This window comes from Fringilla coelebs (genome assembly GCF_963513975.1).
Source record: "Fringilla coelebs genome assembly, chromosome: Z".
Lineage (NCBI taxonomy): Eukaryota > Metazoa > Chordata > Aves > Passeriformes > Fringillidae > Fringilla > Fringilla coelebs.
The window spans coordinates 45,347,303-45,924,018 of NC_140031.1; the positions used below are offsets into that span (position 1 = coordinate 45,347,303).

A 576,716-nucleotide genomic window follows, 5' to 3' on the forward strand; every position below is an offset into this window, starting at 1 on the left:
TATAAATACTGAAATAAAAAGCATCTGTATTTTTCTGAATCTGAGAGAGGATCCGGTGGAGGACTATGAGGATGATGAGGGAACCGAAATACCTGTTTCATGCAGATAGAGCTGGGACTGTTTAGCCTGAAGAAGAGACATCTGAGAGGGGATGTTAGCAATGCATACAAATATCTTAAGGGCATGTGACAAGAAGATACAGCCAGACTCTTTTCAATGATGTCCAGTGGCAGGACACCAATGGGCACAAACTCAAAAGTTCTGTCTGAATAAGGCAAAAAGTATCTTCACTTTGACAGTGATCAACCATTGGAGCAGGCTGCTCAGAGACACTGTGGAGTCTGCTCTGAAGATAATCAAAGCCCATCTGGACTAGACCCTATGCAACATGCTCAGGGTGAGCCTGCTTGAGCAGAGGGTTTTGAAATAGATGATCTCAAGAAGTCCTTTCCAACCTCAGCTATTCTGTGGCTCTGTGATTACAAGTACATTTAATGCCATAATGTCTAGGGGCTCTCTCAGAGCTACTCCTGCTTTCCCAAAGGATGTAGGAACAGCCAAAACTGTTTGATCCATCTGCATGCAGCAGTAATTTTGTGACCACTATTCTCTAAGGCAGACCTCAAAGTAAAGTATGAATTTTTGACCAGGACATTCAGTTGAGTCTCAGGACTTTCCAGGAACCACTCTCAAAGACCTCTGATAAGACTTAGAGCTAAATGTACTTCTCAGTGATGTAGTAGATTTAACAACAGGACAACAAAAACATTCTTCCTGGATCCAGTACTAAAAGAAAGATTGAGAAGAAGACCTAATAACAGGTATTCACCATGTCAATATTTAGTGAATTTTTATCTATTTTATTTGGAAAGTGTTTTGCTTTTGAAATGGCTTTTTCTTTTACCTAAGATTTCTAGATTGGCTTTTTTGCTAAAAATGCAAAAGCTGAAATGCATATTTTATTTCAATACAACAGATGGTTTTTCATCAAGAAGACTTTCTTACAGTAGAAAAGAGGATTTTCTTGCTAAGCAAATACATTTTAAAAACCTAAGTTCATTTTCCCACTTAAAGCAAAATGCATACTGCTAAGCTATTATCTGTGAGACAACATATTTTCCAAAATAGGTACATCTAAATAAGAAAGGTCTTTGGGCTCTGCTTTGAAAGCTATTACATGGCAAGTTGCATGACTTTTATATCTCTTTGGATATAAAATATTGGTGTTTTAAATAAATGGGCAGTCTTCTCTATTTCCTAAAGCCCTCTTGGGATATTTTGTCCAGAGAATCATTTCCCAGAGGCTTTTTCATGTCTGGAAAGAGGGTTATTCACAGAGTATTATTTATGATTTGTCTTCAAGGTATATTCTATTTTTTAGGTGCTGTTTTCTGTGGAAAAAGATATAGTTCAAGACAGATTCTTTCACATTTCAAAACCATCTAAATTTCTCATTGCTACATGACAAGTAAGTCCATCTAATGTCAGAGAGTCATGCAAGTATTCGTAAGAGTAATTTATAAGTATGTCTGAGACTTATGTCTCATGTAAATATTTGAAAATATTCAGCAATGATCTTATTGTCAGCAAACCCTGGCTACTGGTTACTTTGGCACTACACACAATACTTTTGCACAATTTTCCATTAAAACCAGGAAATACTTAATGTCAGGCACTTGCCTGCTCTAGCTGGACTGCAAAATGAGATCTGACATGACTTCAGCAAGTAAATGGAAAGTTTTTGACCATGTTTTGCAACCACCTCAGGATTTATCTTCACCTTCTACTGGGTGATTTATCAGAGTGAATCAGTAGATACACTCCTAAAAGCCAAGATTTCATCACTTATTAATTTTATCACATATTCCACTTCATGTCCAAAGCCCTGAATCTCTCCTTTTATTACTTCAAAGAAAAATCAACTCATTCAGAAGAAAATTGGTTACTTTCTTCATCTTAAATTCCCAATCCACATCATCAGGAGCTTCCCACTTTTTTCTGAAATTGCCTTCTGGATCTTTTTTCCTCAAGGACATTTAACTAAAGGATATGTAGCCAATGAGTTGTTTCAGAATTTGAAGAATAGCAGTAGTCTACAAAAGGAAAACTACATTGCAGCAATTGGGAAGAGATAGAAGAAAATGGAGACACTGGGGAGAATCAGCTGTGATTCTTAATTTCTTGCAGATGTACAGATCACTCATGCCATTCTGCTCTGAAGAGTAAAAAAGCACTTAGTGAAGTGTGTGTTACAGGCCAGACTGTTCAATGTAATTCCCACTGTGAAAGGAAAGAGAAATTTTCCCACCATTTCAACATATCTGGTTTTATTTCACTGAAACACAATTGGGTATAAGACACCCATCCAAATGACTTGCATGAGTCGGCAGCAGTCTAATCACTGTCTTATTTGAGTTGATAGGTTATGGGGAAAAACAGTTTAATCAACTCAAATCCTTTTCCAGCTCAGGAGCTGTATTTCCATTAGTGTAAAAATTGGAGATATTTGTGTTGTGTAACAACTGTGCATAAGGCAGTCAAGCTGCATGTACATCTGACTCAGTGCCTTCTATAGTGTAAGGTTCTGTATCAACAATTAAAAAAAAAAAAGCCCAAAAACTTTCTTTGTAACAGTAAGATGAAAGATCTTTTCAATTTTGTGTTTTTCAAAATTCAACGTGGAGTGATTTCTCTTCAGTTTTATTTACTAAAAGGTTCCTCAAGCTCATTATTTTATGTTTGGTTCCTATAATTTTGTTCTTGATGAATAAGCACGGATTTCAGGAGCAAATGATCCTAGATGATGAATTTAAGAGAAGTTCTTTATATACTGTTGTTCGCCAGCCTAATATTCCAAATATAAATAGAGGTAGAAATCAGCCAAAAGTGATACTACTTTCTTGCAATCTTGATTCATGTCTTTATGAGCCCCTTTTGCCTCTGAATATGGGAAGAGAAAATAAGGATAAAAGGATTATTGAAACTGGAGGTTAAAAGGTATTTCAGACTGTAGTGCTTTAACGCCTTTTCCAAATTGAAATGTTCCCTGCTGTATCAGTTGAGTTCAGTTTCATTCGTGACTATTGTGAGTCTTGTCCAAATATGTAGATAAATTTTTGCTTTTTTTGTGTTATGTTTGCAATCTGATTTTCCCTGTGAAGAGTACATGGGTACATTTTTAAGTACCCCAGTAAGAATGGTGAAATCAGCTTGCTAAGGTAAATGTTGCAATCTGATTTCCCCTGTGAAGAGCACATGGGTACATTTTTAAGTACCCCAGTAAGAATGGTGAAATCAGCTTGCTAAGGTAAAATTGATATTTAGGAGGAAAGACTTTCGCACAAGGACTGACAAAACAATGCAACAAATTAAGCAATTATTATGAGAAGTCATGAGAATTATTTTGTCAATTGTCAGCAAAAAATCATGTATTTTCATGTTAACTTGGAAATAGCAGTTCCCATTAAGAGATCCCAGCAGCTGAAATCCTGCTATTCACAAGTAAATAACAAGAAAAAAAACCCTTACAAAACAATATCGCTTTGTGTTATCTAAAAAACCCTATATGCATGAGCTTTTCTCTTGAATATCACCACTTTGTTTCACACTGATGTATTTAATGGCCTCATTTGTGTATTAGTTCACATTTTCATTATATTTTGTAATTTAGCATTCTCCATGATTGTGTCTCATTGAACAGATGCACTACAATTTCTCTGCAGCAAATTCTATGATCCTTAATTAGATGTCAATATGTTTCTTGTAATGCTATTGTGAATTGAACACATTTTTAGTTACATGGACATTAATTAAAGTCATATGCTGAATTGTTACATCTTTTCAAGCCAGTTGGAGAAAATATTTCTGGTTTACTTGAGCGCTGTTAAACATTCAATTTTATTCCTTCATTAGTTACTGTACTGAAGATTCTACCCCATCCTACCTCAAATGACGCAGTATCAATGTGCATAAAAAGATGCCCTGCCCTGCATGCACAGATGCTAAACAATGCCTTCAGTCATGTTCCCTTAAATGGAAGATGACAGCTTCTCTCTTTAGGAGATGAGATTTGTATTTATTAAACATGACAGAGGGAAGGCAAGACCTAGAATGTACCTTCATCTCAGGAGTCACTGCTTATACAGAGGGCATATTGGAAAATAAATGTGACTTTAAATCAAGGAAGTACCAGGTCTGTAGTCCCAAACTAAGTGCTACAAGAAAATTTTAGAAACTTCACTTCTGTTGACAGATAGGAGGAACAGAGAGAACAAGAGTAGTACCAAGAGCTTGCATAATCATTGACATGATTTATATACAAAATGATGTAATTTTTTTTCACTGTAGCGGAATCAGTTTTGATGGGCAGAAGCTAAGGATTTTTTTAAAAAATCCATAGCAGTAAGTTTTCAAGGAGATTTCAAGCAGGTCTCAACAGAATGAATGGCATAAGGCTGGCATAAGATGTGTGAAATAACTGTAAACAGCTAGTGGGATGTGAGCTAGTGAGGAAAAGAGCAAAGAACAGCTTAAAATATTAAGGCAAACCAGTGAAAACCAATATTCTTCCCTATTATTGTAGGTGGCATGTCCTTCCAAAAACACCCTTTTGGTTAGTATAACATTTATTTCTGCTTCCTACTCAGTGAGAGCAAGTTCTGCCTCTACTTTGTAGTTGCCAAAGTTTCCAAGACAGAAATTATGAGATTCAAAAGGAAAGCTGGGATTCATACTCTCTTTTGGTGGAGGATCACTCCATGGAAAATATTGCTGCAGATTGCAAAGGGGCAGAGACAGGTAGAATAGGTATGCAACAAAAAAAAACCCAAACAAAACAAACAACAATTATGCAGCAAAAACCAAACCGAACCAAACAAAAACCAACAACAAGAAGAAGAAACAAATCCCAAAACCCCACAAACAAACAAACAAAAAACCCTCAACCCAAAAGCTAAGAAACAACCAAAAAACCCATCAAAACAATGAAAGGAAAGAACTCCATAGATCCATTATTTAAACCCCCCATGTAAAGAAAAACAAGGCTGAACTATTCAATGTGACGGCTCTCCACTTCTTTTTATTCCCCTGCTGTGACAACCCCTTTTTGCCCAGTTCATCTCCAAAGAGATTACTTTGTTTGGTGTAAGGTTGCTACAGGAAGAATCAAGGACCTAGAGGAGAGATAAATTCTGCTTTTCCATATGATTGTATTATGCGTACTGCAGTAGTTAAGAAACTTTCAACAGAGAGGCCAAGATCTGATTAGGAAAGTATGGTTGAACATAAAGAGTGAAAAAGAGATTAATCCAAGCCTCCAAACAAGCCCACCAAGCCCACAGGTGTTTTACTGCTGTGGGAAGTTGCTGCTAACTTGAGTACAAAACCATTACTTTTGCAGCTTTTTGCTTACTGCCCTCCTTTTCCCCTCTCCCTATGCAGCTCTGTAAGGAAGATTATAACTAGATATTGTGTTCTTTCAGCATTTTCCAGATTAAAATTTGAATTTTTATGAGATGGGTATTTGCAAAATATATTCAGATGGAGAAATGGAAAAATTTTTCTTCACCCCATTTCATTGTTATTTTAGTGAAAATTTTTAGCTTTCAGAAAATACAGGGAGACTTTTATGAAAACAAAAAAAAAAAATTATAGATGACAGTCTTTTTCCAAGTTTCAGCTTTTAAAACTTAGAGAGACTGCAATTTCTCCTCCTGACTTAGCTCTATTTTCAGTGAGAGCACATGCAGTTCTAATGAATGCCATTAGGTCCATGACAAATTTTCTGTGTATCAAACCAGATTATGATAAAACACAGACTTCACAAAATTAAAAATAGAGTACTGAGTTCTTAGGAGATTGAAAGGCAAACATTCTGAACTATGAATAAGTAATTTTTTTAAAACCTGTAAGAAATCTTAAATTTAGAGAGGAGCTCAATTTGCATGCAAGATTTACTGCAAATTTTGAACACAAATGTCATCAAAATGTTCACAGAATTAGGTTACACAAAAGACAAATTCTGACTGAAGACTATTATTTGCAAGTATCACATAGACAGATAGCTGAAGCAGTTACGAGTTTAAAGTCTGTGGATCAAGGCTTGGATTCTCTGAACATATCAAAAAGTCTCATAGCAGCTCCCAAGGTTCTGCTGATTAACCCAGTAGGATATTAATTAAGGAAACATCTGCCATCCATACTCAGCCTTCTCTTTCACCAATTAGGAGAGATCTGGGTAATTCAGACTTCTGAAGCACTTTTTTTTTTTCCCCCTTCTTTTTCCACTGAGAATTAAGTCTGTACAGCACTGACTGAAATAAGCCAGTTTACAACTAAAACATACTGCAATACCTACTGGAAGTAGGAGAACTGAAGGAAAAAGGAGATTATCATTTAAAAAAATAGTTCAAGCTACCTGACCCAGTTTTCTGTAGCTGCTGGATTCTCAAGCTGACATCTTCCTGTTCCTGTACTGGAAGAACAAGCAGTTAGCTAGTCCCTTCCCAGAGAAAAAGCTCTGAAGCAAGGTAAACAACCAAACAATTCAGAGGAGTTCCAAAAAAAAAAAAAAAAAAAAAGACTAGTTAAGGAGAAGAGGTTTAATATTCTTTGAAGCTGAATATAAAGAGGTCAGATTTAGAAATATGTGAGTCACTGTTCTTGTAGTGTACTTGCCTTCCCATAATCTTGTGGTGCTATAAAACATTGAAGGTGACATTTGTTTGACTACAATCAAAGGTACAGTGATGTGTCTCTAACACCTACTTTGCAGTGGTTTATACATTTCAATTAAATATACACCAGAGCTCAGCAGATTAACAGCAGATTTTTTTTTTCTGCTTGACAGAGGGTAGCCTTACCAGTTTCACTCCCTTTCATCTTGACTTCTCTAACCAAAGCCCGACAAACACTGAACTTGCAGAGACCTGTCACTCTCCCAAAGCTACCATATAATCCTCCTTGCAGTCCATTTAGCTCCCCCTTCTTTACCCTCCTGCAGTCCCCAGCATGTGCTCCCCACACTGTCCTGTTGTCTCTCCTTGGACTCTACTGAGATGACAAAACCTCCAACTGACCAGTGGCAGACACTTTCCTTATGCTTTCATACTCACTCTCTGTGAGAACATGGGGCTGGAAAATAACCATTTAATTTTCAGTTTTCAAAATTAACCTTAAAAATTCTCCTCTGCCATGGTAGTTGAAAAAAATTGTCCATGGTTAAGCAGCTGGTGTGCCAAGACCACTGCATACTGTGCCAGTCAATTTCCTCTTATTTTTAACGCTCCCCTTGCAAGACCAGCCATCTGTTTCTTGTTTTATCCCTTGATTGCAATCTTTTGGGGATGGGTTTATTTCTGTACATTTAGCACCAGCCAGACTGGGGTCAATGAACCCCGGCAGCCCCATTCAGTAGTTTATAAATACATCATCTAGCCCTTCCTACTGTAGTGCTGGGGATTGGGTATATTTTCCTTTGTCACTGCAATGGGAAGCAATCCAGCAATTTCCCCTCAGTTCATTTTTATTAATTTTTTAATTAGAGTCCAATAAATGCAGAAGAAATAATAAGAATTTTAAAAATTGTTCAAGTATTAGAGACCATGAAGTAGTAACATTTAAGAATGTAAATGATTGTTGAATACCAAATAACTTCAGTGAACCTTTCTCCCCCACAGAAGAACACTGAATATTAAAACAATCTATGGCACATCAGGCTTGTTTCTCAATTCTTTATTACTGCTGAGAGAGATTACATCTTGATCTGTGATTATCTTTATAACAAAAGAAGTGAAAGTAGAGAAGAATTGGAATAAAATGATAAAAACAGGGAGCTTTAAAAGACATCTAAATGGTTTCATTTCAGTGGTTGCAGTAAGACTTGCTTTGGATCAGTGGAAGATCTACAAACTAGAATTACAGAACTCATGTAGATTGTGCCCATTACAAAACTCATGTAGATTGTGCCCTCTGGGTGGTGCCATCCAATTCATTGCTAAATTGCAGGATGCATCAAACAGATGCCAAGCCTTTCCAAACTAGCTGTCATAGCTGCCACCAAAGAGATGACTCTTTTTTCCCTGCTTGTTTCACAGAGCTTTGTTCTTCTACTTTGCAAAGTATGGGCATAGCATGTGGCAGATCATTTTGTGAGTAGGCATTCTTATTACAACAGAAAAAAGTGAGACAGGGGATTTCACATGTTCTTTTTGCCTTAGAAAGCTTTAATGCAGTTTTCCATTTGAGCTCTTTAACTATCCAGAAACAGGTAAGTCTATGGTGAAGGTGTACTATCTGCTTCTCCTGAAAATTTTTCATTCCTTTAGGCAATACTGAGTAGCTTTTGCCATAAACTCTTCTCAATTTTGGAGTAGAATTATGTGTGTTGTGCACCAGCTCATATACTTTCCTGCCATTTGTTCATAGCCCAGTGTGTTTTCACAGATACAAAGTGTTGGAATACTTACTTTATAAAGGCTAGAGGGAATCAAACATGTTGGTGAGTATTTCTCAGAACAGAAAATCTTGCTTATTCCCAGACATGCCAAGAAGATGAAATTTCTTATGAAATTTCTTTTCTGAAAATGCAGGCTGGAATGGATTTGAGTTTCAGAAGTTACATGCTGAAGAGATGGATTTAATAATCAGAATTTTGCCCTGAGGTGAAGAATGGTGATTAATCACCTAATCACATAATTTTCAGTATCTACTTATGCATACAATGCTCTCCAATTTCTAAAATGGTCCTGTAGGAAAAATGGCAGTGTGGTACAGCTGTTACAGAGGAAAAAAAAAAAAAGATGTTGAAGTTAAAGCAAACAAAAAAAAAAAAAAAAAGAGAGAGAGAGAGAAAGAAGTCCAAGTTAGTACAAAAGAGAGAAGAGAAATGGAAAAAAAAGACAAACAGCAGTTAGCCTGTCCTTTTATCTTGCTGTCATTCTTGATTCATGAAATCCAAGAGAAAAACAGTACTTAAATTTAAAAATCTGTCCCTTAGATGTTTGCTGGGATTTCAGGTCACACTACAAAAGCTACCTTATTTTAAGAATTTTCAGAGGATTATTTCTCTTGTATTGCTGGGATCTCTCGGCTATGTGTTTTGAATCTGATGTTCATGAAAAGGAGAGGCTAATAAAATTATTCAGACCCATGCATGTGCAAAATTGTGCAATCTGTCACACATCCAAACACACCCTCAAAGCAAAGGTGCACAGTTCTGCAGGGTTTTCTTCAATTAAATCTTATTTCCCTAAAGACAACTCTAGAATACAGTTCATATTATTACACAAAAACAGTATGTACAATCCTTCCCATCTGGAGTACTCTGGAGCAGAAACTTGAAAGTGCAAAGTTATGCAGTGCTTGCTGTAGTAACAAATGTCTGCTAGGGATTTATAGGGGGGAATTTAGCTTTGGCAAGACTGATAAAAATGTATTAATGTACTAATACTTCTCCACCTCAAATATTCATCTTTCTGTGGGTAAATAGGGACCAACAAACATGACCAACAAACTTGTCCATTGCTAATCTAGACCAAAGAATGAGCCCAGAGGTGAACCCCACTGTACCAATAAATAATTTTTTCCTATATAGATTCACAATAGGTTGCACAATAAAGGAATTAAGACTACCATTCATTTTGGCTTGTTCCTAGCATTCTGTATGAAAGCAGTGGCTGATGAGCAGCTGCATCATCCTAGTTCAAACACAAAGAATTTTACCCAAAATAAATACAGATCACTTCAGCCATGAAGAGAAAATATGAACAGTCACTAGAAGAGGGGATGATTATTCTACCATATTTTACTATCCTCTAAAATGTCTTGATTTTGTTTGATTTTTCCCCAGGAAGTGCCAGAAAGCTGCCTGTCAACTTTAAGGTTTCTTTTACAAAGCTAAAGATTTTCTAAGACTGTGCATCCAACCAGAATTTGTGATGATTTACACCCACTCATGCTGTATGTGCAGATGGAAATCTAAACAATGAAATAAGGCCCTTACATATCCTCGCTTTTCTGACCTGCACTGCAGTGCTTTATGCAGAGCACCCAACAGTATGACTTGTTGTGTATTTAGTATTCTCTACAGATTCTTGTAATCTAGAGATTACCAAAATATTACACCTCACCTCAAAACAAACAAACAAAACCCACCAAAACAAACAAATAAAAACCCCAAAAACAAACAAGCAAAAAAACCGAGTTCGTGGCAGCAATAGGCCCAAGCATGTTTCTATCCTTTTTCTGAAGACCAAGATGTTTTCCCATGTTCTTCACTGAACTGAGAGATTTGTGTGAGGCTTGGGCAATGGAGAAACCCCATTTCCTTTTTGCCCAGATTCCAGAACAATATAGCCCTTTTTACCTACCGTCCACAGTGATGCAAAAAAGCAAAGAAGCAAGTCTACCTCTGTGTACATGCACCAGATTTGATCACCAGGAGAGGGGAAAAGCAGAGCTGAAAGTTTCCCTTCAGAAATCTCTTGGCCCTGGTTTTCATCAATTATCAGTCTATTGATACTCAAAAGGACCCAAGTTGTTAGGCTTTTCCTTCATGTGATGAACAAATGATGCTAAAGAAGTTAGACTGTTAGTTCACATAGGTAAGCCACCAAGTCTAGCCATAAATCGAAGTAGATGAGAGCTTCTTAGACAGCTAAATGGAGTAATAATAATTCAGCATACAACTAGCATAAAAGACTCAAACTTGCCTCAGAACTTACAGGGGGTATTTCTGGATTTCTTGGAAAGAAAGAAGAATTTCTTGTGTTTTCTATATTTCATCCTACAGGGGTTTTTTACTACTCCATCACCAGTATTTGGCAATATCACCATATTCCATTCAGAATGGCACTTTAAACCATCTAATTTTAGGTAACACTTTTTTTAGGTCTAACACAGCAATCAGAAGGATATATATCATATATACACCTTCTCATATGTCAAACACAAGACTTAGAACTCATCTCTCTCTGTTTGAGTTTTTTGGTGAACATTAATTGGCAATATTTTATATTACTAAGAAATAGTAAAACAAAAAATCTGGTTAATTATTTGAATTCCTGTCAATGATTTGATTAATGCTAAGTTGTTCTCTGTTTTGGGAATGAAGAGAAGGTTAAAATCTGAATGCAATATCATAGTGTAATCTTATATTACCAGAATTATTGAGATCAGTTGAGTATATTCTATTAAAAACTACTATTACAACTAAAGTGAGCCAATCTTGTAATTCTGACCAAAAGTAATGTGCAGCTAGGTGTGATTTGGGTTGTAAAGAACCCACTTTCATACTTGTGGCATTCAACAAAAAAGGTTAAAATTCTTATATTCCCTTCTATCTTCAAACAATATAAACTTTTAAATTGCAAATTCAGCAAGCCATTGTCATTAAGGCACGCATGATTATAACCTATTCTTGCCTCTAGTGCACTGCATGATGCACACCCAGCATATACACTCAGTATAAGGTTTGCCTGTTAGCAGAGACTGTAGCCAGCTGCTTACCATCCGTTTCAGACTGTTACAGGATTGATGGATCTTGAGGCCAGCACTGCCTACACTGAAAATCACAACATAAAATTAAGCTAGAAAAAGACCAGATCCTGAGAATCTCCATATTCATTTTTCGACTTTTGACCATTATTGTATCAGATAGGCTATAATTTGATGCTCTTTACCTGCCCCTGGTCAAGAGTGAAAACTTTAATGTTCAAAGAGACCGTGGCTGAGTACTCACTGTTTCCCTATCTTAAATGTATTTCATGCTTCTGTAAGCTGGTTGGGTCAGAAAAAAAAAGAAGTGTTAAATCTGCAGAGTTCATCCTAACCTTGAACTGTTAGGATGCGCACCAACCTGTTTCACATGACCAAAGAGTCACTTTCTTGGAAAGTTATCATTATGTGATGGTCTAACTATATAGCCCATACAGAAGTAAAGTCACTCAGATCTTTCTGGGTAAAATTCCTCCCTGTCCTTTCCCTTGCTTTCATTTGTACTTCCAAACACCCACTCAATACTGGAGAATTTTGTCCATCTGAGGAATGGTGCCAGGGAGATTCAGTCTCTGAAGCTACACTGCAAGAGACACCACAAACCCACTGCATCTCCTGTGCTGGAGAGGGGTGAGAAGCTCAGACAAAACACCTTCCATTTCAAAGAACAGACTGCTATTCACTTTTCTCATCATTATTATTTTTGCAGCTCTGCTCAGTCAATCATAATGCTCTAAAACAGCGTAAAGAGATTTTAAGCCATGTTATTGCTTTTGTGTACGTTCATGTACTTTTGACTATGAATGTTTCCTTTAACAGCCATGTTTGTGTTGGATTTTTTCCCATAGCTAGTTCTTTGTGGACTGCTGCTAATCACATAAGTAACAGTATTCTGAACTAAAATAAATTTATTCGGTTTGAAAAACTATTATGCTTCCCTCCCTTGTCCCTGTGTCTGTTACCACAAGTAATTTTCACAGACTGGTTTTATGAGGGTTTGTTTGGTAATGGTTGGGGTTGGCTGATTTTTTTTTCATCTAAACACATCCTTCCAAAGCTGTCATTATGAAACAGAATGGTGTGTCCACCATGTTTTCATTATTTGCTGACATTATTTACTTCCATTGAAAAGAACTTACTGGACCAGAAATTAGTATAAAAACGTGTATAGCAGTAATACACACAGAATGCAACAGGTAGTGCCTCATAATTCCTGGACATGAACGAAGTTTGTCTATTTTGTGAATTTAGGCCTTAAGGACCTCATTTTACCAAAAACTCAATAGTACTCTGATTTATAAACAATGGATTCCTTAAAAGTTTCAATACTTCCACACATTTCACCTTGCCCAAACCAAGCTAGTCTTGCTTCCATAGTCTTGCTTCTTGTTAAAGGTCTTTATTGCAAACTGTAAACTTAAATACATGGTGGAGAAGCAATGCAGAGGTCCCACCGCACCCAACCACATGTAAGTTGCAGGGACAACTTTTAAGTTTCACATTTGGAGAGATTTTTGTATATAATAGTGGATGAGAAGGTAAAGGCAGTAACTTAATTTCCTTTCACAAGAACCCTGTTTAATAAAGTCAAATTTTCCAGTAGTCATTAGACATATAGAAGATGCAACCCGTTATTAGCTGTATTGAAATATACAGAAGAATTATCTCCCACACCCCTCTGCTACTCTTAAAAAAGGAGATGGGAACTAGCAGACATTAGCAGACAGTAAACAGACATCAACTGTCTGCTCTAAAACAGGGTAGCAAGACAGGGTTATTGATCAGAGGAACATCAGGGCAGTTAATGGAGAAATTTTTTTGCTATCTTTATCCTTCCTTACTTTACAGTGTTGAGCATGAGCAATATGGGGCTAAAATCTACAAGATGAAAGCAGCAAGGTCCACTTCATAAGGATTTTCATGGAACATTTTCATTCAGTCACAAATCTATGCTTTGTGAAACTCCCAGTAGATGTCCAGAAGGTTCATTTGAAAAAAAAAAAAAAGGAAAAATATAAAAATATTTGCCTCATTTTGTTTTTTATTCAGCATGATGTAGAGACATTATTGATCAAATTAATCTTCTTTGGTAGATATGTTAGGTTTCAGTAGAGGATTCCTGTAAATTGAAAATTGGTGATAGCTCTAATTTGAAAACATTTAATAAAATACACATTGCACAATGTGAAAAGCAACTGCACTGGAGGAAAGGCAGGAGAGGGCAACATGTTTGCCACCACAGGAATACAATGAATGAATTAAACACTGGTCTTTTGTGAGGCTGCTCATCATTTCCTCAGGCTTACAATATGAAAAGTTTCATTTAATTCAACAAAAATAGTGAGGAGAACCAGAGAAGGTAGCATATATCTTGTATAGGAGCTCTTGCACATCCTAAACTACCCACTCTCACAAAACTCCCTCTTTTAAGGATATGACTTCCAGTACAAACTGGAAGCAAAGTAGCACACAAGTAAGTGCAGTGGTATGAAAGCATATTTTCTTCTAGGAAGGACCTGTTTCACCGCAATTTATGGTTTCCAGTAGAGTCATACTCAACAGTAATAGTACTACTACAATTTCTGATTACATTAAAGAATAGTGTTATATTTGAGGAGATGGTTTCCCACAAGCCCTTGTCAGAGAGCTTCCTTTCATTAGACGTCATCTTTCTGAAAAGGACTGATTTCTTTCACCTAGCACCTTTACAGAGTGAAGTCCTATTAGTTACATTTAGCTCCTAGGACTCTAAATTTCTATAAAGAAACAAACTTGACTGATTTGCTCTTCTTGTGCTCTACCATCAAACGTCACCAAGTTTTTGCAAACAGCAATAACACTCCGCACTTCGAACCAGAAAGCTCAAATCTAATGTTTTTCCTTTAAAAACACAGCTTGAAAACCACATCTGTAGATTATCTTTTATCCACCAAAAAGCCATACATCATTGAAAATTCTGTCCATTCCCAGTCTTTAAAATTACTTCAAGCATCAGTAGCAGAGGTATTATCCCATGTACTGTGCCAAATGGAAGCGACTCTATTCCACCCACCTCTGTTCTTTCTTTAGTTTAATTGAATGGTTTAATTGAATGGTTTTCATTTCCTGCACTAAAATGGTGTGCAACATTCCAGCTCAGACTTATCCACCTTCTTTCAATCATCAGTGTGTTTCTGTGGAAATCTAAACCGTTCCACTATGTGTATAAAATAATTTGTGATCTCAGGTGCTATAAGACACTGCTAAAAAGCATTCTTTAGACTCGGTTTATTAGAGTGGGCAGGATCACTGTCTGGGCTTTATGGCTTGGTAATGCTCCCAGTGACTCCGGCAAAGGAGTGTACTCAAGAGTTAAAAAGAAACCTTCAGCCTTTCATTTATTTGACATCCAAATGAATCAAACAGACACGGAAGATAGCGATAAAGTTTGTGCAGAAAAGTGAGAGAGCCAGAATTACTCTTGCCAACCTTTGCCTACCAAACATATTAGGAAGTTATTTTACATCTAATATTAGAGAGCAGAATTGGACCTCTAGCTACAGTCTCCAGAAAGTCACTCAGCAGGAGTGAATGTGGCTCCACATGAGATGACACAAGAACACATATGTTGTGCCAGGCTATCACTAAGCTTCAGATGGGTTATCAGAGATGATGCCGGAGGACAGATGCTGCCGAGAGCAATGAGTTTTGCCTGTAGAAGGAGGCAAGTTGCTCTAATCAAGCATACCCTACAATACTACCACGATTTTTAAAAGGTCCTTTCAGTGATTCAAGGGACTTAGAGATGATGGGCTGGGGGCAGAGATAATAGCTTATTAACTATTTCTCTCCAGTGTATACCAAAAAATAGTTTCTAATTGAAAATTATCCCAACTACCGAGAAAATTATCTGAAAATAGCTCCTACTTCTTTTACTAGCTTCCCCCACCCCTCCATATCTTCAAATTTCTTGGCTTTAAGACTTCCCACACTCCTCTCTCTGCTTCCCCCTCTCCCACCTCTCACCTCCTCCCTCTCCAATCTGTCTTCCCCGCCTCCCTTGGCAGGCTCTTTAGCTTTAATTCAATAGTTAAAAGGCTGAATCAAAACTTGTATAACGGGCTTGAGCCAACTTTTATTCCATGTCAGAAAAGGAGAAGAGGCTAAGAACAGCCCAGATTTGATTTTGCATGGGAATGAGCGCAGTGACCTACCAATATTTCCACCTTTACATGGATATATTATTTGCCAGGCGTTAAATGTTATCTGCATAATCAAGAGCAGCAGTAGGGGAATCTCAGTGACAGGTATGATGCACCACAGGGCTACAGGGCTGTTCCTTAGGCACTTCTCATCTGAGACAATTCATTAATACTGTCATCTGAAACTTAAAACCTAGAAGCTGCTTTAGCTTAGTGGAAGGCAAATTTCAGGGAGAAAGAAAAGCAGAACAAGGTAAGAAAATTAGACAGATAGAAGAATGAAAAAGTGGAGAAAGAATGCCCAGTTTTATTCTTTGTACCCAAAGCAGCTCAATTTCAATTTAAATAAGTGTAGAATATGCAGATAGGCACGATGAGAAGTCTGCCATGCAGGGGAGAACAGAAAATGCCTTGATTAGCCTGATAAAAATGATGATGCGTGCTAAGACTGCTGAACCTAGTTGTAAAGAATGAGCAGAAGTCAGGGAGAAAATCCACCAGTGCTAGTAGACAGTATTAACAAAAACCAAGTATAAACATGTAGTTGGACAGCTTCAACACCCTGAATAATTCATATTATTCTGAGACCAGTAATAGAGTCTCTATAACCTGCTAACCCCAATGCAGCTGGCTTGTCGTAGGAGGATCACACACTGATATTGATCAGGACTCAAGAAATTGGGCATAATGAGGTTCAGGTATCAAATAATGCAAACAAGAACCAGCAGGTGATGAGAAAGCAATGTCTGAAACGGCTAGAAATTTATTAGATACCACTGTGGTTGATTTTATTTTTGCCCTTGTTATAAAACAATATGAATATGAGGAAGTTCTTTATTCTGCTAATGGCTATGCACTGTAACAGATTATCCAGAAAGATTGTGGGGTCTCCCTCACTGAAGATATTTAAGAACCGTCTGGACACAATTCAGTGCCATGTCCTCTCTGATTACTCTTCTTGAGGACAGGAAGGTTGCATCGTTTGGTTAACTTTAGTCTTTTCCACCTGGGCCATTCTGTGATTCTGTGATCTAGTAGATCTAGAAGATCTAGTAGAAAAAAGGAGAAATAAGTTTTACTTACTTGGGAGAATTGCATTGGTTTTAGCTTAAAAATTTTAAAAAGGAAAGAAATCATGCTTCTTTATACAGCTTATAAAAGGAACAAAACCACTACACCACTATGCCATGCCATTGAGAGAAGAATCAGCCAGTTTTTTGTCACATGTCAGCATCGCACCATTTGAGTTTCATGTAATATTAAAAAAAAATAAAGTTATATATTATATGTGCTGGAGACCAGATACTTGTTCTCATCAAACTATTTCCTTTAAGGTAAATGGTAAAAGGAGTACAGACTATATGAATTTATTCTGGCTGTTCTTGGTTTTGTTGGGTTTTTTCCCCAGCAATTTAAGGGTTTAAAAATAAATCGGCCATACTGCGTTGCTTGAGAAAAAAACCTTAGAACTCAGATAAAACTTCTAAAGAGAAATTTTAAATTTTTTTTAATTAATCCTAGGATTTTAAAATCTGCAAAGCATGTGAGGGGTGCACACATATCTTCACATGCTCTGAAGCTGGACACTTATACAAGGGCTAAATTTTAGCTGTAAGTGAGACTTACAAGGACCTTCCATCCTCTGGGAAATGGGACACACACCACAGCAGCAGTGCCACACATCTCTCAGATCCTCACCACACACAGCCATGTGTGTTTTGCATACAAAATATTTGAATTACACATACTTTAAAAATCAGATTAAGGTTTTTACCAAGTTGTAATCAGTGTCACAATTATTGCATATTTAGACTTTTTGTTTGGATTTTTCTACCAATTTATCCTTGCTGTGTGTAGTGACAATATACGTAACAAACCTATTATTTCTTTGTGATAAGAAAAAGTAAAATAACTACAGCAGTCAGAAAATACTTACCTTAGTTCTCATCACCCAAAAAACAGTACTATTTTTTTTTTTTTTTTGAGACTGGTATTTAGGAGCATTTTCCCTGATTTCTTCTTAAAACATAGGAAAATACTGAAAGTTTTCTGTCAATTTTTAATTACTTATTGGCAATTTAATTAAAAAAAAAGAAAAATAAACTAAGGAAAGCAAAGACTGTGACTACATCCTGTTATTACAAAGGGGTTTTCTTATTGCAAAGAAAAAGGCAAAAGTTGCATTCATTTCATCTCGTTCTCCCATGTTTTCATTTCTCCTTGTACATACACATCCACCCTACACACAGTGCGTGCATATGGGACATTGGAATTATTATTAGCTCAGTGTGGAAGCTTTGATGTGTGATACTTTGCAGAGCTGCCAGGAGAATGACAGTCTACTTACCGCAATGCAAAGACTATTCTTCATCTATTCAGCTCACTTCCAATAGTCTTTTATCAGTGTCACAAAGAAGATTGTGTCTTCCAAAAGAAGGACTTGCACCCCTCAGGGTTAGTTCTTTCTCCCAGAGGATTGAATTTCAGAATTTTAGGATTTTTATCATATGAAAATAAGGGTTAAATGCAATAAAATGAAGTGAAAATAAATAGCCCAAAATATAAAAAGTAGATAAACTATAATTCATGTTTCTAGTACATTGTTTCCAGTGGTGAGAACTTGGTTTTTGTAGTATGGGGATTTATTTGTAGCAGTGAAGTTGGGACTTCCTCTTTGAACATATAAATAATATTGCACTATGAATTCAAGTGTACAGATTTCAGCAGTTAAACATAAACTGCTTTCTCCTGGAAAATTCATTGCAATGTACTCTTCTATGAGATTCAAAACTTTAAATGGTGCTACATATGGACACCAGAAGACCATGAGAAATACCTCAGAAGCTAACTCATCTCTTACTACCTGTGTCTCCATTCTGGTACCAGCACCCACAGCAAGCATAATTTTCCTTTGAGTGGGTTTGTGGATCCAAGGAGAGAAAGTGCCACAAAATTTGCCAAACATATTCTTGCTGAGGTTACAGGATCACAATGCTGGGTGCTATAGAAAAAAAAGGCATCTGGAAGATTTGCAGAGAGACTAAAGAGGATGGATAACTTCCTATAGTAATACAGCAATACAGTGTAGAGACAAGAACAAAGCAAAGGTCCTCAATCCTAGTCTAGAAGTTCCCTCCTCCCCACTCCATTTCCCACCATGGTATTAACTGCACTTCTAAGGACTAATTTTTAAGGCTGTAATACCTGTAAGTGGGAACATTTTGTGTGGAGGAGTGCTGCTAAAAGGCTATTTAAAAGAACAAAAATACCATATGCTTCCTGGATTAATTTTGAAGCCTCATTAAGGTCAACATAAAAGACTCAAATACACTATTGACTTGGTGTGTACTTTCATTTGATCAGAGAGGGGTGGTATTTTTGTAAACAAAGTTGCTAATTTAACCCAGTCCTGAATAAACTTGTGTGTAAATATTCTAAGATGCAATGTTGCTGTACCTTGGGAGAAGAAATGCCAAATAGATGCTAAGTTTACTAATCCTAAATATCGATGGCACTTCATTTTGAATACCACAGACAACAAAGAAAATTTATATTATCTAGCGACTCCAAAGCTGTTTCCTACCAAACTAGCAGCCAGTTCTACAAACTTGTAATCCAAAACTGACACAGAGGCTGTGTCAGAAAGGGTGTGTAATGTTGTTCTTGTTAACAGAATATTTTGTTTTAAATAAGGTTAACACCTTCAAATACTGTCATGTTATTCTTACTACTAAGAATAAATAAAATACTTGAGAAGCAAAGTCTGAGAATCTACCCTGAAATATTCCAGTGATACCAAATTTAGTTCCAATATCCATGAATATTAGAAAAAAACCGAATCAACTACACCCATATAAAGACTAAATGCATGATTCTACCCAAGTATTGGTTCTGTAAATAAAATAGTATTGATGTTAGTGAACACATAGTAGATTTTTTCAGACTGAAAAATATTTGCTTTCAAATTGCCAGCCGAAGTCCTATGATTCCGTTCTGAAAGCTCTGACATTTATTTTAGTGTTGACAAAGCTTTTTTTTTTAATTTCAGTTATCAATAAATGGAAAAAAAGGTAAGAAAAATCATTATTTCTAATCTGACAGAATTAACTATTTTGCATAACCTTACCTTGAAACTAATATATTCATTATTTGAAGAACAACCTCTGCAGAAATTTCATGTAATTCTACAGTTCTCAAAATCTTATTTGATGCACAGAGAGAAGTAAGGAGGGGCACATTTGATCAAACCAAAAGTATTTGTTCCTCTTTAAATCCATTGACTGAAAACTTGTATTCATAATTTGATTTTTAATAGCAACTGAATCCAACCCATCTTAATTTAAAATAATCTTTAAAATGTACATTTTCAAGGTAACAATTACAATACAAAAGGGCAAAGGCTGGTAGGGTATATAAATAAATTTGATATTAGGGGAAAAAGCAGACGGACAAAATAGTAAATACAGCTGTTCAGCTTTTCCAACTTGCAAGTTTATGCCTCTACTTACAATTTCTTGAACATATTTCCTTTAAAAAAAAAATCTATACAAATCCAGTTTTCAGTCCTAAAACAGACCTTACTTTCAGTCTAAAGAATGCTGAGTGACAAAAATCTTTTTCTTAAAAAAAACAAATCAATAACAAATGTGAAACTTTCCAAAGGGATATCTTGGTTTCTTACATTGTTTATAAGACTTCCCTCTTTACTTCTAAATTTTTCTGTATTTTTTCCCTATGTAATTACTTCAACTCATCTTAATTTAGGATATGTCCATTTTCTACCAGAATTTGTACCAACATGTCAAAGCTATGCTGCTTTAGTCATGGAATAATAATTATTCCCTGCAATACGTTTAGGTGAAAATCATTGTGTAAGTGAATTTCACTTAAATTCAAAAAGATCTGAATGTTGACAGGCCCTCAGGAAAATAATTCAGCAGACCTACCCCATTGACTATGTGCTCTAATATATTACATCCTTTTAAAATCTCCTAAGATGCAATTCAGAGTGTATTAGGATATTTTCTTTGAAGGAATTCTCAACCACTAGAAAAAATATATCTACTTTCATAAGGCTGAGTTTAAAACATCTAAATATAGCAATGTGAAGTCAGCTGCTTAGTTTGCTGTTAAGAATGTAGTAGCAGTAGGAGTTGTGGCAGGTCAATCGTTCTATGACAGCAAAAGCCCAATTCTCCCTTATCACACCTGGCACTTGTGTAAAACTTCCCACTGAAAGGCCTTTGATGAAAGATCCTACCTGGAAAGGCCACGATATCTTTTCTAAGATTTCTCTTTTCTTCTATCCCAGTCCTAATAAACGGTTAAAATTTTTGCAGTTTAAATGCTTACTTTTTTATCTGCTCCTTGGGCACAGGGAAACTTTGTTAACCTTCTCACTGTAAAACTGGTGAATTATTAAACCCTTTGCTGTGGTAATATCATTCAAAGTTCCATAAGCCCAAACCACTCAGTCCTTCCTAGCAGATCATATTTTCTGGATCTCCAATCACTGTCATATAGCCATACTAATAGCCACAAATCCAGACTTTCATGGAGAAAGGGACAAATAATTGGACTTTTCTTCAACTACACTGTCATCAGACATAATAGAATGTTTTCTTCCTCTCTTATAGACAAGTTTTGCTTCAGTAGAGATTTGAATTTTTTTGTCCTTTTTTCTTTCTTTTTTTCTGTAACACAATAATGCAGGCAACTCATTCCAGCTGCAAAGGACTGCACAGCCCTGTATCATCCAGACAGAAGGCATGTACAGATATTTAGCCTCACCCAAATATAGGTGTTTATACTTGTACTTGTGGCATTGCATTAACAGTAGTGTTGGCATCATCACAAATTTGCCAAGACTTTTTTTGTTTCTGAATTCCAGCCTGCAGGACTTCAACCTCCCATGTTATGCATAAAGTTAAAAAGACCACAATGCATGGTAATCCAGGATTTCAGGGTTTCCGTCAATGACAGATCAAAAGTGATCCTTACAGAAACTTATTTTGACAGAAATAATTTGAAACAGCTTTGAGTGTCATTTTGCAAATAGTTTTTTGCTTTTTGTCCTATGCTTTAATTTAGATAGATTGTAAGGGACTGTCAAAAACCTTACTATGTTAATGATGTACATCTATGACAATTACCTTGACTATAAGTGCCATTTCTCTCACCAAATAATTGGCTACCTTATTATGGAACAGGAAATCAGAGAGAAAAATACCTGATTCCAAATTATTTGGTAAATTAGCAATCTGAAATTACTTTTTTTTTTCTTATAAAACTGAAGAGAAACAAATTTTAAGAAAAAAAAATTGCTACCAGCAGCATGTGCACTCTCTTTGTACCAAGTAATACTGTATTCTCTGCAATTTTGAGGAACCAGAAAAGTGCTGATGACATCCCCACAAGAAGGGGAATGCAAAAGAAACACTCAAAATGTACATAAAAATGTACAGAACAGATTTAAAAAGAACATGAAGGTTACTAATTGAGCATGTTCCAACAAATGTAGGACAAGCTCATGGTAATGGGAGGATGACGGGAGGGAAAAGAGAGCAAACAATTTGAAGGCCATACATCAAAGAAAAGCAGAACACACTACCACAGCATGAACAGGCAATGCCTCACAGGAATTATTTTTTTTCTATATGTACCTAAAACAATGAATAAATACATGGAGAATAGAACAATAATCACTTCAATGCTAAAAACAAAAATCAAAAAGAGCAAAAGCACAACATAACTTGTAACAGTGTGATAAGCTGATCTATCAGTACAGTAGTAAAAGAAAAATAAATTCATATGCAAAAATTTGCTAAAAGTGGAAACAAAAAAAATATTTAAAACACAATTAACACACATTTGGGTATTGCTTTCATATTTCTTTTTTGATGAAAAGTAAGTGAACATGAGGCAAGGACTAATTACCTGTTCTTTTTAGGCAAATCCTACAGCCATTATCAGGCCTTGTTGAATTTAATCTTGATCAGCCTCTAAAAGAGGGGATGACAATATTGTGTTTCCCATCCACATACCTGCCCAGCAGCACAGGAAGTCAGGGGGCACACTTAGCCATTATGTACATACAGATTCTCCTATAGTAGCAGATTTGGGGGCTGCTCAGGGGGCTCTCTGAATAAAAAAGCACGCACAGTCTTGACTACATTTTGGCTGCAACAGAAGAGCTTCATCAGTGAACAGTAGGAGACCCATCAACTTATTTTCCAAGAACTCACAGTTTTCCCCTTCCATCCTCTGCTCGATGTAAACCATGTTACTTTAATGCCAGTGTGGAATCTTCATACTGTTTTGGACATTGACCCGTAATTTTTGCAAGAAAGTCTTTGCAATTCTCTGGAGCTATATAAATAATTTACAGCAATTAACTGCTGCTTCACCTGTGCAGAAAGCAAAGACAGTGATCTGTCAGCAGATGTAGAAAATTACTGAAGGCACTACTTTATTCAAGCTCTCCAAAAGGATGTTTCTGTATCCTTTTCTGTTGTGTTGTTTTGTTTTGTTTTTCAAAGTATGTATATTGAATGGTCCTTTCTGCAGAAAAAAATTTCATTAGTTTTCAGAGATTTTCAGAGGTACAAGCAGCAGCTGGGGTGCCAATATCAATATGCTGAGGTTCATAATTCCTGCTTTTAACAATCAGCATAGTTCAGAGTTTGGAATGATTCTTTTACTTGATGATCTCAGAGGTCTTTTCCAACCTAGATCGTTCTGTGATTCTGTGATTATTCTTTTACTTATGAGTGCCAACTCTAAAGACACCACAGCATCTAACTTTTATTCGCACAACCCCATTCCAGACATGAGCATTTATTAAAGAAGTGACCGAGTGCAGCCTCTTGACAGCAAGAATTTTTCTTCTATGTTTGCATAGTCTAATGCAAGGTGATGTTATCTACAATTTTCTCTTGCCACAACATATTGCAAGTCATACTTGGTTAGAACGACAGCTGAGTTGTAGTTAGGAAAAACAGTCCAACACACTGTGCTGAAAGAATAAACGAGCATCTAGAGGTGGTCAAAATTCTAATTTCCAGCTGCTTTTGCCTTTCTTTTCAGGTCCTGACCAGACAGATCTTGTGAGCACAGGTATGGCTGGCATGTCTATCAGGGCAACTGACGCTTGAGATTGAAGAATTCCAAGTTTTCTTAGGACCCAAAAAATGTGTATTCTCACCGCAAATACAACAAAAGAAAAATATGAGACTTTCCTGAACTATTTCCTCTGTGTTAATTTTGAGAAATGCTTGCAGTCTTCCAGTACTAAAGACTAACAAAAGATAGATACAAAGTTATTTTAATTACTAGGAATGGAGAAAAAAACCCTTTGATATCTTTGAGGGTTGGGTGGTGCTTTTTCTTTTTTTTTCTTAAGCAAAATTTCTGCGTTGGTGTAAGGCAGATTTTCCAGGCTTCAACAAGCCAGATGGCCATCCAAAATTGTGATATGAAATTTTTATAGGAAGCTAAGAGCTGAACCCATCTATGGGAGAGATTTTTCAGAGATTCCAAACTTTTAAAAATAAATATTACAGCAAGATCTTATGTATCTACATTTGAACTGCAATGAGTCAATAAATAACCACAGTGATAATTACCTAAATTCTATATTTAGAAGGAACAGAACACATGCAATAAACAATAGCACATTGTGATATTAATGAAGCACTTGCTTCCTCTAAATGTAGAAATTCAGCAATTATCACCAGAATTGGCATGTATAAAGGTGCTGGTGACAATTTTAAAAAGGCATATTGCTTATATGATAGACCAGAATGCATGCTTTGGACCCAGTGCATTCTGTTACGAAGGATTCAGTGACACAGTCCCACACTGAGCCAAGCTTATGCTCAGCACCGCATTGGCTCTGGTGGAGAGGAAGAGGTGATTGCAAGCCTTCCTTCTGCTTGCCCCAACTATGAGTTGGCCAGAGGCCAACTCAGCCATCAGCACAAACTAGATCTGCTAAAAAGATGTTCTACTTTACACCAGCAGGTTTGGACCCCTGAGGAGTACACCACTCAGGCATCAGAGCATGTATTGAACTACAAACCTTTCCCATCAAGCCTCTGTCAGACTCCTTCCCTGCTAAAAGGTGTCTCCGTGATGCTCTCAGGCATTTCCCACACACAATTTAAACCCTGTCAGAAAAGCTGGCAGGGCTGGGCACACCAAGCTGAAATGGCTCTCAGGCACAGGACTTGACCCCTTGAGCTTTAGGGTCACTCTTAGTAATTCTCCTTTGCAGACCAAGATTTGGCCTGAAGACCTGCTGTCAAAGAAATACTTCCAGGCAGCTTGCTTTTTCAGACCTGCATCACTGGCCTCATGTGCACACAGAGGAGAGATGCTTTGATGCCTGCACGTTCCACTGTGCCTCTCCAGCCTGCCTTTTTGTTCTTAACTCTATCCATCTTTTTTCCCTAGGTGAAAAATATCCTGCTTACATTTTTCCTTAGAATTTTTCATACCATGTGGTTTCCTACAACCCTATTATATTTCCCTCAAAGAAAGAAAATAAACTTCACATATCATAGGAAAGTGGTCATTTACCACCTGGCTAACTGCAGGGTTTGAATTTTGGTTTTCCACCCTATTACATACCAAGAAAAGTCAGCCACAAAGCAGAGATCTCCATCAATGGATGAAGTCTTCTCTAATTCTCTGAGCAGTGAAGGCTTCATACTCATACTTCTCCTTCACATTATACTTGCTGTGCAGAAAGCATTGCTGAACTGCTAGAAACAATTTCTTTACTGTGTACTACCTGGCCAAGGACTCTGCAGCACAGCCTGCAGTGATCAGAAGGGTCTCCTTGTATTTGGGAACTTAGTATAGGTTATAAAAGAAAATTAATTACTGAAAGGGAAGGGTAGCCATTTTCCAAAATACAGAATTCTGTTGTTTCGCTCATTCACCAGCATTCTGAATGTGTATATTCTGCAATAGAGTTGTAAGTGGTTACTGTGACTCTGCTCCTCCCAGTGCATCCTGAAAGATGAACTTCTGGACACCACACATCCTCTGCACTCACACAGATGTGTGAAATGACTGCATACAATCCTGATGGAGGGCATTAGAAGTCAGTCATGCTCCTTCAAACTCCCACCTCTGCCTCAGGAAGTATTGCCAGAAGTTGACTCCTATTGCTTCAGGAACATATTTGCAGGCAGATGCTCCCAGTCTCAGGGAGATGACAACCATCACACATTGCCAGGATGGGAAGACAATTGCAATATTTTGGAGCATTATGTCACTGAACATACACAAGATCATATGGAGAAGATAACATGCAAGGAAGAATTCATATACCAGCCATGTTAAAAAAGGAGATGAATAAAAGGACTGCAGCTCATGCTTTCCTTTTCTAAGAGGTGATGCTTCCAGAGGACACAGGGTGCAAAAAGCTCTCCATAGGAATCAACAGAGTCATGGTTTAACCCCAGACAGTACCCAAGTCCCACACAGCTGCTCATTCACTGTTTCACCTGCAGGATCAGGGATAAAAATGGGAAGGGTAAAAGCCAGAAAACTCCTGTGTTGCGATGAAGACTGTTCAACAGGGAAAGCAAAACCCATGCGTACAAACAAATTAAAACCAGGAATTAAATCACTGGTTCCCAGAAGAAGGAAGGTGTTCCGCCATCTCCAGGAGAGCAGGGCCCCATTGCATGTAATAGTTGCTTGGGAAGAAAAGCATCATCACTCCAAATGTCCCCCACAAGCTTTCTTCCTTACCTCACTTTGTATATTGAGATGATGTTACGTGGTTTGGAATATCCCTTTGGTCAGCTGGAGTCACCTGTCCCTGACATGTCTGATCTCAGCCTCCCAGGCACTTCCAACCTCACCAGCATGGCAAGTATATGAGAAGCAGAAAAGGCCTTGGTTCTGTGAAAGCCCTGCTCAGCAACAAAAAAAAAACATCTCTATATTATCAACCCTGTGTTCAACACAAATCCAAAACACAGACACTGTGAAGAAAATTAACCCTACATGAGCTGAAACCATTAAAAGAGACAGCCTAAGCAGATTTTTAAGAGAAGCAATTGCATTATTTTCTACAGAATCTTGCAGAGATGATAGCATGCATGATTACATTCACATCACTGAGACTCTAAATATACTGATCTAAATGTCTGTCAACATAAACTGCTTACAACTGACCCCACAGAATTAGAACTCAGAAGCTTGCAAGGTCAGTAAGCTGATTCAGTCAGCAGTTGTGCTGACTCTTACATCTCTACTACCACCATAGAATGTCCTCCTTGACAAAGGGCCAAAGACACGATAATGAAAAAAATTGCCACAAGAATCATAGAATAATTAAGATTGGAAAAGAGTTCTAAAATCATCAAGTCCAACCTTTGACTAAATACTACCATGCCCACTGAACTATACCATAAAGTACCACATCTATTCAACAGGGATGGTAACTCTATCCCTGGGGACCCTGTTGCAATGCTGACCACCCTTTCAGTGAAGAAATTTTTCCCAATATCCAACATCAGCCTCTCCCAGTGCAACTTGTCCTGTCAGTAGTCATATAGGAAAAAATACTGAACCCCATCTTGCTACAACCTCCTTTAAGGTAGTTGTAGAGGGCAATAAGGTCTCCTCTGAGCCTTCTTTTCTCCAAGCTAAAAAACCTGCCTGCAAGGACAGGAGAGACAATACATCTCAGCCACCTAACCACTGGATGTCTTTCTGACTTGGAAAAAGTAGTTGAAGTTCCCACTAAGCTGGGAGCTCTTATCACAGCAACCAGAAGGGGACTGCTTGTCTCACTCTCTCTCCATCTGTTTTGAAATAAAACCTGAATTCTTTCTTTCTTCCTATCAGTAAAGTGAACTCTTGAAAGTCATGTACCCTGTGGCACTTTGGTCAAATAACCTAATAAACACGGGAATTAGTGTGTTTGAGAAAACACGCAGGGGAAGCCCTGTGCCTGCCTGTGCTGGGCTGTAATGACAAAATACCTGCCGCAGGGGCATGTATCCCAATTATGAGCACTGGGATAAATTAAATATGCATAGGCACTGCTAAGCAAGTGTGCAATCTAACTGCTCCACTCTGCTCTTCTCAAGATGCTCTTTGATCACACAAGCTCTTGTGTTTTCTACTTAGCAGTGGAAAGCACTGCACAACGACTCTCTACAAAAACATGTAATTATAAATGAGCACACCAACTGGTTCTCAACACAGAACAGAACAATTGGGTGGTGAAATGCACTGGGAAATTCCCCATTCTGCACCTTTTGTTCCAAGGCTGCTAATGTATTTTCCATGAGAATTTCTTCTGCAATGGAAAAAACATTTTAGGCAAACAACTTATTTACTATTAGAATAGAAGGCAGAAAGGGAAGTATAACAGAGTTTTAAACAGAGACATTCTGTGAGAAAAATATTTTAAAATGCAGAAATATGTTTCAGCAGTAGCCATATTTGATAAAAACTGACCCTTGAAGGCCTCACAGTCAAAATCTTCTGAATGGCATTCAGATTAGCTGAACCACAGTCTGCAGCACTGTTATGTGCATACAAAGTTGTAGAATCAGGTCTCTATTACTGAATATGGGACTAAGCTACCTTAAGGATTTTTTTCACAATCAAATACACTCTCCCTATGAAGATGGAGCCATATACCTAGATGGTGCCAAAATCAAAATTGACACCACACCTCCTAACACACTAGTCTACGTGTAGTGTGCAATCTGCAATGAGTTTATTGATGTTGCTCCTCTGAGGTCATCTATCTGATGGACACAAAGATGAAGTACCTACCTCTGGAGCAAAGTCCTGAAGCAGCCCTCCAAGAATTTTCTAACTGTTGCTCATCATCCTACCTATGAAAATTAAGCAGAGGATGCAAGGAGAAAAAAATAGGAGAGTTGGTGAAATAAAAGGAGTAATTATGCAGCTGAAATGAAGTAGAAGAGGAGGGATTGAAATGGAGACAAACACACACATCAAAGAATTGCTCAGAACTAATTCTGGAGATAAAATACTGCCATTCCATGTGTTTTTCAAAACAGCCCTCTTGTAACCAATAACTCATATTTGTCTCTTAATCCTCTCAGCATGCCTAAGCAGCATTGCAGTCTATTGACTGAATTGCTGCAAAACTGACCATAATTCCAATGTCAACATCCTGCTACCTACAGTAGCCATAACCTCTGTAAAATAAAGTTCACACACATAATAACAGGCACAGAAGAATTACATTTTAAATAACAACAGCTCTGTAAACATTCTATATGTTTACACATAATTTTTAAACATATCTTTTCTGCAAGAAGTGCCTAACTGAGGGTTACAAAACATCATTTAGCCTTTTCTCAGTATTTGTGATCTAGTTTTTTCCTCTGGCTATTTTCCTAAGGCACAATCTGCTTTTAGGCTGTGCAAACAACAACAGTTTTTGGCTTTTTATTCAGGGAAAGCAAGGCTTCTAATGGCTGGAAAGGCACCTGAAGGCATCATTGGGCCCATCTCTTCTACAGTGGCATAGTGGTTTTGCTACAGGGACAGACAAATGAAATAATTGCATTAGTAAACACAGTTCTATGCAATGCTCATTCTGAACATATGACTTAGGAGTGAAAAGGAGTGTACACTGCCCATAATTGATATTCTTGTGCTCACTCTGCTATACCCCAACCACATATCCTTCTACAGCAATTTTGTGTCTTGTTTACCATGCAGATTCAGCAAACATATACATAGCTGAATTCTTGTGCAAAACTTGATTTTTGGTCACCAAATACAGTTTGAATGAAAATTTTCCAAAATATCAATTGGTTTTTGATTTTCCAAGAGCAGTTTCCAAGAGCAGAAAGAAAAAAAAAAAAAAAACAAACCCCAAAGCCTTACTTCTTTGGAATGTCACAAATATTATGTTTTCCTCCAAATTTGGACATAAGAGCTCATAGCATCAGTTTGCATGGAAAAGGCTACCTGTATCTTTGGCACAGCTACAGCCTTGGAAAATCTCTTCATCTTTCCAGCTGCAGGTTAGGCAGATAGATTTTAAGGGTGAAAGGATAAGAGAGATGCAATTAAGGAGTCACTAGCTAATATCTTAAATTGCTGTCTTGCAGGGTGATAACCTGCCAAGGACTGGAGAAGATAGTTACTTGCTATTTCCTAAGATCACACAGCATTTAAAATCAGCATTTAAAATTTTGATTAAATAATGTAGCAAACGCTGAAAGCAGCTCTTTTCTGCTGTGTTGCCATGTTCATGGTCACACAGCCATGGATAGCACATGGAGGTCCAATCAGGATCTTGCTTTCTTGATAGTAGCAAGACACAGATTTTACCCAAAGAGTCAAGATTAGTTGAAGATTAAAGTTAATCAGAGTTTTTTCCCCATCAAAGAGTTAATCAGAGTTTTCCCCTAGTTTATCCATAGCAAAACCCCCAGCTTTTCATTCGGATTATATTTCTTATGTAGAGTATTGTGCCTTTTTTTTTTTTTTTTTGGGGGGGGGGGGTAGGGGATGGGGGGAAGAGGAGTACAGAGAAAAACCACAAACAGTAATTCCACATGTTCCATGAAATTCAGGTTTGTTATACCATCTTCCAAGCAGCAGAACTCAGTCCGTTCTGAAAAGGAAGGATCTTCTCAGACCCTCTCTGCTTTGCCCCATTATCACTGCCCTGCCTCTCTTTTTTCTGACCTGAGCCTTTATCTGAGCAAATTCAGTTCACAAAAGTTGCAGAAGTTATCAATCTGCATTTCTTCAGCAGGTCCCTGGGTTGAGATTACTCTGAGCAGGGTGGTAGCACAAAGCTGCAGAATAGGGCACTTGGGGAATTCATTCAACAGCAATACTCAAGCTGAGCACCATCTCTTATTGTTTCATGGTCATCCATCCCCCAAAAAAGACGTTTGAGGTTTTGGGGGTTTTCTGTCAGAAATATTTGCACAGGGGGACAATATCATTTAAGAGGACTTGCCCACAAAAGGACTACACTGACAGCTTTGCAAAAAGGGAGGGAAGTGAACCTATCTAAGCCACCAGCACCTTGGCTGACTTCTGAAGCCCCAGGAGTTCACTGACTGTCAGGCTCACTGTGCTGGGTAAGATCAGGGAGCATATATATCCCAGGTCCTCACCACATAACCAGTGTTAGGCTGTCACTCAATACAATGCAGACAACACCTTGGGTCAGAAAACAAAATCCTCTTCATCTGCTAAGAGACTCAGATGTCAGGCTAAGGAAGTGCCTGGTAAACTGAGATAATGGAAGAGGAAGTCTGACTTTTCTTACAGCTTCCTTGCAATCATTTGCAGGATTGTCCATTGCCCTTCATTCAGCAAGGACTAAATTACTTTATACCGTAATTTGACAAATCTCTTGTTGTTACATGTATACCTTAAAGCAGCAAGCAAAGAAAACAAACCCAGAAGTTAGAAAGGGGACAGGGAGAGATCCTTGGAAATAATATGATTATTTTTCTCCTATCTAAGTAGGGTTATAGCTGCAACAGAGATTAAAAACAGCAAAAGGCTTAGCAGTATTTATCACATGTTGGATGTGGCTAGGTTTCATTCAGGAAAAGTGCAACAACTTCGGGTTACAAAGCGCAGAAACAGGTTTGCACAAAATTAAAATTATATTCTGTAAGAATGATAAAGGAGTTAAAGGGAGAAAAACCTAAACTTTCCAGCTGAACTTGAACCTTAAATTAGTATTTAAAATATATTTAAAAGAAAAATTAATTCTTGAAAATCTGTAGAATTTTGAAACAGGTGTTTTAGTGGAGAATCAAACACCCAAGAATTGTAGCCATCACTGTACTAAAAGGGAATATCAAGAGAGCCATTCCTTTGGAGAAGAGTATGCTTCTCATGCATGGGGAAAACAGCATGCAATGGCATGCTGATGTTTTTAGCATCCACTCGAAGACATGACATGTAGTCATCCACAGGTTTTTCTTCAAAGAGAAGGATAACACATAAAAAAATAGAAAAGGACAGGAAAAATTATTCCATTGGGATAGGTTTTTTTCAGAACTGGAAGGATGACCTTGCCTGAAAGAAACCAGGAGCAACCTAAAGCATCCTTCCATCTCAGTCCCTGTCTTTTTTATTTTTCATGTTTCTTCTTACCTGTTGATTTGAATTTCTCACCTTTTTCTTTCTTCTGTAATTTGTTTGCTAGCTTATTCTGTTAGATGCCTAACAACTCGTGTGCTGATATTATGGCATTTTTTGAATACCCAGTCTCTTTTCTGATGCACAGAGGTTTTGCATTTGTTTGATGTGTTGGTACGTGGACTGTTTGTCTCGAAACAAAACACAAATGTTTAATAAATAATACAGTTCAAAATAATTTAGCACAGAAAATGGTTTGTAAATAAATTTTAGTAATATTAGTTTAGGTAGAAACAAACATTTGAGGGTGGATTTTTTCATTCTGTAATGCCAGTTTTGTAATTGCAGACAGGTTTTGCCATTGACGTCCTTCTCCCTTCTGCTGTTAGAACACAAAAGAAATTTTCTAATTTTCTTAAACCTGGTGATTTAGGCAAAGATAGTAAAGATTCCCCTAGCCTGGCAGGGATTAAAGCACCACACCCTTTTCTTTGCAATCCCTTAAAAAATGCTTGTATGTACCACTAGCAAGCTAGGACATATCTGGTTTGTTCTGAACTATTCCCTGAAGCAGTAACCCTGGTTTCTCGACACTTAAAGCTACTTCTGCCTGCAAGTCTCTTAGTTCAACAAACTTTGAGGATCCCCATCCAAGCTCTGCTCACTCAGGACGAAGTGAATGTCCAGGCCTAACTTTCTCGAATCAGCTGGAGGTGTTCTAAACTGTTAAACTGGAATTAGCACAAATGGTGGTCATCAATAGACTGAGAATGAAACAAAGAAACAAAAAAACCCACAAAAACTCAACCAGTGCAAAATTAGAGCATTTTATTGTATGAACCCAGCCTTATATAGGGGGTTTTAAATGTCCCGATCTAAAACACTTATTGGTCTGCTCTTAGCACTGCCCAGCTCCTGGACCAGTGAGATGTCTGCAGTTTAGGGTGGAATGTAATTGGGTGAAGTCCCTGTCTGTATTCAAATACATCCCATCATCACTCAGACAGGGACTAGTTTATGGAACTGAGCTGGGTTTCTTATTTATAGCCAAATTAATTGCCCAGTACAAGCTAGCCTATACTGTCATATGCAGTATAGGCTTCATTAAAATAAGGAAGCCTTCATTAAAATAAGGCAGCTACACCAGCAGTTACACTGTCTCTTCTCTGCTTTTGAGTCAGCTCTTTTGTTGAAGGCCTTGTTCTAGTCTTATTCAGGAAAGTCAGGAAGTTACATGTAGAATGAGAAGTGATTGTAATGCCCAGAAACCCAGGTGCTGTTTACTTTCAAAGAGACTCAAATGTACCATGCCTGGACTACTTTTGAAAGTGAAAGGAGGTCATTCAGATTCTGACTCTCAGATGTATTTTATAAAATATACATGTTTAAATAACTTGGCTGTCAGTGCCTCTGAGCCTACATTACATTGCTAATGTAATTTAGCTCACGATGCTAAAACTGCTATAGGATTACTGGGAAAATCACATGTGGGGCCGAAATCCTAACCTTCTCCCATGATTTGCCTCAGTTTTTTGCAAGGAAGCATGCATTATTCTGAACATGGTTTCTATATTTTTGTTGAACAAAGGTGAAAAACCTTTCCACATTAAGAGGAAAAAAATTAAACAAAAAAACCTGACACACTTGAATTGCAGATATAGTGAGACCAAAATATCTTTCTGGTGGTAGTGATTACTGGCTTTGTCCTTCATGCAGTTCTTCTCTCCTCTTTTGTCTCTTTCTCCTTTTATTATAACATGGTAATAATAGCAGTCCATCACCTGTACTGACAAGACTGCGATGATTTGCTTTCCTTCCCCTAGGAGGCTGATTTCCCATGGGCTGTCCTTCTGCTGGGGTGACAGCAGATATGAAGCACCCAAAGGCTTTATCCCTCTGCCCCAGTTAGACCCATGTAGCTCCCTAGGACAGCATAATTAACTCTGTCGCATTAAAGCATTGTGGCAGCCCATCAACCCTGGTACTTGAGAGATCTGTCCTAGTTACTCGCAGCACTCACATTCTCTTTTGAGACACAACTACAGTAAAGTCTGGAAATAATATCATTGAAATCAATGACTACTGAAGACTGAACTGTGTATTTTAAATTTAAACTCAAAATGACAATGATACTTAAAGATAGAAGCTGCAACATTCCAGTGAGATGATGTTTGTCTCCAAGCTTCTGTCTGTAATATCATCCAGCACGTAATGGTCATTTGACCAAAAAACTCTGACTTATCTTAATATGTAATATAAAATACTAAAAGCCTGACTGTGCTGCAACATTTTCCAACTAGCAGGCAATGTTATACAAAACACAATTGTGCTAAACTGATTTTAAGATGAAACTTAATTTTAACAATTAACTTTTAAAAATTTTGCTATTTCTAAAGGACACAGACCAAAACTAAAAACTTAGAAATGCATTTGGTTTTGAATATGAAATGTAACCTGTTTAACAATAGGCAATCTTTCATTTTTAGGATTCAAGTTCTGCACATATTGCAGTGTCACCTCCCAGCATTCCCCACTGTGAACCTCAAGTTCATGGGAATGACCAATACTAATGATCCCTGAACTGTTTCCCACAGCCAAATGACAGCTGTGATTCTTTAGCCTCAGCTCTCTTCTTTAGAGCTGATTCAGTGATAAATTTATGGCACTTCTCTGACGCGTCCCATGCTGGTTTGGACATTTATCACCCAACCTTACCATCAGAAGATGCATTTTCTTCATAACTCATAGTCTAGTGCCTACTTCACAAGACCGTGGGTAGTAGGAAAATGCAGGTTTGTGTATATGCTAGGAGATGACCAAGGCATTTATCTTATTGCCATCTTTCTCCAGTGGAGGTGGAATAATGGTGGAACTCCATGCAAAACATGGAGGAGCTCTGTCTGAAACAATGGGTTCAAAGGAGCTTTGGGCATTTCTAGACCTGGATACTCTGCTAAATCTATTTCAGGTTTGAGACTTCTATACTGCCCACCTTAGAACTCATAAGAAATATCTATATCAAAAAGTATCTGTTGGCATAGAACCAGTAAAGTGCTGTAAAAGTGAAACTAATTATTCAGGTGTCATTACCCAAATCTATGGCAGTTAATCAACACACCTCCAAGTAAATCCATGGCAGATTTAACATTTCCTTTTATTTTCATTATCACTCCATTATAACGCAAATAACACTAAGAACTTGGTCTTTCCATGTTTAAAAATTCTCCTTAAAGCCAGGATACATTTCTGAGTTTACTGCTTAATCTCTTATAGCTCATGTGAAAAAAAAAATATCTCCACCAGATAAGCAATAATCCCTCCAGCAAGAAGAGTTCAACGCTTAACAAGTGAAATGGAGCTCCCCTGTTTAGCCATAGCTGAAAGTAAAATCAGTGTGAAATTCTGACCAGAAAGGGACTATACAAAACCCTATTGTTGTTCTGACTGTGGCTTGTTCTTGCAAAATAGGGTGATGCTTGGCCTCTGCAGGTTTTTTACTTAGGTTAAGAGAAAGGCACTAATAGGAGAAATGAATTCCAGATTCAGATGTGGATTTCAAACCCCTTCTTTTCCCTCCCCAGTCTCAGCTTTTCAAGCAGTATTTTATTTTTAAATGAGGGCAAAACCCAGTGTCTTTAACTTCATAACTTTTTGCTCAGAAACTCTAGCAGTGTGTGATAGTCTGGTTAAGAGCTGTTTATCCTGCAGCCATGCCAGCAAAGCAGTGCACCCTTGATCTTTCCATATGAGCTGTTACACAGAGAGCAGGTTTCACAGCAGGTTCCATGGCACAAAAGACATCACGATGCAGAAATAATGCTCCAAACAGCCAGACACATTCTCACTTCTACAAATGTCTGAGCAAACATCCGCATCTGGTATTCTAATTTTTTTGGTTTTGTTGTTTCAAAGAATTATGACTATTAGCTCCTGTACTGTGCCATTTAGAAGTAATTTCAGTGACTCAAACAAAGAGTTTTTGCTTTGGATCTGGCTGGAATTTTGTCACTGTATCAGGAGCACATCTTCAGCATGTTCTGTGCAGAATAGATTTGAAATACAAGGGCTATTTTTTCATCACAATAGAAACCGCTAAGGATAAGCTATTCAAAGATGGCTATCAGAAAACCAGCATGTTTTTCATAGTTCTGCGTAGCTGCATATTCAGATACCATTTTAGTTTATACCAAGAAAAACATTTTTTGTCCATTTTGAAATATCGCTGAAGTTCTCATTCAAAGTGTTGCTATTCCATCTGGGTAGTAAAAATGAGACAAGTAAATCCTGAGCAAACAAATCAGACTTTTGCACCTCACTCTGTAAAGACAAATATTAAAATTGCAAACAGTAGATAAATAGAAACATTCTAAAATGCAAATTAATTGTTACCAGCAATGTAAGGCCAAGACAGTAAAGCGATCTCATTAAGAAGCTTTATGGAGGCCATAGATTTAATTATCAGGGGCAGTTGTACAACTCGTTCTGACCTTCTAGCAGCATTTTTGGTTTGCACAGATGGGCCATAGTGCTGTCTCTTTCCTTCATCTATATTTTCTGTTCCCCAGAACAGGCAAATTACTAAAATTTGTAAGTATTCTGCTCAGCAAAGCTCTCACCCTTTCTTGTCAGTCTTGAATACAGCAAGCTTTCTGCTGGCAGTAGAGGTGGAGACAATTTTCAAGTCTGTGAAAATCTTGTAAGTTTCATTCCTTAATAATTATTATTCTGCAGTTGGCAAAGATTAAATGCAGCCTGTTCTCCCTGCTCATTTTCTGCTAGCAGCAGTTAGTGTCCTACATATTTAAACCATTTCTCATGAACATAGAGGGTGGAGGACAAAGATAAAGCTTAAACAGTTGGCATAATAAATAAGGAGTTTCAACCGTTTCACAAAGAATATATAACTCCTTTCACTCACCATGAAATAATGAAGTTTGGGTGCTGGTAATGGATATATACCATACTTGGGCAAAGAAGGGCAAGGAGTTGTCTGTCTTCACTGGACTTGTTTACCTGAGAGGAAAAATGAAACTCCACAGAACACACACACACAAAACAAAACAAATAAACAAACAACCCCAAACCAACCAACCAACCAACCAACCAACCAACCAAAAGAACCTCCAAAAACACACAAACTGAAAAAACAAACAACATCAAACACTAAAAACAACCCAACTACAGAGTATTGCAAATTCCACAAAATAAGGCCCTGAAAATTTCTTCTGTATAATTGTTCTTCACAAAAATAAATTCACCCTGCTTGCTGGAAGAATGTCATCTGTGCTTCCAGGCAGGAGTCCCTGCTCTTATCACTCTGGTTATTCCTTTGTGTAATCAATCCTGTATTTCTGTTCTCTCACCAAGTAAATGCATTAAAAATATGTGCTGGCATTCAATCCTTGTAAAATTTGCCTTGAAAATTTTGGGCGTATCAGCACTGTCAGAAAACATTTTCCACTCTACACCTCTGTCAAAAAAAAAAAAAAAAAAGAGAAAATATCCTAAGTGTTGTGTCATCTTCAGAACTTTATTCTTGGAGGAAAAATCTCGTATCACCAACACATATGTGAAGACTGAAAACTTCTACATAAAGTTCCTTATTGGTCATAAAGAACAAAAACAGTAGAAAGCACAACTTTCCTCTGCAACACTGTGTAAGTGGATAAATGCACTTTACTAACTAATATCTGACTTGACCATTTCTGATGTATTAAAAAAAATCCTGAGTGCCTGTAATTGTACTGCCGTATAATGAATATATAGGATTCCTATATCCTAACTGAGAAATCTCAGTTTTATATTTTTTATGTTAAGAAGACCTGTCCTACATTTGCCATAACACCTTCCTTCATCTTTTCTGATCCATTTCTCAGCAAAGGTTAAAATAAAAACTTTCTGCCTGGGCTCATGGCTTATGACCCACAGGGAGTCAGGGTGTCACTTAAGGCAATAGCTTTCCCACAGAACCCAGTTTTGAACAATAGACTTGCTTTTAAAGAACTTAACTTTTAAAAGCACTTTGCTTGACATTGATATATCCTTGTACTTAAACTACCCTGAAAATATTTGTGTATTTCCCAGCACTGATGTTTAACTTCTCTTTGAGACGTCCTAACTGCATTTTACTTTTCCTGATGCTGGGTGCCAGCCCTATATTGCCTAAGCTTCACACAGTGTGGTTGCATTCACTGTTTTAATCTTAAATTACATACATTTTTTTGTCACTCCATGTGTTTCTAATTGGTTTCCCAAGCACCCGCAGTAATACAGCTGCTCTATTTGGCAGCTGTAAGTGCCCACAAACTCCTTTGTCTTCTTCTTTGATGCTATTCTAGGTGTTGTCTTTTGGCACTAAAGTGAAAACAGTTATAATCAGATGTACAGTATAAAAAAGCTCCAAAACATCTGCATATAAGCTATCTTCATATAAGAAATTACAAGCAAAATAACCAAATCCAGAGAATAAATTTCCAAGACATGATTGATGGTGGAGAAGACAAAGGCAAAGGCAGGACTGACCACAGCACCCTTGTCTGAAAGCTCATCACACCTGCATCCAGGGCTGCCTGGCTTGGCTTAGGAGGTTGAGCTCCGTTCCTAAACAATTCTGTGTATTTCCTGACTGGATATTGGCCCACTGGAGCTTGCTGCTTTATGGTGGAAAATGTAAATATTCTAAAGGACTCAGGTTCTTGCATAAACAGCCAAAGAGTACCCTTTTAAAGCACTATCTTTTATGAATAGCAAGGGGATGAGCACAGCGAGGTACTTCTCAAACTGCCTGCAAATGAGGACCAGTGAAATGCAGTGGGGGGACCAATAAGGGAAAGGGCTGGGTTATTTTTACTGCACATGCAGAGAAAATAGGTCTTCACTTTGGTGTCTCTGATCCCACCTTGGGAAGGCGTGAAACTGAAAAGCACAGTGCTCATTTTATCTCTCACAAGAATGAAGAGTGCAGCCAAACACAATACTGCCTGAACCTCTGGTTTGAGGAGGTCTGGGTTTTTTAAAACCAGTCCCCAAACACCTGAGTATCCTGAGTGCAGAAGTCCTCAGTTCATAGGTGCACTGGGCTGTGAGCACCAGTCTAGATCCAAGCTGGAAATCAAACTGCACCTAACAGGGCAGTTAAACAGCGCTGCTCCTGTGTCTCTATCACCACAGTCTTGATTTACTGGGCTAAATAATCTAGTAGGTCTATAATATGAGTTTCTGGTAGAAAGTGAATTATTATTTGGATGTAGGAAGGAACAGAAAAAAAAGTAATGAGTGAGTCTCAATCTCATGCTTAGTTTTTATAGAAGATCCTGCTAAACAGGTTAAAAACAGTTATGAAGGACAGAGAAATATTTGCTTAATAAGACAAGGGTGCACAATCCACACATGCAATCCTTGTGATATTTTTACAGAGTTGAGCTTACCCCTATGAGGGTAGGAAAGAACTTCTACAAAATATGCCATAGCAATATAAGTTTTCTATTTGACAATTAAGAGAAGAAGAGTTAGTGTAGGGTATGCAGAATTCATGATGAATCACATGTAGTCATACAGACTTCATTTTAGTGTTTTAATTATACACATTGCTAACTGATGAACAGCAACATAGAATTTTCTGGTAATAAATATGATATCTATTACAATTGATAACATCAGTTCAATAATTACTGAGCCATTATTGTCAGGCATTAGGAAAAAAGAAGAGGTGGAAGGATATCCTAGTTATTAAAGTTTAGTATCAGCACTGAAGAAATAAGTGTGAGGGGTATTTACCTACAGGCACAATACTTAGCACAAGTCCAAAAGGTGACAAAAGGTGCATATGGATCCCATTAGGAGGCAAGGGAGAGTGGAACAATAGCTTAACACCTGGAGAACCAGAGTGAGGGCTGGGAGATTTGTGTTTGGTTCTCACATCTATCACTTTCCCCACAGCTTTCCTGTGTGGTTTAAGTAAAGTTGTTTCTTCTTCTTATGCCTCCCTATCTGAAATAACAATAACATAATATGCAATACACCCCTCACCCAGACTACTGCTGCAATTAGCTCCTCTTACAGAATTGTCTTCCAATATTATGGAGAAGTACCAAATATGCTACCATAATATGAATAATTGCTAATGTGATTGTTCTTTTAAGTCATGGGGGGGCAGGGGGGTGGTGGTGGGGGACCGAGGTGGGGAGGAATTCAGGAAGCAAATCCTTCCTATGTAGGCACTTAGAATTTGACTTTGAGACCTTGAGAGAAAAGGAGGCAAACTTCAGGTCAAGAATAATTTCTAAACCAGTGTTCTAAAAATACCATTTTACATTCAGACTTTCCAAGGAAAGTTTCCTTTTTCTTTCTCCCAAATATGGTAAGAAGGAAGGCAATATCGTCCCTGACGGAGCTGACAACAGAGAGTGATGGATGAGAGTCTAGTTGCAAATTCAGCCAAATCCTTCGGTTTTGTTCACAAAGAAATGCTACTTTCTCAACTACAGAAAATTAAAAATTTGCAAGAGGTGAGAACACCTGCAGATGCCAGGGGTCTTATATTACAGCAACTTGTTTTCCTTTTACAGGAACAGCAGCTTGAAATCAAGCATAGATGTTTATTTCTCCAGTAACATATCCAAAGTTACTTATACTATCATAAATACATACACATGAAATAGGCTTCTGCTATAATTGCCTTTGAGCGTGTTCATAATTACCTCTACCAGGATTACTGATCAGGAGCCTCACCTGAGAGAACAGCTGGAAATGGCTTCTTGTGCAACTTTCGAAGGAAGAATATCTACTTTACCTCCTCTTTGTGAGAGACCAATAATGCACAGAGCACCTGACTCCTATATCCCAAAAAAATATCTTTTAGAAATTCATGTTGCATGGATGATAGATTCCTTTTTTATCAAGTAAAGCACTAGGACGCTAAATGTATGGAACAACTCAAGTTAGGCATTTTGTGTATTATAGCAGCAACAAAAAATACATGCTCTGACACTTTAGCGCACAAAATAATACTAAGAAAGGGATGAAGAGGAAAATAAAGAAGCCTCTCCCTTTAACCTACATGTTTACATAATTTTTTGAAATCTACATAGAAGACAGGGAAACAAAGGCTGTGAAGATGCAAGAGAAAGCATTTAGGCAGAAAAACCAGATAAGTATCAACAGAAGATTTGAGCAAACTCTACCTGATGTGGTAGACCATTGTGCTCAGCCTAGTCCTGTCATGGATGTCCAGTGGTAAAGCTGTTCTCCAGTTTAACCCACGTTTGATTGTTACTAGAAATTACTCCAGTTGTTCCAACTGAATGTCCTTGTTTTTCTTTTTCCCTCTGGAAAATGCTGACTTGTAAAAATGTAGATGATCCATGGGAAGAGATGATTTTAATGAAGTTCTTGCTGGAGCCAAGAAAATTGGACCTCAGCCATTTTTGAAAACCTTACTTAGGAAGATTTCTAATATCATCCCATGTGACTTTCTGCCTGCTCACCTGAATGCACTGCTAAAGAAACCAAGTTCTCTCAAGTTCTAGGCTGTGGACTAGCCAGACCTGGAAACACAGATACTCAAGATGTCACCTCAGGAGTTTGCCAAGGCTTGGAAAAGTTCAGGTAGAAATATTTTGAAATTATTGACAAAAAGTAGAATTTTTATTTTTGTTAAGCAGAACTGTGGACATATTTAGGAAGACATTTTGAAAGTTTCTTTTTCACTTGAAATTTTTACTCTCATTTTTCCACTGAGTGCCTGATATATATTTCTTTGGCTTGTAGTTACCATTGCAAAGCCATTTCAATTCATCTAAAAAAATTGCACCAGCCCTGGTGATGGCTCTGTGAAAGAACTGACCTGTAGAGATGCCTTTGTCGTTTGCTGGCTGTGAAAAGACCTGCATGGCTAACTGAAACTAGACTCATAGAGAAATTCAAGACAGGTACAGTTCAGAAAGATAAGTCCTATTCATGAACATTAAAGTCCTCTGAATTTAGAACAGATTAAGCATGCAACCTACTCTAACTAGAAGACATAATCTATTACTTATTTCCATTCAGTTGCCTAGTTTGATTCTTTGTATTCAGAATATTACAAAGGAGAATTGGTAAACATGAGAGTTTGTGTCCTGAATTTAGATTTTTTTCCTAGTGTCTGAAGTTATTACTCCATTTTCTTGGCTTTTTAGTATACCAAAATGGCAGCTATTTTCAAGTTTATCTAGGTATGGTTGCCACCTTTATCAAATATCTATTTAGCACCACTTGCTACCTTCCACTTGTGTTCATTGTCTCACCTTTGTCCTGAAGCTTTTATGACTTTCCCCTCCTATTCCTACTGTAGCAGGTTACTCTGCAGTTTTCCGTTTTCCTTTTTCTATCGTGAATAAGAGATGTAACTTTCCAGTTTTGGCTATTGCAAAAACATCTTTGAGGCAGCAGCTGCTCATTTTGGTGCTGGAAAGTGGCTGTCAGGGGTTTAAAATTCTTCAATGTTTTCACATGCCGTTTCTATGACATTCATTGTACACAACCTCTAAAGTACCCATGTGGTTTCTCTCCCCTCTTCCAAATGATATGTCGTGTGCTGTAATCTACTGGAGGAAAAATACCCTGGAATTCTGTTTTCATTTGGCACTTCTTTTACAAGGAATATTCATAACAAGAAAATTTGTTTCCAGACTTGGAAGGTCTGAAGGCCTTTAGATGTCTGAAAGGATTGCATACTCAAACCTTTTTTATTTTAGATGATTCATGCTCCACTGGACAGGAAAAGGTCTCCTTAGCTGTTCTTTGAAATGTGAAACAAGATTTTGCTCTTACAACAAAAAATACTGCATTAATCAGTTTACAAAGGTGTAAAGCATTTGTCAGAACACAATGCCAGCAAGACAATTTTGTTTAACAACAATCTTAACAGCAAGTGTCCCTGGGAGGGAAATAAGTAATAAAACAAAAACAGGGATGAAACTTTGAGAAACCGCCTCTTTCCTATACATCTACAATGCAATGAGACCTCACACAAAGCACTGGGGAAAACTAGCTTCTCTTTCTGTGATCCTGAAATCAGTATTTATGCCACAAAAGTAGACACATTCCTTAACATGAGAAATGAAGGGCACGAGAACCAAGCCTTCACATAAATATGCCCACCTCTAACCTGGTCGTCCCCAAATTCAACAGTTTTATTGGCAATCACAATGAAATTAAAACTAAATCAGTTTTGGAAATCATGTTCTCAGAGTACAAAATTTGCACACAAATATGCATTTTAAATCTAGCAGAATCAAACCAATCCAATTTTAATGCCTTGGTATGGAATTAATCTTGTGCTTTTGCACATAGAGGAGTATTTCCATAATCCAAAGCATGAGGAAAGCTGAGAACATCCAATTTTCCCTCACCAGCTACTACATGGATGAGAGAAAATTTATTGAATAAAAGCTGCTCTTTTTTCTGACTAATTTGCCTTGCTTCTGTCCTCAGATCATCACTGACCCCATTACATTATCACAATCAGGCTGCACACCAAAATGAACTGATTCAAACACAACCCTCAGCAGAACTGGAACAGCCCCTTAGTTTATTTTTTACTTTCATGTGTGTGAGATGGGGAGAGAGAGCAAGAAAGGGCTATTGAACTTTAAACTTTGCAATAAGCTGTATTGTGGGAAAGTGCCATTTTTAGGTTTACATGAAGGACCTACCTCTGAGAATGTCCTTTTAGCCTGTGAAAAAAGCTAGAATCATCCCAGGAAGTCTCCAAAACATTGCAGCCCTGAGAGAATTTGTATAAAAATAAACACTGGATTATTTCAGTACTACTCCCTTGAGACAATGAGACCAAATTACTCAGAGCTACTATCATAATCTTGACAGAGAAAGGGAAATTAGCAACTGATGCCAGGGCTTTTTTTTTGTTTTGTTTGGTTTGGGTTTTTTTTCCTGTCTTCTTAGTGTAAATTGGAAGAGGCAGCAAAAGCAGGTTAAGCTTATGATTTGAAATAGACTCCAAGCTGAGACCAGGCCCTGGAGGACAGCAAACCAAGCAAGAAGGAGCACTTTTAAAAGCTGTAAACTGCAATTCACAAAAATACGAGAGCTTGAACAGTATCTCCTGACAGACATAATCCAAAAGCAGAAAAATTCTGATCTCTAGAGTTCAGGGGATTTTTTTTTTAATGCTTTTTGCCAAGCATTTTTGTCACGTGAAATTAGACATTGGAGACACAAGGAGTGATACAGGGTCCCATACCACTGTAAAAGGTCCTTCTTAGCCTGGTCAGAAAAATCCTTAATTTCATGGAAAAGTTATTATGCTGTGTTTTCACTGGAAGGGCTTAGAATCCCACATTGTATAAAAACTCACCCTTTATTCAGCATTGGTCCTGGTAAATGATGGTAAGAAAACCCATGAGATGTTGTGATTTCAGTTATCTCTTGGTGATCTCTAAAAATCAAGAGAAAGATGTGTAAAGCATGGAGCAGGAAGTCTGAAGCAGGATGATCTGAAGCCATGATTCTAAAAATTTATGTATAAGACAGGAATTAGAATGAAGGCATCTTCTCCACAGTTATGAACTGTTCCACATTACTGATCAAAGTTGAGCAATTCTTTCATGGAAAATGTGTATCAAAACCCTTCTGAGAAGGCTTGTATTGACTCAGAGGAGAGAACAAGCTGGCATTGTCCCCAGTTCAGAGCAATGCTCCAAAGTAGAAACCTCATTAATGGTCTGACATTTGAGATATGAACTTCAGATTTCCTGATGCTCCCTTGCATGGCATCAGGAAGATCAGGAAGAGAATATAATGCAACAGGAAAAAAAGGACAAACAAAGAGGGAGAAGGTGTTATGTCTGCAGTCTTGGCTGACTCTGGATTCAACAGTCAAAAAGAGTTTCTACAATCTGAGCTGGAAAGCCAGGATTTTTATCTGGACATGTAACAAACTCATACTTCCCTGGCATGGAACACAGATGGGATCCCTCAGCACACATTGAAAAAGCACTGCAGAAGTAGACACTGCTGCAACCCTTTGGCAAAACTCCTTCCAGGCAACCCAAGTGTGAAAGTAAACAGATTTTGATCCTTTTGCTATCATACTGGCCAACAAAAGAAGATGAAGGCAAGAATCTCCAGTATTAACTAACAGAAAGCAAAGAAATTGCTTCACAACACGGAGAAAATCAACACTTTCAGAAGAAGAAGGAAAAAAATATATGTTTTTAGCTTCACTGACCAATCAAGTTAATAAAATCCTTCAAAAATCACCATACTACTCTCTACGGTGAAAATTCAATATCTAATGGCATTAACAATATCATTAATAACAAATGTCTGTTTAATTACTCTTGCTGAGATTTAAAAGGCCATTATTCTTGTAACACAAGAAATTTATTAGCTGAAAAGTCTTTTAAATGCCAAATGAACCACCCTTAAAGGCACAGAGTTTATTATTTGAAGGTACCTCTGACATCCAGGCACTTGTGTTGCTTGAAGGAGTACTAACCAGCTGGGCTGAAGTTCATGCTGTGACATTGAGTAAATGCTGTTATATTTGAGAAGATCAGATGAAGCTACAGGACATTTGATAACAGTGACTTTCATTAGAACTCTTTAAAATGTACAAGGACAGAATAGGGTGCTCAGAAGTAACTAAATCACTTATGACCCTTCATCTAAGTGAAAAAAAAAAGAAGAAGTCTTCTGAGAGATGGATATATCCCCCAGCAAATTTTGGAAATACTGCCCCATAAACATCAACTTTTTCTTGCCATGTGCTGAAAGGGACTTGCACCAACACTATAAACCCTAATGCTGCGGATTATGCAACGTGCTCCTGTAACCAGATCCTCAGGATGATAAACAGACCTGTTTACCTTGTTATTCAAGAGAGGAAAATGTAGCTAATGCCACAGTGCCTGGATCTATGTATCAGTCTGCCTGATATCAATTTTTACTCGTAATGTTAAAACTGAATGTGGTTGTGAACTGTGACAAACAATCCCATTCTTCTCCAGCTGCAGAAGTAATTACATCCTTCTAAAGCCTTAAACTCTGTACTTCGGGAGTCCAGGGCAAGCAGAAGATCTGATCTGTGGCAGAAGGAAAGGTAAATGCATTTCCCTCTAAGCTCTATGGATGGTGCTGGAAGGTTATAGAGAGAAATTATTGCAGTTCACAGCAATAGCAAAGAGGGATGTATTTAGGAGGGTAATTCACTCTGAGATCAAGAGTAGCCCTCAGTTCATCTGTCCCCCAACTGGCTCACGTACACATCATGCATGCTCTGAAATAACAGGAACAAGGAGGCAGACATACCAGAACAGCAGTAAGAAGTGTAGCTGTCAGAAAAGATACTCAAGTGATCTATATCTCAAAAACAATGCTAAAAAAGGCTCCCTGCTCAGCCTGTTTCACTAACCAGAGGATTAAATCTGGTTAGATATCTTTTAAAACAATTCAATTAACTCTCCATTGAAATACATTTTTAAGGCTGGGTTGAGGAATGTTAGAAAATATAAAGCAACATTATACTGTCTAGTTTGCTAAATGCTATATTTGTCTTTGAAGCAAGGGCAGTCAGCGCCTTACCCTCTTTCCCTCATTTCCCTAGAAAATACCAACAATCATAAATGCAATTGTCATTGATGTGATGGTGACAGGAAACCATGAAGGGTTCTCCACTACTTGATGCCATACCAGGACGACAAATTGAGAATGAGTATCATATTATTAAAGCAAGAGATGTATGCCAGAACTTAAGAATAATTCAGAGGCACTAGACCTACTTCTTAGGCATATTTACTCTGTTTCTGACAGAGACATTTACTCATACCAATACCCCCATTTCATGTCTATTTGGAGGTGAATCCATTTTTCCCATCATGCTGCCTAGGGACTTCTACTACAGTGGGATGTAGATAGTTCCCTGTAAAAAAACAACTTGTAATGATAACACATAATTGATTAGCAGTTACAGCTCAGGGATACACCTCCCATGTGACACACTGGATGCTTTTACATAGTGAAAGCAGACTGAGTTGATGTTATGAGAAAGTAGATGTCAGGGACCCTAAGCAGTAAATTTGAAAACCACTAAGTTTGGCTCCTAAATAGAAATCTATCTGCCTCACCCTACTTACAGATGTTCAAAAGCCTTGTTTTGTCGCCACTCTCCAGCAAGATATAAAAGCACCTCCTTCAAGCCGGGCACCAATAAATGAGTACCTGCCACAAAGTCACAAACACATTCTAAAAGAGCTTTTTATAAGAACTTCTGTTTATAAGAACTTCTTGCATTTCTAGATCATGCAAGAAGGTGCACTAATTCAGTGTCAAAAGCAGTAGTATTGTGGGTCTGTAATTCTGTTAATACAAATAACGGTATGTACTTGTATTAGAAAATATTTTTTTCATATTTAATTTTGCAGTCAAGCAACTGGTTTGCTCTGTTTAGCTTTGCATATGGATAGCAGATGGATTAAAACAACAACCGTAAGTTTGGTAAGAAAGGAGTTGTGGGTTCAAGAAAGAAGGGGTTGTATGCAAACAGAAGGCATAAACTATTTTCTTTCTTCCTTAGTTTTCAATGCTTTACTCCACTTCATAAGCTTTTAATAGTCAGCTTTGAAATGCCATATTCATTGTTATACCTTGTTTATCTGATAAATTTTACTTTAGAAGCAAGAATTAGACTTCCCAAAGAGCAGTGTAGCAAACAAAATCACTACAGATTAACTGTAGTGATTAACTGCTTTCTGAAATAGGTAAGGAATTCACAATAAGCCTTGACGTGTCTATCACTGACCAGAGTTGTCAGGAATGCTGTTGTATTTCTTCACAAGTGAATGAGTAGGTTGTCTAGCCTTCCAGTTTAATTATTAGAGCTTAAACCTGACTATGATAGGTAGACATAAAATCTAACCACATTCTTATTTACATCATCAGTCAACTAACAGTCTGACATATATGCAAACATAATATACAAGAGATAATGATAGAAAAGAAAAAGAATTCTATGTGTATATGATTGTCACATTCTTTTCCTTAAGAGCAGTATGATTACCATACACATCCAGCTATCATACACTCTAGGTTAAATTAAGCCATAGTACAAACACAATCAGTTTAAATTGTATCACCCAGGGGTCACTTTGGCCCATCACATGCCAATCCCTGAAAATCAATACTTTTCTTTTTAAAGGTAAACAGTCTTTTATAAAATTAGTTTTAGAAAAATGGGGTTTGTTTGTTTTTTCAAGAAAGTCACATATTTGTAGCATTCCTGGACTACTTATGCCACTAAAAGTTACATCTGTTTTTCTCCACTGGTGCTGTCCAAGCAAGTTTAAAGGTAAAGCTAATCCAGAGCAAGCCAAAGATCTGACTAAATTCTATAAGCTAAGAAACAGCCAAGCCACAGAAAATATTTAGGCATGAGGTGCCAGCCCGGCACAGCAATCCCCAGGAATGCTCTGCAATTGCTCTACAACCTATAGCTGGATCCTGGCTGCAGCCCCCATGGCTGAAGCATGGCTTTCTTCCCGTTCCTGTCCAGGATAGCCGTCGCTGGATTTGGGTGTCTCCCCTTTTCCCCTTCACCTCACAGAGGCTGTTTATCACCACCCAGCAGATTTAGGCAGGAGCATGGACAAACTTCCTGATGTTTGAGGATCTGCAAACAGTCGCTCTTCCTCCTTTGCAAAAATAACTCAGGTCCACAAGTGTTTCTCCTTGCAAAGTTAAACACCTGACCAGGCAGCATGATTTTGTCTGCTTATTTGTTTGTTATTAAGTGAAAGAGTGAGATGTGTATTTCCACATTGTAAAAGCTGGGTTAGCAGAAGGGAGTTATCTGGATATGAAGAGTCTAACCATAACTCTGACTCATTTCTTTACTATATTTTTTGTCTGTCTTTGCCCTTTGTGATTTCACTGTCTACAGGATAACTCAAATTCTAAAAGTGAATCTGAGCTTGCTAAGCAAAAATGTGTCCCCAAAAGAGTTTTGCAGCTGATTTCATGAGCAGAAAGAAAGTATAGATATGTAACCCTTACAAAAAGACTTTATAATTATAACTATATATATAAATCTATCTTAATAAACCCTCTGTGTTTTTTGCAGAGAGGGGACATGGAAACCATCAGTGTTATAGCTGCAGAGCAGCAGTCCCAGGAAAATATTATTTTACCCCATGATAAGAATCCCTGGGCAACTGAACATTCACCATGAAAAATGGTCATGTAACTGAAAGAAAGATTCTTACTTCTGTCTCTCCTTTCTACTGCTGTAGCATTTGAACATATATTCAATTCAAAAATTCTATCAATTCTATCAATTCAAAAAGCAGATCACATGCTGGAAAAGTTGAGAAAAACAATGAAAACTTTTACCAGGAAAAAGGACACACTGAAGTAGCAGGAAGAATCAATTTATTGAATAATTGCGCTTATGGTTCCCAGTTTCAGCCACCCACTCAAGTTACTTGTATATGTGTATGTCTACAGATGTGAGTATGTCTCTAGGCATATGCAGAAATTATGTGTTGTATTCTGCTTTCCCCATGGAAGATTTTAACATCCTACCAAGATGCCCTTTTGGCATTCCATTTTCATTTTTTTCTATAAAACCTTCCCCACTCTCCTGAAAACATAGTTTGCCTGTCTTTCCAGAGCTGTTACAAAGCTGAAAGGCTCATAATATTAGCTGAGACAGCCAGACAGGGTCATGACCCCTGGTGCTCTCACTCATGGAAACACCATGTGCTGCTCAAGATCTTTCCTGTCCTTCCTGTGTGTCTGCTCTCATGTCACTCTTGGGTAGGCTATTCCCATCCTCTTCCCTTTTCTTTCCCAGTGATTCATCAGCTGTTTCTGTTTCCTCTGTCACTGTTGCCCAAAAGAAAAAAATAGCACTTCTTACTGCAGCAGGATTATTCAGATGGGTTCTGCTGGGACATGCACCACACCTCTCTGCTCTGCAAGACAGCTGAAAGTAAAAGTGGGGAAGACTTAACCCTTCTGGAAATTTTATGTCTTGGAGAGAAGCACCTCTGAGAAAATTTCCCTAAAGTGACCACATACTTGATGTGTCCTTAAGTTTAGTGAGGCTGTTCCCGTTTCCTGAGTATATATGCCTCCCCTTCAGGAACCGTTTCTCTTCTCTTCACCTTCTTCTCTTCACCTTCCCCAAATGTATTAGCAGGACTCTTGCGCCATAGCCCGCTTCCAAAAATGAACTGTCAGAAAGTAGAATTATTTGTATTAACTCTTCAGCAGATTTTCTGCCTGACATTTTCTACCCTGTCCAAAAGGAAGATTACAGGGCTAGAACTGATAATATGTTTTTACTTTTTTTTTTTTTTTTTTTAATTTTTATAATGAATTGCCAATCAGGATTACAGAAAAAAATAACAATTGCAAAATCCTACCACTCACATATATCTTTTATCACATTTTCACTGACTTACTCACCTGGAACATACTGAGTTTTACCTTGTACTAGTAGCCTTCTTGGTCGTTATCAATTTCATTCAATTTACAATGGAAAATTATGTTATTTGATTCTTGTTTGTAATTTAAGCAAATTGAAAACTAGTTATTCTTAAGGAGGAACATTTTTCATTTGAGAAAGGAAGAACCAATGGATTTTGCCTTAAAATGTCAGATCCTTGCTTTTTTTAAGACAGATGTGTCCTATTAACTAGGAAGACAACAATAGCAAATCTGAAGGTCAGGCAGTCTAAACATATTTTTCCATGCTATTTGGGGAAATACCTGATGAAATAGAGATGAAGGAAACCAGTTCAAATTTTAGGTGCATTTTAAAAATGTGTCCCTTTTAACATATAAGTTTTTTCCATGTTCCAAATAGCTAGCTTACATTTTAATCTTCTTTAAACTAGTTGTTCTAACCCTTTTTAAAGATTAGTTAAAATAGTATCAATAGTTTCAAGTTTAGCCTAAATTTATATGAAACAACTTCTGTGCCCAGTACATTCCAGGCTGGTGGTTTGTTGTTTTGGATTTTTTTTTAATTAACAAAGTTGCAGCAGCCATTTTTGACTGCTGAAGAAGTCTCTGCCACACTGAGTTCATTTGTGTCATTCAAATCTTTGCTTTTTAAATATCCTCTTATAAATTTATTATGGCAATGCATTCATATCTTTAATCTTAATCTGAAACTTCAATAACAAGCAGGAGATTGAATAAATGAATAGAAAGGAATCCAGATAAAAATTAATACTGTTCGGTCATTGACCACCTAAACTATTAGGGATACTGATAGGATAGTATTTTAACTTTGTCCTCTTTGCTTTCTCCACCTCACTTCACTCTTCCATCTTCAGCTTGTTACCAAACCTTCTGATTAAGCACAGGAACATAATACCATACACAACATGCCCTGGACATCTCTAAAAAGCTGGAGAAGCAGTGACACCAGCTAAGAAGCACTGTCCCTCAACCCAGAAGAAAGGATCTTTTCTTTCATTAATTAATTACCAAGTGGTCCTCACAGAAAAACATTCTTATTGTCTAAATAATTTTGAAAAACAGTGTCTTTTAACCCTGGCTCTCCACCTGTCCACGATTTAGTTATATTATGTGACCAACTGCTTTTTCATGCTCATGCAAAATCTGTTTGCAGACCTCTCCACCAAGCCTCCCTAAAACAACCAGTTCAGAAGTACTTTCACCCCGTAGATAAGAATCTGAATTTTGTTGGAATTTTTTAACTTGTAGGTATGACTGTTTTCTCTTTCCCTCAGTTAAGGGAGAAGAAAACAAGTCTTTTTTCAGATTTCTTATTTATTGAGTATCCAGGTAACAAACTGCTTAAAATCAAGCAAACAAAACTTGATAATTGGCCCCCATCCTCAACTGAGCTGCAGAAGGATGTAACCATAGCAACATGTAATTTAAAGAAGACCATTTCATGTACTTTTCAGAATTTAAGTTTGTCAAAGTCTATCTATCCCTAAATAGAATTATCACTCTAGAAGCAGTTTGGTCTTCATTTTAAATGATGGTTAAATTTGGGGGCAGAAATAGTCTTGACAACATGTTCTGGGTGGAGGGAAGTATTGAAGGTGATATGGATGTACACACAAAAAGTAAAACAAAACAAAAAAACCCCCAAAGTTCCTCTCCAACAAGGAACGAACCAGAACAGACACTGCAAAGCAAAAGATGGTAATTAAGGAAGAATTAACCCCAGCAGGTTGTCAAAAGGTTACCTGCAAGTGAGTCCTCGTAAGCCTGGAACAGCCCTAAGGTCCAGCGTTACTTTCCTTGCTGAAGGTAATTCTTATTGTAAATTTATGCATTTATATCAATAAAGAAATACATCTCTGGAAAGAAATTTAAGGCAAGAGACCACAAAACAACAGACCCATTGTAGTAGTTTCACTCTGGCCAAACACCAGGCACCCATGAAAGCCGTTCACTCACCCTTTCTTGCTCTCATCTGGGCAGAGGAAAGGGGAAAAAGTTAATGAAGGGTTCATGAGTTGAAGTGACAACTGGGAGAAAACACTCTAAGGGGGTAAAAAAGGTTCAAATGTAACAGTATAAAGTAAATTTATTGTTAACAATCAGAGGAGGATAATGAAAAGCAAAACAAGCCTTTAAAACTTTTTCCCCTAGCCCCTCCCTTCTTCCCACCAATAGCACAGGTGGACACAGCATGGGGGTTTTGGTCAGTTCGTCACTTGAGATCTTCTGTTTGCTCAGGGAGAGGAGTCCTCCTCTGCTATGCTGTGGGGTCCTTCCTGTAGAAGAGAGTTCCACATGAACTTCTCCAGCATGGCTCTAATTTCATGAGCAGCAGTCCTGCCAAAACTGATACAATGTGAGTCTTTGCCGTGGGCAAACTGTCTTCCCAAAACTGCTGCTTTGTGGGTCACTCATCCACGGCTTGCATTCCTCTAAAGATAGGCTGCTTTATTTTGGAAGCAAGGGCCCTCTCTCTGTCTATCCCTAGAAGCAGAGGCTCTCTCTCTATTTGGTTTTCCCACTAGATTACAGCTTTCTACAGCATCCACCCATTCCGGCATGAGCACTTTTCACACGGGCTGCAAGTGGATCTCTGCATCCCCCGTGTACTTCATGGGCTGCAGAGGGACAGCTGCTCCACCATCATCTTCACCACAGCTTGCAGAAGAGTCTTGGCTCCACCCCTTGGAACACTTCTTCCCCCTCCTTCTCCACTGACCTTGGTGCCACTATGTTGTTCTCCCTAATGTCCTTACTTCCTTCTCTTCTCATATTAGAAGAAAAACTGCTGCATGTAGGTACCATTGCCAACAAGTTCTATCAATTCAAATATTCTTGCAGGATCCTGCAGCACCAAGAAATTGATCTCATCTAGGATCTGTGTTGGTGAATCAATTGCCATGTTTCCACTGCCAGCCAGGCGGCCCCAAGGCCACTGCAAGGTCAGTGGTGGCTGCTGCGGCACTGGCGCTATTTAATGCCTCTCTTCAAGCTGGGTGCTGGGAAGGGGAAGCTGCTGCCACCCCTGCCCTTCTGCCCATGGCACAGCTGGATAGGTGTGGCCAGGCAGGCAAGGCTTGCTGCAGGCTGTGCCGAGATGGCAGTGGCCACAGTGGTGCACCACGGGCTGTGCTGGGATGGCCTTGGCCATGGCACCTCTCCACCCATGGAAAAAAATGTGCCTGCACTGTGTTGATTTTTTTCTTAAATATGTCATCACATTACCAACCTCTCTAACTGGGCCAGCAGCATGTCCATCTTCAGAGCCATCAGAGATTGGCACTGTTGGAGTTGTAGGAAGCTTCTAGCAGCTTCTCACAGAAGCTACTTCTGTGGCCCTCCACCACTACCAAAAAAACCAGGTGGTGCCAAATCAACACAGCTACATTGGTAACATGGTAACTTCCTTTTTTATTTTGGGGACTCAGGATCTAATGAAACTTAGTCAATTTAATACTTTTTCCCATTACATAATGTTTTCTTAGGTTTTTTTAATCTGCGCAATCCAGCCATCCTTATATACTTACAGCTAATACCTCTGTGACATTACTGTGTTCATATAACCCTGCATATAATTTTGCTTCCTCCTAGCATTTCACTAATTAAATTTTTATTTTGTAATGTAATTAAGAGTTGGTCTTGAAATCCATTCTGTTAATGTTGGTTTTTTGTTTTCATTTTGAAGGAGAAACTACAAACATAACAGATTTTAGCTCTCTTTGCATAAGGCAAGTTGCATTGTTTAACCAGAGCCTGATTAATCAAATAAACTGACATGAGAATAAGTAGTTGCTCTGAAGAGCATAGGTAATGCACAAGACAATGCTCAGAAATTTCTTGACATGGAAATCTAAGGGAGGAATATGTATTCAGATTTTGAAAGAATTAGATTTGAATCAGAATAAAAATAGTCTGAGTCAGAATGAAATATATTCCTGAATTCTCATATTCTCTTAGCCCCTGCACCTCATGAACAGGGGAACATTAATAGAGGCAGCTTTATTATTGACTAGAGTATGTGTCATGGAAAACTACAGTCCAGAGTGTACAAAGCCATAAAACTTAATGTACACAGAAACACTTTCTTCTCACTGTGCAGTAGTCAGAGCTAGTGCTTTTCACTCATAGTATGCACTATGCTTCCCCTAGTTAGAACAGTCCGTGCAATGTCTCCTTTTCTTTATATTTTTTCTTTCTCTTCTTTTTTGCAACATATACTGTAGGTGTCCTGCACATCTTTCTTTAAAACGGCAGTTTAAAAACAAAAAGAAATTAATGGAAGGACAATTACAATATTTAAAGGTGACCTACAGTCAAATCTGAGTTTTACATAGCTAAGATCAGATTTTAGGCCTGCAGGAATAGGTATGCTTGTTATCAGTTCTCTAACTTCAAGGGGAAACCAAAAATAGACCATCCAGTTAGATTATAATTACTGTGCTCCTACCAATCTTACTGCCCTCACTATTACTGCTACTGCTACTAAGTTTTTTTCAAAGACTAAGTAGGATTTTATTAATCAGCAAATAAATATTTCTTGCTATTTAATTTTATCCTCAGAGAATTTTGCATCTTGCACACTTTGATAGAAATGTAAGCTCATTAACAGAATATTTTTTAACTAGACCATTATGACTTAATTTTGAATCAAAGCTCATTAAAACAATTATAATCAAATGTTTCATTTTCTTTTTCCCTTGTGAGGAACAGCTGAAAAGGTTATGTTTGTTTTTCTTTATCTGAATCTCTAGGGCTATATAAACAGACTATATGGACCTGGTTTGGCTTTTTTTTTTTTTTTCCATTTAAGGGTTTGCTCAGCAGAGTATGCATGGATGCTGCTACTGGGATCCAAGAAGAGTTGTAGCATGAGTTGCCACCCAAGCCACACTCAAATCAGAGATAGTTTTCAGCTTTGTGCCCAACTATGCTGCTTCACTACCAAAGGTCCATTCAAAGGTCCACTACCAAAGGGGCCATCTCTTGATGCTTCATCATTTGAAAATGAGCACATCTGGGATGGGTTTGCTTTTCCTTGCCTTGCAGGAACCTACACACTGTGAGCAGGAGGAAAGGGTAAGATGGAACTGGTGAGAAGAACTGCCCCAGTCCTATCTTAGATTAAGTGGTTGATCATTCAAGACAGGAACGACCAATTAAGAGAAAATGTATGCTTAAAACCCAGTAAATCAATGTACAATAAATTCAGAAGTAATACACCTTCCTCTAACAAAGCATTACCTTCATATGGGAGATGGTAATTTTTTTTTTCTTTTGAAATAGCTAACCAATATACATCATCTGCAAACTAGAAGATCAGCACTTAGCTATAGTCCAGAACCACTTCACATTAAACATTGAAATTTTTTTCAGTAATGACTAAAACCAGAAAATTGAAGAGGGGATACTACTTAAAGCTCCAAGTTTATTCAGATTTCCCTGTTTCTGTTGAAAAGAACAATTCTTGCTATTCTAATATCTTATAATTTCTGTACCAGCTCAGTGTAACTATAGTTTCCATGCAACAAAAAAAAGGTAATACGAGGCAGGTAATGTGCAAAGCTCTAAAACGACAAGAAATAAGTAATACAGATATAAAAGGATTTTTTTTTAAGAAAAAGCCAACTCTAATGTACAGATTTTTACTGCTACTTGACCTAGAATTCTAAGTCTAATTTTATATATGGCCATATCTTAAAGTAAATAATACTTGAGCACTTTCTAGAAACAAACTTCTTTATAAAAAGATGTATTTCTGGCAACCATATTATCCAGTGGTTAGGGTGATCTCTTGGACTTACATCTTAAAGCCAGCAGTTTCTGAAGTGAAAGGAAAGAGACTGTTACCCATCTCTTCTACCTCAGCACAAGACTAAGAGGCAACAATCTCAAGGTTTTTTCAACACCATGAAGGCCTGAGTTGTTCAGCCTGCTCTCCCAGACCTAATCGTCCTTTTCTTTTTTCCAATTTATGGATCATTTCCTAGGTTGTGAGGTTTTTCATGACACTCAGCAATAAATACGAATGACTTTCACAAAATCTTCTGGATTAGTATTTTAGACAATTATTTAATTCAAGTATAGATATGCATATCCACGATTCCCTGTTTTAACTTAACTTTTAAATGCTGTCTAACAACATTGCTAGCTCAAGCAGGAAGATCACTGTCATTTTTATTTTTTCCTTATGTCTTTTTCTTCTTTTTCTTAATTATTTTTTCTTTTTTTCTGTCCATTCTTTTTTTTTCTTTTTTTCTCATTCCTCCTTTCTCATCCAGGCTCTAAAAAGATCAAAAAATTTCCAAACCACAGATAAAGAATTGATTTGCACATGAATGTGCAAGGAAATCTCCTTGCACAGTAATGGACATGGGAGCTCTGCTCTTTCTGGAGTGCAACAGACCTGTCTGTTTTTCTATGGAGAGATTTTCCATTGATGAGAGGTGTGAGCCAGGTGGGCAAGCAATGGTATTTTAAAGGATGGCACATAAGAATAAGATAATGTGTCATGTCTAAGAGTCCAGCTAATTCTTTAAAATAAACCAGAATAATAGTAAAATTAATAGAGTGGATTGTTGTAGTTATTGTTCATTTCTAAGGCTGCTTCTAAATGCCGACCTCTAAACCAATGGACATTAGATTTATTTCAGTTTTATATCAGTTTAACTTTCAGGGTAGAGCTGTCAACTGTGTCATCAATCATCCCTAGTCAGTTGTCAGGGGTGAGGTACAGAAGAATGGGAGGGCAAAGTACAGAAAGAAGCAAAGCCAGAAATATCTTGCAGTTTCCAGATTTTACTTTGGCCCTTCCTAATTAAATAGATTTTTATCCCAAGAGACAAGATATGGACATTGCATTGTGTCATAGATTATGTGAGGTTTTTTTAACTCTGTTATTCAGGAAGGCCAAGCATGACCCTTGTGTCAAATCTGTTCTGCACCTGGGGTATTTTGCAGTAGTCCAAAGAAGAACTGCTTCTCTCAGGACAGTACTACTTTGTCCATACTCTGCCAGCTCCCAGTCCATGTCTGTAGTCCTTGCACCCAACTCACCAGCGGCCAAGTATATTCAATACCCTCTTGCCTACATAAAGATGATATTTTCCCCATCACAGTGATGTTTTCCAGGAGGATCCAATTTTTCTTTGAGCAAGAGTATTTATTTTAAAATTGTTGTTGTTGTGGTTGGTTTTGTTGTTGTCGTTGTTAACTACTTGTTTTAAGTACAGCAGCAGACTAAAACCAGTGACCTACTCATGAATGCTGAGATCATTTAAATGCAGGCAGTATGGCCAAACCCAGGCATTCCAAAGTCATGAATCAGGCCTCATAAATCATGAGATAGCCTCAAAATATTTATTTAAAAAAACAAAAATTGGGTGCTGGTTGCTCTCCACCATCTTCTGGCTTTGTCATCGTTTAAGGTACACATTAGGTCACATTTTCAAATTCTGTTCTAACATGAGTAGTGAGTACTTTTTTTTTTTAAGGAAAACTGATGTTAAAATACTAAATGATGTGCAGAACTTTAGTGCAGAACATCAAATATGACCTCTCTTATGATAATATCTCAAGAGCTAGAAACAGAAGAATAGTGTATATACATTGCAATAGCCTTTCCAATCATTTTTATAAGACAAACATTTTATGTCCTAGCTGTGCTTTAATTAAAACCAGCTACTTTCTTTTGTTTGTAATAGCTGAAACAATTCAGCACTTAAAAAGAAAGGAAAAAAATAGAAGAAGCTATCTGGATGGGTTTCTAATAGTGGGTGTAAATCCAGTCATAATCAAGATTTATTTGTACATATAATTTCAGTGGGAAAATACAGCCTCCAAAATGTGCATTCAGTTAAGTACCATAGAAAACCTTTCTAATATTTCTGTTAGACCTGTCTATGTACTTTGTAAGTCAAACATAACAATATCATAATAAAAATAATTTCTATTTATAATGAAAAGCTGAGTCCAGTGTCAATCACTGGGGGTCTGTATTTCTGTTGGTACTTGTAAATGCCTAAAGGCAAAAGCAACTTTATTATTACAGATTAAATCACAGTAAAATATTAATTTATGAACCCTCTTTGGACTTCAAAAGTTGGGCAGCATTTTTTGCCTCTTAACTGAATTCCTGAATAATGCATTAGAAGACCAAAATTTCAGAGGAATTTGTTTGAGATTTCTTCTTTTGCTTCACTGCAGTTCTCAATGAGCAATGCATCATCCAAACACATTATAGAAATTAGAGTCTGCATTCCATTATGCATTCAGACATTTATAGCAGAATGATAAACCTGTCTGTACCTCAGGGAGTTGGCATTATAAATCAAGGCTTCCTTTAAAAAGATTATATTCTTATTTGAAATTATTTGGATTCTGAATCCTCTTTCTATATCACGTTATAGTATATATCAGAAAAAGAAAGGAGAATGGAATTAAAGCGGAGGAAAAGTGAGGTTTTATTAGAGGCAAAGTGTGTTACTACTTTATTTTGATTTTCTGAAAGGAAACTGAGATTCTGAAGGTTTAAGGTTGAATGCTTTGCTATTATGGAACTTATAAAAAAAAGAAAAACAAAAAACCAAACAAACAAAAAAATCAAACCAAAACAAACAACCAAAACAAAGCAAAAAAACCACAATACCCTCTCATCTCTTAATCTATTTTTGAAACTCATCTGCTTCTTCAGTACCAGAAAACCTCTGAAGTCTTTCATGGATTTATCATCACTGAATTCCTCTGAGGGAGGAAAATGCTGTTATCACTATTTTAGATATCAGATGTTAAAGCACAGCCCTTCAGGTCTTGCAGGTGAGCTCTGACACAGCCAGGGATTGATCCAGTGTCTCCCAGCCCAAAGGTCACACAGAAGATGGAGAAATTAGAAATGCAGTCACAGAATCACAGAATCTTCTGAGTTGGAAGGAATCCACAAAGATCATTGAGTTCCACTCTGAATGGTCCACAGGAAAGCATCCCTTTTCATCAAGCAGGACACTGTGGGTCAGGACACACTCTCATTAGCTATAGGAAGGGATTTAGATGGGACATTTTGTGGTGTGAATGTCCTCAAGGCACAACAGCACAGTGCTCTAAGTGCCATGTCATCTGTCCCACAGGTAAGATGCTTCTATTGAGCTCAGAATTTCACTGCCTTAGTAAATGCAGTGAGAAATCGGTCTGCTAATGTGTGAGGAGCAGAAATTGGAGTTGGACATTCACCTATGATCATCCCCATGTCTTCTTCCACCACACATCAAATATATGCCTCTCAAGATTCAATGGGATCTTTCTGAGATGTCTGTATTGCAAATTATGATCAATATAACAATGATGGTTACACAAAACCAGGTGAATAGATGTACAACCAGGTCTTACTTTTCTTGAAAAAGAAAGGCTTTTCTCTGTGATGTCAAGCGAGCATAACATCCTCTAAAAAATTTGGTATACCTTAAATTAAGAAACCAGTATACATGGTGGGGCTCATTAGAATGAGATTTTGAATAAGAAATATTAAAATTAAAAGAAATTAGGGAATATAAAAAATTGGATGGAGAATGTGAAATCATCTATGGTTTTCTGCTTATGTGTTGTAGTACTTGACTTATGTCATTTATGTCTGTAAATTCAATAACTGACTGTTCCTCAGCAGACACTCCTTTCTCGTGACAATCTGCCACAAAATACTTTGTTAATTGTACCCTCAGTATATTCAATAGCTGGAAGGGAACTTCAGGATGCAGATGAATCAAAGTACTAAATTTAGAGGCCAGTGAATCTCAAAAGTCACCTCCCATAGATGTTAACACTGTGAACTGCAATTTTTTTTTAATTTTATTATTTAAAATTCTGCAACAAAATTTCAGACCTCAAAAAAAAAACCCACAAGCTAAACTGATGAAATCTTGTTCTTGTAGGTGAAATCACTTAGACCAGTAAATGGCCTGAGATCCTATTAATACTGTAGAGTTAGGTGTTTGTGTTCTTTAAGTTATAACACAAGTGATACCCACAGTGATTTCAGTATCTATATGTTATCTTCTTTAAAGCCACAATGACTTATCATCTATGTATTAACTGTATTTTATTAACTGAATGAAACAGAGTTCTCTAGGGCTGAAATGCCTCCTGAGAGCTACAGTTTACATCCACCTTGAAGTAATTGAAAGGCTTTATGGTTCTGCAAACCACCAAAGGACACCACTATACGTGGTCATATAACACTGGAGCCTCACCTGAAAAAAATAAATTTTTTCACATGTGTGTAAATAAAACAATCCTTCCTATTTTTTTTCTTTTTTTCCGAAGAAATAAAGTATTTTTCCATATTTTTGCTCAATTAAAAGATTTCACATCTCTGTTTTTCTATCTGGAATCAAAGGTTTCATGCGCCACCCTTAATCTTCTTAAAACCTGAAACACTTTTTTATTGAATGACACATTGATATTCCATGTTAAGTGTAAGCTATTTTCCTCTCTACCATTAAAAACCTACTCAAAACCAGAGTCAGATAAGTTAATTTGAGCAAGAAAATTTATCCTACATTGTTCACTTAATCTGGTATTTAGAATCAGGAAGCTATGGAAATAAAATCTGCAAGAGGAATCCAATTTGACAATCAGTAGTCATTACTCTTTCCTAGTTTGTTGCAATTAGAGATGTAGCACAATGTCCATAAGGACTCAGGAACATTTAGAGTATTGATTCCCTTCTGTGCTTGTTTCTTATTTTATTTTTACACTGTGAAATACTCCCGAGAGATATGCACAAACTCTGAGGTGGCCAGACAGAGATGCTGTACCAGCACTACAGAACAAAATAATTCAGTGTATGTATCTTAAAACCATAACCATTAATCTTTTGATGCAGTGCATCTCTGAGTGTAGACTTATGAAGCCTATAATAAAACACAGATGTGCAACAACGATTGGAGTCAAGTCCTGTCTTTTCTCAGCCATTTGAGTTACAACAGCAGAGTAAGAGCATGGGAATGAGCACAGGGAAAAGTCTAAGGATGCAAATGATCAAATCTAAGACATTTGTTCTCTAAGACATTAAATCCCTTTAAGGGCTAATTTTTAGTTTTGCAGGTTGACTACAAAACCACCTATTCTACAGTGATGCTCTACTTTAGTTTATTGACATTTTCCACTGTCAAACTGTCAGTTTACTCTTAAAAATCTTCAAAAATTGAATCATCTGAATGAAACTCTTCTAAACCTTATGTTGGAATTTGGGAATATTTCAGAATATTTCAGAAGGTTTCATTAGCCATATCTGAGATTGGGCTAATGAAAAAAATGGCTTTTAAAAAAATTTTCTAACAAAGAAGTCACCACAGCATTTTCTCTGAACAGTTTGAATTTGTCAGCTCCTAGGGAATGTAATTGAAATTTGACAAAGGTTGGCATTCGAATCACATGTATGACTTTGACATTTCTGGGAAATTGTACCCAAATTTATATAAAATCACAAGCCTATTTTACAGCTCAAGGGACCAGAAAGGAAACATAAAGAAATTCTGTGAAAGCTCTTTGTACTGCTACATAAAACCAAAGGCACTAAAACAACAGGAAACAGCATATCTGCCTGAGCATCTTTTTTTAATATGTGTTTATGTGGGATTATTAGTTACAGCTTTTTATACCTCTTTTTCATGGAGCGGTGATGAGATCCACACAAGAAAATGTTAAGAAATAAATTACAGTGGTTTTAGAACAAAGTTTTAAACAAAGCAAAGGCTGACAAATGGAGGAAAGAAAACAAAATATCAGAAAACTCATAATCAGCAATGATTCCAGTCACTAAATGAGATAGTCATCTTTGAAAAAACTAGGATGTGAGCATAAAATTTTAAAGTAAATAATAAAGCTTGGGCATTTTTTATGTTATTTTCTCATCTTCAAGTGCCTAACTTTGTGATCTTATTAATGTAATCTTGGTGACAATTGTATTTACTCATAGTGAGAGATGATAAGAAAAGCTGGATTTCTGGGAAAATTTTATCAGACAAGGTTCAGACAGCCATACCTACAATCTGTTCCTCTCGTGCTCCTCAACAGGATATGCTAAGATAAGTGCATGTGTGCGCATATTTGTGTGTATGCATATCTCATAGATAGGTAATACAAGAAAGACGTGGTTCATGTGTGAGAGAAAAATTCCATTGAACTATAACAGTCCCAGATGTTTGGTTTTTTCAGTACAGTGTATATGCAGAGAGTAGCTTCCCCTTAAATAGCTTGCAAACTTCCTAGACTGTTCACTGTACTCATCAATCCAGAGTCACCAGAAAACAGCCAAAGCAATAATATATATGTATATATATAAAACCAGCCTTGGATGTTTGTATATTTTTAGCAAACATAGTTATTTTGTACCCAACTGTGCCCCTATGCTATTTTTCATATTGGTTTTGTTCCTTAAAGATCAAAAAAGCACAGGAATAAACTCTATATTGCAAAGAAAGGAAATGAGGAAGGAGAGCTTTGATAGTTTAAAAACCTCTCTGGCACCTCTCCAAAACACAAAATACAATTGTAGAGATATTCTTGAATATTACATTATGTACCTTGTGCAGGACCAGAATATCTGCACTGTTTGGCTTATGTTACTCGAACTTCCAAATAGTGAAATTCTCTTAGTATTGGCTTCCACAGCCTCATTATCTTTTGTACCAGCCTCAAAGAAGCAATTTAACTTTCAATATGGCTACTGTAATAATTTAATTTAAAAGGCCTTTTGTATCCTGTCTGAATGTGAATATGTTTTTCTTCTAGTCTCCTTTCCTTGACAATAATTAAAACTGTGTCACAGACTGTTGAGAACCTTTTCTCAATGAGAGAATATTACTGATTTCCCCATTTATTCTGTGGGATCTTAAAGCACAGGAAAGTATCTCATACAGGAGAAAAAAATATATATAGCTGGAAAGTGATTGAGAGGTGTAAAGTTAATATCAGTGAGAACTTTTCATTTGAGCACAAATGGCAAGAGTGAGAAAGTTGCTCTATGTGCCCAAAACTCGGGAGACCTGTCGAGGGTGTTGTGTTCATGGTAGGGTGAAGTTATATGGGTTCAAGAGTTCAATAGGGATCAACTCAAACACAATAGACTGCAGAATAGCTGGTTGTTGGACAAAAGCATGCCAGGGAAAGATGTAAGAAAGTTATGCATGGGAAGAGGTCACCTTTACATAGCAACCCACAAAGATAAACTCAGATTTATGAGCAAGGAATTTCCATAGTGTTTGCTTCTACTGCATGCCGAGAAGGTTTTTAGACTAAGAAATAACTTCTTTCTTAATTCATGTAGAGGTTTTTGTCGGTTGAGTTGGGTTGGGTTTCCTTGTAGTGGAAACTACATCTAAAGTCTTGAAATCTTACCATGTGAACCAAAATCCCCAACATTATTATATTTGAGTTCTGAAATCTCATAAGAGATGTATAGCTTAAATCTGTAACGCTCAAATCCAGTCTCTTGTATTCTCCAAGTCTTATCATTTATGCAGATAGAACCAGCCAAAGTGAATCCTTATGCAGCAAAAATGCAATTACTTTTCTGTGTGCTGCACCTGAAGAAAAGCTTCTTGATATGGGCAGGAAAAGTACTTTTACTTCCTATTCAACTTCATTAGGCTGTAAATAAAGCATATGGGCATGTGCTAGTGTGCTTCTGCAGAAAATATAAATGCTGTGCATATTCTATTGCATATGTAGATCTAGATTTTTTACTAAATGAAGTGTCAGAAGAAATGTGTGGGTTAAAGGCTCCTGTTGACAGCAGAAGGATCTGAAGGCACTCACATGCAAAGGTAAGGTCAGGACCACAGTCACATCATAGGAGAAGTTCTGACACCGAAAATGGATTTATTTATGTTCACAGAAACACTGAGCAAAATATCAAAGTGCAATGCAATCACAAAGGGAGGGAGATGTATAAAATAGGCTGTGGAGTGAGCACTAGGGAAGAAAGATGCAAAGTGACGTGCTAGAAAAGCAAACATCTGGCATACGTGGAACAAAAAGTTGTCTGGATAAAGTGGAAAAATAGTGACTCAAACACTGGAGGATCAAAAGGCATTTGAAATTTGAATGAGAGTACAGTAGCTGAAATACTAAAAAGGAAATACTAAAGGAAATTTTAAAGATACATTCCATGTGGGTCAAAATAAGCACCAATAGAGCAGAGTTTTCTGGTGCTTAATTTATCTACATAGGGAAGAAAAACAAATGGAAATTTTGTTGAGATCACTCTGTTTCTAGACACTTCCATATAAAATACAGAGTCAGAGGGAGTTTTATTTCTTTAGGTATCCATCACCTTCCAAAACAGATATTGAACTAGAGAAAGGAAGGAAAAACAAAAACAAAAAAAAGACAACAAACTGATATTCAAATTCCTGTAATAGGAATTGTCTGACTTGAAATGTGGAAAATCTGGAAAACCAGAGAATGGTTTTTGTAGGTATGTAAGCCATAAAGAATGATGGATAGGTATGTGTGTATATTAATAGACATTTATAATATTTAATAATATTAATTAATTATTAATATAATTTATATGTATATTAATATACAATTATATTAATAGACATGCATAAATTTACAGTGACAGCAGAGGAGAATTTTAAATTTAAACAAAAAAAGTAAAAATACAGGGCTTTTCTGAAATACCAATGCTAGTAGTGCAGTCTTTTATCTCCTGTAGATGATTCCTGTGTAGGATAGCTCTGAAGTACTCATTATTGCTGTGAGAATTCATGCACAAATTAATCTTTTTTCATTTCTTTTTCCTAAATCTCCTCTCGAAGGAATCAGTGCTCACATTCAAAAACAAATCATCTGCAGCAAAACTGCTGCTCTCAGGGTCTACCTGAGAAAGCTGCCCTTCTCCTTGGACCAAGAAATTCCAGAGCTACAGCTACAGGACCTGCAACCCACCCTGCAGGGCTGGTCCAACCATATATTATGACCTGCCTTGAAGGTGAGGTAAGGGAAGTTCTTTTTAAAAGACCCCTTGGGGTAGATTAGGGTGAGATGACACTGAATGACCAGTGTTTACATGTACATATATGTAAGGTTTATTTTAGAACAATTTGTTTGTGATGGAAAGCAGATATGTAACCATTCTGGTTATTTTTATTGTCTATAGTAATATAACAGTATAAAAGTATGAAAATTAAAAGACTATATTAGGAAAAGAAAGAAAAAGAAAGAAAGAATATGAGAGGAGTAGATAGAAGAAAGGAAATATATCACCACCTGTGGATTCAGTGACAAGACTTATTTGTTGCAATTTCAGTGTCCATTTGTAGAGGTAATGGCCACAGTCTTTATCTGTCAAGAGCTGAAAAAAGCCCATGAAACACAAAGATGAATTGGCTAATGTACATTTAGGTTTAGGTGAAATGTACCTCCCCTGGGTGGGAGGAAGGAGTATTACACTGTCTATTTCAGCGCTGTGTTTCTGTTGTAACACTTGTGCAGTCCTATGGTGGCAGACATCAGGAGGAAAGTCTGGGGGGCACTTTGGGGGTATTTGATGATTTATGAGCCTTGCCAAGAGATGACAGCTGCCTCTGTCATCACCGTAGTTGAGCCAGTTATGCCCCATCATAAGGGATGAATTAACCTCCAGCCTTCTTGTGAATGTGACCTTCTCTAGGGCTGGAGGGTGAGGGGGAGAGTTTTACAACTGAGGGAGTTGTGTAAGGGAGGACATTGGCACGATAAAAATCACTGCCCCACCTCAGCAGGGCCTGCTTCTTATCAGTCTCCTCCTTTATCTGGTTCAAAATCCAGAGCCTCCCGTGCTCACCCTCTCTGTCTTACACAGATCAAAGCTTCCACCACCACGTACAAAAACCTCTCCTCTTCCATTTCTGTTTGGGGGGTGCAGACCTCGCCCCAGAAAAGCACATTCTGCCTTCTCAAATGGCCAACTCTTTGAGTCATTACCAACTAACTTGACAGTCTCTCACCCCACCCCAAAAAACATGAAGCATTAAATCAGCTAGCAAGCCATACTTATGGTTTTAAGAATAAGCAGATGGAAAGTCGAGAGTTTGGAAAGAAGGTTTCACCTTTGCTCATAGCCCTTCACCTGCCTCATTCCTCCATTTCCCATTTGCTCCCACTCTCCAGCCCCTGAATCCCACCTCTGCTCTAAAGAAAAAGAAATTGAGAGAAAAAGCACTGGAATGCCAAAAGTGAAAAAAAAAAAAGACTTATGCTAAAAGGAATCATTCTTCTTCTCAATGAGACATTTGTTTTCACAAGAAAATTCCTTCTCAGCTAAAAACGCAAAATCGTGGCCTTCTTTTCAAATAGATTCTATTTTCAGACAAAGCTTGAAAATAGAAGAACATTTTCTACAAACATTTCAATAGAGAAAATGGCCTTCTGAGCCACTGTCAGTTTCAGTGGGTTTATCTCCTAATTCCTTTTTGGGCAACACTCTCCTTGACCTTACTGATGAGTAAAGTCTCAAGATTTGGCATGAAAAGTTTCATTATGGCTCTGGTTCAAGGCACATACATAGGTTGTATTATAAATTAGCACACAAAAGCACTCCTTAATCCCCAATATCAACATTTATTGGCTGAAAAATATAATCTGTTTTAATATAATGTCACATACTGAAGTAAAGAAATACCCTTTTTCTTTCTGTCAATTAAAATAATCACCTGATGTGAATAGTAACCTTTTAGGTAATTCTTAATCTCAATGCTCAAAGCCAAATATATTTGTTTGCCTATAATAAAAAATATCCACAACTACTAGGTACAACATGCATAAAATGTTAAGAACCATTATTACATCCAGAAAGTTTCCATTAACACAACCCTTACCATATATTTGTTTTAGAGTTCCCTATGTAAGGATCATTTGTAAGGATCAATTGGTCGATTAAGACTTTTATCCCTTTGTCTTTTATTCTCTAATATGTATTTCACTTAATGCATCTCATGTTCCAAAGATGTCTTACAATAAAAATCTTAAGAGTTTCAGACATTTTAGCAGGCAATGACTTATTCATGTATGTATGTATATTAACAACTAAGGATAATAATACTAACCTAATCAAGCCCCAGTTTGTGGTTAAATAATCATCACTTTTGCTTCAGCAAGATCCTGTCTTTTATATTTTTTAACATGGATAAATACATACATAAAATAAAGCATACTAAATGGCAGAAAAGATTTTCTTTGGTTATATTTTCTCCTTGTTTCCCTAAGTGAATTTTCAAAAAAAGGAAACTCCATTCATAGCCTACCTGGACTTGAGAATAAAGAAGCATGCATGCTATTATTGTCTCAAGTCTGTTTTCCCTGAACAGCACTTTGTTCCAGATGTTAGATGGAATCATGGGTTTTAAGAAGTGGCTGATGACTGTGAACTTGTTTCAGAAGGAGAAAAGAAAAATCCCTGAAATCTACTTTGACTGGGAAAATTTTAGGTAGCATCCTACTTCCGTAGCAGAAAGGACTTGAACTGAAACATCACAAGAATATTGAAATTTCCCTTCCTCAGGGATGAGGCCCACTTGGACATTTTCAAATCCCTGCTGGTTCGCTCGCTGGTGGAGGGAGGTTTCCCACTGACCACTGCTGGGCCCACTGCTGAGTACTGAACAAAGGGAAGCAGGAGAATCTGCAACATGAGTAATGCTCTTACTTGTGAGTGAAAAATAATCTGCAAAATAGCTGAGTTGGACGGTATCATAGACAACTTGCGAGTTTGCCTGGCAGCTGAGTTGTATCATGGAGATGGTTTTTCAGGGTGCTAAACCTAATTAGTATATTTTACCTGGAAGATCAAAGGAGGATCAATGCCCTACTTCAAAAGTCTTTCAGGGAATTTTCAGTTTACTCACACACTTGCATCACTGTGCTGCTTTCTCAACATGATGGAAAACCCCTTCAGTCACCAGATTCAGAGTTTACAATAGCCTTCAAAGCCTTTAGCAGATCAGATCTGAAGACAGGTTTATAGGAAAACACCTCAAAAATAAAAAATTTTCCTACAGAAGGAAGTGCTGCATTCCACACATTAAAAAAAAAAAAAGCAATTTACTTCTTCTTTGCAATGATTAGAGGACAGAACACGGAGAGGAGAGATATTCTCAAAGGAAAGCATTATTTCATCATATAGATAATCACCTTTGTTTAATGCAATTTAGAAATTCCTGATATTGGACAGATAAATTAGGAAGATAAATTGCTGGTGACAGAGACAGGATCAGAGAGATTCTAAGGACTGCAGAATGTATATTTTACCTCCACAAACACATATTTTAATGTGTTTTATTTCTGTACAAAATTAGGCAAGGTTACCTTTGCCTAGAAGAGATAATTATCTTTTATAGAAGAGTGCATAAATTCTGAGGGAAATGCAATATCTTTTGACATAGCTTTAGACCACCCACACAGCAAGCTAGGGGAATCAATAATCTTAAGCCAAAATATGTTTAAATCACTAAAAAAAGCTTTTGCCCTTCTCCATGTCTTGTTTTGTCTAATAAAAAACCTGAGCTGGTTGTGAACAATTTAGAATTTTTGAGCCCATTCTTCTGGGCTATAAGAAGCTGGATATGATATAGTAATCATTTTTCCAAATATAAAACTAATTCTCAGTAAAAATATACAGTTCAGTATATTCTGAAAACTGGCCTCCAATTTAGAAGGCAAAAATTGCCGTCTATTTTTAGGGCTGTATAACTTTTACTACCTGATATCAAGTAAAAATCCACTTTGATGTAAAGGATTAATGAAAGAAAAGGATGCAAGTGTTTAATGCTTCTTATTAGAAACTGTCTTTTTTCTTTACCAAAAATTGAGAATTACTGTGCACCTTATCCTCATCATACTTACCACAGATTTTAGAGATTACTGCTGCAAGAAAAATCTCACAGCAGTGCACAGGATGTAAGTTATGGTTAAGAGGTTAAAAGGGCATGTTCTGTGTAAGGTAACTACCATCCACCCCCATTCATGTGCCCAAGAAAGGCATATAGAAACTTGGGAGTTGAATTCAAGGCCAGTTTCTCTCAGATAAGAATGTGTCTCGACCAAAACCCCTGATGGCACCGGGAAGAGTTTACCCTGAATTCAAATGAGACTTTGATTGTTTTCCTAGACAGTAAGGAGACAGCATTAACAAACTTTTTTTTTGTGAATAATACAATCATAAAGTATGGAAAAATCCTCTAGGATTCTCAAGTCCAACCATTAACCCAACACTGCCAGGTTCACCAGTTAATCATGTCCCTAAGCACTAGGTCTACACATTTTTTGACCACCTTCATTAATGAGGCAACTCTACCCGAGGTAGCCTGTTCCAGTGCTTGACCACCCTTTCAATGAAGAAATTTTCTTAATAATCTGAAGATGGTTCATGCTGATTCTTGGAGCTACCCTATGTCAGACCAGAACTGGATTTTGTGGGCCCCTTCAAACTCAGGATATTTTCTGATTCTATGGCTTTTTCAAAAATGGGCACAAAATCTGGTTGACAAATATTTGCGCTTATCCAAAAAGCTCAGAATATAACCTCCTCTAGTTAGAGTCAGAATCAGATGTAATATGTTTATCTGTTGGAAGTTCCAATTGCTTCAACCGAAACCACCAGGGAAAAAGCAGTCAACAACTTCATGCATATCCAGATTGCAAACCCTGCAGTTTTATTTCTCTACATTCATTGTTTCATCCTTATTCCTCTTCAGGGCAGGAAGCTCCTAGGGTTAAGGAAAGCAGTGATCTCCTTCCTTGACCCTGCTTTCTCCTCTTGTAAGCAGTAACAGTAACAAAAATATTTCCGAGGTAAAGTTCCAATCCTGTATCAAAAGTTATTCTGGAAAATGTTTCTGCTTGCCCAACCTGTGACTTTGCTTGAGGTAAAAGAGAGTCCTGTGCTCTCTGCACTTTCTCCAGTAACAGTGCTTTGATTCAGTGAGCGACCAGCTTGAGTTGAAAACAGTGATTAAGCTTGGCTTAAGTTGTGAGAATCATATAAAAATTCTTTAAATTCAGTCCAAACAGTAGAATAAAAACATACCTTTTCCTTTAATAAAAAAATTATAAGCTTTTTAAATAGAACTTAAAACAAGTGGTCTGAATTAAATTTTAGTTGTGAGCTCAGGTACTGCTGTTTTTCCTTGTAAATCCTGGGAGCTGCAAGCTATTTGGCTAAAAAAACAGTGAAAACTTGAATAAACCAGATTCTCTAACTCATATTTTTGCACAAGAAAAAAAAATAGTTGTGTGAAGTCAGGTAAAACATTGAAACCCGGTAAAACGCAGTAGCAAAGAGAGGTATGGGGAGAAACAGTTCTTTATATTTCTCTTCAAGTTATTTAGCACAAATGAGAGCACACTCATATATAAGGTAAAGAAATTGCATGCTAAAGCACAATGTTCATATGAGATATATTTAATTCATTTTCCCATGACTCTTGTAGTGATGAAAGCGAAAGCATCAGGACACATCCCAAACACTATCAGCATTGTGCAGAAGTGGGGTATCTAAAGCTAATCTGGGTTCAAACACTTGGTCACGTGCTGGGATTTCCTTGTCTCTTCCTCAGCTGCACAGAAGAAAGCCCAGGCTACCTTTCCCCAGGTACCCATGACTGAAATGAAAGGAAATTGCTTCATTTGTTTTATTATTTATATAAATAAATACAATGTGCCTTACACCTGAAGCCTGGATTCATGGTATTCACAGCAATTTTGCCAAGTTGCAAGAAACCAACATTTTGATAGAAGAGTTGCTTTCTAGCATTTTTTCAATTACATTGACATTGTTCTGGCTCTAACAGTAGGTGTTGAAACTCTTTCCATTCACCAAGAAAACCTATCTCATCTTAGTTCACTTCTGTGAGCTAAAGACGTCTTATTGCTGTTGAGACACATATTTTCTGCAGAGACGCACACAAATCTGCATAACTTTACAGTTTTAGATCTGGAGAACTCAGCATTTCACTGGGGCTACTCGTGTGTATGCGATAATAAGTTCAAATGCTTTGCTCTCTGAGGCTCCTAGGTTTACTCTTCTTTTTAGGTATACACATGTATTCTTCCTCTGCAGAGTAAGGTTATACCACTGCTAAGGCTGTTATGTTACATGTAAAACACTGGCAGCAGAAAGACATAAAAAAGCCTGTTTTCTGTAAATTGCATTAATTGTGTAGCTGCAGGGGAGCTTAAAGGGATGGCGGGCTTTGAAGGCATGTGCTGCCTTGTCGGTGCATGCCCATGCCTCTGGCATGGGGATGCATCATATGAAGAAACCAAATGAGGATCTCCTTCTCATAAAAATGTGTTCATGCACAGTTGGCCATGCATGGAATCACAGAATCACAAACTCATAGAGTGGTTGGGTTGGAAGGGACCTTAAAGACCATCTAGTTGCAATACTCCTGCAGTGGGCAAGGGACTCCAGCATAAATATTGGCCCCAACAGCAGTACAGTAAAGTGTTGACATTTATGCCACAGACATGGGCATGTTTGCTGGGACTATCAGGAGAAAAATCTTCCTCTGCTTCAATTTGCACTTTTGGTTACCAAAATATATCACTATGTGCCCATAAATCTGCATCAAAAGGAATGCATGAGAGACTAAAAGCTACTTTGAAGTCTGATCAAGTCTCAGGAAAAGGGTCTCTTTAAGTTCAAGCTACAAGAAATTTTGCTCATAAGAACTTTGCTAAAACAGAGAAATCTTAATTCTCTCTCATCCAAAATAATGAATTTGCCTGTGAAGTAATATCTAATGGCACAGCTTCTGGTGTTTAAATCATCCCACCTCATTTCAGAATTTAAGGGTCTGCATCCCGAAGGAAAGAAGTCCCTGGGTACCAGCAATTGACCTACACAACCACAGCTCCTCAAAATTTAACAATGACAAATTTGTGTTGTTTCAATCAAACATCCATTCTTCTTTCCCCGCTCCAAGACATAAGAACCTGGAAACTGTCATAAATACATATCACCATTTCCCAAATTTTACCTGCTGCTTTTAAAAAAAGAGCATTTTGTTTGTGCATGTTCTCATGAGTTCACAGTGATTTAAAACATTTCACCAGTATATTGCAGTTTTTACCTATCATTTTACATTTTGAAGTGGGACAGTGCAGTGCTGGAAATAATGAGGGTTTAAGGCAGAGATCTGTTTAAAAAAGATTTGAATATGGTAAAATCAATCTAAAATCTATACTAGGCAGGGAAGTGGCAGGGGATAACATGAGTAAAGGGAATAAAAAAGCTCTGAAGAGCCCATACCAGTTGCTAATACTTAATCTCTTTAAATAATGAATTAGCTGCTCATATCTAGTCGCTGCAAAGAGAAAGCACTTTCTTTGTGAAGTGAAGGAAAGCTTGAATAGCCATGAATTATTCAGTATAAAGTGTGCCAGTTAAAATGCCTTGATATTGGAAGTCAAGTGTAAGATTATCTTTTGTCTGTCAGAAAGCATCTCTCCCATGTTACTGAGACTTGAGGGGGGGTGGAAAAAAGGGCCAACCAGGGCACAGACATGTCAAGAAAAATAAGGGAGGCATTGTAGTAACATGCAGAAGCATTTCCACTTCTGTATGAGCTCCAATCCTATGCAGGAAATCTTCTGCTAGAGTTTTTTTCTGCTTACTGTTTCTCTTCTCCTTTACCTTCATTACTGCTCCATTGTCTGTGACTATGAGAAGCACTCATAATGCAGCAACAATACTCCAAGGCTCCTTCCAGCAGAGACAGTATCAGTTATTGATCTGTCAGCCTTTGCTGACATGGAGAAATATATTTCTGTACTCAAGTTTCTAACCTTTTTATTGTATCACAATGCTTAGTTCAGAAGAATACAGGAAAGCCTTGCACAGAAAATTACTGCTTCTCAGGAAATTTTAGGTCATCTAGCCTTGAGGTATGACATGGGATTTCCAAAATGTCAGGTGCGCTATATTTTGAAGTAGAGGGAGAAGCAGGGGGGAAAGAGACATGATGTTTCATTTTAAAACTGTCCGCATTGTTGATGGTACCGCCACGTATGTCAAATACTCCTTTTATTTTTTTCTACCTGTGTTTTTAATAGGTTACACGTATTTTTCTTTTTTCTTTTTCTTTTTCTTTTTCTTTTTCTTTTTCTTTTTCTTTTTCTTTTTCTTTTTCTTTTTCTTTTTCTTTTTCTTTTTCTTTTTCTTTTTCTTTTTCTTTTTCTTTTTCTTTTTCTTTTTTTCTTTTTCTTTTCTTTTTCTTTTCCTTTTTCTTTTTCTTTTCCTTTTTCTTTTCCTTTTTTTTCTTTTTCTCTCCTCTGTAGTTTTAGTTTTCTGTGATTCAGTTCAAAATTATTGCGATTGAGTTCAAAGTATCACAACATTCTCAAGCTGCAGAGAAAAACAGGTTGGTGTTTTGGAACCAATTTTTTTTCAGTCCCACTTTCCCATTTTTCCCCCTCAAATTCCTGCAGTAATCTCCACCTCACCAATGCCTTCATCGTGTCTTTTTATTTCATGGGTATGTGATTTGTATTTGGTGGCTTTTCAGATTCAGCAGTACAACATTGGCAGCTAACCCACAGATGTAGCATCCAAAAGTCAGTAAATTTGACAATCTTTATGGGCTATGTACAGCTTACCATTTAAAATAACCAATTTAAGCATCTTACTCTTCCCTTCATTGATTACACTGGCAGGGAGGAGCTAGCAGCTCTGACCAGAGGTTAGTCTGTGTGTATCATCAGGATTCTGAACTGGGATGCTACCCTATGACACTAACACTGAGCCTCTGTAAGCCATGTGAGTACAGTCCAGTGTAAGACTGAACAATAAGCAAGATTACTTAATCACTTCTAGAATATTTTAACTACCATAATTCTCTGCGATCCACTTTATACTGATTTTGGCAAGAATTTATGCACGCCTGACACTTCTGGGAATTACAGCCTTGGACTTTGAGATGAAACTAGAGAACACAAGGAGTATCTTTTTTCTCTGGATCACTGATAGTGCTCTGTGGAGTCCTCTGTGAAGGACCATACTGAGTCTGAGACTGAGAATTATCACTTTCCTACCTATTAACTGATAAAAGGGAAAAAAAGCTGTAACAACACTGAAAAGTAAGGCCAGCTGTAAAAAATCTCATTAAAGAATTATACTTCGAGTTAACTTACTTAAAGATAAAAGAGATTGAAGAGTTACTGCATACTTTTTGGAAACACCTACAAACTCTTCCTTATCTGTATTAAGGTAAAACTGGTAGTGCTATTGATCAGTCCATGTTTGGATAAATTTCCCACGACATAAAAGTAACTTACCTTTTTGTCTAAACAGAACAATCCATCTGAGATCTGTTATGTTTATTTTCATGTTTCTGTTGAATCTCAAAGAACCAGAGATTTTCTAGCCAGACCAAGCCCAGGACAGAGAAAAAATTCATTGTTGTCTGTTTCACCTGTGCTGACTATGGATTAAGAAAGAAGCTGCAATTTTAAGTATTTATTATTTCTCTTTTCTCAGACACCTTTCTGCATGTTGGGTGATACTCAATTTTACTTTTAACAGATACTAACCAAATATGCAGTGGCAGATCAGCTCTCTTTTCTTCAGCCTCAAATGTGATCTGATTCAGAATAAAATCTGAATTACATCACAGAATAAAAAGAAGAGAAAGAAATCAATTGGGGTTTAGAACTTTCCCTCTGGACAAAGACAGCTGTGTGATTTTATGGTTAGAAGGAAAGTATTTTGAGTTAGAATTTTCTCGTAATGCAGCACTGATATAAAATTAATAAAAAGAATCTAGTATTAGGAAGATGAATCAGAATTGAGAAAAAAATCACTAATTTAGTAGGGTTTGTTTGTTTTGAAAGGAGATGATCGTATGATGTCTTTTAAGATATGTCTTGCAATGTCCTCATTCAACAGATTAAGAATATACAACATGTTGCATGACAAAAAAATGCAGTCTTTAGAGTCATATAAGATTGATGTTTAGTAACAAATGAAAACCATTTGCTACTCTCCCCAGAGAAATTTTGGAATGAAAGATTAATTATCCGTATTATTGTGGAAGCTTGATCCAGAAAAACTCTCTTTTGTTCCAGAAATTAATTTAAATGTATTGAAATGATTTCTCAGAATTTATATGGCGCCTTTCCTCATTAAAATCTGTGGATATACATTTGACATTAAAAGAGCACAGATTTTAGCAAGGAAAGTTAGAGGCTTGTTGCCTTTTAAACATCACAGACCATATTATGATCTCCGTTGCATGAAACTAATTCTTGAAATGAATATAAGTCCCACATATATGCTGTTTTCATAATCAGAACCAATTATTCTTCTGCTTGCACAATTCAGTCAGGGTAAAGGAGAAGACTTAGGAAACTGAACATCACAAGGCAGTACCGTTCTTTAGTTCTCAGAATGTGCAACACACTAAATCTGATTGTTCTCACTTGTGGCTTTAACAGAATTTTATTAGATCTTCCATATTTTTACAGTGAGAAGATCTCCCATACTTTTGCAGTGAGAACAACCTCCATGTTCTGCAACTCTGTATAATTCACCACTATTTGAGTTTTTTTGAACTATTCACATTTTTCATGCATCTTGCTGAGTAACAGATTTTCCTTAACTAGCTGAAGTGAATGTGCCTTTGTGACTTTAAAGCTACCAAAGTAGAGAATAGACCCATAACCAGTTTATTCCACTACAATGATGTCTGGGACTTGAGTATGGTTTGTTTTGGGGTGGGGCACATCTGAAATTTTACCCCAGAGTGCCTCCAGCCTGCGTTATGTGTCTTGCTTCTAAGAGGCTTGTGGTCTATTTGAACTATGTGGCTTCTTGTTTAGGTTTTGAGGTTATTATGCGTGGGGTTTTGTGTGTTTTTTACAAACTAACAGCAGCTCCTAACTATTTACACACTATGCAATATGTATGTCAGACTGACCTTGTTCTTTAAGAAGTATTCCAGATGTCCCATGCTCAAAAATACCCACACTAATTCTACAATCACCACTATTAGAGTTTATGTTGTAATCAGGTGTCACAATGTCTTTTTAAATTTTTGTATTGTTTTGGAATGAGGTCTAGAAGAGAGAGAAAAAAGCACTTTAACTGGGCCACTAGCATATTTGTAGAAAACATTCAGGAAAAAACCTCAAACAATTTTTAAAGTACTAGAGCCCTTTGACATCTTTGACCTCTGTAGTACCTACAAAAAAAGCCAGATATAAATTTAAGATGCCGTATGGACACTTCAGAATCCTATTTCACAGTGGATATTTGAAACAAATTTTTTTTCTAGGCGGGGCCAAAGGTTAGATTCTTATTTTTTCCTTGATACTTTTTCTTGGCTGCCAAAACTTAAATAATTGCACATCCACATATTGGCAGTCAGGATTTGTTAAGGTCCGTGTATTAGCCAGACTTTTCCTTTGTAGTGTCATCTGAATAACTGACCAATCTCTATTGACTCCTGAGATGTAAATTCACATTTAGAATGAATCTTTTGACAAAAAACTTTATTCTGGGAGTTTGAATCCACAAACAGATTTAATGGGAAAATATGTAATTACGTTGGAGGAATACATTACAGGACAAAAGTGTTCTGTTGCCCTCTTTGAAAACAGCACTTTTTAACTGGATTTTCATAATACCTTCTGGACTGAAAAATCTCAAAAATTAGATGATAGGTTTGAGTACATCTTGTGCTGGCATGGAAACACAATATCTGTTGTTTAAGAAAAGGTTCCACTGATCATTTAAAATGAATGCCTGTCACAGCTAAAAGGGTGTTAGCCTTACTTGTTAGCTTTAATCTGCAGTCCATACGCAAATAAAAAGAACTTATCTGTAAATCCTATTCACTTGTAGTAAAATTCCAGCCTTGCTAACATGGAAGATATTAATGCTGCTTTTTCTATGTCTATAAATGTAAAATGCCCCAGTATAAATCTAGTATGCTGTAAGTATAACAGGTTGAATTTCTTACCCCATTCAACAACAGTAGTGATATACGAAAAAAAAAAAAAAACAGATGGAAAAATGACCTGCACTGAGAAAATTATCCTTCAGATTCAGACATAGCAGAAAAACATTGCACAAAAAGTATTGACTCTTTTCTTTCAGTGGAGCTTTATTCATCATTTTGAGGGGAACACATTATGAAATTATTAACATAGCTGAAAACTATTGTTCTTTCTACCTTCCTTATTTCCCTTCTTTCTTTCCTTTCTTTCTTCCTTTCTTTCTTGTCTTTCTTCCCACCCCCCCCCACCTTTCTCTCCCTCTCTCTTTCTTCTCTTTCAGTCTTTAAAAAAGCAACCTATTAAACCAGTATATCAAGGAGGAGACAATAAACAGGCTCATTCCAAATAGTAAATAATTATTTTGTCCAACCAGCTGCTGGCAGGTATAAAATCTGAGACAGCTGGTTAGCCAGCCCCTTAGGCCTAACTGCTCTAAAAATCACTTCTTTTCCTTTCCTCTCTTTTTTTTTCTTTTTTTTTTTTTTTTTTCTTTTCACAGCACATATCCAGATACAGAATCTCTGAGCTAATTATCAGGGCTGGGATTCTCAACTTAATCATCACTACCAATTCCCTGGAGAACAGTGGCATCTAAGAGCTAACCCCTGCCATGCTGAATCACAGTCACACAGATGAAGAACCAAAGCCCACTGAGATTTTCAAAGGAGGAGTCCTGTACACAAATTTAATATAATTCTGTACTTTACAATTGAAGTGTAAACGAGTAGCTGATAAAATGCTATTTAAAGATAAAGCATTAATGTTATAGATTATTAGTTTAACAAGGCATCAGGGAAGAGAGAGTCCATCTGCCTGCATTGTCTAAAAGCAGTTCTACAGTGCACTATCTGTAAGAATTAACTCATTCTATGTTCATCATTAATGGAAAAAAGGTGGAAAGAGACACAATCTACTAATTTGCTGTAACTTTGCGCCAAGTATTAAATTAAGAGAAGAGAAAGGTAGACTGCAGAATCATTTCTCTCCATCATCCTCATTAAATTTCATTTCAGCAGGGAATTGTGTCACTGGTGCTTTAGTTATCTGCTGTGAATTCAACCCAATATTCAGCTTGAGTACTCTTTCTATGTAACTGCCTGTATTTGTAGGTACACAGGATGACATGCAGTTACATGATGCCAGTAAGTGCCAGGCTTAATTGTTTCGTAATCATTCCATGAAATCATTTATTTTGCGTGAATAAACACAGATGCTTGTAGTCTCTGCTGGTGTAAATCGTAATCATTCCACTGATACCAGTGGAGGTGTGCTAATTTACACCAGATGGAGATTTGGTCCGATTATTTAAGGACCTGAGGTATTTGGCAAAGGCTCAACAGGCACGACTGAATTGTGAAGTTTCCTCTGAGGGCATTTCAGCAGTAAATTACATTTTATACAGAAATTTCAGCTATCTGGATGTAAAATCTTCCTGGAATAACTGCAGCAAATTAGTTGGTCTGCCAGATGAATGATGTTTGCTACAGCACTTGCAGATGTTCAGTCCTGTGTTAGATTCCTTTGATGCAAATGCCTGTAACAAAGATACATTTATCACACTTACAGCTGTCTAAACTTTAAATAACATTGCTCAGATGCAAAAAACTTTCAGAATTTCAAACTATGCTGTTATATGTTATTAAGGTTTGGGTATCACTAGCAACATTGGCAGCTTACAAGATGATAGTTCATAGTGAACTGTTCGTAGTGAACTGTTTGCTGTGTTATTTAAGGCTACAGTTTCAGGAGTTTTTAAAATATGTCAGAATTTATGGTTAAGTTTTTTAAGCATAAATGTCTTTTTAGCATGCATCATAGAACAGAGATTAAGAAAATGTCCTAAATGAACAGGCAAAGTTAAAATCAATCATTTAAGAAACTTAGCCTAGATATTTTTGCTCCATTTTACAGTAGATACAATTTAATAGCCTTGGAGCACCTTGCATATTGCTTGATTCATAACTTTAGCAGTACAGTACAGTACAGTACAGTAAGATGGAAGATGCTCTTTTTCACAAAACTGTAGTGGAAGGTATGAACCTCATGCCAAAAAACCATAGTGCAATTCAATGAGATTTCAGTGTCAGTGGAGAAGTCATATGTACATTGGCACAATTTTATACATCTATACAGAGGAACATAAAATAGATTAAACTTGAATGATTAAAGAACATGAAAGAGAAAAAGAAGCTCAATACTTCCACAAACACCTTTATTCTCATTTTCTTTCATTTTCTCTGCCTAAAAGTAAAGCAATGTTTTATCATTTGTTTTATTTTGGAAAACCCTCCAGAATGTGGTCAATCTCCCTAAGTATCATAATAACTGCAAGAGATTCTGCTCTATAACCTCAAAAAGAGCTGTTTCTCTGAACATTATTAAGACATAGTTGTTGAGTCACAAACCCATCCTCACCTGTTGCTAGAGGAAATTCTATAACCAGGTGAGTATGGCAGCAGTCAGATTAAACTATAGGAATATTTGATTAGATTTTTAACTTCTTCCAAAAGGAAAAAACCAGTTTTGTTCCATTATTTCAGTAATCAGTGCAGTGTGATATGATGGTCAGAAGGACCAGCCTGTATAGATTATGCATTTTTTTCTGGTCTGTTTCTAGCTCTCTTTAGCCCCATGGCTCCATAATATAAGTAGAGACGTATTTTATTTAGGTTCATTCCACCTGCTGGAGAAGGATCTGATCCCTACTTGTGTTTTCCTGAAAAGCAATAGAGGAGATATTATTTCAGGAGGTGTTATTTTCATCCCCTTTTCCTTCCTGAGCACATACAAACAGTTTAGACTTTCTAAATTGCTTCTAAATTATCCTTAGATGGGGAAGAAGCTGACTTGGCAAGTTTTACTGTTGCATGAATTATAGCAGATGGGCAACCAGCAACCACCTTTAAAGAACCATCTCCTGTTGATTATTCTGGTCAAACCAGAGAAACTTGTAATGGGAGACAACTTCTTTAACCATATACACCATATTTTAAAATGTTTATATGTATTTATATTAATTCATAGATCTCAGGAGGTTCTGAAGAGCTCTTTGTCAAATGTTTCTGAAATTCTGCCAGTGAAGTCATTCTTATCTTGAGTGATTAAATATCTTTACAAAAAATCCAGTCCCTCATCTCCACCAGTGGAAAGTGCCAAAGGTGAATGCTTTATCTGTTTGGATCCTCATCCTGTTGTCCCTGTTCACAAACCTGCATTATGGATGTTTCATGGTGATCTTGGTGATGTTACTTGCACAATTGCATACATATGTATTACAGTGCATGGACTGTCATTGCCCCCATTATTTTATGCAAATTAAATTCCAAGGTTGGTGATGAAAAGGTCTCCTCAAGGGATCAGCATGAGCTTGGAAGCAGGCTTATCCATTTAAAAATATCTTCCAGATATTTTACGATTTTAAGATTAAACATTTTCATGGAATTTTTAACCAAAATAAGATGAACACTCAGAATTTGACATCAGATATTCATGTGATGAAGACTGAACCTCTCCATTGTGAATTCACATATCTTTTATCTGTTTCTAAAAACCAACTACAGTTTTTAGTAGCCTTCTGCTTGAGGAACAAACTGTTTCATTCTGAATAGAACCACTGGTAGCTCCAATGGCCAAATTCCACAGATGGGCAAGGACTAATATGGAACTGGAGAAGAGTCTGGAGCACAGGTACTACAAGGAGCTGCTGAAGAAGTTGGGGGTGTTCAGCCTGGAGAAAAAGAAGTTCACAGGAAACCTTCTCACTCTTTACAACTACCTAAAAAGAGGCTCTAGCCAGGTGGGAGTCGATCTCTGCTCCCAGTTTGCAAGTGATAGAACAAAGAGAAACAATCTCAAGTTGAGCCAGGGGAGGTTTAGTTTGGATATTAGGAAAAATTTCCTCACCAAAAGTCCTGGCATGGGCTGCTCAGGGCAATGGTGGAGGCACCATCCCCAGAAAGTCTTCAAAACTATGTTTAGGTGTAGGGCTTAAGGACATGATCCAGTGGTGGGCTTGAAAGTGCTGGGTTAATGTTTGGACTTAATGGTGTTAGAGGTCTTTTCCAATCTAAATTATTCTATGATTCTGTGACTTTGCTAAGGAGTGTTTCACAAACAGTTTTGTGGGTGCAAATCCATGGCTAACTCCTCATTACAAGCAGCTCTGACCTGCTTGTAAAGCCATTTAAACTCAGTCTGAAAAGGAGCGCCTAGCTCTGATCTCTTGTCCTGCTTCCTGCTGAATTTTCTTTAAGCAAGCTGGTGATGACTGTCACATACAGTGTGTAACAAGGGCAAGGCAACATGTTTGAGATCACTTTGAGCTTTGGCACAGAGCTGGGTGTCAGGCCAAGCTCTCCTCTGATGTGTCTCCAAACAGCAGCCAAGTGTACCAGAGGGTTTAGCTGGGACAGGAGAGCAGATTCAGGACAGAGTAGAAGTAGACATGTGCTGGAGGGCCTTGAACTGTGGAAAAGTGAGAAACATTGAGAGCAAGGATTAGAAAATTTATTATGGGACCCTGTGGGCAGATAAAGGGTCTGTGAGGCCTCATGGAACTTCAGCTGGTTTAGAGAATCTCTTAAACATCTGCATATCCACCTAAAACATGCTTCTGCTAATATCACCATCCCCATTTTTTCTTCCCTTGTCTAGCTACAAAATGTTATTCTTGTAGACATAATTATGTAATTGTTATTTTAGTCCTCCTAAAGCCTTTTGCTGCTCATTTAGCAAGTTGCCAGTGAGGCTAATGACATCATGAAAATTGCTCTGAAAGGAGTCGCCTGTACATTGTGATGTATCATAGCTATATGTGAACGCAAAGATGCTACACACAAAATGCAAATGAGCAGGGAATGAGATTCAGTTGTTCAGCAGAGGTTCAGATCTTTATGGAGAAGCCTCTGTACCTACCAAGCAAAAAAACAGGCTTATGTTTCAACTCTCCAGCTGCTGCTGAGTAGGGACTTCAACCTGTCATGGAGCACTAATTGAACAGGATGCTGCTGGAAGGAAATTTGTGTCAGTCCCAGTCCCCCAGTGAAAAGCCATAAAGCAGATTCATGGAGGAGCAACAAGCAATGAACTGCTTGGGTAAAAAGTGTGCCTCAAATGCAAAAAAAAAAAAAGTCAGGAGGGTGAGCAGCAACAGGAGAGCTCTCCAGTGGCTGAGGAAAGTAAAAGATGGTTAAAATGCCCCAAAGATTAAAGTGGCCTCTGCAAGGGAAGTGTCAGAAAGGCTCTGAAGGGAATAAACAGTTGTCATGGGAGACAGTAACTCATTATAACAAAACTTTACTTCACTTTACATCTTTAATGCAAACCAGCACCCCCACCATCATTTCCCTGGCTTAAGCACCTCAAGACAGTCAGAAAATTAATAGGAAAATTACAGAAGATGGACGGGGAGCAGGCACTGCATCCCTGTCCCATCTACCTCTACAGCAAGCAGGAGTGCAGAAAGGACAGGAACACAGGCACTTCAGGCAACAATTTTGGAAGGATTTCTGTGCACCTAAAGTACCTTTATGTTTTGTGGTATTTTAAGTTATTGTCATTATCTAGTTTCTTCCAAACTAGAACCAGCGCTTGAAGCACTGAGGTCTCCCCGATAGCTGGCATGACACACCTGAAAGGACTTTGAGTTCCAAAGACTTTTTGATTAGCCTAGAAAATCTCACATATATAGCTGATAATCACAGCTGTTCTGAAACGACAGCAGTAATTTGAAGAAGTAAATCAAGGGAACCTGCAATCTTTAATCAGCTTGCTCTAAAAACGTCATTCCACAAACAAAGACTGAAAAACTTTTTCATAGTGCTCATGTCCATTTCTCTATCTGGTCATATAGGACAGTCAGTTTCATTCTGACCTGCAATGCAGGAGCCACAAGAGTACATAGAAATTTTGAGGCAAGTGCATTTCAACAACATCTCAGAAGTTGCTGTGGACAGCTTAGATATGAGTTTTCTGCTTCAGGACTGAAAAGACTTTGATCACCTTCCCAATTTTCTGCAACTATTAATATTTGCATTTCATATTTTTTGAATAGATTATAAATTAGCTCCTAGGTCACCAGCACCTAGGACTGGCATCAAGAAGCCTGTCTAGATCAATGTTACAAAAAAATGTTTTCTTGCCATTTATTTGGTGAAACAAATTGCATGTGGTCAGATGAGTTGTTCAGATACATAAAATTTACAAGCTGAGAATTTTTAGCATTAGCCCCAAATCTCTCTTTATTTGCAGAAAAGATGATACTCTTGTGAATTTTTTCTCAGTATTATGATGCCTACTGAGAGAGTCTGATGTTCCTTAAACAGACCAACAGTGTAATTCAGACAGTTTATTAATACTAACCATTCCTACATTAACAAATCTTCTCTTAGAGAGATAATAGGAATCTGAAAATCACTTTCACTAAGGAAAGAGATTTTGTATTTTTCATATCGTTTTTGTTCCTTAAAACTTCAAAGAGTTCCAAAATCAGGTAGGTTCCTGATATCATCTTTATTGCAGAGATTTTAGGGAGAAGCCCAAGGAAATAATTTCTGTTTCAGTAATGTGGAAAAGTTCTTTGCTCTGAATCCCATTTTTTTTAGGGATAGCCCTGTTAACAACCCTATCTACATCTTACAGAAGAAGAAAATTACCACAAGCCTAGTTGAAAGGGGATGGATACAAAGGAAAACTTGAAGGGGAAATATGGAAACCTATTTTTCAAAGCTGTTGCATTTTCTGAGCTAGCATCTATTTGAATATGACTGTTGTGAAGAATACACTGATATGATTTAAAACTAAAAGACCAGCAAAATAATAGCGGTTTTCATTATTTCTCCTTTGGGAATTTCTGGCTTCGTTAGTAGATTCTGGCTTCATTGTTAGCAGACAAATGTTGAATAATAAACAAGGCATTTCTTCCTAAATTAAATGAAGGTTTTGAATTATGCAGCTATAATGCTCACTCCTCTGCTAAGAACAAAGGGTTAAATATCATCTCTCTGTGAGGGAAGAGGGCTTGAATTTCAGAAGGCAAGGTCTTACAGCAGATCCTGACTCAGATGTGTTTTTATTGATTCAGCCATATCATTCACTTGGAGAGCTTTACATCATGGCCTTGGCAGACTCCTAGGCTTTCCCAGTGCAAGTTGCTGTTCTTCCTTTAGCTTACCAAAAATAGCCATGCATAGATTTAGTGTACTTGGCTTGCTGGCGTTTACAGGCATGAAGGTGTCATCAGAATGGCTCTGGGGAGTCAGAGACTGTTACAGTTGGAGACAAATAGGGAAAATACAGAATTTCTTTGCAGGCAGAGACATCCACTCCGGAGTCTGGTACTTTGCAGACTCTAAGCATCCAACCAATTGCACTGGCCCCATCATCCACATGTGTGCTCTCAGCTCAGACCCAGCCTTTCTGGATGATTGTGGTTATTTCTAAGTGGCTAATTGTTCCCCTTCATATAACTCTTGTGGTACACTCATCATCAGAGCAGACTTTCTTCAGAGTGAGGAGCAAAATTCTGGCTTTAAAATGTTGAGCAAAAAAATCCCTCATTTGCTACATGAAGGGATGAGCCTCACAACAACATCTCCATATAAATCTGCTGATCTTTTTTCAGGCCCTTTTCCTACAGCCAGGAGGACAGAACCTCAGCTGCTGTCACAGCTGTCACACATTATAGCTCCTGGGCAAATGGAGATTCCTTTTGCTTCTTGTACTGTGATATGAAGTGACTGACACACCCCAGTGCAGAGGATTCTTGGTATGCAGCATGGAAATTTTTGAAAGGAGACCAGCAAGACACCTAAACCACGACAATCTTAATGCTCAGCTGCCAATGCAGGCATCCCTGTCATGCTTCTCATCTGGGGGGCACAGAAAACACCAGCATTAGCATCTTGGCCACCACAGGGCTTCCTAAAGCAGTGTATCTAAAAGACAGTATTCCTGCCAGCATCCAGGCTTGCAAGGTAGTCTGCAATTTTAGAAGAAACATACAGCTGTTCCTTGACTGTAGAAGGCAGTTGGCAATAGTGATGAGCTCTCAACAAGGTTTTCCTAAGACAGTTTACCTAAAACAAACCACAGCACAAGTTACAGCAAGTGATTAGCAGATATTTTTGCTTGAGCTCGCTACCAGCTAGCTTTGTTAACTTCCTAACACAACTTCATGCTCTGCCTCCAAGCTCAGGGTGGGTGCAGCAATCATCTCCAATAAAAAGAAAGGACCTAACAATCTGATAGCTTTTAGACCATTTTTTATTCGGGAAAATTATCTGAATATCATCTCAAGGTTCAGAAGACTGGTAAATGGAATTACTACAAAATGTCACAAGAGGTCATAGCTCTCTTTGCTGTGCTTCTTGTGTCATTGGTCATAACAACCCAACCTCTATGGCAAAAATCTGGAGAGGAAGACCAAACCACCATGGCCAAATGGTGTGTCAGTATAGTGTACCTGCTTTTCATCCTTCTCCCCCCATCAGGAAAGAACAGTGACAAGCATTAGCCTAAAACTTAGCTTGAATCTCAGCTGGAGCATGAGTCCTGCTGTGATGGCAGTAGGGAGAGTGTCTTGGTCAGAGTTCACCTGAGGAATGCAAAGATGTTGAGCAGATTTTTCCCTGGGAAATGGTTTACTTTTGGTTATAGGAAAGGAAGTTGAGTGTGTTGTATAGCACGGAAGCTGAGTGCCCCATTTACTGACTGGAGTTTTCTTGAAATTTTGTTATCTAGAAACAATCATGTTCACATAATTTCATCCCAGGTTATTTCCCTTTTTGTTTTTTTTTTTTTTCTTAATTTACAGAAGACCTCACAGATGGTGTGAGGAGGTTTATACTGTACATTAGCCAGTATATACTGTACATTCTTCACAGCAAGGGTGACTAGACATTGGAATGGAATGGACTACTCAGGGAGGCAGTGAAATCTCTATTGATGGAAGTGTTTAAGAAAAGATGGGCATGGCACTTATGGCTATGGTCTGTTTGACACTGTGTTGATTGGTCATAGGTTGGACTTGATCACAGAGTTCTTTTCCAACCTAATTTATTCCGTGATTCACTTTCCAAGTGGAACAAAACACAGATATCCTCCTGTAATACCATTTATCTCTATGCCCCTCCTGCTGCACACTCTTCTTCTAACAGCACAGTCTCTTAATTCATTATCTAATACCTTTCTTTGCTATTTTCCTTTCTTTTTACACATGTTGCTCATGACACCTGCAAAGGAGAGGAGATCTGTGAAACCTGGCAAAAAGTAGTTTATTTTTCTTAATTCAATGCACAGGATGGAAGGCTCTGTGTGTGCATTTGTGTGTACCTAGACACATGCACACATGTATCCATGTGTGCATATTTTGTTTTTAGAATATTTTTTTAAATGTACCCCTAAATGCTGACAATGCAAAACCAACAACCCCATACAACTTTGGCAAGTTATAAAGTGTGGGCACCCAGAACCAGCCTTACTTACCAAAAATAATTGCCTGGGTCTGAAGCAAGTATTTTCTCATCAGTATGCAGCACAAGGGTATAGGGCAAGGAAAATGGGGAGTATGAGGACATAAAACAAACAGTAAAATGGAAAAATGTCATCTGTGCTCTGGCCTTCCCTTCTGCTTCCCACCACCCATTCCAAACAATGCAGTTGGGATATGTGACCGGCTATGCACAGAGCAGGGGTAGCACGCATGCAGCTGAGCACATCTGGTTAGCAGTTGCCTGGTTTTGTGCTGTGAGCCAGCCAACAACATCCACATTTCTAAGCCAGCCCTCTGCCATTGTTACAGAGTGGTTTATGACTTCACTATTCCTTTGTAATAGGTTCATTCCTCTTTCCAACAGTACTGTTGTCACTCTTTCATCTTTGCCTCCCTGCAGCCTTCATCCCTACGAGCATACATAGAGTCAGACTCAGGGTGATTGAGAGGGAATGGTTTGCATAGGAGAATTTGATACAAGTACCTTGTCTGAAATGTTACACACCTTCCCCTCTTAACGTTGTTTCTGACAAAGCAAACCATATTTATTTAGGTGTGCAACAGTGATTTGCAGTCCTGGGTTTGGCATCAAAGGGGAAAACTGTGACTTCAGTACTTCCATGTACAAAACCAAATGGATGTTGATGCTATTTTTTTGCTGAAGACATGGTTATACAGGGAAGTGCTGAAAAGTAGATTAACTCACTTTGTTAGATTAGCCTTCCTCAGCCAAGAGCAGCCCATCTGTCCTTTCCCTCTTCTCTATCATCCATGCCATAAAGAAAGTGGCTAGGGACAGTGTCCTGACCAATGTTTAGTTATTTAATAGGCATGGTGGTAAGGAAAAAATCATCCCACAGTCATCACCTGTAGCTGCTCTCAATTTAATTATCTCTACTTTCCAATCCTGCTAAGAAACTGAGGCTTCAATGTGGCTGGAAGTCACTGGCTATAGCACAAGGAAGCTCAGATAAAGAGAAGAAAACAGCCAAATGGGCAGACAGGTAAGTTGGTCCATACAGAGGACAGAAAAAAAGATTGGAGAAGAAACTTTTTCTGGGCTCTGGGGGTTACACTAGACAAAGAACAGGGACACAGCCATGGAAATACAGCTGTGCACATGGAAGATGTGATAGACTGGCAAAGTCAAATTGCTTCAAAAGCAAAATTAATCCTGATTACTTGATGCAAGACATCACTCAAACCAATCAAATTGTTATTTTGGGAAATCATAAATTTGTATCCAGAGTCAGTTTGTCACTCATTAAAAACCCATAAGAATGATTAGAAAATTAACTTCATAAGTAAATCTTAACTTCTTTTTCATTTAATAGCTTAAAATATAAGATGATCTCATCTGGCTCTTACATGACCTCTGACCACATCACAGGCAATTAATTTTATTCTCATCCTTACTGATGATCTTTACATTGATCTCAGTCTAATTATTTCTGGTGTAAACATAGCTGAAGTCTCCCTGCCACCATCTTTATCTGGATAAGGAGTATTATATATACCCCAATATGGAACCTCTATATCTCACTCTTAGCTTGCTTCCTGGGTCTATTGTTACATAGACCACTTTCATCAGGCTTTTACCTTACTTGAAAAGTTGATCATGCTGGAAAATGCCCTGCTGGAGGGACTTCAGAAGTCAGTTAGGTGGATTTTCTTTGTCTACTGCATATCTGTACACTCAGCCTGGGAATCTAATTTTAAGGTGTTACCAGAAAAGACAGCATTATTAAGCTATGCAGAAGTGGACCCAGTCACTACCAAAATATCACTTAAAATATTTTTTGAATGGGGTTCTTAGGTGCATATAATTTCTTTTGACTACACAAGGACATATTTTCCCCACAAGCATATGCCTTTTTTTCTGAGTGAAATATTCCTCTCTTAGAATGAGTAAAGTTGGAATGGGTCTTTACATGGAAGAAATATAGATTATCCTGTATCTTTAAAAGGTAAATTATATTGTAGAAAAAAAAATTCTTCAGAAAACAAATTTTAAAAAATATTTTAATAGCCAAACCAAAAATTTTTAAAGGAAAACAATTTCTAAGGGAAGTTACTGTAATATGAATATAGCAGTGAATTCACTTTACCTTTAAATTTTACTTTTCCTTACTTGAAGACACAGGCATTTGAAAAGCGGTTGAAATCTGTACTTCTTAAGCCTTCTTTTCAATAGAATAAGTACAAGAAACCGACGGGATTCAAGTGTACAACAGGTTAAGAGCAGTTTTATTTAATTCATTGTCCTGCTTTGCTGAAAGGGAATGATGATCTCACCTCTGGTGCAAAAAGAGACCTTTTTGATTTGCTTTCAGCTTGCCCAAGCTTCACAGTGCAATTCTCTACTTCTTTCTCTGCATATCTAGGAAAATAATAATAAATACCACTGTGACACATTTTCAGAAAGTGACAACATGGTTTAGAAGCTGTCAGTACCTAATGAAGCATTTCAGCTCTATCTTATAAGCTGTGATTATCATGATCATTTTTAGTGATATATATATGGATTTGACATCTTCAGCCTTTTAGCCTTTTAAATAATCTGGTCAGCAAAATTGCTAGTATGTAGGTCAATTTAACCATTTCTTTCCAGATATTCTAGTGCTTTTTTAATCTTATGGTTTCTCTTATGACATGTGCTGCTGCTTTCCTGTGGGAAACAGAGCAGTGAAGACTTGGAAGATATTCAGCAAACCTTGTTACAAACTCAGGAATATCTTATTACTTACTATATTTCGTCATGGCAATGCATCATATAAGTAACACTGACAGAAAGGCTTTGACCCAAGAAGTATTGCTTATACTGCTTTCAGGTTATAAAAATATTTGTTTAATTGTAACTCACATACATCTTGAGACGACAGAAGTGATAACAAGCTGCTGCTGCTGAGCTGTTGTGGGGAGGGAGAATGGTGCAGGAGCACACACATCTGGCTTGGGCATGAAGGTACAAGCCACTACAAACCTAGATGATTACAGAGTAACTTGGGTTGGAAAGGAACACAGGCTCAAAGCTGGTCAGGTTATACAGGCACCAAGGGTGTACTCTTATACTTGCAGGGTGATGGCTTGCTCTTATTTTGCTTGGTAGACACACTATTTGGGTCTGAATGGGACCTTATGTGAGTAACCACAACACTGAGTGAAATGTTTGAATGTGTGATTCCCCTTAAGCATACAGGTGGCCTTGGTGAATTTCAGTTGCCTCCAAAACATCCTCCATTTGTACAGAGGTTTGTACTGAACTGATTGCACATGACAGCAGTCTGACACACAGCACAGGTGAACCACATCAGCAGTGTGATAATTTGCTCATAACAGAAGTCTCCAAAACACTAATTGATCCCCACCCCTTGATCACCAACAAAATATTTTTGTTAATCTCAAAGATGAACAAGCAAATGATGTGTGATTTATCTAAAGATATTGTTTTACTTAGTAAAATGGAACTAATTGCTTGAGGCTGGAGATCTGTAATGAGGCTTACTTTTGAAGCAATTTTAAAAAGTGTTTTTCAGACCAAGAATTTTTTTGTGTGTGTTTGTGATACAATTGGTTGGATTTCAGCTTGTTCTGCCATTCTGCTGTATTAAGTACAGCCTTTTCAGGAAAATAAGGGTCTGTCTATTCTTTTCCATTTTGAAATCAAAGTGTTTGCCCAAACAGCCAAGCACAAGATGTTTCACAGCTCTGAACCTGAATGCAGCAGGGTAAGGGCTGTAAATGATGACCACAAGGTAAGTACCACAGCATCTGCACATCCATGCTAGATGTTCATGCCATGCATGAAAAATCTTCCTAGACCCACACAGTGCTGATGGTAAATCTTGCACCAGGAGACATCAAATTCAAGTGAAAGTTAATGATTCCCACTTACTTGTGTCTGTGCCTCTGTGTGTGTGTTCAGAGAGATACTCAAGCACATAAAAAAATAAATGCCCGCTCCATTTTAGCACCAATTTTTAGGTAACTCAGTTTTCTACAAATGCTGGTTTGTGCTTCATTCTGTAATCCACCTACAGATAGCCAACAAGTAAAGAATCCTGGAAAACTGTCATAGCAACATTTCAGATTGCTGTTGGGAAGCCTGTGCAATATTGGTACCTTGTTTCAAAACTGACATCCAGAAAATCAAGTTTAACATCCAGGACCTGTTCAGTGCTTTTCTGAATCGGGGCCATTCACTATAACTGTCAGTTGCCCGTGCTTTTGCTGCATGGCCTATTTTTAACCCATGAAATGCATTCTCATAAAAATTGATAAAATTGCATTTTCATTATTAATTGCCTCATGAACCTTCCTAAAATAATATACACTCTCACCCTTTCACATGAAATTATATTATTTCCATTAAGCAGTGCTAACAGATAAAAGCTCTTTCCCCTTTCCTGTCTTTGTAAACAGATTTTTCCTGTAAGAAATCATAACATGAAATTAATTCTTGAAATAATGAGTAAAATCCTTTGTCAGATTTCAAGGATCTTGTTTTCATTTTCCAGTTATTGTACAAATGAAATAATCATGAATGCCCAGTGAATCACTACACTAAGTCAGAAGGACTTTTAAATGATAAACAGTTCATTGCATCACTAAATTTATGACTACCTACCAGGGTTTACGTAGAGAAGCACAATAGATCAGCTGCTCATTAAGGACTAAACACTTAGCTGAAGCAGATACAGTGAAAACATTCCCTTTTAGACAAGCTAGTGGCCCAGTTCCAAAGGTCTGTTGTCCAAAGCATCAACACCTTTTATCTTCAAGTGAAACCAATTGATGAAATCACAAGTACAGCTCTAGTGCAAAGAGGTTGCAGTATGTTGCTTAAGGTATTCATTGTACATATTGTCCACTTCAACAAAATCTTGAAAATATCCTTTTCCCTCTTTTTTATATCCCAAAACTGCTGTGACTCTATTGGAGCCCCAGACAGTGGGAAACCCTCCCTTACAGAGTAGCCAGCACAGCTTGCACAGGGATACCCTTGTGCCTGAAGCAGAAGGTTGTGGCCATAGCTCTGTTCCTCCAGACAGGCTCTCATGCATTCTCCAAGCAGAGCATTCATCTTCTCCCACTGCTGTTTGCACCCAGAAATGCCTGCCTGGAGTTTCACATCCATTCAGGATCAGCTCTCAGGACCTTGCATTCTGTCCTTGCCACATATTGCCCATAACCACACAGCTGCTTGATCTCTCTGTGCTGTTAGACATAAAAAGACCAAAGCACACAGAAGCTAAGAACTGTTATTGTATTTTTTTTATGGTTCTGCAAGAAGTTGCTCTATACTTGTGCCTATTATCAGGACTAAGTGTAAGAACTGCTATGCAGTTCTTAGAGCAATTATAATCTCTCTCTGCTTTTCTATGGAAGATTTTCTATAATCAAAGCAGAGAAATATTTTTGGTGGTTTTTTTTAAACATCTTTCTTACAGTATCAACTCCAGTCATAGAGTCATGTCTTCAGTCACTTTCCAACTTGCATTTGTAAGGAAGGCAAAGAACCACTCACTGTTTGCTCATGGTCTTTTTTACACAATGTTCAGCCTGAGAGAGCACAAATATTCATGGAGGGTCTTTGGACAAATTGAAGGGAAGCTGGCTGAAAAGGACACAAACACTAGAAAACTCATGTAGGTTTTTTCATCCCATAAATCCAGCTGCTCTCAATTTAAAATTAGTCATGTGTCCTTCTATGCTGCTGGACTCTTGCAGACAGCAACCGTACGCGGCATGTGTACCATTTCTCTTTTTTTGACCTCTTTTTCTCTCTCACATAAGCCAAAACACAGACAGACAGAAACACACACACGGGCACACATGCACACAGAGTAACAGCTTGTCAACAGCTTTAGTAAAGTTACATACAAATGATAATTAGAAACATGTGACCCTAGAAAAGCAGCAGAGAAAGTAAAAGGTCATCTTTTTTCTAAATGACCTAATTAGAAAAGCCTGGAGTGTTGGCTACAATATATTGGTTTTACACAGCTTTTTAACATAGACTTCCTGTTTTAAAACAATGCAATTTATTGGTCATAAAGGAAAAGAAAAGGGAAACGAAAACCCCTGGCATTCAATACTGGTAAAATTAGGTCCCACAACACCAGCCTCAAGAAATCACCAGCCTTTGAGATCTATCAACAGAGCACTGTATATTCGTCATCCTATAATGACCATCAAGAAGCCAGCATCAGGACAGCTGCCAACTCATGACAGGGCCAGAAGAGACACTCCAGCCTCTCTCTCTCTCTCTGGAGAGAGACACTCTTCACATGGAGGAGGCAGGCACAGGTGGCTCCACAACCCTTGCCTGTATCATCCAGCTGGAGTACTCTCACCTTGGCTGAGCCAAAGGCAATCTGCAGAGGAGGGGGAGGAACAATGGAATATGCTGGAAATGAGCTGGAGGCGTTAAGAAATGCAGAAAATATGGGAAAAGGAAGGTAGGGGTCTTTGTGCAAGAAAAGGAATGGATGAGTACTTCTTGCCCAGGGTCATCTCAAAAAGAAGACCATGCGCTACGCCCAAGGGTTTTCCCCAGCTCATATTCACCTACTTAATTCTTACTCCACACTCTTGTTTAATAATTTTCTTTGTTCTGATGAACATGCATACCATTTATCCCTGCAAAACTATTAATCCTAGCTTATTCAGTGTTTAGAGAAGCTATATTTAGTTTCAAATAAATCAAACTTCTCAGGCTTGTCAGTTTTAAACAGTTTAATTATGGCAGCTATTCCCACGCTGTAGGGCTTGTCCCCACCACAGTGGGAGTGTAGGGGGGGCTGCAAAACCAGCTCAGGACAGCAGTGAGGGGAGGACATGAGCTGGCTCCAAATATGGAAGTAGGATAACCAACATATCGTGGGTTTGGACTGTGCTAATTAAAGTGAGGGGCAGAGTTCATGAGGGAAGAAAGAGCTAGAGAAAAAATCTTGGGAAGCGCTGAGCTAAGACCATACTCAGTGTTATTAAAGGCACTCTAAGCAGGTTTCTGTGTCTTTAGCTGTAGAGAAGCCCAAGCTTTCATATGGAAGAGAGGTTTAAAGCTGTACAGCCATTGTAAAGGTGGGAGGGATGTAAAATTTGAGTTTCTACATCCCTGGGGGCTTAGAATTTCTCTGCTCATAATGGTTTCATTGGGAATCAATGGCGTTGCCCATTTCTCAGGCAGTCTCTGTGTCCCATAGGACTGAGCTGGATGAAGCAGCATGGAAAAATAATATATGCTGTGTATATAATGAGCTGCTTAACCATTTTTTCCAAGAATCCAAAAGCATGTGATCTTCATTGAAAACTGCAGATGCCAAGTTTAGAGCTTTACATTTAAACTCTGTTTGAAAGTCTGTAATAGAAAAAAAAGAAAAAGAAAAAAGAAAAAAAAGAAAGGAAGAAAGACGCATTTATTTGGCAAGAAGGCATAATATTTCCTTCATTTCATTGTTCTGAAATGAGTGTGTGGATTTTATTCAGCAGTTTATTTGTGCTGGTTTGAGAAGAATAAACATCAGATTTTTACTGTTAAAGGTAATTTTATTCTGAAAGCCACTGAAAATAGAGGTTGAAAAAGAGTAGAATCTAACAATAGTAGCAGAGTGATATTGTGTTTTAATACTGGTTTCCTCGTGGTAATACTTCTAGTGATACTGGGTATCTCACCCATAGTTAGACAAGGACATTCAGATATACTTGACACTTCCAACAAACATCTCATAATTAAACAGAGAAGCACTGGAAATATACCATATCATTTGTAATACAAGTAATGTGAACACTTAAGGTTAGAGAATGACAATTAGCATTTTCCCTGTATCACACTGAAAATGTAGAAATTATCCTCAAGAGTCCTTTTTTTTCTTTTCTCTCCATATATGCAAGAAGTCCCAAGACCTACTGAGGCAGAATCAGGCCCCTGTAAAATATTCACACCCTCATGGGGCTGTATGTTGATCTAGGGAAAATCAGGTCAGTAAGATGTTACTTGGTTTCAAAGACTGAAAGGTACTAATTTTATATGCCAGTTAATCCATCAGATCACAAGGAGACTGAGGAAATGCTTTTATCTTTAAAATGACAGGCATTAATAATGTTACTAGAATTTCCCTTATATATAACTTTAATTCTTTCAGGACTTTTAAATGTCTGTACAATGGGTAAGCTTCTGAAATATGAAAGGCAATGTCCCTTTCAGAGTTACTGCCATTGCCAGCATGGGTGTGGGAAGATGAAATATGTTCTCAGGAAAAAGAAAATGTTGGACAATAGAAAGGAGAGGTACATTATATAGGCACTGTAAAGTGAAAGACCAGCTGTGGAGTGGGGTTGCAGCCACCTTTCCCAGCCACAGGTATGAAAAACATGAGTTTTAAAACAACCATTGCTATTGACCTTGCAAACTCTCTGGGAAATTTGCAGGATGAAGTCCAGAGCAAGCAGTCTGGAAAGCCTAAGCCACAACTCCAAGTATGATCATGAAAAGAAATGTCTGACCTGTCTACTCAGAGCATCATAGCCTCTGCATCACAGCCTTTCCTCACCCTTCCTCAGACATTCTGGAAACCAATGGCTGCTTAAAAAAAAAAATAGATGAATAAAGGACTCTATTGGGATCGCAGGTCATGTTTTCATAATCTCAGGTTAATGGGATGCCAATCTCCCCTCTGCCCCAGGACAAGAAAAATGTCAGAAAAGAGCCATTTCTTTTTATGTACAGGCTATTAAAGGAAGTTCTGCATTCTGTACTTCTGATATACATTTGCTTGGACCACAACAGCTCATGACAAGAACGTGATAAGCACAATCTGCATTTGTGCTTACTCAAGCTTCTAACAATTCCCTAACAGGGTGCCAACATTCATGTCAGCTGGATGAAGCTGGAGGAAGCATGCCACAATCTGAAACAAAATTAATCATTCCCTGAAGCACTCTAAGAACATTTTTCTCCTAATGTACCTGAGAATTAGTAGGAAAAGATGTACCTCATGGGCAGAACATAATGTAGCAATGGGTTACTTGGACATCCTCGCGGGTAATGCTTACTGCCCATGTCCTGAACATTTAGCAGCCGTCATTACTCTTCTGCTCTTTTCTTCCCAGGCTAATGGAGTTCCTGGGAGCAGTTCAGTAATGGAGCTCCACAGGAAGTTAGTGTCCCTGCTTTTTTGTCTTTTAGTGTCCCCTGCTCTTTTGTCTCACCTTACTTAATCATCTCTTTACTATAAGACCTATGTTAGCTATCTCATATAGGAGCTGAATCTCTGCCAAACTATGGCAGAGCTCAGAGGGTGGGGAAGAGAGATCACAGAGACAGCAACCCATGCAACTTCTTGTTTTTGCAGTGTGAATAAGTCACTACCACCCCACACCTGCTTCTCTTTAAAAATCAATGAGAAAAAATATCCCAGTAAAATGATACAGGTGAACAACCAGATCTCTGTACTGAAGTTCATGTAATCTGAACTTCTGCTTTTTATGATACTTTTCATTAGCATCACGTTAGTACAGCACACAGAGATTTTTACAACAGCAACAGTGATTCATTGCCTTTGTTAAAGGTAATTTGAAAGTGTGCATAGTAAAGACCTGTAGAAAATCTACAGGATATTCCATTTGTTTTTTATGATTCAAGCTCACTGTAGCCTGTACAGTCACAGTTTTCCACTTCTGCTGGAAATATTACAAGCTTTTTTTTTTTTAATTAACTATGATGTGCAGGTATGGAAACTGAAGATTACCCATTCTTATTTTCAGTCACCTACTTTGTTTCCCTTTCACACATATGCTTCATTGATCTGAATTCTACATTAATTTTCATCAGAAAACAGATTAAGTTGATCACAGAAAGTTGCTCAATCCAAAGTGGAAAGATTTTTGCTTTTTTTGGCAATGGAATACAGTTTTAACACTGGGCTTTCAGAGTCCATATTTCATAAGCTAACTGGCTGATTTGAGTGAGCCAATACAAGCAGACAGGCAATAGAATATGCACAAACAGTTCTGTAAAATGAAATTATTGTAATATCAGCTGGCTTATTACATCAGTATCATATTTACAAAGTTTCTTTCTTCACAGACTCCTATGTACAAAATAATTCCTTACATTTATCTTGGTCTAAAGCTGTGGAATTTTTCAGTTTTCTTCTCAGCAAACACCAAACCAGAGCACTTACAGTGTGTTTCTATTTCATTACTATCTGATCATTAATATGACCTGAAGGGTTTGCAGGATATGCACAAGGCACTAACTTATTTTTCCTGACCTTTAAGAACCCCAAAACAGTAGTTCTGCACCAACCTGAAATACTGAGTGCCAGCCTCAGTAAGGTATATCCCAGGTCCAGGTTGGACTCGCAAGTATCCCGCTTGTGCCTGGCAAAGAAGGAAACACTGCAAAGGTTATCTGTGCCTCCAAGGCAACACCAGACCCAGGAACTTGCTTTCTGAAGCTGTTGCCTGGGGACTGCTTAACATGTATATTGTGACTACAGGAGTGAAGTTCAGAAGTGTGGCATGCAAGAAATCGAGCTCTCACCAGGGGCTGGTAGGAGAGTGATTCAGAAGAAAATCTTCCTTTTAAATTTTTTTCTTTACATGACCAATTCAAATAGCTAAATTCCTCAACTGCTGGGAAGTCAAACCCTTGTTTGAGGCAGTTCCTGGACTGTACAAAAACTGTATGTTTTTTCTTTACATAACCAATTCAAATAGCTATATTTCTCAACTGCTGGGAAGTCAAACACTTGTTTGAGGCAACAAACACTTGTTTGACAGTACAAAAACTGTCACCAAGAAGATGCAGGAGACTGGGACGAAACTGGGGGGATCCTGTTAATACACCCACAGGGAAATAAACTGGGAAGCTGCTCCAGAGCTCAGTAAGTGTAGCAGAGTAAGCTGCTTGCAAATTTACATCAGCTCTTGTCCCACGAACATATCCAGCTATGATAGAATGTGTTTAGAGCCTACATTTTGGAGGGCTGTTCCAGGTCTCTCAACTTTCCATGGAGAAGTGAAGAAAAATGCTGGATTCTGTACATGCAGATAGCAACACATGTGAAACACAATTTTATGGATGCTGGACAGCCATCAGGAAATGGTGCTTTCACTTATTACCAAAGGTTATAGTCCAGCAACAATAAAATACCCCACCAAAACTGATCTCTGAAGCTACTCCAGTATGTTGTTCCTCAGCTTGAAATAGCTGTGCACAAAAATGTAGACTGTGGCACCAGGAGAGCAGGAGGCCCTTGACTTTGGGTTTTTAGACTCTTAGAAAGACAATAAGTAATTTTTGTAAGCTTTGTATGGGGCAGGCAGCACTGCCTTGCACAGGAAAGATCAGCAGGACAGTGTTGAGACTTCTGAAACTCATAATAATTACTGAAACAAGATCTCCCTGTTGTTTTAGCTTCAGATTAAGACTAAGAGGTAGATGTTGTCTTCCTTATTATCTTATGGTTGTCCTGATATCTGGCCTAGGGAAGACATGGGAAAACTAAAGGCAAAATCTTTGTGCCATGTAGCTGGTATAGCTGGTGAGTCATATTTTCTGGGAGTATTTTCTGGTGCCACTGCCATGCTGGTCAGAGGCTGGAATTGCAGAGACCAGCAACTACCCTCAATCATTGGAGTTCATGACAGCAATACTTGCACCTGAGATGGGAAGGAGGTCCTGTTCCACAGTAGCACAGGTACACCTCTTTTTTATTTAATAAGTGATCCAGAAAATATGTCCTATCACAGGAATATGGGGTTGGCCAACTCACCAAAGGCTTGCAGTAGCCCACTGGGTGCTGGCACAATCTCCACAGAAGGGACTGCTTGGAGATCAGCAGCTCCATACAAATAGTCGGAAATTACCTTGTTGAGCACATTGCTCTCATTTTGGACACATGGAACTGAAATGACCTGCAGAAGTGCTGTTGCATCTGTCACCCCTCCCAGCACTGGCCTTATGGCTTGCTGCTTAGGGTAGGGGAACAACTGGAGTTCTCAAAACATCAAGCATCTGCCAGCCTAACTACTTTTATAACCGCAGACCAAAGGTAGGATTTTGCAATAACATCTCCTTTTTAATTTCAACCCTGAAATTTTTTCTGAGGAATTATTTGGTAATGTTTCAGGCCAGCCTGTGGCCTTTCCTGAGAAACAGACTTGAGAAAAGGTATACAGGTGCTGAACAAGAATCTCAAATTAAAAAAAAAAAATCTTCAAAGTTATTTCCTTAGTGTAATTGAACCAAACAGCATTTTGCTGAGACAAATGACAGCTTGACTGGAACAAGCCAATGAAACACACATGCACAAGTTACAGCTTGTTAGTATTGAGAATCATGTCTTTCTGAATGACAGGTAAAAAACCTCTTTTGCAACATTGTATGGCTCAGAAAGAAGCATTTTCTTCTTTTGGCAAGAATTTAGGTCTATTGTTGAATCAAAAATCACAGAATAGTTTGGGTTGGACGGGAGATTAATCGTTTCATTTCTAACTTCCCTGCCATGGGCAAGAACATCTTCCGCTACACCAGGTTGCTCAGAGCACCATCCAACTTGGCCTTGAACACTTCCAAGGATGAGACATCCACAATTTATCTGGGCTACCTCTGCCAGTGCCTCATCACACTCTCAGTAATGAATTTGTCCCTAATAGCTGACACAAACCTATCCTTTTTTAGCTTGAAGCCATTTCCCTTGTCTTATCACTCTTGTCAAAATTTCCTCTCCAGCTGTTTTGTAGCCCCTGTAGGCACTTGAAGGTATTCCAACATCTTTCAGGAGCCTTCTCCTCCTCACAGGAGAGGTGCTCTAATAATGTTTCATGCTAGGGAATTACAAGATCATCATCATAATTTATTAGAGGCAGTAACAAATTCCTAATTATCATTAATACATTTCTGAAAAAAACCCCTTCCTTTCCACTAAGTCTGGTTTTTATTTTTCCTCTGAGGCGGAACTTAATATTTACATGTAGATCAAACAACTCTTAATTTGATTTCTTGTTTGTTGTTTTGGTTTTGGGCTTTTTTCAGATGGACTGGTAACTCATCATTTTATGGCATTTTTACAGCATTTGCTGTACTTTTAAAATCTTCACTGGTCCTTTTAATCACTTGGAAGATTTTTTTTTTTTAGATTTATTTTAAAGCTAAATAAAATTTTGCTCCAAATCAAACATTTATAGATTAAGATTCATATGCAAAATCTCTTGTATCTGCATCTAGAATTCTCTGCTTGGGATGAGTTGCACAGGATGGTTTGACTTTTGTGTTTTTCAACATTTTCAAAACTAATTTTCAAAACTAATTACCTAGCCAGTCATGAATACAATTATTCAGTTTCCAAAAGTAATTGCATATTTCAATATGAAGTCTCAGGGGTCACTTCTGTTTTGTTTAATATGACAAGGCAAAATCCAATTGATTTCCATAGCAAGAGCAAACTAAGAGCATGTGCCCATTCAACTCTCATAACTGGATAAATCTTAATTTTTAAAAGTAAGGCTTCATTCATCTAAGCTCACTTTACTGGCATGCTTCCAAATTGCAGATATCCAGTGCCCCTCTTGAGTTTTATAAAACTACACCATCATCTCAAACATCTTTACCACTTCTTGTGAAACATGTATGCTAGTGTCCTGTTGTGCTAGACACAGGATGTGCAGACATCAGTCATGACAAAAAGAAAAAAATTAAATATACATAAATTTTTATTATTCATGGTTGCTTTTTCTCCAGATTTGCCCCATCTTATTTACGACTAAATTTAAGTCTCCATGTTCTCCATGAGCATACCTCAAATTATTACACCAGCCAATTTAAGCATACAACCTTATCTGAAATATATCCTGGATCAGCTTAAGATATCCTAGGTCAGTATAAGATACTTGGGATAAAAAATCAAGAGATTAAGGCTTATCTATTATTTTCTTTGAAAAGAGAAACATAATGAACTTGAAAAAAGCTCATCTAAGTTGAAGTCTTGACTTTGCAAAAATTTCTTTGTGTTCTGCTGGGAATTAATTTCATTTCTCTCTAACTCTGCTTCCTATCATTGAAGAGTTTTTCTATCTTTTTTTCTCTCCCATCTATTTCAATCCTTAACACTTCCTTGGCCTCCTGCCGTTTCTAATGATCTTAATATTTCCAGATGCCACTGTAATACAAGTAATAACTACAGATTTCATACAATTTCTGCTGTGGCAGCATGAGATGGACTAAGTCTGATGGGTTTATACCAAGGTCACATGGGGCTTTTGTGTAATGAGGTGCTTTGGGAGAAAAAATATAAAAGAAATTGTACTGCTTTATGAACATTTGTCATCAGCCAAAGCCTATAAACTCTGAATACCTTAGCTTCCCTGTCTATAAAGGAAAAAAAAAAAAAGAAGAAAGAAAAAAAAAGAAAAAGCCTGTATATTCTAGAAAGACTATCAGTATATCCTCTTTTTTTTCATGAGGCTCTCTGCTAATGGGTGTGAGCTCCAAATAAAAAACCCCAAACATCAAGGACAGAGCAAAATTTTTCCCATCTCGTGAATTTCAGACTTCAGTTGTAAGAATATAGTCCTTCCCCCTCTGATCCTTAAATCTGGACCCAGCTGCAGTAAGGCTTCTCAAAGCTCTTTGATGACTGTAAAACTCAGAAAAATTTGAATTACAAAGTAAGGAAATATTTTCAGGATATCAGGAAGCACTAAAGGAAAAAAAACATGGGAGGCAGATTCCCACTAATATATGTGATTTCATAAAGAGGCTTTCTTTTCAAATTTTCCTCCAAAGTGTTAGTCCGTATAATGAATTGGTCTAACAGTTATGTTATAAATGCAAAAACTACTGTAAAATAAAAATGTGATAAAAATGATGGGTTGACAATCTACATGGAAAAATAGTGACAAGACAAAATAACAGTGATTTGATCTTTCATGTGAATATTCAGTTTGGTCTGTGATAAGAAATAACATTAATGATGAGATGCTCTAGCTATCAAAAAATCCTGGGAAAGAAACTTAATGTAAAGGAAAATATTATTCAGATTCCAATGCTTGTAATCAGTACATTATTAACAACTTTGATAAAATTGGACAATTAATACGTAAAAGTGTCATAAAAGCATGTACACAACATGAGCTGTTGCTTAATAATAGAGAACCTGGTTTAGTCTAAAACTTTCATAAACAATATCTTTTTACATTGTCCTTTACATTCAGAAAATTATCCCATTTTTCAAGAGCTCTTTTCTTAGGGTGTTAATAACAGAGTAGAGAATTTTTGAAAAGGCTTTTCAGAGATAATCTTCTCAATTTTTAAGAAGTGACTGCACATCTTATTTGATAGCAGCAATTTCGTTTTTAACTGTAGGAAAGTTGCCCTTGACTATATGGAGGTATATTAAGGATGTAAATATTACATAGGCACATATCTACAAGGGAGTCTGTGGTGCAGGTTTTTCAGCAGGTTTCTGTTGTTATGCACATTGATATTGAACTGGCAGCTCAGACACTGTCAGACATCTTTGGAAATGTACTAAGTGTACAGGTGATGCATTTTGAAGCAAGGCTGGTGCAGACAGCCTTTAAGATCCAGAAGCACTATTTCAAGTCATGTCCTGGACTCACTCTGATGACAGTCCTCACGTCTTATCACTCCAGCTGCAGAGTTAGGGGTCCATTAGGCTAGAAAGCCAAAAGCACTCAGCTGTGAGCTTTTATATGCCTTCTGTTTTATGCACCTAATGTAAGGAGATTTCAGAAACTGTCCTAGGGCACTTGCCTCAGGTGAGACTGTTTCCATTAGGTAGTGGTGAACATGTTCTTACATGATAAAAGAGGGCTATTTACAACACAAGAACCCGTGGTGGGAAAATCTATTCCAGAATAGGTGTGTGCAAGACAGGATGTTTTCCTCCCTGCAGAAGTATCTTGGTTTGCTTTTATAGAAAAATCACAGTGTGCATAGGGGCTTACCCAAAAACTAGGGTGCAAAGCAAAATCACACCTTTCACTTCTTTCACAGGACTGACCCCAACAAAAAATATTGAATGTTTTTTTTGCCATGACCTGGTATGCCGATGGAGTATATAGAATTTACTACAAAAGAGTATGGATAGTTCTAGTGACATCTGATCCATAGAGTCACCTGAAATGTCTCAGGTTGGATTGCAATGAGATCTGATATTAGCCAGCTACTGAGAAAGATATCTTCTGTCTAGGAAATCCCCCCAGAAATGCAGTCAGCAAGAACTAAATGGTCAGTGAGAAAAAGCCAGCAAAGAAGTGACATCCTTCTGTTCCTAGAGGGGGGTTTGATTCTCTCCAACTTGTTTTTCCTGTTGAACTGAGACCCAGCTAATAAAGTTCTCTATAATGTATTCAGATTCCTGTGGTAACAGTGGATGCTTCTTTTTTTTTCTGCATGACATTTTTTCAAAGTCAGTTTTATATGTATGATTCCTGCTTGCCAAATATCTGCCCCATTTGAAATCTATATCTAGCCTGAAACATTTTGTTTTGTCCTTTGGTTGACCGTCTGCGCCAGTGAAAGGCATCCTTGTGAAGAAGTGCCCCCTTGTTCCTGTGGTTACCAATACTGTTCCACAGTTTCCAAGGGTGATGCTATTATATTGCTCCAGACACTCTGTGCACCCTGTTGAGTAATTTATTGGCCAAGATCCTAACAGTGGAAAGGCCTGTCTAGAATCCTGCTGAATTTTAAAAGGTAGGAATATTGCACTTCATAACAAGCAGCCATTAATGATAACCAGCAATATAATTCTTATGGAATTTTGCCTTGCATATGCATGAAATTCCCAAGCATAATAAAAAGCAAATGAAATAAGTTAACCTCTTGTGTGCTGTGCTTCCTGGTACATAATTACAGTGTAGTGGAAAGAGCATGACCCTGTAGCTGTCCAAAATTATAATTAGCATTCCCCATACTGCAGGCTATTGTCTGGAGGACAGTTTTGTCTCTCCTCTATTCTGACTTGTGCAAAATTATACCCTTAAATGTGAGTTCATGACCCTTTCTCCAAGCCAGCCTTTTGTTTTCAGTGTAGCCCCAAAATCAATGGGCTGGCAGGATGTGCAGCATACACCCACAGGGTCAGTTTGATACTCATTCACTAGATACATACAGTGCATTGTAAGGATCTATATGAGATAACAATCATTTTCCACTTTTCAAATGTAGCCACATGAGATTAGGGCATTCGGCAGAAAAACACTGCCAACTCTTTATGTCATCCTATTAATGGTGAGTAGCAGAGTCTGTACATTTTTCTTGGATTACAGAGCAAAAACCAGCTCAAAAATCTTCCTGTTTCTCTTCTCATGTATAAATGAAGCTGTGCATTGTACCTCATTAAAGCAAACGGAGGCACCTCATTAACACTCACCAAGAAGTAGTTTTCATGTCAGAATTGTAAGTCTGTATAATTCTGACATGAAAAGTTTTACCAAAGGAAAGCTCATTTTAATTAAGGTGATACTGACAGGTTTTAGCAAAAGATTAACAATCAGATGTTCAGAATTTTCCCTAGATTCAGACTTTTCTGATGGAAAAACAGGATCCTTACTACAATCTGGTTTTTTAGTTGAAAATTTCTGGCATTGTTAATTAAAGGATTTGACTTTCCAAAATTGTTTTTACTTTTATCTTTCTTCTCATGGACTGCAGGAGTAAAAATGTAACTGTGGGCAAGTTTCCCTAATTTTAATTCCAAAATGAGAAGTCCTACTTTCAAAAGTGAAGTTCATGTAAAGCCCCAAATGAGCTCAAGCAAAGAAAATAATTTAGAAAAAAAACTCAGACAGATGCACTGTTTATAAAGCAGTTTTCTCATGGGACCCTGACTGGTGTACTGGTGATCAACACTGTTACAAATTAGATTTTTTTTCAAAGAATCAAATAGGGAAAAAAAATGTAAGCCTCCTGTTGTTGAAAAATCTTTCATTAGATTTCTATGTTAACAAAAGGTAATATTTTCTTATCATTTTATTTTTTCCTGTGATGGTGGTGTAAGAAAAAATTTTAAAAATAGGTCTCTTTTACTCCATTTATTTTCAGATTCCCAAATAAGTAGGATTACCATAGTCCAGACCTCTAAAACAGCCCTCCAAATCTGAGACACAACTGCTGCTGCCTGATCTAAGACATCACTTTTACGTGTGTTTCTGTACAATTTTATATTACTTTTTTTTTTTCTGCCCAGAATAGAAAAAAAACCCCTGTCCTCATCCAGTGTGAGTGTGGTGAATATCCATCCATTCAATTTGTCTTGAATGAACTTTTTGTCCTTAGAAGGCCAAAAAGCAGGCAGTACTGAAAACTGAAGCCTACCATCAATTGTATCAGAGAATTACTGGCAATTAACAGAATCACAGAAGGATGATTGTCTTGGAAGGGACCTCAGAACTCACGTAATTCCAACCCTGCTGCCATGGGCAGGAACACTTCCCACTAGGACAGGTTGTTCAGAGCCTCATGCAACGAGGGCTCGAACACAGGGATGGGGCAGTCACAGCTTCTCCAGGCAATTGCCTCACCAAACTCAGTGAAGAATTTCTGCCTAATAATCTCCTTTCTGTTTGAATGCACTCTCGTCTTATCACTCCATGACCTTCTCAAAAGACCCTCTTCCCTCTTCCAGTCCCTTTTTTTAAAATGGAACTGGAAGCTCTAAGGTCTCCCCAGAGCTTTGCCTTCTCCAGGCTGAACTAGCCTAACTCTCATTGCAAAGGTGCTCCAGCCTTCTGAGCATCTTCAGGGCCTCCTCTGGACACCCTCCAGCAGATGCACCTTTAGGTTCCTTAGGCTATGCATACTGCCATGAACACAATCTTGCTCCAAGGGGTGCTGAGATGGTGATCATCATGTTATGTTAGTCAGAGGTGCCAAACCCAGGTAATGATTCTTTGCAACAGGGATACAGCTAAAACAGCCCCACTTTTACTTGTGATATCCAAGTGGATAGAGGCAGTGTGTTAAAGATAAAAAGACAGGGTCTGATCACTGACACTCTTCCCTTATGTGGCTCTTTTTCACTCATTTCCTGTCTTACTAATAGCCAGAGCTGAGTGAAAATTTTGTGCTAAATAATTAATACAAAAAAAATTTAGCCTCTTTTTCTAATTTGCAAGCAAATAATGATTTTTTGAGCAAATTTTTATTCAAATTTATAAAATGCATGCTGCACAGTTGTTTGGTTACTTCACAGCTGAACACAAATAACTCCACAGGCATATCAGATGATTAAGTTCTGAAAGTTCACATATACTGTTTAATTGTACCTAATTAACTAGGAGTTTTAGTCTTATTTTCTGTGTGAAGGTTAAGGAACAAGCTGTACAACTATCAGCTATTTTCCTTCTCTGTTTTTGAAACTGGTGCATTACTAATTTATCTAACTCCATGAGGTACAATGAATTTATTTTTCCTAGTTTGTGTTACAGCTTTTCCTCTGAAAAGTGAACCATGCAACAAATTGTAAAATTTTGTTATTGAAATAAGTAATTTATTTTTAGTCTTACAAATCTATATCTTTATTTCTGTTTTCATAAAACATGACTCGCATGCACTGACCCACAGACCTTATTGCTGGGATTACAGTAGAACTTTTACTATAAATTTATGTTTTAAAATTACCTGCTCAGCTAATTGAAAAAATGTTTTTCAATATATTGACCTCCATAATAATACTTCAGTTTCCGCTTTATTTGGAATCCAAGATTTCTTGAATGCTTTCCTTATCTTCTATCATTTGTACTTTTACATAGTTAGATCCATATGTTAATGACATGGAAGTCATTATTGTGAAGTTTTCATAATTTTTATTAAATACATAAACACCCCTAGTTCATGAGAATTTTTAACTATTGTATAAAGGGGTTTTTAAGTCATATAGCTAACCCTTCCCAGATTTGCTCTTTTACACAGAGAAAAGAACAGATATTAAGTTTGTTTCCATTATTCAGTGCCAACTGAAACAACAAAAATATTGACCTGGTATTTCACATCTGAAGCACTCCCAGCATTCCCAGTCCTGTGCAGAAGTTAAATCTCTCTGCTTTTCCACTGTGCAATGCAGAGAATGTGGTGGGAACAGAATAGCAAGGCAACTCAGCTGGAAAATATCTCAGATAGATGAAATATTTGTTGAGCAGTTTTCTCATGTGAATATGCCTCTAGTTGGTATTTGCCAGTCACTAGTCCATGGCATTTGTTTTATCTTCTGTCTCAAGGATTTATTCTCAAGGAAAAACTGCTGTGTAAGGCATCATAACTGTGGAGACAACAAAGCAATGTTAGTTTTAAAAAGAGCTCTATCTTTCATAGGTCTAACAGACAAAGAGTAAAGTTTTAATATTCTCAAGGGTCCCTTCTTCAGATAAGAATTTTATAAGAAAGGAACATTAAGGCAGGTTCCCTTTCTTCTTCTCTGTTAGACTCGTATTCATTATTGCCAACAAGACATAATTTTGTATTTTTTTAAGATGCTTACATCAGATATGATATTGTTGAATTTAAAATGAATGGCAACAACTATATTATTAAAAAACACATTTTCCCCAGATATGCTGATGTCTCAATAGAATCTTTGTGCAGAAAAGGAAATAAGGCACATAAGTATTTATCAGCTTTGCAGCTTACAAAACCAATGTCCTGAATGAAGACAGCAACATATCCACTGGGTGTTATCTGATCAAAAACATTCCACATGTATAAATCAAAGCTAGGAGGAAAAAGAGACATATAAAGATGAGATAGATGAGAAAGCAGCCATATTAGGAAGGCTTCTCCTATTTAAACAGTCAGGCTTTAAAAAAAGACAAAATGAGAACTAAGTGAATACCCCCTTCAAGGTTCATAAACTCACAAACACAACCCTGAATCAGATAAAGATACATAATGACTCTGTTTTCCAGCATGATTTGGACACTTACCTCTATGTAGAGTATATTTGAAGGTGTGTGTGGACAAAAAAGAGAGCTAAGCCTAAAAAGGCATGCAGACAGCCATTTAATTCAATTAATATAACAATAATTAATACTCAATTAATATTACAATATTTATGTTGCAAAATTAAATAATATTAACATTATGAAGAGAAAGCGTGCTATACACTAATGCATAATACTTGTGCCATCCTAATTTACTGCTGACCTACACTGAGTAAAAAACAGCATCTGTGTGTTACCTCCTGGATGTGGCAGTAACACAGAGGATGTCTCTCACATGCTGACAAAATTCCCATGGAAAGGTTGCTCAGTTAATGGCACTTTCCTCTCCAAGATGACCATTCTGGAGAGTCTTTCAGTTCTTATATATAAGCTATTTCTGCCCCTGACCATAAAGGGTCAATAAATAGCTCTATCACTACTGAAACTAAAGTGGCTGTCTCATTTATGAGCACCCTTGGGCTTACTTTCATGCCTAAGGTGTCAATTCTTCATGAAAATTTTCCTGAGGGGGCAGACACAAGTAGCATCACTCTCCCATCTATATTCTTGGGTTTCTGGAGGATATCAGATTATACCATCATCACGCTCCTTGCAACATATTTAGATGGCTTGCTAACGCTTTCCACAAAATATGCATATATTTTATGGGCTTTTTTTTTAGATATTAATTTCTTGAGCTTTAAATTTCACAGTTATATATCCAACAATTTCCTTGGGAATAATTTACAAAAAAAAATCCGATTAATTTTGTAATAAAACACAATTACTCTTACCACATTACTTTTTTTAATTCAGTGCACTTAAAAAAAAAAACCTATTATGTAAAATACAAAACAGCATTAGTGGTGGAAACACTAAGACAGTTTTAACGTTTGGCTTGCCACAATGATTTTTCAGGAGCTGTTTCTAAGTTTAAAAAAAAAATAAATCCATTGTCGCATGGTCTGGCTAAATGGTGACGGGGGGGGGCAACAGTCCCCCTTCTCCAGGATTCCGCAGAATCCCAGCTACCAATGGAGGCACAGTGTGGAACAAAAAAGAGCAGCAGCAGCAGGGGCCTGGGGTGGCACTGGGTTACTTTATTTGATGTTAAACTCCCTGAGTCTTGGGGTCCCAGGCAATGAGCTGGGGGCAAACAACAGTTTATAAAGGGGGGCAGGTCTCAAGGGAGGATACAATGTGGAACACAAGGGCAAGGAATACAAAGGAGGAAAACTGCTTGGGACAGGAGGGGTTAACAACTGGATGTGGGAGGAAGGGGTTGGAAACTTGGCAGAAAAGTAGCTAAGTAGCAAAGAGATAAACCAACACCTGGCTCAACTGGATAACAAAGACAGGTCTGTGTCCCTCTAAAACAGGGGGAGAAAAAACCCCAAAAGGACAAATCAAACAATGTCCTGCAAAATAAAAATACGCTGCAACAATCCATTGCTGGAAAGAAGAAGAGGGAAAACCAATACTTGTGAGAGTGGATATCAGTCCTTAGTAATTCTTATATAATTCAAATCTTTCATTTGTACAATATCATTTTCCTATATGCTTTAAAAGAATGATAATTAGTAATCTCTTTATGTGCTTAGAAGAGCAGAAATGTCATTGGTACAACTAAATTAAATACACTGGGAAGAACAATATGCTTGGATTGGCCACAATACTGAATGCATCCATGGTCTTAAATGCAATAGGAATTACCAACTTCCTTGGAAAAGCATGAATCATAGAACCATAGGATCGTTCAGGTTGGAAAAGGCCTTTAAGATCTTCAAGTCCAACCCTTAATACAGCACTGCAAAGACTATTAACCAAGGTTCCCGAGTGCCACAATTATACATCTTTTAAATCCTTCCAGGGGTGATATCTCCACAACTTCCCTGGGCATCCTGAGAGAGTTGTTTTGACAGAAGTCAGTGAGTTGGACGAGCTTCAACGGGCCACTTGCTCCTTACCAAAAGCTCAAAGTGATCTCAAACATGTTGCCTTGCCCTTGTTACACACTGTATGTGACAGTCATCACCAGCTTGCTTAAAGAAAATTCAGCGGGAAGCAGGACAAGAGATCAGAGCTAGGCGCTCCTTTTCAGACTGAGTTTAAATGGCTTTACAAGCAGGTCAGAGCTGCTTGTAATGAGGAGTTAGCCATGGATTTGCACCCACAAAACTGTTTGTGAAACACTCCTTAGCAAAGTCACAGAATCCTAGAATAATTTAGATTGGAAAAGACCTCTAACACCATTAAGTCCAAACATTAACCCAGCACTTTCAAGCCCACCACTGGATCATGTCCTTAAGCCCTACACCTAAACATAGTTTTGAAGACTTTCTGGGGATGGTGCCTCCACCATTGCCCTGAGCAGCCCATGCCAGGACTTGCCCACTGTTTTGGTTAGGAAATTTTTCCTAATATTCAAACTAAACCTCCCCTGGCTCAGCTTGAGATTGTTTCCTCCTGATGTTTCACTTGTCATTTGGGAGCAGAGACAACCCCACCTGGCTAGAGCCTCTTTTCAGGTAGTTGTAGAGAATGAGAAGGTTTCTCCACAGCTTCTTTTCTCCCATGCTGAACACGTGCAGCTCCCTCAGCTGTTACTTACCAGGCTTACTCTCCAGACCCTTGCCCAGCTCTGTTGCCCTTCTCTGGACATGCTCAAGCATGTCAATGTCTTTATTGTCATGAGGGGCCCAACACTGAAACCAGAATTCCTGCTGATGGCCTCACCGTCTTGCACTGAAAACTGCAGAGAATGGGCATTTTGAATGCATGCTGTGCCAGCCAAGGTGTGTCCAAAAATCTCTCAATTTGTAGCTGCCTCTTGGCGGTGTAAAAACCATTTGGAAGCACAATAACTTGTGTTTTAAGTTGGTATCTATTGGATGATAAGAAATATCAAAAGCAGTCTCATGCAGAGTGGAATATTGTAGATGCCTCCAGGGACACCACTAGCATAGGAGCTGGACATTGAAGGTGACATGCAAGTCCATGAGTTTGCCTTCATTTTGCATCTACCTGTGTAAACAGGCACTCAAGGATGACAACATACTCAACCAAATCACAATTTGGTGTGTACACAGGTGTCTCCTAAGTATTAACTTAATGATATGCCGCTTCTAGCTCCCTATTTTCAAGACATCTAATTCAGGAGTGAGAAGATAAGTGTGGAATTACTCTGAAATTTTCTCTGTATGACAGGGATGACACAGACAATCTCTAATTCTTACTTATCTTCAGTGATTTGGGGTCTTTTTAAGAAAAGAACTTAAGAGTTTACACATCTCAGAACATATTTGCATGTCACAGATAGTTGGCAGTGTAAGTGCAGTTTGTTATATTTATTAGATAAGATTAAATTTATTTTATTAGTATAGTATACTTACAGCACATCAGACCAGTTATTATATTTTTCTTCTGATGAAATACAAGGAAGGGAAAGGCATTACAAGAGGGAAAAACAGAGCAAAATTAAACAGTTGTTATAGGGGTCAACATTCAGTCTGTGACATGGTAAGGGAAGAAGGCACCAGTTCTGGACTTTTATACTTCACTAATTACTCTGCTTTGCCTTAAACCCATGAAACTTCAAGTCACCAACCAGTGATCCTTTTACCCTAGAGCCCCAAGGGCCTAGGGGCTACTATTTTTTCCAAAGTTAAACTCACTAAGACTCTTCCTTATTGTGCTTCCATCTGAAACTAAGGGAGAGTTTTTTTTTTCTGATTAATACTTAAAAGACTGTGTTTTCTAAATTTAACTCTTACTTGCCTTTGTTTTCTAATACAATATAAAAGATGGGTACTTTGACACTCAAAAACAATCTATATAGGACTACTTCATCTGAAGATACAATCAGGCTAATGACCCCTGAGCTTCTGCAATGTAAGACCTAGTTTTCAACTGTTTATGACCCTGCCAAGTACATTTGGATTCATCTTTTTTCTATGAAGTGTGTTCTATTTTATTTTCCTTGCCAAGGATATGAGATGAGTTGTCTGTTTGCATCTGGAAATCTTAATCAGTCCAGTCACCTTTCATAAAAGAACAAAGAAAGCTGTTTCAACAAAGGAGAAATTTGAAGGAAGTATTATAACTGGTATCCCTTGGCTCACAGAAGCAGCTATTACCTCCTCCTGCAGGTCCTCCCACAGCTGTAACCCCTGCCAACTCTTTTTAACTTGGCTTGTAGTCAGTGCTATAATACTCAATTGTTTTGAATCAGTGTTGATGACTGAGATAAGGCAAACAACATGAAATGCTGGATATTAAAGATAGAAATTCTTTTGGTATGTACTTGCCAAATATGTATGTACTTGCTGATACACCTGTTTTATGTTCAGAGTGGGAAGACAGTCAAAAAGGAAGTGGCTAGCTTTGAAAGAGAAGCTCTACTTTCAATTTCTGAAAATAGCCCAGATACAGAACTGGGTAATAAGAATATATTACTGAGTAAATGTGTGTTTGAAATGCATTTGGGCATTTTTCCTCTGTCATACACAAACAGTATATGCAATATTTTCAGAGAATAAATTCATTTCATGAGCCTGGAGTGCTTCTTATCTACATCTACCATTGGAAGATCGAAGATACTGCTTGGTGACAGTTGGAAAAGGTTTGCCAAAAAGCCTGTGGTGAAATCCATTGCATGAATTGCCCTTTTCCCCCTGATTTTCAGTGTACTTCTCACATAGATATAATGGACAAGACTCAAGACGCTATTGTACACAAGCTAACATTCTCTGGCATACAGATTTTCTAGGCAACATATTAATTTTCTCAGTACTTGACAGGAGCACTGGCAGAAACTGCACTGCAAGTGGGGAAATTATAACAGGTCAGAAACTTGTAGGTGCGTTGGACAGTAGAAGAAACATTGGTCACTGGTAAAAGAAACCTCCATTAGAACATGAAAGACTGCAGTATCCTAGGATGTTAGAGATGAGGAAAAAAGCATTCAGCGGGTGACATATCTGCTCTTCTTTGCTGGCCAAATCCAGTTAGATGGTACACAGAAGTGTCTTATAATGAAGTGAACAAAGATTTTCCACACCTACTAGGGTGGTAACCCTGGATCTATGAAAAAATAAAAAGAATCTCTTAGAAACCACAGAACACTTGTTAGTACTTTAAAATATTGTACAAGCCAGGAGAAAAGGGTTTTATGTTGGCTAGTTGAAAGAGAAAATAGAACTTACTAAGAAGTACGGTATGATGACATTTTTTTTCCTTTTTTATTTTTCCTTCTTTTTTTACCTTTTTTTTTTTTTTCAGTTTTACCATGAGTCACTCTGAGCAAAGCAGAATCTTCGCAACCTGTGATTCTGGTGCTAGGGGTAAAAAAGAGCATGAAATCTGTGGAACTCATACTAGAAAAGGACTCTTGATTCATTCCCACACACATATATCTATACACTAGTAAATCATAGAATCACAGCATTTATCTGTAGGTAAATACAGAGGTATAAGGCAAATGTGGTGATTCCTCTGCCTCACAAAGCAAAAAGAGTTATAAAGACCCTGGTGGGCAGACTACCTGGTAATAAGGTGTCAAGCCCGCTAATCAAACAAGCTCCCGAACCTCTACACAGCACATGGGAACCATGTTAGGGAGGGATTGAGAAGGAGAAATGACAAATCCCCAGAGACAGCACTTGAACCACTGGAACTGGTTGATCAAGCCTACCATTCACACAGTAATGTCAGCACCGAGGGACCAGAAGAAGGAAAGCGATGCTGGTGGTACTGCTGCACTTCCACTGCAACTATTGAGCTTTGCTGAGAAGTGGGTCCAGAGAAGATTAACACACCAGAATTTTGAGTCTCTTGTAAAACCTCCTCTGAGTTAAAATCCTACACAATTTGATATGATAATAAACATTAATTACACTTATGGAATTTTGAAAGTAAGAATCTGCTTTCAAAAACACAAGTAGCATCTGGACATGCTGTATGTGTAAAATTAAATACAAAGCTTTGAAAAAAAATTTCTATTTAGAACAGAGATATGTCTACAGTTTGGGGCACTGGGTTTTTTTGGAGTCCATCTAGACAGCAGACTTTGCCATCTGAGGATTCCTCTAGTGTTCAGGACTAGAGGCAAAAATTGGTATTGTTTGCTTTGTTGATTCAGATATTCCCTATTCCCGGGCTGTGTTCTTATTTCCAAAAGGTAGAGAAATACACTGTAATACTGGGAATGTTAGAAAACATTCATCACCATGCCTGTGGGATGTATCTGGCAGTCTGTAGAGAAGGTACCATATACACTACCACTTTCAATTGCCAACTCCCAACAACTACTAAAAGGAAAGAATTTACACTTCCGAAGATCTTCTGTGTGCTTGACCCAGCTCTCAGACTGTTCTTCAGTGGAGGGTGTTTTGCTAAAAACTGCTAGAGATGAAGAGTGCAAGGATGAAATTCTCCCACCTGCATCATCTTACAGACCACATTCCTCATTCCTGATGCTGAGTGGTATCCCCAGCTTGGCCTTGAACTCTATGCTGTGTCATGCTAGCAAGACAGCAGGTATTCCTGGAATGAAGAGAAAAAAACTGGAAACAACTCTTACCTTCTGTAATGAGGTTTGAATGTGCAAACGTGCACAAGAAACAATAAAATTAATAGGTGAGGTTTTTAAATTATATTTGAATTCTTGAAATCTGGGATACTTTCAAGACTCTGTATCACTGCTAAGGTGTGACATCAAATGCAAGCTGGGTATTTGGGGATGGTAACAATCAGCAGTCACTATCTCATTTTGGAACCATAAGGAAATCTCACAGAGTGACAGACTGATGATCCCTCTAGATCATCCCCTAGATATCAACACGGCAAGATACCCCCACTATCTAAGAATCCAACTCCAAATTCCTCAGATGTCCAATGACACTGAGTATATGGGGTCTGGAATGCTCAGATTTTGATTCAAAATCTCCTTTTCCCTGTAGATTTCTAATTTTAACATGTGAATTTCATCTGCATTACTACCTCGGTCCCTTGCACATGTTTCTTTAAGATAGTCATCTGAAAAAGAAAAAGTTTTTTTAAATAGAAATCTGAAACATTAGAAAGATGTTCATAGGACTGATTATTGTAGCTAAAATAGAACAAAAGTAAAATCAAATATTCTCTCACTTAATAAGCACACTGATAGAAAATAACTTGCAAAGGTTTTTAACATAAAAGACTACAAAAGCCTAAAAAACTTGTAGTCAATTTTGAGAAACAGTCTCCTCTGAGCCTTGAGTGACTTCTCTGAGCCTTGTGAGACTACTGAGCACTGTATATTTTGCCAACAGACATGACTAACATTGCATATTACCAGGATTAGCTGCCTTTCTTTATAAGGACATTATAGCCCACGTGGATCATGCCAGCTTCTTCCTCTGCCATGTCTTGATTTGCCAGCAGGCTGAATTATTCACTGTCTACAATCCGAGTTTGTATAAGTACTTTCAAAGAAATAAAAAAAGGGGATCTAGTGAGACTTGTGCAGGGAGAATGAGGGACAATACTTAGTCTATGAGACATGCTGGGAGGCACGTGCAGATTCTTGGGCTTGTTGTGGTAAACAAACCATGCTATTTAGCAGCAGCATAATCTTTAATAAAGATGATAGCTATTTAATAGCTACACTGAGTACAATGAAAAAAAAGGTGGAATGGAAAAATCTGCAAGATCAATCCTCTCTGTATCTGTGAGTGGTAGTTAGCATCAAGGTATTATTCCAGAAAACCCCCTCAACACTGTTTGTTATTTCAACTAGGAAGATTTATTTTACAATTATGCTTCATTGATGGAGGGTCAGAGGAGAAAGCACGAGAGATGAGAAGCAAGCATATGTGACAATCTCCAGGAAACTATTTACATGAGCAAAGCAAAATGTTTCCAAATCTAAGAGCTGTGCGAGCTTCACAAACATGTTTGTAAGCATTGTTGTTCTGAAAGCTGGGCTGCCTCAAACAGACAGGTACCCATCAAACCGGAATAGGGGCTTCTGTGCTGGTAAAAGTCAGAATTGGGGCAGGTGGGGACACTGGTGGAGGAGAGAACAGAGGATACTGTACTATCTTTCAGGTCGTGGTCACATCCTGTTGCAAATTTGGGTCAATCTCCATGCAGGGAGGCATTAAGAGCTGTGAAATGCACTGGTCTTAAACAGTTCATGACAGTGGTGCATGTAACTTTCTCCAACCCTGACATACTCTGGAAGAGTCTGTGATACCATGGTCACTTTTCCTGAGCAGGAGTTTTGTTCAAAAGGATTGAAAATTTTAAATTAAAAAAACGGCTTTCGAGCAGTCTAAGCTCATAAGTTATTATAGCGTAAAAGGGCAGTAAGAGTAGGTGTTCACCTGTCAGTCTGCTCTATCAAAGACAAGAGCCTATTTCTGCTCTTCCATGCAATGACTTAAAAAAATTACATGAAAAAAAAAAAAGACACCAACAAAAAACACAACATCTTTGCTACAGAGACATTTTTAACAAGTATTCCAGAAAGAGCACCAGCTATCAAAAAGGCTGCCAGGACCAGAAGGAGCCATCAATCGAACAAGTTTACATTTCAAAGTTTTTTGAGAACAGTGAAAATGTCTTTACCCTTCATGATGGGAAAACTACAGTGCTATGGGAAAGTAGCTATTTGCTGCTTCTTACTGAAATGCATTTATCTGAAGCAAGCCTTTAACCCTAGGAATGGTGCTAGAGTGCTAGACACACACACACACACACACACACACACACACACACACACACACACATACACATACACATACACACATATATATGTTAAGTAGCATTCCTGAGAGTTCTGCTCAGAGCTGCTTTGAGACTGTGGAGTCAGTCTGCTCTCTTTTCCCTTTGCATATGCCATTGTTCAGCTCCAGGGCTCCTCTGAGATAATAGAGATGAACTGGTTAAATTTTTAAACACTTTCCTGACAGTGTTTATGAGTCAGCAGAATGCATCTGTCTAATTTTGACATTTGTCAGCTAATTCAGTCAAATTCCCTCATGTGACACAGCTTCATTCCCACTAAAAGAGCCTGCTGCAAACAAAAGGCCATACTATATTGTATGGCATCTCTGCTCCCAGATGTTTTAAAATTAAACTGCTAAGCCTCCCTGTCCCTATGAAACCTGGAAGAGGATTAAAAAAAAAGTGGAGTGATTCTTAACAAGCTGTACTTTCTGTATCTGTGCTACTTATTTCTTTGTGCTTGATTTTTTCTGAGTCATTTGAAAATGATTAGGCAGCTCAAATAATTGTTTCCTGGGTATATTAGCAGCACTATAATTGTCATGTTTAAAGCTAAAGTTGGTGAAGACTGCAGTCTACCCTGGAATATTCAAACTTCCTATACACAACAGCTCACCCATAAATGTTTTGAAACTTTTATTGCCAGTTTCCCTCGTAGTTTGTTTCTTTGTTTCTTTGTTTCTTTGTCAGGACCCCAGATGGACTCAGTCTGATCCTGTTCTTCATTATACAATGGCACTGCCGGAACTCTGGGTGGAAAGGTTGTTGTCTTGCCTTTGGCCAGCATTTTGCTGTCACTCCCATATGATGGCTATTGAATACTCTCTTCTGGGTGGGAAGGGTGTATGATAGGCCTTTACTCCTCTCTATGTGCAAAAAAGAACACATACCATCTACAATGATATATAATTTGTATGAGCCTCAGACTGACTTATTGGAATAAATTACACTTGTCGTAATTCATTGGCAGGGGTGGGGGGGAACAGTTACCCATTACCATGCCAGCTCTTTGTAAATACCATTGGTCCTCAATGAACTCCTTTTGACCCACTGGTGTGAGGTTGCTGGTGTGTGATGTACATAATTCTCTCAACACTGGTCCATTACTTCTGCACAGGTCAAGCCTGCAGTGTAAACTCAAAGAGAATTAGCAGCCCTATCAGTAACCAGCTGCAGAACTGCAGTCCAAACGATAGATCATAAAAATCCAAGGAAAGTTGAATAAAACGTGAAGGAATATGCATGTATATTCCATAGTTTGAGCAGCTGCTGCGGACTATCAACATCATCAGGAGATTTCAGTGCATTAGCATAAAATCAAATGACAAATGTACGGTGCTATTCAGAGACTCATTAATTTGCAATGGGTGCAGTGCTCATGACATATTAGTGAAAAATTCAAATGTCTTTGTAGCATTGTGAGTTTAGTTGCAGGACCTAAGCTGCTAAAATGAAAACATGTGCAATTTTTTAGCAGTTTATTGAATTATGAAGTGTGATTACTGTATATGTGCATCTTTTTAAGCAGATGAAGTCCAGTGTGCTCCAGCACCAAATTGCATGGTTTGTGTTGAAATCTCCCTGTCAGACAAATTCTGAGCTGGAGCTGAAATACCATCTAGGTACTGGCTGCTGCAGCATGCAGGCTGATATCTCCCCCTTCTGGGTGAATGGCATTGCCACAAAGAAAAAAGAAAATTTGGTTCTTTCAGGTCTTTGTTATTCCCCTGTCTTGTCTGCCACATTAGCCATTGGGGGTGTTTTACGATGTTTAGAAGAGCCATGACAGCAGAAATAAAATAATGCTATATAATTATGTGTGAGCATGATGGCTTCCTCTGTCATTCCTGATACAAAACCATAGCCTTTACATGTAGAATAACTTAGACATGTAGTATATGAAAAATCTTAGTTGGGAATAACACATCTTAAGCTATGTTTTTGTTTTCTGAAAAAATGGAGAATGAAAATGTTTACATTTGTATATGGGGAACAACCCGTCCATAGCACTCTTTCATAACATTGAGATCAAGCTTGCAATTACGGCATCTGACAACTGAAATGCATCCCAGCGGTGTTTATCCCCAGTGCCTTGACTCTGCTGTGGGTGTGCATCTCTGACACACTGCTATAGCTCTCCAACATCTGTGAACTCTATTGCATATTTTTGCTTCCTCTTGGAAGTTCACAGTGCTCATTTGGACCTCTACTGTATCTTTTTCTGTCCCTGAGTTGACGTGCTTTCTGTCCACCTGGCTGTCACATCTAGTGCGGGTTTCTTTTACCAGAAAAAAAATATCTTTTAAGGTAATTGCTAGTACTTTTTCTGAGGAACAAAGGCCCTAGTTTTGAAGTGCAGGAGCCACAATACCTAACTGGTAAAAAAATAGCTGTATTTTCAAAAATGCTAGGCTTTAGCAGCCCAACCTCTGAAAAATTTTGAAGCAATCTGAGTTTTTGAGACAGGAAATTTAGCTGCTAGTTGCATGTCCAACCTCATCAGATGCTCTTGAACATTTGAATGTCTCTGTAAAATGAAATAATATTTTATATATATACATCAGTCATTAGGTAGCACAATATTAAGAGCCTTAATAAGGTTTGCAACACCTCCCAGCATATTTTACATCTCCAAATAAAAGGAAAGCCATTTGTCAGTCTTACTTCTCGTCTGTGCCATGCCACCTCCCATGTAAGCTATGGTATGTCAAAAAAAACAAGCCCAAAAGAAAAAAAGCAACAGAAAATAAGAGAATATCACATATCCTCACATATCCAATCTTCCCGTGAGGAGGATCACATTCCTCTGAATTCCCAGCTTCTTGGTGTTTTGATAATCACGATATTTGCCAGGTGACCTAAGCTGCCAGTGAACTACAAAAGCATGTGAAAAGTGCTTTGCCCTATCCACATAAGGAGGAAAAGAATCAGCACATCCCCAAATTAAGACTACAAATCACTATTAACTGGCTTACAGCTATGGTTTCCAAATCTCACAAAAGGATTAGGATGCTTGTCTGACCTCAGCTTCCACCCTCTCCAAAGGCTTTCCAGGTAGATATTCATGGTGAGATCATAAAAACTGCATGAGCTTCCCAACAGCCAGTGGAACTTCATACCCTAACATCTTCATTAACCTTGCCCAAACCTGACCTGAAGACCCACATGATTCGGATCTGAGCTATTGGAAGCACAAGAAATGATTCTGAGAATGAAAGGGCAGAGAAAATGGCATGGTGTGAGGCCAGCAAAGGATGTGTCCTGGTGTGGAGACGTCAGGATCCATTTGGAGCCATAGGTTTCAGCCATGGGAAATGCTGAAAATCTGAAGCAACACCCATGACTGGACCTACAGTTATTTTAGACACAGAAGGGCAAACATTTAGCCACAGAGCCTGCCCTGGGCGATTGATAAGAGGAAAGGGACAAGAACAAGGAGACCCATGTCTTCATGGCCCCTTAGGGTTGGAAGAGCACAGTAGCCACCCCCAACTTTCCCCTTTGCAACTGAAATTCCTATTTTAAACAAGTGAGCAGAGCCTTAACACATGCCTACAAATATACCCACGTACAGAGTCACTGTCTTAAACATAGCTGATGGGATGGCTAAAGGTCTCTATCCAGCAGAGAAATACTTCAATGGCCCTCAGATCATTTCTTTCCCTTCCCTCTGCCCAGAATAAGACCAGAGCCAAATGTGTGCTGCCATGGATGATTGCCTTATCTGATTGTTGGTGCCAGCAGGACCCTAAAGTTTAAATGACAGGTATGGGATCAGAGGAGCCTGGAAATTAATTCTACACCCTTCTCGTCCCACTACCCACAACATAAGTGCTGAGGATTGAGTCCATTAGATAAATGCCACCATGAATTCTGTGGAGAGATGAAATTTTATTTTGTGAGTAACTCTAAAAAGCCCAGTTAAAGGAAACAGGGCACAGATGGTATTTCTTATGTGAAATATCTTTCTTTCATTAGTAGGCAGCACTGGACCATAGGCCTTGGTTTGAAATATAGCACCTACTCTCTGAAACCAATTGCACAGGTTTCCAAGTGCACTTGATATAGGCATGAATAGAGAAAGCATTTTGTATCTAATCAAGAGCACAGTCAAAAAAAAGCTTCACTGCAAGAAACTGATTTCCATACTGCAAAAGGGTTTGCTTTTCTTCCAGAAAAGCCCCAATCTCTTTTCCACTTTGGGTTTTTGTGGTTCTCTTATATCATTCCACTCAAGAGGCAGGCTGCTCTGGACTCTGCATTTCCAGGAGTGACACTGATTTCAGGAACATATTCCAAAACCAGGTACCTCACAGATGATCAGATGACGGCCTGGGTAGAAACAGGACTCCAACAGGGAAGTCCAGTCTTAAAATCTTGCAAAATTATTATTAACTGCACAAAAATCCTAGCTGAGGGAGTTGGATAAGACTAATGGAAATTTAGATTATGTCTGCATGCTGGCAGAATCAATGAACTCCCTCCTCAAAAAAATCTGATAATTGGAAAAAACTCAGGTCTGAGTTTTCAAACCAGTGAAAATCCAGTCAGTCTGTCAGCTTCAAAAGTAAAACTTGGTCCAAAGTCGTTAGGAAAAGGAAGGTGATAATATTCTTAAGCTTATGACACTCTTTGTGTTAACATCTTTTTTTTTTTTTTTTGCACAGAACATGTTTGTACTTCAATTGACAAAGTATTTACAATGAGAAGATATATATTCACCCTTAAGCCAATTAATTCTGGGTTACAAAGCTTGTTTCAGAACAGGCATGAATAATTCAGTGTTAGGTTGTTTAAGTGTGTTTTGTAAAATAGAGCTGCAGCTTTTGTTTTTCTTGAAAGCTTCTGAGAAAAAAAAAAAGTTATTTTTGATTTTTTTTCTTTATATTTTCAACCCTGGGGAGATCAGTGGCCTTTTCATGTTCCACATTGACCTGCATCTCTTGTTTTTTTTCTACTAAGTTGAAGAAAATACAATTTAGAGTGGAAGCATTAAGGAGTAAGGAGTATGCCCCAAACCAACATTTCTCTTTATAAAAAAGTACAAAATACATCTTAATTGTTACCCCAATAGTATTTCTTGCAAGATATACTTATTGCTTTCCCTAGAGTAATAAGTCTTGAGCAAGCTCTTTGTTGCTGTAGTGTATGGCAGTGTAAATCAGATTTCTTTTCTCATTAGTCTTCTGTATTTCTCCTCATTTGTGCAGCCGCATGAGAACTTCTGAGTGAAAAGTCCAGATCTTGTGGATGTTAGGATTGCTGGCTTAAGGAGGGTACTAGGACAGCGTGGGAAGGAGATAAATTGAAAGTCACCCAGTGAGAAACAGAGAAGAAGGCATTTTTACTGTACTATGTTTATAACTTTTACTTTCTCAGATACTAAAAATCCACTGTTTTGCCTACGTGTCTGTAAGACATTATAGTTTGCCAGGCATGTCATGCGCAGTTATTAATGTAATAGCCTCCCCAAGCAAATGTGTGCTGAAACTCAGGTTTAGAGTTGCCTGTAAATCCCAGCAAAATGGAAGATTTAATAAAAGTTCTGTAAATAACAGAACCTCAATAGAGAATTTGCAGCCTGCCTCTTTTTCTTTTTTTACTGCTTTTATTCCTGTATGACATTATTTTATAGTCTAAAGGTGCATTAAAGGCTTGTAATTGAAGAGTGAGCTATCATAAAAAGGAGAATGTATCTGTGTGTCTGAGTGTCCTGAGCCCACTTGTCAAGTCTGGAAAGCTGATGTACATAGCACCCAAGGAATTACAGCAGGAGCAGTTCAAAGTATTCTGGGGTACATGTTTTAGGGGATAAATAACCTTTACAGGACTATCTCCTTTTTTCTTTCTTTTCCCCCCAGGGAATGGTGTTAGTTTTTGTTGACAGACCAGGGGTGGCTGTGAAATGGTTATGTGCCCATGGCACTCCAGATACCCCATTAGCCCTTTGGAGGTCACAGATCATCTGCATCTATCATCAGTCACATGCCACCAGTTTCAACAGATATACTTTCTTTCTCACACTTTGAGAATTACTTTTAATTTTAGAATAAGACCAAGCTTTAATGACTACAAAATACATTTAGAAAACTTAATTTGCAGCTGACACATTTTCCAAAAAGGAATAAATACACTATTTATTATGTATGTCTAAAAACATTGAACAGGGCTTCTGTAAAAGCTGTTTTATTTTTTGACAGTTTGTTTTCATCTGTCTTACAGTAGCCCTCTCATCATGGTTTTGATAACTATACCATTGCCTTTGTTTTCATTATGCCTTCTCATTATATTAGTTATTTTCTGTTATTCTTCACCTGGGTTTTTTGCTGTTAAGAAGCTCCTCTGTGATTTGCAGTGTGACAGCATTGTCAGAAAATTGCATATTTGGTCTTTTATTGTCTTGTTTAAAAAATATGAACTCCTAGACAATTTGTAATACTGTAATTTCCAGCCTGTAAGACTTACACAGTGCAAGAAGTCATGCGAGAAAGAAAGCTATATTTGCAATACTTCTGATAATAAACCTGGTACAGAACTCACATTAGAGTCAACTTAAACATGACAGTACTTAATAACTGAACCACAAAACACAATCAGTCAGGAATGATGAAATTTTTTTGATATTTAACCATTTCATAGTCCTTCTGCTACCAGCTGAAATATTGGAAATAGTGGTGGAAATAGTGTAATTTCTTGCTGATTTTGAGCAAAAAAAATTTTCATAAAGGTACATATCAGGAAGGAAAAGTAGTTCTACTTTAATCCAATTAATCATGTTTATTGGGTTTTAGTTAATAAATAATATAAATCTGTCAGTGGAAGATGCCAAGAGCAACTAGACTACCATCTCTTCAGGCTTGGTCTAGGTATTGCTTTTGTAAAGACACAAAGGCATGAGCCCACAAGAGGTAAGTTAGAGAGATAGTTTGGGTTTGAACTGTAAACACATCAGCTGTTTCACAGATGCTTTCCATACTCATGGACTGACATTCCTCATTCCTGCAGTTGCAGAGAGTCTTAATGCTTTCACTGAGGGATTAATCATCAGAAATCATGTTTTCTTTTCGACCTGAGGAAACAGATTCAGACTGGCGTCACCAGAATAATGGTGGTAAAGATCCCAGTAGATGTTTTTTTCAGAAAAGTGCCCAGTCTTTCTGGTCAAAGAGATTATGTACTTTCTTCCATGAGATAAGGATCATGAATGCTCATCCTGAGTGTAGGATAGTTAATTCAAATAGTCTGGGGCCCCTTAGCAGGGGCTGCAGGGCCTCTGCATGGTAGCCAGGTAATCCGGATGGAGATGTCCAGAAAATGTTGATTGAGCTCAAAATTTGAGAATTTCTTCTATTTCCACACTGGAATGTGTGAGCACCTTGTCCTTAGAGAGAAGAAGTGGACAATTTTACCTTCAATCCCAGATGAAAGATACAACTAAATTAGATCTAAATAAGTGAAATCAGAAAGGGCAACTTTTAGTTTTTAAATGGAACTAGTGTCATGGACAATTTTTATCTGCCTTCCCTTCCCATTCTTTTGGTTTGTCATCCTTAAGCCCGCACAAAGACTGTAAAACCGTATTTCATGCTCTGACACCAGCTATGAGACAGTATTTGATAAACAAATGAAGAAGGTGATGAAGATAAAGGTTATACAAAGTTTATCTTTTAACTTCTTAAGGAGGAAATGCATAAAACTGCCAGATTTTTTCAAAAAAATCTCTACTCAGTAGTTCACAAAAGCCTAGTTAAGTCATGACCTAGTTAGGTCATCTTAAATTGCACAGCGACTGCCTATTAGTCTCTATTTTCTTTTCTTTTTTAAATTTCAATCATTTAAACTGAGATGCTTTGCTTCATAGAGAGGAACAGACAGCAGAGAGATACAAAGCTTCCTGTGTCTCTGTTATATAGTGGAGTACATAAATGTTTGGAGCTGCAAAATTGTGTAAAGGGACCTGATTATACAAATACATTAAACACCTCTTAAAATCTTCTGAAATTATAGTAGCCACACAATTAAAGGAAAAAAGGATCATCTGGTTTGAATGCCCATGGTCTATTCTATTTGCAGAAAAGCATGTTTCTCAAAAAGAAAGAATGGGAAAAGATCGTTATATAAGCTAAATCCAGGTAACAACACTGGACTTTCAGTTGTCTTATGAGATAAAACACAGGGACATTTAACATTTGTCCTCTAACCTTACCCCAGCTTTCACACAGTTGTCTGTTTCCTATGAGGCAGACATATCTAAGCTGTCAATTAACAGATAATGTAAGTTTACTTAGATGTCATGTAATGCCACTATCCATGTGTAAATACATCAAATGTCCTAGTTTGCTCTAAAGGCTATGGCACACAAAAATCTTCTCCCATGGGAAGCCTAGGCTTGACAAATGCCTGAGGATTAGACATAGTCAGCCAACTCTTTGTGATGCAAAATGGCAATCTTTGGCTTTTTCAAGTAGTACTACATTTTTATTTTCTCCAAATAAAGAACCAAATTTGCAAACAGTTTAGGTTGTATAAATTTGTTATTGAATAAAGAAGTCTTGCTAAATCCCAGAAACTGAAGAAATGCCATAGCTGAAACACTCATTTAAAAATGTTAATAAATTCAAGAATGTCTAAAAGCAAATGGTTTCTTTCAATATTTTTCATACTTTATACCACCTCTTTGTAGCACTAGGTAATTGATAGCTTAGACTGTCCTCTCCAAAGTCTTCCTGACTATACGCTAAAAGCACCAAACACAGGTTGATATTCCATTGTAATAGGTGAGAACTGTATGTTATTTAACACAGAGTAAGGCATCCTTAAATTAAAATTTTATATTTTAAATAGGGCCAAAAAATCCATTAAAATGCTTATGTTTCCTAAAACCCAACATCTAAAACATATGGAAAAAATTGCCTCTAGGTACTGAAAGTTGTTGTCTTTATCACACTGTGTATCTAAATTCCCAAGGATGATTTAATGAGGTTTGCACATTAAAAATCTTGTTTGTTGTCACAATAGAGGAAATCATAAGAAATATTAATGTCCTCTGTGTGATGCCCTGGAATTCAAATGTCTTTGAATGTCTTCATTCCAGGAGCACTTTGCTATGCAGGCCTGTACTTGCAAAGATTTTCTCAGTGTAAATTTATTAGTCATGGCTGATGATGTTGGTGTGCTATGATATAATGGATTCCATGTCAGAAACACATGAGGCTACCCAAAGTTATGATATTCAGTCCTGACATATTTTTCCATTGCAGTAGTGATATCTGCCACAAAGCAATCTGCTCAGACTGTGCTTTAGAGAGTTTACCTCAAAGGTGAAGGGACACAGTCCTGGTTGAATGTGCACCTCTTTCTTGAGGGGGAGAACTTGAACCAGGGAGGCAATACAAAAGACTCTCAAATGGCTGTTTAACTTTACACCTTATTCAAGAAATGCATGGGTGCTATGTCCTTCATCTGCTCCTGCAGACCCAAACAACAGGTCAAGAGGAATCACCCTGCCATCATAAATTCAGTCCACATTTCATTCATGGAAAAGAAAAACTTAACTTTCCCAAGGATTTCATGCATCAGTACAATAAGAATGCAAGAGAGAGAATAAATACAGCTTTGATAAAAGAGAAAATGCCAGAAATATAGACTTGAACTCAATAAATGGGCAAAATGAAATGTTAAAGATTTCAAGCTAAATAGTATTGGGAAATGAAATATCAAAAAACCATCTTAAAAATTAAAGGTATGTTTTCAACAAATGTGGGAAATGCAAGAAAAGAGAGGTCCCAAGGCCTCAAACTTTCAAGCTCAGAGATAAAGATGGGTACAGTGTTTGACCTAAGACCTTGGAGAAAGCTTGAAAGTTTAGAATAGAATAGTGAAACAGAAATTGAATAAAAATAAAGATCTGTAGTTTAAGGAGAAATATGTTCTAAGCAAGTAAAAATATGCCTCATGTAAGCAAACAAATATGTTAAGCAAGATAGTAAAAAACAATTAAAATCTAACAATAGAACTAGTTATAGAATTGATAAAAAATGAAGATACAGCAAGAAGTTCTCATAGAGTTACATAATTGGATAAAAAGAGAGGCATTGCAGCAAAATAATGTAAAATGTAGCAATTAGCAATTGGTTTATGAAGATGCTAGTGAGCTTTGTGGAAGTAGCTGATTGGATAAGAAATTTACAAGAGATATTGTAACTAAAGTTATAATGGCTTCTGATGTGATAACTTTGGATGTAACAACCTTACAGTCTTGCCCTTCCATGAGACTGATTTTGCAATAAACCATCTTTTACCCACCTCATCAGTCAACCCCATCTTTCTGTATCCAAAACAAACAACAAATATAGTTATTCAGATAATACATGAAAATAAGGTGCACTCTGCCATCTGCTATAATTACTAAAACTCATTCATTATTTCTTGTTTAGAAATATGCCATGAGTTCCACTCAGGCACTTTCCCATTTTCCTTCATATCCTACAAACATAGTAAGAGACAGTACCTGTCATGACAAGCCTCAAATGCACAAGGTAAATGATAGGAGAAAACACGTAAAAGAATCACAGAGAGGGACAAATTATTAAGTTTTTTAAATAGCTGAACTGATTTTGAATTCTTTCACATTTATTAACATTACCCTTAGTGACTGGCACAGGGACAAATGGGAAGCCTGCTGTAGATAGGTATTTAGCAAATATGTTCTAAGCCATCATCCAGAGCCTTCAACAAAGACCAAGCACCATGAAGCATCTTGGCCATGGGACAGGGCTTTAGCATTACTGCCATGTCCTTGAGATCTTTTCTTTATTCCATATCCGACAGGTTTCTTTAAACAAAGAAGACAAAAAAAAAAAAAAAAAAAAAAAAAGCATACTTGCCCTCAGAGTGATGAGATGGACAAACACCTGCTTTCCCATATATTTTGTTATTTCACACTACAAAAAATCCTTAAAATAATGGTTGCTGTTTCCAGGATCTCCATTAAAGTAGATATAACATTATGTTCCTACAATTAAAAATGTTTTACAGAATGCAATGAAAATGAGATATAAACCCATGATTTTGCACATTCAATTACTTTTAGCTGGTAAATGTTAATTATAAATATATTTTTTAAATGTAAAAACATTGAAGATTATTGATAACAGGCAACAAGATGCTTTGTGGGTAGAAATGGGGAGAATTAGGATTTTTTGGTTGTCTTGTTTTCTGACCACCAGTGCAGAAATATCTGAAAGACTAAAAGCAGAAACTATTTTGTTTGCAAAAATATCAAACCTTGTGGCTTTTCTACCTGACAAAACCCATACAATATGAAAAGCACTGGATCATCTGCCTTTTTTTACTTGGGACAAGAAAGGGAAAAGAAAAAGAGGATCAGGAACAACTTGTGCATCTATCCTCGTCCTTCAGTGCAAGTGAAGTGAACGTACTCTGGAGAGTATGGTTGTCCAAGAAGGAGAGAAAAATTACAGGAGAAACAGAGGATGTGAAGTCAGGAAACTGGTAGCCCAGTGGAAGATCAGAGTGGGGACAAAAAGGGAAGAAGATGGGACACTGGCATGACTAATATGCAATGTGGCATCACACATTACAGATGTGCAGAAGGAGGTGGATTTGGTCTCTGGTCTCTGTTTCAGGGACCAACAGAGCCAGAGGCCATCATTCCAGAACTCTACTAACATGGTAAATCATGAATAATCCCGATTTAAATTTATTCTGCTGTGGCCACAGAATTGATGGATTGGTTACAGATGGTCCTCTGATTTGAATTAAATCAAATACAAGTACACTGCTTCCAGAGTCAGCATAGTGACAAAGACAGTTCTGGGCACCACCCAATTTCATGCACCCTGAGCCAGCCATGAAAACTGTCTTAGGCAGCCTGACTGCCCTGAAAAAGATGACTGCCCTGCTTTGGGAAACTCTTCAAATCCCTGTATTTCTATTAATCACCTTTACCAGCCTTGAAGAAGGGGTCAGTGGCAAGAATCCAGATAAACCAGCCTGGCACACAAGAGCATGACTGGAGTGGGGTGGGTGTGAGGAAGTAAAGAGCTCTAGAGCAGCCAAAGCTCAGGATCCCCATTTCTAACCACAGAAATGGGATGGGATGTTTTTGGTACCTATCTCAGCAGCAAGATGCTTGACAAACCCCATCTTGAAAACCAATTTAAGGAATGTGAGCGCTTTTAGCTTAAAGACAAAAATCATAATTTTGATGATACATCAAGCAGTGAAGAATATCTGACGTCCATTCATTTCTTCAAAAATGCTCCCTAGCAGGTAATAAGTACTGTTCCCTTCTTGTTCCTAACACAGGTGAAAGCAAATTTTGCTCATGATTCATTAGATGATTTTTCACCAGAGCTTTCCATATCACTGAAATATGCTCTCTTCTCCTGGACATCTTTAACCTCTCCTCCAGAGAGGTTAAAGGGAATGGAGGCAGTCCCACCCTTGTAAAGCCATATCATTAACTCCATTACAAAAAGTGTATTCTTTTTTTATTTTCCATTTCCAATTCTCAAAATATTCCACAGTGTGTTTTTAAACATTCATTCAGTTCATATACAACTGAGTTTCATAACAGTTTTACAGATTATAGAGTCCATTCTTCCTCAACATAATGCCACAGTACCTGTAAGCTTTTTTTCCTCTACTGGTACTTCAAACCCTTGGAAAAGGATGCGATGCATTCGATTTTTGTTTGGGTTTTTTTTGTTGTTGTTGTTTTGTTTTTGTTTTTGTTTTGTTGTTGTTGTTTGTTTTAATTTGGGGTTTTGGAGTTTGTTGTTATTGTTGTTTTGGTTTGGTTTGGTTTGGTTTTGGTTTTTAACATGTGAAGTAGGTCTTTTGGCATTTCCCACATAAAGTAAGCTTTAAATTTTTTTGAAATTTATTTCATATCTATCATATCCACACAATCAGAGCTCTTAATTGTGCACTTAGTCTGATAAGTTCTTTTTTCTTTTTCTGTCTATTTGTTTCACTTATTCTCCTTTTTTTCTCACCGTGTTTTGTTCTAAATAGGAGATAGTCATGGCATCCCTAAAAATGGTAAATTGGCTCTACAACATCAGACTATGGACAAATCTCTTTGTGTTTCTGCCTTCTCTTTGTCTTATTGATGTTGATCTGTGTCATGGGCAATTTTAATTTTCATGTAGTAGGTTCTCAGGTGATGGCTTTCCTGTTAGTAGCTGCTGTCTTCTATAAAGAAAAGTCCTTACCAAATGAAGTACTTCCAAACAAAGTCATGTTAGAACAATGCAAGCCGTTTTATTGCATGCCTTTTTGGTGGCAACCATAGATAAAAGCCCTTACTGTTTTCTTTTTATTTTCTCAATATATCCAGATGGTTTTAGCGCTGGAACTGTTTTTTTTTTTTTCCATCTTTCACTCAGGGAAGAAGCAACCTTGCCTTTTTCCATTGTTTTTTCTCCCTTTTTGTTTCCAAAGCCACAAAAGTAGAGCTCCCTGGCATGCATGCAGTACCATGATAAGCAACATGTGACACACAGTCAGCTCATTTACACTAGATTTTTGCAGAGGAAAGTGCCTCTCATCCTATAATTTCCAGACCAGGAACCAAGAAGATTTCAACAGGTGGTGCAATATTTGGTCCAGATCTGAAAAGAGCCTGCCTGAGCTGGGCTTAACTGAGATACGTTGAATAATGAGGACAAAGGTGCAAGTATTGCACCATTAAATACACCAAGGAAGACAAGGGCCAGTACTCTCAATATTGGGCCTGCTGGAGAAAGGGAAATGCTTGTTCACTTTGTTGCTAAATTTAACTCCCTGGCATAAGATATGAGAGCCACAAGAGCTGTGCAGAACACAATGACACCAGCAGAGCAGCAGATGCTGCAGAGGGTCTCTGCTAGCCATGGGCAGACTGGAGCAGATGTGTTGGCTGGGAAATCTGCTCCAAGATGCATCTGAGCTCCAGTGCCCAGCTGTGGAGTGTACTGTGCACTGAGAGGTCTGACCCTGTGGCACCACAAGCTGGGGAAGCACAGCTGGGCATGGGCACAGCACCACTGCTGCCACCTTACCTGACGTCACACTTGGAACCCTGGAATTTACATGGAAGATGTCCTAGCAGTGGACATCTTGAGGCAGAACCATGTCATCCAGCTGCTTACCACACTGAGGAGCTCCTCACCCTGAGGTCTCTGTTGATGCTGCCCCTACTCAGAAACCCAAACTTCAGAAAGAATTTGAATTTTAGATTTATGTGCTGGCAAATAAATCTCTCTAGTATTACAGGTATACTGTTTAAGTTCAGCTCTGATCCTTATCTCTTAATGACCAAAAATAATAACCAAGGCAGAAGCATGCTTCTTTCTCAACATTTCAATACATTTAAGGTTGTAATAGTATTTTAATTCAGCATAGCTAATGTGTCACATGGAATAGATGGAAAAATTGTGCCATATGTAGCCCCAAGAAAACACTGACAAGACAGCTGTACCCATTCTGTCTCAACATGAGATATTGTCACGTTCCAACTAAGTCTCTTATGACAGTGATTATATCTAGCATCCTGATAAGTGAATATTTGTGGAACTAACTCTCACATAGATCTTCGTGATAATAAATGGTATTTTTCTTTTTCAGCATTGTTGCGCACTTGCAATTTATCTGTGATATATTTAACTAGAGATCAATGAATCCAACCATGACACTAAACAGCTAAAAAAAACCATCATACTAAGTGCATGAAAAAATCTCTTGTTATCTCCTGCTTCCTCCAAGTCACAAATTTGCCTTTATGTTAAAGCTTTTGTGTTCAGAAATGCTTCTTCTGAAGATGAATTTTAAAGCCTACCAATGTCTATATGTTTCCACCAACACCTGCACTATGATGTTGATGGAAATGTATACCAAAAGTACACAAGAGAAAGAAAGAGGACAACTCCTCAGTTTGAGTGGTAAACATAGAAGGAGGACTAAACACTGGATCATCTCCTAAATGCTGAATTTTCATTTAAGGTCACCATTCAATTTTCACCTTTTTAAGTTTCCACCAAAAGAAAATATGTTGATCAAGTCATCCAGAAAAGTACAGGTCCTCTAAGTTCCCAAATTCCTATATTTATTTTCATTTTCTCCTTAAATACTTGTTCTTAACGTGGAGTGAACCTGGGAGCATTGATAAAGACACTTTTCCTATAGCTAACTAATAAGTTCACATTCTCTCACCCCTCTAGCTACTCATTTAAGTCCTAAAAGACATGAAGGTAGAAAGAAGAGGAAAGTGTGGTCCAAATTTCTCTGCTCTTGGCCTCATAGCAAGGCCCAGATTTCTGCTGTAAAGGAGAACAGCTGATGCCACACACAGAAATAATGCCAGATTAGCTGAGAGTTCAGAAGAAGTAATAGTAGGTTTTCCAAGAAAGCAAACTCAAACTTACCAAGCTAGTTTGAAGAAAAGTGTCCCTATTACTGTTGTCTGTATGATATTCTACTACAGGTAGATTACTGGAAAACTCCAAGCATAAACAACAAATTCTATTTCAAAATGTCCTGTGGTAAAGGCCAGGTTTGTAGGAGAGGTGAATATAGAACAATAAAGTGGTTTGGTTTGGAAATTAACCTGAAAGATGATGTAATTCCAATCCTACTTCCATGGACAGGGACATCTTCTACTTCATCGGGTTGCTCAAAGCCCCATCCAGACTGACCCTGAACACTTCTAGGTATGGGGCAACAACAGTTTCTCTGGACAATCTGTGCCATTGTCTCACCACCTGAACAAGAATTGTTCTCCTGTAGCCCCTTTAGCCACTCTAAAGTCTCCCCAGAGAGCTTCGTCCTCTCTGCAAACTGTCAATTAGTCTGTGCTAATGCTCTCTTTCCAGCAGCCTCATATCCTCTGCTTAAATCCTGCCAGGCTCCGCACTCTTCTTTTTCTTCACTCTGGAGCTTCCTCAAAGAGTGTGAAGACAAAATATGAAAAACTAAATTATTCAAGAAGTAGGATTTAAGCATTTAAATGCAAATTTTACTCTCTGAGGTCAGATCAACTGTCCTGCTGGACTGGCACAGACTTGAGAAAATGTTTTTGCCTAATCCTGGGCTTTATGCACCCTTTACTCAGTGCCCTACACTCCTTGATTGCATGAGCGACTTTTAGGCAAGTTCATGTGATGCTTGTGTGTATTTCTGCCATGTCTTCTGCACAGCACTAGCTGAATCTGTGTGGCAAGCGGGTAACAGTAAGTAAGAATCTACAGTAAATGCTCTGCATTTTTATTCCCTTGCTACTGATCCTTTAGCCTAGATTGACTTCTAGGCCACTGGAAAACAAAATATGTATTAATACTTCTCTCTGCTAAAATAGAAGGAAATGTGTCTCACAGTTCATGTGCTGTCAGTTTTATTTGGAAATAAGTAATTTGAATTTATTACAATTAAATAAAAATAATTATTTTTTAATAATAGCAAAGCCTTTGGCTGCTGTTTGTAATGATCTGCACAGATTATGGAAGACTTCACTCAATTACATACTTTTCATTGAAGAGTGGCCCTGTACAGAAGCCAGTGAGAAATGTTATGCGTATGCATTATGCATTCATTATACTAATCAGAGAAATATAGCCTTGTGATATGCAAGCAGAGGACATCATTGGCTTTTTTACGTAGGAGGACAAGGAGAAGACCAGACAGCTTCCTGTGATTTGTATGTGACTTCTATAGTATGATCTTATTATGGTGTCTGAGTCCTAATAGATTTAAATATATTCTCACAAAACGTTTCTCAGATTAGTTTTGGCCTCGGGATTTATAGACGTCAATCCCCAGTTCCTAGCTGTATAGAGGTCCCTGTAAGTTCAGCCTAGAACACACAACTGTGCTGGGATTGCTCAGCAGCCGCACAAGAATCTGGAAAAGTTTAACCAAGCTGTGCTTAGAGAGCAGACCTTTTGAGGGCATTCCGTATTCTTGTCTGCTGAAATAACCAATGGAAAAACGATGAGTCTGAGAATACTACATCTGTCCGGTCCTATTATCAAGAATTCTTGTTTCTTATGTGAATTTCCGCGGACACCTGTTGGTATCTCTGCATGATTCTCGTCCAAGAAGCATACTAATTTGGAAGCTGCCAATGTGCACTGTACTCCTGGTGGGAGGAAATCTGGGTCGCTGGGAAATCGACTGAGAACTTTGCTGAAGGTATCTGCTTGACGTTCTCCGATGACTGTCCTGTCAGTTCTTGTGCCATCGCCATCACTTCCGTTGTGGGGCGCTGGCGATTTGGATGCATGCTCTTTTTTTCATTTCCTGGATACGGTAACAGAATTCCTTGCACGTCTGTCTGGGAACTCTCTTGCAGAGTGTCCTATTCTTCCACATCGTGCGCAAAGTGGCTTTTGCGGTTGTGGTGTTGGTGTTTGCACTTGTGTGTTTGCCTGTGGACAATTCTTCTTGATGTGTCCAGGTGCCCCGCACTTGTAGCATTGTCCCCCAATGGATGATTCTTCTTCTGGACAGCTGCCAGAACTTTGTCTATCATTTTGTTCTGTTGTTGAAGCATTTTCTCCAGCACCTTTTCTTCTGATCGTTTTCCCAATTGTTCTTTCATCTGCTGTTCCCATTCTCCTCTCAGTTCGTCCCTCACGATCGACGCGACATGCTGAGGTGTTCCCACCCTGCTGCATGCCTCCACCATCTCTGCCAAGGATGGACGACCTGGCATTGCGGTGATGACCCGTTGCCAATCCGGGTTGGCATTGTTGAAGGCTAAGCTTTCCATGAGAGGTTGTTTTGCCTTCTCATTCGTCACCTGTCGATGCACAGCTTGTGACAGTCGATCTATGAATGATGAATATGGTTCTGTGGGACCTTGTCTGATGCCTGAGAATGGAATATCTGGAACTCCTGCCAGAGCAATCTGCAAGATTGCCCTTCGTGTTGCTTCTTTGATGTCGTTCAACACTCGTCTTGGGAGTTGCGCTGCTTGCTCTGCTGGATTGTCATCTGGAGGATCACCTGCCAACTGTGCTACAGTGAGGTTCGCATTTGGTCCACCTTGATAGCTGTTCCTCCACTCCGCAAGATATCTTCGCCATCTTCTTTCCCAGATAAGATTCTGTGTGTCTGTGAGGATCATTGACACAAGGCTTCGAATGTCAAATGTGTGAGGTCGTACATGTTGAATGTCCCCCTCAGAAGTTGCTTGAAGTATTGTGAATTCAATCCATTGCTTTGGATGGCTTTTGCTAAATCTTTGATCACATCGTGACCCATCCTTTCCCACCTTGGATTTTGGCTCTGTGCATCATACGTCACTGGCATCGTCAGATCTCCTGCTCCTTGGAATAAATCTTTTTCACCAAGGGCTCTCTCGGTAGCTCTGGACATCAGGAGCGATGTGCTGAGTTCCCACAAGAGACGTGCTTTTTTTGGAACTGGGCAAGGCACCCTTGAAAAGGAAAACCCTAGTAGCAGCTCTGGTCCATGCACCGTGGTGAGAGCACTGGGCATGGAAGGAAGATGTCACGCTGACAGATGATCTCCGGGTGGTGCCACGTGTGACAGGGGAACACAAGAAGTTTCAACTGTGTTTCCTGGGGAAGCCCATGGTACAAGAGGGACTCCTTTCTCCTTGATGAACTGAGAATTGATTATCTAAAGGGTGGTGATGGACTGAGAGTTGATGATCTGAGGGGTGGATATATTGGAAATTTGGTTGGGGAGAGGAGGAATGTGACATGTAAGGTTTTCATCCTGACTTCTGTGTGTTTCTCTTTATATATAGTTGTAGGTTAATAAAGTTTTTTTCCTTTTTATTCCTAAGCTGGAGCCTGCTTTGCTCTATTTCTGATCACATCTCACAGCAGACACCAGGGAGACAGTATTTGCATGGGGGCACTGGCATGCACCAGAGTCAAACCTTGACAGTGAATCACCATGGCCTCTTGGTGAAAATCACACAAAAAGGTGGTGGGCAAAGAAGACCTCCTCCCTGGGAAGCTTACTGGCCTTCATATTTATTTAAAAGGGGAAAAACATCACGTTGGTTACTTTTTTCAGACTGGTTGCAAAATTAAATAATTGTAATAAACTCAAAATTATGTTTATTTTTCTATCTTTGAGAAAAAAAAACCATGGCTGATTTACCACCATATAAGAACCCATATTCTGTTGGGTCCATAGCTTGGCTTCTGTTGCCTGTCAGGTACCCAAATTTAATACTGAATGCCACTGAATGGAACAGGACTGAGCCTGCAGGAGAGACTATTGTGGAAAACAGCTCCTGGATATTTTGTAGGGCTTGTTATGATATAAGAGAGGCCTCTGCCTGCATTGAGTTGCAAACAAGATCATGTACTGAAGCCAATAATTGGGATTTTTTTATCCCTATGCCTGTGAGGTAGAAACACAGAAAGAAATGAGAAAAGTAGGGGCACAGAAGGAGAGTGAGAGACAGAGTGATTAGGTAGAAAGATATCAGAACTCGTGGATTCCTCCAGCACCTCACTGGTCCTTCTTCACTCTCCTAAATCTTTGGTGGTGGGGGTCCTGGTGTTGTTTTCCTAAGGAACCACTTTTATACAGCTAAGTCCCAGGTACCAATGGGATGATAAAGCGATTCCCACAGCTTGGGCTGGCATCTGTGTAACCAGTTGCTTCCTTTCTCACAGTTTGCTGCCATGGGAATTTTTGTCCTGATAGATCTTATTTTAAGTCCACAGTCTGTACAGCAAAATTTTGACCAGTGTGCTAAGTCCAAATCTTCACCTTTGTTAGACCTGGAATCCATGCCTTCCTGTTTTGTTATCTGTGCCTGTCTCAAGTTCCTGTTGTGGCTTATCCTATGCGAACTTTAACAGTGTTTTGAGAGATACAGCTGCATTCTCTGTCCTCACACAGCTCACACAGCACATACTCCTCACAGAGCTCACCATGCTTCCCATGCTGGTAGCTCTGTCAAGGCTGGTATAATTTGGGAAAAGCTTTTCAATTCTCAGTTTACCAAGCTATTCTTTGTGAATAGGGAGAATGTTTACTTTTTTTTTAATGCTTCCAGTATAAAGCTATAGCTACCCTTATGCAACCAATGTACCCAGTCATCAATAAAACAGAAGGAAACTTGGCAATTCCCTCCTCTCAACCCACTCACTGCAAGGACATTTAGGAAAACATCAACATCTGGGTTTAATACCTCAGTTACTCATATTAAGAAACATATATTAATTCTGCTTTGGTTCTTTTTTTTTTTTAATCAAAATGAATTGTAGAACTTCATATTACCAAAACATTTCACCTTTTTCTATAAGGAACAAAAAAGTAAAAAAAAAACAGAACAGGGTCCTTCTCCTACCTCCTTTTTTGGAAGCAGAAACAGAGCTAGCCAAGGAAACTGGAACATGTCTGAAAGATATTTTAGGGCTAGAGGAACAGTCAGCTAATAATGCAACTGGCATTGACATAGCCACTGATAAAGCAATAATTTACAGAAAAATCACAGGTTGTGTAATCCTCCAAAAATTTTCTTTGAAAGGAAAGCAAAGGAAGTTCAGCGAAAGCTTCCACTCTTTTCAAGGGTGGATGGCTCAGGGCAGGATTCAAACAATTTTTTCTACAAGTTTTTCTGTTTGCTCTTTTTTTTTTTTTTTTTTTTTTGTGGTGGTGTTTACTCATTATATAATTTTATAATGATGTAACTTACATCTCTGTAAATCATATTCCATATGTCAGAATCAATGCTCCTAAAATATTCTCAAAAGGTACTAAATATATATCATACATTCCTTGCTAACTCTATGTTATAAAATAATTGATACACAGCCCACAAAGCATCTAAAAATACTCACTCAGCTTAAAAGATACCTGCAATTTCTTCTGCTGTGCATAGCTGCAGACCACAGAAACCAATCTGAAAATCCAGTTATGGCAATATTCAGGAAGTTGTGGAGAGAGAAAACAACATTTCACAACCTGAGTATTTGCTTTATTTTACACCAAATGTTCAATGTTCACTCAGCTCAGCAACAGAATAAATTTCCAGTACATTGTTTCTTAATGAAAAATATTTTTCCATAGTTCTTGCCACTATTGGACTTTTTATAGTTAATATTGTATAAATCTAAATAAAATAGGAGATACAAGTATTTATAAATTGCTGTTGTATATGATAGTTTATTTCAAGCTATTTACAATCATTCCAGGAATATTAATAATATTTCTAAAATGAACAGAAATCTATAATTTCTTTTCTGCATAATCACATGGTTGGTTTTGTTTTTTTTTTCTTTCCTTCCATATAGTAGTAAGAATTGGTGGTATATCCTTGATAACCCACAAATATCAATGAGGAGGACCACAAAAATGAGTTCCGGAAGGCTTAAACCATATCAAGATTAATTCTTTTCAGCAGTGGACTCTTTCTGTTATCTCAGATTTATTACTGCTGTAGAGACTTTCAGCCAAAAAAAAGAGCAGAAAAAACTAGATGAGAAGCAACTAAATTTATTCTAGATGCTCACTTACATTTTCAGATGTAGGACAGGGACAAGGGGAACATTTCAGAGGTTCATAGGTAACAGGACCCCATGGAGGTAAGGTGAGGAACATGATAGCAGCATACAGAACCCAAAAACCATCCACTCAAAAACCCATCACATGGCTGTTGGTCAGCTGTAGAAAAGGGTGACACTCCTGAGGTCGAGAGCTGAGGGCTAAGCCTGGAAATCTGGGAAGGGAAGAAGGACAACCACACACCACACTGAGCAGATTCATTCACAGAGAGCAGGTGGAAGGAACAATTTCAGGAATGACCTGGATCTTCAACATGATCAGATGCAAAAATGACTAGATAGAAAATTCAGTGCTTTGGGAAACATTTATCATATGTGTAGATAAATGTAAATCATTACAGTGCCTCTGGGGACACCAATACAGCAAGGAATTTTGGTAGAGAAATTGGCACTTCCCTACTGATCATGTCTTCATCTTATGTGTTTACTCCCAAAGTGGCATTTGCTCCCCATTACCTGCAGAACACTCAAAGTCCAGCTTTGAAGCCAATGGCACACTGCCTGTGACAGAAGCAGCCTGCCCTGTGGATAAAAATCACAAGCCCTCTGACATCTGCAGTGCTGGCCTTTGAGAGAACTTTACCAAACCACACATGTGGACAGCTACAGCCACCACACAATATAACCTGTGTTAAACCCTCCCAAACCACCACTGATATGAGTAGGCTTATGACTGCATGGACAAGTCTTTGATCCCTGGGAAAAAAACCCCAAAAATCTATTTGCAACTTGGGGAGGGAGGAACAAAAAAAGAAAAAAAACTCTAGAAAAGTACTTTTATCTTCCAGTGATAGCTTTCTTAACCCTGTGAACAGATTGCTGAGATTAACTGCTCTCTTCTTAGAGAACAGTCTCACAAAGCCATCTTTCATTGTAAGAAATTACTCACTTTGGGGGTTGTGTCCAAGAACGATACCCACATGAACAGACAGGAAGTTGACAGTGTAATTTAGGAGACCAGCTGTTTGCAGCGTGCTGTCATTAACTAGCTCTTGAAGGTGACCAAGGAATCTAAAATAATGTGGAGAAATACTTTGTGTTTAACATTTTGGTCTTTTTTTTTTTTTTTTGCTTGAAAAGTGTTTTTTAAAAAATCCAGGATCTTTCAAAAAGTAGAGCTGCTGTGTAATGGAGAGTGAAAACTATAAATTAACAGGAAAGGGAAAACCCCCCTCCCCAACTTCAAGTAAATGGAGAGACTCCTGTGTTTTAAGACCTGAGTAAATATTTAAGGTTGCATTGAACAGAACCACAAGAAACATCTCAGGACAAGCTGTTGTAAATGGACAGGCCTGAGTATTTCTCCAGAGAGGCTTTGATATATATTATTTTGAGAAAACTACTTTGCGAGCCCATTTCATGTGATGATGTGGATTTTGTTTAGAAGACCAGGGATAATAGAATACTGCTAAATAACCCCACTTGGAACATGAGTGCCAAACCTAGAGAGGGGAACTTTCATCTGGAGTTACTGGATGCAGTGACCATGGAAGAGTAATGAATGAGCAAAGAAAAGCAAGGGAGGGGAATAAGCAAACCCAATAGAACTTCTCATCACAAGATCTTTTATCTTTTTTTTTCTTTCCTGTGGAAGACCCCTAAACAGTTAAGAGCTAAAGAAAACCGGGTTTTCCCATGCATTTCTGATGCACGGAGCTCCCTTCCAACTGGAAGCATGAAACAGCACTATGTCCCATCCTTTCTTATTCCTGTTTTGTGGTCACATGACTTCTCGGTTGGCTTAACTGACTGCTAACTTATATCCTGACCTGGTTCCAGGTGAGCAGATAAGGGGAGGGCTTTAAGAAGCAATTACTGCAGCATCTGGTTGAAATATCTGTAGGTCTTTCGTCTCTGCACGCAGCTTTCAATTTTTTTTTTTTTTTTTTTTTTGAGAAGCATCCAGAACAGTATATCTGAACAGTTTGGAATAAACAATATTCCTGTAGCATCTGTTAGAGTCCAGTGCAACTCTTTGATGTGTCCTTCAGTATAAATATAACCTTGGCATCATCACTGCTGTCTCAGAGGTAAATGTTATCAGGAACAGTCAGAGAATCATAGAACCATAGAAAGATTTGTGTTGGAAGAGACCTTAAAGATCTAATTTCAAACCCCCTTCCACAGGCAGGCAGAAGATTGGTGGAGCTAAATGTATCCCTAACAATGTGGCAGTCAAACCTGTGAAATCTCAGTGGAAACCATCAAAGGCAAAGGAACTATATGAACAACCAACAGTTGAAAACTGTGAATTTCTCAAATTCTCCATTGAGAATTTCTCAAATTCTCCCCTTCCCGAAATTTCTAAAATTTCCATTTTGATATTAGCTGCTTTTGAGCTTAAGCTTCCAAAGAATTTGTTTACACCCCTGAACTGAGATATTTTAATTTTAAAAAAAAATTGTCAAATTTATTCAGTCTAGCAATTTCAAAACTTTCTGTCAAAAATATTATCTAATTAAAGGGAAACTGAAAAGCAGCTATTGACAGAAAATGGTTTTGCTGTAAAAGCACAGATTTAGACACTTTCTAAACTTGTCTTAAGGAAAAAAAATCAATGACTTCTGTTCAGAACCACAGCAAGTGCAAAACTGCAAATCTTACACTGCCAAACAGCTTCCCACTGATTATAGTTTAGAATATTTAGCTTCTGCAGCTCCTTCTCTCATTACAACACTTTTAACTTGTCCTTCCAGCATTTAACTCTTTATCCCTCTTTGTAACATTGCACATCAGTGTCCATCTTTATCTTCAGCATGTTTCCTATTGGCCTCCTCTCTTTCTTCCTGATTTGACCCAGATTATCAGATCCAAATTTGGATTGTCACAGGCAGGTTTAAATGGATTTTTAAAATTGATATGAATATATAGATATACACAAATACATGTGCATATATAACCATGAGTATATATAACCAACAAAAAAGATATACAAACATGTGTACATATACATGTAAAAAATATATATGCATATGTAACAATTGACTATATATATAATGTAATATATACACATGCATCCTGTTCAGAAGGTGTCATGAATGATACATAGGCAACTGAAAGCTCCAAGATAAGGACATATATTGATTGACATGTATCAGACAACATAAGTGGCCTTGGAATACTACATATAATAAAATTAAAATAGAAGCTGGTGGCATGACCCAAAGACTGGAGAAAGACCAGATAAACTTTTTCCACGGTACTTCAGAGAATCACAGTCCTTTCCTGAGTTGGAAAGGACCCACAAGGCCATCATCAAGTCCAGCTCCTGAGCCTGCACAGCACCATCCCAAGAGTCACACTCTGTGCCTGAGAGCATTGTCCAAACACTTCTTGAACCACGTCAGGCTTGATGCTGTGAGCACTTCCCTGGGGAGCCTGTTCCAGTGCCCTCTGGGTGAAGAACCTTTTTCTAATATCCATCCTGAACCTCCTATGAACGACTTCATACCATATACTCAAGTCCTGTCACGGGGCACCACAGAGACCAGTACCTGCTCCTCCTTGTTCTCTCATGAGGAAGTTGTACACTGCACTTGCTCCAAGCAAGCCATGACACAATAAAATTAGGGGGTTTGTTATTGGATAATATGTCAAGAAGTCCTGTTTTAATAACTACTTGATAACCTACTTACACCATTTGGGTGAATGGTAGTGACCACTGGGTAAATTAAAGAAACTGAAATATTCATTCTAGGGATCTTTTCCCTGCAAAAAAAGGACAAGAGAAGACTAAACGAAGTGCAAGAAGTGACACATCTACTAAAGGAGGCATTCAAACAACATGTGTCGAGAGAAAAAAGCCAAAAAAGTTTAAATAAAGGTTGCAATATCTGTGCTGACACACAGGTTATCCCTAAAAAAAATGAAAATAAAATTTATGAGGGCAGCAAGAGATAAGAAAATGATCTGAGACTTATTGTTAGAAAATCAGCCCAGATTTTTAAACTTAATTCTGTATGTTCTGATTCATGTCAATTAAAATGTTATATGCTCTATATGCATAAAAATATTAACTTTTACTTTCTACAGCAGTAGTATGTCACTCTATTAATCCACAGTAGACATTTCAGTTATATCGCAGCTGTGATGCATGTGGCACAATGCACTATAATCTGCTTTTCTATATGCTCTTCAGTGGCACTACACAGTGGGAAAAACACAGTCACTTTGCTGTAGTTTCACATGTTGATTCAGTGATAAAGTACTTCACAGATTAGGTTAGCCTGCAGGACTTAAAGTTCAGGGTTTATTGTAATGTAAATCACAAAGCTATTTTATCTTGACAGATATTACATACATTTTAATATTTCTCACTGAATCTAGAGATGTGTTTGCTTTTTCTCTGCAACTGCTGTGTAAAATTGGACTTCAGCCCAGAAAAGAAAAAGGGATGGCAGACTGTTTTGTTTTCCAGCAACAACTTAATTTCTGTTCAAAACAAAAAAACAACCTACACAAAAAAAAAAAAAAATAACAAACCAAAAAACAAACCAAACCAAAATGGAAAAAAAAACCCCAAAATCATCCCCAAACCTCTTCTATTAATACAAGAAAATCTTTCAGGATGGAAAATCAGTTTGTGTAGATGTTCAGCAGGAGATTCTTGGGAGTTATACTTGAGCTATCTGAAATGATCTCATCACACAATGCTGAAGTAACATCCTGTCATGTCTACCACAAGACATGAAAAAAAAAAAAAAAACCAACAACCTGACATTTATAGTCTAACTAAGACTGCAATGGCAGTGAGCCAGTGCTCTAATATCTGCTCCACTCATAGGTGAGCTGCTTTGGGTTATGCAGTGCCAGGACTGCACAGCACTCTCCCCCTCACAAGGGCTGAATCAGCTCTTTTGTACCATGTTTACGGACAATAAAATTTCTGTGTACTTGTGCACTTGTGTGTTACAGCCATGGCCTTAACAAATACAGTAACTTGCACTCATCTTCAGAGTGGCATCCAGGAGTCGCATATGGGCTCTCTGACTTGTGAAGGCACTTGTCAGCAAAGACTTCAGGGTTGCCTTAGGTATTCCTCCTGTTTACCCAGGCCTCCTTGCTCCCAGTAATGGGACTGTGATGGTACAAATCCATCTAAAAAGCATCTTGCAGGATGAGCCGAGCTGGTGGCACAGGAAGGCTGATGGAAAAGGATTTGCTACTGGTGAACGACTCCTTTAACAGAGCCCAGCCTTAGGTTAGCAACAAGAAAAGTACTTCCTTCATTTGAAAGCCTTGCTGTTTTCCCAGTCTTTCTTTCAATGTTTAGTCATTTGGGGAGCAACCAGGCATTTCCATGAACTCCCTTTTGTGTGGAAAACAGAAGGGAGGAAGACAAAAAAATACATTATAGGGTGGAGAAGCTTGGAGACAAGGCAGCAGCATTTTTATAGTCCTTACCACCACAACCCTGGACTGATGTGGTAACTTGGTAAGATGTTGAATTATGCAACCATTCCCACAGATCTACTATTGCATTCATTTTGGGCCCTTGAATTAGCTAGACTTGCTGACCTCAGACTAAGCTTTTAGATAGGATAAACAAGTTGCTGTGCCAGTATACATATCAAGTCTGGAATTTAAAAAGTCATTGAGACAATAAACATGATGCTAAGTTTACAGATTCACTTTTTCAAGCAAAATCACACTTCAGTCTATATTAAGAAAGCTCTCTTTTCAGTCAAAAATGTGGAGCTGTATATAAACATACAGTTGCACAACTGCTGTGCCTATTTTGTATTTAGATTAAATGGCAAGTTAGTAGATCCTGGTAGATTTTCTGGATTCCTTTCACTGAATTCCCACCATTCATATTTGTTTGTCTTTTCTAGGTTAGGATTTTTAAAATGCAAATATAGCAAAATATGCAAATCTATCATGCACTCCTAGATCAAGCTCTGAGGAAGGATGCCAGTTATAATTCAAAAAGTTTGCTTCTAATGAGCAGGAAAAACAGGTGTTCAGGAGAGAAAAAAGGCAGTTTCACATAATTCTACAGTTTATTAAACTTTGCAGTTATTTCAAACTGCAGTTAACATAGCAATTTAAAACAGGGATACTGGAGTCATATTACTATGTGTCTCAGAACATAAAACAAGCATAGGAATCTGTCATACACCCGGAACATTTTACAAAAAAAATAGTAAGAATTAGTAGTAATTATATTCTTGTTTGTATTAGTTGTTTTGGGGTATTTTAACTGTATAGTCTGGCCTTAGTAAACACTGCTGTTGACCTTGCTAGTTTGGATTTAGGGTGTAGTGCTTATTTACACAGAGATTTTGTAAGCTATGCAAACAAACAAATAACAAAATTAATCTTTCACATGAGTTTGAGACCACTTTTTTGGCACCAACTGACTTTTAGACAAAGAGAACGCATTTTAATAAATTTCAGAACACACAAATTTCTTTCAGTCACTCCTTAGTTTATTAATTTTAGTATAATTACCCTTCCATGTAAATACTTCTTTCCAAAACTAAAGAGAAAAACAGACTCAGAAACAGCCACCAGATTCTTGGCATCTATAGAATACATAGTTTACAGGCTCCAATCAAATTAGATTAGCAGCACATTTAGGTTATTTTGATTTTTCAATCTGCTAAAGAAAAGAAAAAGTAATCTTTTGATGATGTCAAGTGAATGAAGTCTGATATAAATACTTACTTACTGTACATTTTTAGGTGCTCATTGAGCAATCAGAAAAAACAAGTAGTTAAATGCTACGAGCCTGTACTAAATTACAAGGTCATAACTATTATTATCAGTGGGGCATTATAGGTCATTTATTTTATCTCTTATTGATCACAGATCTTCACAGCAGCTTAAAGACGGTAATTTCCCAATAGATTACATATATTGTCCTTTATTTTTTTCAAGAACAAAATTGGAATGAACACATTTCTTTGCATTGAAGCTTGAGTTCTAACACAGACCAGCCTGATGCACTCAGTACAGGACCATGAACTCACTGTCAGATGTCTGCAGAAGGTTCCCATGGAAGACCCCTAAAACTATTATACCCTGTCCAGTACTCAGTTGCACTGTAACAGGAGACGCAACAGCTCCACTGCCTTCCATGAACCTTAAGAAAAAGCAAGGGAACAGGTACCAGTTTAATACAGCTGAGCCTTTAATTAGCACAATGCAAAGTTTCAAAAGACAAATACCTTGTAGTTGCAAAGACTATAATTTCAGATGTCAACATACCTTGTGTCTCTGATGCCCCTGTAACAAAAAAAAAAAAAAAAAAAAAAAGAAACAAATGCTACCCTAACAAAAAATCAAAAAATGTAGAGGAGGTGTAAGTTTTCACCTTATGTGACTTAACCCACCACGGAAAGTTAGGTGAGCATTGAGATACCACACTTTACAATGGCAGCAAGGAGAAGACAACGTCCCTTCTGCTGGTGTATGCAGCAGAGTCCACAGCACATGGGACAAAACCTCCCCCACTGTGTTCCAGCCTATCACTGCCTCTCCAGCTGCTCCAGTGCAGCTCCCAAGGGCAGGTCTCTGGACAGATAAAGCACATGAAGACTAGAGAACTTATACACATTTAATTTCCACTCCATTTGCAAAATATTAGCCATTCTTCATGATTCTGACATGTATCATGTTTCATCTCACCAAAGTAGAGGGAAATGCCTGGGAAATGCCTGCCTTGCACTCTGTATTTGGAATTATTAGGTGTGTTGGATTCACAAAGACTAGCACAGAAAGGCCAACATCAGGCTCAGCTCTGTAGGACACATTAATAGGAGAGAAGTGGGTGCATATTTATCCTTCAACTTTATCACAGCCACACAAAATTTTCTGCAGTTTGTTTTTATCCTCTTTTTAACCTCTCATGAATAATAAACACATAGTAAAAAAAACTACCTGGAAGTCTGCCACAGGTAGTAAGTATATCAGGATTCCAACACAGGATCAGTGCAATAATGGCAAAATCAACTTCATGATTTAGGAAGTGAAAGTCACTTCCAAGGGATGCATAGGTACTTATTTTCCAATGGTAGCAGAGGAATTTGAAAGTCCTTTGGAATTTGAAAAAATGAAGTTCAAGGGCCAAGACAGTGACTGAGATGGCCATCTCCTGTTTTTCACTATGGAAATCAAGCTGCAGATCCATAACTTACTCAAATGTAACCTGAATATTTCATCTCAATTCTCTGCACAATGTGTCAAAAAGGGCCATTGAACTGAACCAAACAGGCCCTTTGCTGGAAATTTTTTAAATGGTTACACAGCACAGTGGTTTATCAGTCTTTGGTGTAAGAGAAGAAAATATAACTCCAGTAACTACCAATTCAAAAATACATTTTCAATTATTTGAGCACATTTAAATACAAATCCCTTGTTAAAAAAAAAAAAGAAATGTTACTTCATCACATTCCCATCACAACTGGGAAAGAATTTAAAATCATAAATATGTGAAATAGTGAGGATAAATAAAGCTTTGCATCCTTTCTGAGAAAAAGAAGAGTTACTGATAGTATTAGAAACAGTATTAAAATAACTTCACTCTAGGCATACAGGAATAACTTACATTGCTTTTTACTTCACATCTAAGAAACACGCTGCTTTAACTTTTTAGAATTTGGGTGACAAACTGATCTTGACAAAAGGCAACAGAACAAAGAAAAGAAAATGTCCCTTCTCTTCTGCCTCCCATGCAGACAGGGGCATAGGAGGAGGAGAACAGGTGTAACACCACCAGGTGGGGTGACTGCTGATCAAGAAATGCTGCCATGTAGAAATTTCCAGACCATTTTAATGCTGGTTTTTAGAAACCTGCTCCTCACTAATCTACCTAAGCAAGGTAAGGGCTGTGATGGTATTAGTGAAAAGAGAGGGGAGGATCAGAGACAATCCAGGCTGTGAGGTCCTTGCAGGAGCTAAAAGGGCTGCTGAGGAGTAGCATGGCACGGGGGACAAATCATGAGTTAAGGGACAGGGGCAGCCACAGATCCTCTTCACTGGACCACCTCAGAGCCAGGCGACTGGAAGGAGAGTGCGATGGGCAGCACAATCGGATCAAAGCCGAGCCTAGTACAGGGGAAATGCACACAAGAGAAGACAGAGCAAGGAGCCTTTTTAAGAGCAGGGCACCAAGTTGCAAAGCCCAGAGTAAAGCAGGGTGACGGCCTGAGGCAAGAAAAAATTAAGAATGTACTATCTGGCTGTCAGAACAAAAAAAAGACACATTTTTCCCTCCATTCAGATATAAAATCAAATAAAATTACCAGTGTATCTTTGAATAAGTACATATTTTCTCAGTAAATTCTGCACACCACAAGCAACCAAATATTTGTTTTCTGTCTATTTTTATATAGCTGCAAAGTGACACAACACAGAAACACAAGCCGGCAATACACGCAAAATTGTTCTTATCTGTGCTGCACAGAAGATGCCTCTTAGTTGGCAAATTTCGGGTAAATGGATAGAAAAGGCCCACAGATTTTTTATGGTGTGCGTGCACACCAAGAGAAAAGATTCAGGTATGAAAATTTCACGTGATAGTTGATCATGCTGGTTTTACTTAAAACTTCAGAAACCCCTTTTAGTCGTAACAATGGGTCCCCCTAGTGGGTAAAACCATAGTTGATGAATTTTGTCCTTCATTTCTCTGAACACAGCTAAGTATCACATTTGATTACCAAGTGGAAGTTGCTGCTTTTAGGAAAGTGAACATTCAAAGACATGGTTAACTTTTGTGCAATTTTTTAAAAACATAATGCATAGCCAGAATGATATATATTCTTACTGAACTGTCTCATTAAGCAATCAAGTGACATCTTGAACATCTATGTTTTAAAACAACAGTAATATAAATAAATCTTTCTGTGAAGATTGTCCTGGGGAGGGCATAAACAATTTGTCAAACAAAAAAACTGTGTGAGAAAGAAAAATGAAACCTGCTAACACTTTTCCAAGTCAAGAAATTCAGTGTTTTACAGAGAAATTAATTAGAATGCTGTTAGCACTGCAACTGCTTCCATAAATGTGGCAGCCATTATAAACTAGCATAATTAATTAACTCACACAGCTCCAGACATCAGCACTTTATTAACTGAAGAGGTCTTCATTAAGACAGTGGGATTATGGTTTGCTCTTTTAGGAGTACTGGGGAAGTAGCTAACTTCCAATGTGGGCTGAATAACTGAATTGCTGCCTTTTTAAATGTCTTTTTAAGGGTGGCCCAGTATGATCTACATTTAACTAGCATTTTTAACTGATGTCATTAAATTGGGTAGTTTGGATGTGATTTTTTTTTAATTTACATATATAGCTATCAAAAATACCATACCGACATTTTACTACTTTCCTTTTCAGGTACAGCACACTACTCTTGTTTTAACCTCTATGCTTAGCTCTGCTTTTCACTAACCAGAAGAGCACAAATTGGCTGGGCTTTGGACTTTTTTAACCCCATCATAACTGGGTTAAAATAGATCTTTTTATTTTAAGAGTTTTCATAACTCCTTTTTCAATGGCAACTGTTCCTCAACACATTTCTTTCTTTCCCTATGTTTTCACTTACAGTTGGGACAGTCACTGTGCTGCAATGTCTCTGAGTCCAGCAGAGGAATGGGAAGAGAGCCTGCCAACACCTGGGAAAGAAGAAGAGGCTACAGAACTTCATGTGAATTGCTGCAAGCTTTTGCTAACACAAATTGTTGAAATCCTTTCTAAGCCAATAAAGTAGGCTTTAAATCAGTCAAACTTCAAGGTCACTTAAGAAAAAGACCCAAAACCATAACAAAAAGCCCCCCAAATCCGAACAAAGAAACCCCAAACCAAACAACAAAATTAAAAAAAAAAATTCAAAAGCTTAAAAAAACCAAACAAAATAAGACCTCTCAGAAGTTCATTTCATTAAACTACAATTAAAATAAAGCATTCATAATTATAGTTTGCAATTTAAAAAATTTTCCAGTTGTTATAGATTCGGCCGAATTTTTAAAATTATCTTATTTAGAAAAGCAGCTCCTTCCTGCTAAACCCATTCTTTATACCTTTAAGAGGAATATATTAAAGGAATTATTCCTTTAAATTTATTTCTCCTTTGAAATTCATTTAAGTACTCTTTTATAAGTGGTTTTTAAAACAGTAAAGGCTAAAAGGTGGAAAATACAACCTCCACCACTAATACACTCATATGTCATTTCAAAAAGACCTACATATGGAAATTTCCTACTTATGTATTCTGAGAGCTATCACTTCTCACTGCTGGTAATTGCCAATGTGTTCCGTTTGCTTAGCAACAGTTTTGCAGTACCATTTGTGCAATCACAAAAGTAAGACATTTGCACATTCTCTAGAAGTATATGATGCTTCTGCAGATTTTGTGCTAATATGTGTAACATCTTAATAAGAGCGTCTGAATAGATGGGTCCAGATATTTCCCTTGCTGTACCTTAGGGAAGCACCAAAAACACTGTCCCACTTTTTCCCCTCTGCAGAATCGTTTTTCTTTCTTTACTTAAAAATAGGAACATTCTAAGCATCCCTACAGACTAACATCTGTGGTACCTACAGAATGTTTTCCTAGCGTAAGTTGGTATCTTCTGTAACTTATTAATTGAAAGGTCGAAGAAAACGCAGCTCTTCCTTAAATCAGGTTCCTCGTGCATTAAGGCAAGTTGCAGTCACAACCATTTACTGCTTAATAGTAGGACCCAGTCCAACCAAAACAAATAAAGGGTTGCTTAAATAAGTGTGCCTTGGTTTATGATCCCATCCCACTTAGGGAGTTTTTGATCTGTTTTGTGCCCAGGGGCGGCTGCTGTGCCCACCCCAGCACCTCCCGCGCCGTTTATCCTGCTATTTGTGTAGGGCTTTTTGTTTGGTTGGTTTTTTGGTTTGTTTTAGTTTGGATTTTGTTTTGTTTTTTTCTTTGGCGCTGTGACCGAGCTTGCCGGCTTGGCTTCTTTCGCCGCTCTGCTGTGGGATTCCCCGAGGCAGTGCGCGCCCCCCGGCTCCTCCACGTTTCCCGCTGGGGGCTTCCCGCCCCGCAGGGCCCGGACCCAGGCTGCAGCCAGCGGCAGACAGAAAAGCCGGGAAGCCTCGCTGCTGCGCTCGGCAGCCGGGCCGCTGCTTCTCCTCGCCCCGCCCTGCCTCTGCCGGGAGTTGTGCTACAGCCCTTCACCGCCTTGCGCCGGCCGGCTTGCAGCTGCGGAGTTTCTACTGCCGCTTGCCTGCTACATCCGGGTGAGGCCGTCCTGCCGCTCCAACTTGCTTCTCCTGAAATTCCTGCTACAGGTCCTTCTGCTATCCACAGGGGCACCACGATCAGCTGCCCCTTGGGGTTCGTAAAGGAAGCTCCTTCTCCATCCCTTCAGCCAGCTGTCAGCCATTACCATGTGAGAGAGACATTGAAACTCACGCTACAGCGCCACCTGCAGCCGCGGGGGAATCACCGCACCCGCCCGGCCTAACTGGGGAGCCACCAGCGCCCCTGACGGCTGGGACCGGAATTGCACCAAAGGGGAAATGGCCGGACAGCCGAGAGGCGGCTGTTGGGTCTCTGGGAGGTAAGGTTCCGCAATTTCAATATCTAGCATTTATTCAATTTTTTTTTCCTTTGTTCGTTAGGGCCTTCCGGGCACCCTTTTTTTTTTTTTTTGTTAATAAACAGGTTTTTTTTTTTCACTTTAATCTCCTGGTATCCAGTTTTCTCACTGGCAGAAGAGTTATTGAAGCCCTTTCTCTTTAGAGGAAATGGTAATTCCAGGGTGTTTTCTCCTGAAATTTGTCTCAACAGAGCAGTGCATCCATCAGATAGGAGCCACAAAAAACCTCCAACTGTGTAAGGGGTTATGAGCAACTACAAGCAATCTGTGGGGCACATGGATTTGGTCCAATTATCCTCTGTTCTTGTATAATTTGTGATAAAAACTTCTGCTAACAAAGTTTACTTTGTAATATCCCAGAACTGCACATAGGCTGCAAAACTTTCTTAAGCTAGGGATTTAACAATTGAAGGATTTCTCCATGTCCATGCTCTGCTTCATGGCTTAACCACCACACAATCTCCAACAATGCCAGTCACGGTATCTTCCTGAGCTGCAGCCACAGTGCAGGAAGAGCAGCTGTATCTCTGTGAACCAGAGACACCAAAGACAAAGCGATCAACATGGACCCTGATGCCCTCCCCTTTGGGCTGCCATTCCTCCCATGCAGGCCTGTGGCTTAGCTTTAGAGCTCAGGGCCAGCTGTGTCCCTTCCCAGTGGCTCTGTGCTCATCCCTCCTGTCATAATCTGCCTCTTTGGCCTCTGCTCTGTTGCCAGACAAGTTGTCAGTTTCCCTTTTCCTCTTCGCCAAGTTCTAACAGCACAGTTAAGCACAGCTCTGTTGTCCATGGTAAAGTCAAGATGTTTCTCAATTCAAGCAGAGCCTTCACATGATGCAGCACACGTAACCTTAACATTGTCTGACTGTTGATGACTTAACTGCCATGGAAACTTCTGCATGAATAAATACAAACCAAATATGATTGATGTCACAAACCTACTACATAAAAGACAACTCTAAAATAGGTCAGTAGAGTAGTATTTGGTGTACACTGGTATTTTTATTAATTTGAAAGTTCTCAATTTCCTCAAAGTTACATGCAATTAATTAGGGATTAATTAATGGGATTATCGATCTCTGGCACAGTTACAAACAATTGTTACTGTAAGCTCTTTAAAAGAGCTTCCAGTGATTTCAGTGCAATGGATTACAATATCTCCTAAGCTGCCATTTTTAACTTCCACCAGACATCACTGTCCTCCATAGCAGAGGTGACAGAGGAACATCCGTTCCTGGTATTCCAAGCCAGATCTTGTTCATTTAACACTAACCCACTTTTGCAAATCTAGAAATAAGAGACACATTCAACAGCACACCTATTACATATGTAGTGATGACTGCTGAACCTTGACAGTATTCTACAACAGAGATGATAAAATGTGCCACCAAATCACCCGCTTCCTCTATGATACCAGGCAAAGTACAAAGAGAAAAAAATGGGAATCTGTATCCTATGATACACCAAGAGAACTACAAAAAAAGTACCAGGATAGATGTGAACCCCACAAAGCAGAGAGAATTAAATGTAGCATCAATGCTGGGGCCAAGCTGACAGTTGCAAATTTAGAGATTATATCTTACCATGCTCTGGTCTCTGATCGGACATAATTATTGTCAGGTTGGCGAATACCAAGGAAAGCCAACAGGAATTGCAACAACCCCAGTACACAAAACTGTGAGATCAACAGTCAGCAGCACAGAACAACCACTGTTTTGAAATGCAAAAATCTCCAGAACAATGAAATGAGGAAAAAAAAGTAAAACCAAACATTGAAACATTAGTACCACTACAACTGAGAAAATAGCATCACGATTCTGATTGTTTCTTTTCTCTTCTTCTGTGACACTCCCATACTCTGAGCTACTTACAAGACCTCTCTCCAGGTCACTGGCCTCTGTTTATGGAGCCTTATACTACTGTTACCTGGCCCCTAACAAATGCTGCCATGTCTGCAAGAACAAAGTAAGGCTTACCAAGTATATTGAAAAAGATAGAAATAAGGCCTCAATTCAGAAGACACAAAGTACATCTTACTGGAAGAGTTACACATAGTAAGTGGTCACCTATCAAAAAGTAAGTACCAGCCATCTACAGAGATGGTACCATCCCACTAAAGACCACTGCAGCATGTTAGAACACTTAGCACATTTAAAGGTAGGGTTTTTGAGGTAAAAGTTTTTTGAAGACTATGAACAGACCTTTCCAGTTCTTTATCATTTTGATTGTCTGCAGAAACTAAAAGTGTCCCTGAAATAGTTTACAAAAATAAATTAAAAGTCAGAAGCTACTGAACTGGACAATTCTCATACTCATCCTAGAAAATTCTTGTTAGGAGCCATCCATAGGCTCAGTCCCAAACACTGCATCTTTTCCCCTAAACATTCACCTCCCAAACAAATCTTCTAAGATTGCAAAATACAGGTGAGGAGTTGTGGGGATTTGTTGCAGGTTTTTTAATGGATTTTTGAAATATGTTTTATATTTCACGTGGGGTGTTTTTGCCATTAGATTCTAAAGCATACTACTTGGCTTCAAGGAAGTTTGCCACTGCCATTGTCTCCACAACTATCAGAACTGTGGATACTGGAGAGAGAACTGCTGGCTGACATCTGAGTGATTTAAGCATGTTTTGAAATCGTGCATAGTTGTGTGTCACTTGTTATCATACACGTGTAACAGAGTTAATAAAAGGCATCTTTGAAGATGCATATGTTTGCCCATTTAATGTTGCAGTTCATCTAGAAGAACAGAAATAAAAGCTTATAAATGAAAAAAAGAAAAAAATGATTCATTGTCCCTCCTAGTTCAGCTCAGACTGAACTACAATAATAACACTTTCAAGTAGTAGTAAAGAATGTTTTATTAAAATGGAAGTTTTTCAAACCTTACGTATCAAAACTAAGGCCACAACTAATGCTAACACAAAGTCAAGAACCTCAAAAGGTTCTCGTATGATACAATTTAGAAATCTGAGACAAGGCTATTTTACAAAGTTACTCAAACATTCTGAAATGCAGCATTACTTATTTGTACTAAAATATTACATCAATTATCCTAGTGATAATATTTAATGATACCAAGCACTGAATTATCAGTGCATAGAGCCCGTTTTTATTTTGGTCCTGTGACAACTACCTTTCTGCAAAACTCCAGCTACCAAAATAAATGAAAGTACAAAACATTGTAATGGAAGCTGCCAACTCCTCCCTTTTGTGGATTGTTAATTTCTTTTCTTCTAATGTTAAATATCTCCAGTCATAATAGCAATAAATTCTTCTTGATTGACTGTAAAAAAAAAAAAAAGAAAAGAAAAAAAAAAAAGAAAATCATTAGACAAACAGCAAACAGCAATAAACCTTAAGAAAAAATAATGCATATCTGTACTTTACTTAAAGGCTTCTCTGTTACTATTTGTTGCATCTGATCCATTACTATAAGTGTTTAAAATTTTCTTCTAGAACAAGGATTTTGCACAGGTTTTTTCATGTAACATGAAGTCAGAATGCAAGCTTTATTATGTGGGATACTAAACCCAGAATCTAGCTCACTTATAATCACTTATATTATTTCTAATTATAAAAGTAAAAAATACTCTAAAAGTGAAATATGATAGAAAAAAATCCCCAAGATTTTTCTGGCTATGCAAAATAGTATTATTTTAAAGGTCTATAAAAATGTTAAGAATGGTATCTAAATTTTATTAAGTAAATACTTCTCTAGCAACAATACCTTAGTTATGACTGAATTCAGATTCATTCTTAAAATCATAATTCAAAACATTTACATCCAATTTACCATCATAGATCAAACAACTCTATTCCTGTCTACCCATTCTATAACACTTGACAAATACAAAACAAATTTTAAGATTTTTTAGCAATTATTGCATAAATTAGCTAGTTTTAAAATGGACATTTGATGAGCCTTTCCCCATTTGAACTTTCTTCATTCTTCATTTATAATTTTACACAAATGCACTTGAAGAAGTCATAATAATACAGTAATTACTGTTCACTAATTATTTTGCTGCAGTTATACCTGAGGTGCTGACCTTACTCATACTTTAAAACACAGCCCCTGTAAAAGAGTGAACCAGTTAACATGTTCACTCTGCAACTAATTACTGCACCGGGGAATGATTAGAGTAAGATGGTGGTATGGAAAAGACAAGACACATGCAAAGCCCTGACAATTACCTATCCCAGCCAACATGCCCAGGCTATTCCTAAACAAAGCACTGCAAAGAAGGAACTACATTCACAGCTAGAAGAATATTAAAGAAATTCAACTATGTTAAAGAATAAAAAAAAAAAAAATCAAAAAACCTAAATATGTCCTACTGTATGTAAAAAAATAGGAAGCAGGTATATTTAGTCTAGCTTAAGGCCCTATGCTCTGAAATATCAGTCCATCACATAGCTACATCTAGTTCTAGACACAAAAATACTGTCACTGTATTACTTTAAAAGCACTTCCACAGCTTTATCACAGTAACAACATAGTAATAACACAAATTCAAACATAATTTCAAAAATATACTCTGGCTTACAACATCCTTGAAAATCATGCTGCAAAGTGGAAATACAACACTATAATGACAAACAAATTTTGGAATGTTCAAAGAAACTTCAAGAAGCGTAGTTACAATTCCCAGTAACCAAAGTAATCCCAGTTAGTCCCCTTCAGATACAGGATCTGTTCACAAGTTAAGCATCATGAAAGCAGAAGCACTGTTTTTCATGGTATCAGATTTCCCTCAACTCCATGAATAAGTAATCCTAAAAGACCAAACTAGAATCACAGCTAAAAGAAAAGACAACATTGACTTAGAATCTTGAGTGTTAAAGGTGTGTATTTTTTCAGTGATGGGTTTGGGTACTTGTCTTACTGTTGTGCCAAAAATCCGAGACACAAGACTGAATAGTGTTTCCTACAGTTGCATCCACACAAGATGACCAAAATTGCATGAACTGACACCATGGAGTTTTTCAAGTCAGTTGTGCTCAAAACCAGAAGTAATTATTAAACACAGGAATACCAAAGTAAGATTACTTACGTATTTAAGGGAGACAAAAATATATCAAATATACTTTCTTTTGCAGAAATCTGTGTAGTACTGTACCAGTAAAGCTCAGTGGTTTTGCTGGGAACATAAGGGTTCATGTAACCTGAGTACCATACAAGATACCTTATTTCACTGTGAGCAAAATAATCTCTCAAATATAATACAGGGTTTAAAACAAAAGTGGTATTATTCCTGTATTTGATATATCAATAAAAAATGCTAACAATTAACAGTTTGAAATTTTTTTTGGAGAGCAGGAAAAGGAGAATTAGATGACAGCAAGATTTTGCCACATTTGCCAGGTGTTTAAAGACAAACGAAATAGTGATTCACAGAATAATTAACTTTCTCAGAATGAATCTTGAAAATTAGGAACAGCCTCAGTTTTCGCTACAGAACAAAATCACTCAGAACTTTAAGGATTAACAGCACGATACACAAACATTATGCTGTCACTCTTCCACATTCAATCTTCTGCTTGCTCTAACAAAGACAATGAATGGATGATTGAATAAGAGGAAACTGAGCCACTTAAGTCATAGCTGATCAACTTGATTTAAAAAAATCAAGTCAATTTGCACTGACACAAAATAATGACTCAATAACCCTCCTGAAAGGAACTAATGCTATATGTTCCATATGTAGTACCCAAGTAACAATGTGACAAAAGAACACAATTTATCCACAATTCTGACATCTCATTTGGCAGCTCCAGGAGATCAATGCATGACAAAACATAATTGCACAATGAATTCTAATTTCACTCACCTCTACAGCTATGATTCCAAAAATAACACCTATATTGAATAGCATAGAAGACTATCTGTCAAAAGGCTGACAACACAATTTTTTCCACCAGTACGTGTGTGTTTTGAGCCCAAAATATGCTCAAAAGCATAAATATCATTGTCACAGGAAAAACTGATGACCTGATAGTGAAATCTAAGATACGAGTCAACACCCTGTAAGAACGGTGCTTGATGGACTGATGAATTCTTTATGTGCAAGGTCTTAAGTGAGTGATCCTCAAAATTCAGGTACTAAGGTTTCTAATGAAAAAATAAGTTTTTTTTGAAGATAATGAAAAACTCTAAGTTTCAGTGTTGACAATGATTTAACAAGAGCAGTATCAAACTTGATTTGCTAATTCATTCTTTATCTACCTAGTAAGTCCCTTCTGCAGCCTACTCTGTATGGACCATGTCAGTTGCAGAGACATTTTTCACACTATGCTTTTCAGCACTCCAAGGCTCAGAAGTATGTTAAGGAGCCATGCAAGCTGATCCTACACAGACTCAGGCTACTTCCAACATGATTTATTAGCTTAATGCTCCATATCCAATGCTAAAATCATAACAATGACATACTGCCACTTAAAATATAATGATTAAGTGACCAAAAACTTTTGCTCAGCACTTCACTGCTTTTACTGATTAATAAGGAAATAAAAAATGTAATGTAGGTACACAGAATCTCTCTTACTTCTACCTTCAACTACACTTTTATCCATCTTTTAATAGACAGTGGCTGACTAAGAGTTGGTGGTGAATCAATTAGATTCTTAAACTCCAGGATTAGTAGCTGTCAAAAGCAATTGTCTGCGTTATTTATAAGCTAAATTATGTTAAAGATGAAAGTAATCTAGAAGGAAATGAAAGAGGACATCTTCATAACAAAATAACACCTAAGAAGGGAACAAAATTAAGAACCAAATGATATGGTGTTATATTTGCCACATACTTTCTCCATCTCCATCCTTATCAAATTCTTCAATCATAGCCCGCAGTTCTTCATCAGACATATTTTCACCCAATTCTCTAGCAACCCGGCGCAGGTTTCTCAGACTTATTTTACCAGAGTCATCATCATCAAACAATTTGAATGCCTTGAGTATTTCTTCTTGAGGGTCTCTGTCCAGTATCCAATCTGTCACTGCAAAAAGGATACTTAAGTTAGACTAAAAAATTCAAAAAGGTAAACTCAGAATGACCTTTGCAAACTAGGACAATATAAAGAACACATGTCTGATTTCACCTGTTCTTACATTTCTATAGAATTCAATGTGCATACTTTTCTGGCTTTGTCTGACCTCTCTCACCTCTGTTTTCCCACGGAGTTGCTCTTTGGGATGTACCTGCTGCAGTAGAAAGCTGCACGGCAGTTCAGACTTTCCACACATTTTCCAATAGGAACTTAAAGTATACACAAGATGATTCTCTTTCAAAATTCAAAATTTTCAGAAAAAATACCATCAGCTCTTTTAGATGAAGGTGTGATTTTTTTTTAGTTTACATGGTTTCATCAGGATAGAATTTTGAGCTGGGAAACAGTAAGTGAAGAAAAACATCGACATGGAGCCTCTCTTTTAAAAATAAAACCACACTAACACAAAAAACGCCCATAACCAACCAACTGATCACATCCCAGCCCCCCAGACCTGAAAACAAAAAAAGACTAAGCACAGGGGTTATGAAAAGGATGCTGCTCTCAGTTACAAGATGTTTATTTTGAAAGGATTCTTCAACCTTTATTATTCTTTTCAAGATAACCATTTATCAGTTTCTGCAACAGAAAATACAACTTGCCTCATGAAATATTTCTCTAGTAATTGCTTCAGATCAACCGGCAATAATGTATCTCCATATCTTTGGACCTGCCAGTCTTGTGTTGCAGGGTTAGTCTTGTATTATCAAGCCATTAAAATCACATCAACACTGTTTGCACAGAAAGAACCACTTACCATCTGCTACTAACTGCAGATGGAATGTCTGCTCTGGCTTAGCTAACTCAAAAGAATTTTTCATGCTCATACAAGCCAACTACAGCAATCAAGTTTATATATCTGCAGATTTACCCTAAATTTAAATATTTTCTTTTAAAACAACAGTGCTGCATGACAGTATTACAGAATTTGAAACATGCTACCTTTTGTGGCAAAAAGACAATTGATAAATAATAAAATGTTTCTAAAGACAAAACTATAGAAGACAAAATATAATTGCAGCTTTATGTATTTCAGTTGAACATTAAATTAAGAGAAACTGATGGCTCAAGAATTGCTTACCTATATTCAGCACCTCTTCACAGTTAATGTCTCAATAACCTATTTTATCTAACTCCCCAGTCTTTCTGTTAGAAGTGATATCATATTTAATTCTGTGTCAAGGTCATATGGCAACACAGCAGTGTGCTACTTCAACTCAAGTTTTCCAACAGGTTCAGTCCCCTTCTAAGTATATACTGTGCTTTCTACAAGAATTTCTTGGCTTCTTGCAGCACTTAATGACTGTCAATATTGACAGCCAGAACAGAACAAGAAAACAATGAACATGACTGGGCATCAGGAATTTAAAAAGTAATTACATGATAATTATAGTATATTCATTTTATATAACATTACATAATGTAATATATAATTTTAAGACTAGTATTACTATCAAATCAGTACAGTCATTTTCTTCCCAATACTTCCACACAGACTTAATAATCAGAAAAGAACCAAAAATAATGTTCTCTAACTTGGAATATAACTATAAAAATATTACCTGTCATTAACAAGACATTTCATCCAGTACTAATCTGTAAAACAATTAAATGTTGTCACTTTTCAATCACTAATTCTTTTGATACATTAAGATGACTGCTATTTGTAGCCAAGAGAAAGTACTGGGGGTTTGGGTATTTTGTTTCATAAAATCTACAGAAATAAAATACCTTGAAGAAATGGACTATCATGAGAATAATGAACTATAATGGACATAATAAGCTAGAAATATAAACCCACACAGATTGCTTTTTGGTAAACATAAATTGTGTGCAAAAGCATAAATTATGTGTAACAAAAATCCCCTAAAATCTTCAAAGAAATATCAAGTCTTAAAATTCTGCAGATCACTACAAATTCAAAGTACATAAAATTTCACAATACAAAAATTTCAGATGAAAGACACAACTAGTGCTTAGTGCTACTGGCTCTATCAACAGTTGAAAATTTTGTAGTACAATATTTAAAATCTACTTCAATTTCTCTAATCTTTTTTATATAGGAAGTCTGTAGTCTGCTTGTCTGAGTATGCACGCCTTCCCATGAAATTCAGCGCCAAATACCTTTTCCACAGCAGGAAGAAGAATCTCACAGAGATTCATGAACAAGACAAGAACATCTACAGTTTAAACTTGCATTTATTCCTCTGTGTAAGCTTGAAAGAGATTGATACCATACTTCCTCTTATACTGTAGCTATCATTCATCTCTATATAACAAATTAAGAATTCAGAAAACAAATATTGATTTTTCCTTTACTATTGATCTATATTAAGAAAAATATTACATGAAATCGCCCACTTCTATTTCTTAAATAACTGAAGAAGGCCACAAAGTGCAGCTTTGAAATTGTACTCACTATTATAGGCTAAATATCTCTAGAGGGAGAAACACATTCAAACACATACCAACTTCATTAAAATCTTCAAAAGTGATCTTGCCTGTTGATTCTCGATCATAATCTTTAAGTATTTTCAGGACATCGGCTTTTTTCACATCAAAACCCAAGGCTCTCATTGCCACCTTTTGGAATAAAATGGAAGTGCGATCATAAGATAAGGATCAAAATGAAGATTTAACAGATTTTCCTTTTAATTTCAGTAATTACCTTCTTGCCAAGAGAGAAAGAGCATATCAATGGTTTAGTAACAATAATAAATAAATAAATAAATAAAAGGAAGAGAGCTTGGGATATTAAAACCATTTAGAACTACTATTAGGAAATGGAACATGCAGTTACAGTCCGGAAAAAAAAAAACCTATGCATTTTCAGGGATTTTACAGACTGGACCAAATGCATCTCAGGACAAGTAAATTTATTCCTCATTTCCAAAACCATTTCAAAATCTTATCTTCTTAAGACAAAACCAAAAATCATTCTGCAAATTGTATGGAAGTATATGTTCATGGATTTACAAGTCCTACAAGACTTTTAACTGCTTTTCTAGTCAGCCACAGAAGCCAACCTACATTTTACTTTTCCATTAGTGCAGAATTCCACATTTAGTTTCCCATTTCACCATAGAAGGCAATTGCTCAGCACACAGCACCCTGACTTCCTCCAAACTGATGAATAGAGGCTAACCATACATGGAAAACCACTGAAGCAATTATTCAAAAATTGATGCTATATGCTGATTTGTAGAGAAGGAGACAAGTAGTTTTTTTCTTTATGTGTTTCTGCTCTTTCACAGTACAAGCTTCAGAGTGACAATATTTGATTAGAAAGCTAAGAGCTTTTCAAGTAATCATGACAGCTGGGAATTCAAAGCATACTATAACCAGAAAAAGCATAACCGTAACCAAGAGAGTGTCCAGCAGAACCCTAGTCACAGTGACTTCCACCAAAGATAAAATAAGTGAACTCTGAAATAAAAAGAAGGGAATTTCTTTACCTAACACACTCCTGTAGCAGCAAATTAAGTAAAAATAAGACTTTTTTCCTTCTTCAAATTACTTGGTAGATCCACACTATAGAGCCAATACACTGAAGTAGGCATTCTTTAAAAAAAAAAACAACTCACTCTATATGTGACTGAAGCACTGGCCTCTCCAAAGCTACTTTTTTTTTCTTGACATCGTAATTAGAATAAAAATGCATAAAAGACTTAAGGAGAGTTTAGTGAACCCCATTCACTACTCTGTAGACTTTCTGTGGGAGGCCTTACCTAGAAAGTCATCCTAAATGCCATCTGCTAATAGCTGTCATTAGGAGCCTTTCTTTGGGAAGGGCAATTACTGAGCCTCCCTCAAAAAGCACACCTTATTCCTACAAATCATATGCTTTCTTTTGAAAAATACAGGTAAGCTTGCAGTCAACAGTTTTACAAATTTGATTTACATCTTTTACTTACACATCTGAAACCAACACCAAACTTTAAGTTATACAGTATCTTTAAAACTAATCAAACAGTTTTTCAAGAGTTTTTCCCTCTGTCCAAGCTTATCCTTGGACAATTTTTCCATCCATCCAACCTTATCCCAGGTGTGTAATTACACCAGGTTATTTAGAATGCTGTAGCAATTCTGTTACGCATGAAGTATATAAAGTGGAAAGAAAAGCTTATTCTTACACCAACAGAATATTTCCCACTTTTTCTTTCTTTCTTTCCTTCATTCCTTTCACCCAGCAACACACCTTGAAGGAAGTTTTTAAAGACACAGTCAGCATCTTAAGAATTCACTATGGAACAGATATATTATCTGCTATAAAATTGCTTAAATGAAAGGAAACTTCTACCTTTAATTCGTGATAATTTATTGCTCTATCCTTGTCTGTATCAAACAATTCAAAGGCATCTTTAATTTCTTGCTTCTGTTCCTCAGTCAGTTCTCTTCTTTTCTTCTTTTTAGTTTTGTCTACTGAGAGCTCATTCCTATATAAAGAAAAGGAAAGGTAGTGTAACAGATTTCTACTGGGAAGATGTCACTGATAACCTTTTCCACAATAAGAAGCTCACCATAATTTTAGGAATCACTACCTTACCTAGTCAATATTTTCCCAGCTTCTACTCCCAGTTTAAAATAACATTAGAAATAGACAATTACCTTGTGAAATCTGAGTGACACCTTCAGTCTCCCACCCAAAATAAAATCAGCACAGGTATTTTTGTTAGAAAGCAGCAATAACAACAACAACCAAAAAAAAAAAAAGGGTAGAAAAATTAAAAGTTAAAAAGGCTTCTTGAGGTTACAAACTAGATTAGCAGTTGAAATTATACAACTCATGAAAACATTTAGTTTCTACACTGTAGCTTAAAAAAATAAAATAAATCTGGGGACTGACAGGCCATTGGAAGCCAAACTAGGCCAAACAGTCTGGCTACTAAAGCTAGCATTAGGTGCTACAAATCAGCTTTGTTGCCTGCAACAGTTCTTAGATAAATAGTATGTGCAGGATTTTTTTTTTATCCTTTAGATCCCACACATACACACTGTTTTGAAGATCTTTTGGTCTGTTGTGGTATATACAAAAGAGCCAAGCCCTCCAAATCAGCAAATCTTGCTCAAAGACAGCCCCCTTTTCTTTGGCTAGGAATAAGCTTCTATTTTCAGAGGAGCATAGTAAAAGGACAAGAGACATTTAAGGAAAAAAACTGCAGCTAGATCTAAGGGAAAGCATTTTCCCAGCACATGTGGTGACATGCTAGAACAGTTCCACTGGGAGGGACACTCCATCCTCAGAAATTTTATGAACCTGACTATAAAAGGTGCTTAGCATCCTGAGCCAGCTTTATGTAGAAGTTGCTGTGATCAGGAAGCTGAACTAGATGACTTCCATTAAGTTCTTCCTAACCTAAATTACTGTAGAGTTTATGCTATACTCTCAGGAATAGGCTTTTTATTCTCATTTGTCCTTTTGCACCGGAGGTAGAATGAGTGCTGTATCACCTCGTGTAGAATACATAAAGATTACCAATCAGAAAACAGCAAGATTAGCTTTCTAAATTCCCTCTAATAAGCTACTTTATGCCCTTCTTTGTGGACAATTTGCTAATTTTAATCAAATCCTAAGCTTAAACATTTATCTAGAGGTAGCTTTCAAGAACCACTGAAGCAAAAATCCCAGATACAGACAAGAAAAGTGCAAGCTGCAGAAGCTGAGCCTGCTTCAAACAACAATATCCTCAAAGAGTAAGATGTCCTTAAAAGACAAATTGAGACAGTATGATTTCATACAGGCTTTGGATTACTACAGCTCTTGGAAGGACTAAAATAACTCTGACCTGGCTATGCGATTAGGACTGGGAGAGCAGTTCAGATCTAGGGAGCCCAGATTTTGTGAGCTACAATGAAGAAATCCATTTATAAATCTGAAAGCAGATTAACACCAAACTCTTCTGAAAGAGCAATCTGGGTACTTAACTGTACATTTAGTGCTTAGCATAAAATAATTTATCAAAAGAAAAAGAAGCACTCAAATACAAGCAGTTCAGAGCCACTTCTGCAAGTACTCTAACCATACTAAGCATGAAGTTCTTAGACTTGAAAATTATGGATAACAGTTGCCATGTAAGCGTATTAATTACACTTGAAGACATAATTTACCAGGTACTGGGATGAATAAACCAGGCTCCTTTATGCAATAGCCACTAAATCAGAATTTATAAACAAAACAAAGCCGAGCAGTTTAACTTTATGCCTATTCACAGGCCTTTTGAAAGCACATCACACAACCCAGAAGCGAACCTCCCAAGGCAAGACGCGCCAGACCCTACCCTCTTCCGGCAGAGACGGGCCTGATCCGCCCCCGGCCGCGCCAAAGGGATCTGATGTGACCGGCTGGAGGCCGGGGATGACCCAGGCCCCGCCACGGCCTGACGCGCCCCACATTCCGCCAACATCTCCAGAACGGGGACGACGCGGCCTGAGGGACCCCCACTCGCACTCCCGAGCGGGGGAAGCAGGAAAGCGCCGTGCTCGTACCGACCTGAGGGCCAGGCTCATCGTGCCGCTGCCGTGCAGCCGGGACCGGCTAACGCACCCCTTCCCCTCCGCACGGCCCGTCCGCGTCCGAGCCCTGGCGACACCGCGCTCCTGCCCTTGACGACGCCGCTCAAGCCACGCCCCCACCGATTACCTATGTCTGATTGGCCTGGGGTGGATAAACTCCCGCCTGCGAGCCCTAGAAGCTCTGCTATTGGCTGAGATTCTGCCACTCAGGCTGGAAGGGGCGGTCCTTGCTCTGAGCTGGCGATGGCTCCCGGCTGAGCCGTTTCTGCTGCGAAACGAGGAACACGAGAAAGTTTTCCTAAGGAAGGGTGTTTCTTGATGCTGATCTTGATTTTTCAAGCCTAATCAGCAAGAAAGGAGATTTAATCCTTGAAACACACGGACGCTACAAAGCAAGCTTAAAGTGATGTCCAGGGGTTAGAAAGAAAAATCTTTTGTTGGAATTTCCTTGTTAAGGTCTAGGGCACGACATGTTTCAGTGATGTCATACAAACAATTCAGAATTTCTTGGCCACAAGGACATTTCGCAGAACCCCCAACACACGGAAGAAATTATTAAAGGCAGCTCAGCAACTGTGCTGAATCAGCTCCAGTTACAGCAGACCACTTACCAAGCTGCCCGCTGACTGGGCATGTGGACCAATCAGCATGAGAAGTAAGAGAATAATTAACAACAGAAAATAGAATAATAATTAATAAGAGAACTATGTAACCTGAAGCCAATGAACATTAATGCATTCCTGTTCTTGTACTGTGTGCTGTTCTTGCTGACATATTTACCAGACCTCGTGGCCTGGCCATGGAGTGGAGTCATTACCTTGCCATTGTCTGCAGTCACTGGTCTGCTGACAGATCAATTTACTCTGCAGGGATGTCACAGTCCCTGCTTGTGCTGTGACTGCGCTTCGCTTCCAAGTTGTCCTCTCTCATGGTGCACCCATGCCCTGGCTGCTCTGTGTCAAGCAGAGTGAAATACCTGATACTGATAGTCTGTGCTTCTGGGAACTGGAGATCCACATTCAAGTCCCTACTTCTAAATTTATAAGCTAAAAATAGTTGCTCCAGAAACCAAAGTTCCACTCTTTGTACATTGATTTAAGTTAGCAGCAATGCTCATACTGCATGTGAAATGGAGATGCAAAGAATTCCAAAGAAAAAAGACAGGCTCAAATAATAGTATCTAAAAATATGGTGGCAGAAGCAGTGACTTATAAATCCTTGTATTTTTGAAGTTGGCTAAACCGACCTCTTATGAATAGAGTTAAGTTAGAATAGCACTAGCCTGTTCCTCACACATACATATTGTCAGCTTTATAAGGAAAATAATTAATAATTAATTAAGAAATAATTAATAATTAATAATGAAATATATTTAAAGATTATTACTGGCTTTTACTTAATTTTTCAAATTCATCTCTTGCTTTTTAAAAGTAATTTGTAGGGCTGTCTGCCAGGTCTGTCTTCCCTTTGAGTGAAAATATAATCTTCTGTAGTCCTACTTTTATTAGTATTTGAAACTATCCTACCACTCTGTTGTCCTAAACTGAATTTGAGTGTGCAGAAGACTGTAAAACTCATCCCAGCTGCTCAAAATCAGATCTCATATCAGAACTGTAATTAAATTAATCCTGAATTTTTTTAAGAAGTTGGGCAAGCTTTCATGCAGGTCAAGAGAGTTCTGTTCATGTCACTCTTAGAACAAATCATATGTAAATATTAAAGACATACCAAGTATCATTGCCAGTTCGATGATTGTGAATGCACTTTGTGCATCTGGGTCAAACTGCTGAGAAATACCTGGAACAATTGCAGAAGTGTTGCCTAAGTTTTTGAGCCTTTTTCCATGTCAGGTCCTTTTGGGGTTTTTTTGGTTTGGTTTGGTTTTTTTTTCTGGGTGTTTTTTTTTTTGTTTGTTTTGTTTTTGGTTTTTTGTATGGGTTTGTTTTTTTTTGTTGTTGTTGTTGTTGTTGTTTGTTTGGGTTTTTAAAAATTTTTATTGTTTGTTTTTCCAATTTTAATTTCTGTTGAATGCCTCATTGCCTCCCCAGGACTCTGTTGGGGCATGTGTGGGAATATACAATTAGCTCTAAAATCGGTTTTTAACCAATAATTTTTAAATGATTGTGAGATTAGCCTGTCCAATAAAATCTGAGTCGTTAGGAGTAACCATGCTGAAGATGGGGTTGGGTAGCACAGTAAAAGCAAGGAGCAGGCTTATAACGCCGCTAGTTTCTATTTTGATATTCGATTCTGTTATTTTCCGTGGTAAATGCAGCCCCCGCTCGATTTGTGGCCACCCGGTGGCGTCGGTCCCCCCATCGCGGCGCCGGCGCGGTCAGCGGGCGGGACAGCGAGGGGACATTCTAACCCTACGGACGCTGCACGGGAAGGGGCATCCCGCCCCTACGGACCCTGCACGTCCAGTGACGGCCTTTGGGATAGGATCCCACTGCGCCAAGCAACGCGCGGCTATGTTATCTAGCAAAGTGACTTCGCAGCATTCCAGGGTGCCTGGACTGCTGATGCACCTCGGAACGGCTTTCTGACTGTCCCGAAAACCCGGTGCAATACAGCTAGCAGCTCTCTCGTGTAATAGTTAACATCAAATAAATTTAAAATAGAACATAATGAATGGTTTTTTTCATTGCTTCTCGATCATTTCTATACTTCCTAATTCAGTTTTAAAGGACTTCAAGTGGAGTAGTAGTATTTTGGGTAATACATGGTTGAATTTCTAGACCCAAGAGGTACTGCTTACTGATTTAAGTTACATGTGTATTAATTACAAATAGGAACTTGGACATGTGTTGGTTGAATGCTGAGACCTAAATTTTTAACATTAAATATTAATAATTCCTCCTTTTCCTCTACCGTTATCTCCCTACGTTCTCCGTAACAGAGCTGCATTATTTTGTTTTTCTTTGGCTACAGATGTCTGCTCTTGCAAGGCAAAGTGCTTGTACAATGTGTAAACATTTTAAATGCAGTTTCTTTCTCCGAAGCATAAATAATTCTGCTAGCAACTTGTAAATATACTCCATCTAGAATGAAAAGTACTTCTGTTGAGAAATACCTAGAAATTATTACTTTACTGCATAGGATTATAATATTTTATTATGATAATACACAAAAAAAAATTATGTGCAAACTGTTGTTTAACATTGTAACAGCCTTTACAGATTACAGAACAAAACTTCCCATCTGAATTCTATATCAATTCCCCAGTCTACTGAAAACTGCATTAACATATATTTAAATGTTACAAAGAAATCAACACAGTTCTAAATGGTCACATGACACAGAATTTAAATTTACAATGCATTTTTAAAATATTTAATCCAAGTAGTGTTAAAGGACCACTGTCAAACTCTTATGATTAACATTTGGTAAGTCTTAACAAAAATAATCAGAAACAGTTCTTTAAACTTTAAGATCATTTAAATGTTGTTTATCTAGTAGTGAATTTCTTGTAATACAAAAAAATAATTTCATGACCCTCAAAAAACTACTTTCATTTGTATTATAACAGCAGTTTACAAACAAACTCCACTTTGGGTTGTGTGCATGTAAAGTTCATTTCTGAGCATAGGAAATTATCCCATAGATTTTGGTAAAGTAAAAAAGTCTAAGTTTTGGTCACATACTCAGTGGACTTAAGCATAACTTAATAGGGCATTTTGACAGTGATCTGGCCATTTTGACAGTGATCTGGCGATTTAAGGATCTTAGCTGATACAGACTTAAACACAAATTATGGAGGATAGAGGTTATTCTTTCCTTTTGAACTAACGCTGCCTCTGAGTCTTCTCATAAAAGCTCAGGATTTACATACAGTAAAATCTGGCTACAGATACTCTAATAATGGATCAAATAAACAAACTGATAGAAGTATAACACAGAATGCCAATTCAAAGTGATCTTAGTCTTCTAGTGAACATCTGCAAAACTTTAGCAACTTGTCATCCATATCGTTACGCTTTGGATTTCTTGGTGACTGCTTTAACGCACAGGGTTACCCAGGACTCCTAAAGTCTTCACAAAAACATTATTTAAAAAGAATGATTATTACTGGTGTTACATCACTGTCGACTAATTTGCAGGAATTCAAATACTGTCAGGTAACCTGTGACACCATGGCATACTCCAGATAACCGGTGTAAGCTTTAGAGATATATATACCTTCAGCCTGCTTCCCAGGCTGTTTTTGTATTTCTTCCTCTGCCAACTGAGGCAAAGATAAACACATCTTGGTTTTACGACATAAGTCCACCCACTGAACGCTCCTCACGTCATACACTGATGTACATGGATTTCTCAGAAAAAAAGAGACTGTCAACTGACTGATAACAGGCCTTTCAAGTGCTGCATCTTAGCACATGGCCTGCCCCTTCAATTTTGCTTCAGCTTGGAGATAGGCACTTCTAAGAAGAACTAGGCAACAACCAATCAGTACAAATCCTGGTAAAAAATATATTCACAGTCAAGGCAGAGTGCAGTCATCTATGAAAAGGAAAAAACTTTACTTAAGATACTCGCTTTTATAATTTTTAGACAGAGTTGCTTTTTAAATTTTGTAATAGGTTGGTCTTTTTTCCACAAGAATTTGCAACTATTTAGAAGGCCATCGACTTCCCCTCCCTCATGCCTGAGAGCACAAACCTCTGGCTCCCTTACTATTGGCTGTGATGGGGCAAAACCTTCTGCATGAAGTGAAAGCCAAACAAGAAAAGTTAAACTGCACTAAAATTTGAGAGAAACATGTGCAGTCCTTTTAGGAACATATATATATCTATGTACAAAAATAAATTCTGACAGTGTCCATTTAAAAAAGTTAAATATATGCAAACTGTTAGAATAATTACACAAACAAACCATTTTAGCAGCTTTTAAATATCAAACATTCAAATTTCATAAGCAACTTACAATGCAATATTTTTCTCAATATTTTTCTCACCATATTTTTGGAACAAACTCAATGCAACACACTTTACATTTCAGAACAACCATGTACAGCACATACTTCAGATGCCAACAGTAAACAATTTGAGTTACATTCACTTTGTGATAAAAAGTGTACGGGGTGCTTAATGCAGCACCTTCACTACCGCAAGGTCATGTTAAAGCATCAATCCCTCCCCTAACACAGATGATTAACAACCAAGTTACAACACCACCACATAAAAATACCCTTTAACATAAACAAATGCTTTAAGCTTGTCACAGTTCCCTTCTCTCAGCTTTCCAGAACAACAAACTCTTCAAATATTTTTATAAGCTAATCAGAAAAAAATGAACACATCCAGCAAAATCTCAGTTGACTTTGTACAGGGTAATGTAACTCATTAATTCACTAGTTCACAAACTGTCTAATTCCTAACTCACAAGCAAAACAGCTCCCTAGACAATGATCAGTGAGAGTGCTCCTGCTTGCTCTCTCTCACCAGGTGCAGTGGTTCCTTGCACCACACCAGGAAACATGAAAGCCTCAACAGTCTGTCTGCACCAAAAGCTTCAGTGATAAACTGCTGTATCTGTGACTTCCAGCTTGAAAGTTTGGTCTATAGAATTTCCATGTGTTTGTGTATTCTAAATAAAATGCCAGACAAGTACAAAGCTTCAAGTGGTGAGAGGTGCAGCAGATACCATGCCCACAAGTGGCAATGGCTGCAGAATTATCACTTTCTGCTCACTGAGTCCTGCATAGGTGTTGCTCCTGCTCTGACCTAATGGCACTGCTCCTAGCACACACTAGGTCATAGCAAGAGCTCTGTTAGGTCAAAACCTGAGCAGGAGGTGATGAATAATTACAAGTCTTAGTACTGTATCAACAAGATTACAGGCATGAATGTAAACCTCTCATTTTAGTATATATCCATCTGCCAGAGTTGTAACAAAAATAAAACAATATATTTCAATTTAAATAAATAAAGAAAAAAAAAATATTTATTTTAATAAAACAATATATTACAAAACATGTAAAAACATGCTCTGAAAAAGTAGAAAGAAAAACTATAGCTTTGGCTAAAGGTACTAGTTTACAGAGATTTTATAAAAATATGAATAAAGTAGGAAAAACCAGGGAGAATTTTTAAAGCTCATCTGTATCAATTGGCCATCTTTTTGCTAACACATAGCTGCTTCTGCTTGTTATTGATGCTTTCACAACTCATTTGTTTTTACAGCATGTGACAGATCACACAAAATTGACTGTCACTGAGAAGTGATTCTTGAATTAGCAACACGAAGTGCTATGCTTGCAATGGATCTCATAGCACAGGTAGAAATCTTGTGGCAAATTCCAGCTTGGGAAATGTAGTTGGAAGCTAATTGATACAGCCTTTCTGCTCCAAATATGTTAAAGTGCCCAGGTAGTACCTTCTCCACAAGACCTCTGTCTACTAACTCCATAAGGCGGTGGCAACTTGCAATGTAGTCATTGATTCTGCTGTAGGGAAGCCAATCGATCATAGATCCATCATACACCACATCTCCGCTGAACAAAATCTTCCGGTCCTTGTCATGTAAGCAAATACTGCCTCGGGAATGACCTGGCATGTGCAAGACAGTGAGCTGTCGATCTCCGAGGTTGATCACATCCCCTGCAAACAGATTTGTTACAGGAAATTGTACGCATTTGCCATGTTTCTTAAATGACATAAAGAGAACTACCTACTTGCATATGCAGAGTTTGTACATACTACCTATCACAACGGGAGTGGGGCATTTATTTTCTTCGTGATTGCCAAAGAGGTGTCTGAAATGTAAGCTTAGCAGAAAGGTATTTTCCAACGATACTAACAGTTAACCCAGGCTTAGGATTGTATTAATGAAATATATTCACATTCTAATAAATTGCACAATTTGAAAAGTAATGCAGTGCAGAAATTCTGATGCTACTCTGGCAGCCAGTGTACTTGCTCTTCTACAAAAGTATTTTTTTAAATAATCCTCCCTACATTTTGAGGAAGAAAACCATCTTAAACTTCTATTGATTTACTATAGTTAAATGTCACTATAATTATTTAACTATTACTATAGTTAAATGTCATCCAGTCTTCACTGAAGCCTTCATTAAGTTCAGTTCTGCTTTTCCAGCACCTATGTGGGACGGCCTAATAAAGCCAAGAAAGAGTAAGCACCGTGCCTTAGGTGTCACCTGTCTGACACCCGCCCTTCAACGTCTACTGAACAGTATTGTACAGTTTAGGTGTTTTGTTACCAAAAAACCTAGTCACTGTCTTCCATTAGAGACTAAATTATGGTTTTAATCTGCAACAAGCCACTTCTGTAAATGCTACATCAATAACAAGTGATTTTTTATATTTTACGTAAGTCAGATAAAATTCAGTAAATGTATTTATGTAAAATTCATGTAAATTCTGTAAAATAAAAACTGTATCTCAGTAGATATTTCTGGAATTGTTCTGTTATCTGCACTTTCCATGTTCTGACAGCTTATTAACAATAAAGATCACCAGATGCCAGAACATGACCTGCTGACATACCGTTTGAAGCCTAAGGATAAACCTGGGATACTCAATTCGTCACCTAAAACATTGCTGAGTGATTCTCATTCTAGATGGAAAAAACCCGAGCCACCGAAACTTTTAGAACTGGTAGAAACGGTTTAACCCAGTACGAGTCTTTTTGGTCCCATGCGGACTGCGGGTGGCTTTTAGGTCCACAGGAGTGACAAAATTAATCGATTTAATTATTTTATACGAGGAGCTGGGTAAACCAAGAGGCGCTCAGCGGCAAAGAAACTACTCCGCAATACCCAGAGCACAGTGCCCCAGCACCCCTCGGCGCGGCGAAGCCTCCCCCTTACCCTCGCGCAGGAGGCGACTGGGCCGGACGGGCGGGACGCGGAAGTCCCGAGCGCTCCAGCCAGGCCACGGCGGTAGCGCCACCTCCCGGTCCGACAGCCACGTCACGGCCTCGTAATTGTCGCCTTGGAGCAGCGCCGCCGCCTCGGCCTTGTGCACCGCCACCTCCTCGAAGTGCTGCAGCCCGCCCGAGTGGTCGAAGTGGACGTGGGTAGCCACGGCCAGCAGAGGCCGCGGCCCGGCGCCCTCGGCCGGCGTCAGCAGCCCGGCGTCACGCAGGTAGTCGGGCAGGCTGCGCAGCCCCAGCCCCGCGTCAATCACCACATCTCGCTGCGAGCCCCGCACCAGCCAGATGTTGGCCCGGTTGCCCGACTCGTAGAAGCGTTCCTGGATCCAAAAGATACCGCCGCCCAGGGGCTTGTGCGAGAACCACTCCAGCGCCGACATGGCCCGGCCGGCGCTGTGGCGCTGTGGGCCCGCGAACTGCCTCCCCGCACACCCCCGGCGGCGGCACGGGCGGGGCGGGGCGGGCGCGGGCCCGGCCCACTGCGGCAGCCGCAGGCGGAGCGTGACGGGGCCGGGTGACGAGTGGGGACGTCCGGCGAAGTTGTGGGGCGTCGTCCGTGGTGGAGGGGTGCGTGCTTGAACCCTCTTCCCCGCTGAGCCCCGCCGGCGGAGGGAGTACTAAAGGCGAAGCGCCGTGGCCGTGCGGGGAGAGGCGGGACCCTTTAGGGGTGACGGGCCGTCAGCAAGGGGCGGGGAGCGGGAAAGGAGCGGAGAGGAGCTGAGAGGGGTATTCTCACACGGCAGAGGTTAGTGACCCTCAAGGACAAATATCTTGTCCCTCTTACCTTCACGGGCGTTAGTTTAAAAAGAGACCCACGAAACCTCAGTATTTCAAGTTCAGTACTTTTTTCTGTATCTGTTCTTCTCTTTAACTGATTGCACCTGCCTCTCAAAATCAAAGACCACAACCACCAGAACAGGATCAGGAGTCTCACGTGAGGAAAGTGTAGGATACCTAGAGCTCGTCCGAGCGTTCAGTCTGCTTAGGTCTACCGCCCGGCAGCTGTCGGGAATCTAGATTCCACGGGCCTTTCCCTCCTGAAACATGAGGTGCCTTCCCCTGAGTAACTGCCCGAGAAACTGCATGCATAGTTTTGGAGGAATTTGAAAAGCCTTAATCAGAAAATCTTCTCTTTGATAAATTACACATAAACTACCCATAAACAAGAAAATACACCCCGGTGATCCTTTAGACATCCCCCAAGGCAAACAGGACACTAGTTGTGGTAACTCTGTCATAGTTCGTGGCTTAGTTGTCCAACTCTTCAGGATTTTTCCATGTGTCACTGTCATTTTGTGCTGTCAGTAAACATAGACTTTCTGAGGTTTTGAAAAAATCGTAAGTTTGGGTAAAAATGTGAAGTTGAAATGCTGCTAGTTTTAAAGCTTATTACTTCTCATCAGACTAATGCCATTTTAAGTGAATTTATTAAGAATTAATCTTAAAGCAGCTTTTAAAAAACAGACCTTCATATTCACTACATTTAATGCCTTTCCTTGTTAGCTCATCATCTCCTTTAACTTTTATTTTGTTGTGTTGTTCTGCTGTTTGCTTATTTTTGTTTTTTCTTCTTGATAATTGATCATCTTTGGGGCTTTACTCTTATCTTCTCCATTTTGCAAGGCTCACATCTTGCTTTTCATCCTATTTTCAGAGGACCTTCCACTTCCCTTCCCTGAACTTCCCTTCCACTGAACTTCCCTTCAACTTCACTGAACTTCCTTTCCCTTGTTTTTTTTTTTTTGTTGTTTTTGTTTTTTTGTTTTTTTTTTTTTAATATTTATTTAGGTCTCTCTGCTGATTTTTAGACAGTATTCTGCACTGCAGAGTGGCATGGAAATATAGAATATGATTTTGCTTTATCCACATAGAGCTTATTTCTGTTGAAAGTAACAAGTAGGAAAAAAGCTGGCATCAACATGCTTTTTTCTGGCATTAATAAAAAGGCCTTTCCTTCTGTCTGGGGGAAACCAGGTGCACTTGTACAGGTACAGCAGTAAGTCTGGAGCAACCTGGTTGTACCAAGCAGGTTGTTCCAGACCTAGAACACAGGGGACCTTGCAGTTAACAGTGAAGAGCTCATGGGATTTCTGGGCTCAGAACTTGCACCAATCTGAGTGGTCTGTGGGAGTGAGCAGTATCACAGTGCTTCAGCTTCTCTTGGGTCCCATTTATTGACTTCTTCCCCCTATTCTCAGAGTTTGATTTACTTATCAATGCATGAAAATGGCTTGCTATTTAGAAATTATCTCTGGTTTTAAAATGACTGTAATCTTTGTTAGACACTAACTTTCTTGGTAATATGTACATCAAATTGAAACATGTAAGGAAAATATATCTTTAAAAATCTATAATATTATCAGTACATTCAAATGGCTGGGTCAGGTAGAGGAAGAGGACATGCTTCATTTGCCTTCAATGTGGAGGCTATTGGCTTAGGTAAAGGTGCAGCTCTACCTGATGTCATCTGTAGGCCTCCACCACCATTTCCAGTAAGTACAGGCAGTACCTTGGAGCACAGTCTGTGTTTATGTAAACTGTGTTCACACTCATGTTTAGAGAACATATATGAACATGTCTAAGAACTTTGGATTTTATGATAATGTAAGTCACCATTTTTCTTAAATCATCATCAAAGGGGCCTTCCTGCCCCTTTGATAAATGTTGTATCACATATTTAACTGGGTTGCTTGTTTTATATATATTAGAGTTAATTTATGCTGTATATATGTGTGTATATTAAATATGGTAAAATCGAACTCATGTCTTTGACCACCCTGGCTGGGAGCAGAGTCTTATTTCTATTCAGTTAGTTCCTGGAAAACGTTAAGATAATATCAAGTCCATTAGCTTAAGAATGAAGCCTTCCTGGGCCATGAGTGTCGACTTCCCAGGAATGTTTGAGCCTTTCATGAGGACCTGCACCTGGAGCAGATTGCATCTACCATCTCAAGTACTGGCACCACTCCATTACATGTGAGAGAAGGATTTTCAGACAGCCATCCGGACACTTGGACTGGCTTTGTATCTATATGGTCCCAGTTCTACATGTGAAGGGACACAAAAGGACATTCTGTCATTTCTGCTTCAGGCAGAATAAATGAGATATAAGCTGGCTGCAAGAAGCAGTGGAGTGAACCACTGGGGAGATGCTGACACACTGTCAGTTGGATCCAGGCTCACCCAGCGCCAAATTCCGGAATTGATGCTGTCTTGGCTGTGGTGGTTTTTTCAAAATTATATTTTGTTATTGATCTAATAAATCTTTGTTATTTTTTTTTTTATAATTTGGCTGCAGATTTGATAATATATAACACTTGCAAGGAGTGCATTGAAGTCCTCATCATGATTTGTTTTTCTGGACATTACAAGAATAGAAACAATGGATACTTGAATTTGTCTGAAATGAGTTTACATTAATCTTTGAAGCTATAAATAGATTTGCTGATTTTAGAAAATGACTATTTATGCAAATGTGAAAGATTGTGTATGATTGTCCTGTACTGCAGAAGCCAGCATTTGAAAATAACTGAAAGATATTTTGTGTAATTAAGGAAGTGTAATTGAGACTTGGCATTTAGGATGTATTTGAAAATCAAAGGGGAATAAAGACCATTTTCTGACTGTGTTTTGATGTGCAGGGAAGCTTTTGACTTACTGAACTATATATTATTCATCCTCTTAATCCAGCAGTACAATTAAGAGGTGTGATTTCATATTTCTAAGTCATCTGTAACTGTTTTTTATGTCAATGTTGTAGTCTGCTTGGTAGCACAGTTCTGTGCCATCTGAATTCTGTATACGCTGCATCTTTTGAGCTACAGTCAGCCTCACAGAATTACTAGCCCAAATATATTTAACATATACCATGGAGAAGGTAAAAAAGCTTTCTTCCTTATCTGAACAAAATTTCAGAATCAAGTTAAACTTCTCAGGGCAAATCTGGTGCCATTCAGTAAAATCAAGAGTTAACCTAGAAGTAGAATCAATAAAAAATTCAAGTGTTGATTTAATGACTGGACAATGACCAAAAGTATGTTATAACTCTGACTGACTTACAGTGAATATTTGAAGCAGTGAATTATTGCTGTTGCATATTTCTATTAGACACTTTCTGAGTTCACACAAAGTTTCTGTAAATAGCAATTGGAAAGTCAGTTAAGGAGCTTCAGCAACATTAACTGATTTAAGGTGTTGGCCAACTAGCAAATACAGATGGAAGCAGTAAGCTTCTTTCATGGTCCAGATCTGGGATTTGTGATATATCATTTCATGCTTTGCAACCTACCACTCAGTTATTAATTTAGCACCATTTATTACATGAGAGAAACAATATCCATTCTGTAATTCTGTCTGTAGTACTCTGGATATTTTTAAAACTGTTTTTGCATATTTATCTTTCTCGCTTTCAAGATTCAAGTTAAAAAAACCAAATCCCCCCAAAAAACCCCACAAAAAACCTCCCTCAAACCCAAAAAATCCAACCCTTAACAATTCATTTAAATTCAGAAACTGAATTGTGTGAGGGCCTGGTTTTAGACAACACAACCTGTTTACATGATAATAGTCATGGGAAGAGTGTCCATGTTATTCAGACAGCATACTTAATGTAGCTGTAACACTATCATAGAAGTGGTTAAGAAGAACACTAAAGAACACTACTCTGACTGAAGAGAGAAGGAGTGGTTTCTGAGGAAGTTTGGTTAGTGAGAATAACTGCTTCTGGCAATTAAGAGTTTGGGATTACTATGAATGACTGTGTAATACTTTTAATAATTTTTTTCCTTGATTTTGTCGTACATTTTTGCTATGATAAAGTGAAGTTATAAAATATATAAATTTAGGTGTAAACATAGTTACTATGCATATCAAAATGCAGTGAAGTGTACTTAAGAAGTAGTATAGTGCATAGTTGCACTCTTTTTTTAAATGTTTCTTGTAGCTTTTAATAATGTATCTGTATATTTGGTGGATATCAGGACCTTGTAAATAATAAATATCATTTGTACAGAGTATGGACAATAAACCAGTGCCTCTGAAAATAAGAGAAGATGAAGATTACATTTTGGCCTTAAAACAAGATCTTAGAGAAACTACGAAAAAATGCCATACTTCTTGACAGTAGAAGATGAACATCAAAGGTTTGTTTGTGTCCGTATTATTTTTATTTATATGTTTACTTATAATTCTATGAAGGCCGAGGTAGTGAAAAATGCATTGGGGATGAGTTTCATTCTTAAAATGAGGAAGTAAAATGGCACCTTAAGCTAATAGGGAATTTTTCTGCTTCTACACATATTGAAATGCAGTAACTCGAAAGCAACTGCTGTGTGGAAAAGAGAGGTATCAAACATCTATTCCATTTGGTATACAGTAATAAACATTAGACCATTTACATTCAGCCTTTTCAATTATATGCTAGTCAGTACAAGCCAGTTTGGTATTTCTATATGTTACAATACCCTAAACTTTTTCATTAGAACAAAGAACTATGTAGTAAATACTAGTGTTGAATTCAGCTTTCATTGAAACTGTGTAAAGACACTAAAAATAATCAATGTTATATTTACTAGATGGAAATTGGTTGTGAGTGGCAAGAATCAGTCAATGTATTTTTTTACTGATGGCATCAGCAATTATTTCCTCACTAAAGAGCCTTGATCTGAAATCAAAACTACTTGTTTCTTTTCCTCTCTTTGCTGATAGTTTCCTACATCTATGAATGCCCCTTGAGACACTGTTATTTTAATTGTAGACTTTTTCATGCACAATTTTGAGAAGGTTTTCTGTTTGCCTTCATAATAACTAAGCTTAAGATTTAGCTTCATTTATGATGTCTTCTATTTGCTTGGTGAGTATGCACCTGAAGGATGCCATACAGAGAGACCTTGACAGACTGGAGAAGTGGTTGCATGAGAATTTCATGTGCTTTAATAGAGTGCAAAGTGCTGCACCTGGGTTGGGCCATTCCCAGCACATTGAGGGAGGGATTGTTCCCCTCTTCACTGCTTTGGTGGTTGCCCACCTGCTTCTGCCTCCAGCTCTGGGGTCCCAGCACAGGAAGGACATGGACCTGTTGGAACAAGTCCAGAAGAGGCCACTCAGTTGATCAGAGGGAGGAGAATTTTTCCTATGAGGAGAGGCTGAGAGAATCGGGATTATTCCGCTTGGAAAAGAGAAGGCTTCAGGCTGACCTAATTGCAGCCTTTCTGTATCTGAAGAGAATTTCCAGAAAAGATGGGACAAGAGCAGATAGTGACAGGACAAGGGGGAATGGGTTCAAATTGAAAGAGAGTAGATTTAGATTAGACATTAGGAAGAAATTCATTACTCTGGGGGTGTTGAGGCATTGACATAGATTGCTGAGGGAAGTTGTGGATGCCCCATTTCTGGAGGTGTTCAGTGGGGCTGGATGGGGCTTTGAGTAGCGTGATCTAGTGGGAGGTGTCCCTGCCCATGGAAGTGGGGTTAGAGCAAGATGATGTTTAAGGTCCCTTCCAACTCAAACTCTTCTGTGATTCTGTGAGTCTGTGATCATGTGCTAGAAGTCTTTGACGCTAAAGGTCAAAGGCTATCTTTGTTACTATTTTTTGTAAAATATCTGCAAATACTATCCCTACTTGGGTTTACAGTGCAATCAGACTCAGTAATTTTGCACTAAGTGGATTTTTCATGTGGTAATTTGGCAAGAAAAAATGTGACTGATTTAAAAATACTAAAGTTTTGGTATTGCTTTTGGCATTAGAGATTGTATGTAAAAGGTTATTCTGTATAAATGGATGTACTTGCACTGTATGACTACTGTATCATTTACAATGAATTCCTCAATTTAGTTCTTGTGCCTAGAAGGAGGTTAAATGGATTAAAGTGTTTAGCTGCTATTTTGTATAGGATGCAAAGCTTTTCCATTGCAGAAGTACTGGAAGTCTTGGAAGCTGATGATCAGACACAACTTTTTGAGACTTGGCAGTACTGGGTACTATTAATGATTAATGCAGTGATGTTAAATGTTGCTCACTGGTTTTGTAATAAAGGCTTGATTGTGAAACTATTGAAGAGGGTTAGTGTTATATTTGATGTTTCAATTTAGTCTCTGAATAAATCTGCATTTAAGAATTCCATGCTTTTCAAGGATAAAAGAATAAATTATAGTATTTTTGGAGTATTGTGTGTTTTTTGTTTGGTTTTTTACTGTTTGACAACAAGAAACTGTTCAACATGGGGTTAGAAAAATACGCTGTATGTTTAGTTACAGGTAAATATCAAGGACAGTGTCTGGATTGCCTTGACTGTGAACTGAATAACACCTTATAGCAATTGAGAGATAGTCAGGAGTATACCAGGACAATGCAAAGGAGCAGGAAACGTGGACACCAGGAAATAGCTGAGCTTATCAAAGGCTAATTTTCTATGAACCTGTGAAGTGTTCTGATCTTTTAAGTATTTAATTCACTGTTTTTCAAACAATTAAAAAGGTAAGAAATTATTACCAAGTCATATATTCATTCCAATTCTGTATTTTGAGAGTTATTGTACTTAGCATGATTTCAGGTCAAGGTGAATATTGTTTTGTCAAAAAAAAAAAAAAAAAGGAAATTATCTGCTTTTATTTATTTACTGTGTTGTAACAACTGATTGGCAGCACAAATGTAAACTTTAGCTCTCACTCTTGCTGTCCTTTTTGTTTACTCACTTCATAAGAGTTTTGAACCAGGAGCAAACATTGATGTTACTAAAAATAACCCAACCTTATCTCTGTTGTGGGAAGCTATGTTTTATAATATTAGCCTTCCCCAACCATATTTTATAGTTCACTACTGCAAACTTAATTACATAAAAAGTAAGTTGAAGAGCCTGTGGGCCACTGGAATGGCTGAACTTTGTCTCCTTGGGATAGTAGCCAGTTGTCATTATGTGGGTAAAATGGCAATCCTGACTCCTGTTCCTCAATTTAAATTACAGCTAGAATTCCCTAAAACTGTTGCACTAAAACATTTTGGCATGCATGTAAATAGGATCGAGCACCCTTCCTTTCCCTGGTGGCAGGGGAATGATTGCTGCTGTAAATCATCATTTTTCTGTATTAAAGCTGTTTACAGATTGGAGAAGATTCCCAAGAGAGATGAAACCAAAGGCGGCAAACAAAAACGGTATGTTATGTATTTTAAGGCACAAATATTTCATAGTAGTTCGGAGACAGAAGCTGTAACGAAGATAGAGGAAAAAATGCTAGAAATGTTAATGAGTCTAAATCGTTGAAGATTTGGCAGTTTTTTTTCCTAAATATTTTATTAGTCTGCCTTTTGTGATTTTTGCTTTGCTTCTGTAGGATGTTTTAACTTACTGGAACAGACTTACCTTCCTTTTTTCTGCCTTTTGTGTTGATGCGCCATATTAAAATTTAGAAAAAATCAAAAAGTCTTTTTTGTTTTGAAAACTTGCACTCATCCTTCTATTCAATAGCAACTGGCTGTTCAGGTTTCCTTTATATTTTAGTTTCTCAATTATCTTGTTAATAATTTGGTTGATTTTTGAATTTTTTAAGTCTTTTATATGTAATTTAATGTAGGTTATTTTCTATTTTCCCTGATTTTACTTTATTTTCAGCTTTTGTCTGCAGAATCATGAATCAGATCCTTGAAAAGCAGTTGGAACTGGTAGATGTAGTTCTTAGAAAACAGATTCTTATTAGACAGATTCTTATTAGACAGCATCATTTGTTTTTCAGTGTTTTCTAGTATGCGTGACTTATTTTAAGTTCTCTGTAGAAATTTGTGGCCTCCTGTGAGAAGAAACACTTGGCCTTCTGTGTTTAGCTGTCTGTTTATATATAATTGTTTGCTTTCTTTCAAGTCTTTCATGTGTCATTTTTCAGTTCACAGATAAAACAGAAAAGGAATGGGAATGTGGGTAGTCACAGTGACTGGCTTAGCTGTAATCTTTGTTCCTTTTTAGAGCATCATTGAGAAGGATGGTACAGAAGGTAGACGGTAAGATTCAACTGAAAATGAAATATTTATTTGCAAAATTTCCAAAGGTGGGACCAGAATATAGCTGTGTTTTATTCCAAAAGAAGAAACCATAGGCATAAACCTATGCACAATAGTTTTTGCCCTGAGATCATAAAAAGAAAATGACTGTTCACTGGGGGAAGTTTTCTTTCTTTAGTTCCAATTTCTCTACTGGCACTTAAAAAGTACATTCCTTTACATGTTATAATGGCAAAGATCAGCTGACCGTCAGAATTTGATTGGATTAAGAACCTGGTTCCCCTCAAAGCAAAAAAAATGTGGGGCTAGGGTTTTTTTGTGAACTCCTGATGATACATTTAGGTTTTTTTGTTTTGTTTTGTGGGTTTTTTTTTGTTTTGGTTTTGGTTTTTGTTCTTTTTAGTTTTGTTTTGGGGTTTTTTTGGGTTTTTTTGTTGGTTTGTTTTGGTTTTTGTTTCTGTTTTTTGTTTTTATTTTTGTTGTTTTGGTTTTTTTTGTGGAATCCTTATGATAGAGTTATATATGAGTCAGGAAGTTCGTACATAGTTGTTCATTGACCCATTAGAGCTCCTGGTACTTGTCTTTGTTGACACATAGTTTAGGTGACACTTTAACCATGGTGGAACAAAGGTTAACAAATCAACAGAATTTGTACGGAAATTCAAACCAGGTTCCTACCATTGTCCCTTTTTAGCTTGCAGGGGTGGTTTTGGGATCAATACAGTTCCATGCACAGAGGCAGCTTTACTTTTACATGTCTCCCCTCCCTTTTTCTGGTTTCCCTGGATATTTTAACTGAAGACCTCACCACCTGCTGTGTCTGTGACAAAACTTAGTGTAGAATTCAACATCTCTCCCACACTGACCCTGGGCTGTTAAATGCAAAATCCTAGATACCAGCAGTGCCTGCTGAAAAGAAAAAATACATAAATAAGATAAATAAAAATGTCAGCTGGGTTCAGTTGACATTGTAGGCCAGCCATATGCATAGGTATATAGCACTCAAATGTATGCATTTTAGCCCAAGTACTGGAAGACCAGGTATTTGGAAATAAGGTTAGACTGGATTCCATTACATCTCTGAAGTATATAACGTGGGGAGCTATTTTGCTTGAAGTTCTAACAATGGGTCAGTGCCTCTAATTTTATAAGGGTCAAAGATGCCCAGCTTTTAGAGACAAATCCCACGTCTGTTTGTTCTATATGCATTGTCTGTAAAAGCCTGCAGGAGGTTGTGCAGGGATGACAATTCTGAATTGCACTTTCTGCTTGTTTTTGTAAAAAGCCTGCTTCATTCTGGATGTGTTTGCTTTGATGTTGTTCCTGTTTTTGAAGACAGCTTGACTCCCCTGAACTCTGTGCAGTGCTTTAGTCATATAATCCTTTCCTAGGCAAAACGCTGGAATAAACTCAATGTTATTTACGACAAATGCTTTTGATAAAATATAGGTATTTTCTCAGAAGTTCCCAGTGTTCTCTGTCCTTGAGTATTTGGGGAACTTTGGTTTAGGGTGCTGCCATTCAAGTTACTCTTACATGGGTATATAGTTAGCTATTTTTGATCTTTGCTCCACCATACAGTTAATCAGGGAGTAACTTGATAAAAGATTATATTCATGAATCAGGGCACTGTGCAGAAATACACAACATAGATTCATTAGATGAGGAGAGCCAACTGTAGTTCAAAAGCCACGTAGCTATAGTAATCATGCCTTCTGTTAGAGCTAATGAACTCTGCCTTTTTTTTACATCTACTTGTCTGAAGCATCCACCATTAATGTTTTGTATAAATCAGTAAAAATTATTTTTTATCTTTTCAAGATGATTAAACATAACAAGTGAGGTTCTGTACTATTTTTTTAGCATTTTTAAAATATATTGGTGACTAGGATTTTGTGACACTAAATGTTACATTTTAGCCCAGCCTTTGGTCAACTACTTGTTCAAAATGAATTTCAGACTGGCCTAGGCATCTCTTACATAAATCAGACATTTGCATCTCTGTGAATGATGTAGCTCAAAGTCTCAGGTAATTTTAATACAGACAGTATGGGATTTCTGTGATATACTCAGGATGCATTTACTCTTAAGAACAAGTAAAACAACAGAATTTGTCTTTTTCACATTAAGAAAAATAACAGTGATGTATTTTTATTTCACCAGGTGCAAAAAGAAAAAAGGCAAAAAACTCTAAACCTAAAAGTAATCTGGATGTCATTAAAAAAACTGAAGTAAGATGTGCATACTGTTTCTAAATTTTACAATACAAATTGAAGGAAAATGAAACCTAATATGTTTATTAGTACAAATGGAATAACAAACACATATTTTTCTGGTCTTGTCTCGCTACTCTGATAGACAACTGCTCTGCAGCATGGTGGCACAAGGCTTAGGGTAAGGATAGAGTCTGGTCGTGGAGAAAAACCTTTCTTTGATTTTCTTTGTTCCTGAACACAAAAACCAATGGCTCTTCACTGGGTACCAACACAGCCTAATGTGAACAGTAGAGCTACTATTGGAGCTTATAGGAGGAGGAACTGGTGCCAGTGTTTTTAAATCTGTTGCTATTTCACCAATCTGCTGATGTTGGAACTTAAACAATTTACTAAGTTGAGAAGGAAGAAACATACAGAAACTAAGGACAGGACCTCTGTTTTGTTGGCAGTTACCATGTGTCGGTGGGAACCTTTAAGGTGAAACAGCTTTGTATTTTTTCGCCAGGTGATCCACCAGTTGTTTAAAGCAGTTTTATTATTACACACAGTGTGTGGTTTTGCTTTATCAAGTATGACATGGTCTTCTGTCAATTGTTCTAACAGTGGATGATAAAGCAAAATCGTTATCTAAATTTATTACACAGGACATGGTTTCTTATGCTGATGCTTGACCAAGTAAATCCTTATTAAGTTCTTGTGCTTCACATTATATTCTTTTAAATATTGACACACAACATTAGCACAGCACTGTTACGCTGTCTTGCTGTTAACTGCATATTAACTCTTTAGTAGTATGGAGGATATGCTGATGCTGTAACATGGGATTACCTTGATAAGAGATTGCCTTGTGGCAGGCACTAGAAAAGGATGAGGAAAAAGAAAAATCTGAAGATGAGAAAGACAAAAGACAAAGAAGGTGAAGATGATGAAGAAGCAGAAGAACCAGAGGAATATGATGAAGAAGAGCATGAAGAGGTACAATGTTAGTTTTCCTATTAATACAGAGTCAGATCCCAGTCATTCATAGTGTGTTGGCTGGCAAAGAAATGTCCCTAGCTTCCAATAAGGCAGAGTTGTTTTGGGAGAAATTATTACATTCATTGTCTTTGTTGCACTACATTGTATTATAAGTTGAAGTGACTGTTGTAGAATTACTACTCACAAAGAGCTCTTATAAAAAGATCTCGTACAGAAGAATTGTTAACACAATCAATACGATTACTCCTTTTTATCACAAAAACAGTGATGGCTGTTGTTTCATATATATTGGGACTTCATTACAGTATTTTCCTTTGTCTTTCCCAATAATCTATTACTGTTTTAAAGTGTGGGTGCTCAAATGCAGTTTAAATCATGTTTCTTCCATAAATTGTCTTCTCTACACATATAGTGATTTTTTTTTCCCATTGGTTTAGGAAACTGACTACGTTTCTTCCTATTTTGAAGATGGAGATGCCTTTGGTGTTGTCAAGTGATGACAATATGGTTGAAGCAACGTAGTGGCTGTTTTGAAGTGTTAAACTGCTTAAGCCTTTCACGACATGAAGCAGAATTCTGGAGATAGGCTGAGTGTAATGCTTTAGCTCTGTTGGTTTTAAGCAGACTCTCCAGAAACACACTGTACTATTTGTAAAAGAGGCTAGGGAATCCTTTGTTTTGTTCTTTTGCTAAGTGCTTTGCAGACATGCCTTTTTAAGGTCCTCTGGAATGCCTACAAATAGAGTAAGCTTTATACCATTGTATTTCCTCTGCACAGAAAAAAAATGTATGCATTTTACTTGAAATTGTGTCTAAGCATTTGCACTAGTCAATTCTATGCCTCAACAGTAAAATGTTGAAACAAATAATGAAATTCTTGATGACCACTGTAAAAAAAGACACATAGCCTTTATGGACATAAGCTGATTGTGGGTAGCTGAGTCCTTTGAAGAACTTTATGTAACTTCTGAGTTCAGGTAACTGAAAATAACTGAAAACTATGCATTTCAATATAAACTGACTTGGAAGGACCAATGCATGTTGTCTTAATTAGAAAAATAAACAGAATGCCAAGAAAAAGCCAAAGCTGAATGTTTGGAAACATCATTTTTATTTGAGAACCAACAGCTGTAGTGTTGAAAACTTATTACTGAGATAGATGCTTGAAGATGCCGTGACAGCACATTCTCTGTAACTTACTGTCTTTTGACAGTAAAAAATATTATTTTTTATTGTTACTACATTACTGTTGATCAGGGGTTTTGTGCTTTTTATGTTGCTTGGTTTTGAAGTGTTGTTTTCTTTTAAAAAAGTGTTTCATCTTACTGATGACTGGGAAAGAATTCTGTGTTACTCTGTGAACTTCTGATACACAAAACAGAAGAGAAGATGTCAATGAGGCAAGTGTGCTGAAAATTAAATTTGCTTGCCATGACTATAACTGCTTCTGCTAGCTTTCTCCCCATGCAAGGTGAATGGTGAGACACCTTACCCCTGCAGAAGAAATGCAAATAGATGGAACCATAAAATTAGAGCTAGAAAAGAGTTACTGCATCAGTAACTTGTTGAGAAGTTGTGGCTTGCCTGAACAAGTACAGTTTCTTATTCTGTAGCAGACAGTAATTCTTGAGGATCAATTACTTTCTCCATTCATCATTCTTCTAAGGGGCAACTGCCTTCCTACTGCACTGTTGAGAAATACTACTCTGGTAAAAATCAGGTCTTTTTGAGTCCTTTAAGAAGTAAACTGTATTCACCTCTATCCTCCAGAGGGAATTGCAAAGTCTTAGGCTGGACCCTCCAGGATTAGTTTAGATACGGTAAATAAGGCCATTGATTAGGAACAAGTTCTGCAAGGACACAGATCAGTGCCAAGGCACTTCTGAAAAGCAGTTAGATTGTGCTCTTCCAGAGGTGTAATACTCGTATCTGTTTAGAAGCTGATTTTCTGATTGCTTAGAATTTATTGCAAGAACATAATGCCAATAAAACTTAGGACTGTTCTTTAGTTTTCAGCAAACTTCAAATTTGGACATGCATATATTCAAACCCTAATTTATAGCACAGAAGAATACTGCTTTCAGTGTCATCTCACCGTCTAAGAACTTCATTGATCCCTCCCTTAGTTGTTCATACCTATTTCTAAGAACTAAAATGTTCTCCAAAATTTGTGCAGAAACGTTCAAAGTTTACAAGGCATTAATAGAATAAACCATAAAGGCTGCAGTTATGGTATGCTAGATATAAATGCTGCCAACAAAGTACGTGCTGGCTAAGGATTTTTATAGTAGATCATACATAAAAATTGGCCTAAACAAATACAAGTAGCAGCCTACAGTAATAAAACATGCAAAGTACATAGAATTAAAAATATATTAGATGCACCATTTTCACTGCAGTCTAAAATAAAATCTTTATTTTACATATATTACTTATATTTTTCTAAAAGCAGAGAAACAGAAGTATTTAAAATAAGACTTGCATCCTCACTCAGAAGTATTTCACAAAATTGTATTTTCAGCCCTTATACAAGTTACAAAGACTATTTGTGAGAACTTATTCTGAAGTATATCAGACAGAAAACATTTAGATTTTATATGATCCAGCAGTGCAATATGCACTTAAGTTTAAAAGGGAACGTGTTGCAATTATTCCAAAAGGTGATTTACAACTCAATTATTCCACGTTTTCAGGGTTTTGGCTCTTTTTTGTTTGCTTTTGGGGTTTGTTTATTTGTCTTTGGTTTTGTTTGTCTAAAAAGTCAGTATCTAGAAGACTACTTTCACAGATTTTATCTTGAATCAGATTTAACTTCCTCACAGAGCAGTTATCCTGTTTATTCCAGTCTGTGATTATGAATTACTGGCTGTGTTATACTTTGGAAAGAAGTTGTAAAGATCCCCACATTCTGCAGCAAGGCAAGCCATCTGATGGTTGTAGATTACCAGGATCAGGAGTCCTACAGTCTTGAAAAGAGTTGTACTGTATCTAAAAATGTACTGTATGAAATATGCTACATAATACATATGTAAAAACATGCCAGGCTCTTGGTTAGACTAGAATATGGCCCCATAAAATAGCTATTACTTTGTTTTTCTGAAGACTGCTTGTTCTGAGGTAAATGAAGGCACATCTCCCTTAACTAAGTGCCAGTAAGCCACAGGTCTTTGACATTGTAAAAGCCCAAAGTCTGGGACGCACTAGAGGACTCTTCAGCTGTACCACCACAGACCTCTGTATCCATACATCAACAGGTCAGAGATCTTCCTGACCTAGTCACAGTTAACTTCATTTCTGTATACCAAGAGCAACTGAGTAGCCATCAGTCCAGGTATGTGCTATATATTAGGCTTATGTTGCATCATCACAATAGCTAATTTAATGTTCTTTGATGAATGCGTAAGAAATGGAAGGATCAAATATTAGAACTGGCAAGTTTCAGCAACAGGATGGGAGAAGCAGCAAAACAATAAAATTATGCAGCAAAAAAAAATATGCATTATATACCAAGTTTCATCCTATATAGAAAACATTTCTTTTTATGTCCCAAAGCTTTCTTGTCTGAGTCACCCTTTAAAATTTTAACCATGAGAGCTGTATTGCTTTAGCCACCACTAATTATTTTGTGAAGCATTTTTGCATATAGCATTAGAACTGCTGCCTCAGTGTTTATGTTTGTCTTACTAGCATCTTCTCTTAAAGAAATGAATTGCTATTTGAAAAGATCTTTGAAAACAAGCGTTATGCAAACCATCAAGTTCATGCTGTTTGTAATCCCTTTTCTAGTGTGAAGACTATGAGTAGGCTCATTATCTCCACAGATGCTCATTTAATCAAAAGGTTCAACAGTCACAGATAGTTCAGGTACCTAACTTTACACCATTTTCCTTCAAGCTTTGGCCTGCCTCAATTTCAATATAATACAAGTTAGGCAATTCTTGTTCATACATTTGGCATGCCAGTGAAGAAGACTGGCAGCCCACTTCTTGGGGAAGCAGGTGCTCCGAGAATAAATGGGGCCTAAGTCTTCACTCTCAGAATCTCACAAAGGATTTTGGAATACCTCAATAGTTAAAACACATTCACTTTATGTTTTTGTACTGTATATACTTAGTCAAGACACTCATTGAAAAGGTTACAATAGTAGTTTAAAGGACGCTGACCGTTTTTCCACTTCTCTCTTTTTAAGTCCTAATCAAGTTTGTTATCTTGGGTTTTGGTAATAAATACTATTTTGAACAGGGCAATGGAATTCTTGCTCCACAAGGCAAATATAACCAAAATAATTATAGGCACCATCTCAGTTTTTATTTAAAGTATTTTGAGTACACAAGTACCTCCATTCTATATGAAGAGTCCAGAGGTGTGTGGGGGGGGTATTTATGTTTTTTATGGGTTTTTTTGTTTGTTTTTTATCTTGAAGCATTTTTAGATGGGGAAGAGGAAAAAACCAAGGTTGAGCATGAAACTCCAAGAGAAACATTTAAGAGGGGACTGGTCAATAAGACACTAATATGTAAAGTAGAAGTCTGTAGATGCAAGTTGTCTATTCTGCTCAAATTTGCTAGTAGGCATTAAATATCATTTGAGGTCTTCTAGAACATTTCAGGAAAAAGTTGAGAGCTTGAGGTTCACGGTGACAAGACCACTATTAGCATGCTGGGTACCCACATAACTGCTATCTGAAGAATCAGTTGGTCCTGAACTGAGATTAACTAAAAGGGGAAAAAGATAAATCTATTAGCAGAAAATAAGGACTACTGGAGCAGTTACAGCAAGGTGCCAAGATTCTGCACTTCTTTCATTCCACACACAGGTGACCAGATGAGAATGCAGTCCAGTCAGTTTTCAGCAGGATACCAAGGAAGAATGTAAAGTTGCAAGAGGACTCCTAAGTGGACTGTGTTGAGGCACAGAATCACAGAGAAAAGAAATTACCCTTAGTGCCTATACTGAAAAGTACTAAAGAATGGGTTGACCATAGGCACAAGATTTCAAGATTCCAGTATAAGTGTCTGCTACTGCCTCTGTAAAAAAGATCTTCATACTGGCTATTAATTATGGAATGACTGAGTTTTAAAATAAATCTTATTCTATAAGAAAAGATTAAAAAGATTAAATTATGAGAACACCACTTTAACTTAGAACTGTAAACCTGATATTAAAATGTCAAGTGTACTATGAATTCTGTAAATCCTTTCAGATGTTTAAAAGTTAGCTATCCCCATAGGCCCACTTCTGGGCTGTAAAACACACAGACTCCTTGTGTGTTAGTTTGAACTATATTTTTTCACCTCATTAATTAAGAAACACACCTATCAAAACAGAAAAAAGTGCAAAGCTTCAGAGATGACGTCATCCCTTAATATACACCCCAATTTTGCAAATTGCCAGTCTCAGGCAGATTCAGAGATTATGTGATCCCCAGAAATATCCTTGTAGTGGAACACTGCCCATAAAGGCAAGTCACACATCGTACACTTCTCTGCGTTCCAAGTGCATTTTGCATTCTGTGGATCCCCCTTTACCTAAGGTTTTGTTACATATCTACAAATAACAGTTGTCTAGGGTCTTCCACTATTAATGCTGAAGGTCTCCTTGATTATCAACTTTCATAATACTTGTTGGATTTATTCCATTTTCTGTTTCTTTCTGATGTGATACTGCTGTGACAAACAAATGGGAAGATTCCATTGGAAAATGGTGACTGACATCTGCTTTCACTAGAACTTCATAATACAGGAGATAAAAAACTGGAGTTACTATGCCAATAATCAACATAATCACTACTGCTGTCCACCATCCTATACCCCAGTCTGCTCCATAGTAAGGATCCTTGCATTTTTTAGTTTTACCATCAGTTTCAAAACAGATCTGTTGGGCTGCTAAAGCAGAAACAACTTCATTCAGATTCTCTCTCTTTGTATCATTACATTTAACTATTTCTTCTATATCTCGATCGACTTCTTTTAAGAAGTTGCCAGCAGTCTCATTAGCAGATAATTTATCACAAAGAGATGTTTCCTGTACTTCTGGGGAACACAGAGCCGGCCGAAGAGCTGATCTTCCTTTCGGAGATATATGGGTTTCAGTCAATACACTGAACTTTTTCACTGGAATTCTGATAGATCTCAGGGCAAAAAAATCTTGATCGTTGATAAGATTGTTAACTCTCTTGATATCTGCAACCTAAAAATGAAAACAACAGCTAAAACATCGTATTCCATTGAACCAAAACTCTCTTAATAGTACTACTACCTTTAAGAAATACAAGTCTTTTGTAAGGAAACAAAGACAAGGCCTTTGTTTTCGCCCTACCCAAGTCAGCTCTCCTTTTCCATATTCTTGTTCAAAATATCATTTTGCTCAGATTAAGTTCAGATTTGAAGCTGAAGTCTACAGAAAGGCCTTTGGTTTTTATCACCATTAATTTTTTTTTTTTTTTAATTGATACCCATTCATACAGTATGAAGTCAGAAGAGGTCAAAGACCAAATCTGAACAACTTTACAGCAAGAAGGAAATTAATTATGATGCAAAACCCCTCAGATAACTTCAGATAACACTGAAAGTCATTTCATATAGATACATATGTATAAACTTATATGTATGTTCAGCTATCAGTTGGCAACTATCTCTGTAAAATTAATGAGAATTCACCTGACTTTAAGTTTTCAAATTATGTAAATTACTGTTAATTTCTAATTCAGTGAAAAACTTCTGAGTTAGGAGTTATTATAAAGTATGAGTTTGCAATTCATCTAGCCACAAGCGTGTTTTTTCCCTGATTCTGGGGACTAAGGCAGAAAACAAGTGTAACTTTTAAACTACTGTCATCTACCTTACCCAAGTCAGCTATCTCCTCTTCCTATTCTTGTTCAAAATTAATCTCATTTTGCCTGCAGTAAATTCAGATTTTAAGTCTAATGTGGAATATTCTGCAGGGATTTAAGTGCACTGGGATTATTACTGGCTTCACTCTCAGATGGTAACTCCCTCACTGTAGAAGGCACAGTCACAAACTTCTCCATAATGAAGTACTTCCAAATCAGTGCTTTTCTGCAACACCTGCAAAGCACACAGGAATTATGCTCATTTGAAGATGCACTGTATCCAAGTTCACACAAACCTTTTTAATGTGAGGAAGTCCTTCAGTTACTATAGCAGTGTATTTGTTAAGTGTATGATGCTACATAAATTGGGTAAGAATAAAAGACAAATGCAGCAATTTATGATTTCACCACAATGCAACTTATACTTTCTGCCTCAAGTGCCGGGATCACTCTTCCACATTCTCTTGAATTTTCAAGAAAGAGCACAATTTAGTTATCCTTCCTTTCTTAGTGAGGCCTGACCTGATAAAGCTGCTCAAAATACCCAGTTGCAGAAGGTTCTGAAGCCAAGGTTAATGAGGCTAAGGTCTATCACGATTAGGAAATAGTTATATCAAGACTTTAATACCTCAAGTCACAACAGGAGGCCCACAATTCTGTTTCTGCCTGAAGAATTAGATGACAGCATATTCTGTATATACAGATTTTCAACTTGACCTCATGGCACCTGTGCACTTAGCAGTCAGTCCCATCAACACACACAGCTAATTTCTTGTTAAAACTGGTAATATCAACCAAGACCAATGCAATTGCCTCAATAGTACTGACAGCCGAAATTACTGGGTAGGCAGGACATTTACCAGACTAATGTAAGAACTGAGCTAGAAGTAGTGAGCACAAGGAAGGGTGCACAGGGGTGGAAAATTCCCAAAAGTACAGCATGCTCATGCTTAAAATATTAGGGCAATTTAGCAGAATTCAAAAGAAAAACATGGGGGAATTTTTTTCTCTACTTCATGGAATTAGGGCTCCACACAAACCCTAAAGATAGTTAGTTCATCAACAACCTTGCCACCCAGCCCAACAGCGAGGATGGCACTAGATGTGCCGACCTGTGACTGCAGAACAGCTTTGAATGCAACATGTACTCTAAGAGTGCCACAATCAAAACTATGCACTTGTTTCTCACACTTATGTTTTAAGGGGAAAAGCCCACGGAACCGGAACCCTGCGCTGTAACACGAACACTCTTGACGTAATTTTCCACTTCTGAGGCACACGGCGTTTGCTACGCGCTGCCTCCGCGGGCAGCCGGCCCGGGACCGGCCTCGCGGGGCCCGCGCCGCCCGGGCACTTACGGAGCAGCAGAACTGCAGCGCGATCGCGTTCAGCGTGTCCCCTTCCCGGATGTCCTTCGTCAGCAGGACTATGTCATCCAGTCTGTCCCTCGACGCGCTCCGCCGGACCTTCTCTCTGCCCCGCGGCCGCAGTTCCGACAGCTCACCCTCCTCCTCGGGCCCCTCGCTCTCCGCGCTCACGAAGGGGTATAAGTGACCGCCGGCGAGCGGCTGCGCCACGGCGGAGGGCTGTGGGCCGCTGCCGGCGCCTCTGCCGGCCATGCTCTGCGGGTGGCCCTGTGGAACGGACCGCAGGCGTGGCGCCCTCCGCGGGGAGCCCCACGCCGGCCCCTCCTCCTCGCCCCCGCCCAGCTCCCTCCAGGCTCAGCAGCCGCCGGCCACGCCGCCGTGGGGAGGTGAGAGTCGAGTCGTGCCGTGCCCAGCCCAACCGGCCTGCTCCGCCCCAGACCGCGGCTTTACTTGCCCCCACTCCACATGGGACCCACCGCGATGGCGGCCGCGCTGCCACGTCCGCAGCGCGGCCACGCCCAGGCGCCGGTCGCACGCAGCCCCGGGGGCGGGGGTGGCGGGAGGCGGCCCCGGGGCTTGGCCGTGCCGAGCCCGCGGGGCCGGCCCGGCGCGGGAGTGCGTTCTGGCACCGCCTGGCGCTGGCGCTGTCTCGCCCTGCTCTGCCAGTGCCCCGAACTGCTCCGCTCCGCACCGCCCGCGCCGCTCCGCCGCGGCCCAGAGAGCGCTGTGCCTAAGCCGCTCGGCGTTGGAGGCCGAAGCGCGGGGCCGGCGCTGCCGGGCAAGGAAGCGCTTCACCCTCGTCTTCACCTGGAGCCCGCCGCGTGCTTTTGCTGATCCACTTTTTGGAGAAACGCAGTCTGCTCAGATGTACGAAGTTGCCATTGAAGGGGTTCTTCTGAGACCGTTTTGCCCTGGCGTTCGCACTTCCCTTCCACGTTCTGTATCTCTTAGTCCCGCCTGGCTCTTACAGCCTTGCTGCACCCTCAGAAGCTGCCAGCCAGTTTCTTTATATCCGTTCACACCTGTACTCTCAGCATTAGTACTGCGGAGGTACAGAAATCTAGCCCTCCCTGATAGATCTTTCTCACGAGAGAGGTACCACAAATTAAGCCTTGTCGATATTTCAACTTTCCTTTCCTAGCAGAATAATTTTTGCTCTAAAGGTCTGTCAGCAGCTTTTGGGGTACTGAGGCAATAGGTGGGTGTCCTAGTCTAACTAATGGATTTAACTTAGTATGTCTTTGCTGACGCAGCCTTAGCAGGAAGTTTTGGGTTACAGCAGGACCGAGAACAGTATTTAAAAAACTGATGGCTCTAAGGGTAAATATGTTGTAAAAAAACTGTTGCAGACGAATGAGTTTGCAGGTCTGGTTCTTGAAAATAGATTAAATTTGATCTTAAGGTAATTTTAAATTAGGGTTTGGGGGTTTATTTTGTTTCGTTTTTGAGCCTTTCTAAATAACCAAAGTGGTTAGAAACATTTGTGATATTAAAAAAGACAGGATTTTTTTAATGTCTTTTGAAAACCGGATGACTTGAGTCTGAAGACATAAAAATAAGAGCTTACAATTGTGTAGCTCTATGAAGTGTCACATTTACACCTTTACACATTTACACATTTACACAGAAGCTTATTTGCCACATTTCCAGATACTGTAAAACAAGCTGTGAAGGTACATTGTGTTTGTGTATGTCAGCCCATTTTTTGTGTATATGTATTACACACATACATATATTTATCTGTATCTTCCTTAAAATAGTATTCTGTGGTGTATAAGGGATGGATCAGTTAAATTAAAGGTATTGCTAAGACTGTCTAGCTACTGTCTAGCAAAATAGCATTAACAAGAGCAGTACATTTCTCTCAAGATCATAGAGGTTTGCCTGAAAGAGTAGAAATATTCTCAGGTACAGAAGTCAGCACAAAATAACAAGCTGGCCATTTTATACAGGTCTGATCACTGCTGTTTGTGAAGAAGCATGGAATAATACTAGCATTTGAATGTGATGTTGTTCCTGCATGAAGTTGGGCCTGCTTCATTGAAGCTAATTTTCTGGCTTTCTTATTCTGCACTTGTGAAAAGATCCCAGTGGATACCTAGTGTAGTTAGAATTTCCTAATACCAAAGTTTCTTATGAGTCCAGACACTTTCTAAACCATTTAGTAGCCTAGTTAATAGTATTTTCTTGACGCTTGGGCCCACATAACATTTTCCTTGCTGAGTGTTTCAGATGTAATTAACTGTGAACAGTGTGGTTTCTCCTAGACAGGCTCAATTTCTTCTTTCATAGCATCTTACCAATCAAAGCCTGCTCAGAAATAAGCTTTCTATTTTTATCATGGATCAGAAGCACAGCTTGTGCTGATTATCACAGCTGCACTGAAGGCCTAGATAGAAGCCACTATCCAAAAAAGCTTGGATTGTCAGATTACATGACAAATGTGTGAACATATTTGTAGGAGTCCCAGAATGATTTTATGTCCTTTTGGGGATGCTAAATGCAGGTAGAATGAGCCTTCCACCACTGTGTTTCTGGAAAGAGCAATGTTGAAGATGACCAAATTGAATTAATTTCCCAAAAACCCAAAGTTTTCTTATGGGATCTTAGTGATTTAGGATTTTATCCATTAAGAAGTACTGTAACTAGCAAGGAATATTTGCTAGTTACAGTACTTCTGATTTAGGATTCTTATGGGATCTTAGTGATTTAGGATTTTATCCATTAAGAAGTACTGTAACTAGCAAGGAATATTTGCAGCAGCAAGCAGTTCTGTTTTGTTTTCTAAAGGAAGCTTTCAGTAATAGAAGTGTAGTAACTGCAGTTATCTGTAGCTGGGAAACTGATGACTCAGACCCTATTCATGCTTCTGAAAGTCTGTTTTATGAAACTCATCAGAGCTGTGGGTGGATCTGTAGAGGAGTTTGAAGTCAGACTTTGTATATAAGGATGCCTGCAGCGGCGTCTGATGATTGACCCATCACACGCCACTAATGGAATATCCTTTTTTAATTTTTTTTTTTAATCTTTGGGAGGTGAGGCTACAGCAAAGATCAGGAGCAGGGAATTTCACCATTTCTTTTATCTACAGAGATATACCACCAGGTCAAAAAAGAACTGCTGAAGCAGCACTCTGCCTTAGAACAGGAAAGAAAGTATTGGAGTTTGCTTTGACCCTTCTACCCCTGTGTGTAACCATTTGTAACTGGTGACATTTTCCCATCAATAACAAAAGGGTATATTCCAAACTTGATGAACAAGACTGGAGCTGCATAGCTCCCATGAATGCTAATAAGAATACAGCCTTTCTCTATTCCCATGTAAGTTACTTTGCATATCCTAATAGTGCATTCTCAATGAGCAACAGGGTCAGTGTTAATCACACCATGGCATTCCAACAGCATCTGCATGGATCTGTACCACATTCCTCTTGGTCATGTTATTTCTTGTGTGGCCTGATCAGAGCTGGGAAGCTAAGTATATACATAGAAATATAAGGAAGATGTTAAGAAAGTTTTAGAAAGAAGTTGTAAGGAAGATGTGGAGGGGCTGATATAACTTGTTAGTCATTTTTTATTAAAATCCGAAATGTATTCTTTCCATCTGAAAGCTATCCCATGTCATGTGCCACCACTGTTTTTGTGAGTCCTTCTATGATTTCGTACAACTAGTCTGGATTTACATTTCAATAACTAGTGTCAAAGTGTCTAAATGTATGTTTTAATTCCTTGAATGACATGATAAATTTTTACTCATTAAGAGATTCACACAGAAATACATAAACAGCCTTTGTCTGTCTCTGCTTCCCTGCTAGGTTATTGGGAATGGTAGTACAATTGTAAGAAATGGTAATGTCAAAGTAGCTCTGCAGCTCCAGTAAGCACCAAAGGAAGTTATTAAGACATGATTGTAAGATGCATTAAGAGAAGTTTCTTAAGATCTTTCTAAAAGTATGCAAGAAGCAAATAATGCTAAATCTACAGACCCTGCATAGTCTGTTCTCCGATAGAAATATTTGCATTTATACATTTAGCTATAATCATAGACTCTTCATATCAGGAAGTCCAGCCTTTGATCCTCAAAACTATCATAAATCCTTTTTATTTAGCAAGGGTCCAACAACAAAAATTGGTTCAATATGACCACAGAATTTAATTGTTTAATTTATTATTGTTATGTTTACATGACATTAAATGAAAAAATATAATTGGATTGAGACTGTGTTTTCTCTGTGTAATATTGTACATATTTGCTGTTCCCCTTTGGTAACTTGACAGGAATCAGTAACTTTTTAAATTAACTGTATTAATTTAATGTGTATCCATAATAGAAATATGCTGTGTGCCTTTCACAATGCAGCCAGTAGGGTGCATTGGTTATTTGATCATTTATTTTCAAAAACTGTAAATAACTGTATATTTGCTTCTGATTTACTGCTTAAGTACCCTGTGAAGAAGAAAATCTATCAGGAAGCCAATTCAGTTATGGTAAAATTTGTGGAAAAATGCAGTATAGTTTCTTGAAAATGTCTTTTGGATTAGTCACAGGATTTGGATTTTGTTATTAGATTTGGAATTCATATATGTTGATGAATAACTGTTTTGTAATGTAATAGATGAAATTATTTTTGAAGTGGAGTTGGTTTTTGTGTTTTTTTGGTTGTTTGGGGTTTTTCCTTGGGGTTTTTAGTTGGTTGGTTTTTGGCTTTTATTTGTTTGCTTTAAAGATTATCACAGATTCTTTCCAATTTTTACTGGATGACTGTAATAAATCCAGTCAACAGCTATTTCTATTTCATATGTCTTTCCTGGATAAAGTAAGGAAACCTTTCAGTATTTATCTTCTTTTTCTTCTGAGGGAATATTTGTGCTGTCTTCAAGTCTTTATCACATTTGATTTTAATTAATTAAGCATTCAGAGTTTGTTGACTTCTGTTTTCTGCTTTCTCTAGGTCTCAGTTTTGGGGAATTAGATTAATTTAGATCCTCTGTGGGCTTCAGCATTGTTTTTAAAGTGCAGATAACAGTATTTATGCCATTTCAAATATCCACCCCTTTAGTGCCATGTACAAAAGTAATTCCACCACTTCAACTACTTGTCACAAATCTGCTCTTGATGTACCTGAAGATGACACATGCTTTTTTCTCTCCCAGTCACAAAATCGCATTGGACATTTATGGTGACCTGTTTCTCTGCTTGAGTTTCTTCAGATGAAAATGATTCAGAAGACCTTTATTTTAGCTTTGAAGGTATTCAGCAGTGTTTTAATGGAACCAGTTTATCCGGTGAGCTGTATTACTGTAATACTCTCATTCCCATTCACTAATATTGATAACACAAACATTCAGTTGTGAGTTTTGTATTTACAGGGAGAGAGTGTGGAGATCTGTTTCTACTCCTCGTTGAAATACATAATACAAATAGTTTTGTGTCTTCATAATGAAATTTTGTGACTGTGACAAAAGATACTTGGGTCTCCACATCTTCCCCTGTTGCAGTTGTTTTTGGTGGCCAGTGTGATTTGTACTGAGAGCCATATCAGGTGAAATTACAGGAGAAGCGAGAGAGCTCTGATGGTTGCAATTGGCTTTGGTACATGTCGGCATACAAAAGGGTATAAAATGCTACTGGTCCTGGGCTGCTGGGGCAAACCTGAGGCTGCAGGCAGCTTATGTGGAGATCCCCCATTGGCAGGGATGCCTGCAGGGTACATCCAGCCTGAAGGAAGGGAGTACTTCTGTGTGGATGAGTAAAAGCAGTAAGATCCGGTCACATATGGAGATAAAATGCTAAAGTAGTTCCATAGGTGCTTTGTTGCTTTGTAACTGTGCATTCTCTAAGGCCAAAATCTGTAAACCTGTATGTTTCTGAGCTTGCTGATATTATAACCCTTTAAACCTACTTACGTTATATTCCATATTGACAAAAGTTATGTCTTAATTGGTACAGACTTTCCTCACTTACAAGTTTCTGCACTGGGTGTATTCTGTATTGGTGCATTGTTACCTGCAGCTGCAGCTGAGAAAGCTTTCTCTGGCAAACTGTCCTTTGATGTCATTCCACTGGGAGGTGGGAAAGTGCCCTCATACTGGTGTCGGTACCCCTGCAATCCTGTCAGCTCTGCAGCTGCCTCTTCCATGCCTCTTCTGTTCTTAGCATGTGAGCAGAGGCCTATAGGCAAGGAAGAGAATTCTCTGAAATATCATAGCATTACTTTCATCCTTTGTTTTAAGCTGCTTCTGTCCAGAAGAATGGTATATGCTGAGCAGCTTTTTATCAAAGGGAGAGGGAATAGTAGAAGGAAGTGGGAGCAGGACCAGGGAGGCTATCTCATGGAAAGGGTCTGATTCAGAGTCATAAAAATTTTCAGTATAGAAACAGGTGTAACAGCAGAAACAGCAGCCTGCTGAACTGCTGAATTAAACAAAATGAGCCTTCCATTTTCACGTATGAGTCTAAATGAAACTGTTGGATTAATACTCTCTGCTCCTGATATTAGTAATAAGTAATAATATTGTAGTTGTAAATATCTTACTATGCTGCCTTTCAAATTTTCCATTAAAAATTGATTACAACAAAAAATATATATAACTATTTGTAATATCAAATACTTAACCTGTATACAGCTTAAGAAATGGTTGTTTTTCATACAAAACATGTTTGTTTCAATTTTGCATCTGTCATTTCTGGATAAATATGGCATATTTTAAAAAATATGAAAATACTTGTAAAATAAATAATCTCATTCAATTTTTTGAAGCACTCAACATATGATTACAAGTATTCAGTTTATGACATAAATACGAGAATGTTCTACTAGAAACAGACTCTTTGAAGGGAGCATGTTCATTAATTTTAAAATAGATTCCTCCCATTCTTATTTTCTTACAACTTTTGTCTTTCTATTTGATTTAGCTTCTATACGGGACAGCAGAACATGTCAGAAACCTTTAAGTTCCTTTATAGAGTATCAGCAATGTGAATGCAAATGTGTTACTAGTAATCTTCATCAGGAGAGACAGTAACATAGCCCACATGGCATCAGTAAAGTGTTTACAAGGTATTAATATGCTTACTGTGACAAGTTATATTTAATGGGAAGAAACGAGTTTATTAGTTTTCCTCCTCCCTCAAGTAATAAATCCTAAAAGCTTCAATATTGATTCAATGAAATGAATGGCTGAATCATTCTGGGGAGACTCTGGCAAATGGACAAATGCTTCCATGGTTACATTGAGCTATGCAGTATGGTTACTGAGCTTTGCTGGTTTCCTCCCTCTGCCATTGAAGTAGAATAACAAGCCACAGGGAAGCACCACACATGAGCGTAAACTGGAAACCACTTTAAAAGATCAAGTTAGCTGATTTTATACAGATTTTAAACAATATAGGGTTTATTATTTTATACTCTGTGCCCTAAACATGCATTTCAGTAATTTCTTCCTTGTATATCACTTTCCCATGGAATGTTTTTATTTCCCCTGAAATAAACTGAACAACCTGAACAGCCTCTCTTTTGATTTGGAATGCCACAAATTAAAAGACCATGTGAAGGTGTGTTTCATAGTGCTGTTACGTGAGTTATATTTTTGTAGGAATGTTTTTGGTGTGCCTGCATCAATGTGGGCCTCTGCAACACCTAGATAGCAAATAACAGATCACGTGTATAATTTTTATTTGATGTTGCTTTAGGATCCTTTGCAGCATAAACATAATTAAGTGGTTTTATTTTCAACCTGCTTGCATTTGAGGTACTCAGATTTCAGGTGTCACGGGGAATCAATTATTATAAATGCATTACATTTCAGAAAAACAATACAAAACAATGACGTACAATTATTTCATTAGAAATAGCATTTTAAAATGTTGCAGATCAAGTATTATATTAATAGAAGGAAATCCTGAATGTCTTCAAAGCACAAATGAAACTGTATGTATTAAAAGCAGATTTATTTACAATAGTTATATTTTTTCCCTTGTAGACCAACTCCAAAATAAGCATGTTATCCACTGTATTAGCACTGTTTTATTGTTTTCTCCTCTGTGTGCTTGACAGTCCTCAGAAGCATGATCTCAGCATTGGAATGCTAAATTGTTTCAGTGCCTCTTTGTAGAGGCAAGGATGAATGTCAGGATTCCATACAGCCAGGAAAATTAATTCATAAACATGGAAGATAATTACTTCTGAGACAAAAATTCTGGCCTTAAAGCTTCCCATTGAAAGTTTGTATTTGTTGTAGGTACTTAATTTCACAGTTTCTCAAGTAATTTGTCTTCTATCCTGAGGGGGGGGAAGGTAATCAATTAATGAGAAAACATTTCAATCTTTCACTTAAAAAGAGAAGAGTCAATTCTTAGGTTGAAAAATACAGGGGATTTTGTGTTTCCAAGTAGTTATTTTCCTGATTTGAAAGGAAGCAAACAAAATGCTTAGTTGTGAGATGGGAAAGCAAGTTAAGTTGTATGCAGCATTTGGAATCCTCTTGCTTTTATTTTTTAATAGTTTTTGAGGACTTTGAAATGAAGACCAAATTAGATGCAGGAGATATGGAGTAGTTTTAATTTTTTTTGTATGTCTTACCTTCAGAAAAATGTGCTTTTGGTACCCATTCTATTTGAATTTACAGTCTAGTGCTTGACATTCTCAGAAGTTGTGTATTTTGATGGATATTTTGTGAGAAAACTACTTATTTGCTGGATAGAATGTATATTGTCAGTGACATGCTGCAAATGAAAAGGTGAACACACTTGGAGAAGCAAGACTGCGATTTCATTTAACAGCAGTAACTGCATAAGAGGAGCAGGAAGGAAGGTCTTGGCAAGTTCTCATCTTGCTGTTTCTCCTTGTGACCCACAAGCCAGTAAGCACGCACTTTGGTTTGAAATGAGCTATGTAATACCAAACCTACCCTTCACAGATGACATTCTTCTTGCGTCATTAGAGTGACACAAAATGACCTAAATTGTCTCAAAATGGCATGTTAGAACTTGATCATCCAAATCTAAGATGCACTAAGTCGAAACAAGGTAGTTATTTTCTCATTAAGTGTTCATTTTTAGAACAGTTTAATATTTAAATTGACATTTTTAAAAAGTGATGTCACTTTTTGTGGAAGTCTTGTCAAATGAGAATTCATAAATCAAAAAGTTATGATTATATGAATAGTGTTTCTTTTGTAAAATGAGTTAAAATATAGCAGCCTTTAATGAGCAGATGCTAGGAACCATTTACTTTTTCCTAATACTAGGAATAATTCAAGTTTTTATGTTAAAAGCTCTTTTAAAATGTTAACATCAGTATGCTTTATTAGCATACAAGTAACTGTACCATAAAATGGTTAACCTTTATGAAATTGATCATAGGAAGCATAAACAAATTAATGTTTGTCTACTAAAAAAGTGCACAATGTGCTTGGAAGTACTAATTTTCAGTTTCTTGAATCCTGGACATTTCTAAAAAATAGGAGATCAAAATCTGATTTTACCTATATATGTCTGCACATCAGCTAGTCTGTCATAAACCAATCAGTCAGAAGTGTAATACTCAAGTTTTGTCATACAGTCTTCACAGTTTGTTAGCATTGTTTGCATTTGTCTTTTTTTTTTTTTTCTATTTCCTGCAGGTGTTTGTTTATTTATCAGAAACCTATGCAGTAAAATCGAGATTATGACATTAAAGCACTCCCAGCCCATCAAAAGGATGTGGTAAAGTTCAGGAAAAAGAGCAGTGCAAGTGTCTGGCATCAGGTGTCACTTGGCAGTGGTTGTGCATTTCTCTGGTATTGGGTGGCTGGATAGAGGTCTCCAGAGAGTGCAGGTAGAACAACCAAAAAATGATCGGAAACCTCATTTCACATTTTGAAGAAGAGACAACCCAACTGTAATCCTAAGCTGGTATGGGATAGCAGGTCAGAAGCCTGCTAGTACAGACTATTCAGGCTGTGAGATGAGCACACCTCTTTGGTATAAGTCTTGGTTGGTTCTGCCCTCTTTTGAAGCCTGACTTAGCATGGTTCCCTGAAGACTATGCTACTAAAGCCATGTTCTATAGTTCTGCCTGCTGTTTCTTTCAATACTGCCAGTTGGATGTGGTCCCCAGTGTGAATCACTAATAAAGAAGAAAGGAGAATGCAACCTAAATGTCACCAAAACAAACAAATCAGAATCAAAAGTCGAGCTATGGCTGTACATGCTGCCCATACACAGGGAAGGATATTAGTGCTTGTGGCCATCTCTAACATGGTCTGTCTTGCAAAAACACTCAGCACCATGGACCACCATTCAAAGAAAATCCACTTTAAAAACCCCAAAAAATCAACTGACAGCTGACTACCAAGAGCAAGTGAATTTCTTGGAGGAAAATTATATCTTGTGATCACTCTGTGAAGAAGCAAGATCAGCTTCAGTATCTGCCTATGTCTGGTGGATATTATGTATTTTTGAAGTGCATCATATTGGAGGGCTTGATCTATAAATAAGAGGTAAAAATAACTTGTTTGTTATATCTTAATGAAGCATTGATTCTATGAAAGAGCTATGCATATGCTTCTTGTTCCGTGTTCTGCATAGTTGAACCTGTGCAGGACCAAAATTTCAAAATTTTTTGAATCTCTTTGTTTGGTACTTGCATCCAAATAGGTGCTTAGCCCATAATTCTGAAGCTTGGATGTTGCACGTGAAAACACAGGTGAATTTTAGTGGTGTTTATGAATAAAAAAATTATTATAGCATTTATTTTTGGTTTCTGATATTTGTAGATTAAGATTTCAGTACCTCTTACTAAAAACCAAATGGCACTGATATAACACAAAAATCTTACTTAATAGAAACAAAAATGTAAAGAAGAGAAAATACACATGCCTGAAAAGCCTTTGTTAGGTGTTTTTTTCTTCTTGCTCCTTTAAGTCATGTATTCTTTCTTAGGGATTTGTTTCTAACTCCCTCTTCTGTGGTCTTTTCTTTCAGATGATGCCAATGAAGGGGAAAGGCAAGGTTTCAAAACAAACAAACAAACTGGAGTCTATTGTTCCTGGCACTTTCAGTATTGGTTTACTTGCAGCAGAGCCATTTTTTGCTTGCAGAGTTTTAATGATTTCAGAACAAAGGGTATCCAAACAAACAGAGAAGTGAGGTGTGGACTTAATACACCTTGTTTACTGCTTTTATTGAAAAGAGAAGCTAAGGTTGACCCATAGGCATAATTCTGTGTAATGACAGATCTATTGTAGGTCCAATACCAGTCCTGATTGTTTGTCTCTGACATTTGTAAGGGTTGGGAGTGCAGCGTGGGCTGCATGCTGAGTTTTTAAAAGTGTGTGCGGAGTGTCTGATGTCAATCACCATCATCCTTCCAGCTGCTTGAGGACTATCACTGACAAAATCCTATGGTAGCTCTCTCTCATCTTCATGTGTAACAAAAGGAAGCACAGATCCCTGGAAAAAAGTAATTAGGAAATCCTCAGGGTTTGAGAGAAAACATGGAGTGTACCATGTGTTGAATCAGAGGGCACAGCAAAAGGTACAGTCATTTTGGGTCTGAATGCAGTTTTGTGGAAAGAGTCCATGAGAATAACCATGTGAATTACTGAGCCCAAATCTGAGTTCTCATTCATCCTTAGTTTTCTAGCTCAGTAATTAACAATGTGCTCAGGCGTTCTGTGATTGAGAACTAATGACTGCTAAGGCAGCCCCTCTGATAGCTGGTGGGACGTGAGCTTTGTACAGAAACTGGATGAAAAGAGGAAAACATAAGGTAAATTATATAAGCTGAAACCACATTGTAGAATAAAAGATAAAATAGTCTTATACCTCTAGTAACTTTTTGGCCAATTGATCCACAGAGGAAAAAATGTATGGTATCTAGATTTAAAGCTGAAATATAATAACAGTATGATATTGAAAAACATGCTACTTATCTCTCATGTTCATACATTAAGTTCTGCCTGGTGGAAAATTCTACACTGTTATATTGCTTTAGAAGGAATGCTTCTTGCTTATTTATTTATTTATTTATTTATTTATCTTTTTTTTTCTTTTTGCAAGATGAACATGCATAATAAAGTATTGGTCAAAAAATATGGTCAGATATAAACCAAGGTGAACTAGTGCAAGAAGTGATTAAACATCTAAAACATTATCAAAAAGAACAACCTGAATTCCTTTTACATGAACAGCATAGTTCAGAAGAAAAAAATACACTTGAGGTTTTTTCTAAAAGACAATTTTTGTAATGTTTGGTGAATCATATCAATATCTCCTCAGCTCTTAAGAACTGGAGTTTGTTCTGATTATTAATGTCTACTTTTCCATATGCATATTAGATTGTCCATGCCTTTATCAGTTAACTGCAAATTTTTATTTGTCAACATTGATTTTCTCTTTAGCTGTATACAGAGTCAATAGAGAGATTCTTCTTACCTAACAAAGGTAGGTAGTAGGCCGAGATAACTATTTGGACTCCCTATTTTTTCAGAGGAGGGAAATAACCACCTCTTAGAGGCAGTTCATCCTATTCTGCTATGAGTCTACTGGATGGCTTGTTAGGTGGAATGCTTCTACTTTAAAACTTAAAAATTATCATAACTCAGTACAGATTGATGTAGTGACTGGTATAATATCATCAGGAGGCATAGAGTGTACTAGTTTCTGTCTTGGTTTTGCCCGAATACTTCTGTGCTCTATTTATTCCTTCTCTCCTTTACTGGATAAGAAGAAATTTTGATACTTATATGCTATTAAGTGGGAGAATTTGTGTGTTTGGAGACCAACACTGACAAGATCTGAGTGTTGCCTTTGTTTCTGTCTTGTGACTCAGGATTTTCTTGGGATGGTGGTGACTGTTAAATATGAATTTGATATTAGCTAGAGTGAGTCTGGAATGCTTCACCTAGGATTGGAAATTGTTTCTCTAACACAGAATTGTTTCTCCACCATGAGTGCTGAATACCTGTGAATTAAGATGAGCTGCGTGTTCGGGTGCCACTGAGAACTTGAATCCAAAATCTGTCATAATCCAATAATAAAACCTGTCAGTTTGACTGTGCAGAGTAATGCAACAGTGCAGCCTAAGCTGAGTGGAAGACCTGCCAAGGCGCTGGCGGGAGGGGCTGGCTCTATCTCAATTACGGCAGTGCAGTGGCAGTTGCTGGGCTTTGAAAAAATTTCGTCCTCTTCCATCCCACCCCCTTTTATCTCCACAGCAGTGGGAAGGCAGCAGCAGTCAGGAGAGGGAGGAGAGTGCTGGGCGCTGCTCAGAACAGAGGGAGGAGTAGGAGACGAGAATGCATAATGCGTGAGTGACAGGGGGTGTGCAGGCGGCTGGCGGAGTCCAGAAGGCGCGGATGTTCCTGTCCCAGGGTCCAGGTACGTTTATTGTCCCTCTCTCTGAGGCAGTAGTTGCTTTGGAAGCATCCTGTATCAGCTGCAGAGGTGTTCCCTGTCCAGCCCGATGCTCTGCAGGCAGCACCTGTTGCGGCAGGGACGGGGTTTAGCAGCGGCAGACACTGAGCCTGTCGCTCATCCATCCATGAGGGGCTGCTGGAGGGTGACAGTCTGCTAAGGTTTCTGTTGTTCCAGCAGCTTCTCTTTCTGCTCTGCAAAGCCGGGCAGGGTGGAGACAATAGCCTTTCCAATGGAAAATTCTGTTCTCAGGGAACGCTATCAGGATGCAGCTCAGTCTGAAGCCAACAATTTTTTACTCTCAAAAAAGAATAAAACATTGGCAGTTTGAATTAGGTGAAAATAGAAGGGGAGGAGCTGCCTATGCACTGTGTATATTAAAGGAGAATGGGTTGGAAGTTAGAATGAATTTTTCAAATAATTGTCTAATAAGGAATGAATTTTAAACATTAATAACTACAATATGACATGTAAGTGATTACAGTTAGAAATACTGCTTTCACTTCTTGCTTTTGATATGTTGATTCTATGTAAGACATTGCATAATTCACTCTTGCTAACCCAGATAAAGTTAAGATCAAATGTATACGGAACTGCTTGCCAAAAATCAGTAATTGTTTTTTAATGAGTCTGTAATTGCTTTATAGTGCAGATAGAAAATAACATGTGATTTTTTAAAGTCCTATTCATTATATAGAAGCCAAAAATGTTTTCAGTTTTTTTCTTGATAGTACTTAATGCATGTTTTCTAGAATAGATCTTTCAGTTGAGTATTAAGTATTTTGGGACTTAGCCACAAGGACAGTTTAAGTACTGAAGGTAGAGTGATATATTTAGTTTATCTGTCCCTTAAGCCTAGAACAAGCTTCTCCTACTAAACAGGGTTTAGTGTTGAAAGACTGAAAAGAACTAGATTCCTGAGGAAATAAAATAATTTGTGGCATAACAGGCTTAAAATTGAAACTGGCAAATGTTTGATAATATAACAGCTACCACATTTCAAGCGTTTACAACTTCTAATTTGTGGTTGTTAGTGGTATTTATGTTTTTATAGATTTCCAAAGCACAGTTTTGTGCTTTAGCAGTTTTCTAATACACTTTTGTGTTTTAATAGCTTTAGATGAAGAAATCAATGATTTTTACTAAATTTACCTCTGAGAAAATTAATTAACACTGATAATGGGAGCATGTGTTTATTAGATTGTTAGTGTGGTCTCTGTCCTGGACACATGAAAGTTGATGGGAAAATGTTATCTGGTTTTGTGAAGACTACTTCTGGGCAGTTTATTTGTGCTATCAGTGTTTTTAAGGTTGAAAAACAATGCTGGATTAGTTTCAAATTATTGGTGCTAGTGAATGAGATTGATCCTCATGCATTTAGATGTACTGTACAATGCTTCCCTGAGAAATTGTTGTAAGCTTTATTTAAAAGAAATTTTCAGAATTGGGTCTAAATCATAGCCTGTATTAAAATCTCTGCTACCCATGGATTTTTATTTAAGCTTGTTCTCTTCACTATGTTTTTATTTGCTTTGAAATTCCATTAAAAAATAGAGTGCTTAAACCTACAAACACTTACACGAATATTTTAATTAGAATGTAAATATGATGACTGAAATTAAAGTATTGGAAAAGCTATGATAGCATATTCCTCTAGGTGTGTAACACTAAAGAAGAGTACCACTACAGAGGTCTGTGAGGATCTCATTCATTGGGCAGCGATGATTTATAGCAATTTGTGAGAAAAATATTGATGATCTATAAATCACCTTTCAATTGTTACACAGCTACCATTGGTGTTTAGAATTGAGACATGGTAACAATATGGGGATATTTAATAAGCAAGGTTTAAAAGTGGTCTATAAGCTTAACAGAACTTTAATTTTAGAATGTTTCATTGAAAAATTGGGAAAATATGTTCTTGCATCATACTTTGAAGAAAGGAAAATTTAAAATTTGTCTCAGCTGGGTGTTTTAGTCGTATGTGTTTTGGAAAGCATTGGAACAGTAAAATTTATGTATGACTCTTGCTATTATTTGAGATAAGTTATCTGATGTAATTTAGCTGAATTTTATTTCTGAATAATACCAACCTCTTCCAGGTATGTTCCAGGGTGCTCCTGGTATCAGGTCAATTTAGTTGTTCACTAAAAAACAAAAACCTAGGTAGGCAATATTAAATTAAAAATATATGCTGAAATTATTTGCTCATGGACTATTAGGCCTCGACCTTCAAAAAATATGATCGCATGTATAATTATTTTTACATGTGTATTCCTCTTGATCACCTGTACTCATTTGTAGAAATTGTCCTTGCATTACAATTCTACAAGACTGGCCAATTATAGTATAGCCAATATACATATATAACTGTATGTAAATATATATATATCTGTTATATACACATGAATATAACGGTTCTTTTCCTCTCTAGAAATAAATATTTATAGTGTCTAAATTCTTGCCTCAATATATATTGAGTCAGGTGCTGTATAGTATCTCCATCATAAAACTGAATTTTGCAAAGACACTGCTGTCAGTTGTAGGCATTGTCATAGTTCCAAAAATTCAAGAATTACGTCTGTCTAATAGGAGCTACATTACTATTTCTTAAGGAAAAGAAAAAAAAAAGATTGACAGAGGAAAACAATATTACTTGCCATTTGTCTTACTCCAGGTGGACCCACTGTAAGATATTTTATTTGGGGAAAAAAAACTACATCACAAATGTTTTTGTAAATTTCTGCAAACTCTCACTTGCTTAAGTCACTTTCTCAGGGGATAATATCACTGGAAATCTTTTGTGTAAATAAAGACTTCCAAGATTTAGCTTACTTTATGTATGAGAACTTGAGGCAGTTTTCAGATAGAATTTTCAAACTATAAGCTCTGAAATATGAAAAAAACAAAAAATATGAAAAAAATGCTTAATAGATTGGCTTATGAGTATTTCCTATAAAACTAAAGTTCTTGTAGTTACTTTTACTGAAATAATTTGAAAATCCACACTGAGGTTATAGTTAAGTATGCTGGTACTTACTGAAATAGACATATTTGACAGACTAAATTTATCTGGTGAAATTAAACAACAGAGAAGATGCTTTGCATGTTTATCAGAGCTTTCGTGTTTGTGGATTCTTTTAATTAGGACAGAATTTTCTCAAGAATGTAACAGCAATATATTTTTGTCCTATACCATGATATTTTTGTTTATCTAATCTTGTATGAACTCATTATTTAGAAAACTGTTACGACTCTCATTTTCTGATGGCAAAAGAAACTTCTCAGTCACTTATCCTGGTCTGGTCCAATATGCTACTGCTCTGAATTGTTCAAGCTTTACTTGATTAGGGATTTAACATGGCCTTAATTCAGCCATCTGTTACGGGTTTGGCAGGCCAACAGATCTGAGATATTGGTAAGAGCTTTAGAAGTTTCCCACATTTTTAACGATTAGGAAGAGAGCTACCTTTATGAATAGATTTTGAAGAATTCTCAGCAAGACAATGGTGCAGAAGTGGGGTAAAAAATGCTTGTCATTCTCCGAAGCTCAGGGTCCCCTGTCTGCCTTTAGCTTTGCTGAAAGGCAATTAGCATTTCAACCAGCCAATTTGGTTACATGCAATGAAGTATGTGGGTTTGTAATTTGCTGCTTTTGGCTTGGTGCTGTTGAGAACGAGCTTTGTGTAATCCTCTCAAAGCACCTTTCTTTCCAGCATAGTTATTGTTGCTGGTCTTAAATAACTAATCAACAAAGAGGTTTCCTTGTCTTGGACTGCAGGGTGCCTTAGAAGAATGAAAAGAAATACCCAGTTAATAAGGAAATTATTCTAATTATCAAATAGTGATTAATAAATTGTGACATGGATTAAAAGGATTAGAAAGCCAGGCAAAGCAGGATACATGATGAAAGTAGTGTAAGAAGGCTTTGGATCTAAACAAATTTTAGTTAAGGAGTTCTCTTCTGTGAGAAATAAACACTTTATTATGTGTTTTATCTAAAAACAGATTGCTCAGATTTAAGAGATAACATAGTATAGATTAGAATGAGGGCCCCACACTAACCATCTTTACAAATTACACAAATGTGTTTTTACTTCTACAGAAAGAAGTCTTTGGAGGACTTTGTAACAAACAGATTGTTTAATTAAGTCAACATAATTTGTTGCAATCTAATAAACAAAAGTATATTTTACTGTAGAAAAGAAGCTTGTTTTATATATGCCTTAAATTCTTGTATCAAATAATATGCTCTTTTGAACTCAAGAAAATCTCGCTGATTCAATTATTGTAATTATTAGGGAACACATGTATGTTTGGCTCATATATGTGTATTAAATTGTGAGAACCCATTGTGGATAGCAGCAATTCTGTCAGTGTACCTGAAGCAATGCCATCTAATCCTCATCATGAGGTTTAATTTTGCTATTCTTTACCCTAAAGTCTTGGTGTTTTTCTTGCAATAAAACTATGTTTAAAGCACTGCTTCTATTTTTAGTTTTAAGTATGAAAAAAATAACCACTGTATTGCAGAAACCCCGGATTTCTTTTTCTGATATATGCTATTCATTCAGGCCATGGAACTTCATTCACAGCAGATACTAGGTATTTCAAACTGTGATAGTTTTGTCCTCAGCTGCCAACATATGTTCTTGACATTTGTTATGTCAGAGCATGGAGGATATCCAAGAAACATCCAAAGCTGAGATACAAATGGAAATTATTGTGAAGGTTAAGGTCTCTACTGAAGTATAATAAATGGCTGATTTGCTGTGAAGCCAGGAGACCTTCATCATCTGGATTTCTGGTTCCATATGTGTTAAGAGTCTGATCCTGTGGCATGCTCAAACATGCAGTTACTTCTACAAGTATGAGCTAGGAGTGCTAGGCATCTTAGTGCAGACCTTACTTGGTTTTGATTTAGTTTGGTTGTTGGTTTTTCGTTTGTTGGGTTTTTTAAATCCCCTTGCTTTTTGGTACAAAAACCAGTTTGTGAGAGGGTATAAGTACTTACAGTGTCTGAAGTTAAAATTACTTGGTGTAAGAGTCACTAGGTGCAAAATTCCGAGGTAAAAAGCTAGCCCTAGTTCTGGAATACCTGGTAAATTAATTTCTGTCTGTGAAAGGTGCCTACTGTGTTCATTAGAACTGTATGGGTGGAAGATGTTTTCCAGTGTGGAGCTGAAAACTATATATTTACTATTTACTTATACTGTACATAGGAATGTTCAAAAACAATGTCTTGCTTTTCATAGTATGTAGTTAGACTTATTTATCAATAGATTACTATGAATTGTGTGAGATAAATTGAAAGTTATGCAGATGAAGTCAGTGTGCTTCAACATTAAGCAAATTCAGATCTCTACTGGTGTATTTTTAACATTGTAAATCAGCAGATTTCAGCCAAAGTTTATTTACAATACAGAGATAAGACTCTGATCTCTTCTCCATTTAAAGTCACCTTATTAGCTCCAAGTTGTTGCACTGGAGGTAGTGTGGTTAAAAATAATCTAGATTTTACAGCTAGTCAAAATTATTTCCTGGTTCTCTGTTTCACATGAAAATTATAAGGTAGCTGCAGATTTTTGGAGAAGATTTTTGTTTCCTCTGCTTGCTGCTAGAAGTACTGCATTCTACACTTTTTAACTCTGAGCCACCTCTAATAACAGGGTGAGATTGTTTGGATTTCTCCTTATGCTTCTGTCTTGGCCTCACTTTTAATGCTCTATGTATTGGCTGTGAGGATAAGTGTACCTTCCTGACTAGTAAATATAAATATAGTGGCAGTCAAGTTAAGCATACTTTCTTCCTTAGGATACGATGTCTGTTTTCCTTTGAAGGGTGCATGCCTTTTCTAAGAAAGGGTGATTGAATGAGCAAGAATTATCATATGAAGATGTTCAGGTCACATTAAATTTGCCATTCCCTGTAATACCTATGGTAATATGGTAATATATATATGATAATATATATATGGTAATATATAACAAGATTTAAAAAAAAATGCTGCAACTGTTAGAAAGAAAGTGGTCAGGGGAATAATTGACTGATGTCAGTGTCCTTAATTTTAAATGCAGATAAATCTTTTGAGCACCTGATGTGCTGTGATACTGTTCTGTCAAGGCAGCAATAGTGATTAGGGAAGTAGGCAACTGAGACGAAAAACTTCAGAGTAATGAAGAAGAGATTTCAGTACCTAGTAGTCTGCGTTTGTGCATTGGTTAGCACTTTCCTGTGTTAGTAATAAGAAGGGGAATGTCAGGTATCTGACATGCCTTTGTAGTAACGAGAAAGACAGGTAAACATGTAGAAGAATAGAGCACTGAAGAATGTTCATGGAAACTGGTGAGACAGACTCTGCAACTATTAGCACGGTCCAGGGATGCACACAAAGTCAGTATAATTCTAATTTCTTATTCACCTTGAAGCAGGTTGACGGCAAAAATGGGATATAGGTGGATAAAGGTGGATATTGTTTTGAAATAGCACCTTTTGAAAACTCTCTTTTCCAATATGTATGAGAATGAGAGACTTATTTATTCCACATCTAAACAAAAAGCTCAAACCAAAGAAGGAAGAACAACCCGCAGAGCAGGCTTGGGTAATGTCTGCTGACCATATGCTGGTTTTTGTTGTGTCCTGTTTTTCTCATGTGTGTGAATTGTGGGAACTTTGAGGCAAGGAAAAAACATAAATAAAATATTTCTCCTTTAATTTTGAGCCTTGACAACATAAAAAGGAGAAGATTAGTAAATCAAAGTTTTTATAATCCCAGTTGCTTTCCCAGATTGTTCTCCAATACTGTTGCATATGTCAAGAGGTACTGAAAATGCCTAAAATAAAAAAATGCTGTAAATATGGAGGGTTTCAATATGTTTTTACAGGTGCAGCACTGGCAATGACCTTGTGAAACTTCTTGCTCTATGCTGTTCCTGTGTACTACAGAGAATTGCCACTTTATGTATGAAAGAGCACAGATATCTGTCTTCTTTTGTATTTGGCCAAAGATGCTGCTGGGTGCTGACATCTCTGCTGTGAATAGACTTCTTTCTGGAAACCACTGATAGCTGTAATGCTGTACTCAATGTAAAGTACTAGGGATGCCAGTTTTTTAAAGTTTGGGTTGGCTGGGTATTTGTAATCATGGGAAGTACACAAGGACAGGCAGTGAAAAGAGGACTTACTCTTGTTCCTCTGTACTGTGGGCTTTAGAAATATACAGTGAGTTTAATGATGGGCAAGTGGTAAATCAGATTGTAGCTGCTGGGTGGCAATGGTGCTTTTTCAGCTCATTGCTTCTCCTGTGAACAGCAGTGACAAACTCTGAGGTAAAGAATCTTTAATCCCTTGTTCCATCTGCTACTTTGTTCATGAACTCTCTTTTGCCATTTCCCATTTCCTGTCCAGCATTTTATGCTTATTTTATCTCAGATTTTTAATCTGGACCAGCCTTTTCATTTCCCTTCTTGGTTTTTCCATGTTCCATTGAGCTATAGATTCCCTCATACTTCAAAGAAAGCAGCCAGGAGCTCTTTTCATTCTTAAGGATTTAATTTATTAAGCACAGAAGCTGGTGTAAAAATCTGCTGAAAAGACTATTCATTCTTTATAAACCTTAAAGTCTTCATCTGAAATTTGTTCCAGAAAATGACTGGGAACAGCAAGCTAGTCCTGGTGATTGACCAGTTTCATAAGCCTACCTCAGACAACAGATTGAAATGGTATTCCTTATATAAATTGTGACAGTATTGTGGAAATTACTGTGTGGAACAGTATATTATTAGTTCGATTCTACACTAATATTTCATATTTTAGTGGAAAATGAAAATTTGCTTCAAAAAGTGCCATAAGATGCATACAAAAAGAAAATGTTAATTAGGGATCATGACTCAGAATTCTGAGTTAGACTTCTTTACTTTTTTAAAACTGTATATTTGAAGAATGAGATTTTTTTCTTTTAAAATCCTTTAATACCATTAAAATGTCTAGATTATTATTTGAAAGGTATGGTTTGGTTTTGATGCCAGAAATTTTTATTATAAATCACTTAGAAACATCATCTAGGCCTCAGTACATAGCATTGTTTTAAACTTCCACTGGTACTACAAATGATTGTTTGAAATGGCCTAAGTCAGAACATGACAACAAAATAGTTAATCCGTTGTACATACTCCAAAGATGTGTGATGTTCTATTGCTTGTAGTTATAAAAACATTACAATGACTTTGGCTCGTTAAACTAATTTAACTAGAATATGTCAATATCCTGGATAGAGAGAAATGAACTCAATAATATTTAGCGGAAACAGAGGGGAGTACTTGATCACCAAATGCATGGTTTACCAAAATTTAGCAGTGACCAAGGACTAGAGTTTCAGCTTAATTTAAAAAACAAGTTACAAATTAGTTACCAGTGGTTTAATGTGGTGAGGGAAGTAAGAAAGGGTACTCTTTTTAATCCATGATCTTGCAAAGGCTTCTTCTGAACTTTATGCAATATAGTTAATAAAAAACAAATTGTATTCCCATATAAATTAACGTAGGAATTTAGTGTACAAAGTGAGTTCCTTTTTAATTAACTAAAATACTGGGACCTATAATATGCCTTCAGCTATTTGAATAAATTTGTTCTGCATTCTCTTAGTCTTGATGTATGGTGTTTTTATTGTATTACATCATATCAGCTAAAAAAAACCCACAATTTTAAAAGTGCAGTTTATATAAATAGAGTAAAAACTACTTCTGTCAGGCTGTGCAAAGTAAATCTTAGTACAAATAACATAACAAGGAAGGATACACACCAGCTGAATAATTGATGGTATGATTGTGAAACTTCTCTTGTTCCGCAGGAGTAATCCTATAGTTTTAGAATGCTCTCTAGTAGAAGTAATAGAATTCAAGTAATTCTAAACTTCGTAATCTTGCCCTCAAGGATCATGTTTTCTGTATTATTTACTAGAAGCATGTACCGTGGGAAGGTATTGGTGAAGTCTATGACAAGGTAACAGCTGAAGCTAAAAGGTCAACAAATTCCTCAGTTTAGTATGGATGATGCCTGCTTCTGCAGAGTGTAATTGTCTGAGAGTTTACAAAAGTTAGACAACTCTTTTCTTTCCTGCTTGTAGGTTTTTTTGTTTGGTTGGTTGGTCGGTTTTTCAGAACAGTTCCACATAAAACTAGGAAAAAACCTCTTGGAAGTGCTGATAATTTTAAATTCCAGGGGGGCTTATGCACAAATATTTTATCTTTCCTTCCCACTGCAAGTTTTTGCTGCTCTAGAATTACCAAATGGATAGTTATGTGAGAATCAAGCATTGTTTCTATCGTTCTGTTACACACTGAATTCCCAGTAAGAGCCATAGATATCTTGAAGGACTGTGTTCCTGGTAATAGAAGTTTAGAGTTGTGTGAAGCTAGGCAGGAAAATCATTACTGTGAGCCTTTTTTTCCAGAAATAATCAGACATAATCAGATTATTGTTTGGGTGGTGCGTGTGAAAAGGGGGTGGTGAAAAGAATAACTGTTTTCATAGAGAAAATAGTCCTGATTTTTTGCACTTACTTTTTTTTGTGTTTTGCTGTTTCCTCTGTGATGTTCGACAGATCTACATTAATTTATTATTACAGGTAATTAAAATCAACTAACTTTGTCAATCCACCAGTCTTTGCTTGTAGGTACAATAGAAAACAATGATAGTTTTCTTGACTGTACTTCAATTTGCACGTAGTTAATAAGCCATGTCTGTGGATCTTTTTGTTCTTTACTTTGCCTTAGAGCAGTTTATTTCAAGTCCTCACAACATAAAATTTGTCCTGCCCAGACAGAATTTGTTGAAAGATGAGTCAAAGGCTTGAAGTCTTTCTGAAGCTGCATTAGTTAAAGTGGTCTGAAGGCTATCTTATTGTCTGTTCAGTCCAGGATTAAAACTATCTGACTGCAAACATAAATCATCCAGAGTATGTGCTGGACCTCAGTTCTGATTCAAATTTGACACATATTTTACAAAAATGTTTTTTAATGTACTCATGACATTTGCTGTTTTAGTGATGATTTATGATTAAATATTCATAACTGCCACTCAGATAATGAAAGCAAACTTCTTTGCAAGCATGTCTGATCTTAAATATTATTAATATGCAAATATTAATGTAAGATTTGTCTGGTGATTGTAACACTTGGAAGGATGATTTTAAGCAAATTGACATTTTATTTGAATATTTAATTACACAAGTAGTGCTTGTATCTTTTGTACAGAAATTTTAAGCAGTAATAGGGCAAAATGTTGATTACAGATTAGAAGAAGCTTGGTGAGGGAGCTAATTCAATTAAAGTTTGATGTTGCAATGCATTTTGATGTTTAGAGCACAACTTTGTTCTCTTGTTTTTTTCCAAAACCTCTAAGATCCTTATGACAGCAATCTGCCCTATCCAGCATCCACGTTCTCAGTTCTAGTCAGCACTGTGCTATGTAAGCCTCTGCAGAACAATGTAACCATTTGAAATTTGTTGTGCCAGACTCTTTTAAAGTTTTTCTTTCACAGTATCACACTTTCACAGATTACTTCACTGGGACTTAAAATTGTATTTTCCATTGCAAAACTGGACTCTGATGTAAGAGAAATGGATAATGTATAAGAAAACATTGGTTTTAAGTTTGCATAGCCTAACAGAAAACACTAGATGTTATACAGAAACAAATGAAAATCAAAGTCTGCCTGCATAAATATTGCAATGGCCAAGTAGCACAGTTGTTCTCCGGGACAGGAAAACATGAAAGAATCATGGGATAAGACTTAAGTACATATTCAAATGTGTGAGGATATTTCATGGGGAATAAAATGTCAGAAAATGATCTGTGAGATGACTTCACCCTTCCTGTAATTTTTTTTGTGTGTTTTTAAAGACAATCTAGAGAGCAAAGAAAGTGGAAATTTAACTGTCAACCTTGAAGCTAATTATTGTTGATTGAAAATTAAAACAGCTTTGGTAATGTAAAAAAATTTTAGTTTCTTAAAAGAAGCTCCTTATTCTTCCACTGGAAGAAGTTGATAAGTACTGTCTAGAAAATCACTAAATGAAAATTATAAAAGTAGAATTAGATACACATGATATTTACATTATATGACTTGGTTGTAGTGGAGCCCTCTGCATGTTTTTATCTCATTCTGACACTCACAGAATGATCATGGTATGTGAAGGTTTGAGAGGGATCAACTGGATTGGTAAGGTTAACCGCAAATGCTTTGTGTATTTTAGATTTACAATTTATTTTTAATATCTTTTTCCTATAGGGATGCCCTCTGCTTCTTTATTAGTTTATTTGCTTTTAGCATTACTCATTCATTTCACATCTGGAGAATCAGAAGTGAAGTTCAGCGGACAAACAGAATTTGTAGTCAATGAAACAAGTACAACTGTTATACGTCTTGTAATTGAAAGGACAGGGAAGCCTGCTAACATCACAGCAATTGTGTCGGTAAGAAACCATGGCAGAGTCATTCTCAGTAACTGTGGATAACTTTTTAAAGTGCTTTTTGGGACTCGGATACATGGAGAGTTGTGAGTGTGACTGATAAGAGAGACAAGTGAGAGTGACAAAAACCCCTTTGTTTCTTCTTCTCTGAACTTCTAATTTCACTCTTCTGCGAGGAAGAAGTCTTTTTCACAATGGTTCTTTCAAGCCTTTAGTTTCCAAGAAGGATGATCCAGGTGTGGCAGCTATGCTGGTTGAGTGGCTTCTCTCCATTTAGTCTCACTGCCCAACTGTAAACTTAGTCTAGACCCTTTGCTGTTTTTACATGACTGCCTTTGTAATCTCTCCTCAAATTACCTAATTTACAGTAGAATTAGAGCAATTTTTTTATGTTGACTGAGATGAAAGGAGGGAGGTTCTTTTTAGAAGACTTAATCTTGCCAACTTTCATTATCAAATTGTTAATCTAGGTTAAATGCCTAGGTTCCTTCCAGTACTTAGAATGGAAGGCAGAGGGCAGTTACACCCTAAGGTAAGTTTAATTCCTGTGGAGTATTATGAGATGTACAGATCTATGCTTCCTGTACAGGCATAGCTTTTCCAATAAAAACCTTTTCATATGGTACATTATGCAAAAGATACCAAATTGCGGGGAAGTAAGTCATAAATAGTTCTGAAGAAAGTGTTCTGTTCATTTTATTGCTTCTTTTTTTCCCCTGTTTATTCAGCGTTAATAAAATGGGTTATTATCTATGTACCTTATGTCCAGAAATTACCTGTATGACAGTAGGGAAAAGAATTATGTGCAGTGGGAAGACAATGCAGCAAAGAGGGAATAAAGTCTGTTTGAATGAGTCTAGAATGGTAATGTAGAACATTGAAAAAAGGAGGTGGCGTTTGGTTGTGTGTTTATTGCAGATTGATGGAGAAAACACAGGAGACTTTTTTGACACATATGCCGCTGCATTTATACCTGATACAGAAACAAACCGAACAGTGTATATATCTGTCTGTGATGATGATCTTCCAGAGGCTGATGAGACATTCACATTTCACTTGACACTACTGGTAAGTTTCAATTTTTCAGTGTACCTATACCACAGAAAGCAATGGATAGTCTAATGCAGGTGAATGGTATTTCATAGATTACAGTGTGGTCTTACTGCTTGTGAACAGTAATAGGTAAGAGCTAAAATCTGCAATCCAAGCAGGATGATGCTTCTTGCTCTTCAGAAAGTTTGTGTTTCTGTGGATGGCTCTGTGTTGCTGCACCTGACACTTGAGCAGTCATTGCTTTCAGCTGTGGACATTTGAAGGTTTACTAGAGCCCAGAAGAGTTAGACTGTGAAGACACAGCCTTTCCTGTTTTCCTGCCTAGAATGTGCATGGAGGAGAGGGTGGAAGTAGCAGAAAAAGAGGATGACTTCCAGTCCTCCAGAGGCAGAGGTTAAATGTGACTTATCTAAACCCATCAATTTTATAAATATTTACCAATAAATTTCTTCATATTGTTCTGTCTCACAGGAGTTATGCTACAAGAGAGGGGTTCACATTGATATATTTTTAGCTAACAGTTCATGACTAAGTAAGATGTAAATTCCGTAAAAATAAATTTTCTATTTAATTGCCAATATTACACATCTATGGGGATGTTTGCAGTGAACATAAACATGCATATTTTCCCTTCCTTCTTACTTTGATTTGTAAATCTAGCTCAGTTTTATAATGCTGTAAGGACTTGCTTCTTATACTTGCTATCCCACTAAATCCTTTAGCTGGTATTCCACTATAATAGCTTCAAACTTTCAGTTTTATACAAATGTTAGGGGAAAAAGAACAACTTTTCAATTCCTGGCAGCGTTAGATGCTTTGTGTATGGTTTTCTCTTGATACGCTGTTACTAATTGCTAACTGTTGTTAATCATTTGCAAAGTTTGTTTCATGTGCCTTATTGTTGACTGTTTACAGTGTATTTACACAGTAATTAGGAATGACCTTAGTGCATCCTATTGCTTTAAACAATTTTCATTGTGATAAATAATAAAAAGACATACTTTTTTTGTAAGCTAATATTAAGAGACAGTAAAATCAAAATGCCATTTTTTTCTGTTAACATACTTAATATTTTGGTTTTTATTTTAGAAACCATCTGCAACGATAAAGCTTGGCACTCCCAGATCTGTCACTGTAACAATCTTATCAAATGACAATGCCTTTGGAATAATTTCTTTTAACATGGTATGACTTTATATATGGTATATTTTAGAACATTTTAGTAAACATAAAGGTGAAATTGTCAAAGATGCTGGTTAGTTATTCACCCAAATCCCTTGAAAACAGATTCTGAGTTACATCTCTGAAAACATCTCTAGAGATAATTCATACATATGTATGCAATTCATATTTATATACAGCTTTAATATTTCTGTATCCTTTTAGGTGTTGAAATGTTGCCTGAGATCCTCAAACTTGGATGAATATCTATGTTGCTCATCTAAATATAAAGCCCCTCAATATACTATGAAAGAAATGAGGAGTAATATCATAGGAAAGTTAGAGAAGTGGCTTTGAAATTTTAAGAATATATAGCTTTTTGCCATCTTAAGTGAGCAATTTTATATTTAACTCTGAAGCTGTAAGAGCAGCATCATGATCTATGCAGAATATAATACCTTGCAGGGATAAGAGTGGTGGTGTGACTCTAGTGGTATGGAGAATATTTGCAATAATGCAAAGTTTGTGCTAGCAGAAAGAGAAACTCTGCTGTCATTGCTGGCATTGTGGCAATAAACTTTTTAGAAGACTTCCCTGAAAAAAATCCAATATGAAAAATTTTAAGCACTGTAGTATTAATCCATGCTGCTCCTGAAGTAAGTCTTTGAAATCTCTCAGCTATAACATTTTGATAGACAGAGTCCATTGTTTAGTTGTCAAACAAATGAGATTTTAATGGAGAAATACTATTTTTAATAGGGTTAGGAACTCCTGTAAATATGACCAGTGCTCATATGCCAGTGCTTACTTAGTGTATTGTAACTAAGCTCATTTATTAAAAAAAAAAAAAAAACAAACAAAACCCAAGAAAACCCATTCTACTTACAATATGATAATTTTTTTTATCTCAAGCCTTTCAAGCTTTCTATTAGCTGAACTAATTGGTTGCTAAGAAATGTATGCCATCAGCAGACTGGTTTGCAGATTGGATTAACTTGTCTGTGGGAGTTTGGTATTTCTATGGTAACAATTTCTTCTGTCTGCTGTGATATTTGATCTGTGCCTGATTGCCTGTCCCTTTTCTTTCTCATTAGTCTGCCTTAATCACAGTGGATGAGCCTAGGGGCAGAAATGAATTTGTTCCTCTCACTCTAATCAGGGAGAGAGGAACCTATGGGACAGTCGTTGTGAGTTTTGAGGTGAGTTTATCAAAAATGCTTCTTACCTTTGCCTATTAGATGAAGCTGTGAGGCCATAATCATGACTTATCAAACTGCTTATTGAAGTGAAAGGACTAAATAGCTGTCTACATTTGTTAATTCTGTTTCATAAAATGGGAAGATACTACCTTTTGAATGGAAAATATTACAATTATCTAACTGCTTAATTTATGAAAAACAAAAATATATCGAAAAAATGAGTATTCTCTGTCTTTTAGGAGGATACTTGAAGCAGCATTTGTTGGTATTATTCGCAAACAATGTCTATTGAGTGTGCAGGGAATGTCTTGTGTATTTTTCAAAGTTTATAAACACCCAACTCTTTTGAAGGTGCTTTTGCCACCTTCAAACATGTAAATGTGGACCTCAATATTTAGTGAATTTCTGTATCTGTAAGATTGCAGTTTGGATTTCCAGACATTTCAACCTTTCAAAATCATTACTTGAATATTTAGGCTATTACTCACATACTTCATGTGAATGGATATACTTATTGCCTTTATTTTGAGAGGTTTTTTTTTTTTTTTCCCTTGTCTGGTTCTGATTCTATTACCTTCTTTAAAATTACAGGTATTTCTTTTTCATATCAAAATTCCTTTATCAGTTGTCATCAAAGATTTAATCTAGATGTGCCAAAATCTGAAAAGATTTGTAGTGGATATTCTTGCATGCTAAATACAGCATGTATAGATAATATTTCGAGATTCTTATGTTATTTATTGCAGATATGTTTGTTTTGAATCCAATAAATGTTGCTATCTGCACAATTTATCAGGTTAATATAAAAGTGTAGTTTATATACATCTGTTGAAAAAACTTTACAAGATTTTCTAAAACAAAACCCTAATATATTGCCTCCATGAGTCTCATTATTTTTTCAGGTTTTAGTATTATGTGTAATTTCCTTAGTTTCACAAGTCAAGATAGAAAAGTCACAAAATGAGTAATTGTCATTATCTTGTCTTGGAACTGAATCGGAAATGTTAGTTAAATTAAAAGAGAAGGAGTATCCTTTTCATTATTTAAAAGAGTCAGTTATGCATCAGTAGATACCAAAGAGTTCTCAAAAGGCCTGTATGGAAGTAGTTTTCTTCCTCTTTCTCTGGCAATGCATAATTTCTTCAGATTGCCTACTCTGATTTATTCCATCTTCTGAAAAAGAGTAGATTTCACAACTGAATGTGTAAGGATATGATCAGGAGTGAATAAATAGCAATTTCTTATGCACTTCACGCACTGTATATTGACTATTGTATTGGATTTTTATGCATGCTCTATATATTTCTTATAATCAAAACAATTATTTGCAGATAGAAGATGGACCAAACTCAGCTGAAGAAGACTTTAGTCCAGCCAGGGGAAATATTACATTTGCTCCTGGGAGATCAGTGTTGATTTATAATTTAACAGTGCTTGATGATCAGGTAAAAAAAACCTGACATTTTTGTTTTGGATGTATAGATTGACTGCTGTTCTGGAGGGAGTTTGTGTATTATGTTATAAAAATGCTTGGCTTAAACAGGGCTACAAGTCCTTCTGCTTCATAAGTGATGTTCAGTTTTGTCTATTTGGGCTATCATTTTATCTTTTTAAAGTTGCCTCTATTTTTCATCAATTAATATTTTTAGCTTCTGAACATATCCTGACTGCTCTGAGTAGATCTGTTAGTGCTGTACAGTAAAAGTCTAAATAATCAGGAAAGCTTTATATTTTTATTCAGATGGAATAGTGAGGTTCTTGTATTGTCAAGGATTATGTTCTTTAACTGCATAGAAGTTCATCTATTAGACTGACGTTTCTATATTTAACTTTTCTGTGTGAATGTGATACTGAACTACTTGATAAGGAAATTCACTAAAAAATTACATAGGGGGGAAGAATGTCTGTGATAAAAGTGGGAAGCTTTTAAGCATTTTTTTTACTCATTTCTGTTAATTATGGAAAATAGTCTCCCAAGTCTATACTGATACTAGTATTTAAGAGACTGTGCCGAACTGCTCTGTAGAAATGCCTCTTTCAGATTAGATGTGTTATTTCTGTAAGTTATACATGGGAAGAACTCACGTGGTTTGTGGGGAGATGTGATTTATTTTTCCTCTGAGAGGTACTTCTAATGCTCTTTTACTCAAAGTTTTATCTGTATAGCTGTGGTGGTCCACTTGCTGGATGTCTTCTGTGGCTGTACGCAAAAGGTTAATATTGTGTAAAAATCCTTCACTGCTGATGTTGATGATGATGATGGAATGCACAAGCATTCAGTTAACTTGAGCTGTTAAGATCTGAAGTTTAGAAAAAACTCTACAACAGGTATTGTTCTGAATTGCAAAGCCTTTTTCCTACAAAAATTAGGCAACTGCAGCTCTGATCTCTACAGTAGTATATTTATAGTAATTTTATTGTGTAAATTTCCTTTTTTAGTGAGGAGTAATGGAAACTTTTTAACAGAAAATGAAAGAAGCAAATCAACACTGAAAATCTTTTATATTATTGTCTTTGAAGTCTGACTGGGTTTTTCATTGGTCAATAATGATGCCATTAAGAATTCAAAGTGTCCTGTATCAACTGTAAATGAGATGTTAAGATGTAAACTACAGCTAAAGTTGTGGATATATTTTGACTCTCTTAAATGTCGATTTTTAAATTATGCCGGATGGAATATTAGTTAGTCAACTAAATGAAACATGAGGTTTTTTTTTTTGATGTGGAAGATCAGCTGTGTTGTCCTTCAGTATAGGAAGCTCATGGCTGAGATCTTCCGGATCTTACACTGACAACAAACCCTGGTATCAGTCAATGGCATTATGCATGTTTCCGTGCCACAAGCCAAAGGAACTGAATTGGCATAAGCTATCATGCCCACTCTTCTAGCCCTAGAAAAGGATCTGAGGGTGGCCAATAAATAAATGACTGTGAAAGAGAAAGAAATACTGGACAGAAGGGTTTTCAGAAGTTGTCTTTTGTCCTGGAGTTCCTCTCAGAAGCAAATACTATTGGTTTCCGGTAGTCCACAGTAAGGATGAAATGCAAAGATCACAAAGATTTCACAAGATTTTTCTGATTCTTGAGTAATTTTTATTTGTATTTGGTTTGACTTTCTACTCTCTTTCAGAAGTACGTTTAGGTAAAATAGAGACCTTAAATTTTGAAAAGGGATTTATGGCATTAGTTAAAAGCAATACTATTCTTCTGTTTGTTTTAATATGAAATGAGCTTTCAAGTCAGTATAATTTCATTCTTCTACAAAATGCATAAACCATATTTCTCAGTATTAAGTGTTCTGCATATATTTGAAATGGGACTTACACACGGTTGCTAATACTATTTTTCCAGGTACCTGAAAATGATGAAGTCTTTGTTGTTTGTCTGAAGAGCGTGGAGGGAGGGGCTGAAATCAACGACACAAAAAATTCTGTTTGGATTAATATTAGGAAAAATGACAGTCCTGTGCGTTTTGTTCAGAACGCTTATATGGTGCCTGAGGAAGATGAAGTGATAACAATCCAAGTGGTTCGTGGTAAGGATGTCACTGGAAAATTAATTGGACCTGATGAAGATGAAGTCTCTGTCAGTTACGCCATCATAACTGGGGATTCAACTGCACATGCACAGCTTAATGTAGACTTCCTAGATCTACAGCCAAATACAACTCTTGTTTTCCCACCTCTAGTTCACGAAACATATTTGAAATTTAGGATCCTTGATGATGCCATACCAGAAATTGCTGAGACCTTTCAGATTATGCTTCTTAAAGACACTTTGCAGGGAGATGCTGTTTTGATTTATCCATCTGTGGTTCATGTCACTATCCAGCCGAATGATAAACCCTATGGAGTGCTGTCAATCCACAGCGTTCTGTTCACTCACACTGTTATCATTGATGAAGACCAAATTTCAAGGTACTACAGATCTTAAAATCTAGTATCTAGTCAGTTTAAGAGATTTGTTTGTGTTTGTTAAGGCTCCTTAGGATATCATTATAGTAATTGTAAAATCACTAATAAATATAATATAGCAATCACTTAGTGTGTTGTTATTATCAGCTATATTATCAAAGATTTCAAGAAAGTGGGAATGTCTAATTATGCAGAAAGTATTTTAATATCTATAAATGGTATGTAAATATGCCATAAGTATTCAATCACATTATCAGAATAGTGAAAACTCCTAATCTGAAGGTAGGACCAGTGAAGTTGCGACTCCTATACACAGTTTCAGTGGGAAATATATTTCTGTCTTCTACACTGGATGTATATTTGTTTTTACTGTCTATAAAGCCAGTCTCTGATTAAAGAAAAAAAGTGTTCGGCATCTCCCATTAAATAGTTACCTTGAACTCAAACACAATTTAAATATTTGTAATTTTACATAGAGATTAAAATCAAAGCTCTGTACAAATTTTATAGGCAGACTGATACACAATATTGATAATCTCAATAAAAATGTCCGCCACTAATTACTGGTAGTTCATCCCCAAATAAACAAATAATTCCTCAAACTATCATAATATGAGAAATTTTGGAAGAATATTTTATGGTATGTAGGGCCCAGCATTTGAGTATTTGTCTTTCTTTTTTATACATAATAAAGAAACAAATCCTGCTTTCTAGATGTTTGCAAGTCATGATTTCCAGATTTTTCTTGTAGTCGTGCACTTGTCAGATGCAGGCATCATGACATTTCCAGTATCAGAAGTATCAGTAGCTGAATATATTTTTAGTACAGAGGCAAACAGTTCATTCAAGATCATAATTTCAATGCTCATGCCTCATAATTGTTCATGATGTAGAATAGGCAATTTGTTTTCTTAAATTTGATTTGTATTTTGCAAGACAAATGTAAAACATGCTAAGACTCTACTCAGTTCTGAGTATCTTACTTGCGGTAAACAAAGTAAGATCTAACACGTGTCTTCTGAGATTTTACAGAGTTCATGAGTAAATGCTCAAGTCTTACATATGTATTATGATTTCACAAATTTCGTAAGCCTTGAGTCAAATGTCAGTTGCAAGCATTTATACCACGTAGGTCAGTGTAAATATTTTAGGGAATTGGTACCATGCATGCCAGTAGTAATTATGGTTTGTGGGTTTTTGTTTTCGTTTGAAACCATAGGTTTGAAGGGATCACGATTGTAAGAAATGGTGGAACACATGGAAATGTTTCTGTTTCCTGGGTTATAATCCGAAATAGCAGTGACCCTTCACCTGTGACTGCAGACCTACTTCCAGAGGCGGGAGAGATAAATTTTGATCAAGGAGAGATGCTGGTGACACTCAATCTGAACATTATTGATGATGATATACCAGAAGAGGCAGAGCCCTATCTTCTGAAACTCCTAGCTTATACAGTACAGGGAGGTGCAGAAGTCAGTGAGCCATCTGAGGTAAGCTTACTTTAGAATTTTCTTGGAGAAGGTACGTTTGGAGAAGGTATTTGGAATAATAAAGACTTTACCAGTTTTCATAACATTGATTGATTGATAGATCATCTGAACAGGTTAAAGGGTTTAGTCTTGGGTAAAAAGCAAGCAAACTCATCCTTATTATTGTCTTCATGTATAGAGCCATATCTAAAGTATTTGGCTGAGTATAGTGTACAATGCCGGACACTTTTACTGTGGTAAAATTCAGTTCAGATTATTCAATGTGCAATGATAGCATTGAATAAATGCTGTCTTGAATGATTGCTTTCTAACAGAAGACAGGAAAGTTATTTTCACTTGTTTCTGTGCTGTTTTAATGATTCCTTAAGCGTTTTACAGAGAAACAACTTCAAAGGGAAGGTTTGGTAATTGAGACTATAATCTCTGAACGATTAAATAAAGGGTGGCTGGACTTGCTGACAGTTCTGTGACTCAAATCCCACCTTTGTCTTTGTTAAAAATGGTAGGAATGAGCTTGGTGAATAAAATTAAATCCTTTACAATCTAAAACATTTTTAAATTATTCACTTTGGCTCCTGTACCAAAAAATCAGTTATTCAGAGCTCATTCTGGCACATGCAATGATGCAGAGTGGGACAGTTGCCCCTGTCAGTGCAATGCTTCTTGTTTATAAAGAATTCTTTGAGGCTGTCTGTCTGATTTCTTTCCTGATGCCAGTTCACTAAGGAAAAAAATGTGTGGTGACAGTCAGAAGGTGATTTTATGAAAGCATGAAACTATGGAATAGAGTAATGCAGCATACTGTTTTCTGCTTTGCAGCTTCTGTTTTACATTCAGGACAGTGATGATGTTTATGGTCTAATAAAATTCCATCCTTTGGAGAATCAGAAGATTGAAAGTAATCCAATGGGACGCTTTTTATCCTTGAGTTTTGCAAGGGAAGGAGGAACAGTTGGAGATGTGCAGTTGGTTTATACTGCACTGTATATTCCAGCTGGAGCTCTGGATCCTGAGAGGGCAAAAGGTGGCATTCTAAATATGTCTAGAAGAAATACTCTTATCTTTCCAGAAGGAAAAGCCCAAGCTACTATAAATATACCAATACGAAATGACGCATTTCTTCAAAATAGAGCTCATTTTGTCATACAGGTATCTCAGCTGTTTTTGGGGTGGTTTTTTAGCTCATGTAGTATAAAGGATATAAAATAATAGTGGCTCCTTCCCTTTAAATTTAATTAAAATGATTCTGCTTGATTTAAAAAAAAGAAAAACAATTAGTTCTGTAGCCAAGAAAACTCTTTTATTTAGATACTGCTTCCACAGATATGCTATAAGGAGCTTTATTCCTAATGATTATTTACTAATTACATCATTTAAAAAAATACACTGTTGTAATAGGATTCAGTTACTAATAATGAAATTTAACAAAATTATATCAATGTTGCAGAAGTTTGTTACCTTTTCAGGTATCTGTCTACCCTTTGCCTTTCGATTCAATCAAATTAAGTCTCCTAAAGTAAAGAAGCATGACAGATTTTAGAAATTAAAAGAAATGAAATATAAATTAAAATAGTAAAATATATGTTTTGTTTATGTGCAATTTTGACCAGGTAATTGAAAAGTTCTTCTAGTTTTCCCTGTAGGTGGTCTTTTGATTTTTTTTCATCTTCTGTTTTTGTTTCTGTTTGTGTGGTTTTTTTGTTTGTTTGTTTGGTGGGGTTTTTTTTCTCTCTATCTGAATTTGTATTGTGTCATTGCTTGTAAGATTGCTGGAAAAATACACTAAAATAATGCTTTTGAAAGAAAATGGGTTTTCCACAAAAATGTTTAAAGAAAGATTTTTTTGTTTTCCAATATGTTTTTTTTTCCTTCATTTTTCACGGGAGAAAACCAGATTTACATATATGTTAGCAAGCTATTGTTCAGATATACTGCTGTGGGAGTTTCTGGGCATTGCAATCAATAATTTTTATACTTAATTTCTCATCTGCAGTTGAGACTACAGCATAATCTCTACTTCCTCAGATTAACTATTGCCACTGTGTAGGATCATGAGCCCAGGGAGCAATCCTGATACACAGACAAAGGGGTGACTTGGCACAACCAAAGCACGAATCTGAAAAACATTTCTTAGGTTTTTTTAGTCTTTTCTTTTTAAGTCAGATGTCTTTAAAATTTTCAAACAGAGATATTGATGTGGAACCATAAATGTAAAATTTCTTTAATTTCTAGTCTACCAAAAATGTTTTAATTACTTGAAAAGAATTCTTCCCCTTACCTCCTTCCCCTTACATTCTACTATTTAAAAAAAAAAAAAAAAAAAAAAGAGAGAGAGAAAAAAATATTGCCAGAATCATATTATCATTTTAGTTGCACACACACTTTCTATGTTCACAGATAGGCAGGGAATATGTTTCTGAAATATTAGAATAGGTTAGTCTGTTTTACCTTCTTCATGTGTTCTGAAAGATCGACAGAAGAATTGAAATATCTAATTCCAAGCTCCTTTCAGGTGATAGATTACAAATAACATTGCAGTGTGGACTATGGACAAGATGTGTGACAAGTACTTCAATATGCAGACATTTGGCCTGGTTTCTCAAACAGATTCCAGGGAGACGGGCTGTATCTTTTGTACTTTCTCCATGAACTATAAAAATCTTTTGAGTACACAAAATCAGATGCAACTTCTAACACAAATAATTCCTTTAAAAAAAGGAAAAAAATTAACCCTGTTTATCACTATGACAATCCTTCTACATTGTGAATAAATTATAATCTCAGAAAACATGTTTAGAATGAGATTACAAAATTTGTAATAGGCCCAGTGAAGGATCAACTTAGAAATCGGAGAAAGAGGGATGGAGGAAGAAATGAAGCATAAATACAACAAGAGAACAGATAGAGGAACTGGAAATGTGAGATTAACCTTCTTCAGTTACATCTTCAATAAAATAACCTATTGTTTGATGTGCAGACTACTTTTGGTATGGACAAGAAGATTAACTAATTTAGTAGACTGCTTGGCATTATTTGGTTCACAGTGTATTCTTTTTTCCCTCATGGACTGATTTACTTTAAAAGGAAACACTGAATTAAAAAAAAAACAAACCACCAATATTTCATTAATTATTACTTTAATCTCAAAGTTACTATCCAGATAGTAACAAAGGGAATTCTTTCAGCTCTGTAGTGTTTCAGAACTTCTACTGAGCTAACAACCCAACAGTGGTCCACCTGCATGCACCTATTCTAAAATAAATCTTAGACAACAAAGGAACAAATAGAACCACTCTCTGTTACTCAGAATCCCAATAAGTGGCTTGTATGGTTGAGAATCACTTTCTAATTACAGTATTTATAAAACAAATCCCATCATCAAATAAAATGTGCATGAATATTTTTACGTGTTACTTGAATAACAGCAACACAAAATATGATACAGTCCATGTATTTTATATAAATTGGTTTTAAGAATCAAAGGGATTTAAAACTCATCAGTTGAGAGGATGATACATAATAACTATATAGATTTAAATAAGGTCATTTTGCCCTTCTCCACTAAAATTTATATGGCAGCATCTAATAACTCCAAGCAAAAACATCCTAATGGGAGTTAAAAGGTGGTTCTCAGTGGTGGTTCATACACCAGTGAAATGTTTACAGAAGTATATATAAATTAGTCATAGAAATATCTGTTATTATGATCCATGTAGACAGAATCTGATAGTGTTATAAATTATATTTGAAAGAAATATTAAAACAAGTAACACAAGGAAAGTCATGTCAGTGGTTCTGATGGCCTAAGTGAATGGTATTTTCCATTCAAAGATAGAATAAACATTTTTCTATTTCTTCTTAGTATAAATAAACCATCAAAAATATGGTTATGTAAGAGGAGAGTACAGTTTTGAAATCTTGTACTGATTTTCAATTTTGAATGTAATTCTAACATATTAGTTATTGTAGATAGAGAAGTCTTTTCATTTTTTTGAGAGAGGAAAGATAATTGAGTCACTCTTTGGCTTAATGAGAGGGTGTAAATAATTATGTTTCCAGTGACTTTAACAGATTTTTATCAATGCATGGCAAAAAATCCTGAAGTTTGAACAACAATCTGGCAGATCAATTCATAGATCTAGTAAGGAATTACCCAGTTTAGAAAGCTAATTCTCCCTCTATATACATTTAGTTGTGTACATGATTTGTCTGAGAGGTATACCATTCTGTTGTGGAAGCTCAATACCATTCACTTAATTTCTTACACAACTATATACACATTTTTGTAGTAGAAATGTCACTGGTAGGAGAAATTTGTCCTGGAGGTATTTCGCTCCTTGCAAATGACACTTATTCCAAGATGTCAGAATAGTTTTCGCTTGGTACTCAGGCTTCTTATTTCTCACGTTTTTCTTACTTTTTCTCCCAGTTGGAAAAAGTTGAGCTGCTGGATAGAATTCCTCTTGTCCCACCTGTGAGTCCTAGATTGGGTGAGATTCAAAATATTTCTTTGAGGATTACTCCAGATATTGCAAATGGAGAAATAGGCTTTACTAGCAATCTTCCAATTATTCTTTCTGAACCAGAAGAATCACCTGCTACAGTGGTAAGTAAATATTTCTATATTGTCCCTTAGTATGGAAAACTTATTTGGGGAAAGCAAAGTTTGCTATATCCACCGTAGCATTTGAAAATTAACGTGAGAAAAATCCATCCTCCAAGTCTGATCTAATCTCAAATATTCTCCTGCTTTATAAAACCAAAAAGGCAAAAAATTGCTAGCAAGATTAATGTGTTTGTCATCTGAAAAGTGTGGTGAACCTTGCTTTCTCTGTAAGAATCTGGAATTGGTTAAGTCTTCATGCTCACATGGAACAAAAGATGCTGCAGTTTAATTTCTTTCACCAGCTGCAAAGACACTCTGTAGAGTAGGACTGATTTTGCTCCCAAATTTGGTGAAAGTGTCTGTATTTTTTATAATTGACTTACATGTGAATATGTAGTTTGGCTTGCTGGGTCTGTTTTATAATAAATAATGCTTTTTTGTATTTCTCAGTACCCAAAAACATTTTCAAAAGCATCATCATCCATCTGAATGCTGTAACCCCAGCCAGAGAACCACTCTATAAAATATTTTTTCTTACATTTTTCCTTTTTTCCCCCTAGTTGTCTTAACTGAGATCTTCCTTCAAATCCTGAAGCAGAGAACTGATTTTTATCCTCAGAATAAAACTGCTGATTTAAAACCTAGGCTGTCTTTATGAAGTGGGCATTGGTTAAACCCATCATAGAAGGGTTTTTGTGTTTATGAGTGCTAAGTGATTTGTCATATTAATGGTCTGCCACCTCCACAAAGTATATATAAAAATATATGTCCAAGTATATAATGGATAGATTATTAAATATATAAGATTCAGTATATATCTTCATAGATCTTCATCTTTGATTTCAGATCTTATACACAGGTATAAGAAAAAAGCCGAAGGTGAATATTTTGAGGGTCATATTCTAACAGTAATTTGCAAAAGATTAATTGTTTTTGCATCTAGTTTTGCAAGTCACAGCAGACTCCTGTGCTTTACAGGTTTCCATTGCATTGCATCGAGATGGGACTGATGGTCAAGCAACTGTGTTTTGGAGTTTGAGACCCTCTGGTCCTAATCACAAGGCAGTAACACAGGATGATATAAGTCCTTTTAATGGCTCTGTTGTTTTCTTATCTGGACAAAGTGATACTACAATCAACATTACTATTAAAGCTGATGATATACCTGAAATTAATGAAACCGTATTACTAACTTTAGACAGGTATTGTACCCTAACCTTTATTCATACGTACCACTTGCTATACTCAATTTATATATAAAAAATTGGCACAGTATTAATTATGAGTTGTTGCCTCCATTGTGTTGATAAATGCCTGGAGGAATATTGGGCCCTTGATTTAGTCTGTGTATGAAATCTTCTTTGACTCATGATCAATGTAAGAAACCATATTATCTAATGACTTAGTTTTGTTTGTATTTTGATTAAAAATAATGTATACTACTTAAAAAGTTGATTTAGCTTTGATCTTTAGTTATAGCTCTTGTTTATAACAATTTCAGAAAAATAATGTTTAGTGAGATAATGGGGAAAGCTATAATGAATAGTAAGAGAAGCAATATATAACTGTGCTTTTCTCAGAAGAGCTTTAGAGTCAGGATGTTGTTGGTGAATTAGATACTTCCATCACAACTGCTGGTTTCCAAAATAGGCCAATGTGACTACACCACATGCCTCAGCTACAAAGGGAGCAGTGGTGTTTCTGAAGCACAGTGTTGTGGTCTCCCTTCTGTGTGACATCAGGATTGCAGGATAATTAAGGCTGTAAGAGGCCTCAGAAGATATTATCTGCGTGTGAACACTACTCAGAATACTTGAATTATTTCATATCCAGGAGCCTTTTGTTTTATTAGCAGGAGAATCTTGGCTATTTTTTCAGTCCTGCTTCCAAAAATTCAGATGTATCTATAGTTTAGAAATACTATCACTTCTGCTAATACCTCCTAATAATCTAAGGTATATTTTTCCCATTTATTTTTCTGGAAACATGCTAAGAGAGGTCTGTCGGCTGCAATGTCTGCACTGAACATCTATTACATATACAGTCCTTACCTTATGTAGAAGTATCCTTTTTGTACATAGGAAGGGCAGACTAGCTCATGGGAACTTCTAACACTATATATTCACGTAGCGTACATACTAGTAAACCAGAAAGCAGCTCCTTAGGCTGCTGATGACCCTGGTTTTTTTGAGCATTGTTCTAGCACACAGGAAAGATGCTTTTTCAGTGCAGAGTTGGTCAGCTTCTGTAGAAGCTGGCTGGTGGATGCATCTAGTGCACAGTGAATTATTTCATTCTAATCTTGGATACTCACTGTGTTGAAAAGATGGTTCTGTTGAAGACAAAAACAAATGGAGACTATTGCAAGCAGTTCTCTGGTTTTTTTCCCTGTGGAAAAAATTGGTTTGCCTGAAAGTTCATTAGAGTCTGTGGCACAAAAAAAGAAACTAAGATTAGAAATAATGATTGAAGTTTTGAAGGTGTTGTGTAAAGTGGCAAAAATGCTGAAGTGGAAGGATAGGAGGCAAATAAGTATGTAGGGGAAGTGGGCAGCATACAAGATTAACTTTTTAGTATTGGATAGCTCTGCAGTATGAGTAACTACAGCTTTTTACCACTTACTCTGACTAGTAATTTCATGCCTTGAAAATTATGTAAAAGGGGATTGAGTTGGCAGCTGAACAAACACAACCACTGTTCTGCTTTTGCTATGTGTAGTGGGAGTAGCAGATTCTATTGATCGTGAAGTGGCTGGTAAAAATTTTGACAGCAGTAAGCAGCTTTCCCACACTTGGCAAGGTCAGAGAGTGAAGTAAGGAATAGGTAGTCTGGCCAGGAAAAAGTAAATACATAGGGGATAAAATCTGAACTTTTCTCTACACCTGGGTAGAGTCCCTCAAGGCTACAAGTGAAATTTGGCAACTTTTAACTAGAGTAGAAGACAAGAATGCAACAATACCTGCAAAGATCATCTTTTCAATACTGGAGATGACTCTTCAAAGCAGGGATGAATGATACTGTCAGGGTTATGCATGTAAGCTTTTTTTGCCTCCTACATAGCTTGTGTCTTCTAGAAAAACAGAAGATTTCAGTTTCCAAGACAGGCAGCCAGCACCTCACAGCAGCAGTGAATTACCATGAAAACAAAGATGCACTCTGCTGTGGATGTGCTTGCAATTGATAAATTGTAGCATCAGTCAGTAAAAAAATAGAGCATGTACAGACTTTCATGAAACTATAGATGTAGAAATACATCCATAAGCATTCTATTTATTGCAATTAGTAATAGCATGGGCAAAATAATATGATAATTAGTTTTAACAAGTATGTATTATTTACAACTCAGTGCTGTTATTATGGTAGTTAATGTTTTAAATGAGCTTTGATTGTACCCATAATAACAAAAGAAACCTTCCAAGCCATTAAAAATAGTATTTTCCTTCCTTGCTCTGTGGCCACCATCTGTAGGCCCTGGATATTAAAAACAATTATGAATGCTGTCCACAAAATGGAGGCCAATGTAAATCAGGAAGAATATGCTTACCCAGAAGACAGATGAGCTGTAAAGAAGCAAGATAATCTTGTGTCTGCTGAAGCTTCTTCATATTTTCTTTCTTTAGGACCAGCTTCTGTTTGGATGCCTGCCCATATCTTAACAGGCCTGAATTGAAACTAAACATAAATAAAGCCAGAGTTTTGTATCACTACAGACCTAAATCTGATGGATTTTTTTTTAACTTTTGCACAAGAAGTTTGGCTCTTGGCAGTTGTCATGCCCCCAGTGCAGATATACAGCTATAAATTTTGCAATTGGCACAGCAATTGGCACATGGCCCCAGTGCAGATACACAGCTATAAATTTGGCAATTGGCACAGCTGAAGGGCCCTCATGGGACATGGATTGTGTTTGTTCTCTTAAATGAGTGTAGCTGAGAGTGAAAACCTCTGAACTTTAGGTCCTGGGAGAAACAATACACAAATTAATTTATTTTTATTTTGGGAAAATTAAAATCCAGGAACATCTGAGTGTTAAATAATTTATGCTCAGAATCTTTTGGTTATGAGTCCCTAAAATTAAGATACCAGAACAGATCCATGTATGTGTATGTATGTATCTAATGTGACATATGTTCAAAGGAGCAAAACTCATGTAATGTGGAAAATTTTATCGTTCTAGTGATTTCTGTGATGTGATATTGGCTGAGGTACTTAACACCTTTGCCTCAGTCTTAAGTCTCAGTAAGACAAATTATTCTCAGGGCAACTGGTCCCCTGAGCTGATAGAAAAGGTTGAAGAGCAGAACAGACCTCCTGAAATCCAGGAGGAAGTAGTTAGTGTTTAGCAGAGCTATTTAGGTGATCACAAGTCTATGGCACCAGAGAGGATCCATCCTAGGGTAATGAGGGAGCTGTTGTAAGAGCTCTCTAAGCTGCTCTCTCTCCTGTATCGCCAGTCATGGCTAACTGAGGAGGTCACAGACAGTTGGAGGTTGACCTATGTGAGGCTTGTTCACAAAGAAGGCTGGAAGGAGGATCTGGGGAACTACAGGCCAGCCTGCCTGACCTTGGTGCCTGGCAAGGTTATGGAACTGATTATCTTGAGTGGGGTCATGCCACATCTACAGGATGGCTGGGGCATCAGACCCAGCCAACATGGGCTTAGGAGGGGCAGGTCCTGCCTGATCAATCTGGTCTCCTTTTATGATCAGCTGACGTGCCTGAGGGTTTGGGGTAAGGCTGTGGATGTTGTCTATCTGGACTTCAGCAAAGTTACTCTGTCCCACAGCACTTGCCTTGAAGAGCTGGCAGCCCATGACTAGGACAGGTGCTCACTTCTGTGAGCTAAGAACTGGTTGGGTGGCCAAGCCAAGAGAGTGGTGGTGAATGGTGCTGCATCCAGTTGGAAGCCAGACACTGGCGGAGTCCCCCAGGGATCAGTGTTCGGCCCAGAACAGTTTAATACCTTTATTGATGATTTGGATGAGGGGATTTACCATTAGTAAATTTGTGAATGACACCAAGTTATATGGGATTGTTGATCTGCTGGAAGGTAGGAGAGCTCTGCGAAGGGACCTGGACAGGCTGGGTTGATTGGCTGGCAACAATGTCTTCAGAATCAACAAGATCAAATCTCAAGATTCTCCACATGGATCTCAAGAACATCACACAGAGCTAAAGGCTGCGGAAGAGTGGCTGAAAGGTAGACCAGTGGAAGAAGACACTTTTTGAGATATTGGATAGAAGTGAAAGTTTTTTAGAGAAGTATGTTTTTAAGAGGTTGCTGAATTGCAGGGCCCAAATCTGAACCCAGCACTTGAGTCAAACCTATGTTTTGCATTTACATTTTTAAAAACAATTATTTTCCAAATTTAATCAAAGCATTTTTGTGTTCAAGAGACTACTTAATGATAAAAAAGTTTGCAAATCACGGAAGGCCCATTTAAAGCAATGCACACTGTCTATGTGCCTTAATTCAGGGCATAAGAAAAGTTTTTTAATGGAGTATTTTTCTAACTTGGGGATTTCCTGTGCTTAGTGCCTATTTCAAAACTATTTTTATTTTCCTTAAGTAATTTTTCCATGAAGAAATATATGTGGTGCTATAAGAATTAAGTCTTTCATTGTAACATGTTGGCTTTTACTTCAAGGCTTTGGACAGATCTTGTTTTGATAGGGAAAAAGTTATTTGAAACTGGTAGTAGAATGTTTATATGAGTTACTGGATACCTACTGCTAACTTTCATTACTTTTCAAAGTAGTAACACCATATATCTTCTGCTATGAATAACATAAGTTAAAATGGCCTCCAAAACCAAATAAATTGTGGATTAAGTCTGGATAGAAGGTGTTCTCTCTGGTAAGAAATACTGTAGAATTCATAATGTGGCCAATCCTCCTTGAATACTATTCTTTAAAGCTAGGTCACTAATTAAGTCAGCAGATAATTCTGAAAAAAATTAAGTAGCAAACACAAATCGAGGATGCAAATTGAGTAACATTCCACAGGCAGTTTGAATGCACCTTTTTTGAGATACTTGAATGAAGAGAAAGATTTTAGAGGAGTGTGTTTTTCAGAGTAACACTAATACAAAGTCACAGTTGCAATTCTGTTTCTCATGGGCTTTTCAAAACATTCACTTTCTACAGAAGTATAGTTCTTTGTTCAAAGTTACCAAATTCAAACACATCTCTTAATCATTATTTTATTTTCAGTAGTATTTGTTTAATAATTGTTTTGTTATTTTAAACTCAGTCAAAAATCTTCTTTCTGTTATTTTATAGTACTATGCATTTTAAAACAATGAGATAATATTTTGAAGCTTCTCTTAGTTGTCCTAATTTATCTGTAGTTCTTGCTAAGTAATAATTAAGGTGTTTTTTTAAAAAAAATGATTTTCTTCTGTGATGACCAGCCTTTTCAGGTGAGATTTTTCATATGGGAAGTGGGCCAGCCTTCAATCCAGGGCATAAGGTAAGGTCATGGTGGTAGGGCAGGTTAAGTGAGGGATAAGTTTGAATGATGGTCACCAGCATCAGGCACAGCTCAGTAATTGCCAGGAAGGTCCACAGCGAGAAGAAAAGTCCAAGGCTGAGCCAGGAAGTCTCTTGATGGATCCTGGTCCAGGGTTGATATGAAAATTTGTATATGAGTGCCCTATACACGAGGGATCTTGTTGTGTTCATTGCTCACGTAATGTTGAAAGCCTGTGCCCCGTGGCTTCTATTCTGTTTGGCATAGTCTGTTTTATCATGGAATCACAGAATAAGAAAAATTGGAAGGAACCCATCAGGATCATCAAATCCAACTCCTGGGCCTGCATAGGATATCCCAAGAATCATACAGTGAGCCTGAGGCTGTTGTCCAAAAATATCTTGAACTCTGTCAGGCTTGGGGTTGTGACTGCTACTCTGTGGAGCCTGTTCCAGTGCCAACCTCCCTCTGCTGTTTTTGAATATTAACCAACATTTAATATATTAGTGCACTGATAGCAGTCTAGCCAGTTGTGCAGGGAAAACAGTCAGATCCATCAATCAGTCAGCCAGTCAAGTGACCCTAGTTTTGAAAACTTGGCTGGAGAAAATTCAAGATAATGGTGTTTTTAGCAGTTGTTCAGGATGGGCTGAATCTGATTAGTTGCTTTCTAACTTCCAAGTTCTTGAAATTCTGGTCTGACTTACGCTGTGACTGTTAAAAGGTAGTAAGTACTGCCAGTCTTCTAAGTACTTTCAAAGTATACATGGAGATACTCGAAGTACCTGCTCACAGTACCTTGGGACCGTTTAATTTCAGCTACCCCTTGGATTCCATTAGAGCTGCCATCATGCACTACAAAATGATACTGGATTCTAGCGCTAGTCCTCAGTTAACAGGGCCTTTTTCATCTGAGCTGTGTTTGGATTCAGGCAGTCTGACTTCATGACAATGAAATGAAGTTTAGCATTGCCCTTTGACGTTTTGATAATTGTGTCTTAACCACTTAAGCTTGTATATAACATACCAAAAACCCACTTGCTATAATGGTTCGTTAGTATTCTCTACTGTGAAATATACTACCAACAGCTTAGTGACATAATTAAATTTTAGCATTAAGAGCAATATAATGAAAATTTAGCTTAAATTTTAGCTCTGGAATTTTCACCTTGACTTTTTAAATAGTATTAATGCTTGATGATTTTGGAAAACTTGCATACATTTCTGAAGGAAAGGAGAATGTCTTCATATATCGTATTTAAAAAGTAGCCTCATTTGAAATAACTAAGAAATTTCTATTAAATCAGATCTCCTATTTGAAAGAATAGAGCTGCAAATGTATTTGTTTTATTACTTCAAACTTTTGAGCGAATTCATGTCTACTGAATTCTGAAGCTGAATTATTTTTTAATTCAAAACTTCACTTTATAAATGCTTTGTTTATGTGTTGATACAATTTTAATAGTAGGTCCCAGTTTAATATTAACTATATATTTATTTAGGTTAAGAAAATAATCTGCGCATACTTTCATAAAATGACGTATTTGTTATTGCCGAAAAATTTCATTTCATCTGAATTGATGTGATAGTTTTGTCATATGTGCTTATTTTCCTATTTCTACTTTTTCCTTGTTTTTTTTTTTTTTTGTGGGCGGGTGGTAGTTTTCTTCTTTTCTATTTTGTTGGTCTTTTACCCTGTTAATCTGATTAATCTAAAAAAAAGTCAAAAATAAAGTTTGATGTGATTTTTTTGCTAGAATAGTCTTTGATATGTGTGTGTTGTAACTCCCAATGTACTTATCAATTTTTATCATTACTATGTCAGATTGATAAAATAACACAAAATGGAGGCGTGTTGATTGTATATTTTTTTGCATGACGCTATAAATGAGGGCTGCTGATGCAGTTGTGAGCAGGCACAGAGGTTGGCTGTGAAAGAACTCCTGAAGGAGGGCGGGGTAGGGCATACCATGAATTGGCCTTGACATCCTGCATTGATCATGGGGTCATTTCTCACCAGTGAGGACTACCTACTTGCTAGCATTTGTCAACAGGAAAATGCCAAGGAAGGAGGTTCCCATAAAAGGAACATGATGTGTCTGGAAAGGGAAAAGAAAACTTTGTGGTGCTCTTGTTTTTATTATTGTCTAACAGTGCTACTATTGAAATTCCAGGAACTAGCACTTTCATTAATTCCCCCATCCCTTTTCTTTCCCTCTATTCTTCTTTCTTTCTTTTTTTCTCTGTTAACAGGGTAGAGACAGAAAGGTTTGTTGTGTACTTTGGGTAAGTGCAGTGAACTGTGGTTAGTGTTTAATGAATCAATGCTTTGTTTTACGAGTGATTAGTTTGAACAGAACCTGTCAATAACTTCTTTTCGTCTCAGGAATCATGTCTTCTGCATCTCTTCAGACAATGCTTGGTTGTCCTTTGGTTTTTAATTTGAAGGCATGGCTTTCTGGCATGAAGCTTTATTTAGGATTTGTGAATGATGAAAGTTACTAATGCATGACTCAGTGTTTGATACCTGCGCTTGATTGCAATGTAGATCCATTGTCTTAAACTACCAGAAATGCAATTTGTCCCAGCTAAATGCCTGAGTGGACTAGAACTGTAAAGAAGTTTTCTATTGAGCAGTTATCAATTTTTTTGAATGACATAGGTTTAGTTTATGTTAACACAAGTTTTTGGGTCTTCTGGCATTTTTTTAAAATATACAATAAATATGACATTTTACCATTTAAAATAGATATTTCCTGTTTGTTCATTGAAATTTTCTTCAGAAAACATAGAAGATGAATCTGAATTCATAAACAAACACTTAATAAGCTATATCAAAATCATCAGTTTGAAGGTGCATTCTTTATGCATCTTTCAGCAATAGTTTTTTCTTGCATTTTTAATGGAATGTACATTAAGCAATGTAATTGAAAGTTTATATCAGAAAAATGAATGCAAGAAATACAAGCTCACTTTGTTTAAGTGATTTTAGATCACTCCTTATGTTTTGATCCAAATAAAAAAGTAATACTAAATCTGATTTAAAATTTTTAGTATATGATTCTATTTCTTTTTCTTAGTATTGTGTGCATGTGTGACTAAAAAGCCCCAGAACTATAAGCTGTAAAAATAATCAGAAAGCAAAGGTATCTCAGGAAAAAGGTTGGGTTTTCCGCAAGTGAATGGAACACTCTGATGTGTCTTTCCTAATTTATTATATTCTTCTTAGGTAATTGTTTTCATAATTTATTCATAAAATTAATCAGGATTCTGATGTCCTTCACATAGATATGTATTTACTTACTAAAAGAACCATCACTCAAAAAAACATGACTTTTTTCCTTGCCCAGGGTCAGCGTGGAAAACCAAATACTGAAATATGGGTTTACTACTCGTGAGATCACTATTTTGGAAAATGATGATCCTGGAGGAGTGTTTGAATTTTCTCCCTCTTCCAGAGGTCCCTACAGTATCAAGGTAGGTATCTGACTACCTTTTCTAAATTGTTATGGAAGAGTAAATCTCAGCAGAATGCAAGTAAAATGCTAGATTTTCTTCTTTTACAGGAGGGGGATTCTGTCGAACTGCAGATTGTCCGCAGCAGAGGGAGCCTTCTCAGGCAGTTTCTGCGATACACTGTAGAACCAAGGGACAATAATGAGTTTTATGGAAGTACAGGAATTCTGGAATTTAAGCCTGGTGAAAGAGAGATCATAATTACTCTTTTGACAAGGATGGATGGGATTCCAGAGGTAGAAATGAAAATTTTCCTTTCTCCAAATTGTCTTCACAGCATAACAGTTTTTCACTTATTAAAATTTTAAATAATTTTAATAATTTTAAATAATTTTAATTTTAAATATAAAAATATAAGAAAATATATGGCAGCAGAATGAGTGTGCAATGCTTTTCTATGAAATGTATTCCCAGTCTCCCAACCAGAGATGCCTGGATTATTAGAAGGTATCTTTGGCTTTAATAGGCCTCAGTGGATTTTTTTTTGTAAATTGAAACTTAACTTCTCATCCATCTGAGCTTTTGGCACTCGTGGCATTCTGTACTATAGAATACCACTATTTTATTTAGGGCTGTAAATCAATAGCTTTTTTTTTGTTCCATTTTTGGTAAATACCTGCTAACCGAATTCAGGACTACCCAGTCTACACTAATATTTGCTGTATAGATGCAAAGATGCAATGCTTTAGTATTCCATGGTGCATCTCCTGTGAGTGCTCAAGAAATAGTTGAAGCACAAATTCGTATTATATTAATAATGCAAGCTGAAAAATTCTTTTTAAATTAGCTTAATGTCAGTGTTTTTTAAATCTTTACTTCCACTGTTACAGATGACAAAGATGTACAAAACCATTGTGCATGTAGACAATGTGTGTAATTTTCTTTTGTTGAAATTGTCCTCTCTTTCTGGTGAATAAATTTTTTATTCGGACTGAGTTTCTTTCTTCCAGCTGGATGAGGTATATACTGTTGTGCTCAGTGGCTACAGTGAAATGTCAGGCAAACTGGGAAATGCCACAAGGGTAAATATAACCATTTTGAAGAATGATGATCCACATGGTATCATTCAGTTTCTACCTGGTGAGCTGTCAGTAACAATAAAGGAAAGTAAAGGAGAAATCATCTATGCTGGTAATTCTTTTTATTAGAGTAACTGCTTTCTCTGCTCTCTGTTCCTGCGAGGCTACTTTTCCCTACTTCCCCTTTGTAGGACAATGCCTGGTTCAGGAGTTTCCAGGGGGGTATAGTATGATGAGCAGTGGAGATTAGTGTGTAGGAGGATTGGCCTTGAAAGCCATTAGGGATCAATCCAGTTAAAATATAGCTTGAGAATATACCAGACAGGAGGGACAGAGAATTTATTTACTTGATAAGGAGCAGCCTGGTGGTAGTTGTTCTGCTTGGCGAGCATGAGGTGCGGTGTGAGAGAAGAAAGAGCTAAATTTTCATATGTGTGACTTCAATTTATCTTTTGTATCAACAGAGTTGATACAAGTCTTTACTGCTGTAATGGTCTATTATTATGTGGCTTTTTGTGTAGGGCACTCGCATATTAATTTTGCAAGAAGTGGATTTGTTTACTGTTTCCCTTCCTTTTTCTTTGTGTCAGCTTTGCTGACCTTTATGATTTTGAGTTGTTTTTCTGGAGATACAACTGACTGTACATGTTTACATTTTGTAGCTTCTTACACACTTGTAAGAAACCAAGGAAACTATGGCAGTGTTAGTGTGTCCTGGATTGTTGACCCAGCATGCACCAATGATATCTATCCAGAACAAGGGATTGTATTCTTTGATAATCTGGAGTTTTCAAAAAATATCACAATTTACTCTCTACCAGATGAGGTAATAATATTTACAGTGTTTTTGTGTAAATATATGGAGCAAAGAGGACGTGCTGAAACATTGAAACTTAGGAGGAATCTCTGTTTTTTAAGAAACTGTTAATTTTTTTGAGAAAAATCAAAATACTTGGATAGAAGTGAGTTTACTTAAGTAAATCATAAGAGAATTTGAGACTTTGTGCATATCTGTAAACAAAAAAGTTAGAATCTGTCAGTAGTCATGTGGCTAAATTATAATAATAAGTAAACCACTTGTTTTGAGAGCAAGAATCCTAATCTTACATTTTTAATGCTGATATATTTGAAGTAAGATAAGAAAGAATGAGAATAATTAGTAATAAATGAATAAATAAATAAATAAACATAGCTGTTGCATCAGCATCAGAAAACTGCAGGATAACTTCTGGGTCATCTGTATAATAGTAAAGGTGAGGGCATTTATTTACAAAGCTTTTTGACTGATGATTTTTTTAATGTGAGTATATGAACTGTCATTTGTCTTCCCTCTTAATACACTTGTGAATCAAGAAATAAACAACAACATGCAGGAACCCTGTTTTGTTAACCTCCTCAGCTGTTCATTTTTATTTCTTCATTGTTTCATATGCAACAAATTAATTTCTTCATATTTTGTCATTAGGTACCTGAAGAGATGGAGGTATTCATAATCAGATTATTCAATGCCACTGGTGGAGCAAGACTGGGCAATATAACCAGTGCATTTTTACAAATTACAAGGAATGACGATCCCATTTATTTTGCAGGTTAGATATTACTGATTTTAAATTTTGAATTCATATATTTTATTGACCACGTTGTTAGACCAGGTTGTTGAAAAATCTTAATCCTAGTGGAGCTAGTGTTATAAGATGTACTTCTTTTGTTTTTGTTGCATTGCATTTGCCTTTTTTTTTTTCCTTAAGAATTTTTTCTCATTTTATGTCATTATTCTTGTTAATGGCTCTAGGATTGGTTATGTGGCTAAGGACAGCAATATTCTCTTCTACCTGCAAGTATTTCCCTTTCTTAACACATGTGCCTTCTCTTTCCTCTTATGGGGGATTAGGTGAATAAGCCACATGCAAGAAGCTCGGGCTTGAACTTGAATTTGTTGCTTGTGTCTTTTCAGAACCTCTGACAGTGAGTATTACAGAAGGGAGTGTTGCAAACTTTACAGTCCTAAGGAATGGATCTGCTAATACTGTTGTTGCTGTTCAGTATATTACTGTTAATGGAGATGCAACAGCTGAAGAGGGAGACTTTGTTCCCAGTGAAAAGGAGAGTTTAATTCTGTTCGATGTTGGAGAAAGAGAGCAGACCTTATCTGTGTATATTAATGATGATGATACCCCTGAAACTGATGAAGTATTTTATATCTTTCTTTTGAATTCAACAGGTAAAAGCAACGATTTAATGTATATTTAGTAACTCTCATTTTCTTTTTTCTCTATTTTTACCAGCTTATTCTTATCATAAAACAATGTATGAATGCCAGGCATTAGATGAATAAGGTTTGCATCAACATTTCTATAAAACTTCTGTACAGTGTGTTTGGATTTTGATCTTAAATTGTTTAATCGGAAACAAAAATTAAATTATGAAGCTGAAACTATCCTCCAGAAATAACTTGAGCTGAAATCTCTTTCCAAATGCTCCAAATTAGATGGGGTTTTGACTCATCAATAAGAAAATATAAGTTAAATAAATACGTAATTTTTCTCAGTTATCTGAGTTTAAGGTAGTTCATGTCTTTCCAGAGGCCAGCTAGAATGCAGTCTAATACACCAGTTAGAGAACACCAGCTTCGTGGAAATTATTGGACAAAGCCATACTTCTCCCTTCTTAAATTTTCTCTTCAGTGCTCTCTTTCTATTTGACTAACCTTGTTCAGGATCTGCTGGTATCTTCTTTTACCATTCTATTGAAAACCTGTGATGGCTTTCCTCCTATCACATATTCATGCCAGAATGGGCAAAATACAGAATATTTCCAGATTAATTCTTGAAAGGGGAAAAGAAGAAATTAATATTTTTCTTTTTATCATCTGTTGTATATATATTGGCCTTGGTCGTTACATCCCTTTTGAAAATTTTGTTGGACTGTTGTGCCTCTGACAAAATACAAATAGAGGTATATGAAATTAAAAACATAAATGTGTTGTTCAGTTTGGAATAAAAACAAGTCTAGTGCTTTCGGAAAGGGTGAAAACTAGGATGGGGATGGAAACATAATGTACCTTTGTGGATATAAAGAAGTGTTGAAATGTCCCTACTCTGCTAATATGCACAAAGAAATCCTACTAATTTCCACCTTACTTCACCAGTATCTTGTATTTTTTTCCTTTCAGATAGGCTGTGATATGGGTATTACTAATGTCTTAGAGATTGTTGTTGTTTTGTATTTGGTTAAAGTGCAATATTTCTGCTGTAGATTGAAAGGAGAGCTAGGATCTCTGAATACATGTCTTTTTCTTCGACTTGACCAATTGATCAGACATGAAATACTGCCTCTTATACAATCCTTTCTTCTCAGGATTGCATAATTTCTGGTCATGTCACATTTTTTTCTTCAAATCTGCATTCTTGCCTTAGATGCTATTTACATTTTTCTACTGATTTGCCTGTTACTGAATATCTCAAATATTAGTTTGCACTGATTGTTTTATCACTGCTTGTTTCTTTCTTTGTGTGAAAGCTGACAATGTGAGAAGAAAATACATTCAACTTTAGAGTTAGCTCCATTTCTGATTCCAGTTTTGATGAAATTAATCACCCTCTTTTTAGGGGATACTGTTATCTTTAAGGCTGGCGTGGCTACAGTTATTATTGAAGCAAATGATGATCCTAATGGAATTTTCTCCTTAGAACCTCTAGAGAAGACAGTGGAAGAAGGAAAAAGTAATTTTTTTTTGTAAGTAACTTTTAAATAATATTGTTGCCCCTTTTTTTGAATACAGGTATGTATATCTTGATGTGTGTGTTATTTTATGGATAGTACTTTGATCTAATCCTATTTTTGCATTGCTAAAATTTATTAGAAAAATAGCTTCACCAAATTTTGGATTAAATTATTTGCAAACATATTGAGGATCAACAAAACATCAAACATCAACTCTTTATTATCAAGAAGACTGTGCATATTAAAATGTGTATATAATTCCTGTTAAAATATAAACAAGTTTGATTGCAGCAGAGGGGGCTTTTTTATATCTTCAACAAATAAGATTACAGCATAGGGGTTTTTGTTTTCACATATTTTTCCAAGAGTGTAGATTCAGAAGGATCAAGATGAATGAGCAGAATATAACCTGGAGCAATAAAGTAAAAAAATATTTTCAAAATACAGCTAAATACAGCTATGTGGTTGTTAATTTCTTTTTGCACGCCTGTTTGAAATCTTACCCTGCAAAAAAACTATTTTACTATATTCTTTCTGTTAGTTTGTTTTTCTTCTCTCTGTAAATTGCAGACAGGAGCCGTACTCAAAGTCCAGATGTGCCTTTCTTCTAGGCTGAATATATTTTTCCCTAGTCTGACCTGTAGCTGCTGGGATGTATTCAGGAAAGGGAAGAGTTAAGAAATTAAGTTTCATGTCATCTGACCTTCTTATGTTCCTAAAGTGAGAATGTGGTTATAAATTGACAAAAATACTGATTTTCAATGAGAAAATTTTAGATAGGGTTTAAAGAAACATAGGTTCACAATAAATGTGACAGAGTGCATAGTTTAAGAAGAGGCTTTTTCTCAATAGTTTAATTATCTTTTATATATTTTTATTTGATTTGATTGTTTGTTTTAAGGCCTTGAAATAGATGCCTTTGACTGTGAGTTAGATCCTTATGCTTGTGTTGCAGATCTAAATTATTAAAATCTTTGTTAAAAGAGTACATGAAATATATATTCGGTGGCTGGTTTTGTTATGCTGCTCTTTAGGGATTTTTTGGTCCTTAATAATTTTTACTTTTAAATTGATGTGTGAAGGGTGATGATTTGAGCTAAAATTTATATACGGGTTTTATGTGCTTTATGGAAGCATTATTCCAAGGTCACCAACATCTTACCTTGCTTAGTCCTTATTGATAAAATATATTTACTAGGAAACTGTCTCTTGCATACCCCCAAAAGGATCTGACTTCTGTTTAGTGCATAAGAAAAGCGTCAGACTAGTTTATATCAGTGAGAACAGCTATGGCAACAATGAGTTTTAAGAGAGTAGCTGGAGTTACTGCAACAGTGCTACATTGCTACACTGCGGGAATGGAACGCCCTGCTTAAAAAACAGCAAAAGGAAACCTTTGGAAGCAGTAAAAACCTATTGTGCTTCTGTTCCTAGACTACCTTACTGAATTAATTTTTCAGACTTGTACAATAATGGTTTAAACTTTTTTTTTTCTTTTTGCCACACAAACAGAAATGCTCTTTTTACATGCAAACATATTTTGTTAATAAAGGAACTTCTTTATGTTCAATTCAGTTTAGTTCTTCAGTTTTTATTTATAATAACTTTTGGAAATTAGTGAAATTATGTTGCGAGATAACTATACAAACAAAAAAAAGCTTTTTTTAATATTTATTCAATTGTTAATATGGAATAATAAAAAAGTTTGTGAAGGACCTACTATATAACTGAAATTAAATACCAGTACAAAAAAGGTTAAGGCACCTTAATGGTTAAAGGAACAAAATACTTGTAGTTAAATGCCTTCTCTTTCTTCTCTAAGAGTGGCCAGTTAACACAATTTTTAATGTCAATTTGCTGAATTAAACATTCATTTTTATTATTAAAAAATAGGAGTGCAAGACAAACTGATGTTTATCTAAACAGTGCTATTTTGCATGTACCTTCATTGATAACTTTCTTTCTAAGACATCTGTGTATACCTTGATGAAGTGTTATATTGTGAAATAGCAGGTCCTCTAAGAGGATTGTTTTACTGTTCATGGTTCTGTTTGTTATTTTTGCTTTTTTAGGACAATGCATATTATATTCCACAGTAAGGATGATCAGTCTATGTTTTCCATTGTTAATGGAGAATGCTGATGCATACCTGCCAGGACATTGACTCTTTCTGTATCTCTGAACAGGATTTTGAGACATAGAGGACACTTTGGGAATGTCTCATTAACCTGGCAGCTCTTTCATAATGATTCTGCACTGAAGCCAGGAGAAGAGTTCTATGAAACACATGGGACTGTGTACTTCATGGATGGTGAAGGATCAAAGCAGATAGTGCTCCATGCTGTTTCAGATAAAATTCCTGAATTCAATGAATTTTACATTTTAAAATTGGTGAATATTTCAGGTACTGTCTTCCATATAACCATTCCCTTCTTATCTGGCAGAAAATAATTATATTTAATCAATCAAAAAGAAAACAATCCTGCAAAGAGCCTTGCCTTGGTGCCTATGTCATCCTATACTTTTCTGGTGACATTTTAGGTTTTGTTTTTCATTTTTTCTTTAGTTTAGATATATGAACACAGTTTTGGAATCTGTCCTTTAAAAAAGATGCCTTTTAGTGATTTCTGAGATGTAGAACTTTGTGTAGAGCTGACAAAATGAAGGTATAAAAGGTTATGCATATCTGCCATAGTGGAGATTGGCTGGTTTGTTTGCTTTTTTCTAGAAATTTCTCAAAAATACAAATACCACTTCATATCACTTAATTTACAACTGCTACAGGCCTGCTACTGAGTAGAGTTCCAAATCTGCTGGACTCCTTCCACCTCAGTACTATTTATGGTCTTCTGTGCCGAGATACAACTGAAAATATGTTGACATTTCTGTAAGTGAAATCTGTGTGCAGGTACAGAGGATTTCCTACTTAGTGGTGCATGGAGGCTACAGAGATATGCATGGTGCATATCTCTCCAGTCATACCACGATCTTCTTACTGTGGAGAAGTAGGTGACTAATGGCAGGACTTAGGAGCAGTTTTAACATGCAGCTAGTTACTGATTTTGCAGGGTAATCTCTGCTTATTTGAAGGCAATGAACCAAATGTTGCCATTTCATATTTGTGTCAATCTTGGAGTACAATGAGAAATGAATTTGACCCCATGTTTTTCATGTTTTTCAAATGAAACAAAATCAACCTGTCTCATTACTAATTCAGGAAGTCTGAGCTAATCTTGTTTTAACTGAAAGGCAATTATATTCTGCAATTGAAAAATAACGTCTTGTTTTCTATGAAAATGTTCTCTATAGTGTTTTAAAACCAAAACGGTTAATTTATGTTAATCCTAAATTTGGAGAAATTTTTCTGAGTTCAGAGACTTTAAAGAAGATTTAGGCCTATTTAAAAAGGTGTTTTGTTTAAGTATTTTTAAATACTTAGTAATTTTTTTCAGACCAGTAACTTTTACTCTTCACTTCCATTATATAGGTGGGTCTCCGGGTCCTGGTGGGCAGTTGTCTGACACAAGCCTTGCTGTAACTGTGATGATCCCTTTCAATGATGACCCTTTTGGAGTCTTCGTTATAGATCCAGAGAGTCAGGACAGAGAGATAGCAGAAGATATTCTTTCTGAAGATGATCTTTCCTATATTACAGACTTCACCATCTGGAGACATCAAGGCACTTTTGGTGTTGTCCGTTTAGGTTGGGAAATACTGTCCAGTACGTTTCAAACTGGATTACCACCAATGGTGGACTTCTTGTTGCTGGGATCATTTCCAAGTTCAGTGCAATCTCAGCCACACATGAGACGCCATCACAGTGGAACAGATGCTTTGTATTTCAGTGGAAAAGAGGATGCATTTGGAATTATTGGTCTGGAGTACCCATACGATGGAAATACTGCAGTAACTAATTTTACATTTTCAGCATGGTTAATTCCTAATGTCAATACTGATGGTTATATAGTTGAAAAGGATGATGGCAATGGGACCTTGTATTATGGTGTGAAAGTCCAAACAAATGATTCTCATGTTTCTGTAGTGCTTCATTATACTGCATTAGGATCCTATATGACATACATAGCCAAAGCAGCAGTCCTGAAATATCTCGATGAAAGTACTTGGCTTCACATTCTGATTACTCTGGATGAAAGTATAATTGAATTTTACATGGATGGAATTCCAGTTCTAGGAGGAATTAAGAGCCTTAAAGGAGAAGCAATTGCTGATGGTGAGGCAATAGGTTGTATTGTTTTTCTTCATATGTGAAGTTCTGCAAAATATGGAAAAATCTAGCTCCTTGAAAGATGTGTGCAAGATTCAGAAATTATTATGTCTGATTAGTTAGTTAAAAGCAATTAATAGAAAATTCTAGGAAGTTTCAAAAACCATATAAATAGAAGTAAGAGCTGGGAAATTTTCAAAAATCATCAGAACTGTAAGGGAGCTTGTAATTAATAATTACATTTCTACATGTAGGCTTATAGATATATAACTATACAATAGTTATATATATTTACAATTAAGATTTTGATTAGATTTACAGTACTGTGGCTAAGAAAGAATTTTTTCTCTTGATTTCTGAAACAAAATACAATAATATTTTTTATTCTACTTGTGTATTATATTACAGCTAAACCATTACTTTGTAAGCAATGGGATTTTTAGGGTTTAGATTTACTTAAGCATGTATTTACATGGTATATGAAAATTTTGCCCATATGTTTAATGATGTTCCAAATAACCTTAGCATATGTGCTTCAGTTCCTCTAACTTGATATTCCTAGATGTGGCTTAATCATACATAACCATTATGCACTTCTACACTCAAATAGTGTAGCAGTGAGCATCATAATAATTTCTTTTAAAAGGCAGGTATTGTATGGTGGGGATACATATATGTTTGCTCTTTCTTTTGCATTTCCTCACTCTTCCATGTGCTTTTTTTTCATAGCAGTAATCTCCTCTTTTTCCTTTCTTTCTCTCCCCATCAGTTTCTTTCATGGGGATAGGCAGTGTATGATTATCAAATTCTTGAGTACAGGGTCCTCTGTAATCAAAGAAGAAAAATTTAAAAATATGCAGTGATGTTAAATGCATATACATCTAAATGCATATATGTGCACAAGCATAAAGCTCTGTCTGGAGATACTACAAGTATAAGCTAATTTTTTAATCTCTCACCATTTAATATTGGATACTACAGTGGTACTGTAGCCTGACTTTTCTCACCATCCTCTGCCATACGTCTTGGGACCATTAGCAGTTGTGGTTGCTTGTTTCTAGAAGTGACACTCAGTGGCACACTTCCTTCCAAATCATAAAACAGCTGAAGAGATATGTTCTTTATGCTTTAGAGTGATAGGGATGAGTATGAGCTACCAGCTTAGTTTATTTGTGAAAAAGAGAACTGTCATCCTCTGATTTGCTGAATATAATAATTTTTTGGAGAGAAAGAAATGTTAAAGCAGTTGAAAACAGTGCTTAGAACTTGGTCTACATTTCCTAACCCTGTCTTTCAGTGCATGAGGGTACAAGCATGTCCTGTGTGGCTAATACTCTGATCATCAGAATGGATTCTCTGTCTTAGCAGAGGACATATTAAATATACAAAGATATAAAATGGGTAAAGCAAGTGTTTGGAAAAACAAAATTGAAATGGACTGCAGCTGTCTTTGAAATTTTTTAATGGAAAGAGAGAAGTTTCCAAGATTCACTAAGATAAGGGATGATGACAATGTGCAGATAGAATTAGTAGGATGAAAAACAAGAACCATCTAGGATGGAGTTATTTGACCTGTAATGATCTACCTGTAACACTGAGATGAGGCTTCAGGAGCCTCCCAGTCTACCTTTCAAGATCAATATGATTACTAACCCAGGGACAATAAACAATTTACCATAGATTATTAAATAATTATGTCTATTAGTTATTTTGAACCTAATAACATGAGAAAAATTCTGATTTTCTTCTCAGGTCCAGGAATAGTGAGAATTGGAGCAGGAATCAATGGCAACAGCAGGTACACAGGTTTAATGCAGGATGTAAGGCTTTATGAGAGAAAACTGACACAAGCAGAGATCTATGAACTCCATGCAACTCCTGCAAAGAGTGATGTACACCCTGTCTCTGGATATTTGGAGTATCGGCAAGGAGAAACCAATAAATCTTTCATTGTATCTGCAAAGGATGACAAAGAGGAAGAAGGAGAGGAGTTATTCATCCTAAAGCTCGTTTCTGTGTGTGGTGGAGCTCGAATTTCAGAAGAAAACACAACAGCAAGATTAAGAATACAGAAAAGTGATAATGCTAATGGTTTATTTGGCTTCACTGGAGCATGTATTCCTGAGGTAAGATGCTCATACAGGATAAATTTTAGACACAATCAAACTAATGGTAAGGCTAACTAACCTTTGAAGGGCCTTGATTCTACATTTTTAGTTTTTGTAGTCAAGCAAAATTTTCTAGAATTTGGAATTGTGTAAGTTCTGTTTATACAGCCTCAGTCACTCTAGCATTTCCAATACTACTTTTTTTAAATCCCCTCCAAATTATTTTTATTAAGAAAATTTATTTTATTTAATAAACTGAAGACTAAGGCTTAAAATTTCCTAGAACAGTTTTTTTCCTCTACTTCTGTAGCTTCTGAGACTGTAACCTGATGTCATCTTAGAGAGAGTTCATTTTCTTCTTAGTATCTGGTACAGTTCTATGTTTTGGATTCAGGATGAGAATAATGTTGATATCACAAGGATGGTTTGGCTGTTGCTAAGTACGGCTTCACCTGAGTTGAAGACTTTTCTGTGTCTCATGCTCAGCTAGTGAGGAGCTTCAGAAAAAAATGGGAAGGAGCATGTCCAGGACAGCTGACCTGAACTGGCCAAAAGAACATTCCATATTACAGAATGTCATGTCCAGTGTATAAACTGAGGGAGTTACCTGGAATGCAGTTGGTCATTGTTTGGAAATTGGTCAGCACGTGCTGTGCGATTGTGCTGTGCAGCAATTGTTTCTCCTGAGTTCTGTTCCAATCTCTTCCTCCCTTAAATTAAATCATCATCATTTTCATCATCTTATTTGATATGAATTCACTTAATAGTGGCTGGAAGTTACTGTTTTTAAAAATTAAATATGGAGGTGACCACCATATATGCAGTGTATAAACTTGATTCTTTTTTTGAGGGGATTGAAATAATTGTAATTAATTTTTTAGTTTTTTAGTCATTATTAGGGAGAAAGACATGATACCCATTTATATTATTATTAGATTATTTTGGAAAAAAATTCATAATGCTTTCAAATTTGGGAGCTCTTATGACAACCTCTTAAATGCACCCTTTCTATCTGAATTCATTATGATATGTTTGAAGGCAACCATCTTGCCTGACTGATGATAGTTTTTGGTTTGGTTCAGTTTGCTTTCCAGGTGCCTACCATCTGCTACCATAATGGATTCCTTCAGTTTCCAATGCATCTGATAATTCTGTGATGTCACAGATCAGCAATCAACCATGAAGCAAGATTAAAAATTTATGTGGCATGTTAATTGCTTCGCCTTTATCTTATAGCATTGTTTATCACTAGTTTAATTTCTTTATGTCTGTGTCTGTTAAGCAGCTGGAGGCATATTCAGTATCTGCACTGTGCTATACAACAGCTCTGAAATTTACCTAATACTTAAGATAGCTTTAGTCATTCTGATGTCAACTTTCAAATAAAATGATTTTCTATTTTAGTTTGATGATCATAAATTTTTTATACACTTTGCCAGTATCAATACCTGATTTGTTCCAAATGTGTGAAATTGTTGCTGCTAAGGGCATGTTCTTTGTGAATACAGAATTGCAAAGGGTACTGTAGCCCAAAAAGTTCTTCAGTTTTTTCCTGAATGATAATTGTATAGTTTAATTTAAATGTATCTATTTTTTTCCATAGTGTTTTTAGTCAGGGGAAGGATGAATCCAAATCTTTCTTTAAATTAAAATGAAAATAACTGTCGTTAATATAAAACAGTATAGTCTTTTGCTTCTGATGTACACATTCCAAACATTGATTCTGTTTTTGTGTCCAAAAGAAACAACAGGGTACACAGTTACTGGCTGACCTTAGGGAGATGCTAGGAGCTATTGCAATTTCCATTGAGATTGTTCTGACCACCATCAACACCAGTTTCAGCTTCCTGTCACTCCAGAAGTGCTGAAAGTAACATGACAGCAATAAAGAATTGCTGAGCATTTGAATAGCATTAGAGAATTCAACCTTTTACAGTTATTCCCTTAATTTGCTTTGATCATAACAAATATGTCAATTTCTTGCTTTCTTCCAGGCTGCTGATGAAGGTTCCACTATATCCTGTGTCGTGGAGCGAACAAGGGGCGCCCTAGACTATGTGTATATAAATTACATTATCTCACAGGTTGATTCCGGGGGCATTAATTACTCCCTTAACGATTTTTCTAACAGCAGTGGCACTATCACATTCCTTCCTTGGCAGAGATCAGAGGTAAACCCTACCTTCCTATTAACTATTCATCCTGTCCTTTGCAAACCTGCTTGGAATACACCTTCTGAGGATGCTTGACTGATTTCCATACTAGAGTCTTTTCTTCACATGGTTTTTATTACATTTTGCAAGGTTTATTTCATCTTTGACATCTAACGAGTGACAGGATAGACACCTATATATCTGTATGAATCTCACTTCAGGCATTACTGTGCATGCATGAATGTTTAAATACAAATAATTGCCCATAAGATATGTTTACATATATCTATATATTAGATATATCTATGCCTATGCATATACTTCAAGTATAGGTAGTCCTGGGCTTGAATAGTGGATCCAATGACTTCTGGAATTAGAATATGATCAGGTTTTGATCCGAGTTGTGGAGATCAGTTTTATCTCTACAACAGTTAAATAGACAGCAGTCAAATTCACTGCTGTAATCAAATGTCTTGCAACTGTTAGCCACATTCTGTCCCTTTTGATTAATCTATTTCTGTGAATTTTACCCCAACCCACAGCATGGGAATTTCACATGTATTTGAAAAAGAAGTGTGGAACCACAATATTGTAGAAAGTTCATGAGTGGTTTTTATTAGTGTTTGTTAAATAGAAAGGGTGGATTGATAGTAGAAAATGCTGTCTTTAATTTTGCTTCTGTCATGCTGTTGAAGTCAGTAGGGACTGAGTGAAACCTACTGATATAATTTGAAAAGATCCCAGTGACTCACTTAGAGCTGTGGATTTGGTCCCAGTTAAACAATGTAACTGATTACAGCTTGGCAAAAAATTGTGATTTTGGAAAATAGTATGCTCCTGGCAGTTTATTCAGCTTTAATTCTCTACTGAAACGTATTACTGCATTACATAGAGTCACTTAAAGTTAAGTTTGCCAAGCTTTTCCAGTCTGGCAGCATGGATGAGTCTTGAATTTATAAAGTGGTAGAAAAGACCTGGGGAACCCTCTTGCTCAATTGCTATGTGGTCCAATATAGTCTACATACAGAGAACCCAATGGTCATGGCCCTAAGAAACAGACTGGGAGCAGTTGCTCATCAGGTGAAAAATCTTAAGAGAATTTCCATTGACATTTTTAAACTACTCATTCCCGTGGCTCTACATCAGCTTCCTAAATTTTTTCTCCTATATATTTGTCAAATCTTATCATGTTATATGGGAAATTGGAATGGTCTGAGATTAAATTATAGTTTATGCCGAGCAGATTATGTGACAGATTATGTGACAGGGTAGTATGATCTGTAATCTCAAGTTCAGATGACATTAAAAGCTCACTTCACTTGCTCACTAAATTAGATAATTGCTGTAAAGTCTGTGACAACTTGGTAAAGATGTTTTTGGAATTGGTATTCTAAACTTATTATCATAAGGTTAAATAATTTGGAGGGCAATAATTTTCTCTATTTCTCTAATTTCTTTCTGAACTCAGAGCAGATACAGCTGCTTGACTAAAAACTTAATTGTTTAAAAGGGTCATAAAACTCTTAAGGGATGTATGTTTCATACTTTGATTTCTCCATTATTTGGTCCTTCTCTAGGTCTTAAATTTGCATGTCATTGATGATGACATTCCAGAGCTAAATGAATATTTCCGTGTGACATTAGTCTCTGCAGTGTCTGGAGATGGAAAACTAGGTTCAACGCCTACCAGTGGAGCAAGTATAGATCCAGAAAAGGAAACTACTGATATCAGCATTAAAGCCAGTGACCACCCATATGGTAACAATGTTGAAGATGATACAGTCTTATTGCAGATTTATATGTACTTCTAGCTCAAGAGGTAAAAAATTTGCCTAGCCTAGATAGATGAGGAAGCAATGTCAAGTATTACACTTTATATAACTTGAGATTAATTCATAATTTTTATACAAGAATGAAAGTCACATTACTTACTCTTGAGAATACTACAAAAAAGGAATTAAAGCTTCCTGGACCAAACATGGGATCGTCCCCATTTGCAAGAAAACCACATTGCATGTTGTTGATTTTATGGTAGTTATTGTGAAATGAGAATTTGTAACAGAGAGAGACATTTAAGCATGCCTATTATTATACCAATAAGTACCCGATATTATGACGTTAGGGTTCTTTTGGGAAACGTTGAATTCATTCTTGTGAAATAGTTTTTTTAAGACTAACATGAGTATCAGTGAGAGAGAGAATGGTACATAGTACATTCCTGGAAATAGCATGATTGAGTCACAAGGGCATCTTAATATGTTTAAAATGTCATAAACATTAAATATAGATATTATAAATATTTCTATTAATTTTTATTATTATAATTTGAATTTTATATGAGAAGCCATGAAAATAATAATTTTTGTCTTTCAGGCCTACTGCAGTTCTCGGTGGGGCCACCTCCTCAGCCCAGTGATGAAATGATTCTGCCAGCCTCTACTGTGCCCCATATCACTGTCAAAGAAGAAGTGGGACATGTCAGATTATTGGTAGTTCGTGCACAAGGGCTTCTTGGAACAGTTCTTATGGAATACAGGACAGTGCCACTTACAGCTTTCAGTCCTAAAGATTATCAGGTATGGCCGTTGCCAAGGGGTGTAATTATTTTAGAATTTAATTAAAGCTATTTATCCTAGAAATAGCCATCAGTTTGAATATTTTAGCTCTGCTGTGATTCTTTTCAAAGAAACAGTTTGTTCTATTATGGTGTTGTGATTGATGCATAGTAATATACAAATATAACCCACTGTGTGCATTTTGCCTCCTTTCTGTGCAGCGTGTTGTGTTTCCTAAGAAAAGCCCTTGGGTTTGATTTTGATATCCTTTTAAAAATTGTCAATGCAGCAAAAATAGATATTTCCTATTGTTTCTAAGTATATCAGATTTTATATGACCATACAAGTGCATATGCAGGTGAAGATTATGTTTGTACTTACTAGGATTTGTACATATTCAACAACATAGCTTATAAGTATTTGTTTTCTTGTCTGACTGCTGTTTGTGCAGAAAAATGTAGATAAATGAAGATGCTTATAATTCAGTGAATTTAGATTGCTATTTCTTATAACAAAGACTCAGCAGATTTTTTAGTTAAAGTGAAGAAAAGTAGATGTTTTGATAAAGAGAAAAAGAATTGAGGTTGTATTTCTTTTTTCATTTGGATGAAAACACTAAACTTGAACAAAACTGTGAAGAGCTGTCATATTTCAGGCTGTTTGGGGGTCAATGGAATTTCAGCCTGGAGAAAGATACAAGTACATTACTGTTAACATCACCGACAATTCTATTCCTGAACTAGAAAAAACTTTTAAAGTGGAGCTGTTGAACCCAGAGGGAGGAGGTAAGGCTCATATATCAACCCACTGGTTGTATTTTTGTGATCTTTATTTATCGCTTAAACTCTAACCTTGTGAACTACTTCCATGTCATTTCTAAAGACACACACTCCAGAAAGCAGCAATTCTTTTAAGGAAAAAACTGTCCTTCAGATGTTTTGTTGATCACTGTTGTAAACAATCAGATCTCAAAGTATATTACTACCATACATTCAAAGGCAATTGCTGCTTTTTAAATTACATAATTCCATAGTTGATAGAAGGAAATAAAGTAATGTAAAAAAAAATTCTTTTTTTTTTCCTAAGTTTTCAGTACTTAAGGTTTAACAGCCAAAGATGTGCTTCTCCAGTTTCACTTTAATGAAACTGGAGAAATTGCAATAAACTGGCTCATAGCTTATTCAAATAGATTATAGCATTAGAAAATTGTGGGTTTTGAGATGCCCAGAGAGTTTAGCTGAGTTGGAGAAGTAGCTAGAAGCTAGCATAAATCCTGCTGTGAGACGTTAGTCTTACAGCTGTTGGCAAGCATCAGTGCCCCTGCCACATAAAATCAATTTTGCTTTATGGAATTTATTTCCATTGCAAAAAGTTTTTAACGTACATTTCTCCTGGTTGGGGGAGAAGAACTAATTGAAAATATTGAGAGCCATAAAGTGCCTTTTGAACTGATATTTTTCTAAGCAATTCAGAATTGCAAGTGTGATACCTTCTGGAAAGTTACATCATATTAACATGAATGTCTGTTCTGCAATGTGTCATGCTAGGATTATTTTGATAAAAGTTTGAGTTTTCATGCCTGTGAAATTTTTGGTCAAGTAGTCGTTTCAGTTAGGCGGACTTTTGTCTTTCACTTATTTTGGTTAGAAAACTTACAGCTAACTTTGGTAATTTACTGGATGCAGACACCTCCTCAACATAATCTTTTGGAGCTTTCCAACACCACTGCAAGCACAAAACTTAGAATAAAGGCTCCATCAGTTAAGCTGCCAAATTTTTTCAACCAAATTTTTTTCAACTTTCTGGCGCAAGTTTTTGATTTGTGAGAAAATGTTAGAGTAAGAGGATTTCACAGGGTTTACCCACTTCTTCCCTCTCCTCTCTGCCCCATTTCTAATTTCTCCATGAGGATTGAGAGAGAGGGAACACAGAAAGAAAGGTTAAAAAGAAGATAAAGTTGTATGTGTTTTCTTTCCTTCTGTCTTCCTTTTACAATTCCAGTGCAATAAATTAAACAAGGTGTAGCATGTTCAATGTTTTTTCTGGCTTTTAGGAGAAATTCATTTTGAAAATTGACACTTTCCTAGAAACACCTCTGTCTTTTTGTGTTATCCAGAAATGTTTGAATTACTTTCTGCTTTCCCTTTATTTATAAATGTATGTATATGTATATATCTGTATGTCTGTCATCTTAAAGTTGCTGAGCTCTTTAGAAATGATGGAAGTGGTAGTGGTGATGGAAACATGGATTTCTTCCTTTCAACTGTCCCTCAACATGGTAAGCTTTTTTGATTAATCCTATATTTTATTTATAAGTGTAATAGCTGTCATAAATTATTATGCTTGATTCAACTTTCTTTACATGCAGTTAGAGATTATTAATTTAGATTTAAAATTAAGTTTTACCAAAAAAAATTCTTTCCATTTTAACTTAGGTGTTATTTCATTAGCAAGCAGTGCTTAATGTAAAGCAGAGTACAACAGGCTCTTATATAATCAAAACTATATTGTAAAACACAATATAGCAATTTCAGAATTAAAGCTTACAAAATTATCTTTGTCTGAGCATCTCCTGGGAGGAAAAAACAAAGGCACTTTTAAAGTTGAAGGCAATTTTAAAACTACCTGATTGTATGCTTTGATACTATGTGATATTCTATGTATAGTTTACCCTTCATGGCAAAAATACTCTTAAAGAAAAGTAAGTCGCATTAGATTTTTTAATGAAATAATTTGATCTTTTTTATTTTTCCTCTTTCATTTCTTCATGTTTTTATTTATGTCATGATATGGAGAAAACAATGATAATTAATATTGATAAAAATACAAAATGAAGAAATAACATAGAATATATGGCAAAACCCTATGCATCTAGGACTTCAAATGAAAACCTGAAAAATGTAAAAATGTTATATGAGCACCCTTATGCCAGTAAAGTAATATTTTTTCTTTTATTCTTTTTTCTTTTTTTTTCTTTTCTTTTATTTTTCTTTTATTTTTCTTTTTTTTTTTTCTATTTTTTCTTTTTTTTTTTTTTTCTTTGACATTCTGTTTCCCTTTTACTTGTTTCCAGGAATGGTTTCCTTAAGTGCCAGACTCTTTTTTTCTCTCTGAGCAGTAAATTATGTCACCCAAGACAATATCTTTAGAAGTAGGATTTACTTGACTTGGTAGGTTTTTTTAGTTATATTTTTTTTCATTCCAGCTTATGTCAGGATGAGATCTGCATTCGTCTTGTCTTTTCTCTCATGCTGTGGTCTACAGTATAACTCCTCACTGTCCTAAATACTGCTCCATTTTCATTCATTAAATCTGTAATTTTATTTTGGTTCTTCCCTTTAAAGAATACTTTTTTTTGTTGTTGCATAGTTCCATAGAAGGACTGAGAGGACTACCTTACTGAAAGTCAGCTCCTTTTACATACAGGGAGTTATCATGCATTTTAAGAAGAAAAAAACAAAGATAAACAGTACAGATACTTCATACTCTCTTTTGTATTTTTGTAGCATATTTCTTCAGCTGCATTCTTTCATATAAGAAAATATGAGAGATAAAAATAACCCTTTTTGGAACTCTCATTTAACAGCTAGCTTGGGAATTGCATCCCACATCCTTGTGACTATTGAGGCTTCAGATGATGCTCATGGTGTGTTTGAGTTCAGTGCTGAGTCCATTTCAGTGAATGGAACTGAGCCTGAGGATGGAGATAGCAATGTTGTGCTGCAGGTTAGAAAGCTTTGAGTCTCATATTCCTGCATTTTACTCTTCTGTCTGTTTTTACTAGTGTTCTCTGATGCTTTTGTCATTAGTCAATGGGGTTTAGAACAACTTTGTGAGTTTTTGTTTTTCCATTCATGCAGTGTTTGCTAATGTATATTATTCAGCTTGAAACTAAAATAATAATAATAATAATAATAATAATAATAATAATAATAATAATAATAATAATAATAATAATAATAATAATAATATCAAAAAACTTAAAATCTTCTACTTATTTAGAATCAAGGATCAAGGGACTGCTGTCTAAAATAAGCGTTGGTAATACAAATTCTGCAGAGCTAAGATAATAAAAATTACATGCTTTTAAAACACTGACATATCTTTAATTAATCATGTTGTCTTTGCTTAATTGCATTTCACACTTCTATGTTTCTTTCTCATAGAACAAAAATATGCACATCTTTATTTGTTTTTCTTAGGTTGTGAGAAGTCATGGGACCTTATCTCAGGTGACATTGTATTGGATCATAATCTGCGATCTCACCAACGACCTGATCTCCACAGATGGGAATGTGACATTTGATGTTGGCCAAGTGAGAGCAAATATTACATTACAGGTTTCTCCTGATGATATTCCTGAACTGGACAAGACGTTTTCAGTCTTGATCATCAATGTCTCCCTTGGTCGTCTTGGATATCATACTAATGCAACATTAACTATTTTAGCAAATGATGATCCATATGGAGTCTTCATCTTTTCTGAGCAAAACAGACCAATAAAAATTGAGGAAGAAACAAAAAATGTCTCTCTGACAGTTGTGAGATGCGGTGGTCTCCTTGGTACAGTAATGGTGAAATACAGAACTATTGGTGATGAAGAAAAGTTACCCTTTCTTCCACCTGATGTTGTCAGAGCAGTAGAGGGAAAAGACTATATACCTGTTACAGGTTATGTGATCTTTGCAACCAATGAAACCGAGGCCACAATATCCTTGCCTATTTTGGATGATGATGATCCTGAGAGGTCAGAATCCATTTTTGTGGAGCTAAGCAGTGTTGTTTTGATCAAGAAAGCTCAGGATCGGCCAAGTAAGTGTCTTACATGAAACCTACAATTTAACTATGAAGGTTAGTATTTATATATAACAGGAAAAACTGCAGCAAGACAAATGAACACTTTACCTCTGCCAAACTCTGTGTAGTTAAGATATCTCAGTTGCCTGACTTTTGCCTGTTGACTTTTATTTCCTTTGGCACACTATTTTATTGGAAAAGCATGAGTATTTCTTTATCCTTTTTGCATTGTCTTATGCAAAGTGTTTCAGGCCAAATATATTACAATATTTGTTTGTGCACTAATACCTGCTTATTTAGTATTGTTTCTGGAAGTTCAGTAGTAGGAAATGACTAAGCTAATTTTTTAAATTAAACTACAAAAAAGTCTTATTTAAAAAAACAGATGGAGGATCAATGACACACAGTTTTCTTAGTGTTGACAATTTTTACTTATTTTCTCACTTAGATAAATTCAGGTCATTACAGCCTGATTTGTGCTTCAGAGATTCTTGGGATGTCTAATTGCTGCCCTTGCTCACAGATTAAAGGGTATCTTCAAATATAAGTCCACTTGGAGTTGAAATCTTACTTATATTTCATCATATCAAAAGTAAAACTGAACTTATTGTGAACTGTATTGATCTTATTATTAGTCTTATGGATGAATAAATAAATTCACAATAGTTCATCTTTTAAAAAAAATTATGGCTTGTATGCTCCACAGCATATATTCAGATTTTCTGCCAGAACTTAATTTAAACACATGTATTTTGGTGTGGTTTGTAGTTATGCTTTGTCCAAGTGCAAAAAAGATATTTTTCATGAAAACTAGAGACAGCTAAAGTTACATGTTTGCCTATAAACTCCGTAGCCATGAATAGTAAGCATTTCAGGTACTGCTCACAAAGTTTTCTTTTTATTTCAGTTATAAATTCTCCTCGACTTGGTTTAGTGGGTGAGACAATAGCTCATGTGATTATCGATGCCAATGATGATGCTTTTGGAACACTTCAGCTTTCAGCTTCAGCTGTGCGAGTTGCTGAAAACTATGTCGGACCAATCATTAATGTGACCAGAACTGGGGGAATATTTTCAGATGTTTCTGTGAAATTTAAAGCGATGCCAATAACTGCAACAGCTGGTAAGAAAGCAGAATAGCAGAACTATGCAGCCTTTGTTAAAGCTGAAACAAGCAAGTGTGTAATGAATACTCGGTTATGGAACAAGTATAAAATATGAAGTAGTAAGGCATTGACTGTGCTTAGCAAATAAGAATCTAAGACCTAGGGGAAAGTTTACACATTATCACTGGAGAACCTAAGAGTGAAGTGAAAGAAGGAATTGGGGTGTTTGTTTACTTAGTTTGTTTACTTAGCACACCACCACTTAAACACCCCCTCACTTCCCTCCCCCCAAAATGCTATAGTAGTATATGTAAAAACAATTTAGTCCCATGTACATATTTAAACCCATCATTTATTGGTTAGTTGAGCTTATTGGAGAGGAAGTAAGAGCTGGGGACTTAGCTGTGAAAAAAATGTGGGAAAATCTGTAAACTTCTCCAGTTGGGCCCTGCTGTAGAGAAGGTACATAAAGAAAGGAGAAAAATTATGAAGTCTCTAGGATTACTTAGACAGTTTTAAATTGAGTGCACTGTATTTCAGCTATGTCAAAACTGATTAGGTGGGTGATGCATGTTCTTTTAATTTCATTTTTATGTAACAGAGTGTAGCTAGATTTATATCAGAGTATGCCTTCAATTAGTTTCTGAAGCAGAGCTGTGATCTTGTGTATAACAGATGTTTCTCTAGATAGTTGAGACAAGTTTGCCTAAAATGAAGTTGACACATAAAAGGTGTCCTTTACTGAAATCTGCTTTGACAAGGCGCTTCTGTTTCACTTTTATCTCTTGGAAAGCAGGACAGCAATTATAAATCAAAGACAGAAACATCTTGGTAGTGTGACATTGTAAACAACAGACAATAATGGACCTTTGGTAACTACCTCTTGGTCTAACGGTTCAGATTCTTTCTCTTTTGGTCAGCCAAGTTTTATTTTGATCCATCCAGACATCTAAAATGCAACTGGATATAAATTAATAAATAAAGAAAAAATAGTTTTGGGTCTAAAGATAAAGGAAAAGACACCATAAAAACACAGAGAAATGCCTGTTAAGCAAAGAGAAAATAGGTATTAATGCTAATGTTCACCACACTGAACAATAAAGCATTGATTTTATCTGTGTTTTATTATTTTGGATTTTTTCATCTACAAATCTAGGTGAGGACTACAGTGTAGCTTCATCAGATGTTGTCTTACTAGAAGGGGAAACAAGTAAAGCTGTGCCAATTTATATAATTAATGATATCAATCCTGAACTTGAGGAGTCATTTTATGTTCAGCTGCTGAACCAAACAACAGGAGGAGCCTTGCTTGGATCTTTGACGAGGGCAGTCATAACTATTGAGGCTTCTGATGACCCATTTGGATCCTTTGGTAAAGGAGTACATATTTTCTTTCTTCCTTAACATTTTTTTCTGAGGGTTTGTGAGGGAGCTGCAACTTGGCAGCTGAATAAAAACATTCAGAAGTAGAAATGTAGGTATGGACAATAAAGGAAAATATAAGATGAACTGAATTAAAACATGCAATAAAGGAGTAATGGGCCTTGACTATAACAGAAGAATTGAGCCTCTTGGAGGCTCTGATTGTTTGTTGGCACCAAGCAGTAAAACGAGGCAACAGGCAGAAACTGATGCCCAGGAAGTTCACCTGAACATGAGGAAGACCTTCTTTACTGTGCAGGTAATGATGCACTGGAACAGGTTGCCCAGAGAGGTTGTGGAATCTCCTTTAGTAGAAACATCTAAGAACTGTCTGGACACATTCCTGTGCCATTGTGCTCTGGGATGACCCTAGTTGAGCAGGGAGCTTGAATCAGATGATCTACAGTGGTGCCTTCCAACATGACCCATTTTGTGATTCTAAAAACCAGCGATTTCTACTTAACATATTCCATGTTAAATAGTTATAATTTATTTCTTCAATAAGTGCCAAAGAATTTCTTTGCTGGGAATAATTATGAAATTATATTCTAAGACCTTAGAAACAGTTCATGTTTAGGCTCAAACAATAGGTGTATTGGAATAGATTTTCGGAGTGAGTGCCTAATTTTCATGCTAATTTTCTCTGCAGATGAAAATATCAGTATTGAAAGTCTGCTTTTAGGTTTAAACATGATTAAAAGGGGTTTACCTGTGCAAGTAAATGCAAGCAAGTAAAATAAAACTCTGTACTTCAGAAACAGATATATTTATTTTCAATATTTTTTTAATGCACTGCATCTCCCTGTGGTGTACGTCAGTTTTTCAGAATACCGAATTCACTGTGGAGGAGCCTGAATTTGGATCAGTAACCATAAATCTGCCAATAATCCGCAATGCTGGGACACTGGGTAACGTTACTATTCAGTGGGCTGCTACCATTAATGGGCATCCTGCTGATGATGACTTACAAGTTGCCATGGGTAATATTACTTTTGCCCCTGGGGAAACCGTTCAGATGTTGCTGTTGGAAATCCTGGCTGATGATGTTCCAGAAGTAGAAGAAGTAAGTAGAGCAGTTATGTCTCTCTTGAACAGTATTAGAGTTTTAACTTGTGTAAGAAATGTGTGCAGATCAAAGCAAGAAATGTTACGGCAGGAAGCTGCAACAAGTTCAGATTTTATTTTGCTTGTGATTATTTTTAGAAATGGCAAAAATTATTTAGCTGCATTATTTGTTCTTCTTCTTTTTCTTTTTGAGATTGTCCAGATTGAATTAACTCAGGCCTCCAATGGTGGTGCTATCGGGTTAGATGGCGTGGCAAATATTGTTATACCTGCCAATGATAATCCTTATGGCACAGTTTTCTTTCATCAATCCTCATATCAAATTCAGGAGCCACTAGAAATAAATTTACTTGCAAATATATCAGTCAGGAGAAGGTCTGTATAATATTGGCTGATTTTGAATCTCTTTTGTTGTTGTTGTTGTTGTTGTTTTGGTTTGGTTTGTTTTTTGTTGAGTATTTTTCTGGCAATAATTTTATATGTCACACCCTTGTATAGGTATTTGCATCAATTTCTTGTTCTGCCAGCTTTTTTTTCATATACATTGATTTTGAACTAGATGTCTCCTTGTTAGAAATGTATATAAAGTACAAATGTAATAAATGTATAGCGTAAACCCAGTGTACCCTATGTACTTGAAGTTTTTATTTTGCCTGTTAAATGACAAGCCATTTACAGCTGCAAACCAGCAACCAGCCTGTTCCTGTGATGTGAACTGAAGGAAAAAATGTATCAAATGTTGTGTGATGGAAGACAAAATGAAAAGCAGAACAGGTTTTGCATGTGAAGTATGATATCCTGGACACCTCAGAGGGATGATAACAATGTTAGACAAAAAAGGCTTTTTCTTCCTTGACGGTCCTGGGAAGACTGTTAACTCCTAGAAACAAATGTTTGCAAACATGCATGCTACCCAAGCTATAAACAATCAAACTTGCTCTCCAAAAAACCCAACTGCTCAGTTATTCCAGTACTAGCTTCAAGGGAAGTCACTTTAATTAGCTATTTGTAACTTTTCATCAATTCAGAAGGCATTAGTTGATTTTGTTAATTTTTATTCTTGACCCAGTAACATACAGAATATTAGACATGCTTCACCAGCTAACATAACATTTTTATTTTAATGTCTTTTAGTGGGGGAAGGTTTGGTCAGCTGCAAATATTTTACAGCACTTCTGAGACTGACGTTGTAGCTCTTGCCATTGAGCAAGGTGAGGATATACTGGCCTATTACAAGTCTCCTGTACAAGGAATTCCTGACCAGCCATCCAAGACCAGAGTGAATGTGTCAGCAGCAAGTGACCCACTGTATGCCTGTGCAACTCAGTGCCTAAAAGAACAAGCATGTTCAGCCTTTACATTTTCCAGTGCCTCTGAGATTCCTCTCTGCCTCTGGCTGACAACAGAGATCGGGCCATTAACTAACATGTCAGGATTATGGACCTACAAGAAAAACATCAGCAGTGCATCCATTCTGTTTAGCACACAAGCCATTGCTGGCAGTGATTATGAACCTATCACAGGACAGTGGGCCATCATGCAGGAAGGGGAAGAGTTTGCAAATCTCACAGTTACCATACTCCCTGACAGCCTGCCAGAGCTGGATGAAAAATTCACTGTATCCCTGTTGAAAGTTGAACTATTAAACATCTCAGCCAGCTTAAAAAATCAACCAACTATTGGACAGCCAAATACTTCCACAGTTATTATAATGATGAATGGGGATGCCTTTGGAGTATTTAAGATCTATAGTGTAAGTCCCAATGCAACAGAGAAAGGTCTATATATTGAAGTAGAAGAATGTCCTCAGGCCAGCGTGCAGCTAATGATAGACAGGACAGAAGGCAGCCTGGGACAGGTGGCAGTGGAATGGCGTGTTGTTGGTGGAACTGCTACCCCAAACTTGGATTTTGTGGGTGTTGGTGAGATTCTGGTGTTTGCTGAAGGTAAGGCTAGGTTTAGCATTAACTTCTCTTGCCTAAAACTAAAGAAAACACAAAACAAACACACAAAACACACACACAAAGACCACAAAGACTAAAAAAAAAAAAAGATGAAAAGTATAAATATTTAAGTATTCTTTAAGAAGTACTGCAGTGTGCATTATATGGATAACATTTTTACTAAATAAATAAAGAATAATAATGCTGAAATAGGTGTTGTATCAAAGATAATAAAAATGAAAATCAGGCCTAAGTAGTCTTTTGTTCTTATCTTCACAATACAGTACTAATTTTTAATGATATATCTTTTTAGATTCTGAGATTTTATTGATTTCATAGCATAACAAGATAGTTTAAAAATTGCAAATAAGACACATCTACGTCAGGCATTTTTTAAGCACTCTGCAACATGAAGGATGTATTTTATATTTTCAAAGTCTGAGACAATTGAACTATTGTTTTAAAAACAATTTGTGGGTGCCTAGTAAAGATTCTAGTGTTAATTTAGTTTGCTAAATTATCTGAGCTTAAATGAAGGGTTGCCAGGAGTGATTTGGAAGCTGTCGTGTAATTATATTAGCATTTATAGGTTTATTAAATTTGTTTTCAAAATACTTTGAAAGGCAATATAACAAAAAATATATGTATGGGGTAAACTGATAATTAGTATGTTAGGAACATACAATGACCAATAGGATTCTGTTGCAAATTGTAATGTATTATAGAGATTGGTAATTGATTGTGTTTGCTGCTTACATTGTCATTCTTTGATATTCCAGAAGACATGTAACTTATAGAATGACAGCCCACTTTAATGCATTTCCTGTTCCAGTAAATATATAGTCAAATTTCATGTACACATGTCTGTATGTAACATCAGAAAAATGTTTTCACTTGGTAATTCTTTTTACAAGAATTATATTCATCTTTTCTAATTAAAATTTGAATACCAGAGAACTTATAAAGCAAATAAGAATTCTAGGCATTCAGAAATTATGCCGACATTGTTAATTTTTACAGAGTATATTTAATAATTTTTAAATTAAATTGCCTAATATAACATTTCATTAGTAATTGAATAAATTTTCATAAAAACATGCAGTAACTTCTAGACAGGTAAATAAGCAAAGATTCTTCATGTCCTTTTTTAAATTAGTTAAGTATTTACTACTAGAGTAGATGATTGCATCTTTTTAAAGGTGATTTTCATGTGAACATATAAGTATGTATATGTTATTTTACTTTTAGGTGAAACAAAAAAGATGGTCACACTGACCATTTTAGATGATCCGGAGCCAGAGGATAATGAAAGCATCATAATCAGCCTGGTGCATACCGAAGGAGGGAGTAGGATTCTGCCCAGTTTCAACACTGTCACAGTGGTTATCCTGGCAAGTGACAATGTGGCAGGAATCATTAGCTTCCAGACAGCTGGAAGGTCCGTTATTGGTCGTGAAGGTGGGTTCTGTGGGTTGACCACACTCAGTTTGATTAACATCAGCTTCCATTTCTGTGCTTTCTGTTGATAACTATTCAGTGATTGCATCACCGTTCAGAGAATGCCAGCAGAGAATAACCACATACTTAGCACACAATTCTTTGGATTTTTTACTCTTGCAAACATAGCACTTAAATGAAATCTATGGAAAAGATGAATAGACTATTTCCAAACCCTTTTTTCACCATTTGTTCTTTCCCTTCCTTTTTCTGAAGATTATACCTTGCTTCTATTGTCATTGCATTTCTAAGCTCCTTTTAGCATTTCTCATTCATTTATACCAGATTCCAGAACTATATATAACCTCCATCATTCAGACCAATTGCTAATCCTAAGCAAATATTATCTATCACTGACTTAAAATTAGTTTTTAGTTATCTAGAAAATATTCCCACAGAAATAAAAGAGGAAAAGAATCTTCCATCTTTCTAAAGTTTCTCTTCATATTTTTTATAGCAGCTCATTTTAGGGGTGTGACAATCTTGATGTCATCACTCAGTCATGACTTTTGACACTGATAATAGTTGGATATCTAGTGTCTAGCAGTGTTTTAAGAGAACATTTCATGTTTTACCTAGAGGTGGTGTGGTTCTGCATCGGACAGAATGTAATAATACAAATGATGACTGTTCTTGTTAGCCTTTGCTGGAATATCAGTGTATTGCAATCTCAAATTTTTCTGATGTGTAAACTGATGGGTAGAGAAAACTAACACAAATTTGCTATCGAAGAATGCATGCAATGAATTTTTTATTGGAAGAAACAGTCTGTCTCAAAAGGACATGGTCTGGTTTTTTCCTATAATGAAAGGACACCATAAGCTTTTGGGTTTTGTTTAGATACAGTTTGTGTTAATTCTGTTGTGCCTAGTTTCCATCCTTTATTACTCCACATTAGTGGCTCTGATCTGCCTGGCCAGCCAGCCGCATTCTGGCAGTCTAAGAACAGCTATTAATGAGCCCAAGGAATTAATTCAAACCATCCCATTCCCCAAGGTTGTGAAGACATTAAGTACTTTCCACTGGTTAAATATTAGTCATGCTGAAGCTGAAAGCTTTTACCCGGAGCTGAAATACTCTGCTATGTATAGGATGTATATTGTGCTATAACTGATTGCAGTTCCTTCAGCTTGTGAAAAACAATTAATTGCACTGCATTATAGCAAGAAAAAACAGCCAAACTAGTTCACTTTGATTTAAAAAAGAGGAATGAGCTAAGGCCTTCGTATGATTTCAGTGTTTTTACTTCATTTTCATTATAAAGTTTTTTCTTATGAAGACAAACATTAAGCATAAATCCAAATAGCATTATCTTTTATATTTATTATATTATTGAATAGTTTCTGTTAAGCAACTCAGTCTTTTTTTCAAACTGTTCATATTATTTATCCCTGTGGGGAGGAAAGATTTGAAAAACTGAACATTGATGAGGAAAAAAAAAATAAGAAAAATAAGTTCATTTTAGAATTATTTTTACTTAAAGACCAACCCTGCAGATGGAAGATGTTAAAAAATACTCAGTGTGAGAAAATTCAGGTATTTGTGTTCACTCTGGATTTTTGGCTGTCAACCAAAAAGGAATGGATTTTTCTCACAGAAGATAACAGGATGTTGTTAAAGTCTTAAAAGCCTTTCCCAAAGACTTGGACCTCTCTGTAAGCAGGGAAGGGAGTTAAGAGGGGTGGTGGAGCCACAGCCTGGTGAAGGATTTGTGCATTGTCAGGCCTTTTCATATCTAACACAGTGCTCAGGCCTGGCACTTTTTGCCCTGCTAATATGGAATAAGTTTAGCAGTATTAGTGTCTCTGTTTTGAAAGTTACGTAATGGAATAAATCTTTTCTTCACACTTCAGTGGTGGATCATGGCTGTCCTGGTGTTACCTGCATGTATTCAATTCACACAATCACCATACTGAGGGCAAGGGCAGCATTTAAGTACAGGCAGAACAGGCAACAGTTGTATGGCTATGACTGAATTGGATGAAAGCACACTGCAATAGCTTGAAATTAAGAACAAGAAGAGAATTGACTTGGTCTCCTTCTCCTTGATTAAGGCAGAAATCTAAAGAAAGATTTAAAATGGTAAAATATTAAAAAAAAAATTCAACCCATAAGACAAAATAGGGAAATTAACCTAATAATACTTTCAATCTTCAGAGATCGATTTGTATTTATGTTAGTATTTCTTACTGGATAGGAATAACAAAGATTTTGGTAAAGCTGGCTGAGTTTTACATGAGTCAGTAGCTGAGCGCTGGAGAGTCTTTAATTGAGATGAATTGTACTTCAGGTTTCTTCTTGGTGCTTAGATTACAGTGTATCAGGGTTCTGTATCTTGGAGTATTTTACAGTCTTCAGTGAAAATTTGTTGTATTACATAATGTTGCATTGAAATAACCATTGTATATATTGTATGTTCTGTGATGATACTAAAGTAATTATTTTCTGTCAAATTTGTTAGCAATGGATGTGCAAAATTCTCTAATAGGATAAACAGATTTCAGGACAGTGTTAAATTATATGAAAAATTAGCCTTAGGGGAACCAGTAAATTTTCAGTCTGTCCTCAGATATCTGACTGTAGAAACAGAATTCTTGTGATGTCAATAAATTTTGAATTCCTTTGTTCTCTTAGAAGTAGTGTAGGCAACTTAAAACAAGGCTTAAATGAAGTCTGAAATAATGAGACTGATAAGATACTAATGCTACATATTGGAAAATTGGTGTATAAAATTTTTGTTTTACTTCTTTGCAATTTTATTTTTCCGTTTCTTAAGGTCTTTTGAAGTTTGTTGTTTATATCTATCTCATTCATAGTCAATATATTGGCATCCCTCAAATATTTCCTTAGCAAACAGAGAACATGTCCAGAAAGTGATCAATTTTTTTCTGCCTGTTTTAGATATACAGTACTGTCCTGCAGTATAATAATTTGGTGTTCTTTGAGTTACAAGGTCAGTGAGAGTAGCTGTGCTGCTCTATTCTGTATGCCATGGACTAAGAACATAACCTAACACCACATCTTCTCTTTCCCTTTCACAGATGTATCTCAGTGTTTCTCAGTAGGATAGCTTTTAAGTGTGTACATGACACAAATTAAAAGATGGAATTATTACCAATTTTGCATAAGCAAAACAATTGAAATAAAGTTATAGCAATACTAAGAAAGCAGTTTTCAGTCAGTTGAAGATGGATGTAAGCTTACATGATTATTTTGAAGCCCCTCAATATTGTAAATTTCTGTGTATTTCATGTCATTGAAAATTCATTCGACAGTTATATGCTGGCAAACTTCCATTCTGTGAACTGGGAAAATGCTGTTGATGTACAGAAGCAATACACTTATGTATTATAAATAAATATCTCTCCTCCAATGGAAATATATTGCATAATTTTAGCAATGTTACCTGAGAATCAATTTTGTATTAATATAATATGTAATTTTCCATGCATATATTTAAAATATTTAATTTTATGCCAAATTTATTTTATATAAATTTATATAAATATTTCATACTTTATAATAATCTAAATTTTCTTAATTTTTCAAAACTTTTTGAAGAATTCACTCTCTAACTGACCATTTAGTTAAATATTATAAATGTGGAAAAAATAGCATAATTACTTCTTACAGATGCATGTTTTCATTTGATACTTATTATCTCTGAAATTATAATAAATTATTAAAGATAAATTTTAAATTAACAAACATTAATGTTTTACTTCTAAATACTGTCCTTTTAAAATTATGATTTTTTTTTTCTGGATGTTTTCAAACATCCAGAAACTGATAACATTTTTAAATTCAAACTCACATAAATGGAACTTCCAGGTAATTGCAAGCATTTTTACACATGCACTATTTGAAGTCACAAGACACTGCAGATGTTAGGAACATGTCTATTCCATGCCAGTTAGCTGCTGTAGAAAACTGTGTTAAAACTGTGTGTAGGGCACTTATTCTGTATGTAGTTCACAAACAGATACTGCTCTTCTTTTGTACATATTTTGATAGCAGTTATGATTATGTACCAAGTTTCTTTATATTTTGACAGTTCTTTCTGAGAATGAACTGAATTCATAAAAACCCACGAGGAAAGAGTTCAGATTTGTGAGGGTTTTGTTTCAATGTTAAAAAAAAAAAAAAGGTAGTACATAACTACTGGGAAGCTCACTATTAAAAATATTAAAGTTTTACATTAAAATTAATCACAGTTAAAGTGGTTTTTTTTTTTTGTTTTCATTTTAATAGTTGAATTGTAGAAGAAGAAATCCAAAAATATTGCATTTTGTCCTTTGTTCCTAGGAGAACAACTGCAATTCCATGTTGTAAGAACTGCTCCAGGGCTGGGAAATGTTACTGTTGAGTGGAAGATAGTTGGACATAACATAGAACAAAATTTTGAATACTATTCTGGAATTCTCTTTTTTCCTGAGGTGAGTCCATAAGAAAATCTAATGGCTACAAGAGAATAATGTAATTTGAAGTGAGCTTACAAAATAAGTATGCTTTTAAAGCAGTCTTCCTTGTTTTGATATGATTAAAAGGCAGGGAATTTATAGTTTTTAGTATTTAACTTGGCATTTCTTAAAGGTATTGCTCAAAATACATATGATAGAATGGTATTACTTGTACTCTTTATGCTAATGACTAATCAGTTTATCAATAACATTTATAGGGAATATTGAATACAACATTATATGTCCACTTGCTGGATGACCATATTCCGGAAGAAAAAGAAGAATACCGAATCATCCTACACAACATCAAAACAGAAGGTAATGCAGAACTACAGATTGCAATATCTGCTATACCTAAAATTGCCATTTAATAGTGTAATCACTTTGTGTGTATTAAACCATTTCAGAAGTGTAGGAATAAGAATATTGAAAATGTTGCAGAAATTTGTTCACATTTTATTGAAAGAGCCTTGATGCTTCTGTGTATTAATATATACATATGATATAGGTGTCATAAAATAAATTGATATTTTTTTATCTTTTTAAACAATCTTCAAGCTGTCTTCTGATCTGTCTCTGAATTAGAGGAGGTCAGAATATTTTACTCTCTCATTGAAATTATAATGAGAAAAGAAGGATGAAACCATATCCCTTCTGAAATATCTTTTGTTAAACTGGAATTAGTATGATAACACCAAACTAACTTGACATGGGTGGTGTTGCTGATAGGTGCCTTTCCAACTTACCTTAATATTTTGTTTACTCTTTTAATCCTTTAGTATAATTATAAATTCATACAGTTATTCATCAAGGCAACACTTGTAGTAATTTCTTGATAGAATGATTGAGAAATTGAATATAATTTTAACTTAATGTATGAATTATAATGGAATTTTGGAATTATAATGAATTCCTAATAAAACTTTTCTCTTTCCTTTTATAACAGAAGTAGTTTAGGGAAGTCCACTGTCTCTTCAGATTTTCTCATTTCTCAATACAGTCTTGAAGTCTATACTTTTTATGTATACAATTTTTGTTGTGATTGAATGTTCCTGTGCTTGTTAAAGAATGTAGTTACATATACATTGCACACAATCTGTAAAATTCAGGGAGCATATAATGTGTTTGGTTTGATTTCATTTGCAGTGTTACTGCCTGTCATTTGTACATAAAAATGCAGTAACGTAAGACAAAACTTTATTTACCTAGCACAATTAACTGTAGTCTATTGATTCTTTTGCAGGTGTTTCTCCTTCTGGTGCTGCTGTTTTGGATAGTCAAGGATATGAAGCTGTTCTGACAGTAGAGGGTAGTGATGAACCACATGGAGTACTAAATTTTGCTTCTCCATCCAGGGTAGTTTTACTTCCAGAGGAAAACAAAACAGTTCAACTTTTTATTAACAGAGAATTTGGATCTCTAGGTTAGTATAACATCTTCAAGAGAAATTAAATTTTGTTTTCAGAATCATTAGACAAAAAAAAAAAAGCCATGACAGAGAGGCTAGAAATTCTGGAAAACCTTGGATACAATTATGTTTTCAGAACTTCTAGACTCCTTACTGCAGGCTTGAAAACTAAGTTTTTGTTAAAACTGAAGCCATATACTTTAATTCCACAGCGAGGGGTCTGGGAGCTATTGGCTGTTGGGGTTGTACTTTTATACCATACCATAGCTAGTTGGCTGTTAGGGTTGTACTTTTATGTCCAGAAAAACTGTCTTGAGTTATCTGTCCAGAAGAAATAAAAAAAAACATGAGAAAAGGAGCTTGTATGGAATTATCATTCTCACAACATCCCTTCTATAAACTTCCATAATCCATGGAAAATGTTGCACTGATGCTTATACCTCTCCTAAGAATTCTGTATTTCTTTTTAATTAAATTTTCCTTTTAAAATCAAATTAAGTGGTACTAACTTCAATAGTGCAATGTATGCCAAAATATTTTATTTGTGGTTTTTTTTCTGAGTATTTTGACTTCCATGGAGAGATAGCATACATAATCATTTTCTATTAACATTTTTAGGCTATATTTAGACCTCTGTTAAAACTCTCTTATTTTTATTTTCTCTGTTTTGAGGTGAAGTGATCAGTTGAAACAAACATTCAAGATCTGGGCACTCTACAGATTTGTAGAGGAATTTAAATGTAATTTCTTTGTTTTCCCATTTCTTTTTTAATGTCAATAAGTATGTAAATTACCTTTCAAATGCTACTTAGGAAAATATTAATATATTCTAATTTTCCATTGTAAATGTAAATCCCTCAATTGAACTCCATCTTTATTTATTAAAAGGAAGATTCTTTTATAACTTTTGTTTTATTTCATACAGATTAACTTTGAATTTAATTTGTCATTTTATCTCCAGGATCACTCTCTTTAAATTTGCAATTTGACTTACTATGGCAGGTTCATGAGATGTGGCTTTGTAATTAAAAAAAAAAAAGTCTAGCTTTCCCTCTAGTAAAATTTATCAGTGTGTTCTGTAATTTTTATTCTCTATTAACATCTATGTCAGTCTATCTGGGAATGAAACTAAATTTCATTAAAGACTCTCCTAATTTCACTAAAGGCTCTCCTTAGAGCCTTTCTTAGACATCAGTCATTCCTGAAACGCTCTGCTTCCCTTGTCACCAAACCTGGTATTAATAATACATTAGATGTCCCAGGTATGTAATGTAATATTGGCAGTTCACAGCACCTCAAATATATGAATACATTGGTCCTAATACTTCCTGAGTCCTGTGATCTCAGACAAATTATTAAAGGCTGTATTGAAAGAAATAAGTCCCATCGGTTTCAGGTTAGTATTTTAATCCTCCGGTTTGTAGTTAGGCTTTCCATTTTTTCAATGAGCATTTGGTCTCTTTTCTTTGTCTATTCTAGTGAACATTACATAAGAATTGAAAAAAAGTGGTGGTTTTTTTTTTTTGGTCACATTTTAAACAGGTGCTATCAATGTTACATATGCCACAGTTCCAGGATTGGTCTCCTTAAGTAATCAGACAGAGGGGACCTTGGCTGAACCAGGAGCTGATTATGTAGCTGTTTCTGACTCATTGATTTTGAAAGAAGGAGAAACATCAGCTGCCATAAATGTTACTATTCTAGAGGTAAATTCTATATCCTTTCACTCTATACTTATTGGTATGACAATTGAATAGGAATATTGGGGAACTTTAATCTTGCATGCTGTATTATTCAAAGCTATCAATTTTATGGTGATTTAGAAAGACTGCTTTGGTCTTTAATGGTAAAATCACAGAAGGACAAATAATAACAGAAGATAGTGCTACTTATATTTAAGTGAAATTTAACTCTCATAATGACTTTATTTTCTGATATGCAGATCAGTGTCATTCATTGCTTGCTACAGGCTCTTACTTTATCAGTGCTATTTGCTATTTGTGCCTTCGGAATTGAGCAGAAATCTATCCACATCTAGTTCAGTGTCACCACAATATTTTCCATTAAATGTAATGTTTTGCTTCATAATTTACATTTTATGTAAAAATGTTCCAGGGAAATTGAAACATAAATGAAATCTAATGTTTCTATAAGGTTAGAGACTTCTAGTTTGTTGTTTTTTGACAAATTCCGTGATTGTTTCTTAAAGAAAATGAAGAGAGAATATACTGGATTTGTGTTTTGCAGGATGATGTACCAGAAGTACAAGAATTCTTCTTGGTTAATTTAACTTCAGTGGAACTTCTCATGAACCATTCAACTTCCTCCCCACCCAGGCTGGGTAAAACAACTTACAAACGATTATGATTAATTTTATTTTTGTATCAATTGAATGCACATTATATTACTCTGGCATATCATTATTCTGCTTGCCACTTTCCAAATAAGCCAAAATGAGACAGTGTATTCTGCAAGAAACATTGTAGAGCATCAAACATAGTCATTATTACACTGGCTTCTTATTTTTTAAAGCCCTGTAAAAATTATAAGACAATTTTCACAGAGGAATTATTTAGTAATTACCAGTTGGAGAACACAGTTATCTCAAAAGTTGTGTTGGCAATGTGTTAATGGGATTTTAATTTCCAAGTAAATGACAGAAACAAATAAGTGCTAAGAATTCCTTCAAGTAGCTCCTTTATTCACTCTTTCAAAAGTATCTTTTTATTACTTTTTATCAGATTTATTTTTAGGAGTCATGATCTACTGTGTTCCTACTCTTCCACAGAACTTCATTAATTGCTTGCTTATTGAGTTCCTCATTGTGCTGCTGAACTCAGTAGCACAGCTGCCATTGGCTTTAAAGACAGTTGGGTTATCCTGTGACACCAGTGACTAATTATGCTGATTATTTCTAACATCTTCTATGACTCTTTTCCCCTTTCTTTGCATGCATATTGAAGTGACAGAATTAATTCGTTACAGACTGAAAGGTAACTTGCAAGACTGATTGCTGCTGTATGGACACTGAGCTGTGATTAGTTGAGTCTAAAATTTAAAACGTAGAGTAACATTAAAGTATGAAGGATTTCCTGATTCAAATTGTTCTGAGTGACGTATAATCTTACCTTCTGCCATAAGTGGTTAGCAGTCTGAGTATGACCATTTGACTCTGATGTACTAAAGATGATCAGATAATAGTTTTAATCCATGAGGCAAAATTTTATCCTCATTATAAAATGTCACAAATAATTATGTTACCAGACTATTTTCTAATCTTGTTTTCCCTTTTTGTGTATTTTCTTTGTTATGATTGAGAATTCAAATCCTTGTTGGTGCAGTGCATTTGTGTAGGATTTAGCAATCCCATTCCCCATAGAAAATCTTTAATATAATTCTAGGTTTCTAATATCAAAAGTGATGGGTGTCCTGCACATGATACTGATACACAGTTAATTGCACCCATCTGGAATTTATCATAAATGCTGTCCCTGTCTTAGCCATGTGTGTGCAATATGTGGTGTAGGTCTGGAATGTTTGTGACATACAGTTAAACACATGGAACTTAAGTGACCTTTATTTCTGATCCCAGACTTCATGGATATGGAGCAGAAGCAGGAAACATAAGGCGCAGTTCTGTTTTCTTCATGCTGCTCTCGCTCCATCCCATCATCTAGAACAGGTGGAAGAAAAGGCCCAACTCTAATACAGAAGTGCAAGGAATTAAGAAAAGGGAAAATGTTCGATACTTGAAAATGATGAAAGAAAATGAATAAACTTAATGGACAGAAGAAAGAATTAAGATAGGGTAAAATGGCAGGAGGTCATCAAGAGGGAGGAGATGCTAGATATGAAATAAGAGGTCTGATGTTGAAAGCAAAGCATTATAGATCTTGAGTGAGTTGATCAGAATATGACATGATGAGGGAAAACACCAGTTAAGAATTTAAGGGTCTATATGCGCTGTAATCCCTGTGGATTTCTAAACCTTTCTGCTGTTTGTATAGAGGTGTTGCAGCTGCTGTTCCTGTTCATTACTGTCTCATAGTGTCAGGTTTGGATTCAAGGCAGTGATCTTTTATTAAGTTTTATCTGATTTAATAGAAATCTCTCTGATGGATTTAAAAGTATTATATTTAATACAGATTTAGTGATGTCAATTTGTTTTGTAGAAATTGTCAGTCTTAATTTCTTTTTAATTTTTATTAAAATTAAATTGACGTAAATTGAGGTATTCATGTGATGCTGTTTAAACAAAATAAGGCATTATTTTCTCAGAAGAATCAAGTTCTGACTGTCAAGTTCTAGCCCATGAAATTAGTGGAAATTGCTGGCATTAATCTATTTTTCAGTGTTTTCACAGGGTAATATATGCAATAATCTTGCAAAGTTATTTTGAATATGCACGTGTTTCTATGTAGTAATAGAATCTTAGAATACATAAACTAACTAAAAAAAAATTATTAATTCTTTTTTTTATAGCAGAATCTGTGGTGTGTGCCATTAAGATTTATTATCAGGCACTGAAACTTTAATATGAGATGATATACTGGATCATTTATTATTCTTTTTTACTAATTTTCCCTCCAATATTCAGAATGGCACTGTCTGCAAAACATTAAATATCATCATAAGAAAAACACACCGTGAATTAAGACTTGTTGAAAAGTCCTGCTTTTGTCATCTACTTTTTCTTTGCCGTGGGTTTTCTTCAATTTTTTTCTTTTTTTTTTTTTTTGAATACATTAAGTGTTGTGGTGGTAATTCAAGGCCCTGTGTTTCAGTTCTAATAGTAAGCTGGTAAGATCAGATTTTCTTCAAGCCTTTCCAAGTATCCTGCTCACTTCATTTTCTTCTCCACATTTTGGAAATGGAAAATTATTTTTTCATTCTAAAGAATTAGTAAAGATAGAAAGAAATGCTTCTGTTATTCTTGAAAATAATGAAAATTAACTCTATTGTTCTTACATACTTGTCTTTCTGTTTTCCCTCTTAGATGTAGAAGGCTTGGCTTCTCAAATTATTATTGATGCTAATGATGGAGTAAGAGGAGTAGTTGAATGGGAAAGTACCAAGTAAGTCTTGTCACCTTGAAGAACTCCCTGTGGGAGTTAATGAATAGTGTTGCCCAACTATTTTCATTTTCAGTTATCAGTAAAACTCCTATTAACATTAGGAACAGATCTTTGAGCGGACAACGTATTATTCAGTTCAGTGGAAATGGAAAGATAATGCCCACACTAAAAACCAACACTTACAGTATGCTTACTCAGAAATCTCATGCTACCATGTATTTATTTTCATTATCGTCCTTTGGTATTGTGGACTTCTATCACTCCCTCAAGCCTCCATCCAGTGCCCCAGGCTCTGCATCTGTGTAAGCATGCACATTGATATCTCCCAGATCTTTTTCTCTGATTTCCAGGAGCTAGGAAAAAAGCATCCATGCTCATAGACAGGCTTAATCCAGTTGAAGTCCATTTTGATTAAAAAAAAAGAGGTATCATGGTTGCATTAGACAAGTGGCTTTAATGTTTACTGTAATAGTGACTTTTTCTTAAAAGATAGATGATTTTAAGTGAAAATATAAAAATTATCTACCATCTTGTTTAAAAAACATGCTCAGTGAGCACTGAGAATTTGTCTTGGTTTTTGTTTTAGTTTTGAAGTTAATGAAACTCATGGGAATCTGACCATAATAGCATACCGAAACAAAGGATCTTATGGAAATGTGTCTGTGTTTTTTTATGCCCAAAATTTGGAGGCACAACTGGGTTTGGATTTTAATGTGGTCTCAAGGGTAAGAAGCAAACTTTAAATCTAGTAGTTTTCATTTCTTCAACTTCCTCAAAAGACCATCATCTTATTTTTTCTGCAGAATGGTCACTAGTACAGCTAGATTTCTCAACTACTTTCAGTTGCTCTGATCATCTGAATAGAGATAGATTTAGTCATCTTATTTTAGTCTTTCTTTCTTTTTTAGTACTAAAGCATTTTTAAATATGACGCATTTTAAACTTTGAAACATCTATTTCAAATACAATTTTGCTTAGACAAGAGAATATAAGATTTCATGTAAGTTTTAATATTTTTTGCAAAAGAACTTTCAAAGTGAATTGCTCTTGTTTGTCCTCACTCTACAATGTGCTAAACTATTTAATTTTCAGTCAATTTATAAGGGATATAGAAATTACTCTTCTTGCCTCTTCTTTCCTCCTTGTTTAAGGCAATTCTACTTTACCTTAGTTTAAAATTTCTGTGTGCATTAGCAGCTATTGAATATTCAATGCTTTCTGTCTTTCAATGCTAGACTCTTTTTTTTGCTGATGGAGAGAGGAATAAATCTGTTGTTGTTGTGATTTGTGATGATGATATTCCTGAAGGTGTTGAGAAGTTCCAGTTAATTCTAACAAATCCCTCATTTGGCCTGGAATTAGGGGAGAATACAACAGGTAAATCTTAGTTTTGATGTTCTCATTCTTCAGAATTCTATCTCAATCACTTTAATTTAATTATTCTGAACAATCATGTTTTAGAAAACACCAGTATACTCCTATGGTAAATTATAAATCTCATTCGGAAAGTTCTTAAACATTGCTGTGAAAAATGTAAAAATAACAAAATAATATTTAAAACAAGGAATTAGAAAACCCAAAAGCTGGATGTTTTAATGAGAGAGTCAGGATTTCTTCTTTCTAGAAGTCTTCCTAGATAAAGCAAAATACTTACATACTCTGTTAAGTAGTATCAGGAACATAAAAGCAATATAATTATATTAAAGAAAGAATGGATTTGTGTATGTATTTATTTATTTGTATATGTGTACAATTATATTTTTTATTATTTTAATTAAAACATATTTCTATTACTTATTTTTCAAAAGCCACAATTACTATATTTGCCAATGATGATGGACATGGAATTTTGTCATTCAATAACAGTGATCACTTCTTCCTCAGAGAGCAAACAGCTCTCCATCTGATGGAAAGTGTTGCAGTTTTAAATATTATTAGAGAACCTCCTCAGGGAATATTTGGAACAGTGTCTGTTCAGTATCTTGTAAGTGAAATTAATTCTTCAGAGCCATCAGTGGATTTGGCCCCTTCTCAAGGATACATTGTGCTGGAAGAGGGAGTCAGATTTAAGGTAATATGGTAGTTATAACACAAAAAGTAAAGAAGGATTTTTTAAAAATTATTTGAAACATTTCAGCAATGTTTGTGGTTTTTTCATGTATTAATTTTTTTCTTATGTTTTCCTTAATTCTCAGAATAAACTGAGCTGTGGGAGTGCAGAAGAATTGAATATGTTTTTCTGTAGATATTTCTCTCTTTGTAATAGTTCAGTAGTTGTATTGTATTGAAAACAATATAATGGGTATATAGTATGATGTGTGTATAGGACCATTTATTTATATATGTTTAGTATTTAGCAGAAAGATAAACTTGGCCGTGCAGTCATAATTTTCTACTGTAAATAATTACAGTGGAATTAAAAATACTATTCCTTTATGTGGTCTGAACTGAAGAGTGTATGCTGCAGCAAAGGCAAAAGGTGGACAGCTTTCAGAGTTTTAGAAATTGAAAATTACTTATTTTTCTGGCAGTACTAATCCCACTGCTTCTGTACTGTCCCCACAAAATTTTCAGCTAGAAAATGAGCTATCTTAAGTGTGTCAATAACAGGTTAGTATATTATGGTTAGGGGAGTAGGATCTGAAACAAACCTTTCTGGAAACACTGGTTTTCGGTTTCTGAACCTAAAATGCATTTGACAGGCCAGTTTAGCACATCTGTGAGAAGTAGGGGGTAAAAGATTTCTCAATACAGTCTTTAAATATGGTTTATTCAAGAAGTAAATCGAGATCTAAAATGTTGTAAGCTCTATTTTAATTCCAGACCTGTCTAAAATTACTAAATAATTTTTCTAAGGCAAAGCTACATATATGACTGTGACTTTCACCTTTTTTGGGTAACTGGGAGGATGTCAGTGAAAACACCTATTTCTTTCTAGAGAATTCTCTGCTGATTTGAGACCACCTTGAGACAATCCTATTCTTATCCACCATGGTGCAGTAGAGGGAATAAAACATCAAGAGGAGAGTATTTCAAAAATGTCTCTATTGCCTTTTTTTCCTTCTTTGTTCCCAGCACCAGAAATGGAACTACCCTGTTCCCCATGAGATAGTTCTGTTGACAACTAAAGTAAAGTAAACCCACCTTGACTGAGCTGTGATCAGGTAGCTGCATGGGCACTATGTTACGAAGGAATGTGTGGAATAAGTACAAAACAAAAATATGAAAAAGGGATCAAAACCTGTTACAATTCAGAGAATCTTATGATAAGTGTAAAGAGGGGAAGAGAAAAAATAAAAAGAACATGGATATGCTCATGCTAGTATTGTACTAATGGAGGTCTCCAGAGGGATTACTGTAGAGCTCCAGCCTGAACTATTCAGGCCTTACTCCTGCCTTCTCCAGTTCAAGAGCTGCTGTTGTGCTGCCCTGCTCTCCAGAGAAAGAACAGAAACAGCAGCATGGCTTGAATAACATTGTCATTATTAGCTGTCAAGTCTCAGCAGCTTTCTATGCTTTTTCCTTGTCAGACGCTGCATATTTCTGCAATCCTGGATGAAGAACCAGAATTGGACGAGCACTTTATTGTCACCCTGTTCAATCCAACTGGAGGAGCCCGACTAGGCACCAGAGTGCAAACTATGATTACAATATTACAGAACCAGGCTCCACTGGGGCTTTTCAGCATCTACCCAGTTACAAATAGGTACTGAACCCTGATTTAATTAAAAGGAAGTTTTTTTCATATTCGTAGAGATGGTTTCCCTTTAAAAAAATTTAGGAATTCAGTTATAAAATTTATGATATTAAAAATTACTCTGTTTGTCAAATATCATTACTGCTAGACAGAAGAGCAGAAAAACACTTAAAATGGACTATTCATTAGAAATGTTGATTTCTCTGTGCATTTTTCCATGAAACACTACTTCATTATTCCCCAAATATTTCACTAATAGTAATCAATATTACAAATTCAAACCATAAACCAGTGTCCCAGGAATCAGAAATTTGCTAATTTACTTATATATTTAAGCTTGTGTAAGATACACCTTCACTCAGGGTGGCTTTTTCAGAACCAAATGAGCCAATCTTACTTGGACAAGCTCAAGAAGTGGTCCTTGGGAATCTCATGAGGTTTAACAAGACCAAGTGCAAAGTGCTGCACCTGGCTCAGAGCAACCCCCAGTGTGGGCTGCGGGATGAACGGATTGAGAGCTGCCCTGCCCCGCAGGTCAGGGGGTGCTGGTGAGGGGCTGGACGTGAGCCAGCCAGGGGCACTTGCAGCCCAGAAAGCCAAATGCATCCTGGGCTGCATCCAAAGCCCTGCAGACAGCTTTGGAGGGAGGAGATTCTGCCCCTCTGCCCCGCTCTGGTGAGACCCCGCCTGCAGAGCTGCCTCCAGCTCTGGGGTGCTCAGCACAGGAAGGACATGGAGCTGCTGGAGCAAGACCAGAGGAGGCCACTCAGTTGATCAGAGGGATGGAGCACCTCTGCTCTGAGGAAACGCTGGGAGAATTGGGATTGTTCAGCCAGGAGAAGAGGCGGCTTTGGACTGACCCAATTGCAGCCTTCCTTTCCCTGTCTGAAAGTTGGAGAGGGACTTTTGGCAAGGACATGTAGTGACAAGAGGGAATGGCTTAAAACTGAGAGACAGTAGGTTTAGATTAAATATCAGGAAGAAATTCTTTACTCTGAGGATGGCGAGGCACTGGCAAGAGAAGCTATGGATGCCACATCCCTGTAGGTGTTCGAGATCAGGTTCAATAGAGCTCCAGGCAACCTGGTCTGGTGGAGGATGTCGCTGCTTATGGCAGGAGGGCTGGAACAAGATGATCTTTAAGGTTCTTTTCAAGCCAAACCGTAGGGAATGATGTTTTCAGAAATCATTCAGCTTCACCCATACAGTTTTGTGTTAGATTTCAGGCTGATTTAAGATTTTGTTGAATTTCCCATGATTTTGTGAAAGTCTTGTGTGAAGAAACATTGGGCAAACTTAATTAGTATTAGTTCACCACAGAGCATAAATTTTCTTTTTATTGCATATTCTGTGCTGAAAGTGTACAGTAAGAATCCTATTTTTATACTGTAAAAATAATGCTGCTTAAAATTTATTTTCACAATTCTCAAATTTAGGACAAATATCTTCACAGTTGAAGAAGCGAACACTACAGTTTATTTGAAAGTTTCACGGAGTAATGGGCTCAACGTATCTGTGAGTGTTGAGTGGGAGACATTGTCGGATACTGCATTTGGCATCAGTACGTTCACTTTATCAAGAGCATCCATTGCTGTTTTCAGTGTGAAGATAGCTACAGAGTAACCAAACATACAGGAGATAACTTTGGAATGAAAATTCACTTATAATATTCCTATGATATCAAAATTTGTTAGATAAAACATCTTGGCTGCTTAAGAGTTAGTTTGTTATCAGTCATTGCTACCATAGTTTTAACAATCTGTGTTGCTCTTGCTTATATATTTTCACAAGACCTTTGATTTATAGATCTGTTCTTTACTACTTGCAATTCTAGATTTTTCAAAATAATATAACAGACGCTCTTTTCTGTAAGTGTTGAATGACTAGGCAGTTTAAGAATTTTATTGCCATGACTACAGCTTGTGATGAGAGAGAAAATGAAGATAAACACATTTTTAGTTTCTTTGTCACTTTTTTATTTCTTCTTATCTAGTTAATTTTCTCCCTACCTAAATTCCAAACTGAGTCACTCTGAATCACACTCAAATTGCCTATGCATCTTCCATATGTAATAGTAATATGAGAAATTAATTTATTATTTAACTCTCAGTACAACCTCAGTGCTATACCGTTTCCATGCATTTACATGCACTTAAACCAACTATTTAGAAACAACTCAGAATATAGATTAGGCATTTAGAGCATGGTGCTAAAAATGTCAAGATTGTGGGTTTGACCATTGAATGAGCCACTCACTTAAGAGCTGGACTTGATAATCCTTGTTAGTCCATTTCAACTCAGAATATTCTGTGATTTCTGATACTAGATTTGGTTTTCACAAATAAATAATGAAAATGGTGCTGTAAAAGACCGTGAAGATAAATACTTTTTTCTTATACTGTGTTGCAGGGGATGGTATCAGTGTTCTGTCTGTTGTGCAAAGCTTTGTGGAAGAGTCAGCAGCTAGCTGGTGTTTCTTTGCATTGGAAAAAAACCTGTATGGTGTGCTGTTGCGTTCACCTCCAGCTGTGCTTTCTACTCTCTACCAGTGGAAAGGAGTTTTTGTTGCCATTGAGGTAAATGCTTGCTTACAGACACCACCATTAACCATGCTGCTTAATAAAACCTTGATGTTTCAGTTCTACATGTTTGTTCCTCTCTCAGAATTTCAGTATGTGGAATCCTAAAAGCTGTGTGTCTTTCCAAATCCATTCCTCTCCCTACCTTGTGATTACTCATGGAGGAAGTGGTCGGGGAGCTTCCAACAGCAGTGTATATGCATTCATGCCCGTACGCAAATTAATGAAGGTAAATCTGTGTTACTTACAAATTCATTAAATAATGGGGTTAGAAAGGACTTTGTGAGGCCCTTCTGTTCCCCCACGTTTCAGGAAAAAGATCTCTGTTCTCAGATAGTTAGGCAACTGAACACACTGCATGAGTCAGTGATGTAAGTTATTCTCCTGGTTTAGGCAGGGTTAATTTTGCAGTAGCTAGGAGGAGGAGCCAGGAGCCAGCCAGAGCTGAAGCCTGGAGGTTATTCTATACCACCTCATGTCATTTTCTGGGGATGGGGGAAAGAGCCCCTCCTGGGGGTTGGGGTAGCGTGGGTGCAGTTCACGTATTGACGGATTTTGCATAGTGAGCATTTTCACATGTGAATTTTGCCTCTCTTGTACCATCTGCTATTACTATTGTTGTTTTTACTGTTAATTTTCTTATCATGTTGCTGGTTGCAGTAAGTTGTTCTTATCTCAACCCGTGATCTTCTCAACCTTTTGTGCTTCCAATTCTCCTCTCCATCCCACTGCAGGGGGAAAGGAAGAGGCAGCATGGTTTGAAGTGTTTCAGTGGGAACCCTAAACTGAGAAATACCATTCCTATGCCATGACAGTTATTACAGCTTTTTGTCTAATGTTTTTTATAGTCATATTTTGAGGGAGAGCTATAATGACCTTGGAGGTGAAGAAAGAAATTGTGGAGTAATGAAATCATAGGGCATTTCCTGAAAAATGAATGATAATATTAATTTTGCAAAATGATCCCATATATATTTTTAAAACTATAAAATTACATCTATGACAATTTGTATACATTATTTTATATGTGTTTTATGTGTTTACAGTTTTTAAAAAATATGTGTGCGTATGTATAAACTTTAACTGACTTCCAAATACCATTTTTGCCATATTTTCCTTATAGCTACAGACCCTCTCTGTTTTGGATACCACACTTGTCAAACATTTTGCTGTGGATGAAGAAGACTATTTGGTTTTTGTGAGTGATACCACCAGTTTCAGTTCCATCCAGGTTAGAGCACACTTGTCTTCATGGCTTTGATGTAGGTAGTTTGATTAGTTTTCAGTTTGAAATATGAAGGGACTATGGATAAAAAAGTAAGTATATATTCCTGAAAAATTAGTTATGTTTCTATTATAGATTTATAAGACATAAAATTCTAGACTTGTTTAAATCTAACAACACTCCATACATTAGCATGTAATTTAGACTTGGTTTGATTATACTGCTACTGTCATTTCTGTTTTGAAGTCTATTACATTAAATAACTATAGGAATAGAAATAGCTTCTGACCATAAACCTGCTCATCTGAAGAACAGGTGCAGGTGTTTTCAGTAAGGTAGTTACTTATAGTTGCTTATCGGTGTGCTTCCACCATAATGTAGGATCCACTATAGAAATGAGGAATTCCGTTAATTATAAGTCTTTCCATTTTTTCATCAAAACACCTAATTTCTTTTTTCTTTGTGCTTATTATAACTATATAATTAAATACATATTCTATTTTTACAGGTTTTCCAGTGGAATAAAGATATATTTGTGCTTCATCATCAACTTCCACTTTCCAAAGCTCTGAACATTGCCTTGTTTCCCCGAGGAGGCATTATGTACTTACTAGTTTCTTTGTCAAATACCAGCCAGAATGTCCTCTTGTACCAATGGCTGAATAATGAGTTTAGGAATCTTCGTCAGTTACCAGTAAAAGAAATAAAACTTATGGAGGCCTGGACTTCTGGATCTGATATATATTTAATTGTTGCAAAAGGTATTTAGCAAAAAAGAAACACAGTTTGCTAAGTATGTGCTGGCTTGTTTGATAGCAAAGGTATTTGGAATAAAAGGGGTTTAGATAGAGATAAAAACATTACTGGTGGATGACAATTTGCTGAAAAGGATCTTACCAAAATAATCACTGTTTTGTCCCTCAGAAAACAAAAGCATTGTGTATGTTCTCAAATATTTATGAAACTAATGCAATATTTTTCAACTAACAATAGGGAATAACAACTCTATTCATCTATCTGCTAATTGCACTAAGCTTTCCTGATCTTTGTCATATGCAAAGAGCATTGTTCAGCAAAGTACATTTTTATTACAAGTACGATGGTTCAGACATTGTTTTATGTCTGCATCCCTGTGACTCTTTAAAAGTGTATATTGCAGTCCATAGGTTTCTTTGCACTTGACTGTTGTCTGCTGGGTTTTTTAGTGTTCTTATATGTGAATGTGGGCAGAAAAACCCTTAAATTATGTCATGGACTAAATCATCTAATGAGAAATCGTGCTATGGAGTTATGTAAGTAAAAAGGAAGATACAATCACTGGTCTCACTTTGTAATTAAAGCTGCCAGTCTCTGCCTTTGAATGGCCACCAGTGTGTGATTTAATTACAGGCAGCAATATAATGTAGGTTATGTAAATTTTCCTCTTTGTAGAAACTGGAAATTCTGAAATTTTCATCTGGGAGACAGGGCAGTCTACCTTCAGACGCTTTCAGTCTCTTCCAGTCTCGGCTGTAAGAAACATCCATGTTTTCATCCCTCCTTCAGGTTTAGGTAAGATTTTGTTTATAGTACTGGAATTGAAGAAACACATGCATTCAATTTTCATATTATTTATCAGATTTTGAGAGATACTTTTAACAATTGAGCTGCCAGGGGCATTTCTGATATTACAAGAAATTTTAAATATATCCCTGAATATTTCTTTTTTCTCTTCCTTGCTCATTGTAGTTCACATCCTCCTCTCTGGTAAGGACACAACAGCACTGTACTCCTGGAACTCGGAAGGGAACCAGTTCTCTCTGATGCTGGAAGCCCCATATGCAGATCATATAACTTTCACTACTACAAGGTCTCTGAACTCCAGCAAGAGTTTGATTGCTCTTTCCGTTGAATCTAGCTCCCAGATTTATGAGCTGACAACCATCTCCAACCAGTCAGATTTCATACCTAGGTAGGTTTTTTGGTTTTTATCTCCCAGCTCTTGAATTCCTTTTTCTGTGGTAGTCTTTTTGTTACAGTGGAGACCATTATAGACTCCTGTGTGTGATGTGTTTATTAGCACTAAAGAGAATTTTTCACAGATAACCTTAGGATAACCTGAGGTCAAACTCCTCACAATTTGCTTTAAAATATGTAATAAAAGGATTTGTAGTCAAACTGGATATTGAAGCTTTTATTTAGAATAAATGAAATTACATTACATTAATAAGAAATATCAGTTACTATATGTTCTATTGTAATTAAGAAAAAAACCAAACCCAGCACTAATCCCACAACCTTTAAACCTCATTGATCTACTCAGGAATATAAACAACAATTTCAGTATCAAAAATGCTCTTTAGATTTTCAGTAGTGCTTTCAAAGTTAGTTAATCATATCCTCAGTTTATAATTACTTGATGTGTTTGTTTGTATGCTAGTTCAGGTGAATTGATATTTGATCCTGGAGACATGGAAGTTGTGATAGCAGTCAATATCCTGGATGACATCATCCCAGAGGAGGAAGAATGTTTTCAAGTGCGTCTGAAAAACCCTAAAGGAGGTGCAGAGATTGGTGTCCACAGTTTTGTTAACATAATTATTCCTCCCAATGACAATGCCTATGGAGTCATTGCATTTGCCCAGGTAAAACTTTTAAGGTAAATCATTAAAATATGTATATATAATTTCTGAATATCAGAACACAAACATACTAAAATTGCATGGGACAGGATTTTTTTTCTAAAGTCTTGTAGCAACTTGAAAGAGAAGGGCTTTGGCTTCCATTTAGCATTGTTACTTGGTTATATAGATGACAGGTGATAGAAACTCAGTTCCAGTCTGTCCCTGTTGTGGGGTTTTTATAATCTCCTTACATTTAGAATAACCCATTATTTTATCAGTTTTATTTTGCAGCAACCTAAAAAATTAGTTATCAGATGGCATGTATGATATCATCATAGTCTTTATTGGTTGGTTAATCAAGGGGATTAAGTAAAGATTATTTTCCTCTAAAAGAGTTATGCCACAGGATGAGCCCATCTGCCTAAACAAAATAAAAACTTTGGAGAAAGTATCAGACTAAAGGTATTATTTGGAGTTGTTGATTCTTAAATTATCAAATATTGTAGAAGTTATGTAAACAGATATATGTACTAAATGCATAATGAAGATATAAAACACAGAAGAATCATCACTGAGATGAAACATTGTATCTGGACTTGTGTGAGGAGGATGGATATTAGTAAAGTAGCAACAGTAAAAATATGTCTGTCTTGAAAGCCTACATGTTTATTTGCTTCACATGATTTGGACATAAAATATTGTACTCAAAAAAAAAAAAAAGAAAAACCTTGATTTTTTTAGGATGAAGAGGTCTGACATTTCATAAACACAAGAATTTGAAATTTGGACCTGTTGAGTATTAAGTTATAAAAATTTAATCAATAAACTTGCATTTAGCTGCTTAATAGTAGAATAATTTATGGAAGCCCAATGTCTCTGCCCCCCTTTGATTATCCTGCTCCCTAAAGAAACTTGTCTTTTTGAGAAAATAATGCTTTGGTTCTGCTGCTGTATGTTTTCCAGAGTTCTTTATTTAAGCAAATTGAAGAAATGGAACAGGACAGCTTGATCACTCTGAATATTGAACGTTTAATAGGAACATATGGACGACTTACAGTAGAGTGGATCACTAATGGGAGCATAAGTGATGTATTTCCAGCTTCAGGAATGGTATTTAATAATATCACTATTATTGGGGAGACACTGACTGTATTGTCTTGTCATCTTATTGCAAAAGTTCCATGCCTTCTTGGTGATTTCTCATGGGCAGCTCCTCACAGCACTGACTCCTTCTTCTTCACAGTAGAGCCAACAAACTCCAACTCTCTCCTCAACCAGTTAACCCACTGTTTTGTAGCACTTGTCCTCTCATTGGACACAGCTGTGGCCTTTTAAGGGCAGGCCTGTTCCTAATCTTTGGTGATTAGTACAGCTGCAACTCCTCAGGTGTGAGACTACCTTCTGTACTATCTTTATTTTCTTACATTCTCCACATTGTCTCAGACAATAGAGAAGATGTACTGAGTGAGAAGGACAGTACATGTTAAATTGACCCACTTTTCTGTTAATCCCTGCTTCTTGGTTCTTTCCAGTGATTCAAACGTTTTGTGCTTCTGGCTGGCACATAATACAGTGGTATCACTCTCACACTTCTAGAACCTGATGTTGCAATGCTGTCCAGGCACAGGAGATGTGTATCTGTAGTATACTAATCCCATTTTCCTTTCTTCCTGCTGTGAGAGTCAAACATAGTAACTCACTGCTGTGAGTTACTATGTCAAACTGTTTGCATAGGTGGGAATCTGGGAATGTTTGCTCTCTGTTCTGACCTTTTTAATACAATGGAGAACTTAAGTGGCCCAGAGAATATGACAAGTCCCATTTCTATTCTTCTGAGACTTTTAGATTCTCAGACATGTTCAAACCCAGTTTGTCCTCTGGCCAAAGCTCTTTATATGCCCTCGGACTGGCAGGAGCCAGTTTCTGTAAATCAAAGTCCTCCACCTTCTGGCTGTCCATAGCAGACAGAAAGCCCCAAAAATAGTGAAGAGAAAAATAAATGAACTGGAAATCAAGAGTGCCAAAACAATCATACTGAAATCGTTAGATTACTCCTTTAGCCTTCCAGCCACCTACTATATGAGTACACTGCATAGCTTTGCATGCAAGAGTCAGAAAGGATAATATTAAGTGGCAATTTCTGTTTGTCCTACACATTATGTGTAGACTATGTGTTTCTAGACACATCTTTCATGTTGAGAAAGACCTCATCAAGTGGCAGGCCCCTTGAATTTAAAAATACAAATATAGATAGACAAAGCATGTATCAATCATTTTATCTGAAGAAGAAGAAGAAGAAAAAAGTTGAGTAGCCATTTTTTCACATAGCAATCATTTTAAGAGATATATGTTCATTATTTTTATATGGATATATGTGGTCTGTTGACCCTAGCTGTCTAAAAACCCCCAACTATTTCTCTCTTACTCCCCATCTCAGCAGGATGAGGAGAAAGTAAGGAGAAAAATATTGAGATAAAGACTGTTTAATAAGAAAAGGAAAAGCCATTGTTTACCTGGATTTCTTCAGTGTTTTTGATACAGCTTGCTGTGGCCTTCTTCTAACTAAATTAATGTGTTATTGCTGTCCCCAGGGAGTGGTGGTAAATAGCTCCAACTGGCAAGCTGTCACAAGTGTGGTTCCTCAGGGATCAATATTGGACCCAACATTGTTTTATATCTTCATAAGTGATGTAGGTGATGAGATCAGGTGTACTCTGCTGAACTTTGACAATGTGAGGAAGTGGACTCTTTGGAGAGTCACCTAGTAAGAAGACCTGGGTAGGCTGGAAGATTCATCAGGAACAAATATTGCACTATGAAAAACATAATTCAGGAGTGCAACACCCACTGGCATCTATCCTGACTGGGGATTAGCTCCAGGGAAAGGGACCTGGGGATTCTGCTGGTCAATAAGCTCAATATAAGTGAACATTGAGGCAATCCACGAGACTGTTTCTGGGTTGCATCAACAAGGCCACTTCCAGCAGAGATAAAGCAGTCATTAGCCCACTCCGCTGAGCACTTTTTGGGCTACAGCTGGAATTCAGTGTATAGTTTTGATCCCTGTTGTGGAAAATAGATATGGGCAGGCTGGTAGGGTCCAGAGCTGGTCACAAATGTGTTCAGAGGACAGGGAAGCCTGTCATATGAGGAAAGGCTGAGAGAACTGTTCAGCCTTGAGAGAAGAAGGTTATGGGGAGACCTTATGTTTGGACCATGTGTCAGTATTTAAAAGGTGGTGACAAAGGAGAATACTTTTTACAAGGAGTCACATTGAAAAGACAAGGAGTGATGGATGCAAGTTACTCCTGGGGAGATTCTCACTGGACATCAGAGAAAACTTTTTCATCATGAGAACAATCATCCATTGGAATAACCCTCCCAGGAAAGTTGTGGACTCCCCAAAACTGGCGCTTTTAAGATTGAGCTGGAGAGAATGCTGGACCATCTTGATTAGATTGTGGTACTGCCAAGAAAGATTGGGCCAGATAATCCTTGTGGTCCCTTCCAACCTTGTATTCTGTGATTCTATAAGATATGTATGTGTGTATGTAGATGCATTTTATAACTAATGGAGTTTACAGAATAAACATCTAGGTTTACTAACACTGACAAGAAATTTGACTTTTCCCCCTCTTCCTTCTAAAACTTTAGGTTACATTTTCAGAAGGCCAGGCCCTGTCCACAATCACCCTGACAATTCTCGCGGACAGTGTTGCAGAACTTTCAGAGGCAGTGGAAGTCATACTCACCCGTGTTACCACTGTGGATGTTCAAGACAGCACAAAAGGAGCTGTCATTGATCCTGAAAGAGCAAGAGCTATACTTAGCATTTTACCCAGTGACTCTCCACATGGTGTGGTGGAATGGCACACGGAGTCTCTCTTTGTTAAAGTCACAGAGCCAGAAGGTAAATCTGTTTCTTGATTCTTAGGAAAGAATGCATGTTTTTTCAAAGTCAGCATTGTTGAAGCTATAACACTGGTTACATAAATGTATACATATATGTACATATATACATATATGTATATATTCTATATATATACATCAGCAGTTTTTTATTAAAGTTTTTTATATATCAACAATATTTTATTATTTATAGCATAAATATCCCTTAAAATATGTAACTGTGCTGTATTTCACATTGCATACATCAGTATTCTTCAGCCATTCTTGTTTGAGAGGTAAGTTGCAAATCACTAATACATAAAATACTTCTGTTTATATGAAAAGAGGAAGTTGCTCATTTAATGGGATTGCTATATTGTTTAAAATAATTTGCATAGAAAGACTTTCCTCTTGAAATGGCTCAAAAAGAGAAGTTTTTTGCTCAGAGGCCTAGGGGAAGGAAGGAAGCAGAGCAGGACTCAATTCTACTTCACAAAAAAGCTGTTATTTTTCTGCTTGCAGTTGCATGTTTGATTTGGTTTTCCTTCCAGGCACAAGCTGAAAAAGATCTCCCAGGCCGTTGGTCAGAGGAGAACTGCCATGAGGCTCAGGCTTCTTCCCATTCTCCTGGCTGAGGGAGCTAGCTGGCATTTTTTGGGGCTCTTCCCACAGCTACCTGATAGGCTATTCATACTTTAACAATGCAGTGAGAGTTTTCTAACAATTTAATACTCTGTCCATATTAAAAAATTAGATATACAAAAATAGTTTTTACTCATCAGAGTATATTTTCACAGGTAAAATATTCTTACATGTTTTATTTTCAGGTGAATTGGTGTTACTTCTTTATTAGCACCTGGAAGTAATTAACGGGATTCTTGTTGATTTCTTATACATAATAAACATTTATACTTTGAAGTTAGGATTCAAGGAAGGTTCCCAGCTTCCACTGGTTGCGCAGATTTTTTTTTCCCTAATCTTTAGCTGTTGTACTTTTTATGAATTATTCACAAGTTCTGTCTGTGAAATAATACCTGGTTACAGTAACTGGTTTGAAGTGCAAACCTGTTTACATTTTATCCGTTTCTACTTCTCCAGTCATAAATGCGCCACTTTTAGTCAGATTATGTGTTCCATTATTTATTCTATAAAATTACAAATCTGCTCTCCCAGAAGGATGCTGAAGCCGACTGATACAAGTCTATTTAACTTCTACATTATTTGAGTTAAGGAGATGTGACATTTACAGCCAGAATGACTGCCCTCAATACCACTTTCTGTGTTAGAATCAATAGTAATGGCCTAGACATGAAAGGCCAGGCAAATTATTGTGATAGAAATTTTGAAGGATAACTGAATAAAAGTAGAAGTGTTGAAGTAATAATTTGTGGAACACACATATAAAACTGTAGATATTTAATATCTTATTCTTCTAGATCCAGTTTTTCAATGCACAGTAACTTCAGAAATAAGTACTGTTTTGTATGTTCACATCACTTGTGTGTGCTCATCTGCTTAAGCCCTAGAATTCTCCAAGGACTGTTGTGTCACTGAGCAGAATTGAAGCGTGTTCTAACAAGCAGCTCCAGCAGTTAGTTGAGCTGAAAATCAAGCAGGCCAAGGGCTAAAAAATGGCTTCCATAGGGCTCATCCTAGTCTCAGTTCTCTTCAACATCTTCATGAATGACTGTAGCATGAAGGGAGGTGGGTCAGAGACAGAGATGACACACACACCTAAAGTCCATGTGGCAACAGAGTTTATTGTTTGAACCCCTCTTTATAAAGGGGCTTTGAAACAGTCTAGATAGCTCATTGGTCTGATGTTTTAATGCTGCCCATCTCCTAGACAAGTGAGATGTCTGTAGCTTAGGATGAAAGGTAATTGATTTAAGTTCCTTACTGTAAACCCAGGGTCCAGTTTATGGAACCAGCTGGTTTTCTTATTCACATCCAAATTAATTGCCCAGTACAAGTCAGCTTGTACTGTTATATACTGTGCGAAACTACTTGAAATCCAGGACTCTTGGGGATACTAAGTTTGCTGACATTAAATTGGGAGGAGCTCCCTTGAGGGCAGAGAGGCCCTGAAGAGACACCTCAACCAATTAGAAAGACCTTGACAAATTACAGCACTGGGCAATCATCAACTGTAAGAAGTCCAACAAGGGAAAGTCCCAGATTCTGCACCTGGGATGGGGCAACCCTGGATGGATGGACAGACAGACTGGGGAATGAGATGCTGGAGAGCAGCACCATGGAAAGGGACCTGGGGGTCCTGGTCAGTGGCAAGTTGAACATGAGCCAGCAGTGCCCTGGCAGCCAGGAGGGCCAAGCGTGTCCTGGGGGGCATCAGGCACAGCATTGCCAACCAGGCAAGGGAGGGGATTGTCCTGCTCTGCTCTGCATCGGGACAGCCTCACCTCGAGTGCTGGGGGCAGTTTTGGGCACTTCAGTATAAGAAAGATATTAAACTATTAGACAGCATGCAGAGGAGGGCCATGAGGATGGTGAAAGCCTTGAGGGGAAGTCGTATGAGGAGTGGCTGAGGTTATTTGGTCTGTTCAGCCTGGACAGGAGGAGACTGAGGGGAGACCTCATTGCAGTTACAACTTCCCCATGAGGGGAAGAGGAGGGGCAGACACTGATTGCTGCTCTCTCTGGTGCCCTGTGATAGGACTTAGGTAAATTGCATGAAGCTGAGTTCAGGCAGATTTAGGTTAGACAGCAGGAAAAGGTTTTTTACCCAGAGCGTGGCTGAGCACCGCTCAGGGTGCTCAGGGAAGTGATCACATCACCAAGTCTTACAGAGTTCAGGAAGTATTGGAACAATTCTCTCAGGCCCATGGAGTGTCCTGTGCAGGGCCAGGTGTTGGACTCTGATGATCCTGATGGGCTGCTTCCAACTCAGCATATTCTATGATTGTAAAACAATAGTATCTTGAATTTTTTCTATCTCCTTACTATAGGGCAGGAGAATTCAACTACTGTTACTCTACAAATTCTTCGAGAACAAGGATTTGTTGGGGATCTTGCAGTTCATTTGAGCACTGCACCAAACTTTGAACTCCCCCCCTCCAATCGAGCAACAGAAAATGAGGATTATATACTGGAAAAGAAAACAGTAATTATGGCAGAGAATGCAACAACAACTTCTGTTATAGTCACTATTTTGCCTGTGAGTAGCCTAATAATTTCTTGAGCTATTAATATCTTTTAAGGAAATGGAAATGGTACTGATTTTATACTAGTAGTATGACTTAACATTCTAGAAATGGCTGTGCTGGGACTCTTGCAGCCATCTCTTCAAAAACAACTTGCATACTCATCACTGGGAATGGGCCAAATTCTTTGTTTGATTATAATCCCAAAATTTACTTACAATAATGAAAAAGATTATGTATATTTTTAAACTATATTTAGAATGGAGATACTGATTTTCAAGTCATGGCTTGGTTTCTGAGACCTAGCTGACTTTCTCATAGGTAGCAGTAACAGGTAACAGCCAGCACTGCTTTCCTCTGTTCTTACAGATCTGGAATCTGACTTGTTAGCTTTGATTTCAAAATCTCAGCAAAAGTATATTTTCATCTTTCATATGGTATGAAGCCAGGGATTGTTTATATGGTCCCAAATACTGAGAAGTTTTGAACAGTAAACAACCTACAAGTAGTCAACTGTATTATATTGCAATGTATCATTAAAAAAAAAAGACATTTAAAACTTTTTTTCAGGACAATATTCCAGAATTACAAGAAGTATTTATAATCAATATTACTGATGTGCAGCTGATCACTTCATCTGAAGGACAGCCAAGTGTGAAGAGGCTTGGATTAGAAATAGCTGAAATAACAATTGAAGAAAATGATGATGCCAGAGGAATATTTAATTTTAATGTTACAAAGGTAAATAAGTCTGAATGAAAAACATGTAAAGTGGCTTTCTAGCAAGACAGTCTGACTTCTCAGATGACTTCTGAAAGTGTTCTGATAGGCTTTATGATACTAAATTGTTCTGGATAAAATGGCCAGATACCAGACAAACAATTCTTTCTTAAGAAGTTTGTCACAAATAATACACAAAATTTATTATGGAGCTGGCATTGCTGAAACCAATGTAATAAAAAGGGATGTCAGGAGGTCATCTAATTCAGATTTTTGCTCATAGCAAGGTCAATGCTAAGGCCAGACCATTTTACAAGTATTTCTTCACTTATTTTTAACTGCCAGTCAACTTGGAAAAAAAACAAACCAAAAACAAGTTTGTTGAGACACTGCAGTTTCTTTTTGAATGTACAGGGTATCACTGGAGCTGTTTCTGCTTATGAGGTACCACCACCACAGAATGTACTGAAACTCCCAGTTGTTCGACAGGCTGGAAGGTTTGGGTCAGCAACTCTGTACTGGGAAGCCATTCTTTTAACTGCCAGCTTTGAAGACTTCACACCATCATCTGGAAATCTTACATTTGCAGATGGGCAGGTATTCACTTGCTGAAAGTTTACCTGACTTTGGGTTACCAGCGTAAGATTTTTTGTGTGTTTTCCTCTATCAGAATTTTCACTGAAAACATATTATTTATGGCCTTATGTATATGAATGATGCTCCCAGCTTCAGTTTTTTAACATGCAAAACCAGAATATTCAAAACTATTGACCAAATAGGCTTGTGTGTCTTTGATACTTTGGCAAGTGAGGACATAACTTCTAATAATAAACCCTGTTACACTGAAAATTTGTAGCGAAATCCATCTTCACTATAAATTCTCAGAATAAACCTATATGTTTTCTTATCTGGGTTCTACGCAAAGTTTTAAATTTCATACTGCACCTTAGAATACTTACTGTACACAAGGGATTTTGATTTTAAGTGAATATAAGTGATCTTTGGCAAAGGGAAGGATATACATAGTGTGCAGAATTTTGACTGAATATTGACAATATTGTCAACATTCACTTTCTACTGAGTACCAAAGCAGAGTATTCTGCTGATTTAAACAAACAAGATTTACATTGATGGACTTAAAAACAACTACTGAAATTATATCTTCTTATTATAAATACACAATACATAAGAAGAAAAATGAACACATGAGCATTGTCTATCTATTAGTAGATACAATTTACCTATTTCAATTTTTTTTCAAGCAATTCACAGAATATTATAAATGAAGCTTTGTTGCTTTTTTTTTTCTTTTTAACATTTCTACAGGCTACAGGAGAAATAGAAATTACAATCATAGATGACAGTGAAGTTGAATTCCTTGAGATATTCAAAATTGCCCTGGTGAGGGTAACAGGTGGTGCAAGACTTGGGAATGACACCCTGGTAACTGTTGCTATTCCACCAAATGATTCTCCTGTTGGGGTATTCAGGTTTGAAGAAAAGAATGTGAGTTTGATTTAGGCTGCACTCATTTCTGCTAAAGTTGGAGTGGGTTTGTGTCACTAACTTATGGATGATTTTTGTAAGCCTTCACTGGAGTAGAAGATGTGATTTCATTGAAATTATATTAGTGCTTGTCTTTGTCTAGCTGTGTAGGATGGTAGTAACAGTGAGAGTGCTGCTGCATGAATATAGATTTCTGTGTGACTAAATCAATTTAATTTGCTATAATAACAATTCAGGACATCCTAGGTAGAATTTTTGATGGTCTCTATAATAATCTGCATTACTGAAAGGAAAATTTGGAAAGAAATTACAAAGCATATCTCATCTTCTGTGTCTGCTCTCCCTTTTGCTGGTACTGAGCCTGCTGGTGACATTGTCTGTAATTGTTTTGGATCATAGTGCATACAGAAATCACTTGAAGGACTAGTCCTTGCTACCAGAATTCAATGCTCTCCTTACACCTGTTAGGTTCCTGTGCATCTTCCCTCCTACTGTTCAGAATTGTCATCGATAATGTTTTCCATTGTTTATCTTAAACATGTACCCATGTAATTCGACATTATCAATGCAGCTTTTGACTTTTTTCCATACAGCCTTTCCCATATTCTCCTTCTCTTCCTGCACAGGTAACTGTGAAGGAACCTGAGACACTTAATGACCCTGCTGCAGTTGTTTTGCTCAATGTAAGTCGAAGTCAGGGAGGAAGAGGAGCTGTTACAGTGTTATGGATTCTTGAGGAAGCAGCCAGATATGATCTGACCCCTCTAAATGGTACCCTTCATTTCAGTGAGGTATTGCAACAACTTATTTATTTTTAGATTTATAAATACTTCTTCTACTGGTGTGTATTTGTATGATTGTTGTTACTTGTTGATAGAAGTATGGGGTTACTAAGTATTATACACTAAAAAAAAGTCAGTTTGAACTGGTGGGGTTAGAAATATTTAGGCTTCTTTCAAGATGCAATGGAAAGCTGACATGCTCTTTTAATGTAGCATAATGTAATCATCAGGAAGGTAATTCTTCAAATCTCCACTGGTTTTACTATTAAGAAAGAGAAATTGAAACCTACCAAACGAAAATGATGATTACAGAAACACTTATTCCACTAAAGTATCAAGCATCTTAAAAAGAAAATTTGTATTGAAAGGGTGAGAAAGAAAAATGAATGCTAAAAATCTGCAGACTGAAAAAAAACCAAAAAAGCCATAACTTTCAAACTAGACAGTGTTATTTAATTTGTCTTTCATGGCAGGTTACAGCTCTGAACTCAGAGTTAAATATTATACACCGATACTATGTTAGTATTTATATTTTACAGTCTACTCAAAATATTTAATGAAGAAAAGTATTTTAGCAGAGCATAATCTATTTTCTCTCAGTATAAACTTTTTTTGTCATTAAATCAATAGGCACGCTGGTTGTTTTACTTTGAATCAGCTGAAAAATAGATTTGTTTTTTTCTGGTAAACCCATCAGTATTTGGCAAAGTTTTGCTGTTATTTCTGTGCTGGTAGGCTTTGACATTTTGTCTTGAACATTTATATATGCTTGAGTATAAGCATAAACTGTGTATGCATCATATACTAAATTTATATATGTGTTTTCCACTTCCCACTTACAAAAATGTAGATTAGGCAGAAATTCAACTAGTATATCTAATCTTAATAATGTGTTAACCCTTAGAATATGTCTGTAATATTGAATAGACAGTTTCTCTATAGAACATTTCCTCTAAGTAAAAAAAGCCCTATGTGAGTACAATTTCAAAGGAATTTCAATCTTTATTTGAAAATAGAGAGGATATTTTCAGGGTGGCCCACAATGTTTGAGAGACAATTTTTACTGACTATTAATCTGTGGAAATTTCTACCAGATCAGATAATCTGAGGTTTTAAAATACTAAAGAATATGTCAAGCATTCTTAACACTTGATATGTTAAAAAAATTGTTTTAATACTGTACTTTTTGTTTGATTTCTTTTAATATATATCCATGTCTTTCTGGTCTTTACATGATGCAGAATGAGTCCCAGAAAGTGATTATTTTAAATGCAATACAAGATGGTCTGCTGGAGGGGAATGAAACATTTACCATTCAGCTAGTCTCTACTGGTGATGCAGAGATATCCCCCGTAAATGGTAAACAGTTAATTCAGTATCTTCTGGTTTTAGATATTCAATATAAGAACTATATTAAGTCTATTCATATTATTTTAGTCTGCAGTGCTTAAGTATTTTGCAGGCATCTAGTTGGTTGCAGTTTTGAATGTCAGTCTTTTTCCCCGAGTTCCTTACCTGAAGAAGTCAGAGAGTTCCACAGGCCCTCTATGAAGCAATGTTTAACCATTCATGTCGCAAAATTTACCAAAGGTAAATTGCTTAGTTTTCACCTACCATGAGAATAATTTTTCTCTTCATAGGTGTTGCAACCATCACTATTATGGGAGATGAAGGAGCTTCTGGAGTGGTTGGGATAGCCCATTCATCCAAGCATGTTTTGATTGGAGAACCTTCAGGAAGTTATAATGGAACTGCTCTTATTAGGTGGGTAAATCTCTCTTTTTTTAAAGAAGGAGCAACAGCCCAGATTCAAAAGCTATGAGACCCACATTTGGCAATTTATTGAGTACTACATTTTATCACAATTTCTACAATCAGTAGTATTTTAAAAACTAGGTGATTAAGGAAGGGTAGAATATACCATGTGTGTATCCTTTCAGTATTAATGGGGAGGTCCAAATATTTCTTTCTGTCTTCAAGTTATTTACAACACCAATGCACCAAAGGAAAGAGGATCTTAATCAAAGGAAAGGGGTAAGAAAATGTGACATTTGAAGGTGCTTTGTGCTTTCTAGAATTTGATTCAGGATTTGTGCCTGAATAGTATTTCAGCAAATTGTTATATTCTAGCATAAACAGTGTGGGAATGGTGGTTTTGGTGGAAACAAGATGCAATTGTTTTATTCAGTCAACTGAAAACAGAATGAAGAGTTTTAGATTCTTAGAAGAATCTTCTAAGAGCATTGGAAAAAAAGATTATGACACTTCCAGCAAATATAAAGCAGTAGAACACCTTCTGGTACTGGCCCAAGGAACCCAAAAGACAAAACAATGCTTTGTGCAAGTAGTAGTTTAAGATACATAATTGTGTTATGTGCAGAATGTGCAGACAAATCTTTACTGTGACTTATCCAAGCATTATGTTATTAGTAGGGTTTTAGACAAGTAGCAGACAGAACATATCATAGAAAATCTCAAAGTATTCTGGTATCCGACATCCGCCTTATAGATAAAATTGCCCTTGGCATTAACCTGATATCCAATTTCCCTTCTATTTTGTATGTCTATCTCTGAAAAAGCAGCATAGAATGAAATCAGTTTTCAGGTCCCATCTTTGGGCTACATCTGGAAAGAACCTTGAAAGACCTCTTGGTAAAAATACAGCTGGAGATGCCTCCAAACACAGAGAAATAAAAGAGAATTTCAGAGATGTTCTGAAAATGCCTGAAAAGGGAATTCTTATGTTCTTAGTAGTGATTAAGTACATTAAAACTTAAGCTATCATAATGCTGATAACATTTTTTCCATGCACAACAGTATGATATACTATCTCTGTATTGGATATTAAATAATAAAGGTAAAAATAAAATCTGTGTTTTTTACTTACCTGCAGCCTGGTACGTGGCCCAGGGATTTTTGGGGAGATCATAATATATTGGAATATAACACCTCCTCATCACACAGAATTTATTGAGGTATCGGGAACCTTGACCATGCGAGATAGGCAGTCTGCAGCAGTTGTTCTAATACAGGTATATGAGAGATCTGATATCAGTAGCTATTTCAAGTACTTTCTTTTATTTTCCTAGGATCTTTGCTGAAAATTATTTATATCTCTCTCTCTGGAAACGGTTTAAATCCTTCTAGCTGTTGTTGGTTCTTTCCTGTAGGCCGTAGATGACAACTGTCCTGAGGAGAAGCATTACTACCAGTTTCAACTAACCAGAATCAGTGATGGAGGACTCATAAATGAATCTAGCAGCCGAGCAAATATTACCATGGCCGCCAGTGATTATCCATATGGAGAGTTTACATTCTCCCGTGAACTATTGCAAACAACAGAAGATGAAAAATGGGTATTAGATTAAAATTCTTTCTTATATTAAATTACTGATAGATATCAACATTGTTGCTAGAATTATGTTCAACTTTAAAAAGAAATTAAATCAGTCTCTAAAGTGACTGTGGCTACCTGCTAAACTACATGTACTCTGTACTTGATAAATCATATTGCTTCTACCTGACAGAACCATTGAAAATATGACTTTAGAACATCTTGTTAAGGCAACTGTAACAGAAAACAAAGACATTTTAAAAAGAAAATATTCTCTTTCCCTCAGGTTAACATCACTGTTGTGCGTTCCAAGGGATCCTATGGCAGAGTGCATCTTTGCTTTCAGATAATAAATGGGACTGCAGAGGAAGGAACGGATTTTACTCTGACAGTAAGGGAAGTGGTGTTTGAACCAGAGGAGAAAAGTAAAATTATTTGGATTGAAATTCATGATGATGACTTTCCTGAAGGTCCTGAAAACTTTTCATTGGTGATTACTGAAGTGGAACTCCAAGGAAGGTAGGGTTAGAATTTCCAGTTGATTTGTACAAGCAGAAAAACAAACTATATTTGGATTCTGATCTACCTGAATAAAATCACTGCTAGACATTTCATCTGCTTTACTGTAAAATTTTGTAAGAGAGCTATAATTGTAATCATAATAGAAAATGGATGTATGGTAAACCCCGTTATTTTAACATTAGTATAAAGATGTTGCTGATTAAGATTTAATAAAACTTAAAATCCATACATTAGATACAAATTGCGAGGTTGCAAGAAATTTCATTAAAAACATGAAATGAGAAAGAACAAATGAAATATACACATTTCTAGTAATAATTCTTGCAAACATAATAATATGAAGAAATGTGACAAAAAGTCATCAGTAGTAACTGTCAGAAAGTTAAGTTATTTGCAGTAATTCAAAAATTGTCACACACACATCTTTATACTTTCACAAGAAGTTTAAAATGTATTTTTATGTTGCTTTTTTTTGGGTTTTTTTTTGAATGATCTTGCAAGTGGATTTGATTTTACTGTAAGAGAGAATGGTCTACAGGTGGATCAACCTCCAATAATAGGAAATATCTCCACAGTATGGGTCACTATTGCAAAAAATGACAATGCTGAAGGTATCATAGAATTTGATCCGCAACATGTCCTTCTACAGGGTAAGCTTACCATAAGTTCTCACTATATTTTGGAAGATAAGTCTTTGGCATGAATTTTGAAATCACATAAATTTTTCTCACTTATTTTTATAGTGGAAGAGGATGCTGGATTAATCATGATTCCTGTTTTGCGAAAGCGTGGAACTTATGGCAATGTCACGGCTGATTTTCTTTCTCGAAGTATTTCTGCACTTCATGGTGTTGACTATGTCATTCATAATAATACTGTAATTTTTTATCATGAACAGAACCTGTCTTTTATTTACATCTCTATTATAAATGATGAAGAAAGGTAATTACATTTTCAGATAATTACCAATTTACTAATTTACTTCTGATTAAGTATTTTTTAGCATGCACTAAAAAATCTACCCATATGTGTGTATAGAGCTTGAATTGAAAAGCACATTTCTGCAGAGCTAAAAAATCACCTGAGGGAGAAAATCACGTAAAGAGGAAAAAAGAAGCTGTTATATTACAGTGTCATAGTTCCTGTTAAATAGTATACAATCATGCATGCAATCAAATATGATATTTAATTACAATACAAGAAATGTTGGTGTCAACAGTACTGCTATGAAGAATAAAATATTTTTCCATATTTTTGTTTAACTTAACGCTAGTAGAAAATAGGATAATGATAGAATTTCAGAATTGTGATATCTGAAATATTTTTATTTCAGATATCACCATTCTATGCAACTAGAAGAAATCTTCTACCCTGCACCTATGGAGATGGTTTCTTAATTCCTTTAAACACATTCAGTTGGATGCATGATTGAATTACTAAGTACAATTTTAATTTTTTTTTCATTTTTTTTTCTTTTCTCTCAGATATCTCAGAATGTCTTTTTTTTTTTTTTCCTGTGCAGTGAATTTGCAGAGCAATTTGAAATCCAACTGACAGGAGCTACTGGTGGAGCCGTCCTGGGGCTCCACCTGGTGACCCAGGTCACCATTGCGAAAAGTGACTCTCCCCAGGGCATAGTCCGATTTCTCAACCAAAGCCAAATTATCCTTCCCAACCCTGATGCAATCACAACGGTGTCCCTGGTGGTGGAAAGAACTGGGCGGTTGGTGGAAGCACAAGTGAGTCTTGCCTGTAAAAGACTAAAAGTTTTCCAGTGACTATGTCAAAAAGCTCCTTCATTTTGCTCTGAGAGCTTTCTTAGTAACTGATTTCTAATAGAATAGTTACAGCTTTTTGTTAAATATGAATTGCATATAGCTGCAGTATAACAGAAAGTGTTGTTACCCTTTTAAAATCCTCTTTCTTCTGCTTCCCTTCTTTTATTATGGCATTGTGTACATTGTTTTGAGCTAGCTCCTAGTCCCATGAAAATTATAGTTAACTTCATGTACTACTACTAGTTTAATTTAATTCGGGAAATTGCTTACTATGAGTTTTGCTTACTAGAGTATTTTTTAACTCTATACAGGCCACTTATAAAGTAAAGATATAAATATAAAACATGGTAGGCCTTTCATAGTCTTGTCAAATAATTGGAAAATTTGCATTTTAAACCATGAACTCTTCTTGTCCATATATAAAAATTGCCTCAATCTTTGACTTTTTCTAGAAGTCTTTGGAGAAAAGCAGAAAACACTTAAATTAACAAAATAATAATTGTGAAGTCCTGAATATAACCTCCTTAAAAGCAATCTAATTTGTGGGAATTGCTGGAAATGCTGTGGCTTTTAATCAGGCTGAAGAAATAAGAAGGATTCATAATTTTCTTCAAAATCTGAAGGATTAAAAACTTTTATGATAGAAAATATTTGTCATTTTTAGATTTACCATCACTCTTCAAAGGGAAATGGTTTTGATCATGAATACTGATGTGGAAGTTTTGCAAACAAGTCACGAAAGCAAAATAGACAATGGCCTTTGTGATTCTTGCTATATGCTAAAGAAATCTTAGTTTCTTTTCTATTATTAACATCTAGAATTTAATACTCTGGCATTGTGACTAACACTTTAAAATTCCCATTTAGAAATTGACATGTTTACTTTTTCAAAGTATATTTTGTCCATAGAATTAATTATGACTATTTTGTATCCTGTATTGATAGCAAAGATTTAAACATAGCTACGTACTTTTGGTACTCTGTCACTTTTCCCCTAGGGATGCTGTTATAAGTATCACCCCTCTAAACCTGAAACTGATCTCTTCCACAGATTAACTGGGATATTTTGGGACCCAATTCAGAAGAGATTTTGTCTCCTCTGAATAGTGACATTGGTGACCCTGTGAATGGAACATTCTATTTTGAAGAAGGAGAAGGAGGTCTGAGAACAATTAATCTACAAATCTATCCTCATGAAGAAGTTGAAGTTCAGGAAACCTTCATTATTCGACTGAGCCTTATGAAAGGTGAAACAGAAATAGATTCTAAGGCAAACAGCATTACATTAATAGTAAGTTATTATCACTTCTCTTTCTTCAGAGATTTCTGTTGATATTGGTATTTATTCATGCAAAGCTTTTAAAAATGAATCCAAATGATTACCTAGTCATTTGACTTTTTTGATCTTTGTACTACTTTGATATATTTTGTTCAATTCTGAAAGAAAAAAGGCAGAGAATCTATCAGTAAAAATTGGAATAAAAGCAGTGAGCTGGCTCTCCTATTTGGAGTTTTTATAGTTCTCTTTGGAGAGAGCATGAATTGAGCCCACATTTCTGTGTCCATATGTTTGTCATCTGTTGTGGTTTAAACCCAGCTGGAAATTAAACCCCACTCAACTGCTTCCCTTCCCCTACCCTCTCTTGTGAGAGAGAGACAAAAAGCAGCTTTTCTGAGTCAAGATAAGAAAAACTTGAAAACACCAAGAGATGAGAAACAAACAGTAACAGCAAAAACATTAATGACCAAGGTATACAATAGAGACTCTGGGTGATTTACACACAGGTGCTCACCGCCAAAGCTCTACCAAGACAAAGACAAAATGTCTTTTTTCCCTGAGCAAATATAAAACAGCGATGAACCAATCATCTACACACACTCGTCCTCAAACATGAGACAGCAAAAAACGATGATGGACAAACTCTCCAGGCTAGAACACTTGGCCTGCACCAACCATCACATGTGTGTGGTAGGTAATAGTGATCTGGACATGCCCACACAGCACCAGGCTCTGACCCCTCAGAAGTTGCAAGTAGGACATTCTCACTCGACATGTCTTCAGAGGAAGGGAGAAAATCTGACTTCTCATAGTACAAGAGAAATGCAGTGTTTTTGAGAGTTATCACTTACAAATCGGCTCTAGGGATACTGCAACTAAGAAAATATTTATAAAGCTGCTGTAAGAAGCTATCAAAAGAATCTCTCCTAAAAATGGTATTTTTATTTTATTATCTGGTCTGAAAGGTGTTGATGGAATTAGCTCTTATTTCCACAGTCCCCTTCAGGAAGTCATGTTACCCCAAATTCTTTTTGCAGCTAATGGTTCATGGAGATGGATATGGATGAGTTCTCTTTCCCATAGTTCTGAGTTTGCAAGCTGATAGTGTTAGAAGAGTTTCTGTATACTAATTCAAGGTGCCTGAGCATTTCCTGCTTTAGAATCAAAATATTCAGATGTAGTATTTGAAATAAAACTCTGTTCTTTTCCTTCTTGGACAGGGGAACTGAAAAGTGAAAAAGGAACATTCAAAATTTTTTCTGCTGTGTTTAGATCTAACAGATATGTGCCCCTGTAGCATCCAGCAGTGAAAATATCAATCGTTTGAACAAGAATACAGCTCATACTACATTTCTATTTTTTAAAATCTTTGTTTACCTTTTTACAGATAGAGAAGTTTGGTGATCCAAATGGAATTGTACAGTTTGCTCCTGAATCATTAACAGAGAGTAATTTTGCAGAACCCTCAGGAGACGAAGGGCCACAAAATATTACGCTGTTTGTCAAACGAATTCAAGGCATTCTGGGGAACATAACGGTACTCTTACTCTTTTCCTAATAAAAAATGTAATCTGAAATCATCCTTGGTGTTGCTGTATGGAAAAATATCTCATTCTGTGCCTTTCCATTGCTTGTTTCTCAAATTAATTTTTTTTTTAATGTTGCCTTTTAGACTGAATTTAGGAAGGGCTTAGCCCTAGTACTTGTGGTTTGGAGAGTAAAAGTCAATCTTCCCTGGCCAGGGGAAGTAAAAGAAAGACAATACTGCTGTACTGCTCTCACTTTATTTCTCTCACAGTTTGCTTTTGTTGGGAGAATAAGAGACAATACTTTCATAGTGAGTTGTCTTTGATATCATCGCACTTTACTTTTTTAGACAGAATCAGACTTCCTCAGACTTTTCTGAACCACCAATGTAAAAACATTGCTTTTTACCTAAAGTTGTTTAGAAGTTAGTGTTTTAACAGGAACACATTTAATTTAAAATAAATTTATCAATTAATAGAAACATCTGCTGTGTTTAATGAGGGTTCATTCCTTTCTTATGTGAGGAATAGTGGAAAGAGAAAAAACAGCAAGGGTGTTTTGGTGAGAAAATAGAAACACTTTTTGAAAAATGTTCATAAATTCCACATAATTTTACATAAATCTTCTGAAACTAGATAAAAGAAATATTTATATTCTTAACACTGTTAATGAAATAACACACTCTTTTGAAAGATAGTCTGTGTGATAGGATGTTATTCCTATGCATACCCAAAGCAATTGTTATTTTACCCATTTAAAAGCAGTCTGTTCCTTATCCTATCTATATTGAATCCTGAATTTGCAAGTTTCTGACTTTGGAGGTAATTTTTATTTCTTCTATGTTTTGCATTTTCTATACTAATTTTAGGTTTACTGGCAAATATGTAGTGAATCTGACATCACAGGTGACTTTCTTGAGACAGAGGGATCTGTTGTCATTGCTGACCAGCAGAGTACAGCTGAGATAATTATCTACCTGTTACCTGATGATGTTCCAGAACTGGATGAAAGCTATGAGGTACAGCTGATTTCAGTGGAAGGTGGAGCAGATTTAGACCATGAGAAAGGAGTTTCAAAGATCACAGTGTTTGCAAATGATGATCCTCATGGAGTGTTTGCCCTGTACTCTGATCAGCAGTCAGTATTGGTAGAAAAATCCCTGGATCGATATGTTCAGATTAATGTGACTCGGCATGCTGGGGCATTTGGAGAAGTGATGGTTGAGTACCGTGTCATATCCCTTCATGACGAAGCACTAATTGAACCCAAGAATGAGGTGGGATTCCTCACAATAAAGGACGGTGCCAGCTTTGGAGTAAAAAGAGTGCCAATAAGCAACCAGGTGTGTATTACTCTTTTAGCTCACATGATATCTGTCGTTTCCATTTGTTTCATCACAAATAAGATAAAAAACTCTCACTAATATCAACTTTGAAGAAGCAGCAAAGAGAGTCTTGGTGTTATGAATTTCCTTTTTACGGAGTAGAACTGGATTTGAAAATCAAATTTTCTGACAGTAATTGCAAAATCACTGTTATGCATGTGTTCAAATATTTTATGTTTCCTTACATTGTTATTTTGTGTTACTATGAGTTCAAAATCTTATTATTGTATGAATGCAAATATTTTCTTAAGTTTCTTTGGATTGTAAATAGTGATCTGTCATTTGTGACCAATGAAGAAAAAGATAAATGTACCTGCACTCTTCTGTGTTTCCTTGTTGTTTGTCATTTTTATCACAGTCTTACATTCATTCTTGCATGCTCTTACAACCATCTTAAATATTTTTAATCCTAAGGATTAAAATCAAACCAAGGCCCAGTGTCTCAAACACAACTTTTTAAAATGGCAATAGTTGCTTTACAAACTCATATTCCAGCAAACTGCTGGAAGATTACTTTCACAATATTGATGGCTTAACTGTAATTCTTTGAGAAACATAATCAATGAAACACTTGTCTTGATAATGCTGATTTGTATGTAAGCAAACAAGAATCTGCAGGTTGCTTTGTTAACACTGTTGGGTAATATTTTTAGTGGAATTAAATTTCTACCTTTTTAATTAAATTCTCTTTCTCAAAGGCATTTATTTTACTGGGCTTGAATTTTACTCTGGAACTTACTAATGTAAGCCTGGTTAGGGGAAGTGCCAAGGATGTGCCTAAAATATTAGGAATAGCGAAGTCTGCTGTACTGCTTATTCCTGAGGAAGCTGCCAATTCACAGGTCAGTAGCCTGGTTGTCATGTCATGTTCCTATCACAGAAAAAAGGTACACTTCACTGCCAAAGCTACCTGTTATAAGAACTCAGTGAAGTTTTCATTGTAATCAATGTGATGGAAGAGATCATTCCCGTTATTACTTGCACTGTATGTTATTCTTTCCTCTGATAAAAATTCTTATAGAAAATTTTAATACAATTGGAAAAGGCCTCTTCATATATAAAATGTAAGTAGTGTAAGTATTTACACGAAAGGGGACTTCTAAGATTTAGAGGAAAATAAGTAAATCTGGACAACGTTTCTATAAGTATGGCAACCTCAAAGCAGAAAATAGCATGAATTCAGTATTATGCACAAAAAGAGATGGAATATATGTTGGGTGTTAATGCAGATGTCAGTAAATTTGGTAATCATTCAGTGATAAATTTTCCATTTGTCTATTTTCTATGAGTGGGAGAAAAGATAATTTTGTACTTTGATATGGTATATGTGCTACCTTTCCATTTGTTATGTCAGGCAAAGGCATCACAAAGTTTTAACTCTTTAATTTTCTTGAAGTTTTTATTTAATGATTTTTATTATCTTTAAGCATTGTTGTTGTTTTTAATTTACAATTAAAACTGCAACAATTAAAACTTAAGTCAAATAGTCTTTCTGAATACTTTTTACAGAAAGACTATTGTATACCATATACTATTATATATCCATTTATCATTGGTTTTAGAATATGCAAATTATCTTCACTCCTATTTGCTGCTCAGAGAAAAAGAAAAGTAGATCAGAGTAGCAAGAATGATTTTGTGTACAGTGTCATGGGGTAACAACATACTTTTCATTGGATACATAATTAATAATTTATTTTAGACCTAATTATATGTATATATCTATATATGTAGGTAGAGAGTAGTACATTTATTACCTGTGAGCACTGGCAGCAGGCTTGATTTAATTTTCTTCTAAACAAGAGACAAAGATTGTATTCACTGTTTTCAGTACTGAAATGTCACTCATAGTTGTTCCTTTTCCCTGCAATCTCATTGCCAGAAATCTAAAATTTGCAAGTAGTATTAAAGAGCTCATATGAGCTATTTCAAGAGAGCATATTTATATGTCCATAGATACATGCACATATATTTATGTAGATACATGCATCCTTATTGTAAGATGCCCATTTTACAAAAGGTACTATGCTTTCATGTATGTTATTGTCCATTTTTATTCCATTTTCTGAAAAAATCTACTATGTTTCCACAGGTTGGCTTTGAATCTGTGATATTACGACTTACAAACATTATAGCAGGGACAGGCCATGCCGTCATAACCAGAAGAGGAGTTTATGGCTCTGTTGTAGTTAGCTGGATTTCAGGATGCCCGCCAGACCTAGTCAGTGACTCTGTTAAACTAGGCAATATTACTCCTCCATTTGGTGAGTAATTGCTGCAACAAGTTATGCACAGCTACAAGGACAATAGCTATGACAGCTGCCTAAGTGATGATACCACCTTTTAGTTATTTGTACCTCTGCATGTTTCCATTATTAATGAAGAGTCATTAGAATGAAGTCATGTGATCCAATTTTTATCTGTAAGGGACATATTTACTTTATGAGAAAAAACAACTTTTCTTCATAGACATAACGCTATGCCCCTGAAGGACAGTATTCTATAAGAAAGACCCTTATCATTGAGATTTCTTTACCTCAGTAGAATGGAATTGTGACTAAAGTTCCTATGTCAGTGTATTTCCAGGTAAAAATAGAATTCCTGTTTAGTGATTTTGACTGTCTCAATCATTCTCTTTTCAGGTACTGTTGTATTTTCCTCTGGAGAGGGAAGTAAAGTGATTTCATTTCAGGCTACTCCAAGCCTAAATAAATCTGAGACATTTGCCATCACTTTAACAGCAGTGCACAGCAATGTGTCTGGTGGGGCTCGCCTGAGGTAAAGATATTATTTAAACTTTTGAGTTGCACTGATGCTGTAAGAATTATTACATGTATAGAGGCATATACCTCATACAAATCCCTATTAAATTATAGGTATCTAGCAAATTGATAATTTGATAGCTTTTTTGATAATTTCTATGTCTTGTCTTACATGGAAACAAATGTCAGTACTGCAGATCTGGTCTGTCTGAAACAGGCTTTTCTTCAATTCCAGTCTGTTTCCTGGCATTGGGATCTGAGGTACCTAGAATGTGTCTAGAATGTGTCTAGAATGATGGAGACAGTTAGGAAAGACAGCTAGGTTGAAGAACCAAATCAACAGTTTTAACCAGGAAGCTGAAGAATAAAATAAACTGTCAATTTTCAGTGTCCCTAAATATCTATATTTAGAAGATCTTTGATGACAACCATTATTTAAAAGAAATCAAATTAAATAAGAAATGCTCTAAAAATTACTAATTTATATTAAACCCCCTCTTTATTCTGATAAATGAAAACATTACATTCAATATAGTTTTTTTCCTCACTTAAATTGTTATCTGTTCTTCAAACTACTTTCACTCTTCCTTATTGAAGATGAAAATGTATAAAAAAGGGCATGGAGTGACACTGCAGGGAGAAAAGTATTGGCTTCACCATGTTAAAATTGAGCTGGGAAATCTGAAGGAAGTCAGGAGTGAATCAGATGCCTAAATTCCTCAAACAGGCCCTTTCTCCTAGGTTTCTCCATCCTATGGACTCGAGTCCTATTTACTGTGCAAGTCAAATACCTTGAGTGTACAAGAATAACATTTCCTAGAAAACCGAAGACTGCATCCCACAAGACGTAAAGCTCACAATTACTTTTAAGGTTTTTTGGCTTCCTAAGTGGTGGAAGAGTCTCATCTGTTAGCCAAATTTATTCACTGTAATTGTGCCATTTGGTAACCTCTGGCATTGAATAATGGTCAAGTTCTAGAGAGAAGGGGATGACACAAGATTCAGCAGAGTCAGTCTAATATTTTGTAATAAGAACAAAGTAAAGTTTAAATTGATATTGATAACAAGACTCAGATCTGGAAAAAAAAGTACTTTGGGTAATAAAGAAGCAGTATTTCAAAGCCTAACTGTATATTTTAAAATAACTTCCTATCCTTCTCTAGCTTCCTGGCTAAAACTGTAGATCTGCTAGCATCTGTCTACTTCACAGCTTTCCCTTGGTACAGGAGGTTTGTTCAGTGTTTAAAACTGGCATTACTTGTAGTGGCTATATTATATTCCTGTATTATGTCCGCAATAGGAAGGAAAGTAAATCGTTTGCCTCTCCATTTTGTCAGGAGCACCATATTTTATGTATATCATTTACTCAGTATCTTGTCCTGACTTAGAATGCACTAAGCATGTGGAGGGCTGCTCAAACTTTACAAAAGCATTTTTTAGGGAGCCTCTTTATGTCTTGCTTTGGATGATTTCTATTTCTTCACTCTACTGTTACACATTTTTAAATCTGGTTTCTTACAGCCATCATTGATTGCTCACTGAAAATTGTCACGCTTGATTGTGCTGCTTTTTATTATTTGTATTTCCATCTTAATGTGATATTATTTCCATTTCAGATCAGGATTTACAATAGCTAAAATTGAGCCAATGGGGATTTTCCAGTTTGATCTTAACTCAAGGTCAGTTTCAGTTGAAGAAGATGTCCAGGTAGTCAGACTACATGTCCAAAGATTGTTTGGTTTTCAAAGTAATCTTACTAAACTGACATATCAGACCATTCCAGGAAGTGCCAAACCACTAGAAGACTTTATACCCATCTACAATGGAGAGCTTATGTTTTTACATTTTCAGACAAACGCGGTGATAGAAATATCAATAATTGATGACACTGTGTCTGAAATACAAGAATTTTTTTTTGTAAATTTGACTTCTGTGGAAATTCTGGATGTTCAACCTGCAAACCTTGACTCAAGTCCCCGTTTGAATCCAGCTTTTAGTGTTGCAACAGTTAATATCCTGGCTAACGATATTCATCATGGAATACTAAGTTTGGGGCCAGAGTTTATTTATGTTGAAGAAGATACAAACAACAATATCTCCAACACAGCAGTGCTTCAGATCAGAAGGACCAAGGGATTTACTGGTGATATTAAAATTACTGTTAAAACCTTTGGGGGATTAAGTGCGCAGAGTGGAATAGATTTGTATCCTTTTGGAAATGTTTATGGAAAATCAAACTTCACATGGGCAATGGAAGGAGAAGATTTTGAAGAACAGACAATCTCTGTGACTTTGCTGGATGGAGAAACTGAAAGCCAGGTGTCCATAAAAATTTTTGATGATGATGAACCTGAAGGACAGGAATCATTTTATGTTTTCCTCTCAAATCCTGAAAATGGAGCTCAGATTGTGGAAGGAAAGGATGAACATGGATTCTCTGCTTTTGCAATAGTAATTATTGCAGGTAATATCATTTCCCCCAGGAAATGAGTAAATATATTTGAATTAAATAACAGTAAATAACTATATGTTCTCATAGCAAATTTTGTGTAAAATTGGAATTTTTGTGTAAAATTGGTATGTGACAATAAGCATGGTATTGTATTCCTAAATCTAACGTTTTCCAGATGAGAGTAAGCATCTAATGCACAAAGCCCCCGTAGCATCCCTTAGCAGTGTATCTCAAAATACATCTATAGGGGCTGTTTATCTCTGTTCTTGTCCTTTATGAAAAGAGAACACTGAGTGAAACACGTGTGTGATGGGTTGGAGACAGAGATGACCACACACCTGACGTTCATGTGGCAATAGAGAGTGTTTATTGGTTCAACCCCTCTTTATAAAGGGGGTTTGACTCATTAGTCAAAGCTCATTAGTCTGATCTTTTAACTCGGCCCAGCTCCCGGACAAGTGAGATGTCTGCAGCTTAGGATGGAATGTAATTGGTTGAGGTTCCTGTCTGTCAACCCAGGGGCCAGTTTATGGAACCGGCTGGTTTCTTATTTATATCTGTATTAATTGCCCAGTACAAGCCTGCTTGTACTGTGATAATCTGTGACATCTCTTTTTTTATTAAAAATTGGAACCTGCTCTATGTCACCCATCCACAAGGGCCCTTTGCAAATTGGGTGACAGAAGGTAGGATGGGATTAATTTGCATGAGGCCATGTATCCCTGCAGCTGCAGCATTCATGTCTAGGAGCTGTTAGACTAGAACTACTAATATTCTTTCAGGCTAACGTCACAGGCTATTTTCTTAGAAGTTACAACTTGTTTCTAAAAACAAAGAACTATTTAACTGGTAAACCATTTAATCCTTAGAACTGTTAGAGAAAAACCAAACTACTAGAAAAACAATCTGTAAACAGAAAAAACAGTTTGTAAACAGGAAAAAAAAATTTGTAAATGAATGAAGTCCTTATATGAACTGTCACTTCAAGAGTCCCAGATTTCCATGAGGTAGGTGATCAAATGTTCTGGTTACATGGCTCTGTGATGTCTGTTGAGAGGTTATCAGGAGGATGCTGCCTGTGATTCCAAGCAGGATGTAGTGCAGGCTGGATACATCTGGCAGGTATCCAATGTGTCCCATTGTCTGTTGAAATGCTCTCATATCTTTGGCCCTAGGTAATAAGATCTCAAAGACCCCCTCATGTACGGGTAAGGAGGTCTCTCACCATTTCCTAGGGTTTGGGCAGCTAAACATCACAGGATGACGGTAGCGATAAGAAGTAATTTAAATTAACTAGGCTTTTGGTCTTTTCTAATACTGATACATGTTTGATTGAAAGACGTGAGAACATGATAGCACCCAGGATTTAAGGGGGGTATACATTCAGCCCAACCTCCTTTGCCTTTTCTTTAATAACTCAAAGAGGAACAAAACATGGACTTTTGAACAACATTAATAAGGTGAGACTTACAACTGTGTATATGTTTTACTGTTACCTAGGGTTTGCTATTGCTAGGGGGCTTCTTTTTCACAATGTGGACTTGAAAGAACCTCTTCCAGATGAGGCTTCCTTGTTTATCTCAAAGAAAAAAAGTTTAGCTTTTGCAACATTTGCACAGAATCATCTATGTTTGATAGTATATTTTTCCATTACCAGCCAGGTTCAGGGCTTGATAAGGGCCAAGAACTTGGTTGGGAAAGGTTTTCCCTAATTATATTTTAGAAAACAAGCCTGTATTAGTATCCACTGCAAAAATTCTTTAACATGAACAACTTTTTAATTAAAGAAATATAGGCATTTTAATTTTTGTCAGTTATTATGGTAACTGTGCAAACAATATACTTTTCTTCCTTTTGTTAGAAGTTTGAAATTTGTTATTGACTTCAATAGGTGACTTTTAGCTTTTAAAATGATGACAGGTAGCAAATTTTCAGTTAGAAAACTTTGCAACTGAAATTTGTTTATGACATAATTAAGTCAGTATTTTTGTGTTTGCTTTAATAGATCTAGAATGTTAGAATGAACAAATTCTTCAAGTTTTTCAGGTTGATCTAGTTCAAATGCTGCTTGCATTGTGTATATAGTTAATATTAGTAAAGTTTGTATTATAAATTCTAAGATATATTTAATCAACAGTAGTCCATATTTGAAACATAGACATACCTTCCTAGTAACTGTAACAGAATTGGCTAACAAAGACCATTTAATTTTGGTTTCAGCACATGTAAACAATAATAACAAATATTGTACTACTTATTCTAGGATATATTTAGCAAACAGCTCTGCATATTTGTAACCTTTTTGTGACAGATGCAATAGAATTGGTTAACACAGTTATGCTATATGAGACAGTTTCAACCTTAGCACATATAAATGTTGCAGTCCTCCCTCTTGGGGAAGGGGCTATAAAACTAGGCTGATCTTCTTCATTAAGTATCAGTTTATAAGAGTCTGTAGAGAATGAGAAACTTAGTAGAGTTAAAGCAGTAGCAGGTGGGGTGGCTGTGGGGTTCTGCTGAGTTATGTTGGGTAGGTGGTATGCCTTTGTTGGTATTGCTTTGGCTGGTGCTGCTAAGTTCCTCTGTTTGCTGCTTCACTGCCCACGCACAGGGAGCTGCTGAATTCCCGCCGGGCTCGGTGAGAGAGTGGCCGGCTCTTAGCTGCCAAGTGATGGCTGTGCCATGTGGCCAGCACCATTTTTCTGGGCAGGCTTTATTGCTACTGTTACCATGGAACCACACCCCTGCATGCCTTTTCCCGCTGCATTTTGCCTGGCAGGCCTCCCGCAAGGGCTTTTCCCGTCCTCTGGGAAACTTAAGAGTTGAGGGTCAGATATGTAGAAAAGCTTGGAGAGGCTGCAGCAGCGGCAAGATGAGGCAGGGCTGCAGGCAGCAAAACAGCTGCACTGTTCTCATGGTATTTTGCAGGGGGATAATGGCTTTGGCTTTCTCTGCTCGTATCCTTTGTGTCCCTTGCTGGCATATATTCCAGGGAAGGCTGTAGCTCCAGCAGAGGTGGTGCGGTGACTTCCAGGTACGACGTCCGCAGCAGTGCCTGGTGATTTAATTCCCAGGCCTGCCCATGGAGGCAGGGTCAGCGGTAGGAGGCACAGCTATGCTGCACGGAGGTTGGCCTGGGGGCAGGGACCCGACCCCCCATGTAACTTTGGAGCTGGGCCACCCGGTCTTAGGAGGAGGCGGCCCTGGCACATGTGTGGCAGTGGGGGGTGCCAACACGGCGGCAGAGGGCGGAGGTGGAGCGGACACTACGTGGTCTGGCTCTGTGGAGAGGGGCGGCATTGTGTGGTGGCATAGTCCATCCGTGCACAGAGCTGGGTGCAGGCAGTGGGAGGGTGGCTCTGGGGAGCACATGACACTGCGGGATGGTCCCGGGGTCCTCAGCCGCTATGACGGCGTCGCTCGCACAGTTGTGTGGGGATCTGGCGCCGCACAAAAGGCCTGCGGTGCTGCCACAGGGCAGCTCAGCCCGGTGCAACAATTCTCTGTAGGCATGGAGCACCCCAGCACCGCTAGAGCTGCACAGCTCGCCGGGGCCGTGGCAGACCCATTACTCCATGTGGCTCGATTGTGTAATCTGTTTCGCCACCTCCCTGGGCCCTGTCGGCAGCTGTGGCAGGGGCAGTCCGCGGGTTCTCACCATTTCCCAGGCTTCCCCCGCTGCCCAGGGCAGGGCCACTCACCAGAGTTGCTTCGCAATGGCCAGTTGCGGTCCCACTGCAGCAGGGTGCGTTCTCGCAGAGCCTGGGGCCGTCTGAGGCCGGCGCAGCAGGGCACAGAGAAGCGGCCGCACTGTTGCCCAGCGCAGCTTGGCGATGCGGCATCTCCCTGCCACATTGCCTCGTCGGGGAGGTCACCCCACCGGCAGCGTGTCCCCGTGCGGCGTGGCCCCGTGGCTCTGCGCAAAGGCAGAACACCCGGTCAGCATATTGTGCCTCTCTGGGGCAGCTTTTCAGCTCTCCCTGGCGGATCCATGGTGGTCTGTGTCCACTCTGCCCATCCTCCTTCCCCACTCATTATTTAATTGTTTTAATAAGTCTGTGATGATCCTCCATGGCCTTTTAACATTCATGGCTATGTCATCACTAATGGATGCTGCTGCAGGTATATTTTGTCCAGCCTGCTCCCAATTTGATAAGTCTAATGAGGTCCCTTTGGACGCATCCAGTTCATGGCTTTTGAACCATGTAAGCAGGGCTAGTGGAGCCCGCTTGTCATTATTAATCCCTCTTTTTTTAAGAAAGGAAGTCCTTATCTTCAGAATGGAGTCTTCTGGTGCTGAAGTCCAGACCCCCTGGGCTATTCCCAATGGTGATTCCAATCCACAAAGGGGTTTGAAACCATGCAGCACGCTGCTATCTACCACTGGGATCTTGTAGCAATTTTCCATTGAATGTGGTAATTCCACTGCTATACTGCTGTCTCTCCAGCTTTCTCCAGCTATCATGCCATTTGGATTACTAGCCTTTACTGGCTTTCTCTGCCTATTACACCATTTGGATTAGTGGCCTTTACCAGCTTTCTCTGGCTATTTACACTGTTCAGTCTCCCCTGCTCCTTGCGCAGAAAATGCCTGAATTGCATCATGTCCTGGGCTCCACATGTAGCATGTGTGGTGGGTCAGAAACAGAGAAGACAACACACTTCATGTGGCAACAGAGAGCATTTATTGGTTCAACTCCTCTTTATAAAGGGGCTATTACTGGATGGCTCATTAGTTTGATCTTTTAACTTGGCCCAGCTCCCGGACAAATGAGATGTCTGCAGCTTAGGATGGAACGTTATTGGTTGAGGTTGCTGTCTGTCAACCCAGGGGCCAGCTTATAGAACCAGCTGGGTTTCTTATTTATATCTGTATTAATTGCCCAGTACAAGCCAGCTTTCACTGTGACATACTGTGACAGCTGAGCATAACTGTTTTTTTTAAGATGGAGTAGCATTGTAGGCTCATTTGTTTTTTTGTGAGTTTCCTTGTTCCTGGGATGTGAGATTCCCATCTCAGCAGATCCGTGACTTCCAAGTTCAAAGAAAAAGTGGGATACTTTATGGTACAGACCTGTGACTATTAAAAGAGTCACCAAGTAACTTATGGTATGAAAATGCAAGTGTCCAAGAGGAACCTGTTATAGAACTGCTGGGCTTCCATTGTTTGTTCAGTATTGTTCAAATGGTTTCTCACATTCTAGTGCTGCATTCAGACCAACATATTTTCTAAAACTGTAAATACTGACCACTTACGGCACAAAAAGATCATTGCCTTTTTTTGCTTGGTTTGTTTCTAAAGACCAGATGATTTGTATTTTGCCACTTCGGTACTTTGCTTTCTCAGGATCCAGAATATTTTAAGCTTCTTTAATTTTTCTTTTGCCTGTTTTTTTTTCTTCCTTTTCCTAACTTAGTCTGTGAAACATGATTTTGAAAAAGAAAATGTCATGGGACATTTGAATACAGGAAGATATAGTTCCCACTGGGGCCATAAGATTACCTAAAAGAGGAGAGACATAAAAATTTACTGACCAATTATTTAAATAATGCATTATGGCAGCAGTGCTTGATGGGAGACAGTGAGTATAAGTTGAAATGAGATTTCATTTGAGCCTGGGCATTTTTTTCTATTGTGTACAGAGAGCCAGTAGCACAGGTTGCTGGGGAGGTTGCATGGGCTCTCTCCTTCCCTGGAATTTTTTCAAGCCCCAAACCTCTGAGACAAATGGTCTGGTTTCAGAAATAATTAAGCTTTGAGAAGGGTGTTGGACTAGAGACTTAAAGGGTCCTTTTAACCTGAATTACGTTGGCATTCTGTCAGATGTATTTAATATACTTTGTATTTTTAATTCAAGTTTTTCTCTTTTACAATGGATGGAGTTTGTACAAAGTAGAATAAACAGTTTCTGTTTTCATTCTTTGCAACTTTGCAGTTCATACCTGCAGCGTAGGCATCTTCTGCTTCTGTGGATGGAAGACAGGAATTGGCATACTCAGTCACCAAGGAAGAGTTTTTCTTTCAGTCACTGTGCTACTGTGAGAAAGTGATGTCAGAACTCCAGTTTCCCCTAGCTTTTAAGGGGTTTACAACTGTATATAAACCAATCTAATCTGCAATATGGATAAAGTTTTAGAAAGAAGTTGGCTACTGGAACAAATTTTAGGCTAACTCAGTTTAGTCTAATCAAGAAAGTAAGGTCCAACATTACTGGAGTGTTCTGTATTTAGACAGTCTTAAGAAATCAGTGTGGGTATTGATAACTAGGATTAAACTGTGCTGCTAGATGAGTGTAGGAAGCAACCAAGATCATATACAAAACTAGATCATATGAAACAGAGAACATATGAAACTAGCATATGAAACATGTGCATTATCTGTAGAATTTACCATGTAAGTAACCAGTTCCCTGGGTATGCACGTTAACTGTCACGTTGCTCCACCCACACCTGAGAGGACAGGCAATGATTGCAGCAGGTCAGCATGGAGGAAAAGTGGGTGACAGGTCTTAGGTGGAAAATCCGAGGGTCCTTTATTCTTCTGCCGCAGTAACAGGGGTGCTCCCAAATACGGCCAAACACTTAAGACCTGGAATAAGAGCTGATCTCTGTTTATATACACTGACATGGAACATTCTAGCAATATCATAACCGGGCAATGTAACCCATATTAGCACGGTAACTCTCATGATGCTGTTTGAACAAACTTTTAACTCTCCCTAACTTAAAACAATGTCCCTGAACTCAGGGTGTTGCATTCCATGGCCTCAAGTTGATCCTGGCTGTGGCTGGCTTGCTGACCAGCCCACGCCACTGGACCCCCACTTTTAACTGCAGAAGTATGTGTATAGCCACACGTAATTTGTACTGAATGCCACAGCTTGTATTGAATACCACAGAAGTGTATTAATATGCTCTAGAGTTATACCTACAGTACAAAGTTCCATAAAATTGGAACATGAGACAACATATTAAGGAGAAAGGTGAAATATTTGTTCATGCGCATAAGCAAACACACAATTTCTGTTCATCTTATTATAAATATTGACTTTTAGTAAGTACTGGGGTGAAAGTAGATTGCCTTCTCATTTCTAGCGTAAAGTCATTACTACCTGCCAGTAGAAATCCTTTAGAAGCAAGATTTGATTGAGCACTGTGAAGACATTAGTTTCCCCTCATTAATGTTGGGAATTTTTATCTTCCACTGCTGTTTTTCTGAAGTAGCTTGCATTCCCCTCAGAAAAATGTGGTGTTTTGCAGCTCACTGGTTCCACATCTAGAATAAAGATGCAAGAGAAAAGCTGATGTAATAATCTATGAAAATTGATGGGTTCAACCACATCATGGATAGGATGAATAAGAAAGCTTAAGTTACATCACTGGAAGCCCATCTTTACACATTACCTACTTTATATGTTGAGGCCCATTTCTGTTCTGACAGAATGTTTTAAGATTTATGATAAACATAGCTGGAGTGAGTATCTCATAAGGGCATTATAAGCAAGGCTTTTGAGATTGTTATGGGGATTACTGTAACACAGTCTCTTGAAGTCAAGGGACACAGAACTCAGTCAATTTGTTGAATGCTGCTGAAAATACAAGCTTACATGCAAAAACGGTGCCAGGACTCTCATAAGGAATTTACTTCTAAAAATAATTGTTATTATTCTAGTGATTAAAATAAAATTTAGAGATTCTAAATTCTAAATATTTACTAGTACTATTTCTAGTACTCGAAATACTCCTTTACAGCATGCTTTTGATACCTGACTGTTTGGAGTTTTAACAGTATTAAAAGTATAATTTACTCTCAGCTTAACTTTCTGGCTTTTTACTATCATGGACTATTTCTTACACAGGAAGCGATCTCCAGAATGGCATTTTGGGATTCATTCCAGAAGTACAAAGTGGCCTGATACTTGATGAAGACTCAGAAAACAGAGAGGTGTTGCTGACTGTCGCTCGGCAACCAAACAGGTGCAGGCAACACTGGATTCCAGTGCTCTTCCTACCCACTGTAATATGTGGTCTTGAATCAGAGGAGCTACTGTTAGTGGAAGAGGTTTCATCACAGAGTTTATATAATAAGTGTTATAATAAGTGTTATTATATATTATAATAAGTTATAATAAGCGTTTCTCTTTCAGCTCCTTTAATAGCTTCACAGATTTGGCAATGGGGCATTTAAGTTGTGAATATAATTAGGTCTGTCATTTTATTGGTATAAGAAAGCAGAAACAGGAAAAAACTCTAGTGCTTCCCATTTTATACTGTAAGTCAGTAAATGTGAAGGTTTTATTTAAGGTAAAGTATTTGCACTGCTTAAGGTGTAACTCCAATTCTCACCTCTCTGTATAATGTCAGTAGCTACGGATACTACAAGGAGCAATTAAGAAGTTATGTGTCAGTATGTTTATGTCTTCCCTTTTTTCCTAATTAACACACACACACACACATACACACACATATATAAATATATATAGTACATTTATGTGTACTTTAAATAAATATGCTCAAGTATGCTAAGTTCCTTATACTTACAGGAAAGACCAAGTCTACCTGCCTTTCCAGGACAGTGATTACTATAGTATTAATGAAAGTACTTGGGCACATTCCTGCTTTCCAAGTATCTCTTATTCAGATAATTGCACGTTATCTGAAACAAAAATTAAGAAGAATCCAGGTTCCCCTAATTGCTTTATTTTCTTCTTCTGTTACCTTTTTTATAATCTAAATAGAGGCAGAAATTTAAATAAAAAGAGCTATTTTTTTCATTGTAGAGCAGTTGATTCCATAATGATAAGTTTTGAATAATAACATATAATGTATGTTTTATCTGTGGTTTATCTGTGTTTTTTTCAGTACATGCATACTCTTCTCTTTTGCTTATAGGGCTTTTGAAGATGTGACAATCTTCTGGCGTGTGTCCTTTAATAAAACAGCTGTTGTCCTTCTGAAGGATGGTGTGAACTTGGAGGATGAACTTGTATCTGTGCTGGGAGCCACGACCTGTGTGACAGGTCAAACAATGTGCAACATCTCTATTGAAATAAAACCTGATCACGTAAGTAATTATTACTCTTTATGTACAGCATTGAATTGCAATTTGTCAAGATGGAAAAACATGTCTGATCCAGAGGAACTAATATTTAGTTTGAAGATAGTAACTTGCTATCTGCTCGACTTCTCTGGAACATGTTTATTTATAGTCTTCTACTGACTCCATTGTGAGTAATAAAAATTTGGGAAGGAGATAAGTATTTAGTTTGAAGAGTAAAGTACAGTTCTTAGGTTTTTAAATAACAGTCAGGAAAAAGAATGGAGTTGTTTCAATGAAATATTCGATCATATACTCTCATCTTTCATACAGTAAGATTTTCATCTACCAAAGCATTTCTTTAAGTGGTTGATGGAAAACATTCTGTAAGTAATATCTCATTGCACAAAAAAACTTTGAGTCTAACTTTTGTGTGATTTTATATTCCTAAATCTAGCACAGTGATCTCTGAAAACTCATAAAAACTGCCTAAGAATCTCTGAGTGTCTAAAAATCTGTCTCTGTTCACATCTGCCTTTTGAATAATGAAGGTCAATTTAGGAGCCATCATCCACTAATTTGCGTTTGTCTAAGTCTAACAGCCTTGTGAGACTCAGCTAGCACTCTAAAATACAGACATGATTGTATTAACACAAAACACAGTATTCAGTCACTTCTATTGAAAAGAGAAGGAAAAATTATTTTAGTGTGAATACCTAGGGATTAGAGTAAGCCCTTAAGAAAGGAAGCATTAATGTTTGCCATTATTTTTAAGTTGGAGAGTTTTAAATTTTTCTAAGAATTTATCCTATCACCCAGGTGTAAGAGCCATAATGAGGGATGTGGGACTCCAGGCAGCTCTTCATAACGCAGTTTATTACATCCAAGATGTTACAGCAGTCCAGGGTCGTGGGCGACAGAGCCTGTGCCTACAGCTGTCAGCTCCAGCTGCAGACAAGCCTGAAGACCCTTTAGTTTGGGTTACAATCCATTATATACTTTTCTTTGCTAGCATCTTAGTACAAAAGAACCAATCTATACCTTAATTTTTACCTATAGCCTATCATAACAACTATAATTACCATATTCATGTTACTATTCTCCAATCACTAAAAGTTAGTACATTACAGTTTAAGCTAGAAGTTGTTTTTCAGTTTTCTTGCAGTGGAAAATTCTGAGACCTTTTTTTCTGCTTGCCACATCGACAGGCTTGTTTGCCTGTGCTATCTGTCTGCTTGGTATAAACATTCTCTTGTTTGAGGTGGGTTTATCCTTTGCTCTAAGCCATAAAAACCCCTTCTAACTAACATACCCTTTGTCTTCTTAGTTATCCAGTAAGACTGGCTCAGCAATTCTTTTCTTCTGCATCAAAAATTGCTTTAATTTCTATTTTTCTTCAGATTCTACATTCAAAAATCTTTCTGCCAAGCATACATATCTATGGACTTTCTTGTCAAGAAAGCGGCAAAGCCAGTGGCAAAGCTGAGGTCTAGGCAGCAAAAAATCACTACATGGGAAGATTTCCATGTTTTCTTCTGACTCAGTTCTTGAAAATATTACAACATGTTATATGTGGGAAATAGAAATTTCCTATTTAGGAGATAGGATGCATTCTGTTAGTTCACTAGGAGAGCCATTTTCCTTCTCCATCTTCAGATGTTTACATCAGAGAGCCAGTGAATAGGTGTATAGGGCACAGGCTGCACTGCTGGGTAAACTGAAATTCTGAACCTCTTTAGACCAAAGAAGTGATATCAGTATTTAATGACAGCAGTGCACAAGCTGCAGAGACATGCAGTTGTGCCACATGAAGTGCAAGCGTGTGCCATTGAAGCAAGTGCTAGTGGAAAGTTAAAGTTCCCCATTCATTCCAGTATAATCCTGTAATTAGTCAAGAACATTTCATTTAGAGAAACCACTTAACAATTTAATTGAAAACATATATTATTCATCCCTCCAAATATTTCCTAATTCTTCTTATGGTTCTTCTTTCATAAGTTAGCTTGTAAGTCAGTGGTAAATGTATTAAAAAATGATGAAGTAACAAATACATGAAATAAGTACTTTACATTTTTGTAGGATACATTCCAGCTTTCATAAGTTTTACTTCCTCAGCAGTTAGCTGAGTTTATTAGCCAAAAATCCTGGAATTAAAGTAGGATTTCAAAGAATTCAGAGTTGAAACACAAAGCTTTTTTATGTAGTGGGGTGGCCTTGGCTAGATGCCAGGCACCCACCAAAGCCTCTCTGTCACTCCCCTCTGCAGCTGGGCAGGGGAGAGAAAATATAGTAATGCGTTAATGAGTTGAGACAAGGACCAGGAGGGATCACTCACCAAACACCATCATGGGCAAAACAGGCTCAAATTAGAGATATTAAATGAATTTTTTGCTAACAAAACCAGAGCAGGATAATCAGAAGTAAATTGAGACCTTAAAACACCTTCCTCCCTCCCCTTCCTCCTTCCAGCTCTACCTCTTCCCCTCCAGCAGCAAATGGAGTTGCAAATGGGGGTTATGTTCATTTCATCACACATTGTTCCTGCTGCTGCTCAGGAAGAGGAGTCTTTCCCCTGCTCCACCATGGGGTTGCTCCAATGGGAAGCTTCTCCAACGTGACTTCATACCACAGGCAGCAGTTCCCCATAAACTGCTGCAGCATGGTCATCCTTCCATTGGGTGGAGTCTTTCAAGGGTAGGCTGCTCCAGTGTGGGTCCCCAACATGGCCACAAGTCCTACCAGGAAGCCTGCTCCAGTGTGGGCTCCTTCCTCCATGGGTCTGCAGGTCCCTGCCAGGAACCTGCTCAAGTGTGGGCCACCTATGGGGTCATAACCTCCTCTCAGGCATTCCCCTGATCTAGTATTGGGCTCTTCCATGGGCTGCACGTAGATCTCTGCATGCTTATGGACGTCCATGGGCTGCAGGGGCCCAGCTGCTTCACCATGGACTGCAGAGGAATCCCACCTGAAGAACTTTCTCCCTCTCCTTCTCCACTTTCCTTGGTGTCTGCAGAGTTGTTCCTCTTATGTGTTGTCACCCGACTCTACTCTGGCCGCAATTATATCTGCATAAGAACAGGTTTCTTACTTCTTAAATATGTTGTCATAGGGGTGTTCTGATTGGCTCAGCTATAGCCAGTGACAGGCCCGTCTTGGAGCTGTCTGGCATTGGCTCTGCCTGACAACTTCTGGCAGCTGGGGAGAACTTCTGGCAACTTCTCACAGAAGCCACCCCTGTAGTTCCACCACTACCAAAACCTGCTATACAAATTCAATTAAAAAAATTGTAAAAAAAAAAAAAAAAAAAGTGGCTTCGATGATTGCCATTTTTTCATAATACTATTTTCTTGTAAAGAAATAGGGCTTTTTTCCTTTTATTTTAAGTTTGCTACCTGACAAGTAGAAGGTACCTGCATGTAGAAGGTACAAGTAACATCTTTCCAATTATTTTTGGAATTTTAGAATGGAATTTTTGGAATTTTAAAATTTGGATGTCTTTTTCTAAAGGTTACATTTGTGTTGTAGGTACAAAATAAAAGGCGAGGCAGAACATCATATTGTAAACTTAACACTGCTACCTTATTTTCAATAAGGAAACAAAGTTCCACCGCCTATATTTTCAGAGTGAAATATTTCTCTATATGTGAAATATCACAAAAGTCTATCAAATAGTATTGTCTAAGCTCTGAGATTTTAAATAGATTCAGTTAAGTGTGCAAATCTACTGAGTTTTTAATTTCTTGTAAAAACATGCATGGACATACTAGTGTCTAAGTGCTTAAGTTGTATATTAAAAATGTTTAAGTTGTATATAAAATGTTTTTCAGAACTTTAACTGAGTTCAGTACTTGAATACAGGAGAAGTATTATCCAAATTAATTGCATTTTCAAAATTGCATACTTAATTCTGTGCAGTATTTCTAAAAGGGAGTAGGTAGGCACATGCCTTTTTGTAAGATAAAAAGAAAATGAAAGAGCAAATTCTTCATAAGTTGTACATCTATATAAATCTATAATCTGGAATATGGCACTGTCATTTATGTCACATTTACTGTCACATTTACTGTCATTTATGTCACATTTACAGCCACTATGCCTGCACTATTTAAACAGCCACTTTAATGCAGCAGGTTCTGCATGAAAATCTGGGATTTAATAATTGTGCCTGACAGAGTGAAGTCCATTGCAGTATTGTTTTTATGAGATATTTTATTGTACTTATTGCACACTTCAGGAAGCATGCTTGTGTAGTGTTATTAAAGTGATCCATTGTGCATACAAAGTAATATATAAACATTTATTTAAAGCTGAAAGTTATTAGTAGATCTTATAATGATATGCAAATCACTCACTTACAGGTACCAGAATTTGAAACTTATATTTTTGTTGAGCTATATGCTGTAAGCACAGGAGCTGCTTTGAACGACAGTGCCAGATTTGCTTTTATAACTGTCCTGGAAAGTGATGCACCTCATGGTTTAGTGTATTTTGCTGTGGGATCTCGATTTGCTGTTGCTTATAAGAAGACAGCTTTAATCAGTCTGCAAGTTCTTAGAGATTCTAGTACATCAGTAACCACAATGGTTACCTACAGTATGCAGGTAAGACTTATTTAATTTATTTTTATATCTTTCTCTGACCTTTAGGAAAGCACAGACTTCCAGTTCTTCAGGGAGATAGTCAGTGGGTTCCCCTGGGAGACTGCCCTCAGGGACAAGGGAGTGGAAGAAAGCTGACAGATCTTTAAGAAAGTCTTCCATAGAACACAGGAACTAGCAATCCCCAGGAGCAAGAAATCAGGCAATCAAGGCAGGAGGCTGGCATTGCTGAGTCAGAACCTGCTGGTCAAACTAAAGAGAAAGAAACAAATGCACAAGCAGTTGAGGCAAAGACAGGTGAGCTAGGGACTAGAGATAGAATGTGAATGTATAAGGAAGGCCAAGGTGAAGCTGGAAGTGAACCTAGCGAGGGATACAAAAATCCCTTGCCGGGGTAACAGGAAGGGCTTGTTAACCAGAAGGATATGTTAACCAGAAAGAGAAGGTCAAAGAAGGTGTTTCCCCCTGATAAACAATGCTGGGAAACTGGTAGCAACAGATTAACAAAAGGCTGATAGACTCGACACTTTTTTTGCCAGTCTTCACTGGCAACATTTCTTCCTACACCTTTGAAGTGGGTGGACAGCAGGATGGGGCATGGGGGAGCAAGTCCCTCCCATGGTATGGGAAAATCAGGTTCATGATCATGTGAGGAAACTGAATGTTCACAACTCTGTGGGACCCAAAGAGATGCAGCGCAGAGTCCTGAGGTTGATGTTGTTGTCAGTACAGTATCCCTTTTTACTTGAAAAGTCTTTACAATCAGGTGAAATCCCTGGTGACTGGAAAAGGGGTATTACTATATCCATCTTTAAAAAGGGAAAAGTAGAAAGGAAGACCCTGGAACTGTCAACCTGTCAGCCTCCCCTTTATGCCTGGGAAGATCATAGAATAGATCCTCCCAGGAGCTCTGCTAAGGCTGTCCTGGAAGACAGGGAGGAGCTTGGAGAGAGCCAGTACAGCTTCACCAAGGGCAAATCTGCTTGCGCAACCTGGTGGGCTTCTATGATGGGATGACTCTGACGGGATCAGAGTAGAAGGGAAGGGTCACAGATGTCATTTATCTGGAATTCTGTAAAGCTTTTGACACATAACTCACAAATCCTACTCTCTGAAATGGAGAGAGATGGATTTTATGTTGGATTTGAATGGACTGTTATTTGATGGGTAACAAAGTGGTTGGATGGTCCCATCCAGAGGGCCATAGCCAATGGCTCAGAGCATCAGTGACAAGTGGTGTCCCTCAGGGATATGTATTGGGACCAGTGGCATTTAGTGCCTTCATTAATGGCATAGATGAAGGGATCGGGTGCACCCTTAGCAAATTTGCAGAAGACACCAAGCTGAGGGGTGTGGTTGACACTCCTGAAGGATGGGATGCCATCCAGAGGCACCAGGACAAGCTCAAGAAGTGGTCCTTGGGAATCTCATGAGGTTTAACAAGACCAAGTGCAAAGTGCTGCACCTGGCTCAGAGCAACCCCCAGTGTGGGCTGCGGGATGAACGGATCGAGAGCTGCCCTGCCCCGCAGGTCAGGGGGTGCTGGTGAGGGGCTGGACGTGAGCCAGCCAGGGGCACTTGCAGCCCAGAAAGCCAAATGCATCCTGGGCTGCATCCAAAGCCCTGCGGGCAGCTATGGAGGGAGGAGATTCTGCCCCTCTGCCCCGCTCTGGTGAGATCCCGCCTGCAGAGCTGCCTCCAGCTCTGGGGTGCTCAGCACAGGAAGGACATGGAGCTGCTGGAGCAAGACCAGAGGAGGCCACTCAGTTGATCAGAGGGATGGAGCACCTCTGCTCTGAGGAAACACTGGGAGAATTGGGATTGTTCAGCCAGGAGAAGAGGTGGCTTTGGACTGACCCAATTGCAGCCTTCCTTTTCCTGTCTGAAAGTTGGAGAGGGACTTTTGGCAAGGACATGTAGTGACAAGAGGGAATGGCTTAAAACTGAGAGACAGTAGGTTTAGATTAAATATCAGGAAGAAATTCTTTACTCTGAGGGTAGTGAGGCAATAGAAGCTATGGATGCCGCATCCCTGTAGGTGTTCAGTGTCAGGTTCAATAGAGCTCCAGGCAACCTGGTCTGGTGAAAATTATTCCTGTCCACTGCAAGGGCTTTGGAACTAGATGGTAGTTAAAATCCTTTTCAACCCAAACCATTCATAAAATCATGGATTTTATGATTCATTTTATAATTGAAATTAATTAAATAATACTAAATTAAATAACTTATTGTTCTTTAAAGTAAATATGACTGTGATTAGCATTTTTTTCAGGAACCAGTCAAACATTTGCTGAGCCTAGCTTCTTGTGTTTTATTTAAGGAACTTTTCCTTATTGCACTGTCAAGAATATTTTTTTTTAGTAATATCCTTCAGTGGCCTCAAAAATTATGATCAGCCAGGCATCTAATATATTTCTTTCTTTGTTCTAAGGCTCTTGTGAGCATTCAATTTTTGAGGCTTTTTCATCTGAAATTATGTTTTTATCGTGATGGTTATGTATACAACATCCATACAGCAGGACACTTGTTCTGTTAGGGAACAAATTTATTATTAGTAACAGGACATACATAGGAAAAGAGAGAGGAATAATTCAAATTTTATTCAATATTATTGGAGTACTAAACAAAAAAATTGTTCTTCTTATCAAAAATAGCATGTGCTAAAGTAAATTTTATCATCCCCATTAATTTTTTGTTGGATTATGCCCTTTATATAAAAAAAACCCATAATCCAACAAATTTTGAGATGTTTACATCTGTAGCCCAAGACTCTTGCTGTTGACACTTTTTTCTCTTAAATGCACACCTCACTCATTATTATTGCAGCTGATGAAGTTTCTCCTTTAGCAGATCTGCAAAAACATGATTCCTGCCACTTCTTTAGTATGTGTGAATCCAGCATCAGGGCACAGATTACAAGAAATATTCTTTCAAGTTTACCATCATCAGTAGTAGTTAGCCGGATCAGCTTTGAATATTTGTGGCTTTATGCCTAAAATCATTGTTTTGAGGGTGAGTTATTATATACTCACACTTTATAATAAAAGGTTCTGCATTCTGTTGTTATATTGAATGGACATCTGTTTTAACCATAAAGATTTACATTGTATTTCCATCCATTTATTATATAGTAATTGGCCAGTGTTTCAATTAGATTGTGCGGTAACAAGTTTTCCCATTCATTCTACCTAAGATTTCACTATAATTTAGCTGTTAAATGGGAAAGAAATTGCTACTGTCCAGTGTATATTTAAGCTAAAATATAGTGATCAATCTCTTATCCATTTGTAATTTTTATAACCAACATTCTTTGGACATTTTTAGGTTTTGAGGGTGCATGGCCAAATACTAAAGTATTGGTATTATTAGTAGCTTTAAAATAAGAGGCCACAGCAGACAGGAAGGCACTAACTGGAAACTGTTGTTTATCTCAACCTACAAAGGTTTCTTAGACATTGTTCTTGTCACTAGTGCTTTTATTTCTGCTTATTTCCATTTCTTAGTTCTCAGTGGGCAGGTATAAAGAAAAGGAAATTCCCCCTGGAGTTTCCACAGGTAATGTGATCATGTCTAGGGCAATTTTGAACAGTTACAGGCTTCATTGACTTACCAGGTTCTCCAATGACCTCAGAAAATGACTGATTCATTCAATAAATAAGCTCTACTAATAAAAGCTAAATATTTTCAAAAGGGCTTTAGTATTTCACAAATAAAAATCCTCATTTTATTCAGTAGGAGACCTTTACTTAGGAGTCAGTATACAAGCTGTCCTTATTAATTAATATATACTTTTGAAACAATAATACAGTTGAATAATAGCTTAGGAAGTTACTTTCCTCTTAAGAAAAGTTTATTATATAACCAGATATAATGGCAAGGCTATGGCAAGTGATGAAAAGGACAAGACTTTGAAGAATGAAACAGTAACTGCAAACCTCATGGAAGGTAAAACCAGTGTTGCTGGAAGGAAATAAGGCCATGTAGCATTACTGAATAAATTCATATATCCACCTTGCATGTGTATTCTATAGCATTTGCTTTGCTTTTGTATTAAATGGATTGTTAATCTTTTATGTATTCTGGGACTGAAAATACCATGAATTGATATTAATTTGGACACAGATTTCCAAAAATTTTGCTTTGTTTTTATTTGGTTTTCTATGTATTTGTAATGCTTTTCTCTACCCCAAAGTGAGGGACTTTGTGCTGCAGTCATAGTCTTATATCAACCCTTCTGGAATTCACACATGTGCTAACATTTCTTTAGTATTTATTCACATAGAAAGCTTTTGTTGTTTTTGTTTTGGAAAAGAAAGAGACCCTCTTTACTATTGACAATATATAATTCTTCTCCTAGGTTTGATTGATTACTAATTCAGGGAGATAATTATTTTAAACGTAATATTTTCATCACTCATAGCTGCTTTTTGAAAGAGGACTTCTTTTTTACACATTTTGTTTTTACCCACCTAAAGTATGTTCTACAGCAGGTGGTTTTGAGCAATTACATCTATCATAATGTTACCTAAAACTCTTTTGGTTTGTTTTAAGGAACTACAAAAACCTGAACCTATTGGACGGACCTTCATATCTCCAGCTGTGGCAGGACAAGATTTTGCCAGATCTGAAGGTTTATTGACTTTTGAATATGGACAGAGAAATGCATTCCTGGATGTGACCCTGACTCCAAAGACAGGCTCTTTAAACCCATTTCCTAAACGTTTCCAGGTTCTACTTTCTAATCCCACAGGTGGTGCCAGGATAGATGATGTGTATGGTATTTCTAACATCACCATTGTCTCAGATTTGGACTCCTTGCCAGTTTGGGGACTGATTGATCAACTGCATCAACCTCTTGATGACACCATTTTACACAGAATCCTTCAGAATCTGAATGTCAAAGTGGCTACAGAAACTACAGAAGAGCAACTTACTGCTGTGGTGCATATAATAGATAAGGTAAACACTTCCTGTTTGTTCTTAAATGACTAATGACATTAATTAGAGTATAATAACACAACAAGGCACATATATATATAAAACAAGGCAGATCACATCCACAGCAGTGACTCAGAAGCACAGACTGCAAAAGTGGAAATTGTGAAGTCCCACAATCAAGGAAGGAGTTTGTCTGCCACTAGTTAGGAGGTGGCAAGAAATCAGAAATCCAATAGGTTGAAATGAGCAACTAGTATTAATTTTGCATACATACTTGTAGCTCTAAATTTTCTACTGTGCTATTTTCCTTTTGGTGCTGCGGTTTCATAGAGCTTATTATGTTTTCTTGACTCTTGGGTCACACCTTTGTTGCTTTTAGGCCTGGCACAACCCCTGCTCCTATCTTTACAGAAGACTGCAGTCAACACACAAGCAAATCCTACGTGGGCCAGCTGGACTCTACTGTAGCTTTAACCAAGCATGAGTCTTTTTTCCTCCAGTAGCTTAAGGAATTGGGTTCTCAGGGTAGCTGAATGCTTAAGCATGGCTCTAATTTCTGTTAAAATTATGGATTAGTTTTATGGCATTCTGTCTCTTCTAGACTCTTGGAATAATGCATAGAAACTGGAAAATTTCTAAATATCTAGATACAAAACATTATAAGAATATCCATTCATTTTTGATTGTTGCCACATACAAAACAGAGAAAATAATTTAAAAACTTCTCAGGACACAAAAGTCTTTGGTTTGTGAAAGAATGAAAAATGCCACATCCTTTCTTTAATAATCAAATCCCCTAGTAAGCATTTCTTTAGGTAGTTTTGACAGACTGTGTCTTATGCCTTGGAAACTCCTATGTGATCAGGAGTTGGGAAAAAATATTCTGAACTTTCAGAATTAATATTGGAATCACAGAGAAGATATCATTAAACCACTGAACATGAGGAAATGTTACAAGCAGATTCCTTTGTGTAAAATGTTGTTTGATTTCTTCTCCTCTCATTAGGTTACAGGTATAGGTGAAAAACTGTTACTCACTGATAAAAGTAGAAGTCTATTCTATGAGATACTCTGTGCTCTAGCTAGCCCAAAACGCAAGGACACACAAGGATATAGCCTGCTTGCTGAGGTGACTGAGAAGTTTGCTTTTTCTCTGTTGACTGGGATAAAGTGTGGATCATCAGGAGAAAGGTTAGTAAGCTTGAATTCATAATATGTTTTGTAAATACATGGCAATTTACCAATATAGAAAATCTAAATTATATTTTCAGAAAAGGGACTTATCTCCTATCTAGTATGTTACCCCTATGTGAATGTGTTGTTACAGTGTCATGATCTTACAAAGCACTGTGTCATATTGCCAGTATATATAGTGCTTTGTAAGACTGGGCATAACACATAACTGTTACTTTGGTATGGGGTAGATGTGGAAATGTGAGTCAGGAGATCTGGTATGTATTGACCCACATCTAGCTCAAATATTGCCTGGAAAAGTATTCATTATTCTTGCTAAGAAAATAATATGTGATTGTATGATGCAGAGTTGTGTTCTAAGCCTTAGATGAATGTTAGCAACCCAAAATTTCTACTGGCATTTTGTAATTTGTATGTTCTTGGTTTTGCCTACTTGAACATTGTTTTAAAATATTTAAAGCTACTCGTAGTTTTACATTTCTAGTTTTGTCTCCAAGAACATAATAGCCTCATCAAGCTAATGGGCAGGGAAATAGGTGACTGAGAATGAGATTATTCTTTTTTATGAGACAGATGGTTTTAAACACTTTATTTCTCACATTGGGGATCTATTAAACAGCTGGTGGTGGAATGTATGTTCAGTGTTTCGAACTTAAAAGTTAAAATTCTTTATTCCAAGTGTTTTGCATCATCTGTTGGGAAAAAATTAATGCAACATCATCCATTTTAATACCTCCCCTGTTTTTTACACTCAGTTCTACATCAAGTTGTAAAGATGAGTGTTTTGATAACCTAATTCTCTATGGAAAGGTTTTAGTTGCAGGTCATATGGAACAAATCCCAGAGAAGAAATGGAGACACTGAAATATATTAAAAATTCAGCCTTTTTTTTTTTCCCCACAGAAACTGAAACGCTGTGCCAATTAAATATCACGAGCCTAAAAATAATGAATTGATAAAATACTAACAAATCACAAATACCTTTTAGAGTAATTATGTAATGAATAGTGAAGCTTGGTCTCACTTACCAGCCCTATTGCTTTTCCATTTCCACAGAGGCAAAAATATCCTTGACAGCTGCCCATATATTGCAATAATGGCTCACAACTGGTTTCCTCAGCAAATCAATGGACACAGATTTAATGGAAAAGATGGAGATTCTATTCAAGTACCTGAACATCTACTAGAGGTCTCTGTAGTATTATCATCTCCCCAAGAAGAGAACTGTGAATCTGTACAGTTCACAGAATACAGCAGTCAGCAGTGGTTCCTTACTGGAGATAAAGAACTTGCCCTGAAGAACAAGGTTTGAAGATAATGCAATTTTTTTTCTAAGAATTATTTTTAATCTAGATATTGCTCAAAACATAATAAGTGTTTTATGATTGTCTCTGATTAAAATGAGCACTATGTTGAATCTTAATATTAAATGTATCTTTACATTGCACGTGTTGTTTCAGGTTTTTTCAATGAGCTTGAAGGGTCAGAGTTCACAACCTTTGAAAGATAACAATGAAGTAATTTATCGTATTTATGCTGAAGGAAGTCGGATTGTTCCACAGAAGTCTTTATGTCTCCTCTGGAATCAAGCTGCTGAAAGGTTATTTTATTATTGTGTTTAGTTTTCTATTTTCTACCATGAATCTGTGTATTTGTGTAAAATGTGATAATGCCAATTAAATAATTTGCAACTATAAAACTGATCAATTTCATGTCTTTTTTCCTTAATTTTTCTGGCCATTTTACCAGTACATAAAACTTTTCTTATAATAAAATGAGTAGTTATTCTATCTTAGATATTTCTCAGACTTCTACCCTTTTTTCATCAAAACACTATTTAGATTGTGTAATGATGCATTAGGTTACAATGACAGGCCATAAATCTCAGAATTGCATCAATGAATGGGTTAATGACTTGGAGATAATAATGTTCTGTATCCCATTGAAGTCTAGTTGATTTAGATTCCATTTCATTAGACCAACTGGATGATACCAGCCTGCTATTGATACAAACTATTTGTTTGCAGGAGGAAATGCACCACAATCTACCTGTATCCTCTCCTTTTATCTATGCACAAATTCCAGTAGAAATGGCTTAGGGTATCACCTGTGGTATGCCTTATTATTTTTCCAAACCACTTGGAAAAAAAAACCTCAACAAAACCCAAAGAACAAAAAACCACCTGAATTTTAGTTTCAAACCAAAAAAGAGCAGTATAAGATGTTCTCCATAACAAGATAAGGTGTTGAGTAAACAAAGTAACTATTTGAAAAGTCAGACAGACCTAGAAATCTTGCAGAAATTTAAAAAACATGGCCACAAAAATTCTCTAGTGAAAAAAGTTAATTTCAATACATTTACAAATATTAAAAAAAAGAACATGAAAAAACTATAAAAAACATTTTAATCTCTTGTAAATGTGCAATTCTGATCACTGCACATGATAGATTACAGAAAACACCTTTGCAATAGTTTAGGGAAGTTGGTATTCCAAGAATACAACAAAATTTTTAAAGCCTGCTTACAATGTGAATTGTGCAAGTCCATTTCCAACTTTGTGAAACTTGTTTTGCAGCTGGCTGTCTGATAGCGGGTTCTGCAAAGTGGTTGATGACACATCAGATTATGTGGAATGCTCCTGTTCTCATATGTCCATTTATGCAGTTTATGCCCAAACAGATAACTTGTCTTCATACAACGAGGCTTTTTTTTCTTCTGGATTCATCTGTATTTCAGGTCAGTTCATTTAAGACAGTTTTCTCATTAATAACAACTGATGACCAGAAAAACTGGTTGATTGATTATTAACATTTTTGGTAGCTGACAACAATCTTTTTATTTAGTAGAATATTGAATGAATGTTAACTAACTTCATGTTATTAGAGGTGCCATCTTATCTGGTATTTGCACACTGACAAATTTTGCCACTGGAAAAAAATGTCAGGCATAGAAATATCGCAGAATCAACTAAGTTGGAAAAGTTTTTTGAGGTCATCGAGTTCAACCTATGACCTAACATCACCTTGTCAACTAAATGATGGCACTGGGTGCTACACCCAGCCTTTCTTAAATCCATCCAAGGGTGATGATTCTACCACCTCCCTGGGCAGCCCATTCCCATCCCTACTGGCTCATATTTTGGCACATAGGGGCAGCCTCCTCCTGTGCCTTCAAGACTTTTTCTTGAAGTATGTCCACTTTCCTGCATCCCTTTGCTTTTGAGGGCTGTTTCCCAAGGTGCTCTCCAAAACAGCATTCTGAATTCCACCCTCTGGAAGTCTTGTGTAGAAGTTTTATTGAAATTTTACTATCCTTGTTTCACTGGATATTAAGAACTCTATTTATGGTCACTATGCCCCAGACAGCCCCTGACCACCACATCTCCCACCAGCTCCTCTCTATTTGCAAACAGCAGGTCTAGCAGAGCCCCTGGCAGGCTCGCTCACCATCTATGACAAGAAGCTCTCCTCTATACACTCCAAGAACCTCTAGACTGCTTCTGTGTTGAGCTCCCAGCAGATGCCTGGCAGGTTAAATCTCCTACAAGAGCAAGGGCTGGCAATCTTGAAACATCCTCCAGCTGCTTGTACAATAATTCATCCATGTCTTCATCCTGGTTGGGTGGTCTGTAGGAGGCTCCCACCAGGATGTCAGCCTTGTTGGCCTTTCTCTGATTCTTACCCATGGCACTTGATCTTATTGTCATTACCCTCAAGTTCCATGGTATCCAGAGTCTCCTCAACATACAGAGCGACCCCTCCACCTCTCCTCCCTCTCCTGTCTCTTGTGAAGAGCTTGTAGCCATCCATTGCAGTGCTCCAGTCCTGCAGGTCATCCCACCACATTTCTGTGATGGTGACTATGTCATCGCTTTCCTGCCCCTTGCTGGTAACCCACGCTGCACGCATCAGTGTACATGCACTTCAGATGTACTGCTGATTTCACCCCTGACTCTGGCTTACCACCCTTGGGCTCACCTCTGGAGTGCCTGGTTTTATCCCCTTCCTCCTTCAAACCTAGTTTAAAGCATTCTCAGTCAGCCCTGCCAACTCATGGGCCAGAATCCTTTTGCCCTTGTTGGACAGACCGAGCCCATCTGACTCAAGCAGGCCTGGTGCTGTAAAAATTGCCAGGGTAGAAAAACCAAAATTCCTCTGATGGCACCAGCCTTGAAGCAGCCATTTAGTGATTATATGGGTTTTCCTATTCCTTTTATCATTCATCCCTGCTCTTGAAGGAACTGAGCAGAACCACACCTGTGCTCCTGTCCCACCAACCAATCAATCCAGAGCCCTGATGTCCTTTCAAATGACCTGGTACCCTTCTTGTCAGCCTCATCACTGACAACCTGGATAAGCAGCAGTGGGTAATAATCAGAGGGATGAATTAGTTCAGGGAATCTCCTGCTGATATCCCTTACCTGGGCCCAGGAAGGCAGCAGACTTCCCTGTGGAATGGGTCTGGTGACATACAGGGCCCTCAGTTCCCCTCAGAAGGTGAACTTACTACAACTACCCTTCTTTTATTCTTAATTTCCTGAGGTTGTGATCCATCTGACAGACAAAGTGCACCTGGGAGACTCCCCGGATTTTTTTGTTTACCATCATCTGCCTGAGTCTCTGGACCAAGGGCCTTGTACCTATTCTGTAAGGGCAGAACTTTGCTACCTCTCTGAGAATGGAACTTTGCTACCTCTCTGAGTAGGTACCATTTCCATTCCCCCCGTCTGCTAGGTCTCCTCCTTCTGCCTGATGGTAAGAGGGACGGGGCTGCTCTGACTCCTGCCAAGCTTCTCTCAGGGTTGCAAGGCTGTAACTCCACCAGCTGATTTCTCTTTTGCTCTCCCTAACAGTCCTTAGCCTTTCCACCTCTTGCTTAAGCCCTGCTACCAGACAGAGCAGATCATTCACCGGCTCACACTACGCACAGGTGCCTTTTGCACTGTCCCCTGCTACTGCCCCCAGGCTCCCTGCAGCCAGGGATCTGGACAGCTGTGTCCTTCTTGGCGGGTTCTGTTTGGGCTTAGCACAGTTTGCTGGCAGCAGCTGCAGGCCTTTGACCATTTGTAAACCATTCCTGGATCTAGTCAAGTTGGTGGGGAAAAAACCAAACAACCCCAAACAAAACACACCCATCTAACATAACCCACCGCCAGGAGCCAGGAGAGCAGCTGCACCCCTCCTGTGCAAACTGCTGTACCATGCCCCGCCTTCTGTGCCATGTCCCTGTTTGCCCAATCTGGCTCAACACGCTCCCTAGAGCAATTTAAATCTCCTACACGTGGTCCCTGCTTGCCTGATTGGCTGTTTCTTTGGGATAGTTCATTGAAAAGAGATAATATATCATTCATTTGGGGGAAGAAACTTAAAAATCCTAAATTCATCTGTGTTGCTAGCAGGAGTACTGTAATCCTCTTTGTCAAATTTCTTTGATAATTTTAGCTGGAATTTGCACTCAGAAATGATAACTCAGGGGAGATAGATTCTGTTACACTCTGATGCCTTACTGCTGCTCAAGATCTTGGGAAGAATCCCTAAGAGTTTAAGCTATATGTAACATGACTCTTCATTAGCGGCTTCAACAGCATAAATCACAAAATGAGAGGCAGGAAGCAGGGGATCTAAGTTCAGAACTCAACTTGGCTTCTGAAGAAGCCTTTCAGATTGCAACTGGTTTACTATTATGTTGCAGCAATTACAAAGTAAATTTTTTTAGAACCACAAAATCATTTAGGTTGGAAATGAACTCTTGCATTTATAGGCACTAAGAGTAATTGGCTTATTAAGAAAATATGCTAAATGGAATTCTCGACTAACTTTAGCCTCCTTAAATGGGGATCTGGGTGTCCTTCTTGTGAGGTGTGTGACTTCTATATTAGAACATCACTATATGAATAACAAAAATTGTGCAAGCATCTAAATCACTTATTTATCCCTTCCAAGCAAACTGCCCTAACAGATTAAATCTAGGCTCCTTAATGTTTTTAAATATCAGCCAAAGAAAATGAACACAAAGAAAGAGGAAAAACCTCTCAGTTTTTTACCTGCTCCACACAAATTGATGGTTATATATAACAATAAAAAAGGGAGATTTTAGCACATAAAAATAAACAGATTTTAAAATACAATTGCTGGATTACACAGAAAAAACAAGTAAGTTGATGAAACAAAATGCTGTAAAATGCAAAATGCTATAGAAACTGAAGAAAAAAAAATTATGCGAAAGCTTAGAAAACATTTTGCTGAATTGGAATCAATAAAGATGCAGATCATTGTTCAGAACTGGTCACTTACAGTATATGTCATAAAAATGTGTTTTAAAAATAAAAGTAGTTTAGCTTGGTTAAGGATTTACTTTGAACTTGAGGCAAATTCTTTCCAATGCTTTTCAGTTTTTTGACTGGTTGAACATGTTTACTTATGTGATGATACAGGTTATGAGATTTAAATGAATATTTTAAGTAACAAATTGCTTAGGAGTGATAAGGATATTTTTCATATATCTTGACATTTCCATTTGGATGTGAATAGAATATTAAAAAAAAAGAAGAATATTTAAAAAACATTAAAAAGAGAGACCATGTAGATGGTCATGTAAATATCACTTAAGTAATTTTGAAATACTTAAAAATAATACTTTTAGCAATTATTTTACTTATCTCTTGCAAATAATGGTAGCTGAACAAATAGTCAATCTCAAGACCGACCTAAAAGATCTGCCTTAATTACCCAAATTTCCTGCCCTGACTGAAGGGTCAAAGTGCACAATTAACTCCAATTAATTCTGAGATTTAGCTGTGTTTTTCTTGGTGGCTTAACTTTCCTAGAGTCCTTTTCCCAGGAACTACTTACTGGTAGGAAAGGGGCTTTTGTTGTGTTCATGTTTACGATTAATTAGTGAAAAAAAAAGTGGTGTCATTCCTCCTGACTACTGCTATAACGAATTTCTATGCTCAACACAGACAACACAGATGAAATGGGAGACTGGCATTTAGAAGGTTATAACTATCTGTTATAATAGTGCTACCCAATAGAGGCATTTTTTTATGTAACTGTTTCTAAAAACCTTTTATGGAAGCATTAATATGAGCATTGAACTGTTAACTTTACTTTTTATATAACTATTATTATAATCACCCATATCATGCAGAAAGGGACACCAAAAAAACCTTTTTCAAAAAATTGCTTGTTTACATTATGAAATTATTTTAGCTCCCAAGCCTGTGGGAACATTAAATACATTTTAGTCCTTGAAATAAACTCATGAATGATCCCAGTGTGAACTAAAATGATCATACTCGCCCTGTAAGGCTTGTTTGGTTGTGTTTTTTTAGGTAATCTGCACCTTCGAGAAACATCTGCTGGATAATATAGAACAGTTTATTATTCTAAACAGAATATGCCTTATTTTTTTTTTTACTTTTTTCATTATCATTTCTGTGTAGGTTTCACTTTGGCCATCATCTCCCACCTTTTCTGCACCAGGTGTGCCATGTTTGCAGCTAAACTTCTCACTCATATGATGGCTGCTTGTTTGGGTACTCAGGTAAGAAAAAAGGCTGAAATCTCAAAATGTAGAGTAAGTACACATTTGCTTTCCTCTTCTTCATTTTCATGGCTGTGTCTGAACGGATCTTCTTCAGTGTAAATGTTTTTGGAAAATGTAAAGTTTCAACATGCGACACTTAAAATTAATGCAATATTCATATCCTGTGTTGGGAACTTAAGTGAAATTACACACTGTCTGAAAATATTTAATGAAAACTGATGGATGATATAGCAATGTGAGAAGACATTCCATGTCTGGAATGCTGTGCTCAATTCTAACTTTTGAAGGATTTTGAAAGTTATTGTCTGTTTGGGCCCACAGGCTTTTCTGTCTGTGACCTGTTTTTTTTGTTTAAATACACTACATATTAACTTTTATATGCAATTCTGATCTCTGAATAATAATTCTTGAAAACAGTTCCATGTGGTGTGTAATGTAATAATTTTAATTACAGAGGTGCAATTTGTATGGTTCTAAGTAATTTTGTCATTCATCCTCAATCTTTGAAATACACCACTCTCCTGATCTCTTTTCCTTTGCCATGCAATGATTTTAAAAGTTTAAAACAAGATTTTTGAAAGAAGATTTTTATCAGGGTAACTGCTTAGCTAGTGAGCTAGTTTGGAGAGGAAGTAAAGACAGTTTGGCAGCAGCTGTCAGATAAAGGAAGGTGGTTTTAAGTCAAGAGTGAAAAGAGAGTGTTTGACAAGGGAAAACAACTACCGTATTAGCTGCTCTGAACAGCTGAAAGAAAATCTTTGGACAGTTACCTGTTTTGTGATATGTTGGCCTGTTGTGAACTAGCCTGATTAGGTAGCAAAAATTTAAAAATTTTGCTACCTAGAAAATTCTAGGTAGATGATGTATGTACAGCTGTACCCATATACAAGCATTTGGTCACTATACATATGATAAGAAATTCACAATGTAATTGAAAATTTCATGAGTTTGCTAACCAATGACTCTGTATTAGAGAAACTATTTAAGACAGTTTTAATTGAGAACTTACTACATGAAAATCAGTACTTCATAGTTTAAATACAAGGAAAATGTTAGTATTTTCCATTTCTATCTACTAAACTTTTGGCACTACTAGACACTGGATTTGTAAATATTAGCTCTCAGGCCACTCTACAGAATGAAGGAAGCTGGTGTTTCTCTGTGTTTATATTTTTATGAGAAATAAAAAACCCCAAACCAAAACAACAACCCCCCCCCCCCCCAAAAAGCCAAACAAACCCAGCTGCAAAGCTTTCTGTGGTAGCTCCACTGTTTTATACATACAGAAGTAATTAGTTTTCCTCTAATATCTGCACTAAGTGTTGATTAGGTTTATAGTTTTGAGGTTCTTTTTAAGTCGCTACCAGTGCACTAATTACTCATGTCTGTAGATGGCAGTCAAATCTTCTCAGCACATTGCTCAGAAACTTGCTGTTCCAAGGCTGTGCCTGCTTTGTAGTTGCTCGCAAAACTTCATTTCCCCATCAGTGATGGGGAATGGTGATTCAAACATTCAAGCTTCATTTCATTCTTGGTGTATCCAAGGCTGCCAGCATTAATGGAGCACTTGTAAAGCATTCAAGAGTAGCTGTTTCACCATGCGTTCAGTGGAGCTCATTGGAAGAACATAAAAGCCTAGATATTTAGAAAACATTTTTTATTCCTTTCAAGCATAAGTTCATGTAACAATACTCTAAATGCACAGAGGAAAAAATTTCTGGGCTGAGATTTTCGGTTTTGGAGTAAATTTAGGTGAATTTTTTGAGTATTCAAAAAAATTGAAGTAGTATGAGAACATACTTCACAATACTGTCATACTAGTCAATAAAATTTTTCTTTTCAGCTCTAAAAACCTAGATTACAATCTTAATAGGAACCATTGTTATGCCTACCATGCTTTGCCTGAAAATTCCCAGGCAGAATGCATGAATAAGCACTTTGTACATGGCTTGTTTGTGTATACTCAGCTTGATGCATCTTGTCCACATTAAATTTCAGGGGCCATTTCCACAGTACATGCTGAGTATTACAAATAACATGAGTGTACTCAAAATTCTCTGTTTAGACTTCTTGTGAGTGCACTGTTGAGCTGCTTTGCCTATATGTAGTAGCCACTTCTCTGGACTATTTGAACATTCATAGACTGCTCACAGCAATTACTGTGTACAAATGGCCTTCCATTCTTATGGCCAGCAAAGCAAAACTGAAGTCCAGTCAAATAGAAAAAAACCTGTGTCATCCTATTTTTGTCAAACAAAAAATTAGCACTTTTTAATTTATCCTGTCCTCAAGCTTCTTATACACTACAGTGACGCACTTAGCATCATCACCTGTCACTGCAATACCAAACTGGCCCGGTCAAGTTGATCCTAGCACTGACTTTGATGGAAAAGCATGATGAAGAATTAAGTCGTGGTGAGGGAAGTCTTGGACTCTTAATGTGAGAATCAGCAAGCTCCAAATTTATTGATAAGCACCAGACTTTTATACACAACAAGTAATAAGCTCATTCATATTCTGTAAGCTAAACAATCTCTTGGTTATACTACAATATCAGCTCTTCCTCATTCTTGAGAAATTACATTTCTGTTTCTCACATCTCATCTTCATTACTGTTATTGTACCATAGCTACGCTCAAGGACACAAGTTCTTGCAGGTGCAGAAACTCAGATTAGCAGGGTTTGGTACTTTCTCAGTCCTTGGTCAGCTAAAAAAAGTATGTCAGAGTGACCTCTACCCTGTAGCCATTTCTCCACAGAATTATATTACTCTGTTTAAATTTTTGAAAATTGTGTTATTCAACCTGAGCAGAAATACAAACATACAGTTATGTTTTTCAAGAAGCAATAGTGCATACCATTTTCTTTTAAAAAAATTGTTAAACATTTATTTAAAAATTATAAACTGAATTCTTGGTAGAATTGTTGCTTTATTATTTGTACTCTTACAGATTTGGACAATTTTGCCAGAAGATAAATTTTAAAGATGTGATAAAATCTCCAAGAGATGATGAAGGAGCAGGAATTGAATGAATGAATGAATGAATGAATGAATGAATGAATGAATGAATGAATGATCATAGAGCCTGTAGCTTCTGCCATGCTATGAAAGTGAAACGTTTACAGAAACAGTGAAATGGTGCTTCTGCTGTACTGTTTTAATCTTAACTCCTCTCTTCCAAAATAAGGAAATTCCTATTTCCCCTGCACAAAATCAAAGCCCAAATGAAATTGACATATATACCTGCATAGGGGGAGCTTGCAAAGCATGTTCCAAAATGAGGTGTCTAGAGTGATTCTATATACCATCCACCACAGAGACAGCTTGTGACAGTGAGTGACTGAGTGCCTGCACCTCTCCTGGCAGTAGAAAAAGTTTTGGTTTTAATTCAGTCTTCTCTTATGGTAAGTGTGAGCCTTTTAGTCAGGTCCTGGGAAATCCTAGTTTAAGGACTGTTTCTGAAGAAGCTGGGAGGTAGAGAGTTTCACTAAACTCCAGGTCCGTATGAAATATGAAACTTCTATGGAATAGAAAGCAACAAATATTTTTATGCATTACTTTAAAGTTAGAGCCCAGTTTCCCAGAATAATGGAATTTGTCTTTGCGGAAAACTAGGCCTGAAATGTCCTTGCTCTTGATTTCCTTGCTGTAACCTGACAGCAGCAAATAATGAGATGAGATGAGATACAGATGAGATACTAACGATTCTTACTTGTAAGATTTGAGAGGAAACAGGAAAGAACTGTATACAGAATTGGTGCTCATTTTAGAAATTTGGCTCCATGCTAATGTGTTTTGTCCTGTTACTTTGTGATGTGAAATATTTCAGTAAGAATTATGAGTGGTATGTAGTCTTCTTCCACCCTTGTTGTCAGTGTTCCTGTCTTTGGGATAATACAGTCTAACATTTCTCATTTATAGAAGGAAAGATTCTACAGATGTCACTAAGAAGGGAAAGTGGAAAAGATTTTCACTTCTGTTGGAGTATTGGAAAGCACAGCTAGCTGAGACACTTGTTGGGTATGTCAGAAGGGGAAGTTGTGTCAGTAAAAATGTTCATGTGGGTAAGCTGCTTTCGTCAGTTCCCTGCATAACACTTGTTTGACAGTAAATAAATTTTATTTACTTTATAACAGTAATTCTGTACCAGGGGATACAATGTACATTCCCCAGTCCTACTGAAAACATGGTCCCCTATAATACAGCAGACAGTGATTCCTGGAGTCTCGCCTATTTTTTATCATTGCAAAAATTAGGACCTAACCCTAATTCCAGGGACTATTTTCTTAGGTTTCAAACTGACTTATTTTAATTATTTACTAGTTATTAATGATGTACTAGTTATTATTAAACTGACTTATTTACTTATTTACTAATTATTACTGATTTCAGTCATTCCTACCAAGTCAGAGCACTGTTCACGCAGCTTCTTTCAGAAGCAGTTTCAATCTAATCATAAGTAGAACTATTTTGGAATTAGATTTAAAAAAAGACAATTTCAGAGTGGACTAACATGAATTGAATGCTTTTATAGCAAAGCAATACATTTTATGATCAATGAGGATTCGTAGGCCCTCTCTATTTCTCAAAGTTTCTGGTTTTGAGTCTGCAATACCCAAGAAGAATCAAAGTCGGAGCTAATCAGAGATTTTTAGTAGAAGAGATTGTAATCTATATCAAGATTTCAATATTTTAAAAAACTGTATACATTGTATACATTGTATACATTGTATACAGATCATGTGTATATGCAGACATTTTAAAGATGCTGGATGAATGAATGAATGAATGGATGGAAGGATAGATAGATAGATGGATAGATGGATAGATAGATAGATAGATAGATAGATAGATAGATAGATAGATAGATAGATAGATAGATAGATAGATAGATATCAGGTGTTACATAAGGTGTATGAGGTCCTTCAGAATCTGAGAGTCAAGAAATCCTTACCTGGAGAAGTGGGCTACTCAGTCATTAGAATATATATTATGCACAATTAAACAGTGAGGGTGAAGTGCTACCACAAACAACAGTGGATCATTACTTGATCACCCGGATTTCTGGGTGGGAGCAGACTACTCATTGAAATCCTAATTGCAGAATATATTCCCTTTTCTCCAGCAGAGGGAGTCAATTTTCCTGTGAGTTCCATCAAGTACTGAGTTGCCACAGCTTCAAGAGATTTGATGGGATGATGCCATCTGCAGATACTTAGAGCTAAAGCACAGACAAAAGTAAAAGGCTCTGCAAATGCTCTAAGAATTTATCTTCATGGTCTCTGTCTAGGGAGTGAGGAGATGTAGAAGCAGCTGAAAAACATATCCCAAGAAGAGAGAGTAGTAGTTGTGGCCAAGTAAATGAGTGTAAAAAATAAATAGGAAGTATTCAATTTAAAATTTTATGCTATTTGTTTTCATCTGCCAACACAGATTTTGGTGTTTTGCTGATAATCTAGCACTGTGAAGTACCAATATACTTTTACTTTTGCTTTTTGTAGGGATTTTACTTCTACCACCCTTGTTCATTTTTCCCATGTTGAGCCCCATGTTGTGTTATGCACAAGCTGTTAGGTTTTTTATAGATTATCTCCTAGGGTTTGCCAGAACTCAGATATATGAGCAATGCTATAACATATGTTAGAATGCTGCTACATTACCTCACACCTCCTGTCCTCACTGCCAACAGTCAAATGTTCCATTTATCACTTTGAAGTATAATATGAGATTTGTATCAGCTAATGCCTTCCAGCTCTTTTTCCTTATTCTCTACTTTACTCCAACATCACAAACAGTTGGGGACCACACACACAGCAGCACAGATAGAAACTGTGAAGCAGGTTATACTGCTGCCTCTCTCTATTTCATGCTTCATTGTAATTTTTCAACTCTTTCTCCCATTTTATGACTCCTTTCTTCATCTGCCTTTTTTCTGTCCTCGCATATGTCCCATTCTGCTTTAATAAAAAAATAGTTATCTATTACTTCTCCTAATTAGCAAATCTTCTGTTGCTTTTTTCCCTGCTGAAGGTTTTCCTCAAACCTGCCTTGATGGAGAGAAGGACAGCAGCAATTGCTGTTACCCATAAACTCAGGCGGTAGCAACAGCTGTGCTCTATTAATATGAAGTTTCCAAAACATTCTCAATTTAGCTTATCTTTCAGAGGAAATAATCTATAGGGTTTTATGAGCAATAGAACTTCAATAGTTTTCCTTTAGAGCGAATTAAAATTGTACTAACCATGGAAACTTTAAGTTCTGTTCTTTCTCTACTACTGCCACTTTGCTTGCATCCACATGCAAGAAAGTTTTAAAGGGGTCTTTTTTCCCATTTTGACAGTTTTCTCACTACCTGCTTCATAATTTTAAGGCAGCTGATGTTCCATACACAATACATTCACAAGTCCTTTTCAGGATTTAATTGGATTATTTGTAGACATGAAACCAGAGCCTGACCTTGCCAGATTCATATGGCAAGTTTACTTTTAAGTGTACTGGGGTTCTGATTGCTTTTGAAAATAACTGAATATTATTTTTACAAATAACAGCTTATGATTTATGATTATGGTTAACTTATGGTTGTGGTTAACTATGATTAAATGCTTTTTAATAATGCCTAATTTAATAATGCTTAATGCTTAAATAATTTTTGGAAGTTTAATCAGTAGCCTGTGGTTGAATTTTACATGTTGGTAGATCTGATTTCTTTCCCATGGTCATTTTTCCCTGTTTGTATAGAAAGTGCCTTTTGAAAATGACATTATAGAGATTTATAAGAAATAAACAAACAGGTTATAACAGGACAGATTTTTTTACTTAATTATTTTTATTTTTAAGATATGTCAACCTTTTAAAATATAATTTGAAAGAAATACACTAATACTAATGTAGATCTGATTAGATTCTGAAAAATTTGAATGAAAACCTTAAATGTTTGGAATGACAATGAATAATCAGTGAAATTATTAAAAAAGAGTTTGGGGTGTATATTAGCTGGAGGTAGAAACCAGAAGCATATAACTTATATGTTCACCCACCAAAAAACCCCCAAATTGTGTTCAGCCATGAAAAAAGGTTTAGAAAACCATGATGCTATATTTTCATGTTTCCTTTTCAAAAAAATGAAGAAACCAGGAAACTTTTTATCGGCAAAGATAGATGAATGAATAGAAATCAACTAAGCACAAAGCATGTGCATCATTAGAAATTAACATCTATAGTTGAAACATTTGCTGGGAATAGTAGAATTTTATGTGGGTTTCAGAGACCAGAGATGGGAGAAAGTGCACAGAAGATAATTAACTACATTGTTTTACTTGACAGCTGAAATGTGATAGGAATCTTCCCTTAGTCAATAATTGTAGAGCAGCTGGCAAGAAGTAGCTTGGAAAATGAAGGAATTCAAAGTCTAAAGATTGTCTGCCTGTGAGTAAACAAACAGAATTGAGTCAAATAAACACCTAGCATCTCATTTACCCAGGGTTACAAAATGTCTGTTCCACTCAAAGGACAAATATTCTTATGAAAATTGTTAGCCCTTTCCTCCTGTCCCCGCAGTATTTATCCCTGGGACTCACAGTGTCCAGAGACTTGCATTTTATTGTGTCCTCCGGTAGTTTTGGACAGATACTGCTCTTGTCTGTGGTGTGGTATAAAGCTGCATGTTGCAGGCAGTCCAAGCACAGGTCTTCCACCATTATGTAGAAGCAGGTGGGAAACAATGGACATATACAGGTTCTTGCTGTGTTATACAAGGTTAAGGCACCTCTTTACACAAGCTTTTAGGCTTCTTGTGCTCTATGGTATCCAGATTCAAATCAGGAAAATTCAGCCTTGAAAATAAGTTAGTAAATAATTTGTTTTGAGATGAAAGTGAAAAGAAAAACAGTTCTCAAACAATAACTGCAATAGCTGAAGCTTTGCTTTGGGATAGGTGGCCTTTTATTTCTTTTTGATCTGTTCCCATAGTGAGAAAAAAGTTGAGAAGAGAGGAATCAAGTAGGCATAGAATATGAATAGATCCCATGAAGATGCATCAGTCCTCTAAACCTAATATACAGAAGTTTTTTTTTGTCTTCCCACCACCTCTTTCATAGGTGCGCATGACTCAGCACAACATAAATGAGAGACAGAGAAATATGTAACTGAAAAGTACAGCTACAGACTTGTGTTCTGTATAAATTCGTAATTAAAATTGGCTTATAGTTACTGCTATTTGTTATTTCTGAAGTTTTTTAAAAATATTGCAAATTGTGCTGGAGTATAATCTGTGATCAAGATACAGCAGCATACTTACAGACAATTGGAGACAGTTACATGAGGATTTTCAAAAGGTCTCCATGGGAGATTAAAGATAGCTCTATAAAAAAATCTGTCTTCATGTTTGATTGTGCTCTTCAGCTGTCACAGATTTGCAGCCGTTCACCTTTGAGCAGAGTTTTGTGTAGATGGGCAATTAATGTGTTCCTAAACCCTCATCTGAATTTTTGCCAAGTCATTAACTTATAGTTATATACACCATCCTACTGTTGACATGGGATGGTTTAAAGCAATATCCATATATTAATCTTTAGATTTTTTTTTAAACTTGTGCCTTGCCTTTAACTTCATGCAGACTGGTATTTGGCAATAATATCTTGCAGATCACTACTAACTTTTAGCTGAGATTGGATTCGACGGCAATCTTGTCAGGATAATTTTTAGTCTCAGCTTCCCACCTTTGAAGAACAAAAGCTTTCAGGATATATTTGATAGTAAATGATAACTATTGTTAAAATATGTCTTATTAACATCAGACCAATTAAAGTCTTGTGTAAGTGTGGTTTCACTGGAAAAGGAATGAAATAGAAGCAAAAAAGGAAGTTGAATGAGAAGACCATGTGATTAGTAAGTCTAAACCATTAGCTCTTCAGCCACCTTCTTTTTTATAAAATTCTTTACATTATTATTCAAAAGATCGCACTTATTTTACTCTAACTTTAAGAAATGTGTTCTTGTATTGGTTTAAAATGAAGCTAGCGGTGACGCCTTTAGCATTTAGACTGAATTACATCCTTGTTCTGTGCCTGTATGCTCAGTACTGCAAAAGGATATAACCAAAGATGAACTTGCTCTTAACTGTGATAACAGATCATTCCTGACATATGAAACAAGTGCTGATTTTCTCCTTAGAAGCATGAGTGGAAAGCTGGTCTTTTTATCAAAAGTACAAATAAGAAGTCACTCCTTAGAAATCCAGTAATAGGTGCAGAGTCTGTGTCTGCTTCCAGCTAGCTCTGGCTGGAAGCAGAAGTCACTAGGAATGTCCCACCAAACTCTCATTCTCTTGTTGCTTGGAGGATTTTCCTTCAGTTTTATAATGAACTTTTACTAAGCTCAGTGTAGTTTAGACATCCAGAAAGTATGCATTGCAGAATAATAAAATGTGATGAGATCTCTCTGAAGATAGCTGTTCACAGCTTTTTGTTCTAAAATCCTGCTGCAGTGTGTGACACTCATCCACACACACAACTGGCAGGTTTCACTCAATGGTATATTCCACAACATCTACTGAAGCTTTAGATCTTTCAGGTTTAAATTTTTTTAAGTTTTATATTTAGACCATTCACTTTTGGAGGAGGAAACACAGCATATCAGTTTTCCTTTCTGCCCCAAAGACATGTATCTCCCTATGCTCCAGCTTTCACAAGCGTCCCTATTGGTGAGCGTTCTTATTAAGTTTCAGCCCAGAAAAAAGCATCTTCAAAAGATTCTTTGTCTGAAATACTGAGATGCACGGGTGTTATTAGTGAGTTTGATAAATGTCAGATTCCAGTAGACAAGTCTGTTTATCAAAGGAAAAAAGGAGCACCTTATTTTTTCTAACATCTTGAATTACTGACATGTTGTCTTCAAAATGTTACAATATTCTATAGGATTCTGCTAACATTTAGCACTGTGTAATATAGCATTTGTTCCCTTTTCAAAGTTGCTGCCCAATTACTTAATATAGCTGTACAATACTGGAAACATTTTTTATTGCAGCTTAGGGTTCGCTGTGATCCCCTCACTCAGCTTGGCTGGAGTGAGTTGGCAAAACTAGGGACAGGAATGATGGTCTAGCCCAGAAAATAAAAACTTTAATAATGAAAATAGCAAACATGGAAACCACAGAATACAGAGACTAGGACAAAAGACACATGGGTGGGGCAAACATAGCCAGGTGTAGGGGCAAAGGTCCAGTCACAAACATGAACTTGGAATATGACCTTATATGAACTAGGCATTGAGCCAATTGAAAACAAGAACTAGAAACTTGAAGAAATTCAGGATGGTTCTATTAGCATAGTACTAATTCCCGTGACCCCACTCTTCCCACCATGGCCTCATTAGCTGCCCCCTCCTCTCAGTACCCTGCCTTCCATGGTCTGTGGCCAAAGTCTTCCGCAAATAAAACTGAGGCAGACGTCTCAGCGGGACGTGATCCCATATTTGTTTTAAAGCAAAACCAAATAAATGTATTTACTTCTCAGTAGTACATTGCCCACTTAGTTCATAGTTGTATATGGATTCCTAACTTGCAGCTACTAGTTTATAAAGTGTAAGCATCACTGTTTGTGATGCTTACAATATACTAGACATTTTAAATAGAAATTTGAAGAAAAGAACTGACTGGAGCAATTTTTAATATAAAGAATCCCCTTTCCCATTTGCTCCAGTAGATTACTTTCCTGCCTGAACTTTCCATTGAACATTGTATCATATTACCCTTTCAAAATATTCAGTTATTGGGGGCTGTTGACTGAGATACAGACACAGCATATGACTCCAGCTTTGGAAGCAATCACTTGCCATCAGTGATGAAAATGTGAGTGTTGTAGTTTCACTTGGTTTATTTCACAATCCTGCACAAGAATCACCCACAGGAAGTTGTAGCAATGATCTCCTAACATGCTAAATAATCCTAGTCAGGTCTTTTGCTTAGCAAATCTGATATACCCCATAACTTTAATCAAACAGTGAGAGGACACCAAACTAAAATTTAAAAAAATGCTTTGTAAGACATCATTTGTACTGTCCTAATTTTGAGCTGCTATACAAGTAAAGAATTGAAGGATTTGTAGCTACTATAGATAGCTTTCAACCAAGATCAAATATGCTTTCAAAACATCAGATGAATTTACTGCATTTATTTAAGGGGAGATAAGCACAGTTTTTAAATGGTATTGAATTTCTATGGAATAAAATAAACGCATAGATTCCTTGTTATTTAATTTTCAGCATTTTTGGTCTGAAGCAAATGGAGTTGGGATCTTATCTAAACTCAGGGTTGATATTCTGCTTTCTAATATTCTTTCATGCCCACTTGTCAACACTTTCACCTAAGCACTTTACCTTATTTTCTTCAAATGAAAGAAACAAATTCATGAGTTTAAGAATATGTTCTTGTTTGATAACTACTAAATAGAGTGCTTTAAATAATCTAGTAAATTATGAGCTGCCATTTTTTCATTAATTAAGTGGGCTTTCCTAAAATGGAATGAGAAAGATGGATTAATTGCTCTACATTTGCCAAAATTAGTTGTAGCCCGGGTCACATTGTTGAACATAATTTTTAATATGGTGTCTGCTTTCTAACTAAGACTTGCAAAGCTTTGTGTAGTAACATTCTGTGACAGACAGAATTATTCAGGAAAATCAAGTGTCCCTGATAAAGGAGAAACATTACAAATTCATCCCAGACTGTAAGATTTTTTCCCCCCCTTCCTTTCCCAGCAAGACTTTCCTGCACATCAGGTGGAAATCTGGAGATTCAAATATTTTTCTTGTCATTTGCTTTTAGCCTCTGTTTAGCTGTGTGGTCAGTTCCACAGATGATGGCCCTCTCTTCGTCTGTCACAACCAATCAGGCTAATAGCAGCTACTACACTCTCAGATGGTACAGAATTTCTAAAACTTAATGTGACTTTTCAGCAAGTCTAGAAGTCTGTTAATAATAAGTTTTGCAGAATCTACTTTATCATTTGACAAATTTAAAAAAGCATGTCCTCTATGTTCAGAGCTGACTTTCCTTTCCTCAAGTTTTTTTTTTCCCTAAGTAAACCCAAAGAAGAACCTGGTATTTGTGTAGCTTAGAGGTTTGGGGGTTGGTGTTTTGTGTTTCCTTGCTTTTCTTTCAGATGTTGTTGGTATAGGTGATCATAACACTTAGTGAGTCCCAATTCACTTTGGGAATGGGAAGCTAGTTCCCCTGTATTATAAGATTGTCATACATTTTTTTCTTGACCTTATTTATTATTCATGTTTTCACATTTTTGTATAAAATCATGAAAGTTGTAGCTCCATGTTTCTTGTCAGTGGACCACTTCTCTTTCTGTGCTTTTGCTGGTGTTTATTCTAAAAACAAATCAGTCTGTGAAATTTCCTTCTCTAGAGTTTTTTTAGTCCAGTGCTTAGTAACATTTGAAGCGACTTCAGGAGAGCTATGAACAGAGAGTGACACAAATACAGCTGTTAAGTAGGTATGCACCAGGGTAGAAATTAGCTGGTCATTAATAGCCAAATCACAGCACAGAATAAAATAATTATTAGGATTAGAGGACCTCTAAAGATCTTGTAGTCCAATTCCTCGCTCAATGCTCTCCATTCAAATTAAGGAATACAGAGGGAGCTGTTTAGTTTGGATTTCATTTCGATCAGTCAAGTATATGCTAGGAAGTGGGTTGTTCCTTTCAATTCTAGTATTCCTGTGTGGATTCGAAATTCAAAATGGGATTTGGAGAGTTTTTTATTGATATTGAACTCAGATTATTCCAAATTATAAATCAAAGGTTTCAGTTGAAATGGATCATATTTAAGCAATGGTCTAAATGCTCTAAATAGTCTAAATGATTCTAACTAGCAGGTCTTTTTCAAGTCTTGCACTGAATACACTTGGAGATGTGGTTAAAGATAATTCTTATGGTTTAGCTCTGCAGATCATATTGTTGCCTCCTGAATTTTACTTTTGCTTTTACTTTTACTTTTTACTTTTTGAAGTTTACTTTTACTTTCACTTGGTTGATTTCAATGGTTATAATGAAGGTATTTTATTGTATGAGCTATAATTCTTGGTAATATCTTCAGTTTCAGAGATTTGTGCTTTTAACTTAAGTTTTATTGAATATAAAAACTTAGAGTTACCAGCTACATTAACTTTTTAATATTATTTTCCAAGCTGTTATCAAAAAATTCAAGTGAAATAGCCAAACCAGACTTTCTCTCACAGTCTAGTAAAATGCCCAGATTACCTATATGGGTAGATGTGTATCTGAGATTAAATTGTTGAAATGTCGTCCTAGAGGTTCTTCTTGCAAAGCAGTTTTGACTAAGGCAAGATTACTGTGTATCTCTCACAGAATCCTTTATAGGCCTAATCTCTACCTCCATTTAATTATCCAGTCTGTTTCTCTATCACATGCCCCTTATTGATGTGATCACTTTTTTTCCCTCTCATATTTAACTTTGATTTAGAATATGGATCAAGAGGTTTAATGTCAGAGGTTTAATTTCATTTGTCCTGCAAATGAAATCCCACTTCATGTGAAATAACAACTCAGTTATCACACTTGTTTGAGCCTATTATGATCAGAATATTTCCTTTATTTTACATGAAAAACTGATGAAAAGCAATGCAGTGTGGTACAGTAAAAATACTCCTTTTGTTCATAAACATAATTTAAAAGCAAAAACGTTTGAAGAAATAATTATTATGCTGTATTTATTCTGTTGAAGTTAGTAATAGGATCAAGAATAACAGCAGAAAAGACTTCTGGTAAATCCAGCTGTGTGCAGGAGAACCAAAGCTTTATATGTGACAGCCAGGTTATACCAGCTATGTACTGCTGAAGTCTGTAGAGCCACTTTTCTATTCAAATTCTTTGTCAATAATTGCTCACAGGGAATGAAGCAGATCTTTATGTAGATCTTTGCTATAAACAGCTACAAAAAGTTTTCAGCATGGTTACTAATTAATAAAATGTGAATCGAGAACAAAATTAATTTTCCCATAATAAAGCACAAATTTAGTCTATATCCTCTGAGTATTATATTAACAAAATTGTTCAGTAACCGTGTTTGCATAAGCTGTCTTTTCTCAGTGCTTTGGTTGGACAGAGATGGACCTGCATGAGCTGTAGCTTTTCCGCAACTGTTCTAGTTGTAAGGGCTCCAGAAAAGCTGTCTTCAGTTCTGTGACCCTAACCTCACTGTGCTTCCTTCCTGCAGTGAGAAAGTCTTCCTCACCATGACAGCATTCAAGTTAGATTCCTGCTTTGAATAGTTTTGTGAGGAAAGCTATTCCTTGTCCTTATATACAGTGAGATTATGTTTGCCACAGTTCATTTAACTTTTCTAACGGGAATTTGTCCACTTCTCTTTAATGGTGTCTTCTTCCTGCTGGTATCAAAACAAAGCAGAACCCAATCAGCTTTTGGAGTGCTCAAGCATACAAACAGAAATGAGCAGTAGTCACAAAGTTGTCTAACAATAACAAATATTTCATTTTTCTTTTCGTATAAATTCAGAAATAATGGGAAATTAAGGTAGCTTCTAAAATGTTTTAAGAAATAGTTTTGATCTAGACATCTAGAGATGTTATAAGTATCTTTGATCAGTAATTTAAATGTTATGTAATAAATTACAGGATAAACATCAAGACTCAAATTACATATAAGAAACTTCTTTTGTGAAAAGGCTAGTTACTATTCTAAAAGAAAGTTGCTAGATTGGGTAATAGAGTTAATACATTTCTTTAGCTGTCCAGGTATTTATAATTAAATTGTCATTTAATTTCCTGAGAGGTAACAGTATAGAAATATGTAGAATTTAGAATTCCTCTCAAAGGCACTGCTTTGAATTTCTTTCAAAAATGCATATATTTGAAAACAAAAAAGAAATTCCTTTCCCTTGACTGGACAAAACAAAAGAAAAATTTATTTTTGTTGACTTGATATTGGTATATTTATCTAAGTGTAATCATGGTGTCCAAATTATGACTTTTTTAAAAGAGTTAGAAGTCAATGCTAAATTTTATTTATTGACAGCAAACTATATGAAACTACATATGATAAACTATTTAGGTAATATGAGAAAGTTATTACATGTGCTAAAAGCTCATTAGAGATTTTTTCTTTGGGTTTATAATTGCTGTGAAATTCCATATAATACCATCCTGCTTGAGTCAGTTGGCCAAATTGCAGTCATTTCCAAGACAAGAAAAATACAATAGTAATTTTAAATGACCACCTGATCTAATCAGAGGTACACAAATGTGTTTTTTTCTTACAGAATAGAAGGTAAGTGGTTAGGCTGCAGTTTCTGTAAAAGCTGGTCTCACTCATTATTTCTGGCTTATTTATGTTTAGAAAGTAATAACAACTAAGAATAAGACACTATTCAGTACCTTGTATTGCCGGAAATGATGACAGTGCTAAATAGATTTTCTTTTTGTAAAAAGGTCCAATTACTCCATTATTAATGACATTATTTAAGTACTCATTAAATGTGACATTATTTAATGGGCTCATGTTAGTTTAAAACCTTCATTAAAGGATTGCTCTGGGGAGCTTTGTAATCTTGTATTTTTCCATCTCTCCAATGTTATATTTCCTACTGTCACTATAAAATTGGGAACTTTTTTATTTGAACAGTGAATGTGGAATCTTGGGTCATTGATGAAGGTGAAAATTATGTAGGTTTCAGATGATAGAAGAAACTGGAAACAATTAAGCTTCATCAATTTTCATTGTTCTCTTTGAAATTATCGTGTATGTCACAGTGATGGGTGTTTGTTTTGTGGGTCTCAATACCAGATGGCAATTTGCTGTCTTGTTAAGAGTGTCACATTAAATAGTACTATGTGTCACAAGTTATCAGTGGCAGGATACTATCCCAATGTAACAGGGTAACCATGAAATTCTGCACTAATTGTGACTGCATCTTCTACACTTTGAAGAGAGGGAAGCATCAGTTGACATTGCTATTATTCCCTTATTTTTGAGAGCTGTTATTTTAATATCCTAGAATTGTAGGGGAAAAAACAATTAATATCTAAAGCTGTTTTCTGTTGTAATTTTTTTGTGGCAAGCATTCTAATTATATCTAAAGTTAAATTGGTAATGAGGATATTACCAAAATATTTCTTATAAAGCTTACAAAAATTGTCTTCTGTTTTTGGTTTTTTTTAAATTAGGAAGTATTTTCCATCTGACTAAAGTTTTATGTTTCAAAAGAGAGAGTTTACATCTACGGTCAGTAGTCAATTTCTGTCACTTTTGCACTTACTGTAAGTTACTTTTAAAGTATTCTCATTTATTTAATCAGGCCTGCTTAGGAGTAAGTATCTCAAAATGTAAAAATCTAGCTGTAGAATTTGTTTCAGAACTGAAATACTGAATTTAGTACTCTGATATTGGATGGATCTTGTATTAAGGATGCTTTAGGGATCTTCTGTGCATTGTCATTTCTCATGGATCACCATGTCAGTAAAAAATAAAGTATAAATGTATAAAGTATGTAAAACTTTCCATATTTTAAAAGTGTGTCTAAACTGTAGCAGACTAAAAACTGACCTCTCTTTGTATTCACACATACATATATAAATTCATGTGGAGATGCACATGGATATTTTATACATACACATAGGAAATATTACAGAGAAAAGAGAGAGCAAAAGATAGAACCTAGCAAGATAGAATGTGTGCATATTTAAAAGATATTTTATCTTTTTTCTAACATTATTTCCAAATGTGGGAACCTGTTGATGGTGCCTCTCTTCTACCCTTCTGTTCTTAACTCCAATTTTTTCCTAAAATCTTGCCTGTGGCAGAGAATACTTACTATTTTTGTAAAGCCAGCTGTTTTTCAAGCATGTAGTTGTGTTCCAAGATGGATTAATGTTGAAGAAATGTCATCTTCTACTTCTCTTACATGTGATTACACATTTCATCGTTAATCTAGTGATTTAGCTTCTTGTAAGCCTTCTGGATTCAGGAGGCATTTCCTCTGAATTCTCCTACTGTGATTCAGAGGCCAGAATACCCCTATAACTAACCTTTGCAAGGCAAAATTTGTTTGATAAGGAGAGAGACCGTTATGTTTTCTCCACAGTAGCTAGTGGAATTTTCATTGTTTTTCTTTCTTCAGTCTTTATCAGCTACTGCTTAACAATGACTTATACCACTCTTGTGCTTATTATAGCAATCTCTCCATCCCCTCCTGTTTCCTGCCCTCGTTACATTGAAGTACTGTATTTTTTTTTTTTTTGATTTCTTCTTTCCTTCATCCTTAGCAGTCTCTCCACCTAAGGCCACTCCAATCCTTCATTGATCATTACCATCTATAACTTCTTAGCACTGAGTGACTGCTGGATGCTGTGATTTGAATCTCTGCTGCTTTCTCAGAAAAGTATTTCTCCTTCTGTTACCTCCCTGCAACTCCTGTTATTCCCCACACTAATCTCAACATAAACTTGCACTTAGCTAAGCCCATTAACTCTGACAGCTCCTTTTTATTTAAATGGTAGCCCTTTTAAACTCTTTAAGTTGCGTACACCAGTTGTTACTGGACACTGTAATTTCATTATTTCATTTTGTGGGACTCCTTTTAATGTGCTCAGTTACAAATGCCTTCACTATGGTGATGAACATGAGAAACTTGTCTTCTCCATTCCCATACAACATTGCAGCAGGATGCCATTCAGGTCCAAACTCAGCTTTTGTCCTGTGGCAAACAAGTCCTTTTTGAATTGTCTCATTGGTCTGCATTAATTGTGCATATGAATGGGGCCTACAGAGTTCAGGCATGATTTGAACACCTAATAAACTCCAACGAGTGAACATTAGAATGGCATATGATTTAAATTGTTTGCTACTCCAGGCAGTAGCAGTAGGGTAGGAGTTTGTTGTTTGAGACCTGAAGAGCAATCAGTCTCAGAAATTTGAAAAGAGTAAACAGGAAGAGCTTGGAGAGAGATGATCAGTCAGTTATCTTTTCCCTAAATCTTCTACATTCAAGTGTTTATTTTTTAAGAACTTTTTTTCCTCTTAACTAACACATTTGTTGTAGCAGAACATGAGGGAATGAGTGAATAAATTTTAACAGAAGTAATACAACTTTCAGTTCTTTTTTACAAGCTGTGGAGTTAAACACCAAAAGAGCTGTAAAATTTCTGGGATATTTTGAAACCTAATACTTAGAATTAAGTATAAAATAATAATACTCTGTTTTCTCCTAATTTATAAAACTTCTTGCTTTTTATTATGAACCATGTAGAAGTCTGAAAAATTTGAACACGCTGATTTTGCTCATTCAGTTCTTTGTTTAGCCATATATCATGTTGGTGACTTAAAGAATATAATTTTCTGCTGTTCAACATGTCTGTGTTTTAATAGAATTTTTTAATCTCAACTGCATAAGCACATACACCTTGCTTCAAAAATAGGGACAAATAAGTAATCTACGCCTAGAACTCTAGGTAAGGTATATCCAGACACTTACTGTAAAGCAGTTCCTCACATCTGATTTCTGTATTTGCTTTTGATCTTTATTATGAAGTTTAATTTCATTATAATCCTTTGCCTTATAATTGAGTAAAAGGCAGAGCCCAAAGATTCCACTAATTAGTCCTCATTTAAGCTTGCAAACCAGGCAGCTGTGCTAGTGTAGCATTGGTTAACTCAAACTAATTGGTCAACTCAAACCAATTAGTTCTACCCAGAGGCAAGGCTTATTTGTGTCCATCTAGACAATTTTCTTCCTAGAACCAGGCAGTATTTGTATACTACTGCACTGCTGGGGCATAATGGCTTTGGCTGTCAGGGACCCATGTGCTAAACAACTTAGCAAGTGTGCATGTGTCATTAATACACTGTGACTCAAGTTTTGACATTCAGATTAGCAGTGTGGTGCATTATGTACATTTCTCCTCAGTCTCATATACTGTTTTACTATTTCTACACTAGCCTCCACTTTTGTACAGAGCTGTACACGATTAATTTTTCTATTGCTAACAAAAATTAGCAAGTTACGTTATTACTTAGTAAATCAGATTAGACAATTTTATACTTAGGAAGGATCCAATGCCCTCTCCTAGATATATTACATCTTTCTGTGAGAGATTTGACAATATTTACAAATAACAGAAGCTTGGAAAGAAATAAAACAACATATACTAATGAAATTGCCAATGTCAGGAATTCATAATTCCTAAACTATTGAACCTCATTTATAGCAAATTGAGCTACTTCCCAATTTTATATACAGTGAGACAGGAAAAAAACCCAAAAGTACCTCTTTCTCTATATTTGATGTTGTTGTCTCAAGGTGTTTTAACAGGGACCATATAAAAGACTATGTATTTTTCTATGTATGTTTTGTATACAAGTTATACTTCCAATGTGCTTTTCTCTCTGTGTTAGTTTTCTTTTCAGTATACTGTACTGGCTCTGGTCAAGATGAAGTTAATGTTCTTGATAAAAGACTCTACAATGCAATGTTGATAATAGACAAGTTTTCTGGCTGTTTCTGAAAAGGTCATGCGTGATGTCAAGTCTTCGTATTTTTCCAACTGCCTCAATACCGAGTAGGCTGGTGGTGGGAAAGGATCTAGGAAGGGACACCAAAGAAACAGTTGACCCAGGTGACCAAAGGGGTAGTCAATACCATGGAACATCATATTTAGAAATAAAAATTGAGAGACAGGAGTTAGCCTTACTTGGAGGTTGGCTGGCAATCTGTCTGGTTGTGGGAGCTCTGGTGAATGACTGCTTTTGTATCACTTGTTTGATTCCCTTTCCTTTACTTTTTTGATTCTCTTCCTTCACAAAATTGTTTTTATCATGATTAATTTTTCATTTTTATTAATATTATTCATATTGCTTTAATATGACCTAGTTAAAAGCTAAGGAGGAAAGTATTTTTAAAATTTACACTAATTTTATAATTTTTATTGTTTTTAATGTTTCAGCTATCTTGCAGCAGATATTTTGGTTAAAGCAAAACTGTTCTTTAGGAAGAAGAGTAGCATCATAGAAGGTTTTCTTTCTAAACACAGAGCTTTGACATCACTGAAATACTGCAGGAACAAGCATTTGTCCTATGGAAATATTCCTGAAAAAACAATAATTATCTTCCTAGTGTCAAGTATATAATATTTTCTTTCCAGAAGTAAACATTCCTCCTAGTGAAATCATAATGAAAACCGTGAGTGGCTTTTATATATGTAATAAACACTCTGATTAATGCTTTCATTTTCTAGAAAAAAAGGACTAAATCTACCCTAATAAATTTATTAGTATCATGTTTATGATTAATTTTATATATCAGTGAATAAATCTACCTAAATACAGGTTTTTGAAATAACTTCAACAGAATTTTCTCACCAGATCTTTGACCAGCCAGACTTGGACGTGTACTTTCCAATATTCAGAAATATGTATTTTTTACTTTAGTGAAGAAATCTGTAGTTTAGCAGTAAAGGTTACCCACTCATTTTACTCTTTATATTTCTATATTTTCAAATATTACTGTAATGTGTTTGGCCTTGTCACAAATGCCTTAATTTCCCTCAGTCTTCCTTTGCCCAGGGGTTATAAAATCTCTTCTCTGAATCACACTTACCTAAAATGCATGGGTTTCTTTTTGTTTTTCAAGGTCCACTTCTGCCTGAAAAGTAGACTACATGTAATTCTCAAGGAGCTTTTTTCACCTTTATTAGTATTTCTACCTTTACTTTCCCTTAGGTGGCTGTACAGTAAAGTCAACAAAATTACATTTTAATTTGATATAGTAATAGACAACAGAAATAAACTGCCATTCTGTTTTGCAAAGTTGTCTATGAAAACATGGAATAGCAAAACCCCCAAATATATGTATCATATATATTATGCAGATTTTTCTTATTAATTATGAAACCTGCAGATAATTACATAATTGCTTGATAAATATAAGCTTAAAATTAACATAATGCTCATTTAGGAATTAGATTAAAAATACGCCTTGCAGTGTATTTGAGGGGGAAAAGTCTAACTATTTTTTTCTTAATTTCTGGGTATCATCTTCACTGAAAATTAGAGCACATAGACATTTTCTGAAAACTTACGGTTTATATTTAAAATGTAAAATTTTGATTTATTTCTGACCAAAGTTACAGAGAAAGACAAAAGTTGAGCTTAAACCTGGCTCTAATGAGCATTATTAAAAATTTGAAAGCTAAATTTGGAAAGACTTATTAGGAACCATGTGCAGGAGGCAGAGACTTATTGGTTGAAGTGCCCCTCTGAGATAAAGAATGGCTCAGCAGACATGTAAATCTAACTGCATCTCGTTTTGTTCTCATGCTTTTACTCTCATTTCCTCTCTGAAAGCACTTCAGATGGTTTTTAGGTTGAGAATATTTTTAAATATATTTTTTTAAATTTTATTTTTGCCTTTTCATCAAAAAAGGTGGGGTTTTTTTATGAGTTCTACATAAAAGTCTGTTTAATGACTGTTTCTGACCCACAAATGCAAGCGAAGCTTCAAAATTATCCATGTGCTTCTTTGACAGTGTATTATCAGCTCTTAATTTTGCCAGAAAGATTTAAGTGAATTTTTCTGACTCATTATTTGGATGTGTATTGTCACTATTATATGAGGAAATTGGGAAGGATGTTCTTGGGAGGGTTTTTTTATGCAATGTCCACATTGGATAAGATAGCACACATCTTAAGGGGATATTAGAAGCAGGTAAACCAGGAAAGCAAGCTTGTACTGCACTGTGAGATGCTGTGATAACACACCAAAATGTACAAGAGATATAACAGTTTTTGTTACCCGTAAAAAGTTGTGCTGGAATTCTAGCTTAAAGAGGAACCTACAGACATAATTTTTAATGCTTAATCTTTCTTTATCGTCTTGGATTCAAACTTTTTCAAATTTTTTCACTCAGCACCTACTGCCTAGATCCTGTGATCTGATTCTGACTTGTTTCTTTTTTCTTTAACTTCTAGTATATATGCCTCAGACATATGTGTCCTCATATATCTTCATCTGGTTATTTTCTTTTCTTTAAAAATGACAAGAACAAGAACAAATAAGTCTACCTGCCTCCAAAAAATACCAAAAAACACACAAAAAACCCCCCAAACAAACAACAAACCACAAAAAAACACTCCCAAGGTGTGCCAGGTTCTGTAAATGAGAGATAATAAGGTATGTGTGCCAATGTCTGTAAACAAAAGCTGCCCCACCTTAAACCTCAAGCACTATTCACCTGCCAACATCACTAGGATTTAGCATACTGGCTCCTGTTTGTTCAAACTGTTGCCACAGGAGCTAATATTTCAGCTGTGTTTGCCATAGACAAAACGTGCCAGTTTTCAACTTATCTTCCTTTCCATTCCAGGTATTACAATTGTAGAAGGACTTTGTCAACAGTGCTGCATTCCCTGCCTTTATCAAACACACTGAGATTTTGAGGGAGGTGCAGCAGTAAAGATGCTGATGTCCCAGTGCTGCTATTGAAACTGCTGCCTGCTTGATTTTTCTTTCCTCTTCCCCACTTACCTATCAATAAGGAGGTTCATTTTTATAACCAGCATTTTTCCAAGCGAGGATTTGTGAATGTTGACAGTCATAAATAGCCAATCCCCTGAGAGTGAAACTTTAATGTGGAGATACAGTTCCACATAAATTACACACCCTAATGTGAGATGTTTTGGCATGTCCTGTTCTCGGTATGAATAAAGACGGTTCATTTAATCTTGGAACCTTACTACCAGGTTATAGGCTAGTCTGCGTGGGAGGCTCTTTTCACATCACCTCTTGATGCTGTGCCAGCTTGAAACAATTATATCAGAATTCCTTAGGTGAAAGTGAGGGAGCAAGAGGGAGCATGACTGTGGCTAAATGCATTGGGCATCTATTCAGAAGAGGGGAGATCCCAGTTCTGATTTCTGCGCAAAAGACTGCAGGAAAATCTTATATTAAAGAGTTATTGGAGTTCGGAGATGTGTGTCTGCCCCTCACACCAAGGTGGGTTGAGGAGGTCATGAAAGGCAAACCTTTCCTGCTCCTATTTGGATCCTGCAACTACTGACCAGTTATATAAAAGACAGTCACTGCTAACATCTGAAAATGTGTGTGGTTTTAAGAAATAACTCTTCTGCCAAGTACAGAAGAAACTGTCCATCTGTGAGCCCTAATCAATTTCTGGATACATTATATAGAATCATGGAATCATAGAGTATTAAGGGTTGGAAGGGACATTAAAGATCATTGAGTACCAAACACCACTTCCAGGGGCAGGGACACCTCCCACTAGATCAGTTTATGCAAGGCCTTATCCAAACTGGCCTTGAACACTTTGAGATTTGTGGTGTCTGCAACCTCCCTGGCCAACTGTTCCAGTATTTCACAACCCTCATAGTGAAAACATTCTTCCTCATATGTAACCTAAATTTTCCCTCTTTCAGTTTGTACCCATTATTCCTTGTGCTAGCACTACAGTTCCTAATGAAGAGTCCCTCTCCAGCTTTCCAGTAGGCCCCCTTCAGTTACTGGAAGGTTTCTAGGAGGTCTCTGTACAACCTTCTCTTTTCCAGGCTGAACAGCCCTAACTTTCTCAACCTGCCTTCTTAAGAGAGATGCTCCTGTCCTCTTATCAACTTCTTGGCCCTCCTCTGGACTTGCTCCAACAGTTCCATGTCCTCCTGCTGTTGGGACACCAGAACTGAACACAGCACTCCAGGTGGGGTCCCACAAGAGCAGAGCAGAGGGGCAGAATCACCTCCTTCATCCTGCTGGCCACACTCCTTTGGATGCAGCCCAGAACACGTTTGGCTCGCTGGGCTGTGAGCGCACGCTGCCAGCTCATGTTGAATTTTTCATCAACCATCACCACCAAGTCTTTCTCCTCTGGGCTGCCCTCACTCACTTCTCTGCCCAACCTGTAGGTGAGTTTGGGATTGCCACAACCCGAGTGTAGGACCTCGCACTTTGCTTTGTTGAACTCCATGAGGTTTGCATGGACCCACGTCTCAAACATGTCAAGGTCCCTCTGGATGGCATCGCTTCCTTCCAGCATGTCAGCCACAACACACAGCTTGGTGTTGCCAGCAAACTTGCTGGGGGTGCACTCAATATCACTGTCCCTGTCACAAGACAATGAACAGTATCAGCCCTGGTACCAACCGCAGTAGTCAGCCCTAAGGTACACTGCTTGTTAGTGGTCTCTATGTGGACAATGAGTCATTGACCACAACTCTCTGGGAGGCAGTCCAGACAGTTCTTCATCCACCTAGTGTTACGTCCACCAGATGCCTGTCTCTTCAATGTAGGAACAGGGACATCATGTGGAACAGTGTCAAACACCTTGCATAAGTCTAGGTAGACAATGTCAGTTGCTCTGCCCCATCCAGCGATGCTGTAGCACATCACAGAAGGTCACCAATATGGGCCTTTGTAAAGCCATGATGGCTGTTACCCAATGCTTTGTTTTTTCATGTGCCTTTGCATGGTTTCCGTGAGAATTGACTGGTCTGTACTTCCCCAGTTCTTGCACTTTCCCCTTTTAAAAATGAGGGTTAGATTTCCCTTTTTCTAATAATTAGTAATTTCACCTAGTTGCCACAATTAAAAAGAAAAGTGGATGTCGGCTTAGCAACTTAGTCTACTAACTCCCTCAGGACACCCAAATTAATCTTATCAGGTCCCATGGACCTGATAATATCTGATAATATCAACATCTTCCTACAACTCTAACTTCTGATAAATGATGAGTTTCTTGGAGGTTTCTCCCTTTTGTGTTTCCTGTTGATAGAGAATATACTATGGACACTGTGCTCAATATGCTGGGGTTGTGAAGTACATTCATGGGAGACTATGGCAGTGATGGGACCAAGACCCACCCCAGCATCTTTGGTATGCACCAAAGTGTGTTTTTGTCTCTTGACTGTCCACTTTGGAAAATCATTTGTAGTGTGTCTGTTTGGAACTATCTCCCTGACACAGAAGTATTTCTATTTCAAAGTATGGACCCAGCATGAGATCCAGGCAGCTAGATCTTAGAGCTGGAATATGGTTCTTAGGTTTTAATGTTGCATTCCCTACTTTAGACTATGGATGATAGTTATGGTGATATTGGGCATTTGCTGAACTCCTAGACCTCAGATTAGTATTTTGACTGTACTTTCCTCATAACACAGAGCATTAATTGCATTTAAAAGCCTGCCTTTTCTGACTCTGATTAACATTAAAGAGTAATGAAGCCTAGTTCTGCAAATGTTTGGCAGGAGTCTCTACGTCATGCAATAATAGCGTCAATAGTTCATAAAACATTAGTAATGCTATAGCACATTTTGTAGGTTTCATAGTCTATGTTGAGATGCCTTGATAATTCTGAAACTTGTTGTTTTTCACACATACTGGCTTTTGCCTTTACTATTTAAATTGACAATCTCCGTTAATTTGCAATGGGGCTTTTAGTTCCTTGTGCAAATAATTAGGTCTACCCTTTGGCAAAATTCAGATATGGTCAAGTCTCCTCAACTGCCTCTCCCAAACAATATCAAGTCTTTAAAGAAATATTGCTTCGTATACAGAAATACCTGAGTTCATGCATTTCAGTAGCTATTTTTATATTATGAGATCAGAACCAACTTTATCCTTTAAATACCAGTAATTAAGTTCTAGAAAGTGTTAAATAATTTAAAGTAAAATTAACTAGAATTCACTGTTAAGGTTTCACTCTCTTAACTAAAAAGATCTTGAATCACAGTCACCAATGTTATCACACCTAATCATCAGAAATTGACTCAAGTTACTATTTCTGATTGGAGAAAAACAGCGCTAACAATTATAATCCCCACTTTTTATCCCAGATTGTGACCTACATCAGTAGCATTTTTTGATAGAACAAAAAAATCGTAGATATGCAGATCATTCAATTATGTATAAACTGTGTAGCTGTTTAATCTTTTGAGGCCATCACATAGCTTTATAAATGATATATTAATATTAACATATCAAAAATAAGATAAAATTATGCTCTAAAATCAAGCAACTTATGAAAGTTAAAACAGTTACTTCCTCTGCTAAAGATTTACTTTCTTTGAAAAAAATTAAGTTACTAAAAAATTATTATCATTAAGAGAATAAGCAAGAAAAGAAAAAGAGTACTGTAAGAGTACTGAAATGAGTAAAAATTAATAGAATTATTTAGGATGGAAAAGACATGTAAGTCAAGTCCTACCATTAACCCAGCACTGTCGAGTCCACCACTAAACCACTTCCCCAGGTCTAAATGTCTTTTAAATACCCCCAGGGATTTGACTCCACCACATCTCTGTGCAGCTGCTCCAGGGCTTGACAAAACTTTAAACATAAACCTCCCGTGGCACAACTGGAGGACATTTCCTCTTGTCCCTTGTTACCTGGGAGAAGAGACCAACCCCCACCTAGTTACAAGCTCTTTTAAGGCATCTGTAGAGAGTGATAAGGTTCCATCTGATCATTCTTTTCTCCAAGCTTAGTGCCACCAGCTTCCTTAGCTGCTCCTCAGTAGACTTGTGCTCCAACACCTTCACCAGTTCTATTTCTCTTCTCTGGACTCACTCCAGCACCTCAATGTCTTTCTTGCAAGGAGGAATCCAGGATTCAAGCTGTGGCCTCACCAGTCCTGAGTACAAAGGGGACAGTAACTCTCCTGGTTCTGCTGGCCACTATTGCTGATTCAAGTCAGGATGCCACTGGCCTTCTTGGTGCCTGCGCACAACTCCCTCATGTTTAGATCCTGTCAGCCAGCATCTCCAAGTTCTTTTCTACTGGACAGCTTTCCATCCACTCTGTCCCCAGCCTTTAGCTCTGCATGGGGTTGTTGTGGTCAAAGTGAAGGATCTGGCACTTGGTTCCCAAGGGCTCAGTATAGGACCAAGTATCTTTAATGTCTTTATCAATAATCTGGACGAGGGGATCAAATGCACCTGGGGTGCATTTGAATCTCATGCCGGTGGTGTTGCCAATCAACCCAGCCTGTCCAGGTCCCTTTGCAAAGCCTTCCTGCCCTCCAACAGATCAACACTCCCATGCAACTTGGTGTATTTCACAAACTGTCTGAGGGTGCATTTGATCCAGTTGTCCAGATTATTGTTAAAGACATTAAAGACACTTGGTCCCAATACTGAGCCCTTGGGATTGCCACTTGTGACCAGGTAGTGACTGGATGAAACTCCATTTGCCACTACACTTTGGGCCTGTCCATCCAGGCAATGCTTCCATCAGTGAACAGGACACTGGTCTCCTTAGCTTCAGTTCCACAGCTCTCTCTCCCACAACTTGTGCTTTCATCCAGATTTCCTGTTCTGCCCCCATAGAGGGCATCTTTCCACACCATTTTCTTGTACTCTGTTTTCCCTAAGACCCTTTTTTCTGTACTGCCAGTTTACTTAGCCTGAGTCCCATGTGTTCACTATGTAATGGGTATATCATGAATCAAAAGCAAATATTTTATTGTTGTCCTGCCTTGAAAATAATCTACTAGTAATATATTTTTAAAAAAATCTAATATGAAAACAAAGGAGAATTTCCTTCATTCATTATGACAGGAATTTTTGCTGTTGGCAGGAAGAATGAATGTTTCCGAAGCAAATGGCATTAGCAAAAATTAAATATAAATACTTGGAATTGCAATCTCAGTGTTCAAAGAATTTGCTTGCAGGTAGCCTCCTAAGGTTTCTACTTCTGATAATCAGAATAGTTCCTAGATCTTTGATTTGACAAAATGAATATTGTTTCCCTTCTGCTGTGTGCCATGCAAGCACATATAGAGGTTCTTCAATTTTTGTTTTTATTTTTTTGTTATAATACTGCGGTTTGGGGGCGGTCCATTAAAATACCTTGAGTTCCAGTTATATGACACCACTTCTAGCACAGCATCCTAAATGACAGGTGATGGCACACTTTGCTTTAATTATGAACATGGTTATCTGGATTCAGAATATATGTGTCTCTGCTGCCACTCTGAAATTTACTTTGACCTGCATGGGGTTTCCAAGCTGATGGTCTTGCACACATTTATTAAGTGAGCTCAAGGATGGCTTTTCTCTTTCAAAGTGAAGAAAAACCTATGTAGGACTATATTATACCCTAATCAGTAGAGGGGATATGCTCAGTTTTTCTGACGCTATGTAGCAATAAGCTGATTAGATTTATGAAATGTATTTGATAAAAACATAAATATGGTTGTTTCACAATTTATTGATATGTTAGTTGGTCTTGCTGAAGATTGAAATAGAATATGCTTCTGTTTTGGTTTTTCTAAGAAAAACTGTAGAAAGCTAAGAAAAGCATGTAATGTTCCTGGTGGCTAAAGTTGGTAGATAAAGTTGCTTCCTGAAATCTGTATTTCATTGACTTATGATGAATTATTCATCAATAATTATATATTTAATTTAAAATGTTGAAATTGAATGGTACCCTTGCTTTTCCTGCAAAGTATACAGTATCTCAAAGCAGACTTTCAATACTTTTGTGATAGAGGGAGTATCAGAAAATGTGGCACTTCGTTCTGAAAACCAGTATGTGTTGGCTTACCATGGAGCCTGGCTTACTGCGTAGTTACACTCCAGTCATAAGGAGTAATGCCAAGATGAATCCACTAATCTGGTGCAGGGGTGCTTAAAAAAATGATTTAACATGATAGAATTACCTCCTCTCTAATAACTGAATAGGAACCAGACACAGTTTCTGTATAGAAATATAGAAAACAGGAAAAGATAGCTAGAAATAACTGATAATGAAAATTAGAGTAGACTTAGAACATGTGTAAGCTTAAAATCATTATTGTTGCAACTTTTATCCTTTATCTAGCATAAAGGTACAATTCCATGCATTTATTTAAGTAATTTAAGTATTATATTAGTAAATGTAAGGATAGTAAAATACACACAAATACACGTACATATCAAATAAATAAAGCAGTGAAGGACAGTTTGACCTCTTCATACTTTTGCTGGTAATATATTCATCATGCAGATTTTGCTGCTGAAATCAAGGGGTTGACTCACACAGAGAAATAAGGCAGTGAAAATCTGGCCCTAATCGACTTCAGATTGGACTTTCCTGTATTGAAATACTTAAAATTGCACAGTGGCGATGTAGCTCTAAAAATGTCATGTAAAACTGCAAATGAACTGAATTGTGATGTGACTAGCTTAAGTTTAAAGTAGAGTCTGAACTCTAGTTAAAGTTTGAAAGAGTTGTTTAAAGCTGAGAGTCATTGGAACCTCACAATTGTGACTGAGTTCATTTGAACCCCACAGCTGTGACTTAAAATGTTTTCTCCCTTTGGACTGCATTTCTACTGTGCAATAGCAAAAGTTGTATTTAGCTTAAGAATTTGTTTAAGGAATATTTTTTTCCAGTGAAGTCAGTTTTCACACAAGTAATATGTACAGCTGGTGTCTCTCCTTCTCTGAGGTTAAGCTGTTCTACCCTGCATAAAATGTTTTGCAGCTTATTATTGGTAAATTAACCTTAGATGAATTAGTGCTACTTACTGAGAAAAAGCAAGATGTTTGTACCTTTGACTACTGTGTCCTAGCTGAACATCTACTAGGTTATTAAATATTCCACAGGTGGGATTCACTTATCTTTGAAAAGATTTTATTTTCTTGCCAGCTGTAGTTTAAGTGTTCTTTTCTGCAAACAAGAATGGAAAATTCCTGCATGTGGAATTTTCCAGAAGTGGGGATTACATTGTTAGCGCTGTTTTTCTCCAATCAGAAATAGTAAATTGAGTTAATTTTTGAGGATGAGGTGTGATAACATTGGTGACTGTGATAAACAGAAGTACTAAAACTGTTAACAGCAGCATTTTTCAGCTTGTTTTTCACTAATGAGAAAAGCCTGATCTTTCCATGAAGGTGCACTTCTTCATTATGAAGGAGATCAGTTCTGATGTTGATGTTTTAGAGTTATGAGCACAATTTTAAGTGTCCAGTATGAAAAGTAATTTTCTGTGTTTGATTTCTGGGTTACGTGCCTCAAAGTCATAGGCTTTGAGGACAATACGCAAATGAAGAGTAAACTGTAGTCTAAATGCATTCTTTCAATCACTTTAATAGCATTATTTTGTTGTCAAACATTTCTAATTTGTTCTTGCGATTCTGTCCCTGCTGCTTTTGATGAAACTTAATAGATCTAAGCCATAGTCTTAGATTTACAGATTAAATACAAAGAGAAAGAATTTCCCATGTTTAAGCAGATAGAGGCAGGAATCTGCAAACAAAACATGAGTGTATTCAGGCTACCATCACTACTAAATATGTTCTCTGGTACTACACTGTTACACTTTTGAGAATTTTACCTGGCATTCTCACAAACAAGGCAAAGTTGGACACTGTTGTTTCGCGGAACAATAATGCTTTTGCTCCTTAAGAAAGGAGTTACTTAACCTTAAGAGTCAAACAAACAGGCCTCACCTTACAGCTGAGGGCTTTACCTATTTGTCATACTTCCATTGCGAGCGTCACAGAGAAAGAGGTAAAAATGGCGCCTAAATTTAATTTTTGCCATCGTGACTATTTCAGTTTTCAAAAGAAAAAACAAGAAATATTAAAAAGAGCATCTTAGGTAATTGTTCACAGGGAGAGAGGTTGGAAGCTGTGCACTTGGCTTTATTACCATCATTAGTAAATACAGGTGTGTGCCAGTATGTCCAGACCCAAACATTCTCATTCAGCAATCATATGCTGAGTGCATGGGCAAGTCACCTTTGTACCTTTCCAGAGTTCAAGCTGAGGTCTGCTTTGTGTTCACTCTTATTGTGTTTCCTGGGAAACAGGAACAGGGCAGAATAATAGTATTTTCCAAAACAGCTGGTAATACCGTGATTGATGGCAAACTACATTGTATGCCATGATGTTGTTTTTCCTTGGCTTCATATAAGCACCATTCAAGGGTTTTTTATAGATTTAAAATACCAAATAACTGTTTCTGTTGGAATTCAGGAGAAATTTAGAATTTTTTTTCACTAAGCACACACAAAATTCCATTTTGACTTCTCTTCCAAAAATATGCCAACAATCCTTCCTTTGTGGTTGGCAGATGCTGCCTTACCTGTATTCCTTGTGGGATTCTGCCTTATGTTCCCAAAAAAAATATGAAGATAAGAGTATAAAGGGCAAGGGTAAATAAGACGCAAATTGTACCTTCCTGCTTTATTCACAGAAATAAGAGGTGGAGGGATTTTGAACATTTTTTTTTTTTTAGTTTACCAGGGTAGTTAGAAAGAGTGCAGTGTTTTGAGTCTTAATTCTTAATCAGGGAATTTGTGGTCATGCTCAAAGAACTTTTATCATTTTAGAAGAGACTAAAAATTAGCTGGTTTTTCACACTGTCAAAACAATTAAATAACAATAGAAAGAAGGATGTGTCTACTGCATAAACTGAAATTTTTGGTATGTATAAATTCCATCTATACTTTGAATCAGTTTGCTTGGAAACAGTTATGTATTTATTCAGGATTTATAAAACCGGAAAATCACAGTGAAAATCTGAGATTTAAAGCAGTGAAGTAGTGATCAACAGCAATAGAATAGATAAAAGTCAAATGAGGATGCAGTATGTGAGTGGTTTTTTTGAAGAGAATGTCTTTCTATGAGTCATTCTGGAAGAAAAAAGAGGAATTATAGGAGTATGGGGACAAGGAGGAGAGAGCAGTTAGCATTTTTGGGTTAATAATAAAAGTAATAACTGGATAATAAATTGAGTTTTGCTTAAATCCCTTCTGGTCCCACAGTCTAGTACCAGAGATTTTTAGATGGAGTTCTCCTGCTTTCTGTGGCTTTTCTTGTGTTGCGTGGTGGCTAAGACCTGCCTGCTCAAGGGGATTCGTTCACCTGTGTGAATGGCTGTTAGCACACAGCAACTTCTGTGTGGGATGTGTGACACAGACACTGTGATAACCTTGAACAGCCATTCTGCAGGATAGGCGCAGCACTGCTTAATTATCTCCAGGAGACATTTCTAAGTTAGAAGCAGGGCTCTCTGGAAAAAAAAAAAATTAGTTAATAATTTTCTTATCAAAAAGCTGTGCCCAAAATTTCAATCAAAGTTTTCAATGGGTAGGATGTTTTATTTACTTGGCCAGCAAGATTCACCACTTCTCAGCTCCCTCTCTGAGATACTTACCTTATAATGTGTGACTGTTCCCTCTGTTTACCCTAGTTAATCAATCAATCAATCAATCAATCAATCAATCAATCAATCAATCAATCCATACTCTACTTAGACCTTGCAAACTCAAAATGCATGACATGAATACCTTTTTCTTGACATTGGTGTGTCAGCATAGACTTTCTGTAGGGATGCCTATGGTATTATGGTAAAGGTAACTCTAGACAAAAGTTGATCATATGTTTTGGCATAAAAAGTTAAATCCAGCTGGGCAACTCTTGAGTTGAATACCATGAAGAAGCTAAACCTCCCAGCGTGGAAGGCCCTTGATAGCTTCTATTGCTATGGCAGGAAAAAAAGAAGTGAAAGCACCACTAGAAAATAGCATGCTAATTTTTATAGGCTGATGTTCCAAATGGTATCAAAAGAGCTGTAAATTGTATGCTTCTAGCACAGGGTTTAGCATTACAGAAATATTTTTTTCCACAGAATCACATTTCATGTTTAATAACAAGCAGTATGAATGTAGCTCAGTGAACTTTAACAAATCAAGAACAACATTCATAAAGGGACCCTCAAAGGTGACAATGTTTAGTTCTGGTCTTGTAGACCTTTGAAGTTAGTTTGTTTAATTTGGGGCAAGTTTATATACATGAAAGAGTGCTATATTTTGGCTTTGGAATCTAGACTGCAGTTTAGCCGCTGTTCATAATTACAATATTACTTATTAATCTTTGTAGCATTAAGTCAGTAGAGGTCTGAAATACAGATTTGCATGGCTCAAGCATGACAACTTGTCTCTTCATTTCAAGCGACAGGTGGCTTTAAAAATAAGCTACACCATGTAGTACATTGTGTAATTTTTTTAACAGTCCACTGCAAAGTGCTTAAAAAATATTTGAAATCTTTGTGCTGCAGATAGAGACAGTGAGAGGCAGAGAAGCATTCTTTAGCTTCTGTGAGTCATTACATTAGGATAGGGCAGAACCTGGATAGACTCAAACCTGGGTTCTTCTAGCCTCAGTCCGATGCTCTATTTACTTAATGTGAAAAGAATCACAGTATAAGAATATTCTTAGTTTAAAAAAAAAATCTCAGTTTTTGTCTCTAAGTCTAGAATCCCACTTTGAGGTAATAACCAAAATTAAGATCTATACTACATTCTGAGTTGCTTTTCCAGAAATTTAGTTCTCTATCAACTGGGATTTTCTTTGAAAGATCCCACTCTGAAGAAACATTTCTATCTTAAACTTTAAAAGATTTCCATTGCAAATTCATTGTTAAATTTTCCATTAAAAAGTAGTTTCACTCTGTGAGACTATCTGCTGGAATTCAAGTCTGTGAAGGTTTACTCAGGGTTGTTATTCAACAGACAGACAGTATTCTTGCCTGTTTTTAAACCAATGTTACATATTCGTTGTTAAGATGTTAATAATTATACAAGGTTCCTTAAATAAGAGTAGCCACTTTGAAATTTAATATAGGTAAATGTAAATATAGGGAAGTTTTTTATGTTTCTCAAAACAGTTCGCTTCAAAGTCTTTAAAATTTTGCTTGCCTGCAGAGTTCTTTCTCATTTTCTTGTGTATTTTCCTAGGTTTTTCCACAGTAGATAGGATGTTAAATTCTTACCACAGGGCACTTTGTAATTTTCCATGTGCTACTGAGAAGTTTATTGGAGATTTAGAATTAATCACTTATACAGTTCTGTCTCATAATGTGGTTTAGCTGTTACTGATTGACCATGGTAAGTAAAGAGTTCTTAAAATATTGATGATGACTTTCTATAAATTAACAATGCCATTAACCTCCACTCAAGCAATGAATTATTTTCCTGAAAAATCTCTCCTTTGAGAAAGAACCATAAAGCCCAAGTTGAAACCATAAAGCCCAAGAGATTTTACTTATGGTAGCTCTTGCTGTGCTAAAAACATGGTGTGGCTAAATATAAATATCTCCTTTTGTTTCTTTGTATAAATTTATGGAGACTGAAGTGAGCAGTTGAATACTTTATGGAGCTATAAAAAATTATACTGGAGCCAGCAGCTTCAATCTTTTTTCCTGTGGAAAAAAGACTTTTCCTTTTTCTTAGCAACTGGAACAGAAGCAGGAAAAATTGGTGCCAGTGGTTCCATTGGTAGTTTTCCCATTAACCAGAGGAGGGAAAGGGGGCAAAAAGAAGAGGAGAAAATAATTCTTAAGAAACATTAATTTGTATCCACAAGCATAATTTTTCAAATAGTCTCTTATACTTCTCTTATGCTGGAAAATACAAACTACTCCAGTAAATTTATGTATCTTAAGAACTAACCATATTTTTAACTTCACTAGTGAAGACTGGAGGTAATTCATGAGTGAAAGAGCCGTAAGTGTCCAGTTTCCAGATGAACTACATGCCAGTAGGAGAAGGTATGAAATTATGAAAATTGTTTTCTCATTACACTGAAAAACACTTATCTCTATGGATTCTGCATATAATAATTAGAAACTATGAGTGTTTAGTTAATTTTGGATTCAGAAACAGCTCTTCGACTTTTTCCTTTTTGGGGAAAAAAAAAAATACAGTTTACTAGGATGAAGGCAGGGATGAGATGGAGTTTTGTTGAATATTTAAGACTTATTTTCAGGTTTCATAAAGAGGTAGACTGTGCTTACCAAACTACTCTGTTCCTTAGTAACTGGTGGCCATATCTTACCTGCAGTAGAAAAAACTGTAGGGGGAAAATGGTGATAAGCAATCTACTGTTTATACCAGCCTGTGCAAAAAGCAGGAGACTTATGGATTGTTTTGTAAATTGGTAAGCAAAAGCCATATTTGAAGTTACAGTGCAGATATAAACTAATTATACTTTCATGCTAATCTTTTCTGGAATTTGAGAAACTTCACTCATCACTGAATTTTTAGGTGAGATGAACACTTGTCTGGCACTGACAGCTTTTGCTTTTATAATTCACTTCCTAATTTGATACGTGTACTCAGTGCATATTACTGCAATAATATTTTTTGGTTGCTTGGTCTTTCTTTATTTCTTTAGTTAAGCAACATTAATTTCAGTTTTCTCATGGCAAGAAATGGAAGATGGTGCAGTGGAACACATGCGTTCCCTTCTTCCATACTGCAGTATACTACACTACATTGCGCAATACCAAAACACACAATACTATGCCATATTGTAGCTTATGTACTTCAGACATTGCGTTTATACCAATCACTGATAAACTATATTTGTCATCCTTTTTGTGTATTAATAAAGTTCCATCTGTTGCTGACAGCTAGGCTATTCTTTTGTACCCAGAGAACCACTGACAGACCTAGTGCCCACTCCTTTGGAAAGCGTTGTCTCCTAGGAGTTTATCTTTTCACCTCCACCTTCTGCTTGCAAATGATACCAAAGTCCTTTGTAGCTGGTCTTTGTGATTTTTTCTTTCCTTCAACTGTAAATAAAAGAATATGAAAATTCTAAATGAAAGAAGATGAACATTCTTATTAAGGGCATGAAAGACATCTGTATGGTGGGATCCATGACAGATTTATTACAAAAGATTTTTACCTCCAAACTGACAAACTATTCTCCAATTGTGAAGCAATTCTCTTTAGTGGCACACACTTTTAAATGTGAAAACCATTTAAATGTACTGACTGGATAAAGCTAACAGTATTGCTTCTATACTGAAAGTTTCAAATACATTTTGTACCGTAGTTGTCCTATTATCTGGTAAAAATATTTAAGACAAACGGAGAATTATTTAACTTGGCTGATAGCTGGTGGTTCTTCCTACAGAGTTTTTCCTACAGAGAACACAGAAGATTCTCAAATATAAATAACTTAAAGCTCCATGTAAAAAGGCTAGCACCTCTCTGATGAGCATAGGTGCTAGGTACAGACTCACAGTATGGCAATGTTTTTACTTTAGCTGTCCTTCCAGAAAAGGAAAAACTATTGGGATAATTTTATATAATATATATTGGGAATTAAACCTTAACATATCCTGCGCCTAATAATTTAGTAATATTTGGTTTTGGATGAAAGTCTATTGTCTTTTTTAACCAAGATACAATACAGTTTTGAACTTTCTGTGACATTACAAAAGGCTTTTTGTCTTAGAGGATAGTCAGCTTGAGAATTAACTCTTTACTAGGTTATTTAAACATGGAAAGTAGCTGTCACAACTCCAAAATATTAACTTGTGCATGCAATGGCAATACTTCTGTCCTAATTTTTAAGGGCTATGTAACCTTTTGTGTATGGTTCCTCAAAACATGAATAATATTAATTTTCAGTGTCATTTGAATCCCTTTCTAGTTTACTTCTTTGTAGCCATTTTCTGTATCTACATCTGGTGTTTTTATACTTCCAAGTATTTTGCTTCTATGCCTAATTTTAATAAAATATTTTGATTGTTAAACTGGATATCAGGAAGAAAAGAAATCAAGGACTTCAAGTCAGGGAAGATGGTGGGAAAGGGAGAAAAAAGGAGAAGCCGAAGAATATTCATTTTCAAGTCAGTTTCTCTGTAACTCATACTTTAACAGTCTGACTTAATTCCTTTGCTAAGGTCAGTTCAGGACTAGAGGAAAAAGGGTTTAGAAGAATAAAAAATATGAAAACCTGCTTGATTGCTCTTGGAGCATAGAGCTTGAGAGGTCACTGCCCAGCAGTGTCCTAATACCAAGTGCATGCTAAAACTTGTGTTGTTCTCCAAGTTTTGTGGCTTGCCAACCTTACAGCGGTGCAGCCAGCTCATAAACTGATTTTGTCAGTCTTGCACAAAGAATTTAAACAAACTCCATTTCAAAAATGTCTTGTAACCATGGGACTTGAACCTAGAAACCGACGGTCTGCAAGAAAATAGGTGGGCTTCAAAGATTTACTTCTGAAGGACATAACCTAAAATTTTTCCTCTCCTTCTGTGCTCTGATTTAGACTTTCTAGAAATACTGCATGCAAATTCTCCAAGCAGCATTCCTCCAATCCTCTGCAACTTTATTTCACCCTTTAATTTTTTTATTAATGCCTCCGTCCTCTCCCACCTCTGAACCAACCATTTAGTCTGATCCCAAAGCAAACAGTAGTTTTGGTTTTGCTTGGCATGTTCTGTCATGTATAAAAACAGTGAAAAAAAGTGCCTTTGCATGAAGGTAGATATTTGCAAAAGTGCTTCCTGAGACTAAGAAGTTGTCTTAGGGACAACTGACGGAATGAAAGTAATATAACGAAAGTTTCATAGCACTACATTTCTGGAAGAAGATATAGATTAGTGTAATAAAGTCACTATAAACAAAAATCAAAGTTGGGAAATAAACTCAGGAAAAATAACCCTATAATTAGAAAAATCTGCTAATTTCCATCTCACTTTTATGTCATTGATATTGAACTGCTTACTTCAACACAAATTAAAATATGTTTTTCTGTCAAAGAGTAGAATACGATAATAAACTGCTGTTTGGTCTTTATTTAGTTCACAGTAATCTCTTCAGATTTGTCTTTGTTTTCACATACTCACATGACAGTGAGTATGGAATACTACAGAACACCTTAGAGATTGCCTCCTGATTTATTTTATTTTATTTTATTTTATTTTATTTTATTTTATTTTATTTTATTTTATTTTATTTTATTTTATTTTATTTTATTTTATTTTATTTATTCCTTAGACTTTTTGGGCAGTTTCATTTTTGTTGTTTTGTTTTAATTGTTGTTTTTTATTTTGGTTTTCTAGTCAAAGCAAACATCCTTTAATTTTGTTTGAAAGACGTAGTGTAGTGTAAGTTAAGGGTTTTGAGAGTGGAGTACTGGCTACTTACCCATTGTCTTGGTTGGGGGAAATGAGTTAAGACTCCTGGTAAAATGATCTGTTCATGATGTTTTTTCAAGACCTTTGCTGACATTAATCTGTTCTGGGGGGGGGGGGAAAGGTTATAAAATTAGCCAAAGTATCCTTGAATGCAAAGAAAAGATGACTATATATGTGTGTAGTTGGAAAAAAAAAAATCTTTTTTTATTCCCAGAAAAGCCTGCTGTAATTTAAGAATAGGAATTCCATTTCTTCTAACTTGAAAGATGAACTAAGACCAAAGGTAGGAGGTTCAACAAGACCAATTTCTGGGTCCTGCACTTTGGCCACAACAACACCATTCAGGAGCTACAGGCTAGGAATGGACTGACTGGAAAGTGGCTCAGCAAAAAAGTGCCTGTGGGTGCTTGTCAATAGCTGGCTGAACATTAGTGAGCTGGGGCCCAGAAGGCCAACGGCATCTGGGCCCAGTCAGCAATAATGTGGCAGGGCAGTGCCTATCCTGCTGTACTGGGCACTGGTGAGGGCACTGGATTGGGTGCAGTTTTGGACCCCTCAGTTTAGGAAGAACATTGAGGTGCTTCAGTGGGTCCAAAGAAGTGCAGTGGAGTTGGTGAAGGGTCTGGAGCACAAGTCCTGTGAAGAATGGCTGAGGGAGTTGGGGTTATTTACTCTGGAGAAAAGGAGGTTCAGTGGTTCACTCTCTACAACTCCAGGTTTTAGCTAGATGAGGATCAATCTCTTCTCCTGGACAGCTAGCAATTGGATGAGAGGAAATAGACTCAAGCTGCACGAGGGGAGGTTCAGGTTGGACATTAGGAGGAATTTCTCCACAGAAAGGGTGATTAAACATTGAAATGGGCTGCCCAGGGAGGTGGTTGAATCATTCCAGGAAAGACTGAACTTACTGCCACGGTCTGATTGGCATAGTAGTTTTCAGTCAGAGGTTGGTGTCAAAGATGATGTCAGAGTTCAGAGTTTCTTGATTCTGTGATCCTGTTATGACACATGTAATAGTGCACAAAAGTACAGTAAATCATAGGAATTGTTGAATTTCTTGGGAAATGCTTGATAGCAATCTTGTTCAGGTTTATTTGCTTAGTGGCAAACTCACTAGAGTTTGATATGATGATGATTTACAGTTACTTAGGTGACTTTCACTTTGACCCAAACAGATGTGCCCACTGAGAGGCAGTCTTTACCCACACTTCAATCAAAATGCTCACAAGACTGACATTTCCTAAATTTCAGTCATGTGGGATTTTTATACTTATTCCAAGTGGATGTTATTTGCAAGTAATTTGCCTAAGCAGACAATGAAAGGGGAAATTTCACTAAAACATTGAATTGCTGCTCTATCTTAAGCAGTCCTATCAATAGCTTTAATATGGTACAGATACTAGGAAAGTAACAGTGTTGAGACTCTGAAAGGGAAAAACTATGAACAGAATTTTTAGATCTTTTGTTCTGCATCAATACTAATTTTTGTAACCTTAGGGCTTTATATTTCTACTCAAGACTCAAAAATGCAGTAAAACATAGAAAAATAATCTTTTTTCAATTGCATAAATTTATACTTCACAGTGACAAAAGGTCTAAATGACTAACCACGTAGAGAGAAAAGTAGAACTTATGTCTTTTGATTACATTCACATTGCTTCCAAATACGACGCCAAGTTTTGCTGCTGTCTGTGTGCAAATCAGAGAAGTGAAGGAAAGTCTGCAGTGAGCGATCTGGATCTGTGTAGGAAAGATTTAGCCGGGCATATTCTGTACACCAGGTCTTTTAAACATTTGCCTTATTCTGTATTTTCAGAATGTGACTGTTGTATGTTTACATCCAATCAAAGGCAGAGATAAACAGGTTCAGAGGCATATGAAAATGGTTCTTGCAGTAATACTGCTGTAGCTACACTTTGCTCACAGCACAATTTGTTGGACAAGATGTTTTCTGCACCAGCAGCACAGTTGGACAGCCTAGGCAAGTCCTCTAATTTGCCAATATTTTTAGTGATAAAGAATTGAAGAAGTAGATAGTATCCCTCAAATTCTTCATTTCTTTACCAGTTAGGTACTTTACACAAATTTGCTACCTCACCAAATGGTCAGTTTTGTCCAAAGGAGCCAATGTGGAAGCTTGCAATTGCAGGGAAATTTTAGGAGATCCCTAAATAGTGTGGTTCCCCCCCCCCCCCCCCCCGCCCCAATTCTTCTTGAACTCCGTAATGCCTTGGTCCACTTTGCAGGTTTAGAGGAAGGTTGTTTGATTTACTCTGGGCCGTGTCCAGGTGAAAACAACAAAATTCTGAAGAATTGCTGGAGAACCAACAAAATTCTCAGTAGGTTGAAAATAAATTTGTACTTGCAAAATTTAGAATATTGAGGTAGAATAAGGTAACTTGGCAAATTTTAAAACAACCCAAAGAAAGTAAGGCACTTCACAAACTTTAACTGATTGAAACACAACAAGGCACTTAACAAGGCATTGATTGGAATTTTTATAGTCTGGCTTACAGTATATTTTAAGAAGAAGAAGAAAAGGAGAGAAAGAGAGAAAAAGGAGAGAGAAATGTGCTTAGTTGTTGCTGATATTGGAGACAGGCATGCCACAAAACACACAGGATCATGTGACAGCAGCCATTTTTTATTGAGGGTTATTCTCCCCATATAGAGTTGAAGGTCTCATGGTTAATCCTGATTGGCTGAACCAGTTGCCACCTGGCCAACCAGCCAATAGCTGCCCATGTCCCCAATAACCTAGGCCTGCTCCCCAACAGCCCAGACTGCTCCTGTTATATAATCAAAGTAATTGCATAATTAGTTATATAATCAGTTATGTTTCAGTGATAAAATTATAGTTAGGATTACTTATAACTGTGAGGCCTTCAGGCCAGCTGTTAGCCACCACATATAGTCACCACATGAGGATCCAGTGTGGTCTCAGCTGCTTTTAAATCCAGGGCAGTGGAGCACCTGAATTTAGCATGTGTTCTTTTATCTGCTCCTGTTCACTGGTGCTCTCCTCCAGGCATGTACCTGCACTTAAATGCTTCCAGCAGGGCCACATGGTCAGCGTGCACCATTTTGGCCTGAAGCAGGAGCAGAGACTGATTTAAGGCACCAGGGGACCAGGTCAAGCAGTGGCCATCCCACCAACAACGAGCTCACTCTTGTCCTCCCCTAATTCCCATGTGGTTCTTTTGAACAAATCCACTGGTCTCCTAAAAATTACCATCCATGTGGCCATGCAATGGGAAAAATTAAGTATATGAACCTAATCTTACCCAGGCACATTTTATTCATCAGGCCTTGGAAAGCAACGATATGCCTTGAAGTCCTTCCCTAGCAGAAAGTGTATAAATATACACTTGTCCTGCTTCAAACTTGACTCAGGGCAGCTCTGTTTAGCTTCAGTTAAGAGTAGCATTGTGTTCAAACTAATGTGGGGCTTGACCTCTCAACAAGACTTATTTTCTCAAGTATTACACAGTGTTAGCCAAAATATGCAGCTTTTTATCTGGAGCTAGCTCATATTCAGCTGCCTTAAAGCGTAAGGCAGATGAAGTCACATCTGTGTAGAAGATACAATACAAATGAAAATTGATCTTACATAACATGGGCAATGGCCATGCGTGGCATAAATTCTCTCCTTACTGTGCCAAAGGGCATGTTGACATGCATTTGGGCTATCTGCAAACATGGCTTGGAGGTGGGTGGCATAATGGGGAGGTGGAGGGAGTGAGAGTGTTGGAAGGTGCCCACAAATGAGATTAACTGATGAGCTAAGGAAATTGTTTTCTTTGAAATGACAAAATTCAGCTTTGCTATGGTGTCAAAAAGCAAGTAGCATGTAATCAGTGCAAGTTTGGAGCTCAGAAGATATTTCTGTGATAGTATTTCACTGCATGAACATATAAAAAAGAAACAGAAAACTAAAACATGGTGATGAAGTCATTTCAGTTAATAAATTAATAAGCTGCTTTATGTACATTTGACCTTCTGGTGTTGATTAATTTAACACGTGAGGAGTTGCTATTATTAGTGTAGTCAAGCATAGGAATCATTTGAAACACTTGGTCACAGCAAAAACATCCCTGTTTCTGTAGGAGCAAGAAAAATGTTGAAACTAAGTACAGGAATGTATAAGGAGACAGGTTTGACATGTGTGAGTGTTTAAGAAAAATATTTTCTGTATTTGGTTGGCATTGCAATAAAAGATAAGGAAAAATACCATGTTCCTAGAAAAAGAGAGGTTGCAGAAAAAGTGCTTTTGTTCCTGTCTTGAAGGTAAATGTAATGCTTTAGAACTATCAGTTAAGCAGAGAGGGTGTTTGCTTTCTTACATGTGCTCCCATACACAAAGCTGTTCTGCTCAGCCTGTTTTCATTGTATATGTAATCTATCACTTTGCAAAGCTGGTTTTCAGAACTCTGTGTTCTATCAACTTCTTTTTGCCTGCGGAATTTCCACACATACATGAGAAATATTTATCATTTTGAGCCTGCTGGACTTTAACAGCTCAAAGTTTTACAGCAACTGACCTGCAGAGGAGCTGCAGTCATCTGAGAGAAGGAATGTAAACTGGGCTAGGCAGCTACAAGCTTACAAATAACTCCTTTTTAAAGAAGGAGTTATAGGTCTGAAGTTCTTTGATTCTGTCATATCAAGTAAAAACCAGTCTTTGTGCAATGAGTGGCAGGAGCATATCCAGTATTTAAAACAATCCCAGAAAAAATTATTAAGCCATGGGTATTTATCATTCTGAAGCTGAATGCTGTATGTGAGTTATGATTTGAGAGAAATTCTCCAGTCCACAGCAGTATACAGTATACCTTTTATGAAGTCACAATATGTTCTATTCTTGCGGCATTTTTGGCACTCTACTAGTGGTACATAGAGTGGTCTGGATACCAGTTTAACTATAATTAAAAATACAGTATGATCATTAGATATCACAAGCTTTCCTCACTGTTGTAGAATGTACAGTAGAAGATATCATACTTGAACCTAGGAATACCTTAGTGTCTTAATCACCTGTTAAATATTTTATTGTCGAAAACCAATTTTTGTGCAAGAGGGTTGGTTGGAGAATAATTTTAATTGTTTTCCATTTCTTTTTCTGGTTTCAGTTTGACACAGAACAGAAAGTGGTTTGGAAATTGCTGCCGTATTAGGAATAATATTGATAGGAACAGTCACATTCACTGGGTCAATGCGTGGCTCTGAGGCTGATGTAATTGGAAAAAAATGGTGTTTTTTTATCATGGGATGATCTATTCAACACCTAGTCTCCTGACATGTGACCTTTATCAGAGGGAAGAAAGATCTCTAGCACAGACGGTAGTGGAGCTCATTGGCAGAGCTTTAAACTAGCTTGGAAAGGGAAAATACCAGGCTCAAGGGTGATGACCAATGGAATCTCTCAATCTGCTCTAGGGGGTGTTGGCTACAATGTACCACACCTGAAATGTTTCTGCAATAATGCACAGATCATGAAGAACATACAGGAGGAGTTCAAGGCTCTTGCTGTATCCTAGAGATTTGACATCACTGGCATAAGTGATGGAATGAGTCTTGTTACTGGAGTGCCCTGTTGGATGGTGCCAGGCTCTGTAGGGGGGATGAAGGCGGGGCAGAAGAGGCGGAAGGGGATGGGGCTGGGGGAGAGGGGGGTGGGGGGCACTGTATGTAATAGAAGGGTTAGAATGTATGGAGTTGAGTTACTAGTGCAGTTGAGAGCCTCTGGGTTAGAACCAAGGGTCAAACAAGTGAAGTGAGAGTCCACTATAGAACTCCTGGCCAGGACTGTATAACCCTGGATGTATGGACAGACTGGGAAATGAGATGATGGAAAGGGACCTGTGGGTCCTAGCTAATGACAAGTTGAACATGAGTCAGAGCCAAAATGCTGGAAATGCCCTTCCCAAGATTGCACCTGACAGGGGTGTCCGTGTAGCTTGAAGGACAAAGGGACAAGATGGTGTCAGATCCCTCCCAGGAAGTCAGGAGCTTACAGAGCAGTGCCAGCAGCAGATGAATAAAGCTCATCCAAGGGTCAGTGCCCTCCTCAACAGGGAACAGCAGGGTGGGCCCAGCAGGTGAAGCAGTGGGCTGAACCCATTTGGTGCTTTCTTTCCCCTACTGGGCACTGCTGACAAGCCACCAGGAACCCAGACCAGAGCGGGACTATCATCTGCAAGCCCGTTCATTTAAAAAAAGAAAATAATGTGTTCTGTATTCTCATTATATATATGGAAACTATTATAAAAACATTATATTCTGTAGTGTTCGTTAGAAGTTCTGGCCCCTAAATATCAAAACTGTGTAGCAGGAAGTACAGAGTAATTTTTCAGACCAAATTTCATAGGCTTGTGCTCTTATTCCAGAATAAACACTAGTATATTTTAAATAACTTCTTTTGTTTAGACAATTGGAATAACAGTAATTTTGGGAATAGCTGATCTTTTCTGCAGTTCATTTTCACATGCTGGCAGAACCACAGGGCACAGGTTCTAGCTAGATAAGGAGGGTTCTTTGTTTGTGTTTTAAAAAGTGATTCAGTCTGTACCCCTGAACCCCTGAAAGTCCGTGGCAGGAGGATTCACCTTCTGAATTCTATAAATACTTGAATGATTTCTGGAATTCATTTTTACAATAATGTGTGTGTACTAAAAGTTATATTTAATAACTTAAGTGATGCTGTTGCTTTGGGGTTGATACAATTCTAGGATCCTTATCTTTTTAGCATATTTAGAGCATTTGTCTTTCTTTGTCTGGTTTTTATCTCAGTTAATACTCAGAGCGCTAGTGACCCAGTTGTTTTCCCCATTTGTTTACAGATGAGATGAGTCTCTAAAGAACAAATAAACTATGTCTACCAAGACATTATTTAATGCTGTTTAATAATCTATATTACCTGGCATGGTCCCAGTGATTTTGTTATACATATCTGAAAACACCTGTCTTCAAGTGGCATCACCTTAAATCTTTACTGCTTGTTAAAGCCCATGCAATTTCTAAGTGGCATTGATTATTATGGGTTAAAAATTCAGACTTTCCACTAGCACAACAAAATCTAGAGGGTTTTTTTATTTTCTGTTTCTATTAGGTAGGGAAACTTTCTGCTGCTCTGCAGTTTTGAAGCTTTTTGCACAGTGAAAACAGCAAATAACATTTCCTGTATCATAAAAAAGAATTTAAAAATTATACAGATCACTGAATTCACAGAATCACAGAATCAGTTAAGTTCGAAAAGAATTCTGAGATCATCAAGTCCAAGCTTTGACCACACATCACTGCGTCAGCTAGAATGTGGCACTAAGTGCCACATTCAATCTTTTCTCTAACACCTCTAGAGGTAGTGATTCTACCTGCCTGGGCAGTCCATTCCGACATCTGATCACTCTTTCTGTGGAAAAGTTCCTTCTGCTGTTCTACCTGAACCTTTCCTGCTGGAGTTTGAGACTGTCTCCTGTCATCATTAGTTGACTAGATGAACATTTCTTTGATATCATAAGTAAAATAATAGTAGAACTAGGTAAATTACCTTTTAGCCCTTGTTAAAGAATGCTTCGTTTGTAGGTAAATGTTAAGTAAATGTGCTTATGTTTTAGAACTTCTGGCAAAACCTGAATTGCATCAATTAAATATTCTTTCCTCTCACACCTGACTTAATGTTAGGATAGCTCTTACAATTAATAGATGAAGACTGATTACATGGTCTTGTAAAGATCTCTTTCTATGTATGTAAACCTCAGGGGGGTTTTTTTGAGACTGTAGACAGCATGCACACTACCAAGAGAGGTACTGCTGAGAATAATAATCATTTACTATGATCAGCCTTCTGTTAGTTGTTGCACTTTTAGTATGCCTGCATTTTGATCTGTGTATGCCGCCACTAATTCTGTAAAGGTCTCAGATTACCTCAAATTAGGAGTTTTAGCTTAACCCATTGTCTTTTAACTGAAAAATAAAAACCCCTTAAGATGATTTCAGAGCTGTATAGAGGAGCTAATATTTAGGCAGAGTTTTGCTACTGAAGCATTATGAAACCAAAAGACACTTTTTGTCTGGCATTTCATCTTGGTTATTTCTTTTTTAAGAAGACAAATAAATAGTTACAAAGTCATAGAATTATTTGAGTTTGAATGAGCTCACGGGTTTTTTTCTTTTCAACCCCACTGCTGTGAGCAGAGATACCCTCTGCTAGAGCTGGTTGCATCCCTGTCCTCCAGTATGTGACTACAACAGACAGCTTATCCTTCACAATTGACTAGCCCTGTGGAGGAACATGAGATTCCTTTTCTACCATGCTTAAAATACGCTTGGCTGCATGATGATTGTATCCTGATCCCAGTCTATGGTGAGTCTGCCCTACCTACCCTGTGCTGTGACTCCTGCAGGGGGAAATCTGCAGGCAAGCAGGTGGAGAGTTGTATGTTACTCCAGCCAACATCTAGGTTCTGTGGAGTAATTTTCTATTTCTCATCTTCAGATGAGAAAAAGAAGATTTGTTAGACTACAAAAAATTTCAATAGTTCTGATTGGAAGGACCTACAATGATCACTGAGTCCCATGGCCTGATCACTTCAAGGATGAGTAATTGCTCAAACATTTTTTTAAGGGTGTTGTCCAAATGCCTTCTAAACACTGACAGGCTTGGGACATTGACCATGGGACACGGGGCACTGACCATTCCAAACTATTTACACAATGGATCAGAGGTCATCAGATGTTTTTCCCTTGCTGTAGTTTTACTTGCCTAACGTTACATTTTGTTGGACCTGGATAGAGTCCTAAATTCAGTTTAGAGTTCATAAATGGTCATGTCATCAAATTTGTGTCTATATTTTGCTGAAAACTTATACCTGAACTTCAAGAAAAACTCCATCCAGAAGGATGTAATGTAGGAAGTGAGAAGCCATGTTATTGAAAGCTTTTCTTTATAAACCCTGTAAGTGAATAAAAATCCAACCTGAGAAACCTCTAGAGTAAATTAATATGCCATGGCAGATCTGATCAGGGTCCTATCTGAGCTTCTAGATAGAAAACAGTGTCACACAGATCTTACTGTAGAAAATGAAAGTCCATCAGAGGAGCTTGTTTTGGACCTGCCAAATCAGCACATTCAGAGCAGAGCCCTGACCTCTGTGTGAGTATTTGAACCTGGGAAACTGTAGAGAAATTTTTGATAGTTTTACAAAGAAGATTTTTCAGCTTCTCTTTGCATCATTACATTAAAACTATTATGTTATTGTGAATCTTGCAGCAGGACAGGATGCCTGGCTCTTGTTCTGTAATGAGTAACAAAAACAACATGTATCTTTGTTGCAGATCTAAATGTTGTGATCTAATTGATCACAAAAGCTTTTTAAAGGGTACTATGTCAGATACATTTTTCTGAATCTGGTTGTAAAACTAAATGGGTTAGAACCTTCTAAGAGCATGTTAGTCCTTATTTTTCCTCACCACATTATTTATAAGTACAGTACGACTAGAGCAGAAGACAAACTGTGTTAGAGGACATCATGCAGTTGGGTGCTTGTGTCAGGCTTGGTTTGGGGATGGTGTGAGCTACCCCATTCTTCCCCCAACAGCATAGCCAGCTGTGTGCTGCTGTGCTCTACATCATGGTGCCTCACACCCTCCTACCTCTATCCTGCACCCTCAGATTGCTACCTCCTTGCTTGGAGAAGCAAAAAAAAAAGTCCACGTGCCTAAAAATGGAAAGCAAAGAGGTTAGGGAATGAATCCAGCATGAAGCCAATTACCTTCCTGCCAGCTGGGGGAAAGGAATGAGTAAGACACTTTTACTGATGTCTAATCACTACTGAAAATGATTGCCAATTCTGCTGCTTAATAAAGTGTAAACATCTTTACAAAAGCACCATGGGTCACTGCTGTAAATATAATTTCAGCATTTCAAGGTATTTTATATCAGTTAGCTGTTTGGCTTTTCTTACAATGTCAGTTTATAGTGATAAGGAACAAACAGTCCAAGCAAATAAATCATTAACATAAAATAGCTCTAAAATTCAAAATGCACACAAATTATAGAGTAAGACTAGGTGCTGCTGTTCATAACATACTTATTTTAATATGTATGTTCACTGACTTAACTAAAAACACAAATAAAGCTTAACCCACATATATGTTTTTTTTGTGGTGTCAATTACAAAGCACTCCTCTCCAATAAACCACTTAATGATCAGTGAAGTCATTTAGCATTCACCTAAATTCACAAAGGAACTTTACCTCCTTATTTAAAAAATATTAATACAGAATAAATATGAAAAAAAAAGCTAGTTATGGAGCTTTTCACCCAGTTAAATACTACATTTTGAATCTTCTAACTTATATAACCTTTTCCTTTGTGCTCTGATACATGATGTATGTTGTATTGTTATTTTTTCCAGAAAGAGAGACTTAGAGCATTTGCTGGTGGCCATGAATCTCTCCAGTTTTTTGCAAATCCTTTGTTGATATTTTTGTCCTGGCATTTAATATCAGAACACAAAACACAAGAATACTTGGCTCACATCAGTGCTGTCCAATCCTATGAAGCAGCAACAAAAAGTATGATTCATATGTACTATTATTAAGCAGTGTCCCTCTATTCAAGGGGGAATCCCTTTTTTTTCCATATAAAGTAAAATCAAAGCATGAGAGAGCAGTTCAGTGAGGACATGAGAGTTTAAATATGTTTATTTTCCTATGTTATTGTTCATTGCAATTAAATCCAACAAAAGGAGCAGCACTTTAAATTATGGTCTTGATACTGTTCCTCTATAGAGGTTGGATTGATATAATCATAGATAGCGTGTGGTTGGACTCTGTTTTCTCTTCTTTTTTAATATAGATCCATAGAAAACATCTCTGTAAGGCAGACAATCTCCACGTAGACAATTTAATAAAATTGATAAAAGACAAAAAATTGTTTAATGTGAAAAGAAATTAGATGGCCACTGTTAGGATCAATTTCAGTAAGACGTATAAGAACCCATTTCTGTCTAGAAGAAGAGAAGGTCTAAAGCTTTGTGGGTCCATAGTGTGAAACAGCATTTTACATAAATTGCAAAAACGTGGCATAAATATACTGATGTGTTCCTCAGAGGCACACTCCAAAGTGTTTTAAAAGAGTTGACCAGTTGCTCTGTGGGTTTCTCTAGGTGGGAAGGATCTTTTTCTCAGCTGCAGGAGGCAGAGTGCTTCCTGCCGAAATGGGAAAGTAAAACTGTTGTGAGCAGATTTGTAAGACCTTATGCCTGTGCCCTCTTCCAGGGATAAATGCTTGTTCAGCTGCTTGATGCTTTTATATTTGCTGGGGTTAGCTTCTCCACAGCTCCTCCCCTTAAGTATATTGCAAGACATTCTCTTTCTTTTTTCTTGACCCATCACAGCATGCTGCCTTTTCATCACTTCTTGCAACTGGGAAAGATTATTCTCCTCAGATTTATTCTCCCCTTGTGAAAACATTTTTCAATTCTTAAAAATATAAATTATGTTTTACCGCTTCATTATTATTTTTACCTTTTATTTTACTTACTCTCTCAGGGTTTAAACACTTGCAGTATCAGTGCTGAAACTTCCTGTTTTACAACCTTTATGGCTAATAATGCATAGACTTGATTCTTTGTAAAATATTTTTTCAGTATTTATTGCATTGTCAGGCTGAAAAATTGGGACAGAACATTAAGACTGGTTTGAGTTGATTGGAATATGGTAAATCAGTTACCTGTGGTTTTTAAAAGACAAACCTTCCCATCCTTCTCACTGGGTGTTGTTCATTCTCTGAATGGAAATAAATTTTGTAATATGGTTTGCCACAAATTGCAAGGAAAAATGTTTTCTTTAGGTTTTTGGTTTGTTTGGTTGGTTTTTTTAAGGAATATTCTTTCTTTTATCAAGGTCCTTCAAATTCATCAGCTTCATTGCAGTTCTTTGAACAGTTCTGAAGTGTTGTCACATAAACCACTTAAAATCAGTACTTTCCAAGCAAGTTCAAACTAGTTTTGAGTCAACCTCATTGTCTGCATTTCCAGCCTACAAGTCAACAGCTCATCTGTGAATATCTTACCAGAGAAAAAGTCAAAGTCCAGGGAGACAAATAGTCCAGGTGGACTTTACTAAAGTCCAGGTATACAATATATGCTGCTCTCTCTTCATCTACCAGGCCAGTGACTTCATCACAGAAGTTTATCAAGTTGGTCAAGCATAACTTTCCCTCGCCAAAACCATGCTGGCTACTTCTGGTGATTGTCTTATCCTTAATTTGCTTGCAAATTGTTTGCAGGATTTGCTGCTCTGTCACATTCCCAAGGGTGGAGGTGATGCTGACCAACGTGTAGTTGCCCTGATCCTCCTCCTTGCACTTCATGACCTTAGCTTTCCTCCAGTCTTTGGGCACTTCCTAGTGACCTAATTGTTGAAAGGTTATCGCAAGTGGTCTTGCAATGACAACAGCCAGCTCACTCAACATTCATGTGAGCATCCCATCAGGTGCCATGGTCCCGTGTGCTAAATTATTCCCTGTTCTGACCCTCTTCCACAAAGGATATATCGTCCTTACTCCAGCCTTATCCCCTAGTTTCTGGGACATGGTGTCCCTGAAGGCTGGTCTTACTAGAAAAGTCTGGAGCAAAGTATTTAGTATTTCCATATTTGTTGCAATGTAAAGATAAGATTTGTTTCCTTGTGTCATGTGGTGTATTCTTGTTTTAAAGTCTAATATATGGTAGCATTTCAGCACTAACCATGGCAAATTGGAATTACTACTTCTTTGTATGCACTTATTTATTTTTCAAACATAATTCTTACTTCAGTTTTCAGACAACTTACTTTTTTGTTGATTTTTTTTACCTGATTGGTATGGAATCTCTTCAGTCTTCTGGTCTTTCCTTTTTCTCTTTTGTATAATAGTTAAAAAGCAACTTAGACTCATTGTTTTCTCTGTAAATTTCTGTTATGAGGCCAAGTTAAGATCTGGTAATTCTGAACTTTGAGTTTAATAAATTCTGTAATCATTAGAAAGCTCAGTGAATTGATCACATCATCTATAGTTGGCATCAGTGAATAAACTTTGTACATTTGGTTTGGTTGACAATAGTGTTGTCTTCTTGTGTGGAATTTTTGTTAAGGATGGTTGGTTAGTTGGTTGTGATTATGAGAGAGATGAGACTCTGAGATGGTCAGAAGAATCCAATCCTATTGTGGACTACATATGTTTGTGGACTATTTTAGGAAGACTAGTAATGCTTTACTACAATGATTGAGTTAATCATCCCATAAACAAACTTATACATTTTACAACATCTCTTGCTTGCAGAAGTCTTGATGTAATTTTCTTTTCCAGTAAGTTTTGATTTAATCTTCATCTAGTCTTGATTTAATCCTCAAAGTTCTGTTTGCTCTTGCCAAGGCATCCAGATTACCAAATCTTTTATGCCAATAATGTCCAAAGTACTCTCTGTCTTGTGTTCCACAATATCTCCTCTTGTGTGTCAACCAAAAACACTCTTTTGATGGTCTTATTAATTAATCTCTGCAGACATTGAAGCAAGCAAGGCATCATGATTAACAAAATTATTAGCAAAATCATCACATTCATACTTATCCCACGAAAATCTTTCTGCCAGGGTGGTAAACCCCAGCCACTAAATAGGTAATCTAGCCAAGATCCAGATCTACTCTTAGTTTAAACACACTATCCTTTAGCTGCTGTATGCTTTTATGGATAGATTTTAAGTGATTAGAAAGGCTCATGCAACACACTCCATCAAAATCTTCACAGCCATGACTTGTGCTAAAAGCAAAAAGTCTGTTGCGGCCCTGTTTTGTAAAGTAGTGTGCCTTACACTGTCAACATCTATTAATAAGTTTGATAAAGCAGAACTGGTGGCATTCATTTGTTTTGCCAGCCAGCAAGCTGCCTTATTTAATTGACTGAAAGCCTTTTTTGCTGCCAGTCCTGGTCAAAGCAAAGAGGCCCAATTCACCTGGATCTCAGACCACAAAGAACATTCATCATCGCAGTATTCATCAAGTGCATGTAAAGTGTGCTATATTCTATGGGGATATTTGTGCTGTAAAATTATGGATGCATTAGGTGTTAGCAGAGTTAATTGACCCTAAGTACAGGGACCTCCTTTTATGTGCGAAGGGAGAACAGCCTAGGCCTGATTGCCGAAACCCAAAACTACTCCTGATGGCAGCTACAGGGGGGTATTACAGGATTTAGAAAGGCTGCCAGAAGTATAAATGCACCAAAAGTTTTGATTCTTATGCATGGGTTTATAGAGAGAAATATTTCAAGCTTTAGACTGATTTCTTCTCGTGTATTTAAAATTAACAAAAAAATCCATTTTCACAGAACCCAGGGGCTCTAATTCTTGGGGCTCCAAGGATGCTTCAGGTGGGTGAGAGGCCCACTGATCCCATGCATCAACAGGATTTGAGCTCTGCACAATGCTTTCATTATTTTTTGGTAATGGCCAGTCATCTAATGGCAAGCTGACTAGACAGGTTGAAAGTGGATTTTCTGGGGATGCAGTGGCCAAGCATAGGGTATCTTGTTTTGGTACATTAGCTGGAGTTATCCAAACATTTGTTTTGGGTTGGTCAACAGGCCAGGCTGTGCAAATAACAGCAAGCAGTGCTAATAAGCATAAGCATAACATCCGATTTAGCCACATGGTTTTTTCTTACCTGTGTGTGGCAAAACCCCCTTTTTTGGATTTTAGTTTCCAAGCGTGTCTTTTAGCACATTCCCTTTTTGTTCTTTCCCAAACTCATTCAGGGACTGGCCAGATACAAGGCAAATATGTTTGCAAATATGGCTGTTTTCAGATTCTTTCAAAACTTCCCTCCTGAGAATAGGGAGGCGAGGCCTATAGTAGATATTTTTGCCCCTGATGAAGGATAGGAATGATGAGGACGACTCCATTTTTTAAGAAGGCTAGTTAATTACTTTATTATACTATATTATTCTCTACTATATTACATTATATTACATTACATCTAAACTGAATCTGCCAAGCATTCAACTGCACTCCACTGTACAGCATCTCATGACTGTCAACCGACAGTCCCGACACACACACACCTGGATTCCATTGGTCAGTGAATCAAAACACTCACATCTGAATCCAATTATCAATTTTTTATCTGAAGGGATTTATCAATTCCCTTCAGGTAAACAATCTTCCACAATGCATTCGACTTGTGAACAACACAGGAGCAGTAAATGAGAAAAGAATTGTTTTTTCTTTCTCTGAGGTTCAGAGAATGTGAAACCTGGAAATATTATTGGAAAGAATTGTGCCTTGCTTTTCTCTGTGAAGAGAAATGTGGCCACAGAGGTCTATCCTTTTCATCCTGGGCTACTACAATTAAAAATTCAATGGTCTTATACCTTATTTGTAACTCCACATCACAAATGCTCTTGCCAAAAGGGCTCTACGATAGCACCAATTTCCACACTTTTTACACTGACATAAAACCCAGGGTTCACAGTTTCCTTTACAGGTGGGACAAAAGAATTTAGTCAGGAATTGCAATCTCAGTGTGGTTCCTCCCTCCCTCCTCTTCTGAGGGCTTGATAGCATTCTGGCCTCTGTCAGCTTCTGGTAGAGGTTCCCAGAACAATTTCACATTCCTTGTGGGGATCCAGTGTGGTCCTTTCTTTGTAGAGATATAAGCAAAACCTCTTCCCCATGTGATCAATTGTTAAAAGCCAAGGATTTTACCAGATTCTGGGTCACAGATCAGTACCGATGGTTTCTCCTTGCAGGAAAGCTATGTGGATGATGCAAAATACCTAGTCATAGGGGGATTTAAGACCATCATTGAACAGTTCAAAAAATTAAAAATATGTAGTGCTTTCTGTAGTCTTTCAGTGAGTGTGTCTCCAGCTCTTCCCTTCTGTTGAGCCAGGAGATGCTTGAGGGAGCCCACTCGATAATGGACTGTCTGGTGGGTGAGGGGGTATGTTTGCCTTGTGGGTAATTCCCCATGAGGAGAAAAAATTTGCGACTTTATGGGAAATTTATGTGGGCCAGTATCTCTCTTAATCTGTTCCTAATGTGGCAAAGGCAGCAGTGAAATGATGGCAAGCATCCTTTGCTGTTTCTCCTATGTGGGCTGAGACAAGCAAATCACCTGAAAAGGTATAAATAGAAGCATGCGCAAATTTCAAATGGCCAAATTCAAGAAAGTGTGTCACATCTGTTTGCAAAATTTGTAGGCTCTGTAGACCTCTCAGATTGACCCCTGTGTTCACATTAGTTAGAGACCAACGCTGACAATCAGGACTTGTAGCAATAATACTAGAAGCTTGTACTCAAAAGTCTAAAGCCCCAGTGTTTTGGTGAAAAAATGAGTGACTCACTCTAGCCTGCTCTGTTCTCTGGTAAAACATGTTGCACCAGTAGGGTTAACAAGTCTGCCTGGGCGTTGCCTTCTGTAAGAAATCCAGGCAGATTGGAATGCGACCTTATATGCATAACAAAGTACGGAGCAGTCCTTTAATCTAAAATAAAAACTAGTAGTTTCAACCAGTAAAAACTAATTTAATTTTCAACTTGTTTTAAGACAGAGGTTTCTGCTCTAAATTTCTAATGTAGGCAGCAGTTAGGTTAAAAGGTGAGCTGAATTTCTGAAACACTGACCACAGCAGGTAATTCTAAAACCTGGGGAGACCCTTCAACAACAGCAATATCAGGTTGCCAAGTTCCTATTCCAGAATAACTCCATGCAATCACTGATTTATGGGTTTTCCAAGAACCATCTGTGAATATTGTCATAGCTTGCAAAGGAGTCTCACTTCTCCTTGGCTTTGGGAGCAAATTAAAAGAACAGCTTAACATTTAGTGCTTAGGTGGATGGATAGATATCTGCCCTGGGTAATCTGCTAAAGCAATTTGCAATTTCTCTGATTTCTGTAGCAACCAATCCAAATAGAACATTGTAAGAGCTAAAAATGTATAGTCAAAATCCCTTCCAGCCAAGGACGTCAGTCTTTGATGAGCTTTGACAATTAACATGGTCATAAGTTCATCTAGCATGGAAATAGTCTTGGATGTATTGTTAGGAAAAAAGACCCATTCGATGATTAACAGAGGATCTGTTTTTTCTGAGTCCCACTGAAATATCTAAGCATGTGGTTGCCTGTCAGGGTTTAAAATTATTAACCATAGTGGTAACTCTGGAGCCCAGTGAGCTGATTCCCTTTGTGAGATAGCATCAGCTACTTTTAGAAGCACACTTGTGCCTTTGTGTTTAAATGTCTAGGTGATAAGAGGTCAGGATCTCCCTTTAAAAGGGCATACAATGGCTACAAATCTACATTTGAGATTCCAAAAAAGGGATGAACACAGTTTATTCTCCCTAGCAATTTTTGTGCATCATGCAGAGTTTTGATTTCAGTTATAACTTGCAAAGGTTATGCCAAAATCGAGTGCATTCCTATGTGTCAGCCCAGATATGTTCATGTGGATGTCCTTTGAGCCTTTGCTGATGTAACAGCCTGGCTGACAGCCAGCACTGCTTCTTCCATTCAAATCACAGTCTCTGCAGAGATAATATCATCCATATAATGATACAATAGAACATCAGGCATATGTTCCCAGATCAGACTTAGGGTCCTTGCAACATACCATTGGCAAATAGTGGGGCTGTTGTGCGTGCCTTGAGGTAATACCACTCAATGATATCAAATCAGTTTAATGCTCAGTACAGAAAAGCTGAATTTTGGTGCATCATCCAGATGCAGCAGAATATCAAAGAAACAATCTTTTAAATCAATCACTGTCATATGCGAATTTCTGGGGATCATGGAAGGGGAAGGGAAGCCAGTTGGAGGGCTCCCATTTCTTCTATTACTTGATTTATTTTCCCCAACTCATGCAACAGCTTCTACCTCACAGATCGCTTTCCAAGGACTATTAGATGGGATCATATGTCCTTTCTCCAGCTGTATCTGTCAAGTTCTTGTAATACATACAGTTTGTCTAATGACAGGGACCACTGGTTTACCCACACAGGGTCAGAAGTTTTCCAAGTCAGTTTGGGGGTGCCACATATCCCAATGACCCCGGTATGAAAATTTGAATGCATAAAAATTCCCACTGTGTCAACACATCCCTCCCCCACAAAACCAGGGAGACTGACAGCACAAATGGTTTATCTGTGGCTATCTGCCCATCAGGCCCTGTTATTTGCACCAAGTGTTGGCTCTGCAACCTTTGACTATTCCCACCCACACTTGAGAGTACCTGAGGCACAGTCCTTAATGGCCAGTCACTGGGCCATTGGCTTTTTGAGGTAACAGTTACATCTGCACCAGTATCAACTAGTTCTGTTAAAATGATGTCCCTGTCTTTCAGAGTGTCACTTTGCACTGGTATGTGGGATGCTGAGATGTGATACATTGTCTCCAAAAAATCTGTGGGACCCTGTGGAACCAAACCCCTGCCCCGTTACCTCTATTCAGCTATCGGGGGTGCAGATAGGGGTACTGTGGGAAAAAGTATGAGTGGGCTATATTGCTCCTAGCCAGGACTACACAGGTGGGGGCTCCAAGACATGATCTTTATTTCCCTGACTGAGTCAGAGTCAATAGCCCCAGGGAGAACAACCAACTCTGTTTTTGAAGCCGATGGTTGGCCCAAAAGCAAAGCATGCATATGCTGTCCTGGTGGTCCAGAAAACTCCTGTGGGAAGCAAATGAACAGATTAATCAAGCAACATTACTGTGTTGGAGGTTGCCAGGTCCATTCCTGCACTGTCTGTGGTGGCTGGTTGCAGCTCAGTGATAGTGGTCCGGCAGGTGGGGGCAGGGTGGGTTGGAAGTTGACAGTTGCTCCTGGTTGCTGCATCAGCTATGGGATTTGTGTCATCGTATGGTGCTGCTCTGCACTTCAAGATGAGTTTCCCTGTAAAAGCTGGCCATTCAGGTGAAACTTAGAGCAGCATAGACTAGTGAAGTGAGGACCTTTCTGACAGCAAGGGCATATACCCGGGGCTTTGGAGTTTTGTGCTTTTTGGCAGTCTCTTTTAGTGTGTCCAGATTTTCCACAGCCAAAACAAACCATCGGCTTTCCAGAGATTAATTTCAGGGCAGCAAAAGCATCCCTGCCCTGCCCTGCAGCTTGATATGTGATTGCCGTGGTGTGTTGTCGTGTCCCCAAGCAGTTGCACATTTGTATCATTTGGAGTAAAATGTGTTCAGGTTCAGAGGGCAGAGATTTCAAAAAGGGTTTATAGTCCTCATTAGCATTTTCTATGGCAAATTTGAGGAGTATCATTTCCTTTGCTTCACAATTATCCATTTGTCTCTCCAGTGTTCATTTTCATCTGTCCACAAACTGCATATAGGACTCTTGTGGACCTTGTTTGATACTTATGAAGGACTATTGTGGGGTTTTGGCATCAGGAACCTTAAGAGATGCCAAACAATCTGTGTCTATGACACCCTCTAGGGCATCTCTTGGTAAGGCAGCTTGGCCATTAGGATTGGTATGCACCCCCTTGATCAATAGTTAAGGTGATCAATAGTTAAGGCAGCCAGGGCTTGGTTTGTATGCCCTGCATACATTGTAAATAAATTCTCCAGTCTTTTTTTACATTGTGCCATAAATATTGCATATTGTGTTGGTGTGAGCAAAAGATTTGCCAAAAACTGATCATGAGGAGTCATGAGGTGAGTAGAAAAAATTACTCTTCATAAATTACTTAAGTAAGGGAACCCCAGTCTATATTCCACTGTGGTACAGTGCAGTTACTTAATTTCTGAGTGACCTAGGGGCTCCCATTGTGGATTTCCCTCCTTTGGGCCGACTCACACAGGGGCCAAAATGATTTCTGCCACAGTGTCAAAGTCTCTGTCTTTAAGGGCTTTCTTTTTTATCTGTAACCAATCATTATGCATATCCAAAGTGAGTAAGTCCGGATCTTTTTCAGGGCTGTGCTCAAAAGGATCTAGCTCCCCTCCACTGCTAGAGTCAGTGTCTGCTGCATAGGTGATAAGTGTCTGGTGGCTCTGGGATTGCTGATGGGACAGTGACACTGGAGGTGGCGATCAGGCTCTATCCCTGGCACTTGTCAGGGAGGGCGTGAGGATGGGGCATGGGGAGAGGGACTGGATGGACAGATTTCAATCCAGCATGGTTGGCAGGACGATCTCAGCAGTACCCTCACAGGCTTCCTCGCTCCCTCCCTCCTTTTTAATCACATCCATGATTGCCCTCCAAGCAGGAACGATTCGTAGCTCTGGCTCATGGCGACAGTGTAGCCACGTCCTAGAGCATTATGCCAACCTTGTCCCAGAGGCAGACAGTAAGTACAAAAGAAGGGGTGGCATTGGGGAGCATGTGTGACACCCGTCGTAAAAATTACTTAAGATCATGCTTTGGGATGGGGGAGCCATGCTTGCCCAGAAGGGTGAGCATTGTTTCATGTCACATCACAGCAGACAGGTGACTGTGGCCCCAAACACGGTTCTCTCACCATCACAATCAGTTCTAGGGCCTCGGCAACTGCTGCCAGTCAGGCTGGTCATTTTCCTCACATAGAGGTACCAATTATTGGCAATGATGAGAGAGATGGGGAGACTCTGAGATGGTCAGAAGAATCCAATCCTATTGTGGACTACATATGTTTGTGGACTATTTTAGGAAGACTAGTAATGCTTTACTTCAATAACTGAGTTAATCATCACATAAACAAACTTATACATTTTGCAACATCTCTTGCTTGCAGAAGTCTTGATGTAATTTTCTTTTCCAGTAAGTTTTGATTTAATCTTCAGTTGTCTTGATTTAATCCTCAAAGTTCTGTTTGCTCTTGCCAAGGCATCCAGATTACCAAATCTTTTATGCCAATAATGTCCAAAGTACTCTCTGTCTTGTGTGCCCCAATAGTAGATGAGTGGAGGTTCTTTTATATAAATGAAGAGAGAATAATGTAAAATTTCTGGTAAAAATTTGCAGTGAGGCAGGAAAAGTAAATACATTAGGTGTGACTCCAAACAGAAAAAAGTTCAATCTTCACACTGTCAATTAAGATAGTGATATTAAAGGTCACCCCTGAGATAAAGTCAAGATTGTTTAGAGTTAGTAGCATGGAGTGAAGGTTATGGACGCCAAGAGAGAAGGAACATTCAAAGGATAGGTGCATTAATAGTTTGAAACAGAAAAGCTCCCAATCCTAACTTTGACAAGACTTGTAGAATACCTTGCAGGTCTCACAGCAAGTGCCAGTATGTGACTGGAAAATAATATATTAAGAGTAACATATAGTAAAAAATAATTAATATTGGCAACTGGAGGCCCATTAATCAGAAGCATCTCAGAGTTAAAAAAACAATTCTGTCAACAGTCAGTAGTGATAAATAAAGAAGGGAATGTGCTCACATGTGCTTATACTTAGATGATACCAAACTAGTCTGATAATTTTCTTTGACAAGAATATGGCACATAATTAGTAAAATAATAATGGAGGAGGATAAATCTAGGAACTCAGATCTGAGAAGACACAGACTAATGGGAAAAGACAGCACTGAGAGAGTGACAAAGAGAGGTATTGTACTGGTTCTCAAGCCCTGGTTTGTGGGACAGAAAATAACATGCCCAGACAAAATGCACCAATGGTGCAGAGAAGCCAGTGGAAGCCAAAATGCACCAATGGAAGCAGAGAAGTGCTGACACTAAGGGGTAGTGGGGTAGCATGTAGAAAGCTGTGAATAGCTTTGAAGACTGAAGAATGAAATAAAGGAATATTTTCTAGAACAAGTTGAACTGTCATAACTTGTAGGCTAGCAGCAAAATTCTGCTAGAAGTAGGTGATTAAAAATAGGGAAGAAAGCTGTGTGTACCACTGATGATCACTGGATGATGATCACTGAGTGATGATCACTGAGGTATTACCATATATCTGCCTAAAAAGACAACTGCATCCTGGGCTGCATCCAAAGCAGTGCATCCAGCAGGTTGAGGGACAGCATTTGGCCCCTGTCTTGGTTTGGAAAGACAGTTGCCTGCTAAAGGAGACAGGAGCCTCCCCTGAAATGGAGAATGCAAACCCTCCCCACCCCTCTGAATTGCTATGAATTTTAAATTAAGGGGCTCTCAGGCAAAAAAAAAATGGGAGCAGGAAATAATAGTTCAACAGGGAAGAAAAAAAAAAAAGATAAAATAAAACAATGCAATACACTAGAACAACACTGACAGAGTCAGAACTCAACCTGACACCCTGTGGGTGAGGGTGTTGGTAGCAGTCCAGTTGGAAAAGGGGCTGCAGTCCTCCTGGAGTGTCAGGCGTGGTTCTGTTGGAGCAGGGGAGTCCTGTAGGAAAGGGGTGTATTCTTCCTCCGCAGATCCGTGGAAGTAGAAGCTGCTGTTCCTCTGGGGAGTCCAGTGGAGAAAAAGCTGTGTTGGTGTGTCAGAATCTTCCAGGTTATAGCTGGGTAGGAATGCTTGGCTCCTCCCTCTGGGTGGAGCATCTCACAATGGGATGTTATAGTTCTTATCAGTCATGTGGTGACATTCAATAGCCCCTTATCAGCAGATGTTCCCTGCTGAGGGACCTTGATTATGATCACTCAGGAAGAGAGATAAGGAGAATTGCCCACTTGACACCAGACAACTGCCTTGCAATCTGGAACAGACCTTCTGCTCCACTCTCATGAGACCCCAATCACGTCTGAGGTTTCCAGCCCAGAACATCTCTCTTATGAGGGAAAGCTAGGAGAGTTGGAACTGCTCAGTCTGGCTTTGGGGTGACCTAATTGTTTCCATCCAGTACCTGAAGTGAGCATACAAGAAAGATGGAGAGAACAGTTTATGAGAGTATGTAATGACAGAGTAAGGGGAAAGGATTAAAACTGACAGTAAGTTTAGATATTAGGAAAATATTATTTGCTGTCAGGGTGGTCAGGAACTGGCACGATTGCCCAGAAAACCTGTAGCTCTGCCTACCCTGGAAGTGTTCAAGGCTGGGCTGGATGGAGTTTAAAGCAACCTGGTGTGATGGAAGTTGTCAGTGCCCATGGCAGAGATTTTGGAACTAGAAGATATTTAAGGTCCCTTCCAAACTATTCTGTAAATGACTGTGTGACTAGTCCCTTCCATACTATTCTGTATGACTGTGATCAGAAGTTTTTGCATGGATATAGGGAGATAAGGGAAGTGCTGGATGAGAATCTTGTAAAACCTCTGCAGCTTTTCACCATCCAACCCTAAGCATTTTCATGAAGAATAGAATCAATGTGTCACCAGTACAGAGAAGGACAATGAAATTGGAGCATAAGCTGCAAAGACTTTTTGCCAAAGGACAGGTTTTCATGTATGTGAGTATGTAGGGTTACTGTGAGAAACAAGGTAAATTGATCTAGGCAGATGCTGTATTCATGGAGTTAAACTGCTTTTGCTGTCTAGATCAGTTTAGGCATCTCTACAGTGTACTTGTTCTGCAGTGGCTCAATTAACCCTGAAAAATGGAGCCTGAGAGAGAGTACTACTGCTTTCTGTAAATTCACGATAGTACAAACCCCAAGGAGGAGGAAATCCTGTGTAACCTGAGAAACTTACAACAGAAATAAAAACAAGATATAAACTGACCATGAAAAAGTGCAGGCTGGAACCTAGAAGCAGATCTCATCTAGTAGAGGAGTGATGTTCACATACAGCCTACCACTTGGAAAGAGTAGTACAAAAATACTCTTCATACACGTCTTGGTCTGAAAAGATGGGGGTCTGCTAAGGAAGGCAGTAGCCTCCCTTGAAATGGAATGTCAACACTCGCTCTCTGAATGATTATAACTTTGAAATTAAGGGGCTCTCAAACAAAGATATGGGAGTAGGAATAACAGTTCTTTATTGGGAAAAATAAAAATAAAAATGCAGTAATATAAAACAACACTGACAGAATACAACCTGATACCCTGTTGGTCAGGGTGTTGGTAGCAGCCTGATTAAATGTTGGCTGCAGTCCTCCTGGAGTGACAGACGTGGTTCTGTTGAAGCAGTGATCCTGTAGAAGGGTGGAGTTTTCCTCTGAAGGTCCAGTGGTGGTGTAGATGGGCCTGGTCTTCCTCTGGGAATCCAGTCAGAAAAGGCTGCTCTGGGAATGCAGGGGGAAAAGGCTGCCTGTGGTGTTCTAAACCTCAGATTCTATCCAGGTAGGAATGCTTGGCTCCTCCCCCTGGGGGGAGCATCTCCCAATGGCATGATGTAATTTTGTCAGGCAGTGAGACTCAATGGCCCAGTGACAGAAGACATCTCCCCTGAGGGAGGATGGGTTGTGGAAGAGATTAAGAAAACTGCCCCACCTGGTTTTAACAGAAGAGAACTGCCCCACATCTAACAGATGGCAATAGAGTATACACCACTGGCCACATCCTGCATTTGCAAACTAAGACAATACAGGAACATATAATTTTGGAAATAATTTCATGTTATTCATTTATAGTTTGGTGTTGATGACTTAGATGGAATTGCCTGGTAATAATTTCCTTCAAGTAATTGGTAGATAATTGTCTTAAAGTTTAAAAAGAATTGCCGCGTCCTTTGATTAACTGAGTAAATGACAGTCAGATGGTCAAAGAGCTTTTTGATGTTATCTGAAAATGCATTTATTTATCTTATTATTTAATTTTTTTTCACTTTGTTAAGGGGAACCTTTTGAATTGCATGCTATCAGCATCATTTTCAGTTTGGTATGGAACCATCACAGTCAAATTATTAAAAGTATCAGCCTGCTACTTGAGCTATTTAAGGGATTATCAATTAAATAATTTTGGGTCAAGACTGATTTGGAGGTTTTCACTGCTGGCCAAATGCCAGTGCACTCACTAGAATATGCTTATTTTTTGCTGTGAGATTGAATTTGGAAGAAGGCAAAGCAGGCTCAAAACTTTAAAAGGATATGAAGAGAGCTTTATTAACAATGACTAAAAGAAAGAATACTAAGAATCAGAATAAGACCTTTAGAACACTTTTCCTCCCCCCTACAACTTTTTGTTTCTCACTAACAACATACAAAAACAATTCAGTCAGTTTATCACTTCTAGAATAGTCTTTCTTCAGTTCACTTAGGAAGAAAAGTCCCTTTTGTTAATTTATGGAGACTGCTCCACAAGAAAATAGTTCCCTCGTGGTTTCTAATTTTCACAAATAGCAGCCACTCAGAAAATCTTCAATCATGTAAATGGGGAAGTTTCTCCCATTTTTCATGTTTTTTCCCAGAGCTGTGTTTATGGGCCTTGTCCAGTTATGAAGTACTGTTTTAAGGATGAGCTGTTCATAAGCAAAGGTTCTCTTTATCTGTCTCTGAGATCATCTTCATCTCTGTGAACAGAGATCTTCTTCTCTCTCTGGGGTGCAGGGTTTTCATCATTCTTCTCTCTTTCTGTTCAAACCTCTCAAATTCACAGCTATTTCAACAATGCCTGCTTCAGCACAGGTTTGAACAATCCATTCCCCCATATTTCTTCAATGAGTTACAGGGCAAAAAGAGTCTGACGTGTCAATTACATTCTTCTCCATAGCTTTACAAGAGGATTTCAGCCCCAAGATCAAGTCATCTCATCATCCCTCCCCTCTGGGACTTGACTTCCTCTTCACTGTCCTCAGTCTCTTCATGTTGTTCTTCTACGTGCCTGCACTTCATCCTTTTCTCTCACCTGGGGGAGGATTGAAGCACTGGAAGAGTTAATATCTCTCCTGGAGCCTGCAGATGATCACCTGAGCCTGGCTGGTCTTGGCAGCTTTTGGCTGGAGCTGCAGCTGGGCTGGGGAGGGTGGCTAGGATCTTAGTAGCCAGGCCAGAACTCAGCAGCAGCGCACCAGGGCTGGTGGCTTCTCTTCCTGCTGCCCAGCGGCTGTGGCTGCGGGCAAACCCTAAGAGACCCTCCTGGGCTTTTTTCATCCATAACATGCATCTTCACTAAGGCATGTACAATTTTCTTAGTGGTTTAACAGATTGTTAATTCGTGAAGCTAATTATTGATCAGTCTTTTTGTCAGACATGGAGGAAATTGCTAGCAGCTTCTCATAGAAAGTCACTTCTATGAGTGCCTCCAATATAAAACCACCACAACTAATCACCTTGACCTGAGTGAGGAAGAAGCATTGTGTTATCATTTCAGCATAGAACTAAATGTCAGTGTATAAAGATTGAAAAGGACCTGTAAGTTCTCTGTCAAAAGAGCTCTGGACAGTTGGTATTATCTTTAAAGATCCAAGAGTGAACAACTTGTTCCAATAGATGGCACATTTTTTTTGTTATTAAAGTAATATGTTCCTTGTTATAAAAGGTTGCAGCCTACTGTTAATAACTAAGTGAGGCACGGAACACATGAGGCAATTAGTCTAAGGAGCACTTTATTGGGAAGGCAGATTTTTGGTTTGCAGGGTTTTTTGTGTTATAAACCAACTCTTATTTGTAGCTTCCGACCAAGATACAAGTCTATGAAAATTTTGTATTTTACCTTTTTTTCTTTTTTTCTAAAATACTCTAAGGCCGCTAAGTACAGTGAATTCTTAGCTGTGATTATTCCAGCCATATTGCTGTCTTGTTCCTTTAAGAAAAGTCAGTTTCTGTCAAAGATATGCATTTTTTAGCACTTATTTGGACGCTTTGCATTGTTTTCATTGGAAAACTGTTGATGTAGTGATATACTCCTATTTTTTAATATGCAAAACCTTATTTTTCTTGAAGCACAGGAGAGTGTTATGAATTATAGTTTCTTGGTTATAAATGCAAAATGCTTTCAAGCCAACATGCAGTCTGAAAGGGGTTAAAAATATGTTTCCAGAACTCCATCAGTCTGCTTTTGTGTTTGCATCCCCTATTTGACTCTAGCCTGAAAGTCTGTCCTTGACATATACACAAGCCTTCAGAGAGCAAAAGGTTATAAAGCCTTTCCACCCAGATGCTTGTTGTCAGTAGAAGCATTTGCTCAAGTCTTAGTCAAATTGCTATGGGTAGTGTTTGAGAGAGCTGGTGCTGTGGGGTTGTTTCTACAAACACTTCTTGTTTATCCCTCATGGGTGGTAGCTGTTGCAGACACATTTCAATTGTGTGTAACCCACTCCAGATTCATAGGGTTTCTTTCAGCAGTGTCAGAATTTGGCAAAGACCAGTCTTTATTAATCTGTGTGTTAACCTCTTAATAACTGAATGGTTATGTGGCCATGATTAGATGCCAGTTCCCAGCAGAAGCTGATAAATACTACATAAAATATTGAATGTGCTTTTTTTTTTTACATTTTGAAATGCTCTTCGTAATTATTTTTAGTCCACTTGTTCCCCAGTTACTCTTTGTTATTCTTCAATTTTATGGTGAGGTAACATTATACTGTCTTTATAAGGGTACTTTTATAATAATAAGACAGTGTAAGGGTTACTCAGTACCATATGAGTATTTTGTTGCAAATACAGTGTCCACGTGTATGCCAAATCATTTAATTTACTTTAACTTTCTTACCTATCCCTAATCTTATTTTACCTATCCCATAAAATCTTACCCTTACCTTATGTATCTTACCCTTACCTCTCCCATAAGATCTCCTGATTTCATGTACATAAAATCTCTCCAGAGCCCCTTACTTTCTGTTGCTAACAAGTCAATGGGCTGTTGGTCAAAAACGTAGTACTTTTTGTCAGGCAAATAGAAAATTATCAGCACAGTGGATGAGCAGAACCTTTCTTTATGTGAACACTTTAAATCTTTTATGAATTTTCCTTGTAGAGCCATTTCTTCTGTAAAGAAATTTACAGAAGACCCAGCTTAAGGTTTCTGAGTCATGTTTTAATTTAAAATGCTATGTTGAAATTGTCTAGCTCCACTCATTGCAGAGTTAGAATACCTTTGTTCCTTACACAATGCATTGGCTACTTATCCAGCCAACATATAGTCCTTTGACATTTGGCATATTTGTGGAAAAAAAATTGTAACTGCCTTGTGAATGTGAAATCCTGGTATGGTATTAGACAAAGGAATAGTTGCTTCCTCCCTTTTGTCCAGTATTGCTGTCTTAGGGGCTGAGGTATTATATTCCTACAAGTCTGACAGCCAGAAGACAGTAAATGCTTCGAGTTTGTTTGTTTACTTGATAAAATATCTGGATTTATTCAAATCAGAAGATAACATCTCTCTTAGTCTTATACAGGAAAATCTGCACCCCAATTGCAAAACCTGTGTCTAATGTTGCATGTGAACAATTTTAAACAATAAATATTTAGTCTCTCTGTAGTCTTGTTGTATTAGGGTGCAGTGTGTGGAGAGGCCACTGGCTGAACATTCTCACACCACTTCAGGAGTTACGCATGCGCCACCTGAGACTGTCACTGCTGGGACTGGGGTCCCTTCACAGCAGGCAGTTCCAAATGGCCCATGGGTCCCTCTCCTGACTCCTTACCCACACATACCCTCTCTCAGGTGGGCTTCCTCATTCTTCAAGCTCGACCCTTGGTTTCCCATAGAAGAGTCTCAGGTGTAATTTGTAAAAAAAAGTAATTTAAGAGTGGTACAGCACCTTCTAGCTGGCAGAGCGTGGGAAATTGAAAAGCCCTAGACTTCAGATAAATATTATCTAGCAACAACAAAAACATCCATGCAGTATCAATATTCTTTTCCATTCCAGCCAAAAATATATCTAGACGTAAGACCACAGCTTGTCAACTAAGGCTTCAGCAAATCCAACTGCTTTAGGGGTTGACAGTATTTAAGCACAACTTCTTTTTGGCACAATATTAAATGTCCAAGATGTCTTTCCTGAGTCTCTGAAATAGTAATATAGTGTATGTTTTACTTCCAAACTAATTTTTTTCCCCTTATTGTTAATATTAAATTATTTCTGTTTAATTCCAATATGCATGTATTCTTTTTTCCCTGTCAGGTTTCATTTCTGGCCTCTGCTTACATGAGCCAGCATATCTCAGAGGAAAGCTGCTTTGCCCTCGCTTCTGTTACCCATTACCTTTATCTCTGCCAGTTCAGCTGGATGCTTATTCAGGTTGGTTTCTTAGTCCTTTTTATCTTTTCCCCAAAACACCTGTAAAAGTAACTGATAGTTAGACTGTATTTCTATTATATTTTAGTGCATATATATACATATCTGTATACCTTTATAAAAGAGAGATATAGAGCATTGAAATTCAATGCTACTAGAATGCCAAAACATTAGATGACTTTTATCAAACCTACAGTGACACAATTCCAAGGGTAAATATACAAACACTATAAAGACTTTTTCCACTAATTTCCATTACAACTATTTATTCTTAGAACAATGAAGAATTGTCTCAGAGGAAGGAAGAATTATTTTTCTTACTCTTAACAGTTTTCCTAAAATATCTTATTTGGTCTTTTGAAGAAGTTTCTTACAGGTGAAGTGTAAATGTAAACTACACTATAATTTGAGTCAGTGGCATTTTAGTCATTAAACTTGTATAACATACAAGTTTACCTTCATAAGTTTGCATTAAAATACAGAATATATGTATTCATAATTATTGCCAGAATTTTTATAGAATCATTTAGGAGAAGCCCTCTAAGATCATCAAGTTCAACTGTTAACTCAGTACTGCCAAATACACAAGTAAACCATGTCCCCACCTCCTTTTGTCCAGGCTGAACACCCCTAGCTCCCTCAGCTGTTCCTCGTCAGCCTACTACTCCAGATTACTCACAGCTCTGTTGCTCATATGATATATTATAAAACAGTAAATGGTGGAAAAAACAATTGAGCTAACATGGAATTCCATGAGCAATCCTTTAGAAATGTATATTTAGCACCAGTATTTGAGTTAAGTGATTTATTTTTCTGTTATTGTAAGATGATTTGTCCCAAGCACATTTATTATAGCATACAGCTTTATATATACAGCTCCATATCTTACCATACAAATCCTCCAATATGCAGGCTGTCAGACCAAACCAAGAATTGCAAATTAGGCTGCATCTAAATGCAACTTCCTCTTCTAGTAATATTCATGTAGTATGTGGTGTTTTCCTGGAATATGTCAGGCTCATATTCACTGAGAGCCCTAGCGGCCTCTCCAACTGCTCAGCTGTGCTCATTAGCCTTAGTAGGTCACATGTAGATGGCCTCAATAGAGAAACTTGTTTGCTTGGCAAATGATGTTCTTGTAGGTTAAATTACTCTAAATTATTTTGTAAATTTTAAATCATATTCTTCACAGTTGCTCATTCACTTTATTCCTAAATTGCTTCAGAGCTCTTCACCATTGGCTAATTGGGAGAAAGTAACATTTTTCTTTTTTACTGGGATGCCTCAAGCTTTGGCAATTCAGTGTTTGATAGCATTTCATTCTATGTGTTTTACATTGCAAAAATTGCAAAAATTACTTATAATGGCAGTCAGAAAATTTGACTGTTAACAGTTGGTAATTTTTATGTCTGTAGTTGAAATCCAGTGTTATTTTTTTTTGAGTAGACTTTGGTCAAATCCTAAGAATTTGCATAATACATTGCATTTAGTGGAGCCTCAGGCTTGTGTTAAATATGAAGGCTCTTCATGGATATATGACAGGACAAAATGCTTAAGAGGGAATCCATCAGCCCGATGAGTAATGAGGTCCCAGCAGTAAGACAGAATGAAGATGATTTTCCTTTTTGGAGGTGCAGGTCTTCAGCTGAGAATAATTCTAAACTTTGAAAGACTCAAAAGGAAAGAAATAATCTGAAATATAGATCAACCCAGTCCTCAGTTACAGTTTGCTCCTCTTGGCTAGGAATAGGTCTTGGATTTATACATCTCATTATGGAGTGAGTAAGCTATATCAGGGCACAGGAAGGAGGGCTGGGGACATCTCTGTGCTTGAATTGGTGACAACTCTAGAAAAGCTTGTGGGTCCAAGGGGAAACCAGATTGGTTTGGGAAGCTACCTCTGTTTGAACAGCAGTCTTAAAAGTCTGGGAAATTAATGTTTGTATTTCTCAGCATAGTATACTTTATATACATGATTTGAAAAGAAGAATGAATAATATATTTATACTTAAATGGGACTTAAATACTTATGTCTAAAAAAGAACAAAAATACAGGAAAAGATTCTGTGTCCTTTGTGCAGTCATTCTCCCCTATATGAGGCTGCATAGCATAGTGCTTTTGTTTGATCACTGACTTACATCATACAAATCCGCAAATGGCTGCCTTGATCACAAGATACAAAAACTGGTGGATGTGATAATCAAGTACAAACACCATGCAGTTATGTGAAACTGAACCATCCACAAAATCCAGGCAACTTTAAGGTGGTGGAGCAACATTTCCAGGCAACAAAATCCTATAGAAAACACAGATTTAACAGTGCAGTCAGACATTCACAGATTTATTTCTGGGGTCCAGATCAAAGATCCTCACTTTATAGACTCCAGGATAAATTCCTTAATTTTTTTTTGCTTTGTAATTTTTCCATCTTCTGCATGGTGTTAGGTATAGTAATTATGCTTCACATTTTGTCTTATGTCAATGCTCTTTACAAAACAATTTATATATAGCTTCATGTTTTAATTCTTGTTTTCTTTTTAGCTTCTTGTATTTGTAGACATATTCAATATCAGTGTTTCTGCTGATATTCTATATCAGCAGAATATTCTACAAATGTAACTACTATTCAGATATTGACTGCAATGTAAGAATGGAAAGGATCTCAGAAGTCACCTTCAGCATCAGGACAAAGATTCCATCAAATCATCCTTGCTTGTCTGTTTTTTCCTCTCCCTTTTTTATTGTATGGTCTTGGTCCTTGCTTTTTATATGGAGGAGCCACAGAAAGTTAATAGCATTACCCAATTTTTAGAAAGATGAAGCTTTCTTAACTGCAGAAGAAAAGGAGTAAGCAAAGTGCAAATGGCTCTTTATGGGCCTGAAATGTTTGCCTTATATTATGTCAGACACCCAGAGGTCTTCATTGTGACAAGTGTTCCTTTGTACAGCTGAAGAACATAAACCTGTATTTTCAAATGGATTTATCTTAGGAGCATGCACTAAGTGTCTTTCATCGTGACAAGGAAAATAAGTTTCTTCTCTTAGTATTTTCTAACATGTTGCAAAAAGTAAGTTACAGAAAAAAAAAATTAGAAGCTGTTATTAAAAAAAAAAATCTGTAATTTTTGCTTGCCCATTCTGACACAGAGTAAAATTATGGAAAAATATTATTCTTTGTGCTTTCTTGAGCTATTGCTAGAGTGAATTAAATTAACAGCAAAAGTGTCAATTCAACAAGTGAACCAGAATGAAAACCATGAACTTGCTATCACCCATATCTGAATCTTTCTCCTGCATCAATTTAATGGCACTTTAAATTTTCTATAAATTTTTATAAATTTATGTCAGACTTGTAAGATGTCTACTGATCTTAATGTAAGTTTGATGCTTTTTATTTTAAGTATAATTAATAGGCTGCTTAACAGCTTCAAAAAAGGAATTATATAAAAGAATACAAGTATTATAAAATGACACCTCCAACTATTTGTAAAAAGAAAGAAGGAAAATAAAAGTTTTCCTAGTGAATTGGAAATTATTTTATTTTGCACCTGTTGTTTGCCAGCTATCTGCAGATTATCCCAGGTGGTGGGGCACTGGAACAGGTTGCCGAGGTTGTGGCTACTTCATCCTTGGAAGTGTTCAAGGGCAGTTTGGAGATGAGACTTGGAACAACTTTGTTGTCCTCCTTCAGGGCTGGTATTCTCCAGTTTAGTGCTCCCACTGAATCCATGCACTGCTCTCTTGCTCCCAGCCTCCCCCCACCTCTGCCCGGCAAAGATCATGGGTTGAGAAAAGAGCAATGGGCTGGAAACAGCAATGAGATAAGGGATAAACAGTACTACGATACTGACAGAGGGTACAAGAAAGAGGTGAAAGACACACAGAAACAGCCCCACACAGCTGCTTCCTGAACCACACTAGCTGACCCAGAACAAACCCCTTCTCCCCAGAAGGGTTCCTTCCCCCAAACCCCAGCAGTGATGGGAGGTGATGCAGGATAACCTCTGGGTCCCAGCCATGGCTACTGCAAAAATTGACCCTGTTCTGGCTGGTAATAGGACACTGGTCCAGTGGAAAATGTCAAGTGGTGGGAGATGGGGAACTAGATGGCTCCTTCCAACACAAAAAATTCTAAAATTCTCTGATTATCACTAAAGATAAATGAATGAATAATTAAATAATTAAATAAATGTGTCCCAGGTTTGAGAATGTAATTTCCATTAATTGCTTCATTTAAAAAGAAAAAAACCTTCACTGAAGTTCACATTGTCTCATTAGAGTGTTATGTGACTAAACAATTATTTTGCATTCTATATCAGAACAAATCACAACTTGCCCATTTGTTCTTCCACCTGAGCAGCTGGAAAATGGACTGTACATTTTATTTTTCTGTTCAACTGGTAATTGTTGTAGAATGGCAACAGGAAAGGATTTGCTAAAATTAGCTCCTGTATTATTTAATTGATTACATTTTGAAGCATCAAAAGGGGTTGAATATGAGAACTAGTAATTATCAAAATACAAATGTAACTGTGAAGAAAATGTGGACAATCCAACCTCACTTACACCTTTACAGCAGCTGTGATAAATGTGGTGAAATAACTAAATATGACTAACCAAACAGAGAACAAGGCCATAAGGTATGACTTCATAGAAAGCAATTTCAGTTGGGTGACTGAGAACAATGTTCACCAGATTGTCAGAATTAGTAGAATCAACCGTCCCTGAGTGTAATGGCATATATAGTTCAAGGATTTGGCTGTCTGGAAGTGCTTTCAGTGAGGCACAGCCTAGCCAGCACTATAAGGGCATGTAGTTGAAGTATGTTTACTGACATGAAGGGACAAATAGAATTTTGAAAGAGTTTTCAGTCCCATGTAAAAGTGAACAGAACAAACAAATATCTCCACAAGCTGTGGATTTTTTTGTCCAAATACAATTTTCATCTGTTTAATATTTTCTTCCTATGCATGTTCAGCAAAGGAATTAATAGTTTTTCTGTGTTCTTTCAACCTACACAGAATAGTTTCAGTTATGTGGTGGGATTTACCTGCGATCTTTTAAGGAAAATAAACTTTGCCTGTGTTCATATAGCACCAATCACCAAAAAAACCCAAAAAAGACATAATAGTTAATACATAATTAATCTAATTATATACACTGTATATATATATCTATGAAATCTCATTCTCTAAAAAAGGCATTTAAAACAGTTACTAACCTTTTTCAAACAAGTTGCTACCACGCAATATTCTTTATTATCAATGAGAGAAAGTATTGCATATTCATACAATATAAATCACAGAAAAAAATCTGAAATTATAGGTGACTAATGAGACCTACAGAAGGAATCCAGAAACAACTAATTAAGCACTTCAATGTGAAAATGAGGTGTTCCTGAGCAAAGGGGTAGACAAGCCCTTGACCGAGGGAAATGTGCGAAATTTCCCTCAATAAAATAATCATGTTGCATGGTCTTGTCACAGTATATGAATTTTTACTTATCTTTACAATAGATGGCTGAAAATGAAGAATGTAAATCAATATTATTATATTAAAATCTTGTGTAGGCCATAGAGAGAGATGATTATGCTTGTGTTAGGATTAATGAGTGCCTGAAGGTGCCTGTTCTGTCTCCATTGACTGACAAGACATGCTTAAAGGCACAAGCTCAAATTAGATACCTTATATGCAAAAGAAAATAATCCCTTATGCACCTCATATAAAAGATCAAAAATCATAACATAGCATGCGGACCTGTAGGTGGTATAACATTTTTGAAGTGGAGGAAGTGAAAAAAAAAATTTAAAAAAACATATTTTATTATGGATAGCTTAGTTGTTTATTAGACAGTAGTGTGTACATGTGCTTTAAAAAACGCTCACATGACAGTGTTTCTACTATGAACAAATTGAAGAAAATTCAAATATCCAAGCTATATGTTTTCTGCTTTACTTGAAGGGTTTCCTTACTCATACTATCGATTCTCTCAAGGGGTTTCAGCTATTCTACTATTTTGATTTTTAAACCCCATTATGCTGTTAGATGATGAGTTGATCATAAGAAAACACAGATTGTCTTAGAGATGCCTGTGAGTTTACATTCATTTATTCACAGTTTTTTCTCAAACTGTTATGCATATATTACACAGAATCATAGAACCATTGAAGTTTTAGGGGTACCTTGAGGCTGTCTAGTGCAACACCCTACCTCAAACGACTAGGGCAGGTTGTTCAGGACCATGGTCAGTTTGGTTTTGATTATCTAAGGACACATACTCCGCAACCCCTCTGGGCATCTTGGCCCAGTGTTTGACCACCCTCACAGTAAGAAAGCTTTTTCTTGAATGCAGGTGGAGCTTCTTACATGTTAATTTGGGCCCATCGCCTCTTGCCCCACTACTGGGCATCACTGAGGAGAGTGTCTCCTTTGTCACTGACTCTTTATAGATGTTTATCCATATGGATATGATCCCCCTGAGCATTCTCTTTCCAGGCTGAACAGCCACAGGTCCCTCAGCCTCCCCTCATGGGAGAAGTTTTACATCCCTCTGTAATCCACATGAACCATTGCTGGACTTACTCTTGTCTGTATTGTACTGCTGAGCCCAGAACAGGATCACAGAACCATCAAAGGAGCTTCGTGTGTTTCCTACAAGATACATACAGCTGAACAATAAAATAAAAAATATTAAATACAGATAAGATTTGGAAATACTATATGCCAGTCTTCTATGTGAAGGTATGACACCTTGAGAAAAAAGTGACTTTTGCCCCAAAAAGCTGTTTTTACATTGCAAAAGTAGTGTTCTCTACTAAAGAGGGTGTCTCTTTCTCTGTTAGTCTAATTCAAAATAGTTATATAAATAGGCATATTGTTTTTATAATGTCTTTTCATTACTTAAGGAGAAAAAGTGAGGACAAAGTATTTTTGTTTGCATTTTGAATAGCATTTTGTTAATTATTTTGAATAGCATTTATACATACACCTGCACCAGGGCAGAAATATGCTGCATTGTCACCTTCAGAGTAATTTGGTTTTTGGCAGTTTATGACCAGCAAGTCTACTGATTGTTTTTGTGCTTTATTCTTCAGGCGGTTAATTTCTGGTATGTCCTTGTGATGAATGATGAACACACAGAGAGACGCTATCTGCTTTACTTCCTTTTGAGTTGGGGGCTTCCAGCTTTTGTTGTTATCCTTCTTCTAATTATCCTGAGAGGAATCTACCATCACAGCACAGCACAGATTTATGGCCTTGTCTACAGTGATCTGTAAGTGTTTCCTTGAAAAAGCATGAACTAGGCATTGTACTGTCTATTTTGGTTTATACTTAATTTTCTTTCATGTGGAGAGTCATTTATAAGCATAGAAAACTGTCATAATTAAAACAGTATGTCTTCATAGAACATATATCTTCAGATGCATTTAAGTGGAGATACATAAATAAAATAAATATTTTTGCTCTTTCCTACCTTTTTTTTCCCTTCGGCTTCTTTTCTGGCAAACTTAATCTGTGATGATAGCTCTTCTAGGATATAAGAATAATATACTTATTGATTTTGTATCACAATTGCATGCTTCATATGCAGAAAATAAACACATCTTCTTTTTAAAATGTACAAATTCTTTTTACAAAAGCAACATATGACGTTGCTTTCAGGGTAGACCCACAGCAGGAGAATATTCATCTGTCTTTAATCAAAGAGGAAGATATAGTGTGCATCATTCCATTGTAGGAGAACAAAATTTAGTGTTGTGGTTTTTGTCTCACCAAGGGAATTCCTGTGAGTAGATACTTGAATTTCATACTGATGTCTAAATATATGCAAGTATACATACACACACACATGTGGCCTTATAAATATTATTTGTACACACATATCTGTGTGTGAATCTGTACTGTGCATGGTAAGCAGGAATACCTGATTTTGATGTAAATGAGTTACATTGGGTACCACAATTTCTGTGACCGTGTTGGCTGAAGTTTAGTCCTAAATTCATAGACACCAACTCAACTCAGAAATATAACTAGGTCCAGAACAACAAGCCATTGCTAATGTTCATTTTATGTCAAGGACTGCTCCATAGGTGTGTACCGTGCCATACACATCAATATTTCTTCACAGAATATGTCTTTTTCTTAATGGTAAAATGCTTCTTTGTGCATAGTAAGGACAAGGAATGTATCTAACATAATCAAGTTCTCTGACTGCAGCCAAACTGTGAGCTGATGCTATCATTATGGATGAAACAGTTTTCCTCTTGTTTTCTTTTGATGTCCGTGTCTCATTCTTTGAAAAGCAAGGAAAAATCTTACAATTCTGATAAAATTATTCAGTAGAGGAAAATTACTCAGTCCCACCCATTGCCCAAATTAAATATAAGACTTTTCCAGCATTCTATTACAGTGGGAAAATGCCAGAAATCATCCCAGGCTTAGTGAATGTGCAGTTTATTCTATCTCACTCTAAGTGAACACTTTAAGAGATATCTGCAAAAATTTTCATAAATAGCATCAATGCTAATTCCTGATTTGAAGAGCACTGTAAGACTTGTTCTTACTTATACAAGATGACTTTGAAAGACAGAATGTAGAAATAGGGACAGATTGAACTACAGTACTTGGTTTGTTTTCTCCAAGCCAGAATGCAGTAGTGGAAAAAGTGACAAGGAGATTTGCAAATCCAAACTCATTGCATACTGGCTTCAGAATCAGCCTCAGAAACAGTTTGAGAACAGTAGTGTGCTGGTAAGAACTCCCCACATATGAGAGCTGTAAGACTGGTTAAAGTAACAGAAGTAGTGAAGCCTGTTACCCTAACTCTCTCCTAAGCGATCACTCCTTCAGGCAACCAATTTCTGCATGACTGTGGTGTCTGACCAACTGTTTTGTTAACCAGTATGCCATGGGCACTATTAATAGCCAACTGTATAGCTGGTTTTGGAGAAGTTCATTTTATACTTGCACCGAACAAAAAATGAGTTCAGCCATGTTGTTTTTATGCTTCAAAGGAAGTATTACGATAGAGTTTCCCTCCAGATATGACAAATTCTAAACAAAAATGCCTGTATTTTATACTCCCATGATCCCATGTCCATGTCACAGTATAAACCAGCAGTATACTGTTGATTATTAATTAGCAGTGTTTATATATGGTATGAACAGTTCTCCCTTAGGCATTGTGTGATTTACTTTTTTTAATACTGGTAAAATTGTCTGTATAAATGCCACCAAGCAGCTTTTTTTTTTTTTAAGGTTGAAGTTCAGTGATAAGTGAACGACCTAACTGACACAGAAGGGCTCTTTCACTCCTCCCTTTGCTGATTCCCCTATTGCACAGCTGCAAAGGTTGAAGTCTCTTTGAATAAGTCTAGAAAAGATGCTGATTCTGCACAATTTTAAAGTAGTACAGGGCTCTTTTATAACATCTTTTAGAATTCTGGGCCATCTCTTGAGTGCAAGTCCAGTGAGTGTAGCATAATTAATCTTTAAATTTGTGTTTGTGAACAAAAGCTGGTACTTGTCATTAAACAATTCTGGCTTCTGTTCTCAGAAACAGATGAGTTAGGGCAAAGCTTGCAAATGGGTGTGGTTCACAAACTTTCAACGGCACTGAATTTTTCAGGGCTACATGAGCAGTTAGAAAGCTACTTTACTGACAAATATTTCTGTTTTAGCTCTTTTACTTGTATCTTTGTGCTGTAAGTGTTAGAGAGTGACAAGTGACCAGGATGAAACTGGAGAGAGCTAGATTTTATGTAATTATTCAGATTTCTTTTTCTTCTTACCTCTCCATTGTGCTATATATCCCTTTGTCAATATCTACAGTTTGCATTTGCCTCCTTGTTTTTCACCATATTAGGCGAACTGTGTCTTTGTACTTTAAGAGGTCTATTAAAAAACACCACTCTGTTTAAGATAAAACTTTTCAGAACCTTAATGGAATGATTTTCAGAAATGAGGTCTAGCTCAAGAATGCAGCAAATGCTTGACTCTCTAGAGTTTGGGAACCACAGGACACTTTTGAATTTGATTTTAAGGTGAATTTTGTCTTGTTGAAAATTCATCTGTTCATAGGTTTTTCATTATTTAATGAAAAAATTTCTTCAGAAATGTGAGCTTGATCTTTTCCTGCTTGGGTATTTTAAATCTGTTACCTATTTTTTTTGCTTTGAGTCTGACTAGACCTTCTTGAAATCAAATTCACTTAAGAAGGCCAAAGGACTTTATTTATTAGAGTATAAGCTAAAACAGTAACCTTTGAAAATGAGAAAATTAGAAATTATTGCACTTGACAGAATAAAAATTTGAAAGTTTATGAGCAAATATCTCCCTACCCACTGTATCTTTGCAAATGCTGTATTTCAAGCATGATTTTTTTTTTTTTCAATTGCAACTGATGCTATAATTCCCTCTAATTCCCAGAAAGTAGGAGGTTTTTTGTTCATGTTCTCTTGGGGATCAGTGTTGGCCCAGTCCCACTTAATTATTGATGGTCTGGATGAGAGGATTGAGTCTATAGTTAGCAAGTATGTGAATGATACCAAGTTGCACAGGAGTGTTGGTCTGCAGGAGGGTAGGAAAGCTCTGCAGAGGGACCTGGACAGGCTGGGTTGATGGGCCAACCAAAGGTAGGGAGGTTCAACAAGGCAAATTTCTGGGTCCTGCACTTTGCCTACAGCAACCCCATTCAGAGTTACAGGCTGGAAATTGAGTGGCTGGACAGTGCCCAGCAAAAAAAGTGCCTGTGGGTGCTTGTCAATAACTGGCTGAACAATAGCTGTGCCCAGGTGGCCCAGCAGGCCAACAGCATCCTGGCCTGGGTCAGAAATGTGTGCACAGTAGGACCAGAATAGGGACTGTCCTCCTGTACTGGGCACCGGTGCGTCCACACCTCGAGTGCTGGCTTCAGTTTTGGGCCCCTCAAAATTTACCAAGGACATTGAGGTGCTTGAGTGTGTTCAGAGAAGGGCAACAGAGCTGGGGAAGGGTCTGGAGCACAAGTCCTGTGAAGAGAGGCTGAGCCTGGAGAAAATGAGTCTCAGCAGAGGCCTTATCACTCTCTACAACTCCCTGAAAGGAGATTGTAGCCAGGAGGGAATCAGCCTAGTCTCCCAGACAACCAGTGACAGGATGGGAGGAAATAGTCCCAAGCTGCCCCAGGGGAGGGTCTTCACAGAAAGAGTGACTAGATATTGGAATGGGCTATCCAGGGACATAGTGAAGTCACTTGGAGGTGTTGAGGGAAAGGCTGGATGTGGCACTTAGTGCCATAGTCTAATTGCTGTGGTGTTTGGTCATAGGTTGGGCTCAATGATCTCAGATCTATTTTCCAACCAAATTAATTCTGTGATTCTGTCTGTGTCTTGGCTGTCTTTTATTTGCTCTTTTTCCTCTGTTAATCTCTCCAGTTTCTAGAAGCATCTCTCTTTTAGCAGAATCTTGTATTTGCCCAGGGGAGGAATGATCTCCTTTGTCAGGAGGATCCCTGTCACACATTCATTTTCCTCATTTTTTAAAAATACCATGTGGCAAACAAAGTACAGAAGAAGATATGTGCTATTACAATACTTTAAATTTGTACAAATATCCATTCACTTGGATTCAGATTCATATTTTCTCATAGCAAAAAAAGGATTAAGCTAAATGCTCTCAAATATCTTCTTTGTATCATTGTCATGAAATATCAATGCGAAATAATGGAAAAGATTTTCCAGGGACATTCCTTTCAAAAAAACCCAGAATATTTCTGTGTCCTCTACAGTCCAGCTCAAAGCAGAGTATTTTTGCAGGAAAATCATGAGATCTGTGATTATGGAGCAGTATCTGTGGGATAGGAAAACTAAGCTAAAGAAGTTGGATCTATGAAATTTTTGATTAAGGGTTACAGCTCTTCTTGTTGATCACACTACAGTTTCTCTGAATTTTACACACAGGGAGAGCTCAGGGAACAGATGAGCCTGCTATGGTTTTAAGCCCAGCTGGACATGAAACACCATGCTTTACCTTTTCCTGTCTTCCTCCTTCATCCCAGTAGAATGGGGAGGAGAATAAAAGTGAAACTTGTATATTGAGATAAAAAGTACATACTGTTTGAAAATAAAATAAAATAATATTTGAAAATAATCATAATCATAATCATAATCTTAATAATTAGAATCATAACAATGATTTTTTTTCTATAAAGTGGTACACAGTTTGTCTCTCCAGTTTTTCTGGCTGATGCCAAACACCCCTTCCTGAACCCAGATTGATTGCACTTAACATTTTGTATACTGACCATCAAGTTCTATGGTGTGGAGACGCAGAACTTTTGGTCAGTTCAGGTCACCTGTCCCAGCAATATTTCCTTCCAGTTTATTTTCCCTACCTTTTCTCTGTCTCATGACAGAGCATGAGACAAGGAAGAAAAATCCTTGACTAAGGATAAATATGACTAGCAAAACTCCAAAACATTAGTGTCTTATTAGTACCATTCTCATTCCAATCCAAAACACAGCACTTGTACCATCTACTGAAAAGAAATTAACTGAAACCAGGGCAGAGCCATTGTTAACGTTATTGGGATAAGAAGATCCATAGAAAACGTGCATTGGTACCAGGCCCTTTCCAATGAGTCATGGGCACTTTGTGCCATGGTTTCTCTGACTGAATGTCTGTCAGTCTAGTGCACTGACCCTTAACCCAGTCAGAAAAATATAGTGGGTGCTGCTTTGGGTCTCACCCAGTTGAATGACTGTCTCAGTGTTGGCACACATCCCAGGAACAGATCCCTGGCTTACTAGCTGTTCCCTAAAATGGAAATCTTCTTTCTTTAAACCAAGGACCAGTAACAAGAATATTTTAGCTTGAGTGAGCTAATTTCTTTCCAAGCATTTGGATTAAGTCTCATGTCTCCTTTTCCATATCACTTCAAAAGTGCTTAATTCAGCCATGAGCACGTTTGAATCACCAGACTTTTACAGGCAGGAATAGGTAAGAAAATAACTAAGAATTGCCACAAAAACATTCACAGATTTTAATTTAACTCAAAGACATACTAAGAAGAAGGGGTTTGTATGAGGAATTTCCTATTATCTAGAGGAATTACCATCCTCTAAAGTGTGGTTTTGTATTCTGCATGGACTAGAAGTGTCTCCCTGCACGGCTCTCTCTCTCTCTCCAGTTTCTTTTTCCTATTATCTGAATTTTTCCACCTCCTCTCTCCTCAGTTCACTAGCACATAATCTAGGATTTCAAAGCTATTCCAAACTGCTGTTGCTAGACCTCAGCATAGAATGATACTTGACTGTCTTTATGCAAAGCCAAGTGCTTCACAAACCACTCAGCTGAAGTTGGGGGGCAAAAAGCCTACAATTTTCACCACTGATTTCTCACCATTTGCACTCTGTCCTTTTCTGCATAGTTAATTAAACCATCCTGAGCTACTGCTACTTCTACTGTAGTAGCAGTATAAATGTGGATAGTAGTAGTAGTAGTAGCATTTAGCAGCTACTACTAAATGTTTCTGATGAACCAGAGCTACTTCAATTACGTTGACACAGTGCCCCACTACAGGCATTCTTATACATGTATATGCTTACACACATATGCATACACATGCATATACATATACATATATACACACATATTTATATAGGGAAAAACCTACAGAATAAGTTAATAAAGTACAAAGTTTGACCTTTTTCTATCCTGTACTTGTGCCTTATTTTCTAAACTTTTTCTGTGTTTCCAAAGAAACACAGGTAGTCTGATGTGCTACCAACTTCTAAGGATTATTTAAAATTACCTCACTTCTAAGCCCCTGTAGTATTATGACAGGAGTATCAAAGAACATCTGCAGGATGAACTCTTGCATCCCTGTCATTGATAGCTTTAAAAGCTTCATATTTTCTTTGAAGTTGTACAAGTAACTAGTAATTTCATCCCTCCTACTTTGTCATCTTTAATCATTAAAATACAGCCTACTGCTACTAAACCAAATCATTCTCAGTTTATCTGTTTTCCACCAAATTAGAAAAACCTTCATCTGATATGCCAGACTAAATTGGGAAATGCTAAAATAAGCAAAAGTGAGATCAGTACCAGCTACTAGTTCTGACTACCCCATTAATGCTGACAAACGGAGTCCATCTATATACCTTCTTGTATTTCATCTTTCTAAAATAGAGGTGAAAAAAAAAGTAGGATTTTTGTTTGGTTGGGTGGGTGTTTTTCTGGGTTTTTTTTTTTTTTTGTCTTTTTAATTTCATCACAGGGCTCTTCTACAAGCACTCAATTATGTGCTCAGATTTTAGTTCCATTAAGTTTTAGTGTATTTAGTGCAATAAGTTGTACTTGGAAAGGCAAACTCTTGTCTGCCCAATGCCAATGTAAAAGCCACAGTAAACAAAGTCATATCTCACTGACCTGTACTAAGATTATTAAGATGCATATGATTAAAAGGAATGCAGCTTTAGCAGACTGATTTGTGTTACTAGCATTACATTTAATTGTCAGTATGAAAAAACATGTTTTGCGGATTTTATTCTTCTTGCTAAAGGGCAGGACTGTGAACATGAGCTTTATTTATGTTTGACAGTTTGTACAATGAAGTGTCTTCTTTTTCAGCTAGATTTGTAGTAAATCCTTGGTTTAGAGAATGCATAGGAAAAGTAAGATTAGAGCATCTGCCTTAAAACATAGTACTAGGGAAATGTTTTCTGGCATTGGAGAAACTGTAACAAGTCTAAAATAGTAAAAAACCAAAAACATAACCACAACAATGTATTGTAGTTTCAAAGTCATTGATAATGACTCATACACATGAGGACCAAGCCTTAGATTTAAATACAGGAGCAAGATACTTAACTGAAATCAGACGCATAACTCCTTATGTAATTTTAAAATTGCAGTGTTAGCAAGAGCCATGCTCTAAGAGATTTCAAGCAGGTTTCTGTCAGATTAGTTTCTGGTCAGATGCTGAAGGCTGCAGATCTTCTGGGACTTCTGGAATGAGCTGCCTGGGAACTCCAGAGCTTCCAGTGCCTTAGAAGTCTCAACTGTATTAGTGTAGTGTGTATGCTGGGTCTTTGTTTCTTCTTTGACAACTGTATTTCTTTAGTATTAACTTTCACAGTAGGAAGAAAAAAGGAAAAAGACAAAGGCAAAAACAAAGAAAAAGGTTAAAAAACTAGGTATAAAATTGTTCAGAGAAATTTCCAGAGGATCATATGACGAGAAGACTGAAACACAATAAGCTGTGTTCTAAAACAACAGCAGATGACCTTTTGGGTTCTCATTATAGAAAAGCATTGTTTAGACATTTTCATTTTCCCGTTTTTCCAACTGTTTAGCTCTACAATAACAGCAGCAGGAGAGAGCAACAAGGAAATTGGTTTTTTGCTTTATTATGCAATAGGTCTGGTTTATTGACAAGTTCGTTGTTGCACACACTGACTCAGACTGAATCTTCCAAAGATTCAGTTCTTTGCTGTTCCAAAACAACATCTTGGCATTTCTTCATCCTTTGTTTGTGGAGGACTGGATTTTCCTCAGTGTTCTATTGTTGGTATTTACTCTGTGGGTACTCCATTAATGAGTATGGTGCTACTCATAATATTAACATGTCAGTAAAGATGATAGGATCAAATTTCTAGCAGTAATCCCTATGGATGTAGATTTGGCTTTTAAAAAACTGCTGGGACAGTCTGTCCAAACGTAAACAAGAATGGGCAAGCCTTGACTTAATTTCTGGCAATTCTAATTCTGCTGTTTCTGAGCTTACATTTCTTAACCAAAACAGTCTAACTGTATTTTCATTACCTTTTTTCCCCTCCTTCTCCTCTTTCCCTCATTCTTTTCCCTCTTTTTTTGCTGCATAGACAAAAGAAATTAAAAGGAAACTAAATACTGCAAAGAGTTGATGCCACATTTTCACTCTATAAAATCTAGGAGAACCATTATTAAACATTTTGCATTTCACTTGAAACATATGTGCAAAATATAAGGACAATAATTATTTTCTGAGTTAGGAATTATATATGAAATAAAGCATATGGACCTATCCCTGAGTTAATATGTATGAGACATAAACTAATTTAAATTAATCAAATACAAATGCAGCTTTTATGTTTCTTCATACCAAACAACCTCCACCATTTTATGGGCAGTAAGGAATTTCTTGGGTTGTTCATTTTCCCATCATCCTGGTGACGTGACTGAGGCAGAGTGCAGCACTGAATCAAAACAATCAGTCTAACTGTGTTCAGCTTGGGGCAGTAGTATTTGATTTCAGGCATTTCAAAATGTATTTGTACAAGGGTGTGTCTTGTTTCACAGCTGCACAGGATTCTTTGGGGCAGCTCTTATGAGTCCTCTGAGATTTGCTTAATTTGACCCATGAGCAGATGGTGTTCAGTGTTCCAGAGAAAATCCCCATTTCCTTCAGAGGAAAAGTGAGTAAACAAAAGCAAGAGTAACATCATGCTGGAATTCTTTAGATGCAGCTGCAGGGAAAGCACTCACCTTTTCATTTTCTATTTCAAAATAATTCCTTAGGTATATACAATCTTTTTCAATTAATTGTTTAGCTGAAATTATAGAGTGATTTTTTTTCCCTCTGATTTGAGTTCTTACACACTGTCCCTCTTAGGTAAATAAGGCAAATGGAACCTGAAATTTCCAACATTTTCACATCAAAATTTGTATGGTTCTTACCATGGAGGAAGATGAATAACATGGGAAACAGCTGGTAGAACATCATGGCTATGTGTTTCACATGGCTAGTGAAAAACTTGCACATCATACAGAGATTTCTTCACACAGATTTCTTGTGAAGCTACACAGAAGTGAACTTGTAGCTCCAGCTGCACAGGTGTTCTGGGGCAGAGGCTGTGTTTGTACAGGGGGTGTTTCACATCTCTGCACACACAGCTGCAAGCAGGATGTTAGCTCCAAGTCTATTCCTGCAGCACAACAATGTGGCTAACAAAGTACAGCTTTGGAAAACCCCGTTAAAAAAGAGCTGGCGGGTCCAGGAGCACTCAAACTGTAACAAGTAGGGTGCAGCCTTTGCACTCTGCAGGCTCACAAATTTAAATATTTGAGGCTGGTTATGAACAAGCAAACTGGTACTTCCTCCAGAACAGAAACACCGCAAGTTTCCGCCCTGTGCTGTATCCTGAACACACTGTACTGAGAGATATGTCTGTTTGCAAAGCAGGGGGACAAAAGGCGCTATGAACACCCTTAACATACATAACTCTACACATTGAAAAAAAACTCTGGTAACACCCATAGATGGCGGTTCTGTAGCTGCATTTTTTGATGGTGAGAATTGAGACAAGGTTTTAAAAAACCCTTGCTAATATCAGGAAGGGGCAGCTGTAGTTCACTAATCATCAAGAACATTTATTTGTATTAGTGTTCCTTGCACCAACATAGGCTTATGGTAGAAATTCAGTGAATACTGTATTGTTTAGGTTAATAAGAACAAAACTGAGAAATCCTTTAAAATTCTTGGTATATTTTGTTCAATTTCTGATTTCTTTAACCTGACTTTTTCATAGCTTTCCTAAATGTCTTGTCTGGCTGGTAGAAAACCTACTTATTTTTAGCAAATTCACTGTGTAAATTGCAAAAAAAATGGTTTTTTTCAGGACTAGAAGCAACAGGATCTGGCATTTAAATAGCTTCAGATACATATAATGCAGAGACAAGTGCAACAAGTTGCAATGCAACTTTTCTCTCTGTCACCTTAAATTTCAGAGTTGCTTTGCCCACAGTAGGTCATTCCTGGGAATGACTGGAACCCACTAATATTAGAAAACTTTTCTTCTTCATAAAGTGTAGCTCCATTACAGTACCAAGTTTTATTTTTTCTAAACTTCTGTAATCATGGACCTCCTAATTCCAGTGGAGTCAGGTTTTAGAATCCAATTCCATATGTTTTGGACCCACTTCTCACCGCTGCCGGGAATTTTACGGAAAGAGATGAGGAAACTATTTCTCAGAAGAGTACATACATGTATAAATAGCACTTAAAATTCTTAAATTGTCTCATTAGAAATTTCCAGTGTGTAACAAATACATTTCTAAGGTTTCTTTTCTAATTAATCTGGGATTTGAACTCATTATAATACTGTACTGCAACTCCAATTAGGAAAATAAGACTGCAGTTTAAAATTTGACACAGTCCATATAATTTGACAAGCATGGGATAAACATTCTGTTTGTTTGCAAATAATTTTTTTAAAAAAAGGAAGTGTCAGAGATTTTCCAAGAAATGTAAGAAAGCCTGTGGCAACCATATCCTGTCGAGGCAGTGTCAGTGTGTCGTGCCTCTTTGAAAGCTCCCATATCATGTTTGATTCAGTCATAAACCAGTGTGGTTTTCGCCTCCCTGTCAGATCATTTTTTGGAGTTACCTCATGCAAATATAAATCAGATAGCTTACTCCTCTTATTATTATTAGCTACTGTCTTGTTGCTGAGTATACAAAACATAAATCTATTTCTTGAGAGGAACCTCTTGCTGAAAGAAATCCTTGCATATTGGAATGTAATCAAAATATAAGCCCAGAACACATTTCAGTCAGCCTCCATTGCTTGAACAACTTCTCTAGCCTGCCAAGTGTAATTTAGAGTATTGTGATGCAGCTGTAGTTTTTGCTGACCAATACAAAATCATTCTTCCCTGTTTAATCCTGTAGAAAAGTCATCCCATTCAGAAGTTCTAGCTAAGTGCACTCATACTGAAACACTGAGTCATGAAAGAGGGAGTATTGTGTCTTCCTGAGTCACAATATCCCTGTGTTTGCCTTACAGTGTTCAATTTACTCAAGATGTCACTTTTTCTTCTAAAACTTGCCAAGGTTATTCATAATATAATATCTTAGGTTGTTATCAATAATGAGATGTGAGAAATGCAGAATGCATCTGACCATTAGTGCTCAGCTTCAGTTACATGGCCTTTTAGTCATATTTTGATCAAGGTATCCATAGCCTTCCTTTTAATGCATGTCATTATGTAAATGCAGTACATTATATTATTAGGACTTTTTCTATTGTACCTGGAGTTTTCTGGCTGGGGGTGAGCAAGGTCTTAGGAGGGGACATGGCCAGGACAGCTGACACAAGCTGACCCAAGGGATATTCCATGATATATCCTGTCTGCTCAGATATAAAAGCTAAGAGAAAGGAGGAGGAAGGGGACACATTTGTTGTTATAATGTTTGTCTTATGGAGCAAATTGTACACATACTCAAGTTCTGCTGCCTGAGAAGTGACTGGACATCATCTGCTGATGGGAAGTAGACCACAAGTCTTTTCCTTTTTCTTCCACATGCAACCTTGTTCTTTGCTTTATTAAACTGCATTTATCTGACCCATGAGGATTTTTTAATCTTATTTGCTGTCCCACCCTTCCTCCCTGGCTTGCTGAGGAGGGGAGCAATAGAGCAGCTCGGAGACCACCTGACATCCTGCCAAAGGAAATCCACCAGAAAGCTCTAAGTCTTGGAGACGGGTTTGAGTAGTGTTTACAGTCTATAGAGGATTGGAGGAGTCAAATCTTACCTAGAATCATCCATAATGACCTCTTAGATCCTCTGCCTTGGCATTGTTTTAGAAGAAGCAAAACAATGTATTGGAGTGATACAAAACAGACAGTACTTTTGGGTAGGAAGAGGATCCATTCTTGAGCAAATATCCTTGGATCTATTCTAGTGGGTGTTCCCTGCCAAGTCAGATTCTTGTTTTCCTTTCCACTTCCCTAAGTAGACACATGGCCACATTGTGGCAACTTGGACCAACATTTGATTGCAAAATGTTGTTTTAAGCTATGCAATACAAATGCATCTATAGAAACAGAGAGACCTGACTAAGTACTTTCCTGGTAGCTCTAATCCCTTTATTGTACTTTTTGACCTTGCACTAACATTCTCAAAAGGCTTGTAAAAATTATTTTATGTCGCTAAGTTTTCTTTCTGTGATGCAAATTGGAAATTTTAACCTCTATAGCCTATGCTTAATATATGATAAGTATAAATAACAGAATGCTTACTCAATGCTACCATTTGCAAGATGTTATTACTCAAAGCACATCTGAAAAAAAGGGTTGCTTTCTGAAGGCTTGGGGCAGGGAAAAGTAATGGATGCCTCTGTGGCTACTGTACTGGAACACAATTTGCCCTTTTCAAAAGAAACTACAAAAAGGAAATCTTTACTGATGAGTTGGTTTAGAATTCTTGTGTCTTATCCCAGTCTTTAGAGAGAGATTGTCTAACCAGCATCAGGATGCAAGACATATTAGCAGTGAAAATAAAGTTTTTGGTAAATGCTATTTTGAGTACTTGTTAAAATAAATTCTGCATCGTTAGACTAGAACTTTTGTTTTTAATCCTTAGACACGGGAAGGACTACTCTTCTATTTTGTAGTTTGGATTGTGCAATGTTTTAGTTGATAATAGCTATAAATAGCAAAAAAGTATGTTAACAAAACTAGAACTAGAACTAGACAAGTTCTCTGTATATGTGTAGGTGCATATCTTGTCCATCCTATGACTGTGCATAGCTTGCAGTTATTTCTAATGAGGAAAAGTAAAAGGAAGGGCGAAGGGAGGAAGGAAGGGGAGAAAGGAAAGGAGAAAAGAAAAGGAATAAAATTGGGAAAATACCTACAGTGGAAAAGAAGAAAACTCAGCTGATCTTCATTCTAGGCTTAACTCTAGGAAAGTCTACCAGAAAAGAAAGCTTAGAACTGAACCTCAGAGGTCACATTGGAAAACATGCTTCAAGTAGAAAAACAAGAGCTGTGTGACATCTTTCATTGTAAGGCATATACTTTAAGTTTTTGGGGGGTTTTTGTTGTTTTTTTCGTTTGGTTTGGTTTGGTTTTTTGGTGGGGTTTTTTTTTGTGTGTTTTTTTGTTTTGTTTTGTTTTTTGGGGGTTTTTTGGTTTGGTTTGGTGGTTTTTTTTTTTTTTGGTGTTTTTTTTCCTCCAAGCATTACTTCTTGGGCTTTAAAGTACATTTCTAATTTTTGTTTGGTTGCTCTTCTAAGGTGCCCAAGCCTGATCATTTTCAGTCTGCTAAATACAGCTAATCCCTCCTGTAACTAGTCTGATAGCCATCTGCCAATACTGATATAGTTTTAGCTCTTCAGCTTGTGTTTTCTAGCAAGCAAAATATATTGCAACATGGAGTATTCTAATTTTGCTTTTTGTCTACTTGTAGTTTTCCAGTCATTGTCCTTTCCCATTAACAGGAACCCCACAAGCCAAACAAACCAAAACATATCAGAAATATTTTTTCCCATGTGTTCAGAGCAGAACATATGTATAAGACCCCTAGTGGCTTTCAGAGCTCTAGTGTGAACCTTTTTCATTCAATTTTTGTTCTTGAAATTTGCCAAAACCAGACTGTTCTGATTTTGACTGGTGCAGATGTAATTTTCTTCATAGTAGCTAGTACACAGCACTGTGTGTTTTGATGATTTGGCTGTTGCTGCAGCTGCATAGTCCTCACCCTAAGTCCAGGACTTTCCGGTGTTTTGTTTAATGCCATTGAGGAGCTGCACAAAAAGCTGTGAGAGAGCATGGCCAGGATAGGTAACAAGAACTGGCCAAAGGGATATTCCACACTATAGAGCATCCTGTCCAGTATATAAACAGGGAGAGTCACCTGGAAGGGGACAGATGATTGTTCAGGAATGGGCTGGGCATCAGTCAGTGGTGATGTGTGCTTGTATAGTGTATCCCTCATTTCTTCTAGGTTCAGTTACTATCTCTCATTCTTATTACTATTGTTAATATTTCAATTATTATCTTTATTATTATCATCATCATTGCCATTATCATCATATTCAGTATTATTATACTATTTTATTTGCATTATTAAATAGTTCTTAACTCAACCCACAACTCAACCCACTGAGAGGGCAGGTGGGGGGAGCGAGCAACTGGTCCTCACCTGCTAGCTAGGATTAAACCACGACACAGGCTCAGCATGCCACTGTGAGATATTTGTAAGACTGATTAGAGCAGAACATTTACCTCATGTGTGTTGCAGAGTAGACAATATTTTGTAGATCCAAGTATGACCTTTACTTTGGAGGAGTGTAAAATTACAACTCCTGTCATTGTTAATGGGGTCCATAGTAATTTCCAGATTCTACTCTGCAGAAATAAAATAGCTAGTGAGTGCACTAGATATGCCATGTGTTTTACATTACTTTCCTTGTATTGCCTCCTTCTTTGTAATTTAAATAGTGTAAAAGGTCTCAAATCCATTTATAAAACAAACCTCTTAACTTGTGAAATAATGAAATCAATTTTGCCTGATGTAGTCTGTTGTTCAAAAAATTTGATCATGAGGTGAACACTTTAGTGTGTCTTCTATTTTTTTGGTTGCTGACTTCAGTGAAATATTAATATATATCTAGCAATCTCAAATTCTGCACTATATTCCAAGACATATTGAAAAAGACTGTCAGTAGTTCTCAGGATTTCAGAAATCTTAGATGAAATGTTTTAAGGACTAATTATTTTAAAGTGACCTTCAAGTATTTTTCAACATTTGCCTTGATGAAACATTTAGCTTTTATTTGTGTAATAAAGCTCATAAAAACCTCCAAATAAATGCTAGGTCACCTTCCATCCTCCAAGGTAGCCATAAAGCATATCAAATTGGGCCACACTCTTTAAATCAATTTCACTCAATTTGAAAAAGTGCAGAGTCTTTTTCCAGGGTGTTGTGTGAACTGTTGTTAATGTGTACAGAAGATTGTGTGAAGCTGGCTGATGACTAGAAGTGTAAATCCATATGCCTTTGGCAGAATGATTTTTTTTATAATGTTGAAATCTCTAGAATCTTGCCTACTGTAGAAAAAGAAATTTCTTTCTTGTGTCTTGAATTTCTTCAAAAACTAATGACTACCATCTCAAATGATACTTGTGATAAACTTAGCATACCCTTTCCTTATGGTTTTCTCCACATCATTTCACAGATTCATAAGCTTTTCTCTTAAAAAAAACAAGTCTAAAAGAGATTGTTCTTGGAATTCAAGACAATGCAATAATGGAATGAAACCATTCTTACCACATTGAGCAAATTTTAAATTTTTAAATTTTAAATATTTTTTGCTCAGAAGGGAGCAAAGAATGTCAGTCCTTCAATTTTTTAACAATTGTTATTTCCTTAGCAATGTTGCTTGTTATTTATTTTTGTTTTCCTTTTTTAATATTAATTATGTAATTGTGCTAACAGTAGTTCCAGTATACATGTTGCCAATTGTTTCTTGTGTTTCCTTTAAAAGTATTAGGGAAAACAAAGAGAAAGAATGGCCTTCCATATCATATGTAGCTGAAATACCTCTCCAGATTTTAGGAAGTGTGATGTTTTAAGAGATCACAGAAGACTTTGCAAAAACAATTGAAGTGTCAGATAACATGCTTCATCCCCTTGAGAATAATCTGCTTTAATAGATTTGAGGGGGTAAAAAAGGAAAATCAAGGTAAAACACTGATTCTGGCTGGCCAATAAGTGAGGTAATTTTTATCTATTTATAAATTTAAATGTATATGATTTTCTAAAGTTACATCTTTTCCAAGGGGAGACATGTCTCTCAATTTCCCCTGATCTTTCTGTGTTTGTTGTATTTGAAAGTAGCAATTTAAATTAAATGAACATCTGCAATAGTTATCAATGAAAAAACTATTTTATATAGTAAAGCTATTTCTCCTCATTCTAGGCCTGAAAAAAAATCGTATTAATTAAATGTCTTATTGATTTGTATTGAAGGAAAAATAGCTGATTAGTTTCAATATTATGCTTTTTTCTAGTTGCAAAATGATTAACAAGTTGTTACATACTAAGATGGAATTATACCTTGGAGGAGAAGCATTCTACAGACAATTCTTTCTAAATTTATTTTTAGCCTATTTCATGGAACAGACCTTTCACAGATACAGACATACATAGAGCTTTTGAAAATATGCTTTATATTCTATTCTGTTATGTTATAAACATTTGAGATGGAAATAAAGTACTGTTTAAAGTCACACCATGAATGAAATAGGAGACTGGGAGGATAGAAGGTGAAGTCTTGAAGGTGATGAAATTGAGAGAGTTTAGATAGGAAAAGTGCAAGAGCAATCACTAGGAATATCTTAATGTCAAAGTATTATGATGTGATTATAAGAGATGCTTCTGGCTAAATCAAGATTTTAATGAGACCACACGCTGAAATCAGTAGTACAGATTAAATTTAACAGTAAATGTGAGGTAGAGAGATAGAAAAAAAAAAAAGAAGGTGGGAGGCATGGGGATAGGGAGGAAAGAAATAGAGTGAGAGATGAAAAGATAGCATATTCACCACATGGATTCCTACAGCATCTCATTGGTCCTTCTACACACCCTGGTCTTCAGTGGTGGGGGTCTCCCTGTTGCTCACCTGGAGGTACCACTTTTATACAGTCCAAGTTTGGGGTATCCACGGGGTGTAGATGCAGTTTCCACAACTTTGGCTGACATGTGCATCCTTTCTCACAGTTTTCACTGTGTGTATGTTTTGTCCAGATAAATCTTTTGTCCCCACAATCTGTGCATCAGAATTTTGCCTGGTATACTAATTCTAGATCTTCACCTTCATTAGGCCTGGTGTTAATGTCGTCCTGTTTTGCCATCTGTGCTTATGTCAAATTTCATTGTCATGGCTTATTTTATGGAGATAGTGTCCTGGGCTAGATGACTGCATTTTTTAAGCCCTCACCCCACCCCATGCCTCAAATACTGTCTTCCAGGGACTTTTCCTCAGTTTGTGGGTTTTCCACGGGGGTGGTGCATACATAGAAAAGACAAAGGAAAAAAGACAGAAGCAACAGAAATAATGATGCCAGTAATCATAAAATGTACAACAGCTATTCCAATAATTAAATATACAGATCCAATTGCAATCATCAACCCAGTTTTCAGTAGACGCAACTCCCAGTTTCTGAGTCCCAACTATTAGAATATGGATCTTAGCCAGGTACTGGGGCTAATTACCCAGTTCTCAGTAGACGCAACTCCCAGTTTCTGAGTCCCAACTATTAGAATATGGATCTTAGCCAGGTACTGGGGCTAATTTCCTGAAACCAATCTTAGGGTTAGAATGATTGAAAAAGTTCTGATGTCTGATTAGCCATTTCTGTGGCTCAGGCTTTCTCAATTGATGATATTGCAAATGGCAGCAGTGCATTCAAGATTTAGTGTTCCATATACCCCTTGTTCCTTTAATAGTAACATATCTGGTGCCAACTAACCTTGTAAAGCCATTTTTGACACTTGTTAGAATTGTAAGTTAAGATCTCTAATTCATATCTGGTCCATTACTGAAGGCATGTACCTGCCACATAACATTTCCTAGGACCCACTGGTGCTGTGTAAAAACTACCTTAAACATAAAACCTATCTTTTGTCACACTTTATCTGGTGTATATACTACTGATCCATTCTTAGCTTTATTCAGGAGAATTAAGTTCCTGTCATGTCCTTCCTGCTGATAAATAGTGAAAGACACAATTTGGGCAAATGGATGGGACTATGATCCTGCACCTTAGACCGGCATGCGGAGTTAGGGTCAGTCACTTTTCATCAGAATATCTCCAGACTAATCCAAGTGATATACTACAGTGGCTTGTCTTGCAACTCCAGGTTTCTCTCAAGTACATTTGGGGCTTGAAAATAGCCATAGAATTACACAACAAGTGTTGATTTTTGAATTCCATACAGGGGTATCCCAAACAAATACTTGTTACATATTATGACGTGTTTTCTCAGTCAGCCAAGACTCAAGGGGATGACAAGGTCTCGCAGCACAAATGATTATTACCTTTGCACACTGAAACAAGTGTGAAGGGTTTGTGGTGAAGGGTGTGTGAAGAGGATGTGTCTTCACATACTTTAAAGGCCTCAAAATAGGGTTTTTTCTCAACCACATCAACATATAGTTGGAGAAATTTTGTAGATAATGGCAGAATTACAAAATATTCTGACTTGGAAGGGACCCACATTCCTGTCCCACTGGGTAATTCTGCACACCATGAGAAATTAAGTTTTAGCACGCAAAGTTCTCATGCAAAATACAAAAAGTTCTCATATGAAAAAAAGGTACTTATATGAAAAGGTTTTCAGACAAACACATCTTCAAATTGAGCCTATACTCAGTTCTCCAGAGGATAGATTAAAGCTCTGTTGTGATTTAATTTTGACTCAAAACAAAAGCTGTGGCTACTGTTGATGACCTCATAAGTGAAATTAATTCCCTTTCAAATTTAGTTGGTTTTTTCTCTCTTTTTTATTATTATTGGTTTTCAATTTTATTTTCAGTGGGAAAAATTGTCTCATTACATTCCTTTGCAATTACTGCTACAGGAAATTGCACCCACAAGTTGGAAGCATGTGGTCAACAGTGTACTATAGTTACTGTATGGATTGGAATAGATAAAAGAAGCGAGGTGAGGTTAAAATAATGTCTCAGGACACATGCTAGAAAACCTGACAGTAAATCTGGCATATTGACGTGAGAATACGAGTATTTTCAAAAACAGTTACAGGTCTTGATAGGCGGTAAAATGCTTTTCTGAATTTTATCCATGAGCTATTTTTAGTGCAGGGCTGTCCAGCATTCTAATTTAGGAAGAGGAACTCAATTATTTCCCATGTCATATTTTCTTTTGTTTTGTTAAGATCATTTGGGTTACTTATTTATTCTTCTGATGTTTTTGAAAAATTATGCCAAGTCATGATAAATAAAAGCCTTCTGGGGCAGAACTTGGAAGGTTAATGCATGTTTGCATGATTCCAATATGCATAAATTCTTGAAACAACTCTCAACTCTCAAGCTAAATTTGGTAGAATTTTCTGATTCTCAACTGGTTGAAATAAAAGAGTGCATGCATAAGATAAAAGTAAAAGCTTTTCCCAGACCATTTATTTTGTAGCAAAAAGACAAACTCAGCAAAAATCAAAGTAACAAAACATTCAGTGTTTTTACTTATGTAATCTTACTAATATTTGGTCTCCCAACAAGTTCCTGTCAATTAAGACACAAACAAATCACAAAAATTGATAAACTGAAAATACAAGTAATTATGGGGGCTAGTTAAATGTTCCATCAGTTTTGGTTATCAACTTTCTATAAAAAGATGCTTATCTCATGCTTGATGGCTTTTCTCATAATCATTAAAAGCAGCATAGGTTTTGGTAATGTGATTTCATTTCTTAGTGCTAATTGTGCCAACTCAAGAATGAATTTGGGGGAAAAAAGTAACTTTCATACCTAAGAAATAATAAAAATTAGAAAGATTAAATGGATGGGATGTTGTGTCCCATATCAACCATGTTGAGAGCTGGTCAAGGGGGGTGATCCTTGCCCTCTGCTCAGCACTCATGAAGTCACACCTGGAGTGCTGGGTTCAGTTCTGGACTTCTCAGTACAAAAGGGACATGGACAGACTGTACAAAGTCCAATGAAAGCCACCAAGATGAGCAACGGACTGAAGTATCTCTTCTATGAGGAAAAGAACAAACACTTTGAATTGCAACACAGAGTTCCTACTTTCCCCAATGTGTACTTGTTCAGTTATGTTATCAGATGATATCTAAGCTTGGTGTCTGACCGAGCCTCTACGTTCTGCAGAGAGCTGTGAAAGGTATCTAGATTGTGCTGGAAATTATTTTTGGAATTCACTGAGTATCATGACTGCTGTTCTGAAAGATACAACACAGGATGCCATCTTGACTTTATGGTAGTATATGAAAGTACACGTAAGCAAACCCAGAAGTTTTATCCAACCAGGTATGCCAGTGAAATGTTTTCCTAGGCCTCTCTCAGACATATATCAGCATCAATGCTAAGCTTACTTAGACGAGCTGATCTGAGACACAGAAGGGCTGTAAGTTACACCCTCTTAATAGGGATAGCAGTGATCACATAATCTCTAGACATACTGACTCCCGCGCCGTCCCTTGGGCTGCTGTGTTGTGCGTCATCTGTAGAGTGGGTCAGTGGCTATAAAGCCCATACTGGTCTCCAGGGACAGACCGCAGAAAACCCTGATCTCTCATACCCCTGAGAGCTCTCTTTAACTATCATCTACTTTTTGCTCAAGCCATCATCCTATATGCATAATTTTACTCTTTCAGGGATAATTCATATTCTTGACGCATCTTTAAAAATAATTATAACTTAAATAAATGAAAAGGGCAAGGAGAGCAACTGGGGAAAAAGAAAGGGGGAGGGAGTGAGCATTTCGCTTCTGTGAGCAAATGACTTGAGAAGGAATAGTCATATTGTCTTTAGGACTTGTTAATTTATTTGAAAAATATCTTTTACAAAACTTAATTTGTGATTTCAGGAACTAAATATAGGAAATTGCAGAATGTCCTTTTAGAAATTAGTGACTAAGAATGATCACTTTAAATTAATATAGAAGCATGTAGTTTGTTAAAATACAATATTTTTCATTTCAAGTTTAAATTTTTCAAAATTGGTTAAGCTAAATATAACATGCATTCTGGAAGAGCAAAAGCTTTACTTCTTTAGATATAATGATGAGATAAGAACCAACAGAACACAAAGGAACCTATCAAGGTTACTCTGGGAACAGAGTTAAAGAATTTGTGGTTTGTAAAGCACATTCTTTTTCAAAAATATTTGTTTCTGTCTTTTATTTATGGCCTTTCAAGGTGTCTCATGCTTATCAACAGCATTTTTTTCCACTTTTTTCCATCAGGTGTTTCATTCCAAATGCCTATGCTGCTCTCTTCACCGCTGCTCTGGTGCCATTAATGTGCCTGGTGGTGGTTTTTGTGGTGTTCATCCACGCCTATCAGGTGACTCCTCAATGGAAGGCATATGATGATATTTTCAGAGGAAGAACAAATGCAGCAGGTATGATTTGTCAGCAAACAAGTTGTACTTTTTAGTGGCAGAGACTGTTCTTGCAAGTTCAGAAAACCCCCCCTGAAACCATGGTTCAGCAGATACCTACGCACTTACTTTAAGAATACGCCTAATGTCCCTTTGATGTCTGTGAAAGTACTTTGATTATCAAGCTATGCGGATGCTTAACTGTCTGAAGGGGTTAAAAATACGTAAAACCAAGAACAAGAAATTAGTGTCATTGTCCTTGTGCTAAGTTTAGTCTTCATAAAGAGAAGAACAGAGATAAAACAAAGTACTGCCCTGCTTGGAGCACTGTGTCCTCATGCCAGATTTTGGCTGGAGGTACTGAACATCCTATCCTAGGGAGGGCTGGGGCTGCTCAGGTGCAGTGATTGCCCACTTGCAGAGCATGATCATCTATGGATGCAGGCTGTACCTCCTGCTCAAACCCAGGTGATGGGCACAGCTTTGGTCATTGTGTTTTGCAGTGTATTTTGTGTCTGTGATGCCAAACACAGGGTACTCTGTGCCCTGGGCTATTTAGAGTTAATGCCTCTGTTTTGGTATTTCCTATGCTACTTGCAACTGAAACATGCTTGAAAGGAAAAATCTGTCTTGTGCAAAACAGGAAGTTTCAGTCGGCCTCCTCTATCAGAACAATTTCAACTACAATGTTCCCAAAATAAAGTTGTGGCAGTTTAGACCAATACTGTAATAATAATAGGACACTCTGTGGGAAGCTTAGAATAATGTTTCTATTCTCTTCACTGTATTTTTTGTAAAGAGAAAATGAGCTTTAAAACCTAATGTAAATAATTTTTGGATATTTGGGGTACAGGTATATATTCCTTTCTTCAGAAAATTATGATAAATATTAAGTATTTATAATCTGGCCATTTCTGCAAATATTTGTGTCCTTTTTAATGACACAATGTTAGCTTGACTAAGATCTGTATGAATTCGGATAAGGTCTGATTATATCCAAGACCTTAGTTGCACTCTTTCATTTGTCTCTGATATAAATGCACACAGCTGGATCTTCTTGTCAGTCTTTCAGTTAATTTATTTATAATTAACTTTGTTTGGGTATCTCTAAGGATATTCCTAATAATATGTCGAGGGTTAAGTCTTGTCTCAGAGCAGTTAAACTAAAGGAAAAAGCAAACAGAATATTGAACTAATACCATAAATAAAGTTGTCATGCAAAATGGCAGAAAGTACGAATAGAAATTATAATTGCATGACATGAACATATGAAATAGTAGGATTGAAACAAATCTTTGATTTAGCATAGAATTCAGGGTGTTTTCTTTCTTCAGTAGAATCTAGAAAATAGGGTGGAGAGTGCCAGAGTCTCAGAAGAGAAGAAAAAAATCAGAAAGAGAAAAGTTCAGTAAGATCTCTTTTTAATTCTTCTTTTTTTTTTTTTTTGTTAAGTCAATTGTAACTTTTACTACTTGTGCACCTGCAAGGCAAACTGCTGCTTTGCTACCAAAGAGCTTTTGTAAGCACAAATGAAATGCTGCATACGGTGACAGTGAGAGCAGGTTGGAGAGGGTCTGTTTTAGAGAGAAAAACAAACTGTTTCTTGCTATTTATGGTGGCTGTAATTGTATAAGGGGACTCCATATAGCTGTGTTTGTGATTTAACCTTCTAGAAAGAAAATATGGTGATTTCTGTAGTTTGTAACATTGCCTATTGCTATATAGTAATCAACAGTACTAACTGTTGATTAGGATCTCTGCCTTTTTTTGACTGAATATTTGTCTTCTGAAAGTAAAGGTGTTGATAGTATATTTGCACAGTTTTTAATGTCTTCTGGGTATATTGTGCTTGTAAGACGTAGTCAAAGGCAGTTTGCAGTGGTAAGGCCTAGTATAACTTATAAATCTGGCCTAGTATAACTTATAAATCTTGACTCTTGACATTCACTCAGCTGACTCTATCTTACAAAATTCCTGCTCCTGCTCCTGTTATTGTAGCCACATAAGTGGCTGCTTTGGGAAACAACATTTTTTACATCAGTAAATTTGTCTGTAGTCAGCTTCATGATGATATTTTACTTTTGAAACATAGAAGAGGTCTTTGATTATACTTGCACCAAGTATAATTCTGCCTTACAAAACACTCTGTGTTAGGAAAGTCTTTGGCAATGTTGCCTCCTTAAGTTGCATGGACATACAGTATTTTTTCTGTTTTCTTATGGCAATGAATATGCCATAAAATATGAATATGCCATCTCTCTGTTTCATCCAAAACCAGAGGAAAGGTGGAGCCACCAAGCAACAGTTTATCTATGTCAAAGGCCTTAGAGAATTCAGGACAGAAGACATGAGTTGATCTTCTCTTTTCTACTAATACATCCACTCCATTATAGACAGTCGTCATGTTATTCTTCTACAGCTATTGGAATAAATTCTCTAAATTCTGTAAAACATCTTGCTGAACTTAGGTAGTAGCATGGTGGTTTACTATTTTTTCCTGTCCTAGAAGTAGAGTTTGTTACTACCCACACTAAAGGAGACTCCTGTGTACTTTTTCTTTCCCAAGAGCAGAATAACAATGCTGGGTTTCACCATACATGCCTAAAAGAAAATATTTAATAGCTGCAAAGATGATCTGTTTCTAGACAGATAAATATTTTCTTGGAAAACTAGAGGGTATAGTTTCAGGGTACATTACTTTTATTTATACAATGCCCTTTTTTAATTTTAACTCCTCTTCTGTCATGCATATATTCTTCCTAGTCCTCTATATTTTTCCTGGGTGTGCTTAAGTAAATTTTCCCCTCTCATACCCTATTGTGGTATTTTCAAGAAAATACCGTGGTTCAGCTGTGGTATAGACAGCTAGCCCAGGAAACATCTCTTTTAGTAATTGCTGTCAATTCCTTTGGCAGTGTTCTGGGATCTTCCTAGAAGGTGTTTATATTCTTTACTTGTGACTAGGTTATTACTGTAAAAGAAAATTATTAAATCAAGGTTTTAGTGTAGAATAAACACAAGTAAATAGGTTGGCCAAATCTTAATTTGAGCAATATGCGCACTTCTCATTACCCTGTCTGCAGCAGCAAATATGTGAGTTTGCTCTCTCATGCTCTTTTTATTGTTCCAGAATTTCTGTTTCTGAGCATGTTGGTTTGCATGGCGATTGATATAGTCAGGGAATTTTCCTCGATAGTAGAGGGATCAAGAAAGGGCAGCGGGAGAATCAAAAATTAGTTATCTCAGAGCAATCAGCTTTTTCTTCTCAAAAGTGAATATTGGAAAGAAAAGTGTAAAAGGTTGAAAAAACTGAGAATGATGATTTTCAAGGAATGCTAACTCTATCTCTGTAGTCATTCAGAGGTAGGCATTGAATTTGCTTAAAAAGACTCCTCACTTTGTACTCATTCTGTTTGCTAGCCTTTCAGCAAACATGTTCTGTTGGCTGACTGTCCTCCTATATATAGAAACTCCCTTCTCAAAAGTTAGCCTTGACAGGGGCCAAGTCAGAGCATTCATTGGATAAACAGCCTTTGGGCTAACTAATATTTAAGTTTGCATCACAGGACACAGTTCGCCCTCCTGGCTGCTAGGGCATTGGTGACTGATATTCAGCTTGTATTTGACCAAGACCCCCGGTCCCTTTCCACTGTGCTGCTTTCCAGCATCTCATTCCCCTGTCTGTCTGTCCATCCATCCAGAGTTGCCCCACCCCAGGTGCAGAATCTGGCACTTTCCCTTACTGAACTTCATATTGTTGGTGATTGCCCATTCCTGTGCCCACTCCTGTGATTTGCTTAGATCTCTCTGCAGCAGCCTCCCTGCCTTCAAGAGTCAACAGATCCTCCCACATTTGTATCTTCTGTGACCTTTGCTTAGTGTCCCTTCCAGTCCTGTGTCTAAGTCATTTATGAAGATGTTGAAAAGCACAGGGCTGAGGATGGAGCCCTGTGAAAACCCACTAGTGATAGGTCCTAGTATGCAAATACAGAAAATGAATAGTAACAGTACAGCAATCCAATATAACTTGTTTTGTTTTCTGTTTGCTAACCTTTCCTAATTTCACAAAAAGATTTAAAAATGTAACAGAACAACTTGATTGCTCCCCGTCCCCCCCGATAATTGTAAATAGATAAACTTCATTTATTGAATGACTCTTGAGCTGACATAATTTTCACTGGCATGCCCTGCTCATAAATATGCAGTACAACTTATGAACCAGATGTCATAATTGCAAAAGTGCCAGAACTAATGTAAAGATTAAAACTTCATGTTGTCAAAATAGAACTTAATGAAGAATGTCTTAGAATTTAGTTGTAAAATTGTAACTACCTACTTTCATCTTCCTTCATATAAATTTCTTTAATATGAAATCATAGAATCGTTTGCGTTGGAAGGGACTTTAAAGATCATCTAGTTCCAGTCTCCAAATATATTTAATGTGTTAGCAGTATGCAACAGAACAGCAGTCACAACAGAGCATGCTAAATAGTCTGCCTGCACCTACTAAGAGTTATATGCATTCACAGTATTCAGGATGAACACTGGATATAATATTCTAGTCTTCATAATGCTCCAGGAGTTTTTATCTTTTGTGATTAGGAGAAAAACAAATATTTGCCTTCAAGATTTTTACAAATTCTATTAGGACAAAATGCACAAGTATAATTAGAAGCTGAAATAAAGAACTAAGATTTGAATAAGGTAATAACATAAATGTCTCCTCTTCACTCGTGTAATTTAGATTGTTTGCACTGTGCTTCACATGTCCAAATTAGCTTTTGTACTTCGAAGAAATCTGCAGAAACAAGCTCACATCCATGAGTTGTGACTGCACAGTTGCAATTTTAGCACTCATTTAATATTTTGCAACTGTGCATTTAAGTAATTTTATGTGGAAATAAGTAGGCTCATATTTTTCTTTATTCTGTTGATTTGCTACTTTTCTGGGATTTGCCATGTTCCCTGCATAACAGTAGTAATAGCATAAGCTATGATAAAATGCCCTTTTTATCCCTTTTATTATAACACAAGGTGTCTTAAAGTTGTATGTGAAAGTTTCCAAAACCCTGAGATTAGTGCAAAGGTTGAAGAGGCTAGTCTTTTATGATTTTGAAGCAGTGATGTATTTGTTATATTGAATAGAATATGCGCTTTTCTTTTAGAAAGCATACTTTAATTTCAAAATTTTCCTTGCCACAAGGGTCAGCAGATCAAAAAATATAAATGAAAATATTTTGACACATTTTTTACTTCCTATTTCTACAAACAATCAATGAACATTATTTTCCAGTTCAATTTTATGGACATGGATCTACCAGCTTTTCTGTATCCAGCATCTGATACTGTTAAATTCTGCACATTTAACATTCCCAGTCAGGATTCAGTGGTTTTGTTATGATTCATTGATTGCATTTTCTTGGTGGTGTATTTCCTTCTTTGAACTTTATGAGAGCAATCTGTTTCATTTTTGTTTGTTTTGTTTTTTATTTTGGCCACAAAATCACCACCACCCCTTTTTTTTTTTTTTTTTTTTACTGCAGCTGTCAAAAACAATTGACAACCAAGCCAGCAGGATTTGGAACACAGTTTTCAAGCTTATTTTTAAAACAATGGTTTTGTGGCATTTTTATTTTTACATTCCTAAGTTTTACTGATAACTTCTTACGCAATAGCCTGTAAATATTTTACTAATTTAGATCTCCCACAAATTGTTGAAATTCTGTGAAGCAACACACTCTCCCCAGTCTTCTGGAAAAAAAAAGTTTATGAAGATCTTTCAGGCTTTTCAGTAGGTCTTCATGCTTGGCAAAAACTGTTAAAAGCTATTAAAATTGCATTATCAGTTGCAGTTTAACAGCCTCAGGAGAGGACATAGTGAATATTTATATGTAAACTCAGAATACAATTAAAGCTGTATTATTCAATTGCTTCTTTTATTGAATTTCTTATTTATTTAAAAAAATAAAGAAAATGGAAAAAAACCCCAAACATAATATGGACACCAACACAGTGGTGAGAAGAAAGGTATTCCAATACATTATGAATGCACTGTTCATGCTTTATTTTCCGCAATTAAATCATATAGATATTTTCTGCAATATACATCACAGCATTAATATTTAATATTTGCAGTTTTCTAATTTATATTTGATTTAATGTTTTTCATTAATCAGACTTGTAGTTCTGTCTAATATCAGGGAAGGAAGGAAGTGGCAGAAGGAAGGAAGTGGTGGAAGTGGTGGAAGGAAGGAAGTGGCGGAAGGAAGGAAGGCAGGGAGGGAGGAAGAAAGTGGTGGAAGGAAGTGGAGGAAGGAAGTGGTGGAAGGAAGGGGCGGAAGGAGGGGGCGGAAGGAAGGGGCGGAAGGGAGGGAGGGAGGGAGGGAGGGAGGGAGGGAGGGAGGGAGGGAGGGAGGGAGGGAGGGAGGAAGGAAGGAAGGAAGGAAGGAAGGAAGGAAGGAAGGAAGGAAGGAAGGAAGGAAGGAAGGAAGGAAGGAAGGAAGGAAGGAAGGAAGGAAGGAAGGAAGGAAGGAAGGAAGGAAGGAAGGAAGGAAGGAAGGAAGGAAGGAAGGAAGGAAGGAAGGAAGGAAGGAAGGAAGGAAGGAAGGAAGGAAGGAAGGAAGGAAGGAAGGAAGGAAGGAAGGAAGGAAGGAAGGAAGGAAGGAAGGAAGGAAGGAAGGAAGGAAGGAAGGAAGGAAGGAAGGAAGGAAGGAAGGAAGGAAGGAAGGACTGTTTTCCTGCCTTTGTTTAAGTGAGTTGTTCAGTGCGTGGTAATTCAGTTAGTAGATTTTCTAAGTGCTTGTCCATTGCTTTTCCTCACTTTAAAGAAAAATGCCCTTTTTAACAGGAAGGCATTTTTCAATAATTTTTCACTATCCACCATGAGCTATTGTTGCCTGAAATTTTACAGGAGGTTTTCCGTTGCTTCTTCTCTGCCTGGTAAAATAGGTTGTAATAGACAGCATCAAAATATTAATTAATAATCAATAGGCACTACACAGGAATGAGTGGTTAAGCATGGGACCTGTCAAATATGGCATTGTAACTTCATTAGTGAAGTTACAATGCCATATTTGAATCCACCTCAAGCTTCAACTTGCCTTTAGGTGAGCCATCGAAAGTATGACAGTGTGAGGCTCCTCCTCATCTTCTTTTTCAACTCCACAGTTGCTTCCGCTTTCTTTTTAATGCTGCTTGTCCTGCTGGCAGACTTCCCCTTCCCATGGTTTCCAAAAGAGATGTTTCATGCATAGGAAGGGAGTTGATGGACAGGATACGCTTGGTACTGAAAAATAATTTTTCTCTTCTTTTTTTTTTAACGTGGTTTCATCCTGTGTTCTAAAATTTAGTATCTATCACCACTTGTCCAATCCTTTCAGGCGCACAAGTGTGACAAGTGTTGCAGTTCTTATTTCTGAAGAAGCATGCACAGGGTCGCTGGAATCACAGTCCTATGGGGTTGAACTTCTTTGTGGACATCAGTAAGCAGCCTGCTTAGGTTGCAGTAGGTTTGGGTGTAAACAGATCATGAAATTATTTTTCTCACAACGTCATTACAAACCATGGAATGATAGAATGGCTTGGGCTGGAAGTGCCTTTTAAAAGTCATCTAGTCAAATGAGCCTGCAATGAGCAGGGATGTCTCCAGATGCCTTATAATGCAACAGAGAATGAAACTTTATCACCAGTCTTTCTCTTCTTTGTGAGGTTTATTTCAGAAATAAAGAATCATGAGGGTTTAGTTTGTTACAAATATAAAAACACTGTAGGTGAAATCATAACTGTTTGGAAATGTTTCATGTTTTGTTTCCTACTGTGTCTTGTTCTACTATAAGAAAACCGAACAACAAACACAAGGTTCACAGCTTTTTCAACTGGGCAATCTGGCTTTTTATTACCTGAATCTTATGATGTTACTGTAGAGTTCCTTGTGCTGATAATTCTTCTGAACTATCAAAGTTCAATATGATTGTGTGAAAGAAAAGTCTCCTGAGGATTACTAAATAGGGAAAAAAGCCCTGTGTCTGGTTAGGGAAGCTCCTGAGTTGTAAATGGGAGAATTGCTGGGGGAAGTATTATATCTATCCAACTTTTTTGGCCCTTCCTAAAGGCAAGGCCAGACAAACTTTTTATATACCCAGTACAGTTCCTTTTAGGTTCTTGATGAGGTGACTAAATTTTTCCATCATCCTCATATTTTTCCTGGTTTATGAATTTTGTAATCTAATCCAAACTCATAATGAAAATATTGCAGCCTACCTTTCAAATTCTCACAGTCATTGTTTTTGTGTGAATCACTTACAAAATCTTGTGTTTACTCTAAGGACTCTCCTGCTGTAGTAAACTACAATTTTATTACCCTTAATAACTTATTACAATGTACTGCAGCCCTCAGAACAGAAAATTAATTTTACTGATTAACAAAGAAATTATCTTTTCTCAACAATAAAGGAATGACAAACAGGGGACAGTTCCAGTTATTTAGTAAATAGAATGTATGCAATTTCACCTAGTTAAATATCAAGCTGGACTATGGTAAATCTTCAAGCTCTAACAAGCTGCAACTAGAGTTGCATAAACTGCGTTTGTCTGTATTCAATTTGTCAACACTGTCTTAAGCTTATAGTAAGGAAACAGGGACATATTTCAAGGAAAGACCTGAACAGTCAGGACAATGATATATGCATGCCTTTATACATTTATATGTATTTAAGGAGGGTGTGGACTACCTGTTGCTTAAATAAAATCTTCCATCAATTGTAGTATTAAAAAACAGTGTGATAAGTATACCAAAAATGGGGACCAGCATGGTTGGATTATGTAATACCCAACAGAACTGCTTGTCAGTGTCTCAGTTACATCACAGTAACATTGAGCTGACTTCTCCACATCAGTCTTATCTATTAAGGTTTATCCAAGTAGCCTAGAGGCAGCTGCTTACACTTGGACTTAGAGTAAAAGTCATATCAGGGAAGGTTCACCTGCTCAGAATAACCCTTTGGGGTTTCTTTGGGAGTGAGTTGTTGGTTGTATATTCATATGAAGAAAACTACAAATAATTAGACTATTTTGGTCCATATCAACACTATTTATTGGCATTCTCTTCCTTTGTGCAGTTCTGATTTTACAAATATGAATTTGTTGGGTTTTTTCTGATACATTTGCTCTATTTATTGAGCTTTTGTTGGATCAAAATCCAACAAATGGGTATACAGAACCTGCAGATCCAAGGCTTTAAATGATGCCAAAGTTTCAACTCTGTATTAGCTCTTTGCAATACTGATAACTAGGCAATTGTTACCAATGAAGAAAAAAAACAGAAGCATAAACTGTACCGATATTCAGTATGTGGCAAAAAGCCCAGTGTCTTTACACTTTTTCTTGTTAAAATGTTATGTCTGTATGATGTGGGGTATTTCCTACATTCGGAAGGCCCTTACTATTTATACAATATTTTAAAAAATGGCTAAAGGGCTCCCAAACTGGTGTTTCTGGAGCAATGCCTGTAAAAACACATCCCCACTCTTCATTGATGCTGCATAACTAATGGGAGAGGGGCAATGCCTGGCCAAACACCTCTGTCCCTCAGTGTGCAGACCTGGCAAACATGGACTTTGAATTCTGCTGCAAACATGGTAACACAGGGCCCAGCTTCTCATCAGTTTCAGGAGAAACGTGTGGAGGTAAAAACTTAATTTTTTTTAACTTATTGAAAACTTTGTCCAGGCAGACATCTTCCTGCCAGCATTCCCTAAATCTTTTATGCTGTAAATACAGTGGGGAACATAAAATGGAGAATGTGTGCTTCCTTAAGGACAGATTCTGCACATATTTTTGAAGGTGAATGAAATTAACTGGTTAAAAGTCTATCTTGTGGGTCTCCTGGGCTGGGAGGAAGTTGTCACTCAAAGTTTTTAGGGGTCAGATGTCTTATGTTTGACTTCAAGAGGAAAATAACAACAAATCAAAGAATAAGCTATTCTTATAATTTCCTACAACCCTGTAAGTGGCCAGAGCTGGGACCATTTATGTATCCATGTGCCATGGCTTGGCACTGGCTAGATGCCAGGCAGCCATGAAAAACCATTCACTCATTGTCCTCTGTTATAGTTCAGCAGAGAAGGGGGAAAAAAAGCCTAAAAGGCTCATGGGATGAGATAAGGATTAGGAGAAAACACTTCAAGGGCAAAATAGGCTCAAAACTTAACAGACAAAAAGACGAAATATTAACAGAATTAAAAGAGGAGAATGCAAACTAGAACAAACCTTTAGAACACCCTTTCTCCTCCCCACCCCAGCTCTTCCTTCCCACCGAGAGTGCAGGGAGACAAAACATGGGGTCAGTATTTTTAGTCAGTTTTTTATTCCATCTGTTGCTTTTAAAAAAATCTTTCTTCAGTTTGCTTAGGGAGAGGAGTCTCTTCTGTTATGTTGTAAGGTCCTTCTCACAAGAAACAATTCTCTGTAACTTGTCTAACGTGGTTCTAATTTTCATGAGTAGTAGTCCCGTCCAACCTGCTGTAAGTGAGTACCTCCCACGGGCATAGCAGTCCTCCCACAACTGTTTGCATAGGTCATTAGTTCATGGGATGTAGTCTTTTAAGGATGAACTATCTAGGTTGAAAGCAAGGATCCTCTTTCTCTATCTCTGAAAGCAAGGGTCTTCTCTCTTCAAGTTTCCTACTAGAAAACAGCTTTTCAGCATCCATGCGCTTTGGTGTGAACACCTTCTCTCACGGGCTTTGAGTGGAGCTCTGCATCCCCACATGTACTTCACGAATTACAGGGAAACAGTTTGTTGTATTATAGTCCTCACCATGGCTTGTAGAAGAATCTCAGCTATAATGCCTGGAGCACCTCCTGCTCCTCCCTCCTTTCACTGACTTTGGTGTCCCCATGTTGTTTTCATGTTTCACCTTTTCCTTTTCTCTGACATAGGAGAGACTTGGTGTCCATAGGTGTGGTTGTTATAAAGTTCTATCAGTTGAAAGGTTCTTATAGGGTTGATCCCATCCAGGCTCTGCATTGGGGAATTGCTTGTCGTGACCTTTGCTGTTGGCCACATGGTCCCCACCGGCACAGCTCAGGTGGCACCAGCTGCTGCAGTGCCAGCTCCATTCAGCGCCTCTCTTCATGCAGGGTGCTGAAAGGAGAAGCTGCTGCTGCTGCCTCTGCCCTTCTGCCCTCAGCATGGCTAGTTAAAACAGCAAAGGAAGCACGGTTTGCTGTGGACTGTGCTGAGATAACCCTGGCTACATAGTCCCAGCCATACTGGGAAGGGCCCCAGTGGCTGTTTTGCCACCCCTGGAGAAGAAAAAAGAGGAATTGCATGTGGTTTTTTTCCTTCTTAAGTATGTCATCACAGAGGCGTTACCAATTACTTTAATTGGGTTGGCATCATGCTTATTTTCAGACCAGCCCACAATTGACTTTGCCAGGCATGGAGAATGCTTCTAGCAGTTTCCCACAGGAAAAATTACTTCTGTGGCTGGCTTCTTCCCTCCTCACCAAAAAATCAAGCCATGCAAAACCAATACACCATAATATTTTTCTTCTTTCCCTTTCCTCTCAATTCTTAGAAATCCATTTTCTCTCAAAATTTCTAGAGCTTGCCAAGAGTTCTTCTATTATTTTCCAAAGTTCAGCATATTTTTTGACTTCATGTGTGCTCTTCCCACCACTTGGTTTGTTGAGTGGGGCTGTGGTCATTTTGCCCCTCATACCTCCCAAGCCCCTGACAGCATCCTTCTGCTGGTCTTCTGATACCAGGCTGGGGTAATAAAAACCCTGGGGCCCCCACCCAACTAGAGCATGACAAGGGCTGCCCACCACTGAAGAGCAAGCTCTAAGATTAGCCACACAGAGCAAAACTATGTCCTGTGTCAGTAATTCTTTAAAAAGTGTTTTTTCTGAGGGCACAGCAGCTGAAACTGTGTTTGTGGTTTGCAGAGATCCCCTTGGTCTTGTACCTCTTTGCTCTGATTTCCATCACCTGGCTGTGGGGAGGACTGCACATGGCTTACCGGCACCTCTGGATGTTAGTCTTCTTCATCATCTTCAACAGCCTGCAGGTAAGAGCCAGCATCTGGCCCTTTGGTCTTCTTGCTGACCTGGGGATGTTTTCTCCACTCACGTTGGTCATTTTTGGCTTCACCAGCTGAACATCATCCAGTAAGTCACTGTCACAGTGTGGAAGTGTGTATTCTGTTTATTTCTCAAACTGACATATGGAATGCATATTAAAGCAAGGGATGCATTGTTTTTAAACAATGGCACTATAATTGCATAGATTTTATTTCATAGCTAATACACTCAGAAAGAAAATTGCTTGCTTCTGTATGTAAAGTGTTACTGAGATAATAGTACTGGTAAAATTGAAGTACCTGCAGCCTTTGCAAAATCACTATTTCAATTTTCTGTAGATGTTAATAATAATAATGATAGTAATGATAGTACTACTACTACTACCACTAATAATAATAATAACCACACAAATGTTTTAAATTCTATAGCCCTAAGACAGAATCTTTTTCCATTGTAAGAGGTGAGCCTTGAGGCTTAGCTTTTCTCATATAGCAAATAATTTTTATTGAAAAAAGGAAAAATAAAGATTAATGTTCATCATTAATAATAAAAAATGTAAATAGCTCTTTCCAAAATTTTACCCATGTAAGTGTTTGGATAGAGAAACCAATGTGTTGCACTGCATTTAATACCTTACTGCTTATTGCTGAATTATTCATAGAATAATGGTTATTATATCACAGATGGGAAAATGACTCTGATGTCTGAAAACAGTGAAATTAGCAAGAGATTTAAAATTATATATAAAAATCTTTGGAGGGCATGTACTTCTGGACTCAAGTATGCCCTTCTTATTTTTCTAGAACAGAAACCTCTGTGACCACCTATATTTCCCAATATTAAAAATCTTTATACCCCATCAAATAAAAATTAATTAACTAAAAAGGCATATTTTCACAAAATGTATTTATTCTAAATTGAAAATATGGGCATTTTCTTTGGCAGTGTTAAAACACTTTTAAAATTACATCTCAGAAATAATTTTTCTAATTGAGAAAAAAAATGTACTTTATTCTCCCTGAAATATATTTGTTTTTTCTGTATATATTGTCATTTAATTATTATATATATATTGATATATCAATATGTGCTTCTGCTCAATATGTGCTTCTGCTCTGCTTCACCAGTTAATGTGGTCTCTTTTGGCATCTTACCTTTATGATTGTTATTAATACCTAGGAAATAACTGTATATTTCAACAGGTCTGCAGAAGTTAATGCAGCATCTCTATTCACATTATGTCAATATTGATCTTCCACATCAGGAAAATAAACTTTTACTTTTGTTCTTTCTAGCCCAAGAGAATAGGTAAAATCTGAACTATGTAATAATTTTTTTCTTTATTCAAAGTAGGTGAAAACATTTTAAATGCATAGTCCCTTCCTGCTTATTATTTTAAATTAAAACATGCATGGCTGGAGCTCCAACTCAAACAGTAGTAAACAAAACTTTATTTTCAACTACGAGGAGCTTAATAACTTATACTCCATGCTTTAAAAGTGGATTTTTATCCTTTGTTGGATTTTTGTCATGTAAAATGTAATAGAACAGTATCCATTACATTTTAAAACTATTTACTAACTGCCTTTTTTAAGTATAAAACTACCATATACTTAAAAGGAAAACAGCTTTTTGGTGTTGTGTACCCTAGGAGAAGTTAAAAAAATAGAGTAGTTCTTTCACAGTACTACAGTTTTAAAGTTTGTTTGTTTTGGTAGATGATTGTCTTCAGTGCTTTGTAAATCTCCATAATAAAAGAAGTTTTAAAAATATTTCCTGGAATGCTCCCGCACTTTAAATAGCCATCCCATAAGGATCATTCTTCTCTTTTAAAGTTAAGATTTGTCTAGTCAAGAAATGGAAAAACAGATGTGTGATTCAAGTGATCAGACATACACCATAAAATGAAAAACAGGGAAGGAAGAAGGTGAAAAGTCTGTAACTTTCTTTCATCTATGCTGTTCATCAAATAATCAGATACAACTAACTAACTCAGAGAAAATATCAGTATGCAAAGTCTTTGTGTAGAACAAAATGATGTATTGCCAATACTGAATAAAAATGAAGGTTTTGCTGTAGGCAGGTGCAGCTTCAGAGAGGATTTTTAGACCACGTTCCCACTGATGAGGGGCTGGTCTTGGGGAGTACACACTTCCTGCTGAGAGTCATTCTGATGCAGAGACTATGCAGAGCCACAGGTATCCAGCTCATGAACAGCCATGTCCAGTGTCCTTTGAAGATCTAATCTCAGCCAATCTGTTTATGACTGGGAAAGAAATGTGGCTTGAGAGTGGATAACACATTTTCATAATGATAGCAGTAGAAACTATCTTTCTTTGTCATGCATTCTGTTGGTATCTTATTCTCATGTCTTTGTCAGCTCTCAATATTGATGATTGTTAAAACAAGGCTGTTTTTCTGCAATAAAAGGTGGGTATACAATTTATTGGTGAGCATTTCTGTCACACAACGAGCCCTGTTTCAGCTGGAAAGTAATTCATTGCTCATTAAGAGTTTTTTTCATGACAGAAAAGAGGGAATTAAATAGTTTACAAGAAGTAGAGGCCTGGTTCCCTGCTGTCCAGGAGCTATGGACCGTGTGAAGAAGCAGAATGTGAACCATTAAAATGTGTTGGATATTCAAATGGATTCAATTCAAAGGAGATTGAAAGACACTGAATATTATCCGTTGTCTTTGTTTAGCCTTACGACATGCGTTTCCCAGGGAATGCACTTGCTTGAAAAGTCATCCACTCAGTACAAATTGTTTCCAAACACTTCCTGCAGGAAATGGTTCCCATCAGAGACAAGTTTATAGTAGGAGCTATTCTAGTGCATGGAGAGGAAAGTAACCATTTCCCTGTAACTTCAGGAGTAAACATGCAAATAGAAGGGCAATAGCTGATTTACAAAATAAAAAGCACATTTAGAAAACCATGAAAGAAAAAGATGCATGTTGGGTATTTTGAATTCCTTAGCAGTATGCACCTAATTGTCCTACCCAGACAGCATCTGTGATGCAGAAACATACTCCATTGCTCTTGTGTGATAAGCCTTGGCTCCTCATCTTTTCCCTTGCAAAAAAGAAAAAATGTTTACCTCTCTTCTTAACTTACAATTGTCACTGTGGATTTATTCACACGATACATGTCTTTCTGGGGTCAGGAGTGAAAGAATAAGCTGCTATCTTGAGTACTTCTCTCAAATATTTGGAATTCCACAAGCTCTTATGTATGCACCATACCCATCTAAATGATCACCACGTTTTTCCTGCAGTCAGGGGAGTGTTTCTGATTTGTATAGTTGACATCAACAGAGGTCTATTTGCATTCAATGGATCCAAAGTTCAGGGCAGTGGTTGGATCTCTTCCCATTGTTTGGAAAAGGGTCAAAAAGAGGTTTCAGGCCTATTCCTAGGCTATTCTCTGCAGCTGACTTTATAGTATAAACTAGATATTTCTTTGGCAATGTTTCCAGCATACTGCACTACGCACCTCCATCCTCTGTAACTTAAGAGTGTATCTACGCTGTAAGCTACAAGTTATTAGGTATACCACAGCTACCCCAGTCCCATTTTTCTTGCAATAAGTCCCAACACTCTCCTCTCTCAGCAATAATTTAATTAATCTAATTTTTCAATAAGTAATTTTGAATTGAAACCTTACTCTTATGAAATACCGTGATATTACCTGCCAACAGTATAAACCCTCCATTTTTCAGGAATATCAGGGGAAAAAATAAATGGCAACTGGTTGGTAACCCATTATTAATGACAGTATTTAAAAAAACCTTTGTGGTTTTTTTAGATGATGCAGATAAGGGTTAAATGTCTGCCTGTTCTGTGTTTGAGCTGCTGGACAACTCATGTCCATGTAATAAGCATCAGTGTTACATGCAAAGTACTTCTTCTACACAGGAAAAATCTGGAAGAGTTGACTGGTAGTTTTCCAAACAGGGCAAATGGCCTGACTTGCCTAACACAATATCTCAGTTTAGAGATATAGAAACTTCACAAAAAGTTCTAAAAGTCAACTAATTTGTAGTAGATTGCAATAAGGGAAAATTCAGAAGTTCAGGTACAAATCCCTGAAAAGCCTCTAAGAAGAAATATGGGCATACAGGAAACAAATGAACAGGTGGACATCCAAACCTGACATGGACTGGAGAAGATGAGATTAACCAAACTTCATTAATTAAACAAATTAATTAAAATAATTAAAATATCTGTGACAAGCCAGAATGGGAGGAAAGGTTGGCTTGAGTAGAAAGCACAATAAACTATCAAAGAAAACTAGTATGTTGAAAAAAAACCAACGAAAACCCCCCAAATATTATAATGAAACAATAGAAAATATACTAAGAGAAATCAAGATGACACAATTTTAGAAGGAGAACTAAAGTTTAAAAAATACCACATATTGTGATAGTAAAAAGTGAGTAAAGATACACTGTTCTGTAAGTTGCTGAATTATATTATGCAGGAAAGCAAAAGTACACAGTTTATAAAGCTCATGCCAGTACCAGTCACAAATGAAATATGTATTTTTTCCTAGAACATGCTATTCAACTCTGGGATGTAGCCCAGGGACACAGAGAGGGACACCACTATAAATAGGCCTACTTCCTGTGTCTTATGACATCTTCTGAAAGATTCTGCTCTGATGAGTCAGAGGTAGACTAGAAGATCCCATGCAGCGGTTCAGATTATCAAAGCCACACAAAACTAAACAGAATGCAATATTAGACAGACTGAGATGCTGAATGTAAAAGGCTGCCAACAGATTTTGCAAAAGGTGATGCAATGCAATTTGCCCAACAAAAGGCAATGAAGCCCTCATAGTAATGCCAAGATAAGATGAACTACAATTTATATCAAGGCTATCAAAAAAAGCACATATGCTTGTTCAAGTAGACACAGTCCAATCAAATCTTCTATCAGCTAAATGCACAAACCAAACACAGTTAAACACAGGCAAATACTACCCCAGACACAAAACAAAATTCGCATCCAAAGAATTCACATCTGCATTTTGGCATCTGTTCAATAAAGCTGTTTCTGGTGGCTTGGATTTGTACCTGGAAGGAAGGACAGTAGTGTACTCAGAGCCGTTCACTTAAACCTTGAAAGTTGTTCACTATGTGCAATTTTTTTAAAGTAAAAATAACTACAGTAAAGCAAGTAAAGAAAGCATCTCACTTGTGAACCTTCACACTGTTTGACATCAGCTAAAGTTCTTGGTTATCATCTTGATTGGATAGTAGAATTGGTATGCATTATAGTAGTCGTGTAAACATAAGCTGTCCAAGAGACTTGATTACACTGTGGATCAAGAGAATGCAACAGTTTTATATCCCTTTTTCTATGTTTGCAACTTCTTAAAGAAGAGTCCTCTCTGTTCCTAGTTACCACCTGAAACATACTTTACATGTTATTTCTGTAATTAATTATGAAATTATACTTAAAGATTCCATTTAGCTATTCAAGTCCATACATATCAGACCCAAAATCAGTCTATAGCTGAAGACAAAACAAAGAAGAAGTCTGCAGTGTCAAGTAAAAATAGAAAGCATTGTTAGGATAGAACCGAAATACATGAGAAATTGATGTCAGAAGAGTAGTTTGTGTTTTCGCTGTGTTTATAATGTGTTCAAATAATATGCAGTGAAAAAATGTACTTAAGTGGGCTTTGATTTACTGGATTTTCAATGATCACTGAAGAAAACATTTACACTTTTCAGTGACACAGCTAAAATAGAAAAATATCACTATAATGCATTTTTTTCAGTAATTAAATAACATTTTAAATCTTCCAGCATCTATGAATTTCCTTCAGTCATTCTTGAAGAATTTTATATTAATATATTTCAGGAAAAATCTCTTAACACCAATTTTTTGCAACAGAAGATGAAAAAGCAGTTTTAGCCATTGTCCTTAGGAGGTGTTAGTAATGGTTAGAATTATGTAGCATGTAACAAGTAAGAAATGCTGCAATTGGTGGAAGTATATCTACTAAAAAAAGTAGATCAGATGTGTTCTTTTAATTTCCACTTCTGTCAATATGAGTTGACTTTTCTTACTGTGAAGAATAAAATAACCCAGTTAGTTGAGTACCTGTAACAAATCACTCCCCACTGCAAATGCTTATTTTACAGTGAAGACAGAGTAGTTCTTTGAGTGCAGTTGATAATGACTTTGCTAGCATAGGAAATGAGGAATCGGAAGTTGTCCAAACCAGGACAACATTAGCCTAAAAGAAAATCTTCAGTGGATTCTTTTTAGAAGTGTTTTCCTCTAAAGAATCATAGAATCATCTAGGTTGGAAAAACCCTTAGAGATTGAGCCCAACCTATGACCAAGCAACACTCCGTCAACTAGACCATGGCACTGAGTGCCATGTCCTGTCTTTTCTTAAACACTTCTGGAGAAGGTGACTCCAACCACCTCCCTGGGCAGCCCATTCCAATACCCCATCACTCTTCTTCTGAAGAACTTCTTTCTAATACTCTAATACTCTACACCCTAAAACTCTACTGGTGTAGTTTAAGACTATGTCCTCTTGGCCTGGTTGTTGGTGTGGACTAAAGATATGGTAAGTGGCCAAAAGAAACAGTGGCTCTTTGAAACAGTGGCATGATATGAAAATAGGTTGTCTTTATCTCAAAAGTGGTTTGGAACACAATGAAGAAAGAATCGTGAAATAAGCCTGGGAGACTTCTATACATCAGCAAAATTTTTATGCTACAAGAATGGTTCAGTTACATCTTATGTTTGAACCATGTTTTGGCAACTAGAAGCCTGTTAGTTCAATACCAGTTTTATTTATAAGTTTAAATAGCATCTTATTTATAAGATCAGGTACTTATAAATAATACCTGGTTTGGATGTATTGACATTATCCAAACTGTTATCTGCTAGCCTGGACAAAATAAAAGATGCAGATCTGTTTAACTCTTATCAGGTATTTAAATACAGGTTCTCAGCAAAACTGAAGGAGTAAGATTTAAGGAAAAAATATGGTGAAAATAAAATAAGGGAAGTATAAAAAATAGTAATACTGGATTTTGAAACAAACCTTTACTTGAATTTTCCTTGTGAGCATGGCAGAAGAAATGCTAGTATAGCTGTTTTATGAAAGAGATTTAGGTATTATTTATTTATTCAAAGGACTGATGTATCCTACATAATAAAATGGTTGAGTTTTAGTCTGCAGAATGACTTAGTAGGAATGATATGTGATCCAACCACACTAAGTGGAGAATTGTGCACTAAGATACAAGTAGTGAAAGAATTTCTGCTATAAATTGATAAGCTATGTATATATGTATATACATTTAGGAAGTAGAAACTGGGATAAGTGTATCACTTATCTCATGACAAATGCAAATCAGCAGCATAATACAGGTCTGAAAGAAGCAAATGTGATGCTCAGTTTGTAAACAAGACCAATTTAAATGCTATTGTAAAGGGTATTGGTGATGCATTATTTGGGATCCTGTGGACCTTTCTAAGCTCATTGGTCAAAGAGATGAATTTTGTATATTATAGCAGTAGGGGAAAAAAACCATGAGCAGGAATTTGAAAATCTTATTTCAGAAGCCTGAAAGAATTTCACATGTTTTCTGTCATCTATTGCCTGTGTCAATATTGGCCTTGATCCAGTAGCTATATAATCACACTGGCGTCATCTTCATGCAAAATAGTGTACCCTAGTTTTTAGTTACTTCAGTCTGTTTTCAGAATTTAGTCTAATTAAGAACAACTTTTTGTGTTCCAGCCTCTCGGTTCTGTTCAGAAGGCAGTGTGATGTGAGGGCACAGGCAAAGCATTGAGCATCTTTCCTAGTTACAGTCACTTTGCCTGCATCTAAAATCAGTGACAGCTGTGGGATGAGCACTTAAACATCTAACCTCAGAAACATTGAGTGTGGTGTGACCTCATACCACTGAGTTCTTCAAGATATTCAGTGTTTCCCTCTGTTAACAGAAAGTCCATGAATTTAAGGTGTTAGCTGCAGCGTTAACTGTTGTAAATCATTTATAAGTCAGTTTGTAAGTATGTGAATGTAATGTCAGTGAACCACCTTTCCATATCAAATTTTTGTGACGGATTATATTCTCCAAAATGGAACATGTGAACAGTTAGATGTGAGGTCTGAATATAACTGCTTAGAAGCAGCTCTCTCTGGAGGTATTCTGATGCATATGAGGACTGCAAATTTGAGTCTGGAAGGAGTTGAGCAACTGTGAAGCTGGAGCTAACCACAGTTGGATGAAAATTGCTAAATTATGTTTTATTTATTTTCAGTAAAATGTCAAGTATTGCTCTTTTGCTTTTGCCTTTACAAAGGTCAATTTGATTTAAAAAGCATCAAATCAGCTTGTACTGACAGCTGATTGTTTGTTTAAATCTTCAGATATGTTGTTTTGCTGTTACAACAGAGACACGAAAAGTTTTAGTGACAAAGATCCTCTATTATAAAAAAAGGAACCATGCTGAAAATTTTCACTTTTTCTTTCCATATCTTCTCAGAGCAGAGTGATCAGGAGATTTAGTTTGAGAGGGCTACCATTTTATTTTCTGTGTGTGGGTGCCTATGACTGTGTAAATAAAGTTCATCAACTACTGGAGACTTGCCTATGTTGTGATTGTGCTTGAAAAAATATGAAAGAGTAAAGCAAGGTAAAAATTGTGACTTATCCTTATATAGGTTCAAATACTCAGCATAGCTGGTGGAATTTTGAAATTTTGGTATTTCCCCAGAACCCTCTGGGATTAAGCTCTTGATTTCCAGAAAAGAGAAATTGGCATTGTAATACACCGAGTGATTTCATTCTGAGTAAAGCAGAGCCAGCAGCTCTTGCAGAACCTTTTTCTCATGCCTGACTTCTGAAGGTAACAGGGAAACTGTGATTCTCACCATGAAGACTTCTGCTTTCCTCTACAGCTTTGTTATTTTCACACTAGCTTGTGTCCCCCATTATTAGCCAAGTAGGCCAATGTATGTGACAGAAATTTTTACTTCATAAAAGAAATATATATTTACACACCTGTTTTTAATTCTCTAATTCTCTCTTTTAAATACTTTAATTTCTTTTAGTGAACAGAAAAAACTCCCCACCACTGGGTACCTAATTTATCACACTGATATCCAAAGACTTTGTATGTGGTCAGTAAGGAGGGAAATGTGAATCCAGAGGGTGCTTCACCAGATATATGTGATGTTCCTGCTTTCACTTAGTATAGCATTTCTGTATTTATGGTCTCTGATTTCATCCCAAAGGCAACACTGTCGTTAAGCATCTTTGCCTCTTTCTGCCTGTATTAAAAAAAATATATATATATAAACTAGACATTGCATACATTGAAAACAGAAAGTCTGAAATCACCTGGCCCAATATTTTTTGGGTTATTTCAAAATCCTTTTTCATTTTCCCCTAAGAAATAGATAATCTCAGAAGGAGAAACAAATTATTTTTCTCTGCATTTCCACGAGGTCTTTGCTTTGCGGATAAGTACAGTTCAGAAGTCCTTCACAAAGCTCCAAGTAAGGCCATGGAGTCATGGTGAGATATTTGGACCACTTTAAAGTTTTTTTAAGAATCACTCTCTGAAGACAAAGTCTAAACTCTAAGAAACAATGTAAAAAATGTTTCAACCAAGATGTAGTTGTGTGTGCTAAATTTTGTCTGAAGTTATTATACTAATCCTCTGAAAAGCAGTTTAACTGTCCTACTTTCCTTGAGGACACATGAAAACCAACTGAGAAAGTTTCTTTAGAGTAGGTTATGAAACTTTAGAAATATTTAAATTAATTAAAATTTTGATAGTTTTGCAGCAAATATGTTTGTAGCAAACCACATAACTATTTGGTATATTTAGACAAATTTACAGAAATTTGGAAAAATAAATATGGAAAATGAAAACTTGGAAATATAGTATTTTTACTAATATAAATTTTAAGTTCATGTGTGGTAGAGAAATTCCAAAGAACACACAAATAATTTTCTGCTTGTGCAAATCATCACAATAGGATACAATGATTATGAAAAACAGAGACTAAATTATTTTTTATTTACAATTATTTTTGTAGTTCACCTGTAGATAGTCATGTCTGTCTGACCAGCCTGACAATCTTCAGGGATGGGTATTATACTCTCATTATAGATGTCAGGAACAAAAACTATGGGAAGATAAGTGACTTTTCTGGGGCCAATGCAACACCTGCAATATGAAGCAAGCTTAATTTCTGGCTCCTACATTTCCGGTTTGTTCTTAATTTATTAAGCCACATTACCACCAGTCGCTCAGTCTGTATTGCCTCAAGTACTTTATTTTTTGGAAAGGATTGTATTTTCTAATTGGAAACCAAATTTAGTTCTAATAGAGCATTAAATTCCTGTAACAGTAGAAAGTAGAAGGAGCTATGGGATGAATGATTTTCAGGACAATCTAAATGAATCCTCTTCCTGGAAATGTCTCTTTTTAGATTGCCACTCTCATTTTCATTGACAAAGAGCATTAGCACACACTAATCTGTGCCATTTTTCTGACATGGTTTGGCTTAGTTTGTAAAAATTATTTGTAATAGATAAAATTAGAGGGAAGAGGCCGGTGTTATCATCCTTGCCACAAATTTTACTTCTGGTAATGTAATTTTGTGTTTAATTTTACCAGTAGTTTTGCTTGCAGTAATTAATTGTACATGAACCTTAACCTAATGCAGTGAGTGCAGTTGCAAGTAGCTGAATGCATATGCTTTAAGGAGTTGTGTATCTGAATTCAGAGGAAGGTACTGTGTGGAGCAGTTACTTAACATCGAAGGTGGAAGTTCATCTGAATGTTATAACTTGCATTTTTGCTGAGTGTTCAGAGAACAAGTGTGCCTTGTGCCTTGTTTATCAATATTAAATTACCGTTACATAAACATATTTATTTAGTTTTGTTAATATAGTTATAGATAATTACAGGAAAATACAAATTTATATATATTAATTTAAATATTTGAAAATATTTTTATGTCTTAATCAGCACAGACACCACCATAAAAAAACCCTCACAAGCTGTTGTAGCTTTGAAAGACTCTTAAGGAGAAATACAGGACTGACTGTGAGGTGTATATGGAGAGAGACTATGGTTTTACAGAGAGAGGCCTTGGAGAAACTGTCTTGGCTGAGTTGAGGAATGTCATTATATTACATTGCGCTGAAACCTTCTGAAGGACCCTGCATCAAGGACCACCATCCTGGTGTTGGTGGTGAAGACGTTGTGCCCGATATAAGAACAGAAATAGAAAAAGCATGCTCAAGTTCTTTCCATCCCCAGTGTCCTCACTGGAATGGAGCATTTAACATCACCCTACAAATTTCTGCATTCATTAAATTATATGAATTATTGTCATTATTAAATACATTAAATGACACTGCCACAACAGCCTATGAGAATTCTAGTACTTCCCTGTGTCACTGGGTTTTATAGAGATTCATGTTTTATCTGTTTAACATAAAATTGCTTCAAAATCCACCTGCCTGGCAAAATTTCCTTGTCTCACTTCAGAATTTCTTACTAATTCCCTCAGGAGATTGTTTTTACATCTCACCAGGCTTTTCATAACTTACTTATCAGCCCATTTCTTCTGCTGACTTCAGTGAGGAGCAAAAATGCTTCTGCAAACATCTGAACATGCAAATTTTGCAGGTGGAAGTCCAATTAGGTCAGTATTCCCCATCAGGTATGACTTGTAAGTACCTCCAGGCTTGTAGAACTCACCTCTCTGTGTTGGTCCTGCTCATCAGGCAGAGCCAGTTCTGTCTGGGGTCATATCTGCAGGGAGGAATGAGAATGGAGTTTTCTCCCAGCTCTGATTGGTGGAGGGATAATGGCAAAACTGGTAGCTGCCTTGCTGCCACTGGGAACAAAAAAAGTGCAAAGGATGACAAAGTCAAAAAGTACTAAAGTAAAAAACAAAACAAAACAAAACAATCTAATGAACCCCTTGTGAGAGCCATGCACTCTCCTCTTGACCCACACTACAGCTCTGCAGCTGGTGGCTGTCTGTGTTTGCTCTGCAGCCCAGATAGCTCTGTCAAACACTTTGGATGATTTGCAAATGAGAAAACATGATCCTGCAGAGCCAGCAGGGCCATAGAAAGGTGCTGGAAAAGAATAGATGATAATCTTCAGCCCTCACTCAAAGCAGAAGACTTCAGAAGGACATATATTATATGCTAAGCAATCGGAAAATAAAAGCTAAAATAAAAATAAACAGGCAAAAAAAACCAACCAAACAAACCAAACCTCAGAAACCAAAACAAAAACAAAACAATAGCTGAGAAATGTATTGCTTTTATAAACACGTGAAAGTCCATCCTTCAGCAATTCCTATAGTTTTTTTCTTTGAAGAAATCCTCCACAGATAGCAGGAATGCATCACAGACCAGGTCAAAATATTTCTGTCAAGTTCTGCAAATGTGTCTTAGGTAATTTCTGGCATTATTCCACTGCAGAAAATTTCCAAGAAGGAGAAGGAGCTTTTAATTTTCCAAGTGCAAGGAGAACCAACAGTTTTGATATATATTTCATGACTTACACTATCTCTTGCTAACTATGAGTAAAGCTACTTTGTGGCAAAGTTCAATGAATATACTAACACGTGGAAACCAAATGTTCCAATTGCTTTGTTTTGAAATATATTTATATATCCTTTGTCATTACCTTGGTATGTATAGACATACAATTTTTGGTTTTATTAGTACAATTAATTAGTAAATACTAATTACTAAATACTATATAAAATATTAAATAATATTTAATTATACTATATATACTTAGATATTTTATATAGGCCATTACTCTCCCAAATGTTGTACTTGTCTCAGAAATACAGAGGGATCCCTGTTTAGACCCATTGGAATTGCCTCAATGTTAATTTAATTTCCTTTCTATTTTCTGTACATTTTCCTTTTTTTTATATTTTTTTCTATACTAAGTTGATGTTTCTGTCTGAGTCTGTTAAAAAAGTCCTGATGGAAATTTTTGTGGCAATGCTCTTTTCCATTTTAAAAAAACAGTTTTAACACACAAATGCAAATTCTATAAAGCTTTCTAAAAAAAGCCTTGAGACAATGGTTTCTAGTAGAAGACTTGACAGTGGTGGGATTGAGTGCACCCCCAGCAAGTTTGCTGGCAACACCAAGCCGTGTGTTGTGGCTGACATGCTGGAAGGAAGCGATGCCATCCAGAGGGACCTTGACATGTTTGAGACGTGGGTCCATGCAAACCTCATGGAGTTCAACAAAGCAAAGTGCGAGGTCCTACACTCGGGTTGTGGCAATCCCAAACACACCTACAGGTTGGGCAGAGAAGTGAGTGAGAGCAGCCCAGAGGAGAAAGACTTGGTGGTGATGGTTGATGAAAAATTCAGCATGAGCTGGCAGCGTGCGCTCACAGCCCAGCGAGCCAAACATGTTCTGGGCTGCATCCAAAGGAGTGTGGCCAGCAGGATGAAGGAGGTGATTCTGCCCCTCTGCTCTGCTCTTGTGGGACCCCACCTAGAGTGCTGTGTTCAGTTCTGGTGTCCCAACAGCAGGAGGACATGGAACTGTTGGAGCAAGTCCAGAGGAGGGCCAAGAAGTTGACAAGAGGACTGGAGCATCTCTCTTAAGAAGGCAGGTTGAGAAAGTTAGGGCTGTTCAGCCTGGAAAAGAGAAGGTTGTACAGAGACCTCCTGGAAACCTTCCAGTAACTGAAGGGGGCCTACTGGAAAGCTGGAGAGGGACTCTTCATTAGGAAGAGTGTAGTGATAGCACAAGGAATAATGGGTACAAACTGAAAGAGGGAAAATTTAGGTTACATATGAGGAAGAAATATTTCACTGTGAGGATGGTGAGGTACAGGAACAGGTTGCCCAGGGAGATTGTGGGTGTTCCAACCCTGTTACTGTTCAGGGCCAGTTTGGATAAGTCCTTGGGCAATCTGGTCTAATGAGAAGTGTCCCTGTCCATGGCAGCTGGGTCAGGACTAGATGATCTTTAAGATGTATTCCAAACCCTTAGCATTGTATGATTCTGTGATCAAATCCCTATTTAGTAGTGAGTCTGTTTTTTATTTTACTCTGAGTAGCACTCCCTGTGAAAAGAGATCTGAAGTGCTCTCTTGCGGTACGTTTTATTCTCTCCTTGCACAGACTGGGGACTTATTATCTCAAGCCAAGAAATGAGTGATTTCCATGACAGAGCCAAATTATACCTCTACCTTCTCTTGTTCACCTAATTATCACATATGGAAGAACATCTAGTCTTTGTCAGCATTTTTGCCCACATTTCCCTTTTCTTGAGGAGCATACCTAACCGAAACAGTTTTATCTTCCTGCTTTATAAAACTTGTCTTCTGACATTGCTGAATCTGTGGAAGGGTAAATATCTATAGGATTTTTTCACTAAAATCAAGGGAAGTAGGGAATATAAATTGTTGACAGTTCCAATGAGTATCACTTAACAGCAAAACCTGATATACAAGAACTCTAGTTCTGAGAAAGTCAGTTGTCTGGCAAAATTGCTTCTTGTAATAACTTACACATTTGTTATTCTGGATGTAAAAATCATAAAAAAGTAATTGTAAGATATTTGCTTGGGTCAGTTTTAACTAAGGGATGGTTGAACATGATGAGATCTTGTTTGGTTCCCTACAGCATGTCTGTAGCTCTTTAACTGGCTGCAGAATCACCAAAAGATTTTCCAAATGGTCAGAGAATGCTGGACACTTATCCCCATGAGTCTTGCCCTAAAACACTCAAGTGGAAGATATGGCAAATGGATACACTGGTTATCTACAACCCTTCAGTTCCATCCAAGACAGAATTTTTTTAAGGTTTCTTGCATTTATGGCTTCTGAAGTTGCAGAGTTCTTGTTACAGCTTTTTATGGCACTCCACTGAAATGCTCCTAAACAGATATTTTATCCAATTTGTCAGTCAGAGTAACAAGAATCAAAGAGACAACGGTAGGCATAAGAGAGATTATAACACTGAAAGAATTCCTTAAAGGGGAAAAATGTTATAACAATTACTTCTAGCTTAACCCTTTGTTTTCTCTAATGCCATGTAATAGATCAGCCATAAATACAAAGTTAGCTTCTGTCTTTTGACTCTTCTGGTCACTAAAAGCCTACTACTTTCTATTCCCTGTTTATTTTATCTCTGTGTATCAGTCATTAATGCACATAAATAGAAATTACTGCTTTAACAAAAAATAACAATAAAAATAATAATGTGTTGCAGGAATACTTCTTTTTTTGGCAGTGCACTGTGATGCTAGTACATCTGGTCTTTGAATGTAGTATTTTTCAGTTGCTATCTTCTTGTTTGAGTTTTCAACTTGCTTTCAGATATAACTAGAGAATGAACTGTTCTGAGACTGTTAGGGAATCTCTTGATCTAGGGGCAGAGGTTGCAAAGGCTTTTTCATCAAACTTTTCTTCTCTAGGAAAGAAATAAAAGCAGTAGTAGGCTTAGATTGGAAGGTATGATCTAAAATGTAGGTTTGGTTATAAATGTTTGCCATGGAATGCAAGTATGAGAGTAAATATTTGAAAAATTTTACTAGGTGTATGTGAAAACTCATGACCTCTGATATTTCTGGGAGTTGAAAAATGTATGAGCATAATCTTACTGTGTTTGGTCTTCCTGTTCTTTTTTGTGTAAGGTTCATCAGTGACAAATAGTCTGGTTTTGTTGGTATGCCATCTGGCTACTTTTTGGTACCAGAGAGGTCCTCCTCATAGGATAAAGCGCAGGAAGAACCTAATGCAAAGAGGACCTCCAAGGATGTTGTCTCCAGTTACTGTTGCCTTTGCAGGAAAGAAAAAGGAAAAAAAGCAGAGGGAGAAAAAAAAATCCAGACTAAGAACTGGGACAGAGATGGGGAGCAATGGGGTGCAGTCTGCTTTGTCTGCTCTTATTTGTTCTTAACCTTCTGCCACCATTTGGGGTTGCTGAGATTTGCTGACTCTCACAGAGTTTTATTGATACTCTGTAAGGAGTGGCTGCAGCCAGAGCTGTGGGGGAAATCGCAAGCTGCTTCCAAGTGTTGACTCTCCCATGTTTTCCCTACACTTCTCCCAAGTTCCTACTTTCAGTCTTCAACTCAGTATTTCTTTCTTTCTCAGTTAAGCTTGAAATACAAAAGCGGGGCTTTCTTTGTATTTCCAGGATGACTGCATTGGAAGGAAGGGACAGAATCTTATTCTATCTCATTATACACAGTGGGGAAGTTTGGCTAACCATCTGTATTTTCAGTGCAGTTTCAAGCTTAACACCTCCCTTTTAATGTTGAACCTGTGCTCTTGAAACAAACAACAACAACTGACCAAAATTGTCCCAAAATTCCAACCAAAAAAACCTAAAAAACCCGGAATAAAAACCCCCAAGACTTTTTCCACTACTTACAGTGCTGAAATGAGAGGTAAAAATGGCAGTTGTGTAGGAGTAGTTACAAGTGTGCTGAGAGCTATGCAAAATATTTATAGTGAATACTGAATATCCTAGCAAATCTGCTTTTTAAAGATGTGCCAAAGTGTGCGAACCTGTCAGGTAAGACTTAGCCAAGTTTAGACTAAATCTGAGGTGAGTGCAGTTTGCCAGAAAGGAATTTATGGCTCTGGCTTTGAGCTAGAGTTGCAAGATTCAGCATGGTGTTGGCATAGCTGCCTCTGCATAAAGACAAACTTGGCAGTGTATACTAAAGTTTCAGATGAGACATTAGTATTAGGAAAACTTGTTCAAAATATTGAAAGCACAATATTTTTTTCATTATTACAGAATATACCTGTAACCTGTTTATCTGTGGAATTAAAATTTTACCAAAAGCTGAAAGCACTCCAAATATGTATATCTCTGGGCAGACGTGTAAATGCACTTTCAATTTAATGACAGATACATAAATTATTACTTTTCTTCATTGCATTTTTTAAGGTGGCTTCTGTTCTTGTGTGTGTATATGTGTGGTGGCTGGTTCAACAGGTGATGCCTGCTGACATGGTATGGGTTTTGCAGTCCTGCAATCCTGAACTACATTTATTTATCCTTGATTACATTTATTATTGAGTTTTTGCTTTTGATGTTAATTTTTAGGTCTTCAGCTGTAACTGACACAAATCTTGTTGTGCAGAGCAAAATGGGAGTGTAAATGCCTCAGGAACCAAAGTGCAGATAAGCGGTAAACGTTCACAGTTGAAACTGTGATAAGATAAATTGCAGGATTGATAAGAATTACAATGGTTTCATCAAAACTGACGCTTAACGGCAAATAAACATTCTAACACTTGATATACAGCAGGTCCAAAGTCTACTTACTAAATGCAATCATCAGCTGATGGAGCTGCACTGCTACAGACAGTTTTACAACAATCACTTTGAATGCTAAGAAACAGAACCACATATAAACAAGGGGTCTTTGATTTATATTTTAAAGATTATTATTTCTGAAGAGCCATGAGTGGGAGAGGTTAAGTGATGGCTTCAGATGCATTGTATGACTAAGATGATACTTCTGTCATAATAGCAACAACAAAAGATCTTCAATCTGCTTTCAAAATAAAATATGATTGAAGATAATAATAGCAAAATAAAATGTACATTGAAGACTGCATAGAAAAATGCCATGCCTGCAATTTATTATAATTATCTCTGAAAAAAAGGAGGGAAGGGAAGCAGGAAAGGAAGGAAAGCTTTCCTTGCAGAAATAAATAGATAATTATATGTGTTGTGTTTGCCACTTGACTCACATTATTAATACTACTGCATATATGAATATTCAGTTCCATAACTAATAAAAAAATTATTAGGAAAGATTATATTATCAAATTTATATCATGCATTGCACAATGACATTGATTATGATTTCTTGAATATGATCCCTTTAATTTTGTGAGTCATTTCTTGCTTTGCAGAGACTAGCTTTTGAACTTAGTGAAACATGCAATTTATTTATATTAATCAGACTCATAATTTTCCCAAAAGAGGTAGGCACTTGTAATGCAAATCAAGGTTAATCCACAGCAGTCTTTGACCAGCTGGTGATGGAAAACAACATCAAGAACTTCCCATAAATTAATGAAAACCCTAGGGAAGTTCTCAAGAAATCAACCAATGCACTGAGTAGCATACCACCAGAAGTGGCAGCAGCACCTGTGACCATTGACAGCCAACCAAGAAGAACAGCGTGACCATTAAATTAACAAGGAAAGGACTTACTAGGACTGGTTGCCAACAGTAAATTAGCACAGTCCAGACACAGAATGAAATTAAATCTCACCCTGATAAAATTAAAAATCCAAAGGAAGAATAACCAAAGCATAAACTATCATACAGAAATTACAGTAATGACAAAGCGTGTCAAAAGCTGATCCAAGTATGGACAATTTTTCTGTTGTCCAAGATACATTTGTGTGCATTATCAGGGTGTTTTTACCAGCTGGCATGAATAAAGGTGTAACTGTAAAAATAATACTGTATTTTTTAGCCACTGTATTTTAAGGATCATAATGAGACATTTCTGGTAACTGAAATTTGTGATCTGACCAAAAGGTCAGCTTTCTTCAGAAGCCTTGATTTTGCTTTAAGTATTCTCCTTTAAAAAAGCAACTTTTATTGACAGTCATGTGATGATAGTAAAGAAAAAAAAATTCCAAATTAAATTTAATTTAAATTAAATTAGATTTTTTTTTATGCTGATAAATACCCAGAAACCGGTTGCTTCACTGCTATGGTGAAATTACTTTTTGTTCACAAAAGTCCTCATAAGATACTTTAGTTTTATATACGGAAATACCATTACTCTAAAATAGATGACAGTATCTGAATGAATGTCTTTGTGGAAAACAGGTTCTACAATTTTCAAGGTAGAGTATCTCAGACATGGTTAAAATACTTGTGGGAGAAATGTGCTGTATATTAGCTTCAAAAATAAGTCTAATGCATTGGTGTATTTGTGTTTATCAGAACAATAATAAAATCCTGTAATGCAGTAAGCATCTTGGTTTTCTCTCTGTATATAAAAAGGAGATGATGAAACTATTTGCTGATTGCCTACAATCTGTTTTATCCTTACTCATTACTAGCAACAGAGTTAGCTCAGTTTTCAAATTTAGGTGTACAGTAAGTTGGAACAAACTGTTAGAGCACAGAGACACAGAAACTCTGAGTCTTTAGTGTGCGGTGACGGTTTCCTGTGGATCAGTCCTCCAGTCCTGCGTGGGTTCTCATGAGGTGTAAAGTGTATTAATGTATTCTGTCCTTAATTTACTAGCTTCCTGCAACTGCTCCTCAAAATAATAAATCAATCTGTTGCATAGGAAAACCTACCTCACACATATGCATAAACAAAACCTTCTCACCAATTATATTGTGTTCATATATACCAGAAAAAACTCCCTTCTTCTTCTGTGAAGTAATTTCCACAGTCTTTTTGGTTGCTCCAGTGCTTAGTTACCCTTACATTAAATGTGTTTTCCTCGTATCTAGTTGGAACCTTCCCCATTTCAATTCAAGACCACTCTCTCTCCTTCTGTCACTTCCCACTTACACGACTGTCTCTTGTAAGGTGAACTATCTGGCATAACCTAGAGCAGCACTGAGGCTGCTCCCGCCTCACTGAACAAAAATATCCCATCAAACTTTTCCACGTGAGCTTTCTTTCAGGAAGTTGTACCTGTGTTTATATGGATTTTTTTTTTCCTTGGCATAACACTACAAAAGAGTTTATAAGCCAGATCAGCTTGCTGAGATGAAATGGTAAGAGCTTAATTGTCTTCCATGAGCAAATATAAGTAAATAATCAGCAGTCTTTGCAGACAGTCTCTTGCAGACTTTTTTCTTATAAGCCCCATGTTTGAGAAGTTGCCTGTTTGTGCTCCCTCCTTTGGGACAATCTAATTGTCTGCTTGAAGCATTTCCCACCTTCCTCCATAGGAAATACATTACTACCACCTTTTTCTTTGATGTTTTACTGTATCATTGTACTAACACTACTATCATAATTTAACCATAAATCAAATAGGGTTAAATGTTTTCTAAGCAGACCTGAGGGCCCCATGCACAGAATTTTTGTAGAATTACTATTAAGTCTTCTAGAGCCCTAGTTCTTTAGCTTAGTTGTTCAGTGTGCTTCCATGGAGCCCAGGTCAAACTCTTACATTATTAGTCAGTCGTTGTAATCTGGGACCCAAGAGATTTTCCTGGCCCCTCGGCACATGCTTGTGAGTGGAGAAGCATGTCTCCCAATATGTATTCAACAGCTGAGGTTGTTGGCACTAGGCTGAGATTTTGGGGTTTGGGTTTAGGTTAGGTTTTTTTGATGAAAACTTCTAATAAAAATAATATTTCACATAAATTGAACAGAGATGTCATTGCCTGTGTTAACTAATATCCACACCTTAACCACCCTCTTTTCAATCCTTATGGAGGGTGCAGGTTCCCAGCAGACCTGTCAGCAGAAATTAACTATTGTCTTCATTTCTTTCTTAGTCCAGCCAGCAAGGACAAGGTCTGTGGGTCTCTGAAGAAGTACAATAGTTACAAGTTGGATAGAGTTGTTTATATTATAAACACAGAAAAAAATATATTACAATGCCAACAACCTTATTTTCGTAGCAATTTATGACTGTTTTTACAGTGTTAAAAGTTGAAGTGGAAAGAAACATGAGTCAAAAGCATGACGAAAGATAGTTCAGTTCTCAGACTGGTGCTTTTGAAAAAACCCACTGAAACTGTGAAAGCTGTTGTTGCACTGACAACAACCCAAGGATCTGCATGCTGTCCATGCTCTTTCAGAGTAAACATCTTGGTAGCTGCTGGCTTGAAAAGAAACAGAAATCCATATGATTTACTGCATGATATCATGTGTATGGTGTTTGGAACTCAGTGCTATCTGGGCAGGACCATTTGACTTGTTATAGCTTCCTAACCACCTTCCTGGGGGTTTTTAACAGGGACACAGGACTGTCAGAATATGACCACAAAACCCTTTTGATGCTTCAAATGAAACTACAGTGGATGGTACAAGGAAACTCACATCTGCAGAGTGTTATCTTCTTGAAATTCTAGATTTGGAGGGGAATATAGGTGAAAGAAAGATCCATCCTTTGTCCAGCCAAACAAGAAATTCTCTGTCCAGCAAGAATTCCTGTGTAAATGTATTGTCTGCTTAGGAGTATTGGGTTTCATTAGGTATAAGCTTCTGTTTGTAAGACATTGCTCTAACAGCTTACAAGACGGGAGAAGTAAAACACAGTTTTTGGTTCTGCTATCTGTCTCAGCCTTTGACTTCTCCTGTCCTTAGGTATTAAAATAACCTCCCTGTGTCCATGTGATTATTATGGAAGGACCCAGAGGAGTTTCTCATCATCCGTCTGCAGAGAATTATAGCAGGACACAGACCAAGTTAAGGAGATAATTGTGACACTTTAGTCCATGAGTATTTGTTTTAGAAAATTGGGTGTCCACATTTGAGGCTTCTTGAGGAGAGTGACTTGTTGTAGACCTTGTATACTAATGCCTTGTGTCCCTGCAATTTCAAAAGACAGGGCTGTGCGGTGTCTTCAGCTAGTGGTTTTCCTTGAAAAGTACAAAACTACTTGAAATTAGTGTGCAACTTTTGTGGCTAGGCCCTCAGAGACTGAACTGCCAGAGGCTACTCTGAATTTTGTATTGTCACTATAATCTTTTCTTCTTGGGGTTTTTATCCTTTTCATATCCATAACAACTTAAATTAAAATAAATCCATTTGCTAGCCTCATTATGTTTGATGTATATCAGAATCCTTGAACTTGTTTATAGAATAAAAGGATATTTTTGTTCCTTTTTAGTGTTTCAAACATGTTTACATCTATTTTATGGAATGTATTTGCTGATATGTATCACAAAGAAATTTCTTCTCAGTGAAGTGCTCAGAGTTGTCATGACAAATAAACAATAATCTGGAAAAGCAGAAACATGTTTTCTCAAAATAGTTTTTTAGTGGTTTTAGCACTCTTCTTTGGTAGTTTTCTGTTAAAAAACCTCACAAGCAGAGCTGTATGGTTCTATAGCAGCTGTGTGAGAGTATTTTCAGTGTTTAACCAGCTGAGATTGAAATCCGGTTGAATCCCATTAGCTTTTCTTATGTGTCACTTGGGATCAGATGATTCTGTCATATCATTTTTGCAATAGACATTATCAGTCTATGTATGATGAAGTGCTGTTGGGTATTTGCAGTCTCTTCTTTTATTGAGTATATTCAAATTCCTTTTGTTAAGAATTCACAAATATAATTAGGTGAAACTCCTTACTATTTGTAAACCCAGTTAAGTACTTCCATGCCAGTGGATACCTTTAAAATTAATTGTTCTGCTTAGTACAATTGGCTTCAGGGTTCTAGAGAACAATGTGAATTAAAAAAAAAAACATTGCAAATGTAATTGTATTGCAGAAATTGGTTAGAATGCAGAAAACTTATTTCTGTACTATTTTGGTAACCCCTTCTTTAGTACTTATTGAACAGGTTGATTTATCAGTTGGAGTGGATTATTTTCCTTCAGTATTAGTGCAACTTAAAGATTAAAGTAAGTCAGATTTCTTATTGAGAAGTTCAGTTAGTAGATTTCTTTATAAACACAAGACATGGTTATTTGTCTTGGCTCAGACTAAAGGTCCAAATTAGCAAGTTTTAAAGAAGAATTGCAGAAGCATACAGCAGAGCCTTTGTTGTAACCAGAAATGAAAATCAGTGCTGAATTAGTTCATATCACAGAACATCTAATTTGTAGTTATGGTATCTGTGACAGCAGCAGTGCAGTTTGCATGAGGTAAAGATTACAAAAAGCTAGCAGGTCAGTAAGAAAATGAACAATTGTGGCTAAGGAACAGCAGCCAAATGCTATTATGAGGGAGGCCTTTAACCTCATTTTCACTGTTATGACAACTGTGAAACTCAAGTTGGTTTTGTTGGTTTTGGGTTCATGGCTTTCCATTGCAATTCTGTAGGTTCAACTAAATAATAATTTTCAAATACTTGTATATGTATGTGTGTGTGCGTGTGCATGCTTGTGTGTTTTTTAGCTGAAGAACTCAGGATATGAACTTACTTGTAACTTTTAGATCTCTGGTGGATAGTGATTTCACCCATTAGTTTGCAGAAAAAGCTCTGAACCAAGCTCCCTCCATTTCACAGCCTGCTGTTCTCTTTCAATCTCTGTTTAAGGGTCTTTATGTGTTTGTGGTATATTTTATCCTGCACAACCAACTTTGCTGTCCTGTGAAAGCAAGTTACACTGTTGACATGAATGGACATACAACTCCAGGATCAGCATTTTTCACACATGGCAGTGGTCTGCCAGCTGTGGGAGGAGAGATCAGCAAGTCCACACAGAACCTCATCAGTGCTATGGAAGAGGTAAGAGTGCTCTGTAGTTCTCTATAGTCATTAACTTGTTTATTGAAATGTACCTAGAGATTTCAGCATTAGTTCTGAAGTGTAATACAGGGGAATAAGATGCTAAATGTTATAAGTTTGACAGTGGGGAGCTTTTTTTTTTTTCCCAATTATTTTAATAACAAAAATAGTTATCTTTATCCATGTTATTCTTGGAATTTACTGTGCCCTGATAACATCCCACATAGAGAATTTCTCCTTTCACACTTGAGGCTTCAGTTTATTATGGAGGTTGGTTAAAGTGTCAAAAGTAGGTCATGAGAAATCAAAATTTTAGGTTAATTCTTTAAGCTTACTATAGGTTTTAGATGGGCTTTAAGTCGTTAATTTCTCAGAGTTATGATGTTCAAAACTTCTAGAAATTGCAATAAAGTTGGAATAAAATTGGAATAGAATGGAATGGAAGGAATTGAAAGGGGAAAGGAAAGGAGGGGAAATGGGAAAAGGGAATAGGGAAAAAAAAGGGAAAATGGAAAAAAAAAAGGGAAAAGGGAAAGGAAGGTGTAGTGGGTTTACCCTGCCTAGATGCCAGGCACCATCTAAAGTGGATGATATAGAGATATACTTATAGATTAATATTAATTTAATTTATTGCTAACAAAATCAGAGCAGCATAATGAAAAAAAAAAACCCAGACTTAGAAACATCTCCCCCCCTCCACTAACCCTCCTTCTTTCCCAGGTCTAATTCCTCCCTCAGCAGCACAGGGAGACAAGGAATGGGGGTTATGGTCAGTCATCCGTAGCTTCTGCACTCCTCAGGGAGAGGAATCCTTCCTGTACTTAAACAGGGGGTCCCTCGCAGAAGACAGTTCTCCATGAGCTTACCCAGTGAGAGTCCATCCCAAGGCAAGAGGCTTCCCCAGACTGCTGCAGCATGGGTCTTTCTTCCAAGGGGCGTAGTCCTCCATGGACAGGCCTGGCATGGTCTCTGAACTCCTCTCACAGCCTCCTCTAAGGCACCCCCCTGCTCTGGTGTGGGGCTCCTTCATGTGTTGCAGGGGCACAGCTGCTTCCTCTTGGTCTGCACCACAGGCTGCAAGGGAATTCCAGCTATTGCATCTAGAGCACCTTCTCCCTCTCCTTCTTCACTGACTCTGGTGTCTGCAGAAATGTTCCTCTCACAAATTCCCACTCTGCTCTTTCCTGACCACAGCCACATCTGCACAATAATCTTTTTTTATATTCTTCTTCTTAAATATGTTTTGAGAGAGGCATTACCACCATATCGAATTGTCCCAGATGTGGCAGTGGATACATCTTTGCAGCTGCCAGGCGTTGCTCAACCAGGCAGGAAGGAAGCTTCCTGTAGCTTCTCACAGAAGCCACCCCAGTAGCCCCCCTGTAACCCTCCCCACTACCAAAACTTGGCCATGAAAACCCAACACAGGAGGAAAGGAAAGGCAAGAGAAAGGGAGATACAGATATATCTAGATCTAGATCTAGATTTAGACCTAGATATAGATATAAATTATATAGATATAGAGATACAATTTATTAAAAAGTTCTGAAAGGCTTCCTGGTTCATTATAGAAGTGGCAGAATAGCTTTTTCCAAAATCTCTTGGTCTTCAGTTCAGCTCTGGTCATCATTTCCAGTTTCTGTATCATAGTTTTGATGATTACTGAATTTTGTGTCTTTTTAAACTCTGCAGGTACCTGCAGACTGGGAGAGGGCATCCTTGCAGCCTGCTAGTCAAGGTAGTGCTGCCTTTAAGCAGAGTCCACAAAATGGTAATGTTTTCCACCCTTCTGGAGGATACAGTACCAGCTCATTAGTTGCTGATGAGGAATCACAAGAGTTTGATGACCTAATATTTGCTTTAAAGACTGGTGAGTGACTCTTCCATTTGCTCTTCAAAGTTTGCTGAATTGCAATGTTGTTCATCCTAATGGTGCCACCATTCCATGAGATACAGTTAATGAGGTCTCTTAATATAATCTGATTTCCAGTGAAAATCTGAAAGATCAGTTATCATAGGAATGTCTGATAGGACAACCAAAGAGGCAAAGTAACCCTCCCTACCTGATAAATGTGGTATACACTAACCAAAGCCCACCGAGGTAAAGTACAAGTGGACTTGCTTGGTAGCAGGAGGTCACCTAAATGATCTTTAGGGATACCTCTGAGCCTTGCAAGAGACAACAGCAAGATATTTGTGGGAGTAGCAGATTACATGACCCTGCACACACGATTTCAGAAGCTTGTTCCATTCAGTGAATCAAGAAAAATCAAACTGGATGGGAGACTGGTAAAGCTGATAATAAACAAGTGTTTTTATTCAGTAAGTTCATAACACTATATCCTAAGCTGATTTACATTGCTGGAAATGCCTCTGATTATTGGGCCCTCACTATGTGAAGGACATGGACTGATTCCAGAGGAGGCCATGAAGGTGCTCAGAGGGCTGGAGAGTCTCTGCTGTGAGGAAAGGTTGAAAGAGTTGGGGTTGTCAGCCTGGAGAAGGAACGGCACTCAGGAGAGCTTTCAGTCCCTTCCAATACCTAAAGGAGCTACAAGAGAGCTGGAGGGGAATTTTGTCAAGGGCAAAAGTGTGACAGGACAAGGGGGAATGGGTTTGAACTGAAATAGGGCATGTTTAGATTAGGTATTAGGAAGAAATTCTTCCCTCTGAGGGTGGGGAGGCTCTGGTACAGGTTACCCAGAGAAGCTGTGGCTGCCCCCTGGAAGTGTTCAAGGCCAGATTTAATAGGACTCTGAATAACCTGATCTAGTGGAGAGTATTCCTGCCATGGCAGGGGGTTGGAAATAGATGGTCTTTATGGTCCCTTCCAACCCAAACCATTCTATGTTTTGTGAAAATCTGTTTTATACTTATTAATTATTCTAAACATTTTGCAGACTAGTTCTACTAGCAGAAAGTAGCATTCAATTTTTTTAAAGACTTTCAAAGCTAGGTGCAGAAGTTGCAGTTGAAAACCTTTTTTTGGTTTTTTTTTAGGTATGTAAGAAGGTAGCTTTTACTTTTTGACTTACTGAACACTAAGAAGGAAATTCCTAGGTAGTTTATAAGACATGAAACTATCTACATCTAACACTCCTATTATTACACAATGTTTACTACTTAAGTAAATCAGTTGGCATCAGTAAACTGTAGAAGACTGAGTCTTAAGGCATGAAGAACAATCAAGGCAACAGCCATAGCTGAAATATAATACAATTCAACACATATTCAACATTTAGTTACTTTTTCCTAGGTCTTCAAGCTCCATCACTGGTTTAGTTCTTTGAGAAAGTAGGTCCAAAACAAACTTTTGATTTTCTTGCCTAAATTCTATTATTGTCTTATTTATTAAAATTTTATCATAATTTTTATGAGCATTTCATATTTATGTGATTTGAGATAGTGACTTCAGGCCATTGTTGGAGAAAAATATTTTGTTTATGTTACTGATTCAATTAATGCCAGACGATTTTTCACTGATGCTTACTCATGTTCTCACATGATGTCAATAGTCAATAGGTGTTGCAATAGTAAAAATCCCCATGATTTCTAAACCAAAACAGTTGTCCCATCTGGTTTCAGCCTCACATTTGAACAAGATGACCTGAAGAGGTGATGTGGAAGGTTAGAGCATCTTTGACCAGCAAAGTAAATCAGCTATAGTCTCAGACACAACCTCCAGCTCAACATATTTTTTTTCTTAAAAAACAAACAAACAAACAAACAACAAACAAACAAAAACAAAACACCAAAACCATACACAAAACCAACAAGCTTTTCTGTAACTAAAAATCTTTTTTATTATTTTCATCCTGACTTGTTATCCAGTTCAGTTAAGTGCATGGCCCAAGAGAGGGAGGCAGGGAATCACATGGAAGTAATAAAAAGAGAGATGAGGTGGTGGAAAGCTGGAATTTTTTTCTCTGTTTGGCAGTATGGACCTATGCTGCTAAAGCATTCACTGTGCTGTGGTCTAACAGGAGTTTTATGATAAAACTAGCAGTTAAGCTAGCAGGCACTGAAATGAGCTCATCTCCTCGTTTCTCAGTACCACATTTCTTCCTCTCTTGTGTCATTGCTTGTGCTTACATGAAACCACAAGAAGTCAAGTTAGATATCTTCTTTTCTTCTTCTTTCTTTTCCCTTCTCTCTCCCACTCTACGTGAATTAGTCTGAGGCCCTTTGAGCACCAGTCTTGCGCCAAGGAAGTGGTCATTGGCAATTGGAAGACAAGGCCTCTTCTCTAAATAGGCAAAAGTGTAAAGGCAGCTAAAATGCCTTTTTGCTGAACTGCTCTTGCCTGCAATTTGCTGTGTGAGAAGCTTCTCAAAAGTCTATTCTCAAATAGACTTTTTCAGAAGGCTGAGAATTCCTCATTCTGGAAGAGCAGGGAGAAGGTACTTTCCCCCCACATTATCTAGTTTTAATCACTGCTAAACTGGGGGATGTTGCTTTTGGAGGAAGATAAAAAATACTATTGTTTGAACTTTACCTTTGATAAACTGAAACTGAACTTTCCATTATCTGTGTTCTCTAAAACTGTCAATCTATACTAAAACTTACCTATAGTGGTGCTAAAATGTTAGCTCCCACTCTGAGGGCTGACTGAGGATCAGCAGAGGAATATGTAAAAATGTTTTTATGCCCCATTGTGCTTCATCTTTCTTTCTGCTCATGTAGTTCTGAGCTATCTGAAGGTGACTTTAACTTATGCTCACAGGAAATAATATTGTGGCCACAAGGTTTAACCTGGCAGCCAGGATCATTGGAAATTAGTATAATTATAGCAAAGCTAAAATTTCATTCCTGCCTTTCTGCCACTCTCAGCTGTAGAAATGAAGACAGGTTAAAAAAAAAAAAAATCAACAAATCCTCCACAGAAAATCTTTGTTTTTAACTTGTCAGTGTTTAGTAATTTGAAGCGTAGACCCATAAATAGTTGTGCTGGCACACTCAGCCTTATTGCTAAAGGAATGTGTCACAGAACACATTCCTCACAGAATTCCTCCTCCACAATCACAAAACTGTGCACTTAGCCCTTGGCTCCACTGTCATTAATGCTGGGCCTAATTACAGATTAACCTGAAATACAGGCTGGGTCAGATGGAGGCATACAACTGCAGTTCTAGCAAATCAGGTGGATAGCAGTGTGCTGTTTCTTAGCCACCTGTTATGCTAGCTTTGTACAAGCATTACATGGTGATAGGGTTTTTCTGTTTTGTGTGAGAAATCCAGTGGGCTTCTTATATCATACAGCCATTGTATTTGGATGCCTTATGAAGTAATTCCTTCTTTCCATCAAATATGCTCATGTCCATGCAGAAATACACAGTTAAGATTCACTCTGCTCACTACATCATGCCATTTCTTTTGGAGGTCTTTTGGAAGACAGGCTAGCTCCAAGGTGGCTTATGTGAAGGAAATAATAAAACAATTATGGTAGGAAAAATAATTTAGGGACATGTCCTGCTCATTGACATGCGCTAAAAGCTTTTTTTAAAGTTTATTAATTTGTATTTATTTATTTTATTGTATTTCATTTATAGCTCTTATAGTGATTCAAACAGCTCCTATTGAGAAAGTTAGTTATTTCTGAATTAGTTTTTGTTGATTTCACTAATAACTTTAAAAGTCTGCAATTTTGGGATTGATCTCATTTTCCCTCTGATTTCTTGTGCAAGGTTTATATTGATAATCAATTTAGTAAGACCTTTGCCTTCCGGATTGCGACAGAGTCATATGTTATTGTAATTGAGGATAAAGCCCAATATACCAGAATTCTCTGAGGACTTGTACTCTGGTAGAGAAGGATTAAAGCATGAATAAATGCATTATAGCTTTACTGATTTCTGAACTTCCATCTATATCTCACAAACACTCTTATCCTCTCCCTTTCTGTGATGCACAAAACCAAATCAATTTATTCCTTTGGATGAAATGTGAAACCAAAACAGAGCAAAGCCTTTGAGGGAGGCCCAAAATTCTTCAGAGGTGACAGGTGACCCACCATGGTAGTATCCAGATACACATGAAGCAGAATACTGCTACATTCATACCTCAGTGTTTTTTTAATCTTAATAGAGGCAATTGTGATAAGTATTACAGAAATATTCCAGTATTTCTTTAATATGATGCAAATATTCTAATGATTCCCTCATATGGAAAATACCTGGAAAAATCTACTAAGTTAAAACCCCACACAAATACAGCTGTTACAATAACAATGTTATATAAATTGATTCATGATTTTCAATCTAATACAACTAGGGTTCCAAAATCAGCATTTTATAAACCTTGGTGACTCCACTGGTTTAAGAATAAAGCATCTCATGCAGCCATCCTGAACCTGAGGTAACATTTGAAATTTCAATTCTGAAAGGTGCTCAGTGCAGCATCCTGGAGACTCTCTATTACAAGGCATGCAGATTGTCGGTGGCAAAGTTCCTTCTTTATCAATCTGCATAATCTCTGTTTTGAAGGGCTCACTTCAAAGAAAAAAACAAAGGAAGGAAAGATAGTTTGCATATTCATTCAGTTTCTCATCTGTGGTTGTCACACATATGTTACCTGATGGCTATTGAATGTGGCTGTGCAATTCCCAGCAAACATTTTTGGTTCAATCTGAACTTTATTTATAGAATGGATGTTGGTGTCATTTCTGTGAAGTTAAAACCCTGAATGAAGAATTAAATTTGGTTTGTGTAGCTTATTCATATACATCCCACACATATAATAAAATCATGATTGATTAAGCAAGATATAAGTGCTTGAGAGATAAAAAGTTTTACCAGTAATATGAGCGCAGTACTTACAATGCAAGCTCTCTCCCTTAAGATGTTTCAATGAAAGTCTCAGCTATCTCTAAGCATGCAGATGATAACAGCTGGTGTTTCAGGGCACATAGGGATGCACTGGTGTAGCCCTTCACCAGCAGATGTCAGTGGAGGAACCTCTCTGGGTTTCAGCCTGAGCTGAAACTTTTCAGTTTACAGCTAGTCCTTGCATACACAAAGAAAAGAAAGAAAGAAAGGTTTCATTTTCTTGCTTATTTTTCTTCACAAACTGGGGAAAAGTAATACTCCCTGCTACATACCTACCATCCAACTGTAGGATCTCTAGAGGACTGCATGCTTTTTGGGATCTGATTGAGTTTAAATCCCACTCTAATCTGAGAACCAATGGACCAATGAACTCTGTGAAACTCAATTGTGTTAACAGTCATACCCTTTTCAGCCTGCTGACTGTTTGGCAAGCTGGTATCCTGGTTACATTTCAGTTCTTATTCCTAAAAAGGATCAACTCTAACACAGTTTGTCTTTGCAGCATCAGCAGAGCAAGGCCCTTGTAAAACCTAAAGTACCCAATTTCAGCCTCTGACGTGCCAAGTTCCTGATAAGAGCCTATGTAACAAAACAGATCTCTGACTTTGCATAGAGCATGGACAAAACTTGCACATATATAACATTTAAGAATATACATGCTATAATACCATTAGACCAATACGTGATCTTTTTAGTGCCCAGCAAAAGATTCTTAAACCCTTTGCTAAGTTGCCATGTTTCCAGTATAGCTAATGGTAAGACAAATATCTTTCTAATACCAACACTCAGTGTTCACCTTAAAATCTGAGCCCAGGGTGATCATATATGTGATTTCAAATGATTTTGAATAGTGGGGAGGGGGCGTGGGTGTCAGTTTTTGAAATCTATACTCTTTTCAGATTGACTAAATGTCTTGAATGAATTTGACTGTTATTATGCTATATAAGAAGTATTGTGTTCTTTCTTCATTTGAAGTATTTTATTTACCTCATGGTTTTTACTTGGTTGTCCATCCCCATGTGGTAAATACAGCAGTCTGATTCATCTTCCCTATTACAGTCAGGTTTCCTTTCTAAAATAATCAAATATCAAACAATCGTAATAACTTGTTTAAACAATTGCTGCTTTTCCCAGGACCTTCAAGCACCTTTTGAATATTAGGATCTAGCTCAATTAAAAGGTTGAATGTGCATACAAATCAACTTCAATACATTTATAAACAAGTATTTTAATAATTCAGATCCTAATCTTGACTTTGTTATTGTATCTCTGTAACTTGATGGATTTTTACTCCTGTCATACTCTGGCAGTGTTTGTTGTTTTCCCAAGAGCTTGAGTCATGCAGACCTAAGGACTCAGTAGGGTCAGTGTTCCCTCCATGACCCAAACACCAAAACCAGGTGTAAGAAGGATCATGGTGCAACTTACCCACTTTTCCCCTGGATCATAGGGCATGGATCAAAGTTTGGCCCCTACCAGGACTTTGTCCAGACCTCTGCAGAAAAACTTGGCTAGTCCTACAGGACCTTCTGTGCAGAGTCTCTGGACCAAACTCTGTATTCAAGATTGCATCCTGACTTCCCACAGCAAAGCAACATCTCACTGCTGCCCGCTTTACAGTACTTTTCTGCATGAGCGGTGGTGGGTGGAAGGGTGCTAAGGGAAATCTTTGTCAAAGTGCAACAAGAGAGAGCATAGAAAAAGGTGAAGAAACTAAAAAAAAAATTAAACCACACTTTTCTTTTGTCGAACAAACCAAAAGCTGCAATGTCAGCTGAGACAGAAATAAGAGATGCACTGTATGCCTGATAGAAACTCTGAAAAATATTTTTCAATATGAAATGCAAGTCACTGCCTCTCCCAGCATACCCTATTCAGAGCTGTTTTGAACCAGATGTCATTCCTGTGTAACTGCCTTGAACTGCGTGTAGTTACAGATCTGCTTCTGCCCAAAACAAATTACTTCCCCCATAATTTGTAAATGACATTGCTGCAGGATGATACTTGAAAGTGATTTGTATTGATATCCTCATGCCTCATTATACTGATATGCAGTTCTCAACAAATTTAAAGCCTAGACACCCTAAGCCCTCAAAATTCATGTATCGTGTAGAATTTGTTCTATAGCCTAAGGAGAGGAGCTGAAAAAGCACTGAAGTTTATAGTTTCAACAGATCTCTTGTGACAAAATGGTCTAGAAAATTTTCATAAAAACTAGTGCAGGATTATGAATCTTCACACTAATCAACTCAAGCCTCCCCCCCAATAAAAGCCCAAATGAAATCCCCATCAAACAAATAGGAAGCAGAAAGCCAGCAGAAGTCCTATGACAAAAGAATGGAGAGGTAGCCTCCTGAGGTCTCTTCTAATCATGTTTTGGAGGTTCCCTTGAACCAAATTCTAGTATTGTCTTCTGGCAGAAGTAAAACTTATTGCAAAAGTTTATGTCAAATGTGTGTTTAAAGAATATTTGGTCAATATCTTTTCTCATGTTGAAATTACTGTCTTATTAAGACAGTTGGAATTATTGCTTAACTTGGAAATTGTATGATTAAAAATCAATTATTTATGAGGAAGTCCTTGGAAACACCAGATGCTAACAGTCAGATCATTAACCCAGTCCAAGCCAGGCCTTGATTTATGCTTTTCTGATTTCAAGGCAACCTCTAAATATCTGTTGTGCCACTTACTGGCACAAATAAAGTGAATCACAGTGGAATTATGAAAAGCATATCTGGATGGTACAAAGCTATGTCAGCTAATGTTATAATCCATGAATTCAGAATGGTAGACTAGTATGAGGAAACTTGACATGTGGTTGCGGGGTAGGGAAACATTTCAATAATCAGAATAAAGCAGGGTGGGACAGAGTATCCCCATTTCTCTGTCAAAATTTCATTCTCACTGATTTTTATTTCTGTTTTTTTTTTCTCTATTTCAGGTGCCGGTCTCAGTGTCAGTGATAATGAGTCGTGTCATGGCAGCCAAGATGGTGGCAGCATGGCTAACTCCCAGATTGTAGAGCTTAGAAGAATACCCATAGCTGACACTCACCTCTAACTCCACAGCTTGCTTGGTTTTTGTTGTTGTTGTGGTTTTTTATTCAGGCCTCAGTATTTTTATATTTGTACTTCCTTTTGCACTAAAACACTATATAAAACTCTAGTAGAATGCTGTTATCTTTACTGTATGTTTAACACGGAATGTTTGCTTAAGGTTTTGTATATCAGAAAAAAAACTGTAAATTTTTTATAGTGGGTGAGCATCAATAGATACCATGGCAATTGGCCTAGATTTGTATCTTGTAAGTAGACAGTACATTTCATAAACTGTAGCTTTTTTAAATTAACCTGTACATTAACACTGACTAATAAAGCAATAGAGTCTGTTTGATACAAAACAGTCTGTTATTTCTCCTTACTGTTTATGAAGATGAAAGGTGATACAGACACCCTGTTGAATAGGAAAGCATTCTAGTGGCACAGTTTTTCTAAGTTTCCTAAGCTGCACTCTTCTCACTCTTTTTGTGAGTACCCAAATCTGTGAACAAATTCAAGTAATGACACAAGCCTTGAGTCAAAGAGCTTGAAATTTCAATTGTGACATGATAAATATGCAATGATCTGAAACACACAGAGGGAAGGAGAGATGAAGAACAAGAGTGAAACCATTGGCAGCTGTGTTCTTTTAACTTCTTTACCTTGCTGGTTTCATAATATTAAGCTGTTTCACTCTTCACAGGCAAAAATAGAAGGAATTTTAAAGAGTTGAATTTTCTGTTGATCTCCATGTAGATAGTCCTGTTCTGATTGAAGGGTTCAAGAATCACATTACAGAGTTAGATCAGTAATCTGGGGCCATAAATGAGCAAGAAAAGTTCCCCCTTGGAAGAAAAAAAGATCAGAGAAAGTAATTCAGAACTGGGAGGGGAGGCAGGCTGATCTTGTAGGAATCATTAACTCTGCTTATGCACGGACAGTCTGGAAGAAAAACACATTAAAGCAGGAGACCAAGGGAATTTTCCTCTGAACGTTTCTCAGTGTAGTATAGATGTACAGTAGATGACAATGTGCATCTTTTATATGTTCCTCAGGAATTTGCTAAAGGCTTCACACTGGGTAAGGGCTGAGCAACAACCTCTCCCTTTAAAAGAACACATTTTTTATAGAGATCTTTCCATTAATTTTTTTAGAATGATATGCAAATTTTGCTGTATCAAATTAGCTGTTGAGCTTAAAAAAAGCCAAAACCAACAAAATAAACAAATCTCACTTCTGCGTCACAGTTCTATAACAGCTAATATGACTGCACAGCTTATAGTCATCACCTGTATCCAAGACAGACACCAACTTTAAGCTGTAATGCTGCAAAAGCCTTGACAGACGCAGGAAAATATTTTTAATCAGGAAAGCTACTAAACAAGTTCTTTTAAAGTATATGTTTGAATTGGGAAATAAGAATACGTCTGTATGTAACTAGTATATGATCTGCTGTATTGAGTCTAAAATTTCTGACTCACAGGAATTTTGTTGTCTCTTTATACTGGTCATGGTATAGAGGAAACAAAGCGAAGTCTTTTTGGTAAATGTCAAAAGTTAATGCAAGTTAGAAGGTGGGAGCAGGGGACAATAGATGAGCCTTTCACAGCGTGAGCAATGCACAGGGTGGTCAGGAAGACTGAGCAGAAGCTGGTTTTTGAGTGCAGTACACCACAATATATACATAGATGCATACAGATGTATAAAGTGGGGAAAATTATGCAAAAGTGAGCCATCAAAGCAATTTTGTAATTCATTTTTTTTCCCAAAGTACACCTGATGAAAAGGGACTTTCTGAGCACTTGAGTGAAATGCAAGTATCAGTGAAGCATGTGAGTCTGGAGTTAACATTAGTTGTGGATATTTTGCAATATGGCACGGTTTTGTTTTCCTCACAAGTAACCTGGCTCATTCTTCCTGAATAAACTGAGATGAAGTAAACTTTGTGAGTGCTGATCCTTCTCATCTACCCACTAGAGGCTTAATGTGAAACCTGGCCCTACAGAACTATTGCAACACTTGCTCAGTTGTGAGCAAGTCAGGACTGTAACAGATGTTTCATTACTCGAAGTACATGCTACTACATGCTGTGAGAAAGCTTATAAAGAGGATGTTTGTTTGATTTGACTCATCACCATAAATGTTAATACTTTATGTCACTTCAACTTGTTGCACAACTGGCCTGCCTAGGGATTTACTGTAAATGCATCAGCATTTTCAGAGCAGATCAGGATGGCATCTGCTGCCAGCATTTTCTGTACTTTACATCTCTAAGTGGTACTCACATGGTTTAAGGTCATGAGATGAATTTTGTAATTGTTCTAAAACCGATCCTATTTTAGCAGAAAATGTTCTGTCTGTAGGAGATTCAGCAGTTGAATAAATTGAGTCTCTCTCAGCCCCTTTTTGCTGTTACTTGGACTGGCAAAGATAGAGCCAGGAGGAGGGCAGCTGTTTGCTCTGAGTCAGGTGTACCCAGCAGCCACACCTGGGCAGGACCAGCACCTTTACTCTTGGCGTAACTCAACCCAACCAGACTGAACACCTCCTGCAGCTCCTTGATCTCAGGAATTATTTGAAATTTAATTGAGAGTGTAAACATTTCTGTGCTTCTATGAGGTGAAATAATCTGCAGCTAGGTATCTTTCAAACCAAGCATTACAACACAGCCTGCCATGCTGACTGACTCATACAAGCATTTGCCTTGTCCCTCTGTAGGGAAAAACAATTGCTGCCTCTTCTGTTTTCTTATAAACAAAGATATTTCTCCCCAAGAAGCCATTTGACATGTTTGAAGTGTAGAAGGATCTGTAGTTAATATTTACTATGTTTAATATTAATACTAATTAGTTAATATTTACTATTTTATATAATATTAAAGAAAAGCATTTACTACAATATTTAATTGAATGTATGTATATTTCAAATATTATTTCATAAATTAAGATATTATGCTCTGTGCCATACTATAATGTTATATAATTGTTTATAATTTATTATAAGTCATCTATTATACTGTTATAATTTAATATTATATAATAATACTTAATATTTAGCATTTTACAGTTCACCATGTGAAGCCCCTTTTCAAGACAAATTTCACTTAAAACCCCTACATATATATGTAGATCAGATGGATGAAAGGATGTGTTTCAAGAGTTTGCTCACATGCTAATATAATTCACCTCTTTTGAAAGATGCCTGAGTATATTTCACATTCAAATGTGTAACTGGTGAAAAATACTAAGTTCAACAGACATCTTTCAGGTGATGTTTTAGAGAAAGCCACCGATTTCACCTTCCTTGCTGTACAGCAAAAATAGAACTCCATGTCAGTGACTTGAACAGAACTTACCAGATTACTAATTTTTTTAGAACCCAGCTGAGACCCCCAGTATATTCATGTTCTGTCTCTACCATGCAAATAATAGCTCTCCAATATTCTACACTAAAGTCATCCTGCTGAGGACTCCACAGTGAGAGCTTTGATCTGCCAAGGATTAGATTATATTGGGAGCTTTACTGCAATAAAATGCCTATGCACTCAACATAAAATTATGTTAAATTGATTGATCATGTCAGGATCATGGTTAGACTAGAAAATTGCTTAAATTCAGGCATATCCTGCTGTCAGATGCATTTCACTATAGCTTGGTTTATGCTCTGGCTCTTGAGCTGCTATTTTAGATTCTGTTTCACCAGAACTAGTGTAAGAAATCACTAAGAAATCAGAATGTATTTCAAGTTTGCTGGCAGCAAAATTTGCTCCTGTGTTACTTCTACTGACAGTAACGTGGGAAAGTAGAGTATGCAAGTTTGGGCTTATTTGTTCAATATGTTATTCTTTTAATTTTCACAGAAAAACATTCAAGAAGAATTTCCACTTATAATGTCATGATTCAGAATTATCTTCTCTACAATAAATACATTGCAAAAATTACAGTGTAACGCTCTGGTACACAATAAATAAATGGAAATAATTGCAATGTAATGCTAAAGCATTATTGATCTAATACCTGAGACTAATAATATACTTAAACTGAGAAGAGAGTTTGTGTAAACCAGTCTAAAAGTTAGGCCAAAAACCCTAAGAATGATTTTGCTTGGTTGGTTTTAATCAAGTCAAAGTTGTGTTCATGATATAGCATTTTTACAAGAAGAAAAAATTTGGAGGAAAATACATATTCCTATGTCTCATAACAATGTCTGAGGCAAAAACAGAAGGGTTTTGACTGGAGCTGTTTTTCCTCAATTCAGCAGGTAGGCTTTGAACACAGTGTGTTCATGCCTGTGCTATAGCACCAATGATCTGAGCAAACAGTGATTTTATCCAGTGAAACTCTAACTTCCAAAAGGTGTCATCTTCAGTGTGGCTTTCCTCTTCATGAACAAGTACATGCCACCATGTGCAGACAGACAAAAAATAATTATAGGTTACAATAAGATAGATAGATAGATAGATAGATAGATAGATAGATAGATAGATAGATAGATAGATAGATAGATAGATAGATAGATGGATGTAGATACAGGTAGTGATATAGGTAGATAGACATAGCTATAGCTAAATATAGCTAGAGATATAGATATATATATAGATTTAGATATAGATATAGATGATATAGATATAGACATCAATATAGATGGATAAAGGTATAATAAGAGTAAATTCTGTTTCAGTCTGGGAGATAAAACATTGTGGTTATGAAACATATATGTGGTTTCTCTGGAAGCTACTTGGCTCCTGCTTTGCAATTCCTGAACCAAAGTTAAGCTTGTGATTTCCTAGTTACCTAACTCAAAAGAGTCAGAAATCAGATAGAGAGTTGTTAAAAGGGGAGCAAAGTAAGGGGATGCCCCAAATCTCCATTTGCCCTTAGCCTCACATAGTCCACAATCTATGTGATGGGCGTGCTGCACAACCTTCAGCCTGTTTGTGCCTTGGGTCTGTCTGTTCCCTATGATAGGGAAGCAGAGGAACAAAGATTCACCATCTGGCAAGAACCAGATGGATGGATGGATTCCTACTTGATGTGCACACAGGAACATAATTCTTTTTGGCTTGAGAGAACAGCATGTCCTGGAGATAGGGACAGGGCAAGAGGAAAAGAATGGCCAAACACTGACCTCACTCCAGATTGTTGAAGAATCCTGACAAAGGGAGATAGTGAGTAGTTGCTCCTTGCGTATGTACAAGAGGGTGACACCACTAGCTCCCCTCCTCTGCTGTGGCACACAAGTAGCATCTGCACTAGCTACTCAAACAGGACTTGGTTTCTACTGTTTCAGAGCCCAAATGAGCACTTTGGGTGTTTGAGTCTGTTCTCTACATGGCAGATATTTTTGCTCCTTTTAGCAGAAATCTAAAAATACCCCAACAACTAACTTTCCTCTGCTGAAGAAGTGACCTTCTTCCCTGAGCTCCTGCATGCCCACATTACTTCCCAAAGAAACTCATTATTCACTTATTCCTTCCAGGCCATTGTAAGGACATAATTCCAATTAAGAATCATCTATGTTTCTGTCTTCTAAGTAACAGGTATCCTTCTAATTTTTTATTGTTCTGGAATTGCCGTGTTTTGTACCTTCTGTTGGTTAAGGTCTTTAGGAATCATGTCATACACCTCCAGCAAAGTACACTTGAGAGCATCTTCATGGTTGAACAAGTGCCTATTTTGGCTATTCAGGTGGCAAAACCAGTTCACTGGTTGATGTGACTCCACCCATGTGGATCCTGTGTCCAGCTGTTGTCTGTTGTACATTTAACAAATCCCATTTTAGCTGGGACTTCCTGCAAGTTTTGAAACATGCATGGTCAGTTGTGGAGTAATGATTGCAGCTGAGGAACATAAGCAAAGAGGATAAACTTCTGAGTGCTTCTTTATCTTCCTTTTCTTTTGTTTTTAATCACCCACTCACTTCCTACTGTTCCTACAATTACTGTTCCTACCACGTGATGCTCTGCTTTCTGATGCAGCAGTAAGTAACAACCCACAATACTTAAGGCAAGTGCTGTGATCCTTCTCTGAGGATTGTTCTTGCATCTTGAGAGCCAGACTTAAAAGAATGATTTTACTTTGCAGTGCTAAGGGGCTTTTTAGGGTTAAGAGTGTATTACTCCTTAAATTCATTGTCAGCAGAAGACCACTGTTGCACATTGGAAGACCTCTAATCCTGATCCTTAAAAGACTAAGCATTAGGATTAGAATACCTCACATCCTGGTTTTTAGTGTACTAAGGATTAAGATAAGGTCTGACCTATGACAGTCATGTGGACCTCTGCTGTGTCACCAGCAAGAAAACAGCCTGCCTACCTTAAAAATCTTGCAGAGAGCACAGCAAGAACGAGCCAGGCAAATGTCAGGCAAACCTTTTGACTTATAATGGAATGGTCCATTACAAACACTGGGTGATTAATATTAAAGATAATCCTTGGAGCATGTAAAAGAATCCCATGTAGCTTCAGGAGATGGACAGCTAAATCCTCAGAGCCAGTATACACAATTATGCCATCTGACCCTGGGGATACAGACCTTGTTTTTGAAAGCAGCATGCTTTAGAGGAGAAAGTAAATGGAAAAACTTGCTCTTCTAACCCAGAAAAAGAGCCTTGAATATTCATTAAAACAATGTTTTATTCAGAGGAAACAGAAGTTAAGGTTTTCTCGTCATGAGATTGAGGCTAGCATGATTTTTAAATGTGAATCTAAGTGAATTAGCAAAAACAGAGAATGTGCATTTTCTATATATATTTATACCCTCAGAAATACTGTTACAATTAACTTTTTTTGCAGAAGTACTCGATGACAAGAAGTAGTGTTTTACATGTCATATGAAGTGTGTTAACACTTAGATCATAAGACTCATAGTGCGTCTATACCACAAGTGGTCAGAATTCATTACCTCTAATTTAACTGCTTTTTATTTTAATCTGAGCTCTACCCTACTAAAAGGAAAATTCTTATATTAAAACCAATTAAAGTCCTTTTTTCCCGTTTTGTCTTATAGTATTATATTTGTCTTATGACTTTTATATTAGTGGTAGCAATACATGTTTTGCTCAAAATTAAGTCCATAATTTCTAGTTTTCCTGAGGGAAAGGGAAATAAAAGCATAATTATTTCCTTGTACTGTGAGAAGCTCAGTATTTTATGAATTAAGTAAATAAATAAGCCTCTAAAGAAGTAATGCCTCTTGGATTTTGGAGGGGAGATTTGAAATGCATATCTACTTTTCTATAGAAAGAATATAGAAAGCAGGAAAGAATGGGGGATATTTAATCCCATTAAGTGTGAAAAAGACAAAGAAGCATGCCTTCCTATTAAGATCCATTCTAGGCCAAAACTGGATACATGGAAAACAAATTCATGACAGTGGGAGTCATTGTCTTAGGCTGACTATTAACAGCTGTAAGATTATGCCTGTGGTGACTGTTTTCATTTGTTCTGGCAGGATACAGTCAGCAGTGACTGCTCTACTGCTTCTTAAGGTCAGATCCTGATCTAGCAGCTTCTCAGACAATAGTTCTAAACATCTGATTTCACTGGTAGGAATTTATACTTTGTATTTACAGGCATAAACTCTGGTCTTAATTGAATTATGTTGTGAATATAAATGTTTTTGGCTTGCATGTGGAAAAACTGTCTCTCCAGGTTTCCCATAGTGACCTGGGAGACAACTGCTCCTCAATTCAGAATGGAACTGGGATCTGTACAATCCCAGAAAATGTGACAGGATATGATTGTCAGTTTTAGAAAGACTGTACTCCATTGTGACTATGTGTTTAAATTGATAGGAAAGCATGTCCATCCATCTGTCTACCAGCCTGTGCATTGGCATACACCTGCTTCCAAACACAAAAACCCAGAACAGCAGGACAGTTTGGATTGGAAAGGACCTTAAAATCATCTCATTTCAATGTCCCTGCCATGGGCAGGGAGGGCACCTCCCACTAGACCAAGTTTTTCAAAGTCCCATCCAACCTGTCCTTGGACACTTCCAGGGAAGGGGCAGCCACAGGATCTCTAAGCAATTTGTGCCCGTGCCTCATCACCGCCACGGAGAAGAATTTCTTCCTAGTATGCAATCTCAATCTACATTTCTTCATCTTAAAGACATTCCCCCTTTTCTTGTTATTACATACTCTTGTCAAAAGTGGCTCTGGTGGGATATGACACCTCCTGCAGATGAGAGTGGAAGATGCCAAGGCTCAGAAGGAGCTGATGAGCAGAGGTGTCACCTGCACTGACACCAAGATGTGGATAGCAGATAGTGCTCACTTGCAGCCCTTGAGTTGTACCACAAGAGCTTTAGGCTCTACTTGCCCTCCTGCCATGCTATGCAGTGTTCCAGCACCAGTGCACATAGTCCTTGCCTGGCTCTTGGCTTTTCCCTACAGAAAGCAGAGTTTATCTGAAAATATTGCTCTTGTTTCTGACTAGATCTTTAATATCACGAGGTTCACCATCCACACGGGACATAGACTAGATATGGACACAGCACCATTCCCCCCCAGGAGGTATCTGTGTACAGCAGAGACAAAATCGGTTTTGTTTCTGCAGCTTCCTTTGCTCAGATTCTTGCTTTCCCCTATCCATGTGGCCACAGTGACAGCTTTGGGCAATGCTCAGGTGACAGCTTGGAACTTCTCTCTCTGACAGCACTCATGCACATTTATTTTAGCTCTATCATCATGCTGTAGGTATGATCTTCTTCCAGAGGACTATTGCTCCCATACATTTTGCAGGACTGGGTAGCACAGAGTTAAAAACCTTGCACTTGCCCACACTTCAGGTGTTGTGAGGCTGGAGAGCTTGAAGAACTAGTTACACCTGATCAAATCCTGCTTTATAGCTTCAGTGTATGCAGTCTTATGGATCAGGCAAGCTCCAGCTATGTTCTGTAAGAAAATCTGGTGGTTGCCTGGACCCCCAGGGCCTGCATACAAGCAGTGTGTTTGGATCTTTGGAATCTTTGGAATCTGGTTTGGGATAAGTTGAGAGAGGGGACACAGGAAGCTCCTGGTCAGGGCTCTTGTGGCCCAGCACACAATGAAGGGAGAGCAAACTACCTTATAGGTGTCTGAGGATCTTTTCAGGTCTTAGCTCAGCCCATGACAAGGATGCCTGGGGCTCTGAGTAAGTTGCGCAACGTGGAACACCTGTGCCCACAGCAGCACAACTCAGAGCCCAAGACCAGCAAAACCTGTCTGGTCTTCCTTGTAAGCACCACCTGAAGAGTATGTGGGTGTGAAGCCACCTTCACAATCTTTGATTATGCGTCAAATAATGATGCTTTAACCAGCAGATGATGTCTGCTGATATACCCATGTCTGCTTAGTCAATTTATCTCTGAGGCTGTAAAAATAGCTCTGTTGAGATTGTTTCAGGCTTGCTGGATTGCTTTTTTTTCCCTGAATTGATCTTTAAGTGATTTCCAGGAACACATGAGGTCTGGAGAAAGCCTTGATGCTGGTTGTGTTTCAGACTTTCCAGTTTGGGGCAGATAGTCCGTGACCATGTGGGTCCCTGCTTCACTTCGGTTTTCTTACTTTGATTTTCCACAGGACAGGCAATTTTTAGTGTTTACCTGCTTTTCATTGAGCTGATGGGAGCTTTGGCTATGAAGGATGTATGTCAACTCTATGATACGTGCTGAACAATCAGTGTCTGGACAATTGTCCACAGACAGTATTTTTTTTAAGCTTTTGCCTTTTTCAGGAAAGATTTCCAGACTATTGGTGTTGTCGATAAAAATTGAAATGTAAATTATGAATAATACAAAGACATGGGTTTATATTACAATATGTAATTAAAATGCAAATTGCAATTTTAGTACTGGTAATACCAAATTTGTTGTGTTGTTGCTTATAAAGGAATAAAAATGTGAGGGCTTTTCTATGTGTCAATAAGATGGAAATATACCCAGTTTTTAATGTCAGCTTAACAGTCTTTTGCTCTAGTGCCCTGTCTTGATATATGATCTGTGTATTCTGTAATGCCTGACCTTGATTAAAAACAAACATGATTCTTAAAGGAAAAGGAAAAGTCATAGTTAACTTTGAGAGGGTTTTGTGTGGTCGTACCTCATTTTGATTCTTTTATATTTAACTAAGTTATTACTGAAGCAAGCACTGGATGCTGCTGAGCGTCGTCCTACACAGTCACCTTTAACATCACCTAAAGATTGAGGTTACATTTGTGCTTGGAGGTAATAGTGTAATATTTGTTTAGACTTAGTGATTGAATGAGAAGGAAGACATTATCTAGGCACACACTTGACTGAAGCTAAATGCTTTTTGTCATGGGAAGGAGTCTGAATATTCAATCACTAATTTGGAAAACAAACAACTCAAAAGATCTTGTTCTGTGCCTTCCATATACATCTAATGATATGTAGCCAGAATTAACTGCTCATAAAGGCACTCCGTATGACACTTGGTTGCAGTTTCCATTTGGCTGCATATTTTTCACTTTGATCAAGTGCCACTGGGCTAGAAAAGTTCACAGTGCTAGAGGGATGTGATAATGATAGTGATAGATGTGATAGTGATAGAGATAGTGATAGTGATAGTGATGGTGATAGTGATGGTGATAGTGATAGTGATGGTGATGGTGATGGTGATGGTGATAGTGATAGTGATGGTGATAGAGATAGTGATAGTGATAGTGATAGTGATAGTGATAGTGATAGTGATGGTGATAGTGATGGTGATAGTGATGGTGATAGTGATAGTGATGGTGATGGTGATAATGATGGTGATGGTGATAGTGATAGTTATGGTGATGGTGATGGTGATAGTGATAGTGATAGTGATGGTGATGGTGATAGTGATAGTTATGGTGATGGTGATGGTGATAGTGATAGTGATGGTGATAGTGATGGTGATAGTGATAGTGATAGTGATAGTGATAGTGATAGTGATAGTGTAGATAGTGGCAGTGGGAAGCAAGACACATTGACAATCCCTCATGCTAACCTGCGGCAGGACAGCATGACTCCTCCAGGATTTCGGCAGGGTGCTGCTCTACTCTCCTGCTCTTCTCTGCTCCAAAGGTCCTCCTTAAGGATTTCATTGAGAGCATATGTCTGCTGGATGTGAAGATGACCAACTTGTTTTGATTGAGGAAAGCCAATAAAAGCAACCAAATTGATGCTGAATTAGGTCATACTGGTCTTTCCAGGAATTTGGACTCTGTTACCAATTCTTAGCAGTATCAGTAGTGTTCGGGATAAATTTGTGTAAAACATGTAATGCATGGTAGTAGATCTATGATAAAGTGTTTATATCCATGTTCTTTTGAAATGTGTGAATCAAAATTATTTTAACCTATTTTTTCCAGCTAGAATATTAATAATGCCACAGGATGAATTTCCACACTGAAGGAAACTATCCAACATCCACTACACACACACTGAAACAAAAGAATGGAAACTTCCCACCTGCCTCAATTAGGCTTTCCAAGACATTCATCTCAATTACTCTAGTAATTAAGATATTTCTTGTTTCCCAAACTGTACCAGCAACTGCCAATTAAAATACAACTATTTAATCATGTTGAATTAGAGCTGTAATAATCTTAGTCATTGCCTAATAATGTTTTGCAAGCCACTAAGAAAGTAAAGTCTTGCCAAGAAGGCTGTTACCCTTCCACAATATAAATCAATAAATCGTAATTGTAGTGTGCACCTTCACTTCTTTTCTACCACACCGTGTAAAACAAAAAAGCAGAAAGCCAGAGGTGGGTTAAGTAATTTAAAACAATTTGTAAATTTTAACTCAAGAGGCTGTCTAGGCCTATTAATTAGTAAATCAGTCATAATCTTGAGCATATTTAAATGCATTTGATTTCAGTAAAATATACCAAGTGGAACAATCTGATAATGTGACTGCTGCTTTCAAGACTGTAAAAGACAATGTTCTTTTCAAGTGTTTCTGTAAATATTTCAACAAAAATTGATGAAAGTAATAATCAATTTCAACCATTCTACCAATTCTACATAAATTAGGAATAACAAGAAGTCCTATATTTTTATCCATTAATAACTGATATTTTCATTACTATTCCCAAACTCATAATTTTGGAGCCATTGCAGACATGGGTTGGAGCTTTCTTCTCTTTTCTGTGCTCTTGATTAGCTGCTCTCTGGAATTGCTTCTTCCCTGCTTTATCCTAATTTCATTAATAATCAGAGTCACCAGCTCTGAACTCCTATAGCTATGGATGCTCACAAGAGGACAGGGCACATTCTATGGAACAGCGGCCTTGGTTGGATTAGAAAGGATTTAGTAAGGGCTGAGATTTTTAAGGCATTTTTAAGGATTTTTTATGTGAACCTCAAAACACTGGCTGAACACTTGGGGTTTCTTCTGTCTCTCCTGGAATGGCTTCGGTGGCACTTCTCTTTTTTTAGGGTGTCCCAGAGTGGTCCCTGTGATAGTGCAAGAGCTTGGTATGTGTGTTACACCAAAAAATAAAAGCAACTCCCAAACCATAGAATCATAGGTTCATAGAGTAATTTGGATAGTCAAAGACCTCTAAAATAATTGAATCCAACTCTTAACCTGATACTGCCAAGTTCTCTACTAACCCATGTCCTCAAATGCCACAAGTGTTTAATAAAATACTTGTAGGAACAGTAAGACCACCATGCCCCTCGACAGCTTGTTCCAGAGACTGACACTTCAATAGCAACCTTTTTCCTAATATGTAATCTAAACGACCCCTGGCAGAAGCTGAGGACTTCCTCCAGTCCTCACTTGTTACTTGGGAGCAGAGACCTACTGTCACCTGGTTACACCTTCTTTTCAGGTAATTTTAGACAGAATGAAAGATGGTCTCCCCTAAGCCTTTCTCCAGGCTAAACAACCCCAATTCTCCAGTTCCCTCAGCTTTTTCTCATCAGACTTATGCTCCATACCCTTCTCCAGCTCTGTTTTCCTTCTTGGGACATGATCCAGCCCCTCCATGTCTCTCTTGTAGTGAAAGGCCAAAACTGAGCCCAAAAATTGAGGTGTGACCTCACTGCTGCTGGGTGCGTGGAGGAGGACCACATCACTGACAGCGACCTTTTGGAGAAACGAACAGGGCAGTCTTAGCTTTAGGCACATGTGAACTAGAATCAAAATTTAATTACTGCAGCAAAGAGACTGATGCTGTGGATGAGATGTGTTTGGACTCTGTTTGTGTAAACACCTTGGCTGGTGTTACATGGAGGCTGGCATTCCAGCCTTGGGAAACTCCCAGTCGAGAATGAAACACTTATAAGGAGGAGGTGCATAAAACAAATACATAAATATTTTCCAGGAATGTTTATATTCCTTAGACGTTTCAAGGAAAGAAAACAAAGAAAATACAAAACACAGGAGTAAAAGCAACAATATTTCTGGAAAATGTTGTTTCAGTGCATTGTTTACTTACTACTGCCTTGCTGTTCTAATTATCAACATGATGTACAGCATTTACATATGAAAAATAAAGACTAAATCTGCACTCATGAATGAATAAGTATTACAGAATCACAGAATAGGCTGAGTTGGAAGGGACCCACAAGGATCAGTGAGTCCAACTGAGGAGAAGCTTTCCAGTTCATATCGGCAAGTGTTCACTCAACTATTTTAATCTAATTAAAATTCCACAACATCTAGAAATAATCTATAAACCCTTAGTTAGACCTTACCTACCTTTGGTGCTGGAGAAAGTGCCAGTTTCCATCTATTTTTCACATGTGGACTAGAAGAGCAATCAGCTGATGCAATGAAAATAGAAGTGCCATTCCTATTACAGGGAGTTCAGATGAGCTTGTGCAAACTACCTTTTAGGCAAACACCTCTAAACTCAAGGGGGAAATGAGCACTGTTCTTCATCTCCATCTGGCACAAGTCCAGTAGCCTCCCTGCACCTGCATCTGCTACCCCAGGTAGCCCAACTACCTGTGTGCCCAAGGAAGTGAGTCCACCTTGGGAAGCCTCCTAGGTTAGCCCTGGCCTTGCATGCCTGAGCTGCTAAAAGCCTCAGTTAACATCCATTCAGTATTTGTACTGTTCAAGGGCTGAGACACTGGTGCAGATCTTTGGGGTATTGTGGAAGAGAAGGAACAGCTGAAAACCTTTTCTTAGACAAGACTTTTGCCTTTCCATGGGAAAAATTTCTGATACAATTAATGGGAGAGGGTAGAAAAAGAGTTTTAAAAATGCATTATAGAGTATCCAAAAAAGAAAACAGGGTGACTGTGTGGGGTACATATCAGCAACAGATATCATGTGTTATGATTTTGAACAAAATATATGTTTACATGTGAAGCAGTTAATAATTAATCTGTAATTTTTTTTTCTTTCAGAACAAGTCCATGTGAAATATATCATTTATTCACCACATGCTTGTACAGTAGCAATGCTTATAACCTTGGAATAAATCTGTGAGGGATATTGTTGTGAGTGGGCATCTCTGGTATTAACATGGACACAGCCAAACTGTGACATTCCAGTACAATCTGAAGGGATTTTCCAGAGTGATCTGTAGACTTGCAGCAGCATTCAATGCTGTATGGACATCTTTTGGCATGATTTAAGACAAAATATCACACAAAAATGCCTTAAGCATTCTAATATTCCTTGCTAAACATCTGGCTGTGTTTCAAGAGCTTTTAAGATCTGGTGGTGGTGCCCTTAGCCAGAGCATGAGCCCTTGCAACTTCTATTGTAGCTTTTTGTTGCTTTCAGCAAGGAAACAAGAATCTCAGTGAGTTTGGCTTCTGCTTGGTGAGTGCTCGTCTTGGCTGAACATGAACTCCTACTGCTGACCATGTCTCTCTTCTACTCTACCACTAGATTGGTGATAGCTCAGTATTTTGGTGGTTTTGGTCTCTGTCTTTCCATTTGCCATCCTGTGGAAGAAAGATATTTGTCAGCTGCAGCCTAAAAGAGGAAACTGAAATAATCTGACTGAAGAATGCTCTGTCCCTGGGCCTGATTTTAAAAAAACCATTATAGTCATAGAATCCCAGAATGGTTTGGGTTGGAAGATATTCCAGCTCCATGCCACGGGCAAGGAGTTCTAATTCCATTAGACCAGGTTGCTCGAAGTCCCATCCAACCTGGCCTTGAGCACTTCCACCAGAGATGGAGCATCCACAACTTTTCTGTAGCAGCGTCAAACGCTCTCACAGTCAAGACTTTCATTCTAAGATATAATTTAAATCTCTCCTCTTGCAGTTTAAAACTTTTTCCTCTTGTTCCATCAACTGCTGCTCTCATAAAATGTTGCTCTCAATAATTTTTCTATACGAAAGGATGATGGCCATTTATATATTTATATATCTTTTATTATTGTTATTGTTATTGTTATTGTTATTGTTATTGTTATTGTTATTGTTATTGTTATTGTTATTGTTATTGTTATTTTTATTACTGTTTATTTTGCCCTCCCCCCCTTTCCCCACCCCAGAAATCTGTAGTCCATTCAGTGGTCTGAGGCAGTCTCTTCCTGCCTCCTGTGCCAGGCCTTCACCAAAGGCAGCAGCACATCCATGGTCTGATTCCACTGAAGAGAGGATGTCAGTGAGACATTTGCTCTTTGAAGCGACCCCATGTCTGAGCTAGGTTCAGGGGAAAATGGACAGGATAACTCCAGACAGGAGTTCAGAGACCTGCCAGCCACTCCCAGGCAGAAGTCCAGTCTGTTCAGGATTAGGTGAATGAGAGCAGCAATCTGGGACAACGCTGGACTAAGCTTCACTGTGACATGATGTTCTGCAAAAAGCTGTGCCTGGGAGCGTGGTGCTGAGCTCTGCTGTGGGTGCTGTGGATCAGAGAGGGAGCAATGCAAAGTGGCATCCTCTGAGGCGAAACTGTGCCATCTATGTGCAAAATGCAGAAGTGAGTTAACAATGGTGGTATGTCTTACATTTGGAATTACACTTCCCTGGAGCTGCAGAAGCTGTTAGTTTGCACAGACAACTCTTTGAGACTGGGCTACAATTTTACGTGCAGATTTAACATCTTTCCTGATGAATGAGGAGGAGATATGGGGAAATTCTTTAGAAAAGATGCACCTATATTGTTTTTGTGGTTGCTGTTCTTAAAGCCTGAGAAAATGACTGGTTTTAAGTGCTCTGTGAGGTTTGCTGAAGAGTGAATTTTTTGAAACAGTTAATGCATTGTCACTTCCCAGTGAGTTCCCAATGGCACAATTGCTCTCTTGCTCCTCTGCACCAGTTGCTTACACCTAATTGATTTCTACTGGATATGGATAATGTGTACGGAGCCTTCACACAATGTCAAAGCAAATTTCTGTATCTAAATATATACTGAGGTGTGGCTTTTGCTCTGATGTAGCAGGAGGAAGTTGAACAGACAGAGGTCTTGTTCACAAGTCTTTTGAGGCTTTTTATTTGTGTTTAGAGAAACATTCACTCCCATCCCTCAGCGACAGCAAGGCTGAGTCACATACTTATTGCTGCATATCAGCCTGGTGCTTGATTAAAGAATGGCCAGTCCCTCCTTATTCCTTTTATAGGGTATCAATGGCAGAACAAAACTTATTTTCCATGCAAGGACAGGATCTTCTTTTCTTCAGCATCTTCCTTTATCTTCTACTTTTTTTTTTTTCCAAGCAGTAGGGAAGGGTTAGTTTTGCACAATTTCTTCCCCAAAACAGCCTTCAGTAATGTGGGCAGATACTCCCATGATGAAAATCAAGACAGATCAAGGCTTTCAGGGTTTAGTCCTATGTGTGGTTTTTAAATCAGCAGCTGAAGTTGTGGAGTCACATATTCTATTATTTTGCACCCTAAATAGGATGGTGCCACAGATTCATGAACTGCAATCAGACCTTGGGATTAATAAATTGATATTGGATCTCATATCAAGCTAGAGTTCTGATAAACACATCTGTTCTTTGATTTAGGGATAGATTTTGCTACTAAATGTCAATCTTTAACAGAAATTACATATGAAAATCCAGCTTTCAAATTTTCTTCTTTGTAACCAACTTTTGAAACAAGCCTCAACTCCCTTTTAACTTTTGAAGAATAAACAAGGACAAAAACTTTTCTTCAGCATTACAAAAGAGTAGGAGTTAATTTTTTTCCTCAGTTTTTAAGGTGTTTTGCTGAAATAGCAGTTGAAATTGTGTTGCATTTTTCTCCACTTGCAGAGTAAAATCTGTCTCCAGGAGTTTAGAACATGCCGATTTCTTTGAAAATGCTAAAACTGCCAGTGTGGGTTAGGGTTTGGTGGTTTTGTGTGGATATTTTTTTTCCTTTTTTTTTTTCTCTTTTTGGTTGTGGGGAGAGAGTGAGGTGGGGGCAGGTTGTTGGTGTTTTGTGGGTTTTTTTAGATATTTTTTTTTTTCATTTTGGGCTTTCTTTTGGGTTAAGAGGCCGGAGAAGAAGATAGGAGAAGAAAAGAGTGGATTAATCTAGAGTGTCCCATAGAAAATATGCACTGGCCAAACCTGTTTAGTCTTTATTTAAACAGTTTAAGTGGATGGCAACCCTCCCCTTAATCAACAATAATACATTCTTTTAGGTGTCTGCCAACCCCTCATCTTGGCCAGTGCATTTTACTTGGAGCTTGAATTAAGAATCTCTTTTTCAAAATGCCTGCAATAACAGCCTCCTCTCCTCCTACTTTTGCTGAGCATGGAACAGTCACTGTCTAACCTCTCCTCAGCCTGAGTGAGTCAGGAAATTAATTAACCCTTTAGCTTAACCCTCAGGGTGGCATCCTACTCAGCACGTACTGAGACTGTGCTCTCCCAAATGGATAAAGCTCTGGAAAACTTCACAGGGAGCAGTTGTCACCCACTTGGTACATAAGTAAACTTTAGCCCTTTTCTTAATCTGACTGCCCAAATTATTTTGATGGATGTGAAATGACAAGCTTACCATAAGCTCCCCAAGAAAAGCATTTTGTGAATTTTTATTGTTGGCCATACTATTTTCTGTCCCTGGTTCACTCTCCATATTATGCAGATTTAGTCCTTTAGAAATGTCAAGGATGATCCAGAAAGCTAAGGAAGAATTTTTTTCCTTGACCAAAACTAAGGAATCTAAATTTGAATGCTGTGTTAATCTTAGATATTAGGCAGCATTTAGAGCAGAAGTCTGAATCTGTTTACCACCAGTATATGAAAAATTTATTTTCAGAACTTTTTCAAATATACTCTAAACTCATTTGGTTTTGTTAATTTTTCAAAGATAGTAGAGGATATTCTGGAATTTCTGCTGTAAGTTTTACTGCTTGCTTAGAGACAGTCAACCCCATCCAAAGATTAAGTCACTGGGATATAAAGGTGTATCAGTCTGCCATGATGCCTGAAAATTTAGTCCAAAATTCCACTAATGAAAGAGGACTGCAGCTATTAAATGTAGGTGGAAACAGAATCAATCCGACCTCCATGGTTTTGATGCACCACAGGAAAGATTTCTTTTCCAAATAAGAGATTTTCTTTCCTTTTAGCCCTCACTGAACACACAGAAAATTATTTGTCCAGCAACAGTGTTATCCAGCAAGAATTTTTATAGTTTTTTCAGGTTGTAAAACTCCTCAGATATTGTCAAGTACATATCAAGACACAACAAAATTCCTGGAACCTTTATCTGAAAAGAAAAGTTAACCTTCATATATGTTTAACAGCCTAATTTCTTAAAATTTTCTGGAAAATAGCCGAGGTTTTGCTGGTGTAAAAATTACTTTCTCTTTAAAATTTCTGATCTATTTTGTTGCCAAGACCTTGGTAGCTGGGATTTGGCAAATGATTTCTGTCTTGATGTTCCTCCTCTGGGAAGAGTGAAAAACCCTTAGCTCACCACAAAGCTAATAGTTGATGTGAGGTCTCTGTAGCATTTAAGATGATCAGGCGCTACTATTTTTTAACAAGACTTCACTGACTTTAATTAGCAAAGCCTAAGAAGCAAAATCAATACATTAAGGACTAAACCTACAAACACTTTGGCATCATGCAGCATTAGGAAAACTTCAGGCAAACAAGCACGAGTGGTATTCAAATTTCCATTAGTCACTTAGAGTGGAAAATCTGACGTGATTGTCAATTAGTGGGATGGGATATTCAGCTTATTTAACCAAGAAACCACACTGCAGCATGAGGCTCCTTAGTTAAAACAAATATCCCATTACAAAATTACTTTGACATTTCTTGTGTTTATTTAAAATCAGTCATCATTCAGGTACTTAAAAGCCATAAAACTGAAATCATGCAGACCTTACCAAAAGTAGGTCCTACCCTTCCTTTTCAAGTTTCATAACTTTTGGTGAGTTTATACACTACTGAAGGTTAATGATGAGCTAACAGCTGTTTAAGATGCCTGTTTAAAAATACAGAAGGCACTGAGCATCTGCCTGTTGCTGCAGCACACAAGCTTTCTTTCTTTCTTGCGTGCAGATTAATGGTTTGATGCTTCCCAAAGCGTGAGTCAGAGTAGCTGCTTCTGCCTTTCTGCGCTGTGGTTACGCTGCCAGCATTCAGGAAACTTGTGTCAGCGTGTACCTTATGCAAGCAGGGCTCAAAGGCCAGTGTGTTTTGAATTGCAACAAAGTTTTTGTTTGACTTCTTTTAAGGAGTTTCTTCAGAATTTTGTCAGGTTATGGTCACTGCTTTATGCCTACAAATGGATTGTACAGAAGAGCATAGGAGGAAGAGAATGCTGGCCAGAAAATGTGATTGTAGCTTTTTCTGCCCCTGTGCTTTGCAGTAATGGTGACCAATGGTGACTCAAGATTAAACAACTCTAGTTTCAAAGAGCTGTTAAGCCCTGATTCATCAGAACTCTGAGTTCTACTATCTACAACAATGCACCACAACTTTTGTTGATGAGGGTTTCGTTACTTGTTACCTCTGTTGTTACTCTAAGGGCCCTATTTGTGCTCCATGTAGGGTCAGGTTAGTACTATCCTTGAGAAATTGATGGGTAGAACATAGGAGCTTTGCCAGATGCACTGTGTCGTGGTTTGTGCTCTTCTTGTTGGCTCTGCTCAAGGAGAGATATTAGCTCAGATAGGAGGTCTGTGTTTCATCAAGAAGCCTAATGTGTTCAGTTTGAAGTTGAGGGGTCAGGCTGAGGAACAATCTGATCTTGTGGAACTTTATCAAGAAGGGTGACTGAGGTTCTTCTGGTTGCTGTGCCTGAGCCCATCCAGTGGACTGGAGCTGACCCTTCCCCAGGAGGAGGCACAGATGTGTTACTGGACACTGGCCATAAATGAGAGGCAAGAAAGGACCTTTGAATGCCTGGAGTTTAGCAGTGGCTGCTCTCCTCCAGCTCCAAGGAGGAATCTCCTCAGTGGCTGCTCTCCTCCAGCTCCAAGGAGGAATCTCCTCTGAGAGAAATGTGCTGGTGCTGTTTGAATGAAGTGTTTTCTCCTCTCTGTACTCAGAAATGGTGAAGAGGAGACCTCTAATCAGCCAAATTCCCACAGCAAGCAGCCAGGTTGTTTGGCATGGCTCACATCACCTCCTAGTTTAATAGGCCTCTCCTTAAACTCTTTAGAAATCACACAAGCCCTGTTCCTGCTATGCGCAGCCTGGAGTCTGGCTTTGGAGTAGTTAACTTGACACGCATCCATCCTCAAGGAATAATGCAAAACTAACCACTTCTGGTGCTCAGATGGCTTGCTTTTATCAAAAGTTTTGAATGTAACTGAGGAAGAAATTATGAGCTTCTATCACAAAAAAAACCCAAAAAACAAAGGGTCCAATTTTCTGCGAACCTGTTCTAACTTCATTTAGATTTGAAAAAGACAAAGTCTGGAAAGGATCTCATGAGGTTGTGAGATCCAGAGCAAGCCAGCAACATGCCTAGTTGGGTGAGCTCTAGGAGTCCTGTCTGATATACATCCCTGAGCAGAACTGTGTCCCTTCCTTGGAGGTATGAGGGCAAAAATAGCTAATTATGTCAGTTTTTTAACATCAAATTCCTCCATTCAAAAGCAGGTGATGATGATGATTGTTCAACAAGAACCAAGGCCAAAGGAAACTCACTTCTTCTTAATTCTGAAATTAAGAAGAATTTCATTCTGAAATTTAATGTACCAAAAAGAGACAATGCATTGCGATGCTGTTGACATTTCTGGCAAAAAAAACGCCGGGTGAAATTTTCTAATTGTTTTAGTGGTTGGGTTTGTTGTTTGCTTGTTTTTTACATTAGCCAATGACTCAACGTAACTACAATAAAAAGATATTGGCCAATGTCTTCATACTACACCTGAATACAGAACAGAGTTAATCACCCATCTTCAGCAGTAGGGTGTGCCAATTATCTGCCAAACAGCTTGCACAGTTCAATGACTCCAAGTAATTTTGCTGACATCTTGAAAATAGGTGTTTATGCAACAGCCCTTCAAACATAAATAAAATCAAGATATATGATGAAATAACATTCTGTGCCTCAAAGGTGGTGATTTTTTGTTCTTTCCCCTTTTTTAAAGATCACATGATAACCAGATCATTTAAGAGTAAAGTAAGTTCTGAGTGCAGCTGGTTTCTGCCCTTACACCAGCTTTTTCCTCGACTTCTATCAAGGTTTGTAAGATCTGTTAAATCAGTTTGAAGATACCCTGATCTCTACTTCAAGAAGACCCCTGTAATATTTACTGTGCTGTGATGTGTGTGCCTCCTTCCTCCTTTATCTCTTCCTCCTAAGACACTCCTGCAAGCACCTGGCTTAATTTTACCACAGTTGGAGGAGGTTTGGCCATTCAGCATCATTTGAGAACACTGAATTCCTGATTACTATGCACTGGTATTATATGGAGAGCTGTTTTCCTTCTCAGCCAAAACATTTTTCTCAGTCTTGCAGAAATTCAGTTTCTTATTGATGTGGAAAGTCTGAGTCGGCAGTGCTGGAAAACTCAAGTGTGATGTGAGAACTGTGCTGGAAAACAGTTACTATAGTGGAGACGTAGTGAAGAGAGATAAAAATTACTTGAAGAATTAAAGATTTATTTCCTTTGGTTGTCTCAGAATGTTCTGGAGGAACCAAATCCTCCCTCCTTCAAAAGATTGTATGTTCACTTCTAAATGGTTCTAGTGACATTAATTTTGTATTAAAGGAATTTCCCAGGTGTGCATATGACATGAAAGTCCTGTGCTTTTTCACTGAATTCTTGATTAAATCCTTGCAAACATTGCTTAGGGAGGAATTTTGAATGTGATGAGACTGGGTAGAGGCTGGGAGCAGCTATTATCTCTGTCTGTAAATGTTATCAAGGTGTACTGGCTACCAGAGATTTCTCTCCTGAAAGAGGGGATCACCCTATTTTCATTTCTTTCCTATTCCAATAAGTGATTTATTGGTATTTTTTCTAATGAGTAACACAATATGGAGTCAGAACAGCAATAAAACTTGCATGGTTTCTTGATAAAGCTTACTTAATGGGAAAGTCTGAGGAGTTGGTTTATCTTTTTTTTTCTCCCAGAGATTCTAAAAAGAGCAGATTGTAGAATGGTGTGTGTTATTCTTATGATATTAATCTCTTTACAGGTACTGCATTGCCACAGCTCTTGTACTGATTTTTCACAGCACCTATTAGCCAGCTGATTGTGACTGCACTTGCACAGCAAGCTCAGCATATGTGCAAGGCACTCAGCAGCAGCCAAGTGCTGGAGGAAAGAATCCAGCCTGAAATGATAAAGCTGGCCATATTCAGTGTGGTTCAAGAGAAGTTGAAAGATCATGACAGCACTCCTTGTAACTCCAGAGGGGAGATCTTGATATGTCTGTTATTTGCGGCTACTTTTGAAAATATACAGAGGATGAGCAAAATACTGGTGGGCAGAAATAAAAGAAATAATAAAAATTAAAATAAAATAATAATAAAAAGAAAAGCTTGCTGTTTGTTATACTTTAAAGAGGAAGAAAAGGGTGAGATGGCAAATTGTCTCTCTAGCTTACTAGAAAGTTCTGAGGAAAGCTTGGCAATTGCAGCAGAGTTTAAAAGTATCTTGAAGAAAACAGAGAACAGAGAAACGGCCAAGAATGAATCATGTCTAAACAATCTAATTTCTGCTTTTGAAAATATGAAAGACATTCTCAACAGGTAGAAACAGCAGATTTTATGCATTCTGGTTTTACCATGAAACTGCTGTACTGTTTCACCCAACACTTTCTGGTAAGGAAGCATGTTGAGCTGTGTGTGCTGAAGGCTCAGTGCAATACTGGCAGGAAACCTGTTTCCAGAATTCAGCAGCTTAAAGTCAGTTAATATGACCTCTGTGTGGCTCTCAGGAACAGTTTATAATAGTGATGGGATGATGAAATAAGAGTGCAGTCATTAAATTCAGAGGTAACATTGGACTGAAAAAGAATAAGAACGTATAGACAGGCTTAACTTCATAACTGGCCTTGACAAGCTGGTGAATACAAGTCAACAAGGACAAGTGCTGAGCATTGCACCTCAGTGGGAAACATCTTTTCAAATGGAGAGCAGACCCCAAGAAGTATTCAGACTATTGAATAATTCTAAAGGACAGAATGAAAACCACATCAGCAACCAGTAGAAAGGGACCTAGGAATGATTGTGGTCCATGGGTTGTATGAGATGGTAGTAGTGTTAATGTGAGAAAATAAGCTTTCCTATAGGAGTGAATTTAGAAGAAGAGCTGTATGAATAAGGCAAAATAACCTTTCTTCGTTATTCAGTACTACCTGGTTAACATGGCAGTACTGTATTTAAGACAATATTATTGATATAAATGGTCAATGATATAGGATAAAAGGTCTCCAAGGGGAAGATAAAAATTGTTTAGATGTTTGTCTAACAGGGGAAAATAAGCCTTTTAATGTACAAAAATTGTTGCAAAAGCTAGTCCATCTGTTCTAACATACAGACAAGAAAGCATTGAGTTTACATTGCAAAAAGGGAGCTTTAATTATTAGCTAAGGGATAAGGAAGTACTGTGCAGAAAAGGCGTGGAGCACCGGTGTCACGTTGTAGTTGTGAAAAACAGGTTAAGCAAACGTTCTTCAGGAATGGCAGGTGTGATTGGAGCTGCCTTAGTCTGAAGGATGGAAAACCTCCCCAGGTTTCCTCTCATCTTTTATTCTGTGATATTGACCAGTCATCAGGAGGACTTTAACCAGATGTCCAAACCAAACTGACAGCCTCAATGTAGCTCCATGCAGACTGGGGGTGGGGGGGTAGAGCAGTTCAGAGATGAACCTAGATTTTAGGTAGAAATGTCCAAATTTAAAACTTTTCTGTTCTGCTCACATGTAAAATAGGCATTTTATCTCTTTTTGTGATTTTGAGGCTGACCACAGATACCCAAGCAGAGGTATGTAGCTGGTAGTCAAACTCAGCTGGACTCTCTGAATTAAAGTGCATAGCAGATAGAAATATCATGATCTTGGTTGCCAAAGTACACACAACTGTTGTACTAAGCATTGACAGATTGACAAGGGCAGCCCTTTTGTCTAATGGTTGTCCCTTTTAAAAATAACATGCTTTCATTTAGCAGTAAGTAAAAAACAAATAGTCCTTAATTTATCACAGAATTGTTTACTTTAGATCAGTCATCCATATGCAGATGATTCAACTCTTGATTCAACTCTTTCAGTATCTTGGTGGCAAGGCTTTTTTTCCATTTTCAAATTGTAACTCTTTGTCTTTCACAGCACAAACAATGGAAATGGAAAATTGCTCAAGCTGTAATTGTGAACATTATTTTCTCCACTTTATTCTTCTCCCTAATAATTCTGACTGTTTGCTGTGTCTAAGATGAATAGATAAATGTGGACTACTTTCACTGGAAAGAAATAGGACTTTATGTCAGCATTTATTTTTCTCAAGGTAATCCTTGCACAGCAGACTAATATGCAGCTGATCAAATTTTTCTTCATGCATGTATGAAGGCAAAAATGCCACAGAAATTAAAAAAGATAATCTACCATGGAGAATGCAAGAAATATCACAGCAAAAGCTGACACATCAAAGATGCTGCTTCCCTTCAGTGTTATCCTCACTGCATAAAAAACCCAGATTGACATTCATACTTCTCATTGGCAGGAGGAATGGTCTGCATTTTCTTTTCTAAACAATTAAGGGTCAGTCTGAGAATGACTGTTATTTTCTGAAATGCACTTAGTTCAAAAAACTTGGCAAATAAAAAAATCACTAGTAGAAAATTCAGGTTAAAAAAAGACCAAACAGCCCTTCCTGTGTCTATGTGCTTACAACAATAAGAACTAAAACCCACTTATGTGAGTTGGCCTAAACTACCAAAGATCTAAACAATTCAAGAAAACCACTAGTAAAGGTGCATCTTATGAGGCTGATTTCCAGAGTTATATGCATCTACATATAATCTTTCCTTGCAGAAGAAACTAACTTTCATCTTCATAGAATATGGACTGTTTTGAAATATTTATTTTGCTGTGTAGCACTTTTGTTTAAGAGTTGCACAAGTGTCTTTCAAGTTTCAATGCCATGATATCAAGACAGCTGACAAATTGCATTGGGTTTATGAGCACTTTGTTATTACATTCTAATACTGCATTATTAATATATTTTCATGTAATTATAATCCATAAAATATAACTGAGATTGTTAGAAAAAAGCTTAAGTTTGCTTCAAAATGCTTCTACAAATCTCCAGCACCTACAGTGACCACGTGAAATTGATGTACTCTATTCTGAGAGAAAAGTGAAACCCATTTAAGTTTGCCAAATTGTATTATTTGGAAATATCAGAACCGCTATTTTATTTCTGCTTTCCTTCATCAGACAATGCTGGAAAGAAAGTTTTGTAGTCTTACAACTAAATACACTGGCACATATTTCCTGACTTGTGTAAATCGGGAAGTACGGTGATGAAGTTATTTTCCTCAGTCCTACACACCAATCTGATTTAGCACCCTCATCGTACTAAAAAAAAAAAAAAAAAAAACTTTAAGAACTCTTTAAGAACTGAGATTGTATGTACAAAGTCATTGTGGTTTAGAGAAAGTGTAGTATACACTTTGCTTTCTATTGTGCTTCTTCATATGTAAGCTTTAATATCTATTCTTGTCATCCTTACAGAAGCACTGGTAACATGGAAGATTTTTCAACTTAAGGCACAATGAAACTGTGATTACAATGGAGTGCTATACCAAAACAATACATGTTCATAGTGCTGCAGCCTAGGATTTTCCCTGATTTAATGACATCCATTTTTCTGCTGACTTAATCTTGTCAGCACAAAACAGTTTGTATACACAAATAAGCTGTGTAAGGGCAGCTGTCTTTCTTTCCCTAATGTACCTATAGATGTCTGCATTATAAATGCATAATCCTTCTTGCCCCCACCTCAGCTTTTAAATCCAATGGCATTCAAGTTTTATAGGTTAATCATACATTTTGTGAGCAAAGATTCTCTTACCAGCTTAAAATTTGCTTTTCATTAGTAGGCATGAATGATTTTTTGCTCCTTCTCTTTGAAGATTCCTAGAGCTGTGGACTTCTTTTCCTCTCTCATCCCCCTGTCTACAGCACCGTCCCAAATAAATGTGTCAGTGCTGCAGCACCCATTGAGTTGTATCAGAAGAGAGGAACAGTCCAACCCATCTGCAAGGAGAGCTGCTGTTTCCGTGTACTCTTGAAAATAGATTAGTTCATTCTGTGAAATCAAAATGTGTTGAGAGACTGTTCCCAGACAAACAGCTGCTGTGTTAGATTTTCATTATCAAGGGATTGATGAGATTTACTCTGGGCTGCTTTTTTTCCATTGTGCCCTGCAGATAAGAATTCTTGTCTTTCTGCTAGTTATATTTTAACCTACCTGTTGGTTTCCTTATCTGAGAAGTGAAACACAGCAGACTTTGTGGGAAAGACTAAACACTTGCAGTGTGACTGCTTCTAAGACACCTTTCTTGTTGAGCAACTGATAACTATAATAATGTAATGCATGTAGTTGCCTTATATAATGTAGAGAAATTAATAAACAGATGTTTTGGGTGCTTTACTGACTTAATATGGACACTTTCTGGTTTCATATAAGCACAGTGGACCTCAGCACTTGGTAAACCAGAGCCAGACTCCCGGCTGTAGCTGTGTTAGCTGGTGCTGAAAAACTATTTTTAGACCCTTGGCTATTTAGGTAATTGGAGTTTTTGCCTCTTAGGTAATGAACTCTCTATATGAACTCTCAGAGCACTGGGGGAGTCAAAACGCTGCCACAGGTAAAAGACTTTATTGGGCATCCAAACCAAGAATCTATGTAGGGGAGGATTTTTCAAGCGGCACTGAAGGAGTTGGAACAGTCAAACATGTTTACTTGCAAGGTTGAAAATAGACTAGTGTTACTAATTATCCCTGTAAAGTGTCTTACAAAGATTCTCAGTGCTGCTAACTCAGGATTACATGAGCATCTGGAGAGAATTGTTCCTGTCTCTAACAGTGAATATCATTATTTGGCCAAACCACAACCTCAGAGAAAGACAGCTGGATTCTCACCAAGTCCAATATCTCCATAGAACTATAACATTGATGCCTTCAAATTTCCAGCTCAAATGGTAGGGAGGTATAAAAGACATCTGGTAGGGCCCAAATGCTTGACACCTAAATCCAGAATTTATTGTTCCACTCTACAGCTGGAGTGTACAGCTGGTCAAGGAACATGAACCAATAAGCACCTAACAAGACAAGGTTAGAAAATATGAAATTTTTAAGGACATATGTTAAGTGCATCAACTACCAGACTGTCACAATAGTACATGGGGTAATAGTTTAAATTCAAAGGGGAAATTTAGATTTGATATATGAAAGAAGTTGTTTTACAGTGAGGGTGGTGAAACACTTGAATAGGTGCCTCAGAGGAGTGGTAGATGTCCCATCATTGGAAACATTTAAGATCAGGTTGCATGGGGCTCTAAACAGACTAATCTACTTGAAGATGTCCCTGCCCATTGCAGGGAGGTTGGATTAGATGGCTTTTAAAGGTCCCTTTCAACCCAAACTATTCTGTGATTTTGTGATACACCATGTACACCCTCAGTTCCCTCATTTACATAGCCTTTAACTACCATATCTTCAAATATCTTAATTCCTAATCTCACTAAATTCTGTTGTGTCTTCTTCACAAACAAAAAATATTTGAGCAGAATAGAGCATTGGGTCATAAATGTTCCTTCAGAAACCTGAAACGGTTTTGTAATCTAGTGGCATGGTTATCTTTCCTCTTGAAAACTTCAACAATTCACCTAACATAACAGAAAGTGCACTAATATAATGATACGTGATGTATTATCTTTGATATTATACTTCCTTTAGCAGTCTATATCCAAATCACTAATTTTTTAGCATGATATTTGGGTTTTGTAGAATGCGTGAAGACAAAACTCACATTTCTTAGAATTTCTTTGAGGCTGTTAGTAAAGTGGTAATTAAAATTTCATAGTATGTTTACCTGTCCTCTTCCTAAAAAATCACTGAGACAAATTTCCTAAATCAACATTCAGAGTCCTTAATATTCTATAGAAACATGGATAGAAATTTAGAAAATTCAAGTTAACACAATATTTTTTTTCGAAAATCTGAGAGGCGGTTTTAATAAGATGCATTCTTATTGGAGTGTTCACTATGTTCCAGTCTGTGTTCCTTAGAATAGTCTCGGTAGACCATATACACCTTCAGCTTCAATGTAAAAGCCAAAAATACAAACTAAAATAAGTAAGTTGTCTCTTGTGAAACAAAGTCAGAACTGTCATGGTGTTGGCCTGTAGGGTCTGTTTTCACCTGAAAAAGTGGCAAAATAAGGCTTTCAAAACCAAAACACACCTCAAGTATTAATCACAAATATCATTCTCAATGGAAAAGGTAGAGGGTTTTCAAAGCAGACCTTCACACTCCCTTAAACTTTTAATTACAATATTGATGTGGTAATTCAGGGAGTGCTGGACATAAATCCAGAAATCACCATGTTAATAATGGTAAGTTTAGTTAGCGCTAAGTGTGCAGATATGATTCACCAATCAGTCTATATGTCAATGACAAGCATGAATCAGATGCATTCCTCTGAAGTATAAAGTTACTGAAGTATAAATGTACTGAAGTATAAAAAAAAAATAAGTTTTTGACAGAAAATGAAAGTGCCATGGTAACCCTGGATTCAAAAACTCATCACTTTTAAGATGAAAATACAGAAGAGATTACATAAATCTAGGTGTAGTAAGACTTTTTATTTGAGCTCTGTTATTTCTCTCCTTTTATTAGTATCCTTCTATGAAGCATGTTCTGCTACTTGAAAAAAAGTTTACAGTGTTCATATTTTTTCACCTTTAGAAAAAGAAAGAGCCTTACCTGGCAAGCTCAGTTCTGGTGGGCAGAAATGTCACAGTGATTCTGTGCTTTTGGAAGTGGGATGCAGATCATGGATTTGGTAATTCAGTTTTATTCTTCTGTATTTTTAACTTCTATTAATCTTGGGTAGAAAGTGGAAAGGAGTAATTTTACATCCTATAGAGGCATATGACTTGAGGAAATGCTTGTCATGAGATAACTATCTTGCAAGACCATTTGTTACACTGGTAGCGCCAAAATACTATTACCATGTAAAGAACTTCTGAATCAGAAAGTCAAAGGTAAAATATCTAATTTAGAACAAATTAAATTGCAAATTATGTAGATTCATCACACATTGTAAACTGGTGTGTTCCTTAGCTGAAACCGTGAAAACTTAAACCAACTTTGTAAACGTTGCAAATACTAAGTTTCTTATCTTAAAATAAAATGTACAGCCCCTTAGATGAAAGTATTTTAATTCAAAATTGTGGGAAAACAATAACAAAGTTCAAAGTTTTCCACAAAATTATAAAATTTTGAGTCGGTACTGAGATGCCTGGACTCTGTCAGCAGAGCAGAGCTTGATTTTAGCTATTTTTTTGTCCTTTTATTTTCCTTTTAGACACTTCACTGCGGCTCGCAGTGATAAGCACCCCTCTTCTGCAAAAGCATCCTGGGTTACACAGTGAAACACCTGCAGTTTGCCCAGCAAGTGGAGGTAGATGCTTTCCTCTGCCACAGCTCTGGGATGGCATAGCTCCTTTGTGCTGCCCCAGCTCATTAGCAGGGCTTCATGATGGGTGGAGTGGGGAGAGCTAACAGAGCAGTGGCTGTATTCCTTTTGCTCTATCACCTTTGCTCAGAGGAAAGGTGATTTGTGTGTGCTGCCCAGGCTGCCTCCTGCCCTCTCCTGTGCTGGTGCATGGCCGGCAGGCACTCACACCCATCCTGTAAGGAGCTCAGAGCAGGAGGACAGCTCCTTGTCAGAGCAACTTGAGGCAATACCAGGAGCCTTATGCAACTGCTGCCTTGTTTCTACATTTTCCATTGTAGCTTTTCCTTTTTTCTTTGAGTAGCAATTATATAACAAGGGACATGTGAGTACAAAAAAATCCCCAATAATAAAACAAGCAGTTTCCCAGTATGTCGTTTCCCAGTAATGATGACTTCTGGCAGTGACCATCATGTGTCCTAATCTAAAACAAAGGCAGCACAGGAAGAGAAAGTGACTCAGTCCTTGAGTCTCAGAAAACAAATTATCTAACCAATCTAATCTGGTCTTTATGAGCTTGAATGAGGTGTTTGCTAGGCTTGGATTATTTTCACAAGGGGATGTGTATTAGGAAGAATGGAAGTCCCTTGTGAAACTGATAATATGTGTTGCTAAATGCTCTTTAGCTGAAAGATTTTAGAGGTATTTTTTTCACCCAGCCAGCAACCAAGCCCCATGCAGTCACTAGCTCCTTTCTCCACAAGTGAAATCACAGAGAGAATTGAAGGGATAAAAGACAAAAAACGCATGGGCTGAGATAAAAGAAGTTTATAGGGAAATCAAAAGCTGCACACACAAGCAAGGCAAAACAAGGATTTGATTCACCACTTCCCATGGGCAGGCACGTGTTCAGCATCTCCAGAGGAGCAGGACCCCATCACTAAATAGACACTTGGGAAGGCAAGGACTATCACTCAAAATGTCACCTTCTTCCTCCTCCTTCTCCGACTTTATATAGTGAGCCTGATGCCCTATAGTCTGGAATATCCCTCTGGTCATTTGGGGTCACCTGTCCCAGCCACGTCTCCTCCCACCCTCCCAAGAACCCCCAGCTTCCTCACAAATGTGGCAGTATGAACAGCAGAAAATGCCTTGGCTCTGTGGAAGCCCTGCTCAGCAATAACAGAAACACCTCTATATTATCAACTCTGTGTTCAGCACAAACCCAAAACAAGTGTATGGCATCCCATACAAAGCCACTGAGAAGTAAATTATAGCAGCAGAAAGCCACACAGGTATATATGTGCTTCCCTCAAGGAAATTACCATACTTCAAAGCTTTGTTTTCTCCAAAACAGGTTTATCAGTACATTTTTTTGGTGACTTGGGAAAGAAGGGGACTGAGATTTTTATCATGAAGGAAATTTAGGGTGCTGTTTACCCAATGTCTGAGTCAGTGCAAATCAGCTGCTGGGGGAAGTCCCTTACACCTGGTGCAGTTCTGTTTTTCCTGAGTCTACAAATGTCCATCTGTTCAGCAGTTCTCCTGCCATGTGGAAAAAGGTGCTGCCATTTCCAGTGGTTTCATGGGCTCTTCCTAACTGAAGTACCTCAAACCTCATGTTTGCCTGAGCACCCATCCCTCAGGTGTGGCCCTGTGCAGGGAAGCAGGATGCTTCACTTATGCAGCTCTGGGGAGTGCATCCCTCACTGCTTTGTTTTGTATGTGTGCTGTCCCTTTGCCTTCCTCCTGCAAACACATACCACAAAAAGTATATCTCCCCAGCAGGAGAAACTCTCTCTGCACTTCATCCATTTGGATTTCTATGAGGCAACTAAAGATGTATTCCAGTTTTTTGAGTGTCAGTCTCTTATCTGTGGTAACAAGCAATAGGATGAGAGAAAACAGCCTCAAGTTGTTCCAGGGTAGGTTTAGATTGAATATTGGGAAATATTTGCTCACCAGTAGGGTTGCCAAGTCCTGGAACAGATTGTGCAGGGAAGTAATAGAGTCACCACCCTAGGTGGTGTTTGAAAGATGTGCAGGTCTGACACTTAGGGACATGGTTCAGTGATGGACTTGGCAGTGCTGAGTTAATAGTTGGACTTGATGAGCATAAGGGTCTTTTCCAACCTAAATTTTTCTATGATGCTGTGATCTGCTGCTGGGGGAGGAATTGCTGTGGAAAATTAAGTGCTGGCTATGGTCCCCTTTGAACACCCTTGGAAGCCCTTGGGAGCCCTGATGATTCCTCTTTGCCTGCTCAACTCTTCTGTCCCCTCCTCCTCCTTCATGAGTCCTTCAAATCATACCTCTTCCTGGCAAAGCAGGTGGAGTAAAAGCAGACAACTTTCCTTTCAGCACTGCAAGAATGACCCCAAAAGAATGTACTCAAACCAGTGTTGTGTTTATATTTTAATTATCCACTGACATGACCTTTGTCTGAGTTGTCCTTCCAGTCATCCCAGGAAGATATTGTCAATCAGTGTTCTGTACAGCACTTCTGAAAGCATTTTGGAAGACACTGCAGTGTTTGCTCCATTTCAGAGATGCAAAAAACACCAAACAAAAAATCAAGTAACTTTTAACTGCTAAAGTAGACATGCAGAGCCAGGGACTGTGGGAAGCTTTATCTGTGCCAGAAATTCAGGCCAGCATTTTTCAGACATCAGCATTCCCAAAGTTGCTGATTTTTAGCCATTCTTAGGGCAATAGCTTCCCAGATTAATAAACTGAACTACTAACAAGCATCTTGTTAAATTCTGTGCAAGTCATATAGAAATATTAAAGTAACTTGCTTGGTCAGTCTTCCCTTATTATGTTTAGGGGGACACAAGAGGTAATTCAGAAAATGGAACAGCAGAAATATTATTTACTTAGATAACAATCTGAAGTGAATAAATGCAACTCAGTCATCGACTGAAAATGTCTTTTGTTGCTTTGTTCTGCCACTTAGTGCCAACAGCCTGTGCCAAGTGCAGACCTGATTTGCGTCACCACTATGGTGATTTTGTACCTACGCTAATTTTGCGACGTATGACAGCGATAACCTTGTAAACCTTGGACTTACAGGGAGGCAAGGATGAAGTAAACAAGATGTGAGATGTGAGATTTTTATGGTTATTCTTTCCTGCAATATAGATTTATGGAAATGCTGTCCATTGGGGGCATTATCTTTTGCCTGTTATCTTTTGTCTGGCATGAACATGCATTCATTTCAACCCTTTTAAAAAATCTTCAAAGGGAATAACAACAACAATAGTAATACAATAGCAGCAACAATAAATAATACTCATAAAATCACAGATCATAGAGTGCTTTAGGTTGGAAGGGAACTTTTCCTTCATTCATGGATAGGAACACCTTTCACTGGACAAGGTTGTTCACAACTCCGTCTGACCTGGCCCCGATTCATCCAGGCATGGGGCACTCCCAGCTTCCTGGACAATGTGTGCCAGGGATTCACCACCCTCACTGGGGAGTATTTCTTCTAAATATTTAATCTAATTCTCTTCTTTTTTAGCTGAAAGCAATTCCTTCTTGTCTTGCCCCTCCATGCTCTTATCAGAAGTCCCTCTCCAGCTCTCCTGTAGCCCCTTTAGGCACTGACAGAAGGTCTAAGGTCTCACCAGAGCCTTCCCTTACCTGGCTGGACAGCTCCAACTTTCTCAGCCTATCTTCATAGCAGATCCACTTCAGCCCTCTAATCGTCATCATGGTCTCCTCTAGACTCGCTCTGCTTCTTGTTTTGGGAAGTTATGGCGTGGGAAAAAAAAAAAAAAAGCAAACCAACAATAACAACAAGAAAAAATATTTAAATGGAACAACAAAATAGTAAAATACTGAAATTATAAAACAGCAAAACAATAAAATAGTACAATAACAAAGTAGTAAAATAGGAAACAATAATGCAATAACATCATTAACTGTGTTACTTGTGTGTAAATGGGTCTGTGGCTGCCTGGGATCCCAGTGGTGGGAAGATGCTCCAGTGTCCTGAAGCTGGAGCACTGTTTTTTTGGAGGCTGGAGAGGTGGAGGATATTTACAAGCAATGATTTTCCCCTGCTCCCAACACTGTCAAAAGCAAAGAAATGGGTAAAAAATGGGAAAAAAAAACCAAAACAAAAGCCCCACCTAAAAACCAAACAAAAAAACCCCTTCAAACAAGCAAAAAAAAAAAAAAAAAAAAAAAACCAAAACAAACTAATCCCTTTCCCCAGTTAAAAAAAAAAAAAAGTGTAGCTCTTTTCATCTATTTTGGTTTTAAACAGTTTTCTGCAATAATTTAATTCAAACTAAAGGCAAATACTTAGTAAGCAACATAGATTTAAAGTATAGTGACAATGGTGATGATTTTTTTAATTTAAATTAAAGACCTGTTGAATTCTTACCTTTTCATTTCTATAGATTACAAAAGCCTTCAATACAATTCCTGTTCTTTGACCCCCCTCCCCTGCCCTTTACACAAGACTCTAAATTATGTGCAGGACTTCTGATTACAGATGAAACATACCCTGACAGGTAAAAAATCCTTGTTTGCAATATTAGCTAAGTAACTCAAAGCTCTTGGACAAATTTGAAAAAGTTCGTGGCTTTGCCATCAGTTTTGTGTATAATTGTGTTTTCAGGTCTCACAATTCCCTTTCTTGTTTTAAAACCAGCTGCAGCTCATTATCACTGAATTAGCACAATCAGAGGCTTGGACTTGACTGATGTTGACTCACTTGTGTGTCTGGAGGTGAGAATATTTACCCAAATGGAATTCCTACAGAATGCAACTGCTGAGTCTGGAAACACTTTGTGAACTTCAGCTCCATGAATTGCAGGAAATCTTGGATAAAACCTTGTTAATGGGAGTGTTTCCAACTTTTCATGGGTAAGGCCAGATCGTTAGTTTATCTCTAATTCTCCTTATAGCTTGCATCACTAAGAGGGATGTACTTCAACCTATATAATTGCCTTTCCTATGAGTTAATATATATGACAAGATGTGAAGTGGCACCTGCCTCCTTTATCATTTTTATCTAAACAGTCTGAGGTGGGGTTATTTTTTAAGGGAAAGAGTTTCTAAAATTAAAATGTAGTTTTAGGCTATTAAATTTTGTGGTGTTTGAACGGAAACAACTGAGTTACAAAAACAGAGGTCAATACCAGAATTGAGGTTCCTTTAAAATTTAAAAAAAAAAAAAATTGTAAGCTTTTTTTTTTAGGGGTGTTTTGTGGCTGTTAAGGTAATGAAGGAAAATCTCACTTAGCGTTTACATTGTACAACATTTGCTTGGCTGAAAAAATGTTAATTGCTTTAGACTAATGGTGGAAAATAAAAGAAATTTAAAGTCAAGGCACTCAATTTCTCTCCAATTTGAGAAAGTAGTCTGGTTTTAATATTTTTAAAGTGTGTTGGAAATGACCATTTGACCATTTTTGGTTTTTTTGTATTAAAATCTTTCTGTATTTTAAAAAGAAACATGGCAGATTCATTTCATTAAACCCACATTTCTTCCGTCAGTTTTCTCCACAGATGCGTGTTAACCTGCTCTGCAAAGAATTGAATTAATTAATGAATGAATTGAATGAATGAATCATTCTTTGATATTGGAATTGGATATTTCTTCTTTTAATTTATTTGGCTTTTTTCTCTCAACCTAGGTTTTCTCATTTCCAACCAGGAATGAAACCTCCCTTAATAATCTGATTATTTTTATAGGGCAAGATGACCCCATGTGCCTTTATCCTTCCAGCTGTAACCAGTTTCCACAGACTTCACTATCCAAATGCTTCTTTTGAGACTGTCAGTGCCACACTGGATCTGCTCACATGAGCAGATGAATCAAGAGTTTCTCAGCAGAAATGCTGGTGAGTTCGTCATATAGGTTTGACACAAGATTGGTTTTAAGAGGAGAAGAAGGAGAGAAAAGACTACTTGAATGGCCAATAAGGATGATAGAGCCTGTCTTACCTGATTATGGTTGGGACAGAAGGCTGCAAGTAGAAGTGGGGTAGTGTGACAGTAGACAGCCATACAGGCCTATACCAGAGGGGAATAGGGCTTTATGGCTGACATTAAATTGCTATAAACTCAGGTAAGAATGAGTTTACTACACAGGCAATGTGAGGGAGCTCTTGGTTAATTTTTTTTTTTCCTTTCAGTTTCTTAGCATATTAAAATCCTGGCCAAACTCAGAATAGGGGAGGTGTTGAGAAAAGGTCTTCTGAAGGTAGAACCACATGGACATTTTCAGCTTTGGCTTACAGCTGCAGAATATTTGTGTAGCACCTACAGTGGTGCACAGGAGGAGGAGTAGATAGACTGAGTCCTGCTCCCTTTCCTTTTCTTTGATTCAGAGGCTGGAAACAGGAGAGCATGGCACACTTGTGACCTGGTTTTTGCACTGTCCTTCAGGAACTTGACAGCAGTCCAAAAAGCATTCCTCAGATCACGGGCTGTTGACACAGTACCTCAATATGAACTGTGAGAAGGCTGTCTTCGTTCTATATTTACTGCTGTTGGCAGCCACCAGGAACTGTGCTGTGCTTGAAGCATTTCTAGCATGCCCAAAGCTTGCTCGTAAGCCCCAGAAAACGAATGTTACACAACAAACTGGATCTGATATAACTGGGCTTAGGGTATCGCCAGGTGATGCCCCTTGCATTGACCTACTGAATATTAGCCATGATGTTGTGGTTCTTGATTTCCAAAACTATTTTTTCTGCTGTTTTTTTTTTTTTTTTTTTTTGCTAGTTTAACTCCCTGAGCTGCCTTACTGTAACGCCAGCTGAGTACCAGCAGGAGGGAAAAAGCAAGTCAGATGTTTTTGTGCAAAAGAGTGTGAGGTTCATCACTGTCTTACTAGGCCCATAGAAATAACAAGGGGCACACAAAGTACAAGTAAGAGAAACCTGGTACATAGAGGGTAAGAGAAATATATGTTTAAATGTCCTTTGGCAGAGCACAGAACATCCCTTCTATGAAGAAAGAAGGGATGCAATTCAGTTGAATTTTTTATTCACTATTTTTATTCTATAAAAAGGAAATTAAGATTTCAGACCTCTAAAAGGAAGAGGAAAAAAGAGCTGACAATTGCTGATTAATTTTTCTTTGCTCCCTTCTTTCAATAATTTCAGTAGAGTTACCATTATGCTTAATGAAGAAGCTAAAACCCTGGAAGCATCAGAAAATGAGCTCAAATTCAAAACAAATTCAAGCATGTAAGTTTGCATCTGTGAACAAGCCATACAGTTGTACATTCATTAGCAATATACAAATGTGGAAATTTCTTACCATATCTTCATTACAGGAGTTTATGTATAGAAGATGGACAGTAGTTTATCTTCTGTTCTGACTTTCCTTCAGCTGGAAAAAAAAAATCTCTGATTCATGCTGAAATGTATTTTGTATGGGTTGGGATGGTTTTAACTTCTAGCCTCAGCTTACAAGATATGCTAGGCAAAAACAAAGGAAAGAAGAACAATAGCCTCAAGTGAATGAAGTCATGTGTTATGAACTCCTGGAAGGGAGAGGGAGACAAGTCTTATTAAAGTTTTTCAGCATGTATCAAGTAGAAAGTAAAGCCCAGAAAAGAAACATTCAAACTAAGATTTCTGCAAGTGATTCAACTATTTTTTTTCCCTTGTCTCTAGTAAGCTAATTTTATTACTGTGCCAATGCTGAGACCTCAGTCTCTTTCAAACCAATATTAGTAATTACTCAAAATACTTGAGGGTTCACCTTTTAGTTTCTCTGTCTTGGATACAAAAAGCTAATTTTTATATTTGTTAAAACATTGATTAAATTTAAAGTCTGTGGTGTGACTCGAATTTAGAGGCAGTAATTCTGCTGTTGCATATTTACTATCATGGGAGGTCAGTGAATAGACAGAGTAAATCATCCTCTCACAGAGTAAATTAACAAAAAATATTAGAGGTGCTGCTCTGCATTTTTGTGATTATGTGTCTGTATTATGTGAGACACATCACCCACTTCCACTATAATACTGTTAAAAACAGCCTCTGAATAAGCAAGAGATCTTTGCAGAAACGGGAACTTTTGCAAATCCCCCCGGAGAAGTTATGAGCAGGGCTGGTGGAACAGCAGTCTGAGGTCAGCAGTAGCTTTCATACAGCAAAACTCATAAACAAGCTGGTGAGTCAAACTCATTTCCTTGACTAACAGGAATAGGATTTCATAAACACAGCAATCACTTAATGCTCTCCAAACCAACTGTGAACTGTTTTCATCGGTTTATGCAGCAGACAAACGGAGGGGAAGGCAGCTGTTTCCAGCAGCTCTTTTGGAAACACCTCTAAAAAGAGGCTCTTTCAGAAAATATAGTAGTGGTTAGACTTTGGGTGACAGGGGAGACATTTTATTAGGACTCATTTAACTTGACACTTAACACTGCCTGATTTCTGACCTACTCTTTGCTGAACATTTTTTTCATGTTTACTCTATGTGTTATGTCATGGTAGCTTAATGTCCTTCTTAATGTATTTACTTGTGTTTGAAAAAGTAAGTGTGTAAGATCAACCTAATAAAACTCCTCATCTCATAAAATTCACTGTCTTTCTAGTGAGGAAGCACGGTCCTTCAAATCCTCTTTATTTCAGTGGAAATTCAGATTTGCAAGGGAGGTTAAGACTTCACTAACGCAAATACTTTTGCCGTTTAAATTCAGAACACTGTTTCAAGCATATATTATATTTTATCAGCCTTTTCAAAATGTTGTGAACTAGATGATCAAATAAAAAATGTATTCTGTATTCAGTTACAACTTTATTCCAAAGGTTATATTTTAAATATTTTAATTCACAAAACGTTGATGTCTTCAGCCCAGCTCCTAAATATTCTGGCATTGGTCCTCTGTGCAACTGTAGACCATCTACACACCATGAATTCACTTCCCTGGACATTTCATGCCTGTGGCCTAGGTGATAGCCAGGAAATGCAAAGAATACTCTGAGGTCCAAAGTCCCACCTGCAGTTGCCCATGGTGGAGGGTTGATTAAGCGTAAACACACCCTCCTTCAGATCTTCAGGTGGGGCAAAAATTTCCCATGCTGAACTGAAGCTGTGTTCTTTGTGTTACATCTTTAATGGTGTTGACACTGAAAAGGTCAACAATCTACAATATACTACTGATCTAAGAGTTTGGTAAACAAACTGTAAACTGTGAAAGAGAGAATATTTTTGTCTCCTAATCTCTCTAGCCTTATCTTGCTTTTGTTCAAAGAGATTTTGTCTTGCTGGGAGGCCAGGATCCCATGCAGGAGCTTTTTTTCTTGTTTCTTTGTTTCTTGTTTCTCTGTTTCTTGAAGACTCAGACTGGCATTGCCCATATCTCAAGGAGGTGGTGCTGCCCTTGCCACCTCTTAGGCCGGGCAGGCAGAGAGAGGAGGTCGGGACAAGTCCTGATGCTGGCTCCTCCCGCTCTCCACTGGTGGTGAAAAGCAATGGAGAGCTTCCTCCTCCTCCATTTCTGTGAGATGGTGGCAGAACCTGAGGGAGCAGGTCTTGAATCATCACAGTATAGTGAAAGCTGTCCATCATCCATAATAAATGCCTCTCACACTGCTCTGCTGTCCCATTCTGCAGGCAGAGTTCATGTCATCAAGATTTTGGAGATTGTGCTAGCCTTTAGATATTGGAGTGGTTGGTTGGCACTAAGTTTTATCAGTGTGAATAGTCATCAACTCTCGCCAGCATTGTCAGTGGGGAGTGGAAAGATTTCTTCTGCTAGATGTGCTTTAAAATTTACCAATATGTATACCAAAAGGAAAAAACTAATTTTTTCTCAAAGTGCACCCTGTCATTTTTTTAAAGAAACCTGTGTAGTATAACTCATGTGCTGGAGGGTTACCTGCTGCTATTTCTACGGCATAAACTCATCCTGCATAACAGGGGCTGCTTCTTGCATTGCTCTCCTTTTCCCCTTCCAATCTCCTTGTGTGCCATTTTCTTCTTATCCTGAATTCCAACAACAAATCTCACATTTCTTCCAAAATTTTGATCCACATTTTTCACTTGTTCAATGGCAAGTCTTTCTCTATGTATTTCCTTTTGACCACTCCAGGATTTTAATTTATTTCTGTGGTTTTGCTGTTTTCCCTTTTACCCTTATGCATCCACTCCTTACCACTCTCATTTCTTTCTTTCTTCTTTCCCTCTCTGAGGAGGGAATGCTTTCAGAAGTGTATTAGAAAGTAGGCAGAGTTGAAATGGAAAAGTTTCATTGGAATAAAGTCAAAGGCTGCTAAAGTTTGAAGTTTTGATGACCACATTCTAGCAAACCCTCCTCCTTCTGTGTTTCTGTTTTCCCCAATGATAGCAGTAGAGTTTTGCCCTTCTATTTTCCTTGAAACTTCAAAACAGATTGAGTACGTGTGACATTCATATACTGTTGTGTAACAGCCAAAAGGAGCAATAGCTTAAGGCTGAGAACAAGACCTTGACAGCTCAGTCATCAACACCAAGAAGCTGACCTGGAGAAGAAATTTTCTCAGTTGGGAGAAGATCCTGAAGACCTGAAAGCATCTTCATCCTTAAGAGTCAGGGGCTGAATGGAACAGGACAAAGGGTCCATGGAGAGAAGAAGCTGTCTATAGACACAAAGCTTGGAACGAGCAAAAACTCCAAAAATACAAAACTCTCAAACTCTGAAAGGCTGGAAACCAGATGTTTTCTGACCAGTTGTTCTTGGTTTTTTTTGGTTTTATTTTCCATTCATGACTGCGTCTAAGTGAGTGCACACTGAGAAAGTGAAAGATAACTAAAAATTAATTTGTTGGCTGCTGTGAATTTTCATGCAACATTTTGCTAAAGTGCAGTTATTTCACCTGGAAAATTATAATGGCTGCAATTATTTTGGAAATGTGTTTGTCAGAGAAACTTGGAATGGAAACACAATAAAGTGAATATTCTTTTTGATATAAAGTGAATGAATTTGTATGCTGAAGTTGTAGCTTGTTATAGTTGGTATGTGCGACTCTGTATTGTCATCAAGAACAAATTTAGGAAAACATTTAGGATCTTCAGTGGAAACAGAGAGATAAAACAATGTGCATCACTGCTGAAAATAGACACACAGCAAGATAAAAGTTGAACCTTGCAGCCCCATGAGATTTCCTTGACATCACATAGTAAATGCAAGGGCCAGAGTAATTGACAGGATTGTGGGAGGGAGAAAAATTACAAACTCCTGTTGAGAAAGACGTGGCAAGTCATCTCAGAAGCAACAGGAGAAACCCTGATCAAACATAATGAAAAAACTCAAAATTCATTGCAATTGAAGTGCTGGGCTAGCTGACAAGGATCAAGCAGAAATGAGTGACATAAAATATCTTAAAACTAATATAGAGACGATTTCTATATAATCCATGAGTAAGAATTTGTAATAATGTTAGAAGTGTAACAGAAAAACTTTGCTGCTAAAGAATGCATCCTACAGTAAATATTGAACTCTATTTCGGGGAACCCAGTCCTTTTGCATTAGGCTTTCCATATCTGTTTCATATCCAATTTATGTCAACAGTAACTGAAATCTGTTACCATATGGGTTTTGGGTGGCTCCATAGAATGAGTTACCAAGAAAAAAGTAAAATTCTAGCATGATCTAAACATCATTCAAAGTTCTCTGGTGCCTTCTGTGAGCTGAGTGGAGAAGCCATAGAGCCTTGACTTGTACAGAATTGGAAATTAAGTAACCAAATTTTACATAAGTAAGGAAAAACCTTACCTTCAGTCTGGAGAATGATGGGTTAAGATATAGGGCCTTCTATACAGTGATATTTGCTTATTATACAGAAATGTTGAATAAGCACCCACATGTCCTCAAGTGTTTTACTTTGCAAAATCTATTTCTTTTGGTCTGTATCTAATGCAAACTGTACCTCAACCATAACATTTCTAAATTTATAAGAAAGAAATTACTAGACAAATAAAAGAGTGGGAACAGATGTTAACGTCCTCACTCTAGGGAGGTCAAATGTAAATTCACTGTAGGAGCCCAAGCTCAGTAATTGGACTGCTTGACAAATTAGATTCCCAGTGTGTGTTTTGATATGCACAAGTTCTTTGTTTTCACACAATAGCTTCTTTATCACTGAAATCTCCATATTATGAAACAAGAACATTTCTTGCGATATTCATGGTTTCTATTGAGGAAATAAAACACTATAATATGAATCATTAAGTAAAAATTCAATGTTGCAGCCTTTGGCTTGGATGTTACACCTAAATCAGGTACAGACATATCAAGGGGGCTCATTTTCATAACCCAATCTTGCTTTTGGAGAAGTTAATGGGGTGTTTGTTACTGGCAATACTAGGGGGGCTACAGACCCAGGGGGCAGCTATCAAAGGCAGTGTAAATGGGGAAAGGTACCCATGTAGGCCTACAGTCGTGACTGAGGGAGACAGAATTTGACTTGGGACCTGCAGAGGCCCTTTCCAAAGTATATTATTCATGTTTCTATGACTATTTTTCTTTCATTACCAGAGACCTTCTCTTTTGAAGTATCTATTACATTAGTGATCCCCTTTAAACTGAGTAATTTTAATCTTGTAATTTTTGATTTTTTTTTGAAAGGATCATAGCTTTAAGACCAGGGAATAATGAATGCAGAAGAAAAAAATGCCTCCCCAGCAGAATTCTTTTTGGTTTCTTGATTGAACTCATAGCTACATAGATAAGTTATCTTAGGGTGAAAAATTTCCTAATGTCTTTATACCACTATGGGAAAAAAGTAATTTTTTTGAGTGTCTGAATAGTCCATGGAGACCAATAAAGACAGCAGGTCTTAGATGAAATAGCAGGCAAAATACCTAGATTTTAGGAAGGGCATAATTAAAACAGAACATTAAATGACCGTTCAAATGTTAATTAATCAGAATAAATATTCATGCATTCTCAATCCTTGAAGAACCACTCTCTTCTGGAAAGTACAGCTTTAATAATGTTTTACATCACAGCTTCATGACATCATCACAAAATTTTGGCCTAGGAAGTGGCATGTGTGTATATATATTTGTGAGAGTTCAGGATTTCTTGTTTGAGTGTTCATAACTGTGGTAATTCCACTTAGGAACCAGCAAAGAGGCTGTGGGTAGGTATTGCAACCACGATGTATGTCATGTTCTTGGAAGGCAGCCAGAAATTTCCTTCAACTCTATATCAATTACTACCCAGTCATAGATCCACTCTGTACTCCAGGTATTTGGGTTAGAAATGAATTACAGAAGGATGACAAAAAGGAGAAACCTACTGATAGAACAGGATGAAAGTATGATTAAATTGGTACTATGTAGTGTTTAGTGCCGAGGTTTAGATGGGTTTACATTCCATCTTCATTTGTGCATATGCACAGACTGAGAGATGGAGAAAGATGATAGCTGCTTTCTTGTTTGCAAGTGCCACCTGGTTTTAGGGTGTTTATATGATGCTTATATCCCCAGTTGTCTGTTCTGTTTATTCTGGATGTTAAGTTTTGCACCATTAAGACTGGTTCTGAGAATGAAGCGGGGGGGGAGAAGAAGCATGGAATTTGTTTTCAGACACTGCACTCATTCATCCACATTCCTGCTCCTGGACTGTGCTGTCTGCAGCATGGACAGCAGGACAGAACTCTCCTTTGCCTTTAGTTAGCTTTTACCTAGCTGGGGCAGAGAAGTTCCCTTGACTGTGGTTTTTCTTTTCCTTGGAACTGATCAGCCCTGCTCTGGACTGAAAACCCAGAAGAAGAACACCGGGAGCTCTCACCTGTGGCCCACCAGGCAGGATGCAGCATTTCCAGCATTACCAATCCAGGAGGGATTGGTAAGAAACTGAGTGGTCTGAGCTACACCCCACAGAAAGGACTTTCTGAGTTTTCCATTTCTGCAGAACAGTGAGAGATTTTATTGTTTAATGTTATTCATTTTTTATGCTTGTGGATACTTTACTTGTTAAATAAACAGGTTTTTTCCATTTTTCCCCAAGGAAACATGAACCTGTAGGGGGAAGGTCTTGAATCTGCTTTCTGGAGGGACCCTTTTGGAATTTCCTCCCAGATTTGCCTTAAGCCAGAGCACACCCTGTGTACTCTTTCCCAAGTGTCTTTTGGGGTTATTGCCTTCACCAAGACAGCAGAGGAGTGAGTTTAGAATCAGTGGTCTGTTACTCCTCTGTGGGCTAGAAATTGTAGTGCTGGTTGTTTGGATGTTTGAGTTAATATTGCTACCAGTGATAAACACAGGATGAAAGAAAATGGAGAGCAGCTGAGCTGCCCAACAAAATTCTCCACCCTTCAGAGACTATTTCCTTAGGCTTTTTAACTAAGTTCTTGGTAGTGCTAAGTTCCACTTAATATGGATGTAGAAATATGTAGTATATATTTTTTGAAGTCAAAGCAAACATTCAAGAACAAATTGTGAAATCTCATTTGGCAGAGGGAGGTTTCATCACTGGCTTTTCCCTCAGCCTCAGGAGGTTTCATAACATCTGAAGATGTTATCATGAGTGTGAGAAAGCTGACATTTTAGAAAAAGTCTAAGAATGGAAAAAATTATTAACTATTAAATATCAGGGATGTGAATGGAGTGCATAAGTGATCATAAATGATCACAGGATGCTTAAGAAAGTAATGATCATTAATGGCTTTAATATGTAGTTTTTTTAATGTCTCTTATATCTTATAAAAAGGCATCTTCTTTATGGTCCCCATATGCTTCCCAGGCTGGAAAGCCCCCATATGCTCCCACATTTCAAGACATCTGGAGATTCCACTGGCTGGAGTCTTACCTGGTGTCTTTGAAAAGCTACCCACAAGCATAAAAAGGAAGATATATATAGATGATTTAGTGCGTGAAATAGGAAAAACTTTCTGAGTATTAGAGGTGCATTCATCATATTGAATTTCATGTGGCATTTTGCCATTCAGTGTGTGCAATTCAAAGAGAACCTACCGTAGGACTTCATAATTGGCTTTATTCTGACTCTTCCAAGTAGTATTGTGTCATCAGAGGTTACTGTTATACCACGATCAGTTCTTTTATCTGAATTTTTATGAGTATGTTGAACAACAGACATCTTGCTGATAACTCTTTCTTATCATGAAAAAGTTCTTAATTCTCTAGGTGCACATAACATTGGCTACTGTTTCTGATATAAAACAGAATATTACATAAACCACACTTTTCTAGTTTTTTTTTTTAAATGCAGAGAGGTATATATGCATGTGTAGTATGCATTTCTTATTATATTTTTATGTATATATTATTTGTGTATATATGTTTGTATAGATATGTACATCCAAAACTCTTTTAAAGAAAGAGTTTTGGATGCATTTTCTTGATTAATGGGTTTATGCTGCGCTGCTATATATAATAACTATAAAAGAAAGACTTGTAATAACTTTATTATGAAGTCTATACATCTAGAAGATCATCTGCTCATGCTGATACCATATAAATATACACTGTTGTTTAATTTGGCTGTGAAAAGATATACTTCTAGACTACCAGAATATTTTTGCCAATATTTTATCTTTTGTTGTCTTTAGAAAATGAACACAGCTTGACAATTAGCTTTCAAGGAGATCTGACTGAATCCAGGAACTAACAGATCTTCTCCTGAGACTGTGATATGTTTTGAAAAGGATGACTAACTGAGGTTACATGCTGCAAAGGTTACGTGCTTAATTTTATCTGTAACATGAATTCAAGGGCAAAAAGTCCATTAAGTTTTAAGGTGACTGATTTAGAGCCTACCACACTTTTATGTGAATATGCAGCTTTTCACGTGGGTTTTTTTTTCCCTGTTTTTTCTTTTACCACTTGAAATTTTATTTGGGATGAGGAAAGCAAAACTTTCCTCTTTTCTGGGACTTCCAGTCTAAAATGTGTAACAGAAAATAAGGCAAGCCCACACATCTTAGACCTTCAGCAAATGTATTGTCATTTGAAAGCCCCGGACATGTCATTTTTTTCTGGCTTTGAGTAATAATTTTCCATCAATGAGGTTAAAGGATCTGATCATGATAGCCCTTTCAAAATGCTGTATTTAGGCTGATAGTGCAATTGAAATTATTATGTGTGGACTAAAGTTGTGGGTTTTTTTATATGTCATACAAATGCATTCAGCTATGTTTTAATTCTCTACATTGAGAGAAAAGTGAATTGAATAAATGAAATAAAACAGGAACCTTTTACATGAGTAACTCATGTAGCCAACACATTTTTCTATTTCTAAAGATGCTTTTTGCCAAGGATTCTGTTTTCCATTAAACAAAAGTCACTTTATCACCATTAATAACCTCATTGACTGCTGTTCAATGACAGGTGGTGTGAAGATGTCTGATTACATATAGTCAAGGCTGGGAAATGACATAATGTATGGCATTGTTCTTTTCATCCCTTTACTCATTTTCTTCAGGCAGTGTGTCACTCTGGATCCCCCTGACTTGCAGAGGTTGAGACTTGCTGTTCATCCTTGGAATACCACAAGAGAAAACAAAATTGCTACAGGATATGGGCTGATGATTCATTCTCTAGATGCTCTCTCCCTTCTGAGTAACGACTGAATCACAGCACATGCCGAGGCTGGAAAAGACTGCTTGTGACAAAACTGCCTGGCTATGTTTAGTGCAGTCCTTGCATCCTAACTTTGTATTCTCCCATTCTAAAGTGTACCATGCCCTCAAACAGTGTTAGTAGGTCTGCAGGTAGAATTAGCCTGTTTTGTCATTCATGTGAGCTGTTATAGAAAGGAAATAATGGATTTGCAATAAAGTTTATTTTAAGGGAAATGAAATGACCTCTCAAGGTTTGCAGATAGATGTCCAAATTCCTAAAATCCAAATCTATTTTCTGAGGGAGGATAAGGCCACACCATGAGCCTAACCCAGCGATAATCAAGGATTTCTTGTGGAGCGTCCATGTCTTTCATTTTCCTATCCACCTCTGATATACTACTCAAGAGAGAACTGTACCTTATTACAGCTTTTCTTATTCCTTATTGAAGACATTGGCTATGTAGAGAGGTTTTTGAAAGTCTTGGGAAGTTTTTGAATTGCAGGGAAGTTTCTCTTGTTTATATTTTGTACATTTCTCAATCTGTGGGGGTCTGGGTGCAAGTGAGAGATAATGGAATATTAACTATTTTATACTAATATAGGAATCATTCTTTGGCTGGGAAAGTTGCTGATCAAAGATTTGTGATGGTCGTAGAAGTTAGATTTTCGTAACCAAAGGATGTGTTAGCTCAGATGAAATGAAATGCTGTTCCAAACTTTTTATTAGCTGTAGTGTATACATCAGCAAATAATAGGATTCAGATTTCCTTATTTTAGGATTTCTCAATTTCTGTTTGTATGAGTCTTTTGGGAATGAATAATACAGTCATTGTTTTTTCAAAGACCTTTAAGTATTCTTCACCCTCTCAGCATCTTTGGGAACTAACTACAGTGCATTCCACAGCATGTATGAGTCCATGTAATGCAAAATTGCTATTAGATCACACATTTTGAAACCTTTTACTCTTTTATGTGAATTTTCTGTAAGAAGAGTTGTTTGTTAGCCATTGAGTTACTGTTTCTAAGCATAAACTGAAGACCTTTTTTTTGTTTGATTTTTTTCCCCCGAGCTTCTCTCTGTTTATAGACTGTACAACTCATGTTTTCAAAACTTACTATCCAAAGTGTTTTACACAGTAAATAGCTGCAGATAACTATGTTCCCTACTTTCCTCCAAGTTAAAGAAAACTTTCTCCTCCCCTTTCTCTGTACTGTTTCTTCAATTTCCAATTCTTTCCCATTTGCTGAGTAATACAGAGGTTAACTGCCTTATGGTTATTTTACTTCCTCATTTGTATATTGAGATAATGAATTGGGTAGTTTGTAATCCCAGTACCAGGATGGTACTGGCGAATTCTTTGGGTGGTAATGAGGTACTCTTTTAAATTGCCATCTTAAGAGCTAGAGCCAAATCCTGACGCAGTTGTTCAGATTTTATTCTGAACCACTTTTATTCTCATAATTACTGAGTACCTTCATGAAGGCTTTCATGAACAGAGGGACACTAAAACTAAAGACAGGTTGTCTGCTCACAAGGTAATACAAAAAAAGGAGTGAGAAGACCCATTTCTGTCCCGGTCCCATAATTTCTGCCTTCTGCTCTGCATTTCCTCTCCTGCAGTGTTTCATGCTCAGCTCTCTGGACTCCTCATCATGTCTTCCCCTACCATGAAAATGGATCCAAAATGAGTTAATGGTGATGTTTTCCCCACACTTTTTCTTTATTCATTGGCTGCACATTGATCTTATGTTGCAAACATATTTTCCTTCTCTGCATGGTTAGAATATAATGGAGAGAAAGGAACACCAACATCAGAAGCCATGCTGAAGGTGCTGACAATGAGCGTCCTCACGTTTTCTTTTGTTTGCTTCACAAAAAAGAGCAGGAAAAGAGAGGGTATGAAATTATGAATCTACAGATTCTTTTACACAAATGAATGTCTGGTTTTGCATTTGTTTTATCTTTAAGATAAAAATCCTTCTGTGAAAGTTATAAAATAGGCTAAGATTTATTTACCCTAGAGATAAGGAATTTTATTGCTTGCAGGTTATTTATAACATAAGCAAAGAAAAACAGAAGGATAAAAGATAACATTTGTTGTGAATACCCAAGAGAAAATGTTGATAAACTGTGAGTTTTAGAAGTGCCAAGTGTATTGCTTTCCCCATTTTCATTTCTAGAAGTGGAGTTAGAGGTTTATTAATGTACAAAGGTAAGATCAGCATATGCTACACTATTTTTGTCCATCATCTGAGAAAATTAATGATAACTAATAGTATTAATTTAATATTCTAGGCAAGTTGCACAGCCTTAATGATGAACTCATGATGGGGGAAATCACTGAATTTTTTTCTCCCAGCTGCATCTCCTGAATTTGTAGAAGAACACTTTCTTGCTGGACTGGGACAGGGCAGAGCCAGGAACATGTAGGTCAAAAAGAAAGATCAGAATGTACTTGCTGACACTGCATAGGACATGAGTTTCTTGGAAAGCAATGAGCTAAGCACAATTTTGGTAAGATTCCAAACACACTTCAGGGTGTAGCTGATGATATTTTTTTGTCCTTTCTTTGGAACTTGAGGTTTTTAACTTCTAGGTTTCAAGATTTTCTCACAAAACAAGGTGGTTAGAAAGTTTCTGCAGACAAAACCCCAAAACTACTATGGGAGTCACATTGCCTCACTCCAGGGACTGGAACTTTTCTGGAAGTACTAGAAAGCACATGATGAAATCACACCCTTGGGCACCACTTGATAGAGAAAGACGAATAAACTCCCAGTAGGACACCCTGGGCAGGGTTAATACACAGCTGCCTCCACCATCACAGAGTTGAAAACTTGTCTGGTGCATGGAACTGGTCTGCTTTATTACTTAATCTCCTTTGCACCTTTCCTCATTAAACATTGTGATTTGTTGGTTGTTTTCATCATGCAGGGTTTGAGCAGCACTGGAAGGCAAGGGGAGCTGTCAGATAAAAACTGTCTGACCCTGACAGATAAAAGCTGGTAGGACTGCTCGGCAGGATAAAACCTTACCAATATCTGAGTTTTTCACAGGTAGGAAGACTTAGGAATAAATTTGGCCTCATCAGAAAGAAATAGCTGGTGGATGATGAAGCTCTGAGCAGCTATTTTGGCATTGTCCCCAGGTGTTTGTAAACCATCAGTGAACTTTGTAAATCAGTGAAGAATGCTGATGACCCACCAAAGCAATTTGGAATGAAGACTGACAATTTTTATTTATACTAATTAAAACTCAGTTGGTATTGCTAAGGACTCAGGCTGAAGACCACCTCTGCTATTTTCTGCATAAAAATGAGCAGGTTTCAGGTTTAGGGGCAGTTGAAAGGGAAAACTGGCTTAGACATAGATAGGAAAGGCAAAACAAGCAAATATGAATTCTTTGCCACTTGCCACTATTTTCTGAGAAAATCAACACTGGTGAAAAATATAATTACTTTTTTACTTTATTTGGAAATGAAGATAACAATAAAAGGTGACAAAATATAATCTAAGAAAACAAGAGAAGACCAGCTTTTTTTATTTTCTCATTTAAAAAATCAGTATTGTCAACCCTAGCCATTCAAAAAGAAAACTACGAGAAGAGGATTTTCTCAAAAGGAATGTTTGAAGGTGAAGTGTATGCATGTGTCTATTAGTGTGAATATCAGGCTTGTGATATCACAGTTCATTCCAGTTATGTTTTCAAATGTTCCTCAGCAATATATTACCCATTTACTTATTTTTCTTTCAATGGACATTTTCTTGTTATCAATTGACTTGAGGAAAGAGGTCTTTAGTATTCAAATATGAATGAGATCAAAAATTGAATCTCGGAATACTGTTCTGTGCTCTGATATAAAGATAGTAATTTAAATTAGAACTTATATATTTTGTTTTTCAGGTTTGGGTTGTTTATCTGGTTGGTTGGTTTTGGATTTTTCTTTAATTTTAGGGTTTTTTTCTTTTTTTTGTTTCCATTAACTTTTAACTTTTTTTTTTGGTAAAATATGGATTACATAAGGTGTATCTTTTTCACATGATTATACCTAAGCCAGAAAATCCCCACACCTGTCTTCCAGATGAGAAGTTGTCTCTTCTTCTGTGCTTGTTTGAGCAGCAAAGTCCAGCCTGGCACTCATGCCTCCCTGCTCCCATCAGCAGCCCAATCCTGTCTGGAGCACCGACCTATTTGCCTGGCAGACTGCTAAGATTTACAGCAGGTACATATTTCTGATTTCTCTTTCCAGGCAGCAGAATGAGTTTGTAGTGCATCACTTCCTCACCAACTGCAAGGTAAGGATAAGACCAGTCTTATCATCTTTGAAGGCTCAAGAGGGTATGATAATTAATTATTTGCCCTGTTTGCTTGTACAGTGCCCTATTGCAGTCACATTTAGTTTGTCCTGCAGCTTCTCCTTAAAAAATTGTACAGCCCACGAAACGGGGCTCCTGCTTAATAGCAATGACATTGTCAAGTTTTTAAAATGTTGTTGCTCTGTGTTAGTGTTTCTGAGAAGTTGTGGGAAGTTCAGTCTTGTGTGATATAAAGACGATTGCTCTAAACAGCTGCTCTCAAGCACCCAGGCAGTGAAGGGATATGTCAGGGCTGATATAAAAAGAATCAGAAAAACAAAAAAAGTAGTAGCAATGGTAATGATAATGATAATGATAATGATAATGATAATGATAATGATAATGATAATAATGTTGTGGGGGAGGGGGCTGTGGAAGGGAAACCCAGCATTGGTTACAGAAACACGACTCAGTTTCTGTTCAGTAAGCCATTGGTTACAGAAACACAACTCAATTTCTGTCCGGTAAGCCAGTGGTTACAGAATGACAACTCAGTTTCTGTTCAGTAAGCCATCTGTTCAAGGCTATTGCACAACACGTTTAGAAGGGGCTTTCGTACTTATTGCATGGCTTCCCCACTCTGATTTCCTGTTTACAGCAGGCTAGGAAAAAAACTTGTGAGAATAGCTGGAGAGCTGGGCCCAGGCTGCTTGGGAGCTCCTGCCAGAGCAAGTTTTGCAGGATTTAGATCCAGAGATGTCCTGGCATTGTCCCAGTCTTTAACAATAAACACAATCGTTTCACTCCAGCAGTAGTTGTATGGTCTGGTATGCACACACCAGCTGTGTTCCTGCTCCTACAGTCCAAATGTTTTCTCAGACGGAATACTTCATAAAACAAAAATAGGCTTGTGCCATTTACAAGGCCTATTATTTTTAATGCATCTTTTTTATTTTATAATATATTTCCTTATTTCTAAATTAAACTCATCAAAACTATTAATTTAATAATATAGCTTTTAGAAACTTTTCAAACATATGGTTTGTAAAGGAAAAAAAAGTGAGAAAATTTATGTGCAGGTTTGTTTTGCAATTTATTTAGCAAAAATTACCAATACTGGCCATACCATTAGAAAGCACATAATAAAATAAAGGAAAATGTGAATCTGTCAAATTTACCTCCAAAATTTCCTTTACACATACCAAAGAAGTTGAAGTGGTTATTAGGTATAAGAACCTCCACAATAATAGATTAATCCATTGATTCTGTTTTCAGTGTTTATCCAAGTGACTTGTAAATATATAACCCAGGAAACTAGGAAATTTAATATGACTTTAGAAGTCTTTTAGTCTGACTTCTAAAACCTGTGTTCTACCAGGTTAACATCAATGGACATTTTAAAAATATAAAATAAAATAATATATTAAAAAAATCTGTTTTAAAATAGATTAAATATAGATAAAAATCTACATAAAATAAAGTGTAGAACAAATTTATTTTATAAAGAAAGAAGTTTTAGTTTTAAGCTTTCAGAGGGTTGTTTATAATATTGAAAATACTTGTTTTGTAATCTTAAAATTAAATCTTAATTTTTTTCCTGTCAAGTTACTTGACGTAGTGCTTTGGTCTAGAATAGCTGGAATGCGTTTCTGATTATAGCAATTGCCTGGTCTTCCATTATTTAAAAGGAAGCAAAAGGACTTGAAAAATCATATTGAAGGAAATAATTTGGGTAGCTCTTGCTAGCAAAGAATCCCTTCCCAAGTGCTCCTTGTGTGTTTCATTCACAAGTAACCTCATTCAAATCCAGACCTCTCTGAGGCTTTACTGAACACTTTATGGTCATACTATAAGATGTGGGAGATGGAACGCATGTTGAATACATTGTTATTTAAAGCTTGCACAGCTTTGGATGCCTGAGGACTACTGAGATCATAGTGAAAAAGTAGAGAAGGTAAGGTGAGAAAGTGTTCTCCAAAATTCTTAATATCTTATGAAGAGAAAAATGAGTTCACTAAGATAGTTTTCAAATACTGAGTCTCCTGCATCCTGCAACTGTCATGGCAGACGAATTACTCTGGATTCACAAGCAAAAATGTATGCTTAGTAGAAATGATCAAAGTGAAACTTTTGGTAGCTGTGTGATGTAGCTTATGGCTGCAGTAGTTAGATTGGATAATGACATTTAAACTGCATCTGGCTGTAAGCATTACTTATAAATGTACTTTTCAAAGACACTGGTCACCTGGAGCACACTCAAAGAGTAAATCATAGATTTTGAGTTCTAGCTTGTTTCTATTTGTGTCCAATGCACACAGTAAGAGAGACATTCTTAGGCATATTTTTTTGTTGAAAAGTGGGTTTCCAATGAATACCATGAATATTGCTTAGTTCTTAGAGTTCTTCTCTAAGAAGAGAGAAGAAGGAAGGAATAAAAGAAAGAAATACAAGAAGGAATCAAAGGAAAAGATAGGCACCAATGTGTCCCTACCAAAGGAAGACTACAACTATAGTTTTTGTTACATTAAAAAGGTGAAGTCATATTTGTTGTAAGAGTTAACTGTAGCTAAACTTTCCTCATGCAGGCACTAAGAGGTATTAGGATGGAGCTTTGGAACGTCTGTCTCTCTCTTTCATGTGTGGGCAGTACACACTCCACTCATGGCTCCAGAGAGGAAGGCATCAAAACATTGTACTAGAAACATGTCCTTGCACATTGTAAGAAACAATGTCCTTGCACATTGTGAGATTTAGTTGTCGTCTGTTCTATGACCACTGTTTTAGATAGTTCAACAGGAAATTGCAGCACTTTGAGAAAACAGGTTACATGAACACAGGGCAAACTGGAGACATGCCTTCCTTTCTTCAGCAGCCTCCTCTTAAGTAAACATAGGAGTGTTTCTGTGCACAGCAGTGTCTGAGGCTTACAGGAAAAACACATCCTCAAAGCGGCAATTCTCAGTGCTGCTTATGCCTTAGCTGCATTAAATGACCTACTTTTCTCTATCCAAGTGCTAAGCCGGGGGTGGTGGACACCAGTGGTGCCCTTCCAGAGTGACAGGACACATAGCTCATTGGTGAGAGCATCAGTTGCTTTAGAGAGCAATAGAAATTAGAGCAGTGTCTATTAGGAGACAATGTGGGAGTCAGAAAACTGAGCACAGGCTGTCTGGTAAGACTTTCAGCTTTCTGGAACACACAGGGACTTACAGGACAAAACTGCATATATTTTTCTGTAATTGCAAAGTATGTTTTGCTGTAAAAAAAATTTGCTTAATGTTACCCAATATGTAACCAATGAATCAGAGAAGGTCCTCTGAACCTGTCCAAGTCTGCACAATGACATAACCAGTGTGCTGTCAGCCTGCCATCTATTAGACATGCAGAGCAGTTGTGGGTGCACTGGTTTTACCATACTGGATCTATGAAGATGCAAGCCCAATGGAGCATTCTGCAGTTTTGGTTGCAGAATTCCAAGGCTTGGGATAAAGAAATTATGAAGCAAAACACAAGAATGCACCCATATAATTTATCCTTAGTAAGTTGCATGTGATAAGCTGTGTCCCTTTATTTCTACAGTGTACCTACCATACAGAAAACTTTGTTCCTTTCACTTCAGAAGTAAGAGTTTAAATTTCATAACCTGCATTCATGTAAAACTTTTAGCAATTACTTCCTCATTGTTCTATGGAAGTGATATTGGGAAGGCTGATGCCACAACTGAATGACTCTTTTTCATGAATTAAGAGAGAAGTTTCCCCTTAGAACCTTTCCTCTAAAAAGAATTAAAAGAAAATAAGTTTTTGAAATACTGTTTTGATGAACTGATGAAAATATATGTCAATTTTCTCATAAATTAAACAGTGCCTGAAAAAACATAACTGATTAAAAACCATTATATTTATGCTTCTTTGTATCCTAATCACGAGCTGACCATTTGAAAGACACCAGTAGAATATCATCATTACCAGATTCTACATCTGGATCTTTGATTTATTTGACAGACATGTAGCATAGAAAATATTTAGGCAAGTTGCCAGTGACTTTTAGATGTTGGTGCAGGGGAACACATAATGTTCTTCACAGATCTGTGTCCTGTCATTCCCTCAGAACTGTCTTTTTCTGCTTGTCTTTGTTTCTGATGACCTTGTGTAGATTGAGACACATACTCCTCTATCAGTTTTTTTCCGTAAAAGGAAGGTGACTAAGAAGGCTGAAAATTTCTTTTTCTGCAGGTTTAGTGATGCAGAAGTCATGAATCAGAGCTTGATGACCTCAGTTAGAAACAAAAGTAATTAAAATTTATGAGCTACAAGGAAATCAACAGAATGGAAAAAATTTCATCCTTTTGACTCAATAAACATTGTCAGTGGGCCACAAATCCTACTTTTGATGATCATTTTTGCCTTTTCTATATACTGTGTTTATGTAATATAATCCCCTCAAAAAAAAAAAAAAAAAAAGAAAGAAAGCAAATACAGACTATCATGTAGAAGCAAATTGTACACTCATGAAATTATTTGTACGGAACTGAGCTAGTCATAATCCATATAAGTACACAAGATGGGAAAAGGCTGAGCCTATTATTTCTATTTCCTTAATAAGACCAATTGCTTACATGCTATTTATTTAAATAATTGCAACCATCTTCTTCCCCCACCCTTGCTTTTTCCTTTTGGAGAGAAACAACTCCTAGAAATAACTAGTGTCAGCTGTGAATTCTGAAGGAGAAGCCAAGAATATAAAACCCGTGCATGTGTGGACAGATCTGACCCTCACTGGGAACATGGTGACACGGTCTCTTCTCCCCGCCCTGGACAGCCTGTTGTCAGCAGCACCTTTTAGAGACAGGAGCCAAGGAACTTTTAGACCAGGAGCCAAGAGACCGATTTTCCCTGCAGCTGCTCCTGAGAGTCAGACAGCCCTTGCTGAGGATGAGGCTGCACTTTCGCTATCCCTGCTCTGAGAGGATGGTGCCTGGATCCTGCTGACGAGACTCAGTGTTCCCACAGCACCCCTCTTAAGGTGGTTGCCCATGTTTTTGCATTGCTCAGTGTGGAGTGCTCTGTGCTCACCCACAACATTCAAACGTTGCTGAGTGACACAGGACTAAACTTAAAGCAAACAGATGGCACCCATTGCCTCTGAGGAAATTAAGTAGAGGCACCACAACAAGTTTTCTTTCTATATCATGCTGGCTATGTCCATGGCATACATTGCTTCCACTGACAAATCCCAGTAACTTTTAGTTTTCAGCATGCTCCACTGCTATTAGTTTTTTTCCAGTCTTTGTCTTGCAACAACACTAGCTTTAAGGCTTCTTGGGGGTCTGGGTTGCAATTTATGAATGTGAAACTTTTTAAAGGTCACACAAGAGTGCTTGCTCCTCGTGTCAACAACTTGCCTTGCAAGAGGGCTGGAAAAAAATGTTTGGTTCAGTTCCTGGGTACAATCCAGAGCACCACAGAATAATCCAGGAAGAGCATTTTGAAACTCCTTTTCAAAACTGTTGCCATGTTTAGAAAGATCTATGGGCCACAGAAAAAAAACACCTTCTTATAAAGCTGGAAAATGAAATAGCACATCCAAGTCTAAACTGTCCTTGTCTGAACTGGACAGATCTCTGTTTTGTGTAATCAGTCAACAGATCTCTGGATCACATAAATCAAAGCTGTTCCTTACCCACAGTCCCTTCTGCCCAGATCTGCCTGTGTTTGGGGATGTGCATGTCATCCCTGTGGACTCACGCAGATGATGGAGGTAGATGCATGCTGACAGGGAATTTGCTCTGTCAGAGACTCCTGAAGGGCCTCTCACTACATTCAGCAAGGGACCTGCCTGTTGCAATACCCTTAAAAATTTCAGATTGCACTATGAGCTAAAAATATCTGTGTGCTCACGTCAGAGGTGAGATGTCTGGCTTCTCTCTTGGTGGCTCCTTGGACACCCTGGATAGAGGGGCCAGTTGCCAGTTGCAAAATTTGGGTTTCTTCCTTCCCCCTGCACTCTCTTTAATTGTAATAAAAGCAACTTTTTGTCCCTTTTAGATCTGCTCACTTGAGCAAAGGGTAAAAGAATGATTTGTTGGAGTATTTTATATTCATCAACTAGATGCCAAGAGAATAAGGTTTAGAGCAGAGGAGCTTGTCTTTCACAGTAGCAAATAAAAAATGCTGCTAGTACCCTGTTTCAACCATAACTGTGCTGTGAAGTGTAATATTTCTTGTTTCTTTTAATTGTACCAGAAACCTAGTTAGTATTCAGTCATACAGTCATAGAAGAGTACCAAATATATGCCAAATTAATTAATGTAATTTAAAATTACTTTCTAATTTCATATGGGAAGCAAAAAAATATAAGAACAAGTGTAGGGTAGTATAGCCTTCATTAGAATAGTGTTTCCCTATGTTAGCTGCATGAAAATGCTGCTTATAAACCTTTTTAAAGATTAATTTGTTTGTGCTTTGTAGTACTTTGTTTTTTTGGGTTTTTTTTTTGGGTGGAAGGGTAATTGTGAGACAGAGGTAGGATCTGCTATCTCTCGGTAAAAAGATACAAGTTCACTGCAGTGAACTGCAGTGAACCACTGCACCACTCTAATATTAGTGGTTCCTCTGAATGCCTTTAACCTGTGATAAAATCACCATCAAGGTAAGTCAATTTGCATTCATTATGAGATAATTCATGATAATAATGCTGAAACACCTTAAATATTTCCCAAATTGCAACTGCTTCTTTAGTTGTTTATACCATGAATAAAAAGTCAGTTTTATACAAGGAACTCAAAAGTCAGTACTCCTAGGTTTTTGTTCCATAAAATATTATTGGGGGAGAAAGACTATAGTGTATTTTCAAGCTTATTCTGAGAAGGTATTTTGGGTCAAAAAGTTGGATGAAAAGAAAAAGTTGTTTTCTTTGAGGAAATACAGGCTTATATGACACTTTATGGTAGCATAAGTTATATGTACAGAAAAGAAGTGGGATATTTTGAAGCATTAAAAAGTTTGAATAAAATATAGGAAGAGGAAGACAGCAACTAAGACAAATTATGAAGATTAAGAGAAGATTATAACTTCCTTTGAAGTACTTTGAGCTATGAGGGGGAAAAGAGGGAAAATCAGAAAAAAAAGTAGAAGTCTTGTGGCTTTATATTTTAATGAATTTACATTGTTCTTCTTCTACACAGGCCAGGTATTGTTTTCTTCCTTTGTTTTGTTTGGGAGGTCAGTTTTACATGGTACAACTGAAGTTTTGTTACTTTAAAGCTGTGCAACTCTGTCACCATAAACAGTGTTGATGGACTAAAAAATAATGGCCAACAGTAAAACTGTCTTTCCTGTCTTATCTTGTTAAATGATAGGGAAGGAGACTATTTAGTTTAATTTATAGGAGATAATTATATAACTATAAAACATTGCTGCAGGCTTCTCTTTGTTTATATTGCATATTTAATACTGAAATAATTTTTTTTTAATTAGAGCTGCAGTTGTTATCATGATCTATTTTCTTGGCATTCTTAACTAGGAAAATTGGGTTACTTACAGAAGAAATGGACCAATTTCAACACACTTAACTGACTTAGGGTAGACACCCCAAGCAAGAGCGTAAATAATAAAAAAACAATGTATTAATCAAAAGTCATTACCTGATGAATACTTGACACCTTTTACAGAAGGTATTCTTAAATTCTGTTTCTTAGCTGAGGGGCAACAATGACAGCTTAGCCTTGAATATTGACCATCTACAGTGAGGAGTTTCATTTTAATTCAAGGAAGTCCAATCACAGCAAGGCGTTTTTTAGCTCTGGGAAATTGCAATAATTTCCAAATAAATAATAACCAGGTTTTAAAATAATTTCCCCCCTCCTCCTATGCTCCAACCTACTATTTAGCTGAAAACAAAAGTATCACATCTCCTTTGAGAAAGATTGAATGGCATCACATTCATCAGTTCATTTTAGAAATAACATTTACTGAATCAATAAACAGGTAACAGGTCATGGCCTCACCATTACAAAGCATTTGGTGGAGAGTTGGTGAGTCAAAGGCATGCTTTAGCCTGGAAAGAATCGTGATGAAAGGTGACAGACTCTTGGTAGTGACATATGGGAGCAAGAAGAATGTATGTGTGCTTGGTTAATCCCCTCAGTGCCCCAGCAGAAGATCATGCAGGGAGCTGCATGGTAAATGGAATGCACTGTCTCAGAGAGAGAGTCGAGTTTTTCCTGTGTAAAACACAGGAGAATTATCACATATTGCCAGGCTAACTTTCTGGATGTGTTTTTTTAATATTTTAATTGTACATTCCTCTCCCCCTTAAAATGCATCTAAATAATTCAATATTTATGTCATATTTAGCACTCTCCCCTTCTCTGGTCCAGGTAATTGTCTTTCGTGCAAATATGACAAACATTTCAGGCAATGTGCCTGAAGCAAACTCAACAGGCAGTGTCCTTCTGAACTCTGAATCCCCCATTAGCAGCTGTACTAGGTGAAAGGTGCACTGTTCAACTTGGATTTCATGACAGCACTTGGACTCTACTCAGAAGCTACTGCTCTGTCATAACATCCACTAGGTAGGGAGATCCGGCTCTAGAAATAGCATTCTGTATCCAGGTGGAGTTCCAGGAGTGAATGACTGCTGGGAGAAAATATAGGTTACTTTTCTGCTATTTCCAGGATATGATCTGGAGGTCAAGGTGGAATGTGCTTGACAATGTGTCTTTGCAAGTGACTTTCACTAATAACATCAAAATCCAGGAGCTAAAATCCACAGGAATGGCCATAGCGTGCAAATGCTGGTAGATCTTAATGTATCTGTGGATCTCTGAAGCAGGACTCCACTCAAAATCCACAACATGTGGGACACCTGGTCTCTGCAGCCCCAGGAACAGCTGTTTTCCTGCAGTACCAGCCTATGAAAAATCTCTGCTGGGCATTTGTCTCTCTGCAATCGTTGCCCATAGCCGCGTACCTAGTTGCAGGAATTGGTTCAGATCAGCAGCATCAGCCCAGGTAAACGTTTTCCTTGGAAAAGCATTGCTGTGTGGCTGCCCAGCTTCAAAAGCTACTTCTGGAGACCCTTCACGATTGCGGTAGCTGGACTTTGTGCTTTGTAGCTGTGCTGTGGAAAGGTAAGGTAGATGAAGATCACAGCAAGGTGGTGGTCCATTTCTGTAAAACAAGGGAAGGCTTAAATCTAGCAAGGGGTTAAAAAATATTAGATACATGTTTTAACAAGCTAATTCCCAGAAAATATCTTGATCCATATTGCAGCATTGCCTCTCAAAGCTCAAGTGCTTAAGCAATTGTAACTTGCTGCTGTTCTGTACATTTTAATGGATGGCTGAGGTGGAAGAGCCATTAGTTTTACATCCTGGTGTAACAGGGTTTTGTACATATTTATACATTTACATTTAAACTATTTATATAAAGAAATAACCATCTGTATTTTAAAATTCTCAAGGTCTCAAATAACAAAACTTTGATCATTTCCAAATTTATAACACTGACGATACAGCTAAGTTTGTTAAGTAGAGGTACTGGTCTAAAAATGCAGGATTCCAAGATGCTGCACAGAACTGCTAGCACTGTCCCTTTAATTGTGCTAATTTAAATTCTAACTCTGTCATGTAGCACTAGAAGGGTTGTGCAGGTATTAAAAAAAAAAAGAAATATATATCTATCTACATATCTAGTCACTTAGCTATGAAGGAATTTGTTCTGGTTTTGACTGGGGTAGTTCATTTCTGTCACAGTAGCAATTACAGCGATGTGTTTCAGATTTGCACAGAAAGCAACACCGACAACACAGAGATCTTCTAGTTACTGCTGGGCAGAGCTTGCAATGCATGTAGGTCCTTCCTTCTTCTCAAATCATCCCATCAGTGGTGCGCTGAGGGTAGATAAGGAGTGGGGTAGATAAGGAGTGGGGAGGGGATACAGCTGGGACAGCGGATCCCCAGTTGATCACAGGATATTCTAGGATACATGGTATCATGCTCAGCATATAGAGGGGGGAAGAAGCGGGAGAACGTTCAGAGCATAGTTTGTTTTCCCAAGTCACCATTAAGGCATGATGGAGTCCTGCTTTCCTAGAGACGGCTGAACCCAAGCCTGTCCACTGGAAATGGGGAATGAATTCCTTGGTTTGCTTTGTGTCTGTGGCTTTTGCTTTATTAAAATGTCCTTATCTCAACTCATGAGGCTTGACACTTGACTCTTCTGACTCTCCTCCCCAACCCACTGGTGGGGCAGTTAGGGAGAAACTGTGCAGTCCTTCTTCACTAGTAGAGGTTATACACAGTGACAGATCTCCAAGCAGATTAGCAAAATGACAACCTTCATATTTCTTATAGGTTTTTACCTGAACTTAGGCAAATATTATTGACAGTGTCATTAAAAAGGAGGGAATTAACTCTTAAGTCTGTCTGAATACTTCACCAAAAACAAACTCAAAATTAAGCTGAAATTCTCTATTTAGAGAGAACGTCCTATTGTTTGTATTATATAGGGTGTTGGATCAATGTTTGTGTCACCCATGTTAGCAGCTGCATCCCTGAAGTGAAGGTAGTACTGAAGACACAGTACTGTGGGAACATTGTGGCCCAGTACCCCAAACACCAACAGAGGTGCAGAGGGCAGGCCTGCCACTCAAGCCCCTGATCTTCTCAGAGGTCAAATGACACGCTGATCCTGTAGGATGATGACAATCCATTTTGCCTGTGCGCAGCATAGAGCACATGCTGCAGCACCACCACACTGCCGGCACACAGGGGAGACTCAACAACACTGCACAGGGCATGCATTTCCACATCTCCTTACTTCCAAGGGAAAAGCAAAGGATACCTTCTACACCCCAAGGCAACAAACTTCATGTCTAAGTTCCATCTGCAAAGTAGACCTTTGAAGTCACTCCCCTCTTTCCTCCTATTCCCCCAAAATTTGTGTCACCTCCTCAGGCAAAGGATCAGACACCTCAAAACAGGGTCACTGCAGCTGTAATGTGATACAGAGTCCTGAAAAGGCATTTCCCATCTGGGACCTGGCCCCATGAGCTCATGATGTAAATAAGAGACAAGATCCCACAACTAGAATCAAGTGGTACTCAGCAGTATAGTTCTAGAAATAGTTTTTCAGTGTTTTTTTGAGAAAGCAACACATGTTTTCCTGCAGTAAGTTCCTGTATTATGTGATACTTGTGGTTTTTATTTTACACATAGATACAACATTTAAAACCTTTTTTTTACAAAAGTTTATTTTCCACAAGGAAGAGCAATAGGAAAAATTAAACTGTTTTCCACATACTGTTTTCTTAAAACAAGAGTCTACAAGGACATATTCAGCACCAAAACTAAAAACAAACAAAAAAAAGTACAAACAGGCATCGAATATAATCTATAAAGCAAACATTTAATATTGCACTTTGTTTCTCTAATGTTTGGATTTTACTTACTTTTTCCTAATTCAGATCAGAATTCTCTATCAAATACTGGGTTTCAACTGTGAACCTGAAGTTTTATAATGCTGAGAATTGACCAATATTTGTGGGAGAGTAATGCCTCAGAGCAATTTAAACTGGAAGTCTTTATTTGATAACCTTACACAATTTTTCATCCTAATCACAAAGGCTGAAATGCCAAGTCAATTACTATGATGTTGGTCAATCCTGCCTCAAATGCAATTTTTCATTGTATTGTGGTAAGTACTTTAATGCTATGTATATCAGCAATTGTTCCCTAGTCTGTAAAAAGAACAAAAAAGGAAAAAAAAGTAAAACCACCAAATGCCCTTTTATACCAACGATCCCATCAGCTTTAAAAATTGTCTGGTTGGAGAGGGTAGAGGGAAGGGACATCCACAAAATTGGCCTAGTAACATAATCTAATTTTCTTCTTGCCAATATTCCTGCTCAAAGCCCAAGCCTTTTAACTGAATCACTTAAAACGCGACTCATTTGTATTTTATCACCCTGTTGTCATTTTTGAAACATGAATGATCTTTCATGTTCTCATAAAGGCCACTTATGGAAAAGCCTACTATTTTGTCGCATTTATGAAGCCTTAAAAACAAGGCAAAGGTTTTTAAAAATGAGCACCATGCAGAAACACCAGCCTCCCCTCTCCCACTCTCTTTGGAGCTTTTTTATTGCACAAGGAGACAGGTATTTGATGGATTAGATCTTGATTTGTTCAAATAGTCAAGACCAGAATAGCATCCCTTTGTCAGTGATCTGTGTTCCACAGTTTCTGAAGAGCAAAGTTGACTTTCATTGTACATCTCTAGCATGTAAGCGCTGGTATTTGTTAGCACAGGTAATGACTCCATTGAACTCTTTCTCCTGTGGCACACTCAAGGGCAAGTGCTTTTTCCATACGGTTTCTTGCATTCTGCATGAATACATGGTAAAATTCAGTGTTGTTTGTTTTAAAGCTCTTGAGAGTGCCACAGAATATGCAGTTATCAAAGCACTTCCAGCTAACTCATATTTAAGTATGGCTGGTAACATTGATCTTTCTCGCTTTAATTACACTTCTAATCTTGTACAGTATCATAAACCCTGAAGGTAATACAAAGTGCACAAACTGAGCTCTAAGCATAAAAGAAGCTTTTCCTGCAGTTTGAAATATACCTTCTACTAGACTCATCACATATAGAATTTTTGGTGATTAAGTAGCTATATATAAAAATAAATTTCCTTTCCTTTCCTATCCCTACTACTTGAGATATTGATCTGTCTGTGAATCCTGGACAGTGTATGACCACTTCCTTTTAAAAGTCTTTTGAGGAACAGCTGGTGTCCGCTGGTGCTGCTTTCATTTATGCCTTTTTTTTTAGAGCTTCACAACTTGAACATCTTTTTTTATAATGCAGAAAGAGAAATGGGAATGAGGAGGATTTGGTATCTTTTGTGTATGTCCTTATTCCAGATCTCCCTCTCAAGTAAAGAACAAAAAACAAAACACAAACACAATAAAAGAACTAACTCAACAGTGCAACGTAAAAAAACAAATAGCATTCCAACAGTTTGGCAAGTGATGAGTTCACCTGAGATTAAGTGATTTTTAGGCAGTCTGTAACAAAATGCTGCTTTGCGATAATAGTAGAAAGGCAACAAATTCTTAAAAGAAATCAAGAAAGTATACAATCTTGACGAAGTCTATTAGTTTCTTTCTATTAACTCTTCACCCTCCCTCCCTATCCCCATATCTGTTGCTTATCTACTACAGTAGGCTGCAAAACATACAGCAAGAAGGATTGGCTTGAAGGCATTTGATGTTTGTAAAATAAATCCACAATAGGATCCAAGCTGAAGAGGTGATACATGATCAGCCTACTAGGACAATTCTGAGCATGTGCATATGCAGGTAAAGTCCAGGCTACATTAAATTAAAAAAAAATAAAAGTCAGTGCATTTGTCAAAGTCTGTTACTGTTGGGTTTTTTGTTTCTTTCTTTCTTTCTTTTTTGTCAAAGCTTTCTTTTGCTCCTTATTGTGCGGACCACAAGACATAAGAAAGGGGTAACAAGTGTCCGGCATAAATGAGAAAAAGCTGTAGTGACACTGAACCGCACAATGTAAGCAACAAGCATGTGCAAATTTCCAAATTGTAAGAGGGAGCCAAACCTCTCTTAATGTGGTTTGAGTGTTTGGACACACATGACTGTAGGTTAGTAAGGCTGCTCCTAGTATGTGCCAGTATTTAAAAGGTAGGGGGGAAAGCTCAGTTCTTCAAGCATGTGGAGCAGTCCTACAATGTTACTGTAGGCTTCAAAGCAAGATCACAGGTTGTTTTCATTTATTCACCACACAGGCAAGAGCAAACCCACTTTCTCTGAAAGTGTGTCTCCACTATGATGCCTTGACCTTCAACATGGCAGGTATGATTCCAAACCCAAGTCAAGTCAGCTTCTTATGGATTCTTTCAACGAGAAGGACAAGATGGTCTGTCATCTGTGGGTTGATCTGGGTTTGGATCAATCTAAACAAAACAGAAAAAAACATAACAACCCAAAGTAATTTTAGAACTGACTGCTAGAAAATAAATCAATCCAAACACCAAAATTTTTAAGTCCAAGACAGTCAGAGATGAATGGTATTACCAATCCAAAAGTTACTCAGGTAACTGAAGTATCTGTAAAAATTACATAAAATTTGAATTGAAAATTACTAAGTATAGTGAAACATTTTAAACTGCATTGATGGTAGCTTAAGAATAAGTAAAAACATGGAATAAAAAAATCATAAAAAATCTGCTATAGTAGCACAAATGTTCTAAATTATTTCTTGCACAGTAAGAAGACAACCAGACTCATCACTTTACCATGTAACTTTAAATACTAAATTTTGGAAAACACTTGACTTAAAAAGGCACAAAATTATTAGTAAAAAGTTCTTCTACTTAATTTGTAAGTAATGAATCCTGAAAAACCCCATAAAATGTTTCAGAAGTTCATGTGTACCCCACCATTACCTCCTCTTCTTTTCAACAAAAGGATGGAGGTGAAGAACATGGTCTCTAACTTAGGTCTCCAAAACTCAATAGGAAGTATAGTTGAAGTGGGCATTATATAGTTTGGTCAGATATTTTAAAAAGACATTTTTTAGATCAAAGGAAAAGCTTACTTCTAAATATTTAGGGTACCTAAAATTAAAAACCCCAGAGCTGTGTTACGTTTATGTTATAGAAGAGGCACAAAAAACATGCCACTCATTCACTCACTAGCAGATTAAGTGCTTTAAGAGGAAAAGAAACAAGCAAGAGTGGGTGAATTCAGGCAAGATTTAGCCAAAGGACACTATTGTCCTACACCACTGCTTTTCCCTGAAAAATACGAACATGGCTTTTGAAGGTTTTGAAGTCTGAACTTGTGCTCCACATATTGAGTGACTTTCACAGAACTTAACTTGGAGACAGAAATGTTTGAACTGTTCATTTAGAGAAACTATAGCTGGAAAGAACACCCTTGTATCTTCTCTGCATGGAAATTCTTAAAGTAATACATACAAAGAGCTAAAAATACAGAGTACTTTTAGAGAGAAGAGGTGAAAAGCACTTTGTTGTGCATCTATAGACTCAAATTGTTGGTATTCACTAATGTCATGTATTACATATATAAAGCAACATAACCTTAGTAAGTTGTCAAGAGAGTGCAAAACAATTTCAGAATCTCCATGAAGCATTACAATAGTGAAGAATCCTGGAAAATTTTAGATACAATTTACCTGCACTTTGCTAAAACTAAGTTACCTTTTCACATTTTTGCTTATTTGTCCTGGTTTTCATAAAGTAGAAACAGTTTCTTACATTTATTCCACATGATAGAATTCAAAGAAAGAATTCTTAATTATATTTTGAGGTACCTACTTCTGAATAGAGGGGTGGAGGCAGAAAACGAAACTCCTGAATGTATGCAAACAGTGGTCCTGGAAGAGCCCTCTCAAAGTCATCACAAACACCTAAGGGTGCAAGGCTGGACTGCCGTTGTTCCTCTGTAACCACTTCTGCATAGCTGGGAGGTGCTGCAGGGAAAAGGTACACGCAGTTCGAACAGCAAGTTCTTATGCATGTCAAAACATATAACATGATAAATATTAAACTTTTATATTGTAAAATGCACCAGCATTTAGATAAATTACTTCTCTGATTTTTACACAGTTATTGAACATGAAAAAGAGGGCAGGTTGCTACAGTTTATTTTACAACTATGCTCAAATCCACCAGTAGACTGACCATTGCTCATTGTGGCTTAATTATCACCTTCAAATTTAAAGCATACTCAGAATACTGAATTTCTGCTACAGGCAGGAATGGCAGAATATTGCACTCCTCTGGACCCCATCATCAGTCTGGTATCAGTACATTAAAACCCCCATATGTTTATATGCAAAAAGACAGAAGCTACAGAGCTTCTCCTTTGACAAAAGAGATTCCCACTGAAAAGGATTACATTATCCTTTCACAATGTCTTGGCAAGTAAGGATGATAAAGGTCACCTTAACTGCTACTCTGACAGGTTACACTGACTTACAACCAAGGATACAGTTGGGATACTGGAGGCAGAATTAATTCTGCCCAGGTAAAATGGCATTCTGTGCTTTCACTTGTACCACCTTCCAAGCAGCTGCATACACCTGAGAGAGGAAGGCAAAGAGGGGAACTCCATTCTTCTACATAGAGCAAGCAGGTACTAAGGAAACATTCACAAAGGGCCTTCTATGGACCTTATTATGAAGAACACAATTTGTGTCTGTTTGCATGATAGCAATAAATAAAGCACACAAAAATCAAAACAGACTTGTTTTGTCTGGTTACCTTCTGGTCTTTCAGGCAGTGTCAGACCAAGCCAATTCATGTTCATGCTACACTGGCTGCTTACACTTGATGTTCTGCTACCAAATGGGTGTAGAGGAATGGTGCCAATGACCAGTGGTAAGTTAAGGAATAAATCCATGGCGCCAGGAATATCCACATATACCTAAAGAACAATTAAAAGGTATAGATTAAAAACAGGTTTGTATGAGCACTTCCTAATTATCAGACAAAAATCTCCAGCCATATAATTTTTCACAAGTGTTTGAAATTTCATTTTGTTCATTTTAGAGCCAATGTCCCTATGGAGAAAAATACCCCTCCAAGACAAAGGCAGCTCTATACTATTAACACAAGTCCTCACATGGAAATGTCACATACTCATAACATATTTCCTTAGAACATGCAAGATTTAAACTGAATTTACTTATAGAATTCTTGTTAGGACAGTTGATGCTGCCCTATGTATTTCTTTTGTAAATAGTTAGCAGTTCACAATGCTTTGTTAACAATTTGCAAGGAATCATGGAAACTACTCATACTCCAATGAAACAACCCAACATACCATCAGTGAATACTCCACACGGATTATACTACAGTCAAGGATTGAAGGAGAAACAGGTGGAATTTTCAACTGTTTGCCATTCCACGTTTCTGTTTTGCCAGATGACAAGGATTCCCCACGCAAGCTGGCAACAAGCTGTTTGACTTCCTTCATTTTCCCTTTGGCATAAAATGCCTGTGTTTGGTAAATGGCTGCCTTTGGCACCACCACACGGGAAGAGCAGTTCTCAATCTCAGCAAAGATCTGAATTGATTCACCTGAAACAAAGCAACATTTCATTTTTTTCTATGTATTTGTAAGGCAACTGAAGCAAATTGCCACATACTGTGTATTATAAGGCACTGGATGCTGCTAGCAATGCTCCACACTTTGAACAATATCCACTGAAGCTAGCAGGAGTAAGGTTACTATGAGGTAAATCTAACAGAAAAATGCACAGGTCCAATAAAAGCAGATGTCCTTTAACAATATGGAGACAGAGCAAGCTAACAGAATCAGTCATTTAAAATAGCAAGACAGATGAATGCAAACCAAAATGGTAAGAATAGTTTAAGTATTTATTTTATATAACAGCAGCTGAGCACACACTGTCATTTTAAAAGGGAAGGAAAAACATTTCCTATAATTACTTCTGTTACGTACCTGGGGTGTAGCCCTTCCTTTCAATTTTGGCACTTAAGGATATTGGGCCTGAGGTACAAAACCAACAACAGAGAGTTTTTTCTTTTGTGCCTGCTTGGGGTGACTGCAAGAGAAGAACAATATTTTCTATTTAACAGAGTGCTCCATGAATCTTTTAATCGGTTCTAATCAACACCAAAAAACAATTTATTATATACTTTCTATGCCTTTTGATAAGCATATCTGGTTTTATTTAGAGGAAAAAACCTCAAGCAAATTGCACTATGCAAACTATAAGCTTTATCCTAATTCCATACTCATTAACATTGTTTTTTTGCTACACTTCATACTACAGTTACATTTAAAACAAGTTTTTACACATAAATAAATTTAGCACAGCTTAAGGAAAGGCTTTATAGCCTACATATCCCACCATATCACTGAAGAGCTTTTAATTTACCAGTAAACTAGAATGTCTATCTCTATATAGTATAGTATTTCAGAAACAGTAACTAAGATAAAGCACTGTAACCTTGACTCCTGCTATTTCCTGTTTCAAACCTATCCTGTTTCATCTGTATTAAACAGACTTTGTTATTTTACATGACACCAAGATTTAGGACTTGATCCTAAGCCCATTAAAGTCAAATGAGAGTCTTTTGATTTTAATGGAATTTGTGCAAGGCCAAAGTCCCCTTGCAAGTCTGATTTTTCACCCATACACACAAGAAACCTATTTCAATGGATTTTGAGAATTTTTTCCCCTCTCCACGGGGGTGAATTTGAAGAAGAGTGGGAGGGACTGGAATTTTAGGCCTGATTGAATTCAAATCCTCATTAAAAGGAGATGGGATATTGAAATTATTTTAATGAAATGATACTTCAGAAAAAGATTATAGAGCAATGTGATAATTTCTCCCCATTGGTAGAAATCTATCCATATGAAAATGAGCAATTATGCACACCAGTACATTATTTACTTTGCACTTTTAAGTTTGCAGTCTGTCACACTAATTCTTTTAAGTGTCACTGCTTTTTCTTCAGAATCAAAGAAGAACAGTTCTCAAAATTTTCCTTCTTACTCACACTTAACAATTTAGTATTAATTTAAATTGAGAAAACCATTTTATGTATCTTAAAAGTAAAGCAACTCCAAGTACAAGAAAATGTAGCTTTCAAAATGGAAGAATTTACAGAGTTGCAGAAGTAATGTAATACTTAGAAGATTGGCTGAAACTAAGTATCAAGTAAGTATTAGGTAATATATTAGGTTAAATTAGACATGGATATTGTTTCAGTTATTAAACTTTGTTATTTTTTATGCCAGAAACAAAAAATGAATAATTCTGTCAATTCTTACCAGTAATGAAGGAGTGTTGATATCTATATGTTCAAAGACTGTAAATTCCTTCTTTAATTTTACTGGTAGAAACCAAGGCCTATGCAATTCGGCTTTCACCCAATAGCGCACACTGCCATGTCTGCCTTCGAATGAGGTAGCAAGTGGTCTGTGCAGGACACAAAGGTCAAAACTGAGTAAAGTCTTTCTGTCTGATAATGATACAATTGATCAAGTCAGTGATTAATATATAGAATTGCATTTTTAATGCACTGTAGTACTTAATGTAGAGTATCTCAGAAAAATTCAAGATTAAAGATGGGAGAAAAAATCATCTCCAATTTATCCTACGATAGTTTTTCATAGATTTTAGGAATCAATTAAAGAATTGTACTAGAAAATGCCAGGAGAGCACAGATTTTCTTTAAGCTTAAGAGGCCACTTCCACATCTAGGGTAAAGTATGCCCTTTTGACTACCAATTTAAAATTACCATTAGTACCAACCAATTAAATTTTTGGAAATCGCCTTCTGTAAACCATTGTATATTATTTACTTGGTCAGTAGCTCAACATCAGGTTAATTTTAGCTGTAATTCAGCACTTCCATAGTTAGGTTCACCTTAAGCAGAGTAAATATTACAACATGGAGTTCTGAAGAGAGGCACCTTCTATTTTGAGCACCTTCTAATCTTTCTCTACCCTGATGAGACAGCTTAAAACATTTATAATACCTAAGAATGGACACATATACACATACATATATGTATTTGTATATACACACATATATAAAATTATGAAGACTACTCTGAAATTTGTCAAATGAAGAAAGTCTATTTTAGAAGCTGGAAGAAGGATGATGCAGGTAGTATTTCCCGACCTGTGAACATTGCCTTTTTTTACTGTACTATCATAAAATAAAAGATAAGGTATCTTTAAAGTACAATTATTTCCAGTTAACAGTAGTTTCTGTAACTTATTCTCTTTTTGCAAATTTTTAATAATTTTTTTGTTTTACTATGTTCTGAATACACTGTTATATATGCATTAAAATAAAGTAGTTGTAACATTTCCATATCTTCCATAGAGAGTAATACTAGCCATGCTAGTGCTTAACTAGAATTATTCTTTCAGTTACAGGCATGACTTCACTATTTGCACATTTGAAATGTTTAGTTTTTCCCCCTAATAATGCAATTAAAACTTCAGTTTTTCATTCTGTCCCATATTCTGTAGAGGAAAAATCAGTAAGGATGATGCACATCTTTCCACTGTTGCTCTGAAATTTAAGTCAGTTTTGGAAATATTCTATGGACACAAAATAGCAAGTAAGTAGGCAGCATCAAAGTTCAAGCTTTTAATATCACTCTTTGTTTTTCCAGTATTATTAAAAACTGGGTTAACTGCTATTCCTTCATGGTACTTAGAAAGAACTAATGATTTGACCAATGCTTGTGATCTTTTGCTATCTGTCTGTTTCACTTCAAGTCAAGCATCTCATGATCATATTTTTAATGTTTTGGGTTTGGGATTTTTTTGTGTTTTTTAAAATGCCCCTTTAAGCTCAAGGGAAAATCAGTACTAGCCTTACTGTTGAGATTTTCACAGAATGCTAAACTGTCTTTAAAGCCTCCATGTTCACAGGTCTTCCCAGAAAATCTTACTGAAACTATGCAGAAGTCCTGTACCATTCACTTTGAAACAGTAAAAGGGTTTGCCATCTGCACATTCTGCTAAAACCAGCACCTCTAATCAACAACCTTAATATTAGGCAGTGAGCTTATTCATATAAAAGAGCCAAATTTTCAGTGACTTTCAAGTTTTTAATGACTGCTACTTGCCTTTCATGGCAAAAGGCTCATTTTTTATCCGTACTCATACTCCCTCTTTTCCTGTGTATTTGATTTTACTGGAACTTGTATTCTTAGCTCATTTCCATATTTCCAACTCTACTATGTCCAATCTTACATCCACAGTGCCTACATTACATATTTCACACAGGAGTGGGGCAACAATTTTTATCTTACCAGAACAAACTTCTGCTCTTACTCTTGTTTTGCCTTTGTTTTCTTAACCAAATGGGATTTGGCAGGGAAATTCTTCTTACTCTAACCACCCATTCTTAAGTTTGTTTCCACCCAGGCTTTCTGGATAAATAGCCACCCTGGATTCATACATCCTATCTGAATAAGAACAACCTCCTCTTTTGTTGAAATCTAAGTAAACTAGCCACATCTGTTCCAGACCTGAGCCCAAACAATTCCACTATGATCTTATCTCTAGTTCTGCCGCTCTGGATTACTCCAGTAAATAGTTGAGTTAGAAGGTATTTCAGCCACTCTGCAGGACTTCAGTGACAGTTCAAATTCCTCTCCCTCCTTTTGGGAAGGGGTAATAGGCTGGAATACCTAGTCAGTCAGTAAGACTTGGTAAAAAGAAAGTGAGCAACTAGGCAGCAGTGGAAATCTTTTTTAAAAAAGGATGGGTATATCAGTGTAAAAGCAACCTCTTCAGTTTAATGAGATTGTGTTCTCTACTGCATGTTACAAGCACAATTCCTACTACCATTGAAAAGGTTTCCCCTCCACCCACAGCAGGAGTTTTGGTCAGCGGGGTGGGCAGCAGAGCCCTGTGTGGAGGACTGTGAGGGGGCACTTACGTCTGTGGAAGCTCAAAGCTGAATGCATATTCATGCCTTCCTGAATGGATGGTGTGAAGGCCTTCTTCTGAATTGTCATCATCTAAAAGAGAAAAAAACCAACATGCTAATCCAGCTGCACACATGTTCTACCTTGTGTAGGCTTCTCTTCCAGAAAAAATAGCATTTGCTCACACATTACAACACTCAGAGAATGTGATGTCCCAGGAACAAGGGTCTCCAGTCCATTAGTTATTAACTGCTGGAATTCAGGGCCAACTCTGACTGACAGAAAGGTAGGCAAGACCGCCGGCCTTAGAGAGACGCAGAGGTTAATGTTTTAATATAATCTTGCCTCTGAACAGTGACACAGTTTCAACTGCTGCCATTTCAAGGCCTCCATTCAAGGTCTGTAAAGAAAATCACGCTGCTTTCCACTGCAGTTGCTAGTCAGAACGAACTAGAGCTGGCTTTTTACCAGCATTAACAGTATCGAGTCTGCTGCTTAAGATTAAATTTAGAAATTCAGCTTCTTTGTATCTCCTGCCTGGCAACAGTGTCCAGACATTAATCACAGGCACACAAAAAACGTGTGAGAAAGGAGTAAGGGTATATGAGCAACACCCCGAAAGTATCCGACAGATTCAGTGGCATAGGAAATGGCAAGCTGCCCAATTAATGCTATCTAGAGCTAAACCTTTCATTTCTTTAATAGATTAACTTGATCTTGCTCAGACAGAGCACAGATACTTTCTAGTTTTATGCCAGGAATGCTAACCCTTGTTTATGGTCACGATTATTTGTCCAGTTTCAAATGCCAGAAGAAAATTGTAATTTATTCTGACATCAAACCAGAAAAACGCTGACTTGGTTAGAATAAAAGTTGAGTGAAAAATGACTGAGCACCTCGCAGACAAAAACGGCTGGAATTTTAAAAGGGGTTACAGCGAGACAAAGTGAAAGGGAACAGCTTATGTGTGACGCTCTGAAGCATTAATGGAGGCATGCAGAAGGGTTTAAGTTTCTATTGTCCTGTGGAAGAGCCAACGCTCTACTTCCGGCAGTGTAAATACCGAAAAGTTAAAAACAAATTAACAAAACAAGCAAAAAAACCCCTCCTAGCAGCAAGATATGGAATTAAACACACCTTCAGCACACAACATTTCCCGTAGGTCAGGAAAATGTGCTGAGAAAGCGAGACAATGTGTCGGCGTGAGGGTGGGCTTTTATACTGTTGTTTTGCCTTTGGGTTTTTTTTCAGTAAATATGAATTTTTTTTTTTGGTTAATTTTGTTCCGGGGGGAGGGGAGAGCTGCTTTCGGCTGCGCTGCTCTCCGCCAGGCCCCCCCCCTTCCTGCCAGCTCAGCAGTCCCGCCACGCCGCGGTAAACAAGTGCTGAGCTGTCAATCAGCGCGGGCTGGAGCAGGAGCCGACCGGCCTGAACCGGCGCGCGCGGAGCGCCGCCAGCCCCGCCGCTCTCACACGCTGCGTGCGCTGCGCCCGCCGGCTCCGCACCGAGGGCGGACCCTTCCGCCACCCGCGCCGGGCCTAGACCCCGCAGGTGATGGGACCGGCGAAAGGGGACGACGGGGACGAGAGTGAGGGCAGCGCATCCCCCTGCCCTCTCTCTCTGAGGCGCTTTGCGCCTCGGGGAGAGGCCCCGGCCCGCCGGGGGCAAGGCAGCGAAACCTGCTCCCTCACCCCCGCCGCCAGCGCCCCACCAATCAGCGGCGGGCATCGCCTTAGCAACAGGGCAACAAACCACGGCCGGCCAATCAGGGGGCGGCGGGGGGCGCGGCCGGGCCGCGGGTCTGCGCTCGGGGCAGTCATTGAAAATCGGCCGCCGGCAGCGGCTCCGCGGGGCCCCTGTCCCACCCGCTCCCATGCGTGCTCCCCCTGCCACGGGCGGCTCCTGCGCGGCTGCAGACACCCGTCGCCAAGCTCTTGGAACCCGCAGTCCAGAGGTGCGGGAAGTTATGCGGGCGAGTGATTTCTGAGGTGGTGGCAGGAGATGGGTGGGAGCCGCAAGTCACCTCGTTAGAGCGGTGTGCACGAGACATGAAGCAAATAAAAAAAGTCCCGAGTTCCACTACAGCTTTGGGCTCGGGCATACTGTATGAAGGGCTCGGTGCCGCCCGGAGTTGTTCAAAAATTATTTATTTATTCAGAAAGAATGAGAAATATCGCATCGCTGCAGTGTATGTGATGCATATTCAGGGAAAAAAAAAAAGGGGGAGACAAGCAGGACAAAAAATTACATAACCGGTTTTTAACATTATTTTCTTGCGCTGGGGAATTAAGTCATCGCCACCACCTGACGCGTGCGGCCAATCTGCGCGGAGCGGGCGGCCCACCCCCCTCCTCCAAAGCCGGTCCCAAACAGGATTGAACCGCTTCGAACAAAGGCTGCGAAGTTCGGAGGAAAAAGAAATAAAAAACCACAGACAACCCCGGGCCACGGCGCTTCCACCAGCCCCCGGGGAAGGGGTCTGCACTTCGTGGGGACACCACGGCGGCTCGAGTGGGAAGTGGGGAGCAGGAGGTCCTCATCTCCCCAGTTTTGGGAGAGATGCTTCCATTACGCAACACCACTTCCCCCCCCTCTCTCTCCTCCCCCTCCTTTTGCTCCTCATCAAGGGCTTTTCGGACACATCTTTACATCGCGGTGACCCTACTGCCGAGAGGGGTGTAGGGGCAGTCCAAGGAAATGAAAGCTTTTTACCAGGGAAAGGGTAATACTGAAATGAGGAAAAAATTACACGTGGGGTGGCGATATGTCAAAATAAGCCAGGGAGACTCTTTTATCAGCTAATAATCAGCCATCCTGAAAAATTCATTTTAATATCACCCCAACAGCATCAGCAGAACCCCGCACGTGTCAAAAAGTATGGTTTTTATGCTTTCACTGTGTTTCAATTAGGATTCTGCCAATAAAGTCCGCTGCCCATCTGGCTGTGATTTTACAGCTGTTTTGCCCCACAGAACGGCAAATCCTACTAAATATCACCGGGGGGGGGGGGCAGGGGGGGAAGGTAAAACCCTCGGAAAAAAACCTTATTAATGTATAGCTGTACTGAAGGGCAAGTAGTTCAAAGGGAGTCCTCCTGCTTGCAGGTACTTTGCAAATGCATCTCCATGTGTAACTCCATCGCCAAGATACGACCCTGGGCATGTCCTGCTCTCCAATGCACCCATTAAAAGATAGGGCTAAACTGGGGTGACACAAAGATGCATGCTTTTTTTCCATTAAAAAATTAGGCAGCACAGTTAAGTGCAGTCCTTACCTCTCTCGTGGCCGATCAGGATGTCTTTATGGTTGAAATATTCCACTTCTTCGGTGTAGTTCTGTGTGTAGGCAGTGTTGGATCCAGCATTCCTCGATTCAGTCCAACGTACTTTAGCGTGCCCCCTCGCATGGATTTTAAGGGATTTCACTCTAATTTCCCCAGTTACTTCTAGACTGACCCTTCCTGAGACTGTATCCCCGCTAGAGTACACAGGGACATTGCTGTCATTCAGACAGTCAAAGCTTATCGTCAGATTCTTCACCTTCCCCAGCACCATGGTTTTATAGCAAAGTGTACAAAAATAGACTGTAAGAAAAAAAAAAAAAGGGAAGGGGGAAGCCAGAAGCAACCAACCCCGAGCCCCTGGGGCGCAGGGGTGCGGCGGCGCGGACCCTACAGGCGGCTCATGGGGGCGGTGGGGAGCCCCGGCCCCGGCGCGGGCGGCGCTGGTGCCGACGCGGCGTCTCCCCACAAAGGCGCTGCCGCGCCGCCGCCGGCCCCGCCTTATAAGCCGTGTGACAAACAAGCGCGGGCGCGCATGCGCGGCCCCGCCCCGCCGGGGCAGCCCCGGCCCCGCGGCGCCGCCGCCGCCTCCGGGACGCGCCGCGCTCGGGCGGGCGGGTAGCGCGCAGGTGAATGCTCCGTTAGTGCCGTCGGCGGCCCCAAGGGAGACGGCAGTATTCCAGCCTCTAGGAACAGATGAAAGTTTTACTGCACTTAACAGACTTTTTTCTGAAGCTGGCAAATTGTCCCTTCTCTTGGTCGTTGAGTTTTGGGTTTGTTTCGTTGGCTGTGGTTTTGGTTGGTTGGTAGGATTTTGCTGCTTTGGGGTTTTTTTGCGTATGTTTGGTTAGGTTTGTTTGGTTTGTTTTTTTTTTTGTTTGTTTGTTTTTCCTCTGTGTGTGTGTGTGTGCCTGAAGACGGGAGAGAAGAGAGCAAAGTGAGAAAAAGTTTGATAGGAAATGATAGAAAAACATGGCAAGAAATATAAAGCAGTCCTGGCTTTTGGGGTAGTATGTGTTGTACTACGTGAGAATCTTCTCTGTAAACTTTTGAAAATCAGTACTGATTCATCCGAATTTAACTATTGCAGTATCAATGGCTGTCCCAGTAATACAAATTACATTGCTGCAAATCCTCCCTGTAAACGTTTCCAACAACTGTTTTTGGGTTTTTTTTTTCATTATTATTACTTTTGGTAGTTCTGTTTCTCTGGTAAACCCTGGGTTTGGTTATTTGATGCTACATTAGCTAATTCTTGCACACTTCCCTGCTGACACAACATTTTCAGTGAGAAGTATGATGGTGGTGGATGACATCCCCCAAGGCGCTGTGCTTTGGGAGACTAAACTGAGGTATGCTGCTCACGTTTCATGCTACAGTTAAGTTTTGAAAGTGTTTGCCTATTCTTGCTGGTTTTTTCTCAAGTAAAAAAAAGTCACGTTTTCCTTGGTGGATATTCTCATGCGTTTTTTGTGGCCAAATGGGTTTAGGTCTCATGTGGGTAAATTAGGACTTTCTGTGCTTTTGCACCATCTCGTGGTAAGCATTCATACTTCCTTAGCTCACAGAATCATAGAATCATTGGGGCTGGAAAAGACCTTCAAAATCCTGAAATCCAACCATAAAAAGAATACTTGCAAGAAAAGCAGGGATGATTTAATTCCTCTTCTGACAGTGCTTTCCCTGTTCCTCTCATGCCTTCAGACTCAGGTGGTCTCTTGCATGTCTTTATTTGCACATTTTTCTTCTATTCTGTAATTTAAAAGATGATTGTGTCTTCCATGAGTCACAGAGGCCACAATTCCATGGTCTCCAGTTGCCATAGGACTTGAGAAAGCTGGCAGCCAGCTGGGATGCAGCTTTCATCCACAGGGCTTGGGTCATATCTCCTGTCCTGCCAGTTTTGGGCTGGTTCTTAATGTTCACCTACCCAGGGACAAATCTGCAGACGTGAAAAAGAGCAATTGCATTTTCTGGGAAGCTGAAGATACAAATCTGTTATTCTGGTGGATATTCACCTGGATTTTAGATTTTTTAAAGATCTAGATGGGTAAGGAAGAGAATTATCCTACTTGCATTTGCCTATTCCACACTTGTTGAGGAAGAATAAAATACTTCACTAAGCTGCTGCAAATCATCCTCTGTATATACCCTGGAGACCTCATGGCCCTGTCTTACCTCCCCTTTCACTAAACACCAGCCATCTCCTAGATCACCATGCTTTGTGTATGGTTATATGTGACTTAAATCTGGACCACTGAACAGGCTGACATGATTTAGTTAATCATGTGTTATGCATACTAACTTTACATTGACAGTTCTGCAGAAGAATCTTTGTATGTTTATGTATGCATTTCCCACATCCTACCAAAAGTCACACATACTCATTCAGCCTCTGCTGCTCTTTTTAATACTTCTCATAGTGTATTCATTTTACTTTTGTGTTCTAAAGTATACACTTTATGCCACCCTGTGGCAAAAATGGTGAAGTGCCAACACTGCCTTTCACCAGTCTCTGGCCTCTGCATTTCTCCAAAACTGACATTTTTCTGTGAAGTCTTTTTGTCAGAATCCAAAAATTTTAAAATGAAAAAAAATTAAAACCTTAATTTTGGTTTTATTTAAATGGAGAACATACTATGAGGTGTAGCCAAAAATATTTAGTAGGGTTTTTTTTCAGAGGTTTAGTTAACCAAAGATTAGTTATTTTTCAGGATTTAGGTTTTTGCATTTGTCAAATGAGCTATCTTCTAGTTAAATATTAGAAGTTTTATAGATCCTGACACAGGATTCTAAAAATTGGTTGCAAAAATGATTAGGTCTTACCATCTTAGATCAACAATAGGAAATGAAGACTTTGTACACACATGAAGTATCAGGAGCCTTCACTAACCTTTTACAGGCTTTATGCTTGATGCAGTCCACAAAAATTCACATAAAGTTAAAAAAACCACATTTATTAATAAAATAATTAATTCACTTTTTTTTTCTTTTTTTTTTTTAACTGGCAAAACACATGAGGATGATGGTGTCTGCTACTGGAGTCAGTAGCTCCAAGGAAAATGGCAATTTTACAGCCTCCATAAAGGCATAAAGATTATACCTCACTTTACAAACCCTTTTTTGAAACTGGCAAGTTCTCCCTTGTCTTTTCTTTTTTTTTCCTTTTCTTGGTACTTTTAAAATTATTTCTCCCTTTAAAATAATTTTCCTTTTTTTTTAAAAAAAATAAATCTTTTTAAAGTTTGTCGTGTGTCTAGTTTTGCACCTTTGTACATGCCTAGAGCTCTCCTGACCTCCGTGTGACCTAATGGTACATTCATGCTGAAGACCATTCGAAATTCAGAGGTTAGGTCCATTTAGCATCTTTGTAGCTAATCAGTCTTCTCAGTGTGCACTTGATAAATCTGCAAGGGTGGGTGTAATGCATGATGATCTTGACAACAGTCATTATGTTTTTCTAAAAGCAAAGTCAGAAAAGCTTGGAATGTTCACCTGACTCATTTATAAGCTACTGTTAGTAGGAAGATCTTGATCCCATCTTCTTACAGACCATCCTGGTTTCAGACTAGGCCTGGTTTGGTGTGGAGACAGTGCTTGCCCTCCCTGTGAGGCTCTTTCCTTGTACAGCAGAGAATGGGCTAGAGTAAGTGTCAGAATAGAAGCTATGTGTCTTCTGAGGGTTAACATGTCCTCATCAAAGGGACAATCCTGAAAAGTAAACAGACACTCCGAGATGGTTTCAGTATTTTGTGCAGTGAATGAATGAAAAATGTGAAATGTTCTCCTAATGGACTTGTTTGTATTCATCCCTGTTGTGTCTGATCCCAAATCCATTCATAAAAATAAGAGAAATAAGATTTGCCCTCATCATACCTGTTGGGAAGCTGCATTTTTGAAATATTGTCACATTAAAATGTAGAGTGGTGAGAAAAAAATGTTGATTTATGATACTGTAGATCTATGTACTGAGGAACTGTTGCCAAAACTCCTGGATTCAGAAGGATGTTTACAGACCTTCCTTTTGGACTATCTCCACTGGAACAGCTGCTCAGCTGTCAGAGCTGTAGAAAGAAGAGAAAATTTTGCAAAATAGGCTTTATTTGGGCTTGTTTTTTTAATGGAGAAATCGTCAGTGATGGAAAGAAACTTGGAGTTTGTGAAACTGTTTCCTGGATTTGAAAGATCCAGGATTTGGAAGCAGCTTTGCCTGGTATTGTCTGTATCCTTGGATGATTGCATTTATTATTGAGAAGGAATATGCTGTATTTCTGATGATTATGCTTTCAGAAGACACATACTGTAAAAAAAGTATTCAGTCTTAAAACTAAAATGTTTTGTGAAATGTTTATTAGTTTGGGGTTTTTTCTTTAAAATATTTTAGACTAAGTTGAGTTCTGAGATATATTTGCTATTAAAATCAGAACTTCATATAACTATTAATTATGTTAAACTGAATGTTTGCTTTGAAAAATAACTGCTAGTGCTGTTAAATTGAGAAAACAGTTAAACACATACTTGATGAAGCAATCTCTCCTGGACAGCTTGACCAAAGGATGAGTTTATGGTTGCAATCAGTAATATTTAAGCATGTGTGTCAGAAATGATAATGAACAGTCAAACACAGAACAGAGGCAAAAACATTTAGAAGGTATGTGGCTGGGATCTGCACTGGGTTTGGTTGTCCCTGTTGCTACTCTCTGTTCCCCTTAAGGCTTTTCCCCCCTCTTACCTTGCAGCCACTTTATCTGTAGGTTCCTCCTAGGTCCTTCATCTTGTGCCAAAAGGGCTGGCGCTGTGACTGCGCTGAGGAGTGTGCCTAAGCCAGTCTTGATTTGATTCAAAGCCATTCAGTATTCAGCAATGTGGAACCCTGGGCAGATAGCAGATGCCCACCAAAGACACTCCATCACTCCTCAGCTGAACAGGGGAGATGAAATACAACAAAAGGCTCACATGTGAATGAAAGGACAAGGAGGGATCACACACTAATTACTGTCACAGGCAAAACAGCCTTGACTTGAAACATCTCTGCTGCTCCTTCTTCCTTAGTGAGGACTCCTTATGCTCTTCCTTTCACTGGAAGGGTCTTTTTCATGGGAGACAGTCTTCCTTAAGCTTCTCCAGTGTAAGTCCTTCTCATGAGCTGCTCCAGTGCAGGTCCCCTGTGGGGTCACAAGTTGTCTTGGGTTGCAAATGCTAGTTGTGGCCAGTGCTGTAAATTCTGTTGCCATCTGTTAGAGATGGGGCAGTTCTCTTCTGTTAATTGGGCCCCCTGTTAAAACCAGGTGGGGCAGTTTTCTTTATCTCTTCCACAACCCATCCTCCCTCAGGGGAGATATCTTCTGTTAATGAAGTCACTGCCTCACTGATAAAATTACATCATGCCATTGGGAGATGCTCCCCCCAGGGGGAGGAGCCAAGCATTCCTACCTGGATAGAATCTGAGATTTAAAAAACCAGAGGCAGTTTTTTTCCTCACTGGATTCCGAGAGGAGTAGCTTTCTTTTCCACTGGATTCCCAGAGGAAGTTCAGGCCCATCTACACCACCACTGGACCTTTAGAGGAAAACTCTACCCTTCTACAGGATCACCGCTTCAACAGAACCACGTCTGTCACTCCAGGAGGACTGCAGCCAACATTTAATGGGACTGCTACCAACACCCTGACCAACAGGGTGTCAGGTTGTATTCTGACTGCCAGTGTTGTCTTGTATTACTGCATTGTTATTTTTCCTAATAAAGACTTGCTATTCCTCCTCCCATATCTTTGTCTGAGAGTCCCTTAATTTCAAAATTACAATAATTTGGAGGGAGGGGGTTTACATTTTCCATTTCAAGGGAGGCTCCTGCCTTTCTTAGCAGACACCTGTCTTTAAAACAAAATCACAAGTCCTTCCAGCAAAGCGGCTCCAGCATTGGCTCCTTTCTCTACAGGGCCACTGGCCTTGCTAGGAGCCTTCTCCAGTGCAGGTTTTTCACCCAGGAGGAGGGTCACAGCCTCCTTTGGTCATGCCCCTGCTCTGCTGTGTGCCTCCATGGACTATGGGGCAGCAGTGTGCCTCATCATGCTCTTCATCACAGGATAGTGGGAAATCTCTGTACCACTGTCAGGAGCAGGCAGAGCCTTTTACTTCTTCACTGACCTTGGTTTCTGCAGCGCAGTTTCTCTCTCAGATTTTCATTCCTCTCCCTGGCTGCAGTTGCTGTTGCAGTTTTTTCGCCTTCTTGAATACATTATCTCAGAGGCAGCACGATTATCACTGACTGGCTTGGCCTTGGCCAGTGGCAGGCCTGCCTTGGAGCCAGGTGGCATTTGGGTCCATTGCATAGCTGCAGAGCCTCCATACCTGGCTCAGGCACATGATTGTGTTTGAAAACGTGGGATTGTCACTGCCGTTGTAAAGGTTATGAGAAAATGCAGGATTATGAAATCCAAATGACATAGGAGTCATTAAGCTACAAAATAAAGTAGGCCACAAACTGTACTGGTAGCCTAGGAGGAAAACATATTATACAGCTTATCTGATGAGGTTTGACCATATCTGCCAGAGAAGAAGGACTTGGCATTGTGCTTGGGTCGCAGTGGACTGAGGAATATGCCCTTATTATGCTTTTGCATCCCCTTTTTTCATGTTATCTCTCCTCCTTACCAGCAGTTTGCAGAGAAATCCTGTGATATTTGTGGCTATGTAAAGTCCCTTTTTGTGCAAAGTGTGTATTTTTGTTACAGGATCTTTCCAACATGCCATGCTGTTAGCTCTGTTGGTCAGAGTATGGTGCTAATAATGCCAGGATAGTGGGTTCAATCCTCATATGGGCCATTGACTTAAGAGTTAGTGTCACTATTTAGTGAGAAATGACAAAGAGTCAATCAGAAGGCTGAGTGGCATAAGCACACATCTTTTATACTGCTTCTTTTATACACTGATCAATACAGGTGGACCTGATTAGTCATTTAATCAATACATTTCACCTGACTGGCTAATTAACCAGATGCCCCATTTATAAACAATCTTATGAGAATAACAAGAAAACAGATATTAGGTAGACAACACATGCAGGTTGTTTTTAATAATTGGATATCATTGTTTATTTCTCACTTCCTAAAATGTCCCAAGCTGATTCTGGGAGAACTTATCAAGTTTTCTTGCTCTCTGACTAGGCTGTCGCATCCACATGTTGGAGTCAATTATCCTTCTGTGTCCTCTCCAACTCATACTATTCTGTCATTCTGTGACCCCGCAAAAATACTAGAAAGAGGCTTAAAGTATTTGAACCGGAGTTTTCTAAGAAAACTAAGATTTTTTTTCATTATACTTTTTTTGGTTAATCAAAGGTTTCTGCTTTAGTGCTATATTTCAAAATGGTAAGATATATACTGTGATTTTTATGTCCAGAAATAAGCTATTATTCTTTTTACTAAGCAAGGAGAAATGAGATCTTTTATTAGACTAATTTGTAGTCTGGAAAAAAAACAAAACAGCATTCAGTACACCGGCTCTTAGCTTGGTCTCCAACCTATATTAGAGCAGTATTTTTAGAAATAAAGTGACTGCGAAGCAAGATGAGTTCTGTTTCAGGCCATCTCTTACTTCATCTTTCTGAGCTAAACTAATAGCTGCCTTATTAGTGAGATAAGCATTTCAACAACAAGAAAGATTGAAATACACATGGCATAGCCATGCTTCTTGCTTTATTCCTGTTCCCCTAAACAAAGTGGAAGCAATGCTTTTGTCCTTTTTGCTGGTGTGTGCTGTTAAAAGATGAGGACATGAGCACTTTCTTCACTCAGCAGCTGTGTGGGAGGTGGTTTACATGGCATGCAGAGAAATGCAGGGTACTCACAACTTCGTCAGCCTTCATGCCCAGACCAAAACAAAAATTTCAGGAGTGACAGCAAGTGTGAAGGTGCTCAAACACAACAGGACAGTGCAAGGTGGTCTGCTTATGTTTTAAGAATGTTTGGTGTCAGATCCATTCTCATGGAAGACTTTCTTCTTAATATCCAATCTAAACCTACCTTATGTCAGTTTTAAGCCTATCAATACATGCCTTCATCAAAAGACCCTTTTTCCTTATTCATGCTAATCAGAATTCAGACACTGAGGATTTGTTGAATACGAACCAACCCATGGGACTGAAGCTGAAAACATATCACAATTATGGCATTCTGTTTGTATCACTTGAATGTCCATGGGCACGTGTCAGATCTGTTGGGGACAGTTTGCAAGGCAAGGCTACTCCTCTGCTGCATTCATAGCAAATGTCTGGCAGATGACAGCACTTCATCAGTGCTTTCCACACAGGAGGCAGCCCCTGGCAGTGTGCTGGGTGCTCATGGGGTTCAGGCATCACTGTGCAGTGATGCACAGTATGGTCCACAGAAAGGACTTTTGCACGCTGTATGCATGCATATATCTGTAGGCTATTGTAGTCAACAAGATTACTTCTGGGATCTCAGATGTACTGTTTTTAAAGATGTTCTGTTTTTAAAAAAGATGTTCTCAGATGCTCTGTTTTTAAAAAGCAACAGACCAGCCTTTATAGTTCTTTGGAGGGTTTCATGGGGTTGTTATTTTATTTTGGTTTTTTGGGGTATTTTTTGCATATGTGTGGGATGCTTTTCATAGAAGGATCATATAACAACAGGAGAGGCTCAAGGCAGACAAGTAAAATTGCAATACATGTCATTTGTGCAGCAATATTTGTACAATTCCATTTGTGTGACAAAATGTGTGTGCAACTCATCTTTTCATGAAACCTGATATGCCAGAAAATGCCATTTTCTTTTTTTTTTTTCAACTTATCTACAATGTTCCCCTTTCTAGGCTTTGGATACAAAGAAAGCAGGTTCATTTCCCTGCTGCATCAACTCAGCAGTTTTGCATCAACAAGAAAAGACTTCCCTCTGTCTTCAGGATGGTTTATGGGCTACCATAGATAGGGGATGCAGGGTAACATTGCTTAGGAGTCTCTTTCACAGATGTTTACCTCTCCACACATGCTGTGTTCAGACCTAGCAGAGATGCCTGGATTCAATTATGGAACCAAGCATTTAAGAGAAACATGTTGTTAGAGTTTCTCTCTGCTTTTCCAGGAAGCAGACTGCTGAATTGGTGTACAGAAAGTCCTGCTTGGGTTACAGCAGCCATGAGAAGGGCTAAGGCTTCCTCCACAACCTCTTGTCTTTCTGCTGCTACAAGGATATTGTTCATGTAGTGATATAGGAAGACATCAGTCATATTCTGGTGAATGGGACTGAGGACCCTTTCAACAAACCACTGAAAAATAGTAAAGCCATTTTTCATTCCTTGTGGGAGGATAACTCAGTGATATCTTTGCAAGGGTGCTTGCATATTGTTGCTTGGGACAGAAAAGGCAAATTTACGAGCATCATCAGGATGCAAAGGAATGTCAAAAAAGCAGTCCTTTAGGTCAATGACTGTCAAATGTTAATCTCCAGGGATCATAGCAGGAGACAGGAGATGAGGCTGCAAGCCTCCCATGTCCTCCATTAGAGAATTAATTTTGTGGAGGTCTTGGAGAAAGTGTCGCTTGCCAGTTTGTTTTTCAATAACAAACATGGGCAAATTTCAAGGACTGGTGGAGGGCACTAAATGACCTTTTTGAAGCTGTTCTTAGACAAGTTCAGTGAGTGCACACCTTAGGTAGTGGCAAGGTCCATTGATCCACTCAGACAGGTGTATCAGTTTTCCAGGTTAATTTCAGGATGTCATGTACTGCAATGGCCCCCCTCAAAAATCTGACTGAATTTTGAAACCCCATTGAGAAAGTACATCTCATCCCTGTAACATGGGTAGGGGTAAAACAAATGGCTTTACAGAAGATATGTGGCCTTCTGGTCACACCATCTGAATTAGATGGTGACTTTGGTAACTGTGACTGCTTCCTCCAATCCCAGTGAGGGCCTGGGGTACCCCTTTGAGGGCCCAGGTGGTATGCCATTTGGCTTGAGAGATAACAGTCACATCAGCTCCAGTATCTAAAATACTGGTGAGTGTTATCTGATGTCCCTGTAATGACAGGGTACATTTACGCATACGGCATTTATCAGAAATTGTTTGTACCCATATTTGTGGGGTTCTTGTAGAGCCAAATCCTCCTAGCCTTTTTTTTTTGCATTTTTCTACAGGGGAAGGCAAACTGTCTGGGAAAGGAATCAATTGCGTGATAGGGGTCCTTTGAGGGACTGTACAAGGTGGAAAAGGGGTCCAAGCCATAATCTTAATTTCATCATTAGAGTCTGAGTCTATGATGCTGGGGAGAACAAAAAGTCCTGAAAGGGTATTTGAAGATCTCCCCAACAGTAAAGCACTTTTCTGGGGCCCTGGTGGTCCAAAAATTTCTGTAGGGAGTAAAAGAACAGAAGAATCAAGCAGCATGACTATGACAGAGGTTGTCTGGTCCGGTCTGTGGTTGTGGCTGAGGCATTTGTGTCTGCATGTGGCGCCGTCCTGTGCTCCAGTTCTGGTTTTCCTGGATCGGGCGACCTTCAGAATCATACTTGGAGTGACACTGGATAGCAAAGTGACAACATTTATGGCCCTGTGAGCACACAGCAGGACCTTTAGGCTTAGTGTCTTTCAGTTAGCAGTTGTGGCTTAATTGAGTGAGTCTGAGAAAATTCTAGAGTTTTTCTTCTCCACCAGCCTTTTAAAAAATTTTTTGGTAGGTGGATTTTTTCTTCTTTTTAATCTGAAGGAAATTTCTTATGTACATGACAATATATCCTCCAAGAATAGATTCTAGCCTATGTACCTGAGTAAGACCATTAAATAAACAAAACGAAACATCTTTGATGTTATTACAGGTAATAGGGAGAAAGAGCAACTGTCTTTAAAGAGAAAAAGTTCATATGTTGTTTGACTATGTATTAAAATAATTACATTCTTGCTATTAAGGGACAGCATTAAAACAGATGATAGATAGTATTTCTGTAAGTCCCAATGCAAGCACTTATAGTGGTAGCATCTGAAATTACGGAATAGTGGAAAAAGAAGCTTGTAAATTGGTCTTAGCTCACGGTGATTTGTGTCATTAATTTAATTACATTTCAGCAAATACTTAGAAGAGAATGACAGAAGAAGAAAATGAATGAGGATATAGTGAAAATGGGACACTGTGAAAAGCTTTTATAGCAATTCATGGGAGCTGTGCTAATAGTTATAATTTCCAGGCCACATTCATCCAATGGTGTGCTGTATTAAACTACTGTTTCACTGAGCTCATTCATATTGAGGCAATCTGGTAATATTGCTGAAACTGTCAGTTTTCATTTCAGATACTTATAAACTTTGAATAGAGCCTTGAGTTAAGTGAGTGGTTTGTGTTTTTTTAACATGTCCATTGGCTGTAAGAAAGGAAGGCAACAATTAAGGGATTTTGAATATTGAGTGTTTCACTGTTTCACGCATTAGTTGGGATTTATTGCCATCTGGTGGCTATTTTATGTATTTCAGACAGTGCAGATATATTCTCATTTTGTGTACTACTATTCATATGATTTCAAAAGGTTGGCATAAAATCAGAAGCTGTGCAAAAAGTATGGAGTACATTAAAAATATTCTGATATTACCTGTATAATATGGTCTATAAAAATTAACCTCTATTAATACGTAGGATTTAGGTGCTATGAGATAAGGACGCACGTCAACAAAGGCGGCCTGAAAGTCCTGTCCATGGTCATCAAAAGTGCATCTTTGGATATTTACAATTCTCTAGAATTGTAGCATAAGAGCCAAAAGTAATTTTCAGTGATCATAAAGTGAAAGAAGGTAATTGAAATCTTGAGATGGTCTTTGAATTAGTTCTTTATTATATGAGGATACGGGATCTGGTTAAAGGTTTACTTGATGATCTTAGAGGGTTTGTGCAACCTTGGTGAACCTATGATTATATATGGTACATTTTTCCTAAAGCTCAGCTGTTGTTTCTACTTCAACACGTTTGTTTGCTATCCTTTCTCCTGCACTTTAGTGCTAATGACAGATGCTATTTTCAAAATCTCATTGATACATTTGTTTCTTTTACTGTGCCAATTAGTTTTATACATGGTGGAACTTCCATCAAAAGTGTAAGTTTCAGTGTAACTAAAGGTATCACCTTGAGATTTCAGTTTCATTCTTCATAGGCAGAAATAAGTAATTCATTTGTAATGTTTGTGATTTTTTGTGGCTTGTTAAATGCAATCATTGACAGCTTCTTTGTAGTCCACCTTATTTACTCTATGTGTTGGTAAGACAAAATCCTTCAGGAAAATGTTTAAATCATCATCATTATAAAGTTTTATGCAAGTGTATTTTAGACAGGGGAAGGAAAGGAAATCTCAGTGGAAGCCCAGAAAACAATTGCACCGATTTCTATTGACAGAAATTTTTGGATGAAAATTTAACACCATCCTTGATTCAACAAAAAAAGTAAACATCCTAACAGTAGGAAGATAACAAAAGGGGAAGACCATTCTCAAAGGGACAAATCTAAAAGTATGTTAACAAATTTATATGTTATTTTAATTCCCTAGGCCTGCCCCATGGCACGCGTCTGTGTTTGGACAGTAGGAAATAAATGGAAGGTAATTTCCTCTTCAGTTATAGTGCTGATGCCGTGTCTACCATCCTTGCTGTGCTCTTGCTTTGGCTTGTGGTACATTTTTATTGTGTTTTTATCTCCCAGCTCTGGCACTGAGGTAATTGTCTGCCAGGTTTTCCTTCATGCAAACTTCCATCTTTATTTCTGCTGCTGTCTGAACTGTTTGGTATTGTGAGCCTCAGTAGACTTTTGGTTTTGTCTTCTTGACTGTCATCCATCTTCACTGTATACTGGAATAAAATGAATGCTATAGAAGCAGCAGCCTGCTGCTGCCATCCCAGCATTGATGAGCATTCTGTGTAGAAGCAGCAGCCTGTCATGTTTATCTCTACTTTGATAAAAGCTCTCTGTTCTCTTAGGAAAGGTGCATACCAAAGGATTGACTCCAGCCATAAACACCACTTGTGAATGTTTTCCTTTACCCAGAACACTGGGCTGTGGCATGTTTGAGTGAATGACCAATAAGGGCAGAAACATCTGGTCTGCTTGTGCCTGGCAGTGTGGCTGTTTTGTCTTTAATAAAGTAATAAAGATGGAACCTGCTAGAAGCAGCAGTGGCCTCTGGTTTTTCCAAGCTGATGCATATCTGATGCTGTTATTAAATCAAAACCTTTAAAGCCATGTATCTTGGTGTTTCCTAATAATTTATTACCAGAACAACAAAAGATTTTAAATATTTTGTAACAGGCCTTTTCCTGATAATTTTTTTTAAAGCATACACCTTCCTATCACAAGCACTGCCAGCAAACATTCTGTCTTCTTCTCACTATGAATTTCTCTTTATGCTTCTCATTCTAGTCATAAAGATGTAGTTAAAGAGAGTGTCTGCATTTCTCTAAATGTAGAAGAAAAAAAAGACTGTTTTAAAGCCCAGCCTTTCACTCCTGTATATTTTACAGAAGGGTCATTATCTTGTAACCTCCAAGACCAGCACCTTCAGCACCATCTCAGCTGAGTGGGGAGCTTGGTGGCAGCTAGATGTAGGACCATTGCTAGGATAGCCTCTCCCAGCTTGATTCCACTCAACTCTGCCTCCCTCAGCATTGCAGAGGTTGATTGGCACCTTAGAACTTACCTGTATAGCTCATTGTGGACCTTGTTCATCCTTAAAAAAGATCTCTTTGTTGCTTGATGAAATGCTTCTGGGCTACTATTGTTTTTAATAGTAGAAAATAGAAAGCAGCAGGGTTAATGGTAATTATGGTTCTTTTGTGTTTATATAGGGATGGTCCCTTTTTCTATTAAAAGCAAAGAAGTGTGCAAAATACCTTTGCATTTCAGCTTTCACCTGGAATGTTCCCTAAACAAAACCAGGAACAGGACTGAGTACCTGCCATGTCAGGCTCTACATTTCTGTGTCCATATTCTGCCCACGAGAGGAATGAGTCACTCTATTCTCTGGTGGGGGAGAGAATAAAAGTATAATTTATCTCATAAATTACATGAGATGAAAAACTGCCAGAGCAGATAGCCCAAAGTACAATCGTGACACATTACATAAATATTTGAACTGATGCTGAAAGTGACACATTAAGTTAATTAGTCCATCACTGGGTATTTGCAGTATAAGTAATTAATTAAACGTTAAAGTATTAATTAATAGGTTGGACCTTAATAAGTGGGTAGTTGTGTATCTCACAGCTTGGCTCTGTAGAGCTCTGGTAGTGCCATTTACCAGCACAACAGGGCCTAAACCAGTACCCTCTTTCATCATGGTGAAGAGCAAGACTTTCATGCCGCTGTAGCTTTCAACATCTAGAGATCATGCTGCTCCTCAGCAGAGGAGCTGGCTCTGTCACCATCAGCCAGCTGGTAAAGCATCTGTAGGAGCATTAATGCTAGCAGACATATTTTGAACAAAATATAGTAAGACCTTGCTTGCCATTTGAAAGTGAGTTTAGGATTTTTAGCTAGGGAAAGAAAGATGGGTATATGGATTAATTCATAATTAATTCAGGTTTGGTTTTTTTAATTCCTGAAGACTAGAGATACACTGGGATATATAGGAGAGAAGATAGATAGATAGATAGATAGATAGATAGATAGATAGATAGATAGATAGATAGATAGATAGATAGAAAGAATAAAAGCATTTGGGATAATTAGGATAACATTAGAGAGTGTTACCTAAACAATGATGATGGAAGTTGTGGGTTCTAAAGATGCTGAAAGAGCAGCATGGAAAGATCCAGAAGCCTGCTTCTCTCTGAGGACCAGAAGAAGCTTTCTGATTCTGCCATTCATTCAGGGATTAAAAATCATGGATGTGTACCAAGAGCTCAAAGAATGGCCCAAGGCAGCATTGCTGTTCTTGGAGAAATGGATGGTAGTGTGAAGTTAAGTGGAACAAGGGAGTTTGAATATGAGTTTATGTAAACCCCTTCATTTATAGTACTTACAAACTGAGATTGAAGGAAAAAAATATTCCTTAGATAACAGGTGGTGTTACAAAAGAATTTTCCAGTGCCAATCCTGTTAGAGAAAGAGTTTTATTGAGAAAATGTCTTTACTATAGGTGACAAAACTATCTGCTGCAAGGTATCAGTAAAGACACCATAGCAGAATTTAAATGGCCTTTAATAATTCAACCAATGGTATTTGACTTCTTGTTTTAAGATAAAAATTATTAATATACTCAGAGAGACTGAAGTTCTACAGAGAACAAAGAAGCCTCTAAGTCTTGATTTTGCAAAATAGGCAAATATCCAGAATGTTGTGGTGTAATGGAAATCTTCAGATTTACTGAGAAGCATGAAGACCTCATAGCACCTTCCAGTGTCTGAAGGGGGCCTGCTGGGAAGCCAGAGAGGGACTCTTTGATAGGAGCTGTAGTGATAGGACAAGAAGTAATGGGTAAAAATTGAAATAGGGGAGATTTAGGTTAGGTATTAGAAAGAATTTTTTTCTGTGGTGGTGGTGAGACGCTGAAAAAGGTTGCTCAGGGAGGTTGATGCACCAAATCTGGAAGTGTTCAAGGCCGGGTTGGATAAGGTTTGAGCAACCTGCCCTAGTGAGAGGTGCCCTGGCAGGGGAAATTAGGACTTGATGATCATTAAGGTCCCTTCCTTAATGGCAGATCCTCCATAATGATCTCATAAACTAAGCCAATGTAAATTTTTTTGTCATCAGAGTCCACGAAAATTGCGCGCATACACACATAGACAGAGGTTTTTCTCCCAAAGCACATTTTGTCTAATTTGCCTGCAGAAACCCATATGGGGCAAAAATATGTCTTGATCTTACTGTGCTACTTTGATTTATTCTGTTTGTTACATTGGATTCTCCTGTAGCTTTATTACATTGATACTCAATTCTCTAGAAGTATTTCATAGATGTACAGTTTAGAGAATAAAGTTAAACTTCCAAATGCTGTTGTCGATGAAAATAGATGGTTGTCTTTGTGCAAACTCAAAGCACTTACAGTAGACTTCTCAGTACAGACTCTGCAGGAAAAATAAATCAGTATTAAAAGGAGCCCTGTGATATTGAAAAGCAAAATTTTATCAGTTTTTCTACTCTTCAAGCCATGTAAAATGAGCAAGAAATTAGCTTGGCAAAAAAGTTATCAAATTCTTATAGGTCATGATACTTCTGGTTAACATTACCTTTGTCATGATAGGGACAGTAAAAGCCCTGGGCAAAACATCAAGCTTACTTTTTGGTGTTTCTTGAACTTTTATGAACCCTAAATAATGACTGACAGTGGTAGAACATCTGGCTGCAAAGAAACATGTTTGCAAAGCCCATGTCACATGGAAGCCACAATAAAAATGCAAAACCAAATAACCTGTGGTGGGACCTATACTTGAAGTGAAAAAAGTGCTTGTAAGGTCCATTGTGTCATTTGAATGGAAGACATATTGGAAGGCCATATTTGAATGGAAGGCCATAAAAGACAAAGCAAACAAAACTGCTCCAGTTTTTGAGCAAACAGGGCATTAAAGCCTCAAAGCACAAAGCAATTTTTAGTTGCCCTTCTAGTCCAACGCTTGCAGGGTTCTGTCCAAATACACATTGACTTGCTCTGTACTCTAAAGAGTCAGTAACTCCAATGGACAAAAACATTTTCTGTCCTTTCTGAAGACTTAGTTTTCTGCATGATCTTTCTGTCCATTTCAGGAATTGATATTTCTCACACTGTGCAAATGGCATCTTCTCAGCCATTCCTTATCAACTTGTCTGGCCAGTTCTTTCTTCTTCTGCTGAATCTTCAGCCAAATGATTCAGTAAACATTTCTTGCATTTGTACTTTTGATTTTGTACTCATCTCTGTTGTATTGGTCTGGGATAATTGTCTAATTTTTCCAAAATGAGCTTATAAAAGCATAAAAAGTATCTCATAGAAACAAACTGGATTCTACTTAAATGGTCAAGGTTGTCCCTCACTTCATGATAAGGATTATTTTGTGATGAAATGCACCCAAATAAGTTTTAATTTATTATGTAATTATATACTGGAGTAGCTCTTTGGTAAAAATCATGTTTGTATTTTTACTGCAATTAAGAAAACCTTACTTATTTAAAACCAGTATATCTTAGTAATATTCTACTCTGAAACTGAGGACATTGGTTGCTGATTTTTAAATGCTATGCCTCAAAAAAGCTAATTCCTCAATAGCAGCTTAACTTGCACAAGTGTGAAGGAAAAAGCAAAGTTGCAGGCATATATATTTTAGTATATGCAACGTTTTTTTGCCCCATGTTTGGCATTTGTCAGCAGCAGCAGTTAGGTAGCCAGTACCACAAACATCTGGGTGAATCCTTTGGAAAATGTGCAATAGTAGTGCTGTTATTTGCATATCAGTAATAGTAAGCTTGGGGTATGAATCATTTATTTAGAACTTAAGTATTTCAGATTCTTTCCTATGCATGCTGTTCTCATTTGTTTAGCTACTTCTGATGTGTTATTGTAGGCTCATTTACTTTTTCTATTTCATTATTTGTATGGATTTCTTTTATTTTGGTTTCAGACACTCTTCCTGCTGTTGTCACTTCCGTTTACATGTGTTCTCAGGCTGCACTGTTATGGAGCCTTATTGAAGGAAATCCCTGGTGATTCCTGTGAGGCGGAGGAACAGATTTCTTTTCCAAGCAAGTGCTTTCTGAATAAGTCTGATTTGCTACAGTTGTTTATGGCACACCTGAGTTTCAACGATAACTGGGTTTTCTTGAAGTTCTCTTCATGTCTCCACAATTTATTTACCAGGTGTCAGCTAAAATATTGAGATATAATGAGTGCATTAATTTTTTTATTGCTGTTTAGGTGCAATAAAAGACTGTGTTTGTAACAGAAATTACCACCTATAAGCCAGATAAAAGATAAGAAACATATTTCAAAAAGGTCTTTGATTAGGGTTTAAACTGATATCCTTCATTTCATGAGGAGAAGCCAACAAGAAAGA

General features: G+C 37.4%; 6 protein-coding genes across 6 annotated transcripts; 2 read left to right on the top strand and 4 right to left on the bottom strand.

The window, feature by feature from the left end:
* Positions 1–153,523: 153,523 nt before the first annotated feature.
* Positions 153,524–164,335, bottom strand: CETN3 (centrin 3). Its single transcript, XM_084225020.1, has 5 exons — positions 164,212–164,335; positions 162,022–162,157; positions 160,190–160,304; positions 157,479–157,670; positions 153,524–153,958 (listed from the first exon to the last, which is right to left on the bottom strand). Exons 1-5 carry the CDS (start codon positions 164,226–164,228, stop codon positions 153,915–153,917), a joined length of 504 nt encoding a protein of 167 aa, XP_084081146.1. The 5' UTR covers positions 164,229–164,335; the 3' UTR covers positions 153,524–153,914.
* A 3,003-nt stretch (positions 164,336–167,338) lies between these two features.
* Positions 167,339–172,877, bottom strand: MBLAC2 (metallo-beta-lactamase domain containing 2). Its single transcript, XM_084224971.1, has 2 exons — positions 172,063–172,877; positions 167,339–170,833 (listed from the first exon to the last, which is right to left on the bottom strand). The coding sequence occupies exons 1-2, from the start codon at positions 172,505–172,507 to the stop codon at positions 170,445–170,447; spliced, it is 834 nt and encodes a 277-aa protein (XP_084081097.1). The 5' UTR covers positions 172,508–172,877; the 3' UTR covers positions 167,339–170,444.
* Positions 172,878–173,320: 443 nt separating this feature from the next.
* POLR3G (RNA polymerase III subunit G) lies at positions 173,321–184,833 on the top strand (the record flags this gene model as incomplete). Its single annotated transcript, XM_084224718.1, is given in 9 exon segments — positions 173,321–174,619; positions 177,139–177,220; positions 177,223–177,268; positions 180,227–180,277; positions 183,285–183,348; positions 184,188–184,234; positions 184,236–184,308; positions 184,749–184,799; positions 184,801–184,833. Coding segments are annotated over 9 exon segments (567 nt in total). The 5' UTR covers positions 173,321–174,499.
* Positions 184,206–192,997, bottom strand: LYSMD3 (LysM domain containing 3). The gene is made up of 2 exons (XM_084225834.1): positions 192,502–192,997; positions 184,206–190,500 (listed from the first exon to the last, which is right to left on the bottom strand). Exons 1-2 carry the CDS (start codon positions 192,760–192,762, stop codon positions 189,892–189,894), a joined length of 870 nt encoding a protein of 289 aa, XP_084081960.1. The 5' UTR covers positions 192,763–192,997; the 3' UTR covers positions 184,206–189,891.
* Positions 192,998–205,850: 12,853 nt separating this feature from the next.
* ADGRV1 (adhesion G protein-coupled receptor V1) lies at positions 205,851–483,182 on the top strand (the record flags this gene model as incomplete). The annotated part of the gene is made up of 91 exons (XM_084224720.1): positions 205,851–205,872; positions 217,199–217,383; positions 218,299–218,448; positions 219,523–219,618; positions 220,689–220,793; positions 222,125–222,238; positions 224,145–224,710; positions 225,927–226,197; positions 227,017–227,346; positions 230,627–230,803; positions 231,782–232,005; positions 239,529–239,561; positions 240,626–240,752; positions 240,842–241,027; positions 241,742–241,922; positions 242,473–242,636; positions 243,276–243,399; positions 243,765–244,031; positions 245,419–245,545; positions 247,720–247,937; positions 249,021–249,764; positions 251,511–251,884; positions 253,861–254,037; positions 255,597–255,777; positions 256,393–256,595; positions 257,230–257,359; positions 258,772–258,852; positions 260,161–260,300; positions 260,777–261,386; positions 262,279–262,494; positions 263,634–263,849; positions 264,718–264,962; positions 265,158–265,339; positions 266,099–266,910; positions 268,156–268,365; positions 272,710–272,840; positions 273,083–273,182; positions 274,108–274,287; positions 275,815–275,978; positions 276,520–276,613; positions 279,269–279,347; positions 279,934–280,072; positions 280,583–280,724; positions 281,156–281,418; positions 282,878–283,053; positions 284,481–284,605; positions 285,454–285,620; positions 285,709–285,852; positions 286,747–286,854; positions 287,357–287,609; positions 288,280–288,399; positions 288,577–288,799; positions 289,268–289,472; positions 290,415–290,561; positions 293,106–293,361; positions 296,306–296,514; positions 297,071–297,241; positions 297,635–297,817; positions 298,547–298,726; positions 299,353–299,517; positions 300,750–300,867; positions 301,149–301,272; positions 302,402–302,540; positions 302,679–302,864; positions 303,129–303,361; positions 303,866–304,014; positions 304,108–304,306; positions 304,887–305,103; positions 306,194–306,433; positions 307,809–307,958; positions 308,817–309,290; positions 310,031–310,174; positions 311,425–311,596; positions 311,975–312,110; positions 313,711–314,558; positions 322,406–322,523; positions 323,439–323,610; positions 327,942–328,184; positions 332,733–333,140; positions 334,126–334,310; positions 335,370–335,619; positions 335,774–335,913; positions 336,890–337,050; positions 341,759–341,859; positions 408,727–408,843; positions 415,936–416,114; positions 437,600–437,757; positions 449,686–449,807; positions 473,053–473,244; positions 474,937–475,114; positions 483,010–483,182. 91 exons carry the CDS (start codon positions 205,851–205,853, stop codon positions 483,126–483,128), a joined length of 18,684 nt encoding a protein of 6,227 aa, XP_084080846.1. The 3' UTR covers positions 483,129–483,182.
* A 61,865-nt stretch (positions 483,183–545,047) lies between these two features.
* ARRDC3 (arrestin domain containing 3) lies at positions 545,048–559,310 on the bottom strand. The gene is made up of 8 exons (XM_084224649.1): positions 558,697–559,310; positions 555,434–555,515; positions 552,798–552,945; positions 551,459–551,561; positions 550,817–551,073; positions 550,255–550,417; positions 549,307–549,461; positions 545,048–547,920 (listed from the first exon to the last, which is right to left on the bottom strand). Exons 1-8 carry the CDS (start codon positions 558,974–558,976, stop codon positions 547,864–547,866), a joined length of 1,245 nt encoding a protein of 414 aa, XP_084080775.1. The 5' UTR covers positions 558,977–559,310; the 3' UTR covers positions 545,048–547,863.
* Positions 559,311–576,716: the final 17,406 nt, after the last annotated feature.

Excerpts from the sequence above, each read along its gene's own strand:
- ARRDC3 (XM_084224649.1), bottom strand. The coding sequence starts at position 558,976 with ATGGTGCTGGGGAAGGTGAAGAATCTGACGATAAGCTTTGACTGTCTG. Across the intron at positions 552,946-555,433 it reads AGCTTTGAGCTTCCACAGAC|ACCACTTGCTACCTCATTCG; the intron begins GTAAGTGCCCCC and ends TGTCCTGCACAG. Across the intron at positions 549,462-550,254 it reads ACTGCCTGAAAGACCAGAAG|CACCTCCCAGCTATGCAGAA; the intron begins GTAACCAGACAA and ends TTTTCCCTGCAG.
- LYSMD3 (XM_084225834.1), bottom strand. The coding sequence starts at position 192,762 with ATGGCCGGCAGAGGCGCCGGCAGCGGCCCACAGCCCTCCGCCGTGGCG. Across the intron at positions 190,501-192,501 it reads CGCTGCAGTTCTGCTGCTCC|GTTGCAGATATCAAGAGAGT; the intron begins GTAAGTGCCCGG and ends TTTCATTTTTAG.
- MBLAC2 (XM_084224971.1), bottom strand. The coding sequence starts at position 172,507 with ATGTCGGCGCTGGAGTGGTTCTCGCACAAGCCCCTGGGCGGCGGTATC. Across the intron at positions 170,834-172,062 it reads CAGTCGCCTCCTGCGCGAGG|GGGATGTGATCAACCTCGGA; the intron begins GTAAGGGGGAGG and ends ATCTGTTTGCAG.
- CETN3 (XM_084225020.1), bottom strand. Across the intron at positions 160,305-162,021 it reads TAAATTATCACGAATTAAAG|GTGGCAATGAGAGCCTTGGG; the intron begins GTAGAAGTTTCC and ends TTATTCCAAAAG. Across the intron at positions 157,671-160,189 it reads TGAAGATTTTAATGAAGTTG|TGACAGATTGGATACTGGAC; the intron begins GTATGTGTTTGA and ends TCCTTTTTGCAG.